Source organism: Mya arenaria, chromosome 6 (genome assembly GCF_026914265.1).
Source record: "Mya arenaria isolate MELC-2E11 chromosome 6, ASM2691426v1".
Taxonomy (NCBI): domain Eukaryota; kingdom Metazoa; phylum Mollusca; class Bivalvia; order Myida; family Myidae; genus Mya; species Mya arenaria.
In genome coordinates, this window is record NC_069127.1 from 33,581,550 (window position 1) to 34,128,946 (window position 547,397).

The 547,397-nt window shown below is 35.7% G+C and overlaps 14 protein-coding genes and 5 long non-coding RNA genes across 37 annotated transcripts in view; 7 read left to right on the forward strand and 12 right to left on the reverse strand.

Annotated features, from left to right (window-relative positions):
* The first annotated feature begins 46,015 nt into the window (after window positions 1–46,015).
* On the forward strand, window positions 46,016–54,456 carry LOC128238560 (uncharacterized). Its single transcript, XR_008261723.1, has 4 exons — window positions 46,016–46,147; window positions 49,727–49,885; window positions 50,120–50,294; window positions 51,083–54,456. It is a non-coding gene; the product is annotated as an uncharacterized LOC128238560 (long non-coding RNA).
* A 10,861-nt stretch (window positions 54,457–65,317) lies between these two features.
* LOC128238372 (uncharacterized) lies at window positions 65,318–103,610 on the forward strand. Of its 2 annotated transcripts, XR_008261690.1 has the most exons (4): window positions 65,318–66,362; window positions 66,972–67,228; window positions 94,862–94,958; window positions 96,474–103,610. It is a non-coding gene; the product is annotated as an uncharacterized LOC128238372 (long non-coding RNA). The 2 variants fall into 2 exon arrangements; XR_008261689.1 differs by lacking the exons at window positions 65,318–66,362; window positions 66,972–67,228 and adding an exon at window positions 81,373–81,797.
* Window positions 67,293–75,332, reverse strand: LOC128238373 (uncharacterized). Of its 2 annotated transcripts, XR_008261692.1 has the most exons (6): window positions 75,149–75,201; window positions 74,391–74,501; window positions 73,430–73,505; window positions 72,461–72,681; window positions 71,414–71,525; window positions 67,293–69,221 (listed from the first exon to the last, which is right to left on the reverse strand). It is a non-coding gene; the product is annotated as an uncharacterized LOC128238373 (long non-coding RNA). The 2 variants fall into 2 exon arrangements; XR_008261691.1 differs by having other exon boundaries at window positions 67,296–69,221; window positions 74,391–75,332.
* LOC128238371 (uncharacterized) lies at window positions 75,326–78,138 on the forward strand. 2 transcript variants are annotated; one of them, XR_008261688.1, is made up of 4 exons: window positions 75,326–75,347; window positions 76,884–77,017; window positions 77,601–77,698; window positions 77,978–78,138. It is a non-coding gene; the product is annotated as an uncharacterized LOC128238371 (long non-coding RNA). The 2 variants fall into 2 exon arrangements; XR_008261687.1 differs by lacking the exon at window positions 75,326–75,347 and having other exon boundaries at window positions 76,857–77,017.
* A 3,442-nt stretch (window positions 103,611–107,052) lies between the features above and the next one.
* LOC128237524 (mitochondrial carrier homolog 2-like) lies at window positions 107,053–125,281 on the forward strand. The gene is made up of 12 exons (XM_052953107.1): window positions 107,053–107,200; window positions 108,877–108,970; window positions 109,701–109,807; window positions 110,593–110,667; window positions 111,444–111,501; window positions 112,958–113,009; window positions 113,718–113,777; window positions 117,831–117,924; window positions 120,674–120,706; window positions 121,385–121,452; window positions 122,522–122,597; window positions 124,982–125,281. Exons 1-12 carry the CDS (start codon window positions 107,120–107,122, stop codon window positions 125,057–125,059), a joined length of 876 nt encoding a protein of 291 aa, XP_052809067.1. The 5' UTR covers window positions 107,053–107,119; the 3' UTR covers window positions 125,060–125,281.
* Window positions 125,282–128,146: 2,865 nt separating this feature from the next.
* On the reverse strand, window positions 128,147–138,623 carry LOC128237525 (uncharacterized). Its single transcript, XM_052953109.1, has 6 exons — window positions 138,341–138,623; window positions 134,474–134,654; window positions 133,517–133,661; window positions 130,557–130,698; window positions 129,800–129,948; window positions 128,147–129,137 (listed from the first exon to the last, which is right to left on the reverse strand). Exons 1-6 carry the CDS (start codon window positions 138,341–138,343, stop codon window positions 129,104–129,106), a joined length of 654 nt encoding a protein of 217 aa, XP_052809069.1. The 5' UTR covers window positions 138,344–138,623; the 3' UTR covers window positions 128,147–129,103.
* Window positions 138,624–139,916: 1,293 nt separating this feature from the next.
* On the forward strand, window positions 139,917–156,178 carry LOC128239325 (feline leukemia virus subgroup C receptor-related protein 2-like). Its single transcript, XM_052955927.1, has 11 exons — window positions 139,917–140,204; window positions 144,363–144,991; window positions 145,892–146,033; window positions 146,724–146,861; window positions 148,333–148,400; window positions 150,655–150,758; window positions 151,581–151,691; window positions 152,492–152,597; window positions 152,935–153,046; window positions 153,487–153,530; window positions 155,066–156,178. The coding sequence occupies exons 1-11, from the start codon at window positions 140,201–140,203 to the stop codon at window positions 155,141–155,143; spliced, it is 1,536 nt and encodes a 511-aa protein (XP_052811887.1). The 5' UTR covers window positions 139,917–140,200; the 3' UTR covers window positions 155,144–156,178.
* A 3,411-nt stretch (window positions 156,179–159,589) lies between these two features.
* On the forward strand, window positions 159,590–161,899 carry LOC128236402 (uncharacterized). Its single transcript, XM_052951250.1, has 2 exons — window positions 159,590–159,815; window positions 160,907–161,899. Exon 2 carries the CDS (start codon window positions 160,939–160,941, stop codon window positions 161,770–161,772), a length of 834 nt encoding a protein of 277 aa, XP_052807210.1. The 5' UTR covers window positions 159,590–159,815; window positions 160,907–160,938; the 3' UTR covers window positions 161,773–161,899.
* A 1,539-nt stretch (window positions 161,900–163,438) lies between these two features.
* On the reverse strand, window positions 163,439–166,218 carry LOC128239004 (ankyrin repeat domain-containing protein 50-like). The gene has a single exon (XM_052955403.1). The coding sequence runs from the start codon at window positions 165,398–165,400 to the stop codon at window positions 164,315–164,317; it is 1,086 nt and encodes a 361-aa protein (XP_052811363.1). The 5' UTR covers window positions 165,401–166,218; the 3' UTR covers window positions 163,439–164,314.
* Window positions 166,219–166,426: 208 nt separating this feature from the next.
* LOC128238509 (DNA-(apurinic or apyrimidinic site) endonuclease-like) lies at window positions 166,427–174,513 on the forward strand. The gene is made up of 9 exons (XM_052954497.1): window positions 166,427–166,572; window positions 167,108–167,155; window positions 167,692–167,757; window positions 168,227–168,397; window positions 169,387–169,585; window positions 169,732–169,803; window positions 171,523–171,669; window positions 172,064–172,244; window positions 173,680–174,513. Exons 1-9 carry the CDS (start codon window positions 166,567–166,569, stop codon window positions 173,798–173,800), a joined length of 1,011 nt encoding a protein of 336 aa, XP_052810457.1. The 5' UTR covers window positions 166,427–166,566; the 3' UTR covers window positions 173,801–174,513.
* Window positions 174,514–177,285: 2,772 nt separating this feature from the next.
* Window positions 177,286–213,637, reverse strand: LOC128238940 (DNA-directed RNA polymerase I subunit RPA1-like). 3 transcript variants are annotated; one of them, XM_052955274.1, is made up of 34 exons: window positions 213,539–213,637; window positions 212,714–212,895; window positions 211,861–211,988; window positions 210,774–210,981; window positions 210,102–210,306; window positions 209,680–209,798; window positions 207,511–207,722; window positions 206,569–206,715; window positions 205,777–205,926; window positions 204,888–205,108; window positions 204,226–204,364; window positions 203,381–203,464; window positions 201,214–201,352; window positions 200,526–200,640; window positions 199,734–199,926; window positions 198,639–198,794; window positions 196,619–196,735; window positions 195,907–196,118; window positions 194,557–194,641; window positions 193,432–193,632; window positions 191,982–192,110; window positions 190,911–191,072; window positions 190,144–190,331; window positions 189,341–189,461; window positions 187,826–187,930; window positions 187,424–187,648; window positions 186,315–186,370; window positions 185,601–185,768; window positions 184,257–184,477; window positions 183,467–183,594; window positions 179,936–180,016; window positions 179,022–179,189; window positions 178,455–178,565; window positions 177,286–177,638 (listed from the first exon to the last, which is right to left on the reverse strand). In XM_052955274.1, exons 2-34 carry the CDS (start codon window positions 212,880–212,882, stop codon window positions 177,339–177,341), a joined length of 5,163 nt encoding a protein of 1,720 aa, XP_052811234.1. In that variant the 5' UTR covers window positions 212,883–212,895; window positions 213,539–213,637; the 3' UTR covers window positions 177,286–177,338. The 3 variants fall into 3 exon arrangements, with proteins under 3 accessions (XP_052811234.1, XP_052811235.1, XP_052811236.1); XM_052955275.1 differs by having other exon boundaries at window positions 213,548–213,630; XM_052955276.1 differs by lacking the exons at window positions 211,861–211,988; window positions 212,714–212,895; window positions 213,539–213,637 and adding an exon at window positions 211,753–211,807.
* Window positions 213,638–217,546: 3,909 nt separating this feature from the next.
* Window positions 217,547–225,891, reverse strand: LOC128237737 (uncharacterized). The gene is made up of 4 exons (XM_052953319.1): window positions 224,752–225,891; window positions 220,153–220,311; window positions 218,896–218,962; window positions 217,547–217,809 (listed from the first exon to the last, which is right to left on the reverse strand). Exons 1-4 carry the CDS (start codon window positions 225,490–225,492, stop codon window positions 217,547–217,549), a joined length of 1,230 nt encoding a protein of 409 aa, XP_052809279.1. The 5' UTR covers window positions 225,493–225,891.
* A 13,920-nt stretch (window positions 225,892–239,811) lies between these two features.
* LOC128238723 (adhesion G protein-coupled receptor L3-like) lies at window positions 239,812–252,907 on the reverse strand. Its single transcript, XM_052954901.1, has 16 exons — window positions 252,799–252,907; window positions 251,012–251,128; window positions 250,557–250,632; window positions 250,240–250,336; window positions 249,314–249,360; window positions 248,602–248,734; window positions 248,222–248,325; window positions 247,934–248,036; window positions 247,519–247,669; window positions 246,925–246,994; window positions 246,728–246,794; window positions 246,327–246,414; window positions 245,268–245,392; window positions 242,732–242,773; window positions 242,421–242,498; window positions 239,812–242,123 (listed from the first exon to the last, which is right to left on the reverse strand). The coding sequence occupies exons 1-16, from the start codon at window positions 252,821–252,823 to the stop codon at window positions 242,076–242,078; spliced, it is 1,371 nt and encodes a 456-aa protein (XP_052810861.1). The 5' UTR covers window positions 252,824–252,907; the 3' UTR covers window positions 239,812–242,075.
* Window positions 252,908–256,055: 3,148 nt separating this feature from the next.
* LOC128238705 (DNA-directed RNA polymerase I subunit RPA1-like) lies at window positions 256,056–463,119 on the reverse strand. Of its 6 annotated transcripts, none has more exons than XM_052954876.1 (19): window positions 433,371–433,451; window positions 432,536–432,717; window positions 431,667–431,794; window positions 430,472–430,679; window positions 429,800–430,004; window positions 429,378–429,496; window positions 427,188–427,399; window positions 426,230–426,376; window positions 425,008–425,157; window positions 278,013–278,221; window positions 277,068–277,206; window positions 276,295–276,378; window positions 275,052–275,210; window positions 274,618–274,732; window positions 273,759–274,016; window positions 272,573–272,734; window positions 267,300–267,583; window positions 256,360–259,899; window positions 256,056–256,092 (listed from the first exon to the last, which is right to left on the reverse strand). In XM_052954876.1, the coding sequence occupies exons 2-13, from the start codon at window positions 432,702–432,704 to the stop codon at window positions 275,193–275,195; spliced, it is 1,788 nt and encodes a 595-aa protein (XP_052810836.1). In that variant the 5' UTR covers window positions 432,705–432,717; window positions 433,371–433,451; the 3' UTR covers window positions 256,056–256,092; window positions 256,360–259,899; window positions 267,300–267,583; window positions 272,573–272,734; window positions 273,759–274,016; window positions 274,618–274,732; window positions 275,052–275,192. The 6 variants fall into 6 exon arrangements, with proteins under 6 accessions (XP_052810836.1, XP_052810834.1, XP_052810832.1 ...); XM_052954874.1 differs by having other exon boundaries at window positions 275,007–275,210; XM_052954872.1 differs by having other exon boundaries at window positions 256,360–257,618; window positions 258,049–259,899; window positions 274,618–275,210.
* LOC128238707 (DNA-directed RNA polymerase I subunit RPA1-like) lies at window positions 279,712–320,973 on the reverse strand. 3 transcript variants are annotated; one of them, XM_052954878.1, is made up of 8 exons: window positions 320,859–320,973; window positions 287,740–287,921; window positions 286,915–287,042; window positions 284,079–284,286; window positions 283,161–283,365; window positions 282,745–282,863; window positions 280,658–280,869; window positions 279,712–279,850 (listed from the first exon to the last, which is right to left on the reverse strand). In XM_052954878.1, the coding sequence occupies exons 2-8, from the start codon at window positions 287,906–287,908 to the stop codon at window positions 279,788–279,790; spliced, it is 1,104 nt and encodes a 367-aa protein (XP_052810838.1). In that variant the 5' UTR covers window positions 287,909–287,921; window positions 320,859–320,973; the 3' UTR covers window positions 279,712–279,787. The 3 variants fall into 3 exon arrangements, with proteins under 3 accessions (XP_052810838.1, XP_052810839.1, XP_052810840.1); XM_052954879.1 differs by lacking the exon at window positions 320,859–320,973 and adding an exon at window positions 291,824–291,904; XM_052954880.1 differs by lacking the exon at window positions 280,658–280,869.
* On the reverse strand, window positions 444,494–445,620 carry LOC128237738 (uncharacterized). Its single transcript, XM_052953321.1, has 2 exons — window positions 445,356–445,620; window positions 444,494–445,164 (listed from the first exon to the last, which is right to left on the reverse strand). The coding sequence occupies exons 1-2, from the start codon at window positions 445,618–445,620 to the stop codon at window positions 444,494–444,496; spliced, it is 936 nt and encodes a 311-aa protein (XP_052809281.1).
* A 2,781-nt stretch (window positions 463,120–465,900) lies between the features above and the next one.
* LOC128238708 (uncharacterized) lies at window positions 465,901–468,026 on the reverse strand. Its single transcript, XR_008261757.1, has 3 exons — window positions 467,751–468,026; window positions 467,351–467,494; window positions 465,901–466,906 (listed from the first exon to the last, which is right to left on the reverse strand). It is a non-coding gene; the product is annotated as an uncharacterized LOC128238708 (long non-coding RNA).
* Window positions 468,027–498,576: 30,550 nt separating this feature from the next.
* On the reverse strand, window positions 498,577–517,184 carry LOC128238496 (adhesion G protein-coupled receptor L3-like). Of its 2 annotated transcripts, XM_052954475.1 has the most exons (21): window positions 515,694–517,184; window positions 515,327–515,425; window positions 514,941–515,029; window positions 513,096–513,250; window positions 512,899–512,970; window positions 511,908–512,016; window positions 510,173–510,289; window positions 509,694–509,769; window positions 509,378–509,474; window positions 508,452–508,498; window positions 507,740–507,872; window positions 507,360–507,463; window positions 507,072–507,174; window positions 506,657–506,807; window positions 506,063–506,132; window positions 505,866–505,932; window positions 505,464–505,551; window positions 504,405–504,529; window positions 501,494–501,535; window positions 501,184–501,261; window positions 498,577–500,886 (listed from the first exon to the last, which is right to left on the reverse strand). In XM_052954475.1, the coding sequence occupies exons 6-21, from the start codon at window positions 511,930–511,932 to the stop codon at window positions 500,839–500,841; spliced, it is 1,371 nt and encodes a 456-aa protein (XP_052810435.1). In that variant the 5' UTR covers window positions 511,933–512,016; window positions 512,899–512,970; window positions 513,096–513,250; window positions 514,941–515,029; window positions 515,327–515,425; window positions 515,694–517,184; the 3' UTR covers window positions 498,577–500,838. The 2 variants fall into 2 exon arrangements, with proteins under 2 accessions (XP_052810435.1, XP_052810434.1); XM_052954474.1 differs by lacking the exons at window positions 514,941–515,029; window positions 515,327–515,425; window positions 515,694–517,184 and having other exon boundaries at window positions 513,096–513,276.
* A 1,968-nt stretch (window positions 517,185–519,152) lies between these two features.
* LOC128238495 (DNA-directed RNA polymerase I subunit RPA1-like) overlaps window positions 519,153–547,397 on the reverse strand; it is an 83,964-nt gene continuing 55,719 nt past the window's right edge. Inside the window, exons 1-17 of one of the 6 annotated variants that reach the window (XM_052954467.1) lie at window positions 541,934–542,030; window positions 540,694–540,875; window positions 539,830–539,957; window positions 538,963–539,170; window positions 538,039–538,243; window positions 537,632–537,750; window positions 535,776–535,987; window positions 534,819–534,965; window positions 534,027–534,176; window positions 533,137–533,357; window positions 532,471–532,609; window positions 531,626–531,709; window positions 530,394–530,531; window positions 529,943–530,057; window positions 528,608–528,769; window positions 523,859–524,142; window positions 519,153–519,243 (exon numbers count right to left, since the gene is read on the reverse strand). In XM_052954467.1, the coding sequence (XP_052810427.1) occupies window positions 530,055–530,057; window positions 530,394–530,531; window positions 531,626–531,709; window positions 532,471–532,609; window positions 533,137–533,357; window positions 534,027–534,176; window positions 534,819–534,965; window positions 535,776–535,987; window positions 537,632–537,750; window positions 538,039–538,243; window positions 538,963–539,170; window positions 539,830–539,957; window positions 540,694–540,862 (1,923 nt within the window). In that variant the 5' untranslated portion in view covers window positions 540,863–540,875; window positions 541,934–542,030 and the 3' untranslated portion in view covers window positions 519,153–519,243; window positions 523,859–524,142; window positions 528,608–528,769; window positions 529,943–530,054. Of the gene's footprint in view, window positions 519,244–523,858; window positions 526,440–528,607; window positions 528,770–529,942; window positions 530,058–530,393; window positions 530,537–531,625; window positions 531,710–532,470; window positions 532,610–533,136; window positions 533,358–534,026; window positions 534,177–534,818; window positions 534,966–535,775; window positions 535,988–537,631; window positions 537,751–538,038; window positions 538,244–538,962; window positions 539,171–539,397; window positions 539,465–539,721; window positions 539,754–539,829; window positions 539,958–540,693; window positions 540,876–541,933; window positions 542,031–547,397 lie in introns of those variants that run through there. The other 5 variants (XM_052954468.1, XM_052954469.1, XM_052954471.1 and 2 more) reach the window with 5 other exon arrangements.

Genomic DNA, 547,397 nt, shown 5'->3' on the forward strand with positions numbered 1-547,397 from the left:
GCTTTAATCTCTACTCTAAATGATAAATCAAGCAATAATAGATACTTAAGGTACATAAAAGTTTCAGGAATAATGATATTTTTCATTGAGCATGTGAAAACATGTACAGTATATCAATCATAAGAACATTTTTTTTATTGAGAATTTATCGGAAGTACTGGTGACGTCATTCCTAAGTAACAAAGTCAAAGGCGGCCATTTGCATACGCATCAAGTTTATTTCTTTACTGACACTCTGACATTTTTAAAGATATTAACGATGGATGAGGGTCAATATTTGGATATACATTTACAACGGACAATACGTCTTAATTTTAGTCGGACCGTTATACCTCCTATTTCGAGTTTCTCCAGAACTATTGTGCCAGTTCGGCCAACTCTAACTGACCCTCACATGGGACGACCTAACTTACTTTTGCCTAGAAATGGGTTACATGTGCATAGCACAAGGATTCATGAATATTTTACTTCTAGGTCAGCAGGTTCAGATCTGTCTTCAGTTCGACCGATTTGAGAGTTATGTTACAAGCTGATAGAGCTATTTATGGTTTACGATAATTACAATATTGTTACACGAGTACATATGGAATGTTACTATTCATTGAATTTCTCTATCGATCAATCAATATGTGGATCTTATGGCTGGTATTTGGGATCATCGTAGATGGACTGAGATTTTACCCGATATTATTTTTGGACCCAAAAAATTATACATGGATCGGGATTATCAGGCGCGTAGGAGCTGCGGCTGCAGGGGCTTATCTGGCTAGTAACGGCAATGGGGCCACGAATATTTGATACCAATTTTCTTAAAAAATGATTTTAAATAACCCTATATATGTGCATACTGGGAAATTCCGGATTTGCCTAAATATTCAGAAATCGTTTAAAAACTTTTTGGCGACCGAGATCAATATAGAATGATCACAGTCTACGCAACTGCCTAGCAAACACATGCCGTTGGATCAACGTCGGATATAGGTTGGAGTTGGGTCGCGACGTCGGTCACTTATATACAACGTATCAACGTCAAAATCGCGTTGTCAGTTCGACGCCGCAATTAGACATCGGACAGACGTTGTGATTTGGTTATTGTTTGTAATAAGTTGTATTTTATCAAGTTGATACATGATATACACATGATGTGACAAAAAGTTGCTTGAAAAATCGTGAAAATGCTGCAAATAAATATTAAAATTCGGATCATTTTATTTTTCAACTAGCTTCCCTTGTCAGTGCCCTTGGTTTCTGTATTTGGAATTTCCGCATGGTGTCGCATGTTTATATACTTTTTTCTTTCTTTTGTTTTTTTGTTGTTAAAATTCATCTTGTTGAACAAATATTAGCAGAAATACTTACATTGATAGTTTCTCATCATGTCATTTAGATAATTCCAAAAAAAATGCATGTTTATTCCTCATCTTAAAATAGACACGCGCAATTTTGAACCCATTTCAATCCGCCATATTGCTCATTTGGTGTACGAATTGACGAGAGAGAAAGAGTCAATTACTCCTCACGAGTCACGACTGTTCATATTTTAAATTACACAACAAGGTAAGTTGATACAATGCATGTTTAACAGTTTATATAAATTATTTTCTATTGTTTTACGAGGCTGTTTCAATGAAAATTTAGCATACATGTAATTCAACCCAATTCCCCCTCAATTGGCATCGCGGCAATTAGTACTTTTTTGTGTGAGAAAAAAATGTTAATTGTTCTCTTAAATAAAATCTGTAAATAGGCCAGAATTTTAAGAGTATCTGTCTTGTACAAACACTGTCCAAGAACCGTGAAAGCGTCCAAGAACAAAGCGTAAATCAAAATTTGCTTTAAGTTCAATTTTACACTCATAGAATCAAAATTAAACTTTGACTCAACCAACAGGTAAGTCTTCTTTTTTCTTTTTTTTTAAATGATACAGTATTTATTACGTTTATAGAAACATAATGTCCTAAACTTGGCAACAATGAACTGGATGGTATCCAGTGACACCCCTGTTTTATACAGATAATACTTCATACTGGAGACGTACAAGTGCATAGTCAATTATACTGTCAGCAACTAATGTTTACCAGTATGAAGGGGGACCAAGAAGCTTGGGCAATTATTCTATGTATACTAACAGAGGCGTAGCTAGCCCTCTATTCACATGGATTCATAATTGTGCTAGGGGTGTCAGGGGGCAAGCCCCCTCGAAAATTTTGAAAACCATGGTGCATTCTTGGCTTTCTGAGGTGCTTTATTTAGTAAGTTGTAGTTGGAAAGGATTTAGGATCATATAGTCATCAACGCAAACTGCAACTTTGGCTTATTTAAAAAAAAAATAATTCCAGAATCATGTGGATTCAGCTGTGTATTCGTATATAGGCAACTATCCACCTGACTGATATTTATGAATATTATGTTACTACTTACAACATTAATATTTTACGTTGAACGTAAGATAGAAGTCCTATCCTAAATATTAAAATTTCTTTACACCACAACACAAATCACACAGAACTTCTGAAATGTTATGATAAGTCTTGACATGTCTGGTGAAATTGATTTCGGTTACACATTGTGGACATTTAATATTAAAGCTGCACTCTCACATATTGACCTTTTTGACAAATTTTGTATCTTTTGTCTTTTGTTGTTTTTGCGTAAATGTCTGTATTAAAACCAGTGATAGATTACTGACAAAAGATCAGATTGCAGTTTTGAGCTCGACTATTCAGAGAATAAGGAGGGCTATATACTACTCGCCCCAGCGTCGGTGTTCGGTTAAAGTTTTAGTGCAAGTTGGGATTTTCACAAGTCAAATACCCTTCATTTAATATTCAATTCATCACATAATGAGGTTAGATAACTCCATATTATCCTTTATACAAATTATAGCCCCTGGTTGACTATGGAGCTTAGGTTAAAGTTTGAGGGCAGGTTAAAGTTTTAGGCAAGTTGGGATTTCCTCTTATAAGTCCAATACCCTTCATTCAATTGACTTAATTCTTCCCACAGTTGTTTACGGCCATCACATAATGAGGTTTGATAACTACATATTATCCTTTATACAAATTATGGCCCCTGATTGACTTTGGAACTTAGGTTAAAGTTTTAGGGCAGGTTGGGATATTCATTAATAACTTATATACCCTTCATTCAATTGACCCAATACTTCATACAGTTGTTCAGGACCATCACACAATGAGGTTGCATAACCCCAATTTATCCTTAATAAAAGTTATGGCCCCTGGTTGACTTGAAAACTTACTTTAAAGTTTTAGGACAAGTTTGGATTTAATAAAAAAAATCGATAGCCTTCAATTAATTGACATAATACTTCACACAATTAATGACAACCATCTTACAATAAGGTTACATAACTCCATTTAAACCCTAAATACCTATTATGGCCCTTGATTTACTTTTTTTTCAATTTTCTTTTGATTTCTTTTGACTAGCATATTTTCTTAACCAGATCTTCACAAAGTAAAACAAGTTATAAGAATGACATGTGTCATTGTTTAGGCGGGCTGTTGGGAGGGCAGCGTCAAAGTCACCTTATTTGTCGAATAATTTTAGCTAGGTTTGACATCTAGTGACCAAACTTGGTATATAGGAAGAGGTTATGTGGACCTTTCATGAGATTGCTTTTGAGGCCCATAGGATCAAGGTCAAGGTCAAAGCTACTATTAATAGAAAAATGGTTGGTATTGAATAACTTAAGTTAGGGTCGACATATTGCGAGCAAACTTGGTATATACAAAGAGTTTATAGAGACCTTTCATGAGATTGTGTTTTGGGTCCCCGAGAGTTATGGTCACTGTTTACTTTTTAATTTGCTTTTTATTGGTTTAGACAGGCACATACATCATAGTACTGTATTCACTTCTAAGTCAAAGTGGCGTAGTCGAGCTAGCTGTTTTATGACAGCTCTAGTTAATAATTTATTTTCTAAATTAAATTAAATACTACAATTAACGGTTCTAAAGTTAGTGTCCCCCTTTCGATAAGATATCTTTGTAGTCATTGTGTTTGAAATTATGTTCAATCCTGTAACATTTTTTAACTTCATCACTCTTTTATGCACCAGTCAATTGTAACCATTTGGCGGGGATTTTACCAGCTGTTTGTCCCCACAGGACGGGGATCTTACCCGGGCTTGGCTGGACCGAAAGTCAATTTTCCCGCTATTCCCCGGACCTTGGGGGGCTGTGGTTACAATTGACTCGTGCATTATGATACTGTGTGAAAATCAAACTGTGTTATCGAGGAGTGAATGCAAAAAGGCTCCATCTGAAACTTTAATTAATGTCAATTATTAAAGAACATAATAGCTTTCACACCTTCATATAGAAAATAATACAGAACTTAGCCATATTTCATCCCTGTGTTGGATGTAAATCTAAAATTATCTGTAAAATTAAATTTATTGTTTTAAAGCTGCACTCTCACAGATTGACCATTTTAACAACTTCTTTATTTTTTGTCTTAACAAGAGCACATTTTTACGTAAGTATCTGCAAACCAATGATATAAGACTGCTGACAAAAAATCAGATTGCAGATTTTCATATTTCCGTTCAAAAATTAATGTTTTATGTCTTAAACTGTTTCTAATGGTTTAAGGAAAATGCATAAGACATCAATTTTTGTTCTTAAATATAAAAATCTGTGATCTGATTTTTTGTCAGCAGTCTTATATAACTGGTTGTCATGGATTCTCACAAAAATTGGCTCGTTCTAAGACAAAAAATAAAAAAGTTGTCAAAATGTTCAATCTGTGAGAGTGCAGCTTTAATATTCCAATAGAAAAAAATGAAACATTATAAATAAAAAATCTTTGTTTTAAGCAATAACAATGTTTTGCCTTTTGAAGTATTTAAGTATGAAATTATTTATTTTTGAAACTGAGATAGCCTTTACTGCTTTTCAAATCTCAGTTTGTCTGCTGTTTACTCCATGGAACTGTTACTCATTTCGGAATAGTATTGACTGAATGGCATTATCTTGAACAAATAAATAACATTAATGAAAATACAACATAAATTAGAAATGGATAATTTTTATTTATCTATTAAATTATTTTTTTGCAGGAAAACTGTATTCTTGCAAGTTGAGGAGGTCTCTTTCAACCGGGAAGTATACTGCTTTGGAATCTGTGTATGCAGTTCTTGACAAAGTTTTGAAGGAACTTCAATGAAAAAAAGAGTTTTTGATAAAGATTTTACCTCCCATTTAAATGTTGTGGCATAGTGCACCTTAGAGCCCAAATTGTACTTGATGTGGGGTGCATGGTGGCTCAGGCATAAAAGGTGAAAAATTAAATATTCATTCATTTAAATGCTTTTACCAAGCGTATTGTTATCTTTAGTTTGAACCAAAAAAGTCAAAGTAGTGTAATTCATAAAGGGCAATACATTATAAAACACTATAAGCTTTATGCAATAAAGTCTTACAAATAATTATAAAATATGCTTTTGCTGTACAAATGTAACCAAGCGTTGTTGATTGTTAATGAACTGAAGAAGGCTGACAGTGCAATCCGACTCCTTCTAGCTACAGAAGCCTGTGGAATGGGAGTTCATTTTCCAGATATAAGGAGCATAGTACACCTAACCCCACCGAACAATATTTAAAGTTAGTGGTATCGAGTAGTAGTATTTGTATTACAAGAAATTCAAATGGATGAAATGGAATGGAAATAAGATGCTTGAATTTAAAGGGGCTGTACTCTGTATGATAAAATAGCGGAAAAAAAGAAAAATTGTCGAAAACTGACATAAACTTGGCATCGATGTTTACAATGCATTGAAACCTACTAATTGAAGTACCACATAGTTTACAATTTATTTAAGATTAGCAGTTATTTCGTATTTTTCCATTAAAAAAAGATTACTGGGTATGTCTACCTAGTAGAATTCATTCCTTATGTGTGATTGGCTAGTCGGTGTTATCACGTGATATTACTGGGGTAGGTGTATAGCTTAATTATGTCACCCGATAAGAGTAAGCCAACGTAGCTCAGTGGATACAACGCTGGACTGCAATTTTGGCGACCCGGGTTCGAACCTGGTCTCCTACACAATTTTTTTTTTTTTCATTTTGGTACTTTTTTACAATTATGATATCAAAGCTTAACACATTCTATTAGAAAATTATCCTGAGATTTGTTGGTGCCAATCTGGTGTACAGTCCCTTTAAGGTACTGCAATGGCATTTTATCAGAATGCTTAAGAACATTTTTTTGTTTAATTTTGTTGGTGGATTTCATGGCTTGGCTTGAACATTTGTAAAAGTATCATCTTGTGAGCAATTTACATAGCATTGTTCTACTAATTTCTGTTGAATTATCTGTAATGTGCATTGTAACACCAACTTACTTCCAATACAAGTTAACATTATTTATTTTTGTTTATGATAGTTGAGTAATTTTGGTGATAACTGCTCTTTTTATTTTATTCAGCAAATTCGGAGATGTGGCAGGGATAGGAACAGAAGTGAAAGTTGGGTGTCTCCAACAAAAGTGACATTCCAACAAACAATCCAATCTTAGTGACCATGTGAGGAATACATATGCCTGGATGGGAAAGTTTATTCTTAACTAGTTTGGGCACAGTGATGATAATGTCATAAATATTGATTGTTGTGAAGACTAATTGTGAAGTAATTCACTAAACAAATATGTGCATGTTCTATTTTTCTAAGGTTATGTATAACAATTATTGAAAAATGCTAAACTCAGATAACAATTTTGAATGTATTCTGAGAATTTTTATTGTATGATAGATGCACAGAATGAAAAAGTACAGTATGAAAATTGTTAAAAATAAAATTGAATATTTACGAAGTGGGTCACGCGCCAAGTCATAAGATATTAAAACATGGGTGTAACATTTGTAGATCATTAATTGTATGTATGCATTTTAAAAAGTTACTGGTTCATAAAAATAAGATATAATGCATTTGGAGCTAAGCATGTGTATCTTAAATTGATACAGTCTTTCTTTAAACATACAAGATACTTTTCTTGTGCAGATTAATGCATGTGCATTAATACCGCAGCAAGCACAATTACAAAATTAACAATATCATATGTCTTGTTGAAGCAAATTGTTTTATTGATTTTTTTCATATATATTTAATATATTATCATCAAGATTATTTGCTGACATTCATGTATTCAACTTTAAACACCCTAAAATGAAAATTTAAGCCTATTTTTCACTTGAAACGAGTACGGTAAATAAAATCATTATTTACAATATATGTGAAAACAAAAGATACAACTATTGATATGTCAGAACTGGTTGAATCCTTTACATTTCTGCAAGACTATTCACATACAAGTCTTCTTCTCACAGAGAAAAAGTTTTTCCATGAACTGCATCAATCTTTCTTTTGTCAATTCCTCCTTATCTTCAGAACTCTCAATGCTAACATTCAACGTGGAATCAAGGTTTTCAAAATGAAGAACTCCATTGCTGCCTCCACAACATAGGCTTCTACAGACCCAACAACAAATCTTTTGTCATCTTCACAGCTTTTGTTCACATCAGGATCAACATTTTTTCTGAAGATGCACTCACACTCTTCTCGCATTGTCCCATCTTAAATCTTCCCATCTTCATTCCAGAGGCGATCAAGGATACCGGTAGCTCTTTTTAAATAGTTCATTCCCAAGTGGAACAAGCATTTTCAGTGAAAAGATATCCCCCGCCAACGATGGCTTGTTTGTGCTTGATGGCTTGTTTGTGCTTAAAGGTTAAAAAAAATCTCAGAAAGAATAAGATAAGCACATTGGTTTTACTGAGAAACGGCTGCAAACAATGATTTTTTAATAAATCAAGGGCAATAACTCTAAGGTAAATTGACCAATCCAAAAGAAAAATAGACAGGCATCATCACAGTATGTTGGTTCTTATTTATTCCAAGTGTCATGAAATTCTACCAGCTAGTTGCATAGAGAAGGCTGCAAACATGGATCTTTTAATAAATCAAGGGCAAATAACTCATATAGAAATTACACAATCCAAAATATAAATAAACAGGCATCATCGCAGTATGTTGGTTCATATATATTTCAAGTTTCTACCAACTAGTTACTGAGAAATGGCTGTAAATGAGAGTTTTTCAAAAAATCAAGGGCAATAACTCCAAGAACAATTGACCAATCCAAAAAAAAAATGAACAGGCATCATCCCAGTATAGTAATTCATATTTATTTTAAGTTTCATGAAATTCTGCCAGCTAGTGACTGAGAAATGGCTGTGAATGTGCATTTTTCAAAAAATCAAGGGCAATAACTCCAAGGACAATTGACCAATCAAATTTTTTTTTGGACGGGCATCATTCCAGTATAGTGGTTCATATTTATATTAAGTTTCATGAAATTCTACCGGCTAATTACTAAGAAAACGCAGGTGACGGACGGAAGGAAGGACGGACAGAAGGAAAGACGGACGGAAGGACAGACGGACAACGCCATTTCAATATCCCCCTCCCTATTTCATAGTAGTTCAGGCCAATGTTGTTGAATCTCAGTCCTCAGTGTTATCATTATTCAACTTCAGAAGAAGAGCTTCCGACAGTCTTTCCCCGGTCAGTTGATCGCCCCCAATTACAAATTTGGTGACTTTGTCTTTGGTGACTTTGTCTTTGGTGACTTTGTCCGTGTTTTAGTTATCCATAATCTTTGATAGTAAAGATTGGTACCATTCCAGAATGTTTACAGCGTCTTGATATTTGTTCTCATTGAATGGCAGACATGGTGCAATTTCTAATTCACAATATTCATCAGGATTTGAAAGTGTTGGTAAAACAGTTTTTAGAAAGGATTATTCGTCACCTAAGTGCATGAACTCAGTATCTGCTTCTAGATTGAGTTATTTCACTAGGGTGACAAATTGTGGCAAGTAGCTGGATAGAACATCTGCAACAATACTGCAAATACCAGTTTCCAATTCCGTGATTTCATTGTCAGTGATAAGCAAATGATCCAGTGATATGTCCTAAATCTAGCAATGCCAATCTGTGGATTAGTTGGTTTAGACAAATACATGTGTTCAGATGTCAGAACTTAACTTGTAAATCTGTGATGCATGTTTCTGTGGATGCTTGATGTCCCCTTTTTCACACCAACAGTAAAATTTAGATTGTCACCAATCAGTTGTATCTGTTTGCCTTCCTTTAGTCGCTATTTCAGATGTTTTGAATACTTGAAGCCTGCCTCTTTGATCACATTTATGGTCACACAGTATGGTGAGCTTACACCAATCCTGTTCAGCCTATCATACACCTGAAAAAACACGGAAGTTACTCAATGAATGCTCTACTGAAAGTATTCGAAGAATTCAATATAATTAATATACATGTATGTACAGTATGTTCACTGCTGTTATTAAACGAACGTTCAAGTTTTTTAGTTGATTTTTTTCTTCAAATCTATTTCTTGTAAATAAATTCAAGAATCAGTCATAGAAGAAGTATATAAGGTGAAAAAGTAGTCATTATCAAGTGAGAGAACACTGTATATCTTGGAAGTATAAAATCCTGAAATCTTGAAAGGAAATTTAATCTCATTAGGACACCTCATTTTTCACCAATACAGCATGTTAAGGATGTGCAATGCTGGTAATAACACACTACATGTCGAGTGTTCATACCCGATAGTTTCCAAACAGTTCTTAAAATCAAGTTAAAAACCATTAAAATAACATTTTCTTGGACTTGTAACATCACTTCATACATCCAATGATAAAAGTTAAAACACATTCCCATAATTAGCAACAAAGTGACCAACACTATTGGCAGAAATGAGCATTAAAGATCCCTGGCCAGACTTGAACTGACATCTCTCCATTTGACACAGAGTGTACTTCCTTGTACCACAGGGATTGACTTACAACTCTGTTGCCAGTAAGTTACTTGGTCAAAATTCACTGCTTTTCCAAGTACATGGACAGTTTAATGGGAGAAGTAAATTTATGATTTATATTGTACTTTTATAATTATTATGATATTAATCATTTCGTTACTGGGAAAGACAACGTGACATCATGTACTTGATTCAAATATTTCACTATGTAAGCAGGAGTATATTATAGATTCTGTACACATGTATCATGTGTTACTTTGGACTTATTATTATTCAATAAACAGCCAAATGTGTGTATAATAAACATGTATGTATAAATATGGTATGTACAGTAAAATAAAACAATCTTGGAACTGCACTAGGGTTTCATTCTTTTCTTTCATTTTTTTTTTGCAAGGTAGATATTAAGTTGCATTAACTAACAAAGAACAAATATAGTTTGAGGCGAATTATGTTTATCAGTTCATTATCCAAATATATTTAACATTTTTTATTGCAATGGCAGCTTACATTTTGTGCCTGAAGCAAGACCATACCCACAAACTAAAGATTAAAGAACCTTCCAAAAGTAATAATACACTTGTATTATTGTATACAAATTTAACATTTTATTTACAATTTGTGTTCACACAGCAACCAAAGAATTTGCCTCATAAAAATATAATTTCATAATATTTCTTTGAAGCCATCTTTGTTAACTTCCAGAATATGTTTGGAGTTATTGCACGATCCAGATTCTTTTTATGTGAAACTCAATATAATTTATCCATAGACTAGAGTCCTACCTTTTTTTACTTTTCTTTGAAAACGCATCCTTTGTTGTTGTTTTTTCCTTGAATTCCCGTTTCTCTGGTGTTTCTCCATGATGCTCTCTTGATCTTAAAAGGATCAAAGGTCAAAACCTTATGGGTCTAAGCTCTGACACAAGAAATTGATGGTATATCATAATAAAAAGTAAATGATATTATTGTATTTTGAAAACCCAAATGCTTCTAATTCAAATGTAGTTACTTGATTAACTTACGAAAATCATTATTGATCCTCGTTCTGTAATATAACAGCTGAGACATGAATAATTACTATGAAAACAATCCAGTAATCTTGTGACCTTGACATTTCAGATAACAGCAAGAATTTTAATTGCGAAATTTATTCGCAACATTCCCAGTGGATCTATAACAAATTACATGTAATGGAAACTGACTATCAGTGCAATTACTAAATATGGATACACATATGAAATGATTCATAAATTACCCTGCTCCCTCTCTAAAGAGCTCCATTCAACTGGGGCTACTGGCACCTGGGGGTTAGGGAGATCCACAATGTTGGTGGGCTGGTTTATTGGTGCCATCATGTCAAGGCCTTCCCTTGGAGACTCTTGTGACATCCATTCATGTTAACAATTAAGAAACATCGTTTTTACAGACATGGTCTACATGATTTATAATGGTCTGTTATTTTTTTAACCTTATATTCAGTGGACATATACAGAAGTAAACTAATACTAGCAAAGCAAACACTCATTTGCTTACATGCTTGGGTTTGTGGTTGAATGCCTTCATTCATACCCATAAGAGTGAGAAATAATGTTCACATTTCAAAATGAAATAAGACTTCATTCATGATTGGCAAAAACTAATTCTTAACTTTTACTGTTACTTTGTTGCACTGGTAAACAAAATAATACCTGAGAATTCATCCAATGAATGTTTCACTACAAGTCTGCTACGATCTTGCAGTGGCACCTAATAATCATATCCAATAGACACAAGAATTAAAATGCAGCTAGTTACCATATTGATACTAAAATAAAAATATAAAATCTTTATATAAGTACAACTACAGATTGACGCTACAAAGGCATCAAGAATATAATATAATTATCTAAAAACCATTCAAGAAATGAATGATATATTCATGCGTTCAAATTCTAATAGTTTCAAATGACATAGTTATAGGTCTCGCATCAATCATTACTAATTTTGACAGAGTCTTATAAAGACTATTACTCTTTATCATTTGGTAATCAAAGTAATTGCATACATCCACTTAGCTCATTCTCATTGGTAGACAATGAATAGAATCATTTGACCTCTGATTTGAACACCAAATGTTTTATCACCACACCACCTTCCCAATATTACCTCTGCATTTATCCCAAATGAGAGAAGCTCCAGCTATAACCGAAGCCTCTCCTTCTTTGTGTCTAGTCCAACATCTGTCAATTTCTTCACCAGACAAGTACAGATCTGCAAACTGTTACAAATAAGGTAAAATTAAAGTAAAATTTCAATGCAAGGAATATAACCATATATACTTATAAATGCTCATTTGTGTTTCTGTGTTTCTAAATGGGTAATAATGAAAAAACTGCTGGAAACAGATTGTTTTATTTGTACTTCATTTTATGAACTAACTAATTAAAATAATTTATAATTTACTGTTACCTTGAACTGTACAGCCTATATCAGGCCTGTGAGGCCAGTGACTTGTAAAAGTTATACAAATTACTTAAAAACGCCTCCTATGTACATACATAATCATTTATTATAATATTATTTTAAGAAATGTATTCAGTTTATGTAGATGAACTAAAAATATTTCAACCAACCAGTTTAAAAATGCCTATACAAGTGAACCACCTTAATACAAAAAATCAACATTTACTGCAAAAGCTAAAAAATAAATGGTTTTGTTATATCCTACAATAACAGGTATGTGTTGTGGTAGTGTGTTGTTTTTTATTAGACTTTATATAAGAACATATTTGTCATAATTGGAGAATGATTTTAAAGTAATCTTCAGTACAAAACTTTCTTCTTTTTTTAACAACTATAAAAACAGGTTGGGTAACCAGAACCAAATGTTGTTTTTATAAGGCCAAAGGTATACAACACTGTACAGAAGAATAAGAATGGAACAAATTAAATTCTATGGCAGATATGTACCCTTGCCACATAAACACCACATGATGATCCATCAGTTTCTTTGTCAAGTTTTGGTCTAGACAACAAAAAGTACCAAAGGGCAACATCTATGTAATATGTTGAAATAGAGTTATGGTTCTTGTGCACTGCACTTCCTTTGCTTGTGTTTTACCATTGTATGAAGTTTAATTTAACTTCATTTGTAGGGGGTAAACCATTGAGTACAATGGAGTGTTCATAAAGAAAACATATGTTGAAAAAGTATGAACAGAAACACAACAACCAGATCTTACAAGAAACATTGACTGTCTAGTGTCATTCTTACCATTAGAACTCAATGAACCTGATGTTCATTGACAGCAGAAATCAAAGCATCACACTGATGTAAGGGTATCTGTAAAGATAGGAGCATGCAGCTATTAAAAACATGGTTACCGTACAATCTCTCTATCAGAAATTAATATTTTCCATAAATGCATTATAAAGTAGTTAAAGGTTTATCACTCAAAATTTATGTTTGTAAGGCCTAAAAAAATATGTCTGTTTCCTGTAACCCGACAGCGTTTTTTAACGCTGACCGAAAAAAAATTATGCCCCAAAATTCGAAAAGTCAGATCTTTAGCGATCTCTGGCCTGTGATATCACGACAATTTGAATAATTTAGTAGTGTCCGAATTCGTCGCTTAGTTACAAACGTTTTCCGTCTGACAAGTTGAAACAATGGCACAAAGCTTAATGGCTGTGACATTAAACTCACTGCTGGGCTTTTAATTGACCCGAGCTCCCGGGTTTTGACGCACAGAAATCGTAAATGACCCGAAATTGATGCATCGTACATTTGTAGTATGCGTCAGTTTTGACCCGGGATATATCAGTGTGAGAGTTGGTATCATCTGAAAGGAGTCAAGACTGAAAGAATGCATGATATGAATATTTGTTTAACCCGCAAGAGCAATTAACACCCGAAGTGACAAGTGATTATCGATCTGGAATCTGATCGGTAACCATGTCAATTAGCAGCACTCAAACTCAATGACGTAATATTAACTCCGCCCATTATGCAAATTAACGGATACCTTCCGCTTTTTCGCTAAGTGCGATGGTTTCGAAAAACAAGAATGCTAAGATATATTTTGTTCATTTATTTTAAGTTGTTTTATTATATCTCCAACTAGTTAAAAAAAATCTTAAGTTTTTAATGAGTTAACAGAAAAATAAAAAAAATCGTACCACATGGTCTAAAAAGCGCGGGAAACAGGTGCACGCGAGTATGAGTTGTTGCTTGTTCGGCTATTTCCGCGCTGTATTTCTGTATTCCGGCAGTTTTGTTTTTAGCAGAATATGACTATTTATAGATCGTTATATTTATCAGATTAGTGTGGGTCAAAATAATAGATGCTCTGGTAGGAAGGATTACATTCTGATATTCACTCTGAGTTCAGCCCAAGATGTTTTAGAAAATATTACTGACCATCGCCTGCAGAGTTTGTTATTATAACCTGGTGTGACCATGAAGCACGCTCATTTGTAGAGTGTATTTCTAATATAACTTTCACGAGATAAGAAACAAAAATGATTGTCTGAAAGTCAAAATAGTTGTATCCCAGGTTTCGCGTTGCTAATGCTTCAAATACTATGATATGCCTGCTATACAATAACAAAATACTATTCATTCTTTGATTTCTAGGCGTATACTCATCTAATAAGATGTTTACATTTTTTGCGTAAAAGCTTCGTTCCGGTGTATTCTTGGCATAGTTTTGGACATAAGGCTTTCAATTTATTCTAACACACATGCCCTGATACGACAGTGAGTCATACATACGTTTGATGAAGCAAAGTAGTTCGGATTTAACCTGTAAAACATCTAAAGAGTACGAAGCATTCATAACAGCACTAGTATTATTTCTACTACATTAACTGACTGATTTTCTAAAAATAGTTTCTATATACATTTACTGACCACATGTTTGTCCTCACCGTGGGAAAACTACCATCTGATAAGCTCTGCATTTTGATAGGAATTATTGCTAAAGTTATTCGTAAAAATAAAATCATTTTCCTTAAAAATATAAAACGTGTATGTTCACAAAACTTGCATAATGTATGATATCTAATCAAAGCACCGAAAATCTTTAGAAACGATTGAAAGGGGCATGCATTGGAATTTGTAACTTTAAATACATGGAGATACGTCGACTGAAGTGAAAAGCTGTACCTCTTAAATGGAATTATTGCTGAAGTTGCTTGTAAAAAATGATTTTCCTTGAACAAAACGTGTATGTTCATAAGACATTGAAGGAAATGATATATATGATGTATTGTATTTTCCTATCGTATGATATTTAATCAAAGCAACGAAAACTCGCTAGAAATGATTGAAAGGGGCATGCATTGTCACATTAAATACATGCGGATGGGGGTTACGACGATTTAAGTGACATTTACATAAACAAAATGACACAAGACGCCTTAAAATAATATAAATATTGGTGTTTCCTTGCCCAGTGTGGGCAAAAGCGCTCTTGGCCCTTGGCATATTTTTCATTTTTATCTTTAATGAAAGTGAAATGAGAACTGCGTATATCGTTGTCAGTGTTATAGTTAACTCAATAATTAATAACATGACATAAGTACACTACTAAAGATAATTGTCCTCACTGCCAATGTTATCAAGTAATACATACTATAAGGTTAGTTACTTAGAAATCAATTCTTGACTTTTGCTTGACAACATGCCTTAAATTTGTTAAAAAATCCTCTTAGTTTGTTTAGAGAAATGACATGAACTTATGTATAACCTATATGTATTAAGACGATGTACAATTGTATAAGTCTAATAAAATATCTGTTCTGTTCTGTTCTGTTAAGTTCTATAACGGCATTTAAGAATGACAAAGTTTGATATACTGGTACTGTAGGAATAAAATGGGTCACGGACACTACGGACCATGGACATTACGGACCAGACATTACGGACCAGATTTAGGGTACGGACCAGATTTAGGGACATTACGGACCATCTTCAAAAATTACGGACCATGATTTATAATGTTTTTAAACATTTTTTTATTAATTTATTCACTCATTGGTCTTAAATTTGTTAATAAATACTTGAATACAATTGCTCAGTATGACAATTATCTTTAATGTAACTGAAAAATCCCATGAAATTCCAATGTTAAACATCAATGTATTTTTAATAAAATATTATAATAATGTGAATAATAACGAACGAAATATGTGTTTATCTTATAATTGTAAATGTGAATATTAATGTTTTCATATATATATGTGATCGATTGCTTTCTGAAATAAACTTTCGATCATCATATTTGTTTGTTTTCCGTTTCATCTGTTTTAATTGAAAGGTTCAGTGAAAGTGCGCAGTCTCAATAGGTTTTCACACATTTATGATTTCCAATTAAAGGTTGTCAGTATAATGTTTGTTTCTTTCGTAATATACCGCCGATAATTACGGGTACAATTATAACTAATAAACACTAATTAAGGCAACAGAAATTGCCAGTTTTAAACATCAGTTTGCAAGAATTGCAACAAACACTGATATGTTCTTATATGTGCTCGATTTATTTTGGGAAATAAACTGTTTTGGAAAATATTTCTGCTCGATTTATTTTGGGAAATAAACTGTTTTGGAAAATATTTCTTCTGTTGCTTTTAACTGATTTTACTGCCAATCTTTCAAATTTTGTTCATTATTTTTCAAATAATTGTTATAAATACATGATAGGTCTTTAACACCTTTTGGAATTTCACAAGATTTTATATTGAACCATTGATCTATTCGAACTTCACGGGATTTTTCACAGTTATATGGAAGATATAACGTCATACTGAGCACTCGTATTCAAGTATTTATTAACAAATTAAAAACTAATGAGTGAATAATTAAAAAAAATATGTTTAAATCATGGTCCGTAAGATTCCGAACATGGTCCGTAATGTCCCTAAATCTGGTCCGTAATGTCCCTAAATCTGGTCCGTAGTGTCCCTAAATCTGGTCCGTAATGTCTGGTCCGTAATGTCCATGGTCCGTAGTGTCCGTAATTCAATAAAATTACTGCATTCAATAATTGTATTGGAAATCCTACATAACTTCAGTATAACTATAAATATAAACATTTAATTTCATTAACTTACATTCCAAACCCGACAGTACCATACAGTAATTCATAGCATTGTACTGCAAAATTTACTCCACCCACTTAATCAAATATCAGCATGAAACTGGAGTGTGATCGTATACAATCTGAATGGTATATACCACAGGCATCTGAATCATTGTTTGTCATTAAAATATTGTTTAAAACCATTTTGGGTACATACAATGAGATAAACAACACATCTGAAGATATTTAGTGTCTTTGATATACAAAAAAGAAACAAGGTATGTAACTCAAACTTACCCGATTTCACGGTAGAGTCCAGTTTTATGTAAATTTCTCAACCAACATATAAACAATCCATTTTTAAATAAGTGACATGGAAAGAAGAGTCAATTACCTTTAAAATGGTGTGCGATATGTTGGTATAACTGTATTGTCTTTAGACAAACAAGCATAATTCAATGTCAAATTCTCATGTTTTTCTTTAATCGGAAAGAGTACAGCAAATTAAAATCTTCAATTTTCCCCGTGTAAACAGCACTGAACACAGACCTACTAAGTTATTTTATGCTTCAGTGTACTATTCTTATTGGAGTATTATTAACAACAAATAATTATCATCTATTCTTAAACATTTTTTTTGAAAATTAACACAAATAATATATTAGTCTGTTTTACTATCTGACAGTCATAATCTATAATGAAGAATCTGTACATTACCAGGTATAACTACTGTATGTAATAGTCTTATGAATGAACATATATATAAATCATCATCAATATAGATTATGATATTTATACTGCTCGGTGTATTTTATTGCTATGTTATAAACATTTTACTTAGAAAGAGTAATTATGTCATGCTGTCACCTGTGTAGTCTTCTGAATGATTTGTTACTAGTTAATATATAGTTAAGTTTAAATATTATGATGGTCACCCGAACAGTCGCATACACCCAGGCCTTAAATTAAATCGGAGTCCAGATTGTCTTAAAACCCATCCATAAATAAGTCTGAGAGTAACTTACCTTTTTTTATAAAAAAATATACTTTTAATGTTCCATTCCTTTCTTTACAGATATGATTCAAATATGCTGATGTTATCTTCTGAGATCATTACTATCAATGAAGAACCTCACTACAATTGGTTGGGCTGCTAGATTGGTAGCAACGTGATGGACAGCTAGTGCCTGTTGAAACACTATTGTTGGTTGGGCATCTATTGCTTACTGGACACTATATTGGGTGGCCGATGGGCCATACGTGTTGGTTGAACAATTATAAATGGTTGGACCGGAAGTGTTGGTTGGACCACCAGTGTTGTTTGGACTGCTTGTTGGACAGAATGTGTGATGGACAACTAGTGTTATTTGAATCACTGTTGGATATACAGCTATTGTTTATCAGATAGCTATACTATATAGTTGATTTACATGTTTTGGTTGAACAACTTTTATGGATGGACAAGAAGTGTTGGTTTTACCACAAGTGTTGATTGGACTGTATTTAATGGATGGATATCTAGTTGAGCCTGAACCGCTACTGTAGGTTGTTAGGTCATATTGGTTGGATTCCCATTGCTAGTACTTGTTGGATCTTTTTTGTTGGTTGAACTGTTGTTTTTTGACTGTTATTATTGATATTCATACATGTATAATATGTTAAGTGCTTAGTATTTAACACTTATAACTATTATTATTATCATACTACATGTCGAGTGTTCATACCCGATAGTTTCCAAACAGTTCTTAAAATCAAGTTAAAAACCATTAAAATAACATTTTCTTGGACTTGTAACATCACTTCATACATCCAATGATAAAAGTTAAAACACATTCCCATAATTAGCAACAAAGTGACCAACACTATTGGCAGAAATGAGCATTAAAGATCCCTGGCCAGACTTGAACTGACATCTCTCCATTTGACACAGAGTGTACTTCCTTGTACCACAGGGATTGACTTACAACTCTGTTGCCAGTAAGTTACTTGGTCAAAATTCACTGCTTTTCCAAGTACATGGACAGTTTAATGGGAGAAGTAAATTTATGATTTATATTGTACTTTTATAATTATTATGATATTAATCATTTCGTTACTGGGAAAGACAACGTGACATCATGTACTTGATTCAAATATTTCACTATGTAAGCAGGAGTATATTATAGATTCTGTACACATGTATCATGTGTTACTTTGGACTTATTATTATTCAATAAACAGCCAAATGTGTGTATAATAAACATGTATGTATAAATATGGTATGTACAGTAAAATAAAACAATCTTGGAACTGCACTAGGGTTTCATTCTTTTCTTTCATTTTTTTTTTGCAAGGTAGATATTAAGTTGCATTAACTAACAAAGAACAAATATAGTTTGAGGCGAATTATGTTTATCAGTTCATTATCCAAATATATTTAACATTTTTTATTGCAATGGCAGCTTACATTTTGTGCCTGAAGCAAGACCATACCCACAAACTAAAGATTAAAGAACCTTCCAAAAGTAATAATACACTTGTATTATTGTATACAAATTTAACATTTTATTTACAATTTGTGTTCACACAGCAACCAAAGAATTTGCCTCATAAAAATATAATTTCATAATATTTCTTTGAAGCCATCTTTGTTAACTTCCAGAATATGTTTGGAGTTATTGCACGATCCAGATTCTTTTTATGTGAAACTCAATATAATTTATCCATAGACTAGAGTCCTACCTTTTTTTACTTTTCTTTGAAAACGCATCCTTTGTTGTTGTTTTTTCCTTGAATTCCCGTTTCTCTGGTGTTTCTCCATGATGCTCTCTTGATCTTAAAAGGATCAAAGGTCAAAACCTTATGGGTCTAAGCTCTGACACAAGAAATTGATGGTATATCATAATAAAAAGTAAATGATATTATTGTATTTTGAAAACCCAAATGCTTCTAATTCAAATGTAGTTACTTGATTAACTTACGAAAATCATTATTGATCCTCGTTCTGTAATATAACAGCTGAGACATGAATAATTACTATGAAAACAATCCAGTAATCTTGTGACCTTGACATTTCAGATAACAGCAAGAATTTTAATTGCGAAATTTATTCGCAACATTCCCAGTGGATCTATAACAAATTACATGTAATGGAAACTGACTATCAGTGCAATTACTAAATATGGATACACATATGAAATGATTCATAAATTACCCTGCTCCCTCTCTAAAGAGCTCCATTCAACTGGGGCTACTGGCACCTGGGGGTTAGGGAGATCCACAATGTTGGTGGGCTGGTTTATTGGTGCCATCATGTCAAGGCCTTCCCTTGGGGACTCTTGTGACATCCATTCATGTTAACAATTAAGAAACATCGTTTTTACAGACATGGTCTACATGATTTATAATGGTCTGTTATTTTTTTAACCTTATATTCAGTGGACATATACAGAAGTAAACTAATACTTGCAAAGCAAACACTCATTTGCTTACATGCTTGGGTTTGTGGTTGAATGCCTTCATTCATACCCATAAGAGTGAGAAATAATGTTCACATTTCAAAATGAAATAAGACTTCATTCATGATTGGCAAAAACTAATTCTTAACTTTTACTGTTACTTTGTTGCACTGGTAAACAAAATAATACCTGAGAATTCATCCAATGAATGTTTCACTACAAGTCTGCTACGATCTTGCAGTGGCACCTAATAATCATATCCAATAGACACAAGAATTAAAATGCAGCTAGTTACCATATTGATACTAAAATAAAAATATAAAATCTTTATATAAGTACAACTACAGATTGACGCTACAAAGGCATCAAGAATATAATATAATTATCTAAAAACCATTCAAGAAATGAATGATATATTCATGCGTTCAAATTCTAATAGTTTCAAATGACATAGTTATAGGTCTCGCATCAATCATTACTAATTTTGACAGAGTCTTATAAAGACTATTACTCTTTATCATTTGGTAATCAAAGTAATTGCATACATCCACTTAGCTCATTCTCATTGGTAGACAATGAATAGAATCATTTGACCTCTGATTTGAACACCAAATGTTTTATCACCACACCACCTTCCCAATATTACCTCTGCATTTATCCCAAATGAGAGAAGCTCCAGCTATAACCGAAGCCTCTCCTTCTTTGTGTCTAGTCCAACATCTGTCCATTTCTTCACCAGACAAGTACAGATCTGCAAACTGTTACAAATAAGGTAAAATTAAAGTAAAATTTCAATGCAAGGAATATAACCATATATACTTATAAATGCTCATTTGTGTTTCTGTGTTTCTAAATGGGTAATAATGAAAAAACTGCTGGAAACAGATTGTTTTATTTGTACTTCATTTTATGAACTAACTAATTAAAATAATTTATAATTTACTGTTACCTTGAACTGTACAGCCTATATCAGGCCTGTGAGGCCAGTGACTTGTAAAAGTTATACAAATTACTTAAAAACGCCTCCTATGTACATACATAATCATTTATTATAATATTATTTTAAGAAATGTATTCAGTTTATGTAGATGAACTAAAAATATTTCAACCAACCAGTTTAAAAATGCCTATACAAGTGAACCACCTTAATACAAAAAATCAACATTTACTGCAAAAGCTAAAAAATAAATGGTTTTGTTATATCCTACAATAACAGGTATGTGTTGTGGTAGTGTGTTGTTTTTTTATTAGACTTTATATAAGAACATATTTGTCATAATTGGAGAATGATTTTAAAGTAATCTTCAGTACAAAACTTTCTTCTTTTTTTAACAACTATAAAAACAGGTTGGGTAACCAGAACCAAATGTTGTTTTTATAAGGCCAAAGGTATACAACACTGTACAGAAGAATAAGAATGGAACAAATTAAATTCTATGGCAGATATGTACCCTTGCCACATAAACACCACATGATGATCCATCAGTTTCTTTGTCAAGTTTTGGTCTAGACAACAAAAAGTACCAAAGGGCAACATCTATGTAATATGTTGAAATAGAGTTATGGTTCTTGTGCACTGCACTTCCTTTGCTTGTGTTTTACCATTGTATGAAGTTTAATTTAACTTCATTTGTAGGGGGTAAACCATTGAGTACAATGGAGTGTTCATAAAGAAAACATATGTTGAAAAGGTATGAACAGAAACACAACAACCAGATCTTACAAGAAACATTGACTGTCTAGTGTCATTCTTACCATTAGAACTCAATGAACCTGATGTTCATTGACAGCAGAAATCAAAGCATCACACTGATGCAAGGGTATCTGTAAAGATAGGAGCATGCAGCTATTAAAAACATGGTTACCGTACAATCTCTCTATCAGAAATTAATATTTTCCATAAATGCATTATAAAGTAGTTAAAGGTTTATCACTCAAAATTTATGTTTGTAAGGCCTAAAAAAATATGTCTGTTTCCTGTAACCCGACAGCGTTTTTTAACGCTGACCGAAAAAAAATTATGCCCCAAAATTCGAAAAGTCAGATCTTTAGCGATCTCTGGCCTGTGATATCACGACAATTTGAATAATTTAGTAGTGTCCGAATTCGTCGCTTAGTTACAAACGTTTTCCGTCTGACAAGTTGAAACAATGGCACAAAGCTTAATGGCTGTGACATTAAACTCACTGCTGGGCTTTTAATTGACCCGAGCTCCCGGGTTTTGACGCACAGAAATCGTAAATGACCCGAAATTGATGCATCGTACATTTGTAGTATGCGTCAGTTTTGACCCGGGATATATCAGTGTGAGAGTTGGTATCATCTGAAAGGAGTCAAGACTGAAAGAATGCATGATATGAATATTTGTTTAACCCGCAAGAGCAATTAACACCCGAAGTGACAAGTGATTATCGATCTGGAATCTGATCGGTAACCATGTCAATTAGCAGCACTCAAACTCAATGACGTAATATTAACTCCGCCCATTATGCAAATTAACGGATACCTTCCGCTTTTTCGCTAAGTGCGATGGTTTCGAAAAACAAGAATGCTAAGATATATTTTGTTCATTTATTTTAAGTTGTTTTATTATATCTCCAACTAGTTAAAAAAAATCTTAAGTTTTTAATGAGTTAACAGAAAAATAAAAAAAATCGTACCACATGGTCTAAAAAGCGCGGGAAACAGGTGCACGCGAGTATGAGTTGTTGCTTGTTCGGCTATTTCCGCGCTGTATTTCTGTATTCCGGCAGTTTTGTTTTTAGCAGAATATGACTATTTATAGATCGTTATATTTATCAGATTAGTGTGGGTCAAAATAATAGATGCTCTGGTAGGAAGGATTACATTCTGATATTCACTCTGAGTTCAGCCCAAGATGTTTTAGAAAATATTACTGACCATCGCCTGCAGAGTTTGTTATTATAACCTGGTGTGACCATGAAGCACGCTTATTTGTAGAGTGTATTTCTAATATAACTTTCACGAGATAAGAAACAAAAATGATTGTCTGAAAGTCAAAATAGTTGTATCCCAGGTTTCGCGTTGCTAATGCTTCAAATACTATGATATGCCTGCTATACAATAACAAAATACTATTCATTCTTTGATTTCTAGGCGTATACTCATCTAATAAGATGTTTACATTTTTTGCGTAAAAGCTTCGTTCCGGTGTATTCTTGGCATAGTTTTGGACATAAGGCTTTCAATTTATTCTAACACACATGCCCTGATACGACAGTGAGTCATACATACGTTTGATGAAGCAAAGTAGTTCGGATTTAACCTGTAAAACATCTAAAGAGTACGAAGCATTCATAACAGCACTAGTATTATTTCTACTACATTAACTGACTGATTTTCTAAAAATAGTTTCTATATACATTTACTGACCACATGTTTGTCCTCACCGTGGGAAAACTACCATCTGATAAGCGCTGCATTTTGATAGGAATTATTGCTAAAGTTATTCGTAAAAATAAAATCATTTTCCTTAAAAATATAAAACGTGTATGTTCACAAAACTTGCATAATGTATGATATCTAATCAAAGCACCGAAAATCTTTAGAAACGATTGAAAGGGGCATGCATTGGAATTTGTAACTTTAAATACATGGAGATACGTCGACTGAAGTGAAAAGCTGTACCTCTTAAATGGAATTATTGCTGAAGTTGCTTGTAAAAAATGATTTTCCTTGAACAAAACGTGTATGTTCATAAGACATTGAAGGAAATGATATATATGATGTATTGTATTTTCCTATCGTATGATATTTAATCAAAGCAACGAAAACTCGCTAGAAATGATTGAAAGGGGCATGCATTGTCACATTAAATACATGCGGATGGGGGTTACGACGATTTAAGTGACATTTACATAAACAAAATGACACAAGACGCCTTAAAATAATATAAATATTGGTGTTTCCTTGCCCAGTGTGGGCAAAAGCGCTCTTGGCCCTTGGCATATTTTTCATTTTTATCTTTAATGAAAGTGAAATGAGAACTGCGTATATCGTTGTCAGTGTTATAGTTAACTCAATAATTAATAACATGACATAAGTACACTACTAAAGATAATTGTCCTCACTGCCAATGTTATCAAGTAATACATACTATAAGGTTAGTTACTTAGAAATCAATTCTTGACTTTTGCTTGACAACATGCCTTAAATTTGTTAAAAAATCCTCTTAGTTTGTTTAGAGAAATGACATGAACTTATGTATAACTATATGTATTAAGACGATGTACAATTGTATAAGTCTAATAAAATATCTGTTCTGTTCTGTTCTGTTAAGTTCTATAACGGCATTTAAGAATGACAAAGTTTGATATACTGGTACTGTAGGAATAAAATGGGTCACGGACACTACGGACCATGGACATTACGGACCAGACATTACGGACCAGATTTAGGGTACGGACCAGATTTAGGGACATTACGGACCATCTTCAAAAATTACGGACCATGATTTATAATGTTTTTAAACATTTTTTTATTAATTTATTCACTCATTGGTCTTAAATTTGTTAATAAATACTTGAATACAATTGCTCAGTATGACAATTATCTTTAATGTAACTGAAAAATCCCATGAAATTCCAATGTTAAACATCAATGTATTTTTAATAAAATATTATAATAATGTGAATAATAACGAACGAAATATGTGTTTATCTTATAATTGTAAATGTGAATATTAATGTTTTCATATATATATGTGATCGATTGCTTTCTGAAATAAACTTTCGATCATCATATTTGTTTGTTTTCCGTTTCATCTGTTTTAATTGAAAGGTTCAGTGAAAGTGCGCAGTCTCAATAGGTTTTCACACATTTATGATTTCCAATTAAAGTTGTCAGTATAATGTTTGTTTCTTTCGTAATATACCGCCGATAATTACGGGTACAATTATAACTAATAAACACTAATTAAGGCAACAGAAATTGCCAGTTTTAAACATCAGTTTGCAAGAATTGCAACAAACACTGATATGTTCTTATATGTGCTCGATTTATTTTGGGAAATAAACTGTTTTGGAAAATATTTCTGCTCGATTTATTTTGGGAAATAAACTGTTTTGGAAAATATTTCTTCTGTTGCTTTTAACTGATTTTACTGCCAATCTTTCAAATTTTGTTCATTATTTTTCAAATAATTGTTATAAATACATGATAGGTCTTTAACACCTTTTGGAATTTCACAAGATTTTATATTGAACCATTGATCTATTCGAACTTCACGGGATTTTTCACAGTTATATGGAAGATATAACGTCATACTGAGCACTCGTATTCAAGTATTTATTAACAAATTAAAAACTAATGAGTGAATAATTAAAAAAAATATGTTTAAATCATGGTCCGTAAGATTCCGAACATGGTCCGTAATGTCCCTAAATCTGGTCCGTAATGTCCCTAAATCTGGTCCGTAGTGTCCCTAAATCTGGTCCGTAATGTCTGGTCCGTAATGTCCATGGTCCGTAGTGTCCGTAATTCAATAAAATTACTGCATTCAATAATTGTATTGGAAATCCTACATAACTTCAGTATAACTATAAATATAAACATTTAATTTCATTAACTTACATTCCAAACCCGACAGTACCATACAGTAATTCATAGCATTGTACTGCAAAATTTACTCCACCCACTTAATCAAATATCAGCATGAAACTGGAGTGTGATCGTATACAATCTGAATGGTATATACCACAGGCATCTGAATCATTGTTTGTCATTAAAATATTGTTTAAAACCATTTTGGGTACATACAATGAGATAAACAACACATCTGAAGATATTTAGTGTCTTTGATATACAAAAAAGAAACAAGGTATGTAACTCAAACTTACCCGATTTCACGGTAGAGTCCAGTTTTATGTAAATTTCTCAACCAACATATAAACAATCCATTTTTAAATAAGTGACATGGAAAGAAGAGTCAATTACCTTTAAAATGGTGTGCGATATGTTGGTATAACTGTATTGTCTTTAGACAAACAAGCATAATTCAATGTCAAATTCTCATGTTTTTCTTTAATCGGAAAGAGTACAGCAAATTAAAATCTTCAATTTTCCCCGTGTAAACAGCACTGAACACAGACCTACTAAGTTATTTTATGCTTCAGTGTACTATTCTTATTGGAGTATTATTAACAACAAATAATTATCATCTATTCTTAAACATTTTTTTTGAAAATTAACACAAATAATATATTAGTCTGTTTTACTATCTGACAGTCATAATCTATAATGAAGAATCTGTACATTACCAGGTATAACTACTGTATGTAATAGTCTTATGAATGAACATATATATAAATCATCATCAATATAGATTATGATATTTATACTGCTCGGTGTATTTTATTGCTATGTTATAAACATTTTACTTAGAAAGAGTAATTATGTCATGCTGTCACCTGTGTAGTCTTCTGAATGATTTGTTACTAGTTAATATATAGTTAAGTTTAAATATTATGATGGTCACCCGAACAGTCGCATACACCCAGGCCTTAAATTAAATCGGAGTCCAGATTGTCTTAAAACCCATCCATAAATAAGTCTGAGAGTAACTTACCTTTTTTATAAAAAAAATATACTTTTAATGTTCCATTCCTTTCTTTACAGATATGATTCAAATATGCTGATGTTATCTTCTGAGATCATTACTATCAATGAAGAACCTCACTACAATTGGTTGGGCTGCTAGATTGGTAGCAACGTGATGGACAGCTAGTGCCTGTTGAAACACTATTGTTGGTTGGGCATCTATTGCTTACTGGACACTATATTGGGTGGCCGATGGGCCATACGTGTTGGTTGAACAATTATAAATGGTTGGACCGGAAGTGTTGGTTGGACCACCAGTGTTGTTTGGACTGCTTGTTGGACAGAATGTGTGATGGACAACTAGTGTTATTTGAATCACTGTTGGATATACAGCTATTGTTTATCAGATAGCTATACTATATAGTTGATTTACATGTTTTGGTTGAACAACTTTTATGGATGGACAAGAAGTGTTGGTTTTACCACAAGTGTTGATTGGACTGTATTTAATGGATGGATATCTAGTTGAGCCTGAACCGCTACTGTAGGTTGTTAGGTCATATTGGTTGGATTCCCATTGCTAGTACTTGTTGGATCTTTTTTGTTGGTTGAACTGTTGTTTTTTGACTGTTATTATTGATATTCATACATGTATAATATGTTAAGTGCTTAGTATTTAACACTTATAACTATTATTATTATCATACTACATGTCGAGTGTTCATACCCGATAGTTTCCAAACAGTTCTTAAAATCAAGTTAAAAACCATTAAAATAACATTTTCTTGGACTTGTAACATCACTTCATACATCCAATGATAAAAGTTAAAACACATTCCCATAATTAGCAACAAAGTGACCAACACTATTGGCAGAAATGAGCATTAAAGATCCCTGGCCAGACTTGAACTGACATCTCTCCATTTGACACAGAGTGTACTTCCTTGTACCACAGGGATTGACTTACAACTCTGTTGCCAGTAAGTTACTTGGTCAAAATTCACTGCTTTTCCAAGTACATGGACAGTTTAATGGGAGAAGTAAATTTATGATTTATATTGTACTTTTATAATTATTATGATATTAATCATTTCGTTACTGGGAAAGACAACGTGACATCATGTACTTGATTCAAATATTTCACTATGTAAGCAGGAGTATATTATAGATTCTGTACACATGTATCATGTGTTACTTTGGACTTATTATTATTCAATAAACAGCCAAATGTGTGTATAATAAACATGTATGTATAAATATGGTATGTACAGTAAAATAAAACAATCTTGGAACTGCACTAGGGTTTCATTCTTTTCTTTCATTTTTTTTTTGCAAGGTAGATATTAAGTTGCATTAACTAACAAAGAACAAATATAGTTTGAGGCGAATTATGTTTATCAGTTCATTATCCAAATATATTTAACATTTTTTATTGCAATGGCAGCTTACATTTTGTGCCTGAAGCAAGACCATACCCACAAACTAAAGATTAAAGAACCTTCCAAAAGTAATAATACACTTGTATTATTGTATACAAATTTAACATTTTATTTACAATTTGTGTTCACACAGCAACCAAAGAATTTGCCTCATAAAAATATAATTTCATAATATTTCTTTGAAGCCATCTTTGTTAACTTCCAGAATATGTTTGGAGTTATTGCACGATCCAGATTCTTTTTATGTGAAACTCAATATAATTTATCCATAGACTAGAGTCCTACCTTTTTTTACTTTTCTTTGAAAACGCATCCTTTGTTGTTGTTTTTTCCTTGAATTCCCGTTTCTCTGGTGTTTCTCCATGATGCTCTCTTGATCTTAAAAGGATCAAAGGTCAAAACCTTATGGGTCTAAGCTCTGACACAAGAAATTGATGGTATATCATAATAAAAAGTAAATGATATTATTGTATTTTGAAAACCCAAATGCTTCTAATTCAAATGTAGTTACTTGATTAACTTACGAAAATCATTATTGATCCTCGTTCTGTAATATAACAGCTGAGACATGAATAATTACTATGAAAACAATCCAGTAATCTTGTGACCTTGACATTTCAGATAACAGCAAGAATTTTAATTGCGAAATTTATTCGCAACATTCCCAGTGGATCTATAACAAATTACATGTAATGGAAACTGACTATCAGTGCAATTACTAAATATGGATACACATATGAAATGATTCATAAATTACCCTGCTCCCTCTCTAAAGAGCTCCATTCAACTGGGGCTACTGGCACCTGGGGGTTAGGGAGATCCACAATGTTGGTGGGCTGGTTTATTGGTGCCATCATGTCAAGGCCTTCCCTTGGGGACTCTTGTGACATCCATTCATGTTAACAATTAAGAAACATCGTTTTTACAGACATGGTCTACATGATTTATAATGGTCTGTTATTTTTTTAACCTTATATTCAGTGGACATATACAGAAGTAAACTAATACTAGCAAAGCAAACACTCATTTGCTTACATGCTTGGGTTTGTGGTTGAATGCCTTCATTCATACCCATAAGAGTGAGAAATAATGTTCACATTTCAAAATGAAATAAGACTTCATTCATGATTGGCAAAAACTAATTCTTAACTTTTACTGTTACTTTGTTGCACTGGTAAACAAAATAATACCTGAGAATTCATCCAATGAATGTTTCACTACAAGTCTGCTACGATCTTGCAGTGGCACCTAATAATCATATCCAATAGACACAAGAATTAAAATGCAGCTAGTTACCATATTGATACTAAAATAAAAATATAAAATCTTTATATAAGTACAACTACAGATTGACGCTACAAAGGCATCAAGAATATAATATAATTATCTAAAAACCATTCAAGAAATGAATGATATATTCATGCGTTCAAATTCTAATAGTTTCAAATGACATAGTTATAGGTCTCGCATCAATCATTACTAATTTTGACAGAGTCTTATAAAGACTATTACTCTTTATCATTTGGTAATCAAAGTAATTGCATACATCCACTTAGCTCATTCTCATTGGTAGACAATGAATAGAATCATTTGACCTCTGATTTGAACACCAAATGTTTTATCACCACACCACCTTCCCAATATTACCTCTGCATTTATCCCAAATGAGAGAAGCTCCAGCTATAACCGAAGCCTCTCCTTCTTTGTGTCTAGTCCAACATCTGTCCATTTCTTCACCAGACAAGTACAGATCTGCAAACTGTTACAAATAAGGTAAAATTAAAGTAAAATTTCAATGCAAGGAATATAACCATATATACTTATAAATGCTCATTTGTGTTTCTGTGTTTCTAAATGGGTAATAATGAAAAAACTGCTGGAAACAGATTGTTTTATTTGTACTTCATTTTATGAACTAACTAATTAAAATAATTTATAATTTACTGTTACCTTGAACTGTACAGCCTATATCAGGCCTGTGAGGCCAGTGACTTGTAAAAGTTATACAAATTACTTAAAAACGCCTCCTATGTACATACATAATCATTTATTATAATATTATTTTAAGAAATGTATTCAGTTTATGTAGATGAACTAAAAATATTTCAACCAACCAGTTTAAAAATGCCTATACAAGTGAACCACCTTAATACAAAAAATCAACATTTACTGCAAAAGCTAAAAAATAAATGGTTTTGTTATATCCTACAATAACAGGTATGTGTTGTGGTAGTGTGTTGTTTTTTTATTAGACTTTATATAAGAACATATTTGTCATAATTGGAGAATGATTTTAAAGTAATCTTCAGTACAAAACTTTCTTCTTTTTTTAACAACTATAAAAACAGGTTGGGTAACCAGAACCAAATGTTGTTTTTATAAGGCCAAAGGTATACAACACTGTACAGAAGAATAAGAATGGAACAAATTAAATTCTATGGCAGATATGTACCCTTGCCACATAAACACCACATGATGATCCATCAGTTTCTTTGTCAAGTTTTGGTCTAGACAACAAAAAGTACCAAAGGGCAACATCTATGTAATATGTTGAAATAGAGTTATGGTTCTTGTGCACTGCACTTCCTTTGCTTGTGTTTTACCATTGTATGAAGTTTAATTTAACTTCATTTGTAGGGGGTAAACCATTGAGTACAATGGAGTGTTCATAAAGAAAACATATGTTGAAAAGGTATGAACAGAAACACAACAACCAGATCTTACAAGAAACATTGACTGTCTAGTGTCATTCTTACCATTAGAACTCAATGAACCTGATGTTCATTGACAGCAGAAATCAAAGCATCACACTGATGCAAGGGTATCTGTAAAGATAGGAGCATGCAGCTATTAAAAACATGGTTACCGTACAATCTCTCTATCAGAAATTAATATTTTCCATAAATGCATTATAAAGTAGTTAAAGGTTTATCACTCAAAATTTATGTTTGTAAGGCCTAAAAAAATATGTCTGTTTCCTGTAACCCGACAGCGTTTTTTAACGCTGACCGAAAAAAAATTATGCCCCAAAATTCGAAAAGTCAGATCTTTAGCGATCTCTGGCCTGTGATATCACGACAATTTGAAGAATTTAGTAGTGTCCGAATTCGTCGCTTAGTTACAAACGTTTTCCGTCTGACAAGTTGAAACAATGGCACAAAGCTTAATGGCTGTGACATTAAACTCACTGCTGGGCTTTTAATTGACCCGAGCTCCCGGGTTTTGACGCACAGAAATCGTAAATGACCCGAAATTGATGCATCGTACATTTGTAGTATGCGTCAGTTTTGACCCGGGATATATCAGTGTGAGAGTTGGTATCATCTGAAAGGAGTCAAGACTGAAAGAATGCATGATATGAATATTTGTTTAACCCGCAAGAGCAATTAACACCCGAAGTGACAAGTGATTATCGATCTGGAATCTGATCGGTAACCATGTCAATTAGCAGCACTCAAACTCAATGACGTAATATTAACTCCGCCCATTATGCAAATTAACGGATACCTTCCGCTTTTTCGCTAAGTGCGATGGTTTCGAAAAACAAGAATGCTAAGATATATTTTGTTCATTTATTTTAAGTTGTTTTATTATATCTCCAACTAGTTAAAAAAAATCTTAAGTTTTTAATGAGTTAACAGAAAAATAAAAAAAATCGTACCACATGGTCTAAAAAGCGCGGGAAACAGGTGCACGCGAGTATGAGTTGTTGCTTGTTCGGCTATTTCCGCGCTGTATTTCTGTATTCCGGCAGTTTTGTTTTTAGCAGAATATGACTATTTATAGATCGTTATATTTATCAGATTAGTGTGGGTCAAAATAATAGATGCTCTGGTAGGAAGGATTACATTCTGATATTCACTCTGAGTTCAGCCCAAGATGTTTTAGAAAATATTACTGACCATCGCCTGCAGAGTTTGTTATTATAACCTGGTGTGACCATGAAGCACGCTTATTTGTAGAGTGTATTTCTAATATAACTTTCACGAGATAAGAAACAAAAATGATTGTCTGAAAGTCAAAATAGTTGTATCCCAGGTTTCGCGTTGCTAATGCTTCAAATACTATGATATGCCTGCTATACAATAACAAAATACTATTCATTCTTTGATTTCTAGGCGTATACTCATCTAATAAGATGTTTACATTTTTTGCGTAAAAGCTTCGTTCCGGTGTATTCTTGGCATAGTTTTGGACATAAGGCTTTCAATTTATTCTAACACACATGCCCTGATACGACAGTGAGTCATACATACGTTTGATGAAGCAAAGTAGTTCGGATTTAACCTGTAAAACATCTAAAGAGTACGAAGCATTCATAACAGCACTAGTATTATTTCTACTACATTAACTGACTGATTTTCTAAAAATAGTTTCTATATACATTTACTGACCACATGTTTGTCCTCACCGTGGGAAAACTACCATCTGATAAGCTCTGCATTTTGATAGGAATTATTGCTAAAGTTATTCGTAAAAATAAAATCATTTTCCTTAAAAATATAAAACGTGTATGTTCACAAAACTTGCATAATGTATGATATCTAATCAAAGCACCGAAAATCTTTAGAAACGATTGAAAGGGGCATGCATTGGAATTTGTAACTTTAAATACATGGAGATACGTCGACTGAAGTGAAAAGCTGTACCTCTTAAATGGAATTATTGCTGAAGTTGCTTGTAAAAAATGATTTTCCTTGAACAAAACGTGTATGTTCATAAGACATTGAAGGAAATGATATATATGATGTATTGTATTTTCCTATCGTATGATATTTAATCAAAGCAACGAAAACTCGCTAGAAATGATTGAAAGGGGCATGCATTGTCACATTAAATACATGCGGATGGGGGTTACGACGATTTAAGTGACATTTACATAAACAAAATGACACAAGACGCCTTAAAATAATATAAATATTGGTGTTTCCTTGCCCAGTGTGGGCAAAAGCGCTCTTGGCCCTTGGCATATTTTTCATTTTTATCTTTAATGAAAGTGAAATGAAAACTGCGTATATCGTTGTCAGTGTTATAGTTAACTCAATAATTAATAACATGACATAAGTACACTACTAAAGATAATTGTCCTCACTGCCAATGTTATCAAGTAATACATACTATAAGGTTAGTTACTTAGAAATCAATTCTTGACTTTTGCTTGACAACATGCCTTAAATTTGTTAAAAAATCCTCTTAGTTTGTTTAGAGAAATGACATGAACTTATGTATAACTATATGTATTAAGACGATGTACAATTGTATAAGTCTAATAAAATATCTGTTCTGTTCTGTTCTGTTAAGTTCTATAACGGCATTTAAGAATGACAAAGTTTGATATACTGGTACTGTAGGAATAAAATGGGTCACGGACACTACGGACCATGGACATTACGGACCAGACATTACGGACCAGATTTAGGGACATTACGGACCAGATTTAGGGACATTACGGACCATCTTCAAAAATTACGGACCATGATTTATAATGTTTTTAAACATTTTTTTTATTAATTTATTCACTCATTGGTCTTAAATTTGTTAATAAATACTTGAATACAATTGCTCAGTATGACAATTATCTTTAATGTAACTGAAAAATCCCATGAAATTCCAATGTTAAACATCAATGTATTTTTAATAAAATATTATAATAATGTGAATAATAACGAACGAAATATGTGTTTATCTTATAATTGTAAATGTGAATATTAATGTTTTCATATATATATGTGATCGATTGCTTTCTGAAATAAACTTTCGATCATCATATTTGTTTGTTTTCCGTTTCATCTGTTTTAATTGAAAGGTTCAGTGAAAGTGCGCAGTCTCAATAGGTTTTCACACATTTATGATTTCCAATTAAAGGTTGTCAGTATAATGTTTGTTTCTTTCGTAATATACCGCCGATAATTACGGGTACAATTATAACTAATAAACACTAATTAAGGCAACAGAAATTGCCAGTTTTAAACATCAGTTTGCAAGAATTGCAACAAACACTGATATGTTCTTATATGTGCTCGATTTATTTTGGGAAATAAACTGTTTTGGAAAATATTTCTGCTCGATTTATTTTGGGAAATAAACTGTTTTGGAAAATATTTCTTCTGTTGCTTTTAACTGATTTTACTGCCAATCTTTCAAATTTTGTTTATTATTTTTCAAATAATTGTTATAAATACATGATAGGTCTTTAACACCTTTTGGAATTTCACAAGATTTTATATTGAACCATTGATCTATTCGAACTTCACGGGATTTTTCACAGTTATATGGAAGATATAACGTCATACTGAGCACTCATATTCAAGTATTTATTAACAAATTAAAAACTAATGAGTGAATAATTAAAAAAAATATGTTTAAAGCATGGTCCGTAAGATTCCGAACATGGTCCGTAATGTCCCTAAATCTGGTCCGTAATGTCCCTAAATCTGGTCCGTAGTGTCCCTAATGTCCATGGTCCGTAGTGTCCGTAATTCAATAAAATTACTGCATTCAATAATTGTATTGGAAATCCTACATAACTTCAGTATAACTATAAATATAAATATTTAATTTCATTAACTTACATTCCAAACCCGACAGTACCATACAGTAATTCATAGCATTGTACTGCAAAATTTACTCCACCCACTTAATCAAATATCAGCATGAAACTGGAGTGTGATCGTATACAATCTGAATGGTATATACCACAGGCATCTGAATCATTGTTTGTCATTAAAATATTGTTTAAAACCATTTTGGGTACATACAATGAGATAAACAACACATCTGAAGATATTTAGTGTCTTTGATATACAAAAAAGAAACAAGGTATGTAACTCAAACTTACCCGATTTCACGGTAGAGTCCAGTTTTATGTAAATTTCTCAACCAACATATAAACAATCCATTTTTAAATAAGTGACATGGAAAGAAGAGTCAATTACCTTTAAAATGGTGTGCGATATGTTGGTATAACTGTATTGTCTTTAGACAAACAAGCATAATTCAATGTCAAATTCTCATGTTTTTCTTTAATCGGAAAGAGTACAGCAAATTAAAATCTTCAATTTTCCCCGTGTAAACAGCACTGAACACAGACCTACTAAGTTATTTTATGCTTCAGTGTACTATTCTTATTGGAGTATTATTAACAACAAATAATTATCATCTATTCTTAAACATTTTTTTTGAAAATTAACACAAATAATATATTAGTCTGTTTTACTATCTGACAGTCATAATCTATAATGAAGAATCTGTACATTACCAGGTATAACTACTGTATGTAATAGTCTTATGAATGAACATATATATAAATCATCATCAATATAGATTATGATATTTATACTGCTCGGTGTATTTTATTGATATGTTATAAACATTTTACTTAGAAAGAGTAATTATGTCATGCTGTCACCTGTGTAGTCTTCTGAATGATTTGTTACTAGTTAATATATAGTTAAGTTTAAATATTATGATGGTCACCCGAACAGTCGCATACACCCAGGCCTTAAATTAAATCGGGGTCCAGATTGTCTTAAAACCCATCCATAAATAAGTCTGAGAGTAACTTACCTTTTTTCATAAAAAAAATATACTTTTAATGTTCCATTCCTTTCTTTACAGATATGATTCAAATATGCTGATGTTATCTTCTGAGATCATTACTATCAATGAAGAACCTCACTACAATTGGTTGGGCTGCTAGATTGGTAGCAACGTGATGGACAGCTAGTGCCTGTTGAAACACTATTGTTGGTTGGGCATCTATTGCTTACTGGACACTATATTGGGTGGCCGATGGGCCATACGTGTTGGTTGAACAATTATAAATGGTTGGACCGGAAGTGTTGGTTGGACCACCAGTGTTGTTTGGACTGCTTGTTGGACAGAATGTGTGATGGACAACTAGTGTTATTTGAATCACTGTTGGATATACAGCTATTGTTTATCAGATAGCTATACTATATAGTTGATTTACATGTTTTGGTTGAACAACTTTTATGGATGGACAAGAAGTGTTGGTTTTACCACAAGTGTTGATTGGACTGTATTTAATGGATGGATATCTAGTTGAGCCTGAACCGCTACTGTAGGTTGTTAGGTCATATTGGTTGGATTCCCATTGCTAGTACTTGTTGGATCTTTTTTGTTGGTTGAACTGTTGTTTTTTGACTGTTATTATTGATATTCATACATGTATAATATGTTAAGTGCTTAGTATTTAACACTTATAACTATTATTATTATCATAAGAGATATTATTATTCAATAATCATATAAATTAAATATTTTTTTATGTCCTTGTACTTACATTTAAAATGTGCATCATAATGTTTTATTATATGAACAACTCTTTTTATAGATATTTAAATAAATATTAATTCTGTACAACCATTTTTTGTTTGTTTTGCTATAATTTGTATGATACAGATAGTATCAGACATTTTCTACAGGTATGATAAATTTGTCATAAAAAATCAGAGCTCATGGTGTTCATAATATGATGATTCTAATCAAAATGAATAAGTTGAATTGCATCATTGAATGTATGATTCTTCATTAAATATGATGAGATCTCCTTCCAACTGATCTTAAGGGACCTTCGAATAGTCGAGCTAAAAATGTTTCCTGATCTTCTATCAGCAATCTTATATCACTGGTTTTCAGACATTTTTTTGTCAAAACGGTCAGTCTGTGAGAATGCAGCTTTAAACTTGAGCACTATATTTACAATGATGAATAATCTTAGTTATGGAAATTTGAATACGTAGCAGCAGATGTATTTAATCATTCAAGTGTTGAAATATTATGTATGATCTTGCTGGACATGAGCCTACTGTTTCTGAAAATTTGCATGTGTACCAAGTTTCATTTAAATGTCAAGGCTGTTTGAATTGGGGCCAAGAAAATATTCGGCCTACTGTACGCTAACGACACCTGGGCTTATTGACTATAAAAATACTAAAGTAACATGATAGGAAAAAGCTCGAACCAAGGGCTGCCGGTATACTAGCACGGCGCTCCTACAAACTAAGTTAACCGGGTGGCAAGTTATTGCCCACAAACGTTAACTTGATTTTATGTCTTTTTAATATTAACCATGGGAGTTAAACAGTCATTGGAATAAGAAGATCATACACAATCATATTAACTAAAAGCGTTTTTATACAATTTAATAATAACATTAAACATTATATAATTCAAAAACAATAAATTGTCCTTGGTATGCAATAATTCCTTTAAAGGTTCATTTGCCAATGGTTGAAAAACCCACCTTGCTTCTTTTTGAAAAATCTCTTTTTCGACTGTTATCGGCTATGAAGTGTTGTTTCACATCCTGTGTCATAATTTTAAGTTCTAAACGAGATCATCAACTTGGCTGACTCAAACATCCGGAATGGACATCTCTGAAATTAAATAAAATAGTTTTATCATCATCCAAGTTAGCCAGAAAAAGAAAAATATAAAACACTCTAAAGAGGCTGTTAAAGCTGCACTCTTACAGATTTACCGTTTTGACAACTTTTTTTTATTTGTTGTCTTGGAATGAGGCAATTTCTGCGAAATATATGCAAACCAGTGATATAAGCTTGCTGACAAAAAAATCATATCACCGATTTTCATATCTCCATTTGAAAATTATAATTTTATGGCTAATTTTAAAAACGTTACTAAAGGTTTAAGGAAAATGCATTAAAATATTTTTTTAAATATGAAGATCTGTGATCCGATGTTTTGTCAGCAGTCTTATATTACTGGTTTTCTTGCAGGTTTGCATAAATTGGCTCGTTCGAAGACAATAAATAAAACAGTTGTCAAAATGTTTAATCTGTGAGAATGCAGCTTTAATATCAGTCAGATATTTAAAAAGTTACAATTTACTAGTACATTATTTATAAGCTGCTATTCTATGACCTGAATATTTGTTCATATACAGCACAGCAGTCAGTATTTAAATGCCCTTCTTAATCACATTATGCTTTAAGCTTCATTTACTTGATTGCTTTAAAGTTGCATATTTTAACAATTTTACACTGTTTGCAAAATATTATTAATTTAAATTAATAACAAACTTAACAAACCACAATTTAATGAAAATAAATTATTTTAACAATATTTCTTAAGCAATATTCAAAAAAATATTATCAAACGATGTCAAATTAAAATTCACGTCTTATGGTACAATTTTCATCAAGATGGTTTGTGTGAACTTTGAAAAACTTAAAATTTGCTTTGACGTCGGCGCAAAAAATCGGGTTACAAAGAGGAAAAAGACGGAACTTTAACTTAAAAGATGGGAAATCAACAGTGAACAATCATTTTGCCAACAACCATACCGTTTATGACAATTCAACAAAATCGAACAACAATTCCACAGGAAATATATAACGTAAACGCTTGATAGTGTTCGGATCCCGGCGTAGAAATTACCGAAGAGGGACTTACAAGCTTAGTAAAAAGGAAGAGTTAATTATTTTTTCAACATATGTGGAGAGTCACTTTTTCTTCTGGACGTACTGGTGAGACATTTAATTTCGTTTTAATACAGGAGCTAACAGTCTAGTCGTTCAAGATGGTGGCTTTTCGTGGAATATTAGTTGCCTGTATACTTCTTCAAATATATTTAAAAGCAGTGGAATACAACGATACCAACCAGCCTAAACCAAAACATAAATATTCTCCAGGCGAAAAAACACTTGTCAACTGTTTCGACTCTACAAAAAAAAGTATTTTCACGTTTGAAATTCTTTCGTACCTTTCGCCCCCAGTGGTTGAAGTGGCACCCAGCCATTTTGTATCCTCCATGAGAACTATTAAAAACCTTCAGAAGTATTATGCCAAGGTTAATCCAAGATATATATTTTTCGTGTTCCTTCTACTAAGTGGTGACGTGCACCCTCACCCTGGACCTATTGAACAGGACAAGTATGCTGATAATTCGGGATTTTCAAATATGAAAAAAGGGAGACAACCTAAATTTCCTTGTTCAGTTTGTGGAAAAGGTGTAACTGCCCGTAGTAAAGCTGTCAACTGTGATTTTTGTGAAATCCGGACACATATAAGATGCTCAGGTTATATAAGTGATTCTTTTTACTCAAACGTATGCAAATCTAATGGATCTTTCTATTTCACTTGTCGGATATGTACTTTTAAATTATTACCTTTTTATCTTTGTGATGATTTAAACGATATTCATGATAGAATTCTGCCAGATTTACATGACAATAGTTTTGCTGAATCTTGTAGTAATTTTAACTGCTTTGAACTAAAGGACTTCATTTTATTCATTTCAACATACGATCTCTATTACCAAAGTTGCCCGAAGTGAGACATTTAATGTCAAAATATAGATTTGCAGCCATAGCGTTTTCAGAGACCTGGCTGGACAATTCAGTTATGGACTCTGAAATACAAATTCAGAAAGGACCGGAACAGACAAGGTGGTGGAGTATGCTTATATGTTAATGAAGATCTGGCGTTCACCGAAAGACGGGACCTAGAAAAGGACAATCTTGAAGCAGTGTGGGCTGATATTTTATTACCAAAAAGCAAACCTATTTTAATAGGGTCATGTTATAGACCACCTAAACAAACAGATTTTGTTGATATTTTTGAAAATGTTTTATCTATGGTTAGATCTGACACAGAATGGTACATCCTTGGTGATTTTAACATTTGTAATTTTTGCAAAGAAATCAGCTCTTTTTAAAAGGTTTGAACAAGTTCTTAATATCTTTAATCTAAAACAGATCATAAATGACCCTACCAGAATCTCAGAGTCTTCCTCTTCTGTGTTAGATCACATTTTATGTAGCCATCAAAACAAGATTGTTCAGTCTGGTACTCTTCCGGTAGGTCTCAGTGATCATTTGCCTGTATTTTGTACGCGTAAAACACAGAAAGGGACGTATAATATGCATAAGAATGTTGTTATAAGATCTTTGAAACATTACAATGTAGATCATTTTGTTCACAAACTTAAACTTTGCGATTGGTCAAACATGTTTATTGCAAAAACTGTAGAAGAGTCATGGCTGTCTTTTAAAGAAACATTTCTGTCAGTTTTGAACACTGTTGCTCCTGTTAAGGAAGTCAGACTAAAACAAAGAAGTGAACCATGGTTAGATTCAAACATTCTGGAACTCATCAGTCAAAGAGATGCTTTTTATTTCAAATTCAAAAAATACAAACAGAAGGAGATGTTAGATAAATATCGTTTTTACAGAAACCTTGTTCAGAAAGAAGTAATTAAAGCCAAATCAGAATATATGTCGAACAAGCTGGAAGAAAATAAAAATGATCCAAAAAAGCTGTGGTCAGATTTAAAAAATCTTGGATATATATAGTAGTAAAAGTAAATCTTCTCCAAATATTGTTTTGAACATTGATGATGAAAATTGTTTTGAACCATGTAAGATTGCAAATCACTTTAATACTTTTTTTACTACTGTAGCCTCAACTTTAGTAAAAAAAACTACCTTTGCCCTTCAATTTGTTTAACTATGAGTCTGACTGTTTTAAACGATTTTATAAAGATAGAAATCCTGACTCTGTTGAATTTAAACTTCACACTGTTAGTGAAGAATACATTTACAAGGAACTATGTAAACTAAATTGTTCAAAAAGCACAGGGTTAGATAACATTCCTGCAAGATTTTTAAAAGATGCTGCACCATTTTTAAAGATACCTCTAACATTTCTGATAAACAGCTCTATCACAAGTAACATTGTACCATCTGAACTCAAAAATGCTAAAGTTAAACCATTGTTAAAGAAAAACAACAGATCTGATGTTTCAAACTATCGACCTGTAAGCATACTATGTATAGTTTCAAAAATCTTAGAAAGAGTTGTATACAACCAACTAGAATCTTTTCTTGTTAAACATGGTTTATTATACGAACTTCAGAGTGGTTTTAGATGTAACTATTCAACTGACTCCTGCCTAATTCATTTGACCGACCATATAAAAGAACAAAATTCCAAAGGTCTATATACAGGAATGATTATGCTGGATCTTCAAAAAAAAATTCACAAAATTCTATGTCAGAAGTTAAAAGAAATTGGTGTGGATTCAATTGAGTGGTTTCAATCATATTTATCTGGACGTAAACAAGTTGTCAATGTTAATAATACAACGTCTGAATTCATGAACATCTCTTGTGGCGTTCCTCAAGGAAGCATACTTGGACCGTTGCTGTTTTCATGCTATGTCAATGATTTGAGTATAAGCATAAGTGAAAAATGTAAATTAATATTATATGCAGATGATAGTGCTATCCTTTTCTCACACAAAGATCCGTCTGTTATTAGTAATGTACTCGGCAAGGAACTTGAAAACTGTAGTAAGTGGTTAGTTGACAACAAACTGTCTTTGCATCTTGGAAAAACAGAATGTATTTTATTTGGGTCTAAAAGAAAACTAACAAAAGTTGATAGCTTTAATGTAAACTGCAATGGCCATATCATAAAACCTAAACAATCTGTTAAATATCTTGGAAGTATACTGGACAATGATCTCAGTGCTGCATCTATTGTTAACAATATTGTCAGTAAAATTAATTCTAGGCTAAAAAATTTATATCGACAAAATCGTTTTTTAGATATGAATCTAAGAAGATTGTTATGTAACTCCTTAATACAATGTCATTTTGACTATGCATCGACATCTTGGTACAGTGGTATATCTAAACAATTCAAGAACAGATTACAGGTCACTCAGAACAAAGTTGTCAGATTTATTTATGGCTATGATTGTAGAATTTCCCTGAAAGTCTCGGCTTTCAGTGATATTGGATGGCTTAATATAGAAAATAGGATAAAGCAACTACGGCTAAACCATGTACATAAAATCTTTAATAGCAAATGCCCATCATACTTACATGAACATTTTACTTTAGTCTCATCCACACATTCTTACAACAGTAGACATAGTGCTGGAAATTTTAATGTGCCACAGGCTGACAGTTTTATATTAAATACTTTCTTTTATCAAGCAATCCAGGACTGGAACAGTCTTCCAATAAAGTTAAAAGAATTGAAAAATAAGAATACTTTTAAAAAAGAAGTGAAATCACATCTCATTGTTGGTATGAAATGTGCAGAAATGGAAGATTTCCTATTTTATTAATTGTTATTCATTTAATCTTGCATATCAGTCCAAAGATTTTTGTCATATTATGCTAAAGTGTCATATGGTTTTAACAGTCGGTTGCATTATAACTGTAAGCGTTCGATATCAAACATTTAATCATTCTTTAACTGGTCAAGAGTACATACATGTTATTTTTGTATAAGAAAACCTAATTTAAACAGCTTACAACTGAGATCTTGGCAAATAATTATATTTGTCATAAGGACCCCATTGGAAATAAGTTGAATAACTTTAATGGGTTATCCTGTGTTATATATTTGTCACATTGAATTAAATCTTTATTAACGCACGTATGTATCCAAAGCATTCTAATGATGTTGTGCTTTAGTATAGATATCATCACTAATACTTTGTTAATCAGTCTGTGTTATAACTTTATGAGATATTTGGTTTGTTACTATGACATATATATGCACGAATAAATCTATCTATCTATCTATCTATATCACAGGCATCTGGATCATTGTTTGTCACTTAAATGTTGTTTAAAACCATTTCCCAAATTTCCCAACCAACATATAAACAATCCATTTTTAAATAAGTGACATGGAAAGAAGAGTCAATTAGCTTTAAAATGGTGTGCGATATGTTGGTGTATCTATAATGTCTTTAGACAAACAAGCATAATTCAATGTCCAATTCTTGTGTTTTTCTTTAGTCGGAAAGAGTACAGCAAATTCAAATCTTCAATTTTCCCCGTGTAAACAGTACTAATGACAGTCTTATTGAAGTTATTTTATGTTTCAGTGTACAGATAAATTAATTCCATTACTTAATATCACCATAAGACTAACGCCACAGTTTAAGAAACAACCGTATTAGTCTTGCATAAAACTGGACTCTACCGTGAAATCAAGTAAGTTTGAGTTACAGGGTACCGGATGTTTCGTCACCTTACCATTTCGTCTACCTTATTTTATAGTACAAAATGGGTAGTTGTTTCGTCAACATATTTTTACAGTTCGTCAACCTTATTATAAGTAGCAATTAATGCAACTATTGTGTCCAATTTATTAGGTGTGAACAAACACCAATTTAGGAAGAAAGGAATAATTTAGTAGACTAGACCATTTTATTGAATATTTTACCTTCTGATGTGTATGTTGACATGCGTAGTGTGTGAAATCGTTTATTACTCAAAACCGTGTTTTTGCATATTTTTTATTTAAAATAGCATTGTTAATAAATGAAGAAATATTGGTGTTTAAAACTATTTCATAAATATAAACAGGATAGCATATATATTTTTAACTCAACAATCTCAAAATTTAACAGTTATTTATGCAACTTTAATAAACACAATATTTGATACTATTTCCCGGTCCCGGTCTCATCCGGTCCCGGTCTCCTCCGGTCTCTGTTTTCCAAATTTTATAGTAGCTATCGGGCGTGATCAAAAAGGTGTTAATGACCGCGGGGGGTAATAGGATTACAAAAGATTACAGTTGATTAAAACATTAGATATTTGATGATAATTATGTCACCATTTATTTAATATTTTATATCAATATAACATATAATAAATTTAGGCAAAGATAAAAACATGAACTATGCGCATGTACTAAAATTAATGTCATGAATAACAAACATATTGTGTGTGTGTGTGTGTGTGTGTGTGTTTTTCATATTAAATTCAGTTATAAGTATACTATTGATAATAGTAATACAAAAAGAAACAATGTTTGACTACATGTAAATCAAATTTGTTAGTTAACTCAGTACTTCAGGAATTTTATTATTTTTCTTTTGTTTAACTATTGATTTTGTTGCAGCAGATGCACTTCCACGACCAGTTGCCTAATGTATTTCTGCCAACTGATCGTCTAATTTTAATTTTTATGCCGACGCATTTCATGTGGAATCTTGTCCTGCATGTTCTATTTTCGCAAATAACTAAATTGTCGACGAATTCTGGCATTTCACATGAACAGAATGTTTTTAATTTGAAATTCATAGGGATCGCGATTTTTCATTTTCTTTATGAAACGGTTTTTTTTTTATTTTCTAGACAGCTGACTAGATGTTCCCTCATTTCATTTACAACGAAATTGACATTTGTATTTACATAGCCATTCTTAAAACAAGAATCCACAGCATTAGCAGTTGCAAAGACACCACAGGCATGTACATTTGGTTGTTATAGAAGTCGTGGAACTTTTATAAGCTGAGATTTGTTACTTTTTATAAATTAGGAGCATCGTAGTTCCACCGATCATGACGACTTTAAATAAAGATTCTTGTATCTTGTAAGTTATATTTCATTTGCAAAATAGCCTTCCGAATATTTCAGAAGTTTATTTATTATCATTTTATTTTGTCAAGGAACTTTTCATAACAGGTTTATGACAATACACAATAATGTCATACCATGAAAGGTGTAAATGCGTTATGCAACGCGTGTCAGAGATTAGCGAATGTCCCTCGTTAAGGGCATGATGAACGGATTAGCCAGTTTTTTATTACACAAGCACGGCTACTGTTCGGTTCATACCCTAAAAATATTGTTGTTTATTATAAAGACAATTTTATAGAATAAATGATTGTTATGCAAAGACTCTTATAAGCTTGATTAAAAATAATACGATGATAACATATAACCAAATTCAAAAATAAATAAAATAATCAGCATCAGATTTCTTAAACAGCTAGAGTTTTATTGCAAACTTCAAGTTGACAAATAAAATATATTCGGCTAAAGTTGTGTAATAATGACGAAGGTATTCAAATGTATTCAATGTTAGCGAATAGCACAAAATTATAAACGAAAAATGGAGACATAATGTGTTGATTACTTAAGAATGGCGCAACTTCAACTAACACTATTCATCTAGTAGCTTTAATGTCTAAGCACACGCATACTTACAATAATAGGATGTTATAACATTGCAAATATTAGCTCCAGATAATGTGTTTTTGTACTTTTTCTCCATTCATTCATTTACTTGTTTACATGCTATGAACATTGTATAACGTTTTACGCAATAAACATATCGTATCGATATGAGTCGGATATGCAAACATGGAATTTTTCAATTGTAATCATTAATGCTTAAAAAAATATACTGTCTGGAGGGGGGGGGGGGGGGGTAAACAAAAAAGGAAGAACAATAAACAACTTTGACATAACATAATTTAAAAGGTGCAATTCTAAGTTACTTCATACTCTAGCCGTCCTCAATCTTTTATGCAAAAAACATGATCATTTGTACTGCCATCGCATCTTTCTCTACACCTTTAACACGAATTGCATAAATAGTGTAGACCTATAACAAATTGCATAAATTAAGACATAATGTTCATATATTTTATACCATTTTGTTACATATTAAAAACAAATAAGATTGTCAAAATCGTGTTATAAACATCAGCAACACAATCCGTTGCCTGGGGCCATAAGTAATGAACCGGGAATTATGAGACCGGATGAGACCGGATTTTACGAGGAGAGACCGGGAAATAGTATCGCCCCGGATTTAGGCAGGTGCGTGTTTACACAATTACGTCATTGATATCTGTGTAAACATGAACAAAAATGCTGGTTTGTAAAACCTTAAAAGAGGCTTAAAGGAAAATCCAGGAGCTGGAAATGATAAGATAATTTGTGCCTGACTCTAGTACGAAGAATTTTGGGATGACGGTATAAAATATTTCCATAATTTTATGCATTATTTAACTATTGATGCTTGGATTTTTTTTCAGCAAAGCACATCCATTTTACTGATTTTTTGCTTTAAAAACATTTCAAAAGCAGTATATAGATTAATAAATGACCATATAATTATCTTATTACTTGAGCAGTTGTTCTAATTACTTGAGACCAGAGATGCTCGACAGGTTCTAAAGCAGTGTAGTTAAACAAATGACAATTGGCTTTATACTGGTAGTCATAGCTGGGGCTCACGTTCTAAAGCACTGTAGTTTATCAAATGACCATATATCTTTATACAGGTAGTCATAGATCGGGGACACGTTCTAAAGCACTGTAGTTTATCAAATGACCATATATCTCTATGCTGGTAGTCATAGCTGGGGGACACGTTCTAGAGCACTGTAGCTTATCAAATGACCTTATATCTTTATACAGGTGATCGAAGCTCGGGAACACGTTCTAAAGCACTGTAGTTTATCAAATGACCATATTTCTTTATACTGGTAGTCATAGATGGGGGACACGTTCTAGAGCACTGTAGCTTATCAAATGACCATATATCCTTATTCAGGTGATCGAAGCTCGGGGACACGTTCTAAAGCACTGTAGCTTATCAATGACCATATATCTCTATGCTGGTGGTCATAGCTGGGGGACACGTTCTAAAGCACTGAAGTTTATCAAATGACCATATATCTTTATACTGGTAGTCATAGCTCGGGGACACGTTCTCAAGCACGGTAGTTTATCAAATTACCATATATCTTTATACTGGTGATCATAGCTGGGTGACACGTTCTAAAGCACTGTAGTTTATCAGTCGACCATATATCTTTATACTGGTGATCATAGCTGGGTGACACGTTCTAAAGCACTGTAGTTTATCAGTCGACCATATATCTATACTGGTGATCATAGCTGGTGGACACGTTCTAAAGCACTGTAGTTTATCAAATGACCATATATCTTTATACTGGTAGTCATAACTCGGGGACACGTTCTCAAGCACTGTAGTTTATCAAATGACCATATATCTTTATACTGGTAGTCATAGCTGGGGGACACGTTCTAGAGCACTGTAGCTTATCAAATGACCATATATCTTTATTCAGGTGATCGAAGCTCGGGGACACGTTCTAAAGCACTGTAGCTTATCAATGACCATATATCTCTATGCTGGTGGTCATAGCTGGGGGACACGTTCTAAAGCACTGAAGTTTATCAAATGAGCATATATCTTTATACTGGTAGTCATAGCTGGGGGACACGTTCTAAAGCACTGTAGTTTATCAAATTACCATATATCTTTATACTGGTAGTCATAGCTGGGGGACACGTTCTAAAGCACTGTTGTTTATCAAATGACCATATATCTTTATACAGGGAGTCATAGCTGGGGGACACGTTCTAAAGCACTGTAGTTTATCAAATTACCATATATCATTATACTGGTAGTTATAGCTCGGGGACACGTTCTAAAGCACTGTAGTTTATCAAATTACCACATATCATTATACTGGTAGTAATAGCTCGGGGACACGTTCTAAAGCACTGTAGTTTATCAAATGACCATATATCTTTATACTGGTAGTCATAGATGGGGGACACGTTCTAAAGCACTGTAGTTTATCAAATGACCATATATCTCTATGCTGGTAGTCATAGCTGGGGGACACGTTCTAGAGCACTATAGCTTATCAAATGACCATATATCTTTATACAGGTGATGAAAGCTTGGGGACACGTTCTAAAGCACTGTAGTTTATCAAATTACCATATATCTTTATACTGGTAGTCATAGCTGGGGGACACGTTCTAAAGCACTGTAGTTTATCAAATGACCATATATCTTTATACTGGTAGTCATAGCTCGGGGGCACGTTTTAGAGCACTGTACTTTATCAAATGACCATATATCTTTATACTGGTGATCATAGCTGGGGACACGTTCTAAAGCACTGTAGTTTATCAAATGACCATATATCTTTATACTGGTAGTCATAACTCGGGGACACGTTCTAGAGCACTGTAGTTTATCAAATGACCATATATCTTTATACAGGTGATCATAGCTCGGGGACACGTTCTCAAGCACGGTAGTTTATCAAATGACCATATATCTTTATACTGGTGATCATAGCTGGGGGACACGTTCTAAAGCACTGTAGTTTATCAGTCGACCATATATCTTTATACTGGTAATCATAGCTGGGTGACACGTTCTAAAGCACTGTAGTTTATCAGTCGACCATATATCTTTATACTGGTGATCATAGCTGGTGGACACGTTCTAAAGCACTGTAGTTTATCAAATGACCATATATCTTTATACTGGTAGTCATAACTCGGGGACACGTTCTAGAGCACTGTAGTTTATCAAATGACCATATATCTTTATACAGGTGATCATAGCTCGGGGACACGTTCTCAAGCACGGTAGTTTATCAAATGACCATATATCTTTATACTGGTGATCATAGCTGGGTGACACGTTCTAAAGCACTGTAGTTTATCAGTCGACCATATATCTTTATACTGGTGATCATAGCTGGGGGACACGTTCTAAAGCACTGTAAGTTATCAAATGATCATATATCTTTATACTGGTGATCATAGCTGGTGGACACATTCTAAAGCACTGTAGTTTATCAGTTGACCATATATCTTTATACTGGTGATCATAGCTGGTGGACATGTTCTAAAGCACTGTAGTTTATCAGTTGACCATATATCTTTATGCAGGTGATCATAGCTGGGGGATATGTTCTTAAGCACTGTAGTTGATCAGTTGACCATATATCTTTATACTGGTGATCATAGCTGGGTGACACGTTCTAAAGCACTGTAGTTTATCAGTTGACCATATATCTTTATACTGGTGATCATAGCTGGGGGACACGTTCTAGAGCACTGTAGTTTATCAAATGACCATATATCTTTATACTGGTGATCTTAGCTGGGTGACACGTTCTAGAGCACTGTAGTTTATCAGTTGACCATATATCTTTATACTGGTAGTCATAGCTGGGTGACACGTTCTAAAGCACTGTAGTTTATCAGTTGACCATATATCTTTATACTGGTGATCATAGCTGGGTGACATGTTCTAAAGCACTGTAGTTTATCAAATGACCATATATCTTTATACTGGTAGTCATAGCTTGGGCACACGTTCTAGAGCACTGTAGTTTATCAAATGACCATATATCTTTATACTGGTAGTCATAGCTTGGGGACACGTTCTAGAGCACTGTAGTTTATCAAATGACCATTTATCTCTATACTAGTTATCATAGCTTTGGGACACGTTATAAAGCACTGTAGTTTAACAGATGACTATATATACCCCGGTACATATCTATACATAACACTGGTTGATATGACAGGAAGTATATTGTCTTCAGCTGTGTTCTTATTCCACTGACCATACACATGTATATTAGAGATTTTGACGGGACTTTACCTTAAAAGCTCTGTTTTTTTAATAAAATTATCTTACCATATATCTCTATAAAGGTGACTTTCTCATGCACTGAGGGTCAATTGACAGATGTTCATTTTTTTTAGATTTGGCCTAAAAAGACCTGTAGCAGTTAACAAGCTATTAGATGCACAATAGCGCAAAATGACCACCACCACTATCACCATAAAGTGTGTGCTTGGTGTCTGTCTACACGTGCTTGCTTCTGGAATGTTGAAGAACAAACTGTGTTGAAACGCCAACTGGTAAGACTGTGCTTTGTGTTTGTAAATTTGTATAATATATTGTTTCTGCCAGGCCTAAAGTAAATGTCTATGAACAAGTACAGGTCTATACACAAGTACAGGATTGAAATATAAACAATGATTTAAAGAGCATTGAGTTGATGAGTGAGAACAAAAATGATATACCCATGTACATTTACATGTTTAATAAATAATGCATCTCATACTCTGAATAATAATTCATTTTGCTATTAGGAGCTGGTCATGGACCTTTGCCGCCCTTCATCCGGAGCCTTCCACAGCGACGGCAGATACATCGCTGCCTGGACCAACAGTTGACCATGCCGTCCATGATATCAGTAGCAGCCATGAAAACATCTACAGAATTACATCTGCCTATTAATGGATACATTCTGCACCACTTCCATGTGTAAGAATAAAACTTTCCAAATCCTCAGCATCAGCATTTCTGTATTTAAAACTAAAAATAATTATTTTTTTTAAATAAAAATATAGTTTTAAATAATTATATACAGACAAAGTAAATATATCATTTGTTTCATGAATGTGTTTTTTTTTAAATGCTGTTAAAGCAACTGTGCACCAGATGATCAAATTGCAAGAAAAAAAGAAAATTGTCAAAAATGACATAAACTGACATGATTGGTATTAATGTGTACAATGCATTGAAACTTACTAACTGTAGTACCACATAGTTTACAATTTATTAAGTTTAGCAGTTATTTCATATTTTTCCATTCAAAAAGATTACTGGGTATGTCTACCTAGTAGAATTCATTTTTTATGCGTGATTGGCTAGTCGATGTTATCACATGATGTAAGAAGTTAGAGTTATAGCTTTAATATACCTCTTGATTGTAGTAAGCCTTCGTAGCATAGTTGATACAACACTGGACTTCAATTTTGGCGACAGATTTTTTTTTACATTTGTACTTTTTTTACAATTATGACATAAAAGCGTAACACATTCTATTAAATAATTATCTCAGATATGAAAACAGAAAAAAACTTTTAGTGCCAATCTGGTGTACAGTCCCTTTAAGGCCTTATACTTGTAGACTTATTGTTTATGATAGTTTGTTTAATCATTTTATTGTATATGGGCAACATTTTATGTAACATTACTTTATGTAAATTTTTTAATAAAAGGTCACTGTGAATATAAACAGTTTTCAAATATGTACATTAAAATTGCAGGCTGTCAGTTTGAAACGTCTCTACTCTGACAGAAGGAAGGGAATGAATCCCCAGGATTGTTCCTCAGGAAAATCTCTTCAACAGGCTGTTTTCAGTTTGCATGCTCTTTGGATGGAATTACCCTAGCTTGGCTTGCAGAGAATCTGTGATATAAAAGACCTCTTTTGTGCTGCATTGTGTCATTGATTTATTGACCTTTAAGATATTTTATATGTATTACGGTATGCCACTATTGTAAAAACAAATGGGCATATGTTTTAGCATATGTTTGCAAACAGACACATTATATTTTTGAATAACTTGAAAATACATTTTGTAGGTTGACTTCGTACCATGAAACATTAATGGTAGGTTATATTTGACCAGAACATGACAAGTATTGTTTTCGGAGTTTGTTGGTTGAAGTTGAAGGTCATGGCAAACAGTGGTTATTCTGCACAATGACCCTTAAATTCTTTGACCTAGGACCATTAATATTTAGTGATTGATATATCTGTCCAACTCATATGTGAAAGGGACATGATGAAATTGAGCAAGAGCTTATTAGCATTGCAAATTATTATTTGTGCATTTTTAGCTCGACTATTTGAAGAATAGGTGGGCTATACTATCGTTAACAATTCTGCGTTAAAGTTTTAATTTTATGTAATAAAATCAAAAGTTTTTATCCAATCCAATGGTAATCAAACTTGGTCAGACTATTTGTCGACATGTTATCTTGAAGATATATGAATATGGGTCATCCCTGGTCAAATTCTAGGTCACATCTTAGAGAAAATATTTCCATGTCACAAATTCAACATTTTTTTTCATATCTTTATGAAACTTGGTCAGAATATTTGTCTGCATAATATCTTGAAAGTTTTTTAATATGGGTCATCCCGGGTCAAATTCTAGGTCACTAGGTCAAATCTTAGGAAAATCATTCCACATCATAAATTGAACAATTTTTGTCAACTCTTTATGAAACTTGGTCAGAATATTTGTCTGCATAATATCTTAAAAGTTCTATAATATGGGTGACCTCAGATCAAAAACTAGGTCACTAGGTCAAATCTTAGGAAATATTTCCTGATGTCATAAAAAAAATCTATGCTTACCAAAGCTATCCATATCAGTTAATAACTAAATTCAATTGTTATTTTATAAACACATCCCATCGTTGCCGCATTGGCGTCTTGTTATTTTTTTTATTTTGACAGGCACATTTTTATAATCTTCACCAAATCAAACCTTGTTTTGTCACATTGTGATTCTTGTTCACTTTTTTTATTTGATTGTTTTATTGCTTTTTACAGGCACATATCACACTATTATTGTATTCACGTCCAATTCCAAGAGGTGTAGTAGAGCGCACTGTTTTAAGACAGCTCTTGTTAACCTGTAAAGTGAAACCTGGTTATAAAAATGGCATGACTGTGTCATTGTGTTGGCTGGCCAGGAGGAGGGCAGCATCAAATACATCTACAAACTTAGTATACAAAGTATTATAGAGACCTCTCATGGAATTGCTTTCGGGGCCCATAGGATCAAGGTCACTAAAACAAAAAAAACTATTGAAACTTAATCGCACACCAAAGGCTTAATTAATTAGGTTTGTCTGTCAATCATTGAAAACTTGTTTTTTTGCATTGCAGCATTTCTTGCTTAATTCTTATTTTGTCTCTTTATTGCATATTACCTTTATCATTATTGTATTCATTTCTAAGACAAAGCAGCATATAGTTGAGGGCACTGCCCCATGACAGCTCTTGTATATCCTAAAAAGAATACAATAGTGATATACCCTGATATAGGTAGTTTTGGTACATAATCACGGTTTAAAGTTTAGCTTTACTGGCCAAAGATCAGAAGATCTGATGTGATGGTAATGTGCACGTAGTATGTGATTCCGAGCGCCTGTAAACAATTGCTTGTGAACACCATACAGTCTTTAGTTATGATTGTATCTCAATAAAATAGTATTTAGATATCCAATAGAGCTCGGTTCCTTTCGAAAACCAGTCAGATCTGCCCATGCATGCCTAGATTATGGGCCTTGAACATGTGTGCGTCTGTAAACAATTGCTTGTGAACATGATACAGTCTTCAGTTTTAATTGTATATAGATGAAACTTGTACAGTATTAAGATATCAATTAGAGCTTGGTTCCTTTCGAAAACCAGATCCGCCTGTGCATGCCTAGATTATGGGCCTCAAAAGTTAAAAAAAAATGCTATTTTAGGTAAGTCTATTTTTAGCCAAGTCTACATGAGTGAAGTCTATTGTTAGACAAGTTTACATGTAAAGTCACAAATTTATGCGAAAAATTGTTCAAATTAGGCCCCTGGGGTCATTATTGGCCACGCCACTGGGTTCACAGGTTTGGTATATTTAAATTGGGAAATGTTTGAATATCTTTATGTCTGAAACAACTGTGCAGACCCTTGTTATTTTGAATAAGGATTATTTTAGTGGTCTGCTACCATGGTTGTTCAAATTATGCCCCTAGGGTCAAAACTGGCACTGCCCCCCGGGGTCACAAGTTTTTTAAGAAATATTTTCAAAATCTTCTTTTTTCAAACCACAAGGCTCATATCTTTGATATTTGTTGTGGAGCATTATAATATTATGTAGACCATCTAGTAAACAGTTGAAATTATGTGCCCTGGGCCAGGGCCAAAGCTGGCCCCATCCCTTTTGTCCTTTTAAAGCTACAAAAATGAAATTTTGACCAATAGTACAGTTTTGTAGCAAATTTCATTCTCCTCAGATGACCTTTACTTGGCACATATTAGAATACTAGTAGTTCATGCAACTAATATGCTTACAACACTTTCTGTTCTCAGATGTTGAATGTGCAATGTTTTAAGCTAACCCAAACACAAAACGTGAACAATATGTTTGTTGGCTATTACTCATACATACATGCTCTGGATTAAAAATAACCACATGAGCCATGCCAGTAGAGCATAGGCACTCATGGGCCTCTTGTTGTTTTTTTTTAGAAAAAAAGCATACTGACCAACCCTATTTATTTTAGAGAAGTTAGCTGAAACTAAGAACTGTTTTTACCTTACTTTTATATTAGATAGTGTATTACTAAGATTTTTGCTTAAAGCTCCATTTAAGGTAACTGTTCATCTCAAATGTAATAGCTTTTGCCTTCAAACTTTTAAAAGTTCATTGAACCAGTGGATTCATCAAGATGTATATCTGTAAATGTTTCTCCCTAATATGGGATTTTATGTATGCAAACAGAACATTGAACAATTGGCTTTCTGTGTTAAGTAAACCCTGTCTAGAACATTTGTCAAATTGCTGTGTCAGCGCTTGTTTAAATGGAATTATTTTATTTTCATATTATGATTTCAAATAAAGTATTTAAAAATGTTGATTTCTTGTATAAAGTGATTACTACAATCCTTATAAGGTCAACAGGAAGCTTGAAAAAGTATCTGTTACATGATTAAAAGCATTTTTCCATTTTGCAAAAAGCAGATGGTTAATTTATACCACCTTCAGGTAGTCATGATGAACTCTTCAAAGATATCCCAGGTAAAGGTAGTCACGATAAACTCTTTCAAGTTATCCCAGGTATGCATGGTCACCTCTTAAAAGATATCTCAGGTATTCATGATCACCTCTTCAAAGATATCCCAGATATTCATGATCACCTCTTCAAAGATATCCCAGTTATTCATGATCACCTCTTCAAAGATATCTATCCCAGGTAGTCATGATCACCTCTTCAAAGATATCCCAGGTAGTCATGATCAACTCTTCAAAGATATCCCAGGTATTCATGATCACCTCTTCAAAGATATCCTAGGTAGTCATGATCAACTCTTTAAAAATATCCCAGATATTCATGATCACCTCTTCAAAAATATCTCAGGTAGGCATGATCACCTCTTCAAAGATATCCCAGGTAGTCATGATCAACTCTTCAAAGATATCTCAGGTATTCTAGATCACCTCTTCAAAGATATCCTAGGTAGTCATGATCAACTCTTTAAAAATATCCCAGATATTCATGATCACCTCTTCAAAAATATCCCAGGTAGTCATGATCAACTCTTCAAAGGTATCTCAGGTATTCATGATCACCTCTTCAAAGATATCCTAGGTAGTCATGATCAACTCTTTAAAAATATCCCAGATATTCATGATCACCTCTTCAAAATATCTCAGGTAGGCATGATCACCTCTTCAAAGATATCCCAGGTAGTCATGATCAACTCTTCAAAGATATCTCAGGTATTCAAGATCACCTCTTCAAAGATATCCTAGGTAGTCATGATCAACTCTTTAAAAATATCCCAGATATTCATGATCACCTCTTCAAAAATATCTCAGGTAGGCATGATCACCTCTTCAAAGATATCCCAGGTAGTCATGATTAACTCTTCAAAGATATCTCAGGTATTCATGATCACCTCTTCAAAGATATCCTAGGTAGTCATGATCAACTCTTTAAAAATATCCCAGGTAGTCATGATCAACTCTTAAAAGATAACCCAGATATTCATGATCCCCTCTTCAAAGATATCCCAGGTAGTCATGATCAACTCTTAAAAGATAACCCAGTTATTCATGATCCCCTCTTCATGGATATCCCAGGTAGTCATGATCAACTCTTAAAAGATTACCCAGGTAGTCATGATCAACTCTTTTAAGATTTCCCTTTATAACCATGCAGTTGTTGCAAGCATACTTAAAAGCCCTGGTCAAGGGGAGATCAATGCAAACTGATCATGGATGGTTTGTGTGGAAATGAGCCCACTTTATTGGTAGAAAGTTGTGATTAGTTAAACAACAAGTCAAATTGCAGATGATGTTAGCAAAATGCATGAAGTTAAATGACAAGCCATAGCTGTCAGACTTGAAAGGAAATTCACTTGGTGGTTTAAGCGTGAACAAAAGCCAAGATCAATCAATGCTTCAGACCCTTGAGTTGATCTATGTATTTTAGCGTGATTTGCAAACAAAAGTGTATAATAGTTACTGTGTACTTTCAGAAGAATTAATTTGTGACACAGTTCACATAAGTTCCGCTTATGTTGATTGTTCCATGCAGATAAGTAACCATACTTGTATGAAAAAATATTTCTCAATTTCACCAAGCATAGAAAACTACCTACAATGGAAGTGTTTTTGTCACAGACTCAATCATGTCATCTAAAATCCACACAATTCTTTCATCTTATTTCAATCGTCTCTTCAACTTTGGCCCATTTCAGATGAACTTTTTTCAAAACACAGTAAATAAGACCTTCATCATATAGTTTCTTGTAATTCCTCAGGTGAATCCAATTCTGTTTATCTAGTAGTTTCTTCACATAATCCAACCTATTTTTGTAGATTTTCTTAATCCAATGTTCTTGTAACTCCTCAGGTGAATCCAATTGTTGAGCTAGTAGTTTTCTTCACATAAACCTTTTCTCGTAGATCACTTTCTTAATCCAATGTGACCTTTTTTCTCTAATTCCATTTTTATGTCTCTTCACTAAACCAAAAGTTACCTATTTCTTAACACATCCAGTGAAGACTTTCTTTTAAGTCTTTACTAATTCTAACCACATTTCTTACACTTGTATAGATCCTGAGTTTTATCTGTAGACTTCAAATCAAACAACTTTTTTTTTCATAGTTTTTCAAACTTAACATCTCTTTGCTCCTCAAGTGTATCCAGGTGAAAATCCAATCCAATGATTCCAGGTGATCAGTTGATAAACTGCATTGCTTAAGATTTAGAACTTCACATCAGCTGTCACCGCCATAACTACTCATATGAAACATTGAAGGCTGGATGTAGCCAGCGTTATGCACTTACGCATGTGTGTAACATCAATTTGAAAAATGAAAAAATAAATATGGCAAAAAATGGCATCAATTCAAGGGCTAAGCTAAATATTGATATCAGAATAAAGGGAAGATCAGCTATAGTAAGCATTGTTTCTCTGTGTTGGATAGCTTACTGAGCCTAAATCAATCACTTGGTTACTACAAAGTCGGCGGCCCCGAACCTTTAAATCCCTCCAAATACACATCAGTGCCCAACATGTTAGTTCTATACTTCATTTTTTTCCTTGGGGAGCCCCCCTGAAGCTACAGCGATATTCCTCCTTCAACACCATCCCCCTTTCGTGCGTAACATTCAGTAAAGCCTGACTACGTATCTGGAAGGCATATACCAAGTAAACTTAATGCAGTACTTTAAAGTGACTCACTTTTGTTTTTGGACCAAATATTAGTTTTCCCGGTAATGCATCTGAAAAAAACTATTTTTATTATTATTTTATGTTATCAATAACAGAAAAAAATCCAGTGCATAATTTTTTTTTTGGTTTTTGTGGGGTTCAAACCCACGCCAGGAAAAACCAAGTAAACATTAAAAAAATAGCTGGCTAGTCAACACAGCCACCGGGACTTTAACAAAAATGGTGGATATGTTTGCCCCTTAAGGAAACATTCATTATATCCCATGATAATGTCAATCAACCAATCAAGCAACACTACAGCTGTAATTAATTTTGAATACACGTTTGAAATTGTGGTCTTCAACATTATTTTGCTAAATGGTTCCAGCTTTTGCTATTTTTGTTTCAACACTCCTTATGATTTGACACACTTTGCATTTAACAAATTATGAGCTTGTCACTTTTAAACATGTCCCCTAGCAAAAGTCACCAGTTGCCTAACTACAGCACTTTAAAATGTGTCAATCAACTATGAACATAAGTAAAAATGGTCATTTGGTAAACTACAGTGCTTAAGAACGTATCCCCCAGCTATGATCACCAGTATTATGATATATGGTCATTTGATAAACTACAGTGCTCTAGAACGTGTCCCCCAGCTAAGATCACCAGTATAAAGATATAGGGTCATTTGATAAACTACAGTGCTCTAGAACGTGTCCCCCAGCTATGATCACCAGTATAAAGATATATGGTCATTTGATAAACTACAGTGCTCTAAAACTTGTCCCCCAGCTATGATCACCAGTATAAAGATATATGGTCAACTGATAAACTACAGTGCTCTAAAACGTGTCTCCAGCTATGATCACCAGTATAAAGATATATGGTCATTTGATAAACTACAGTGCTCTAGAACGTGTCCCCAGCTATGATCACCAGTATTTAGATATATGGTCATCTGATAAACTACAGTGCTCTAGAACGTGTCCCCCAGCTAAGATCACCAGTATAAAGATATATGGTCATTTGATTAACTACAGTGCTCTAAAACGTGTCCCCCAGCTATGGTCACCAAGATAAAGATATATGGTCATTTGATAAACTACAGTGCTTTAGAACGTGTCCCCCAGCTATGGTCACCAGGATAAAGATATATGGTCATTTGATAAACTACAGTGCTTTAGAACGTGTCCCCCAGCTATGGTCACCAGGATAAAGATATATGGTCATTTGATAAACTACAGTGCTCTAGAACGTGTCCCCCAGCTATGACTACCAGTATAAAGATATATGGTCAACTGATAAACTACAGTGCTTTAGAACGTGTCACCCAGCTATGATCACCAGTATAAAGATATATGGTCATCTGATAAACTACCGTGCTTGAGAACGTGTCCCCGAGCTATGATCACCAGTATAAAGATATATGGTCATTTGATAAACTACAGTGCTTTAGAACGTGTCACCCAGCTATGACTACCAGTATAAAGATATATGGTCAACTGATAAACTACAGTGCTTTAGAACGTGTCACCCAGCTATGACTACCAGTATAAAGATATATGGTCAACTGATAAACTACAGTGCTTTAGAACGTGTCCCCCTGCAATGATCACCAGTATAAAGATATATGGTCAACTGATAAACAACAGTCATTTAGAACGTGTCACCCAGCTATGATCACCAGTATAAAGATATATGGTCATTTGATAAACTACAGTGCTTTAGAACGTGTCCCCCAGCTAAGATCACCAGTATAAAGACATATGGTCATTTGATAAACTACAGTGCTTTAGAACCTGTCCCAAAGCTATGACTACCAGTTTAAAAATATTATATGGTCATTTGATAAACTACAGTGCTTTAGAACATGTCACCCAGCTATGGTCACCAGTTTAAAGATATATGGTCATTTGATAAACTACAGTGCTTTAGAACGTGTCCCCCAGCTATGACTACCAGTATAAAGATATATGGTCAACTGATAAACTACAGTGCTTTAGAACGTGTCCCCCAGCTATGATCACCAGTATAAAGACATATGGTCATTTGATAAACTACAGTGCTTTAGAACGTGTCCCCCAGCTATTACTACCAGTATAAAGACATATGGTCATTTGATAAACTACAGTGCTCTAGAACGTGTCCCCCAGCTATGATCACCAGTATAAAGATATATGGTCATTTGATAAACTACAGTGCTCTAGAACGTGTCCCCCAGCTATGACTACCAGTATAAAGATATATGGTCGACTGATAAACTACAGTGCTTTAGAACGTGTCCCCAAGCTATGGTCACCAGGATAAAGATATATTGTCATTTGATAAACTACAGTGCTTTAGAACGTGTCACCCAGCTATGATCACCAGTATAAAGATATATGGTCAACTGATAAACTACAGTGCTTTAGAACGTGTCACCCAGCTATGACTACCAGTATAAAGATATATGGTCAACTGATAAACTACAGTGCTTTAGAACGTGTCACCCAGCTATGATCACCAGTATAAAGATATATGGTCATTTGATAAACTACAGTGCTTTAGAACGTGTCACCCAGCTATGATCACCAGTATAAAGATATATGGTCATTTGATAAACTACAGTGCTTTAGAACGTGTCACCCAGCTAAGGTCACCAGTATAAAGACATATGGTCAACTGATAAACTGCAGTGCTTTAGAACGTTTCACCCAGCTATGATCACCAGTATAAAGACATATGGTCATTTGATAAACTACAGTGCTCTAAAATGTGTCCCCAGCTATGGTCACCAGTATAAAGATATATGGTCATTTGATAAACTACAGTGCTTTAGAACGTGTCCCCCAGCTATGACTACCAGTATAAAGATATATGGTCAACTGATAAACTACAGTGCTTTAGAACATGTCCCCCTGCAATGATCACTACAGCCATATGATCTACAGTCAAAATACTTCAAAATGTAATGGATGTCTTAAATTACAGTCTTAATGTTGGATGCTTTTCATGATTAACATAAATATAGGATTGATAGGTATTAAAATTCAAACAATGGACTTTTTGTTTACCCCTTCTAAAATACTAGACACATTAATGCAAGTATAGGGAACTTTCGCCTATTCAAAAACCGTTAAAGACTCTAAAGAGGCTGTTTATATGGAGTACTAAAATACTAGCTTAGAAATCTAAATCAAAGATGGGCCCCTCAAAGATGAAGTACAGTGTAGATCTTCCATTATTTCTTAATTGTTTGATTTACCCTAATTATTTTATAAAATAATCATGGGAAAATGTGGCAACTACTTACACTATTATTTTATATAAACACAATCAATGTTGAGTTCATTTTGACAAGAGAAAATTATGATAAACATTGTCAATACTTTGCTGCAAAGGCAAATGTAATGTCTATTTTCTATTTACACAAATATCTATGACGTTAATAGACCATCCAAGCACCTGCTGAAATCCGCACTGTCGTTTATCTGGCAATACTACAATCCGCACTGTACCTTAGGCTAACCGTGATCTATATGAGTATTTTGTTATTTTACCCCACTCACTTAAATGTGTACTGAAGTTGGGTATAAACGTCGAAAACTTCATTGACAGTTACTTGTATCACGTGGTTCTCATTGAATGAAACTCATTGGGGGAGTTTCTCAAATGTATTTTGAGCTGTCAAAGAGCTCTTATGTGTAGTATTTTTGAAAAGAAATTGAATATTTAAGTGAATTATCATTTGAATGTTCAAGTGAATAAGCCTGGAAAGTGTGTAAAGCAATGTCATTGGTCCCACAAGAGCAAAACACCATCTCAAGTTCCTCATCTGACTGGTGGCCACGCCCACAGTAAACAACGTTTAACTGTCATGTATTGTGGATCCACTAATGGAAACATAAGGTCTCCATAATTCATATATCCAGAACCTAGACCCAGAGGTTGTAATCCATTGACGGGTGCCTTGGATGGATCTGACATAGCCTACACCAAAAAAGGGTTGGATGGATGCCTCTATATTTGCGAAGTTGCTATATCATTTTCATCTGCAAGCTGGTGAGGACCGCCCAGTGGTTCTATTGGTAGATAGTGTGAGCAGTCACATATCCATGCCTGCATTTGAACTAGCTTGTAAAAGGGCATCGAACTTTACCGTATTGCGCCAAACGTTTCGCATCTAATGCAGCCTCTGGATGTAGACTTGTTTGGACCACTAAAACAAAGGTGGCACCAGGTTGTGAGGTCCGGCCATACTAGAATGAGCCCTGGGGTATCAATCAGCAAAGAGAATTTTGTTGAAAAATAAATAAAGAAGCATTACTTCTGTTTTAAAGCCTTTAACAGTCATCAGTGCCTATCGGTCATCCGGAATCTACCCAGTTGACAGCACTGTAATCACAAAGGAGCATCTTAAACCAGGTATCACATTCGGTAGTGCAGAGTCCAAATTACCGGATTAATCCACAACAGAATCCAGTCTCGAACTACCAGAGTCTGATCATCAACAGCCAAGTGGATCATCGCTGGCTCTTGAAGCGTTAGAATGTGCGCTGACAACACCTACAAAAGCCAAGTACACTAAACCTACCCGAGAGGGCTGATATGTTGAAGGACAATCCCCGTGTTTTGATGGCTACAAGAAACTTCTGTTAACAACATATGTCGCAAAACTGTCACAAACAAACCTAAAACCGCCTCAGTATGTGAACCATCTGAAAATGTACAAAGCAAACCAGCTGTACAAAGTGAAACAACGGTTGCTGCGCAGAAGAAATTGAAGAGAAAGTCACAAATTGATGACCTATACCAGACAACTTAACATCGTCTGATTCATTACATACACATGCACTATGTATCTGAAAAGCTTGACGGTAAAATCAGAGCATTTAGAGAAACGGGGAAATTAAAGCAAAGAAGAAATGCATGTTACTAGCACTGAAGAAAAACACGGAATCAAAATATTATATTGCAAAATCTAGCAAAACAACTGAAGGCAAAAATTCTAAGAAAATCAAATTTGCTCCGAAAAAAAAACATACACGAGGAAAACTTCTTTTACTGATGAGCCAAAGTCCACTGAAAAAGAATAACATGAACATGACAAACGGGATAATACAAACAAAATGGGCGTGACATGTATGTGTTGTAAATTAAGCTGGACAGAGGACCAATTCTTGGAAATTGAACGTGTCTGGGTACAGCGTGACATCTGCGACCAGTGGTTGCACTCTTGAGTGCAGAGAAGAACCTGTAGACAGTGAGGATGACTTCTATTGTGATAAGTGCGAGTTCAACTCAAATCTACTGAACCCATCTACTGTCCAGGAAGAGAGCATTTTTTCTAATAACTATCAGTACATACTTGCACATCAATATTCTGTTCATCTTTAACTGAAAACTAATACACTTATCTTGTTTTTGATATTCAAATTTAATTTCATATTAAAAATATCAGATCTAGTGAATTTACCTAATTTAATATTGATCAATTAAATACTTTCTTTTTCAGGTAAAAACCAGTGAGCCAGTTACTGGCCCTTTATGAACAACTGATGTTTCTTTGTTGAAGACCATTTTGTTGGAGGAAAGTGTTATTTAGGAATACCATGTCTACAAGATAAGCCACCTATTACGGATCTTCCTACTAAAATAAGGGTGGATCACCGTGAATACACTAACATTGTAGACAAAGAGGCATGTCTTTTGTGGCTGCCAGACCTTGAAACATTTAATGAAAATAATCATAACATGGTTACAGACCAAAGTAGACAATTGAAATTATCCGACATTGCCGGCCTTCCTTGGACATGTACCAAGAACAGTTTTGGACTTTTCTTGTAGAGTTAGTGTCAATCTTTCAGAAAATATACATTTTTAACGAAAACAAATGCAATTTCAAACCCAAATTTCCTAAAACATGTAACTCGCCGAACCAACTACCCGCTAATTTCACCGAAATTTTCCAGACTAAAACGCATTATCCCGCTATTGCATCATCAATTCAACACGTTTGCCCAAGAGAAACAATATATATATATATCTATTACGATACATGTGAAATGGAAGTCAAATGTCGTCCCATAGAGCCGTGCACGCAAATAAAAAAACATTCAGACTTTGTTTACAAAAAATATACATGCCAGCTACATGCCATGCCAGACTGATAATTACAAACATTTTTAAGAATGTTTTCTGTTTTTCCCAGCTCTATGACAGCGGTTGATGTCGAAGATATCAACTTGTACAGTAAGCGACAGGGCGCCTTGACAAGACAGTGAAAGGCATTATGTCCTGGAGAAAGAATGGGTTCGTCCACCACGGTTTGAGTTCTCAAAGAGACAATGTGGCAGAGAAATGTAAAGATCGACATTGCCAAGGTAGTGGCACTGTTTGCAAAGAGAATGGCTCTACCAAGTGTTCAAACACTACCATTTGACAGTGTTTAAACCAAAATATGCAAAAAAGTGCAGGGCCATCAGCCCATTTTTTCAGTCTTAGCAAAGTTTTATTAGCTGCCAGTGTTGCAGAGTGTAGTGTAAGGACAATGTTCTTTTGTTTGTCTAAATGATAAAATTGCACTTAGTTTTAATATGATCTGTTAGTAAACTTTGTTCAGTTCTTATCAGTGCATTTAATCCTTATCAGTGAGAACTTCAAACGTTTTACCATTGCAAATTGTATATATGTTAAATGTTCATATATCTTGTATGAAAGACGGTATGTATATATATGACCTTGTTTTTGTAGTCTCCAAATTAAGGATTCATGTATATTGATATGTAAGAAGTAGGAAATCGCACAACTATGAGACCAAAGAGTGTGCTGTAATGACTTATCTGCTTGAAAAGTCATCCATTTTAATAATCATAATAATGTGCTATCAAGTAGTAAAGTAGTACTGGAAAATGCGCCATTTCATTAAAAAATCAAAATTATCTTCAAAGCCCCCCCCCCCCCCCCCCCCCCCAATTACTTGACCGGACCAGCATTGGAAACAATGCAAGAAGGTTCGGCTATGAACGTGTCATTTGATTTTCACTTGATGCTTAATGATAAAGGGTAAAATCTTCCTAGTGTGTCATGTTTTATAGATGTGATTTTATCAGTCTAGTCAAACTTTCATTCGTTTCGTATACCTTGTTTGTGCTGTTATGAGTGTGAGTATTTGTTAATTCCCGTCTTATAATTGTGATATCTAGTTAGATCATTGTTTTCTTTTAAAATGCTCCCTGTGTTAAATTTGACTATGTCATGTCCACAAGGCATATATAGGAATATATAGATTAACTGGAACATATGTGTGCCCAAACTTGTTACATTTACTTCAATGTGAAACAAATTATATGCTTCAAATTTAGTAAAGTGTAACTGTTGTATGTTTTGGTTGACAAGTATTCAAGTTATAGTAGTGAAAGACAAACACAAGACGTGAGTCTGCTACTAAGTTTATTCTACAAGTGAAGTCCAGTGGTTAAACAAGGGTACAAGTATTAATAGATCTATAGTCTGTTTCATAATAGAACAGTAACCCTGTGACAAAGTTTTATAATAGGTAAAATAAGTGATTTTTGAAACTTTAACAAATAAGCAAATGTTATACACCATTTTAAAGGGAATCATGAGAGAAAAACAATGGTGTAATCCATTTGATTCTATCACAATTGTAACTAAACTTACAAGCATTTGAATAACACTAACACGAGTTATTCGTCTGTCAGATATTACATTCTATTACAATTGTATATATAACAAGTTTCTGGTTCACATTTCTCCTTTAGATTAAAACAAATGTGCACATGTTGTATATATACCATTTTCACAGTGCATTTCAATATAAAAACCACTGTGTCATGTATTTGATTATAAAAAGTAGAACAAAAATTACTAGTTGAGAGCGGCCAGTTCTAATTCCATGTGTATATACCATACAAAAGTCCAAATGTGGCATTCTTAAATATGTCTTTTCTGTTGGAATGTCCTTATTATAAATGACAAGTGATATGTCTAACCTTATAATATTAGAATTGGTGAACAATTTATGTCATCATCTGACATAACGGATAATTCAGTAACTGAAAGTACAAAAAAGTAAGGTCAGTAGACTGAAAAGAGTTACAAATGCTGATATGGGTCAATGGTGAGTAATTAATTGACCCTTTCTATTATAAACACACTTTCAATGCACTTAGACTAACACAATCTTCAGTTAAATGACAAATATGAGTCATTATGACTTTTATTGCTGAATTTGTAGGTAATATACAATGTGAAACCCCATTAAATTTAGTGACCCACTTTCTTTTAATTTGTTTATTTCCTGTTTTTTTCTTCAATATATGTTATTTTTCTAAGTATATCGGCATTTCTTAATCAAGTATTCGTCTAGTATCAAGTTGTTAATTGCTTTAATTTACCGCTAATCCGCTTGAGATGTTTATTTAGAAAAAACGAAAGTGAAAGTAATTTTTGCTTGTCATGTAACAACAAGAACACCGATCGATTGCGATTTTAAGCGTCCAGAAGACGCAAATTATTTAAAACATTGCGTGAACGGATGTATTTGTACGTATAGAAAAACGTAGATATAATATACTCACTGAGAAATTCTCAAATAGTCAATTAATTCAGTAGAAATGAGTTTTCCATGCGTTTTCGGATAAACCGGAAGTGAATAACGAATGACGTAATTCATTATGGCATAGGCTGTGCGCACCTGCTGAGGCTATCGGTGGGTGATTTTAAGTGTAAATCGGCAGCCTGCGGCAAAACGGGGGGCAGAGTTTGTGATTTAGTCGTAAAGAATAATGCTGTTAGATCAGTTATGTACTATGCCATGCCATGCCGAATGTGCCGATCAGAAGTAAAAACTATTTGAAAATTTCCCTTTTTTTAATTGCTTGTTTTTAAGAAGGAATCGTTTTAAAAACAACAAAAACAATAGTTTCCCCAATTGAGGCCCCTCTTAACTTTGGAAAACACCCTTCGTCATCAAGTTATATTCTTAGAATGCGACAAAAAATAAACCATATTTAGCGCATGTGATCTTCCACTTTTGTCAAAATGGCGGACGTAAAGTGATGTTTAACTCGGGCGTCTGCAATTCTTAACCGGTCAGATTGGCTTTATTACGATTTGTATTTTGTTTGAACTTGATGTAATTACGAAATATAAACATTTATGTTAGTAATGTTGTGGATAAAAACTATATTGACCATTCAAAAAGACGAATTATAAGCACTTAAACTGGGTCTGTTTACAATGGTGACAGATCTATGATCGATAAAGTACTATTACTTGCGGTACCTATTTATAACTACTTTGAGAACACCCATACTTTGATGCGAAAGTAGGATCTAAATATAGAAGTCTGGTTGCCTGCTTACTGTGTTGTGGAAAGACTCCAGAAAACGGTCATACATGTATATACCGATGTCAAATTTTGCGTGGAAATAATTAGTTTGGTTCAACTTAGGAATAGTTTGTATGTCATGTTATATGCAAAATATAAATCATAGAAATCGGTTTGAGCTTAAACTACGCTAAAAAATGTTACTGATCCGGAATACTCCAAACAACTAGTAAAATTTGCAAATAAAATATTGATTATGTGGAACCGTAATATCGCGAATTCTATGTTCCACCCGTGAAGGAATTTATTTTACGTTTTTTAAATGGCAAAGTGATAAGAAGAATCCCATATTGAAAGTCTTTTATTTAAGACTTAAATTGATGGACGGTTGATGGATAGCTGACATATATATCTACAATGGATCATGAAGAACAGATAGCATTAACGAGTCTCCAATTGAGTATGACCATACAGTCTGAACCACCGATGTCTACAACCATTGTTCCTGTCCCCCCCACCCCAGCTGCCCCGGACCTAGTTGAAGAGCTGCCAGAACCTGACTTACCAGTGCCTTTCCTTCATTGAGTACAGAAATAGCTTACATACAATTAACAATGGTCATTCAAGGTATGTATTAATTATAGAAATGGACCCTAAATGGCCCTGAGCCAATTAACAAATACACAGGAAATTGGCCCCTACTGTGACATCAGTGCAATTAGCAGGAGATGCACAGCAGAGGATTATCATGTCAAACATTCCTTAAAATACATGTATTTTACTCATAGGGTTATCTGATAGGTACATATACAGTATAATCATGTACAGACCACTCAAGACATATAGTAGGGAACGACAGTTTGTTATTCCAGATGGGCATGATTTTCACGCAATTGGATCACTAACGTAGATGTTATTGTGTACTGTTTTGTCCTCTAAGATTTATAAGATGCCAGTTAACAAAGCTGAATAACTGAATCAACTGGGGGCTTACAACATTTATTTGGCAAATGCATGAAGGTTTTCTAACTGAAGTGACACGAAACGAATAAGAAGTTGCAAATAGAGGGTTATACATGTAGCATAATAATTTAGACATGCAAGATGTTAAGGACACTTCTTAGAAGAACTAATTCTGCATTTCAATCAAGACATAAAAAATATAAAAAAAGAATTTGTTTTGCATAAAAAAAGTTTTACAAGTTGTTCATCTTCACTGCTGTTGTTATCTTCCATGGATGAACTTCAAACTGAAACTACCACACACATCACATTTAACACTTGAGCTCATCAGAGCGTTATCATAAAGCAAAAAAGTGAGAATCCGCTTCTGAAACAAATCCTGCCTTCTTTCACTTCGCCACATATTTCAAAACATATCACAGTTAATAAAATTAATAATTAACCTTAAGAAGTGAGCACATTTATCACTACGGTTGTTCTACTTTGTGTCTGCTAATTAATCCATTATCCTGATGAATACAGGGTTTGGTTTCAGCACTCCTGTTTGGGGAGTCTCTGTCTACGTTAGATAATTGGCCAAACTCAACGAATAGGAAAAACTGAGTAAAGAAACAATCCATTTGCTTCTTGTAGGAGCTTGCTTGTGTCCCCCATATCACTTTGACAGTTGAGGCAACTTTGAACCATTCAGAAACACTCCTCTATCAAGATGCATGAGCCTTTTTACAGTCCATTTCTTCAGCAGGTCCCAATTTCTCGAAACTTCTTACCGGTAAGTACCTTATAACAGGATTAAGCTAATCTCACTATTTTTGTTGTTCTATAAAATATGTTATATTAACTTCTTCAAGAATTTTTAGAAATAATGTAGGAATAATCTGTATGAGTATCAGAATAAACAATTTTTCATTCATCAAAGTATGTATTTTGGCTAATTGAAATAAGCGACTTAAAACTGTTAAGCTTAAGAAGTTTCGAGAAATAAGGGCCAGATGATCAAGTCATATTCTGTGCAAAATTAGTCTCACAGGACTGTTAAGCTTCGGGTGGGTTGATGATTTTCAAAAGATATTTTGACAAATCTCCCTCAATTGATCAACTCTCTGCACTTTGGTAAACTATCCATGAATGTAGTATACAAGTTTTCAACAATCCTTTTGGCTTTGCAGTAGGTATTTCCGCCAGTCCTGCTGTTTCATAGTAGCTGATTACACTTTCACTTCTTTCTGGTTCCCATAAAGCTGTAACTTTCACATTTGCTGCAGCAGCTCCTCTTTTACATACAAAGTCGCCTTTTCCTCTAGTCATGGCCGCTGCATTTTGTCATGTTCCATCAGTTGTGCTTTTCGTTCTAACAAAGCTACCTCCATTTCTGCTTATGGAGACGGCACAACAACATTGCCTTTCTTGTTGTATGTTAAATCACTCCAGTTCACCATTTTATTATGAATTTGTAAAATTGATTTCAGCTATGACACTATTTTCCAACAAATTATGAACACTGTCCGCTGATTTAACACCAGAAAACCATATCAAGATAGTTTCATTTTTCTGCTATCATAATTTCTTTACAGTCACAATCTATAACGTCCTTGTGCCACAGTCATGACTGCATCTCTGGGGTCATCTCTGAATCCATCCACCCAAGAAAGAGGTCCTGCAAAATATAATTCATAACCACATAATTATCTTCAAATATGACATAAATCATGTGTAAACTTGAAAATACATTCAAGAATAAAATTTACACATCATCAAATGCGTCCTGAATGGGGAGAAACCTTTTTTAAGAACTACTTGAAGGGATACGACTGGACAGCCTTTCATTGTCGGCCGACACCTTTATGCAAAACTTAACTTCTTTATACATTAACAAGAGCTGTCACAGAGACAGCGCGCTCGACTATTCTGCCGCTTTTCAGTGTATGGATTGAAAAAATTGAAAGGCTAAACATGCATGGATCACTGTTAGATTAGATTTCAATGCAATACATGATGTGCTGAAATATTTACATAAATTGAATTGGAAAATATTTGAGGTGGTACGCAAACTTTAATGTCTCCAAGTCCAAAAAGGGGCATAATTATGTCAAAATGCTTGATACAGTGACCTTCTCCTGGGTACAGGTTGGGGGCATGATGGTGAACAAGCATGCAAAGTTTCAAAGCCAGATGTCAATGGACTTTGAAAATATTTGACGTGGTACACAAACTTTAACGTAAATTCAAAGTCAAAGGGGCATAATTCTGTCAAAATGCTTGATACAGTGACCTCCTCCTATGTACAGGTTCGGGGCATGATGGTGAACAAGCATGCAAAGTTTCAAAGCCATATGTCAATGGACTTTGAAAATATTTGAGGTGGTACGCAAACTTTAATGTCTCCAAGTCCAAAAAGGGGCATAATTCTGTCAAAATGCTTGATACAGTGACCTCCTCCTATGTACAGGTTCGGGGCATGATGGTGAACAAGCATGCCAAGTTTCAAAGCCATATGTCAATGGACTTTGAAAATATTTGAGGTGGTACGCAAACTTTAACGTAAATTCTAAGTCAAAGGGGCATAATTCTGTCAAAATGCTTGATACAGTGACCTCCTCCTATGTACAGGTTCGGGGCATGATGGTGAACAAGCATGCAAAGTTTCAAAGCCAGATGTCAATGGACTTTGAAAATATTTGACGTGGTACACAAACTTTAACGTAAATTCTAAGTCAAAGGGGCATAATTCTGTCAAAATGCTTGATACAGTGACCTCCTCCTATGTACAGGTTCGGGGCATGATGGTGAACAAGCGTGCAAAGTTTCAAAGCCATATGTCAATGGACTTTGAAAATATTTGAGGTGGTACGCAAAATTTAACATAAAGTGTTATGCCGATGCTCGTGTGACTAGGATAGCTCTCCTTATTCTTTGAATAGTCGAGCCAAAAATTATTACATGTCCTAACTCTTAAGTGTGTATCATAAAAAGAAAGAAATAAACTTTTTTTCCTTTTGCTAATTAAAACTGTATCGCAACAGCAAGACAGTGATACTCATTGGTGGAATAGACCCTCAGTAACTTTTTCTGAGAAATGGAGTTCAGACTAAATTTGATGTTTCTCCAGAGATAATTTAAAGATTTACATGCAATAAAGCACATGTAACAGTGTTTGTGTCATACTTGTTCCTAATCCCTGATTTGGTCCCTTCATACCATTCAATATGTGTTTTAAGAGCTTTATGATAGAAAAACATCTCAAGTTTTCACTAAAAAGTAATGCATTTCCGAATTTGAATCGTGAAAAAATGCATTTTTAGCACAAACTACAGATATTCAATCATTACCTTCAAAATGGTGATAAAATAAAAACAAATATACTCAATAAAACACTGTTTACTCTCATCTTTACCCCCTATCTTACATACTTAATCTGCTCTTAACCAAGTAAAGAATGAAAGGTCCACAGGACCTCTTATAAACCATGAGAATCCTGTTCACTTATCTGATTTTAAAGCACCCAAAAGGCTTACCGTACTACACATTATGGCTCCTTAATTTGTATCTCCAGTGATCGCAATTAGCACAAGCCCGCAAGCCCTGCACTGGTAAAATGTCTTTTGGGCTTGGTCAAATTCTGAATTTTATACAGCAGGGCTTGTTCAAAAATTTGAGGCTGAAGCAATAGTATAAGAATTCGGGCTTGTTCATCCAAAAGTCTAATTTCGATGACTGTATCTCATCTCCAAAGTTGTGATTTCATTGAAAGACTTGAGGTACTTTTTTTTAAAAATGAGGTAAGGGAAGCTTAAATGCACAAAGTCTGGTGGAGTATACCAGCCTGATTATAAATACGCAAAAGCTCACCGTGCTGCTTAGGAGTCTGATATTGTTCCCGGCCCTAAGTCAGCTGGAAATGTTGATTTCAAATGGCTATAAAAACCGGCCCGGTGCACCAGAGCTACGCCCTCGGCAGTATCTGCAAGAGGAGGGTGTAAATCTGGGATAGTGCATTTATGATCAAATTGAGAAAATTCTTATCCATCATTCTTAGTCAGGGTTCGAATATAACTTTTGCAAGTAATTTTGTGAGTGCTCTTTGAGGCAATTTGCAAAATGAAAAATCAACTTGCAATTTTATTATTTGCTTTATTCCCTTTTAATATTGTCTAATTGAAGTAGATATTTACACATATTATGAATATTAAAAAGTATCAATTTTGAGTGACTCGACTACTTGAACTTGTTGATGGCTTATTCTTTTTGGGGTGTACGGATGACTCATCGGATGCTTGCCACTTTTTGATAACAAAGCTGTCCATTGACATTGTTCACTTTGACAGTTGGACAGATATATGAAACGGTTGATGGGGTTTACATATAGTGTGCGAAAGTGCTAAATTTAGCCAATGATTATTGAGCTAGGTGATTATGTCATTTGTATTCACTTCGGCCTTTTCCGTATTTGTTCTATTTTTGAAAACTTACTAGAGCATGACTCTACTGTCTTCTCTGTACTGGTACTAAGTGTAAACGTGCCACTTATAGGCAGTTTACACTCGACTACATAGCGCAGTTAAGTTCATGTTTATTCTACTTTCCTTTTAACATTTTGTGGTCTAGAAAAAGCCGCTCGGCAGAATTCTGTGAGCTTGAATAAAAGTCACTCGCAATTTGCAAATGTCGCTCGCATTTTGCGAGTATGCGAGTCTTAATTCGAACCCTGGAAAAGTGAACATGTTTGTTGCTTATAGAACATCTTAACTTAATTTTTTTGGAGGAGATAAATTCAGATTGGGATCTTAACCTGGATTTTGATGCTTAAATTGTGAGTTTCGCTCAAATTTAGTATAAACTTATATATATATAGCGAGTGCATAGATCTATATCTTGAAGCCCAGATTTATCACTTACCTGAAGTTCGTAGGGCTACAATTGAGAGCTTTTCTGTTAACTGGAGGGACTGTCCCCATGAGCCTTTTGAGGGGAATGGCAGCTTAGGTTACTAGTGGTACCACTGTGCATTTCCACCCACAAACAACTGTCTGCATGAGCCTTTTGTCTGTGAGGGGAATGGTGGCTTAGGTCACTGATGGAACCACTCTGCATTTCTGCCCACACACAACATGGTGTATCTGAAAATGACAGAGAATGGCCATGCACTTTATGTCTTATGTAAGCTATGCTGGAAATACGCCTCTCTACACAGGCAGTTTTGAGTGTGTCAGATGACATTTCCACACAAAAATTGTAAGGACTCCAATACAGCAGAACTGACAACAATGCGAGACATGCATCTCTGTCATGGAGCTGTGCTTGTTCTGTGGCGTCAAAACCACTGCAACTGGGCATTTCACTAAAAATATCTCCAGAAAAAAGAAACAACTTTTACTGGGCAGCCTTTGCTACCCAGTGCACAACCCAGTAACATCTTGTTACTTGACAGTGGCCTCATAAGGATCTAAAATTATCAAAAAGTATCAGAAAGCTATTAAATACCGAACTAAGCATTTACTTGAGGCGGGCAAATATTTTCAAGGGAAGAAATCTCACAGAAGTTTGTAAAAGAATATGCCTAGTTCTAGCTTTAGTCCAAATTCAAAGTGTACCTCAGTAACATGGTGGCGTACCTTTAATCAAACGTCAATAAATTAACACGGGAAAATAAGAAATCACATTTATAATCTCCCTCACATTCATGGCAGCATGTCTGATGATGTTTCTGTATGCCGACCAAGACGGTGAATGTGAAGTTGCATGAACACACTCACACACCTTTACAGCCCAACAGTCATTGAGTTATGGCCTCACACTAAATCAATTACACAAACTCACACTTATCAATCAGTCAATTAATCAAACAATCAATCAATGCACACATACCTGGAAAGCTATATGACATCCTTTATGAAGAGATGAATCTTGCAGTCTGGCTTAACTTTAATGTCCCAAACTACAACTGCAATTAGAAAAACATGTTGTTTACAGTCTTAAATGAAGATGTTCGCATTAAAACAAAGCCTTGTATTGAGTAATGTTAAACATTCGGCCTGTTGGCTGGGGAAACACATGTAAATCTCCGAAAGGATGATCAGCGAAACACGAAGAACTGCATGGTGTGTCAAACACATTGATACAAGCAAACTACCAACTGAGTATTTTCTAATAAGTTGATAAGCTGTCATTGGGTAAAATATATATCAATGATTTTTTTCTATGTAAAGCGTGATTTATCATAATGACATGCAAGGAAAGATCCGAAAATTTTGAAAATATTTCAGCCCTGAAATTATGCTTATGAAGGTCATGAAAATCAGGTCAACTTGGTTGAGAAATAATATTTGTTTTGCCTATATTCTTTTTAAACAAGAAATATTGGTCAAACATTATGCCCCCCTCCTTCAAACCTTAAAGGGCTCATCTTCTGGTGACCCCCAACCTAAATGTCAAGTTTGAGGGCCATTGGTGCAAGCATTGTAGAGTTATCAAAAAGACAAGCTTTTTGCATTCACGGTTAACCTCCATGGCATGTTTAATGACTTGAAGAACTATGTCAACCTTTGCGCGTCAAAGGTCAATGTTATGTATATTCCATAAAATATGTCCCTATGTTATGTATTCCAAACCACTTTATTTCTATACATTGTATTATGTATTTTTAAACTTAACTTCATCGGTCATTAAAAGGAATGTTTCAAACGCTTTTATTTATAAGGCAATACAGAAGTTCTGTGTCTGTATAAGTAATGCACCAGTCAATTGTAACCACGCCCCCCCCCCCCCCCTTGGGGGGGGGGGGTTACAGTGGACTTGTGGATAAGACGCAGGACCAGTTCTGGCATACCGCATCGGTGGTGAGTCCTGGTGGTTCAGTCACGACTTCTGAGAGCTGCCTTGAAGCTCTCCACTGTTTTTGCATGCGCGACACTCGCCTCTAAATAGTTCCAGTCCTGTACTGCCATAATAAAAAATGATTTTTTTTAATAAATTTATTAATATCATTAACATTCTTCGGAATTTTCAATTATCAAAACAGTTTTTTCGCTGTTTTTATTAACACTCTAACACATAAACAACTCTAAATAATATGTAATTTAGGTGTGAACAACATAATACCCATCGGCATTTCATAGGCAGGCACGCTTCCTTTCAAAAGTAGGCCGATTTGGACAAGGACGAAAAGGTAATTGGGCTGCGTTGACCGGACACCACATGTATACCAGTCATTGAAATAAGACTTTTGGATAAACAAGCCCGAATTCTTATACTATTGCTTGGCATCAAATTTTTGAACAAGCCCTGCTATATAAAATGCAGAATTTGAGCAAGCCCGGAAGACATTTTACTAGTACAGGGCTTGCGGGCTTGTGCTAATTAAGACCACTGGTATACTGTACATGTTCAGTGCAAAAAAATAGCCTTAATGGTGCAGACATAGTCGGGTGTCATAGATTATTAGAATCTCGACAATATTGCTATTTATAATAAATTGTTATGCCAGCTGTATTGTTTATGGAACGGAAATCTTCCCGGACTTGGTTTACTTCACAATCTCAAAAATAAAATCTCAAAAAGGTTAAACAAATTGTACAAGTTTCGTACCGATCACAGTTTCAGTAAAGGCTTGGAAAACAAGGTTTCTAAGTAGGTAAGCGCTAAAGATCATACCAATACCGAATTGACACAACCCAAGATCATACAGATGGAAATGCAATTAAAATTGTTGTCTGCCACCATAAACATGTACGTTAAATGTTTCTTTTCATTTCTTGGATGTGCAAGAACATCTTTAATGTATCAGGTGAGTTGAACAAATAAGAAACTGAGTAACTGGATTACGTATTCTGTTTTTAAGCTTGACAGCAACGTTATTGCTAAGTATTGGAGATGACTATACTTTTAAAGTAAATACTGTAGCTACTTTCAAGTTCTGAGTGATGATCAAAAGTCAATTTGAAACTTATTTTTTATCGTTTTTGACTTTTACGTTCTGAGCGATGTTCAATAGCCTGTTAATATTACTATTTTTCTGTCTTTTCCTTCGTTTATGTTCTGAGTGATGATCATTAGCCGGCCAATAACTCTATTTTTTGTTGTTAGCTGCTTTTTCGTTCTGAGTGATGATCATTAGCCGGTCAATAATTCTATTTTTCTGTCGTTTGTGACTTTTTCGTTCTGAATGATGATCATTAGCCGGTCAATAATGATATTTTTCTGTCGTTTGTGACTTTTTCGTTCTGAGTTATGATCATTAGCCGGTCAATAATTTTATTTTTCTGTCGTTTGTGACTTTTTCGTTCTGAGTGATGATCATTAGCCGGTCAATAATTTTATTTTTCTGTTGTTTGTGACTTTTTCGTTCTGAGTGATGATCATTAGCCGGTGAATAATTCTATTTTTTGTTGTTAGCGGCTTTTTCGTTCTGAGTGATGATCATTAGCGGGTCAATAATTCTATTTTTCTGTCGTTTGTGACTTTTTTGTTCTGAGTGATGATCATTAGCCGGTCAATAATTCTATTTTTCTGTCGTTTGTGACTTTTTCGTTCTGAGTGATGATCATTAGCCGGTCAATAATTCTATTTTTCTGTCGTTTGTGACTTTTTCGTTCTGAGTGATGATCATTAGCCGGTCAATAATGCTATTTTTCTGTCATTTGTGACTTTCATTCTGAGTGATGATCAATAGCCGGTCAATAACTCTATTTTTCTGTTGTTTGTGACTTTTTCGTTCTGAGTGATCATTGGCCGGTCAATAATTCTATTTTTTGTTGTTAGCGTCTTTTTCGTTCTGAGTGATGATCATTAGCTGGTCAATAATGATATTTTTCTGTCGTTTGTGACTTTTTCGTTCTGAGTGATGATCATTAGCGGGTCAGTAATTATATTTTTCTGTCATTTGTGACTTTTTCATTCTGAGTGATGATCAAAAGCCGGTCAATAACTCTATTTTTCTGTTGTTTGTGACTTTTTCGTTCTGAGTGATGATCATTAGCCGGTCAATAACTCTATTTTTTGTTGTTAGCTGCTTTTTCGTTCTGAGTGATGATCATTAGCCGGTCAATAATTCTATTTTTCTGTCGTTTGTGACTTTTTCGTTCTGAATGATGATCATTAGCCGGTCAATAATGATATTTTTCTGTCGTTTGTGACTTTTTCGTTCTGAGTGATGATCATTAGCCGGTCAATAATGCTATTTTTCTGTCGTTTGTGACTTTTTCGTTCTGAGTGATGATCATTAGCCGGTCAATAATACTATTTTTCTGTATTTTTCTTACTTTTATGTTCTGAATGGTGATATATTTAAGTGCAATATTTGATTTACTTGATTTTATTACAGATTGTACAGTTCCTAGTAATGAGAAATGGCTAGATGTTATACAATATCATACTTCATGATGTCACCAACAATGTCATGTTCTGAGTATTGGGAAATAGTTGGAGACTCAGCAGTGCAGAAACTAGTTTACTCAGGTATGTTAAATGGCTGCTAGGTTGCTGTTTGAAAAAATAGTATGCAGAATGATGTGCAAGTGACATTGTGCAACTTTGGGCGTTGGAGATAATTGTTACAATTTTTGAAGATTTAATACTTTAACTATTCTTATGTTTCTATAGCAACCATGGCTCTCATCCTTAAAGCATTGCGATTGGCTTTTTAAAAAGACCTGATTTTTTGATAATACCTTAATGCATCATTAACTTTTTCTTTATTTATGTTCCATAAAGATTCTATTATCAAAATTAATATTACTAGCTTTAATAATTATTGACATTTCATTTGACTTTTGACATGTCTTTTGAGTGCTTCCTTAGTCATTAATGTGTAATCATTCAGGGCCCTTATCGCATTCAGTAATGGCTCATTCGTCTACAGTATGGCCAAAGGTTTATACTATTCATCCATGTATTTGTGAAAGAAATGTTTGCATTTTAAAGAGTGTCAGTCAAAAAATAAATGAGCATAATAACCTTGAAGTGATCAGTTACAAAAGTTGTTATCTTCCAAGCATGGAATATAGCCACATGCAAGTCATGTTCTGCTCTATATTTACAGAATGTTTGTTCCAACTCACGGATGATATTGTCAGATAAGAGCACATTGGCAAGTTGCAGACGTTGACTTTCTGAATTACAGAAAATAGTTTCAGTCAGGTATTGTACATCATGATTCGCATATATGTATATTAAAAATTTAGTTTTGAACAAAAATTAGCAAAAATGTTTTTTGATAGAGAAATTACAGTGCTTTTCAAGAACATTTTCATGAACAAATTAGACATAAATCTCATTGAGATTTTATTTTACATGTCGCAATGCAAAAACAACCAAAATGGACAGTATATACTTAAGTATACATGAATGGACCAAAACTGCCAAACTAATGGAAATTTGTAGTATTTTTCTTTATATCTTCTTTTGTTTGTGTTTCAGGATACCAGAAAGCATCAGGACTTCCAGGGCATGGCTATAGCTCCTCCTGAAAGAACATTAGAAACACTTGATTATTTGTGTGAAATACTTTGAAATAAAAAAGACTCTTTTTGCATGATTTAATTCCTAAAGAAAATCAATAAACCTGAAGAATGATTTATATATATATGTAAAAATATGTTCCAATAAAAGTATCAATTATTGCATTTATCTTTTTAATTTGAATTGCTATGTCAGTATGGATTAAAACCTCTGAAAAATAAAGACAATGGAAATATTAACAGAATCTGGATTTAAACTAGAGATTTTTTTATAGTCCAGTTAAATGTCCATCCGGGTCACTTTATTTCCATACTTATGCAGCAGATACTTCATTTGCTATGTTTGTATCAGAAACATGAATTTCTGATGCTTCTGAAATTTTAACTTTATTAAACAAAAAAATAACAATTCAAGAGAAATATGTATGTGAAATGAAATGATGGCTGCTATTTCTCAGTAGTTAAACATTTATCTGAAAATACAATATTATGTATGTATGTTGGTTTTAAAACAAATCATTATAAAACAGAATATTTCTGAAAAGTATCAAATGATATGAAGCATAATCAAGCATACCAATGTATCATTATCAATTACAAATGAAAAGAAGATCATTGAAAAAACTGTTACCCAAAATTGTTTTCTATAAAATTCAAAATTTGTTTTTTCTTATTCTAAATGTGGGGAACAGTATACAATCACAAACAGTTGAAGCAATAATTTGAAACATGAATAGAAGGTATACAAAGAAATGTTGTTGAGCCTGCTCCTCATGTGAGTGAAGTTGGGAAAATATCCGTCTAATAATACATTTTACCTCTTACAATATGTGATTACGATACCATACATGTAAGGTAGCAAGGACATCTGAACAACGAAGCTAGTGTGAATACTTCTATTTGAATTATATTCTTTAATTCCATTCCTTTGTTGTTATTTTCCTCTTCATCCACTTCATCGAGCTTCACAGTTTCTTGTCTGGTGATTCATCAATGCAGATAGTACATTACATAATTGGTAGGAAAACTAATTTTCACTGCCAACATGATTACTACCGACATCAACATAAAATTCCTGTCAAAGCTGTAACCTTTTATTTATACCTTCCATTCTATCATTTTCTTTGTAAATTTGTTATTATTGATATATTGTCCTTTGTTTGACAAATTTCATTTCCAGTTTCTTTCTAGCATATGTTTCTACATTCTCCAGATCATTAGGCGACTGGTCCATGTTCTTTCTAGCCCTTAGAAGGTGGTTTCGAATGTTTCTGCTGTTCAGAAAAAACTTTTGTTGGCCACACTTATGCCCGGCAGACAAAGTGTCCTGACATTCTCCTTTAGGTGTTTCTTCACACTCCCAGTGTATGTTATGCATCAGTCAATTGTAACCACGCCGCCCCCCAGGTCCGGGGAATAGCGGGGACTGACTTTCGCTCCAGCCAACCCTGGGTGCAAATTCCCGCCCTGTGGGGATGAACTGATGTAAAATCCCCGCCAAATGCCCTGAACCCTGGGGACACTAGGTTAAAGGCCCATTCGCCACTATGTTTAGCGCGAAGACAAAACCACGGCATTCACCCTGGCACTGCATTTACCATTTGCCGATATTTGAGGACTAATAATAAAATTAAAATCAATCGGCATGTTTGCACTTGACCCCATCTGTAACATTTACATTTGTTTATTTAAAACTTTTAACCAACAAAATCCTTTACCTTTATATTATTACGGGAGTAAGTTTTTTCGATGTATATACATATTTTGTATAAACATGTTGATTATATAGTGTTGCTTTCAATATAAACTATCTTTATCATTAACTTCAGTGAAATCCCCGCCAAATGCCCACGCCCCTGGGACCCTAGGATAGGCCAAATTCCACCTTTTATGGCGCAGACAAAACCACTGCATTCCTCCGGCACTGCGGGGCCACATAGTATACCACCTGACCTGGTGGGGCTGTGGATACAACTGACTGGTGCATAACACATTCACTTGGCACTGCGGAGCTACCTTAAAAGTTAAAACACGGCCAATTTCCCGACTATCCCCAGACCTGGGGGGACCGTGGTTACAAATGACTGATCAAATAATGCATAGATCCTTCCCATAGTACTTTAAAACACTTCCCATACAGACAAGCAAACAAACCCACTCTCATCACAATTAAGTGATAATAATTTTCTTCCGAGTGGCAGTTATCATAAATTTGGGCTTTTAAATGCTGTTAAAACGTATATGGTTATCTAAAGCATTAGTCTTTTTTAACATCACTCAATGACAGTCTGTCACAACAAAATAATTATAAATGGTGAGCTCAAACATTGAGCTTGACATTCTTCAACCACTGTAGAGGCTATTTTTCATCGCCCAGAACTAATCTTTCAGTGAAATCACCATATGGTTGGCTAAAACATTGGCAAAAGCAAGCATGCTTGAATCAAAGTATTTAAATCTTCATATGCCTGAATGTTGGAGTTGATTTTCCGCAACATTATCAACACTGTAAGCAGCCATGAACGTCGTTTTTAACCTCCTTTCTAAGAGTTCAAGCTGCAGACAACAGTTTATAAACATTATGATCTTTGAGCGAATAATATTATGATCATTAGTGTTTACGTCCTATAAGTAGGCCGAGCAAACTACAACCCAAAGAACGCCAGTGCGCTCAGTAAATAGTTCTCATCATTTTTTTGAATACACAGCTGATTTAAAGTGGCTGTTTCATAGTTTTTTTTCTAAAATGTCTGGGCGAATAGTGAGAGAAGTGGGTCATGTATAATTTATTGCCAATTGGTACTGAAATCAAATTTTTATATTGATAAATCATTTCGCCAATATTGACTAGTATCACTACATTACTACAAAAATGCATTCGGAACGGTCCCTATACTTACCGAATACGATTATTTACCGAAAGACGGATAAAATTACCGAAATACGCATGAAAGTTACCGAAAGACGCCTTCTAATGCATTCATTTTATTGTTTTTATATTAATGTTATACAAATACATTACCAAACCAAATTTTAGAGAAAAATATTAAAATATAATGATGTAATAGGCAGTTGAAATTTCAGTGTTCGAGATCGAATTCCGCGTGCCGACTCACCAACCGAAAGACAGATAAAAGCTTCCAAAATAATCAATTATTCCAATTAATGATGATCTCATAACTTTTTTTTATAATTTTTGGCTACAATGCGTATAATCATTATATATATACAAGATTATTAAAAATAAAATGCATTAGAAGGCGTATTTCGGTAACTTTCATGCGTATTTCGGTAATTTTATCCGTCTTTCGGTAAATAATCGTATTTCGGTAAGTCTAGGGAACCCATTCGGAACTCCTCGGCCATTTTACTGTATCGATAAAAATAAATCCGTAAATGTTTCGAACTGAATACTGAAGTACATTGTTGCTAAACATAATTAATTCAATACTTTGAACTATCGAAATATTTTAAAATCTATATCATGCTGTAGACTCCTTAAGTAAAATCATCAAAATATGATGTGTTAATGGCATGACCCAAAATGACCCGGTTTATCCAAGATGGCGGATGAATCAAAACATGTCTGTGGAATTTCCGATGTCAAATTGGATTTAAGGCATCACACTCGAGTTTTACAATGGATTGTTAGTGCTAAAAAGGAGAAGTAAAAATAATTAATTGAATAACATCATCACCTTGTGGTCAAATTGGCTGAATTTAACGCAATACAATTAATGACTGATATACATCTGGTGAAAGGTCACCCACGACTAAAAGTAAGTTGCAGTAAAACACGGAAATACAAACTTAGTGAAAATCAAAAAAACAATGACGTCGTTTTGCTTCGTGCCAATAATTGTTGCAAATATTGATGTGAAAGATAATGATAATATAAATAACTCGAAACAACTTGCATCTGCGTCACAGTTGTCATCTTTCTACATAAAACATACATTACAGTACAGTAGGTACTTCAGATTTTCTTTAAAATGCACCAGTCAATTGTAACCACGGCCAACCCAGGTCCGGGGATATACGGGGAATAGCCGGTGAAATGGGTCGTGTTTATGCTTGTCAGGTGGCCCCACATTGCCTAGTCCAACTACACATTGCCGGTTGAATGCGGTGGTTTTGTCTGTTTTAAATACAGCGGGTAATTGGCCTTGCCTAGAGTCCCCGGGGTGCAGGGACTTTGGTGGGGATTTTACCAACTGTTCGTCTCCGCATGGCATGGAATCTAGCCGGTGTTGGCTGTACTGAAAGTCCAAGTCCCCGCTATTCCCAAGATCTGGCGGTGGGGGGGGGTGGGCGTGGTTACAATTGACTGACCAGTGCATAATTTGGTTCCCTTTATGCCATGTTGATCTGATTCCTACCATAGTAAAATATTTTCTTCAACTGTAACAACACTTCTATATTTAACATTGCATTGCAAAATAGGAACACGAAAGTTTCACATAATTTATCTTGAGCCAATATCATTGTTTAATCACACAAGTGTGTATAATTACACAAGTGTTTCATTAAACACTTAAATTCCGATCAGCTTCTGTCAACATAGCATTGCCATTTTGGACCTATCTAGCTGATGCGCGTCATCTTGAAGCTCAATATACATCAAGTCGAAAATTATAGATGTGTTCACTATGTGACGTGCCATATCAAATATGGTAAAAAATCATTCAATGCACAATTATTTGAACTAAATAAACTTAGTGCTTAAAATGTCATTCTTAGCTAGGAGAAAAAGTTGGATGTGGACATGAAGACTCGCCAAAACAAAACTTGTCCAAGACTCTGAAGTTGCTGTTTATTTGGACTAGTCAAGTATTAAACTTTTCAACAAGATAAAGTTACTATAAATGATCCTTGCATTAGGACATGGAGCTAGCCTGTCTGTATTATCTGGATGGTGCTAAGCCCCTGGTGAGCCTTAAATGCCTTGATTTGAAATCTGCCACTTAATTATTCTCTATCATTGTCTACACATTTTTTAGGTAAGTGTAAAATACAGTATCTTTTGTATGTTAAAATTAACAATGGTAAAAGATTGTGCATGCTGGGGATATCGATATTGTATACATGCATATAGCTTTACGGATATTTACAGTGTTTAAATAACTCAAAAGGGTCTTACTCAATGAAAAAAATAAATCAAAATACTAGAATGTAGACAGGATTTTGACATTTTTTGGCAATTAATTAAATTCAAGGGTGTAGCCAGGCTGTACTAAATGTGAGAGGCTATGGGATGGGGAATCCCTGTAACCGTAGGAGGTTAGGGGGGGGGGGGGGGGCTGCTCCCCACGGAATTTTTTTTAAGTGATTTTTAAGGCTGTGTTAGCTATCTAGCACAGAGAAACAATGCTTTCTATAGCTGATCTACCCTTTAAGGTTTTATTCTGATGTCAAAACATAACCCTCGACTTTGATGCCATGTTTGACCATTTTTTCTCATTTTTCAAATTGATGTTACGCATGTGCGTAAGTGTGTAACGCTGGCTACGCCCCAGAAATTGTTCTGTTGCAATTTTGGGCAAATCATTCTCATTGGTATGCCTATCAAGCATCAAACATGTATGTCTAACAAAGGTCAATAAAAACAAGCCATATTACTGAAATGTTCAAGGCCAACAGATCCCTTCAGAGAAAATCATGCATAACCCTTTTATCTACATATATTCTCCCTCCAAACAGAGACCTGGTATGTTAATTTGCATATTTAATCCAGGACATCCACATACTATGAATGCATTCCCCCTTTGGCAGAATGTTACATTACCCTTATTCGTTATTTCAATTTATTTCTGAAGACAGCATGAACTTTTATAGAAAAGGAGTGTCAGTAATTTAGTCTGACAGTCTGTGATTTTTTTTTCAATCAGAAGGAAATTTTGCAATTTTAACATGGCCATGTTTTGACATGCTTGCACAGTGTGTGAATTTTGATCAAAGTTGTGTTTGATTAATTTTGTGCTAATGCGTATATCATGGACTTGACATATTTCTTACGGTAGTTACCACATGGCTTGTTCCAAAGGGTAAAGCATTTGGAAATGTCAGTTCAAACCTGATAAATATGAAATTCTTTTTTAATTCAATTTTGATATTTTCAAAACACCCTCTTTTTTAAAAACTTGTTTTAATAGATGTTTATGGATAAGAAGACTCTTAATTTGAACATCAACTTGTTTAGACTAAGAAATAATGAGACCTTAAAGCTGCACTCCCATAGATTGACTATTGTAACACCTTTTATTTTTTGTTTTGGAAAGAGCAAATTATTGCGTAAATATATATATGTGCAAACCAATAATAAGATATCTGATAAAATATCAGATCTTAGATTTTCATATTTATGTTCAAAACTTGATGCTTAATGGCTTAAACTGATACTAACGGTTAAAGAAAAAATGCATAAAACATCAATTTTTGAACTTAAGTGTAAGAATCTATGATCTGATTTTTTGTCAGCAGTCTTATATTACTGGTTTCCATGGATTTTCGCAAAAAAATGGCTCGTTCGGAAACAAAAAATAAAGAAGTTGTCAATACTTTCAATCTGTGTGAGTGCAGCTTTAACAACAAAAATAGAACAAACCTACAATTAAGCAAATGAAATTTCAGATAGGTATAAATGAAGTGCTATCCTTAATCATTAACAATTTCATTCTTCAAGTTGGGTTTTTCCTCAGCCTACTATCACTCACCTGATGCACAATCCCTGCATAAGATTTTACGGCGACAATGAATTAGACAATGAGGTTGTTTTCGAAGTCAATTAAATGACCTAATGTAACTAGCTTAATGATTAAGAAGGGCTCATTATCATCAATCACTCCACCCATTCTGAATAATGTTTATTCATAAAGATTTTATTTTTTTCGTGTTTTTTATTTACTTGTATACTTTATATCCAGTTAAATACAGCCATCACACATTTTTTCTCTCCTAAATACACATGGGGATATCAATATAACATTGGTCTATTTCTATTGGTCAAAAAAATGTCACGACTCCCAATATTTATGAAACACCGCTGTTGGTCAAGGACAGGTCACGCTGTGACACCACATTTTTCCATTTTCCAAATTTAAATTACAACAAAATGGCGTCTTTATTCGGATTTGATGAATATTTCAATGAATAAATAAAACATTTAAACAGGAGAACAGGTTGTCAACGTTATACTTACATTACGGGGTTAGTAGGTGACATAGTATTGGAAATATGGGGGGCAAGAATCCATATTTAGGTTCGAGCTTCACTCCACTGCAATATGGTTTCCTTTACATTGAATATCCCATATCGCGGGTTACCTACTGACCATGGAACTTATAGTATCCTTCCACATGTTTTTAAACAAATTCATAGACAAGAATGTTTTTTTCAAATGACAATTTGTCATTTTGTATTCATTGTGATGAAAAAAATGTAAAATTAAATTTCCAACCAATTCTTAAGAGGAAAATGTGATATTTATCTTATCTCCTGATAAAAACTTTCAATCACGTTGGGTACTGAATGGGGTACTATATATTGGTTTAAATAGGAAATGACGTCATGAACACATAGTAATCTATGACTTCATCTTACCGGTGACCATTATGATGTCACAATTAAAAAGAGTTTAGTTTTTTGTTGTTATTCCTTTCTGCTGTACTTGATATCACCTTTATATGTATTCTTCTTACAAACAGTGTGAGAATGATCGCATGATTCTTTGGTTTGAAATTTTTCCTAATACAAATTTTTGCAATGCATGCTTGTAGTCCAGAGAATAGCATCGCTTTAATGGTACATGTATCCTGTTTTTAGCTTGACTATTCGAAGAATATGGAGAGCTATATATACTACTCACCCAAGCGTCGGCGTCACACCTTGGTTAAGGTTTTGCATGTATGCACCTTTAAGTCATTATCTCAGCAAATACATCATGTATTGCATTGAAACTTTAGATATGTATTCCCAACTATCTAACCTACTAAATTAATGAAGTTAGATAACACTTATTTGAATTTAATGCAAAAAATGGGCCTTTATTATTTGACTTTGAAATTCTGGTTAAGGTTTTGCATGTAAGCACACATAGGTTGATATCTCAGCAACTACTTGATGTATTGCATTAAGATTTTATACAATAGTACTCAACCATCCAACCTTCCTAATTAACCAAGTAAGATAACTCTAGTTTGCATTTAATGCAAATAATGACCCTTTATTATTCGACTTAAAAATTCTGGTTAAGGTTTTGCTTTATTATTTGACATATAAATTCAAATACATCATGTATTGCATTGAAACTTTATACACAGGCTCCCAACTATTCAACCTTCTTAAATAATCAGGAAAGATAACTCTATCTTTTATATTTTATCATTTTTGCCCCTTTATTATGCAACTTAGAAATACTGTTTAAGTTTCAAGTATTGGACTTAAAATTTTCCATGTAACCACATTCATGTTAATATCTCAACAAATACATAATGTATTGCATTGAAATCTAATCTAATTTTACAGTGATCCATGTTTCGCCAAAACTTTTTAATCCTTACACTGAACAGCGGCGTAATAGTCGAACGCGCAGTCTCTGTGACAGCTCTTGTTTACTAGAAAAGTAAAACATGTAAGTTGTTTTTGTTGTCTTTACTTAAAGAATATTTTGATAAAAAGATACTAAAACTCGTCATCATATAATAGACTGTATTATACAACTCGTCAAGGAAATATGTTAGTAAGATCGACAAAGGCTAAGTTATTTACACATTTCAAGTTGTTGAATATGTTTTTTAAAGCTTCATCAATGAAAACTTGACATCAGTACTGTTTTGAAAACAAACATATATTTATATATGTCGTTCTCGGATGACCCTGACTGGGACCTTTTTGACCTAATTATTTTTTAGAGCTATAGCATTTTAGACAGTTTTGAAAACAATATTTAATGTTGTCTTTTGATGACCTAGATTGTGGCCTTTTGACACACATTAAAATTTGAAGCTTCAGCCATGAAATTAAGACCATTGTGCTTTGATAACGTTGTCCTTTCGACATACTTTCCTATTTTTAAGCTACTTCAATGAAAGTTTTTTAGTACAGTTTTCAAAACAAAAAGCAATGTTGTGCTTTGATGACATAGAATATGATTTTTTGACATACATTCTATTTTTGAAGCAACAGCAAATTTTTTTAGACCATGTGTATAACTTTTAAAACAAATATCAATTTTGTACTTGGATAACCTTGATAATTACCGTTTGACCATCTTTTCTATTCTAAGGTACTGCAACGAAAGTTCAGTAAGTTTTGCAAAACAATTATCAATGTTGTCCTGAGATCTTCTTTACTGTGACCTTTTGACCCTCTTTCATAAAATGTACTGCTTTAAGAATAATTATGAATGTTGTGTTTGGCTAACCATGATTGTGACATTTTCACTTACTTTTTTTATTTTTGTGGCCTCTGCAATAAAATGTTGCTATGTTTGGAAAACAATTCATCATTGTTGTTCTCGGGTTACTTTAAAGGGACTGTACACCAGATTGGCACTAATTTTTTTTCCTGTAACGCAACTCAGGACAATTATTTAATAGAATGTGTTAAGCTTTGAATCATAATTATAGAGAAAGGACCAAAATGTAAAAAAAATAGCAGTCCAGTGTTGTATCCGCTGTGCTACAAAGGCTTACTCCAAACGGGTGGTATTTTTAAGCTATATACCTTCGTACACATACCCAGTAATATTTTTAATGGAAAAATACAAAATCACTGCTTAGCTAAAATAAATTGTAAACTATGTGGTACTTCAGTTAGTAAGATTCAATGCATTGTACACATTAATACCAAGTTTATGTCAGTTTTCGACAATTGTTTTTCTGGCAGATTGATCATCTTGTGCACAGTTGCTTCAGCTAAGGCCTACGTTTTTAATTTTGAGTACAACATTAAACTTTGGACCATGTATACTGTTTTAAAAAACATCTGTTAATGTTATGCTTCAGTTATCTTGATTGTGTCCTTTTGGCGTATTTGTTATGCAACTGGAATGAAATTTTGACTATGAAGTAGTTCTGCAAACAAACATTAACGATGATATTGCCAGGTGACCTTTTCATCAACTTTTCAAAGCTACAGCATTAAGATGAATAATTATGTTTGGAAAATAAATATCAAGCTTAGATATTTGGTTTGAAGCATTGTCTAATTGTCCTCACATGAGAGTGTTCAAATTATGCTTCTATATTCAAGATTAGGTTCCGATGATTTTCTGTGTTTATAAGAGAAAGGACTTAGTTCTATACTTGCAGCAGACCGAACAATGTCACCGTCCATCAGCACTTTCAGTGCTTTGATACATTGTGGAATCACGCGTAAACGAGTGCGAGATTTTGGAAGTGAGATTTGGGTTGCAGGTCAAAACGTCCCCAGGTTAAAACTAGACTGGTACCCTACGTAACATCAATGTGTACACACCGGTCTCAAAAATAGACAGATAGGACCGGTGTGTACACAATGACGTTACATTTTCTACAAAAATATAAAAAAGAGAACATTCGGAACCCCTCGGCCATTTTTATCGAAAACAACCTCGGATGTATGCCGGTACATCAGTTAAAGTAGTTCGTAATTTTTTTACTTATATCATTTTAGTAATGTAGTGTTTTAGAATTGTATTTATTGATCTAAGTTTAAACTGATTGCCAGTGAAGTATATTATTGCAAACATAATTAAGATTTCCAAGAGTAAAGTGATAAAGTTTAACTGCTAAATAAAATCACTACGCGATCTACTTGCAGCGGACTTAAACGTACCTCTTTTTTAGTATGTAAACCGTCCAAATACATCCGAGGTTGTTTTTGAAAAAAATGGCCGAGGAGCTCCGAATGAAAAGAGAAAAGAGGGTACCAGTCTAGTTAAAACGTCCTACGCAATCGGAACTCCTCGGCTAGTATCAAGATATGGCTATCTCGAAGCTTGCCGGAGATGGCCGAGTTGTTACGATTGCGTACTACGGTCAAAACGTCCCCATTTTGGTCAAAACGTCCCCACCTAAAGTCAAAACGTCCCCAGTTGCTAGTCAAAACGCCCCCACTGAAATTTTAATATATACTGTTTTTGAATAAAAATAATATTTACGTAGATAGGTATATATAATAAACTATTTTGGGTGATTGGGATTTATTTACGTAACATGTTGTTCTTTGTTGTTTACAAGGTAGAATACGAATTTATTACTTTGTTTTCTTTTTTCATCTAAAATGTCTTTAGAAGCCTGATCATTAGTTCAAAGAACCCACAGGTCGATGTAAGCCTCATTAGTTTAACTAACTGACGGGTTCGATGTACCTTAATTGAATTTAATCAAAGAAGTGTGATCGCAGTTTGTAGCTTATAAATAATTTTGTATCCCCAGCAAGCAAGGCTAAATGGGTCCCATATGGGCTGAATCTGGGCAAAAAGCCCATATAGGACCTTTATGGTTGAGAATGCCCAGATGGGACCCATATAGCTGCTCATCTATATTAATTGGATACACAAAGGGAAACGAAGATCATTGTTATATGAAAATATGTAAACATCGATGCTATGTGAAAAAAGTTCATTATTTCATGAATTGGCTTCACATCTTTTGCCATGATATGCCCCAGATAGGTCCCATATGGGTCCCATATACTCAGCATTGTCATTATAGTAGGGCAGTGTTAGATGGTAAGGCACGATGTATGCTTCTATTGTTTTATCACAAACACATCAATGACGTGTGACATGTAGTTTGTATGCAAAATGTATCACAATAATGTAATAATGAGATATCTCAAACTTTTCCCCTAAATTTTCATATCGTTAAGGGTTGCAAGAAGAGCATTTCTTATCTATATTTATAGGCAAATCCATGTTGTATAAACATAAGACAAACTGTCCATGACAAAAGAGACCCATCAACAAGACAACTATGTTTAGTTCACATTTGGATGATTGTTCTAAAGAAGACTATTAATAAGCGAAACCTGTTGGCATTGAATAATTATCATAATATCTCGGAATGATGTCGGTTTTTGTTTTACTTTAATATTTTCTTATCCTGGGTACACCATTTTAAACTTTAATACACTCACAATAAACTTATTTTAAGATGAAGTAAGAAATTTGGCTGAATGAAATAAGCTACTTAAGGGTGTTACGCTTAAGAACTTGGGAGAAATTGGGGCCAGATGACTTAACCCCATTTATTTCCCTGGCGATAACAGTGATCCCAGATTTGTACATGGAAGATACATTTTTTAACCTAAGGATTGAGTGTGTATATATTAATTCATCCTTCTTGATATACAACAATGAATCAGGACTAAATAATATAATTTTATTATGTAAATATTTGTTATAAATTATATGCTGTTGCTCTACTTTTGTTTCATATGTATTTTGTAATGTATCTCAACATACATGGAGGAAATAAGGATATAAATATATATATATGTTTTAACATTCAGTCATGTCAGTTCACTAGTCAGTATTACAAGGTGCATTAATTGTGTTATTCAATAGCCCTGGTTTGTGTTTATTTGTTTCTCCTTTTAAATTCTTTTTTATTTTACATGTATGATTTTTGTGATTGAATCCAATGTGCCAATTAACTTGAAACTGTTATTTCATTTCTGGTTTGAAATGCTGCTTTATGTCTAAGCAATATTGTTATACTTGAATGTGTAGATTCACTCCATGCTCTGTTTATTAGAATTGTGTGTCTTTCGATTAGTGTATTTTTTATAAACACATTCTTTTAAGCATTCGGAGCTCCTCGGCCATTTTTATCGAAAACAACCTCAGATATATGCCGATACATCAGTTGAAGTAGTTAGTTTAGTGTGTGTGTGTGTGTGTGTGTGTGTATGTTCTTTCAGAATACCACATTGTAAATAAGACGTGTGTTATGTTTGTTTATAATATGATCCCTATGTTTTAATGTGTTACCTTCTTTAAATGAATCTTGGGGACGTTTTAACTTGCCACTGGGGACTTTTGACCAAAATGGGGACGTTTTGACCTGGGGACGTTTTAACTGTAAATCGAGATTTGACCCTCCATCCGGTCGGTGGAATTACCGAAATCCCGGTAAATACCGAAATCCCCTTTCATTTTCATATAGGTATATATATCGTTTTCTTTTATACGCCCGGATTTAATACTTTATTGTGTTCGAATGTTGTATGCCGTAATTGTTGGAGGTTGGAGAGGGGTGGAGAAGTCGGAGGAGGGGTGGGGGTGGGGGTCGTGTTGACTAAAACCCGGGACCCCCTTTCATTTACATAAGTTCATACAAAAGAAGAGTGTGCGAGGAGGTTCGTACGCCGGGGCTTCAAAACTGCATTGTGTTTTAGTGGGTTGTATGCTGTATTTCTTGGCGGTTGGAGAGGGGTGGGGGAGTCGGAGTAGTTGGGGGTGGGGCAGGGAGTGATTAAAACCCGTATTTACCAGGATTTCGGGATTGTCATAATTCCACTTTTGGTTGTTTATTTTTACATATTAAATATTTTTAAATTTCATACAATCTTTATCATTAACAGATTGTATGAAATTTTAAAATATTTAATGTATACAAATAATTAAAGTTGATTACTTATTTACAATTTTTTATGATTCTTAGTCCGAGAGATCACCCTAGGGACCAATCGCTCGACTGGCCAAAAAATGCAGTCCAAATACCAAGTGAATGATAAAGATTGTATGAAATTTCAAAATATTTAATGTATAAAAATAAACGACCAAAAGTTGATTACTTATTTATTATGTGTATCATGGATTACTAAAACACATTTTTTTATGATTCTCAGTCCAAGAGATCACCATAGGGACCAATCGATCGACTGCCCATAAAATGCAGCCCAAATACCAAGTAACTGTACGTGGGTATGACATACAACAGAGAAAACATTAGCTATGAATAGCTATTGACCAACTAATATATTTTCTATTTCTTTGGAAAAACGTTTTTCCAACGTTGTTTAATGTTGTTGTTCTTAAAGATTTCCTTTTGTAGTGTCGTCCTTTTATAGCATTCTTATTTTTTGGTTATATTCTAAGGTTACATTTCACTAAATTTTACAGGTCGTAATATATAACACTATACTGCAGTATATGAAATACCAGTTCATTCCCTTCAAACCAGGTGCCGTGTTAAAGGCAAATATTTAAGTTAAATTTGTTGATGTAACCATCCAAGTAAATGTGTTATATTTTGTTTAGATTGTTTGACAATCTTTTTAAAATCATTAAGTGCTGCATCAAATGATTACACAATTATACAATCAATGATTATATGATTATTGTAATTAAAAAAATCCATATATTATATCGAAGGTATCATTTGCTGTCATCAAACGAGTGATTAATATAGATCAATGCAACACCATCCATTTTTAGCTCTACTGGCCAAAGGCCAGAAGAGCTTATGCGATGGTAATGTGTACGTAGTATGTGCATCCGTGCGGTCGTGCGTTCGTGCGTCTGTAAACAATTGCTTGTGAACACGATACAGTCTTCAGTTTTGATTGTATCTCGATGAAACTTGTACAGTAATTAGATATCCATTAGAGCTGGGTTCCTTTCGAAAACCAGCCAGATCCGCCCATGCATGCCTAGATTATGGCCCTTGATAGTATAAAAAAAATGCTATTGTGTAAACAATTGGTTGTGAACACGATACAGTCTTCAGTTTTTATTGTATCTCAATGAAACTTGTACAGTATCTAGATATCCATTAGAGCTCGGTTCCTTTCGAAAACCAGCCAGATCCGCCCATGAATGCCTAGATTATGGGCCATGAAAGTTTTAAAGAAATGCTCTCTATTTTTAGCCAGGTCTGCATGAGCGAATTCTATTTTTAGCCAAGTTTACATGTACATGTAAATTCAAGTCTAGAGTTAAGGGAGACAATTTGCAAGTCTAGGATTTTGAGAGACAATTTGCTTTTTGCTTCTGCAGCTGATTTTGTGAATTACTCTGCCTTGTTCTTGTTGAAAGCCCAAAGGCCATTTTTTAGCTTTAAGTTCTGTAGTTTGCGCCTTCATCTTAACAAAATTGGTTGTGAATGTTTAAGTTATGCACCTGGTGTCATTACTGGCCACACCCAGGGTTCACAGGTTTGGTAAACATAAATCTGGAAAGGTTTGAAAATCTTTTTGTGTGTTCGTGCATCCATCTCAGCACAATTGATTGTGAATGTTTGTTCAAATTGATCAATGTGGTCCTAGGATGCCCTTGACTTTGACCTTTTGATTAACTTTTTTTAACTTTTAAAACTACAGAAATTGTTACTATGAGTACAGTTTTGAAAGCATTTTTTTTTTGTCAGATGACTATTACTTGGCACATATTAAAATAGTTCATGGAACTAATCTGCTTACAATACTTTCTGGGCTCAGATGTTGAATGTGCTACATTTTCAGGTAAGCCAAACACAAAACATAAACCATATGTCTGTTGCCTTTTACCCATACATACATGCTCTGGATTGATATGACCACAAAAGCCATGCCAGTAGAGCATAGGCCCTTTTGGGCCTCTTGTTAATTGAAAAAATGTAACAAATAAGACAAACAAATCTGTAATTGTATTTTAATTACAATAATGGGCGTAGGCTTTAATGTAAAATATCAAACAAATAAATACTATTATTATTACAGTTATTACTATCAAAATAATTTGTTAAGTTTCATGCAAAAAATAACCTATAACCTGGGTTATAGGTCCGTGATTTGGGTAATTGTTCACATCAAAAGTTGCGCGGACCCTACCTTTTTATAGTCTGTTTGAAAAAAATAAAGTACTAATTTAAGAGTGTGGTTTAATATGTTATTAAAAGTCTGAAAACCTTTATGATTACTTTAACACCATTTATTAATGTACAAAAATAATGTTCTTACATAAAGCCTAATACAAAAAGCTTTACTTACCATACCTTTTTGCAAAGGAAGTAACACTAACCAAACCAGTTTGTTTTTTGGGCTTAAGTAGTTTTTGCTTGGTCATTTTTCAGAATAACATTTAAGATAGTTATGATCGGTGAGTGTTGACCAGCAAAGCTAATTAAAACCTCAAGAAGCACCATTTGCTTTTTGACATAACTGTTTTGTCAGAAATACATCTACCATGATTTTTAGCTCGACTATTCGAAGAATAAGAAGGGCTATCCTAGTCACCCGAGCGTCGGCGTCGGCGTAACCACTTATGTTTAAGTTTGCGTACCACCTTAAATATTTAAGGAGGTAACTCCATCAAGCATTTTGACAAAACCATGCCCCTTTTTCAATTTAGAATTTACGTTAAAGTTTGCGTACCGCCTCAAATATTTTTCAAAGTCTATTGACATCTGGCTTTGAAACTTTGCACGCTTGTTCACCATCATGTCCCCAACCTGTACACAGGTGGTGGTCACTGTATCAAGCATTTTGACAGAATAGTGCCCCTTTTTCGACTTAGAATTTATATTAAAGTTTGCGTACCACCTCAAATATTTTTAAAGTCCATTGACATCTGCCTTTGAAACTTCGCACGCTTGTTCACCATCATGCCCCCAACCTGTACACAGGAGGAGGTCACTGTTTCAAGCATTTTGACAGAATTACGCCCCTTTGACTTAGAATTTACGTTAAAGTTGCGTACCACCTCAATATTTTCCAATTCTATTTATTTAAATATCTCAGCACATCATGTATTACAGTGATCCATGCATGTTTCGCCAAAACTTTTCAATCCATACACTGAAAAGCGGCGGAAAAGTCGAGCGCGCTGTCTCTGTGACAGCTCTTGTTACATTATTTGTTTTAACTCTTATTTCAGAAACTGTATTGGACCCAGTAGAATCTTGCGCCGTTACAACCAAGCATTGGCACTATATTGACCTACCTAGAGAGCTCAACCCAACTGGCAAAAAAAGGTTATGATTTCAGATTCAAGAAAAAAAAAAAATTGGGGGGGGGGGAGGAGGTGTCATACATGTGCTCTGACTTCAGTGACTTGTATAGAGACATTTTCAACAGCACAAAGTTATCATTTATTTTTGCTTCACAGTAAACTATTAATTTACTTCAAATAAACGGATCAGTAAAGCTTAAATAAACAATTACAGTTACCATACTTTTTGAGCACATGCATTTTCCCTTACATTTACATAAAATAATGCTAATAGAATTTGTGGTATATAATCTAAACAAGTTTATATTTGAAAATAAAAACTACCGTTTTACATGGAAAGTATAAAAATAATTGTTCTCTCAAAAATACAACTGCAATTTCTTATGTTCATGGCATCCCATTTCATGCGGTTATAATGATTATTGTATCACTTTACATTTCTTGCTTTAAGAGAAACCATATCAACTTTATGAAAGCTATTGAAAGTGTTACATCCTCACAGATCAACAAATAACATCATTCTTTTGTACCTTCCGTGAAACTGTGCTCATTATAATTCACTTCAATGAATACAATGGGATATATATATATATCATTATTTTTAAGCCCCCAAAGAAGGTCATATGAAAATCGTACTGTCCATTCGTTAGCTAGTTTTATATGTCGGGGCTGTAACTTTGTAATGCATGGAAGAATTTTAAGTTCTTGGCACATGTGTTTAGTACATGTATAAAGATAATGTTTGACCTGCAAGACCAATATATATAGTTTTGTTGGTTGTGTTCGGGCTGTATCTTTTTCATGCACAGTGGGATTTTAAAATATAACGCTCCAGGTGTTCAATACATGTACATAAAGGTGATGTGTCATGTGCAACACCCAAGACCCTATCTCAAAGTTTAAGATCACACTTAGAGTTTAATTAATATGGAATTCTTTATATACATGTATGCACATAAAGTATATAGTTGGTTGTGTAGGGGCTGTACATAACTTTGTCATTCACAGAGGATTTTAAAATTTCTTGGCACGTGTCTTGGTATATAAAGATGATGTGTCGTTTGCAGGACCCACGTCCCTACCTCAAAGGTCATGGCCACGTACATTACTGGTTTATAATTATGGAAAAATACATATATTCATATACAGTGTAGTTGGTTATAGTTTATACAATTACATTGTAATTTATTGTTTTACAATCATCGAAGATATCAACTTCAAACTCCATGAACTTATTCACAATAACAATATGCTCATCTGTAACAAGTTATATTACTCCAATAAATATTTTGTAAGAGTTATTGGCCATTGTAACATTTTAAACAAATACATATTTTTCATGGTTTATAAGCCTGTTTAAGAACAGGATGTTTTATAGCTTTACCTGCAGCATACATGGGGGTGGCCAACATAATATGTTGTCTGATCAATAACTTTAGAACCCTTTGGCCAGATGAGCGATAAATGTTCAGATTGGCCCTCTTATATTTAATCATCGTTTGTTTCATAATACTCATTTTCAATATTATCTTTTCAGGCTACATGTACTTCTGTTACCAGAGACAATACGCACATATTTGCAAGGCCTATCACTCTAACTTAAAAAGTTGTGACCCTTGATTGACTGATAAAACCACAACAATAGACTCTTCTGTGTGTAGTGTTTCTGTGTCCATGAATGTAAACCTCGCAAATAGTTCTACAATAATAATCAAATCACATGTTGGCATGGCTGCTTGCCTTGACATGTTAGAACAAGTCATTTTGAGTGAGCTGTCATCGAAACGAACGATTGAAAGTAGTTGGAAATAGATACAGATGGGAGTGTATACCTTGGTTCCTTCCCATCGAGAACCTGTTGAAGGTATGCCTTATATCATAAAATAAATATGCATACGGATTGGGATCATTGTGATGCAAGAAACGGAGCTTAAGACACGTTAAAAAACAGCTTTTTATAGTGCAAAGCAGTTTCAGTGCTTCACATTACAGTGTGTGTGTGTGTGTGGGGGGGGTACTTTTATTATACATTCAGACGTTGCAAGTGCTACACTCCCAATATCTGTGAAATAATCCATCTCCCATAAATAATGCATTTATTCATTTATATCAGAATTTTTCATTTACCATGAAATGAAACTGCGTTGTTTGTTGCTGTCGATAAAAATCTATGCAATATCATGTAGAATATGTGCCATAATAATAATGCAAGAAGGTTATAAGTGTTTTAGTCATAGCCTTAAATATTTTGTATGTGACAACAACTTGAGGTTATCGTCCAAGGTTATTCAAAATATGCCCCTGGCTAGGGACTGGCCCCTGGGCTCACTGATTTTTCAAAAATAATATTATTACCTAATAAAAACTGGATCTCGCCACATTTAAATACTCATTTTGTTTAAAATAATATATATTTGGGAAAACATTGATAAACTCTTAGCAAAATAAAGTAAAATGATAGAGCTAAAAAGCCTCCCTTACCAGTTGGGTCAAAAGTGCCTTATATGTTAAATTGTTTAACCTATTAAATTTTTGTAGTTCACATAGACAATAATAAAATGCTGAACATTTGATATGTAGTAATAATAATTTTCAATGTTTATTAGTTTATTGTAAATATGTTGATGTATGTTAACCTAAATTTAACAAAATTGTGATACTAACATCTGTGATAACAATAATTATATTTTAGTTATTTCTAAAGTGTATATGCTGTTGTTTTAAAGAGTTTTGGAGTTTGTTTAATTCGCAGCTTATGACTTATATAAATTGTATATACTCACTTTATCATGGTGATTGATGCAATATTTGTTTGCTTGTTGTATTTTTCAATGGTTTATACTTTGTGATATGTGGCTGTGTTTGAACAAAATACACGTTCTTTCAGGAACTGTTTAAGAAGAAGACTGTTTTGGGGGGCACACTTGGAGACATAAGAAACATAAGCCCTTCTCCCCAAAATTTGCAAAAGAAATGTCTCTGAAAATGATTTTAAGGAGCATATAATTTTATACATAATTATTAAAAAAAAACCTATATTTTTTAATGTATGTGATGACACACATGTCATATAGAACATTTATGTATTTTGCTTCAAAGTTAATGCATTTACAGTTATGGCACCATAGAACTTGGTTACATTAACTACCAAATGTTAACACAGTTATGGCCCCTTTTCAATTTAGAGTTTGCCAAAAATATGGTGTCCAGACAATAATTCGTGAAAGGGTGGTGATGTTTGAAAAGGATCATTATTATTGTATGAATGGTACTCTGTGTGTTATGCAATAGGTGAAGTATTATTTTTTAGTTGAGCATTTCAGAATGGTTTTCTTCTGATCCAGTATAGAATGTTGTTGTAGTGACATATCAGCCCAACATTTACAAGAATTTAGCAGTATTTTTTGTATAATTTTTTTTTCTGGTAGGGCAGCAGTGTCATTGTTTGATTTAAAGTAGCTATAACAAAAACCTGGGCCATTGTACCACCATATCCTACACTTGAGTGTTTGCCTGTTAAACATTATATTTATACAGATATACAAATACAGAAATGCAAATTCAATGTTTTTTAATAAAAATTAATCTGTTTTACACACTCCGTGTACAGCAGTTGTACAGCTATAAAAAACGCTTTTAAAAAGTTAAAATATGTTAAGATTTCCATTCATGTACCAGTTATAACAATATTTAATTTATAATAATATTTAAAGCATGTTGACTCAAATTTAACAAACTGAGAATAAGATCTGTGATTTAACAAGCATTATGTTCTATTTATTTTTAATAATCTGTTTTAATTGATTTAATTTAATTTAATTGATTGTAATATTACTGGCTACAGAAGTTTTCACAAAGTTAGTTACTAGGTGAATTAAATTCACTCACTTTATCACGATAATTAATGCAATATTTATTTGCTTGTTGTGTTCTTACATAGTTTATTGTGTCGCCTGAAAAGTCGACATATAGGGGTTACTTGTCGGCGGCGTTGGTGGCGGCGGCGTCCGCGTCCCATTTTCGCTTGTCCGGGTATATATCTCCTAAACTATTTGTGGTATCAACTTGAAATTTCATATGCAGATAGATCTAATTGAGGGCAAGTGCAGTGCACAAGAACTGTTACTCTTGCTTCAATATTTTTAGAGTTATTGCCCTTTGTTATTTTTCATGCTTAAAGTTTTGTCCGGGGCATATCTTGTAGAATATAAGAGTTATCAACTTGAAACTTCATATGTAGATAGATCTCATGGAGGGCAAGTGCAGTGCACAATAACAGTAACTCTTGCTTTCTTAGTTTTAAAGTTATTGCCCTTTGTTAATTTTCATGCTTAAAGTTTTGTCCGGGGCATATCTTGAAGAATTTAAGAGGTATCAAATTGAAACTTCATAGCTAGATAGATCTCATTGAGGGCAAGTGCAGTACACAAGAACCGTTACTCTTGCTGCCATATTTTTAGATTTATTGCCCTTTGTTAATTTTCTTGCTTAGGTTTTGTCCGTGGCATATCTCGTAAACTATAGGAGGTATCAACCTGAAACTTATTCCGTAGGTATATCTGATTGAGGGAAAGTGCAGTGCACAAAAACCGTAACTCTTGCATCTATATGTTTAGAGTTATTGCCCTTTGTTATTTTTCATGCTTAAAGTTTTGTCCGGGGCATATCTTGTAGAATATAAGAGTTATCAACATGAAACTTCATATGTAGATAGATCTCATGAAGGGCAAGTGCAGTGCACAATAACAGTAACTCTTGCTTTCTTAATTAACAAAAGGCTATAAAACTTTCATGCTTAAAGTTTTGTCAGGGGCATATCTTGAAGAATATAAGAGGTATCAACTTGAAACTTCATAGCTAGATAGATCTCATTGAGGGCAAGTGCAGTGCACAAGAACCGTTACTCTTGCTGCCATATTTTTAGAGTTATTGCCCTTTGTTAATTTTCTTGCTTAGGTTTTGTCCGTGGCATATCTCGTAAACTATAGGAGGTATCAACCTGAAACTTATTCCGTAGGTATATCTGATTGAGGGAAAGTGCAGTGCACAAAAACAGTAACTCTTGCATCTATATGTTTAGAGTTATTGCCCTTTGTTAATTTTCAAGCTTAAATTTTGTCTGTTGGTGAACTGGAGTCTTACTTCAGCCATCATAAACCAGTCTGGATAGCAGTTTAGACAGAAGCAAGACAGAGATGCTCATTTCACACCTGAAAACGTATTAATCCATTATCTTCAAATTATTTCTCAATGTCATTGACTTCAGTATTTATTGTGCTCATGTTTGCTGATATAACCAAAATTAATTGCTTGCTTAACGTTGTTACCTTCAGTTCAAATGCCACCTACACTTGAAAGTTAAATGGCAACATCATTGTCTATAAATGAATAAAATGCCAATCTAACACACAGGCATCTGAATCATTGTTTGTCATTAAAATATTGTTTAAAACCATTTTGGGTACATACAATGAGATAAACAACACATCTGAAGATACAAAAGAAACTTTTTTGTATATCAAAGACACTAAATATCTTCAGATGTGTTGTTTATCTCATTGTATGTATCCAAAATGATTTTAAACAATATTTTAGTGACAAACAATGATTCAGATGCCTGTGATCTAACAGCTATAATGTCGACAGTAAATAATTCGTCAGGCGACACATCTGACTTGCGGAGTTCTAGTTCTTAGTAAAGATTCTTTGTGATAGGATTCAGGGTTCGAATTTAACTTTGAGGAGCACTAGCAAAATTTTGCGAGTGCTTTTTGAAGCATCTCGCAAAATGAAAAATCAACTTGCAATTTTATTATTTGCTGTATTCCCTTATAATATTGTCTAACAGTAGAATTTTACACCTAAGACATATTATGAATATTAAAAAGTATCAATCTTGAGTGACTAGACTTCTAAAACTTTAAGATTGCTTATCCTATTTAAGGGGTACGGAAAGACTCATCAGATGCTGGCCGCGTTTTGATAACAAAGCTGTCCAATAATTTGACATTGTTCACTTTGTATATTTACCCTCGCCATCGGGTAATACCCATTCGGCAAGCCCGCTACATATTTTATTCAGTCTATAAGTATTAAAAACAATATAATGTGTAAAAACAATAACGTTATAAATATAGTTATAAATATAAAAGAAATAAAAGCAACAGTAAATGTAGCATGGATGATTTGGACCATGAAATATATTGATTGACGCAGGCTATTCACTTTGACAGTTGGGCGGAAATATATTCAATAGTTGATGGGGTTTACATATAGTGCGCGAAAGCGCTAAATTTAGCCAATGATTGAGCTAGGTGATTACGTCATTTGTATTCACTATGTACTATGCACGCCTCGGAGCATCCTGGAAAGATTCGAGATAAAACTCCGCCTTTTCCGTATTTGTTCTATTTTTGAAAACTTACTAGAGCGTAACTCCGTACTGTCTTCTTTATACTTAGCTAAAGAACTTCAGCGAACACGTTATATATTACCTTTTTGGATGTGTTTTAATGTGTTGTAAACATCAAAAAAAAAAAATATCAAAATTAAAGTTATGGAAGCCAGAACTACTTTATACTGGTTGTTTAAACATGCCACTTTTAGGCTGTTTACACACGACTATGTAGCGGAGTTACGTTCGTGTTTATTCTACTTTCCTAAAGTCTAAATTCGAACCCTGGGATTGATATTTGATATGTGGATGGCAAGTTTAAACAAAATACACAGATATGTTACTGTTTCAGTTACTGTTTTAGGAGTAGTCAGTAGTTTGTAGCAGGGGTGGGTCCATGATTTGACGTTAAGAAGGAATGCACTTGGGGTCCGAGGCTACTTACAGGGCTTCTTAGTTCAAGATTGGGGGCTTTTAACTTCAGCATATTGTACAGTTGTAAATTTTGAGGTTTTTTTGTAAAAATTCTGCTTACATTGTAATAAAACAAATCTATGTAAAAAAAAATTTGGCAGTCATTTCTCCTTTCATTGTGATTAAAAATCCATGTATATTTTTTTAAATGTTTGCAACATTCAAAAAATGTACCTAACATTGTACTACAAATATTATAGGTATTTTGTTAGACTTCAAATAATATGCATATAGTATGATGATGTATTAACGCTTGTATATATATACAATATTCTTCATACCATATTATGATCTCTAAATTTTACCTTTTCTGACCATTTACATTGTAAATATGATAATATTCATGATGATGAATGGATTTCCCTTTGTGGCAGATCCGTGGTCTAGTGGTAACACACTTGACTATCAATCCAGGAGTCGCAGGTTTGATTCCTTGTCGCATCACTAAAAAAATACTAATCGTCTTCTGGGAGGGACGTTAAATGGAAGTCCCGTGTGACAGTGCTATACTCTGGTGCACGTTTAAGAACCAGGGTAGTTATAACCAGGGTTACATTCTGTCTCTGCACTATGCTCCAACAACCTAAAATTACTAACACTCTTAGCGGAGCACTCGCTGAATGGGCAAGGCCCAAGTGCGAGTATAAATGAGCTTACACACCACCAAGTGTGCCAAATCTATAGGAGAGTTAAAACTAAGATACTGACGGTTGTTAATGTAACCCTTTAACAAATGTTGATATATGCTCAAATATTGTTTTTGAAGTCATAATTTTGAATAGCATTTGTCACATGATTCAACAAAAGGCTTAATGGTTAAATTATTCCTTTGATTATGTATGAGTTCTTGTGGGCGAGCGGTTTTGGTATCATTTTTCTAATTTTTTATTGACTGGCTTGGCTCCCCACCACAACAAGTTTTTTCATACTTAAATTGTATTTTGTCCGTAATTTCGGATCAAAGAGTAAAATGATTATAATATTAGTGTTTTCAAATGCATTACTGACAACAAGAATTGGGTCCAAAAACATGAGTGAGTCCCTTTAAATTGATGAATTGCTTTAACACTAACCATATATTGTATTCCATGTACATGTATACGACTTTGTTGTAAAAGATATATTGCAAATGTATGGTTATTCTGATGTGTGAACATATAAAGACTGTGTTGTTAACGTGCCATATTTTTGCAAGGTCAAATCTGTACTTTAAGCAATGGTATGAGGGAGTCCGGTCTTCGGAATCATTTACACTATTTAGTACATTAAACCAAATTTTGTTATATCTTTTTTCTCCTTATATTAGACCGTATTAAAATCAACAAGAAATATGTTAACTAAGATTATCGTCACATAAATTATTTGTGGAACACGGACGGTAATCTAATATTCCAAGAAATGATTAAAAAATGTGATAATTGTGGGTCCAATGACATTGACGAAAAAAACTTTGTTTTGATTTGCTCTAAATACAAGGGAACACTATATTCAAATGTTTTATTGGAGAAGAGCCAGTATGCTTGAATTTGTAAATTTACTAAACACAATGAAAAAGCCATTGTTACATAAATTAACGATTTATATTATTAAGACAAAAAATAAGAAATTCTGTTTTTAACATTCCTGTGTTATATTATATAATTGTTAATTATACACTCTCATGTAAAACCTGTATTTGTTTAAATATGATCTTTTGTACTTTAACATATGTTTCTGAATTGTATGCCATTTATGTATACATTAGTAAATATTTTGAATTTTGATACTAAGCTATACATACTAACATCAAAATAAACTTAAAATTTATTGTTTTATGTAACTGTTTCAACAGCTTTTGGTAACCAACCAGGTTTAATGATCTATTCCAGATTTATGGCCCATAAATTGTAGTAAGATGACCAAATTCACTTTGAAAATTATCTAACTTGAGCATTTCGTTCATCTTATCCTTTCAAGATGTGGTCCTGTAATATGCGTAATATCTCAACTTATCTTTGTCTAGGTGTTACAGACCTTTATTTTCCAAAAGTTGACAATAAGCATCCTGTATGCTCCCATACTCAATCTTTGATGGGTATATAATATTCCGCAAACAAAATAGGGCTCATCTGCTGGTAATAATCAACCTCCCTACAAAGTTTGAGGACTGTAGGACCAAGCATATATGTACTCCAGTAATCAAAAGGACACGCTTTTTGTGTCCTGCTGAGCTCAAAATCAATAGGGGTCATTTGCTGGTTATGACTTATCTGCATTTCAAGTTTGAGGACCATATGACCAAGTTTACCCTAGATATCAATTGGACTAGCTTTTTTTGTCCAATGTCATCGTGATCTTTGATCTATTGACTTCAATATCAATAGGGGTCATCGGCTGGTCATTTCCAACATCCTTCCCAAGTTTGGCGATCATAGAACCAAGCATACTGTAGTTATCAATCTGACAAACTCTTTGTGTCCTAGGTTACCACGGCCGTACGTACTACTGACCCAAACATAACTTGGGCTCATCTACTGGTCTGTCTGGTCATGACTTACATTCTTACCAAGTTTGAGGACCTAAGGCACAAATTTAACGTACTCTAGCTTTCAGTTCAACAAGGTTTGGAGTACCCACCGACAGATAGACGGAATTAAAGTTTTACTCTTTTATATGGAATTAAATGACATGCAATCACTCGCATACATATGCTTAACATATACACCGGTTCTTAGATGTCCTCCAAAATGGCAACTATTAAAGATACGTATATAAACGAGTGTGACTTTATTCTGAACATTGTCATGTCATGTTTTGAGCAAGCACCCAACTGTTTTTATCTATTATTGAAGTATATAACATGTAATCACCGAATATCTTTATACCAGTTTAAGTTGATAAAACCAAATTTATGGTTGAGGAATTATAACGAACAAACCCTTATCTAGCTAGTTTGACTACGTGTTGTGACCTTGACCTTTTAGCTTAGACATTCTATTATTGAAGTATATAACATGTAATCACCGAATATCTTTATACCAGTTTAGATTAATATAACCAAAATGTATGGCTGAGAAATGATTATAAAGAAACCCCTACCTAGCTCTTTTGACTACGTATTGTGACCTTGACCTTTTAGCTGTGAACTGAATGTCATGTGTGACACACCTTCCAATGTTGCTCTACAATTTGATGGAGATTGATGTAAAATGTGTGGAATAGTGGCAAAGTTAGCGTTGAGTCACACAGTAAATTATTTCAAGATGATCCGATATAATTAATTTCGCGATGTGAGAATATAAACAAGTTGAGAGTTTAAAAATGAACGCAATAGTTCAACTGACTGAAAAGTCGGTTGAATTGAATTCTCCATAAAAAATTATATCAAACGAATGCCTAGTAACGCCGCAAAGAGCTCCTAACGCGCGTGGGGAAACAATGCTTTAAAGGGACTAGACACCAGATGGTCCAAAAAATCGGCAAATACCGTATGCCTCAAAACAAGCCTAGAATTATCAATGCGAGTTAGTAGGAGGCTGATAATACATCACATGGCGCAAACACTGCGAAAGATGCATGTGTCGTAAACGATGTGATACATCAGTAGACAAGTCTCAATGCGTTGTACACAACGGTGTCAATTTTCTGTCAGTTTTTGACAATTTTCCGTTTTTCTTGCAATTGAATAATCTGGCTTCTAACCCCTTTAGCTACAGTTTTCATCTATATATTGACTCCCAAAACGGATCAATTACCGCGCTATCCACTTGTACGCTCGCTAGTTATTGAACGTTGTCCCAGACAACATCATTACACGGTACAAAACATCTATTTCACCAACTTCCCTTGTGATTGAAATTAAACAATATACATACTGTACTTATAATATTTATCATGATTTTCTAGTCCAGATAGGAAAATCTGACCCGAGGAGGCGTGCAACAACCGGTAACGTGCATGCGTGTAAGCCTTATATAAAAGCCACCATTTTGATCAACGAAAATCCGCTCTTGCTGTAACTACAAAACATCATATTCTTAAACATAGACTTAAATGGGATAGCAATTAAGCAACCCATAAGCGAACTATGTCTAAGCAGGTGTGCATGCATGATGTTTCGACGAAGAAAGTGGCCATTACTAGCCTGAATCGAGTCAACAGGCCCCAATTTCACAAAACTTTTAAAATCACCCATAATATGATTAAACAAAGCTTGCTAATTTTGTGTTTCAATAATTTGCTTAATGTTTCCTTCTTCAAGAGTGTTTAGACTTTAAATAGCAACTATATCTTTAAGATAATCACAATTAACCACTTTTCAATCATCAAAATCAAGTTGAAGTATGTGTTTGGGCTAATTTGAATTATAGCTACTTGAGACTGTTAAGCTTAAGAAGTTTCGAGGAATTGCATTGGGGCCTGGAGCATCAAGTCTATTATTGATAATCAGCTTTACGTACGTAGAGCTTTCAATAGTAGTGCTTTAATAATAGAGCTCAATTCAGAACAATTACATTGTCCTACGTTTTCATGAGTTTAATTCAGTTAATCACTGCATAGTTGTTATACTATAATTGGCAGATGTGCGGAAAATATGACCTTCCGTGCTGACGCTCAATTTAGAAAAGTCGCCTGATCTATAGTTGGATTCGACAGCTGGCTTTCGATGTCAATAACCTGTCACTTGAGATTACCAAGGAAAGGAGCGTCAGTTGCTGCTGCTGCTGCTGCTGCTGCTGCTGATGATGATGATGATGATGATGCTGCTGATGATGTGGAGTTAATAAAGGTCTGCCAGTGCCCTATAATAATGGCTTGACCCAGTCACATCCCCAAGCCGCGTGTGACTTAAATAACATTGTGAAGCCAAGGGGCCGGGATTTTACCCCACCGGTTGATGAGCTCACTATAGTTGCATAGACACATGTTTATATAGCCGATACCAGGGGCGGTATTCATCAAACTTCTTAGGACATTTCCCAACTTTAAAAGTCAATTTCTTAAAAATTTCATAGTCAAATTATATGTATATATATAGTGTTTTTAACATTAACATATGTTCTTTCAATAAGGTCAATTTAACTAATGTATTTAGGAATTTCTTTATTTTTTATTTCATATGACTAAAGAGATACTAAAATTAGAAAAGTGACATAAGTTAGGAAATGTCTAAAGAAGTATTATGAATACCACCCCAAAATATTTGTTTGCAACAATCGGAACACCCCGGCCAGTATCGATTAGTCATACCCATTTCACGTTTCAACTGAAACCTATTGACTGCTACCGTCGAATCCCCGGTTTCCGGTTTGTTTAGAAATTTCTAAAGATCAACAATGTCACTCGGACAAATAGCGTTAGGAAGCGCAGTTACTGCATTATTTCACCCAACGGGCTACTCCAAAGTCCTTATCCAGGTAATTGGTTGGAAATAAATCCATTTATTCATATGGCAATTGTTGGACTTTGGTCATAGAAATGTCAAACAGAAAGTAGAATGGATCAACAGAACCACAGTGATTTGAGCCATTGAGGATATGTGAGCGATTTTGTGGTACTCTTGGGAAACCTTTTGGGCTAGATTATAATAAAATAATGCATTCACGGGTGCATTTGAACATGTCAACTTTGATTTCCCGTTTGTATAACGGCAGCTGGTCCTGTTCTGCCTGGTTAATCACTATAATCAGTCATTTGAAGGGAATGAACTCCTGCTTTGATTGGTTATATGACCTGATTTTTTTGGGACATTTAGTGTTATAAGGACTGTAGGCTCAATAACTGCTCAAGGTAGCAAGTCACATCACCTGAACTAGGTGGAAACTTAAATATTTAAAAATTATGCACCAGTCAAATGTAACAGGGACTTCAACCAGTTTGTTGAAGCACCCCACCGCCCCAGCACCAGGGCGCATGAATTCCAAAAGCAGGTTCACTGTCATGGGCACTTAAAATCCAAAGTGTGTCTAAAAAAAAATCCCTTGGCACTTGTGTATTCGTCTGTAAAGTACTTCCATGGATTATTGTGCATTTGTTCTGATCATATATTGCATATCCGAGATAAGTTGCAATAAACAAGTGTGTACACTACCATGGGTTAACATGATCCTTGGGGTGGGCCGACTTCCGAGTTTACACAACAATTGCTTAACAGTACAGTACTGCACACATCATCCTAGTTGTAGGCTGATTTCTTGGTGTACATTGCCATTGGTTAATGGTATGGAACAGCACACATGACCCTAGGGGTAGGCCAATTGCCAATGGTACACAACAATGGGTTAATGGTACGACACTGCACATGTGATCCTCAGTGTGGGCTGATTGCCGAGCGTGCACTATCATGGGTTAACGGTATGGCACAGCACACTTGGAGTAGGCCAATTGCCAAACTCAAACTTTCTGAAGTCAGTAACAAAATTTGACTTTTTTCCTGTAATTTCAACAATTTTTAAACAAACTTGGTGTAAAGAACCAATTATTTGGAGACAACTTTCCTTGGTTTAAGCAGAACTTAGTACTCCAGTCTCCCAGTGGATCATTTTCTTGCTTATTTACATATCTTTGGTGTATAAACACTAATAGACACTAATAGATTTCTTTAAATTCAAATTATAATAGAAACATTCCTCAATTAGTTGAAAATTTTCACTAAGATGTTTTATGAATTCTTCAAATATACATGTTTGGGAATAAATTTCCACTACAAAATAAACTCCTTTATTGGGGTATAAAGCAAAACATCCCCTTGTTAAAGGTTCACGAGTCAATACATCCGTGAAAGAATAAGCCCTGTAGTCAAAGTGTCCCAAGGTCAAAACTTATTAAAAGTCATTCAAATTCCTCAGACTATTCAGATATTTTTGTTCATATTTTACCAATGTTCAGAGAGATTTTAACCGGGAATAATTTGACATGTAGGGGCATTTTGACTAAGACCATTATCCTGCCTCTTTGTTTTTAACGGATGCAGTTTAAAAATCATACAGGTATACAGGATTGGATGTTATTTTACATGCATATCCAAATTCAGCAATACATGTACTTTTAATCTTTGTTTGTAGATTTTATCTCCAATCTTCTTTTATTTCAGCTTGGACATGAGCCCATAGAACCAGTACTTGGAAAGAGTTTTCTGGGATTTGGCAAAAAAGATGTCTGGTACCTTCCAAACGTCTTTAAATACAGTAAGTGATCACTTATATCATCTCCTTTGAATAAATTATAATAACTTTAACAGTTTTAAAGTGATACCGGTACTTGTATTTAAAGTCAATCCATAAAAATGTGTATTAATGGAAAATATTAATTACTAATTACAAGATTGTAACTGTGTATTTAATAGCTGAAAATGCACAAATATTAAATGACTGGTAGGTCCTAAAAGATTTACAGCGATTAAGAAAAGAGGTAGAAATACCATGATTTCTGCACTTTTCTTTCAAATTAAACACGGTATCCTTCATAAGAACCATTGTTTTCAGTATTTTTGATATTACACACATTTTGAGTAAAAAACTTTAACTATCGTACTTACTAAATAATGAATTTATCCAAAATATTAATTACGGATAACAATATTGAAAATGCGTATTTGATAGCTGAAAATGCACAAATATTAAATGACTCGTGGGTCCTAAAAGATTTACAGTGATCAACTTTCATTAGGTAAAAATACTGTGTTTTCTGCACCTTTCTTTTAAATTTAACACGGTATCCTTCATAAGTGTGGCTAATGTTCCCTGCATACTTCTTTGTTTAAATACAAATAATTTATACAAGAAACATTGGCTTGGGGACTATTCTCCTGGTTGAAGTGTATTTCAGCGGCAGATAAGAAAGTTATCAGAAACTTTCTGAAAGGACAATATATTCTTAACAGTGGACTAATCATTGCATGTTGGTTTTCTCTTGCAGCTAGGTTCATTTATCGGACAGAGGGTTTCTTTGGATTATACACAGGGTTGTTGCCTCGATTGATTGGCGGTCACTTGGGCAACTTTGTTCAACAAACTGTACTTGCTGTAAGTGTTGAAACATCTTGAAAGTTTAAAAATTTGAAGTTTGCAAGAATAAATATAAATCATGTGTTTCTGTAAAGAACAGATGCACATGAGCAGACATTGTGACAAATTTGTAAGTCTTCATTTGAAGCAAAATGTTGCCGTCTGTCGTTCTGATAAAACATTTATGAAGTAATTAATCACATGATATACACATACTGTATAAAATCTTCCATAAGCTGCCATTTAATGCAAACATTATAATGTTTAGGAAATTATACAGCAAGCTCGCCTGAACAAGTTTCATCAAACTTCGTATAAAATGGCCCCAATTATAGGATTCTTTGTATCGCATGACACATCCATTGCCAAAGATTCAGTTTTTGATAAAAGGTTGATGTAAAATTAGTTAGGCAAATTAACATCAATGTCAAGCTATATTGCCCTAGTGTAATATACAGGGCTTCTAAAACTTTGAAGTCTCAATCAGTCCTGACCCGTCCTCAAAAATGGAGTCTTGGCAAGTTAATATTTATAAATTTTAGTAAATAAGTTTTATCAATTTCGTCTTGAATGACCATGAATTTGATTTTTCATTTAAATTATGAATTATCAAAAATTGTTTGTTGATTAAAGCACTAATTACATAAAATGTCGCTATATAACACAAAAGCTTTAAAGGGCTATTTATTTATGATGTCAAATCAAGTGTAATTACACTAGTTATGCATAAAAATATATAATTGTGTTATTTCATGATGGCAATGTTATTTGTAAAATTATATACATGATGATATGTGTTTCAGGAACTTAAGAAGGATGATGCTGTTGATGAGGAAGAACAGACCCAGGAGAACTGGATCAAAGTTGTGATAATACAGGTAAGAATTGGACCAACGTCATTTGTTACAGGTGTGATAATACAGGTAAGAACTGGACCAATGTCATTTGTTAAAGATGTGATAATACAGGGTAAAACTAGACAAACATCATTTTTTACAGGTGTGATAATACAGGTAAGAACTGGACCAATGTAATTTGTTACAGATGGGATAATGACGACAAGAACTGGACCAATATCATTTGTTACAGATGTGATAAAACAGGTAAGAACTGGACCAACATCATTTGTTACAGATGTGATAAAACAGGTAAGAACTGGACCAACATCATTTGTTACAGATGTGATAAAACAGGTAAGAACTGGACCAACATCATTTGTTACAGATGTGATAATACAGGTAAGAACTGGACCAATATCATTTGTTACAGATGTGATAATACAGGTAAGAACTGGACCAACATCATTTGTTACAGATGTGATAATACAGGTAAGAACTGGACCAACGTCATTTGTTACAGATGTGATAAAACAGGTAAGAACTGGACCAACGTCATTTGTTACAGATGTGATAATACAGGTAAGAACTGGACCAATATCATTTGTTAAATATGTGATAATACATGTAAGAGCTGGACTACATTTGTAACATCATTTGTTACAGATGTAATAATAAGTAAGATTTTTTGTTCGTCTGATGTCAGTCAAATTGCACTTTGTGATCAAATGAATTCAAACTCTTTCTGATTTTAGCATGGCGTCTTAGAAATGATCAGCCTTAATTTGTATATGATAATTAATGTATTTTCATTGTAGGCAGGAAAGGAAAGCTTTGCAAGATGTGTTGGGGTGGTGGCAAGTCAACCCTTCCATGGTAGGTCCATGACGAATCATGATAATAGTAGTTGTGTATGTAATTAGGGCTCCAAATGATGCTCCTCACTGGCGCAACCCGGGTTTGATTCCCTGCCTTGGCTCATGTGAGTTTGTTAGTGGTAATCAAGCCAGACAAATGGGTTTTCTCTGGTTACTCCGGTTCCCCCCCACAACACAAGACCACACTACTGCTCAACATCATGCTAACGAATGTGACTTAGTATATTATTAAGTTATCATAAATTTCTTCACAATCATTGTAAAATATAATTACAGTGGAAACTCACTAAACCGGATCTCCACAAAACCGGAATCCTCGGGATACCGGACTTTTTTCAGAGTCCCGGTTTTCCCCTTCTATTTTTAATGTAAAAAAATCCCTACAAAACTGGAACCCCGGAATTACGGAGACCGGACAAAAAATCGAGAAAATTTGTTAGTTGTCAAAGTAATTTTACCCCACAAAACCAGACATTTATTTGTTCAAACATGTCAAAATAATTTTGTGTATTAGGAATTCGAGAATCGCGTGTCACTTTGTTTGACAGCTGGTGCGTCGTTAAATATTACACCTGTGATGTTGTGTTAACTCGATAATCGATAATGATGATTGCGCTGTGGATTGACTGTCGCGCGATAATCAAACTTGTGAAAAGAAAATTGATTGAAACATTAATTTGTTTGTTGCAGAAAATAAAGAACTAGAAACGGTTATTTAGTGATCATTTTGGAGGGTTGTTTTATCTAAAGACTTCTATGATTGAATCAAATCAGAGCGGTGCGTTAATTAAACTATCAAACAAACTAAACAAGCATTAAATAACGCGAGTTGTTTTATTTCAAGACTTGGAAAAAAAGAGGTTTATAAAAACGCAGAAATGTTTAATTATGCTTATCACTTTCGCAAGTGCTTTAATTATGTCTCAACCTCCGTCTAAACATTGGAGAATTGAACTGTCCCTAGAGGACAAAAGCCTTTAAAGGTTAACTCAGTTAATATTTTGAGTAAACTTATTCCGTACATCAAATCCTCACTAAACCGGAATTCCTAGAGGACAAAAGCCTTTAAAGGTTAACTCAGTTAATATTTTGAGTAAACTTATTCCGTACATCAAATCCTCACTAAACCGGAATCCTCACTAAACCGGAAATTTTGCTCAGTCCGGACCTTGTCCGGTTTAGTGAGTTTCCACTGTATAATGTTTAAACTAAATGATGCTTATCACATCTTGGACTGAGGGAGTAATCTGAAGGTAGGCTTTTAGAAAAAAGTCAAGTTGGGTGACTGCAAATATGGACCATGCAATAAAAAAATTACTTAAAGGTGTTTCTTTAAAATATTTGTTGTATATTTATAAACAGATGTTTTATGTATCATAAAGTTTGTGTTGTTTCTGTAAACAAAAATCAGTGGTCATTTGGTTATACTCAGTGAATGTTGATGTTCGTTTCAGTGCTGATGATTCGACAGATGGCTCAGTTTGTAGGGGGAGAAACACAGTACAAGTAGGTTGATGATGACCATGATGGTGGTTGTTTATATATATCTGTTTAAACAAAGCTTCAGTGGCGGAAATTTTCCTCCTTGATTAAGTTGCCACCTGTCTTAAACAGCCATGTTGACCTTTTCCCGAAAGGTGGCCACCTAATACAGGTTTGGCTGTAAGTTCTACACTGTACAAGTAGGCTATAGACTTTGAATCAAAGTACTTGTAGGGTATTTACTTAGAAACACAGTTTCAGTAGGTTAGATCTGGGAGTAGGATTATTGGTCCCAGGTTATATTCTTAAAAACACTGTATCAGATCTTTAAATTCTTAAAAAAAAAAAACAGTACAAGTATTACAGTTCTATTTTTAGAAACACAGAACAGGTAGGTTCCATTCTTAGAAAGACAGTACAAGTAGGTCCTAGACTTAAAATCACAATAAAAATAGGTTCCAGAATTAGAACCACAATATATGAAGGTACTTAACTTAGATACAAAGTAGATCTCTTAATAATGCTTTTGATATATGGACATTTAAAAAAAGCATGACACATCTCTAATGACAAAAAGATTTAAAGGAATAAACATGCCTTGCTGTTATTTTTCTTTATTTAAAATTAAATTTAGCAGTCCACACAGCACTTTAAGGAGACAAGATGTCTTAAAGCAATGTTCACATCGGACAGAATTTAATTATAAAGATTTATGTAAATTATCTTTTTCAGTGGGCTGTTTGGTGGCTTAAAAGAAATTTACAACCAGGACGGTTTTAAGGGATTTTTCTCGTAAGTATGAGTATACTGTAACGGTCAATTTTCATTTAGTTGTTATACCCTCAAATTATAAGTATCTTCCATGGCTGAGAGTGTAAGATAGGTACATCCGAACTCGAGTGTTGAGTGTTTTGCGGAAACAAGGTTTACCGAGTTTCCGCAGAACACTTTGCGTGAGGGTTGGGATGAACTTATCTTACACGAGCGCCTATGGTAAATGCTTTTTTTCCCACCTCAGTTTAACAAAATAGAGTAAAAACGTCTTTTTCGCCCATTTGTGCGAAGTGAAAATAAATGCGTATAGATATGTGATAATTTGTGGTTGTCATAGATATGCCCGCAGTGATTCAGATTATGTTAATACTCAAATCGTTCTTAAAATAGATCTGAGGAGAGTGCAGCATAATTTCTTGAACCAAGCGTGAAAAAAGATTTATGGTGCCATTTGAAGCGAGAAATAATTAATTAGGATTCTTTATATTGCCACAAGACAAGGTTTCCATGATGCTAGAGATGATGGTCTTTAACAAGGGTGGTAATTGTGTGATGACCTTAAAAAAGGGAGTTCCATACAGGTACTTGTTTTATCTTTGCCCGTGGGGGAGATAAGAATTTCAAGCAAATTTTGGGATCTACTTACCTGAGGTGGGAGAAAGATCTTCAGATGATAAAGGATTTGCCTCTGTCTTGGCGCTTCCTGTCTGGTCTTGACAGAAATAAATGTTTGTTTTGGGTAACCCAATAAAAGCCCTAGTATTATTTTCAAATATAATAATAAGAAAAAAACAACAATAAAAAACAACAAAATGATCCTCCGCCATAAACACAATTTTGTTAAAACATAAACTGTCATTAATTTTTGATAGAGAATAAAGCTCCATAACAACAGCAATATATGAGTGACATTTGCAAGAAATAGTTGTATTTGCAATAAAAAAATCTTGACAAAGTATATTGGAAAAAAAATCTTACCAACAGTACCCTACCTTATAATTTTGGGAATGATACCCTAAACAAACATTTTTTTAATTTAAGGCCTCATGTGAGTTGCTTCCACAAAAAAATCTGTGTCAAATGTACCTCTGTATATTTTATATGAAAATAGAAGGAGTAATGGTCGGGACTAAGCTTAGACCTCGACTGACCGCCAATTTTTCGAAATGACTGCCTGTTTGAATGACCACAGTTTTACTGTACCTGCAATGTGTATGACATTTCACTTGGTCAAACAGAAGTTATGGTCCTGTCCAGGCAGCATCTGTGGTAAATCATCACTTTTGTGATAGCTCTATTTACCCACAGTTGCATGTAATAGAAAACAAACCAATTACCAATAGAGTATTTTTCACTGTTATCCGCAAGGCAATTTGTCAGCGTGGGAGGTTTTGAGTGTTAAAGTCATGAAGACCATTAATTGCTACCAGTACTCAATTAGTATCAACTTCCCACAGAAAAGGTTAAGAGACAATTCAGCCATTATGAGAGATTTTTAGCTTTTTCAAGCCTTAAGGTTGATTTCCGCAGTTTTTGTTATATGTCATTGAATTTTTTTTGTTTTGTTCACCAGCCATTATCAAATTTTACTGCATTATAATATAGGGAGATGTGATGTAAGGCTACTGCATTTCGGCTGGTGGGGCAGACTGGTTCTATTTACTCTAATAATATAGACAGGGTTCAAATTTAGTTAATTGCAGGGCCCATATTCATAGAAGTCTTTAAAAAAAGACTCTTTTTATACCCCCACAAACAAAGTTTGAGGGGGTATATAGGAGTGAGCTTGTCGGTCGGTCGGTCGGTCTGTCGGTTTTCATGGTTTCCGGATAATAACTCATGAAAGGCTTGACAGATTTGAAAAATTTTTGGTACACAGGTGTAACATCAGAAGATACAGGTCAAGTTCGATATTGGGGCTGGTGGGGCCAAGGTTAAGGTCACTGTTACTAAAAATAGAAAAATGGTTTCCGGACGATAACTCATGAAAGGCTTGACAGATTTGAAAAATGTTTGGTACACAGGTGTAACATCAGAAGATACAGGTTAAGTTCGATATTGAGGCTGGTGGGGCCAAGGTCAAGGTCACTGTTGCTAAAAATAGAAAAATGGTTTCCGGACGATAACTCATGAAAGGCTTGACAGATTTGAAAAAATTTTGGTACACAGGTGTAACATCAGAAGATACAGGTCAAGTTCGATATTGGGGCTGGTGGGGCCAAGGTCACTGTTACTAAAAATAGAAAAATGGTTTCCGGACGATAACTCATGAAAGGCTTGACAGATTTGAAAATTTTTTGGTACACAGGTGTAACATCAGAAGATACAGGTCAAGTTCGATATTGGGGCTGATGGGGCCAAGGTCAAGGTCACTGTTACTTAAAATAGAAAAATGGTTTCCGGACGATAACTCATGAAAGGCTTGACAGATTTGAAAAAAATTTGGTACACAGGTGTAACATCAGAAGATACAGGTCAAGTTCGATATTGGGGCCGGTGGGGCCAAGGTCAAGGTCACTGTTACTAAAAATAGAAAAACGGTTTCCGGACGATAACACATGAAAGGCTTGACAGATTTGAAAAAATTTTGGTACACAGGTGTAACATCAGAAGATACAGGTCAAGTTCGATATTGGGGCTGGTGGGGCCAAGGTCAAGGTCACTGTTACTAAAAAAAGAAAAACGGTTTCTGGACGATAACTCATGAAAGGCTAAACGGATTTGAACAATTTTTGGTACACAGGTGTAACATCAGAAGATACAGATCAAGTTCGATATTGGGGCTGGTGGGGTCAAGGTCACTGTTACTAAAAATAGAAAAATGGTTTCCGGACGATAACTCATGAAAGGCTTGACAGATTTGAACATTTTTTTTGGTACACAGGTGTAACATCAGAAGATACAGGTCAAGTTCGATATTGGGGCTGGTGGGGCCAAGGTCAAGGTCACTGTTACTAAAAAAAAGAAAAACGGTTTCTGGACGATAACTCATGAAAGGCTAAACGGATTTGAACAATTTTTGGTACACAGGTGTAACATCAGAAGATATAGATCAAGTTCGATATTGGGGCTGGTGGGGTCAAGGTCACTGTTACTAAAAATAAAAAAATGGTTTCCGGACGATAACTCATGAAAGGCTTGACAGATTTGAACATTTTTTGGTCCACAGGTGTAACATCAGAAGATACAGGTTAAGTTCAATATTGGGGCTGGTGGGGCCAAGGTCAAGGCCACTGTTACTAAAAATAGAAAAATGGTTTCTGCTTCATAACTTTAATTGGGCATGAGATATTGTGATAAAACTTGCTGTATAGGCAGCCTCTGTGAAGACAATGCTTGTGATTGAAAATGGGGCCAGTGGAGTAAAGGTTTTTGTGCACTGTTACGAAAATAGAAAAACGGTTTCCGGACAAACAATACATGCATGATAAAAGAAGATGCAATGTGCAGTAACCTTGGAGTTATGGCCTCTTTTCATAGGAATGGTTTGCCATTCCTGTGTCCAGGCGGCATTTGGGGGTATTCGTCACTCCTGTGACAGCTCTAGTTTATTCTAAAATTAAAAGAATTTCCAGATCTTTTTAACATAAAAAATTGTACTTTGAATAAAATCAATACAAAAAAGAGTCTTTCAAAATCAATCAAGTAATTATATCAAATAAATTGCAAGATACTAAACGACTTAAGTTAGGAAATTTCTTAAAACAATGGTTTAGAAATACCGACCCAGGGCCAGTATTCAATATTGATCCTATCCTTAGACATGCCTCAGTGATTCCATTCAGTCTATTGGTCAGCTAAATATACAGGCCAATCAAAACACTTAGTTTCTTATTTTAAATTTAAGTTCAATCTAAGTTGCTTATTGAATACGGCCAAGATTTACTGGTGTGGTGGCAAGTCAACCCTTCCATGGTAGGCTGTGATTTATCTTGTACATATATCCTTTCATTTTAACCTGACATATTGTGTAGTTGTGGTTGAGGTTCTGTGATACCCTTGGTGTGGTTACCAAAGTTATCATGTATAAGCTCTAACCATGGCAGTACCTCAAAATCTTTTCCCTTCCAGAGGGTTGGTGCCACGGTTGATTGGGGAGGTGATACAGATCTGCCTTAGCAGCGTGATAGCCGAGCTTATCAACCGATACATCGTGGAAAGCAAGGTAAGAATATTGAGTGAAACTGTTGGCAACATTCAGCTTCTTTAAACAAATATGTGTGAACTTATTTTCAGAATGTCATAGCAATGTTGACATTTGCTTGAAAATTTATACACGGCCTGAAATTGTATTATTGCTATCAATTTACCTATGGGTTATATTGAATTTTGCATCTTTACCAAATATGACGTCTTCCATATTCAATAAAGATGTTGCATATTCAGTAATGCATTCAAAGCTTGTTTTTAATTGTGAAAGATGCTTTGAGTGCTCAGCAGTTATATTCACTATGGTCTATAAAAATTAGAAAACTGATCGTGGACTTTCATTTCCATGATGTGTATTCATTGATTTCTGTAGCTCTCTTCTAATCAGATTTACAAGATACAAGAATCTTTTAATATTTAAAGTCGGCTATATATTTACTGGAAACATAAGCTCAATGAGTTATTTTCCGACGTGAGCTGTGGTAGGGTATAAACCAGGATTTAAAAAGTGCAGAGTGCTGCAGAAAAAGGACATGGTGCTAAGGGAGGAAAAGAACACATTGTGTCGGGTTGTGAAGAATTTGCACATTATGAAAATGTTAAGTATTGTTCTTAATTGAAGTAATATTGGGTTTCGCCTGCCAAGTTTGTCAAAAATTTGTATGAATTTATAGTCATGTTTGAAGTGATAGTCAAAACAAAAGAAATATTTGATAATCTTCAGCCTTGAATTCTATGAAGGCAGAAGGGTGCCTATGCTGGTCTGGATCCATTAGGGCAGATGGGTGCTACCAAATAAGCCATGGTGCAGTCCCCTTCCATAACTCTTTAGCTTTACCCCTAGTTGTGGATGTTACTGGCTATTCCTCGACTTATAAACTCTTTGTATGTGTATAGCTATGCCTTGCTACCAAACATGTTCAGTTATGAAAATGAACAATTTCAGAAACGTTTCATTATGACGGTAATGGATTTTGTGTTATTTTACATGTTGTTGATTCATTCAACTTGTTACAAATGTAGTTGACTTGTTCAATCAGTTACATAACTTTTAAACACTCTAAAATACATTAACAATCTTTGCTTTTGGTATGAAAGAATTCTTCCATTATCATAGAATTATTGTTGAACGCAGGGGCGATAAAGTTCAATGTTAATTCTGGAATCAGGTGCCATGATTAAGAACAGTTTCATATCTGAGCTCAGACTCAAGTTTCAAAACAGCAAATCTTTATTTCATTGAAACTTTTCTTCTCATTGAGTATTGATGGTGAATTTTGCTGAAACAAGTCACTATTTGAATATATTACCAGTACCATTATTTATGTATAATTTTGTAAAATAATGGAATAAAGATGATTTTGGGGGTTTTTTTTTGGATAAAAATGCTTTTTTGAGTCTTGACTCCGACTAGAGGCTGTTCATTATCACAACCACAGGATTGAAAGCTCTTAATTTCAGACTGTTGTACAGTATTGTAGAGTTTGTTTTTTGCTGAAAGTTTTTATTCAAGATAGTTAAGCAAATGTATGTTCCTTGAAACAAATATAAATGGCCTTGAAAACAGTTTCTTCAGGGGTCCAAGCCCCTTAACCTAGCTTTGGGCCTGAATCTCTCACACTCACTTAAACAAAATGTTCATGATTGAGATTCTGATCTGTTGCCATTCCTGTTAAAAAGTAAGTCAGTTTTTTTATCGAGTCTTACAGTTAGGCCAACATTCTTTTATAAATGGGGGTGGGGGGCAATTTATTTTTTATTTCTCTTAGATGAGTGTTTCACCGTTGAATATGTTCATGCTCATTCTAATTGCATAAGGGACAATATACATATGTTTATAGATAAACCATGTATATGATCATAACAATGCTCCTTTTTTACATGTTAATTGTTATCCTGATCAACAACATATAAGCTATTCCTGGACAGTCCCTACCGATACGCAAATACAGACACTAGTTCAACATATTTATTTGTTTCAATAAAATTTAATTTAAAGGGGGGGGGGGGGGGCAAAAAACAGAGGGGGTGGGAGGGGTTGAACTTCTAGCAATTTATTTATAGTCACCTGAAGGAAAACAACTATAATCTGAAAGCGAAATGTACATGTATGTAGCTCTAAACACATGTACGGTAGTCTTTTTGAACTTCTTTCATCAATTGCAGTTTGTTATAGCATAGAACTTTGAAAGTTTCCAACATAGTATTTTTGGCCCTGTTGGACACTTACATAACCACCGTATGAATGTGCCTGTACCTTTCGTTCCTTTTTAAATGGACTCCCTCATGTTTTGGCACAAAATTATTTTTTCCCGATAATGCATCTAAAAACATTTATATTAAAACTGTTTTACTCCTTGATACTTGAAAAATTAGAACACTGACAACATAACCACAAGGACTCATACTCAGACAGAAGGATAACTTTACCTTTAAGCCTTTTATTGAATGACATTACTAATGTAATTCCAAATCGTGGACCTCAAAGACAGTATTTGAGCATATATCAACATTTGTTGAAGGTTTCCAGTCGTCATTATGTTAGCTTTAACACTCTTTATGATTTTCCACACTTTATTTCGTCATACAAAATATGTGAATTTTGCAAATATATGAATGAGTTCCTATAAATATTCTTGACTTATTTTTCTTGCTACATGTATGTTTCAGTTTTCCTAGACTTCTAATATTACACTTAGTCTAGTATTGAATTTCACTCCATGGAATGTCATCAGATATTTAAAACTTTTCACTTTGTCTTTCAGGAAGCCCAGTCCTATACAACAGGCTTTGTTGGGGTGAGTAGAGTCATAAATAGAGGATGGTCCAATCATGGCCTTCCAACACAGAACAAGTTTTCTAAAACCAATCATTATAAGTCTTAACAAGTTTTTATCAATCTATAAAACCTGTTTATAAAATTTTGTGTTTATTTTCCGTGAATGAGATCATATTCTGTTTATATGATAAATACTAATTTCATGATTTATAGTGCTAGTACATAAAGTGTTGCTTTAAAGCAACGCTATTAATATATGGCGTCTGGCCTCACGCCAATGGTTTTAACATAATTTCTTTTTAACTTTTTTAATGATTTTTTCTTGGTGAGTGTGGTCTAGTTTTAAAGGTGTCCGCCTCTCACTGAAGCGGTCGTGGTTTCAATCCCCAACTGGGGTACTTTCTCATGGCCTCTCAAGATGGACACCAGTCCTGGTTTCTTCTCAGGAAACGGACTCCAGAGTGATTCTATAAGCTATCAGCTTTTGTCACAATCCAGCTAAAATAATTAGTTAAAATTAATTCTTCTTATGTCAGAAAGAAAAAAAACAACAAATTAACGGCCTATCACATTAAAAACATCGGGTGTTTAAGATCTTGAGTTCTCGATAGTTTAACGTTGTGAAGCGAGTTATAAAGGCCTACAGAGTAATTTAGATTTATATTACTTATCAAGTTATATTCTGTATATTTTTCAGTTTATGATAACCACATTTACCTACCCATTCACGCTGGTCAGCAATAACATGGCCGTGGCAGGAACAGAGTAAGTGTACAACATTTATTTCATGCATATCGGTGAAAGAATGAAAAATATTGGTGAATGATAACTTGATCATTTCAATTTGGCCACTCATAAAATATAAGTATCTATCATGTGTTTTCGGTACAGATAGAAAAATCCAACCCGAGGGCACGAGCATAAGCCAGTAACGAGGGTTAGGATTTACCGGCCACGCCGCTTGCCCGATGGTCGGATTTTTCGATTCGGACCAGTAAAACATGATTGATATTTTTTCTTGCATATCTAAATTTATCAATTTGTGGAAAAAATGACGTTGAAAACGAACTTTTGTACAATTACACCAAAAAGCGCGTGCGACGTTGTTTACTGACATCATAGAGTGCAGTAATTTTGAATAACTGAAAAAAGCGTTTTTATACAATTATTATTTTCGGTTTTAATTAAAAGTCTTGCAAACATATATATTTGATTGCGCTTTATTGAAATGACATTATATTTTTTTTTCATAAACCATACAATAAATGAAATAAGAAGTGGTGCGTTGTTGCGCGTGACTCATCTTACATGGGGTATGTAAGATGGGGTTTTCCAGCACTGGTCGCATGGTCAGCACTTTAAACGCTTATGCTGAACTATGTCATTTAAAGCAGTTTCACAGAAAGGAGATTTAAAGTTGATTGTGATCGCCTTTCATGCTAATTGTTCCCAACAGCATAATGCTCTTCAAATGGAGAGCAAGAAGTAGTAGATTTGAATACAAAAATGTATTTGATTGGTCCAAAACCAAGACTCTCGCTTAAAATTAAAAAAATAGATTATATTGTTATTAAATGAGAATCAGCCAATTGTATTAAACTTGGATAAGCTGTCCACAGGTAATCATTTGACACAGTTGCATATTTCAATGATACGATTGGTTAGTAGTAATTATTGGATAAATATTACCCAATCAATAAACATTTTGGTTAACTTTAACCAAACCAAACATTGAACAGGTTTTATACAATTTGCTGCCAGTTTCTTATCATTGTAACATATTTATATTGTTTCAATTTGAAACCTTATGCTGACTGGTCACTTTTTATTACAGCTTGATTGTCGCAAGCACTCCAAACATGAAGCCGTACATTGGCTGGACGGACTGCTACAGTCACCTCAAACAAACGGTCAGTAAAATATGTTATTACACCTCTCCTGACCTGCCTATGTTAAATCCTCACATACAGATTACAGAACATAAGACAATCCTGACATAATGCTTTTCGTCCCGTGATATTATTATGACCCCCTTCAAAGAAGAGGGGTATATTGCTTTGCACATGTCGGTCGGTAGGTCGGTCCGTCGGTAGACCAAAGCTTGTCCGAGTGATACCTCAATAATCCCTGGACGTATGGTCACCAAACTTGACATGAAAGCTGGGCCTGACCAGTAGATGACCTCCATTGATTTAAGGGCTCATCGGGTCAAAGGTCAAGGTCACAGTGACCTTGAATGGTAAAAGAATTTAAAAGCTTGTCCGAGTGATAACTCAACAATGCCTAGACCTATGATCATCAAACTTGATATGGCACCCATGGTGCTCAAACTGGACATGAAGGTTGGGCCTGACCAGTAGATGACCCCTATGGATTTTAGGGGTCAAAGGTCAAGGTCACAGTGACCTTGAAAGCAAACTCGACAATTCCTGGACCTATGGTCATCAAGCATGACATGAAAGTTGGGCCTGACCAGTAGATGACCCCTCTTGTCTTTAGGGGTCATTGGGCCAAGGTCAAGGTGACAGTAACCTTTAACGCAAAAAAAGTCAACAAATCTTCTCCCAGTGATATCTCAACAATGCCTGAACCTATGATCATCAAACTTGTCATGGAAGTTGGGCCTGACCAGTAGGTGACCCGTATTGACTTAAGGAGTCATCGGGTCAAAGGTCAAGTTTACAGTGACCTTGAATGCAAAAAAGTTTTGATTGATAACTCGACAATGCCAGTACCCATGGCCCTCAAACTTGACTTGGAGTTGCATCTGACCTGTAGATGACCTCTTATAATTTTAGGGGTCATTGGGTCAAAGGCCATGGTCACAGTGACCTTGAACGGAAAAAGCTTGTCTGTGTGATGACTTGTCTAGATGCCTGCACCCATGGCCCTCAAACATGACATTTAGTTTTTTGGTGACCAGCTGATGACTTCTATAGATTTTGAGGTCATAGAGTCAATAGTCATGGTCATAACACACTCTATCCTCACACTTTGAATGGTCCTAATCTTAAAACTGCCTCAACGGCATCCAATGTCAGCGACAAATCAGCTGTCATTTCGGTCCATGCAAATTTCATTCAATTGTCCATATAATCCTGACAACATGGCGCTCTCTTGTTAATGTTACCCTCGCCTGGGTCTGAAAATAGACACTTGCAATTTCCAATAGACCGAGTGGACTTTTTGCAGAAAATAATCTTTTGGCTCAACAATGTGAACTGATCAACATACTTGTTAGGTGATGTTTTGTTAAATTTAAAAGGAATTAAGTTACTGGACTCATTATTCGTTTGTTGAACGTTTATAGATGTACCAGAACATTTGTTAGGTTGACACAAAATTCTAAAATAGAAATTTTAATAAACTGGAAACGGTTTATCATATTTAGTAATTTACTGTCGGAAAAATATAACCATTTCATAAATGATATGAAAGTAGATGAAAGACATGAGCAAAAGTTGGTACCGTAAATATAGAAATTTAATGTAAACTGATCTTAAACTGATGTACATGGTCCTACTTTTTTTTACAAAATTCAACTTTCTCATTTTTTTTCTTCATAAAAAGCTTCCATTTCAATCCTCCTTTTCTATGGCACAATGCTGCAGTGTCTGGGCTGGTTTTCATAAAGCGGCTTAGGTCATTTCATAACTTAAGCCACTTTCCTAATTTAAGTTTCTCATTTGTCTTATGATAAAAAGTTATAATTTCTGAAACAACATTTTCATTTAGTGATTAAAGTAAGGAAATTACTTAAGATGCTTTTAGAAAATTGCCCAAGAGAATCCCAGAAATAAGCCTATTATACCTTGTGTTGATGTGCAATTTTGAGACAATTTAGGTGCTCTTAAATGCTCAAAAGTCAACAGCTTCAGGGGGCCTCAACCCCTATTACCCAGGGGCCGATTCACCAAACCTCTAAAATCATTTCCTAACTTTAGTCATTTTCTTAAGTTAAATATCTGTCTAATCATATAATTTAATCGCTTCATAATATCTGAAATACTTTATTTTCATGATTTGATTCATAATACATACTTTTATGTAAAAAAAACAAACCATGCTTATACTTTAATTATAATTTGACTATGAAATTACTTAATATGTTCTATGAATACCACACTTGGACCCACTGGAGGCCTTCTTAAGCAGCCTCCAGGACCCTTTGGCCAAACTTTCAGCTTTTTTTGGAAATTTCCATACTCATGCCTGCACATTATGACACTGTGAGTTTTGAAATAAGACTGTAAACCACTTGGTTACTGATACTTTTCTGTATTTTCTTTTTCAGAAAGCACTTGGCCGAGGCTCAAAGCTTTTTATGAGAACAGATCCTCGCGCTGGCAGCCGGACTTTCCATCGGTTCTAATGTTGCCCAGAAGCTCGGACACTAGTGTATAATAATCTTATGTAACTGTCATTGAATGAATGAATCGAATCAAGCAGGAATAGGTTGTGTGGCTATTGTGATGTCACAAAAAAGAATGACATCAGACTTTCCTACGACACAAAACAAAGAATGGCAGTGTCAATTGTGTGAGTTGTTTTTATGGTCAATGATGTATTAATAATAAAAAGACTCTGTCACAAATTTTGTGTTGGCACCAATTATTTAAATAGTTGATATTGAGTTATTTTACACTTCTTTTTAACAAACACTGATAAGCAACTGGTAGATGTTCACTTAGAATAAATCCATTTCCAATAGCGATATCAAAGGTTTTCCGCAAAATAAAACATTTTATATCATATGTTTGAATAGTTATTACAACACAGCTTTAATTTGAATCATGTTTTGTCATTGAAGTAAAAATTTTGTTCATATCTTGCACACACAAAAAAGAATATCTGATACTATAAAACATGAACGAGTTCCTTTAAAACTGCACTCTCATAGATTTACTTTTTTTTTGTCTTAGAATCAGTCAATTTTTGTGTTAATGTCTGGAAACAAGTGATACAAGACTGCTGACAAATGATCAAATCACAGATTTCCATATTTACTGTTTTTTTATACCAAATAGATATTTTTCTAAAGCATTAGTAATGCTTATAGCTATAAAACATTAATTTTTGAATGTTAGTATAAAAACTGCGATCTGATATCCAGAGATTTAATAAAAATTTGCTCATTCCAAGACAAAAACTTGTCAAAATGGTCCATCTGGAGAGTGCAGCTTTAAATGCAAGGTTCTCACCGCTCCATATTTGGCAGTCCCTGTATGCACTTTTGTTTTGGACAATCGTACATTTTAAAAAATTTATAATACTGGAAACAAAGAACGATCAACCTGTAGTTTTTATGAAATTTGCCTTTCCACTCGAAGATTTCAGTAGGATTTTCATGCTTTTTTGAGACTCATATTTTCGTCTTATTATAAACAATGGAGGATGAAATTTTATGAAATTTGCCTTTCAACTCGCTCCTTTAAGATTTCAGTGGGAATTTCAAGCCTTTGGAGACTTATACTTTCTTATTATAATTATAAACAAAGGAGGATGGACCCATAGTTTTTATGAAATTTGTGTTTGGAACTCGCTCCTTAAAGATATTTGTCGGAACACCATATGTTAGTGTAAAGAATGATCAGTTTTTTCTTGATTATAAACATATCTGATATGATACAAAAACACAATTTCAAAATTTTAACCACAATACCTATTTTTACTTACTGCAATTCACACATATCATTCAGCATAGCTAGTCCCGTCTGAGGAGGATTCAAAAACCATGAGTGACAATGCCAGCAATATCGATGTCATTTATTATAAGTATGTTACAGGGTTTGGTTTTATTGAAAAGCTTTTATTTTGTGATTTTGTTTTGCATAATAATTGTTGCAATCATGTTAATGTTGCAAGATGTTTGAAATTTTGGTATGATTGGTGCATTATTCTGTTCCAGTGGTACTTGGTATGGAGCTATGGTGACATTTGTGTGTTATCTGTTATAGGGATACTCAAATTTATAATCAATAAAACAAACATAAAATTTTGACTGATAAACCTTTAACTTCTTACTAAATAATGCATTTATGAAAACTATCAATTTCTGATAGCAGGATTGTAACTATGTATTTAATAGCTAAAAACGCACAAATATTAAATGACAGATGAGTCCTAAAAGATTAAGAGAGTTCAACGATCACCTCATTAGGTAGAAATACTGTGTTTTATGCACCATTCTTTCAAATTAATAGGTATCCTTCATAAGAACCATTGTTTTTTTTATTTATTCAACCTTTTGGTAAATTAAAACATTTGTATTAACTGTGGTACTGCTTATTTGGGAGTAAGAGCATCTTTAAAAAAAGTACAAAGAATTTTTGTTTGGAAAGAATGCAATTAAATTGAAAGTAATGAATGTGTTATAAAATTATAATCTTAGTTTATGTAAAAAAAGTTTGTTTTCACCGAAAGGTTAAATTTGATAGTGGAAATGATGTTATAATAAAGTCTGACTTATACATTTTAAAAACCCGAAGTTTAGGTAATGCCAAATTGATGTTTGATTCTATAGAGTTTCTACTTCTATCATAAATAATTCATAAAATACTCTTTCTCTCAGACCACCCTTTGAAGACTTGAATATATATTGAATGATCTGTGGGGTGTATGCCATTCATAAAATTAAAACATTTTCTCTCGTAAAGAAAAAGAGAAAACCACTCTTTCTCTCAGACAACTCTTTGTAAGATATGTATAGATATATTAAACTATTGATCTGATGGGGTGTATCCCTAAATAACAACCAGCTGGGTGTATAAAGGTTTTATTTAATTCAATCCAAAAAAATCAAATATGTAGGAAAATGTGGTTTAATCTTTGACCATTCCATTCTGTAAGCAAAATTGATATATTTAAATTTTATTTATAACACACATGCTTGTTCATTTTATCAGCCAAAATCTTGAACCAAAAAATTTAATTGGTTTGGCCTAAGATTATAATTTAACAAAATTGCTACTCATTTCATTGCTCATGCATATAGCCTCTGATTGGCTTTTAATGAATGATATACTGAAAAAAAACTGCTCATCTATGCATTTAGCATTCTTAGAGGACCTACATGTCCACTTGCATCATGATTGAGAGTGGTGACTTTATTTTCATCTATGCATTAACTCCCATATCAGAACAAAAACATGAAGGCGGGGCTTACCATTCAGTATCTAGCATGCATAACAACACATTTCTCTTACTTTGAATTTAGTTATTGAATGTTTTCCTTGACAACATAGTACTAAACAGTTTCATCATCCACTAGCCTCCTAATAGAAATATACACTTCTACTGAAGCATACTGCATACCTTAGTTTCAATAACTCGCGATATGGATGCAATTTCTATTAAATATAGTGTGTATATGATCAGAAAAAATGAGGTTTTATTGTAATGGGCTCTCTGACTGTTTTCGGCAATTGGAAATTGTGGTGTAACAAAGACTAACAATTCATATTTTAAAGATTTATTAATGATGTTGTTTTTATGAACAAACCATGTTTGTACAAAGATTTGTTTGATATATTGTTAGATTCACATAGTGATATTCGGATGCGATACCAATAAAATCACAAAATGTTCGCTTTTATATTATAAAGATATAGGAATTTGAAAGCAGAAGCGCAAAAAAACAAATCCAGAATTAAAGTGAGCTGTTTCCAGTTAAAACACACACTGACTCGCACTACCTTCCTATGAGAGTGGCCCTTGAATAGAGGTTGTCAGAGGCTACCTTGGTAGGCAACTTCACATCAGTCAAATTTTCTTATATTTTGCATCTTATATTTGCAAACCTCTCTAATTTTCATCAAACTTATTCATATGAATTTATATACATTTTTTGCATATTTTATACTAGTATGTTTGTTTACACAAACATTGTTGATTTGTTTAAGATTCATCTAGGAAAAAGGCAATGTTCTAACTTCTACTAAGATGAAAATTTAACCTAAGTGGCTTTATGAATTCACTCACAGTCTGATGGAGTTTTCCCCTTCAATAGCAACAAGATCTAATCTAATAAGGCAATTTGTGATATCTGTTTAGACAAGAATAAAATAAACACACAAATGAAAAAAAACACAGCTTGTTGTGAACATTATGTATTTACGCCTGTAGTAAATCTTAAATTAATATTGTTTCTTCTACCGATTAAATAACAATAATAAAAGCAGATTGCACTTTGCCATACAAACATTTTTAATGCATGAATAAAAGCCCATTTATCAGAAAGCCATATCGCTTGCAATGATTGTATAAAATACACATACGGTATATTAGAAACACATATGTTAGAATTAGAAGATTTAACGACTACAAATAAACAAATTTTCTGTTAATAATCGGGGAGCAGTAAGCGTTGAATATCACAGGCGCGTGTAAGAGGGGCACCATCTTGGTGTGGTGGGGCTTATTGTGGCGCTACCTCCTCACGCAGCACGGTCCTGAAAATTCAGACACACCAATTAATTACAGGTATAGTTTAAACTTTATTCATTTTACAAGTTACGCCATATTTTGCTAAGTCACTCTCATTGGCACGATATTGCACGTGAATGTAGTCTGGGGGACCCTGCAGTACATTGAGAAAACACACTGGCTTGCTGACCACCAAACTCTTATACGCCCAGGGATGGTATTCAATATTGGTCTTTACTGGATCTTAGAACGATATAGCTAATCGGATTACTGGTTATAAATAACTGACCTAAGTAAATAAAGTCAATGATGTATGACCATAAGATTAGCTTTAGTTGAATAATGAATACCACCACAGGTTGGGAATGAAGCCCGGCGCTCCTAGGCGAGAATAGAGTGGGCTCATCAGACAACCCATACCTTGTGATTCAGGGGTGGTATTAAATATACAACTTAAGTTAATCATATGGCCATACATCATTGACTTCATTCACTGTATTGGTCAGTTATGAATAACAAGTAATCCGATTAGCTACATCGTTATTAGATCCGATTAAGACCAATATTGAATATCAGGTCTGGATCACATATAAACTTGGGTATGCTTTCTGTCAAAGACGAGCAAGCAACTGCTTTAACTTTTATTATATGGTCATACATCAAAATTGAGAAGCAAATGTGTATGTACCCGTATGTTCTGACGAGGCGCATGAGGGCGCTCGCTAGTTGGCCTGGTTCTGTGTACGGATAGTCGGCGGATATGGTCTCCAGGACTGCTGTCCGCACGATGTCGTCTGTTAACAACTTCCGGGCCTGAGGCTGCGTCGATGTGTAGAGCTGCAACAAACAGAAATTCTCATAAGACCTCAGCAAAATTGCATATGGCGTTCGGACCGAAATGAAATTTGAACATGTCAAGCGTTTTCAAATATATAAATTTTGCTGTTGATTTTAACCGAAGACATTTTTGCTGCAGTCATAGGACATCATACAGGTTGATCAAGGATTTCGAACACCGTATGCTCTGACTAACCATTTCGAAATAGATGTAACTGTACAGGAACGCATTTATTCTTGCCAGGGTAACATATATCATCGGCAACGCACTAACATGTCATTTCACTTTGTGAAAGGAGAAGTTAGCATCGGGATTCGCAGGTGAGCCGCAGGTATGCCATTATACTAGGAGGAGGGGGGTGTGGTGGTGAAGGATGCGTTTCAATTCAATAACGATCTTAGGCGAATTCAGTAGCCGTAAATTATCTTACTGCTATAGTTTCTTTATATTGTTTCATGTTAGTGTGAATGGAACTTTGGCCATCACTGAAATTTAACACGAAGTTGAGGTAATCCGGTAATTACCACGACTTAAATCCCTTTTTAAAACGGCCCAGAAGCGGGTTGACATTCTTATCTAATAAACTACTAGTAGTTCTACTGCGTACCACTTGGTCTTCGTTGGAGTAGAAGATGATGACCATCTCGTTACACTGGGAGGAGTGGCGGCCCCACTTCAGCTCGTTACCCAGGTAGTAGGAGAAATACTGCGCCTCCATGTAGCGGACCTGCTGGCTGTAGTCGGTTATGCTGCAACACATGGAGGTAAAAAGTTTAAATTTCTGTTAAAAATAGCATATCAACGCTTTCAAGCGGGCCCTTCTTTTCCCTTCTTTTTCTTGAAAAGCCCTATTATCCCTACTTTTGTAAAAATAGTTCGAGGAATAATAGAAAAGTTATAACTAAATTCATTTTTTGAAATTATCTTAATCTTGATTTTAATACGAAGCAATTTTTAATATTTTTGTAGGATAAATTGGATGCAGTCGGTTCCAGTGCTGCAAGAGGGGTTCTATGATGAGAATGACTGGTACTTGTTGACAAGTCAGAGACACCCATTTCAGGTTCATCCGCTCGTCCATTCGGAACTCCTCGGCCATTTTATCGAAAACAACCTCGGATGTATTTGGACGGTTTACATACTCAAAAAGTGGTACGTTTAAGTCCGCTGCAAATAGATCGCGTAGTAATCTTATTTAGCAGTTAAACTTTATGACTTAACTCTTGGGAATCTTAATTATGTTTACACTAAAACACTTCACTGGCAATCAATTTAAACTGAGATCAATAAATACAACTCTTAAACACTACATTTAATTAATGATATTATTCAAAAATTTACGAACTACTTCAACTGATGTACCGGCATACATCCGAGGTTGTTTTTGAAAAAAAATGGCCGAGGTGCTCCGAATGCTGCTCATCCTATTGTTGAATCCCTCTTGAAGCACTGGTTTCTAGGCAAAGATATATACATGTACATAACCATTGATAGATAGTTTTATTTTTCATTTATTTGCATCCAACAAAGGGAGGTAAAGAGCCCTACTATCCCTTCTTTTTGCTCTTAATATCCCTATTTTTCCCTACTTTTCCAAAAAATCCTCCTGCTTTTATCCCTACTTTTTTGATATTGGTCACTTGAAAACCTGCATAACTTGTACTCCATATATTCACATAAAGCGATTCAATCAATGGAATCCGTTGATGAGTTAGCATGTGTTACAAGATATTTCGTATCGTGGGGTTAAGGTTTAAGTACCTTCTGACATTAAACCCAAGAATTACGTGCCAGTACAAATGGTGAAGTGTTCGACTCAAAAAGGTTATAGCTATGAGAAGTTTTAGGTTCATTGAAAATGGTTGTAAGCCGATGGGACAATTTGTAATACCACCAATAGCCAGCCGTCTGCCAAATTTGTTTAATACATGTATGTAGATTTAAACTCTAGCTTGATTTATTATAGCAATTTTTGAATCTATCTGGATGTGACCTTATATTGAAATTTAATTTAAGGTTATTTACATGTATGAGGTAATTTCGCGGTACATTAACTTTCCTTTTAGAGCATACAGGGATATAACATTCACAATGCAATCTTCCATACGAGTTTCAATTGATTTTGAAATGTCGGTTAATCTCTATGTAGTGTAGCTACTGGACGGAACGTTTTTCATTTGCGTGAGCTTCAGTTTAACATTTGAATGGAAATTGTAACTACATAAACGCGGCACCTCTGTGGGTGAATGCCCGATATATACACACAGACAAAGTTTATAAAAAATAATTTGTTCAAGTCGTTTTTTTTTTTAAATGGATGTCCAACTGAATGCTTATTGCCAATAAATTAGTAAACAAACATAGATTACACCAAAATGTTCTAAAGACTTGATTATTATATTATTATATTATTTAATTATTTTTTATTTTTATTGTTTTTGGGGGGATGGAGGGGGGTGGAGACACATATACACCCCTAGACCCCTACCACGTTAAGGTACCTTTAGGTAGCGGACAAATGCTCCCCCCGCCCTTTCTGTGTCCAATCTTGGAGCCGCCCCTGAATTCCACTTTAAAAAAGACATATGTTTATCGGACTCCCATTTGCGCCACCTCAAAATCATTTGTCAGTGTTACTGAATATCACGTTTTCTCTAGAGATAAATGGATATGGCGTTAGGTTTCAAACATATTGTTTTCCAAAACAACATACAATCAATTGCTGTGCTATTGTTCGGCATTCTGCTTTGTTTTAATCATACATATACGAAACCAGACGTCTCCTCATTACCGTAGAAATAGCAATTCATCTCATTACCGTAGAAATAGCAATTCATCTCATTACCGTAGAAATAGCAATTCCCCTCATTACCGTAGAAATAGCAATTCACCTCATTACCGTGGAAATGGCAATTCACCTTATCACCGTAGAAATAGCAATTCACCTCATTACCGTAGAAATAGCAATTCCCCTCATTACCGTAGAAATAGCAATTCACCTCATTACCGTGGAAATAGCAATTCACCTTATCACCGTAGAAATAGCAATTCACCTCATTACCGTGGAAATGGCAATTCACCTTATAACCGTAGAAATAGCAATTCACCTCATTACCGTGGAAATAGCAATTCACCTCATTACCGTGGAAATAGCAATTCACCTCATTACCGTGGAAATAGCAAGTCACCTTATAACCGTAGAAATGGCAATTTACCTCGATACCGTAGAAATAGCAATTTACCTCCATTCACCACATTACGGTATTTAGTGGATCTACATGGCCCCAAATCAGCAGACCCCTATATTTATATTTATCAAGTTGGCCGGGGGCTCGTGTTCGATTCTCAGCATCGGCGTTTATGTGATGTGAGCCAGAAAAGTGGGATTCTTTCGGGTACTCTCCCAAAGAACCAGACCGCGTAGTATCGTGCAATCATTATCGTATTAGCAAACGCGCTACTTGATTACAACGAACATGTTTTAGTATTCACTTTAGCTCTATGTTAAGTATATAAGTTTGAACATAAACTTGCATATCAGATTAAGTACTGTTAAAGTAATCTCACTTGACAGTGTGCAGTCGCTTCATCTTGTTAACGATCGCCACCATGACCAGGTAGCCTCGTCGTCGGGATGCACGTGGACCGGAAGCGTAGCACGGGATTGTGGTCTCGTTATAAATATCTTTCAGTAGCTCGTCCAATCTGTTGGCTGATATAGGAATTCATAAATGTATGCATGTTGGGTCGGAGGGAGTTTCATAAGTGTTCTTTCTCGCCATTCGGAACTCCTCTGTCAATTTCCATCGAAAACAACCTCGAATGTATGCCGGTACATTAAGAAAAGTAGTTCGTAAAAGAAATAAAAAAAATAGTATTAATGATTGGTAGTGTTTAACGTGTATTTTGTATATCTAAGTTTAAATTAATTGTCAGTGAAGTGTATTATTGATTATTGCATAAATAATTAAGCTTTCCATGAGTAAAATCATTAAATTAAACTGCTAAATTGAAATTACTACGCGATCGAATTAGAGCGTAGTTAAATGTAAAGATTTCTGACATAGTAGGCCGTCCATATACCTCTGAGGATGTTTTCGATGGAAAATGACCGAGGAGTAACCGAATGCTTTTTGCTTAATGTGACGAAAGCTGAATGATTTGTGAGAAGTCCCGAGAAAAAGTTCCTCATGGTGATTTTGAATGAGAGTCTCACACTTTACAACTGAAAAAGAACCTTATCTTAACCGCTGTAAGAAGGACTTAAAGGGACTAGACACCAGATGGTCCCAAAATAAAAAAAAAAACAGTATTTCTTGAAAACACACCTAGAATGTGTATCGGGTGAGTGGCCGCAAGCGGACCTTTCAATACCCGCGAAGGTTGAAATTCTTAATGATTAAGCCAAGAAATAATAACTGCATAACGGTTGGCTGAAATTATAGGTTGTATTTCACCATTGTGTATACGCCAAACCTGAATATCAATAACTGACCGATGTATTCAACTTGAGTAAATACCCACCTTGCGATTCCTGAAGTAGGTTGTTTGGGTCGCATACAAAAGAGGGCCCGGAGCGCCCGCACGCCTGGTATCGTGTCACCGGGTCGGGCATCGTCTTCACGTTGAACATGTCCTGGGATGCGGACTGGGCGTGCCCGGGGGTCCCAATACTCATCAGCATCACTGCCAACACGACTTCCCACTAGAACAGATAATTTATTACCACTGTTACACATAGATAATGCAAAAATAATTCAGATAATCAATACTCTAGCTGCGACTCCTTAAAGTTAATAAATAGGGGCTTATAACAAAATACTAGTACATGTATATCACTCCTTAAAATTAGAATACTAAAACCTGTACAGATTTGTATGGTATATCCCTCCCTGGAGTTAACAGACAGGGGCCTATACAGAGTTTTAAATAATATGTCGCTCATTCCAGTAACTTAACAGGGACCTATACAGAGTTTCAAATAATATGTCGCTCATTCGAGTAACTTAACAGGGACCTATACAGAGTTTCATAAAATATGTCACTCATTGGAGTAACTTAACAGGGACCTGTACAGAGTTAATAAAATATGTCACTCATTGGAGTAACTTAACAGGGACCTGTACAGAGTTAATAAAATATGTCACTCATTGGAGTAACTTAACAGGGACTACAGAGTTTCAAATAATAGGTCACTCCTTGGAGTAAGTAAACAGGGACCTATACAGAGTTTCATATAATGTGTCACTCCCTGGAGTAAATAGACAGGGATCTATACAATGTTTCATAAAATATGTCGCTCATTGGAGTAACTTAACAGGGACCTATACAGAGTTTCAAATAATATGTCACTCCTTGGAGCAACTTAACAGGGACCTATACAGAGTTTCATATACTTTGTCACTCCCTGGAGTAAGTAAACAGGGACCTATACTGAGTTTCATATAATATGTCACTCCCTGGAGTAACTTAACAGGGACCTATACAGAGTTTCATATACTTTGTCACTCCCTGGAGTAAGTAAACAGGGACCTATACTGAGTTTCATATACTATGTCACTCCCTGGAGTAAGTAAACAGGGACCTATACTGAGTTTCATATAATATGTCACTCCTTGGAGCAACTTAACAGGGACCTATACAGAGTTTCATATACTATGTCACTCCCTGGAGTAAATATGATGGGGCCTATACTGAGTTTCATATACTATGTCACTCCTTGCAATAAACAGACAGGGACCTATACAGAGTTTCATATAATATGCCACTCCTTGGATTAACTGAACAGGGACCTATACAGAGTTTCATATAATATGTCACTCCATAGAGTAAACAGAGAGGGACCTATACTGAGTTTCATAAAAAATATTTCACTTCTTGGAGTCCCTTAACATGGACCTGTTCATGTGTTCATATAATATGTCACTCCTTGGAGTAGCTTAACAGGGACCTATACAGAGTTGCATATAATATGTCGCCCCAAGGAGTAACTGAACAGGTACCTATACAGAGTTTCATATAAAAGGTCACTCCTTGGTGTAACTAAACAGGGACCTATACAGAGCTTCATATAAAAGGTCACTCCTTGGAGTGAATATACAGGGACCGATACAGTGTTTCATATAATATGTCACTCCTTGGAGTAACTGAACAGGGACCTGTACAGAGATTCATATAATATGTCACTCCTTGGAGTATCTGAACAGGGACCTATACAGAGTTTCATATAATATATCGCTCCAAGGAGTAACTGAACAGGTACCTATACAGAGTTTCATATAAAAGGTCACTCCTTGGTGTAACTTAACAGGGACCTATACAGAGCTTCATATAAAAGGTCACTCCTTTTTGTAAATATACAGGGACCGATACAGTGTTTCATATAATATGTCACCCCTTGGAGTAAGTAAACAGGGACCTATACAGTGTTTCATATAATATGTCACCCCTTGGAGTAACTGAACAGGGACCTATACAGTGTTTCATATAATATGTCACCCCTTTGAGTAACTGAACAGGGACCTATACAGAGTTTCATATAATATGTCACCCCTTTGAGTAACTGAACAGGGACCTATACAGAGTTTCATATAATATGTCACTCCCTGGAGTAAATAGACAGGGACCTATACAGAGTTTCATATAATATGTCACTCCTTGGAGTAACTTAACAGGGACCTATACAGAGTTTCATATACTATGTCACTCCCTGGAGTAAGTAAACAGGGACCTATACTGAGTTTCATATAATATGTCACTCCTTGGAGTAACTTAACAGGGACCTATACAGAGTTTCATATAAAAGGTCACTCCTTGGAGTAAATATACAGGGACCGATACAGTGTTTCATATAATATGTCACCCCTTTGAGTAACTGAACAGGGACCTATACAGATGTTGATATAATATGTCACTCCTTGGAGTAACTACACAGGGACCTATACTGAGTTTCATATAATATGTCACCCCTTTGAGTAACTGAACAGGGACCTATACAGAGTTTCATATAATATGTCACCCCTTTGAGTAACTGAACAGGGACCTATACAGAGTTTCATATAATATGTCACCCCTTTGAGTAACTAAACAGGGACCTATACAGAGTTTCATATACTATGTCACTCCTTGGAGTAACTATACAGGGGCCTATACAGAGTTTCATATAATATGTCGCTCCTAGGAGTAACTACACAGGGACCTATACAGAGTTTCATATAATATGTCACCCCTTTGAGTAACTAAACAGGGACCTATACAGAGTTTCATATACTATGTCACTCCTTGGAGTAACTATACAGGGGCCTATACAGAGTTTCATATAATATGTCGCTCCTAGGAGTAACTACACAGGGACCTGTACAGAGTTTCATATTATATGTCACTCCTTGGAGTAACTGAACAGGGACCTATACTGTGTTTTATACAATATGTCACTCCTAGGAGTAACTGAACAGGGACCTATACTGGGTTTCATATAATATGTCACCCCTTGGAGTAACTGAACAGGGACCTATACAGAGTTTCATATTATTTGTCACTTATACATGTACATGTAAATAAACAAGAGTTTTCTATAATAAGAACAAAGAGGAAATTCTCGGAAGCCATCATGCGGGTTTCATTAAGCCATTCTACATAATATCTTATTGAAAACAGGTTTTTCATAAACTCTTTACTGACGAAAAGTCGTAAAATGCCAAGTGGCAGTGTGAGTGCTAAGGAAACAATATTGTCTCATGCAATATATAAGATGAAACACTGCATATTGCTGTTTATGAATACTTTGAACATTAATATTAGCCATTGGATTCATGTTCATCATTATACATTTTGCCAAGGCCAATCGTAGTTTGTTTCAGACCTATATATATGATCTGGGATTTTATTCATCGATGAAATATAATATACTTTTTTTAAATAAAAAATAGCTTTATTTTATATGTGGCTATATACTGGGATTCATTAAGGCTTTAGATGTACAATTATGGGAAAGGTTGACCCTTTGTGACCCTTTCGAACTTGAAAGATTGAACGAACCGCCTTTTTACCTCCATTTCAGATTCATGAAGAACAAAAACTGCCATAACTTTATCTAGTATATATTTTCGGTCATTTCTTTACATATGTTAGTAATCAATTAGTAATACCCTTTCAAACGATTTCAAAATTATATGAGGTCACCTTGCTGGCCACAATATTTAACGATACGGTCAATGAAATAAACGTTATAAACGATACTAAAAAACGAATTAAAAAGAAAACAGCATATAGACAAACTCACAATCTGACAGAATTATAACTCAGAATATATGAAACATAAAAATATACCTCAGAACATATGAAACACAAAAATATAACTCAGAATATATGAAACACAAAAATATAACTCACCATTGTTTATATAAGCACAGTTCCCACAAATATTATAAGAGAAAATTCCAGGAGTTCTTTGTTTGCCGACCTGGTAGCGAGTTAGTCAGTGATTGATCATACATATGTGTGTGTGAGTGTTTTACCCTCGCTGCCTACCCACATCTGATAAGCCTTCTGGCTGTGATTTTTCTGATAAACTACTGTGCTCTCCGAGACGTTGTCATCAAGTCGGAATGTATGATAAGGTTTATCATTGTGGTATGTACTTGTTATGTCGAGTTGTCTTTCAAGTGTGTTTCTTTTGTATGATGTTGTTTTTATAGCTAAGTATGCAAAGCATTCTAAAGTATCATTTCAATTTCCGGATCGTATGGTACTTTAACCAACCGATTAGATTATTCGCTGCATATCTTCATAAAATGAATAAACGGAAGTGCAAAAAACGGTATACATAAAAAATATAAACATTCACTTCTGTCATTGAATTTCTACATATATATCCATCCAATTCTTGGGGAAAATGTAGATTTATTATTTATGTCTAACCTTACACTTATGACAGGCATATATAACGAATACCACGCGAATATGTTTATATATCAATTCATTGAAAAGCGTAAACCTTGTTAATGTCAGTCGTTGAATGAGCAATTTATATATATAATCAGGGACGGTTCCAGGGTTTGACGTAAGAGGGGGCGTAACTTAATGGCGTAACTTTTCAGCTTACGCCTACCCTCAGAACCAAACTTTATTTGGTTGACAGGGGTGGGGGGGGGGTACTCCTCCAAGAATTTTTTTATAATTTATAATCCGAAATGATGCATTTTGGGGCGTATTATATGACTTTTTTTTCTTCTCCGATATTTAAATTAAAAAAACTTGAACGATAAAAGGGGGTGATGGAGGGGGGCGTCCCCTTTCCCTTGATCTGCTTGTGCTTCGTTCCAGCGGCAAATCAAATATTCATGGAAAAGCGTTGACCTTGTTAATGCCAGTCATATATAATTTAACTTGTTCAATGGGCATATAATACGTATCAATCTTCATCCTTGTTAATGTGAAACCTAAATTAAAGTCGCGCAAGGGCAAATTACATCCTACTCCAGCGCCGGTTTGAATTACCGAACTTTGCACTTAATCCTCATTTGTCATCCTTAAATTCATGAACACGACACAGGCTTTTAAGTTTTTACTTAGTTTTAATTTATGATCGCCATTAACAAGAATGAGATGAAATGATCCCGTTGCGGTATCTTCAACCTGAAATTATTTGAAGCGATTTATAGCTTATTCGAAATTTTAAACAACATCAGTTAGAACAAGTTTAAAAAAGATATACTATCGTATATACAGTATGGACATGTGTTAATAGTTAATAAAAATGTATAAATGGTTAAATTTGTGATATGTGACAGACGGACAAACATTCGAAGTCTGGTGCTGCCTCAGAGACAAGATACCAAACCGAAGCTACGCCGTTGAAGCCTGGTGCCGCCTCAAAGAGAAGCTACGCCCGTGAATTGTTCAATAGATGCACGGCCCTGCGGGATCGATTCAGCGTAGCGCCACGAAGACCTCCAGATTCTATATTATTTGACTAGATCGGGGTTTTTTATTCAGATATTTTTAATACACAGCCTTTTTTTACAAGTGTGAGTTATTATATACAGACAGTACAAAGTGCAAATGATCAATGCGACGAAACTCTCACGAGTATTGCACCAGATTGACGAATATAATATCTGTTCAGTGGAACTACGACGGTTCACTTCATCTGAATTTATAACATTATAGCAGAGAAATATAATCAATTTCTTGTTATGGACTAGAAGAGCTTTAAAGTTCTTACAGAGGAAGTACCGACTTGTAGTAGATATGGGTAAGTAACGAGATAGACAATGTAAAACATATTTACTATCTTTATGATGAAGTGTCATGGCTATACTTAATTGTACATGTAGTTTATTTGTCTTGTTACTGAGGGACGCGGATTATTAAATAAACTTGGTCAAATCGTTGTAGGTTTAACATACGGGTGTCTGCTTTCGCATATAATTTGATTTCATTGAAGTTCATGAATGGTAACGTTCAGAGTAAAAATAACATAATGTATCTCATGTATATGCTGTAGGTATTCAGTATACACTGTAGTATGTTTCATCCGGTATTGATAAATGGTATGAGGATATTCATGGCGTATCGATCATCAATCTTATCGCGTTATATAAATGGAGTGGGGATTTATGAAAACATGACCTCAATATTGACACCACTTTCATTTAATTAACTACTATATTTTCGAATATTTAATGTAAACTTTGGATATTTCTGATCGGTCGGTTTATACAAATTGCGTGATGAAATACTCGATTACCAATTATTTTACGTTTGATTGATATCATCAGCTATAGTTGAAGTTTAACTTTTAAATCTGTATGTAAGAAGCATATAACAAAAGATCGCACGATTATACATGAACGCTCTTTGTAACTCATTCCAGTTTCAGCCAGTTCCTTGCCGCCGATATCAAAGTGATCTGTGTATTTAAACACGCCGCGGCAATTTCATTTTGAATGATCAATCGATCTCCTTGCTTGAATGGTGTATATATGGCGCATATTGGAAAATCAATTAAGCGAAAACGTACCCGCGCTTAACTTCTTCTTAAACATGACCAAATTTGCTAGAATACGTCACTGGGAGCAATATATTATGTGAGCATTGTTTAACACGGTGAGAATAATGAATGTGCCTAATTCAGGAAATCAGGGACCGGTTTCACGAACAATTTAAAGCTGCATTCTCACAGATTGAACGTTTTGACAACTTGTTTATATTTTTTTTGTCTTGGAACGAGCCAATTTTTGGAATCCAGATTTATCAAGACTACTGATAAAAATTAAATTGCAGATTTTTATATTTGAAAAATATATGTTTTATGATTTTTCTTAAACCGTTAGTAACGGTTTAAGCCACAAAACATCAATTTTGGAACGGAACTATGCAAATCTGCGATCTGATCTTTTATCATTGGTTTGCAGATATTATCGCAAAAATTGGCTTGTTCCAATATTATTAAAAAAAAAGTTGTAAAATGGTATTTCTGTGACAGTGCAGCTTTAAGACGAGATCAAATAATCCCCAGAATGCCTATCACCCGGTCAGACTGCTATAACCGATGATTTCAATCAAACCAGGCGTCTTGTCTCGAATACAATACACAAGAATAGAATGATAGAAAAACAGGGCAATTCCAAAATTTTTTTTTTCAAGCAATAATGCAGACATTGCATTGGCGCGGACAGAACTTAATACACATTCAAACAACAATTTATTTTATTTTTATGAAATATGCATGTAGCTAAACTGGAAGTGCTTATGAAAATCTATTTCACACCTTAAAGAAGTCATATATAATTTAAGACACGATAAAAAAAAATAAACACACCCACCCCACCCCATCCAACCCCGCCCACCCAGTGGTAAGGGTGAACGCCGACTGGGCGGAAGGTCGGAGGTTCGAGTCATACACGGGGGCTTGTTCCGATATGGTCGGTTGCTGACAACTTAACCAATCATAAAGGAACTTAGTCCGAACGTTTTTAAAACTCCATGAAGTAATGGTAATCAGGGTCAAAATAGGTTACTAGTTAAAGTTAAAGAAAACAACTTTGATACAACACTCTTCTGTGATTGTGGCAAATTTCAATGAACTAGATCAAATTGAGTGTGTTGGTAAAATTCCGATCAAGAAGAAAACTCAATTTCACCAAAACAAAACAGTTTTGCCAACATAACACGTTAGTCCCTTTAGAATACAGCCTACATTTACAGCCAATGAAATTGCAGATAGGCAATTATTAAGTACTCGGCTTAATCATTAAGAATTTCAACTTTCGCGGGTGTTTAAGGGTCCGCCCACTTCAACTCACCCAACATCAGGTTTTGCGTTGACAATCTATCAGCCAATGAGGTTGTATTCTCAGTCAATTAGATGACCTGAATGAAATCTTAAATGATATAGAAGGGTTAATTCGCTACGCTCACTTCGCCCATTCTTAATCATTAATAGTTTAATTCATGTCATCTAAATACATGTATTACTTAATACTGAACGCAGTATTTTGGATGTTGTTGTTGAGTTTATAAAGGTCTGCCCGCACCCTTTTGGCTGCATTATGGCTTGTCCCCGTCACATCCCACAAGTGTGACTGAACATATTTTTAAGGCTAAAGGAGGAGTTTTATTCCCACCGTTTTGTGGAATATTTGCCAAACGAGTCATTTTAACCCAAACTGCAGTATTTTGGAAATAGTCTCTCTCTCTATATATAGCAATGATTGCACATATCTTTCAAGGCAGTCTTGGGGTGATAAGTTGTAGCAATGCAGTTGCCAACTGCCAACTGAAACTAGGTGACGTCCCTCCCGGATCCAGCCGGGATGGTCCCTCTTTAATCGCGCTTCTCTCTCCCGGCATTCGGAACTCCTCGGCCATTTTTATCGAACACAACCTCGGATGTATTTGGACGGTTTACATACTCAGAAATCAGTATGTTTAAGTCCGATGCAAGTAGATCAGATAGTAATTTAATTTAGCAGTTTAACTTTATGACTTAACTCTTGGGAGGCCTAATTACGTTTGCACTTTGCAATACTACATTTCATTGGCAATTAATTAAATCTTATATCAATAAATACCAGCTTAAACACTACATTTAATTAATGAAAAATTTCAAAAACTACTTCTACTAATGTACCGGCATACATCCGAGGTTGTTTTCGGTACAAATGGCCGAGGAGTTCCGAATGCTCTTCCGGATGTGTAGTCTTTGATGTCATTCATCGTTGTAACGCAACCTTCGCGTTAGCTTATTTCTCCGGCTCCACAGCTCTAAAAATGGAAAATAAAAACCTACTCACTGTTTACATCCATATTCCACTCATTGGCACTATAACGGAAGACGCGTTGGAGCATTTTCAACACATAACAAGATGTTATGGCTCCAATGATTGCTCGCCGTGAATATAAGAAATATTACTCACCACCTCGAGCCATATAACAGTATAAGGACCGGCCAGTCATCATCATCATCATCATCATCATCATCATCATGGGGCGCAAGTCAAAGGATTACGCCCCTAAGTAACGCCCTCTCTAACTTCCAATTCTGGATCAGCCCCTGTTATGAATTGTGTAAATGTATGTAAGGTCGAGTCCATAGGTATAGTCATTTCTGTACTAAGATATACTAAAATCAACCATGTAGTACATGCGTGCTTGGTACTTGTGGCATTTAATTATAACCCACATTAACACTGCCTTATGATAAGTTATGCTACATTCGTAACATTAACGTACATGCGGCGATAAGGAGGCGATAAGGGGGCGAGAGAGAGCGGCGACCGCTGCCCTCCTTATCGCACCTGCTCCCGGACGCCACAGGTACGCGCGGCCCCGCTGACCTCGTTTCCGACTGGACATGAAGGCCATTGGTTTTGTCAACGTTCTAAATATCACAAATTCGTAGATAAGGGTTGCACGGAAATAAGTTTTGCAAACTAAATTTAAAGTTCACAGTTTGATATTTGGAATATTTGACCATATAAACTTAGGTATTTTGTTTTCGTATTTAATAGTTCATTTGAAAATATATACTAGGTATTACATTCGTTTTTGAAAAAAATATATTGTTGAAAGACATGCGTGTTTCCTTTAACATTCTCAGTCTAGTAGGTTAAATTGTATGAGCCACATTCTACATGTGCCTTCGATTTTTGAGTTTTCAATACAAAAACTCAAGTTTTTATTCACATGAGTTCCATTGACTTAATTAAGTTTGACTTGACTCAATCCACAACATTTTCCCGCGTGACTATGGTAGGCCCTGGAAAATGCCATGATGATGATGATGGATGATGGATGATGGATGATGATGATGATGATGATGAAGATGATGATGGTTATAAATATGAAATAATAATAATAATTAATTGAATCACTTACATAATTTTATAATACTTTGCTTAATCGGCAGGTGGCAACGTGTCCCGGAAGCAGAAGCGGCCAGAGAGCTCGGCGGACCAGTTGCTTCCGCCCTCCGTTCCCACGACGCCCACGTCTCCAGACCCCCTCCTTGCACGCGATCCCCTCGCGGCCCTAGCTACAAAACCGTCACTTGACACCATGGAGGAAAGTATCGCGCCCAAGGAATACAAAAGACGCTGGGTAATGCTGCTACTATTTGTGGCGTATTCATTTAGCAATGCAGTGCAATGGATTCACTTAAACATTATAGGAAATGTGATAATACGGTATTACAATGAGAGTTTACCGGAAGATTCGTTCCAACAGGAAACCGCCATCGACTGGCTGTCCATGATTTACATGCTGGTCTACATTCCACTCATATTTCCGGCCACCTGGCTTCTAGACAAGAAAGGATTGAGAATCAGTTTGATATGTGGTGCATTCCTAAACGCGTTAGGTGCTTGGGTCAAGTGCGCATGCGTGTCGCCGGACCGGTTTCCGGTACTGATGTTTGCTCAAACTATATGCGCGATTGCGCAGATCTTCATCCTGGGGATCCCCGCGCACCTGGCGGCCACGTGGTTCGGGCCAAACCAGGTATCCACTGCCACGTCCATCGGCGTGTTCGGAAACCAGGTAAAGCAACAATAAATCACTCGTGGCATGTTGCCATGACTTTTCTTGATATAATATCAAAATCTAGTACAGTTTTATCTCAACCGAGATAACCCTTTATGTACATAATCATTTGAGAATGTTTGTAAATTTGTATAAAGCAATTACCTTCTATGTGACCCAAAACAATGTTTAATAATTAAGATGTTCATATTAAAGGGACTAGACACCAGAGGATACAAATGCAAGAAAAAAAGAAACTAGTCAAAACTTACATTTAATAGATGTCTTTGCTTACAGCGCATTGAATCTTACTTATTGATGCATCACATCGCGTACGACCCATGCATCTTTCGCGTTTTTTGTCAATTTTCCAAATAGAAAATTTACTTAGAGTTACTACCAAGTCAATCCATGTAAGTTTTAAAAAGACGTCGGTACTAAACACGTGACTTTCACAAGTATTCATACTTAATGGCTTCCCGGAAGAACGGACATTACAAGAAAGCGGAATACTGTTGCGAAACAACGTAGACACAGAGCCCGACAGTTCAACATCGGTGAATACATTGATTAATGGAAACTTTTGAAAAAGGTGAACTCTGCTGAATCTAACATCGAGTTGATTAAACGTTATTGACAGTAACATGTGCGAAACGATCATATGACTTACATGGTGTTCGGTATAACCATTATGCGTTATTATTTTAAACGGGGAAACTCAGCCTAGCCAGCGACATGATTGTTGCCTTTATCCTTTTAATCATACAAAATGATGAATTATTGGCCTCATACTAACCCGCATGCCAGTTCTAGGCTTCGGGGCCATCTGGTGTCTAGTCCCTTTAAAAATAGGCTTTCACAACGCATTTTTAACTTTCGGTTTGCAGTATTGAAGGCTATTTCTTTGCATTTTCTAAGGTTGGCTGCGCGGCGGGTTTTCTGATACCACCGCTTCTGGTACCAAACAGTGACGACCTGGACGTTGTTGGGAAAGACCTAAGCATCATGTTCTACATTTGGGCGGGCCTCTGTACCGCCATCTTCATAGCCATCTGTGTCGGTAAGTAATCACATCCCAAATGTTGTCGGGCCCTCAGAAAGTACACGTTCTACATCTTCATAGCCATCTATGTCGGTAAGTAATCACACCCCAAATGTTGTCGTGCCCTCAGAAAGTACACGTTCTACATCTTCATAGCCATCTGTGTCAGTAAGTAATCACACCCCAAATGTTGTCGTGCCCTCAGAAAGTACACGTTCTACATCTTCATCGCCATCTGTGTCAGTAAGTAATCACACCCCAAATGTTGTCGGGCCCTCAGAAAGTACACGTTCTACATCTTCATAGTCATTTGAATCAATAGGTACACATACTGAACGTTTGTTGGAGCCGCGTTAAGTACACATCATCGTGCTTCAGCAAGTACACATATTCTACAGCTGTTCGGGCATCTAGAAGTTCACACATTCTACATCTGGTCGGGCCTCGCGTAAATACGCACATTCTATATCAGGTCGGGCCTCACCAAGTACACATATTCTACAACTGGTCGAGCCTTAGCAAGAACACATGTAACAGTGTATTATCCGTTACTTCTAGTTTTCAAGAACAAGCCTCCGCATTCTCTAATCAATGTTTAGATGCTTACTTAGGTCTTCATTGACCATTTACTTTTTTAAAAATACCATGAATGCTTTAAACAATAACGTACATGCATATATGTAATAATGTATTCTCCGTTACTTTCAGTTTTCAAGAACAAGCCTCCACGGCCGCCGAGCAAGGCCCAGATGCTTGCAGATACCAGTGGGAACCAGGAAAATTACTTTGGTTCCCTAAAGAATCTGTTCGGAAATAAAGGATTTCTTTTGCTGGCCCTAACATACGGTATGTTTGTGGATGTTTAGAACGAATTGCTATACCTATCCCAAAATAAGGTTACATTTGTTATAACAGAGCATAATTTATTTTTGGCAACCCCCAATAGATGAAATAAAAATCAACCTCTTGAATACTCTGTTTTTTTATACTAGTTCGACAGTCGAAATATAAAGAACGTTACCTCTCTGAGTTTATTAAGCATCCTAAATGCTATACAGCCGCACCTTATTTTGGGATTTTGTTCCCATCATTTTGCAAATACATTTGTACATTGTTGTAAAAATTACATACTAAATATCGATGATGCCTTCAAGACTGTAGTAAGTCCTTCTATAAATCTGGGAGTAGGATCAAAATTAAATTCAAAATAGCGTCGATATTCCACGTGAAAATCTGGGGACACAGTATGCGCTATTTTAAACTTATCTGTGCTGCGACAATATATTATTTTAACCATGCATAACGTTGTTTTTCCCGCCTCATACAAGCTCGTATCTACCAATCTAGGCTTGTTTTGTGGAAATAATGTATTTGCCGATTTTGGGACCATCTGGTGTCTAGCCCCTTTAATGTTATTGCTCCTTCTATAAATTCATGTTTTACTCCAGTCTTGCAGGCTCCCCTCGATATGAAATGCTGTCGATATATATACATTTAATACCCTGTAAAGATGAGTCCACCACAATCTTTCAGCTGCTACATGACCGCCTTTTTGGGTCAATGTAATACTTTTGTGTCCGATGCATGTAGATATTTTACGGTGTACATTCACTCAGTAACGTATTCTGTTTCATGTTAATTCTTTTTTCCACTGTGTCGGTTAGAAAGGTCAGTGGTTTATTCGCGACGATAATGTAACGAGACATTAACCTGCAAAAAAAAAACACGTTTGTATTCCATTATCTTTAAGTGCTTAGTGACACTGAATACCGTTCTGATTAATGTACACCAAACACAGTGTAAGAAGGTAACATAAGTTACTTTATGGCATTTATGGTATTGCCAAGTTGAAAATGAAAACATTACTTTGACCATCCGGAACTCCTCGGCCATTTTTATCGAGAACAACCTCGGATGTATGCCGGTACATCAGTTGATTAGTAGTTCGTAAACTTTTGAATTATATCATTATTTTAATGTAGTGTTTTAGAGTTGTATTCATTGATCTAAGTTTAAATTGATTGCCAGTGAATTGCATTATTGCAAACATAATAAAGATTCCCAAGAGTTAAGTCATTAAGTTTAACTGCTAAATGAAATTACTACGCGATCTGCTTGCAGCGGACTTAAACGTACCTCTCGTTGAGTATGTAAACTGTCCAAATACATCCGAGGTTGTTTTCGATAAAAATGGCCGAGGAGCTCCAACTGTGTAAGAAGGTATTAAACGTAAGTTACTTTATGGCATTTACGGTATTGCCAAGTTGAAAATGAGAACTTCACTTTGACATGTTGTGTTACATTGTTATATTACAAGGCATCAACACTGGCTGTTACTATGGTATTGGGACGTTACTGAACCCAATCATACTGCATTACTTCCCAGTAAGTATGTAACCAAGGTAACGAAGAATACACATAGCCTGAAGGCTTATCAGTCTTCATCATACCAGTACCTTACCCCCTTGTATTTATACACACATAATACATGTATGTCCACACCTTTTCTCGCCAATCAACGTAACCATATATACTTACCCCCTCCCCCCCCCCCCCCCAACAAAAAATAAAAAATAAAAAATGTTCAAGTCTTGTTTCAAATATCATATAAACATGACATCTTCATATTAAACTGGCAATGGTTTTTGCTATTTAATCGGTCAATAGTTCTTTGCGCAGTCAAGTTCAGATTTTTCTGTTTAGGTTTAATAACATAATCATCAAAGAAAATTATGCTTAATTATTTTTTCAATTATTTTAACAGTACGATCGAAATATAAACTATTCATTTGTCGGAACTTCTTAAATGAACATTTCGGTTTCATATGGAAAAAAGGCTTCAAAGCACAGATTGCCATAACATTAATCTTGGACACTTAAATGTGGTCCTTCATTCCTTTGATAACATTTAAAAATAAATAATATGACATTTCAATACAACTGAATTTACTTGAAAATATATCATTTTATATATTTGAAATAAACGTTGTTTTCTTTAAAACATGAAAGGCATTAATTTGATTTGTTTTTAATTACTATCTAAACAATATAAAAGGACTGAAGGGACCAATTTTAGTGTCCAAGCTATGTGATGGACAACTGTGCTTCAAAGTTACTCGTTAGCAAACTCGAAATCTACGCATTGATCTCCCCTGACAAGCATATTACTGTACTGTAAGGGAAGTAATTCTTGCGTGGAGATTGTATGAAACACAGGTGTATGTTAACATTTTGCCTCAATCGTAACCACTCGGCCATCTCCGGCAAGCTTATGTTGTATAATGGCCGAGGTGTTCCGATTGATTTTGCCTATAACAAGGGAAGTCACTCGAAAATAGTATGTATTAATTGGCAGTGCCCGGAACACATTTATCCGTCACGGTACCATTCCACTTTTTGATCGAATTTTATTGTGAATACTTAACAATTCTATTCTGTTGTCATTTAATAAAACACATGTTCACTTATCGAATGGCCCCTCGGTCAATAGTCAAAACAATTTACCCGAGGTCGGGGAATGCCCAGAAAACCGGGGGGGGGGGGGGGGGAGGCAGTAGTGAAGTTGGTTCTTCCCCGACCGAGCGCAATTGGTTTAGTTGGTTCTTCCCCGACCGAGGGCAAATGGTTTAGTTGGTTCTTCCCCGACCGAGGGCAATTGGTTTAGTTGGTTCTTCCCCGACCGAGGGCAAATGGTTTAGTTGGCTCTTCCCCGACCGAGGGCAATAGTTTAGTTGGTTCTTCCCCGACCGAGGGCCGAGTGCAATAATTGAGTTGGTTCTTCCCCGACCGAGGGCAATAGTTTAGTTGGTTCTTCCCCGACCGAGGGCAATAGTTTAGTTGGTTCTTCCCCGACCGAGGGCAAATGGTTTTGATTATTGACAGACAAGCCATGCAATATATTGTTCATTACATAACAATAATAAGTTTTTTTCCAAGTATTCTCAGAAAAGATTCGATTATAATTTTGATGACATGACACTGAGCTGAGTTCATACCTCAGAACTATTAAGCCATGTACGAACATATTGCGTTTTTATATCTCATGGACGTGATTTCTTATTGTACATGTTTTTCAGATTTACTTCACGTCTTTTCACTTTCGATATTTCATTCACTGCGTATAGTCTATATTGTCGATATTTATCACACAAATCTATGTTATATTCACCGACAATATTATTAAGGAGGATTTGCCATCAATAAGTTATCATTTTGTCATCAATTTTGCCATCAATTTACCTTTATTTCGTCATATTCATTAAACAATATATCTATTTTGACCTACTCGGAGCAGAACAAATTTGCAACATGCAAATCGAATAAGGATGTCTAGAAAGGCATACAGACAAAATATATTGTTAAATCCACTTCATACAGATACATTTTGCGCAAGTCATAATACATTTGCAACTTATATATTATACGTAAGAGAAATAAGCCAAAATAGTGAAAAAAAGTCTTGAAAATAATAATAATCTGAAATAAAAAGCAATTAAGAATCTTCAATAAAATGTACTTAAGATTAGGGAATATATTAGCTTAATGAAAATTAAAAGAAATATAGATCTGCCTTGATGCTTGGCACATTAGAACTCCGTTATGTGCTACACTTGTTTCAATGCTGCACGTGTATTTACAGGGCCACGAGCAGAATGCGGGACAGATAGGCCTCGTTCTCGTGCTGGCGGGGGTCGTTGGCTCTGTAATGGCAGGACTGTGGCTTGACAAGACCAAAACATTCAAGTAAGTTATATAGAAAGAGGTTGCGGTGTCTTTATAGTTCACGATAAAAGAGTCGTCTTGTTATTGGTACATTTCTTTAATTACGTGGGTACTGCATGCCATTGATTTCTTGCAAATAATTCCTTAGAATATATATACTAGTAGTCTATGGAGCATGTCCCTGGAACTTAAGTAAGAGGACGGACCTGCACGTCATATTTGATGGACACCAGTAATATTTCTACCAAAACGAGCACCCTCCTCCCCCCTTCAAATTTACCTTTTATTTTACCATAGGAGAAAAAAGTGATATAATACTAGTACGCCCATAATGCACCATTTTGGACCAGAAATTGATAAAAAAGTACCCCCCAATCCGCAACGCTCCCCCCCCCCACCGTGCCAACACATAAAATTATTTTAGGTTCTGAGGGAGGGGCGCAAGTCAAAAGGTTACACCCAAATGTTACGCCCCTGTAATAATTTGCATGGGTTGTAGGGAGTTATACATATGTGACAAACAAACGATCTATGTCAGAATACCACTTTAAAGAGTAATGTTTTGTTGAGGTTGAAGTTTGTTGATATAATATACATACGCCCTCTCCCACTCAAGAAGTCACGGTTTCGAGTTCCAATATGTACGCATTTTCGTGGCACGTAAAGCACAAACCACTGACTTACGTGCATTAAGAATTTACGCTCGGAAAATGGACCCGGGTACGATAATGATACAGTCCTACAGTTCTTTCTTCGCTATTGGAATTAAAAATACAAATTTACTAAACGTTTAAACCTTAGACTACCTATAAGAAATTATCACTAGTATTTACTTATTTCCAGGGGCACGACCGTTGGTATCTACTTGCTGTCCATGGCCGGAATGGTGGCCTTTACCTTCACAATGGACGTAGGCCTCATTTGGGTTGTGTTCATCACCGCCGGCGCTCTCGGGTAGGTACACTCCAATCATAAATAATCGGTCATCTTAGGGCGTGAAATAGCCGAACCGTGACCCGATTGTGTATATTATGGTCTTGCATTACAACCGTAATCTCTCAGTCGTCTCTGGCAAGCTAGGAAGGTATTTTTTAAATAGCTGAGCGTGACCACGTGTCGACTTTAAACAAACTCCCTTTATTTCAAGGCATTGACCCGCTTGTCGACTTCTAATAAACTTCCCTTCACTGTAAGGTATTTGACCGACGTGTCGACTCCGAACGAACTCCCTTCACTTTAAGGTATACCACCGACGTGTCGACTCCGAACAAACTCCATTCACTTTAATGTAACCAGCAAACAGTAAGCTGAATTGTTTTGTCTGGTAACGCCACATATTTGTCATCGACTTTAGACTATTTAATGGGATCTCCAGGCATCACAATGCAACATCAAATTCACTTTTGGTTCAAAGTTACTCTTTAGGCTAACTAGCTCATTTTAAACAGAGCTACATCTGAAATGATGCCAACGTTCTATAAAAAGGCCACGCGCATTGTCGGATAATACTGGTACTCGGATACGCTTTGCGTTTATCACGAACAGTGATAATGTGTAACATACTGAAACTTGTACACATGTTGCAGGAGAAAACGCGCATATGTAAATCAAGTCCCACAACCCTGACTCTGATAATTGTTGAGTTACGTCCCCCAAAACACAACAACGAACGAGCGTTGGCTTTCGTATAGACTGTTCCTATATGAGTATTTCGCAAACGATCGTGCTGATTTGAACGTTGTTTATTCAATCAGGTTCTTTATGACCGGATACCTACCCGTTGGTTTTGAGTTCGCGGCGGAGATCACCTACCCAGAGCCCGAGGGAACCTCTTCCGGCTTGCTCAATGCTTCCGCTCAGGTAATCATGGCGGTGAATCACGTGATCAGGGTTGTTGCATATTTGCCATAATCAGAGTTATTTGCGTCCACAAATCATCCTCAATTTAAACAATTATTCAATCAAACCGATTAATTCACCGTCTTGGTTCTACAAAATAGCAAGTCCAACAGCGTCCAGGTCTGCTCAAAGTGAAAGTAAAATCTGTATTAAAAGTGTATTTCCTTATTTGGGTAGTGTTTTTGTACTTAGTAATCTGTTGTTTTGTTTTGACAAGATCTGCCACAAATGTATTCAATACCATCTAAGATATATAAACATGTATACTTACACATATAGACGTGTATGTTAACTTCAGACGTTCGGGATAATCATGACAATCGGTATGCGGACGCTGCTGAATCGCGTGAGCGTCATGTCGGCCAACATCACGGTGTCGGCCGCCCTCCTCGTCGGCACAATCATCACAGGTAATTGGACTTGGTGGAGCGGGGATGCGACGGGCTTCGGGTCTATTGCGTCATCGGCGCCGTAATCACAGGGCTTAGGGCTTAGCGGAGGCGGGGAGAAGCGGTGATGGGGGAGACGTCGGTTAAGTGCGTCATCGGTATCGTAATGTCACGTCAATGGACTGGAACGGGCGAGGTGTTACGGGGTTACGGGGACGGGTAGGGCGTCGGTCTTTTGGGCCATCGGCACTGGCATTACTAGAAAGATTTGGGCAGATGGGTTGCGTGGGGGGAGTGGTCTACGGAAATTCAGATCGGCAGCATTTGTATGAACTTGGAGGGTTATTCAGCCATTGTATGTAGCTAAGTAACAGTTAACAGTTACACTACATTTGAATTTCTAGTTGGGTTATAATTTAAAGAAGGGTTTGTATATAAAAATATGTTGTTTTTGTTTACAGCGCTGATCAAGGCGGACTACCGACGACAGGAGGCAGGCAAAAGGGTCAGTACAAGTTCAGTTATATTGGATTGCAACTGATCAATCATGCCAGACTATGGTGGACATGTGTTAACTAAAAAATAAAGTAGCGGTACTAAATATCTGTTCGAAATAAAAGTCATACAAAAATGCATCGAACAAGAGTTCTGGCTATCCTGGATATTTTTTTGTGATAGGGAATAACCCGTTATACCATTTTAGAATGGCCATTAGTAATACCACGGAATATAACTATTTTTATTAGCTACTATTTTACATTTTCTCAACGCAGCATGGACACAATTATGGTATACATGTTTATTGTGTCGCTATAAACGAACTTGTGCTAAGCTTACGCATTGTATATATGATTATGATCTCGCATCGCAGTTGTCGTATTTTTTGCAATGCATGCATGGTGTAATGAATTTAAACTGTCTTACATGTAATTAACATGAACGAAGGCTGGTTGTAGTGCTACTATTTCCGACAATAAAGAGGTCAGGAAACAAACATGACTAGTACATATACTAGTACGTGTACTTATTGTACTTGTACTTATGTGTACTTCCATGTACGTATGTGTATTTATTTGTATTTGTACAAGCGTGTACTTATGTGTACTTGCACTTCCGTGTATTTACGTGTACGTGCGTGTACTTATATGTGTACTTACGTGTACTTAAGTGTAGTTATACGTGTACTTGTACGTGTACTGACGTTCATCTGTACGTGAAGTTACGTGTATTTATGTGTACTCCTACTTACGTGTACGTGCGTGTACTTGTACGTGTACTGACGTGTATCTGTACGTGTAGTTACGTGTACTTATGTGTACTTACGTGCGTGTACTTGTACGTGTACTGACGTGAATCTGTACGTGTACTTATGTGTACTTCTATTTGCGTGTACTTGTACGTGTACTGACGTGAATCTGTAAGTGTAGATACATGTAATTATGTGTACATCTACTTACGTGTACTTGCGTGAACTTAGGCGTGTAGTTATGCGTGTACATACGTATACTAATGTGTAGTTGTACGTGTACCTACGTGTACTAATGTGTAGTTGTACGTGTTTTTGCGTGTACTAAGACGTGTACTTGTAAGTGTACCTACGTGTTCGTATTTGTACTTGTACTTGTATGTGCAATTGCGTATACTTGTACGTGTACTTATGTGATAGTGTACGTGTACTTTAGTGTACTTATGTGAACGTGTGTGTACTTTTACGTGTAATTGCGTGTTCTTTTACGTGTACTTATACGTGTCCCTATGTGATATTGTACGTGTACTTTTGTGTACTTAGGTGTACTTGTATACTATACGTACATGCACAATTGCAGTTAATGTTTATAACGTATTCGAAATTTCACTTACATCACTTTCCTCTTGGCATCGCACATGTTATCCTAACGATGTACATTCAATGTACACATAACTGGATGACGTAGTGGGCAAAAAGTAGCCCACACGAACAGGTACCCGTACAAGTAGTGTTACTCAATCTCTTTAGAAGATGTGCAGTGTAGAAATTATTTGCCTTGTTTCTGTTTCTAGGCAATCGGTTACCTGGACAACGTGCAGTTTGACTTCAATACTTCCAACAAAGATAAAACTGGTGACGGTGACGTTTGACGTCAGCGCTGTCCGTATTAGTTCTACGTCAACGTGTGGGAAATTTCTCCACCCAAGTAAATACCATGCGTTGATAGATCCAGCACTTTAGTTATAGTCTACAAATTCCAAGTGTATGAAATATATGGCGATAAGGTCTATGCATTTTGGCTGTACATATGCTTATACATTTGTATTATATTATAACGATGTATAACTGTTGGTTGTGATACAAATTCAGCGTATACAGCCACTTCTGTCATAATTTGTATTGTTTTTTGCACTTTATTCGTAAGTTTCAGTTGTATCCATATACATTTGCCTTTATGAACACAATGGGCCGATTGATTAGAACTTCGTTAAAGTTAACAACGTTGTTAACGACATTGCTGTTAACTTTGAAATCTTTACTGATATGGACAATGCATAGATTCCCTTGTGATCTTCAAGATTTGATACAACTATTTCAGTTGAACGGGTTTTATCTAAATACAGGAGCTCATCATCAAATCATTTAAAAGTTAACAACGATCTCGTTAATTACATTGTTAACTTTAACAAAGTAATGAATAATCAGCTTGATGTTGCGTGAATTTGCCTTAAGTTTCCATCCACATGGCAAATCAAAATTAGCGAAGTTCTGAACAACGAACCGAATTTTGTTCCGTGAGTTGGCCTTAATTTCCCATCCACATGATGCATCGAAATACATTCCACTTTGTTGCCTTTAGCATACATTTGTGTACAATACATGATACAATGTTTTTGTTTTTTTCTCCATGTTTTATTATTTTGTAACATTTTTCCGTAGTTGCATGATTTTATTAGGACTCAAATGTGCTATATATTTGCATTCTCATACACCAAAGTGATGATGCTATGCGTACCACGTAAGTTATCTTATCAAACCTCTGATGAATGAGTATTTGTTACATGATCATATTTATAAAACTGCGGTATTACCTATTAGTCAGCAGATAAAATATAAATGGTAAGACTGCTAGTAATAAAGATGACACACCTCCCATTTGGGTACGCGTTATTCGGTACGCAATTAAGTGTGTGACACGGTATTCGGTGCGCAATTAAGTGTGGTACACGGTATTCGGTACGCATGTAAGTGTAGTAGTATTCGGTACTCAAATTCTTGTGGTACACGATATTCGATACCCAATTAAGTGTGGTATACGGTACGCAAATCCTTGTGGTACATGGTATTCGGTACGCAATTAAGTACGGTACACAGTATACGGTACGCAAATGTTTGTGGTACACGATATTTGCTACGCAATTAAGTGTGATGCACGGTATACGGTACGCAAATCTTTGTGGTACACGGTATTCAAGTCAATTGTTTATAGTATTTGATGCACAGACATTCAAAATGTGTTAAACTATTTTAGTATACGCAGTATTCAGTACCCAATGGGAGTGAGTAACAGTCGCCGCCACCTTCAAAACGAAATATTAAATTGTGCTTAAGAGATTTGTTTTTGTTTGTATACGGTATGATAATGTAACAGGTTTAATATGGATCTGTATGAATTTGTACAACGACGGTAACGTGTTTGAATGAAATAAATGAATTATTACATTAGTGGAGTTGGCTTTTACCTTACCTAAGCACAGAGTGATGGTTTGTTGTCTGTCGTCCGTTGTTTGCTTGTTAACACTCTTGTAGAATCGTTGTTAGCCTAATAGGCATAACAGTTGAACTGGATGCGTGTGTATGAATTTTGCATCATGTGAGATTATGGGTCAGGGCCAGTATTAAATATTTATCTAATCCTTATCCTTAGAGGCATGCCTCATTGATTCCATTCAGTCTATTGGTCAGCTATATATACAGGCCAATCAAAACACTTAGTTTCTTATCTTAATTTTAAGTTCAATCTAAGTTGCTTATTGAATACGGCCCCTACGGGTCAAAAACTAGGTTACTGGGTCATATATTAAAAAAAAATCAAATTGAAACTTTGCGACAACATGTACTAACCAATATTTATAACTTGGTCAGATGCTGGTCATTTTAAGATTAAAGTCAAGTTCGATTAAGCGTCATATCCGTTAAAAGGGTCTGTCGTTAGGTCAAATGTTCAAAAACGTTGTAAACATACTTAAGGCCAAATTCTCTATCCATTAAATATGAAATTTTATCCGAAATGTATATCTATAGAGCCTATGTCAAGTTCGATCACAGGTCATGTAGGGTCAAAGTAGGTCACTAGGTCAAAGGCAAGGCAAACGTATACGGCATAGGTTCTCATTGCATTAGGAAAGCTTCCCCGGATATCTATAAATAATAGATGCATGTCTTTAACCGGGAATAAGCGGTTGGTGAGGTTTAAAAGAGTGAGTTGGCGTTAAATGGCATGTGTTAGTGAGGTTTAAAAGAGTGAGTTGGCGTTAAGGGGCATGTGTTGGTGAGGTTTAAAAGAGTGAGTTGGCGTTAAGGGGCATGTGTTGGTGAGGTTTAAAAGAGTGAGTTGGCGTTAAGGGGCATGTGTTGGTGAGGTTTAAAAGAGTGAGTTGGCGTTAAGGGGCATGTGTTGGTGAGGTTTAAAAGAGTGAGTTGGCGTTAAGGGGCATGTGTTGGTGAGGTTTAAAAGAGTGAGTTGGCGTTAAGTGGCATGTGTTGGTGAGGTTTAAAAGAGTGAGTTGGCGTTAAGTGGCATGTGTTGTTATAGAAGCTAAAAGTGATTAAAGAATTACTATTTAGTTACAACACTTTATACAACTATTTAGTTAGCCGATATGAATAAATTTAAAGTTTATTTAACGTCGGACCATAACGTTGGTTTAACGTTGGGGCTCCGATGTAACCCGATGTTAATATTATGGTCGCCGATATACCTGCCCGATGTTAGATTATGGTCGCCGATATACCTGCCCGATGTTGGATTATGGTCGCCGATATACCTGCCCGATGTTGGATTATGGTCGCCGATATACCTGCCCGATGTTGGATTATGGTCGCCGATATACCTGCCCGATGTTGGATTATGGTCGCCGATATACCTGCCCGATATTGGATTACGGTCGCCGATATACCTGCCCGATGTTGGATTATGGTCGCCGATATACCTGCCCGATGTTGGATTATGGTCGCCGATATACCTGCCCGATGTTGGATTATGGTCGCCGATATACCTGCCCGATGTTGGATTACGGTCGCCGATATACCTTCCCGATGTTGGATTACGGTCGCCGATATACCTGGCTCCAATATCACGAAAATACTTAAGTCAAATATCAAACTCAATCTCAACTCATTTTACCATATGATACCAAATTTATTGGAAACAAAAATATGCTTTTACAAATTTTAAAACGCATTCTTTCATTGAATATGGTGATCAAAACCTTTGGTCTAGATTCCAATTAAAATCTTTTTATAGCCAAAAATGTACTTGAGTACAATTCATTGCCGTTTAACAAAAACTCAAGTATATTTTTTTGCTCTAGAATAAGATTTCTTCGAAATATTGTCAAAATCTTTCAATAACATATTTTATGAGAAAATAGGTTTACAAAAAGTATGAAAACATGCAAGATTTTGAATAATACGATGCTTGTATGTGGTCAAATGAGCTGAGATAGAGGATGAGATTTGACTCAAAGGCCTATAGGTTAAGCCTTCTATAAGTGACCCCCCCCCAAAAAAAAAACAAAAAAAAAAAACATCAAAAAACAAACAAACAAACAACAACAACTGTGTATAGTACACAACCTCTGTTTATTGATCTTAATCTACTTGCGTTGATCCCTCTTATCAGATCTCCGATCTGAGTATCTTGCTGTGCAGTTTTGGAAGTTTTATTATAAAAATTGACCCTAAATGGCCCTGAACCAATAAACGAATACACAGGAAAATGGCCCCTTCTTTGACACCAGTGCAATTAGCAGGAGATGCACCGAGGGGATTATTATGCCAAACATTTCATAAACTAGGCCTTTAAGTATTTTCGTGATATTAGGGCCTGGTAGTGATGTAAATATGGGTACATTGGTACAGCGTTAGTCTAACGTTTGAGGTTTGCTGGGTATCATCCAGAGCATTGTTCTTGACCAGAGCCGTTTTTCTTGCAACACCAATCTTTGATGTGATGTTCTATATTACCGCATATAAGCATACTTTAATAGGCTAATAGCTTCAACCGGATCAACAATTTGTTATTCCCCAAATGCATAATGCTTACTAAGTCACTGAAAATCTACACGTTCCTTTATTTATAAATCATAAATAAGTTCTTGGCAACCCGACAGGCTGTTTACTATTTGCAGTCGTTGCCCGTTGGCCGATCCCATCTTAACAATACGAGTGCCAATAATCCGTGCACTGCACTAATCTCCAGTAAAGTCCCATATTAAGACTGGCAGTATCAAATTATCATAATTACAACATAGATGAACAGACCCGCATGACGTTCGTATAAAGGATTTGTTTTATGGAAGAAATGCATAATTAATAAAAGGGACTTTCTTTTTCTACGTCCTTTGTTGAAGTGTACATGGTGTATGATTACTTTGACTCAAAAACGATTTCATTGAGTTCGATATCGATCTAATTGGGGCAAACGATTGAAATGATTGACCCATAATTTATTTTTTAATTGAAGAAATTCAATGCAAGTCGGATTTGCTGTGGGAGAACTCAGTGCTTTCTTGTTCTTGGTGGATACAGGATCCAGAGGTATGTGCTCTTCATTTTTAACATTTAATTTAAACCTTACGCATTGAGTTTTTCTTATATATTAAAGTGACACTCTTATTCAAAATGCATGTATAACAAACATAAATTTTCATTGGTAAACCTTTAACGGCTTACTAAATAATGCATTTATGTGAAATATTAATTACTAATAACAAGATTGTAACTGTGTATTTAATAGCAAAAAGCGCAAACAAAATTAAATGATTGGTGAATGCTAAAAGATTTACTGTGGTTTACTATCGTCTCATAAGGTAGAAATACCGTGTTTTCTGCACCCTTTTTTTCAAATTAAACTCGGTATCCTTCATATTAAGTATAATTGTTTTCGACATTTATTAATCATTTTTGGAATATGAAAACAATATTATTAATTGTGGTAAATCTTATTTGGGAGTAAGAGTGTATCTTTAAATAAACATTGCAAACTAAGGGCTTTTTTTCTACTCATTATGACTCAGCGACAAATTATCCTTTCTTATTTTACTTTCTAAATCAAACATTTAATTTTCTAATCCAATAATTTTAACATGTACTAGGCTATTCGTCCTCGCCACCTTTATAATCTAGAACATGTCTTAAAATCTAGTCCTATTCTTTATTGAAGACATTTCTTTTTATTATAACAAAGAGTCAATGAAAGCGTGATCTGTGTACAATGCGTACTTTTTATTTGTACATATTACATATCATACCGACTGTAATTTTGTGTTGTAACCGTACAATACGACTTCTACCGAATATAATGAATCATATATTATTCCATATATATAATGCATAATAACTAAAATAATCTTCAGATTAAAAAAAAATAATCGTACAGGGTAATCCCCATGGCTTATTTTTTGATAAAGCTTTATTTATTTATTAAGTTTAGTTTGAAAAGGTAAGTAAACACATGTAAACTCGACCATTCACTCAACTCAACTCAACTTGTAAGTTTGTGATAAAACCTATGATTTTGGTTGTATGCTGCTGAGTGATGGCAACATTTAGACTGGCCACGACTATAACCGCTAAATGATTATTTTATAGATTATCTTGGATTTTATCCACCTACAACCATTTTTCAGACTAAATTACCTCCCAGCTCGCTCAAACTCGGATGCCGGAAATGACGTTTCAACGGCAGCGTGCGAACGACCCGGCGATCGCGGCCTTTCTTGTGAACCAGCGGCACCAGAAGGACCTCACGTCACGGCTCGTGGAAATTGACCGCCTCATGTACGCGCGCCTCAAGTCCCTGTCACGTGACCGCCTAGACGTCAGCAGCGATCTGTGTCGGCTTGATGAAGATATGAAGCGCCTGGAGTACTATGATAAAACCATGGATGGCGTCAAAATGAGGGATTATAATGACCACGTATATCAGAACACAAGAGACGTCAAAAAGCAGATTGCGAATGATAACTTTACATTTGACTCTTCCGTGATGATAAAAAGAAAAATATCTGCGCAAATAAATTTGCCAAAAGTAAACAGCCCCTTTCTAGTGACGCAGAAATATGACACGAATGTAAAAAAGCCAATGAGAAAAAGAACCAAACATAGACGCGATTCCACGCTTGCTCTTTTGAAGAGCAAGTCGTTCAGTGTCTCCGATTCCAATCTACACAGAGTCTCATCGTTTGCAAAGCAACAAAGTATACTCAACGATGAGGCTAAGGTGCGGAGCGTTTCTCACGAGGACCTCAGCAAACGTCCATCAGACAACACCATGGACCTCTTTAAACGCTTTATAAACCGATCCAAAACTACAATAGGTGTAGCCCCAGTTCTCAACCCAGGATTACCATCCCTGGGGCCACGTCAGGGCACTCAGTACAGCCTCACCGGAGCAGCGGAGGAACGCAGGCCGCTCAAGGCGCATATGGCCGCCAGCGGCCTGCCCACTGTTCGGGAGAGTACCGCCAGCCGGCAGCGGAAATTAAGCGTGTGAGGTCTGCTGCCATATAAATTTTACTTAAATACGTTGGCCATGCATTTCTTCTTATGGCGAAATAAAGAAATGGTGCTAAAACAGACACCAAAATTTCATTTTTAAAAATTCATCCTTTTTTCCTTTTGTCAAGTCTTGTAATGTACAGGTATATCCTGTCGACAATATATGTCACGTGTTTTTTGTTTCTTGTTCGTAAACATATCGTTTTCTATTGAATTTATAATGTAAGTTATCATTTTAGTAATAAAACTAAGAGCTTGCATGTTGACTCGAATACATATTTGCACATTCATTTTGGATAAAAATTATTTCGATAGAGCTACAATACCGCTAAACAATGAATAATTCACATGTCTTATCATCATCTGCATATCAAAAAAATCCACAGAGGCGAATCCAGAATTTGACGTTAAAGGGGGTAACTTAGTGGCGTTAACTTTTGAAATTTGAAATGGGCCTCTCCCATTCGGAGCTCAGAACCGAAATATTTGGTTTCAAGTGTTGGCAAGAGGGTTTTGGGGTACTCACTGAATAGTATTTTTTACATGTTTTGTCCGAAACGATGCAATTTTGGTCGTACTTTATATTACTTTATTCTCTACTTTATTGAAATAAAAAGTTAACTGGGACGATGTGTTGGGAACCCTTGGATCCGCTAGTGAATCCATTGCTGGGTGTTTTCAGAGCACTAATGCACCAGTCAATTGTAACCATGGCCCTCCCAGGTCCGGGGGTATACCGGGGATAGCCGGGGAAATGGGCCGTGTTTTTACCTTCCAGGTGGCCCCGCAGTGCCGGGTGAATGCGGTGGTTTTGTCTTCACGCCAAAAATACCGGGGAATGGGCCTTACCTAGGGTCCCTGGGGTGCGGGGGCATTTGGCGGGGATTTGATCAGCAGCAGATCTGTTTCTGCCGTTGATTGTTTGACTTTACAGAAAGGCGAAGCTTTAAATTTTAACTTTTCGCGGTGTTAATTTTTCCACGAGTTTTGAAATTTAAAATTGAAATTAACTTGCTTAGAATTGCACTATCTTAATGTGTCGAACATTTTGAGGCATGATGAGGATGATGATGATGATAATGATGATAATGATGACGACGATGCTGCTGCTGCTGAGGATGATGGAGGGAGGATGATGATGATGATGATGATGATGATGATGAGGATGATGATGATGATGATGACGACGACGATGCTGCTGCTGCTGCTGCTGCTGCTGCTGCTGATGATGATGATGGAGGGAGGAGGAGGATGAGGAGGAGGAGGATAGTGACGTTTATGATTTATCCTGATTACCTCCAATTAAGGTGGCGCATATCATGATGATGACGGTGACTTTTGTCAAACAGCTGATTTGTTGAAATCACTACCAAAACTAGTTGCTACTAATTTACGGCATAACAAAGCTATAGGAACGTTGGTATGGACTGCGTCATATCGTCTCAGTGCTTAATGACAATGCGGAACATTTTTCAGTACATATCTCAATTGTGACATATTTTCTTCAATTGTCTGTTTAAACAAACTGAAGTATATGCTTTTGTTTCAAAGATAAACTTTGGTTTTCAGCGCATAGACCCATGTGAATTAGAGGACACAACAAGGTTAAAAAAATTAGTAAGACTGTCCATAAGTATAGATATTGTTTTAATGATAAATTTTATTGAAATAAAACAAATCAAGATTTAACGAACAAAAATGAATCATTTACACCAAGAATTAAGTTTTGATATACTACAAAACAGTGTCAGTTAACAGCCAATATGACCAGCATATCAAAAAGATTAATTTTTCAGGACTAGATGATAGGAAAATTAAAGTCTCATACATAAAGGAGACAGTAACATTCATTTGTGTATCCATAAATGCATTAAGTTAAAGAAATAAAAATATAACGACATGGATAACCAACAATATAATATAGATAACGACTGTTCTGGTTTATAGGGTCAGACATCGAAAATATAAAGTGTATGTATATTGTGAACAAAATGCTTGTAATACTGATATAACGCCACCAAATGCTTAAATACGTACTATTTTCAGCAGGCATTTATACATATGACAAGAAATACTTAGAAGAAAGGCGTTAGTTGATTGTAAGGAGTTTTATGAAAGTGAGTAAACAAAACTCAATTTGAATATAAAATTATATTCAAAAACAGTTGTTGGCAACATCAAATCTGTGAATAAATCCCTTTAAATCTGCACTCCCACCGATTAACCGTTTTGACAATTGTTTATTGATGTTTTTGTCTTGGAATGAGCCAATTTTGGCGTAAATATCGGAAAACCAGTGATATAGGACTGCTGACAAAGATAAGATCGCAGCCTTTACATATTAACGTTCATAATGTATGGCTAAAAGCGTTACTAACGCTTTTAAAAAAAGAAAATGCATAAAACATAAATTTTGATCATAAATATGAAAACCTGCGATCTGATTTTTGTCAGCAGCCTTATATCACTGGTTTCTATGCATTTCGTTCCAAGACAAAAAAAGGTTGTCAAAACGGTCAATCTGTAAGAGTGCAGCTTTAATGACCGTACAAAACATAGTCTTTGATAAGGCGCGGCAGCGGAAGAAGCTCCACCTTATTCACGAGGCGGACCTGTTTCCGGTTTTCTAGCAGGCGCCGCCGGACTGTCATGCAGCATAGCGTCCGCAGTGTCCGAGGCCCGGCAGCGCACTCCTTCAATACTTCGTAAAACTCGGGGTGTTCCTTGAAAAGCAGAAACTTCTTTCCTTCTTTTCTAATAATATCCATGAGTTCTAACTCAACCACGGCGCCAAATACAAGCAATATTTCTGGGATGCGCGTGTCCGTCGATGATTGTAGTGCAGTTGATATAGCATTATGTCCGTTAAATCCAGTGTGATTAGGGTTGGCACCATTAAGTAATAATACCCTCACAGTTTCAAAGTTTCCCGACCTACATGCCAATATTAAAGGAGTAGAACCACGTAGCTGGACGCGATCTACTTCCGCACCTCGTTGTATAAGCAACGTCGTCATTTTTACGTTTCCTTTCATAGCAGCGATGTGAAGAGGTGTCAGTTTGCTAGTATTGTCATTTTTATTAACGTCCGCCGTTTTCGTTAGTAGCATGGCCTTCAGTATCTGGTAGTCATCAAGGTCAACGGCATGCCACAAGGCCGAACACCCCCGTTCATCGTGGATATTAACATCAAATCCGCCACCTACAAGCAGTTTTATTAAATGAAGCTCCGAGTGTACAATGCATCGATAAATGCAAGACATTTTTAACCGCTCAGGTTTTCGGTATTCCTCCAGTTGGTAAGAAAATTGGTTAACATTGACAATATACATAAGATTGACATCACACTTCCTATCGATGAGCAACTTAACAATGTCTGTAACACCCTCCAGGACAGCTATTTCCAGCATTGTTTTACCCATTCTCTCTGGGCGTTCAACACTCCTGAAAGCATGGTTAGGATCTAAACCGCGCTTCAGATACTCGAGAACAGAGCTCTTCTTGTTTTTGACCAGACAATCATATAGGTCGTCTTCAAAATACTCCATTTTTGTGCACGTCACAATCCTCAGTTCCTTAGCAGAGAACTGCACCAACGTTCGTACATCACTTATAAAACTCATCTTGGAAGAGTACCAATGGACAAACAGGTAAATTGATTGTTATAAATTATTCATCCTCGGTTCAATACCAACATTTACTCTTTCTTCCTTCATAGGTTTTCCTTGGTAAATACATTATATATTCACAGCCAACGTAATTGCATATCAGATGTTTTATTGATATGTCTGTACAGCAATTCTGTCGTATCTTATCTTATCTTATCTTTGTCATGACAATGTGTAGTACATTCATGTCTGCAGTAGAAAGTACAGGAGCATGTGACTGATATGCCCTATACAGCTAGTCAAGTTTGTATTCTAGTCACCATAGGGTCGAAAATGGTAATCTGCAATCAATTCTTTCCATCTGATATAACTTTTGAGGGAACTTCTTTTTCTCTGTTTCCATAGTTATACATGTACATTGTACAATATTCACGTGTCCGCGGCACGTGTTGGATGCTCGCGAACGCAACATGCAATGTACATATTGCCGCTCTCACATGTACATGCATGCAGGCCGTTTCACAACAGGCACTTGTCTATCAATGACAGCACAATAGAATACGTGTAATGGCTGATTTAAAGCCCAAGTAAGAGTCTCTTAAGTATCTGCACGTAAATAGAGACATGTACATGTACATTGAATGGCTCTGATGTTACCAGTTTATTTAACACACGGATACGCTGGATTATTTTGACACTAAACTATATTGAGTAAAGTTAGGGTCACACGTGCAGCAATGTAAGAATCCATTCGTCGTGCCATAAAAACAGGCGCTGCAAAGCATTTTAATAATTAAATCCCAATTAGAGAGCTAGCTGTCAAATTTGACAGGTGAGCGTCGTAGGTTACAATAATGCGTTTACTGATTCAGATGGACGAAAATGAAATTGGTATATATTTTTTTCAAATATCAGTATACAATACAATATGCAATAACGTGTGTTTTAAATAATAATACATACGTATTTGAATCAATTTGCTAGTATATTAAGACGCTTGTTAACAAGGTGAAAAATAATTTCGTTTAATAGAATCGAAAGTACAATCACGTAGCGTGCCGCTTTGTTTACAATTATTTAACAAAGAAAAATACAAGATTATTCGACACTTGACCAAAAGTTTACTGATAAAAGCGATCAGTAAACCACTTTTTGTTCAACCAACTTCACAACTATCCAAGATGCCGGTAATTATAAATGTTTATTGCAATTAGCGTATGTCTCATATTTTCGCGACATAAAAAAAATAACCCGTGCACCTTAAGTGCGTATAAATGTCGTTATATATAAGCTGATTCATGCTATCAAACAGCCGTTATTTTTTTCCATTTCTATTATTTTTAAATATGTATTCCTGATGTACCCACGACGGGCTGAAACATCACATAGAATTTCCCTATAATACAACTGTATTATTATGGCAGAGTGGCCTGAGAGTGCAAACAATCATGAAAACTGTAATAAGGCTTACAATGAAGAATTAGTTTGTTTGGTGTTTATACTTAGCCAACTAACAAAATGACAATAAATTAAAAGTTTTGGTGATCTCTCTGGTGTTTATATTTCAAATGGGTAGGAAAAGAAAAGAAACTCACAAAAATACCTACCTACCCATCCTGAAAATGTGGGAAGGTGCTCTACTAAAACCTAAATATTAATCAACTAAGTCGAGCGGTATGTCCCTATAAATTACAGTGCAAATGCCTCTTTCATATATTTCAGAGAGGAAAAAAGACAAAGGAAGAAACGACCGAGCAAGTTGAGGCAGAGGTGTGTTTACAATCTAGGGCTTATGATGAGATTAGCTATCTAGCTAGCCATTCAACTGATGTTTGATGTATTTTGATAGTTCATGTTCTGGATAAAAAAGTGTACATGGCAAACACCGCCTGTTTATTAAAAGGATGGTTGACATTTGAAAAGGCCTTCATGAGTCTGCAGTTAATGCATTTAAATTTTCTTCTTTTCTGAAAATGATTAAATTCATTAATTTAATTTAGGGTCAGCTTCTTATCTTTTGAATCAAGGTGCTACAATATACAGGCTAATAGATTGGAAGAAGTGTATATAATTGAATATATTCTAAATAAATAAATAATAGTTTAGTAACCAATGAATATAATGATAATTAATATAACTCGTAGGTTCAAGAAAATATGCCTAATACAGGAACGGTAGAAAAGTTCAACGTTTCACAAATTACTCAAAAGAATAAGGTGGACATTAGAAGCAGAATATTTCCTATGACATCTAAATAATAACAACATCATCTGTCACTTGTATTTGAAACTTATTTTCAATTCCAGACAACAAGTCCGAAGAAAGCTGTCAAGAAAAAGGCAGAGAAATCAGGTGATGCAGATGGAGAACCAGTAAGGGTTTTAACCATCCTTGTACAATCATAAATATATGATAAACATGCCAGGTTTTGGTGAAAAATGAGAAAAACAAAAAAATCTTGATTAGAATAGTACTTAAAGCTGTTTTTATAAATACAATATGGGAAAGAGTAGTCTAGTGGTATAGCCTAAATAATGGAGTGACAACTGTCTACCTCTTTTTCAAAGGGTAGAGGGCACATGTCACACCAGTGCTATGTATTTTTGCCCTGACAGAAAGGATGTCTGTACTGGTTTCTACCAAGGAAACAGCTAGCTTGTCAAAGATTCCCCTTTATAACTGAATTGCCTCTGAAATTCAGACACTTGTGTATCCAAAAATATTGGAAAGTATCACTTTTTATGTGTAAGACATGTCTTCTAAAATGAAGGTTTTAATAACTGTTTTATCTGTACCGAAAGTCAGAGAGTGTTAATACTTGTAGTGTCATTTCTACTTCAGGCAGCTAAAAAATCGAAAGCCAGCAAGGCTGAAGAGAAGAGCAAGCTACGTAAAGAGTCCTCGTTGACAAAGGGCATGGATTTCTCCCACACATGTCAGACCAAGGATGGACGCTCACCCAACTGGAAGATTGCTTCATGGAATGTCAATGGCATTCGGGCTTGGATGGATGTGAGTAAAAAAATGCACAAGGCAGATTGTCATAGCCTGGCAGTCATCAAAATTAGGCTTGTGTTAATTTACGACTACTGGCCATGGTGTCTTTGGTGTCAGCATCAACACTATTGTGTGCAAAAACCTTGGCCATAAAAAAAGTTCAAGTTAATTTTGTACACACGATGCCAGAGACAATACACATGTGTAAAGCAAGGCCAAAAACTCCGGCTTTAATCCAGATCTGTCGCTTGTTTGATTGCAAGAAAACAACCAACAAGTGTGGTGGCTGCTCTGCAGTGTGCTTGTTTGAATAGATAGTTCTTAAGTTCAATTGTAGGTTGTCTGGTTAGTGCATGATTGCTTTTCACTTAGGCGTCCTTGGTTCAATTCCCAGCCTTGGCGCATGTGAGACTGGTGTGTGGTCACCAAGCCTGACAAGTGATTTTCCTCTGGGTAGTTTGACTTCCCCCACAACAAAAGAACACACTCTTGCGCATCATTGTGCCATTGAAAGTGATTAATATTATGATGTAAAACCGGTAACTTGTTTTATATTCATAGTAAAATAAATAAGTTTAAACTAAACAAATAAATAAGAGAAGGGTTATTTGATTAACAAATCAATCTTTCTTTTGAATTTGTGAAAGTTGTATTTGTAAAATCAAACCGAAATTCTTGAAATATTTTGTCATTATTCGTTGATAAGATGACCACAATATATGTACACAAAGGTGCTCATGTTGAAGAGAATTCTCTTGTATGATTTTAAGTACCAACATTATTAAATTGATTGATACCATGGTACAACAACGTGCATAACAACATTACATGGACCATAATGGAAATTTTTTGTGCAGTCCTTGGTGCTAGTGTGTGTGTCAAAGATTATCAATATAATGCATGTATGCGATATTTTTATGTTAACTGTACATATTTTGATTATTCATGTTCCTTGCCAAAATAAATATATATATCTTACATAATTATGAATTTCAACATTGCAGAAAGGTGGCCTGTCCTACCTGACAGATGAGAACCCGGATGTTCTGTGTATCCAGGAGACAAAGTGCGCTACTGAGGACATTCCATCCGATGTCAAGGTTCCAGGTTACTATGACTACTGGAGCTCCGCAGAGAAGGCTGGCTATGCGGGCACTGCCATCTACAGCAAGACAGAGCCTATTAAAATCACGTATGGGCTGGGTAGGTCGATAGTTTATCTTCCTGTGTAGCATGAAGGCTGTTTAACAAATTAAATTGAAACAGAAGATTAATGAGATATTAATAAGAAGAAGTCATGAAGAAGATTGTACATGGACATTTGATCAGTTAGTCTTTTAACATTACAGGTATCCCGAAACACGATGACGAGGGCCGGGTGATCACGGCTGAGTTTGACAAATTCTATCTTGTCACATCCTGTAAGTCTTAAACGCACTTCCAGAATTTAAATAAAAGTTTTCATTTGTCTTTTGATAAGTATTAGAATTTTTTTACCAACCCTTCAGACATTTTAATTTTAGTTGGTCTGTTTTATGAAGCCTTTAACCATGGTCGTAATGCAAAATAAAATTTGGCTATGCTGGAAATTAGTATCTTGCCCACAGGCAAAGATAAAACAAATACCTTTACGGAACTCCTTTTTTATTGTCTTCACACAATTACCTCCCTTGTCGAAGACCGTCGTCTGTAGCATTATGGAAACCTTGTCTTGTGGCATATTTAAAATCCAAATTAATTATTTCTTGCTTCAAATGGCACCATAAAAAAGTGTTCACACTTCATTCAAGAAATTTTGCTGCACTCCTCAGAACTATTTAGAGAGCAATTTGAGTATTTACATAATTGGAATCACTGTGTGCATATCCATGACAACCACAAATAACCACATATCTATACGCAAATTATTTTCACTACGTACAAAAGAGTTCAAGTGTAAAAATACATTTTAACTATATTTTATTAACTGACTCGGGGAGAAAAATACTACCATAGTCACTCGTGTAGGATAGGTTCATCTGAACACTTGCGCAGAGTGTTCTGCACCTCGGGTTGGGATGAAGCTATCTCACTCTCGGCCATGAAAGATACTTATAATCTCAAGGCTCTCACTAGACTTAATTTTTCTGGAGAAGTCACTTCTCCCTCCAGTCAATTTAGGGAAAAGTGGAGAGACTTTTAGGAGAAGTGATTCTTATCGCAACAACTGATACAAATACTATGCCATACCACAAACCCCAATTTATATTCACATTCACCTTGATTGTTTACTAAATTACTAAATGGAATGTTCATAAAAAATGAATTCTTTTTGGCATAGCAAAAGTGTGCTTGTCTAGATTCTAAAGAGTCCATTTTGCAATGTCACAGAGTTTAACCGCAAAAAGCTCTAAAAGTGAAAACAGACGTTTCAAATAAAACTAACACTGATGTTACCTGTAACAATCACAGGGGGCAGAAACAAATTATTTTCTTATATGTATACATGCTTAAATAAAGAAAAATAATTTGTTTCTGCCCCCTGTGGTAACAATACTAAGGTTAAATATGGTCGAGTATTCTCGAAAATCGATCATATATGATTGAGGTTGGTGTAAAACAATTCCAAATCTTGGAGTTGATTATCGCTTTATCTAGGGCTTTATTCTACATTAACATAAAAAAGTGCGAAACAACAGTATTAATCATATTTAAAGTTGTATGCAGCTAAAAAACTTAATAATAATTTGTTATTAAAAAAAATAACAAAAATACAATTGGGAATTTGCTTTTTTGTTCATTTATGTCATTCATTGAACACTTATTTTTAATATTTTCATGACTTTTTTTTCACTTTGTTTAACTTAATTTAAAATTTGTTGAAATGGCTTGACGGGCTATTTTCAATCATTGATCATGATTTAAGACTGATTTTCAATCCCTCCCAGTGATTATACCCACACCATAACCCTGACAATTCAGATCACATTTCGACTGATGATAGTTAAATGACTATGGACAAACACCAAAGTTTTAAACAAAGAACAGCATAATGGCTATTAATTTTTTTTTTTTAAATGTTTAATCAAATATTTACAAAACAAATCACATAATTTTATACATATCTGTAAATCGTCTCATATATCAACATTTTTCATTAGATGTGCCGAATGCTGGCCGTGGGCTGCCTAGGTTGCCATACCGTGCTAAGGAGTGGGATGTGGACTTCCGGAACTACTTGAACAACCTGAATAAGACCAAGCCAGTCGTTATGTGCGGGGACCTAAATGTCGCGCATGAGGAAATTGGTGAGTATTATTATTAATATTTTTGGAGTATCTTTGAGATTGTTAAGGTGATTGCTTTATTTTCATTGAAGAGTAAGCCTGGGATTAAAAGTGATTTGCAGATCAGCTATTAAATCTGATGACACTTAATTTTTATGAGAACAACATACAGTATATGGTGAAAATCGTTGAATATGTTATAAGCAACACATTTGCATATTGTTGACATTTGTTTTGTCAGAATAAACCCATGTTAGAAATATTCTGTACCAATTCTGTAAGGTTTTGGCCCGAGGAACATGACATCACACACATGTTTTGTAGGACCCATCACTTTGGCTCAAATAGTTATAGAATGTTACTCTTGTTCATAAATGTCTTGAATATGATTTTATTTGGATTATTGTGTGTGCAGATATTGCCAACCCTAAGACGAACAAGAAGAGTGCTGGTTTTACTGCTGAGGAGCGACAGGGATTCACAGATCTGTTGGCCGAGGGTTACATCGACTCATTTCGGGAACTCTACCCCGAGGAGAAGGGCGCGTACACATTCTGGACATATATGGGCAATGCCAGAGGAAAAAATGTCGGCTGGTTAGTATTTGTGGTTGTCATTCACCCATTAAATTGATCAATAGAGTAGGAATGGAAATGCGTACCCAAGTACTCGAGTACGCGATCGATTGTCCAAGTACATGAGTACTAGTTTACTACTAGAGTATTCGGAAAATATGGTTAAATTCACAAAATACACAATATACAGACGATGTACCAGTACTGGCGCTATGCACACAAGACAATGTTCAGTCCCTCTAATCCCCTCTATGTACACAATTAACGCTTAAAATTAAATGACATTTGTTGTGACAGAATACAAACTGTCCACAAAACCAGATCCAAGACCAGATCCCAATATCAGGAAAATTCTTAAAGGCCGGGGTGCCTGACCCCAAATATCCTACCGGACAGCAATTAAGCCTATTTGGCAGAGGAGGCGTGGTTAATCGGGCTTATGAGGTCTGCTCTGGTCAGCAGTTTTGATTGTAAACATTCACATGGCTCCGGGTGTTATATGATTCTGATAGAGTGGTACAAAAGAATCTGTCCATTTGTTTCTCATTTGAGATTAGATAAATAAAGTATCATATACTTTGTTCAATACTTCCACGAAATGTGATATAATAAACCATTTGATAGTATATATCACCCCAGATAATGGATGTTTCCCACCACATGGCAGTTACATCCTCATACTATGATAGTAAACCTTTAGTAAAACAGGAATTGGTAGTGAAATTCAGTTGGCTGTTAGAGGGTCATGAACTTTCAAGATCTGTCAATCAACATACCTGGGAAATTTGAATTTGTTTGACAGTTACGATTTTTTTTATTTGAAAGTAGTATTTATAAGTGTTTGTGAGACTTGAAATTCACAAGATATGTATATGATACATTCAATAAACCATCTTGCAACTTTTAGCAATATTTGTTTGTTAATTATTTGAATTTTTGAATTTTTTTTACTGGCAGTCTGTACTAGCAGACAGCTCTATGAGGTCAAGTGAAGTGGCCATTTTTCTGACTGTCTGCCTTTTCTACTATTACCCCGGCCTTTAAGTCATTCTCAATCTCAATTTATTTTGTCACATAACAGCATGGCTTGAATTTAAGTTGATGTTTTACTTGTTTAGTAAGCCCATTTTCTTATGTTCTATATTGATAAACCACGTTCCTCGAAATTCTTAATAAAATTCATTCTAGAGCAAAAAAATGTATTTTGTTGAGACATAAAGCAAAAATAAATAATTGCACTCAACATTCTTATGCATACTCAATGGCCTTATTTAGATACTCATGTAATGCTTTTCACTCTAGATTATTGATAAATACAAATATAAATAAGAATTTAAAACCAATATATTTTATTTCCTTTTCTATTACATAAAAATAAATATATAACCAATTTAAGATTTATACAATGTACTCAGTTGAGACAAGACTTAACGGGAATGTTATGTACATGTTCCAGGCGTCTCGACTACTTCGTGCTGTCAGAGAAACTGCGGGACGATTTGTGTGACAACGTAATCCGTAAAGACGTAATGGGGAGTGACCACTGCCCCATAGTGCTCTACATGGCCTTTAAGTGAACAGTGATTAGTGATTCACTAGGTAAAGGCGAAGCTTGAGAAGATTGACTCTCAAGGACGTTTTAGAATCTCTAGTATTAGGAAATGCAATCGGTGAAATGATTGTTGAGAATTTTTATTATTGTTTGGAATCATGTTTGTTACATTTTGTGAGACATGAATCAAGCCTTGTGATCAGTTAAGGCCAAGAGTCGTTAATTAGCAAACTGTTTTGTTTCACTGTAATATCGTAGCACATATATCTACAAGAGGATAAATAACTTCCCATGGTAGCTATCGTGAGGGACTATTACCTTAAACTGAACTCCGGGCAGGTCTCTGTACAAATTGTTGATGATTAAAATAACATTTGAAGAAACATAATGTACACATATTATAATACATGTACCAGTAGCTTTGTTTAAGTATTGTTCCAGAAGTTCTGTTCTTGCATAAATTTTGATATAATTCAGGTGCTAGTTTTGTGACAGGACAGTTAAACAGACAAGATTTTATTGGGATTTAATAGTCATCGACTAAATAAGATTATATAACAATTTTTTGGAAAGTCTGCTACTTAACGTTCTCACTAGTTTTCCTTCATCATTGTCATATGTGTTGTTTTATATTGTGCTTATGTCTTCAATGTAGGATGTCCTGTTTAACGTAGAACCAATGCACTTGTTGGATGCCATAGACTTTTTATATGTTGTCAAAATAAATTGTTAAATTTACATGCATCATTGTCTTTAGTGTATTTTTGAAACAATTTGGTGTGATCATAATCATTGATAAACATTATGAATACTATTAATCTAAGATTGGTGTCCAAAGGTACACTTCCACAGCATTAAAATTTATATCATAGCTGGCCTCGGAACAGAAGCATTAAGTTAACTTAAGTCCTTAGCTATTCAGGGCTTTATAACCAAATCATACACAGTGTTAAGTAAGAATATAGTGCCACTTAGGTCCCTTTGGGTAAAATACTACTGTTTTACAGTACACGCACCAGTAGATTTGTTCTGGTTTAGTTTAAGGAGTTTTGTTCTATATTTTCTGATTTTTTTTCATATTATTCAGTGTATTTTCAAACATTTAGTGCAATCAAAATCATTGATGAACATTATCACTACCATTATTCCAACTGAAGTTCATTCATAAACACACATACACATGGACGGCATAACCAGCTACATCATTGCTGGCCGGGGAGGTGTGCTTAAGCCAATAGCTATTCACACTTAACAACCCAGTCCTATGCAATGGTGAGTTAGAATAGAACACATCTTCGGTCTCTGTGGCTAAAATTTGGCTGCTTCATAGACAGTGATTCAGGTTATTGCATAGAAAATCTGCATCTTAAATGAACTGTACTTACCCTGAGAGTGGATCTAAACCTTTCTACCATATATCTTCTATTGGTTAATTTGTTCTCCTTTCAACCAAAAACGCTATTTTGATTCAGGATGCTGCTCAAGTCATACATGCCATATCCCCCGGCGGGGGGAAAAATCCCCCGGAATTTCGATCCATCCCCCGGTCTCCCGGCGGGAGATAAAAATCCCCCGGAATTAAAATGAAATTTTACATCAGGCAATAATGACAAAGTGAAACCACAGTATGTGAGTGAAACTCTCCAAAAGGAAACTTTTACAACAAGTGATCAATTAATTTGTAGTAATTATCAAAGGCAAAGAAATATTACTCTTTTGGAAGGAAGAAATTAATAATATTTATTCTATTCCCTTATTGTCTGAAAGTCATCAAAGCTGATAGAATTAAGCACAATTTTTTTAAAGACTTTGGAGGAAGGTAAATTTCATTTGTCTCGAAAACATATTTTTCCAATGACATATTTTGTTCTGCAAGTGCATTACAGTATGACATGACAGTGTATCATAAAAATATGATAAATTATGACATAAAATAATTCTGTATAATGAAAAAGTTAGAGGTTTTCAAAGCAAACTATAGGTGAAAACATTTTTTCATACTTGCGTCTAAAAATACTTTAAAATTTCGCCAACTTAGACCTGCTAAAAAAATCCCCCTGAATACAATCAAAATCCCCCTGAATTTTCAGCCTTTTGAACAAATCCCCCTGAATGGTCTCCAGAAAATATGGCATGTATGCTCAAGTACTATTGAATAATGCTATGCCTACACAAAACGCCATCGGTATCACTCAATCGGGCAATCAACCAATACATAAATAACCTCAGGAAGAATATCTCTAAACCGTCTTTGTAATAGTAACTTGGTTTTTAACGGCGATCGTTGAGATGGTAGGTAGATAGAGATATGTGGTGAGCAACATCAAGGCGTGACTTTGACCTTTTGAGCTGCTCAACCGGGTCAAGGTTACAAACTTAAAATTAGCAAGGTTAACATTTGTTTCAAAGTATTTAATCCAAAACTAATTCAACCATTTTAGACCTAAATTATTTGAATACACTCCATACAGTCTCATTCATCAGAGGTTTAACCAAGAGAAATCTGATGTTCAAGAATGCATCCATACAGCATATTTTATACAAGTAATAAGCACCTTCATATCCATATAGTGAACATCGTTTCCAAGTTTCATTGTATTGCAATATTCTGCAAAGCATAATGTAACGGACATGTAATGAATTGACACCATGTATGCTCGACATTTAAGCACTTTTACCCTGTTGAAGTACAGTAATTGTGACAGCCTTGGTTGACATGCAAAAACTTTCTTTGGCTGTAACTCAAACATGGATATCCAAATAAAACTTGTATATGTTGCCAGAGACAATATACACATGTAAACAAAGACCCATATGGCTTTACTAATTGTCAGGTCATGCCCCTTATTCGACAGAAAAAATGTGCGAGAGCCATGGCATTTGCTCTTCGGGGACTTGTTTCCTTGCCCAGTCGTTCGAGCTAAACTCCAAAGAGATGAACAGTTGTGCCATATTAATGAAACAATATGCATAACAATATAAAATTGAGAATATGAGCAAGCCCTGAAAGTATTTTGATTCACAAACAAACTACGTAAAATTGATAATTTAAAGCTGCACTCTCACAGATATACCATTTTTTAACTTTTTTATTTTTCGTCTTGGAAAAAGCAACTTTTTGCGTAAATATCTACAAACCAATGATATAAGATTGCTGACAAAAAATCAGATCGTAGATTTTCATATTTCCGTTCGAAAATGAATCTTTTATGGCTTAAACCGTTACTAAAGGTTTAAGAAAAATGCATAAACATCAATTTTTGAACTTGTTTATAAAAATCTGCGATCTATTTTTTGTCAGCAGTCATTATATAACTGGTTTCCATGGATTTTCGCAAAAATTGGCTCGTTCCAAGACAAAAAATAATAAAGTCGTCAAAACGTTCTATCTGTGGGAGTGCAGCTTTAAGCAACAGCATTTTACTATTGCAAGGCTTGGGGTCTTTTGCTTATTTCGACAACTGATTCATTATGCTGACATTGATGTGATGAAACACAACAAACACTATCAACATAACATTTATTTATTAATGACTCATGAACACTGGGTATCGACATCTGTGCTAAGACACGACCATGGGGGTAAATAGTTCAAAGCAGCCAGTTCCCGTGGTAACATTCTTGCCAACAACAATCTGAGACGAAGGCGACAACAGCTTATCAACATTCTTGTTAATAACGGAGGACAGTATAAAACCCATGGTGCTCTCGAAGCTCATTTTCTGGAGCGGCGAGGGGTTGGTCTCAAGGGCGCGTCGATTAAAGGGCTTGTACACGCCCTCGAAGGTCATGTAGTCGGCCACAAGGGACAGGTGACGATGGTCGACTTGGATACCGTACGCTGCAAACACAGCCTCTATCTCCTGCAAGTAGCAAGGATCAAGTTTATAAAGAAGGTAGAGTTTCAACATTTTCAGGTTATAACTCAAGGAAACAATGTTTTTTTTTGCATTCGGAGTAAAGGATATACAAATATACTTGTACAATGACAAATTTATTAATGAAAATAGAAGACAAACTTGTAACATACAATCAAGGTGTCCTTTGAAATATGCAAATATCTATTAGTAGTTTGCTTTAGCAATAGGTTAAATGCCTTTGTTTGTGTTTTTTTATTCAGAATATGATAAATATCTCTTTTTATATCATAAACATTCTCGTTCACAAGAGTGATGATGCTATGCGTACCACATTAAGATTTATAATTATCAAACCTCCGATGAATGAGAATGATCATAAATGGAAGAAAGCAGACAAAAACACTCTATGCTCCAATAAAAATATGAATGCTGACACAGTACAGCACATGTTCACATAGTAAAGGTTTCCATCTCTCTGTAATAGCCTATTGTATTTTGGCAGGTTTTACCAAGTCATGGATACTGCCCTTTAAAATTCGACATAACGCATGAATAAATACAAACAGAGATTTTTGATATCTAGCTCAAGCTTTTGAAAACCAAGTCTATGAGGTAATGATTGCTTTAAATGTTTACAAAAACTTATCTTTATAGAAGGTAAGGTTTTTCATAAAACAAAGTAAAAAACGGAGATACTTAAAAAACGAGGGGTCTAAACTTTAGACATAAGGATGTTGAATTTCACTGTGGACTTGTCTGAAAACTCCCTGGGAGTATTGTAAGAGAGGGTCTTCGAAGCTTTGACGCAGTCATGTTTACCTTTATGATGGCTTTGTTGGCCGCCTCAATGCCATACGTGTCGGCCACATGGTGGATACTATTACAGTATAGTCTGTTCACGTCTATAAAGTCTGCGTGCTTGTACATCTCCTGTGCAATGTAAGGGTTAAATGACCATTAAAATTTAACTTCCTATAATGACTTATATGATACATAAATTGAAATAATCACAAATTCTCCTTAAAACAAACAAACACAAGTTTTTCACAGAACATTTACATCAGCCTTTTTTGTTCTGATTGTCAATTATAATTGAAAAGCAACCGAAAAGGCCATTATCAATTAATTGTACATGTACAAAACTATTCAATTATTAATAGATTATCAATCAGTTTTCAAACTCTGATAACTGATAGTTAAATTTGACCCAACTCCCAAATGTCTGTATAATTTCTTGTGCATGCATCTATTATTCCAATTTAATAAAAACAATCTTGTCAGCTATACATGTAGTATACCAGCTCACAATACATTCAATTCAATTTAAAAATCAGCAGTTTTCAAAATCTGACCAATGCTTAACATTTGTAACATTACGATTCGTACCATCATGTTGATCCCCTCAGTCTTGAGATGGAACTCCATCCCCCCGTGCGGGCCTTTCTCCTCCCCGAGAATACACCGAGAGATTCCTACCACCTCGTGAACAACCACCCTCTGCACGTGACTTTCGACCAGTGCCAACAGGTCCAGCTTGCTGTCCACCAGTGGGAACTGGTAAAACAAGATCGGCAGGAAGGGATTAGCATTTAGAAATTAGCAAAAAAAACTAACCAACCTGGCACTACAGGAAAGTTATACCAAATGCTTGGCAAGTTTGAAATATTGATCTTATACATGTATAATATTTTTTAACCATATTTGAAGCCCAATAGCAATGCACCAATTAGGGGTTGTGTTGGATTCAAATACTAATGAATAAGTTATACCTACAGACATTCTTGTTGTACCCAACACTTTGTCTTACTGTCAGGAACATTTGCGGAGAAAGGTATAAGTAGTAGCTCTAAGCAATCTCCTCAATCCTTAATTATCATGTATGTAATGTATGTATTTGCTAAATATACTTATATAGAACCTAAACCAAACCAACATTTGTGCCAAGTTATAGCAAATTTGGTTGTCTATTGTTGAAGCTACAGACAAATATATTGTTCATGGACAAATTGATGGACTTACTCAAATCTGTAGTTCACAAAATCAGTCAAGTAGGGGACAAATACATCAGCAGAAAATCTGGGTTCAACCTAAACTGAGAAGATGAGAGTGGTCTAGCAGTATAAGTGCCCCCCTCTAACCTAAGAGGTTGAGGGTTCAATCCCCACCAGGAGTACATTCTCATGGCCTCAAAAAAAAAAACATCAGTACTGGTTTCTCCCCAGAAAATGGACCCAAGAGTGATTCATATTAGCTTTCAGCCATCTTCACAATAAATCTAAAATAAATTGGTATAAACTTACACTGAGTGTGAGTTCTGCCCACTGTTTCTTCTTGGTGTCAAACTTGTAGCCTGCTACCTCACCAGCCAATTGCAGCACAGTCTGCAAGGTAAAAGAGCATGTTTGATCATGTACAAGAATTGTTCAATATTTCAACTAAGGGCTATTCCATTTAAACATATAACCCCTTGGGGAAAGGCACTTTTTAATTATGCCACACCCCTACAGAAGCAAATTTACCTTTTTGGGGTCCAAATTAGTGGAAAAAGACACCCACTCATAAACTATGAAAATAATTGCCTCTCCCCGAGGGGTTATATATTTTACTGGAATAATCTAATGAGAGAGTGTAAAAGAAGCATTCTTACAGCTGCACTGTCACAGATTTACTATTTCGACAACTTTTATATTTTTTGTCTTTGAACGAGCCATTTTTTGCGAAAATCCATGGAAACCATTTATGTAAGACTGCTGGTTTATAACTGGTTTGCAGATATTTATGCAAAAATTTTCCCTTTCCAAGACAAAAAATAAACAAGAGGGCCATGATGGCCCTAAATCGCTCACCTGAGTAAAGAGTTTAACCTTTGTAATCAATATTGCTTGATATTTGTTCTCAAAGAATATTGAAAAATATAATATATTAAAGAAACCTACCTGGTACAGAGGACAAAAAAGATGCTTGTTTTAGATATACAATTGTTCCTTCAAGCACCTTCATACATGTATGTAAAACTCTTTTAATTCTAAAACATGTGCAAAAGTAATAAATACTTCTTTTACTTTACATTTTAACTTTAATCAGAAAGCAAATGATATAACAACAACAAAATAAGCACAAGCAACACTGATCAGCCAGGAGGTAACATGCCCAGGTGTAAGAGGCCCTTTCATTTCACTGATGAAATAATTTAAAATCAAATCTGATCAACTAGGCATGAAAGGAATAAACATCAACTATTAATGTAAGAATGAATTTATGATTATTACAATGAAATTTATAATAATCAAATAGGTTTTCATCAATGGCACATTTTTGATGAGGCTGGTCACTTTTCATTAAGTTAAATGGATGTTGCACTAATTAGTACGCCATTCAATATCTCTGTACGGTTCCATCAATATGCAAATATGAAAATAAAAGAGACCAAACAAAATTATTTCAATACATTTGAGAGAAGTCTATGCAAGGGTGCTTCAGACCAAATTTGGTAAATATCCATCAAGAGGTTCACAAGAATAATCGTTTTTTACTCTATTTTTAGCTAAAAGGGGCCAAACAAAATTATGTGAACAAATTTAAGAGAGGTCCATGCAAGGACACTTCAAACCAAATTTGCTGAAGATCTATCAAGGGGTTCATGCGAAGAAAATGTTAAGTTTTTTATACTAATTTTAGCTCTGGTTGCCCTTAAAAGGGGCCAAACAAAATTATTTGAAAAGACCTGACAGAGGCCCATGCTAGGATGCTTCAGACTTGAAGATCCATCAAGCAGTTCATAAGATCAAGTTGTTTAAAGGTTTTTCTATTTTTTGCTCTGGTGACCCCTAAAAGAGGCCAAACAAAACCATTTGAACAAAGTTGAGAGAGGACCATGTAAGGATGCTACATATCAAGTATGGAGTCATTCTGACCTTTACTTTCAGAGGAAAAGATGTTTTAGTGACAAGACAATGTAAAAACAAATGACCCCTGAGCAAGGCCAATTTGACCCCGGGACAATAATTTGAATACCTTTGGTGTAGGTCCACTAGGTAACACTATATACCAAATATGAAAGCTCTAGGTCTTATATTTTGGAGAAGAGGATTTTTTAAGTTTTATTATATAAGACTATATAAAAACAAATAACTTTCAGGGCGGGGCCAATCTTGACCCTGTGGCAATAATTTGAACAACTTTGATAGAGGTCCACAAGATGATGTTGTATACCAAATATCTAAGCTCCTGGCCTTACGGTTCTGGAGAAGAATATTTTTAAAGATTTACTATATAACACTACGTAAAAACAAGGACCCCCTAGGCGGGGTCAATTTTGACCCTGTGGCAATAATTTGAACAAATCTGGTAGAGGTCCACTAGATGATGCTGTATACCAAATATCTAAGCCCTGGGCCTTACAGTTTCGGAGAAGAAGATTTTTAAAGATTTACTATATAACACTATGTAATAAAACTAGTGACCCCTGGGGCGGGGCCATTTTTGACCCCAGGAGAATAATTTGAACAAATTTTGTAGAGGACCACTACATGATGACACATACCAATTTTCAAGTTTCTAGGCCTTATGGTTTTTGAGAAGAAGATTTTTAAAGTTTTCCCTATATAAGTCTATGTAAAACAAGTGACCCCCGGGGCGGGGCCATTTTTGACCCCAGGGGGATAGTTTTAACAATTTTGGTAGAGGACCACTAGATGATGCTATATACCAAATATAAAGGCTCTAGGCCTTGTGGTTTTGGAGAAGAAGATTTTTAAAATTTTTCCTTTCCCTTGCCATGGCAACCAGAGTTCTGCATGGAATTCAATTCTTTGAACAATTTTCAAAGGGGACCACCCAAGGAACATTCCTGTGAAGTTTGGATAAAATTGGCTAAGCGGTTTATGAGGAGATGTCGTTTAAAGTAAAAGTTCACGGACGGACGGACGCCGGACGGACGCCAGACAAATTGTGATCACAAAAGCTCACCTTGTCACTATGTGACAGGTGAGCTAAAAAAGTTGTTAAAATGGTAATTCTGTGAGAATGCAGCTTTAAAAGAACTAGAACAAAATCTAATGATGCTAGACAAATTTTCCTAATGACATCATCACATGGCATAACCAACTCTAAAAGCATCAAAATTCAAAACAAAATAAGATTGACGTCATTGAATGAAGGGTATTTGACTTATAAGTGAAAACCTCAACTTGCCCTAAAACTTTAACCTAAGTCAATCAGGGGCCATAACTTTTATTAAGGATAATATGGAGTTATGTCACCTCATTGTGTGACGGTCCTGAACAACTGTGTGAAGAATTAAGTCAATTAATGAAGGGTATTTGACTTAAAAAGTGAAAACCCCAACTTGCCCTAAAACTTTAACCTGCCCTAAAACTTTAACCTAGGTCAATCAGGGGCTATAACTTGTTTAAAGGATAATATGGAGTTATCTGACCTCATTATGGCCCCCTGAACACCTGTGTAAAGTGTTAAGTCAATTGAATGAAGGGTATTGGACTTATAAGTGAAAATCCCAACATGGCATTACCAACGCTAAAAACCTCAAAATTCAAAACAAAATAAGATTGACGTCATTCTGCTTTACATGGATGCTGGAAATTGTTGCAAACACTTTATTGTGTATTTCTCTTATGTTTCTAAATATTTTATTAATTTTGAAAAAGATTTTTTCTTCTGGAGAGTTCATAAAAAGAGTAAGTGTCATCTTATACATTTGTTAATTAACTAAGTAGCCATAGAATATGATCCAAAGAAACATAATAACCCTGGCTGTGGAATACACTATGATTGCTAAAAAACTTTTGTGTAATATTTTGTGCCTCACTCACATTGATGCGATGGTTGACACTGTCAGAATCAGTATCTTTCTCCTCATACTCGGCTATAAGGGCCTCATCAATGTCCTCCATGTCGCTGGGAACTTCCTCATCCTCATCCATAACCACATCTTCTGTATCTTAAAAGAAAGAACACAACTTTAATCATTTATCACCAGATCCTACCATGATTAAAATATTAGCAAAGAAATATGATTTTACTCATTTAGTCTGTCAAGAATACAAAACTTAAAGGACGAATCACTAGGTACTAACATGATTAAAATATGAGAAAAGAAATATGATCGAACTCTAATTTAGTCTGACAAGAATGCAGACTAAGAGCTTATATCACTAGATACTAATATGATCAAAATATGATAAAAGAAATATGATATTACTAACTTAATCTGACAAGAATACAAACTAAGAGCATGAATCACCAGACACTAATATGAGTAATAAAGGTACAGATCTTATATCAGGTATTTGTTGGATCATTTTTTACCTGTACAGGTGAGACAATTGCAATCAAGGAAAGATTATTGTTAACATAAGACACAAACAATCAGAAATTTAAGATTTTTAAAATGCCTCAACAGGCCCCGCTCTCCTGCTTATCTAGACCCTTTTTCTAATCCACTGTGTTGCCCCATGCCTTGCGCCCTTGACATCGTCCAACTCCACCGCCCTCCCTAATTTGAAACTCATTTCACACTTTTGAGCTGCCCCATTCTTCTGCCCACCTCCCTTCCGGTGTTCAAGCTCCAGCCCTGCCCCCCCTTCCCTATAAGTACCTTACCTTGCACCTCTGTGTTGCCCCCTGTTTCTGCTCCGTCCTCCTCCCCATCCTCATACTCTTGTTCCTCATCTTTTTTCCGTTTCTGCCCTGTTGCCGTATCATCCCCATCGTCTGCGTCTAACACTTCCTGTCCTTCCTCTGTCTCAGGCTCAGCCATTGGTTCCTCATCCTCAGCCGGAGCACGCTCCACCACACGCTTTGTGCTTCCACTCGACATCAACCTGACAAAAGTTAAGACTTTTCAGTAAGTATTACACTTTACTGATATTATGTACAATTTATATTGATTATTAAAAAGCAAGAATCATTTTGACGCTGTTTTCCACACCTTTTCATTTCTTTGCAATATGGACTGATATTTTTATGAGGAGTTTAAAAAAAAAAAATTATTCAATTTTTATGTTATTCATATATATTGAGTTGAACACTGTTAATCCGAAATCGTATGGACCAAAAATATAATTTCGGAATAGCGATGTTTCGGATTAACAATTTTCAGAAAATTACAGCTCTTACAAATTATAGATGACATGAAGTAATAAGTTGTAAAGATTGCAATGACAGTTACACGTAACCAATACGTTACATTTGGTTTGAGTGATCTTTCGTATACAAAAATATTTGTTGAATTAGTGTTTAATAAATGACAAATAATTCGTTATTATACTTCTTTATTAAATCAACATAAAACATTTAAAACAAAATGACAGCACATGTATGCATTCGGAACAGCGCACGGATTGTTCGGTAGCGGGTCGAGTGAGCACTGTGGCAATCAAATCTGATAAGGCATTTTTGAATGATATTCAGGTTGTGTTATCCAGTAATTATATATACACTGCATCAGCTAAATGAATCACTCATTTTCTGACATTGATGTTCACAACATACAAGTGCTCAATGTCATTCTTTAACAATTGCTACTTGTTATCCATTGTCACCTCAAGCCGAAGCATGAGTGCATTCAAAGTATGGTATGAAAAACTATAACATGATTAAGTTCCAAATAGGAATTGATAAATAGGTGTGAAATACCAAATCGGGACCATAATTTTTACTTCGGAATAGCGGTATCGGTTTAAAGATAAAAAAATTATTTAAACAAAGAAGGAGTAAAATCGGGACTGAAAAATAATTTCAAAATAGTGATAATTTCGGATAAACAGTGTTTGGAATAGCAATGTTCAACTGTATAAACCTTTTACTTTATAAGTGTATCGGTGGAAAAACAAGGCTGGTATAAAACCACCCAGCCTGAGGCACGTCTATTCCAGATGGGACTACATGACCTTGACTTGCTATGCATTATGACCTTGACTCTGTACCTATGTGACCTTGACCCACCTTCTCTTTGCCTGCTTGTTGATGGTGAAGCGGATGTGCTGTAACAGTTTCTTCACATATACTTTCTCAAGGAAGCGGATCACCTGGTCTGGTTTCACAGCAAACTTGTCACGGTAACATGACCACGGCAGGAAGTGGAAGGTGACCTTGAACATGCGTCGCCGTTGACTGCAGGAAAATAATATTGAAAGTTATAAAATAATAATTTCAACACAATATTTACTTGATATCAGATTTTGACATATTTCAGCCATCTTGGCCTGCATCTAGATGTGTATCGTGTACAGGAAACGAAATCACTATATACAGGTACTCCCATTTTGGAAAAGGGGTAAGAGCCCCTATTATTGGGAAAATTGGGTCCTTTTGTCTACATTTGGGAATTCCCGATGTCCCAATAAATCGGACAAAATGCTGAGAGATATAGACAGAAAATTAAGTCAGTGATGAGGTTTCTTTCCTAAAGGATTAGTTCTGCACAGCTAAAACTATCACTTAAACACTTAAATACGATATCGCTCTTAGGACCCTTAATAAATTGGAGCTCCATAGGCTGCAATGTTTTTTGTAACATCCACCATAGTAAATATCTGATTTTCGTTATTGAAATCTAGGAATCATAACACACAAAGTTTTTTTTAATGTATTAAAAACCCTCACTGATTCATACGGGTTATACACAAAGTTTATTTTAAATGTAAGAAAACCACTCACTGTTTCATACGACCCTCAATAGCCAACCATTCCACAACCTCCACATCTTGTAATAGCTGCAAATAGAATTTTCTGCACTGTAAATCAGTTTCCAAGGCAACCATTAGAAAGAATTCATTAAGTCACAATGAATCAGTACATTACTTGGCCTTTTGACCTCACGGTCGCTCAAAAATACCTGCGACTAATTTTTTCCCTGTTTTCAGAAGATAAAATTTCTTATTCCTTTTTCATTACTGTATAAAAGGGCTAGAAAGTAGATAAAAACCCCACATACCCCTAACAGCTGCCCTTTGACAGTTTTGACATATTTGTCAAAGAATCAGCTGATTATGGCACCAATGCCTTTAATTCAGCTCAGAACAGATGTTAATTTCCTAGAAAACTGTCAAAAGTTTCATTTTTCTTAAAGCGTTAGTAACGCTTTTAGCCATTAAACATAAATTTTTGAACAGAAATATTAAAACTGAATACTCGTCTTTTATAAGTAGTCTTATATCACTGTTTTCAAGACATTTGCACAAAAGTTGGCTCATTTCAAGACAAAAAAAGAAACAAAGTTGTCAAAACAGGCAATCTGTGAGAGTATAGCTTTAAAATGTGGGTGGGGTAGGGCCACACCTTTTCCCCTTTTTTTGGGCTTATAAGTCGCAATTAAAGAACAAACCTTAAAGTTTCATGATATGTAATGAAGAAATGTTTCCCTTCAAGGTTAAATATTTTCAATAAGAGATTGTGAAGAACTTATGGTTAAAAGTAAAAAAAAAAAATTGTGTAAAATAACATGTTTTTTTTCAAGACTTTTGCATGCAGAAAATGACCATGACAGGACAATACTGTGACTTTATTCCTTTGAAAAACAGACATGCTAAAAAGTAATAACATTTTGGAGAACTATACACATTTACATACACTGCAATTACACATATTAAATATAGAATGAAAATGAAAAATGAAAATTCTCGGACAAGCAAAAGAAATCCCTTTGCAAATCAGTAGCTTCTCATTTTCAACATTAAGTGCAGCACTACTTTTCGGACCGCAGTTGTCATTTCCTACCTTTCCAACCTTGCGCTAAAAAAAAAGATTCACCTACGACTAAACCTCACCTCTTTCAAGTGTACTTTTGTCAAGTGTTTCTGGAGCTCCCGTGCTCGGTCCTTCGCTGGACCTCCAGGCACCACGGGCACGTCGATGGCGGGTGTCTTGATCTGTCGGGAGCCCACCATGAGAACCTCCCGAAGACGGGGAATTCCCAGTGTCACGTTCATCTCATTACGACCAGCGAAGTGGAACGTGTTCAAGGTCATCTGGGTTGAAGGCTCTCCGATAGACTGGGTGAGATGAAGAAAGTCAAAGGTTCAATTTATACAATATACACTCAGAGACAAAATAAATTATATTCTTTCGATGTTTTTAAAATGGTCTGTATTATCTCTTGTAAATGAAATACTGAAATGAGGTGGTTGTTTTTATTGCAATATACAATATATTCCTCTCCCCCCACTTACCTGGGCACTGAGAAGCCCAACTGGTTCCCCAGGCTCAACCACCGCCCGCTGTACTTTCAATGACATCATTTCCCAGAACTTTGATTCTGACATGCCAAGACCGCTCTATAAAACAATATATTGTTATAAAGTTTATCTTTAAATACCATTAAGTGACCTTACCTAACCCCTTAAGTTTCACATACAGAAATGAACATGCATATTTAACAAAACAAATCCAGCAAAACTAATTATTCTAATTCCATAATTTTGTCATTATTGGATATATCAGTACAAAATTGGTTATATTAACTTTCCCCAAAACCCAGCTCACAACATAATTATGTTTAAAAACCATTATAACATTTCCACTTCCACTCTTTCATTTCATACAGTACTGACAGTGCTCCAGCTAAGCCAAAATAGAAGGATGAGGCCCCCTGCTGCCCTTTTCCAGCACCCTGCCTTTTTACTACACCCTGATGTGCCCTTTTGAGTCAATTTTCAGAAATTAGTATAAATAATAAATATACACAATGTGAAATTTCGACTCTAAAGTATAGATAAAATATTCACAACAAACTATAAGTAAAAGCATTTACATACACAATATGAATTGAACATTAGCCAATGCAAGTGCCCCATAAGGCCAGGGCTCGACATCAACGGTGGTCCGATGGTCCGGGACCACCAGATTCATGGTCCGGACCAGTAGAAACCAGTTCTGGCTAGTCCAACTGGACCAGTGAAATTTCCAAGAAGAAATAATTTAATCAGAAATGTTAAGCACGATCCCTGACTAAATCTGACAATATGTATAATCCAACAAATAAATGCAGTGCAAGCAGCGTTCGTTGTTTTTATTTACATTCCCTTGCGCATGCGTTACATCTGCGACCGGAAGTAAACAGCACAGAACAGTTTACGATAGCTGTGAAATCATCGGAATTAGGTCAATCTTTATTACGATGTAAAATTCCAATAACTTATTTTAGCAAATCATTTCGTCCATATTTATAGCATTGAATTTGGTTTTTAAGTATTTATCGTATGCATAGTAAATTAAAGCCATTTGCTAATGTGATTGACAAATTTTAATGTACATTCAAGTCAGATATGTACTATATATCTTTTATTGCTGCCTGATAATCCAACGTATATTCTAGTCAATCCTCATACTATTGTTTCATTGTTGTAATGTTAACCAGTTAAAGTTTTATATTAAAATTAAAAGCTCACTATTATTTTCATCATGTGTGTATATAATAAACCTTCACAGGCAAAGAATTAAAATCATATCATCAAAAAGTATCAATTTGGTCAGGACCAGTGGATATTAGGTCAGGACCAGTAGAAAATATATCTACTAGTCCGAATGGACCAGTGGATTTAAAAGTTAACGTCGAGGCCTGCATAAGGCACATGTATTTGATGCCCATCAAAGGTGCCCTTTCTGACCTAGCACCTTGCCCTTTTCACATCCTGGCTGGAGCAATAAGTACTCTTTATATTAGCCCATGTTTCTAGCGTACTGACCAGTTGTTGTTTAGAGAAACTCCTTATCTCCGCGTCTAGTTTCTCGGGCAGCACACGGGGCAGGTACTGGGAGAACTGGGACATCACGGGATCAGGGCACCGACCTTGGTATCGCCCGTACCTGATAAGGGAGTTTTGAGCATTGAGTAAATAGTATGTTGGGCCAAAAACAGTTAATTCCAAATCAAAGCTGCTAATTTTTGGCCAAAATTTCTACTTCGATGCAAAAATTAAAGCTTGTTGGATACACATCTTTGTGAGTCTGCTAAAATCTTGTTTGTAGGTCATACCCAAATAAGCTTTGATCATTGGTTAATAAAAATACCGGTATATCTGGTTAAATCAACTATTCAAGCCTCAAATATTTGTTGCAGTGGAGGGTGAAATACAGCCCATTCATTAGACTTTGTACAAAATAGGTTGGTTTAAAAAAAAATAATGCATTAATATGTTCTTTTATTTGACTTTTATGATCAAAACAAGAGAGCATGATTAAACAAGAGAGCATGATTTGTGTACAGATCCAAAATTATAAGCCTTTATAAACGGTTTTCTTTTTAATTATTAGCTCTGTGGCCACAAATTACCCTGGCAGTTAAAAAAGCATCAAAATATTGCTAATATTTTTTATCTCTACACAAATCATATGAGTTTTTGGTTTTGATCATTAAAGTTTAATAAATGATTGAAACATAATAACACATAAAAAATAAAACATCATTTTTTTCATCAATCTATATTGTGTGCATTTGAACCACAAATCTACCATCAAAACCATTTAGCCTGAATAAAATTCCACTTACTTTTCTCTCTCCTTGTTACTGAGGCCCTTCCACATTTTACACAACTGTGAATCACGCAATTTCCGGCCAGGTACCCCTTTCAGGGCCTTTTCTCCAGAAGGCTCTACCAGCTGACAGAAACTCAGAAATCCCGATGTTCGCACCTTCTTCCCTTCCCCCTGGCCATGCTTTTTGCGCCATTTTTGTATCTGAAGACGTTCATTTTGAGACTGATCACTATCACAACATGTATCAGGTATTGTACGATTATTTTACTCCTACATATTAATGTGTGTTTACAGAATAAAACCTAGGCTTGTCAATTCTTCAAAGTTGGTCAAGGGGCATAACTCCTCAATTGGTAATGCCAGAGTTACAAATCAGTATTTAATATTGATCTTATCCTTATCCTTAAGACATGCCTCAGTGATTCCATTCAGCCTATTGGTCAGCTAAATATACAAGCCAATCAAAACATGATTCTAATCTTAAATTTAAGTTCAATCTAAGTTGGTTATTGAATACGGCCCCGAGCAACACAAATGTGTATTGTCACTTATAACATGATTTGTACTAGTCTTAGTTTCATTTAAATATCTTGAAAGGTTGCTGAGGTAACAAGGCTATCCCAATATCAGAAAAAGTATAAACAAAAAGTATAGTAATGATATAGATAGGCCAAATATATAATCAAAAGTTGCTTATATTAGGGCTGGAACTTATAATAGGGTCAGTCTGGTAACCAATTCAACAATATTATTTTCTATTAGCCTATTAAATACCGTTACCTTTTTCTCAAGGTAAGAGATCTTGCCAGGTGCCTCATCATCTTGTGAGCAGCGAGGTTGCACACTTGAGATCACACCTTGGTTTTCTACGAGAAACGGGAGCTGGCGGGGCTTCAGGAAACCAGTCTTGTGAAGATCTAACCCATCCTCCCCATAGTTAAACTGGAATAGAAGTACACTTGACTTATGTAAAACACTGTAAATGGAAGCCTAATAGGCAAGTACTGATTCTTATTATGACGTGTCTGTGTCAAGTTGTAAGCATTTCATTACAGTCATTAAAGGGGCTAGACACCCGATGATCCAAAAATCAGCAAATACAGTATTTCCTCAAAACAAGCCAAGAACAGTTAATGCGAGCTAGTAGGAGGCCAATAATACATCACTTTAAAGGATTTAATTAATGAATGCAACAATCATGTTGTAATCACATCTGTATTTCCCCGGTAAAAATAGCTCATAATGGTTTCTCAGTTTATATCATATCTGTTTATGAGTACAGATTAATATACTGACAATTTTTTTAAACGTACTGGAATGTACCTGGAAGATTACCGTAATAAATTTCAAATTGAAAAAAAATGCGCAAAGATGCATGAGTCGTAATCTATGTAATACGTCAGTAAGTAAGATTCAATGCGTTGTACACACCAATGTCAATTTTATAAAAGTTTTGACAATTTTCTTTTGTTCTTGCAATTGTATCATCTGGGGTCTAGCCCCTTTAAAAGCATTGTAAGTTGTTTCATCCATGTTAAACTTACACAGTTAAGATAGATGCATAAGAGAAATGTATAAATTTGAATGCATTATGATTAACTCATTTGACTTTAATGATCAAAGAAAAAAAACATACAAATTGTGAACAGATAAAAAAATATTAGCCTTTATAAATGGGGTTTCCAATCAGTAGCTTACCTGGCCACAAATTATCATGTTAAAATGATAAGCGCCAAAATATTGTTAATTATTTTTTGCCCGTACACAAATCATACGCTGTCTTTGCTTTGGTTATTAGTCAAATGACAAGGACCATAAGCCCTCCCCCCCCACCTCACCGCTGCCACGTACCTGTATAACACTGTTGTCACTGTCCCGCACCGTGAGATCATAGCCGACCTTGATGCCTTCCAAGTGTTTGATGAGACAACGCTGCAGGTAGCCACTACGAGACGTCTTCACTGCCGTGTCAATCAGACCCTGAAAGAGGGCATACATGTAAAGGTAAAGACTATTGGCCGGTAACAAATGTACAGGTATATAGGATTCTTTCTTGTTCAACATACCATGACAAGACGGTTTTGCTTTTATAGCATATATGTGTGTGTCCCAAATGGTGAAGGTGTGCCAGTCTAAGAAAGTTATGAATTTACAAGAGCGCCAATTGTCACAAAATTATTTCAATCCTTAATTTAGGTGTGTAGGGTTGTGTGTAAAGCCATATTAAGAGAGAAGACACTGTAAATTCAGCTTTTACCAATTCAAGGGTCATAACTCTGGAGTGACTGAGGTAATATAGCTAATTACCTGACCCAGATATTCTACCCACACATATTCAGGCCAAATCAAGTTATGATTGGAGAAAGGATTCATAAATAATTGAAAAGAAGACAAAATTTGGGGTAATTTCTATAATTAAAGATTATAAGTATCTTCCATGGCCGAGAGTGTAAAATAGGTTCATTCCGACCCGAGCGTAAGGTGTTTAGCGGAAACGAGGTTTACCGAGCGGCTATGGAAGATGCTTTTTCTACCACCTCAGTGCTTAGTGAAAATAATTGCGTATGGATATGCGATAATTCGTGGTTGTCATGGATATGCGCGTAGTGATTCAGATAATGTTAATTGTCAAATCGGTCTTTAAATAGATTTTAGGAGAGTGAAGCATTATTTCTTGAAAGGTGCGTAAAAACTGTTTTTGGTGACATTTGAAGCGAGAAATAATTAGTTAGCGTTCTACATATTGCCACAAGCCAAGGTTTTCATGATGCTACAGACGACAGTCTTCAACTTAATTACAATGTGGTGACCATTAAAAAGGAGTGCCATATGGGCATTTTATCTTCGCCCGTGGGCAAGATAAGAATTTCTAGCATGGTTAAATTATTGGATCTACTTATCTGAGGTGGGAGAAAATTCCTGAGTGACTAGAGGGATATGGCTGGTTATTAAAATTGTCCGAGACATTATGCCAATTGTTGAATACAATTTTTAAACAAATTTTGGTTTTTATGTCAATTTTGGTGCTTATTAGAAAACAGGCTTCCAAAATTATTCAGAGGATAACATACTGGTCGCCACCTGCACGCCTGTATGCTGCAGGTAAAACAGTAATAAGTCCCGTTCTATGAACAGGCATATAAAAATAAACATAAATACATTGCTTTATCCAAATTATTGTGATTCCCTCTGATGAGCATAGTTTTTTTTTATAGTTTTTTCGCTAAAAAGGTCTTAAATTTATAGGAAAAATAATTTTAAGATAATAAATGGCACCAAACGAAATGGGTATATTTCTTACCTCTCTCCCAGCCATACAATGAAAGAAGTACTCTTGTTGACGAATTCCAGTCAAAAAACGCCCTGTTACGAAGCCTCCTGCCCGCGGTGTGACGTCGTACGCAAGGAACGAGGGCAGGGTTTTCCCGCTCAACATGAGCGGCGGCCGCTTGCCCTCAAGTTCGATCTGGCCAAGGAGGCAGGAGATCTGCATGCAGTTCACCTGGGGGATACACACATGGAGACAAGAACAGTAATTTGGGATTATAAAGATACTTTAGAAAGATTGTCTTTCAGAATAAATGTAACTGGGTATACGATGTGTATATAGCAGCACTTATACTGTCTCGCTATAGAGCTAGCTAATTCCAAATGTAACAGACTGCACAAATTGCTATGTGCATCTGTCGTGGGTTCAACCCCACGACCTCTTGCTCTGCAGGCGGACACTCTACCGCTTCGCTATAAAAGCTAGTTCTATAGCGGGACAGTATAAGTGCGGCTATATACATATTGTATACCCGGTTACACATTCCCCCTCTAATTTGTAATTCGTCCTCGAATTTCGGAGACAAAGGTCAATTTGCAATGACCTTGAGGCATATCATATAACACGGGTCCCTCGTTGGGCCCAAATGTCACAGGGTGAGAAAATTGTGCAGCCAGACCGCTGTTCAAACGCGGGACCCCTCGCTATCAGGGCGAGTGCTCTACCGACTAAACTACCGGACCACTTACACACCTCCTCACCACCTGTATAGGTATCGGTACCGTGACATAAATACTTGTCCAGAGCGTTGATTTAAAGTTTTAAAGGAAACCATTGATTAGAAAACATAATATAACAAGAGCACAGTAAATGTCAATGCCCATCTGTTTTTATTGAGTTGAACAAGGGGCATTAGTTGACAAATATTAAAGTCAGAGTAATGGGCCTTACTATACATGTGAGTATTATCTCTGGCATAATGTGTACCAAGTTTCATTTGAGTATTTTGAACTGTGTTTGATATATTATGGCCAAGTTTGAAGTTTTTGCACACTGAAACCAAAAATGACGACAAAAAGCCTATCAAAATACAGTTTGTTTTTGTACAATGTCAGATTGGGCTAAAATCTATGATTTTAAAGGAAAGGTAAAACTTACGGAGGAACCTTTTGCTCCTGACACAACCATCAACTGGAGATTGTTTTCTGGGAACAGCTTCAGCAGGCCATTTGGCATACAGGTACTGCAGAGGAAATAGTGAGATAACAGTTACAGCAGGCCATTTGGTATACAGGTACTGCAGAGAAAATAGTGAGATAACAGTTACAGCAGGCCATTTGGTATACAGGTACTGCAGAGGAAAATAGTGAGATAACAGTTACAGCAGGCCATTTGGCATACAGGTACTGCAGAGGAAAATAGTGAGATAACAGTTACAGCAGGCCATTTGGTATACAGGTACTGCAGAGGAAAATAGTGAGATAACAGTTACAGCAGGCCATTTGGCATACAGGTACTGCAGAGGAAAATAGTGAGATAACAGATACAGCAGGCTTTTTGGCATACAGGTACTGCAGAAGAAAATAGTGAGATAACAGCTTCAGCAGGCCATTTGGCATACAGGTTCTGCAGACGGAAATAGTGAGATAACAGTTACAGCAGGCCATTTGGCATACAGGTACTGCAGAAGAAAATAGTGAGATAACAGTTACAGCAGGCCATTTGGCATACAGGTACTGCAGAGGAAAATAGTGAGATAACAGCTTCAGCAGGCTTTTGGCATACATGTACAATAAAGGAAAATAGTGAGTTAACAGGTACATACAGGTACTGCAGAGGTAAATAATGAGATAACAGCTTCAACAGGCTATTTGGCATACAGGTATTGTAGAGGATATTGTGAGATAACAGCTTCAACAGTCCATTTGGTATACAGGTAATACAGATGAAAATAGTGAGTTAACAGTTCAACTGGCTTTTTGGCATACAGGTACTGCAGGGGAAAATAGTGAGTTAACAAATACAGCAGGCTTTTTGGCATACAGGTACTGCAGAGGAAAAGTGTGAGATAACAGTAACAGGAGTGCTTAATTTTGGCAAGCTCTATTTGTCAAAGCATCGCACATTTGATTCAAAGCTGAACCCCTGTGAATAAGAGCAGACTGAAGGTATGATACTTCAGATAAAATGTCTTTATATACTGTGTTAGCACATTTTTAATAACAACATCATACAGGTACATAATCTAAGATTGATGATATAAAATTGATTATAAACTTACTTGAATAGACTAAAGAAGAAGCAACATCAAAGGACATTTACATCTAAACAATATTTGCCTAAACAACCACAAAATATACAAAAAAAAGACTTCAAAGACTGTATGAACAGTGCCTTGAGGGATGGAAGCAAAATATTAACTGTAAGATTAGAGTAACATAGATTCAGTTAGAATGTTTTATGTTAACTCCATGGCCTAGTCCGCATTTGGATAAAGTAACAACTTACTTGACAATGGAGTTCTGGATGTCGTTTGTCTGATTGCGCATATTCATATCAAGCTCTCTCATCCGTTGCTGGTTTGGTGTGAAATGGGCTGACATGAGGGCATCGGCCACTTCCCTGTCACCCGTCCCCATCTCCATGTCCAGGGTCTTCCGAGCCACAGCCCCACCGACCTTTGGAGAGTTGCGGACTATTTTGGCTCGCGCTTTGTCAGCCTGCAGAAATCAGCATGTACAATAAATTCATAAAAGTGTTTTGCCAATGGGTAAGAATTCAAATAGGAGGCAACAAAGGCACACATCAATGACTTTTTCTCTCCTCCATTTTTTTCAAAGGACAAATACCTATTAAGAGATAATATCATGCTAGCACAAAAGGTTAAAGTGAAATTACTAAAGGGCATTGAAGCCCAATTTTTTTTTTAGAATGTCATTTCCCAACCTGTCAAAAACATACCATAACGCTTTCTTATCAAACAAAATGTTGTCCTTAGTGTCCTTAAAATCAGGGAAAACGCACTGATATTTAAATGTTCCACATATACATGTTTTTTACAAAAATTTAGAAGGGAAAAGTCAAAATCTGGAAAACGTGGATACTTAAATGTTCCACATGTTTTTGTTGTTGTTTTTTATACAAAAATCTGCTCATCCGCCCTTTCTTACTTCATTGTGGATGTTAATAAATTATTATCATTATCTCTGGCTTTATCTACCTTCCTGGTGACAAGAATATCCTCCACTCCCAGTGTGAAGCCCCTCTGCTGGAGGAAGTTCATAAACAGACGACCAAAACAGGTCAACATCTGGCCCGCAACTCCACCACCATACAGCTGCGGGAGAAATACCGGTAAATATTTATATCGAGGCCATCTTACCAACATGCAAAGGACAAAATATCATAAGATCAAAATTCAAATCAAATGTTAGGCATTATGTCTGAAGAAAATGAAAATTGTTACCGTAAATGACTGGGTATAAGACGATAGGGGGTATTAAACGCAGGGAAAAAAATCTGTAAAAAGTCCAAGTAAAAAACTTTTAATCTATGTTTTAGGTTAAAAGACGCATAGAAAAGATGTCAAATGGTCTGGCATTTTTGGCCACCATGTTTGTTGACAGTGACAACAATTATTTTTTTCGTGAAAATGGCGACGGTTATCTTTAAAACCATACAATGATAAAACTGTTGAAAATGAAAAGTTAAGTTATGCCAAAACCTTATATTGTATGGGTTTGTTCTCAAAATGTCAACACCTACAAAAAAGAATAAAGAATGTGACAAAGTGTGAAAAAAACAAGACCATTATCGCAACAGTTTGTAGTATTGGTATGTTAAACAGGTTAAAGGCAATCAAGTTTTTCACACCTTCTCGTACAACTGACAAAAAATATTTTGACAGTGCCCAACTTTGCTTTTTTATATGCAAGTTTAATTATTGTTCAATTCAATCTATTATTCAAAATAATATTGAATAACTTTGATTGAAAAATATTTTTGTTTAAATTATAAATGTCTTATGATATACCGTATCCCGATCTTCAACTGCCGTTTTAACTCGTATATACTCGATCAATATGACGTGAGTAACATCCCTTTCTACATAAATCTAAACAAACTCTTGGCTTGAAATCAATTTTAGAAAAAAAGTTAAAAAAATTGTTACTGGGTATTATACGCAGGCATTTTTTGGCATCGAAATCTGAGGGAAAAAACGGTGTCTAATACCCAGTCATTTACAGTAGTTTAAACTTATTTATTTTTACAAAGATTGTGAAACAAGCTATTGCAACTTATATTAATCACTCTCATTGGCACGATGTCGCGTGAGAATGTGGTCTTGTATTGTTGGGGAAACCAGAGTACCCGGATGAAACCTACTTGTCGGACTTGGTGACCACAAACCAAACTCACAAGCACCCAGGCCGGGAATTGAACCCGGATCGCCTAGGTGAGAAGCGAGTGCACTAACCACTGGCTAACAGGACAACCAATATAAACGATATATTCATGTGGAAGACCAAAATTGTTCAAACTTACAAAAAGCCCCATTACTTTCCCTATTTACTTATTAATATTACACAGAAATCTATTTGAAAAGCGAGTGTAAGAAAGGATCATTGATTAAATAGGGCCATTGTGTTATTATTGAATCTTTTCCATAGATATTGGGTCTAAATAGACAATGAGCTGAAGCTTGGTTGTAATCAGAGCTATAGGAAATATTATGTGATGTAAATTGTTTTTAATTCCTATTGAAATACAGGAAGTAATCTGAATAATTGTTTTTAACAAGAATATCTTTATGTAATAGTTAGATGACATGAATTAAAATCATAATGATTAAGAGTTGGCGGAGCGAGCATAGAATAACCTCATTAGCTGATACATTGTCAACGCAAAAGCTGATGCAGGGATTGTGTATTGGATGAGTGGCAGTGGGCGAACATTTTAACACCTGCGAAAGTTGAAATTCTTTACGATTAAGCCTAGTACTTAATTGGCTGTGAATGTAGATTGTATTCTAAGCAGATGTTAGTACCTGTTAAGTCACAGGGCACCCAAGGAAATGTCAACAAACAATACAGCTATCTTACTTTTTAAGCTGCTACATAATATGTTGATCTGGTAGCCTGCATCAGTAACTCGGCCAGTATGATAAACAATGAGTTACCGGTTCTTCAAAAATAAGCTTCATAAAATATCTGGTTTATACAAAGCAAATTTTGACATACCTCATAACTACAGTGTACAAGCCCAAATGGTGTGGGCCCATAGTGTCCCTTATCCAGGACCCCAATAAGTAGCTCCCCCTGGCGTATAACAACATCACTCTCCCCCATCCCGTACTGGCTGATAGCTGGCATGTTAACACCCGCCTTCACCCAAACCTGTAAAAACACAGAGCAAAAAGTTAAATAAATATTACTAGAGGACCACACAGAGTAGTTCCCCTTTGCGCATCATGACATCACTCTTCCACTATCCCAATCTGGCCAATACCTGGCATATGTACACCTGCCTTCACTGATACCTGAGAAAACACAGCACAAATTAGAAACAAATATTACTAGTCCAGTATCCCAGAGAGTACATGTACCTCCCCCTAGAGTATAACAACATGACTCTCCCTCATCACATACCAGCCAATATCCGATACATGTAAACCCGCCATAACCCATACCCGAGATAACACAGCACAAATAAGAAACAAACATTACTAGAGGGTCCCAGAGAGAAGCTCCCCCAATGCATATAACAACATCACTATCTGCTTTCTCATACATTGTACTCATACATTGTACTGGTGAATATCTGGTATGTGTACACCCGCTAACAACACAACCCTCCCCTATTTTGTACTGGCATCCATCCACCCCCATTTACCCATACCTGGGAAACAGAGTATGTACATTATAACTAGAGGATCCAATAGAGTAGCTCCCCCTTGCATATACAACACCACTCCCCCACCCCACCCCCATTCTTAAGAAAAGACAGGACAAAGTGGAAACACCTGTTACTAGAGGATCACACAGAGTAGCTCCCCCTTTGCATAACACAACACCACTCTCTCCCATCTCATACTAGCTGATATCCGCTTTCAGTACATCTGCCTCCACCTATTCCACAAATGATTCTCTAGAGTATACACACCTTGACACAAAGTAAGCAGGGATATAAGGACTGATACCTATACCTACATAAATATTAAAAAGTAACTATAATATTCTTGCAATTATGTACAAATCAACATTGCACCTTATACTCAAATTAAAAATCAATTTAATGTATTAAGTTTATTAACTTATATTATAACTTGTATTGACCTTTTCTGGTATCTTGGCCTTGCCGATGAGTGAGAGTGCAGGTTTGTCGGCAGGTATTATGTTCAGAACAACTGTTGAGAGCACCTGCTTGCCCGACCACAGGGGATGGGGCTTCAAGATGGCAGGTGGGAGGAGCTTCAGTCGCCCGGGACAATCCACCAAGGCCCCATACACCAATCGACAGTAGTCCGACCTGGAACAATAAGTAGGTCCAATGACATGATCATGTGCATGTTTTAACTTCTAGATTAAAGACAAGTTAAAAGATGATTTTATATTATTTTATGTGAAATATGTGTTACAAATGTTTCACAATCAAACTTACCGGACATATCAGGGCATAAACATCATCAGCAAGTTTCACTGTGATAAGGTATTATATACTTAGTAATTGGCAGCATAATTTACTATTTCTTAATATTTAAGGAAGCATAACTGATAATACAGGTGATTTATCGCACAATCGAAACTGACAGAGACATCAAGTCCTCAAACACTGTCACCAAGTCTCATCATGACTGAATGATAAAAAATAAGGTAACTTCCTTCGTAAGGATTACTGGGTAACTGATGCTGTGGTCATGTCGGCACAAAATGTAATACAAATGACACAGCATCAAGGTATTTTTGCCTAGAGATAAGTTTTTTTTCGAAAAGCTCACTTTAAAATACATTTATCTTGTATTTGCTATAATGAAATAATAAATGCTACTATACATTGTCAGTGGTTTTAATTGTACTATCATGTAGAATGCGCTAAATTTTGACTACTCCAAATGTTTAAAGCTTTACCTTGAAAAGAACCTGCCCCTGATTGTAAGGGTGACCCCAGACACCATGTGATCCTGGATGAGTCCGGCCAATGGCGTACCGTCCTTGGGTACAAGGTACTGAAAGTCTGTACTCACTGTGCGGGACAAAAATTGCCAACAATGCAATTACCGGTATAACATAAGGTGACAGATATTATTGGACTTGCCAAATTAGCACAGGCCCTGATAAAAATTGACATTTTACATAGCACGGCTGGTAACAATATTCAAAGCCAAACTTACATCCAAGGAATCGGGCTTTTGATCATAATTCTTAGACTAGTTTTAACTACTACAGAGATAGTCTGTTGAACGCTAACCAAACTATTGAAGTAAAGTTCTTGTTCAAATATAATCAGAAATACCATTGTTCTCAATGTGTACATGTTATTTTACTGTTTATATGAATAATAGCCTTGATTTCACATACAGCAGAAATAACTTTGCTAAACTTTTATACAAGGATCAAGGGCTTGTTGATCATAATTCTTAGAACAGTTCTAACGACTAGAGAGATAGGCTGTTGAAAGCTAACGAAACTTCTGAGTTCCTGTTCAAATATCACCAGTTATACAACAGTTCTTATTGTGAATATGTAAATTTACTGTTTTTATGACAATTAGCCTTAATTTCATGTACAGCAGAAGTAACTTTTAATAATTACGTACCAATATTGTAGGCTTCCGCCCTGGCGATCTCGTTTTGAGGGAAATGGGCGTTCATCTCATCTCCATCAAAGTCTGCATTGTATGCCTTGCAGTTGGCATAGTGAAGACGCAATGTTTTCTCTCCACTCAAAACTCGAGCCTGATCAGGAGAAAAAACAAAACATCAATACAGGGCTTAAGTATAATGTGATCCACAAATACCATCCAAAACACAATCATTTTAATCACACAGTGAACACCACATATCATTCTTTTTCAGTTGGTAATGGGCATTACTCAATAACTTATAACTAATTTTGCAAGAGTTATGACCCTTCCTACACACTTACATAATTATTGTCTCTGGCAACATGTGTTCCAAGAATTATGGTCAAGATAACAGGTTTTTACCCTGCCACCGTCGCCCTCATACAACAAGGCTATTATAATAATTTGACCTCTTCGTTAAAAAGACGAGGTTAAAAAAATCCTTATTATCATAAGGTTTGTAAGATAGCATTAGACTAATCTCATATGAATGTGTAAATACATTAATGTATGGACTTAAAATAATACATTTACATTTGCACTTGATTTTCTCTACAATAATATTGATTTTGCATAATCGGGTCGACCTTTCGTGACCTCTGTAGGCAGAGTTTCCTAATCTTGAAAGACCTTGGTCATGATTTATAAAACATGACTAAATAATATTATAAAACATGACTAAATAATATTCTTAATAAACACAAAAAACATTAAACCAAAATCCTTATTATCACAAAAAGTAAAGTTATGAAAAGGGGAAATGTAAGGATAAGAATTTATTCTTATTTTTCGTCTGTTGATGCAGTATGAACACTTGGCCACGATTTTGCAATTTTTGCTTGCGCTTCATGTTTTTGAAAGAATCGCTGCCGAAGGTTCATATAAATGATTGCATAAACAAGAGCTGTCACAGTATGTGACAAATGCCCCCGAATGTGACAGTGATCTATGAACAAGGTCAGTACATGAAATGTTAAAGATCAAACACTGACCTTTGATGTATGCATGTGGATCTTGCATACGACACACAATCTTTATATGCCAAACACATGTGCCAAGTTTTTGTTGTAAATCTGTCATATACATGACAAAATTACAGCCGGGTTATGACATCTATGTGCATATATGCACCATTTCATAATAATATAAAGCAAGGAATGCTTATGAACAAGTGGAATAATTATAAAAACACTAATTACTTGTCATTGATGTTTTGAAAAACCACATGAGACCAATGCATGGTCACTGTAATATATTACAGCCCGGACATGACAACCTATACACTATGTCCTTATATGCAGCATTCCATTGTGAATAAACGCCTAAGTGTGACATTGACCTTAGAGGTAGGGACACGGGTCTTGCAAGCGACACGTTGTCTTGGTAAGTCAAACACATGTGGCAAGTTATTTTAAAATATGTCCATACAAGAGAAAGTTACAGCCCGGACACGACAACCTATACTCTATGTCCTTATATGCAGCGTTCCATTGTGAATAAACACTAAGTGTGACCTTGACCTTAGAGGAAGGGACAAGGGTTTTGCACGTGACACGTCATCTTGGTATGTCAAACACATGTGGCGAGTTATTTTAAAATATGTCCATAAAAGAAAAAGTTACAGCTCGGACACGACAACCTATACTCTATTTCCTTATATGCAGCAATACATTGAGAATAAACACTAAGTGTGACCTTGACCTTAGAGGTAGGGACACGGGTCTTGCACGCAACTTATTGTCTTGGTATGTCGAACACATGTGGCAAGTTATTTTAAAATATGTCCATACAAGAGAAAGTTACAGCCCGGACACGACAACCTATACTCTATGTCCTTGTATACAGCATTCCATTGTGAATAAACACCTAAGTATGACCTTGACCTTAGAGGTAGAGACACGGTCTTGCACGCAACACGTCATCTTCGTATGTCGAACACATGTGGCAAATTATTTTTAAATCTGTCCATACAAGAGAAAGTTACAGCCCGGACACGAGTTATTGAGCCCGACACACGGACGGACAGACGGACGGTGCGATTTTAATAGGCCCACCTTAGGGGGCATAAAAATATGAATCAATCCTTATATGATTTTGCAGCTGTGGGCTTCCTTAATAGAATGTTCCTCATATCCCTCACCTTATGTGCCTGTATACTGGGCCTGTGAAGTGTGGGCTGTCTGTTTAGCAGCAACACATCCCCATTCTTTAAATGTCTCAACACCTGTAACAAAAAATCAACTCACCCATCTGTTACTGTAAAGTAAAAGTACCTCACAATTAAATCATGTATCGGTTCCCTGTAAAATACACTTAATATATGTACAGCCGAAACTCTTAAGCCGAAAAATATGTCAAACTCTGTTATCTCATGTATTGGTTATGTCAAACTTTTCTTAATGTGTTGGGTTTAGTTATTCACTTTTTGTACTTCAGTTATATCGAATATTCGTTATCTTGAAATATTTCCCAAGGTCCCAACGACTTCGTCATAGTATCTGGTACCTTTAACAAACAATTTACTCACATATCTGTTCACTATAAGGTAAAGTTACCTCAGGAATCTGTTACCCTTAACTGGCATGTAAGCTCATAAACTTACAACACCTTAGTGCAGCATAGTGACCTTAATGTTAACAAAAGCACTGACTTAGGGAGCTGGGAGGAATTGAGATCTTTTCTGGACATATTTGTTTTTTAAAGACAAAAACAGAAAAAGCATGAAAGTTTTTTCCATAACAACAATCCAGAGATGACCAGAAATGTCCATAGCTTGCAATAATACACGAACATGTTCCAAACACACACGCATGTATTTGCACTGGGTTCGAGTCTCAGCTTGCAATCAAGAGAGTTGGGCTGGTGTTCATCTAGCACTAAAAGTGGGTTTCCCTATGGTACTCCAGATACAAAAAAGACCAAGTACTCTCTTTCGCAACACCATGCCAACAAGAGTAATTTATATTTATTGAATGCTGAGTGTACCTTCTTTGTTCCATTGATGGGTTTGGAGACGTCAACCTGACTTGGTGTAAGGAGGGAGTTAGCAAGAGCCTGGCGCTGGATTGGCTGGTTCCCTTTCAGTAGGGTCACACGCCCATTCTCCTCGACGATGTGGGTCGCACTGCAGAAAACAAAATGTTGAGTTATTAGATAGTGTGATGGCCTTGCTGAGTGTAAAGAGGGATTGGCGAGAGCCTTGCGCTGGTTTGGCGTGTTCTCTTTCAGTAGAGTCACACGCCCATTCTCCTCGACGATGTGGGTCGCACTGCAGAAAACAAAATGTTGAGTTATTAGATAGTGTGATGGCCTTGCTGAGTGTAGATAGGGAGTTGGCATAGCCTGGCGCTGGATTGGCTGGTTCCCTTTCGGTAGGGTCCCACCACCATTCTCCTCTTCAATGTGGGTTGCACTGCAGAAAACAAAATGATAAGATATTAGATTGGGTGAAGCTGCTCAGTGAAGGGGTGGTGTTGGCAAGGACCTGGGACAAGTTTCATTAAAAACTTATATTTTAATTTTATTTTCTTATTTTTGTGCTTACTCAATGGGAATTACACACTTTTTACGTTCAATAGTCACAAACTCTTATATGAAACAAATAAATAACACCATGTCAATTTTTTAGGCTTTAGTGTGTCCCTTACCCAGGGTAGATGCTGGGCCCATTGATGACCGCCTGTCTCAGTTCATGGACATTCCAGGGAGTGACGGGCTGAGGGTACGTGAGCACCTTGGCAAACACGAGGGGAATACCAATTTCGTTTGTGTTGATATTTGGATCAGGGGAGATAACTGAACGTGCTGCAAAGTTCACACGTTTACCCATCATGTGCTTGCGAAACAAACCAGACTTCTTCTCAAGCACCTGAAAAATCCAACAATTACACTTATGTTTTTACTTAAGTGTAAAAATGACCTTTAAATCATTCAAAAAATGATTACAAATATCTATTTAATAAATGAAGTCTTGAAACCTGGTCCAAATTTCTCGAAATATCTTAAATCCCTAATAACAGGATCAAGCTCCGACAGCAAAATATTTATGATTTGGTATAAATTGAGTTATATTTTCCTTTTTGGGGGCTTTTAATGGAAATAATGTTTGTTATATAAGATAAACTTCTTTTTGTTTTATAAAATCATATTTAAGTAAGTAATTTTGGCTTAATGAAATAAGATTCTTAGGTGAGTTACACATAAGAATGTTGGAGAAATGGGGTCATGATGTTACATAAAGACAAATTTCTAAAGATGAAATCTTTAGAAATCTTTCAATAGGAATACATAACATAACAAACATTGAAACTATTCTATATTCCCACTAAATGTACACTTAAACACAAAGATCTAGAAGAAGATAATAAGGCTTATTTATAAGGTTATGTCAAAAGCTATTGAAACCTTCAATATTTCAATGCTGCTTAGTAAGTATCAGCATCAAGTCCATGATAGTTACTACTTTTCAGACTTAAGAGACATTTTGACACAGCCTTGACATTAACAGGCTAGGGTTATCAAAGACCTTGCTTGTACCTGTTTAATGCCAATATTTTTTTTGCTGTCCTGAGTAAGTGACTTGTCAGCCTCGCTGTCGTGAAACCGGTTTATCATCATCTGTAGTCGAGCCAAAGCGGCACTCAACTTTTCATAAAGCGTCTTCCCCGGAATAATGTTCAGTTCACGCTGGAAAAAACAAAACACAGAAATAATACACATTATTTCAATCTTTTCATACAGCGTCTTTGCTGGAATAATGTTAAGTTCTTGCTAGAAAAGAAACACAGAAATTATGAATATTATTACGGTAGCTTTCTTCTTGAAAAGACAATGTAAACACAAGTTACGGGGCTTGCTACACATATGCACACTGTCATCGGAAATATGTGTGCTATATATGGAGATAAATATCTTGAGCTCAATTTGTAATAATCTGGATGATTCTGTGATCTTTTATATTAATAACCATATGATCATTTTATATGATCTCTTTCTCAAACTGGAGAATCCAAGTAGTAATATTATTAATTAAAAAATCAATTGTTTTATTTGTCATGTATTATTTAGCTAGTTTGAATGTGAAAAAACCCAGCAATAAACAATTGATTTGTCAAAAAAAACTTCTTCAATTGAAAAAAAAGAGTTTTTTTTGTTCTAAGAAAATTTGATTTTTTTTGTTAACATTTGGTTAAAAGCATATGTTGGCATTTAGAACATTGCATTAGGCTATAATTTGCAGAAAACAAATTTTGCATGACAACAAAGATAACAATAGTATAACAAAACCTCCACTTCCCTTTGAGACAACAGACTAGCTAGTGTACTCACGGAAAAGCTGCCGGGGCCGACCTGCGTGTCTGCGGAGGATTTCTCCATCTCCCAGAGAATGTCACGCACCAGGGAGTTATCTTTCAGTATCGCCAGCAGGTTTGACGTCTGCGAGTGTTCGTACTTCTGATCATGCATCTCTGAGATCTGTGTGAAAGATTGCGATGCCAAGTTTAAGTAATAGACAGCAGTACATCAACATGCAAGGAATGTGGGGACCATCTTATAAATGAATGTATTGTAGTGTAATATTGAGATTTTTTTAATTATTGGTCATAATGAAATATAATTTGAAACAAAGAGATTTGAGAACATATTAAACTAGGCTTATTTAAATTTTAAAATTAAAATCTTAATTCCTTTGTTAAATGATTATTGAAACTAATCAACGTAATTTTATGATATTTTGAAATAAGCTCCACAATTCCCCGTGCACACTGGAAGCATTTAGTGTTTTTTCCTTTGGTGGCGGGGCCCATTGATAGCAGAAATATAGCTTCGTTTTGGCAAAAAGGGGAAAAATACTAACATGATTCATATAAAGTTTAACTTGTTTTCATACCTTAAATTTAACAACCCTATGGTAATATTCATGAATGGCACTATATTGCTGCAATTGCTCAATGTTAAGAGCTCAATGATCCTTTATTATTTTATTTATTATTATCAGGTGTAGGGGGTTAAATTTTGGACACATAAAGACCCCCCAAAGAAAAAACCGAACACTGGCCATTATATTAGTTGTGATGTTTGTCTGTATGAGCGTAGTTGACAATTTGTCCCATTTTAGGCTTACACTGATCATAGTTATTAAATTTGTCCAAGAACATTAATTATATCGTACCAAAAAATGCTAACACATTTCTAACAATTCTTCCAAAGAAAGAAGCTACATGTCCTGAAAAAAACTACAACAAAGCTGCATCCAACAGAGGTACTGACTGGTCTGAACTTTGTAGGTGGCACAGGAATTGCCTCCAGAAAGAAGATGTCAGTCGGAAACTCCAGGCCCGAGTGTTTCAGTACGGGGTAGACTTCCTGTAGAACCACTCCATCAGCTGACCACACCTTGCGGAAATGGTCCCGTAACTTCAATGGAGTGATCATACTTATGTTCGACACGCTGCTTCCCTTCTGTTTAGATTTTATCACATCTAAAAAGATAGATTATAATTCTATGAGACATTGTTACGAACAATGGATATTGTAGTCAAAAACATATTGCGATATATCATGATATTTTTAAGCATTATTGTTATATGATCCCGATTTTTCGTTTAAATATAAATAGATAATGCATAGTAATTAATTTAATTTCATGTTTTAAAACTGCAATCTCACAGATATAACATTTTTTTGTCTTGGAACGAGCAGATGATTATATTAAAGCTCAAAAATTGATGTTTTATGCATTTTTCTTAAACCGAAGTAAAGCTTCAAGCCATAATACATTTTGTTTCGAACGGAAATATGAAAATCCGCCATCTGATCTTTTGCCTGCAATCTTTTATCATTGGTTTGCAGATCTATATATTTACGCAAAAATTTGCTCTTTTCAAAACAAAAAATAAAAAAGTTGTAAAAACAGTATATCTATGAGAGTGCAGCTTGAATCTAACATAATGATTACATATATCGTAATTTATTGATATCATTGCATATCCCTGGCCTATTTATTACCAGTCAAAGTAATGAGGAAAACCAGAAGTCTCAAGAAAACATGTACATTCACAGGTGCTTCCATGTATACCACTGTACGGGGTAAAACATAAAATTGTGGTGAAACTCTGGTTTCCCCAACAACACAAGACCACACTCTTATACAACATCGTGCCAACTAAAGTAATAAATAAAAGATGCAATTACTTGTTCATCAAATTGTTGTAAAAATAAATAAGTTTAAACAAAACCTTCATTGAAAAGATGGTCCCATATTCCTTAGCAATCTTTCAATTAAAGGTGTTTGGTTGTAAAATTATATTAACAGAATCACAGACTGAATGTTATTGCTTATCAAAAGGGACATAACTTGACAATTAATGAAGCCTTAGTTATTTGCGTTGCATGTGTGTACAGTGTATGGCAAGGTGCAAACCAAGTTTCAATTGAGTATATTAAAAAAAAAATTGTGTTATGACGAAAGATTTTTTACAAGAAATGCTATCAAAAAGCCAAGTACCAAGACTTTTGACCTCAATAAATACCTGAACAGAAACCTGATCCTTAATGTGATATGGTTCGAAAGCATATTTGCCACAATATCATCAACAATTTTATAGCCTTTTTTATAGTGAAAATGAAACAATTTTATATACTTACTTCTTAATGGACCACTCAAGAATTCAATAAAATAAAGCAGCCTAGATTTAAATTCACACTACCCTTATGGTGAGATCCAAGAAAAATTGTCTTAAGAGAAGTACAAATATTCTGTGATTTTCATAGATGCAGGCTTAAATATGTTCATGGTGTTCTACCTAAGCAGTGGTTGAAAAACACAAGCTAACAAGTTCTTCACTGGTAAAATGCTTTCAAAGATTGCTGAAAATCTTGATTTTATAAATCAAGGCTTGTAAAACTAATCTATGCCCAAGTTTAAGTCTTATTCATCCATCTAATTTCAATGACTACGATATATAAAAATTAAGGCTTTAGGTTGAAAACTGAAGTTCTAACAATTCATCTTGTCCCACTTTCTCGAATATTCTGAAGTGATTTCTCAAAAACCTTACTTAAATCGTTTTAGCACTTAAAAGCCAAGCATGTGTAAAAATTGTGTATATTTTTACTCAGACAAAATGATATTCTCTCATAGATTTTATTGATCTGGATTTTTGTAAACAAAAACGGAAAGATAATTATGTTCTAAACAAAAATGTTTTTGAGCAATTACTTATTAGTACTTTACTTTCTTTTGCAAATCTGATGACAATGTTAAGGAAATATGTTTAAAATTATATGAAATACAAAGTTATTCAAAATATAAAAGAGTCAAAAGTTATTTCCTTTCCATTTACCAAACATACACAATTTAAAAAGTGTAAACAGTTGAGTAAGAACTTGAGAATTTTTTCGAGAAACTGGGGCCTGGACTGGTACAATATATTCAACCTGGTCTACTCCTTTTCCTGGCGGGCTCTTCGGTGTCCGAGTTATCCCCCTCTTCCTCGTCATCGCCATCATCTTCAGGATCATCACCAGTCTGGTTGTTTGTGACCTTTGTTTTTCCCCTAGTAACACAATATTGGAGTTTATTTATTTTACATATTTTCATTTACAGCCGAGAAGACCATGCAAGCATGCATGTAATGTATCTCCATTATGGTAGATTAAATAATTAATGCAGATTAAAAGGGTGTCATTAATGTTTGTCTGCCGAATATCAAAGCATTAAATAATTTGAAATACTTCAATGTAACACGCCAAGGAAAACAGTCAGCATGAAACATAAATATTATCAAATTAAATTGTATCATTCATAACATGAAAAAAAATCTAAGAAAAAATCCATAGAAAATGATTATCAATCATACGTTTCCTTAGGAGCATCAGCAAGGGTTCCAACCAGGAAAATTTTGGAGCGATCCTCATGTCTCAGTGTTTTTCTCTTGGCGAGGCAGTGAGCACACTTCTTGTTTTTGCGCATCTGAACTTTGGTGAAGATGCTGGAAATGCTCTGTCTGACGGCCTCGACATTCTTGTAACTGTGACTGTTTTTGTCCTGTTCTCGTGCCTTTCCTAAAAATTTACCATTATGGCTAGTAACCATTAAATAACTTTTTATAGTCTCTATCACTGAATTGACAAGCGTTTACCATTAAATTGCCATAAATAATGAAAAATCATTTAATTGCAATTAATAGTCAATATGATCTAATTGCCATTAATTGCGATTTATCATTACCATTCATACCGGTAACCATTAAATTGCAAATAATATTAGTACCCATTCAATTACTCAGTGACATGTTTCATATAACTGAGTTAACTTCTAAAATAGTTAACAATTTATGAAATTAAGGCTTCGCCAATCCTTGACTCTTTTCCTTTCAAAAAGACACAAATAGAATTTGCATTTTACTTGCTTTTTCTGAAATGTTAAGCATTTTTGTAAACAAGATTTCCTGCAATAAATAAATAATATGCTTTAACTCTTAAATTTTGTGTACTACCAAAGGGCGAATAGATCTATTAAAACTTCTAACCTTGCAGGCATTGTTTAGCAGTTTCCTCAATTAGCTGTTTATGCTGGCTACGATCTTCACTGCGATCCTCCTCGCTGAATCTATATGACAACATGGCGGCCTCGGCAACAAGCCCCGCCTCGAGAAGTTGGCTCTCGGCCAGGAACAGTGTGCAGGCAATCGGGTCGACGTTCAGTCTGTGACAGGTGAAACATGTGGCCCGTAGTGTCTAGAGAAATCAAAGAAAACGTGATGCTTGTTTCATTGTTTCATGAGTCATGGAATATCTTCACCCAAGCACAAAAAGTATTTACTTTTATGCCAAATCACTGCATAGGTGGTATTCACCATTCTTACCTGTAGCATGGTCAAAAAGAGAAGAGGGTTAAAAACAGGCATGGCCAGCTCCATGTGGCCCAAATGGCCGGGGTAGAACTAAGTAAGGTTGCTAGGCACCATACATAACTGTAGCATGGTCATAAAGAGAAGAGGGTTGAAGACAGGCATGGCCAGTTCCATGTGGCCCTTATGGCCGAGGCAGAACTAAGTAAGGCTGGTAGGCGCAATACATACCTGTAGCATGGTCATAAATAGAAGAGGGTTGAAGACAGGCATGGCAAGCTCCATGTGGCTCATATAGCCAAGGTAGAACTAAGTAAGGTTGCTAGGCACCATACATAACTGTAGCATGGTCATAAAGAGAAGAGGGTTGAAGACAGGCATGGCCAGTTCCATGTGGCCCTTATGGCCGAGGCAGAACTAAGTAAGGTTGGTAGATGCAATACATACCTGTAGCATGTTGATAAAGAGAAAATGGTTAAAGACAGGCATGGTCAGCTCCATGTGGCGCATATGGCCTGGGCATAACTAAGAAAGGTTGCTAGGCACCATACATACCTGTAGCATGGTCATAAAGAGGGTTGAAGACTGGCATGGCCCGCACCATGTGGCCCATATGGCTGTGGCAGAACTAAGTTAGGTTGATAGGGGCCATACATACCTGTAGCATGGTCATAAAGAGAAGAGGGTTGAAGACTGGCATGGCCAGCTCCATGTGGCCCATATGGCTGTGGCAGAACTAAGTTAGGTTGATAGTGGCCATACATACCTGTAGCATGGTCATAAAGAGAAGAGGGTTGAAGACTGGCATGGCCAGCTCCATGTGGCCCATATGGCCTGGGCAATGCAAGGATGGCTGGTTACAGGTAAAACAGACATCATGCTCATCCGATGGGCCTGGAATATTCAAACTTGAACATAATTGGAGGTTGGAACATTTTTGTTAAGAAATGTTAAAATTTTATCCCTTAGTATTTGCTGTTAACTGTTAGTGAATTTCAATTAGATTGAATACCAGAGTTTCTTTTTTAAACTATTGACAATAAAACAGAAAAGTACTAAACACAAACAATTTGCATACTATTTGGAAATAAACTATTTGCTAGGGAATGATTCTTCAATAAGATTTGTCTTAACACCAATTGCTTTTGCTGCAAAGATTATTCTGATAACAGTATTTAAAAAGTAAATAATAAATCACACGTATATCAAACATTTGTACAAATTAAATATTAATATATCAGAATTTGTTAAATCAAATTGATACAAAAATGTCATCAATCAACTTCAAAAGTTAAAAAGTTTTCCACTGTAGGAGAACAGGGTTGGGCCCCTTCCAAAGGGAAATCTTTCCATATTTTTTTTTTAATGCATGCTGTAATGCTTATTCATAATTTATATCAAATATGTATTGTTTTGCAACATATAATTAAGATACAAATTCATACTACTGAATTCTAACCTCTGAAAGCTTATTGCAGAAGAAAAATGCCTACAAGTCAATTTTTGGTCCAATTTCAGTCAGAACTGGGGGAAAAGGTGTGGAATGGGGCCGAAAATCAGTTCCAAATAACTTGAAAGAAAGCTCTGAAGTACAAATGTAAACCTGCTGCAGTGCTTACCCAGTGCCTGATCATACAGTCCCCCAACTGTTGGATGGTTGAGGGTGTCAAAGGTCTCCACATTTGTTATTTCCTTCACACTCAATGCCCTGACATCCTTTGTTGTGTAAAATCGGAACTGAACTTCTTCTATCCCATAATATGGGTTAAAGTCATCTCTCTTGTCCATTGTTGTCTTTTATCTAAAAACAGAATAGTTTGTTAAGGCCAAAGAAAAAGAATGAAATGGTTTGGTTAGGGTTACATCCTTTTCAATGTACATGAAGGTAGGCCTTTTATTTTATTAGGTTTTATGTACAAATGTACGAATGTTATTGTCATCTTTAAAAAATTGTGTCAAAGTTATACAGCTTTAAACAATTACAGCTTTAAAGGTTTTAAATACATATTCAAACATTAATTATTTTTTTTAAATTAAGTTTTGTTTTGAAACTCACTATTTAAAAGGGTAGGGTCTGCCTTAATTTAAGGTAAATCGGAGGAAAGGAACATTAATTCAATGTAGCCTATTGTGAAATTGCAGAGTTATTTGTAGGAATTTTATATTGAGCAATACAACTGCAATTAAAAGCACCAGGTTGTGTGTTATTCATTATGTAGGGTTCTAACAGCTGGTGATTATTAATTCTGCTAAATAAGCGGATGTCTGTTTGGATATGAGGGATTTATAACCAAACCAGGGTAAAGTCGTTGAGACCACTGTCCCTGATCAAGAACCAGAAAATGAGTATCGCGAAATTATATGACAATAAACAAATTACATTCATAATCATGAAAAAATGTATTGTACGACCTCTAAGAACAGTAATGATTTATTTTTCCTACCTAAATTACATTTCACACATGCTGTCGTCTTTCGAAGTACTAAATATCTTCACTGTTAATCAAAACATGTGTTTATATTTTTGATACGACACACTCAACAGTTATGAAATATGTGCAGCGGTTACTTCCCCTTTGAGAAGATACTATATTGTATGTATGTATTATTTTAGACCTTGCGGTCAAGGATAACCAATGGAAATGCATATTGTGCTGTACTGTCCTCTAGGCTGATTTACGTTTTACTCACACGTTTTATATCCGTTTTATGGCTATGAATGTTCATTTAGTGTCGGATTTATAAACGTTATTTAATTTATATTATTATCTTACTGTATACTATACATGTAAGTCTGTTATAAAATCATATATGTTTTAATATGAAAACACATATATTTCAATAGATACCATTGAATATTATGAATCCGAAAACTTTCGTTACAGTCTCTAGACATGCTAATATTGTACATAAGTTTTATTCATAATCGTTATACTTTCATTTGTACATTATCAGTATATTGCCTTTTTAATTTACAGGAACACATACATGTATTGACAATTGAATAATAGGGACTTTGATCAATGGTTAGTCGACATTGGAAGTTCAAGCAGGAAACCTATTGCTCCTCATTCTCAGGCAGGAAAACTATGTTTTGTCTAACTCTGTTTATACGAAAATTCCATTAAATTGTGTGTATGTCGCTGTTGCTCTATTTACTCGTATTTTTTTAACAAAATTGTCTCGTCAACACAAAGGGAGTTGCTTGTGTTTGGTAGTGTATATTAACAAGGGCGGATGCAGAATTCAGTGTTAGAGGGGACGCAACCGTTTGACTTGCGCCCCTCCTTTAGGGCCGAAATCTACTTGGTTTTAATTGTTGGCAGGGTCTTTTGAGGGTACTCCCCTAAGAAAAAATTAACAATTCATAGTCCGAAATGGTGCATTTTGAGCGTATTGTATTGTTTATTTTCTCTTTTATTGAAACAAAAAAGTAAACTTAGACTATTTTTAAGGGGAGGGGCGAGCCGGGTGCACCCCCTGTATCCGCTAGTGATAAAACATATCGTGAAGGGTTGTCTCATAATACCCTGACCAAGATTGGTTTGGTCAACTTCGAAGGGTTCGCTGATTAGCGCGGGAAAGTGACGATATTTGGCGGGTTTTAGTGGGCTGTGATAATTTCAACCGAGCCTTGCAACATCAAGTTATATTTTTTTAGTGAGATATTAAAACAGATAATGGAAACTGATTTCTTATGAAGTCATGTATTTTTAAGGGAGGCATATTAAGGTGGATAGTTGGATACGTTGTTTCATATTTGGTGGGTCAATCTAAGATACACAAAAACGTGTTTCGCGCATGTTATTATAATATATATGTTATAATATTTTGCTTCGGATGAAGACTAATTAAACAAAGATAGCTTTACTATTTCTTCACCATTTTAAATGAGCCATAGCGCAGTCTACGCCGCTTATTTCTCATAGCTACACGTACATGTACACTCACACTCACACGTGGTGTATCGCAACCTCCCTATTTTCCAATTATAAAAGTTACACGTACAGATACACAATGAAGTGGTGCATCGCAACATACCTCATTGCTCAGAGTTACACGTACATGTTCACATTCACGTGGTGGATCGCAGCCCCCCTAATTTATCATAGTTACACGAAGATGTACACATACACGTTGTGTATCGCGACCTCCCTAATTTAGCATAGTTACTCGTACAATAAAACATACACGTGGTGCATCGCAACCCCCTCTCTAATTTATCATAGTCACACGTACAATAAAACATGCATGTGGTTATCGCAGCCCCCCTAATTTATCATAGTTACACGTAGATTTACACATACACGTGGTAATCGCAACCTCCCTAATTTATCATAGTTACACGTAGATTTACACATACACGTGGTAATCGCAACCTCCATAATTCATCATAGTTACACGTAGATGTACACATACACGTTGTGTATCGCGACCTCCCTAATTTATCAATTTATAATAGTTACACGTACAATAAAACATACACGTGGTGCATCGCACCCCCCTAATTTATCATAGTTACACGTACATGTACACATACACGTAGTGTATCGCAACCTCCATAATTTATCATAGTTACACGTAGATGTACACATACACGTGGTAAATCGCACCCACCTAATTTATCATAGTTACACGTACATGTACATATACACGTGGTGTATCGCGCCCTCCCTAATTTGTCATAGTTACACGTAGATGTACACATACACGTTGTGTATCGCGACCTCCCTAATTTATCATAGTTACACGTACATGTACATATACACGTTGTGTATCGCGACCTCCCTAATTTGTCATAGTTACACGTAGATGTACACATACACGTTGTGTATCGCGACCTCCCTAATTTATCATAGTTACACGTAGATGTACACATACACGTTGTATATCGCGACCTCCCTAATTTATCATAGTTACACGTAGATTTACACATACACGATGTGTATCGCAACCTCCCTAATTTATCATAGTTACACGTAGATGTACACATACACGATGTGTATCACAACCTCCATAATTTATCATATTTACACGTATATGTACACATACACGATGTGTATCGCGACCTCCCTAATTCCCCATGGCTACACTTACATGTACAAGTACATGTGGTGTATCGCTTAGAATGTAAATATCTTTACACAGTGTTTCCTTTATTAGATAATATGCCATTTAACAGCATGATGTGCATTTGTTTCAGTAATTTTCAATGCATTTTGGAAAGTTAATTGATAATGAATATAAACGTTGATTGAGGTACTCAAATTAATATTAATATCTAACACTTTACCTCACTAAGTAATTGACATTCATGGACGACCCTCTTGCAACATCGTTATACGATATATTCGATCAAACAAGTTTCTAGATTTATTAAAAAGTCAAAGCAATTCATCATCGTATTGCAATAACAGTAAACGTGTAGTTTTATTTGTCAGATTTATGTTACATGCTATTATAGATTCCGGTTGTTTCGCAATAATGTTTGCATATTAGCACGTAACCATTGAAATATTGTCTTTATATTTCTTGTCTGGTGTATAGCTTAATATTTTGTAAGGTAGCCTTTTGGTTCTGTTCTCCTGCCTTGTAGGTAGTCTTAAGTAGGCTTTGTATAGCTTTCCTGTCAACACATCACCCTTATTGCTATTTTGACTCATCTATAAATGGTGTTGCCCTTTCCATCACCATTATTGCTATTTTTGACTCATCTATAAATGGTGTTGCCCTTTCTATCACCATTATTGCTATTTTTGACTCATCTATAAATGGTGTTGCCCTTTCCATCACCATTATTGCTATTTTTGACTCATCTATAAATGGTGTTGCCCTTTCCATCACCATTATTGCTATGTTTGACTCATCTATAAATGGTGTTGCCCTTTCTTTCACCATTATTGCTATGTTTGACTCATCTATAAATGGTGTTGCCCTTTCTATCACCATTATTGCTATGTTTGAGTCATCTATAAATAGTGTTGCCCTTTCTATCACCATAATTGCTATGTTTGACTCATCTATAAATGGTGTTGCCCTTTCTATCACCATTATTGCTATTTTTGACTCATTTATAAATGGTGTTGCCCTTTCCATCACCATTATTGCTATGTTTGACTCATCTATAAATGGTGTTGCCCTTTCCATCACCATTATTGCTATGTTTGACTCATCTATAAATGGTGTTGCCCTTTCCATCACCATTATTGCTATGTTTGACTCATCTATAAATAGTGTTGCCCTTTCTATCACCATTATTGCTATGTTTGACTCATCTATAAATAGTGTTGCCCTTTCTATCACCATTATTGCTATGTTTGACTCATCTATAAATGGTGTTGCCCTTTCCATCACCATTATTGCTATGTTTGCCCCATCTATAAATGGTGTTGCCCTTTCTATTACCATTATTGCTATGTTTGCCCCATCTATAAATGGTGTTGCCCTTTCCATCACTCATCTATAAATGGTGTTGCCCTTTCCATCACCATTATTGCTATGTTTGACTCATCTATAAATGGTGTTGCCCTTTCCATCACCATTATTGCTATGTTTGACTCATCTATAAATGGTGTTGCCCTTTCCATCACCATTATTGCTATGTTTGACTCATCTATAAATGGTGTTGCCCTTTCTATCACCATTATTGCTATGTTTGACTCATCTATAAATGGTGTTGCCCTTTCCATCACCATTATTGCTATGTTTGACTCATCTATAAAATGGTGTTGCCCTTTCCATCACCATTATTGCTATGTTTGACTCATCTTTAAAATGGTGTTGCCCTTTCCATCACCATTATTGCTATGTTTGACTCATCTATAAATGGTGTTGCCCTTTCTATCACCATTATTGCTATGTTTGACTCATCTATAAATGGTGTTGCCCTTTCTTAGGTCAGCAATGGCTCAACACTGAAGTGATCAATGTTTCTATATAGAAGCACTTAGGTCAGTTATGGCGCAACACTGAGGTGATTATTGTTTTTACATACTTACATACCGAGTATTTTTTAAGGTTTGGCTTAACCCTGAGGGATTCATCATCATCATCATCATCATCATCATCATCATCATCATCATCATCATCATCATCATCATCATCATCATCATCATCATCATCATCATCATCATCATCATCATCATCATCATCATAGCCATAGCTATCATCATCATCATCATCATCATCATCATCATCATCATCATCATCATCATCATCATCACCATCATCATCATCATCATCATCATCATCATCATCATCATCATCATCATCATCATCATCATCATCATCATCATCATCATCATCATCATCATCATCACCACCGCCATCATCATCATCATCATCATCATCATCATCATCATCATCATCATCATCATCATCATCATCATCAGCATCATCATCATCATCATCATCATCATCATCATCATCATCATCATCATCATCACCACAACCACCACCACCACCATCATCATCATCATCACCACCACCACCACCACCACCACCACCATCATCATCATCATCATCATCATCACCACCATCATCACCACCACCACCACCACCACCACCATCATCATCATCATAATTATCATCATTGTCAGCCGCAGCAGCAGCAGCAGCAGCATAACAAAAGAAAAACGCATAACAAAAGAAAAACAAAGTCTTGATCCGCTCGGTCATTTACTATGACATGACTTGGAGTCTTGGCCTGCTCGGTCACTTACCATGACGTGAATTGGAGTCTTGGCCCGCTCGGTCATTTATCATGACATGAATTGGAGTCTTGGCCCGCTTAGTCACTTACCATGACGGGAATGGGAGTCTTCATCCGCTCGGTCATTTACCATGACGTCAATGGGAGTCTTGATCCGCTCGGTCATTTACCATGACATGAATGGGAGTCTTGATCCACTCGGTCATTTACCATTACCATGACGTCAATGGGAGTTTTGATCCGCTCGGTCATTTACCATGACGTGAATGGGAGTCTTGATCCGCTCGGTCATTTACCATGACGTGAATGGGAGTTTTGATCCGCTTGGTCATTTACTATGACATGAATGGGAGTCTTGGCCCGCTAGGTCACTTACCATGACGGGAATAGGGAGTCTTGATCCGCTAGGTCATTACCCATAACGTGAATGGGAGTCTTGATCCGCTAGGTCATTTACCATGACATGAATAGGAGTCTTGGCCCGCTCGGTCACTTAGCATGACGGGAATAGGAATCTTGATCCGCTCGGTCATTAACCATGACGTGAATGGGAGTCTTGATCCGCTAGGTCATTTACCATGACGTGAATGGGAGTTGTGGCCCGCTAAGTCACTTAGCATGACGGGAATAGGAATCTTGATCCGCTCGGTCATTTACCATGACGTGGATGTGAGCCTTGGTTCGTTTGGTCATTTAAAATATCTTGAATTGGAACCTTGGCCCGCTTAGTCATTCACCAATGCCTTAAATTGGAATCTTGATCCGCTCGGTTTTTTACCATAACGCGAATGTTAGCGTCAATCTTGTTTGCCACATCCCATGATGCAAAAGAGAGCCCCAATCCCGTTTGCCAGTTACCACGACGCGAATGGCAGCATTGCTATTTTTGGCCACTTACCATGACGCGAAAGGTTGCCTAGATCCGTATGACGCAAATTTGAGCATCGATCCGCCTAATCACTTACCATTACGCGAATGTGGTCCCTGATTCGCTTTGTCACTTACAATGACGCGAATGGGAGCATCGATATGCTTAGTCACTTTGTAGAGATTTTTTGACAGCGTTTATCACAGTAATCCATTGGATTATAAAACAATGGCGTTCTTTATTGCCAAAATATGATCCCTTTATTGGTCAATTGAATGGGTAAATGACAACCAGCGTAGTGTAAATTATCATTTAGTAACACGGGCAACCACTTATCTTAAACATAGCTACATTTTAAAAGTTGCATATGATGTATTGCTTAAAAAGACTCCACATAAATGCATTTACTTCTTTCGTGGACGCCACAGACAACTCATCGCTTTTAGATATGAGATATTAAATATTGATGAACGTGTTACCTGTTGCAATTGGTCTAGTGCGTCTTTTGCAAGGGGATTGTCATTCTTGAATGTTGGGTCAGAAAACAATGCTTTCAGATCAGATAGCCAAACTTTCAAGTCATCGTCAGTAACTTCCAATCCGGGCGCATGGCGAATATTCTTTCCGACATCGCGGACCTTTATGAAATAAAAAAGTAAATGCATCAATGGACGTAAGTCAAATGTATACTAGCTTAACTAGGCGTAAACAAAAGGTCTGTCGTGCATAATTAGAAGTAATCCAAAGGTATGACGCCCGTTAATTGACGAAAGCTAAATGGACGTAAAGTAAATCGAAAATAGACGTAAGGAAAAGTTATGAAGTGTGCACATGGACGTAATGTAAAGGTGCGACGTGCGTAAATGGACGAAGGTAAACAGTAATGAAACGCATTGAAGAGTGTAAATTGATGAAAGGTAACGCATTAAAGACTGTAAATGGACGTAAGTTAACGCATTGAAGAGTGTAAATGAATGTAAGGTAACGCATTGAAAAGTGTAAATGGACGTAAGGTAACGCATTGAAGAGTGTTAATTGACGTAAGGTAACTCATTGAAGAGTGTAAATGGACGTAAGGTAACGCATTGAAGAGTGTAAATGAATGTTAGGTAACGCATTGAATAGTGTAAATGGACGTAAGGTAACGCATTGAAGAGTGTAAATGGACTTAAAGTAACGCATTGAAGAGTGTAAATGGACGTAAGGTAACGCATTGAAGTGTGTAAATGGACGTAAGGTAACGCATTGAAGGATGTAAATGGACGTAAGGTAACGCATTGAAGATTGTAAATAGACGTTAGGTAACGCATTGAAGAGTGTAAATGGACGTTAGGTAACGCATTGAAGAGTGTAAATGGACGTAAGGTAACGCATTGAAGAGTGTAAATAGACGTAAGGTAACGCATTGAAGATTGTAAATAGACGTTAGGTAACGCATTGAAGAGTGTAAATGGACGTTAGGTAACGCATTGAAGAGTGTAAATGGACGTAAGGTAACGCATTGAAGAGTGTAAATGGACGTTAGGTAACGCATTGAAGATTGTAAATAGACGTTAGGTAACGCATTGAAGAATGTAAATAGACGTTAGGTAACGCATTGAAGAGTGTAAATGGACGTTAGGTAACGCATTGAAGATTGTAAATGGACGTAAGGTAACGCATTAAAGTGTGTAAATGGACGTTAGGTGACGCATTGAAGAGTGTAAATGGACGTAAGGAAACGCATTTAAATCGGTCGGTTGGATACCGTATGATACCATTTGATTGCCAGTATTTCGTCAAGGCTGGTAAGAAAATACCATACGATTGAAAAAATATAATAATCAATAATCCTCGTCTGGGAATCTTAAAACAATGACCGAAATGTTTGAATTCACTACGAATATGAATGAAACTTTGATTGTTACGAGAATAATGATAAATTATAAATAATTAAATAAGGTACGTAAAATAAATATCCGCGTTTGCTTGTTCTATTATTTCCTACATCCACATAAGAGAGCCTAAACAGTTGACAAGAAAATCGACAAGAAAATTTTCTTCAAGCAAATTAACAAATTTAGTTGGTAAATGACTGTTTCGATAGAACATCATTATAGATTTGTAGAAATTGAAGTGCTGGATTTGTTCTAAAAACCGATCGCGTCTTATTAGGGAGTATTGTATACAAAAAATACAATTTTATGGGCAAAATTGGCGGGAAAATACGGTAGTCGAAGGCAAAGAAATGATTTCAGACATTAAACAAGCTGTTTTTTTCTGTTTTATTGTTAATTATGGAAAGCTTGGATATAATTTAATTGATTTGATGCAACAGAGTTTTGCATGAAATCGAAACTGTAAACAAAAAAACAAAAACAAAAATATCCCGACCGACCGACCGACCCTATTTTTTTTTCGCCATGTTACCGGAAACACAGATATTTTTTTTTTGCCTTAAGATATGTATATTACATAGAAATAAAAGAGTATTTTAGTGACTTTGTGACAAAAGTAGTTGTCAAACGAAAACAAGGCACTAGTACCTAAAGTATTGTTTTACCAGCCGTAAACTTCATTTATCAACATTTTCATACGTAGATTTAATTTCAATCTAAGCGTATAACCGCCATCAGCTAATAATAAATGTGCTTCGTAAGCTTCTGATGAAGGTTTAAATCACTTAATTATTTAATAAGCCAAAAACCTTATAGTCATTTTGACAATACTTGATTTTCATATAGAAAATTGTTCACTTCTTATTTTAGTTTTATATATATGCATCCTTTGTTTTTCTAATTTTGACTCGTGCATTTTATTCTCCATTTATCGGCACTGTTACTATAGTGGCACAAGCATAAAGGAAGCACACAAATTATTGAACAAACAAAAGTGTATTAAACTCATAACCACGGGTATATTTATGTACATTGAATCAAGATTTACGTAACTGCAGAACATGGTGATACCTAAAAACATTTGAGTGGTCAACATATTTATCTGTCCAATGAGCATGCAGTATAAGTACTTCAAATTTGCAAATTTATTTCAGTTTATCAGCAGTCCGCCGTTATTGATTTTGAACATGTCACTCGCGGGTCCGGGGGGAGGCATCCAGCGCGCGCCCACTCTTTAATCGCCCAAGAAATTAATTTACTATTTCGTACTAGAAATTTGAAATTGTTATTTTTCTCTTGGAGAAGTACACCCCCACCACAACCACCGCCGTGCACTTTAAACCAAAGAAATTCGGTTCGAAGTTAAAATTACAACCCAAGGTTACGCACCCTCTAACGCCAAATTCTGGATCCGCGCCTGCAGATGAACTGGTAGATATACAGTGTCTGACCAACTAATTGGGTACTTTTTGTAGACCATTTAAATGTTATCGCTTGTTCGTATGATCTTATTAGAAATAAATGATTCAGTCGTATCACACCAACTAGTTTTGTTCCTACTAAGTCGTCATATTGCGTTACTGTAAAAAGTAATCATTATCTTATTTAAAAAGCAAATTACTAGTATGCATCACAAAACTATCCTATGAAAGTGTACATGATAATTTTTTGTCATAAAATCGCTGTCTGTGTGTATAACGCATTATTTAGTTTAAAAGAGAAATGCTTTCATTGAAAAGATAAGGTAAATACTATATTCCCGGTTTTATTATATTAAATTGAACCAAATTTACACAATATAACTTCAGTATGCTTTTGTTTAATTGAAGAAATATTGTTTTTGATCAAAACAGAAAATTCAGTGATATACTTTTGTAAATGGAAAAAATATTCAATGTGTTCATCGATTGTCCTATGTACATACAATAATAATAATAATAATAATAATAATAATAATAATAATAATAATAATAATAATTTTGTTAATAAATAAATAAATAATAATAATAATCTTTTGAAATAATCGTATTGACATTCCGTAATTAAGGAAAACAAATCGCAAAGATGATATTCCGATGATAGTAAATGATTTGTTTAAAATATAAATAAGACATATGCTGCATACAGTATAACGAAGAATTTTGCTATTAGTATTAAATCTGATTTCAACTGCAACAAAGGATTATACCAAGGGCGGCTCTAGGATTTGACGTGGGGGGGGGGGGCGTAACATAGGGGAGTAACAGGTTGCCCGGTTAACGCATTGGTTAGCGGACTCGCTTCCCGGCCTAGGCGCATTTGAGTTTGGTTAGTGGTCACCAAGTGGGTTTCTCCGGGTACTCCGGTATCTCCCACAACTGAAGACCACACTCTCGCGCAGCATCGTGCCAACGAGAGTGACTTAGTATAAGTAATCATATTTTTGTTCACAATCGTGAATGTTGTACAATATTAATGTTAAAAAGTTGTGCCCCATCCTCAGAACCGAACATTACTTGGTTTAAAGTGTTGGCAGGATGTGGGTATCAATTCTAATCCGAAAAGGTGCATTTTGGCGTTTTTGATACCTTTTTCTCCTATATGGAAATAAAAACCAACATGCACTTTGAAAGTAAGATGACGAATTTTGTCCTAACTGGATGCTAGTTAGAACCAGCATTTTACTCGTCACAATCAGTACAATCATGATGTTTGAAGAAATTTACCGTTCGAACAGGAAAATCTATTGTTTTAATTTAACATCTGCGCAAAACTTCACATGATATTTTTCATTTGTCCAAATTATTTGAATGCGTGTTTAAAAATAATTTAATAAATCTTTAACAAATCAATGTTATCACTTGTAAAAGAAAACAATAATTGCAGGCAAAAGCAATCAGGGAAACATGAATTCATGATTTTGATCGAGTTAGATCCAACTATTTAACCATAAGATCATTATTTAAATTCATGATACTTTCCTATAAATGCCTCTCTCTCTATTGCACCCTCAAATTTAAAAGATCAATCTTATACCAATTATCAGAATATACTTATTGTAGTTATAATAATTACTGTTTAATGATTTTTTTTAATATGGGAATAACATTTCATCTTCAATTGTTAAAGATAGATCCGACACCAGTGTTGATACATGTACTTGAATTAAGGGATGGAATGGCGTAGTAACTATGACAATGATGAAGCAATACATGTTCATACCTTGTCGCAGATGTTCTTCGGAAAGGACAGGTCAGCTGTAAAATACTGTTGAAATTCGTCAGAGTTGATGTAGACACTTATTATCCCGTTCAAGTCAGTGTCGTTTTCATTGTCCACATTTGCGTAGCCATCTGGAGGCATAAAGCACTTGGCAATATCCCAAGCGTTTACACACCATTTCCTTGCATCGGTGTTCTTCCATGATGGATTTCCAAATCGGTGTGTCTGCTGTATGGCATTTCGGAGCGTATCACAAATGTTATTCGGGCATCGCCTTGTATGAATGTTTAGTTTCGTATTTGGATCCATATGGAATCTGCATCTTCCCGAATTGCAGACTTTATTTCTCGGATTACACGATACAATTTCAGTTATTTTGCAGCTATTGCAGATGCAACCTATATCGATACCTTTCTGGATTTTGTCGGTTACAGTGTTACGATAATCGTTACATTTTACTATAAGGCACGGACGAAAAACACGATCCTTGTGAAAACGGCATTGTCCTGCATTACATATGTTGTTTTTCGGATCACATGGTATAGCTTCAACAATTGAGCAATTCCCACAGAGGTCAGGAAAATGTTGTTTTATTGCCAATTTTAACTTTTCAACGCGAATGTCATCACATACCTTAAAAGCAAACGGTGCCAGTCCTCTTTTGGTGATATTAACAGCAACTGACCCCTTAAGCCAGTTCTGGCTTCCGGGTGTAGGAAACTGTTTATAATATTCATACATTGTTAAAGATAGTCGGGTTACTACAGTGAAAACATTATCCTTAATATTCTATAATTGACATTCGGCAATCTTTGGGCGTTTTAAGTATTCCTCACCGAAACACCAATAAAGGATAAAACCATCTAAAATGGCATTGAACTATTTCAAAATAGTACCTATTTTCATACCATCCACAGATCCCAATTTAATCATGTACTCTATTTATTACACGTTTTCCAGAATTCCACATCGAAATCTGTACCTTTTATGAATAAATGTGTGTTTTTTATAACGAATGACTCTTCACCGCTGTCTATATAAGGCATGTTTATGCTTTCGAATTTTAATTTCGAATTAAAGTCATATTATTTTCAAGCATTTTCAGGCACCAAAATGATTATGTTAAAAACACTAACAATATATCCGTTCTATCAGGAGGTTCGTTATGAATGGTAAAATTCAAAACAGAGCCGCATCTTTCAAATACTCCAGATCACTGTCGAAAAGCGTGATTTTCAAATTCGGTTAAGATAAAGAATAACACGTTCGAGGGTCATTCAAAAAGTAGTTCAAATATTTTTTGCTTATTATTGGCACTCGCACATTTTTATATGGTCGACTGTGGAATGGTGCCACGGAGTACTTAACTAAGTTCGAGCAATCTTCCTTAAATCTTTTTTCGTAGTCACAGACATAATATCGAAGAGCGAATTGATGTTGTAAACTACAATTTGCGACATTGACTTCAATTTAATGATCGGTCCAATCTGGTTGGACGGGTGTACAAGTATGTATAAAATGTTATTGAGGGGATGTCAGAAGTTGTGGCGGATCCGTGTTCTAGTGGTAACACAATTGACTGTCAATCCAGAGGTCGAATGTTCGTTTCCCCTCGGCACCACTTAAAATCGTCTTCTGGAGGGACGTTAAATGGGGGTATCGTGTCACAGTGCTATTCACAAGTGAACGTTAAAGAACCAGGGTAGCTCTAACCAGACTTACATTCTGTCTGTGCACTAAACTCCAAAAACCTTAAATGACTAAATATCTTATCTGGGCACTCGCCGAATCGGCCTTTCTGTGTGCGAGTATAAATAAGAAATTCACCAAAACGTCAAAAGTCCAGCATCTAATTTTTGAACGATTGATAAGAAAGTTACCTGAACGAAAGTTTCATTGGCACGATTTTGCGCAAGAGTGTGGTCATCTGTTGCGGTCTGCGAGGGCGAAAAAAAACCACTTGTCCAGCTTGATGGTCACCCACTTAACTCACATGTTCCCCCTTGGAACAGTAGAACCCCATTCGCCTTTGTTGGATCGCGTGCGCTAGCCTGACAACTTTAAATTGGATTTCAGCAGGCGTCCATATAGTCAAGAATCATATTGGTTGCTTAATTGGTTTGCCTTTCTCACTGAATGCAATGCCAAACACATCGATACAAGTAATTTCGTGAGGTCAAATGATGTAAGGTACCAAAAATTTTTCTTCTTAATGCCATTGGTAGATATCTTCTTTCAATACAACCAACATTTGTATCTTTCAAAAATCGAGCTATCCAAATTCGGACATTTTTTAGCATATGAATCAATCAAATAATCGAAAATTGTAATTTGTTCAGCCAACGTTAGGATACATTATAAAGTCCTAGTTCTGACAGTTAAATCAAAACCTCTCATCACTAATTAGTGGCTATGAAACGTTATCAAAATGTGTTGAGATTAGTTTTTTTAGGGGATTTAAATCGGACATTCATACAAAACAACCATGCTTATAGTATAACATGCATAATGAACTTCCACGTGAAGTTTAAATGTCGTTACGTCTAAATTACTTCCTTGGCGCGTTTACGTGCATCTTCGCGTGGACGTTAATTAAGCATGTTATAATATATGCGGCATTCACAGTGACAAAGAAAATGCTAAAAGCAAGAATAATGAATGAGAATTAATGAATTTAAGTACAGAGGAATTAAGTAGTAACATCGCCACTTTATTAAACATCGATTTATTCCAACAGTTCGTCCAGTTGCTTACGTAAACAAACCATCTTAATACAAAGGCATACACATTTTTATAGAAGCAACACTTTTAAATGCTGATATTTGTTAAGCTTCTTTAAAACTCAACTCCAACTTTTTGTTTTCAAAAAACTAATATTCATTTAACCTAATATACCATTTCCATCGATATCAAATACCGGCATTTAATATCCCAGTTTATGACTGAATGTAAGGGTCATTTTGATTGGTCAGTGAACGTGACCTAAAAATTATGGATACACCCATATTTTCCAAAAATTGATATGGAAACATCCACAATTTCCTAAAATAAATTGAAATGATTGCTAGCTCCCTTCTTTATCAATAAGATTTACTCATTATGTTTGAACAATAACTCCACATTTTCCCTGTTCATTGTGTAGCACGCCCCTCATGCAGGTTTTCCTTATGTCCTCAATTTAACCAAAGTCAGGGCCGTACTGCTAATTTCTGGTAAGAATTTGCACACAAAAGGTAGCTCTCGTTAAAACGTTAAAAGAACAAAGATGCTGTTTGATGAAATGCACATTAGTATGGCTTTTTGTTTCATAATATCAGCCAAGTCATCGGGTTAAGTATTTACATTCCTCCTCATCTGTTCTAAAATATGTAAGATGTTGTTTGATAAAATGCACATAAGTCTGGCTTTTTGTTTCATAATATCAGCCAAGTCATCGGGTTAAGTATTTACATTCCTCCTCATCTGTTCTAAAATATGTAAAAATAGTTTTAAATGGACTAGTTTACGTTTTGTGGGATAATAAATTGCTTCTTTCAATGATTAAACATCAGCAAAGGTTAACATTAGTGCTCTGTCGTAAATAATTATTTTAACACGTTGCAGAAAGAAAAACGTTAGCAACTCTAATGAAAATTGAATTATTTTAGGCTTTTTAACACCAGCACAGCTGTTTAAAGATAAATTATTTTTGGTTTGGAATTGCAAACTTCCGATCAAAGGAATTCGGTTGCTGCTTGGTGTTTGTTCTTAAAAGTAACTCAATCGACGCTGTTTTAACAGTAAGAAAAATTATGTGAGTGAATACCTTTAAAAAAGGCATTGATTAACAATAGCTTAACACTTCAGTTGTCTGATAAAAATGAGCAGATAAAGTATAGAGAGGATGCGAAAACAACTTTTTATCGGGTTTCAATACTGTAGATTATTGTCAGATAACGCTTAGACGCCCAATACAGTAGATCTTTGTCAGATAACTTCGACGAAGTGGCGACTTTTAAAAGACAGCGTTTTGAAATGTTATACAGTGTTCACTTTTTGTGTCCGGGTATATGTATATGTGCCGTGGACAATAAATGTATCGCCTTGATGTGAATTTTAAGCCTTATAGAGATATATTTGTCATCAAACATCATTAACTAACTCTTTGAACTAGCAATGTAATTAAAACAGTAATTGCAGATGTACTTTCAATTTCAACCTCAGTTGTTATTTCAAAAGTAACTAATATACTTCAATTCAGCCTACCATACCTCAACTCAACTCAACTCAACTTTATTCAGTACATAAAGGCCTGCGGCCCGAAATACATACTATAGTATATACATCATTAAATACAATACAATGGTGTCATTGCTTAATACAAATTGTTTACAAATTTCAATCTGCCATTTTTAACAAGTAAAAAATAAATTTTGCCACTTGTCGAATAACAAAACTATTATCTGACTTTAGGAGTCTGTAAAATGCATGTAGGTCAGATCGGCCCGTGTACCAGCTAAATAAAAACTGATTTCTTACAGTAGAGAACCATGGGCATATGAAAAACTCATGAAATTCATATTCTAATAAAAGCCTGTTCTCGTTGATTAAGCAGGACACACATATTCTGTCATTTCTGTCTATGTTAAGATGTCGGCCAACTTCGATATTTAACCGGTGACTTGAACACCTATATCGCGCGAGCGCATGGACAAATTTATGTGACAAGTTTATGGAAAGATATTTTTCCGGATTTAGTAAGGATTTAACATGTTTATATAGATCGCATCTTAAAGATGAATTAACGGTATCGTGACATCCCTGATTCATACAGTCGATTAAGCGAAGTTTAAATTGCGCGTTGAAAGTATTCATGTATAAAGTGGTCCGATTCGTCTCGCTTCATGACGCTAAAGTATGAAATATACGGAGGCAATAATATGATAGTCTACAACACTGTGTCCCTCATTTACTAAACATGTTATATCCCCTGAAGTATCATCATGTAACCTACCTTTTAACAAATGTACATTGTGAATACAACATAGATCGATTAATGATCTACCAAAATTATTTACTCGACCAAGATCTTTATTATTACGCGGTTGTTCAAACGTGTCGCCAACGTAATCTACATGATATCCATACACATTATCTAGGTTATCTGAAGAAATGTAGTCCAGCAAATCTTTAGTTCTTGCGTTAAAATCGCCCGCTAAATAAATGTAACAATCTTTAAATTGATTCTTGATAAACTCTAACCTATCTCCTAGCAATACAATGCCACTTTTCTCGATATATCTATCAGATATAGGTGAACTTTCTGGCGAAACATATACAATGTAGAGTCTTTTATTAAATCAAACATGCTTGACTTAATATAAAGGACCAGACCGTCTTCAAAATCACTACATATTTGACGAATAAGACCCGATTCAACTAAGCCCGATTTAACAAAAACACTAACGCCCCCATTATTTCGAAAACAATTAGATTGATTTGTTCTGATATGGTCAAAGTGGCAATAATTGTGCAAAAAATATCAAATTCACTTTTAAAAATACTCCAGGTTTCAACTAATCCATTTATGTCAAAGCTTTGTAAATATTTATGGATTTCATGGTCATTGGTGTATTTATGTAATCCACATATATTCCATGTACAAATAGATAATATTGTATCGTCATTTGTTGTCTCTGGGCTTCGGCCGCGTCCCTAGTCGATTCCTCCACCGCCGACGGCACCAAGAAGGGTTTCATCCGATGAGTCATTGTCATCCTGCGAAGTTCGACTCCCATCCCGGTATCGTGGCTCGTCGCCTGTAATAGTAATCGGTCGTGTATCCGGAGCCCGGTTTACCGGCAGCCTACGAGCAGCGCCGATGCGCACTATTTGTTTACTTTCCTCGTCATATTTATATACGCTGTCATCAACGATCAGTTTATCGAAGCTAAGCCTTGCGAACCGCCCATCATTGCGCCCTGCCACCAAACGTTTCGAAAGTTCTCGCCTATGGCTCATTACACGTTCTGTGTAGTCCTCGTGCACAGCGTATCCTGAACCTCGGTTGAGTAAAATTCTGGCCTCGTTCAAAATGATATCTTTGTCCTTGTACTTGCCGAACTTCACAATAATACTACACTTATTTCTATCCTTCCCTTTCACCCTATGAGCCCATTCAATCTCAGAATTTTCTAGCTCAGGCAAAGATAAATCATTTTTGATAAAGTTTCTGACTCTGCTTTCGCTCGTTTCCCAATGTTCATTCATGTCGCCCTCGATACCAATAAAACGTAGATTATTCCTGCGTGAGGCCCCTTCAACATTATCCACTTTTATTGTCAAGTTCTTCAGAATTGATTTCATTTCTAAATTTTCAGTTTTCAAGAATTCATTTTCCTTTTGTAAATTACTGATTGTGCTATTTATATCGTCAATTTTACTGTTAATAGACATCAAATCACTTCTCACCTCTGTTTTCATGGTACGTAGGAAAGACATAACATCCTCATTATTACTTCCCGCCTTGGCCTGACGGGCCTTGCGCGCTGGCTCCTTACCCCGACCCCTCGGTGGCGAGAGGTCATAATCCTGGCTACCGGCTACGGATGCGAACGAGAGTATGCTCTGTCGAGTAGCCCGCTGTGACCCTGGGGCAGGCCCTGGTGTAGGTCCCAAATTGAGAAATTGAGTTCCACGTCTCCACCCACCACAAATAGTATTGACCACGCCAAAACAAGTCTTAATAATCCACTACATGCACTTCTAGTCACAAAAATACCCTTCATTTAACACCTCACTTTATGCGGCATCACAAAACATCCAATGCGAGCTCTATACACTGCATTATCTACACCCATTGTTAACTTTTACTGGTTTATAATCCCTGAGCAAAAACACCATTGTCACAAGGTTCGGAAAAACGGCATTTAGCAACGCTGATTGATAATATTTATGCGAAAAGCTACAGAAACAAGCTCAGTAGCAAACCTAAGTCTAAATATCAAAAGGTTACTGTTTATCAAACATTAAACCTAAATGTAAAATTGATTCGATTGGTCAGTGAACGTGACCTTCACAAACATCCGGAGATACCCACATTGACTTAAAATAGATATGTATGCATCCATTTTTACTTATATAACTACCGTTATTCCTATATTTTATTGGTGCACCCATCCTCATTTGTCTAGTAAATGCATATATTATTAGAGCACTCATCAAATATGAACGGAGCGCACATTATGTATAACATTTGTCCACACCGACCATTTTGTACAACAAACTGTTGTCCGCTGCCTTCATTGCCGATAGACAGCATGAACCTTTGGACAAACCTATAGAAATTTGCAGAAAAATAGCAGTTACTATTGAACAAGCCTATAGAAAGTTGCCGAATGACAGCAGGTTCCTAAGGACAAACTTATAAAAGGTTGCCGAGAGATAGCAGGCACTTTTGACAATCTTATAGAAAGGTGCCGAGAGACAGCAGGAACCTTTGGATAAACTTATAGAAAGTTGAAGAGACAGCACGCACCTTTGGACAAGTCTATAGAAAGGTGCCGAGAGACAACAGGTACCTTTGGACAAACTTATAGAAGATTGCCGAGAGACAGCAGACACCTTAGGAAAATCATATAGAAAAGTACCGAGTGGTAGCATGCACCTTTGGACAAACTTAATGAAAGTTGCGACAAAAACAGACACCTTTGGGCAAACTTAATGAAAGTTGTCAATAGATACAGGCACCTTTGGACAAATTATATAAAACCTTGCCAAAAGAAAGCAGGCACCATTGGACAAATTATATAAAACGTTGCCAAAAGAAAGCAGGCACCTTTGAACAAACTCATAGAAAATACAGAAAAATGGCAGTCACCTATACACAAGCTTATAGAACTTTGCCGAGATACAGAAGGCACCTATGGCCAAACTTATAGAGAGTTGCAGAGAGACAGCAGGCACCATTGGACAAATTATATAAAACTTTGCCAAAAGAAAGCAGGCACCTTTGAACAAACTCATAGAAACATGCAGAAAAATGGGAGTCACCTATACACAAGCTTATAGAACTTTGCCGAGATACAGAAGGCACCTATGGCCAAACTTATAGAGAGTTGCAGAGAGACAGCAGGCACCATTGGACAAATTATATTAAATGTTGCCAAAAGAAAGCAGGCACCTTTAAACAAATTCATAGAAAAATGCCGAAATATGGCAGTCACCTTTGGACAAACATATATAAGGTTGCCGAGAGACAGCATGCACCTTTGGACAAAATTATAGAGTGTTGTCGACAGATACAGACACCTTTGGACAAACTTAAAGAAAGTTGTCAAGAGATACAGACACCTTTGGACAAACTTAAAGAAAGTTGTCAAGAGAAACAGGCACCTTTGGACAAACTTATAGGAAGTTGTCGAACGGTAGCATACACTTTTGGTCAAACGCATAGTAAGTTTCCGAGAGATAGAAGACAATTTTAGTCAAATTTATAGTATGTATACTGATAAAACACTTTTCGAAATAGACAAAGTCGGATATATCGTAATCAGAACGTTCTTCGAACAATAACGGACAACGAGTAGTCACAATAACATAGATGTACCATAAGGGCTTCATGCTGTGGTGAAATAGAGCTCCTTAAAATTGAATCGCCAATTTTGTTTTACTAGTTTGTTTTTAAAGATAAGTTTTATCTGTTTTTGAGGTTCGGGTATTAAACGAGTAATGTACAATTTCTCTGAAGAAAATTTAAATACGTTATTGTTCAAAAAGCATTTGCAATTAAAACAAAGAATTGCATTGCTACAAGAATAGGAATAGTTTGTGGTGCCAAAATCACACATGTAAGAAAGGAATAGCTGGTGGTGCCAAAATCACACATGTAAGAAAAGGAATAGCTAGTGGTGTCAAAAACCACATGTAAGTATACATATTGCTAGAACAATACACATTTATTTAGCAACAATGTAATTTAGTGATTAATTTTAAGGATATTCAAATTAAAACTTTCTTTCCATTAACACTTAAGCTGATAAATTAGGCGTAAGTGTATTATGCTTTATCAATTTTCTTTTGCTCGAACCTTGATCTCCTTTCTTCCTTGGGAACAGATCAATATCGGTTAATTGATTTATCGAATTTACCTTAAGATTGAGTTTCTCCTTTAAAAAATGTTTTAGGTTTAAAGTAATTATATTTTAAGTTGTTTGTGAAGACACTCTTTTAAAGTGGATACGTTTCCATTTCGACATTTGACACGGTTTAGTTTGAAGAAACCCCTTCTGATGTCCTTCTCAAGAGGCCAAAAAAAATTGAAAATTCCGGGAAAACTTTTTACTACCTATGTATAGTTGAAAATTCCGGGAAAATTGAAATCCAAATATTATATACATAATTGTGTTTATTGCTCAAATTGTCCATACTGAGTTTAAATCTCCTAATCGTCATCTGACTGGTGAGCTTTCGACAGCATTCAATATAATGAAATATAACCATAAAAAATGCCTGTGTGAACATAATGCAATAAATAGAAAAGTTGCGGGGTAAGTAGGTGACCCAAATGGGATATACGGGGCAAAGGAATCTATATCGGGTGCGAGCGAGGTTCGTACCAGAAAATGGTTTTCTGCGCCCCGTATATCCGTAATTTCGAACCCGAATATGGTTTCCTGCGCTCCTTATATCCGTAATTTCGAACCATTATAGGGTTTCCTGCGACACTTTTCACCTTTTACCAAACTTTGACCCCACGTTGACCTTTTTACTACCTATGCATAGTTGAAATATCACGATAGTCGAACGCAGTTTACTATTCTAGTTAACGTTAAGTTTCGTAACAATTAAACACATGGAATTATATATTATTGTTCAAATGTTTAAAACGATACATACAACGAACAAACAAACCATAGATCCCCGCACTTATCGTACTTTATATAGGAAGTATTCATTAAGTTTATGATCTTTGCTGAGGTGTTTTGGAATAGGCAATTTAAGGTTACAAATACGCATCAGTAGTACTAGTTAGCTAGATAACTCAAAAAGACGGTGTGACTTGCTCAAGTTTGTTTTAGCCCTTTGACAATGGACATGCAGGTAAGCGTTTATGTCTATTAATCAAAATGAATTTTGAAGTAGAAAATGGCCAAACATAGCGTTTCCTTATATTAACGTACCAAGGAAAATAATGTCTGTTATTTTAAATAAGTACTATTATAATTGCGGTTTATTCTCTGTATTTTCTATCGTTTAGTTAAACAGTAACATTTTATTCTGATACATTTATAACATTTATGAACTCGTTAAACGGGAATGATCTCCGACACGAAGCATTCTGGTGCTTGTTCAACTTCTGCAGAAACCCTGCCACGCCTTAGTTTGGCAGAACGCGTGTGCCACTCAATAAGATAGCATTGCTTATGACAGCCTCAAAAGGAAATGTTGCAGAAATAAATGGCAGCCATATTGGAAACAATCTGCTATTAAAAGGCCTTAAACGAAGCCTTAACTTTGATGTAAAACGAATGAATTTGGAACGATGAGACACCTTTTATTTTACGAATCCTGACCTTTTTGATCAACGGAGGTAGCGTAGATTAACAATTTAAACAAACGCGGCCGCCGTCGACAAAAAGTGAAAACTTGCGAAGGAGAAATAAGATAAAAATGAAAGTATAATCACACCAGCGGTCAGGAAACTACACGAAATAAGACGTGTACACAATAGTGAGAGTGAGCATTTGATTTTAAGTCGTAATGGATTATTCAAAGGCAGATCAACCAAATCCAAAATTTGTCACTGCCGGGTGCGGCAAAGTATTCAGTAAATCACATATTTGTTATAATAAAGATGCAATCATAAATTGAATGAATGTTTACCTCTCTTTTCAACAAATGACTATGGAATGTGGTAAATAAACAGTTGCCCATTTTGTTCGGCTGTTAAGTGTCAATTTTTCTGATAAACGTAAATACGCTTGTGAATATTCATTTCCTCCTTACAGAATGAACTGAGTAAAAAGGAATGTCAATATCACATTGTTCGCATATGGCCGAGGAAATGAAAAGTGTATCTTTGTATATCTTTTGTGAAGCGTATGTAAGGCATCTACAGTTTATAGTCACGCTTTTCGCTTCTTGATTACATATATTGAAATAAAATAATACATCATTATTTCTCCTAGATGTATAACTGTAGCATTTTAGTATTAAGTTATGGAACATATATCAACCAGGGTTAATAACTGTTACGATTTCATTTGTCGTTCTGATGTACTCTTTGTTGTTGGTTCTTATAACGATTGAGCGAGTGTTATGCGTTGTATTTCCACTTAGAGTCTACACCGTGTCCAATCGTTTCGAGTTAGCTTATGGTTGAATAACGCTAGTTTATTGTTTATAACCAGCGTTAATACCCGGAAGAATATGACAGGTCAACCACATCATACAGCGTTACAATATTGTTTTTGAAAAGAGACCCTAAATGACAATCTCATAGTTTTAAATTACGTGAACAATATCGAACAGTATCAATATACACTAAAGATAATAGTTTGGCTACGGATAGAAGTTGTCTTACAATTATATGGTCGTGTGTTCGCTGTTTTTGATCTTTTAAAGCTCGTAGAGCATAATTTCCACATAGTGTGTCGTGTTTTCTCGAATAATTTGGGAAACGGAGACATTGTGAAGTAAATATTTTTAAATGGAATGAATTATAACAGGAGGTAATCTTACACATATATTTGTAAAAAAATATCAATCTCTCGGTTACCTACACTATAGCTGGGGAACATGCTTTTAAGCACTTTACTATGACCGCTGATCACATACATACCCGAATTCGTTGACAATACTTTGAGTACAGGTCATCAATCACTATAGTTTGATAACTGACCGCACACGTCCTAAAGCAATGTATGTTTTCAACTGATCATATACCTCCATACTGTTGATTAGAGATAGGGAACATGTTCTAAAGCACTGTATGTCGACAACTGATCATATACCTCCATACTGTTGATTAGAGATGGGGAACACGTTCTAAAGCACTGTGTGTCGACAACTGATCATATACCTCCATACTGTTGACTAGAGATGGGGAACACGTTCTATAGCACTGTGTGTTGACAACTGATCATATACCTCCATACTGTTGATTAGAGATGGGGAACACGTTCTATAGCACTGTATGTCGACAACTGATCATATACCTCCATACTGTTGATTAGAGATGGGGAACACGTTCTATAGCACTGTATGTTGACAACTGATCATATACCTCCATACTGTTGATTAGAGATGGGGAACACGTTCTATAGCACTGAAGGTCGACAACTGATCATATACCTCCATACTGTTGACTAGAGATGGGGAACACGTTCTATAGCACTGTATGTTGACAACTGATCATATACCTCCATACTGTTGACTAGAGATGGGGAACACGTTCTATAGCACTGTATGTTGACAACTGATCATATACCTCCATACTGTTGACTAGAGATGGGGAACACGTTCTATAGCACTGTATGTTGACAACTGATCATATACCTCCATACTGTTGACTAGAGATGGGGAACAAGTTCTAAAGCACTGTGTGTTGACAACTGATCATATACCTCCATACTGTTGATTAGAGATGGGGAACACGTTCTAAAGCACTGTATGTCGACAACTGATCATATACCTCCATACTGTTGACTAGAGATGGGGAACACGTTCTAAAGCACTGTATGTTTTCAACTGATCATATACCTCCATACTGTTGATTAGAGATGGGGAACACGTTCTATAGCACTGTATGTTTTCAACTGATCACATACCTCAAATACTGTTGATTAGAGATGGGGAACACGTTCTATAGCACTGTGTGTTGACAACTGATCATATACCTCCATACTGTTGACTAGAGATGGGGAACACGTTCTATAGCACTGTATGTTGACAACTGATCATATACCTCCATACTGTTGACTAGAGATGGGGAACACGTTCTATAGCACTGTATGTTGACAACTGATCATATACCTCCATACTGTTGACTAGAGATGGGGAACACGTTCTATAGCACTGTGTGTTGACAACTGATCATATACCTCCATACTGTTGACTAGAGATGGGGAACACGTTCTATAGCACTGTATGTTGACAACTGATCATATACCTCCATACTGTTGATTAGAGATGGGGAACACGTTCTTAAGCACTGTATGTTGACAACTGATCATATACCTCCATACTGTTGATTAGAGATGGGGAACACGTTCTTAATCACTGTATGTTGACAACTAATCATATACCTCCATACTGTTGATTAGAGCACAGAAACACGTTCTTAAGTGTGTTTTTCAGTCCATTTTCAATATTAGAATTGTTGCGCTTGCATATTCCTTCATAAGAATGAGTCAACCAGTATCCATGACCTACCTGCGAATGATAACATCAAGATTGATAGGAGAGAGCAAAAAACAAAGCATGTTGATCTGGCAGGCAAATAACGCAAATAATTCGATAATATTCTCAACTTCATATTTCGAAGCCAATTACAAAACCAGTATGTTCGATCATTACGAGTCTTGTTGACGTACGGACATTGTATGTGGTCACAATTTTCAGAATATCAATGCGGATAAATTGACATTGTACTCTGTATAAAACTGTTGCTGACGTTAACGGCGGACATCCCATTACCTGACCATCGGTGGTGCTCGGTGAATCATGTCTAATATCGGCAGGTGGGTCATGGAGTAAGTAGGCCATGGCTACTAGCTGAGTAAGTAGATCGAATGATACCGGTAATTCAAGTATTCTTCTACTATCCTCCCTCCTCCCTTCGGCGATAAATGGGTATCGGCGTATAGTTTGGCAACTTCTACTATCCCCATTCCTCCCTCCGCCGATAAATGGATATCGGCGTATAGTTTGGTAATCCGAGATGTTAGACAGCCACGCCGGCGGAGTGCATGACAATACTGTCGACGTTGCACAGCCAAAATATGAAATCATCCCAAAGAACCTCATTCCAGCAGTCCGGTCTACTAGAGTTTGTTTAAATTGTTTTTATTTATCATTTATTTCGCGTTTTGGAAAATTCCAACTCTCATCATGCATTTCTAAAGACGTCATCAAATCATTACCGCTTTTTTTTAACTCTTCAACTAGTTTTCATACTGACAACTCACATCTTTTACTGAAGACTAAATTAGTATTATATAAAAATGATTATATCCTCAAGAAAACGATAATAATATTAATGACTATTCTGTAAGTCCTATTTTTTCACTTCTTTCTACTTAAAACATTAACATAATTATATCATTTTGATATTTACGTTTTAACGTTCAAAGGGTCTCTGTATTGAGTGTGTGCGTTTGCGAAATTTATAATATTCAATTTACATAATTAACTATTCCAAGGAGAACTACTTTCTACGCGCTCAATCTCCCCGATAGTTACTTACCAGGCGAACTGGACCTCCCTGGTCAAAGGTTTTAACTTTAGAATAAAAGTAAAGATCATATAACTCTGATTAAAAGAACATATTGCATTTAACAATCTTTGTACTAAAGCCAAATTCGTTCAATGTTCATAATATCGTATGTTGAGTTAATTGAAGAATTATATTACATTGAAACACAACCTACGTACCAAGATAGCGGCGGAACCTTAAGAATGTCGGGGCTAAAGACTTGTCCTCATCACTGTCAAGTTTATTAGTTGGCCTTAAAAGGGTTGGTTATACCTAGGCGATAGGGGATTTCCTACCTCGCATTTATCGCACATCGGTCGGGGGGCTTACAACCCATAAAGCGCATTGAAAGTAACGGTATTTGTGTTTTACAATTAAGTAAATTTTAATAAATCACCGATGTCTACACCAATGTTCGAAATGGATCAACATATAGTTATTTTGTGTATCTGTAATACTGCAAATGTTAAAAGAAAAAGGTAAACGTCCTGTGACGTTGGCGATCGGAAGTTTAAAAACAACTTATAAATGGCACCGTTGTGGCATTGTGGCGGTATTCCTTTGAATCCCAATAACACAGGAGAACATGAACATGAACACAAAACTTCTCTTCAAAAAGATCTAAAATGTATTTTAATATGTATTACTAAATTAGCAAGTGGATACAACATAGACAATAATATTTAATCATGCATGGAATAAACACATACAAATATTACTAAATATAATTCATATATAAGATAAGCAAACACTTGAACATAATTTGAAAATATGAATTACATGCTAGGCTTTCTCCTTTTGATATAAGAGTATTGTTTAACTTTACTACCTGTTCATTCAAGTTGTATAACAAAAAACAAATGTAGCGTCTATCTTCAAATTGACATATATATCAAAAGTTTAATATTCAAGCATCAAAATAAAACAAAAAGAAGACTTATAAACATACTTACATTATTATATTGACATTCATGTAGTAGTAAACAACTTGATAAAACATATGTTATGCTCTTTTGGTGAAATATCGAATTGTCAGAAAAAAACAACAACTTTAATAATGTCCCTCAAAGCAACCTATGTGACGGAAATGTATGAAGTTTTACAAAACACAAAAATCAAATTTAAAACTGGCCAAATTTCACCCGTAAAAAGTCCAGAAATTGGGGTTTTAAATTTCTGACTAAGATCAAAATGATAATTTTGGAGGTATTTGGTAGAAGAGCTGTACATGTAGTATTTCCATTCTGAAAATGGATTGTTTTTTTATCTATTGTTTTTTGTCGTTATTTGCAATCTTTAATTCGATTTAAGCACTGATAATGCTATTGAAAGTACAGTACATTAGGGTCTATGTGTATTACTATGTTATATTATTTGAGTTTTATAGAATCATTTGACCTTGGCTGCCATTAAAGGACTACTTTTTATATCAAGTGTCATTTTTCTTGAATTGATAATTAACTCTTTTCCGCCGGAAAATAGTTATGTCAAAATTATAACTTGAGTTTACAAATAAATATTTAAAGCTACTATCTCACATATTGATAGTTTTGATATTTAATATAAAAAAAAACTGCCTAGAATCAGTTATTTTGTGCATTAATGACTTCAATGTGGTCATGATTGATAACCCACAATAGAACAGATACCAATAATTTGGAAAACTGCAGAAAAAATAATATTTCTTAAAGCGTAAGTAACTCTTTTAGTAAAAAACACATCAATTTTCAAACTAAAATAGAATGTCTGCGATCTGATGTTTTGTCAGCAGTCTCATCTTACTTGTTTCCACGCATTTACGCCCAAAATGAGTCATTCCAAGACAAACAAATTAAAAACGTTGTAAAACGGTCAATCAGTGCGAGTGCAGCTTTTATACAACACGTTTCAGAAGTAAATCAAGCTCACCATTCATCATTTCAATGGTATCCTTTTATCAAATATTTTCCTGTCAGAATAGATAGCTCGATAGTTTTTCACATAAATATCGAATCTCAAGAAAAAAAATCACCTTTCACACAATAAGCAATAAACCGAAAAATTCTTTATATGATCTCTAAACATTGTCAACATCGTAGCATTGTGTACAATTTTCTCCCTATTTCTTCGCCTTATAGAAGCTTAGTGTAAACGATCAGGATACAGACGCTGTTCAGAATATAAACGTGATTAAATTCCACTAAACAAACATACTTGAATGATGTGTTTAATCCACAGATGTTTTTTGACACTGACCATCATTCAAATAATAATGCATATTGTCTTTATGCGCTGTTTTATATGAACACTCGTAAAATATATATTGCAATCTTACACTGAAATAAAAATACAAATATCCTCCATATTTCCTGACACAAAATGTAATACATGACATACAAAGACAATGATTAAAACTACAAATACGATAAGCTTTAATAAGAAAACAAATGATAACAAAAAGGCATACAAAAATATTATTTTTACACAAAAATAATTAAAAGTAATTGATAATTCAAAATATTTACTGATCGATAGATTCCATTATAATCAATACTTATAAAGTGTGTTTAAATAAGAAATACACACATGATTACTCAGGTTCATTAATGACACGATATTTCTCCCATCTAATTAAATTCAACCTTAAAATGTATTCGAACAAACAAGTGTTTATATTTGTTATCTTTTACGCGATGTAGTTGTATTTTCCATTAAAATATTATAATAATGAGGCTCATATATAAATGTGTATTTCCAAACCAAAAAGCAACACCGAATGTGTATACTCCTGAACATCTATTGCAAATATGTGAAGTATTATTTTAATATCAAACAAATATGGTAAAGTATGCATATACATGTATATACATGTAAACTGGACATTCGTCAGTTATGCAGTTGATTCGGTGGCGTTTGATTTTGTTACAGCCGAGGACTTCTGAAAACACAAATATAAAAAAATGAACAAATAAATATACAGTATACTATAAACTAGATTTCGATTATTAATGCACTGTTCAAATGTAAACAACTGTTTTAATTATATAACCTTTCTCTCAGTGGTGATAGTAAATTATGGATTCATGATAGTTATGAATAAACTGTATTAAAACCTTTTTTTATAATTATGTAAAAATCAAAATAAATATAATATAAAATGCGTGTCAGAGACAACCCAACAGCGAACCAAAGACATAAGGACACAGTTTCAAACTATAATGGAACAAATCAGTACCGTTTTCATTTCGGTAGCAGTGATGGACACCTCTGGTGCAAGCCACCTGGCTCGCCTGGCTTTGAACGCCTCCTGCACCTTCGTCGAGACAAACAATCATGTTTTAAATGTTCAAAGGACATTGAGATCACCAGTTTGTTTTAATTAATATTTTATAACAAAACACGTTTTTATTGTTCAAATATACAGCAAAAATGTGTTATTTAGTTAAAAAGAACTCTGGATTAAATTAATAGTAGTGTCTTTGTTTGTATTTTAATAACCATTGATAATTTATATGTTGGATATTAAGAAAAAGGGGGCAAACATACTTTCCTATCCAGGATGCACTGAACTACGAAGATCAGAACTCCCTGTAAATAGAGAAATAGTAATTTTGTTTTATATTCGAGCACTTTTTACGCTTTTTAATTTCTAACAAGTAGATTAAGTGTGGGTATGGATATATGAGCAATGTTTCTTTCAGCGGAAAACACATTATTCAGAATTGTTGTACTTGCACCTAGCGTATACCAGTGTACCTGTACCTGCATCATATCGAGCGTGAACCTTCATTATGTTGCATGTGTACCTATATTAAGTCGCACGTGTATCTACATTATATCACACGTGTACCAACAATACATTGAACGTGTAGCTACATAATCTCGCAGGTGTACCTACATTATCTCGCAGGTGTACCTACATTATCTCGCAGGTGTACCTACATTATCTCGCAGGTGTAGCTACATTATCTCGCAGGTGTATCTACATAACCTCGCAGGTGTATCTACATTATCTCGCAGGTGTACCTACATTATCTCGCAGGTGTATCTACATTATCTCGCAGGTGTACCTACATTATCTCGCAGGTGTACCTACATTATCTCGCATGTGTATCTACATTATCTCGCAGGTGTACCTACATTATCTCGCAGGTATATCTACATTATCTCGCAGGTGTATCTACATTATCTCGCAGGTGTATCTACATTATATCACACGTGTACCTATATAATGTCGCACGTGTACCTACAATACATTGAACGTGTACCTACATTATGTCGCATGTGTACCTACATTATATCACACGTGTACCTACAATACATTGAACGTGTACCTACATTATGTCGCATGTGTACCTACATTATGTCGCACGTGTACCTACATTATGTTGCACGTGTACCTACATTATGTCGCACGTGTACCTACATAATGTTGCACTTGTACCCACATTATTTCGCATGTGTACCTACATTATATCGCACGTGTACCTACATTATGTTGCATGTGTACCTACATTATGTTGCATGTGTACCTTCATTATGTCGCACGTGTACCTACATTATGTTGCACGTGTACCTACATTATGTTGCATGTGTACCTACATTATGTCGCATGTGTACCTACATTATGTCGCACGTGTACCTACATTATGTCGCATGTGTAGCTACATTATGTTGCATGTGTACCTACATTATGTCGCATGTGTACCTACATTATGTCGCACGTGTACCTACATTATGTCGCACGTGTACCTACATTATATCACACGTGTACCTACAATACATTGAACGTGTACCTACATTATGTCGCATGTGTACCTACATTATGTCGCACGTATACCTACAATATGATGCACGTGTACCTACATAATGTCGCACGTGTACCTACATTATGCTGCAAGTGTACCTTCATTATGTCGCACGTGTACCTACATTATGTTGCATGTGTACCTACATTATGTTGTATGTGTACCTACATTATGTTGCATGTGTACCTTCATTATGTCGCACGTGTACCTACATTATGTTGCACGTGTACCTACATTATGTTGCATGTGTACCTACATTATGTCGCACGTGTACCTACATTATGTCGCACGTGTACCTACATTATGTCGCATGTGTACCTACATTATGTTGCATGTGTACCTACATTATGTCGCATGTGTACCTACATTATGTCGCATGTGTACCTACATTATGTCGCATGTGTACCTACATTATGTTGCACGTGTACCTACATTATGTTGCACGTGTACCTACATTATGTCGCACGTGTACCTACATTATGTTGCACGTGTACTTACATTATGTCGCACGTGTACCTACATTGTGCTGCAAGTGTATGTGCATTATGTCGCACGCGTATCTACATTATATCACACGTGTACCTACAATATATTGAACGTGTATTTACATTATGCTGCAAGTGAATATGCATTATGTCGCAGGTGTATCTACATTATATCACACGTGTACTTACAATACATTGTATGTGTAACTAGTACTAACAACATTATGTTGCACGTGTACCTACATTATGCTGCACGTTTACCTACAATATGTTGCATGTGTACCTACATTATGTCGCATTTGTACCTACATTATGTCGTATGTGTAACTACAATTTGTTGTATGTGTACCTACAATATGTCGCATGTGTACCTACATTTTGTCGCATGTGTACCTACATTATGCTGCAAGTTTACCTACAATATGTTGCATGTGTACCTACATCATGTCGCATGTGTACCTACAATATGTTGTATGTGTACCTACAATATGTTGTATGTGTACCTACAATATGTTGTATGTGTACCTACATTATGCTGCAAGTTTACCTACAATATGTTGCATGTGTACCTACATAATGTCGCATGTGTACCTACATTATATCGCACGTGTACCTACATTATGTTGCCCGTGTACCTAAATTATGCTGCAAATGTATCTGCATTATGTCACACGTGTATCTACATTATATCACACATGTACCTACATAACATTGTACGTGTACCTTCATTATGTCGCACGTGTATATGCTGGCTGTTGCGCATGTACATGTATAATATGAAACGTGTACCTGTAGACTGTTGAAGATGACAAAGAGGTACTGGAAAACGACAGTATCCTTGTTGACAGCAAACACACCGAACAGCCACGTGATCCCAAACACTGGCAACAAGACACACACGCTCCGAAGTCCAGTCCTGTGACAGATTATGGAGAAAACAATCACACGAAGTGCAAATAAAATATACTTCAAACTTCAAAGTATACTAAAATGCAAAAGTTTGCATGCAGTGCTAGCCCTTCACTGTCACGTATAATGTATTCCATGATATATCTTTAGCAATCAAAGTGATCCAAAACCAATCGACATACCCTTTGCATACAATTTGACATTCGCTTTGCAATTAAATAAAAACAAAATGAGCATAATCAAACCAACACAATAACTTGCAATGTTAACCAATTACACCAATGTTCAACATATACAACCGGGCATAATGGAATTGTTTGGAAAGAAACATGTGGCATCAGGTGTAAAACTTACGGTGTAAATTACCACCTTAATTTAATCGATGCATTATTTCGATGATTACTCCGTACTTCTTTCAGCTGGACATGAAAATTTTCACTTGTTGTTATTTCCCGAAATGGGACAATACTTAAAAGTCAAGCGCATGATGGACACATAGGAGCGTATGCAAAAGCCATTGAGTAGCTCAATCGAAAAGATCGGACGGGCTTATGTCGAGTCAGTTAAAACATGATTTAAATCACGCTTAAATACAGTATTGCTTTTAGGTGCGTACATCGTTTAGCCGACGATTGAAATTGACATTGTAAAGCTTCTGTGATATTCGCTCTTGTCCGAATGAAAAAACATTCGAAAACGTTTTACATATGAAGTCTTAACCACGTGGTATGCCAAACATGAACGAGGACTATATAAATCAAAAGGGCTGTAATTAGTTGCAATTGATCAAAAGCATATATGCATCTATATTCCGTTAAATAAGGCAAAGCATTGTATAATGTATGTTGGTTGCATGCAGTTTTGGACTGACTAAATAAACAGTTGTTTTAAGAATTTCAGAAATCATAAAGGTAAGGCAGCGATAGAGAAAAGAAACTTTCTTGATCTTGTCAGCATCCCCTCGTTTTGACATAGCGGAAGTTCCAAACAACCTTTTGATGACTGCGACCGTGATGATGGTGTTCGTCTTTAACAGAGAAATGTAAAAAAATCACTAACAAAAATAAAACATCATTTTTTTCCATCACCAATACCAACAACAACTGCATGTATACACAAATGCAGCATTCACGCAGATGTGTAAACATTACTCATAGCAAGAACTACCGCTAATTACCTTACGTACATGAGACTGAAGCTTGTACGGTTTCAGTTATTTTTTCATATGCTCAAACATTTAAGTCCTTATAAAACTATTTCCGCAACAATAAGAGCTTCAAGAGAATTGTTTACGCTAGCATCAATGATGTTTACAATAACCTAGTAAGGAAATAACTTACAAATATTATTGTCAATGCCGGTCCAGCAAAAGCCCAGAAAAGTCCCGAATCAATGCTAAGCCAGCAGCTTGAAAAGAAAAAGAGAATTACTTAAAAATATACTGCCTTCTTGGAACTAAAAACAACCAACTGTAGTACAATATGAGCTTGAATTATTTTAGGTGATATTATTCTTCTTTATCGTTATCCATACTTACAATTTGTCATTTCCATAACCTTTCAGTTTAGATGATGCAGCAGAAATAATAACGACGACCAGGGGAAGTCCTGAAAATATTCAGCAATTAATTAAGTGAGATACGGATGCTTACGAACAGTCACAACACAAGCTTGGCATCAATTTACAGTATTTATGATTAGGTATATTCAAACATTTAACCAAAATGGGTTTGCAAGAAATTTTATAAAGTTATGATACCGTACGGATGCTTACGGACAGACACAACACAAGATTGGAATCAATGTACAGTTTTTATGATTAGATATATTCAAACATTTGACCAAAATGGGTTTGCAAGAAATTTGATTAAGTTTTAATACCGTACTGATGCTTACGAACAGTCACAACACAAGGTTGGTATCAATTTACAGTATTTATTATTAGGTATATTCAAACATGTTTCAATTTGACCATATGGGTTTGCAAGAAATTTGATAAAGTTATGATACCGTACGGATGCTTACGGACAGACACAACACAAGATTGGAATCAATGTACAGTTTTTATGATTAGGTATATTCAAACATTTGACCAAAATGGGTTCGCAAGAAATTTGATTAAGGTTTAATACCGTAAGAAATTCCAAGCAATGCTTGTAAAATGTTCCTTTTGTCAAGGGGTCTGAGCACCTTTTGTGCAATAATACATCCTTCCGATAGCATCAAGAAAAAGGCAGCCAAAAATATGTAATGGAGCAGAACAGCAATGGACGTGCACACGGCCTGTAAGATACATACACATACAAAATAAACAGAAGTCTTTTAAAACGAATACAGTTTGGTCTTTATGTTTAAGTCAGGACGAAAGGCTTTTAAAATATGTTCTCAAAGTTAGCAACAAGTGCATAGCTTCCGATAATTGATATGAATGTTAACATTACAAGTGAAATTTACATATACCATCCCTTTGTTCAGACCATTTACTTAGGCGTTTTAAAAATAAAATGAAATGTTTCGTCGGACGTAAATTTCATAATGTGTTTTTACGGGTTGTGAAGTGTAGTCCACCCCTGCCAGAAACAGGACGTAAGCCACAACAAGAACCGTACACAGGTTGAGAAGCAAAACTGACCTCGTGGAATGTACAGTCCTGGAAGGATAATGATCTCAATTATATCTGTTGAGACATATTCGGCATGTTTTTTCATTAGTTTATTGATATGATGTTTAAATTTAATGGAATTATTTCGATTATATTTCCTTATCGTCAATCTGTATCATGTACTCACATTGACCCCTCTATCGATCAAATTACTAGTATATAATACAACTTACCTCCAAAAGTATACATAGATCGCAATGGTAAGAACCAAACCAAGTATAGATATGCTGCATCCCACAATTGACAAAACTCCAAGGCTGCGATGGTGAACAGTTTCCTATGTAGTAAAATTAATTTCAAACAGTATTTATGAAATAACTGGCGTATTATTTTAGCAAATACAATTATTTTAGCAAATAAAACAAATAAAAAAATAAACATAATTATAGTCGTCGTGTATGCCTATGATAGGTCTGAATACATATTTATTTGATAATGCTGGTAATAGGAAGTTCCGTAATACATATACAGGTTTTTCTACTAGTTATATGAACATTGTACTAAACAGTGTTGTGGTTATCATTTCAGACTAAAATACGAATTATATAACAACCGTTTCAGTGGTACTGGTGGGGCTCATGAGGACAGCAAAGTTTGTCAGGTGGTTACACTTGCAGGACACAGTCCCTGTCTCGCTGTCAAAGTGTTCTAATTCGCATCCCTCGGTGGACCAGCGGCTATTCCCGCTACATAAGACACAGAACAGTAAGGTTGTTATTAACGTATATGATATATTGATAAAAAGTACAAGATGGAATAAAAGCATCATTAAAGTGTTTGTTTAACTTCTTACTTCATACAAAAACGGTGGGGAGACTGAGCATTGTAACTTTTGAAGACACAATTAAATATATTTTTAACAAATTGGCCTCTACTGCTTCATTATATATTTGAAATAGAAAAAAGTATATATTATTTTCGCTCGCTCGTTCCAATTTCTTTGGTTGAAAATCCGTAAAACAAAGGTTTACTTTGGTGTGACTTAGGGCCAATATCTACTTTGATACAAATACCAAGAACAATTTTAATAATTACTTGATGGTATATTTTGTTTCTGAAAAAGGCTGTATCTTTCATTTTCAGTGTATTAAGTAAAGGTCTTTGTCCTATATTATAAAATTCATGGTTTATCGAATTTGAACTAGAATCATGCCGTAGAAAATACCATGTTACCATGATAAACCATCAGCATTTAATGCTCACAAAAAGATGATCCCTGTGATAAAAACTTTGGAAGCAATATTAGCAAATATCTTTAGAAATACCTTAAGTTTGTTTTCCAAAAGGAACAAGCAGGGTCCCTTAATTCATTCTGAAATTACAGACGAAATAATCAAAAGTTTATTGATATATGTTCATGCATAATGCTGAGTTGGGTCGATAATCATTTTATATTTTGTAAGTACATTCTTATAACATACGATAACCAATATTATAGAATAAAACGACGACTGTAACACAAATTATAAATTTATAAATAAAACACGTGATACTACAGGATAGACTTAATCACAAACATATTAACCGAGAGCCGGTTTGAAGACACAAAGATCACGTCGAACAACTCCTGAACTCAAGACAAACAACCTTAAATAACATAAATGTCAAAATACCGTTATTATCAATCGCCTCGGTGAGGAGAGTGAAGCAAAGTAAGCCTTAAATACAATAAATGAATAAACAAAAAACTGTCCAAGTCCTTTCAACACTTGCATAGTTGAATAGTAAAAACTAAGGATTGAAAATCTTTCATATTCATATTCGATAATCAAAAGTAATCAAACTTGGCATTTCGAACAATCATCGACTTCAGTCACTCACAGTCATTTCAACATAACGAATGTCTTCTTTAGCCATCATAATCATGTGTATAACACATCAAGATTATGGTATGAGCTGTTTCAATTTGAACAATATATTGCAGCGGCTACTTCACTTCGCAGTACATAGCGACAATTGATATTTGATTTATGTAATCGATGATTGCCGACCTTGGACGCAAAATATCGACTTTCGACTGCACTTTGCTACTTACTTTAAAACCTAGTCAACACAAAATCAACGAAACATGAAAAGCCATCAAACAACAGGCACATATTACAAACATAAATACGTTAACTACGTACATACATAAATACGCAAACTACGTACACTGTCGAATGTCGAAATATGAATTCAAACAGTTACATACATCAAAGACATGGAAGGTTATGCTGACGTTCTCTGTTCTGTTTTGTTGTCTGTGAAAACTGAAGGACAGTACCGGCCCGTTGATTGAACTGTCTAATCTGGCAATCAAAATAACCAAGAACCTATGATACTAGTGATACATTATAAGTCTTGCATTGCACAACAAACACTAGCATGGATCGCTAAGGTTGAGTTGTTGATTATTTTTCTAAACAATATCTTTTAAAAACTATAACTTATATTGGTAAATGTTTTTATTTTTATTTTGTTGATACATGTTTGCTAATAAAACGCGTATGGAAAAGTAATTGTACTTACGAGTCGATATCATTTGAAGTTGTAGGCAACATTCCCGACATGTTTTTAAACAAGCCGCCACTAAATACGTTTATACCTATATATATATGTAAACAAAAGGTTGTTTCAAAAATGAACCTTTGCGAAGATTTTCCATACTAAGAACGCTGGTCAAACTGTTCGCAACGAACAAAAAATCAGAAACAAATCAATTGATATGTTTATCAAAAATGCGCTCTATTATATATTATAAATTCATAATATACGTGATTAGATAAATTCGATGAGGACATATCCGAGTAGCAGACTAGTAAAGATCATTTGTCCAATAACCCTCATTTAAACAAGCGATTTGCTCATTAGTCAATAGTTTTTTTGTTCTGAAATCAAAATAATGTTAGAACGTTTTATCAGAATTGCATTGACTTATATGTGTACAAAAGTCTAAATATATATCAATTATTAAAAAGGGTTACCTTGTCCACAGCCAACGACGATCTGATCCTCCATACTATTCGTTGTATTTTTGGTATTACCGGCATTGGACGGAAACGTAATATTGTCACAACTGTCTACTTGACCAATTTCTATAACTACATTGAGGAAATGTAATAGGGTATATTCACACAAAGAAGATAGTCTTAAGACATTTAAAACTAAGAAATAAACTTGAAAACGTCTTGAACACAATATATTATAAAATCAAAGAGAACAGACTATCGTTCCAGGGTATTGTAACAAAACAAATATCCCATCATAGGACAGAGATCCTCCCCCAACACACACAAACTTTTTTGACCCGGGGTACATGCAGGGGCGTAGCCAGCGTTATGCATCTTCACGATGATTTGTTTCATATGATTTATTTCATATGTTTTGCATTTTGGCTATAGATGATATGTCATTTAATGCTGAATAAATATTATGTATGTATGTATGTATTTACGCATGTGCATAACATCAATTTGAAAAAACAAAATGGCCAAAAATGGCATTAAAGTCGAGGGCTAAGCTAAAAAATGAAATCAGAATAAAAGATAGATCAGCTAAAGTAAGCATTGCTTCTCTGTGCTAGATAGCCTAATGAGCCTAAATCAATCACTTGATAACTACAAAGTCGGCGGCCTTGAGACTAAAAATCCCTCCAAATATACCGATTTTCCATTTTTTCCCTGGGGAGGCTCCCCAACCCCAAACCGGATACAGGGATATTCTCCCTCCTACACCCGCCCCCTTTCGTGCGTAACATTCAGTAAAGTCTTGCTACGCCCCTGACATGGTACTATATAGAAAAATGCGCCTCCCCCTTTGAATTCATGTTGTCCGAAAATTACAATACAATGGCAGAGTACATGTTATTATCTGACATCATAAGTTAAGAAAGGTTTTTGGTTGGTTATCATTTGACTTTGGTCCATTTTTCATAATTAAATTGAATTGGTTGGAAATATTTAACGCATTTCTAACGAATGAAGACCGTAACAGTTCAAGTAAATGTGTACTCGAAACACTAAAATAATATACCATTGAATACTATTCCTATCAATAATTAATCTTTTTGGTACCAGCTGATTAATTGATTAAACACCAGAGACGGTAACCGCAGTTATATATATATATATATATATAACTGTTTCTTTTTTTAAACATCACCATGTACAAATAAGAAAGAGTTTAATCTATATTTCAATAAACAAACATATCTGCGAGAAGTGTGCAATTTTATTACTTTTATTTTGTTTGTAGATTTTTTGTTTTCGGAAACGTAATTTACACCCTTTCTCAAAATAGATATAGCTCACATGTATTATTTTTTATTATTCATAAACAAAAAACATGTTATAAAATAACATTATATAAATAAGAGTTACATGTCAATCATACAGATATAGTTAACGTTGTTAACACTGATAGCTTTCAGAACGACTTGGTGTTAAGAATTCAAATCATGTTTCATAATTTAAAAAGATGTGATTCGATAAATGTTGAAAGAAAACTTATCAACATTTATCAAGAGAGGAGGGGTTCACTGTCTGACCCATAGCCTTGTACTTAAAGTGCAGCACTGAACATATCGCATGGCCAAAACTTGTAACACAAGTATGATTATTACTTAATATGCAAGCTAATTATATTATATTATAATTTATACTTATTGAGTTCTTTTTACAAATGATTATTTTTAGTTTAAAAGGAAAAAAAAGATGACATGATTATGTCTTTTTTAAAACCTACTCTGCTCCTATATACTAAGCAAACTTACACAAGTTTGGCTTGTCGACCTCCATCGTGAAATTCCCGTCAGACGAGTTCACAACTTTCGAAAGAAACCGGTCGATTGTGGTTAAAACAGAGACGGCACCAACTCCCTTCTGTTGTTTTAAAATAATTAAACAAAAACCTTAATTTACAATAACAAATAAATAGCACAGTGGCAGTATTTATATGGTTTACAGACAATTATAACCAAGTTACATCTTAGAGCAATTATGATCAATCGAAAAGTAGAAAAGCGGTTAATAAGCAATTTCTCTATACGTTGATTAAAACTAACATTGATCTTTACTGCCTTCAAGACCACTTCTGAATTAAGCAATATGAAACTGAATGTGCATGTTTACATGTAATTTACACTTCGTTTTTTTTCTGAAAATGTTGAACTTTTTTTACCATCCTGTTTGCTATCGCTATAAACTTTGTAAGTATTTTATGCGAAATGAACTACTATTGTATTGTATTGTGTTGTATTGAATTGTATTGCGTGTTTGTTTATAAATTAGACAAATGTTGTTTGTAGACCATCTACCTAAGTTCCTTATAACAGGATTAAGGTAACAGATTGTTTTTTTCTACACTTTGCCATTTTCATTCATACGAGGTCTGATAATGATTAATCTAACACATAGCACATAGCATCATTGTTTTGGTGTACGTGAATGTTTCATTTACTCTTTTTATTCTTTGTTTTTTAAAACTTTTAGTCTTTGAATAGGGTTTATTTTTATGATGACCACACAAAGCAATTTTCCTTTTGCTAAATCAAATTGAAGTTTGAATTCGGCTAATGGAAATAGTTACTTAAAAAGGTTTCGAGAAATAAGGCCAGTTGCTCGTTCATGTATTTTTATCCGGAAAACATATCTAGACAAAAGAAGAATTAGGGATAAGAATAAATCTTGTGCGTTAAAATAAATTTAAATTATATTTATAATTTACATTTAGAATAGCATATCAATGAAAGAAAGCATACGTACGTCATCAATCAAACTTTTCCATGACGATGTCGAAATTCCATCCAGTAAATTATTCGCAACATCGAAGAAACTCTAAAACATATAAGTCAATTATTTTACCTCCAACCAAACATATAAACTGAAAGTTTTGTAGCTGTTCTTATGTAATTATGAAGTTTACGAGGCTGTAAACACAATTTGCAATGTAACACACGTACGTCTGTGTCGTTCTCGATTGTAGAAGAATTAATTTCGATGATGTCAATGATTTCATCAAGGATCTGGTTAACATTCTGTAGATCGCCAGCTGTTGGTAAATTTTCAGTGGCTGTTGTCAAGGCATTCGTTTCCTTCTTTAACTTCGTCAAAGCCTCTTTGGAATTGAGGGAGCCATCTAAAACCTACAAATTCATAGTTTTAGTTAACTCAGTACAATCACTTGTCTTATACATTAGATCGCACATCAATTTGTAATTTGGACAAATGACAGTGGAACATGTGCATATATTGGTTCATTAGGATAATTGTTCATTATAAAATGTTTAAAAGCATAACAACGATGACGCGGGTTCAAAAAGAATGATCTAAGACGACTGTACATCATTTGAAAACACATTTAAAGGCAGAATGAAAATATGTAGTGACCTTTTATCCTCAAATTCTACAACAACAGAATAGTTGCTATTTAGGGGTTGCTTTCATGACGTATAAAATTGTTAAGAAAATGCTCAAAATCACATGCGTTCAATCACACGCATTAAGAAAATCAACATAATTATTTAAATTAATGTTAATTTCACTAATGTTGTTGAAATTCTGTAGTTGACTAAAAATTCCCAACAAATGAGCTGGTAAAGCCTCAATATCTCGTATATTTAAGCAACCCTCAACGCAAGAAATGCTAGTTACTGAACAATATTCCAAAGAAAACGATCACACGGAGCGTTCGCGATATTGTAACATCTAAGCTAAGCTACCTCCCGATCATGTATGGCAGTTCCAAACACACCCAAAATTATTCTCGGAACATATCCACCTCTTTCGATTGGGAAACAAATGAGTCTGGCCAGACGCCAGAGTCAGCCTTGTGGTTTTGAGTTTATTTATACCCATGCTGTGGCATGACCCATCGCTTGTTAGTCATATAAGGTTTTCGGAGCATACACATGTAGTACACAGACAGTATGTAACGCTGGTTGAAGCTACACTAGTTCTTAAACGTACATCAAGGTATTGCACTAATACACGCCGCCATTTAACGTTAAAGTGAGAGGATTTGTATGTTTTAGTTGTGCGCCGGAGAATCGAACCTGCAACCCCTGAATTGAACGCCATGTGTGTTGCTACTACACAACAGATCTGCTACTCTTGCTAAACTCCACAGTTCACAATCATTGTGTTTGGATTAGGACAAAGGAATGGTCTACAATAATTTAAAACGGGTGAAAATGTAGCTTAGTATATTATTAAATGTTCTTCCTAAAATAAACTATGGCTCATTTTGCCATTTCAAATGTTGTTCCGTTTCTTTAAGAATGATGCATTCCAACGATCTGTTCATACACATATACTGTTTTTATAAATATATTCCTGTGTTTTTTTCGAAGTGTAAAAAACTCCATCAATACAACTTTTATTGAAATTTATTTCATATCCTATGACACTATATAGTATAAGCCCATAACCAAATAAGGTCGTTAACTCATTTTAAGTATATATTAACAGTAGAAACAGTATAAAACACTATAAACGTATTGTTTACCTTAGCATGTAAATCCCGTATGGCCTTTCGTGTACAATTGTTAACGGGGTTCAGAAATGTGCCTTTCTGACAACGACGATAATAATTGCCTAAAATATCACAGTAATTTACCTTTCGTGTACAATTGTTAACGGGGTTCAGAAATGTGCCTTTCTGACAACGACGATAATAATTGCCTAAAATATCACAGTAATTTATATTACTTATATTACGTGAACTATAAAATATATGTTTCATGGCATACTCTTTAAAGAGCACCTGTAGCGTTTGTTTTCTGATTGTCTTAACAGTTTAAAAGGATGAGAATGGTCAATTGGTTCAGATAAACGCCTTTCGACCATGACGACGAGGGTTCGAGATCCTCCGGAGACTTTGAAAAATAACATCAGTGTATATACGTTTCAACCAATTAAACAGAATCGATATTAACTGTAAGTAAATCCCCTCAGAATTTTAAGAATAAGAATATACCTTCGTATCCTTTATGACATTTAGATAGAGATATCTTCCCGCCCTGTGCTTCTGGCCCCATTTTCTATGGATGCACTGCATATGGTTGGCCCTGAATAATTCGTGTCGACATGCTGGGTCAGTCATATAATTGCTTAAGGACTGTGGTGAATAAGAATGCCTACAGATACTCTACAACTTTTGCTACACAATACAATAATTTTATGCATTAATTATGGTGCAATACATTGAAACAAAAACATTAAAAATCATGATTATTTTTGTATAGAAGATAATATAAAAGTGCCCGTTTGGTTAAAACATGCATTGTGTTAGTTTCGGGTTTTCAGCTACAAAAAACGTATCAAAAAACGTTTACCTGCTTCAGGGGCCGCTGTGTACGTGGTAAGCTTTCCATGAGCATTTGTAACGTTCCCTGATTCGCTATCTTCAATTGTGGTATCTTGCAAATGATAGAAAGACTGTACAGAGTAATTTGAACAAGGGTGTCCCAAACTTTTTTGCCAGGAAGAACACATTCAAAGGACAAGTAAAAAGAAATACAATAACGAACCTAGAGAAAGTTAATACTAATCAACAGTTAAGTTAATGTCGCTTTCTCAATGAAAATAAAAATTCGTAATAACTTGACCATAACCAACGTGAGAATTTGCGGACTTTTAGACAATTTGGTATTTTTGAAAAAAACAAACACAACTTGTGAATGATTCATTTTAATGTTCTTGAACATTCAAGGCAAACATTCACATATTAAATTATGATATAACATTTGCAATTGCCATGATAAAATAGATGCAATGAAAAAAAAAACAATTGCTAGATAATTACTGCCACTCACCGGATACTACTCTTCAACCTTTATAATAATATTCAATAAAACCTACAATTGTATGAACTCCACCTATCAACGCGTTCTTAACTGTTGGCGAGGTATTGCATACAACGCCAGATGGAATATGACCTTTGGCTTCATTGCCAGTAACTGATTCGGGCTCAATGGTGCCAGAGAAAACGTATAATCCAAGTTGTCAAAAGATAGAGCCTATATGTATAGGTAAGACTTAGAAATGCAAAAATATCTAATTTCACTCATTCAAACAAAACAGAAAAATGTGAGCAAACAAAAAGTAAAAATAATAAAAGGCAATACATATTATTCCGTGCTCTTTAAAACTGAAATCTCAAACTAATCAAATCACTTCTTGACACTGAATTCAATCTTGTTTGTTCACTGGAGAATCCTACAGGGTGATTTATATGACTGGTTCCGCAAATCGCAGCAGCACGACGTGCACAGATGAGATATCTTGAGATGAAATGCACTCTCGGGATTGTCCATTACTCTGCCCGTGTGACGTTACAAATGATATAGTTCTGGGTTGAATGTTTTTAAAAGCATACCGCCTGTGATGATACATCACCAAAAAACAACAACCATCATTGAGTTTGGGGTTAAGTACAATGAGAAACGCAATGACCGGTCGTAATTCATTATTTGAATGGCATTATTTTGGCCTCCAGTAGACTGAAGCTTTAGGGTCACTCCAATAGCTCGTGGCGTAAAGTGAAGACTGAACATGCATTTTGCACGACTTTGTTCTTTCATGACCGTCGAATCTAAAAGGACAATTTGACATTGCAAATGTATCACTGATTACAAAAACAGACTTATAAAATGACACAAGGAATACTTTTTAACAAACCTGACAAACAAATAGTTTTATACTTATTGTTAACGATTAGATTTCAATTTATGACGTATTAAGCAATGCATAGATACAAAAAAACAAGTAGGGTGCATAAAAGCAAATTATCACAGTTGTCACTCCCCCACCGTCCACCATGAAAACAGTCGTCAGTGTTTGATCATGTCCGATAGTACCATTTCATTCTCGATCGAAGGCACCCGATATAATAATGATAATAATGACGTCAGTGCTTAAACAAATAATAAAGAATAATACATGAATATAAATATAAACATACTTCCAATGTGTACATCTAAAAGAACAAGGACTTTTAAAATCGATGAGTTACAATTGCTTACACATTTAAGTTCAGCACACTACCGATGCGGCATTTGTGTCGAAGAAGTCATCACATATTGATCCCCAGCGTTCATTCATGTACACTTCGATAGGGCCTTCGTAATGAGTGGCCCCATCAACAAGCCGCACTGTTGTATCATCTGAAGGTAAGTATAATTTAAGTGGACATATTTACCGAATAGCGATAATTCGATATAGATTATTTACGGTCAGTAATAATAATTGAAAACATATAAAAGAATGAACTCACCCGATTCATGATTATCTACAGAAATTGACGGTGTCCTTGATACTGTAAATATTAAGTCAGTACACACTTATTTAATCTTACGACTTTGTCATATAATGCAAAACACATTAAATTATCAGACTCACAAATTCAAACCAAAAAGCGCAATGCCATGCACAAACAATAGTACAGATCAACAAAAAGAAGTGGAAAACATAAACTTTAGAAATTGTTTTAAACACTTATGAAAATACATATTCTTCCGTTCTCTTAAAATAAAATGAAATATTAAAATATTCAAATCACTTCTTGACACTGAATTCAATCTTGTTTGTTTACTGGAGAATCCTTCTGGGTGATTCATATGACTGTTTCCGCATATCGCAGCCGCAAGACGCGCACAAATGAGATATCTTGAGATGAAAGGCACTCTCGGGATTGTCCTTAAACTCTGCCTGTCAGCTGTGACGATACAAATTATCTGGTTCTGGGTTTGATCTTTTTAAAAGCATGCCGTCTGTGATGATACATCACCAACAAAATAAACCATCTTTGAGTTTGTGGTTAAATACAATGAGTAGCGCAATGCTTTGTAATGACCGGTCAGAATTTACTGCCATGGTTTTGCCCTCCAGTAGACTGAAGCTTAAGGGTCATTGGAACTGTCCTTACTCGTTCAATTGCTTGTGAAATAGAGTTAAGACTGATCGTGGATTTTCAATATCTTCGTACTTTTATGTACGTCGAATCTAAAATGAAAATTTGACATTGCAAATGTATCACGGATTACAAAGAAATACTAATAAAATGGCTCAATAAATCAAACTTAAATAAATTATGACCAACCAATACCAGTTGAATACTTTAAAGCAATAATAAGATAAAAACAAACAGATAAGTGGCATAAATCAAAGTTTTCACAGTTGTGACTCCCATATCCACCATGACAACGGTCGTCAGTGTTTGATTCATGTCCGGTAGTACCATTGCAATCTCGATATTACAATGGCCTCAGTTCTTAAACAAATAATATGTTATTATACATGAACGTAAACAACAACATATTTCAAAAATGTACATTCAATAAATAAAAGTATTATTAGATGAATTAAAAATTGCTGACACATTTAATTTCAGCATTCTACACGCAGCCGGTGCGGCATTTGTGTCGAAGAAGTCATCACATATTGTTTCCAAGTGTTCATTTGAGTACTCTGACTTGGCGGCCCAACGTCGCTTTTTCTTTTTAAAAACAATTCATTCACAATTGACAACATAACATCAAACCGGCTCTGCATATAGCAACATTTCAAAATTTAGAACATAGGGAAGGATAAAAACTAATCTGTCGCACTATACTAGCTGCTTTTACACATGTATAGATTTTAAAAAAGGACATCAGTCGAAAAAAGAATCACAATTATATAAAGACAATGTTTCGGGAAAAAAACAACTTAAATTTTAAAATATTCACTAGGCACCAACAACCATATCAAAACTTACAGCAACAAGTATAATAAATGAATGTACCTGATAAGATAACGTTGGCATTCAGTTGATACAGAATCCCCAGGAGAATAAACATCACCGTTTCCATCTTGCCCATGTGCAGCTGATATCCCTGTATTCACAAATAAGCTCCTTTTTCACAAATGCATATGCTTCGTTTTGATTTCCCAAGTATTGGATAAACTAGGAGTCTGATACCATGGTAAAGTATGACAGGTCATTAATATTTCTAGAAAAAATGGAAGATCTCAGGGATATGCTATGCATTAATTGTTAACGGGTATTTCCTTTGTAAGGTTTTTATATCTAGAAAGTTCGGACACTCATAAAGTAGCCATTTCTTGTATATATTCTTTGGGTATCTTGGGTTTCGAAATATAGACGAAATCACGTTCAAACAGTTTAATGAAAACACTAATAACAATGGCAAATTTTACAACAAGGGACTGAACTATGAATCAGATATATCAGATGTTAATATACACAGGTTATGATCCACCAATAAACTACTCACAACTAAAATTGGCCTTGGAAAATACATACTTAGATCCTTTGATTATCATAACCTGTTTATGATTGATGATTAACAACATATAACCATTTAAAGTTCTTAAGCGCAAAGTTAATATTATAACGTTATTCTTATAAAAATGTTAGTGACCACCGTCACAACACCACCACAACCACCACCACAACCACCACCACCACCGATGATGATGATGTGAATTAAGGAACTAAGCTTTTTGTATCAATGCGAAGACCCTTCATTTATCTGTTTATAATGAGCACAAAGTACAATGAACCCTTAAAGGGACTGTACACCAGATTCGCACCCAAAAAAGTTTTTTTTCTGTAACAAATCTCAGGATAATTATCTAATGCAATGTGTTGCGCTTTGATATCATAATTGTAAAAGAAAGTACCAAAATGTAAAAAAAAAATGTGTCAGAGACCTGGTTCGAGCCCGTGTCGCCAAAATTGCAGTCCAGCGTCACATTCACTGAGCTACAACGGCTTACTCTATTAATTACTTAATTAAGCTATACACGTACCTCGGTAATATCACGTGATAACACCGACTAGCCAATAACGCATAAGTAATGAATACTACCTGGTAGCCATACCCAGTAATCTTTTTAATGAAAAAATACCAAATACCTGCTAAACTTTTAAATAAATTGTTAACTATGTGGTACTTCAGTTAGTAAGTTTCAATGCATTGTACACATCGATGCCAAGTTTATGTCAGTTTTCGACATTTTTTTTCGCTATTTTATCATACGAAGTACAGCCCCTTTAAGCAGATTTTCGACATCCACAGATAAACGACTCCCCGGTATCATTTTATTAAATATACATGAGTCATAACATTTTGAGCCGGTAGTCGATAAGTTTGACTGGAGTTTGTGATTCTATTTGGGTCAAAATACATCCTCACGCCGGCAATATCCTAATAGCCTCTTATAGAATAATACCGTAATCAAGTTGTTAAATTAAACGACTTGATTACGGTATTGTTCTACAAGAGGCTATTCGAATTTGGCCGGCGTGAGGAAAATATTTAGCTGTTGGAGAACTAAGAAATATAGTTAGTACATTTGTACTTGATGTTTTCAATCTTTAAACATAATTCAAGGGTGTGGTTTAGATAGTTAAATATTGTTATCAAGGAGATTGTTCATAAACAACATCAAAGATGTAATGCTTAGCTTAGTTAATTCATAATTATACTTTTTATAGTTAAGAAAATCATGTCAATACTTAATAATAAACTATTATTGAATGTTTTGTTTTATTTTTGACAAGTGTCGTAATAATCAAAATGAGTTGAAGCGTTAAACCTAAGAAACATGCACTATAGAAAGGTATTTTTCGAAAAATGACCAAAATCACTGCTCCTATGAATTTCATGCTGGTCGTAATGGCCATTAAATGAAATGAATTAGCTGTTACGGCAGATAACTGATAATGCTTAGCTTAGTTAATTAATAATTATACTTTTTATAGTTAAGAAAATCATGTCAATACTTAATAATAAACTATTATTGAATGTTTTGTTTTATTTTTGACAAGTGTCGTAATAATCAAAATGAGTTGAAGCGTTAAACCTAAGAAACATGCACTATAGAAAGGTATTTTTCGAAAAATGACCAAAATCACTGCTCCCCTGAATTTCATGCTGGTCGTAATGGCCATTAAATGAAATGAATTAGCTGTTACGGCAGATAACTGATAAAAAATACATGGAGAACCAAGTCAGCCCTTTAACCCTTAGCACAAAACCACTGAATGGAACATAATGCATATGCTGCTAAAATCCAGGTATATGCTAGCATACAGGGGTTTCCTTCTTAATCGAAAATTGGTTGGATTTCTTGGCATGGATGACTCGAAACCGAGAAAAGCTTGGCGAATGTTCAATTCCCATGTGTGTATTAATAGGACTACTCCTTTCAATGTGGTTCACTATCATCCTTGGAAAAAGACGTAAATGTGATGGAAACAGTACCAATTTCCGTTCTACAAATCATACAGAATGGACCGTGAACAGGAATTTCTAACAAAATTGAAATATAATGTGTTTACAGACCTTCAAACCTTTTAGGCACCCTTTTGGATAAATTAGCATCTATGTTTGATAAAATGTCAAAACAAGTTCGATCAATTGATCCTTATCGAAAGCCTAAATTACAAATCTATGAACACTGACAAGGGAAAGCACCTTTTAGATGTTATAGAATATTTCAACAAACTCAAATCTTTGTGCAAGAAATCGCAACTGGACTTGTTCATTGTCATAACTTGGTATTTACAGTTATAAATCATTCATAAATAAAAATCAAAAGACAAAAACGAGTTCATGAGTTTAAATGAACTCTATACTGGTGCTATGGTTGTAGAATTTGCCTCAATCAAAAGTCCTTCTGATGATTTGTCTAACAATATTAAATCAGTTGGTGAATTGTTTGACAATTTTGAAACAATTGAATTTCAGAAAATAAATGAAACAATAAAATAATATGCAGCTTCTTTAAATTTATATGAAAAGGGAAAAGAAGTGTATAACAAACAAAATGCATGTTTTTTAATACATTTTTTTTTTAATTTAAGACAACATCAAACTCGGGAAATAAGCGAAACTACAGAATCCTTGTAAGAACTTCATAGAAATCCATGAACAATTATTTTCAAATAATATGTATTTGAGAAGTATAAGAATCAACATATTTTTTAAAAACAATTGAGCCATTTATTACAAAATAAAAACAAAACTGAATGCACAACCTTAAAAGCTGCACTCTCACAGATTAAACGTTTTGATAACTTTCTTATTTTTTGTCTTGGAACGAGCAAATTTATATGAAAATGCATTGATATTATTGATATTATATCACAACAGTGATATAAGACTGCTGACAAAAATCAGATCGCAGGTTTTCATATTTAAGTTCAAAAATTGATGTTTTATGCATTTATCTTGAACCTTATAAAATATTAATTTTCGAACGGAAATATGAAAACCTGCGATCTGATCTTTTGTCAGCAAATTTTTATCACTAGTTTGCAGATAATTACGCAAAAATTTGCTCATTCCAAGACAAAAAATTAAAAAAGAGTAAAAACGGTATATCTGTGAGAGTGCAACTTTAAAACATATTTTTTAAATGATAACTCTTCGAATGGCACACTCATAACTGAAGGAAGAAACTGCTGAAAAATACAAGTGGTACTTCATGTCATCTTTCACCGAGCTTTAAACTTAATATGCAAAAACAAATCGAGTAGAGATACATAACTTCCTTCATCCTGAACTCTTCAGCCACTTTTTATCGAAAAAAAACATCGGATGTTTATGCTGGTTTTCAATGTCATTTAGTTTTATATTTAATTAAGTTGCAAGTAGATCGCGTAGTAATTTCAATTAAGCAGTTAATCTTTATAACAGTGCCATTGGTGATCTTGAATAATTATGCAATAATGCACATCACTGTCAATCAATTAAAGTTAAGTAACACAAACTACACTACAGTTAATCAATACTATTATTTTTTAGGAACTACTTTTACTGATGTACCGGTATATATATCCGGGAATGTTTTTTTATGGAAAATGGCCGAGGATCTCCGATTGGTATATTTCCTGTCCGTAAGGTGGTTGCGAAATATGACGAATGAAATTAGTGATGATTCTTGAAGATGTAACTACTTTTCTAATGTAGAATTACATGGTAAAACTAATGTAACAATGAGAACCATACTAGGGATAAAGCATAGAAGTTAGGTACTTCAATCAGAACAGATTTGGTGGCAGGATATCAATTATTGCTAGTACTTCAAGTTATTACCAAGATTTAAAGAAGAAAATGCTTTTACCCATGTTATCAAACTCCACGCAGCGTTACTTCCCTTACAGTACAGTAATCACTGTCACCATGCAAACCACGTGACCATATATCATGTTGGTAAAGGTTGTACATTACGTCTAATGTCAACTAAAAAATTGTATTTTAACAACAGTGCACCTACTTGAAATTATATAAAACCCATCCATAGTAGAGCGAAGATAAATATTAAAAATGTTAATACTGTTTATATATAGCTGCAAACCAGCTTTACTCGCCCATGGCGGCAGTGGCAGAGATCCATTCTACTGGTTTTAGGGAAGATCACTGCGTAGGAAATTGCTATGTTTTTTTTTTTTAAAAACCAAACATTATCTTTTACAAACAAGCAACAACGACCTCGACCATAAAACCCTCTGACCTCAAATATCGTTGGGGTTCATCAGCTGGTTATGGTCAACCTGTTTACCAAGTTTGAGGGCAATGAGTCCCGAACATTCTTCCGTTATTGATCGGAAACAGATTTAAAGCTCAATATCCCGATGACTATGACCCATTGTCCTACAACTGCTGGTCATGTCCAACCTCCCTGTTGATGGCGGTGGACAATATTTTGATAATGCACTAGTCAATTGTAAAGCTCGGGTAAAATCCCCGCCCTGCAGGGACGAACTGATGGTAAAATCCCCGCCAAATGCCCCCCCCCCCCCAGGTACTCTAGATAAGGATCATTCTCCGCTAAATTTTGTGCGAAGATAAAACAACCGCGGTCACCCGGCACTGCGGGGCCACCAGGAAAGTAAAAACACGGCCCATTTCCCCGGCTATTCCCGGACCTGGGGGCCGTGGTTACAATTGACATTGTGCATAAGAAATACATTCTAAGCTCAAAGTTACCATGACCTTGAACTTTGACTCCTAAATCCAGGGATCATCTTATGGTCGTGGTAAACGTGTTAACCGAAAATGAGATTCATGAGCTCTAGAATAGTTCAGATATTGATTCGCAACAGATTTTCTGCTCAAGGCCACCACAACCTTGACCTATGGCTGAACAATAGTGACCATCTGCTGGTCGTGGGCAACCTGTCTACCAAGTTTGAGGGCCCTGTTCACGAGCTTTCTTCAGTTATTTATTGGAAACATATTTTAGTTCAAGTATGCCAAGATTGATGCATTGGGCTCTTTAGTTCTTCAGATGATGATGTGAAACATATTATTTGCTCATGGTCACCGCGATCTTGACTTTTAATCCAAAAAATGAGCACGGATCATCTGCTAGTCATGGCCAACCTGCATACCAAGTTTAAGGTCGGTCACAAATTCCTTGACCTTTGAGCTCAAAGTGAATAGGGTTAATCCATTGGTCATGTCCAAACGGCATACCAAGAGTGCGGTTGATGGACTCCAGCGTTCTTCATTTATTGATCGAAAATAGATTTCCGCTCAAGGTCCTAAAAACCCTGACCTCGAAAAAATAGGGGTTATGTACTGGTCAAAACCAACCGGTGAACCTCGAGTGCATTTGTTGGGCTCTTACGTTCTTCATATATTAATTTGAAACATCACTACGACCTTGACCTTTGACCCAAAAGTTTAATGGGATCATCTGCTGTTTATGGCCTGCCACATAAAAAGTTTGAGGGCTCTGGGCCCAAGCGTTCTTCAGGTGTATGTCGGAATTATATGTTCAGTTCAAGGTCACCACAGCTTTGTCCCACTGTCCACAAAATCATCAATTGGTCATCACTAACTTGTGTACTAATATTGAGGTCGCCGTGCAAACACGTTCTATATATATTGATCAGAAACGGATTTCAGCTTAAGGTCACTTTGACCTTGACCTTGGTTTCACTGTTTCAAAATAGATAGCATATATCTTATAGTAATGGACAATCTGCCAAACAAGTTTGATGTCAAAAGGCCCAAGCTTTATTCACTAAAAGTGAAAACATATTTTCAGACCTTGTTGACCTAAACATCAAGAGGGTTCACCTGCTGTTTAAAGCCATCTTACCTACAAGCTTAAGGTTCCTTGGCCTAAGTGTTCGCAAGATATTGATCGGAAACCATGGGAACAGATGGATTGACGGAAATTCGAATGGACCAACATTTCTTGTTAATGTGTTTTTTTCTGTCTTTAAAAAAAAACCCATAAAAGTTTATTTTTGTGTGTGTTTTCAATAATAAACATAACCAAATCAACTCCTTACACTAAAGGACCCAGCCCCAAAACACTCTTTGGGTTTGCCTGGACAGACAGACGGACAGGAGGTTTGAAAGCTATACCATTGGATGCAATGAGCAAGAGTCTTAGACATTTGATCAATAAAATGTCATCATCAAGTGTATCATTTTTAAAATCGTAAATTCTACAAAATTTCCTCTTAAACGTTTTCAGAAGGTTCAGTTCAAGATTTTCTGAGTCACAAAAACTGGATGGAAGCAATGAATGACAGTTTCCAAGATAAATATCCTGCCTCCAGTACTTCAACACAGGTTGAGAGGAATGATGACCATTTGGTTGTGAGGTCAGGTTTGGAACTGCAGTAGCCCAGCCTGTACAAGCTTTTGAATTTTTCCTCTCAAGTCAGAGTCAGCAGTCTGTAAAAGTCTGCAACAGTAAAATGAAATTGATCACCTTTTAATTGATAATTAATTTACGATCTTCCATTAAAAAAAAAAAATACTTTCAAAGGGATTTATGATATGTCCTAAATTTGCAAACGATTTTGTTCTATAGTATAAGATAATCAGAAAATTTTCATTTTAATTTGATAATTGATTTGAAATATAAAACGATAATAGTTAATCAAACAGAAAAAAATAATTGTATTTCCTCACTCAAAATTGGTAGAAAATAATATTTATTTTGTTAGCTTTTATATTTTATAAAAAAAAATAATTCAAAAATAAAATGTCATGACTCAAGAAATAATATTATACACATGTATTTGATAATTCTATGCAAAATTATTTAACAAAAATAATTCGTTATGGATGATCATAATCCATTATCTCCAATGTTGTTCACCCATTGATGATTATTCGATTATATTCAATCATCCCACATTCACTCATGACTGATTATCATAGATGCTGGTCACAAATCGACGATCATCTAATCATATGTGATCACCATACCATCACTAATGTACTAGAAATGTTACCTTTGTGCACTTCCAGGGTCGTTCCTCATAGTCTCAAACAGTTGTTGTATCTTCGTATCAACTAAGATGTCCCTGATTTCAGGGTCTGCCAGTATGTCCTGCATCTTAGCCTCATCCTGGGCGGTGGGCTGGCGGGGGTCTGTGCTGCTGTGGACGGCAAGGTCAGCCCCACCCCTCTGGGTCCGGGTCTGGACAGGGCCAGGAGCAGAGGTCTTATGCGGGATACTGGATCCAGAGGTACCCCCTCCTGAAACTTTGTCTCCCGAGTTTGTTAAAATGGTCACCTGCAATTAATTTAACATTTTATGCTTTAATGATGTAAAAAATACTAGTACATGTCTTTCTTAATATAGTCAGTGTAAGATATGTGAATTTGCCACTTTGAGAACAAGATTTTAAGAATATTTGACTCCCTCAGAATGTAACCATGACATGTGGTTTTTGATGTATTGACTTTGTTTCACCTGTACATGTTTATGATGTACGAATGATGCAACTATTATTTGAAGACATTAAATTTCATCGACTTTGCAATCGTTATGTTTTCTTTTCTTTTTGAGTGGCATTTTCTTACACATTTTTCTTAAGAGATCTTATACTATATGTCAAATTGCGACTTCATTGAATGAAATACTAAAAAAAGGGAGAGAACAGGGTCAGGTCCCCTCCCTAGCCCTCCACGTTCAGTCTGACATTCCTAAAATTAATCCTGAGAGAGAACAGTGATTTTAACCCATTAATAACAAAATAGAATAGAAAAGACAGTTTATTTAGATTCGAAAACAATAGTGTAATAGTATTTAATTATGCAGGTTCTTTAATGATCTTTGGTTAAGAACAAGAATTGTAAACACATTCAATGAACCTGAAATGATTTCTGCTGGATGGTCTTATAATGGTAAGTTTTAGCCTCTTACATCAACAACATTTCCTATTTAATTGCCGCAGGGCTTTTTCAGAAAAAAATAATATAAGGCCAGGGCCTGTGGGCCATGTTTAAAAAATATTGCATCGCTTTAAGCTGCACTATCACAGATTGACCATTTTAACAACTTATTTATTTTTTGTCTTGGAAAGAGCAAATTTTTGCGTAAATATCTGCAAACCAATGATATAAGATTAATGACAAAAAATTACTTTGTAGATTTTCATATTTCAGTTACAAAATTAATGTTTTATGGTTAATGGTTTAAGAAAAATACATAATACATCCATTTTTGAACTTAAATATAAAAATTCGCAATCTGATCTTTTGTCAGCAGTCTTATATGCTAGTTACTGGTTTCCATGGATTTTCGCATAAATTGTTCCAAGACAAAATAATAAAAAAGTTGCCAAAAACGTTCAATCTGTGAGAGTGCAGCTTTAAGTTGCACAATATAGGGTGATGTCAACTTATATCTTTATTTAAATGCATTATCATTTGAACTCATTTTTGACTAAATGATCAAAACAAAATAAAGCATATAAGTTGTGTACAAACAAAAAGTATTGGTCTATATAAATCATTATAGTTCCTTTTATTTATTAGCTACGTGGCCACAAATTCCACTGTTTAAAAAGCACACAAATATTGCCAATAAAATTTGTTTTAAATAACCAAGTGTTATCTCATTTTTATAAAATTGTTTCAATACAATTACTGTAAGGACATTTAGCGCATAGATTCTGCCCGTAATTTTATCGATGTACCATAGCAATCTTAGCTGCGTCAGATTTACAAATAAGATATCCTATTGAAACATGGCCTTGGCCTTTTCATTTTGGGAATTTAAATAAAGCATGAACACTTCAAATTGGGAGAATTAACAAGAGCGGTCACAGAGACAGCGCGCTCGACTATTCCGCCGCTTTTCGGTGTATTGGATTGAAACATTTTGGCGAAACATGCATGGATCACTGTTAGATTAGATTTCAATGCAATACATGATGTGCCGAGATATTTACATAGATTGAATTGGAAAATATTTGAGGTATGCAAACCTTAATGTAAATTCTAAGTCGAAAAAGGGGCATAATTCTGTCAAAATGCTCAATACAGTGACCTGCTCCTGCATACAGAATGGGGGCATGATGGTGAACAAGCATGCAAAGTTTTAAAGCCATATGTCAAAAGCATGAACATTTCAAATTGGGAGAATTAAAAATGTAACCACTCAAGCTCATGAACTAAAAATCAATGAAAGATTGACATACAAAACACCAATCAACTGTGGCGACAGTGGGCATGGCCTTAAATTAAAGTACCAAGATGTTCGAGTAAAATCTTGACAGCGCAATTTGTTTACATTGACAAAAACAAAAACAACTATAACAACAGCGCATACAATACGTCCGTGATTAAAAAAACATCCAAGACAAAGTTCATTTTAATGAAACTCGTCCTACGATGCTGTATTTTTGTGCCAAACAGTCAGGAGTGCAAACCATTACAGAGCCATTCGGATAACAATATACAAGACACAACTCAAATTATAAACAAGAGGGCCCTGAAGGCCCTGTATCGCTTTTCAGGGCGAGGGCAATTGTGACAAAACTCTTCCCTATCAGCCTTAGACCACAATTTTAAAGGATCATCTTCATTTCAGCTACTTTAGATCATATAAGTTAAAGCAAGATAATGACTTAGTTATATGGGCTTTACCGCATACCAATTCAGATTATATGAAACAGGACTAAAGATTTGGGTTTCACATCTCATTCACATCCAAATATAATCATGAGGTATGGAATCAAAACATCTATACCTGCTGGAATATATTACTTAGATCCTTCCTAGTGACCAAGTTTTTTTTTTTCACGGATGATTTTTTTAACATCACGGATGACCCAGTTGCAAACCTTACCTTGCTGTAATAAGTACATTCTGACCAAGTTTTATATAGATAAAGTAGAAAATATGGCCTCAACAGTGTTTTAACAATGTTTTCTATGATTTGACTACATGACCTAGTTTTTGAACTCAGGTTACCCAGTTTCAAACTTGACATAGACTTCATAAACACAAACATTCTGACATAGTTCCATGGTAATTAAAAATAGAATGTAACCTCTGCAGTGTTTACAAAGTTTTTCTATGATTTGAACTAGTGGCCTGGTTTTTTACCACTTTTACCCCTGATCAAACTCTACCTAAAGATCATCAAGAATAACATTCTGATCAAGTTCCATGAACATATGGTCATAAATGTGGCCCCTGAAGTGTTAACATGCTTTTCCTATTATTTGACCTGGTGACCTAGTTTTTTGACCGCACATGACCCAGATTCAAACTTGGCCTAGAACTAATCAATATAAACATTCTGACTAAGTTTCATGAGCATACAGTCATAAATGTGACCTCTGAAGTGCTTTCAAGCTTTTCCTATGATTTGACCTAATGACCTAGTTTTTGACCACACATGACGCGGATTCAAACTTTACTTAGAAATTATCAAAGTCATAATTGTGACCTCTAGAGTGATAACAAGCTTTTCCTATGATTTGACCTGGTGACCTAGTTTTTGACCGCAACTGAACCAGATTTAAACTTGACTTAAAGATTATTTATATAAACATTCTGACCAACTTTCATGACGATACAGTCATAAATGTGACCTATAGAGTGTTAACAAGCTTTTCCTTCAATTTGACCTGGGGACCTAGTTTTTGACCGCACATGACCGAGATTCAAACTTGACCTAGAGATAATTAATATTAACATTCTGACCAAGTTTCCTGAAGAAACAGTCATAAATGTGACCTCTATAGTGTTAACTAGAGCTGTCACAGGAGTGACGAATACCCCCAAATTCCGCCTGGACACAGGAATGGCAAACCATTCCTTTGAAAAGAGGCCATAACTTAAAGGTTACTGCACACTGCATCTTCTTGTCCTGAAACCGTTTTTCTATTTTCGTAACAATGCACAAAAACCTTTACTCCGCTGGCCCCATTTTCAATCACAAGCATTGTCTTCACAGAGGCTGCCTATACAGCAAGTTTCATCACAATATCTCACGCCCAATTAAAGTTATGAAGCAGAAACCATTTTTCTATTTTTAGTAACAGTGACCTTGACCTTGGCCCCACCAGCCCCAATATCGAACTTGACCTGTATCTTCTGATGTTACACCTGTGTACCAAAAAAAGTTCAAATCTGTCAAGCCTTTCATGAGTTATCGTCCGGAAACCATTTTTCTATTTTTAGTAACAGTGACCTTGGCCCCACCAGCCCCAATATCGAACTCGACCTGTATCTTCTGATGTTACACCTGTGTACCATTTTTTTTTCAAATCTGTCGAGCCTTTCATGAGTTATCGTCCAGAAACCGTTTTTCTATTTTTAGTAACAGTGACCTTGACCTTGGCCCCACCAGCCCCAATATCGAACTTGACCTGTATCTTCTGATGTTACACCTGTGTACCAAATTTTTTTTTAATCTGTCTAGCCTTTCATGAGTTATCGTCCGGAAACCATGAAAACCGACCGACCGACAGACCGACCGACAAGCTCACTAACTTGATCTGTATCTTCTGATGTTACACCTGTGTACCAAAAATTGTTCAAATCCGTCTAGCCTTTCATGAGTTATCGTCCGGAAACCGTTTTTCTTTTTTTAGTAACAGTGACCTTGACCTTGGCCCCACCAGCCCCAATATCGGACTTGACCTGTATCTTTTGATGTTACACCTGTGTACCAAAATTTTTTTCAAATCTGTCAAGCCCTTCATGAGTTATCGTCCAGAAACCGTTTTTCTATTTTTAGTAACAATGACCTTGACCTTGGCCCCACCAGCCCCAATATCGGACTTGACCTGTATCTTCTGATGTTTCACCTGTGTACCAAAAAAATTTCAAATCTGTCTAGCCTTTCATGAGTTATCGTCTGGAAACCATGAAAACCGACAGACCGACCGACAAGCTCACTCCCATATACCCCCTCAAACTTCGTTTGTGGGGGTATAACAAGCTTTTCCTTTAATTCGACCTGGTGACCTAGTTTTTAACCCCAGATGACCCAATATCGAACTGGTCCAAGATTTTATTGAAGGTAACATTCTGACCAAATTTCATTAAGACTGTGCCCATGTTGTGACCTCTAGAGTGTTAACAGTCAAATTGTTGATGTCGGACGACGACTACGACGGACGACTGACACCGGGCGATCACAATAGCTCACCTTGAGCACTTCGTGCTCAGGTGAGCTAAAAAGGTTGCCGCTGATAGCAACATACATAAATTCTTTGTACGAAAATGTTTTATCAGTACATCATGAGAAGCCCAAGAATACCTGGAGTTTCCAAAGATGGTATAAATTTGGCCAACCGCCAAGTTTACTAAGCCATAAGGCCACAGAAATCCTGGAAAAATTTCCTCCACCTCTGTATTGTTGCTTTCCTTGGTCAGTGCTATCTCATTGAAATTCCCCGATAGCCAGCACAAACTGACGATCCTGAAAAACAATGGGGGAAAGATTATACATGTAAATGGGAACACCTTACCGACTACATTATTGCCATAATAAGCTGGGGCTGTTTGAGGATAAAGCTGGGAACCCCCTTTTGTCTGCACAAATGTAATCTGTAATCCTTAGACCTTTTCCTTTGTGGTAATCGAAATGATAGTTACTGCACCCACATCCAAAGATATTTGATTATACACATGTACATGATACCTTCTAAACAAGTTAATAATTTCAATTCATGGGTGTTTTATGTTATGTTGCCAATGACAACGTTGAATAACTTGCGTGCGGTAAAAGTGTATAGTAATTTATCCGCATGATTGTTACTGAACGGTTAAGCTTTATTTACTTGTTACCATTCATATAAGGGAGTCAATGTTAAGATATACTGTCAAACATGGCACATGCTTCCCAACAATTCAATTGTATCTAAAAGAAAAGTGTCTAACAACAATGACAACCATGATTTTATTTATTTGATGAGGGGATGGTATGAGGGTTGTTTGTAAAGTTTGTGGACCAGTCGAATAATGTTATTAAAATAACAACAATTTTAATAAAATGTATACTATATCATTTTCAAAATCATGGAATACGACGTAAACGACACAACAACGTTCTGTTATTAAACATTGTGCTACAACGGGAATGACACCAACAGTAACCCATAAGCTTGTGGAGCGTGGTTCAGAATGTTTCAGAAGTCTTGTGTTTGAATGCCACACGGGTTTCAAACAAGGTGAAATCAGCATGGAAGATATACCAAGAACGGACCGGCTATCTAGGACTGACCGCGTTTTATTGGAAGGTTTTTAAAGATTTTCTTTTGTTTAAAACACAATTAAATCAAATTGAATACACATGTATTAAATAAAACAATATATTTTAAAGATCATTACATAATTAATCATTTAAACAAGGAACGGAATATTACCTGCAGAAAACAATTCCTATAGTTTCACCTAAATTTGTTTCTATTCAGGTAATATGCAGGATCTTCTTAAATGCCTACCCGAAGTAGTGGCCTCAGGCGAATATCGATGATAACATACATCACCAGGACATCACACCTTCACATAGAGCAGCCGATACACTTATGACTCGGCTTTGTACGTTTTCAGCACGCGCCCTACAGTCCTTATTGTGTTAATGTTAAGGATGACGGTTGCCCGATCACAGGGGGCGGGGCTTCAAGATGGACGTTGGGAGGAGCTTCAGTTGCCCGGGACAATCCACCAATGCCATATACACCAATCGACAGTATTACGTCCTGGAATAATAAATAGGTACAATTAAACTTGTGAATGTTTTACAGAACGTCTAGATTAAAGTTAAAAGATGATTTAATAGTATTTTAATGTACAATAGGCATTTTTACTGGGTAACAAATGTGTTTTATTTTACAATTAAACTTAAGGGCATGGTATTTGACACCAAGTTTAATCATGTTATTAATAACTTAGTATATGACGGCAGAAAAAAAACTATTTCTTAATATTTAAGGAAGCATAACTGATAATACAGGTGATCCATCCCACAATCAAACCTGATAGAGACATCAAGTCCTCAAACATTGTCACCAAGTCTCATCATGACTGAATAATCAACACTGAAGTAAATGCCTGCGTAAGTTTGATTTGATGCTGCGGATATGTCGGCGCAAAATGTAATACCAATGACACAGCATCAAGGTATTTTTTGCCTAGAGATAAGTTTTTTTATCTAAAAGCTCATTTTAAAATATATTTATCTTGTATTTGCTATAATGAAATAATAAATGATACTATACATTGTCAGTGGTTCCCATTATACTAACACATAGACTGTAGAATGTGCTAAATTTTGACTCCTTCAAATGTTTAGAAATTTACCTTGAAATGAACCTGCCCCTGATTGTAAGGGTAACCCCGGACACCATGTGATCCTGGATGAGTCCCGCCAGCGGCGTACCGTCCTTGTGTACCAGGTACTGAAAGTCTGTACTCACTGTGCGGGACAAAAATTGGCAACAATTATAACATAAGGTGGCAGGTAATGGACTTGCCAAATTAGCAACAGCCCTTTTAAATTTTACATAGCACAGTTTGTAACAATAATCGAAGCCAAACTTACATACAAGGGTCCGGTCTTATTGATCATAATTCTTAGACTAGGTTTCACGACTAGAGAGACAGGCTGTTGAACGCTAACCAAACTTTGGAGTTCCTGTTCAAATATCACCAGTTATACAAGTCTTCTTAATGTGAACATGTAACTTAACTGTTTTATGACAATAAGTCTTGATTTTATGTACACCAGGATTTACTTTTGATGATAACATAGCAATATTGTAGGCTTCGGCCCTGGCGATCTAGTTTGCCGTTCATGGGCGTTCATCTCATCCCATCAAAGTCTACATTGTACGCCTTGCAGTTGGCATAGTGAAGACGCAATGTTTTTCCTCCACTCAAAACTCGAGCCTGATCTGGAGAAACGCAAAACATCAATATTATGTAATCTAATGTAATCTAAAGTAATGTGATCCACAAATACCATGCAAAACACAATCAATTTAATCACAAAGCGAGCACTATAAATCATGTTTTCCATCTGGTTACTCAACAACTAATATTGCATTACACAATAACTTACAGTGCAGGAGTTATGGCCCTTCCTACACATGTACATAGTTATTGTCTCTGGCAACATGTGTTCCAAGAATTATGGCCTAGATAGCAGGTTTTTACCCTGCCACCGTCGCCCTCATACAACAAGGCTATCATAATAATTTGACGTCTTCGTTAAAAAGACGAGGTTAAAAAAATCCTGATTATCATAAGGTTTGTAAGACAGCATTAGACTAATCTTATTTGAATGTAAACACATTAATGTATGGACTTAAAATAAAACATTTACATTTGCACTTGATTTTCTCTACAATAATATTGATTTTGCATAATCGGGTCGACCTTTCGTGACCTCTGTAGGCGGAGTTTCGTAATCTTGAAAGACCTTGGTCATGATTTATAAAACATGACTAAATAAAAAAGACATGGTAAAAAAATAATCCCTATTATCATTCGGTTTGTAAGATAGCCTTTGACTAAACTCGTATTAATGTTAACACATTAATGTATGGACTTAAAATTATATACATTTACATTTGTACTTGATTTTCTCTAAGATAAAATCGATTTTGCATTAGCCGGTCGACCTTTTGTGACCTCTATAGGTGGCGTTTCGTAAGAAAGACTTTATAAAACATGACAAAAAAAATCTCAATAATTATCTTAATTAACACGAAAATCATTAAACTAAAGTCCTTATTATCACAAAAATAAAAGTAATGAAAAGGAAAAATGTAAATATAAGGATTTATTTTTATATTTTGTGCATTGATTCACTATGAACATTTGGCTGCGATTTTGGAAATTTGCTAGCGGGCATCATGTTTTTGCGAAATTGCAGCCGTGCATTCATACTGCATGAACGCATAAAAATATGAATCATTCCTTATATGATTTTGCAGCAAAGGGCACCTTCAATAGAATGTTTCTCATTTCCCTCACCTTATGTGCCTGTATACTGGGCCTGTGAAGCGTGGGCTGTCTGTTTAGCAGCAACACATCCCCATTCTTTAAATGTCTCAACACCTGTAACATAAAATCAACTCACCCATCTGCTACTGTAAAGTAAAGGTACCTCACAATTAAATCATGTATCTGTTACCTGTAAGGTACCGAAAACTATGTCAAACTCTGTGTTGGGTTTAGTTATTCACTTTTTGTACTTTAGTTATATCGAATGTTCATTATCTTGAAATATTTTTCGAGGTCCAATGACTTCGTCATAGTATCTGGTACCTTTAGCAAACAATTTACTCACCTATCTGTTCATTATAAGGTAAAGTTACCTCAGGAATCTGTTACCCTTAACTGGCATGTAAGCTCATACACTTACAACACCTTCGTGCAGCATAGTGACCTTAATGTTAACAAAAGCACTGACTTAGGGAGCGGGAGGACTTGAGATCTTTTCTGGACATATTTGTTTTTTAAAGACAAAAACAGAAAAAGCATGAAAGATTTTTCCATGACAACAATCCAGAGATGACCAGAGATGTCCATAGCTTGCAATAATACACGAACATGTTCCAAACACACACGCATGTATTTGCACTTGGTTCGAGTCTAAGCTTGCGATCAAGAGAGTTGGGCTGGTGTTCATCTTGCACTAAAAGTGGGTTTCCCTAGGGTACTCCAGATACAAAAAAGACCAAGTACTCTCTTCCGCAACACCATGCCAACAAGAGTAATTTATATTTATTGAATGCTGAGTGTACCTTCTTTGTTCCATTGATGGGTTTGGAGACGTCGACCTGACTTGGTGTAAGGAGGGAGTTAGCAAGAGCCTGGCGCTGGATTGGCTGGTTCCCTTTCAGTAGGGTCACACGCCCATTCTCCTCGACGATGTGGGTCGCACTGCAGAAAACAAAATGTTGAGTTATTAGATAGTGTGATGGCCTTGCTGAGTGCAGAGAGGGAGTAGTCGAGAGCCTTGTGCTGGTTTGGCTGGTTCTCTTTCAATGAGACACACGCTCATTCTCTTCCATGATGTGGGCCCCAATGCAGGAAACGAAATGAAGAGATTATTAGATTGGGTGAAGCTGCTCAGTGAAAGGGTGGTGTTGGCAAGGACCTGGGGCAAGTTTCATTAAAATCGTAATTGCAACTTTTATTTTATTTCCTCATTTTTGTGTCTATTTTCAATAAGGGAATTTCACAATATTTATGTTCAATACACACAAACTCGACCATGTAACAAAACTATAAATAACACTATGTCAATTTTAATTAACGACCAATATATTTATTGCAATGCGGGCCCCTTGTCTGAGATTGTCTGGTTACCCTTTAGTAGGGTCACACGGCCATGCTTCGCAATGATGTGGGTTGCTCTTAGGATAATGTATCAACAAGATCGCCTGTAATAGATGCCAAAGCTTGTCTCTTTTCTTTTATGTCAAGCATAAAACATAACTCAACAAATTATTATTTATAGTTATGGGTTTTGCTTTATATACATATGTTTATTGTCTTTGGCAAATGTTTAACAGATTATAATTTCAGGTAGTAAGACTCTTAACAGGAATCATTTCAATATATGATCTGCTTAAAAATGTGCATTCATAAATCAAAATTTAAAGGAAATTTGCTATTATTTTGTTTAATAAACATTAATTACCCTTCCCCAATTTCAATTCTTTGGGCTATAGTATGTCCCTTACCCAGGGTAGATGCTGGGCCCATTGATGACCGCCTGTCTCAGTTCATGGACATTCCAGGGAGTGACGGGCTGAGGGTACGTGAGCACCTTTGCAAACACGAGGGGAATCCCGATTTCATTTGTGTTGATATTCGGATCAGGGGAGATAACTGAACGAGCTGCAAAGTGCATCATGTGCTTGCGAAACAAACCAGACTTCTTCTCCAGCACCTGAAAAATCCAACAATTACACTTCTGTTTTTTCATAAGTGTAAAATTGACCTTTAAATCATTCAAAAAATGATTACAAATATTCATTTAATAAATAAATTCTTGAAACCTGGACCAAATTTCTCCAAAAATCTTAAATCCCTAATAACAGAATGAAGCTCAGCAAAATATTTATGATTTTATATAAATTGAGTTATATTCTCCTTTTTTGGGGAAAGGAAATAATATTTGATATATAAGATAAACTTCTTTTTGTTTTATAAAATCATATTTAAGATAGTAATTTTTGCTAAATGAAATAAGATTCTTAGGTGAGTTATGCTAAGAATGTTTCAGAAATGGGGTCTTGATGTTAGATAAAGACAAATTTCTAAAGATGAAATCTTTAGGAATCTTTCAATAAGAATACATAACATAACAAACATTGAAACTATTCTATATTCCCACTAAATGTACACACACACACAAAGATCTAGAAAAAGATAATTTGGCTTATTTGTGATGTTATGTCAAAAGCTACTGAAACCTTCAATATTTCAATGCTGCTTAGTAAGTATCAGCATCAAGTCCATGATAGTTACTACTTTTCAGACATAAGAGACATTTTGACACAGTCTTGATATCAACAGGCTAGGGTTATCAAAGACCTTGCTTGTACCTGTTTAATGCCAATATTTTTGCTGTCCTGAGTAAGTGACTTGTCAGCTTCGCTGTCGTGAAACCGGTTTATCATCATTTGTAGTCGAGCCAGAGCGGCACTTAACTTTTCATACAGCGTCTTCCCCGGAATAATGTTCAGTTCACGCTAGAAAAAAACCACAGAAATAATACACATTATCAACTTTTTCATTTAGCATCCTCCCTGGAATAATATTTAGTTCACGCTAGAAAAAAACCACAGAAATAATACACATTATCAACTTTTTCATTTAGCATCCTCCCTGGAATAATATTTAGTTCACGCTAGAAAAAAAACATAGAAATAATTCACATTATTTTAAACTGTGCTTTTGCTGGAATAATAATCAGTTCATGCTGGAAAAATAAACACAGAAATAATACACATTATTTCAAACTTTTCAAGTTAGGTATATAGCTTAAATATTCCAACTGTTCAGGGTAAGTATTCGTAGCACAGTGGATTCAATGACAATTATGATATCAAAGAGTAAAACATTTTATTAAAAAATTGTCCTGTGATTCGTTACAGAATAAAAACTTTTTTGGTGCCAATCTGGTGTATAGTGGCTTTTATTAAAAAATAAATTGTTTTATTTGTCAAGTATTATTTAGGTAATTTGAATGTGCAAAAAACATCAATTAACTATTGTTAACATTTGGGAAAAAACATACTTGCGCATTGAGAACATTACATTGGGCTATAAAAATTGCCGAAAACAAATTCTGCATGACAACAACGATAACAATACCACAACAATACTTCAACTTCTATTTGAGAAAACAGACTAGCTAGTGTACTCACCGAGAAGCTGCCGGGGCCAACCTGCGTGTCTGCAGAGGATTTCTCCATCCCCCATAGAATGTCACGCACGAGGGAGTTATCTTTCAGGATGCCAGCAGGTTCGATGTATGCGAGTGTTCGTACTTCTGATCATGCATCTCTGAGATCTGTGTGGAAGATTGCAAAACCAATCTTAAGTAATAGACAGCAGTACATCAATATGCAAGGAATGTGGGGACCATCTTATAAATGAATGTATTGTAGTGCAATATTGAGATTTTTTTAATTATTGGTCATAATGAAATATAATTTGAAACAAAGAGATTTGAGAACATATTAAACTAGGCTTATTTAAATTTTGAAATTAAAATCTTAATTCCTTTGTTAAATGATTATTGAAACTAATCAACGTAATTTTATGATATTTTGAAATAAGCTCCACAATTCCCCGTTCACACTGGAAGCATTTAGTGTTTTTTCCTTTTTTAAGAGAATGGTGGCGGGGCACATTGATAGTGGAAATATAGCTTCGTTTTGGCAAAAAGGGAAATAATACTAACATGATTCATATAAAGTTTAACTTTTTTTCAAACCTTGAATTCAACAACCCTATGGTAATATTCATGAATGGCACTATATTGCTACAATTGCTCAATGTTAAGAGCTCAATGATCCTTTATTATTTTTACTTTTTTCAGGTGTAGTGGGGCTAAATTTTGGACACATAAATAGCCCCCCTCCCAAAAAAAAACCCACACACAACACTGGCCATTATACTAGTTATGATGTATGTCTTTTGAGTTGACAATTTGTCCAAATTTAGGCTTACACTGATCAGAATTATTTAAACTGTCCAAGTACATTATTTATATTATGACAATATAGCTAACATATTACTAACAATTCTTCCAAAGAAATAAAGCTTCATGTCCTGAAAATACTACAACAAAGTTGCATCTAACAGAGGTACTGACTGGTCTGAACTTTGTAGGTGGCACAGGAATTGCCTCCAGAAAGAAGATGTCAGTCGGAAACTCCAGGCCCGAGTGTTTCAGTACGGGATAGACTTCCTGTAGAACCACTCCGTCAGCTGACCACACCTTGCGGAAATGGTCCCTTAACTTCAATGGAGTGATCATACTTATGTTCGACACGCTGCTTCCCTTCTGTTTAGATTTTATCACATCTAAAAAGATAGATTTCAATTTTATGAGACATTTTTACGAAGAATGTGTACTGTAGTTAAAAACATGTTGGGACATATCATGATATTTTTAAGCATTATTGTTATATGATCCAGATATTTCGTTTAAATATAAAAAGATAATGCATGGTAATTAATTAAATTTTCATGGTTTAAAACTGCACTCTCACAGATATAACGTTTTTACAACTTTTTTATTTTTTGTCTTGGAACAAGCAGATGATTATATTAAAGCTCAAAAATTGATGTTTTATGCATTTTTCTTTTACTGAAGTAACGCTTTAAGCCATAATACATTTTTTTGCATGGGAATATAAAAATCTGTCATCTGATCTTTTGTCTGTAATCTTTTATTATTGGTTTGCAGATATTTACGCAAAAATTTGCTCTGTGATAGTGCAGCTTTAATCTAACATAATGATTAAATATATCGTAATTTATTGACGAATTATTGCACATCCCTTGCCTAATTATTACCAGTCAAAGTATTGAGGAAAACCAGAAGTCTCAAGAAAACATGTACATTCACAAGTACTTCCATGTATACCACATAAAACTGTTTTAAAAACTGTGGGTACTCTGGTTTCCCCAACAAAACAAGACCACACTCTCATACAACATCGTGTCAACAAGAGTAATAAATAAAAGATGCAATTACTTGTTTACCAAATTGTTGCAAAAATAAATAAGTTTAAACAAAACTTTCATTGGAAAGATGGTCCCTTATTCCATCGCAATCTTTCATTTTAAAGTGTACAGTTGTAAAATTATATCAACATCATCACAGACTGAATGCTATTGCTATCAAAAGGGGCATAACTTGACAATTAATGAAGCCTGAGTTATTTCCCTTGCATGTGTGTACAGTCTATGGCAAGGTGCATACCAAGTTTCAGTTGAATATCTTAAATGTTTTTTTGTGTGTTATGATGAAAGATTTTTTACAAGAAAGGCTATCAAAATACCAAGTACCAAGACTTTTTACCTCAAAAATACCTGAACAAAAACCTGAACCTTAGAGTGATATGGTTCGAAAGCATATTTACAACAATATCATCAACAATTTTATAGCCTTTTTTATAGTGAAATGGAAAGAATTCAATAAAATAAAGCAGCCTAGATTTAAATTCACACTACCCTTATGGTGAGATCCAAGAAAAACTCCTAATGGAAGTACAACAATTCTATGATATTTATAGATGCAGGCTTAAATATGTTCATGGTGTTCTACCTAAGCAGTGGTTGAAATGTACACAGGCCAACAAGTTCTTCACTGGTAAAATGCTTTCAAAGATTGCTGAAAACTTGATTTTATAAATCAAGGCTTGTAAAACTAATTTATGCCCAAGTTTAAGTCTTATTCATCCATCTAATTTCGATGAGTATGATCTATATAAAAATTAAGGCTTTAGGTTGAAAACTGAAGTTCTAACAATTCATCTTGTCCCAGTTTCTCAAATATTCTGAAGTGATTCCTCAAAACCTTACTCAAAGCATGGATAAAAATTGTGTATGTTTTTACTCTGACAAAATGATATTCTCTCATAGATTTTATTCTGGATTTTTGTAAACAAAAACAAAAAGATAATTATGTTCTAGAGAAAAAAATGTTCTGGAGTAATTACTCAATATTTTTATTAGTACTTAACTTTCCTTTGCATATCTAATGACAATGTTAATGAAATATGTTTAAAAGTATATGAAATACAAAGTTATATTATCAAAATATAAAAGAATCAGAAGTTATTACCTTTCCATTTACCAAACATACACAATTTAAAAAGTGTAAACAGTTGAGCAAGAACTTGAGAATTTTTTTCGAGAAACAGGGGCCTGGACTGGTACAATATATTCAACCTGGTCTACTCCTTTTCCTGGCGGGCTCCTCTGTGTCCGAGTTATCCCCCTCTTCCTCGTCATCGCCATCATCTTCAGGATCATCACCAGTCTGGTTGTTCGTGACCTTTGTTTTTCCCCTAGTAAGACAATATATGAGTTTATAAATTTTATTTCCTTTATTTTATTAACAGCCATGAAGAGCATCCATGTAATGTATCTCCATTATGGTAGATTAAATAAAGCAGATTAAAAGGGTGTCAATAATGTTTGTCTGCAGAATATCAAAGCATTAAATAATTTAAAATACTTCAATGTAACACGCCAAGGAAAAACAGTCAGCATGTAACACAAATTTTATCAAATTAAATTTGTATCATTCATAACATGAAAAAAAATCCAAGAAAAAATCCATAGAAAATGATTATCAATCATACTTTTCCTTAGGAGCATCAGCAAGGGTTCCGACCAGGAAAATTTTGGAGCGATCCTCATGTCTCAGTGTTTTTCTCTTGGCGAGGCAGTGAGCACACTTCTTGTTTTTGCGCATCTGAACTTTGGTGAAGATGCTGGAAATGCTCTGTCTGACAGCCTCGACATTCTTGTAACTGTGACTATTTTTGTCCTGTTTTGGTGACTTTCCTGAAAAATTGCCATTAACATTAGTTACATTACAATAAATAGCCATGATCATTTAATAACCATTAATAGCAATTACCATTAAATTTTCATAAATACAGGAAAACAATTGAATTGCAATTAATAGCCATTATAATTGAATTGCAATTAATTGCAGCTACCACTACATTGCTATTAATAGTGATTACCATTCATACCAGTAAGCATTAAATTGCAATTAATACTGGTACCAATTAAATAACTCTGTGACATGCAGGTGCCAATCTTGGCTATTTTTTCCCCAAACAATTAAGGGGCATAACTCAACATTTTTTTCAGACAGAGTAAATAGACTTGATATCCATATGTTTACTCATTGTGAACTTTTGTTTATATTGCTGAGTTAACTTCTAAAATAGTTTACAAATTATGATGTCAAGCTGGACATAAAGGCTTTGTTCTTTTTGTTTTATTTGATTGTAAGTGTATGTGTAAATTGAATGCAAAATAATTCTGTTTACAAAAGAGCAATAAAATATGATTAAACATAAAGGCTTGGCCAATCCTTGTCTCTTTTCCTTCCAAAAAAGGCACAAATAGAAATGCATTTTACTTGTTTTTCTGAAATGTTTAGAAAACAAGTTTTCCAGCAATGTGCTTTAAATAAATAATATGCTATAACTCTTTTTAATTTTGTGTCCTACCTAAGAGGAAATAGATCTATTAAAACTTCCAACCTTGCAGGCATTGTTTAGCAGTTTCCTCAATTAGCTGTTTATGCTGGCTACGATCTTCACTGCGATCCTCCTCACTGAATCTATATGACAAAATGGCGGCCTCGGCAACAAGCCCCGCCTCGAGAAGTTGACTCTCGGCCAGGAACAGTGTGCAGGCAATCGGGTCGACGTTCAGTCTGTGACAGGTGAAACATGTGGCTCGCAGTGTCTGGAGAAATCAAAGAAAACATGATGCTTGTTACAGGCAGAACTAAGTAATGTTGGTACGCGCCAATACACACCTTAGCATGGTGATAAAGAGGAGAGGGTTGAAGACAGGCAAGGCCAGCTCCATATGGCCGGGGCAGAACTAAGTAAGGCTGGTAGGCCCCCATACATACCTGTAGCATGGTCATAAAGAGGAGAGGGTTGAAGACAGACATGGCCAGCTCCATGTGGCCCATATGGCCAGGGTAGAACTAAGTAAGGTTGGTAGGCGCCATACATACCTGTAGCATGGTCATAAAGAGGAGAGGGTTGAAGACAGACATGGCCAGCTCCATGTGGCCCATATGGCCAGGGTAGAACTAAGTAAGGTTGGTAGGCGCCATACATACCTGTAGCATGATGATAAAGAGGAGAGGGTTGAAGACAGGCAAGGCTAGCTTCATATGGCTGGGGCAGAACTAAGTAAGGCTGGTAGGCCCCCATACATACCTGTAGCATGGTCATAAAGAGGAGAGGGTTGAAGACAGACATGGCCAGCTCCATGTGGCCCATATGGCCAGGGTAGAACTAAGTAAGGTTGGTAGGCGCCATACATACCTGTAGCATGGTCATAAAGAGGAGAGGGTTGAAGACGGGCATGGCCAGCTCCATGTGGCCCATATGGCCAGAGTAGAACTAGGTATGGCTGGTATGCCCCCATACATACCTGTAGCATGGTCATAAAGAGGAGAGGGTTGAAGACGGGCATGGTCAGCTCCATGTGGCCCATATGGCCGAGGCAGAACTAATTAAGGTTTGTAGGCGCCTTACTTACCTGTAGCATGGTCATAAAGAGGAGAGGGTTGAAGACAGGCATGGCCAGCTCCATGTGGCCCATATGGCCAGAGTAGAACTAGGTATGGCTGGTATGCCCCCATACATACCTGTAGCATGGTCATAAAGAGGAGAGGGTTGAAGACGGGCATGGCCAGCTCCATGTGGCCCATATGGCCGAGGCAGAACTAATTAAGGTTTGTAGGCGCCTTACTTACCTGTAGCATGGTCATAAAGAGGAGAGGGTTGAAGACAGGCATGGCCAGATCCATGTGGCCCATATGGCCAGGGTAAAACTAAGTAAGGTTGGTAGGCGCCTTACTTACCTGTAGCATGGTCATAAAGAGGAGAGGGTTGAAGACAGGCATGGCCAGATCCATGTGGCCCATATGGCCAGGGTAAAACTAAGTAAGGTTGGTAGGCGCCATACATACCTGTAGCATGGTCATAAAGAGGAGAGGGTTGACGACAGGCATGGCCAGCTCCATGTAGCCCATATGGCCAGGGTAAAACTAAGTAAGGTTTGTAGGCGCCTTACTTACCTGTAGCATGGTCATAAAGAGGAGAGGGTTGAAGACAGGCATGGCCAGATCCATGTGGCCCATATGGCCAGGGTAAAACTAAGTAAGGTTGGTAGGCGCCATACACACCTGTAGCATGGTCATAAAGAGGAGAGGGTTGAAGACAGGCAAGGCCAGCTCCATGTGGCCCATATGGCCGGGGCAGAACTAAGTTAGGTTGGTAGGCCCCTTACATACCTGTAGCATGTTGATAAATGATGAGAAAATGGTTGAAGACTGGCATGGTCAGCTCCATGTGGCGCATACGGCCGAGGCAGAACTAAGTAAGGTTGGTAGGCCCCCATACATACCTGTAGCATGGTCATAAAGAGGGTTGAAGACTGGCATGGCCAGCTCCATGTGGCCCATATGGCTGTGGCAGAACTAAGAAAGGTTGGTAGGCGCAATACAAACCTGTAGCATGGTCATAAAGAGGGTTGAAGACTGGCATGGCCAGCTCCATGTGGCCCATATTGCTGTGGCAGAACTAAGAAAGGTTGGTAGGCCCGATACATACCTGTAGCATGGTCATAAAGAGGAGAGGGATGAAGACGGGCATGGCCAGCTCCATGTGGCCCATATGGCTGTGGCAGAACTAAGTAAGGTTGGTAGGCCCCCATACATACCTGTAGCATGGTCATAAAGAGGGTTGAAGACTGGCATGGCCAGCTCCGTGTGGCCCATATGGCTGTGGCAGAACTAAGTAAGGTTGGTAGGCCCCCATACATACCTGTAGCATGGTCATAAAGAGGGTTGAAGACTGGCATGGCCAGCACCATGTGGCCCATATGGCTGTGGCAGAACTAAGTAAGGTTGGTAGGCGCAATACATACCTGTAGCATGGTCATAAAGAGGGATGAAGACTGGCATGGCCAGCACCATGTGGCCCATATGGCTGTGGCAGAACTAAGTAAGGTTGGTAGGCGCCATACATACCTGTAGCATGGTCATAAAGAGGGTTGAAGACTGGCATGGTCAGCACCATGTGGCCCATATGACTGTGGCAGAACTAAGTAAGGTTGGTAGGCCCCCATACATACCTGGAGCATGGTCATAAAGAGGAGAGGGTTGAAGACGGGCATGGCCAGCTCCATGTGGCCCATATGGCTGTTGCAGAACTAAGTTAGGTTGATAGGGGCCATACATACCTGTGGCATGGTCATAAAGAGGAGAGGGTTGAAGACGGGCATGGCCAGCACCATGTGGCCCATATGGTCTGGGTAGAAATAAGAAAGGTTGGTAGGCCCGATACATACCTGTAGCATGGTCATAAAGAGGAGAGGGTTGAAGACGGGCATGGCCAGCTCCATGTGGCCCATATGGCCTGGGCAATGCAAGGATGGCTGGTTACAGGTAAAACAGACATCATGCTCATCCGATGGGCCTGGAATATTCAAACTTGAACATAATTGGAGTTTGGAACATTTTTGTTAAGAAATGTTAAAATTTTATCTCTTAGTATTTGCTGATTTAACTGTTAGTGAATTTCAATTAGTCGCAACACTTTATCAGATTGAATAAACAACTTGCAAACTATTTTCCATCAGAAATAAACTATTTGCTAGGGAATGATTCTTCAATAAGATTTGTCTTAACACCAATCACTTTTGCTGCAAAGATTATTCTGATAACAGTATTTAAAAAATGAATAATAAATCACACGTATATCAAACATTTGTACAAATTAAATATTAATATATCAGAATTTGTTAAATCAAATTGATACAAAAATGTAATCAATCAACTTCAAAATTTAAAAAGTGTTCCACTGTAGGAGAAAATGGTTGGGCCCCTTCCAAAGGAAAATCTTTCCGTATTTTTTTTTAATGCATGCTGTAATGCTTAAATCATAATTTATATCAAATATGTATTCTTTTGCCACATATAATTAAGATACAAATTCATACTACTGGATTCTAACTTCTGAAAGCTTATTGCAGATGAAAAATGCCTACAAGTCAATTTTTGGTCCAATTTAAGTTAGAACTGGGGGAAAAGGTGAGGAATGGGGCCGAAAATCAGTTCCAAATAACTTGAAAAACAGCCCTGAAGTACAAATGTTAACCTGCTGCAGTGCTTACCCAGTGCCTGATCATACAGTCCCCCAACTGTTGGATGGTTCAGGGTTTCAAAGGTCTCCACATTTGTTATTTCCTTCACACTCAACGCCCTGACATCTTTTCTTGTGTAAAATCGGAACTGAACTTCTTCTATCCCATAATATGGGTTAAAGTCATCTCTCTTGTCCATTGTCGTCTTTTATCTAAAAACAGAATAGTTTGTTAAGACCAAAGAAAAAGTATGAAATGGTTTGGTTAGGGTTACATCCTTTTCAATGTACATAGGCCTTTTATTTTATTAGGTTTTATGTACGAATGTTAGTGTCATCATTTGAAAATTGTGTTAAAATTATAAAGCTTTAAACAATTACAGCTTTAAAGGTTTTAAATACATATTCAAACATTAATTTTTCTTATTTATGTTTTGTTTTGTTTTAAAACTGACTATTTAAGAGGGTAGGGTCTGGCTTTTACAGCGTAGGTAGGTACACTTTCTATACATTTTATTCTATACATATTTTACAAAACACGCAATGCCTTGGGAGAGATATTGTCATCACGTTAAACTGCAGAAATATATACTGCGCTAGCCAACTCGGTGGTATGCATATCACCACGTTCATCTGCTGCTATTACGTAAGACTTCAAAAAACATACATGCTGCAAATTACCATGATGCGGCTTACCGACACATGCATATACAGTACTGTTAAGACCAAACTTTACACTCTTGTTCACTAGGAGTGCACTAGTAGTGAACAATTTGTGCACTAAGGATAAACTAATGTAGTCTGTAGTTTATTAGATAAGCCAGTATAGATTTTCCTGGTCCACTCAGATTGGCCTTACTATATTGATTTAATTTAACTGATAAGATCATTTCCTCTAGCAGATTAACTTGTGATAAAACATTTTAGTATACTGCATTTATTGATGACTTTATGATGATCATCATTTAATGGGCCAGTAACTAAAGACAAGGGGTTTCTACCCAGCATTTACTGTCATATTTGTCAACTTTTTAATTCTAATGTAGGTGAAATAAGAATAAAACATTTCTTAAATAAATCCAATAAATATTCTTTGTAAGCCAATATTTGAAAATAGGGGTGTTATCAATATAATTGTGCTACTATTGTAACATCCAAACATTTGTTTTGGTAATTCAGACATTTAATTAAAGTCAATTAGTGATTACAAAATAATAATTCTGAATCCTAAGTATATAAGTGAACAGCACTATTATATATTCAAACAGTGAATGCAAAACCAATGTTTATGATAAAAAGGTAATTGTAATTTAAAAGTAGAAAAAATGCATGCAGTGTTGAAAAAAAAATACCTTGCCTTAATTAGATTTAAAAATAGAAGCTCAGGCTATTTCTTCAGAAACAGATTTTTCATATATGCATTACATTATAACTTCATCAAAAAGTTTATAAATACTAATCTAGATGATATTGCAATTGTCTGTAACTTTCCTGTATAGATGTTACGTAACTATATTCACGATTAATTTCATTACTTTTCATAAATAAACATCTTAAAATCCTAGTTTGAGCATTTGATACTGAATGTATCTATTTATCTTTATCTATAAAAAGAGCACTAACGGGAATTGCCCTACAAAATGGCCCACTAACCAGGCATTAAATTTGAATTTTAAGAAAATGATAAAATGCTTATTCATACTTTTGTAATGAGATTACCCATTGTAACAATGTTAGCCCCAATAGGTCGAGGCAATAAACAATACACAGGAAGTATCAGGGACCCTGCTGTGATAACTTAAAAATGACAAAAAAGGGAATTATCCAATGCATCCAACCATTAACCAGGCATTACAATGAATATGAGTTCTATTAAACTTACTATTTGATGTTAAAATACATGATATGCTGATGGTTAAAATTAAATATCTCTACTCTTAACAATTTGATTAACAAATTATGAAAAGTGTCCTAAACTAATAGGTTTTTTTTTAATTTATAATGCAATTGCAAAATATAATTAATAAATATAAACTATTTTCCATCTTTTATAAAAACATATTTGTTAACATCTCTTCTCTAAAACCAAATTTGTAAGAAAATATTGAGTTGCCTAGTTTTAAGAAGATTGTCATGTTAATTCTCTGCTGTGTATCCCTTGTTTATTGCACTAGTGTCATTGCAGGGGCCAATTTCCTGTGTATTTGTTTATTGGCTTGGGGCCATTTGGAGGTGACACCATTTAGAGTAGAAAATAGCATTGTCCTATTAATACACAACCAATTCTTGCATAAACAATATGTGCATAGCCAATGTATTAATTTGACTGATGAGAAGTAAATAATAAACAAATAAAGTAGCATTACATTTATGTTGTAGGATATAAATCATATAAATGGGATATTATTAATAATATCTAACATTACTCTTATTCTTACTCTAAAGCATTGTTATAATGCTTTTAATATGATTTAAAAAGTTATCAAAATGAAACGGTTAGTCAAACACTGACAGATCTGAGATTTGAAAGACAGCAGGAGGCAATAAAGATAAAGATCAATACACAAAATTGTGTACTATGGGGGTGGGGGTGCTTAAAGAAGGCTTAGTGTAGCCTTCAATGGATAGTATTTCATTTAATAATGAAGCAGCAGAACCAATTATACAAAACTTCTAAAGTATATGTTTATCTATTATGTGTTTCAAATTAGAAATGCAATCAATAAATCTGGGTACAATTTAGAAAATGTAATAATAATATATGTTGTACTTATGTGATAATGATTGCTGTTAGGCGGTCACCTTAAATCACAATACATTTGTTAAACAAAAATAAACATAAAATTATAAGTTTTAGAATAGATGGAAGAAAATCTTGTTTTATATAACCTTTGAATGAATCAACAAGGGCACAACAATTCCACAGTTTGAGCTTGGAACAATAAGGTATGAACCTTGATGATTACCTTGTTATTGTTAAAATAAAGGCTTATGAATTCATTTCATCATTATGTTCAATAAGTGTTTGAAGATGAAACCCTTTAACCCAGAACCAAAGTTATATTATTATACCTATCAATTAATATCAAAATAATGCAATGCATATTAATAAAGAAAAAAAACAACATTTAAATATCTTTGTTTGACAATTTCTTTTTTACAAAACATCAGTTTTTTTTAATTTATTATCTATATCATTTACATGAAAGATCCAAATGGATTATAAGTATTCCCTATAAATTAATTACCATTAAAACATCTGTTTAAACTACACCCATCATTCTAAGTTTCACTGTAAAGATAGCCTTTATTATAGACTGAATAAACCTTATCTGGTCAGCCCCTTGTCTGCATTTAGTCTGTCCCTAGTCTTCCCCTTGTCTTACCCTAGTGCACTACGAAGTGCACTGATGGTGAACTGATAGTGAACAAGAAGTTCACTAACTGTCAAGTTTGGTCTTAACAGTACTGTATTTCAAAAGGTGTCACGGGTACAAAAGGATTGTAAATTGTGCTGTGCTTGCAGAATGGCTTTCGCCAGAGGGTAAACAATTTTCTCCTCCACACTTTATAATATGGTCGCTGGAATATTGAGTGTTTGTTACAGAATTTTTAAAAAGTAAGTTAACTGATACTGAAATATACATGTAGCTGCAAAAGTGCTAAAATGCCTTTAGGAATACATGTACATGTAGCTTGCACGGGTAGCTCTATTCATATTTCATAAGTCTTTGTTAGAAGAGCAGAAGTAATTGTTTATTTTTGTAATCAACAGAATAAAAGGTAAATCAGAGGAAAGGAACATCAATTCAGTGTAGCCTAATGTGAAATTGCAGAGTTATATGTAGGAATTTTGTGTTGAGCAATGTAACTGCAATCAAATTTATTAAAAGCACCAGGTTGAGTGTAATTCGTTATGTAGGGTTCTAACAGTTGGTGATTGGAATTTATAACCAAACCAGGGTAAAGTGGTTGACACCACTGTCCCTGATCAAGAACCAGAAAATGAATATCGCGAAATTATATGACAATGAACAAATTACATTCATGATCATAAAAATGTATTGTATGACGTTTAAAAAACGGTAATGATATATTTTTCCAATCTAAATTACCTTTCACACATGATGTCGTTCTTCGAAGTATTAAATATCTTCACTGTTAATCAAAACATGTGTTTATATTTTTGTTACGACACACTCAACAGTTTAGAAATCTACGCAGCGGTTAATTCCCCTTTGAGAAAATTGTATGTTTTATTTTAGACCTTGCGGTCAAAGATAACCAATGAAAATGCATATTGTGCTGTACTGTTCTCATGGCTGATTTACGTTTTACTCACACTTTTCGGATTAATAAACATTATTTATTTTATATTATTACCTTACTGTATATAATACAATGTAAGTCTGTAATAAAAATCATATATGTTTTAATATGAAAGCACATGTACATTGTATTTCAAAAGATACAAGGGATTATTATGAATACGAAAACTTTCGTTACAGTCGCTAGACATGCTAATATTGTACATAAGTTTTATTCATAATCGTTATACTTTCATTTGTACATTATCAGTATATTGTGCTTTTTAATTCACAGGAACACGTACATGTATTGACAATTGAATAATAGGGACTTTGATCAATGGTTAGTCGACATTGGATGTTCAAGCAGGAAACCTATTGCTCATCATTCTCAGGCAGGAAAACTTTCTTGCCTAACACTGTTTATATGAAAATTCCATTTAAATGTGTGTATGTCGTAGTTTTTTCTACAAAATTGTCTTGAAAGGGAGTTGCTTGTGTTTGGTAAATGTATATATATTAACAGGGGCGGGTGTTGGATTCAGTGTTAAAGGGGACACAACAAATCGACTTGCGCCCCTCCTTTAAGGCCGAAATCTATTTCCGGGTTTTAATTGTTGGCATGGTTTTTTAAGGGTACTTCTCTAAGAAAAAAATAACAATTCATAGTCCGAAATGGTGCATTTTGAGCATATTGTATTGTTTATTTTCACTTTTATTGAAACAAAAAGTAAACTTAGACTATTTTAAGAGGTGTGGCGAGCCGGGTGCACCCCCTGTATCCGCTATTGATAACAAGAGCTGTCACAGTATGTGACGAATGCCCCCGAATGTGACATTGACCTACGAACAAGGTCAGTACATGAAAAGTTGATCTTGCCTTTACGTTTCAAATAAATATGGCAAGTTATTTAAAATTGCCTCTGAATATCAAAAATACCACCCATACTTGACAACCTACACTGTTATGTCCTTATATTCAGAATTCCCTTGTGAATAAACACTTAGTGTATCTTTCACTTCAGAGGTAGGGACATGGGTCTTGCACGCGACACGTCGTCTTCGTATGTGGAACACATGTAGCAAGTTATTTTAAAATCTGTCCATACATGGGAAAGTTACAGCCCGGACACGACAACCTATACTCTTTGTCCTTATATGCAGCACTCCATTGTGAATAAACACTAAGTGTGACCTTGACCTTTGAGGTAGGGACACGGGTCTTGCACGCAACACGTCGTCTAAGTATGTGGAACACATGTGGCAAAATATTTTAAAATCTGTCCATACAAGGGAAAGTAACAGCTCGGACACGACAACCTATACTCTATGTCCTCTATATGCAGCACTCCATTGTGAATAAACACTAAGTGTGACCTTGACCTTTGAGGTAGGGACACGGGTCTTGCATGCGACACGTCGTCTTGGTATGTGGAACACATGTGGCAAGTTATTTTAAAATCTGTCCATACAAGGGAAAGTTACAGCCCGGACACGACAACCTATACTCTATGTCCTTATATGCAGCACTCCATTGTAAATAAACACTAAGTGTGACCTTGACCTTTGAGGTAGGGACACGGGTCTAGCACGCGACACGTCGTCTTGGTATGTGGAACACATGTGGCAAGTTATTTTAAAATCTGTCCATACAAGGGAAAGTTACAGCCCGGACACGACAACCTATACTCTATGTCCTTATATGCAGCACTCCATTGTGAATAAACACTATGTGTGACCTTGACCTTGGAGGTAAGGAAACGGATCTTGCAGGCGACACGTCGTCTTGGTATGTGGAACACATGTGGCAAGTTATTTAAAAATCTGTCCATACAAGAGAAAGTTACAGCCCGGACACGATAACCTTTACTCTATGTCCTTATATGCAGCACTCCATTGTGAATAAACACTAAGTGTGACCTTGACCTTTGAGGTAGGGACACGGGTTTTGCACGCGACACGTCGTCTTGGTATGTGGTACACATGTGGCAAGTTATTTTAAAATATGTCCATACAAGAGAAAGTTTCAGCCCGGAGACGACAACCTTTACTCTATGTCCTTATATGCAGCACTCCATTGTGAATAACCACTAAGTGTGACCTTGACCTTTGAGGTAGGGACACGCGTCTTGCACGCGACACGTCGTCTTGGTATGTGGAACACATGTGGCAAGTTATTTTAGAATCTGTCCATACAAGGGAAAGTTACAGAGCCGGACGGACGGACGGACGAACAGACGGACGGACGGACGGTGCGATTTTAATATGCCCACATTCGGGGGCATAAAAAAACATATCGTGAAGGGTTCTCTCATAATACCCTGACCAAGATTGGTTTGGTCAACTTCGAAGGGTTCGCTAATTAGCGCTGGAAAGTGACAACATTTGGAGGGTTTTAGTGAGCTGTGATAATTTCAACCGAGCCTTGCAACATCAAGTTATATTTATTAAGTGAGATATTAAAACAGATAATGGAAACTGATTTCTTATGAAGTCATGCATTTGTTAAGGGAAGCATATTAAGGTGGATAGTTAGATTGTTGTTTCATATTTGGTGGGTCAATCAAAGATACACAAAAACGTGTTTCGCGCATGTTATTATATATATGTTATCATATTTTGCTTCGGATGAAGAATTTAAACAAAGCTAACTTTACTATTTCTTCACCATTTAAAATGAGCCATAGCGCAGTCTAAGCCGCTTACGGATCCCCGCCTTTGGTCTGTTCACAGAGTTTGATTGAGAGTTTAATTACTTAAAACACTTCGACAAACCTTTTCACAATACGTCCGTCTGATGGACTTTTGTAATAACATGAAGGCGGGGCTCTTTAAGCGGCAAAGACTGCCCTTTGTTTTGTTTTTGGACTAGGGCACTTGTGGCCTAGTTCATAGCCGTAATCGCGATGTCTGCATTTTCAAGCCGAATCTGGGGGTTCACTGACGTAATGTATTCATACGCTGTATTTTGATTGGATTGCCGTTAGCAAATTTGAATAATCAAAGTAATACCAGAACTGATTACAATGAAAACATCCAATAAAAAATAGTTCTCCTAACAAGACAAGCTAATTGTATGTTCTTTTAATGAAGCACAAGAAATGGGTACGCAGCGAGTGAGTTAATCGGGTTAACTACATGAATGTTCTTGCATACGGTCAGATTAAATGCAATAAGAATATGAACATATTGGAAAAGTACGCATCGACATTTTCCGTTTAAAGCTCTTGATTGATAGACTGGAAGCCGCTTTCTCTTTTATCCGAAAAGAGACCAGTATCAGCTAACCACGGTGCCCGTCGCGCATTCGAAATGTCTTGTGGGTACGTAAAACGAATCAAGCTTGCGGTCTAAGTAGTAAACAACCAAGATATTTGTTGTTGTTGTTTTTTTTTTAAAGTATTGTTATCCTTTGTATAGAATGTTGGTATTAATTTATTAACAGGGCTGTTCTTTTTTTTCGACATAATTTGCATGTTGCCGTGACATTTTCTTTTTAAATACAAAGTTTATTTTTTAACTAATCATTGCATGTCACTCAGCACTTTTTTAAATACAGCATGATTTTTGGTATTGATTGTTTAAATACTATTAATGTAAAATAAAAAAAAAATATGCCGCGTACCTGTATAACGTTATAACTTGTGTTCTTGAGAAAAAGTAAATTCGGGTACCAGTCTACTGTATTGACTCATTCACTATGATGAGAGCGGTCGAATGATTCACACATGTACATGTTATCACTACTTCCGGATGCTGATGATGTGAATTTTATACGTGTTATATTGAAGAAATTTATCAATAAAGTCGCCATTGAATGATTACCACCATCAAACGGATTTATTGTCATCTTACCGTGGATAGCATGTTTAATTTGACACGTAGACTTTCAAGCAATACAAGTTCGTTTGATAAAATCATGTGATTTCAATTTTGCAAAATGGAGATAAAGCAATATCAAATATGCGCATACTTATTTATAAAGTTTCATTTTCAATGAAGCCAAATGTATGAATATGTGCATAGCATCTGGCTTATGAATATGATGAGTGTTTACCTATGTGCATAGAAATGTCTTGGAGCCATTCTCAGTGTAAATACATTTTGTTGACATTGTGTGATAAACCATCGCCATTTGCCTGCTCACTTTTGATTTCTACTCTTATTATGCACCAGTCAATTGTTACCACCCCCTCGGGGTATACTAGGGAAAAGGGCAGTGTTTTCACCTTTCAGTGGTGTCCTCGCAGTGCCTGATGATTGCGGTGGTTTTGTCTTCCCGCAAAATATAGCGGGGAATTACCCTTACCTAAGATCCTTGGGGTGCGAGGTTATTTGGCAGGGATTTTACCACCAGTTCGTTCCCGCAGGGTAGGGTAGGGATTTTATAGGGGATTGGTTGGACTGAAAGTCAAAGTATTCCCCAGACCTGGAGGGGGGGGGGGGCGTTCGTGGTTACATTTGACTGGTGCATAAAGTTCTTTTTCTAAAGACGCTTTGAGCTCAATGAAAATCAGTAATCACCCAATGTAGTGGCATAGTGAAGTAATGAAGATTTAAACTCACAAAAGTCTTTCTCAAATGCTGTCCAGGCTTTTTTATGCTTAAGAATAACTTACCTGGAGATATCAGACCAGAAATCGTCTTGGCATGAGATTGGATTACTATGGATCAGCATGCACCAGTCAATTGTAACCAGGGCCCCCACATCCGGGGGTATACCGGGGAAATGGGCCGTGTTTTTACCTTTCAGGTGGCCACGCAGTATCGGGTCTTCGTGGAAAATACAGTGCGGATGTGGCTTAACCTAATGTCCCTTGGGTGCTGGGGGGATATGGTGGGGACTTTGCCATCAGATCATTCCTGCAGGGCGGGGATTTTAGCTTGGGTTGGCTGGACCGAAAGTTAAAGTCCCCGCTATTCCCTGGACCGGGGGGGGGGGGGGCGGTGCATGGTTACAATTAATTGACTGGTGCATAAGCTTGCGTATACATACAGATTCAGTGTTTTGGTGCGCAGTTGACAAATTTACTAATTACTTATTAGAAGTTAAGAATATATATTTATTCATATAAGTTATACTTTGCAATCTAAATCATAGATTTAAAAAAGGTTACCTGTATCAATAAATGCAATTATACATAAATAACAGTGCAAATCTTTATGAATCATCCAAATATGAGTACCTTGCAGGGTCTATGTTATTTTTTAAAAATTATACGAAGGGAGCTTTCAAGATTAGCTTTCCAATCGCATACACAATGCAGTTTGAAACCTTGATAATTCAAATAAATCTTGGTTGCAGACCATTACTATTAAATATTTGATAAGTCACAGACATTATAAAGTACATTTTAAAAGGGCTGTACTCAGTTAATAACGAAAACGAAAAAAACAACTTTCTTTTTTATAGAAACCTGACATTAACTTGGTATCGATGTGTACCGAATTAATGCATTGAAACTTACTAACTGATGATGCACATAGTTTACAAATGATTTATTAATAGCAGTTATTTCGTGTTTTTCCATTAAAAAAGATTACTAAGTACATTGTATGTTTACCGAGTATAATTCATTCCCTATGCGTAATCTGCCGTTGATGTTATTACGTGATTTAAGCGAGTTAGGTATATTTCTGGAAATTCCACCCAGTCTTCATAGCATAGTGGATTCGACACTGCACTGCAAGTTTTTTACATTTTGGTATTTTATTTACAATAACGATATCAAAGAGTAAAATAGTTTATTAAAAATTGTCCTTAGATTCGTTAAAGAAAAAAAATCCAACTTTTTTGGTGCCATTCTGGTGTACAGTCCCTTTAATAAACAACAGGTGAAACCAATGCTGTATTAAATTTGAGACAGACAAAAAGAAGACAGTACAAAGTTTAACAAGTGTGATCAATTTGAGAATACCCGGTACCTTACGTAATTTATAAATATTCATGCGATTCAGACAATTTAAATGGTAGAAATCACCAAAAAAAAAACAAAAAAACATCCCCTTGAATTATTCCTGTCAAAGTTTAAACTCATAATCAAATTTCAATGCACAGCATTTGAAATAATTTTAAACAGATGAAAAACTGTTATTTTAAAAAGCACAATACATTGTTTATCTTTTATGTGACCAAACATTAATATAAAAATTAATTCAGATAATAATTTAGAGACTTTTCTTACGCTTATATGCTTGGGATTGAACATTAATATAAAAATTTATTCAGATAATAATTTAGAGACTTTTCTTACACTTATATGCTTGGGATTGAACATTAAGAAAAACAAATTTCAATGAAATTAAATGAAGCACAAAATATACAAAAAATGAAACTTTTTAGACTTTCAAAACTTTAACACTAATACTAAATACGGTTACATAAAATGATGAATACATTTGTAGGATTTGATATCCCACTAAATGTAACCGTCAGCTTCGTTCATTCTAAACTTTCTCTCAGTGATAAGGAATAAATTTTATTCACTGCAGTTGTTTTCTAACTTTATGAAAATGAGAACAATAGAAACAATGCATTTACTGTTGATCAGTGCAGATTGTGGGAGGTCATGGTTGATTTCACTGAACCACCAATAAGCCCTGCCGAAATTGGATTCTAATTGGTCAGTCAGGTGTTTTTGGTAGGCTTGATTAGTATGAATCTTAATTTTAACCATCATTTATGAATGTTTACCAAATGATTGAATATTAAAATAACAAGCGAAATGTTAGTTTGAATGATGAAAGCCATGAAATATGTGAAGTATTTAAAAAGAGACCATTTTCCAGCTTGTGTAAGTATCGAGAAAATGATTAAGTAAACTTATTTATTGTTTATCTGAAAAATGTTGAAATCTCATGTTTAGGCTTGATTGCTATGTTATTGCAATATGTTTTATTCATTGTAATATTAATGTAAAACATTTTTATGTTGACTTAAGTTTGTAAATAAAAACTAATGGTATTGGTGATATGAGAATGATCTCGTAAGTCTTTAAAATCCCTTTTGGTATTGTGAGGATTTTGCTCCAGTCTTGATCAGTTTAGCTTTTGAAGATTTTCAAAGTAACTGCAAAACAAGTCCAGCTGCCTAGAAAGACTATGTCAAACCCTGACCAGAAAAAAATTCTAGTGTTTTCAAATTACCACCTTGGCAATGGTTTTATCGTAACATAGGATATTAATGCTAGTGGTTTTAAAGAAAATGCTAGTGTTTTTGTATTCGGAATGATATATCATAAGTGGCACTAAATTGAACATAATTTATAGTTCTCATTGATAAAACACATAGCCCCAAGTACATGTTGATCTAAGATTTAAGGCTTGGATGGAGTCAGATCAAGAAAATTGCATGTAACATTGTCAATACATTGTACTTTCCAACGCAAAAACTGTTTGTTCATTCAAGTATATAATGCAATCCCCACACCAAGGAAATGCAGTATTGCTTAACCAGCTCAATTGACATCATGAGTTGGACATTAAAATGCTGCAATTAAAGGCACATCTAGATATCAGAATTATTCAAACTCTGATTTAGCAACCTTATTATAGTTTAATATATGAACTACTTTTGCGAAATGAAAGCTTTTTTAGATTTACAAGGACAGGTAAAAGTATTTGTAGTAAAGTAAATGTACTGCAACACCTGATACATGTTGCCTAGGAATCTTACAAATTCCAGGCACTCCAAATGTTACAGTTCTATTCAATTCGGAGTGCCTGAAATGAAAGCTTCTTGATTCTACATTCAACATCTTTCTGTATGACCAATGACCAGGAGAATCATGAACCTACAACCATTTGCAATTATTGAGATAGGGAGCTATCAGGACAGAGGACAATACAAGAATGGCCTACTGTTGCATTTATTGAGGTCTTTTACAAATATTATCCAAAGTATGGCCCTGTGGTTTAAAGCTCCCCTGAAAAAGAGGTGACAGGTTTTCTATATAGGATATAATTACATCATTGAAAATCTTCTCTGAAACTGCAAATAACAAACCTTTGATATAAAATGATTTAATCAAATTAAACAAGTATGTGTACTTTGGTTAACATACGGCAACCACGTAAATTAATTTGTTTAGGTCTGATTTAACGACATTGAGATTTTCAAAAGAACTATGACTTTATCTGATTAAACACTTTAGCCCCCCCCCCCTCCCTCTACCCACACTTTCCTTTGCAGCTTGCAAGCAGTTTTAGTCTAAAGTTTAAGCTAGCCCATTAAACAGTGACCCCTTGTGATGTGAGCCGATTTGTTTAATGCTTAGAACATGATTATCAACATTCCCCTAAATGAAGCCCTAGTCCATCAGTGCTTTCAGCACTTTGATTAAATGGTGCAGTAAATTAGCTATCTTTGATTTAAGTCCTTATTTTAAGCAAAATTTTGCCTTCCAACGTAGCATTTATGACGTAATTGATCACGTGGTATATACACACTGTTTAAGATTAAGATGGAAAATGTCCTAATGTATTCAAATAAATCTTCATCATAAATACAAAATAACCAACACTGATGCAATATTGCATCTCTTCACTCTAGTGCTCTGGTCGAATGGAAACTGCTATCAGGGGCGGATCCAGGAATTGACGTTAGAGTTGGCGTAACTTAGGGGCGCAACCTTTTGACATGCACCCCTGCCTCTTAACCGAAAGTTTATGGCATAAACTGTTTGCATGTGGATTTGGGTTTACTTTATCAAGACAATTTTAACAACTTGTAGTCGGAAATGATGCATTTTATAATTTTTTCTTTCCTATATTGACATAAAAAGTAAACTACGATTTAAGAGGGGGCGCGCGCCGGATGCGCCCCCTTTTAGCCGCTAGTGGTTATTTCTCAATTTATAAGTCGTTGAGGATTATCTTACCGTGTTTATTAAAGAGCTTACTAAACCCTTATTGTACGGGTACGTGTACGCATCGGCTAACGTTTGTGCACTACGTTATCCAGGTAAGTGTACGTTGGTTTTACAGTTTCAGAACTACATGAACGATATATGAAGGGATTCATGCTCATCAAGGAGATTCAAATGCATGTACAAATATAAGTTTGAAGTCAAACTTCACCAAGGATTTTGAATCTCAACTGTAACGTTTACATGTATCCATAGCTAAACGTACATTAACAAATATATGGGGTGCATCGCAACCTCTATATTCTCATAGCTACACTAACATGTACACATACACGTGGTGTTTCGCCGCGACCTCTCTAATTTCTAATAGCTACACGTACATGTACACATAGATGTGGTGTATTACAACTACTCTAAATTCTCATAGTTACACGTTCATGTACACACACACGTGGTGTATCGCAACCTTCCTAATTTCTCATAGCTACACGTTCATGTACACACACACGTGGTGTATCGCAACCTCCCTAATTTCTCATAGCTACACGTACATGTACACATACACGTGGTGTATCGCAACCTCCCTAATTTCTCATAGCTACACGTACATGTACACACACACGTGGTGTATCGCAACCTCCCTAATTTCTCATAGCTACACGTACATGTACACTCACACTCACACGTGGTGTATCACAACCGCCCTAATTTCTCATAGCTACACGTACATGTACACACACACGTGGTGTATCGCAACCTTCCTAATTTCTCATAGCTACACGTTCATGTACACACACACGTGGTGTATCGCAACCTCCCTAATTTCTCATAGCTACACGTTCATGTACACATACACGTGGTGTATCGCAACCTCCCTTATTTCTCATAGCTAAACGTACATGTACACTCACACTCACACGTGGTGTATCGCAACCTCCCTTATTTCTCATAGCTACACGTACATGTACACACACACGTGGTGTATCGCAACCTCCCTAATTTCTCATAGCTACACGTTCATGTACACACACACGTGGTGTATCGCAACCTCCCTAATTTCTCATAGCTACACGTTCATGTACACACACACGTGGTGTATCGCAAGCTCCCTAATTTCTCATAGCTACACGTACATGTACACACACACGTGGTGTATCGCAACCTCCCTAATTTCTCATAGCTACACGTACATGTACACATACACGTGGTGTATCGCAACCTCCCTAATTTCTCATAGCTACACGTTCATGTACACTTACACGTGGTGTATCGCAACCTTCCTAATTTCTCATAGCTACACGTACATGTACACATACACGTGGTGTATCGCAACCTTCCTAATTTCTCATAGCTACACGTTCATGTACACTTACACGTGGTGTATCGCAAGCTCCCTAATTTCTCATAGCTACACGTACATGTACACATACACGTGGTGTATCGCAACCTCCCTAATTTCTCATAGCTACACGTACATGTACACATACACGTGGTGTATCGCAACCTCCCTAATTTCTCATAGCTACACGTACATGTTCACATACACGTGGTGTATCGCAACCTTCCTAATTTCTCATAGCTTCACGTTCATGTACGTGGTGTATCGCAACCTCCCTTATTTCTCATAGCTACACGTACATGTACACACACACGTGGTGTATCGCAACCTTCCTAATTTCTCATAGCTACACGTTCATGTACACATACACGTGGTGTATCGCAACCTCCCTTATTTCTCATAGCTACACGTACATGTACACACACACACGTGGTGTATCGCAACCTCCCTAATTTCTCATAGCTACACGTTCATGTACACATACACGTGGTGTATCGCAACCTCCCTAATTTCTCATAGCTACACGTTCATGTACACATACACGTGGTGTATCGCAACCTTCCTAATTTCTCATAGCTACACGTACATGTACACATACACGTGGTGTATCGCAACCTCCCTAATTTCTCATAGCTACACGTTCATGTACACACACACGTGGTGTATCGCAACCTCACTAATTTCTCATAGCTACACGTACATGTACACACACACGTGGTGTATCGCAACCTTCCTAATTTCTCATAGCTACACGTTCATGTACACATACACGTGGTGTATCGCAACCTCCCTTATTTCTCATAGCTACACGTACATGTACACATACACGTGGTGTATCGCAACCTCCCTAATTTCTCATAGCTACACGTTCATGTACACACACACGTGGTGTATCGCAACCTCCCTAATTTCTCATAGCTACACGTACATGTACACATACACGTGGTGTATCGCAACCTCCCTAATTTCTCATAGCTACACGTACATGTACACTCACACTCACACGTGGTGTATCACAACCGCCCTAATTTCTCATAGCTACACGTACATGTACACACACACGTGGTGTATCGCAACCTCCCTAATTTCTCATAGCTACACGTACATGTACACTCACACTCACACGTGGTGTATCACAACCGCCCTAATTTCTCATAGCTACACGTACATGTACACACACACGTGGTGTATCGCAACCTCCCTATTTTCCAATTATAAAAGTTACACGTACAGATACACAATGAAGTGGTGCATCGCAACATACCTCATTGCTCAGAGTTACACGTACATGTTCACATTCACGTGGTGGATCGCAGCCCCCCCTAATTTATCATAGTTACACGAAGATGTACACATACACGTTGTGTATCGCGACCTCCCTAATTTAGCATAGTTACTCGTACAATAAAACATACACGTGGTGCATCGCAACCCCCTCTCTAATTTATCATAGTCACACGTACAATAAAACATACATGTGGTTATCGCAGCCCCCCTAATTTATCATAGTTACACGTAGATTTACACATACACGTGGTAATCGCAACCTCCCTAATTTATCATAGTTACACGTAGATTTACACATACACGTGGTAAATCGCAACCTCCCTAATTTATCATAGTTACACGTAGATGTACACATACACGTTGTGTATCGCGACCTCCCTAATTTATCAATTTATAATAGTTACACGTACAATAAAACATACACGTGGTGCATCGCACGCCCCCTAATTTATCATAGTTACACGTACATGTACACATACACGTGGTGTATCGCGACCTCCATAATTTATCATAGTTACACGTAGATGTACACATACACGTGGTAAATCGCACCCCCCTAATTTATCATAGTTACACGTACATGTACACATACACGTGGTGTATCGCGACCTCCCTAATTTATCATAGTTACACGTAGATGTACACATACACGTTGTGTATCGCGACCTCCCTAATTTATCATAGTTACACGTAGATGTACACATACACGTTGTGTATCGCGACCTCCCTAATTTATCATAGTTACACGTAGATGTACACATACACGTTGTGTATCGCGACCTCCCTAATTTATCATAGTTACACGTTGATGTACACATACACGTGGTAAATCGCAACCTCCCTAATTTATCATAGTTACACGTAGATGTACACATACACGATGTGTATCGCGACCTCCCTAATTTATCATAGTTACACGTAGATGTACACATACACGATGTGTATCGCGACCTCCCTAATTTATCATAGTTACACGTAGATGTACACATACACGATGTGTATCGCGACCTCCCTAATTCCCCATGGCTACACTTACATGTACACGTACATGTGGTGTATCGCTTAGAATGTAAATATCTTTACACAGTGTTTCCTTTATTAGATAATATGCCATTTAACAGCATGATGTGCATTTGTTTCAGTAATTTTCAATGCATTTTGGAAAGTTAATTGATAATGAATATAAACGTTGATTGAGGTACTCAAATTAATATTAATATCTAACACTTTACCTCACTAAGTAATTGACATTCATGGACGACCCTCTTGCAACATCGTTATACGATATATTCGATCAAACAAGTTTCTAGATTTATTAAAAAGTCAAAGCAATTCATCATCGTATTGCAATAACAGTAAACGTGTAGTTTTATTTGTCAGATTTATGTTACATGCTATTATAGATTCCGGTTGTTTCGCAATATTGTTTGCATATTAGCACGTAACCATTGAAATATTGTCTTTATATTTCTTGTCTGGTCTGTAGCTTAATATTTTGTAAGGTAGCCTTTTGGTTATGTTCTCCTGCCTTGTAGGTAGTCTTAAGTAGGCTTTGTATAGCTTTCCTGTCAACACATCACCCTTATTGCTATTTTGACTCATCTATAAATGGTGTTGCCCTTTCCATCACCATTATTGCTATGTTTGACTCATCTATAAATGGTATTGCCCTTTCCATCACCATTATTGCTATGTTTGACTCATCTATAAATGGTGTTTCCCTTTCTATCACCATTATTGCTATGTTTGACTCATCTATAAATGGTGTTGCCCTTTCCATCACCATTATTGCTATGTTTGACTCATCTATTAATGGTGTTGCCCTTTCTATCACCATTATTGCTATGTTTGACTCATCTATAAATGGTGTTGCCCTTTCCATCACTCTTATTGCTATGTTTGACTCATCTATAAATAGTGTTGCCCTTTCCATCACCATTATTGCTATGTTTGACTCATCTATAAATGGTGTTGCCCTTTCCATCACCATTATTGCTATGTTTGACTCATCTATAAATAGTGTTGCCCTTTCCATCACCATTATTGCTATGTTTGACTCATCTATAAATGGTGTTGCCCTTTCTATAACCTTTATTGCTATTTTTGGCCCATCTATAAATAGTGTTGCGCTTTCCATCACACTTATTGCTATTTTTGACTCATCTATAAATAGTGTTGCGCTTTCCATCACCCTTATTGCTTTTTTAACCCATCTATAAATAGCGTTGCACTTTCTATGGTATAGATATAAGGTATGTTACATTTGTCGACTGTCCTCAACAAAGGTTCCTTATAGCATTCTTTGGACCCAAAACAGACCTCATTATTTCTATATTTCTTTTCAATGAAAAATAGACATAAATTTACTGTCTAAAACTACTAGCCGATCTTAGATGGTTATTGACCTCTTCAATGAAACGTGTTTGTAGCAGACGACAGTCATATATCTTACAAATATCAATCATGTCGGAAATATAGGTAATTTATCTGTAAATTGTGGCTATATGTGGGTCATCAATGGCTCAACCCTGTGGGACTCAATGTTTCTATTTAGAAGCACTTTGGTCAGCAATTGCTCAACTCTGAGGTGCTCAATGTTTTTATTTAGAAGCACTTTGGTCAGCAATGGTTCAACACTGAGTTGCTCAATGTTTCTTTATAGAAGAACTTTGGTCAGCAATGGCTCAACTCTGAGGTGCTCAATGTTTCTATATAGAAGCACTTTAGTCAGCTGTGGCGCAACACTGAGGTGCTCAATGTTTCTTTATAGAAGAACTTTGGTCAGCAATGGCTCAACACTGAGGTGCTCAATGTTTCTTTATAGAAGCACTTTGGTCAGCAATGGCTCAACACTGAGGTGCTCAATGTTTCTTTATAGAAGAACTTTGGTCAGCAATGGCTCAACTTCGAATGCTCATTGTTTCTTTATAGAAGCACTTTGGTCAGCAATGGCTCAACACTGAGGTGCTCAATGTTTCTTTATAGAAGAACTTTGGTCAGCAATGGCTCAACTTCGAATGCTCATTGTTTCTTTATAGAAGCACTTTGGTCAGCAATGGCTCAACTCTGAGGTGCTCAATGTTTCTTTATAGAAGCACTTTAATCAGCTATGGCTAAACTCTGAGGTGGTCAATGTTTCTATAAAGAAGCACTTTGGTCAGCAATAGCTCAACACTGAGGTGGTCAATGTTTCTATATAGAAGCACTTAGGTCAGCAATGGCTCAACACTGAGGTGCTCAATGTTTCTATATAGAAGCACTTAGGTCAGCTATTGCTCAACTCTGAGGTGCTCAATGTTTTTATATAAAAGCACTTTGGTCAGCAATGGCTCAACTCTGCGTTGCTCAATGTTTCTTTATAGAAACACTTAAATCAGCAATGGCTAAACTCTGAGGTTCTCAATGTTTCTATATAGAAGCACTTCGGTCAGCTATGGTTCAACACTGAGGTGGTCAATGTTTCTATAAAGAAGCACTTTGGTCAGCAATGGCTCAACACTGAGGTGGTCAATGTTTCTATATAGAAGCACTTAGGTCAGCAATGGCTCAACACTGAGGTGCTCAATGTGTCTATATAGAAGCACTTAGGTCAGTTATTGCTCAACTCTGAGGTGCTCAATGTTTTTTTATAAAAGCACTTTGGTCAGCAATGGCTCAACTCTGAGGTGCTCAATGTTTCTTTATAGAAGCACTTAAATCAGCAATGGCTAAACTCTGAGGTTCTCAATGTTTCTATATAGAAGCACTTCGGTCAGCTATGGTTCAACACTGAGGTGGTCAATGTTTCTATAAAGAAGCACTTAGGTCAGCTATGGTGCAACTCTGAGGTGCTCAATGTTTCTATATAGAAGCACTTAGGTCAGCAATTGCTCAACTCTGAGGTGGTCAATGTTTCTATAAAGAAGCACTTTGGTCAGCTATTGCTCAACTCTGAGGTGGTCAATGTTTCTATAAAGAAGCACTTAGGTCAGCTATTGCTCAACTCTGAGGTGGTCAATGTTTCTATATAGAAGCACTTAGGTCAGCAATGGCTCAACACTGAAGTGATCAATGTTTCTATGTAGAAGCACTTAGGTCAGTTATGGCGCAACACTGAGGTGATTATTGTGTTTACATACTTACATACCAAGTATTTTTTAAGGTTTGGCTTAACCCTGGGGGATTCATCATCATCATCATCATCATCATCATCATCATCATCATCATCATCATCATCATCATCATCATCATCATCATCATCATCATCATCATCATCATCATCATCATCATCACCACCGCCATCATCATCATCATCATCATCATCATCATCATCATCATCATCATCATCATCATCATCATCATCATCATCATCATCATCATCATCATCATCATCATCATCATCATCATCATCATCATCATCACCACAACCACCACCACCACCATCATCATCATCACCACCACCACCTCCACCACCACCACCATCATCATCATCATCATCATCATCATCATCATCACCATCATCATCACCACCACCACCACCACCACCACCATCATCATCATCATAATTATCATCATTGTCAGCCGCAGCAGCAGCAGCAGCATAACAAAAGAAAAACGCATAACAAAAGAAAAACACATAACAAATTATATAAATTTATTAATACAATAACATAGATTTTAAGCATTATTGCTTAAACAACCTTATATTGCACATAAATGTAAAAATGCTTGATAAAACTTGTATAGTATCACTATCAAAATACCCGTGAATAAATAATGGCATAGCTCAAATAAACAAAACTACTATCAAACATATCAGGAATACAATATGTTGCATGATTAATACATGGTTATAAATATAAAAACATTCATGTGATATATATTCCTTACAGAACGACGAATATATGTACATCACATTTGCAAACATGAAAAATGTGTGTCAAAATCATATTTACATACTGCACTTTAAGTACATTAACATTCCGAATTTCATCCATAAAATTGTATTTAACATACATGTATCTATAACTGATAACTAAAGTTGAATATAAGATTACCACCATTGCAGTAGGTATTTAACTAAGCTTTTTAGTCAGACCTAGGTCTATTTCAGGGGATCTATAAATTGACTTTCGGGGAGGCGTCACTTGGGGGCACAGTCTTTTTCGCATTCGTCCACACCTCTTGACCGAATATAAAATTGTTTAAAATGTTGGTAGGGGGATTTCGGGGTTCCCCCTTTAACACTTTAATCATTTGTTGTCCAAAGCGTCCATTTGGAGCGTTTTTTCTAATAGTATTTCTTCGATATTGACATTAAAAGTAAACGTGGATGATTTTAGAGGGGGGGGGGAGAGAGGGGGGGGGGGGAGGTGACGCGCAAAACCGAAAGTGTATAAATGTTCAATGTACAGAATATAGCTGTTTCCATTTGATTGAAAAAAATATTTAGATTAATCACTAACAACAGATTTTTACACATAATTATATCATCGTCGGTGACCAACAACTGACACATTCCGCTAACTATTTTCATCTGAGAGTAACTCAAATGGTCTCCTGTGGGTATTCGACGACTTAACTTGGAAAGAAGTAAATATGTCTACTGTAGTAATATTACAAACAAAATCTGGATCTATGTCTAGAAAAATTACATAATAACTTTAAGGTATCACATACACAAAAATGTAAATGTTAAATGTCTGCTGAACCCATACAAATATTTAAAAGGTTTACGTGCAGAAAAAGAAAGTGTTCTGGCCTTCAACGATTGAAAAAGTAAGTCATTTTTAATACCCAACCAATGAACACACTTTCATCATTTTACGTATAATGTACTTGTGATCATTCGTTTAACATATTAAGGCATCAGTGATCAAATGAGATATGGGGTCACTAGGCATTGAAGTTTAACATTCAGATATCAGTGAACTTGTTTACCTCCGGGTCGGATTCATAAATACAAAAAACACACAGAAATTTAACTAAACATTGAATATAACTAAAATACAGCGAATATACATAAAGCACTCTGTCAAACTTGATAAATCTGTTACAATATTAAACATTGCGGAAGACAAGTAGATACCATTTTATGTTCCAAGATGAAATGTTTTTAATGTTTAATGTATAATAATGTTGTCTAAGTCTCTTTAATTTACTTTTCAACTTTTGGCACATGACTGCCGACCATTGATGTGTAATTTAAATGAAATTAAAACTAGGATGTAAGATTAAATTTCTAGAGGATAGAGAAAAAACATAACCTGTAATATTACTTTCGTAAAGTTTAAATCGAAAGACATTTCATATTTAAACATTCACGTTGATACAAACGTATGAAATAGAAACATCCACAACATTTAATAGAATGTACTTATGACAGATCCGAATACTTAAGTTAATGTTAAAACATAGGGATAATACAAAGTAAAAATGTTATATTTAAAAATAATAATTTTCCGAATATGAAAACATTTAAATCGGTATCAGTTTTATCAGAACAAAACTGAACACAACAGAATCAGTGTGTGTATACCACGTGATAAATTACGTCATATATGCTACGTCAGACGGCATACATTTGCTTAAAATGAAGACTTAAATCAACGATAACTTTTCATTTACCACACCATTTTAAATGAAACAAAGGGCAGTCTATATGCCTCTTAAAGAGCGCCGCGTTTGTATCATTTCCGAAATTTCATGAGTTCATTAAACACTTCGACAACCTGTTTCCAAAATGATGTTTTGACAGTGCTCCGTCAGACGGCCGTATTGTGAAAAGGTTTGTCGAAGTGTTTTAAGAAACTAAACTCGCAATCAAATTTTGGTAAAAGACCGAAGATGGGACGTAGACTGCGTTATGTTTCATTTAAAATGGTAAAGAAATAGTGAAGTTATCTTTGTTTAAAGTCTTCTTTTTTTTAAACAAAATATTGCCTTCCGACGTAGTATTTATGACGCAATTTATCACGTGGTTTACACACACTGAAAATGCTTAACGTAACTTAAGAACAACATTAACAGCTCATAATACACTGTGTGTTTATTTACAGAAAGTTTAAATTACATGTTACAGCAATAATACACCTGAGAAAACTGCACACACTATGTATAAAGGGACTCATTCAAGGATTTTATATTGGCAACGACGTTTATAAACTTAGTTGAAATGGAGTCATGTTTTTGTAAGATATATAAATGAGCAAACACGGAACATTCAACGTTAGATTCTCATTTGAACATAATTTGATCGACGCAAGCCTTGAATAATTATCAAAAGCGTGATAAAGGCTTTAGGCAAAACATGCTACGTTTTTCAACTTTACTAATTACTATTTAAAATAGATGCCGAAATTTCTTTTATCATTAAGTCAAGCGTTTTCATTCGCATTTTTCCCATGTCTGACTCTATAAAACGTGAATGAGTTCCTTTAATGCTATATTTATGCGCAAATACATTGACTAATTTTAAAACACATACAACAATCGTAGAAATAAATCGTAAAAATACAAGCATACGAACATCTATACTAATATTCACTTTTTTGGTACCATCTGTTCCAAACATTACATAATTAAAAGAGTGAAATGTAACATAAATAAATGTTCTATGCAAATATGAAACACACACACAAAATAAATATCCTTATGTTCTATTTAATTTACTATGAATCTAATGCAACTGCTACACACTTCTTAAGATATGAAAGTTGTTTGGAATGCAATCTTATTTCATGATCGACAGAACATTACACAACATTAGTTCTGAGGGATATCGAGATATCAACGAACTAAAATGCTCAGCATGTCTTAGTTTGTTTACTATCATTATACACACAGAATGGTGACATTTAACTCTAATTATCGGCCCTTTGATAAATGTTCAGCTTATTTACAACGGAATACGACTAGGACGACACGGATCTATTTAAAAAAAAAATGTTTTTCTTATGGCATGTATGTTAAGATTATCACTGGACAGCAACTTTGCTTGATGTTGTGTATGAATGAGATATGGTAAAACACATTGGATGATGTTTCGTTGACTTCGACATAATTAAAATCGATGATTATCTGTGTACGTTTAGACTGCAGTTTTCAGATTCGAGTACTTTTTAGTATCAAATAAAGTTGTTTGGTTTACAGTCGCGACTATCTTCTAGATATCATTACTTAAAAGAGCTGTTTGATTTTAAGGTTCTTTAGTCGATGTGAAGTCATTCAGCAGAACTATGCACAGTACGCATACAGTACACAGAACATTTCATCTTCTCTAAAACATATATGGCGGAACATAGCACGTTGAACTAATGTTATTTTTTGTTATCATATGCTAAAATAAAGATTTTTGTATCCTGTAAATTATGTAATTCCTTACCCAGTATTTCATGTTCTCTTATAAATTGTGGAGTCATACGTTTCTACTTTTGACTTCAGTTGTAATACCTTTAGTACAACTGGGTTTTCCAATGTAATATCTTTGCCCAAATAAGTTATATCGGAACTATTTTCCGACTGTATAGTATGTATTTCAAATTCATTTACTTTCCAATGCTGTCGCAAACAATCAATCGCCAATTTAACTTCCTCAACTGTTGACCCTAGAACAGGACAATGAGAAAAACTGATCTCTGATATATGTTGCCCAACAGACATTTTGTCCATTCCTTCTGTAGTATTGTCGGGGGCTCGAATAGGCTTCGTACATTTTTTTAATGATACAAGATTCTCAGCTGTCAATATTTTTACCTCTTCAAACTCAATCTTCTCCACAACAATCTTCATAATAAAATCAAGAACGTGTGTGTCTAGACACATAAAGCGAAACTTGACTAATTTAAACATCTCACCTGGGTGTCGACTTAGAGTTAATGAATGTAGTATTTCAGTGGATAAGTTTTCAAACCATATTCTTCTACACGCACAACTGCATTCAGATATACATTGTAATACATTGTTGCAAACTTTTGTTTGTGCACCAAATAATCGAATCTCTTCTAAATGCGGAAGACCCAAAGTCCCAATCTGTACAGGACGATCTGTTCGGATTGTTTGTAAATGAACACATTCAGATAAGTCTACGGTTTGAATATTCGTTGTATTCACTACGCTTAGCATCGTAAGTTTGCTATAGAACTGCGACCCGCCAACAAAGGATACCTGCATGGGCGGTATCTCTTGTATCAGTTCTGGTTTCTCGTAAACCCAGAACTCCTCTATGGAAGACGGGTTGATGGTGACGTGTGTAAGGCGGCTGTTGTGTATAGTTACCTTAGAGAGATGTCTGAGACCACTCAGATCCAGGTGTGTATCTGTAGGAAATTGTAATGTGTCAAGTCGCAGTTCCTGTAGTGCATTACAGCATTGTATGTTGTATATGATGCAATTACCAGTCTGATTTTCAGTTGAGGATTTTTCTATAATTAATTTATATAGCTCTTGACAAATTGACAAATCAAGGGGAACACCCATGGTAACGTGCACTAAACTGAGTTCTCGTAGACTGTTAGAGAACTGCGACCCGCCAACAAAGGATACCTGCATGGGCGGTTTCTCTTGTATCAGTTCTGGTTTCACGTAAACCCAGAACTCCTCTATGGAAGACGGGTTGATGGTGACGTGTGTAAGGCGGCTGTTCAGTATAGTTATCTTAGAGAGATGTCTGAGACCGCTCAGATCCAGGTGTGTATCTGTAGGGAATTGTAATGTGTCAAGTTGCAGTTCCTGTAGTGCATTACAGCATTGCATGTTGTATATGATGCAATTACCAGTCTGATTTTCAGTTGAGGAATTTTCTATAATTAATTTATATAGCTCTTGACAATTTGACAAATCAAGGGGAACATCCATGGTAACGTGCACTAAACTGAGTTCTCGTAGACTGTTAGAGAACTGCGACCCACAAACAAAGGATACCTGCATGGGCGGTATCTCTTGTATCAGTTCTGGTTTCAAGTAAACCCAGAACTTCTCTATGGAAGACGGGTTGATGGTGACGTGTGTAAGGCGGCTGTTCTGTATAGTTACCTTAGAGAGATGTCTGAGACCACTCAGATCCAGGTGTGTATCTGTAGGAAATTGTAATGTGTCAAGTCGCAGTTCCTGTAGTGCATTACAGCATTGTATGTTGTATATGATGCAATTACCAGTCTGATTTTCAGTTGAGGATTTTTCTATAATTAATTTATATAGCTCTTGACAATTTGACAAATCAAGGGGAACACCCATGGTAACGTGCACTAAACTGAGTTCTCGTAGACTGTTAGAGAACTGCGACCCGCCAACAAAGGATACCTGCATGGGCGGTATCTCTTGTATCAGTTCTGGTTTCTCGTAAACCCAGAACTTCTCTATGGAAGACGGGTTGATGGTGACGTGTGTAAGGCGGCTGTTCTGTATAGTTACCTTAGAGAGATGTCTGAGACCACTCAGATCCAGGTGTGTATCTGTAGGAAATTGTAATGTGTCAAGTCGCAGTTCCTGTAGTGCATTACAGCATTGTATGTTGTATATGATGCAATTACCAGTCTGATTTTCAGTTGAGGATTTTTCTATAATTAATTTATATAGCTCTTGACAATTTGACAAATCAAGGAGAACACCCATGGTAACGTGCACTAAACTGAGTTCTCGTAGACTGTTAGAGAACTGCGACCCGCCAACAAAGGATACCTGCATGGGCGGTATCTCTTGTATCAGCTCTGGCTTCAAGTCAACCCAGAACTCCTCTATGGAAGACGGGTTGATGGTGACGTGTGTAAGGCGGCTGTGCTGTATATATACCTTAGAGAGATGTCTGAGACCGCTCAGATCCAGGTGTGTATCTGTAGGGAATTGGTATGTGTCAAGTTGCAGTTCCTGTAGTGCATTACAGCATTGCATGTTGTATATGATGCAATTACCAGTCTGATTTTCAGTTGAGGAATTTTCTATAATTAATTTATATAGCTCTTGACAATTTGACAAATCAAAGGGAACATCCATGGTAACGTGCACTAAACTGAGTTTTCGTAGACTGTTAGAGAACTGCGACCCACAAACAAAGGATACCTGCATGGGCGGTATCTCTTGTATCAGTTCTGGTTTCAAGTAAACCCAGAACTCCTCTATGGAAGACGGGTTGATGGTGACGTGTGTAAGGCGGCTGTGCTGTATATATACCTTAGAGAGATGTCTGAGACCGCTCAGATCCAGGTGTGTATCTGTAGGGAATTGTAATGTGTCAAGTCGCAGTTCCTGTAGTGCATTACAACATTGCATGTTGTATTTGATGCAATTACCAGTCTGATTTTCAGTTGAGGAATTTCCTATAATTAATTCATATAGCTCTTGACAAATTGACAAATCAAGGGGAACACCCATGGTAACGTGCACTAAACTGAGGTTTCGTAGACTGTTAGAGAACTGCGACCCGCCAACAAAGGATACCTGCATGGGCGGTATCTCTTGTATCAGTTCTGGTTTCACGTAAACCCAGAACTGCTCTATGGAAGACGGGTTGATGGTGACGTGTGTAAGGCGGCTGTTGTGTATAGTTACCTTAGAGAGATGTCTGAGACCGCTCAGATCCAGGTGTGTATCTGTAGGGAATTGGTATGTGTCAAGTTGCAGTTCCTGTAGTGCATTACAGCATTGTATGTTGTATATGATGCAATTACCAGTCTGATTTTCAGTTGAGGAATTGACTATAGTTAATTTATATAGCTCTTGACAATTTGACAAATCAAGGGGAACATCCATGGTAACGTGCACTAAACTGAGTTTTCGTAGACTGTTAGAGAACTGCGACCCACAAACAAAGGATACCTGCATGGGCGGTATCTCTTGTATCAGTTCTGGTTTCAAGTAAACCCAGAACTCCTCTATGGAAGACGGGTTGATGGTGACGTGTGTAAGGCGGCTGTGCTGTATATATACCTTAGAGAGATGTCTGAGACCGCTCAGATCCAGGTGTGTATCTGTAGGAAATTGTAATGTGTCAAGTCGCAGTTCCTGTAGTGCATTACAGCATTGCATGTTGTATATGATGCAATTACCAGTCTGATTTTCAGTTGAGGAATTGCTTATAATTAATTCATATAGCTCTTGACAAATTGACAAATCAAGGGGAACACCCATGGTAACGTGCACTAAACTGAGTTTTCGTAGACTGTTAGAGAACTGCGACCCGCCAACAAAGGATACCTGCATGGGCGGTATCTCTTGTATCAGTTCTGGTTTCACGTAAACCCAGAACTGCTCTATGGAAGACGGGTTGATGGTGACGTGTGTAAGGCGGCTGTTCAGTATAGTTACCTTAGAGAGATGTCTGAGACCGCTCAGATCCAGGTGTGTATCTGTAGGGAATTGGTATGTGTCAAGTTGCAGTTCCCGTAGTGCATTACAGCATTGCATGTTGTATATGATGCAATTACCAGTCTGATTTTCAGTTGAGGATTTTTCTATAATTAATTTATATAGCTCTTGACAATTTGACAAATCAAGGGGAACACCCATGGTAACGTGCACTAAACTGAGTTCTCGTAGACTGTTAGAGAACTGCGACCCGCCAACAAAGGATACCTGCATGGGCGGTATCTCTTGTATCAGTTCTGGCTTCAAGTCAACCCAGAACTCCTCTATGGAAGACGGGTTGATGGTGACGTGTGTAAGGCGGCTGTTGTGTATAGTTACCTTAGAGAGATGTCTGAGACCACTCAGATCCAGGTGTGTATCTGTAGAGAATTGTAATGTGTCAAGTATCAGTTCCTGTAGTGCATTACAGCATTGTATGTTGTATATGATGCAATTACCAGTCTGATTTTCAGTTGAGGAATTGACTATAGTTAATTTATATAGCTCTTGACAATTTGACAAATCAAGGGGAACATCCATGGTAACGTGCCCTAAACTGAGTTTTCGTAGACTGTTAGAGAACTGCGACCCGCCAACAAAGGATACCTGCATGGGCGGTATCTCTTGTATCAGTTCTGGTTTCACGTAAACCCAGAACTGCTCTATGGAAGACGGGTTGATGGTGACTTGTGTAAGGCGGCTGTGCTGTATAATTACCTTAGAGAGATGTCTGAGACCGCTCAGATCCAGGTGTGTATCTGTAGGAAATTGTAATGTGTCAAGTCGCAGGTCATGTAGTGCATTACAGCATTGCATGTTGTATATGATGCAATTACCAGTCTGATTTTCAGTTGAGGAATTGTTTATAATTAATTGATATAGCTCTTGACAATTTGACAAATCAAGGGGAACATCCATGGTAACGTGCCCTAATCTGAGTTTTCGTAGACTGTTAGAGAACTGCGACCCGCCAACAAAGGATACCCGCATGGGCGGTATCTCTTGTATCAGTTCTGGTTTCACGTAAACCCAGAACTGCTCTATGGAAGACGGGTTGATGGTGACGTGTGTAAGGCGGCTGTCCTGTATAGTTACCTTAGAGAGATGTGCACATTTCGATAGGACGATGTGATCATCGTCGTTTAACGTAGCTTCGTTTAGCCATAAATGCGTCAATGAAGTTTGGAATAAGTTTGAATTATTTGCTATGGAAAGCGTATACTTGTTTATGAAAATTGTTTCCAACTTAATACTGTTTCCTTGCAAAAGTGCATGATCAGTGTCAATTCCTAAATCTGAGCCGATCTGTGCGTGTTTCAATGTAATTCGAGGCTTTTTTATTCCATTGTCGCAACATTCCTTGTAGGTCATTGTAATTGTAGATTGATAGTCTCTAAGTTCGGAATCGTAAAATCTGTCGCCTCTATCAAACAACCGTTTCTTTTCATTAAACATATCTAAACACTTGCAACCTTGTTCGTAGTTCATGACACATAAAAATGACAATATATCGGGTGTCATAACAGATTCAAATTTGTTTATAAACATTTTCCATAAATTATTATGAAAATCCAGAGAAGATAGAAATACACAGGCAAGCATCTCTTTATAAGTTTGATGTATAAATGTGTACAGCATGCTTTCTCCTGATATCGTTTTCAAGCTTGTTATCGAAAGAATTCCAGATTTGAGAAGAACCGTCTTTTCCTCATTCTTCAATATTCGCATTTGGTGTTCTTCTATCAAAGAATTATCATCGTCTACGAGTGAATAGGCTGCCAATTTTCCAATACCGTTTATTAGTACTGCTAATCCACTGCATGTGTAATTTCTATCATCAAAGCATTCGGGGAGGGTATGTGTTCGATCATCGCTCTTATATAGCTCACTCAAACCTTGTACGAGTGACTTGTCCTTTTTCTCGACTCTTCGAAACATCAGTTCTATCATATTTGCGTATATATGCGACCTTGTCTTACCAAAGAACGTCAAATCCTTTTTACGAGATTTTGACGTTGTACCGTAGTCTGGACATGTACTATCCACGGCTGTATTCACAATACATGCTATATTCTGACTGCGTTTCTCGTGATAAACACATAACAACTGCGAGGCTAACATTGGATTTTGGAGAAATGGTTCCAAATGTTGTTTTTTAATAGCAGATAAGAAATCTCCGGCATTATATGAGGTGCTAAAATGCTTGTTCAAACAATTGTTCAAATGATCAACAAGTTGCTCGGACACACCCCGGCTAATAACGTTAATCTGTGCATGTGTATAGATACCTGTACTGGGCATATCTATATTTGCAAGTTTCCACGGACGTGATGTAATGAGAACAGTATACTTTCTATTTGTTGCTAAGGGACTAATACTAGGAATGTCACATTCATCTAATCCGTCTAAAATTACCAAACCCGTTTCGTTCGATAACAAATCACAAAAAGCCTTGTTATCCCTTGTCAATTCTGTGTCAACTAATTCTGTATGAGAAAAAAATATATCCTCTAGTTTAACGCATTTGTTTCCTCGTAACTGGATGCAAAATAAATATGTAAACTCAGCTAAATATGCAATGTCACTGAACACGTTTTGAGAGTGACTAAACTTCGCTAACGGATTGGTCTTTCCCTCTTGTACCGCGCACCATAACGTAACTAAAGACTTACAAAACGTTGTTTTTCCTACGCCGGCGTCTGCAGAAAGAATGATAATTCGGTTGGAGCTTAACATCTGTTCCAAACTTGTCAGAGGTTCTTCCGATGTAACGTATTTCTGTCTCGATTGAAGAATAACTCTGCTAATGTTTGGAGGAACATAGAAGTCCTCAAGTCCGAACACTCCAGATTCAACGAAGGGGCCAATCATGTACGTGCAGGTGTTGTCCCGGTGATACTTAATAAGGTTTTCTTTTAATTCTGAAACCAAATTTGAATTATTATGCTGCATTTATATATTGTTCGGCAAAACGCTTAATCAATATCTATTTATCACATGCATATCATTCTTAAGTTTCCAGTTTGATATAACTATCACTTCTCTCATGTGTAATATAGCAATATTACTATGATGGTAGCATGCAATTAAATTTGAATCACTAGTTGCGCAATTGGTAATATTGTAGCAAGTCATTCTATTTTTGTTTTTGTGACAAATATTTTGAATTAAGAAAATCGTCATCCATTTAAATCATTAAAACAAATATATAAATCTCTCATTCACTTCATTTTAACATTCATAAAACGTTCGTCACCGTCTGTTATTTTTAAACCGAAGAAGACGTCATGAAAATATTACAAACTTATGACATCATATAAATGAGTGTGACGTCATCATTTAAAGCCTAAAGAAGGTTTCGTAAAAATTGTAGTTTTATGTTGTGATTCTTAGTCAATATCATCTCAGTACCAATTCAACCTTTAAGCGATCGGACACACACACACACACACACACACACACACACACACACACACACACACACATGATGATAGATACGAAGGGTTTGTTGATGACACTACATGAGACAATATACCAAATATCAAAGCTTTGCGATTTCATAGAAAAAGAGTGAGATTTCAAAGATATTGTAACAAACTATTCAACATAATAAAGCAACTTGCATGGGCGAACAATATTACTTTTGACCCCAAGGGTTTAGCAGGAGAAGATTTTCATTAGGTTGAATTTCAAACTATCAAGTGTACCGGCCTTAAGGTTTCAAACAATTTTTAATCAGAAATAAGTTATCCAAAAGGTATAAAATGAGAATAACATGAGACGCGTTTATACAGCCGATAGATATATTGACGGAAAAACTAACGGATGGAAGTACAGCGTCATACAATAACACATCCCGTCTAAGGACGAGCGTCGTTTAAATCAAATATTACACCATTTTATTGATGAGATTAGGTGCCCTTATTTTGAGACTTCCAGCCAAAAAAATACACGCAAAACGCAATTCTATGTATTGTGACAATACGTACGATGCAAATGTGCATGTTTGGTGGCTATTGTCATTTAAGGATAGATTTTATACTTTTGATAAATTATTGAATTATTTCCGTTACTGATTCCTTAGAACACAGTATTGCAGTCTATGTCGGTAATCAATATTTGAAGCAATAAACATGCACTTCAAAGATCTACATGTATGACGTCACTGTTTATTTGGCCGAACTTGTGTAAATGGTGAACTTTATGATGCTATTTCATGTTAATGTTTTATAACCGATACGTTTGTTTATGCCTCAATCACACTTGCTTTACGACAAGGATACGGCGGCCCTATGCCCCAGAGATCGAAAGATACATCCGGTGGCAACAGAGGATCAATGCTAGCCTCAGGGTCACCCTACAGCGTATCCCTATATTTTACAAACCGTAGGGGTTGCCGTATGATAACAGCACTGAGTAATTACTTTCTTTTAATTCTAGGTTCGACGTAGCAGTTAGTCATACCGTAGAGCGGCTCCACGGCGACCCTACGTCGGGCAAACGGTGGATTTTCGTTTGTCCTGCGCCTTCCCTATGGTTTATTAAATTAATAAAAACTTCTGCGTACCCCCCAAAAATTGCGGTGGCCGCAGGCGCCCTATGGCAGTTTTAAGCCCGCCAACGGTGCCCGTAAGGTGGCCTTGCGGTATGTGGCACACCCTGCGGGCAACGCAAGGCTCCCGTAAGCTCGATGCACGTTATCCATACGGCCCCGTGGCATTTTATGCCGTGTGTGGAGAAGGTATATATACAAGTTGTATTTCTATCCGTCTGCCTTGGTATTTTTAAAAACATACGGTGTCCGCAGGGACGCCCTTAGGCGACAGTGCGTTATCAATTCAAAGGCAGTACGGTCGCCCCAGTTCACCACAATTTCAAAGTACGCCGTGCGGTTACCCTATCATTCATGACTGCTATAGCATGTGACCGTGGATTGCTGCTGCCTACCTTTAATTGCTATGAGTCGTAGATATTTAACAAATGTGACTGACGTATTAATCTATCAATAATACGGAGTGATAAATAGACCTACCCGATTTAAACCTGTCCATCCCAGAAGGTTCCATTTGTTTAAGTATGTCTTGCACCTTCACTTCCAGGTCATCAATTCGGCTCTGTAGTTCAAGTGTTTCTCGATTTGAATGGACAGGAAGCGTTCGCAGGTAATCAACCGAGTCCTTTATGGCCACCACAACCTCGGAGCGCTCTATGATAAGTTCGTCATTCTCCAACTGGTTATGATAAGACATATGCCATTAATGTTAACAATACAATATTGGAATACATACTGTGATTTTGTTTAATAATATAGTGCCTCAGCGACTGAAGCCTTCGAACAATAATGACACGAATGGGGTCCACAATCATACTGGTCACTTACCATGACGTAAATGGAGACCGCGATCAGCCTGATCACTTATCATGATGTGAATTTGGAGCCTCGATCAACTTGGCCACATACCATAACGATAATTGGAGTCTCGATCCGCCTGGTCACTTACCATGACATAACTGGGAAACTTGATCCGCTAGGCCACTTACCCTGACGCAAACTGGAGTCTCGATTACCATGACGTGAATAGCAGCCTTGATCAGCTTAATATTTTAGTATGAAGTGAATTTGAGCTTTGATCGGCCTTGTCACTAACCATGACGTGAATGGAAGGCTCGATTCTCATGGTCATTAACGCTGACAAGAACGGAGCCTCGAGCCACTTATTCATTTTCAATGACGTGAATTGGAGCCTTCATCCTTTTTGTCACTTACCATGACGCGAATTAAAGCCTTCATCCGCTTGGTTTTTTACCATGAAGTGAATTTGAGTTTTGGCCAGCTTAGTCACTTACTATGACGAAAATAGAAGTCTTGATCCGCTCGGTCATTTACCATGACATGAATTGGAGACTTGGCCCGCTTAATCACTTAGCATGACGGGAATAGGAGTCTTGATCCGCTCGTACATTTACCATGACATGAATTGGAGTCTTGGAACGCTTAGTCACTTACCATGACGGGAATAGGAGTCTTGATCCGCTCGGTCATTTACTATGACATGACTTGGAGTCTTGGCCTGCTCGGTCACTTACCATGACGTGAATTGGAGTCTTGGCCGCTCGGTCATTTACCATGACATGAATTGGAGTCTTGGCCCGCTTAGTCACTTACCATGACGGGAATAGGAGTCTTGATCCGCTCGGTCATTTACCATGACGTGAATGGGAGTCTTGATCCGCTCGGTCATTTACCATGACATGAATGGGAGTCTTGATCCGCTCGGTCATTTACCATGACGTAAATGGGAGTCTTGATCCGCTCGGTCATTTACCATGACGTGAATGGGAGTCTTGATCCGCTTGGTCATTTACCATGACATGAATGGGAGTCTTGGCCCGCTCGGTCACTTACCATGACGGGAATATGGAGTCTTGATCCGCAAGGTCATTAACCATGACGTGAATGGGAGTCTTGATCCGCTAGGTCATTTACCATGACATGAATAGGAGTCTTGGCCCGCTCGGTCACTTACCATGACGGGAATAGGAATCTTGATCCGCTCGGTCATTAACCATGACGTGAATGGGAGTCTTGATCCACTAGGTCATTTACCATGACGTGAATGGGAGTCGTGGCCCGCTAAGTCACTTACCATGACGGGAATAGGAATCTTGATCCGCTCGGTCATTAACCATGGCGTGGATGTGAGCCTTGGTTCGTTTGGTCATTTAAAATATCTTGAATTGGAACCTTGGCCGGCTTAGTCATTTACCATGCCTTAAATTGGAATCTTGATCCGCTCGGTCTTTTACCATAACGCGAATGTTAGCCTCTATCTTGTTTGCCACATCCCATGATGCAAAAGAGAGCCCCAATCCCCTTGGCCAGTTACCACGACGCGAATGGCAGCATTGCTATTTTTGGCCACTTACCATGACGCGAAAGGTTGCCTAGATCCGTATGACGCAAATTTGAGCATCGATCCGCCTAATCACTTACCATTACGCAAATGTGGTCCCTGATTCGCTTTGTCACTTACAATGACGCGAATGAGAGCATCGATATGCTTAGTCACTTTGTAGAGATTTTTTGTCAGCGTTTATCACAGTAATCCATTGCATTATAAAACTATGTCGTTCTTTATTGCCAAAATATGATCCCTTTATTGGTCAATTGAATGGGTAAATGACAACCAGCGTAGTGTAAATTATCATTTAATAACACGGGCAACCACTTATCTTAAACATAGCTACATTTGAAAAGTTGTATATGGTGTATTGCTTAAAAAAGACTCCACATAAATGCGCTAACTTCTTTCGTGGACGCCACAGACAACTCATCGCTTTTAGATATGTGTTATTAAATATTGATGAACGTGTTACCTGTTGCAATTGGTCTAGTGCGTCTTTTGCAAGGGGATTGTCATTCTTGAATGTTGGGTCAGAAAACAATGCTTTCAGATCAGACAGCCAGATTTTCAAGTCATCGTCAGTAACTTCCAATCCGGGCGCATGGCGAATATTCTTTCCGACATCGCGGACCTTTATGAAATAAAAAAGTAAATGCATCAATGGACGTAAGTCAAATGTATACTAGCTTAACTAGGCGTAAACAAAAGGTCTGTCGTGCATAATTAGAAGTAATCCAAAGGTATGACGCCCGTTAATTGACGAAAGCTAAATGGACGTAAAGTAAATCGAAAATAGACGTAAGGAAAAGTTATGAAGTGTGCACATGGACGTAATGTAAAGGTGCGACGTGCGTAAATGGACGAAGGTAAACAGTAATGTAACGCATTGAAGAGTGTAAATTGATGAAAGGTAACGCATTAAAGACTGTAAATGGACGTAAGTTAACGCATTGAAGAGTGTAAATGAATGTAAGGTAACGCATTGAAAAGTGTAAATGGACGTAAGGTAACGCATTGAAGAGTGTTAATTGACGTAAGGTAACTCATTGAAGAGTGTAAATGGACGTAAGGTAACGCATTGAAGAGTGTAAATGAATGTTAGGTAACGCATTGAATAGTGTAAATGGACGTAAGGTAACGCATTGAAGAGTGTAAATGGACGTAAGGTAACGCATTGAAGAGTGTAAATGGACTTAAAGTAACGCATTGAAGAGTGTAAATGGACGTACGGTAACGCATTGAAGTGTGTAAATGGACGTAAGGTAACGCATTGAAGGATGTAAATGGACGTAAGGTAACGCATTGAAGAGTGTAAATGGACGTAAGGTAACGCATTGAAGAGTGTAAATGGACGTAAGGTAACGCATTGAAGAGTGTAAATGGACTTAAAGTAACGCATTGAAGAGTGTAAATGGACGTACGGTAACGCATTGAAGTGTGTAAATGGACGTAAGGTAACGCATTGAAGATTGTAAATGGACGTTAGGTAACGCATTGAAGAGTGTAAATGGACGTAAGGTAACGCATTGAAGAGTGTAAATGGACGTAAGGTAACGCATTGAAGATTGTAAATAGACGTTAGGTAACGCATTGAAGAGTGTAAATGGACGTAAGGTGACGCATTGAAGATTGTAAATGGACGTAAGGTAACGCATTGAAGTGTGTAAATGGACGTTAGGTAACGCATTGAAAAGTGTAAATGGACGTAAGGTAACGCATTGAAGAGTGTAAATGGACGTAAGGTAACGCATTGAAGAGTGTAAATGGACGTAAGGTAACGCATTGAAGAGTGTAAATGGACGTAAGGTAACGCATTTAAATCGGTCGGTTGGATACCGTATGATACCATTTGATTGTCAGTATTTCGTCTAGGCTGGTAAGAAAATACCATACGATCGAAAAAATATAATAATCAATAATCCTCGTCTGGGAATCTTAAAACAATGACCGAAATGTTTGAATTCACTACGAATATGAATGAAACTTTGATTGTTACGAGAATAATGATAAATTATAAATAATTAAATAAGGTACGTAAATTAAATATCCGCGTTTGCTTGTTCTATTATTAACCTACATTCACATAAGAGAGCCTAAACATTTGACAAGAAAATCGACAAGAAAATTTTCTTCAAGCAAATTAACAAATTTAGTTGATAAATGACTGTTTCGCTAGAACATCATTATAGATTTGTAGAAATTGAAGTGCTGGATTTGTTCTAAAAACCGATCGCGTCTTATAAGGGAGTATTGTATACAAAAAATACAATTTCATGGGCAAAATTGGCGGGAAAATACGGTAGTCGAAGGCAAAGAAATGATTTCAGACATTAAACAAGCTGTTTTTTTCTGTTTTATTGTTTATGGAAAGCTTGGATATAATTGATTTGATGCAACAGAGTTTTGCATGAAATCGAAACTGTAAACAAAAAAAAACAATTTTTTTTTATCCCGACCGACCGACCGACCTTTTTTTTTTCGCCATGTTACCGGAAACACAGGTATTTTTTTTGGCCTTAAGATATGTATATTACATAGAAATAAAAGAGTATTTTAGTGACTTTGTGACAAAAGTAGTTGTCAAACGAAAACAAGGCACTAGTACCTAAAGTATTGTTTTACCAGCCGTAAACTTCATTTATCAACATTTTCATACGTAGATTTAATTTCAATCTTAGCGTATAAACGCCATCAGCTCATAATAAATGTGCTTCGTAAGCTTCTGATGAAGGTTTTGATCACTTTATTATTTAATAAGACAAAAACCTTATAGTCATTTTGACAATACTTGATTTTCATATAGAAAATTGTTCACTTCTTATTTAAGTTTTATATATGCATCCTTTGTTTTTCTGAATTTTGACTCGTGCATTTTATTCTCCATTTATCGGCACTGTTACTATAGTGGCACAAGCATAAAGGAAGCACACAAATTATTGAATAAACAAAAGTGTATTAAACTCATAACCACGGGTATATTTATGTACATTGAATCAAAATTTACGTAACTGCAGAACATGGTGATACCTAAAACATTTGAGTGGTCAACATATTTATCTGTCCAATGAGCATGCAGTATAAGTACTTCAAATTTGCATATTTATTTCAGTTTATCAGCAGTCCGCCGTTATTGATTTTGAACATGTCACTCGCGGGTCCGGGGGGAGGCATCCAGCGCGCGCCCACTCTTTAATCGCCCAAGAAATTAATTTACTATTTCGTACTAGAAATTTGAAATTGTTATTTTTCTCTTGGAGAAGTACACCCCCACCACAACCACCGCCGTGCACTTTAAACCAAAGAAATTCGGTTCGAAGTTAAAATTACAACCCAAGGTTACGCACCCTCTAACGCCAAATTCTGGAACCGCGCCTGCAGATGAACTGGTAGATATACAGTGTCTGACCAACTTAGTGGTTACTTTTTGTAGACCATTTAAATGTTAAAGCTTGTTCGTATGATCTTATTAGAAATAAATGATTCAGTCGTATCACACCAACTAGTTTTGTTCCTACTAAGTCGTCATATTACGTTACTGCAAAAAGTAATCATTATCTTATTTAAAAAGCAAATTACTAGTATGCATCACAAAACTATCCTATGAAAGCGTACATGATAATTTTTTGTCATAAAATCGCTGTCTGTGTATATAACGCATTATTTAGTTTGAAAGAGAAATGCTTTCATTGAAAAGATAAGGTAAATACTATATTCCCGGTTTTATTATATTAAATTGAACCAAATTTACACAATATATCTTCAGTATGCTATTGCTTAATTGAAGAAATATTGCTTTTGATCAAAACAGAAAATTCAGTGATATACTTTTGTAAATGGAAAAAATATTCAATGTGTTCATCGATTGTCCTATGTACATACAATAATAATAATAATAATAATAATAATAATAATAATAATAATAATAATAATGATAATAATTTTGTTAATAAATAAATAAATAATTATAATAATCTTTTGAAATAATCGTATTGACATTCCGTAATTAAGGAAAACAAATCACAAAGATGATATTCCGATGATAGTAAACGATTTGTTTAAAATATAAATAAGACATATGCTGCATACGGTATAACGAAGAATTTTGCTATAAGTATTAAATCTGATTTCAACTGCAACAAAGGATTATACCAAGGGCGGCTCTAGGATTTGACGTTGGGGGGGGGGGGGGGGCGTAACATAGGGGAGTATCAGGTTGCCCGGTTAGCGCATTGGTTAGCGGACTCGCTTCCCGGCCTAGGCGCATTTGAGTTTGGTTAGTGGTCACCTAGCCGGACAAGTGGGTTTTCTCAGGGTACTCCGGTATCTCCCACAACTGAAGACCACACTCTCGCGCAGCATCGTGCCAACGAGAGTGACTTAGTATAAGTAATCATATTTTTGTTCACAATCGTGAATGTTGTACAATATTAATGTTGAAAAGTTGTGCCCCATCCTCAGAACCGAATATTATTTGGTTTAAAGTGTTGGCAGGATGTGGGTATCAATTTCTAATCCAAAAAGGTGCATTTTGGCGTTTTTGATACCTTTTTCTCCTATATGGAAATAAAAACCAACATGCACTTTTAAAGTAAGATGACGAATTTTGTCCTAACTGGATGCTAGTTAGAACCAGCATTTTACTCGTCACAATCAGTACTATCATGATGTTTCAAGAAATTTACCGTTCGAACAGGAAAAGTTATTGTTTTAATTTAACATCTGCGCAAAAATTCACATAATATTTTCCATTTGTCCAAATTATTTCAATGCGTGTTTGAAATATTTTAATAAACTTTAACAAATCAATTTCATCACTTGTAAAAGAAAACAAACATGCGATTGATCGCGTTAGATCCAACTATTTTACCTCTCTCTCTCTATTTCATCCTCAAATTTTAAAGATCAGTCTAATACCAATTATCAATATATACTCAATGAGTTATAATAATTACTGTTTTAATGATTTTTTAAATATGTGAATTACATTTCATCTTCAATTCTTAAGATAAATTCAATACCAGTGTTAATACATGTACTTGAATTAAGTGATGAAATTGCGTGGTAACTATGACAATGGTGAAGTACAACATGTGTACATACCTTGGAGCAGATGTTCTGTAAATTGGACAGGTCAGCTGTAAAATACTGTTGAAATTCTTCGCAGTTAATGAAGACACTTATTATCCCGTTCAAGTCTGTACCGCTTTCATTGTCCACATTTGCGTAGCCATCTGGAGGCATAAAGCACTTGGCAATATCCCAAGCGTTTACACACCATTTCCTTGCATCGGTGTTCTTCCATGATGGATTCTTAAATCTGTGTGTCTGCTGTATGGCATTCCGGAGCGTATCACAAATGTTATTCGGGCATGGCCTTGTAGGAATGAAAAGTTTCGTGTTTGGATCCATATGAAATTTGCATTTTCCCAAATTGCAGACTTTATTTCGTGGATTACACGGTACAATTTCAGTTGTTTTGCAGCTATTGCAATTGCAACCTATATCGATACCTTTCTGGATTTTGTCGGTAACAGTGTTACGATAATCGTTACATTTTACTACAAGGCACGGACGAAAAACACGCCCCTTGTGAAAACGACATTGTCCTGCATTACATATGTTGTTGTTAGGGTCACACGGTATAACTTCAACAATTGAGCAATTCCCACAGAGGTCAGGAAAATGTTGTTTTAATGCTATTTTTAATTTTTCAACGCGAATGTCATCGCACACCTTACAAGCAAACGGTGCTAGTCCTCGTTTAGTAACGTTAACAACAACTGACCCCTTAAGCCAGTTCCGGCTTCCGGGTGTGGAAAACTGATTTTTATAATCATCCATTGTTAAATATATTCGGGTAATTAAAGTGACAACATTTTCCTAAATATTATATGATTGAAATCTGCCTTTCAGCAATCGTTGAGCACTTATAAGTATTCCGAAACACCAACAAAAGTTAAAACCATCCAAAATGGCATTGAACTATTTCAAAACAGTATATATTTTCAAATTATTTTCAAATACCTGTTGGAGTCGTTAAAGTGTTTGACCAGATTGTGTTAAGATCCCAATTTAATGATACACTCTATCACACGTTTTCCAAAATTCCAGAACGAAATTGTAATTGAAATAAGTATTATTTATTTAATTACCTCAATAAAGGATGAATCTTTACCCCCAAGTCATATTCTTTTCAAGCATTTCAGGCACCGAAATGATTATGTTAAAACACTTACAAATATATCCGATCTCTATGGAGGTTCGTTGTGAATGGTGAAATTCAAAACATGTTTTGTATTTAACCAATACTCAAGATCACTTTCAGATGGCGTGATTTTCAAATACGGCGACCTTCATTTATCGATATCACTGATCAGCCAGTAAATTTTTAAATTTAGAAATACGGTCACATATTGTTTTTGCCAAAATTTCGACGTATTGAAACCATTAACTAAATATATCAAATATCTCAGATTAATACAATAGCCTTTTTCAAAACATTTGTAAAACAAGGAACACGAGATAATAACAAGTGTCGAGTCACTTAAACTTGCACAGCTTTTTGTTATTGGTTGTATTGTCATCGTACGAATATAAAAATATTTCCTTGTATTTTGCTCTTAAGTGATTTTATTCAATTAAATCGGTTTGCTTTTTGTAAGTACGACTTAACACCGACGTAAATAAGATCACTTTAATTTGTAGATCCTAAAGTATTCAATATGATCTGGGCTCCCGGTATAAGTTTGATTTACACCCACTTGTATCACACTTCGATAACTTTCCCTTAGACAAGTGCACACTACATAGCTCCTACATTTGAAAGTCTATCTTGTCTTTTACCATTATGGTTTACTGTGTGCGTGTTAAGTCAACGCAATCATTGACTTAGAGTGAAAGTTTCTATCGTGTTATGCGTATGTTATAAACGACTGAATTTATATTGATATATAGTGGTATTGATATAATATTTGTATTTGTACTTTTATGTGTAGCTATCCGTACATGTTAAACTTGCAGTTGGTCTTAACAGTCGCTTGCGAAACTCATGTATTCAAGTGATCGAGGAGGCTGACAAACACTCGCAAAAAATATGGGTGTGTTTAAACATTTTTTTGGATCCTATAGTCATTTCTTAAATACTGACAACAAATTTAAAATCGAAGGAAATCAGTAGCAAATGGGTATATACTTTTACTTTGAGTACAGGTAATTGCAATGCAGGTAACACACTCGGTTTATAGAACCTTAAACTGCACGATGCAACATAAACATGACTAATTATTACATTGCTTTTGGTTTATCTTTGTTTGACACGTTAATTTTGTAATATAATTATATATTGTATCTTTATTTTTGTACATGGGCCATGGCCTTCTGATATTTTTTTAGATACATCTGGAATTCTATCACAATCTTTTCCAGGTCTGAAGGCAAACTGTGTACAAAAAAGGAACGTCTTCTTTTAACAATTCCGTTTTATTGGAACCAAACCCGAACTGAATATATCAGTACTGTATGTAAGTTCAACAGACGGATGCCAAGCAAACGTCCATATAAGTAACCTATATAAGGACAAGGTCATTATAATATGCAACAGATGACTGTGATTCAAAATGGACTTAAAATAATATATTGTAATTGCTCAATGCATAGTTGAAAATAGTTTTCCTTTTTGTATTATCATATTTTTTAAATACTTTATTTCGTTTCAGCATTTTGTATTGAGGAGGTCCTTTTTGTTTTAAATTACTTATGTTTTCTCTAGATCAGACATCTAAGTGCAATAAAGAAGTATCTGACACATTTGAACGTGTGGAAACCTTTAAAGCAGAGGTGACCGTGACACCCACCAAACTATGTATGAAAAGCATACTAGGACTACTACGTAAAAACACCGATATTCTGCTGAATTGCCATTCAGTCAAAGTATGCATGTACTAAGTTTTGATTTTAGGTCATGTTTGTTTGCCAAAAAACGACATGTTAATGTCCCTGGCTAAAGTTAAGGTCGCAGAACAATTACATTCTAAAATTAGATTATGTCGGTAATAGTGACTTTAATGGGATTTTAAGTAATTAATAAGAGTGCACAGACTGTTATGTGTTAAATCTGCCTGTAGGATTAGGAATCTTTAAAACAAAGTGGAATTTAGTACGATTAATAGAACAACGATTAATGCACTAAAATTCAACAGGATTCGATTACCGATTGCGCTAATATATTCATCAATCTGAAAAGACGTCTTAAGACCTCTTCACTGACTCGCAGTAATTTAATCCGTGATTCGGGCGTATCTATGAGTTCATTATCAAAAAGATTTGAAATTTAATATTGCAATTAATGGAAACCTGTCAAAATATGATTTCGGAATTTAAAGAGACGTATTCAAAACAGTTAAGTAGACAATAGCTGAATAACATTCCTGTTTTTGACTGCAATAATTCTGACATTGAATATTCCCGAAAGTTCGATCCAAAATTTTAAACAAAGAGAATTCCATACAAGAGTTAGAGTACATTCCTATTTAAGACCGCAATAACTCTGACATGGAATCTTACCGAATATTTCGTACGATCCACTATTTCAAACAAAGAGAATTCCATACATGAGATAACATGGAATATTCCCGAAAGGTGCGTACGATCTCATATTTCAAACAAAAATAATTCCATACAGTGTTGGTGTAATATATTTCTCTGTTAGACTGCAATAGCCCTGATATGTTAATACCGGGGGTAAGATCTTTTAAATACAAAGAGGATGTTATGATATGACTCTTTTCTGCTGGCATGTTTCACTTCGAGTTAAAAATTAAACACACATCTGTTGAGAGTAGAGGTCGAGACAGATTCATTTTTATACTACGAACGAGACGTGATACAGTTCGTCATAAAAATGTCATATCATAATATTCCTTTAATTTCAGTCCTCCTTTGATTGTTATAACTTACTGTGATTTATTTTAACCAAAGAAACTTCACTTTTATTCAGGAGACCATCAGAGAAAAATTTGACGAGCCATGGCATCGGAGAGTAGAAGTTGCATGCATGCTTTATGTTAACATAGATGTGTTAATAATCTGAAACTGCCCCATGACATCCGAGATTTTGCCCCTCACTTAAAAAAACATTATATCTTTGTCGGTTTTAGGTTTAAAATAACCAAACTTGTATACAATTGAAACATTAGCCGTGGCCTTTTATTGACACTTACTTTATGCAACTTCACTAGTTTGCATACTCATGAATAAAAATGAGATCAACCGTTAAATGGCAAAGTTTTGTTAAAGAATACCGTGTATGCCTTTGTTTTGCCATATCTTCGTCATTTATTGATATTTACAGAATCACACGGTATCAAATTAAAGGTGAAACATCCAGCTACATATATATACTTATTAGTTTTCATATTATTTTCTTACGTCACAATTACAGGTAAAAGTGGGTGGGGTAAATTGACACCGAAATCTAAAAAACTAGATGCTTTTAAAATAAACAGTTCACACTTCTTTACCTCTAACATATTTTTTAATCTTTTTTTTTAATTTCAAGTATTGGTTTTTTACATGGATCGATTACAGTAAGGTAGGTCAAATGTCATATAAAAGCAAAACTAAGTAATTTAATTTAATTTTATAAGTGTGTATCAATGTAAGACAATTATACACATCATACAGAATCAAACACTATCAGAAATATGTATAATGCTGTTCGCTTTTGAACAAAACTAAAGTGAACTATAGATGGTGTTATGGAACAGTTAAATAAAGCTTCTAATATAGATATCTTCGACCTCCTTATTTAAACGTGTATAGCTCAATAGCTCATATAATCAATCGTCCATTGGATAAGCACGATTGACGCCATCACAACCACATGCTGGTGTACATTTCAATACTACTTTGAATCATTTACAGCGGATAGATTGTCACTTGGTTTTACAATCAAAATTTGTTCAATGCAAACATCCGGTACAGTTGGTAAGCGTTTTAGACAACTTCTTATCTATCAGTTCCATCTTCCCATGCGTTTGTATCTACAGGCTTGACTTCTGTATCCATAATTACTACATCAGCTGTGATCCATATGCCTGCTTGATAATTTGATCTTGCAATGTGTAGTTCACGTGCATCAGTTGTTGTCGGGAGCATTTCGAGCGTTTTCCTAGCCTTTACAACTAGGTGAATATTTTGTATCGTCAACGGAGTATTCATGTATCCCATACAGCATGCATACAAACTTCTCTGCCGTGTCGGACTGGCGGTTTCTTCAAACATCCGAAAGAAGGTCAGAGCATGTACATACTTCTTCTAACAAGTTTTCTTACTAATACTACTATATCAGTAGGAGCAGTACATTAGTATCTTGACATATGATAACTATTCTGTCATAGGTTCTCTCTACACCGTTTCAATTCGTTACGAGTTGACTTGTGATTAAATAACGCTGGTGTATTGTTTATAACCAGCGTTACCCGGAAGAACATCATAGGTCAACCACATCATACAGTGTTACAATATTGTTTCTGAAAAGACACCCTAAATGATAATTTCACACGTTAATAATATCGAACATTATTATATGTCTATCAAATTTCTTTTCCATATTCAACAGTGAAAATACAGCACGCCGTATTGTAAAATCCGTATCATCATACTGTCGTTTTCTGATTCCGTATCATGAGAGTACCGTGTGTAATCTCGGAACTACTTTCGCGTTGCTAAAAATAGCGTGACCAAAAACCTGGTTAAACCTGTGAACGTTTAAATACGTTCTAAAGCACTGTATGTTGACAACTGATCATATACCTCCATGCTGTTGATTAGAGATAGGGAACACGTTCTTAAGCAATGTATGTTTTCAACTGATCATATACCTCCATACTGTTGACTAGAGATGGGGAACACGTTCTAAAGCACTGTATGTTTTCAACTGATCATATACCTCCATACTGTTGACTAGAGATGGGGAACACGTTCTATAGCACTGTGTGTTGACAACTGATCATATACCTCCATACTGTTGACTAGAGATGGGGAACACGTTCTAAAGCACTGTATGTTGACAACTGATCATATACCTCCATACTGTTGACTAGAGATGGGGAACACGTTCTAAAGCACTGAATGTCGACAACTGATCATATACCTCTACACTGTTGACTAGAGATGGGGAACACGTTCTGAAGCACTGTATCTTGACAACTGATGATATACCTCCATACTGTTGACGAGAGCTGGAGAGCATGTTCTATAGCACTGTCTGTCGACAACTGATCATATACATCCATACTGTTGATTAGAGATGGGGAACACGTTCTTAAGCACTGTATGTTGACAACTGATCATATACCTCCATACTGTTGACTAGAGATGGGGAACACGTTCTTAATCACTGTATGTTGACAACTGATCATATACCTCCATACTGTTGATTAGAGATGGGGAACACGTTCTAAAGCACTGAATGTCGACAACTGATCATATACCTCTACACTGTTGACTAGAGATGGGGAACACGTTCTGAAGCACTGTATGTTGACAACTGATCATATACCTCCATACTGTTGACTAGAGATGGGGAACACGTTCTAAAGCACTGTATGTTGACAACCGATCATATATCTCCATACTGTTGATTAGAACTCGGAAACACGTTCTTAAATGTGTTTTTCAGTCCATTTTCAATATTAGAATTGTTGCGCGTGCAGATTCCTTCATAATATGGAGTCAGCCAGTATCCATGACCTACCTGCGGATGATAACATCAAGTTTGATAGGAGAGAAAACAAAACACATTTTGATCTGGCAGGCAAATAACAGAAATATTTTGGTGACTTTCTCAACTTCATATTTCGAAGACAATTACAAAAAATATGTTCGATCATTACGAGTCTTGTTGACATGCGAACAGTGGGTGTGGTCAAAATGTTCAGAATATCAATGCGGAGAAATTGACATTATACTCTGTGTAAAACTGTTGCTGACGTTAAGGCGGTGGACATCCTATTACCTGATCATCCGTGGTGCTCGTTGATACCGGCAGGTAGGTCATGGCAACTAGCTGAGTGAGTAGATCGAGTGATACCGGTGATTTAAGTATTCGTCTACTATCCTCCTTCATCCCTCCGCCGATAAATGGGTATCGGCGTATAGCTTGCCAACTTCTACTATAATCCCTCCTCCCTCCGCTGATAAATGGGTATCGGCGTATAGTTTGGCAACTTCTACTATCCTCCCTCCTCCCTCTGCCGATATATGGGTATCAGCGTATAATTTGGCAACGTATATTATCCTACCTCCTCCCTCCGCCGATAAATGGGTATCGGCGTATAGTTTGGCATTTTTTACTTTCCTCCCTCCGCCGATAAATGGGTATCGGCGTATAGTTTGGCAACTTCTAATATCTTCCCTCCTCCCTCCGCCGATAAATGGATATCGGCGTATAGTTTGGCAACTTCTACTATCCTCCCTCCGCCGATAAATGGGAATCGGCGGATAGTTTGGAAACTTCTACAATCCTCCCTCCTCCCATAAATGGGTATCGGCGTATAGTTTGGAAATCTTGGAGGTTAGACAGCCGCGCCGGCGGAGTGCATGACAATTTTGTCGACGATGCACAGGCGATATATGAAATCATCCTAAAGGACCTTATTCCAGCAGTCTTGTCCACTAGAGTTTGTTTAAATTGTTTTTATTTATCATTTATTTCGCGTTTTGGGTAATTCAAGTTCTCATCATGCATTTCTAATAACGTTATCAAATCATCATCATTATTTTTAACTCTCCAACTATTTTTCATACTGACAGATTACACATCTTTTACTGAAGACTAAATTAGTATTATATAAAATGATTATATTCTGAAGAAAACGTTTATTAATGATTGTTCAGTTAGTCCTATTATAGCGATCTTAGACTACTTAAAACATTAACATAATTATTTCATTTCGATATTTACGTTTCAACGTTCAAATGGTCTCTGTGTTGAGTGTGTGCGTTTGCGAAATTTATAATACTCAAGTACCATTAATACTATTATAATAATTATTCCAAGGTGAACTATTTGCTACGCGCTCCATCTCCCCAATAGTTCTTCACCAGGCGAACTGGACCTTCCTGGTCAAACGTTTTAATTTTAAAATAAAAGTAAAGATCATACAACTCTGACTAAAAGAACAGATTGCATTTAACAATGCTTGTACTCCAGCCAAATACTTCAATGCCCATAATATCATATATTGAGTAAATTGAATATATTACTTTGAAACACAACCTACGTACCAAGGAAGCGGCGGAGCCTTAAGAAGGTCGGGGCTTAAGACTTGTCCTCATCACTGCCACGTTTATTAGTTGGCCTTAAAAGGATTGGTTATACCTAGCCGATAGGGGAATTCCTACTTCGCATTTATCGCACATCGGTCGGGGGGCTTACAAACCATAAAGCGCATTGTAATAAACAGTATTTTTGTTTTACAATTATGTTAATTTTAATAAACTCACCGATGTCTACACAAATACATGTTCTAAATGGATCAACATGTAGTTATTTCGTGTATCTGTATTAGTGCAATCGGATGTTAAAAAACAACTAATAAATGATACCGTTAGACAGTGTGTTGTTATTCCCAATAACACAGGAGAACATGAACACATAACTCATACCGCTAATCGAAATCTAAAATGTATTTTAATATTTATTATTAATTAAGCAAGTGGATACAAAATAGATAATAATAATAAATCATGCATGGAATAGACAAATACACATATTACCAGATATAATTTCAACATATTTTGAAAACATAAATTACATGCTAGGCTTTCTCTTTCTGAACGCCGTCGAACTGTTTTCTTTGAACACTCGTAAAATGTTATGCAATCTTATACTGAAATCAACGAATATCCTGATAAAATATGTGGAACACGGCATACAAAACACTGGTCCAAACTACAAATGCGATAAGTTTTAATAAGAAAACAAATGCTAACAAAAAGGCATACAAAATATATTTTTTACTATAAATGATTAAAAGTAATTGATAATTCAAATTATTTACTGATCAATAGAATCTATTATAATCGATACTTAAAGTGTGTATGAATAAAAAATACACACATGATGACTCAGGTTTATTAATGACACGATATTTCTCCCATTTAATTAAATTCAACCTTAAAATGAATTCGAACAAAAAGGTCTTTATATGTGTTATCTTTTCAACGATGTAGTTGTATATTCCATGAACATATTAATTAACCAACTAATGCACACATGTGTAGTAGTATTTGAATATCAAACAAATATGGTAAAATATGTATATACATATAAACACCGTTATTCCGAACACCGTTTATCCGAAATTATCGTTATTTCGAAATTATTTTCCGCTCCCGATTTTACTCCTTCTTTGTTTAACTAAATATTTGGTCTTTATTCCGAAATCGCTTTTCCGAATTAATCGCTATTCCGAAGTAAATATTACGGTCCCGATATGTTTTTTCACACCTATTTATCAATTCTTATTTCGAACTCGATTGTGTCAACGTTTTTTACACCATAATGCGAATGCACTCGGGCAATGGCTTGAGGCAACACTGTAGCACAATTAGCGCTTGTTAAAGAATGACATTGAGCAGGCCGAAAATTGTTAATCCGAAACACCGATATTCCGAAGTAATTTGTTGGGTCCCTACGATTTCGGATTAACGGTGTTCAACTGTACATGTATATACATGTAAACTGGACATTCGTCAGTTATGCAGTTGATTCGGTGGCGTTTGATTTTGTTACAGCCGAGGACTTCTGAAAACACAAATAAAATCATGAACACATATACAGTAAGACTACAAACTAGATTTCCGGACAATGAAATCAACCTTCGATAATAAACACGCAATCGCTGACAACCTAACACATATTACATCATTACTTGGTTTCCCGCCATCTTAAAACATGTTATAATCTAAGACATCTGAAAGGTAATATCTCAGGACTTATACTATAAGATGTATATACCAATATATCGTTTCACGGTCCAAAATATTGACTCTTTTAGTAGTAAATGTTACTATTTTGTTATCACTGCACACTTGTCAAGCTAAGATGAAATAAAGGTAAACAGTCTGATGTGTCAGCTAATTGTGTTTTCTATTTGCTACACGCATTCGAGTTCTCTAATTAACTGAAACGTTATTTCACGAACTGGCATATGAAAATGAAAGCCCTATATATTAATCAATAACATTATTATTATTAAGATTCTTTCAGTTTCGCTAATTAATGTACTTTTATATGTAGTAATTGTTTATATTGAATAACATTTAACTCAGTTAATTATGGCTCCATGATGATTATGCATAAGCTGTACTTCAACCTTATTCTAACGTAATATCGAAATAAATATGATATAAAATGCGTGTCAGAGACAACCCAACAGCGAAACCAAAGACATAAGGATGAAGTTTCAAACTATAATGGAAAGAATCAGTACCGTTTTCATTTCGGTAGCAGTGATGGACACCTCTGGTGCAAGCCACCTGGCTCGCCTGGCTTTGAACGCCTCCTGCACCTTCGGCGAAATATACATGTTCTAAAAGTTGAAAGGACAGTGAGACCACCGAAGTAGTGATACGTGTGTTTGTTTAATTAATATCTTATAACAGTACATGTTTTTATTGGTTTAATATAAATTTAAAAGGTAACATATGGTCAAAAAGAACACCTGATTAAATTAATAATAGTGTCTATGTTTGCATTTATACCATTTATAACCCTTAATAAGTTATATGTTGGATATTTTAGAAAAAATTCCTATACGAACATTTTTTGACCAATACGTATATATATATATATATATATATATATATACGTATTGGTCAAAAATGTTCGTATAGGAATTTTTTATATATATATATAAACAAATAATGATATTTTACAATAGTTAGTGTGGGTATGGACAAATGAGCAATATTTCGTTCAGCAGAAAGTTCATCATTCGGAATTGTTGTACTTGCACTTGTATACCTGTGTACGTGTACCTGCATCATATCGAGCGTGTACCTTGATTATGTTGCATGTTTACCTATTTTATGTCGCACGTGTACCTACATTATATCACAAGTGTACCTTCAATACATTGTACGTGTACCTACAATACCTTGTACGTGTACCTACATTATATCACATTGTACCTACAATACATTGTACGTGTACCTACATTATATCACATTGTACCTACAACCCCTTGTACGTGTACCTACATTATATCACATTGTACCTACAATACATTGTACATGTACTTATTATATCACAAGTGTACCTACAATATATTGTACGTGTACCTTCATTATATCACAAGTGTACGTACAATATATTGTATGTGTACCTTCATTATATCACAAGTGTACCTAAAATTCATTGTACGTGTATCTAAATTATATCAAAAGTGTACCTACAATATATTGTACGTGTACCTTCATTATATCACAAGTGTACCTACAATACATTGTATGTGTACCTACATTATATCACAAGTGTACCTACAAGATATTTTACGTGTACCTTCATTATATCACAAGTGTACCTACAATACATTGTACGTGTACCTACAATACATTGTACGTGTACCTACATTTTATCACAAGTGTACCTACAATACATTGTACGTGTACCTACAAAACATTGTACGTGTATCTACATTATATCACATTGTACCTACAATACATTGTACGTGTACCTACAATACATTGTACGTGTACCTACAAAACATTGTACGTGTATCTACATTATATCACATTGTACCTACAATACATTGTACATGTACTTATTATATCACAAGTGTACCTACAATATATTGTACGTGTACCTTCATTATATCACAAGTGTACGTACAATACATTGTACGTGTACCTACATTTTATCACAAGTGTACCTACAATACATTGTACGTGTACCTACAAAACATTGTACGTGTACCTTCATTATATCACATTGTACCTACGAAACATTGTACGTGTACCTTCATTATATCACAAGTGTACCTACAATATATTGTACGTGTACCTTCATTATATCACAAGTGTACCTACAATACATTGTTAGTGTACCTACAATAGATTGTTAGTGTACCTACATTATATCACAAGTGTACCTACATTATATTGTACGTGTACCTACATTAGATCACAAGTGTACCTACAATACATCGTACGTGTACCTACGTTTTATCACAAGTGTACGTACAAAACATTGTTAGCGTACCTACAATATGTCGCATGTGTACCAACATTATGTCACATGTGTACCTACAATATACTGTACGTGTACTTACAATATATCACAAGTGTACCTAAAATATTTGTACGTGTACCTTCATTATATCACAAGTGTACCTACAATATATTTTACGTGTACCTACATTATATCACAAGTGTACCTACAATACATTGTACGTGTACCTACAATATGTCGCATGTGTACCAACATTATGTCGCATGTGTACCTACAATATATTGTACGTGTATTTACAATATATCACAAGTGTACCTACAATACATTGTACGTGTACCTACATTATATCACAAGTGAACCTACAATATATTTTACGTGTACCTTCATTATATCACAAGTGTACCTACAATACATTGTACGTGTGCCTACAATACATTGTACGTGTACCTACATTTTATCACAAGTGTACCTACAATACATTGTACGTGTACCTACAATACATTGTACGTGTACCTACAATACATTGTACGTGTCCCTACATTATATCACAAGTGTACCTACAATATATTGTACGTGTACCTTCATTATATCACAAGTGTACCTACAATACATTGTAAGTGTACCTACAATACATTGTAAGTGTACCTACATTATATCACAAGTGTACCTACATTATATTGTACGTGTACCTACATTAAATCACAAGTGTACTTACAATACATTGTACGTGTACTTATTATATCACAATTGTACCTACAATATATTGTACGTGTACCTACATTTTATCACAAGTGTATATACAAAACATTGTAAGTGAACGTCTTGCTGGAAATACTAAGTATTGAATGATGTCACTGGTTTAAACAAGTTCACTGCTACCACTGGATTTGTCACGAGTCGTCATATAATACATAATAATATTCATCCTCGTGGTAAGCTTACTAAAACAATTGATGGACGAGTTGAATAAAATGTGATAGCGAGCGTCGAATTCTTTTTATGACATGCTTTTTCCAGTAAAAAATAGCAAAACGACCTACCTGTTTCACCTGCTCAAGTGATGATCCGAATATCAGAAAGGTAGTACCCGTAATAAATTGTCTCAACCTCCATTTTTTCTCATAGCTACACGTACATGTACACATACACGTGGTGTATCGCAACCGCCCTAATTTTTCATAGTTACACGTACATGTACACATACACGTGGTGTATCTCAACCGCCCTAATTTCTCATAGCTACACGTACATGTACACATACACGTGGTGTATCACAACCGCCCTAATTTCTCATAGCTACACGTCCATGTTCACATACACGTGGTGTATCTCAACCGCCCTAATTTTTCATAGCTACACGTACATGTACACATACACGTGGTGTATCGCAACAGCCCTAATTTCTCATAGCTACACGTACATGTTCACATACACGTGGTGTATCACAACCGCCCTAATTTATCATAGCTACACGTCCATGTACACATTCACGTGGTGTATTGCAACCTCTCTAATTTCTCATAGCTACACGTACCTGTACACATACACTTGGTGTATCGCAACAGCTCTAATTTCTCAAAAATTCAAGGAGATATACAAATGCTCTTGGGTCAGCTCAACCTCCATAATTGCTTATAGCTATACGTTCATGTACACATACTAGTGGTGTATTGCAATTTCTCAAATTTCCCATTGTTACACATACATGTGGTGTATAGCAACCCCCTAATTTCTCATAGATACATGTGCATGTATACATACACGTGGTGCATCGCAACCTCCCTAATGTATCATATTACACGTACCTGTACACATATACGTGGTGTATCGCAACCGCCCTAATTTCTCATAGTTACACGTACATGTACACACACACGTGGTGTATCGCAACCTCCCTATTTTCTCATAGTTACACGTACCTGTACACATACAAGTGGTGTTTCGCAACCACCCGAATTTCATATAATTCGGCTAGGAATGTCACATTCGTCTAATCCGTCTAAAATTACCAAAGCGGATTCGTTCGATAACAAATCACAAAAAGCCTTGTTATCTCTTGTTAATTCTGTGTCAACTATTCTGTATAAGAGAAAATTATATCCACTAGTTTATCGCATTTATTTTCCCGTAACTGGATGTAAAATAAATATGTAAAATCAGCTAAACATGCAATGTCACTTAAAAAGTTTTTAGAGTGACTAAACTTCGCTTACGGATTGTTCTTTCCCTCTTGTACCGCGCACCATAATGTTACTAAAGACTTACAAAACGTTGTCTTTCCTACGCCGGCGTCTGCAGAAAGAATTGTTCTTTTGGAGCTGAACATCTGTTCCAGACTCGTGAGAAGTTTTTCCGATGGATTGCTTTTCTGACTTGATTGAAAAATTACTCTAAAATATTTTTTTTTACAAAAGCATGGTTCAATGTACACACTGCAAATATATTGTTTATTTTAATATAATACACGCCCAGTCATAAATGTATTTAATGAACAGATGTATCAGGGTGAGGTATTTTGAGACTTTAACGGGATTCTGACATGGGTCACCACGGGTCATACTGATGTAAACAAACATTCAAGCAAGCGACGTTAATTTCTAAATAACTGATTTGACAGAAAACATATAAAACTATTTCTTAGCCTATAAAATGACTATTCTATTATTTGCTTCCACATTTGTTAAATATGTTAGATTTGCTTGTATTTAACGCTGCAATTCTGAAAGTCAGAAAAATAAAAGTTAATATATTCATGTTAAAAGAAGTTAGACGGGTATTATAATTTCGTACCTTACGAGTAGGTATGCATGCATGCGTATTATGCTGGTACTGAACGCAAACTCAACCACTTAAGTATGCTGCTTCTGCTGTTGTTACTGCCGATAATGATGCGTATAATGCAATTGTTGCTGATGAAGATAATGACAACGATTGCGGTGGTGATCTCAGAATTTAACAATTCAAACAATATTCCAAACAAAAGATAACCACAGAATATTTTAGTCATTCAAACCGATTATAAAAAAAATAAAATAAAAGGGGGTATATGTACTTATTCAAGCGTTCTTTGATTTTTTACAATTTAATAATGTATAACAGTTTGGATTTAAACAAACAAATGGCACTAAACATTAACTTAACCTATCTAACTAAACATTGTATTTTCCAAGTAGCATTTTTCAAATATGGATATCACAGATCAGTTAGTTATATATTCCTAAATCTAGAAAATACGGTCAGGGATTTTTGTTTGCCAAAAGTATGACGTATTGAAACCATAGACTATCTCTGCAAAAGTTTTCATGTGTAAACCAATGTTACACGATCCCATACCTAAACTTTCCTTATAACTGAAAAATAACGTCAACTTATTAACAACACCAATTCAAAAGGCCTTTTTCGTTTAAAACATCTCCGTGAAAATGATTTAAGTCGCATCATGTCTGCGACGGGATGTTGAATGAGTATAATTTTTTACGCAAAATGTATATAATCTGTTTTTACAACGAATTTAATACTACTAGTATATTCTATCAAAAATTTGCTATATATTTGCGCATTGTGTACAAAGAATTACAGTTTCGGCAAAATAATTTTGTATTAAAATTTATCTTCTGAAAATGTATATGAAGTTCACGTACCAGCCGCGTAATACACACAGGCAAGAGCACCCATAAACTACATGCATAACACTACATAGAACATTGTGCACACCTTAATCAAAGGACAGTGCTCACAATTATGGCACTGGTAATTTTCATTTTCGTAAAAACAAATAATATACAGCAGTATTTATTCGCTTTATTGGTTATAAAGGTTTCATGGAATTTGCTTGTTTGTCCTTGTACAAGTTCATTTACAAACTCTATTTAGACATGTGCAATGTCATGGTCACTGCTGATGAAGTACTCACGTCCTATGAAATGTTGTGAAAACATGCCAGACTAGGTTAACACATTTAAAATAAAAGAAAAAGACATATTACACAGATAGCATTATGTCACATGATGATGATGATGATGATGATGATGATGATGATGATAATGATGATGATCAGTATTTGGGATCGTCGTCGTCATCATCATCATCATCATCATTATCATCATCATGTATTAATCACATTTTTACAATTCCTTGTGGATAGCCCTAACACCATTCCAATATTTACGAAATATTTCTTTCGTGTCTTGTGAGTGCCTTGTTTGTTGTTTATTTGACTTTTGCCTTAAGTTTACCAAGATAGTTTGTTCCGGCTGTTTAGGTAACTGGTTGACGCCATAGTTTCCAGTGCACCATTAATGGCTCTTGCATAATTCAGAAATATCATGTGGTTTTTTTGTGGGTTTTTTTCTGAGAGTATTCATATCAGTGGATAAATAACTATAAGCTAAGCAAGTACTGGATCATACATGGATTTCTCTCAAACAAAACATTCGAATGGAACAAAGCTATAAAAGATACGCTTATTGTCAACTGCTTGCAAAAAGGACTGAACGAGTGCATGTCAATTACAAATTACGGATATGAAAGATCAGCCTTGAGCATTGCATTATACGGTACGAAACAACTTCTAAATATTCAATATTTGGCAGCGTTATCTATGGATAATGTTCTAAATTTTAGCACTGACTTTGACATGCAAAACCAAAATGCAGTTTTAGCATTATTCAGTGGTCTATTTGCCCATCTATTATATATTAACCTTGAACTTGGCTGATGATCTCATTGCATGCATTTTGCCCATGTTGTACAGGTCCCAAACACCTGTTCAGGCAATGTCATTGCAACTGCTCAGTAATTCATGTGCAAATGACTGTTGTAAAGTTAGAAAAATAAAAGCTAAAATATCAATGTTAAAAGAATAAAGGCGTCAGATAAATATTAAAAATTCTTACCATTTCGTACGTCTATAAGATACATGTGTGTTCATGCGTATTATTTGTACCGAACGCAAAAACAAAAACATTAAATATGGCTGCTGCTTTTGCTGCTAATATGATGTTGACTATGCAGCAACTGTAAGCTGATGATGATAATGACAAAGATTGCGGTGGTGATCCCAGAATTTAACAGTTCAAACAATTCAGAATAGATGACTACAGAAAATTTGGATTATTCAAAAACAATACAAAAAAGAAAATAAAGTGGGCTCATTCAAACGTTATTTGAATATTTAACAATTTAATAATGTATTTCACCTTGGATTGCAAAACATTGGCACTAAACATCGGCTTAATTTCTATTTTACCAAAAATTGCATTTTGCAATGAGCATTTTTCAAAATTGGATATCACGGATCAGTCAGTTATATATTCCTAAATCTAGAAAATACGGCCAGGGTTTTTTTGTTTGCCAAAAGTATGACGTATTGAAACCATAGACTATCTCTGCAAAAGGTTTCAGGTGTAAACCAAGGTTACACGATCCCATACGTAGAATTTCCTTATAACTCAAAATGTTTTTAACCTCAAAGAACCGTTTCGTTCAAAACCTCTCTGTTCAAATTATTTTAGTAGCGTCATGTTTGCGACTTGATTTAGAATTAGTATATGCATACATGCATATTATCTGTTTATGCAACAAATTAAGGACTACTAGTTTTTTCTATCAAAAATTGCAAAAGATGTGCATTGTGTACGAAGAACTACAGTTTCTGCAAAATCATTTTGTATTTAATATTTAGCTTCTGTCGGTTTATTTAAAGCTTATCTTCTGTAAATTTATTTGATATTCACGTACCAGCCGCGTGATACACCCAATACGAGCACCCATTAGCTGCATGCATTAAATTACACTATAGAAAACGAACAAGGACACTTTTTGTAAACCATATTCAATGGGCTGTGTTCTCAATTTTGGCTCCGGTAATTTATACCTTTTTGAAAAATCGGATTACAACCAATGCAATTCAACGGTCTTTATTTGCTTTATTGATTATCTAGATTGGAATTTGCTTGGTTGTCCTTGTATAAGTTCAAACACTACACCTATTTAGACAAGTACAATGTCAAGGTCACTGCTGATCAAGTAATCACGTTCTAACGAGATGTTGTGAAAAAATAACGAAAATAATCAAGAGTATGTCAACAAATTCACGTTAAATTGAAAAAACAACAAAACAAAGCAGACGGATACCATTATGTTACACGTTTAGATACAATCTAACTGCTGCTGATAATGCTGACAAAGACGACGGTGGCGGTGGCGTTGTTGGTCGAGATGATGATGATTATGATGATGATGGTGATGATGATGATGATGGTGATACTGATAAATGATGATGATGATGATGATGATGATGATAATGATGATGATATTAATGATGATGATGATGATGATGCTGATGATGAGGAGGAAGAGGAAGATGATGATGATGACGATGAGGAGGAGGAGGAGGATGAGGAAGAGGAGGAGGATGAGTGGGAGGATGGTGGTGATACTGATTAATAATGATGATGATGATGATGATGATGATGATGATGATGATGATGATGATGATGATGATGATGATGATGATGATGATGATGATGATGATGATGATGATGATGATGATGATGATGAAGATGATGATGATGATGATGATGATGATGATGATGATGATGATGATGATGATGATGATGATGATGATGATGATGATTAGGAGGAGGAGGAGGAGGAGGAGGAAAAGGAAGATGATGATGATGATGATGATGATGATGAGGAGGAGGAGGAGGAGGAGGAGGAGGAGGATGGTGGTGGAGGTGGAGGTGGTGCTGGTAGTGGTGGTGGTGGTGGTCCGGGTGGTCCTAGATGAAATGGAGTCGTCAGTTCCTCGACGGCCTCAAAACATCGGACCAGCCCGGACCCAACCAACATCATCACAACGGATGAACACGGTGCCAACACGGACAACCCCGGTATCACCACGATAATACCACGGCAGCGCAATGGACAGTCCTGTAATGACCTGGACCAACACGGTGTCAACACGGATTTCATCCCTGGCCATCCCGGATCAGATACAGAATGTTCAAGACCAAACACGCAACGCCCCGAGGGGATCCGTGTCCTAAACGACATGCCGGTTCGCCAAGGAATAACACGGTTCGTTTACGCACCTTCCCATAGCCAACATGGTTGCTACACGGACCTCCCCGGACTATCCCGGATTGAAAAAATCATCATGGATAGTCGCGGATGGTCTCGGACGGTAACAGATCACCACTGCAGTTTTAAACAATTTAAAGTTGCCGAGGTGGTATTCCGGAACATTCAGGACCGCCCCGGAAAACCCCGAAAAGTTAGCCCGGACCAAACACGGATCCAAAACGGATCTGGGCGGTCGGTGGGATTGGGGCCTACTTATTGCTTTATAACATCGCTTACGACACATTTATCTTTCGTCTTATTTTTTGTGTATATTTTCTATTGTCTACGCAATACGTCAAAGTGAGTTAGAAAATAGCGTCGGTAGATGTATCGACAATGATCACGTGACATTCAAATGCTTAATTTACACACTTTATGGCTTTCAAAAAGGACGGGCAGTGTAAGGAAGTAGACAACTGATACCAAACAACGTAGACACAGAGCCCGACATATTACATCGGTTATGAAATTGATGAATGGAAACGTTTGCAAAAGATTAACACTGATGAAAATTACAGCTAGCTGGCTTAATCGCTTATTGACAGGTTGACTTGCAAGGTGTTCGGAAAAAAAAACATTCCGCGCTATTTTTAAACAGGGAAACCATTCAGCGTTTTTAAACGGAGAAAATCAACTTGGGCGACATGCTAGTTGCGTTTCTTCTTAAAGCATTTGAAATGATGTAGTATCGACCAGATTATGGCTCATATTGACAATTCAAGGCTTGTTTTGAGGAAATACTGATTTTGGGACCATCTGTTGTCTAGTCCCTTTAAAGAAAAGCACTTGTTATGTTTTATAACATGACATCATGAACGTCCTCGAACAAATTTGGCGAAACATATTTTTATGCAAAATGAAATAGTCTATGGTGAAAGCATACGCGTATTATACACTTAAAGTTATATATTAAAGAAAACTGAAAGTCACTTCCCTAAGAAACTATTAAAATACAGAAAGACTCTTATGAGAGGAGGAAAGCTTATTAAGATATATCTTTTACTTTGCAAGAAAGATTAATTGCCATGTCAACAAAAAATAAATTGCGTAATAGTCACATTTTGTCAATAATGTAAGGTGTACAAGAGACACGCTCATTTCTTAAATTGAATATGTTTTCAAATGTAATATATATATATATATATATAATTATATATACATAGAAAATTGATTAAATACGTCGTAATGTTGGCAAACAGAAATACATGACTGTATTTTTAAATCGAAGTAGCTATCGCTAACAGATCCAAGATATCTTTTTTGAAAAATAAAGGTCACAGTGTATAAAATAATTGTGCATGTTATCATTCATCTTCCAATGTGTTTTCATCATTGAATTGCAAATAATTAACTTATCGTAAGTGCTAAACTCCGACTCTGTTCCAATGCATTGGAATAGAACAAAACATTAGACGATTTGTACAGTGTTTGCATAAAGGGCGGAGAAGTTGTCAATTGACAATTATGAAAAAAAACGATGTCCTTTTCCATTATGTATGGGCTGCTTTCAATTGACAGTAAACATACCAGCCGCGTGAGACAGACTTTGAAGGTCATACATTTGCCGCATGCATTGAAAAATACTATTAAAACGAATAATGAAACCACTTTGTACAAACCTTATTCTATAGACTGTGCTCTCAACTTTGGCTCTGGTAATATAAACCTTTTTGAAAAGTTGAATTTCAACCAAAGCAAATTCAGCGGTCTTTATTTGCTTTAGCGATCATCTAGATTTCATGGAAGTCGCTTGGTTGTCCTTGTACAAGTTCAAACACTACACGTATTTAGACAAGTGCAATGTCATGGTCACTGCTGATCAAGTACTCATGTTCTAATGAAATGTTTCAAAAAAGAAATGTATACCAGACTAGGTCTACAAATTCAAGATAAAGGAACATACTTAATCAACAGATGAAATTATGTCACGTGTTTAGGTAATGTTCTATAATCAACATAGATAAAAAAAACCTCTTTTTTCTGTCCATGTCAACAAAAATTAAATCTATCTTTTTTTTATAGTTCGAATTCATTTTCACAAAAAAACTATTTTAAAACAACAATCAAATTTAAATGATTTTTATTTGGTTTTGAGTAAATTTAAATACTTAATTGCATAACAGTCACCTTTGGTCAATAAAGTAGGTTGTCCAAAAGACTAGCTCATCTAAATAATACAGGTATGATGTGTATTGTACTACAAGTCTGTGTGATTAATGTCAGATGTTTTCAAATGTATTCCATTAATTTTAACACAAAAAGTAAAGGGAGCTAAAGCCCAATTCTGTGCGACTTGTAAGTTTTATCTGAGACCACTAGAGTAAACTACCTTAATTTCTATCTTAACCTGCTGTCTCTGGCTTAAACGAGATTAAACTATAAAGCACAGGAAGTAAAAAAATATGTACATAAGATGCATATGCCTTAAGATTATTTCAATCTAAGGCTACACCCAAACGCTGTCTTGTTATCGGATTCACCGCACAATTACAAAATAAAAAAGAGCTGCGCACCAAAATAATCTTCAAACAAAAATGTAGATGATGGTACTTTTTCTCAACAAAGCTCAGTTGCCATTCAGATAAGTGTATTTTGGGGCGATGGCCTAGAACTACAATAAATACCACGTTATGTTATGTAATTCTTATAATGGTGCAATACTTTGAGGTACATGCGCCCGGAGAATATTATAATTGTTACGTAATGACAAGTATGTAGATTTTCTAGCTTTACTGGCTCATATAGGGAGTATATATATGTATATGACTTATACTGTACATACGTATGGGTGACGAAATGGAAAATGATTTAAATGTTTTCCCATGTATCACATTAAGCTTATAGGCAAAGGGAGTTCAAGCCTTATTCTGTATAATTGTATAACTATTATCGCAGACTACAAGAGTACACTACCTTAATTTCTACCTTATTCCTCTTACTCAAATATCATAGCACAGAAAGTAAAAGGTGATATAAAGAAGATCTGCTTTAAGATTATGTATACCTAAGTCTACACCAAAACGAATCGTGGTCATCAGATTAACCGCATCGATTTTTTTTAATTTAACATAATGCATATTTATACAGCACTGTGAACCGAAACAAACATTCAATAAAAAGATAGCAGTGGGTAACATTATTCAACGAAGTTAAGTTGCTAATTAGATTGCTATTGTCACCATTGAATTGTCAAAATATATTGAAACCTCTATTGCAGCCTTTTCGCTCACCTGATCATGAAAAGGCAAAGATACGCTTTTGCAATTGCCTTTACCCGACGTCTGTTCAACATCTCTCTAGCAAACATTTCTTACCAAATCTTATTTAAATTTTAATACGTTATACACTTTCATAATATCTCTATCCAGTCAACTATGGGCCAAATCTGACCTGTACGTTATTAACATTATTTCACTCTTGCATCGTCATGTTTTGAACAACCCTCAACTATGGGCCAAATCTGACCAGTACGTTATTAACATTATTTCACTCTTGCATCGTCATGTTTAGAACAACCCTCAACTATGGGCCATATCTGACCTGTACGTTATTAACATCATTTCACTCTTGCATCGTCATGTTTTGAACAACCCTCAACTATGGGCCATATCTGACCTGTATGTTATTAACATTATTTCACTCTTGCATAGTCATGTTTTAGAACAACCCTCAACTATGGGCCAAATCTGACCTGTACGTTATTAACATTATTTAACCCTTGCATCGTCATGTTTTGAACAACCCTCAACTATGGGCCAAATCTGACCTGGACGTAATTAACATTATTTCACTCTTGCATCGTCATGTTTTGAACAACCCTCAACTATGGGCCAAATCTGACCTGTACGTTTTTAACATTATTTCACTCTTGCATCGTCATGTTTTGAACAACCCTCAACTATGGGCCAAATCTGACCTGTACGTTATTAACATTATTTCACTCTTGCATCGTCATGTTTAGAACAACCCTCAACTATGGGCCAAATCTGACCTGTACGTTATTAACATTATTTCACTCTTGCATCGTCATGTTTTGAACAACCCTCAACTATGGGCCAAATCTGACCTGTACGTTATTGATATTATTTCACTCTTGCATCGTCATGTTTTGAACAACCCTCAACTATGGGCCAAATCTGACCTGTACGTTATTAATATTATTTCACTCTTGCATCGTCATGTTTTGAACAACCCTCAACTATGGGCCAAATCTGACCTGTACATTATCAACATTATTTCTCTCTTGCATCGTCATGTTTTGAACAACCCTCAACTATGGGTCAAATCTGACCTGTACGTTATTAACATTATTTCAATCTTGCATCGTCATGTTTAGAACAACCCTCAACTATGGGCCAAATCTGACCTGTACGTTATTTACATTATTTCTCTCTTGCATCGTCATGTTTTGAACAACCCTCAACTATGGGCCAAATCTGACCTGTACTTTATTAACATTATTTCAATTTTGCATAATCATGTTTAGAACAACCCTCAACTATTGGCCAAATCGGACCTGTACGTTATTAATATTATTTCACTCTTGCATCGTCATGTTTAGAACAACCCTCAACTATGGGCCAAATCTGACCTGTACGTTATTAACATTATTTCACTCTTGCATCGTCATGTTTAGAACAACCCTCAACTATGGGCCAAATCTGACCTGTACGTTATTAACATTATTTCTCTCTTGCATCGTCATGTTTTGAACAACCCTCAACTATTGGCCAAATCTGACCTGTACGTTATTAACATTATTTCACTCTTGCATAGTCATGTTTAGAACAACCCTCAACTATGGGCCAAATCGGACCAGTACGTTATTAACATTATTTCTCTCTTGCATCGTCATGTTTAGAACAACCCTCAACTATGGGCCAAATCGGACCTGTACGTTATTAACATTATTTCTCTCTTGCATCGTCATGTTTTGAACAACCCTCAACTATTGGCCAAATCTGACCTGTACGTTATTAACATTATTTCTCTCTTGCTTCGTCATGTTTAGAACAACCCTCAACTATGGGCCAAATCGGACCAGTACGTTATTAACATTATTTCACTCTTGCATCGTCATATTTTGAACAACCCTCAACTATGGGCCAAATCTGACCTGTACGTTATTAACATTATTTCACTCTTGCATCGTCATGTTTTGAACAACCCTCAACTATGGGCCAAATCTGACCTGTACGTTATTAACATTATTTCACTCTTGTATCGTCATGTTTTGAACAACCCTCAACTATGGGCCAAATCTGATCTGTACGTTATTAACATTATTTCACTCTTGTATCGTCATGATTTTAACAACCCTCAACTATGGGCCAAATCTGACCTGTACGTTATTAACATTATTTCACTCTTGCATCGTCATGTTTTGAACAACCCTCAACTATGGGCCAAATCGGCCTGTAGGTTATTAACATTATTTCACTCTTGTATCGTCATGTTTTGAACAACCCTCATCTATGGGCCAAATCTGACCAGTACGTTATTAACATTATTTCACTCTTGCATCGTTATGTTTTGAACAACCCTCAACTATGGGCCAAATCTGACCTGTACGTTATTAACATTATTTCTCTCTTGCATCGTCATGTTTTGAACAACCCTCAACTATGGGCCAAATCGGACCTGTACATTATTAACATTATTTCACTCTTGCATCGTCATGTTTAGAACAACCCTCAACTGAGGGCCAAATCTGACCTGTACGTTATTAACATTATTTCACTCTTGCATCGTCATGTTTAGAACAACTCTCAACTATGGGCCAAATCTGACCTGTACGTTATTAACATTATTTCAATCTTGCATCGTCATGTTTAGAACAACCCTCAACTATGGGCCAAATCTGACCTGTACGTTATTAACATTATTTCACTATGGCATCGTCATGTTTTGAACAACCCTCAACTATGGGCCAAATCTGACCTATACGTTATTAACATTATTTCACTTTTGCATCGTCATGTTTAAAACAACCCTCAACTATGGGCCAAATTTGACCAGAACGTTATTAACATTTTTTCACTCTTTCATCGTCATGTTTTGAACAACCCTTAACTATGGGCCAAATCTGACCTGTACGTTATTAACATTATTTCACTCTTGCATCGTCATGTTTTGAACAACCCTCAACTATGGGCCAAATCTGACCAGTACATTGTTAACATTATTTCTCTCTTGCATCGTCATGTTTTGAGCAACCCTCAACTATGGGCCAAATCGGACCTGTACATTATTAACATTATTTCACTCTTGCATCGTCATGTTTAGAACAACCCTCAACTGAGGGCCAAATCTGACCTGTACGTTATTAACATTATTTCACTCTTGCATCGTTATGTTTTGAAAAACCCTCAACTATTGGCCAAATCTGACCTGTACGTTATAAACATTATTTCAATCTTGCATCGTCATGTTTAGAACAACTCTCAACTATGGGCGAAATCTGACCTGTACGTTATTAACATTCTTTCACTCTTGCATCGTCATGTTTAGAACAACCCTCAACTATGGGCCAAATCTGACCTGTACGTTATTAACATTATTTCACTCTTGCATCGTCATGTTTAGAACAACCCTCAACTGAGGGCCAAATCTGACCTGTACGTTATTAACATTATTTCACTATTGCATCGTCATGTTTTGAACAACCCTCAACTATGGGCCAAATCTGACCTATACGTTATTAACATTATTTCACTTTTGCATCGTCATGTTTAAAACAACCCTCAACTATGGGCCAAATCTGACCAGTACGTTATTAACATTTTTTCACTCTTTCATCGTCATGTTTTGAACAACCCTTAACTATGGGCCAAATCTGACCTGTACGTTATTAACATTATTTCTCTTTTGCATCGTCATGTTTTGAACAACCCTCAACTATGTGCCAAATCTGACCTGTACGTTATTAACATTATTTCAATCTTGCATCGTCATGTTTAGAACAACCCTCAACTATGGGCCAAATCTGACCAGTACGTTTTTAACATTATTTCACTCTTGCATCGTCATATTTTGAACAACCCTCAACTATGGGCCAAATCTGATCAGTACGTTATTAACATTATTTCACTCTTGCATCGTCATGTTTTGAACAACCCTCAACTATGGGCCAAATCGAACCTGTACGTTATTAACATTATTTGACTCTTGTATCGTAATGTCTTGAACAACCCTCAACTATGGGCCAAATCGGACCTGTACGTTATTAACATTATTTCACTCTTGCATCGTCATGTTTAGAACAACCCTCAACTATGGGCCAAATCTGATCTGTACGTTATTAATATTATTTCACTCTTGCATCGTCATCTTTAGAACAACCCTCAACTATGGGCCAAATCTGATCTGTACGTTATTAACATTATTTCACTCTTGTATCGTCATGTTTTGAACAACCCTCAACTATGGGCCAAATCGGACCTGTACGTTATTAACATTATTTCACTCTTGTATCGTCATGTTTTGAACAACCCTCAACTATGGGCCAAATCTGATCTGTACGTTATTAACATTATTTCACTCTTGCATCGTCATGATTTTAACAACCCTCAACTATGGGCCAAATCTGACCTGTACGTTATTAACATTATTTCACTCTTGCATCGTCATGTTTTGAACAACCCTCAACTATGGGCCAAATCGGACCTGTACGTTATTAACATTATTTCACTCTTGTATCGTCATGTTTTGAACAACCCTCATCTATGGGCCAAATCTGACCTGTACGTTATTAACATTATTTCACTTTTGCATCGTCATGTTTTGAACAACCCTCAACTATGGGCCAAATCTGATCTGTACGTTATTAACATTATTTCACTCTTGCATCGTCATGATTTTAACAACCCTCAACTATGGGCCAAATCTGACCTGTACGTTATTAACATTATTTCACTCTTGTATCGTCAAGTTTTGCACAACCCTCAACTATGGGCCAAATCGGACCTGTACGTTATTAACATTATTTCACTCTTGTATCGTCATGTTTTGCACAATCCTCATCTATGGGCCAAATCGGGCCTTTACGTTATTATCATTATTTCAATCTTGCATCGTCATGTTTTGAACAACCCTCAACTATGGGCCAAATCGGACCTGTACGTTATTAACATTATTTCACTCTTGTATCGTCATGTTTTGCACAACCCTCATCTATGGGCCAACTCTGACCAGTACGTTATTAACATTATTTCACTCTTGCATCGTCATGATTTGAACAACCCTCAACTATGGGCCAAATCTGACCTGTACGTTATTAACATTATTTCACTCTTGCATCGTCATGTTTTGAAAAACCCTCAACTATTGGCCAAATCGGACCTGTACGTTATTAATATTATTTCACTCTTGTATCGTCATGTTTTGAACAACCCTCAACTATGGGCCAAATCTGACCAGTACATTATTAACATTATTTCACTCTTGTATCGTCATGTTTTGAACAACCCTCAACTATGGGCCAAATCGGACCTGTACGTTATTAACATTATTTCACTCTTGCATCGTCATGTTTAGAACAACCCTCAACTATGGGCCAAATCTGATCTGTACGTTATTAATATTATTTCACTCTTGCATCGTCATGTTTAGAACAACCCTCAACTATGGGCCAAATCTGATCTGTACGTTATTAACATTATTTCACTCTTGTATCGTCATGTTTTGAACAACCCTCAACTATGGGCCAAATCTGACCTGTACGTTATTAACATTATTTCACTCTTGTATCGTCATGTTTTGAACAACCCTCAACTATGGGCCAAATCTGATCTGTACGTTATTAACATTATTTCACTCTTGCATCGTCATGATTTTAACAACCCTCAACTATGGGCCAAATCTGACCTGTACGTTATTAACATTATTTCACTCTTGCATCGTCATGTTTTGAACAACCCTCAACTATTGGCCAAATCGGACCTGTACGTTATTAACATTATTTCACTCTTGTATCGTCATGTTTTGAACAACCCTCAACTATGGGCCAAATCTGACCTGTACGTTATTAACATTATTTCACTTTTGTATCGTCATGTTTTGAACAACCCTCAACTATGGGCCAATCTGATATGTACGTTATTAACATTATTTCACTCTTGCATCGTCATGATTTTAACAACCCTCAACTATGGGCCAAATCTGACCTGTACGTTATTAACATTATTTCACTCTTGTATCGTCAAGTTTTGCACAACCCTCAACTATGGGCCAAATCGGACCTGTACGTTATTAACATTATTTCACTCTTGTATCGTCATGTTTTGCACAACCCTCATCTATGGGCCAAATCGGGCCTGTACGTTATTATCATTATTTCACTCTTGCATCGTCATGTTTTGAACAACCCTCAACTATGGGCCAAATCGGACCTGTACGTTATTAACATTATTTCACTCTTGTATCGTCATGTTTTGCACAACCCTCATCTATGGGCCAACTCTGACCAGTACGTTATTAACATTATTTCACTCTTGCATCGTCATGATTTGAACAACCCTCAACTATGGGCCAAATCTGACCTGTACATTATTAACATTATTTCACTCTTGCATCGTCATGTTTTGAACAACCCTCAACTATTGGCCAAATCGGACCTGTACGTTATTAATATTATTTCACTCTTGTATCGTCATGTTTGAACAATCCTCAACTATGGGCCAAATCTGACCTGTACGTTATTAATATTATTTCACTCTTGTATCGTCATGTTTTGAACAACCCTCAACTATGGGCCAAATCGGACCTGTACGTTATTAATATTATTTCACTCTTGTATCGTCATGTTTTGAACAACCCTCAACTATGGGCCAAATCTGACCTGTACGTTATTAACATTATTTCACTCTTGCATCGTCATGTTTTGAACAACCCTCAACTATGGGCCAAATCTGACCTGTACGTTATTAACATTATTTCACTCTTGCATAGTCATGTTTTAGAACAACCCTCATCTATGGGCCAAATCTGACCTGTACGTTATTAACATTATTTCACTCTTGCATCGTCACGTTTTGAACAACCCTCATCTATGGGCCAAATCTGACCAGTACGTTATTAACATTATTTCACTCTTGCATCGTCATGTTTAGAACAACCCTTCTCATGTTTTGATATAAAGTATATGACGACTAGATTTCAGCAAAACATTAGTTTTCAAAAACATTATAATTGAACAAATACGTTCGGCTAGTCCTGGCGTTGGTGCTAATGATTCATACTAAAATTCTGGGATAAGGAATTACGAACTGAGGTGCGGTTTTAGTGTAAGAATTTTTGAAAATAAATTTGTACATTTGCATTACGTTTAGTTTCAGAGATATTGTTTTTGCTCAGCATTTGTATGTTACCTTAACTTCCTTTGCCATGTTCTTAGAATTGGAATCAGAGTAGGGCAAATAAGATAAAAAAAAAAATGAGGTAATTTACTGAAGCCGCTGAGAATAGTTATGATTTCGGTTTTACCTGATTTTGTCTACTGCATTCGATTTGTACACTTATTTAATAATTTACTCTGTATTCAATATCTTTGTTTGGAGACCTGAAAACAGATCAAAGCATTTGTATGTTAGTAACAATGTAACTATGAGCAAATTGAAGTTTGTTTTGTGAACTGAAATGCTGTCAGAATTGATCATATTCCTACTCTTCGATCAAAATTTACAAATAAATTCCAAATACTACGAAATTCATTTTCAAAACAATAAGGTTGCTACGTTTTTTTATTAAAACCTTTCCCTCACGCTTATAGACCCACACGGTGACAACCAGAAGAGAAAGGCTTACCAAATTTGTTTTTGTCTTTATCGTGTTCGCGTTAAGTGTCCTTATACATGTAAATAAATACAGCCGAACAACAATGATGTTATAGTTACCACACCGACTTAGTTTAGTTTCAGAGATATTGTTTTTGCTCAGCATTTGTATGTTACCTTAACTTCCTTTGCCATGTTCTTAGAATTGGAATCAGAGTAGGGCAAATAAGATAAAAAAAAAATGAGGTAATTTACTGAAGCCGCTGAGAATAGTTATGATTTCGGTTTTACCTGATTTTGTCTACTGGCTTTATTAACCAATACTTGTAGATAAAGTACAGTATATATTATACATTTAAAATCTACATATGAGTCTTAGAACTTGAATAACTCAAAATCCTACGTTATTGCATGGTTATGAAAACTGGTGGTACAATATAGAAAAGCGTCTTTTTTTGAAGTATTAAAACACTTTAATTAATATAAAACTTATTAATCAATGTTGTTAACATGTAAACACTCATTTACGTGAAACATCTACATTTCCATCGTATTAAAGAATAACCGATTTGTAATAAGGGGTCCATGAATAAAATGTATTAGAGAAACACACCTATTAATTGAGATGGACAATAATTGTCTCCTATGTTTTATATACAACTCATACAAGTTACTTAAGGTAGGTTACTCGTGTGGCTTCCGTACGATATTAAAGCATTGCTATATCGGTTCAACGTCCCTTTACCTGTTATATCTTTATATGCGTTTATTAAGTTGTAGAAGACATATGGATATTATACACGACCTCTTCAATATTATCATATCGCTTTGCTAAATTTCATGTGTTAATGGCAACTGGTGCTTGTTAGTTTGACTTGTGACTTGTGACTGATAATACTGATGTTCCACTGACGTTCGCTGCATATTGATAACGGTGATTTATTTGGCAGTGCTAAGTAAATATAAATAATTACCTTATAGCCATCAAGTAGGCGTAATACGCACCAGGCCGGGCAACAATACAGGCGATACTGTACTCACTAGCAGACGTAGTAAGATAACCTCAAATCGATGAATAACAATTTCTTAACAGGAATCAAAATGGTCTGATGTTTCTTAGATATCCTGTTGACCCTGGCAAAAAGAACATGTTTGCTTGCCCTACAGAGTTGACAACCGCTTTATGTATACGTTGCAAGCTTTTTTTTCTTTATCGTATAGCTGTTCAAAAGTGCAGAAGTGCAAATGACCCTATGAATTTATGATCCCTAGCCAACGTTTACAAAAAAAATGCAATATGAACATGTCGGGGTTCCTGAACTATAAAAGCGGCTTTGAGGTGAGATGAATTATGCACGTTTTATCTACCAGGTTTAGAGAAATGGACCAAGCCTGCCTTAGAACGATGTATGTGCTTTGACCAGCTATCCCAGTTTGGCCGCACTTGGTTCAGTGATATTTGCATTTTGTAACAATGTGATAAGCGCACACGGTTGTCGGAAACCCCCAACATAAAGGTGTTTTATAGTAAAATCAGCAGCAAATTGGATAACACAGTGTAAGTTTTTGTTTATGTTAAAGTTATACAAAATGTCTATTGATTGGTTAATACAAAATACCAGTGGACAACTTATTAAAGTTTGTACAATTGACTGCAGATTCACATTTTGATACGTAAGGATCTTGATTTGCCTGTATTTTATTCACGTAGGCCAAGGTGTAATAGTATATGATCGACCAAGGTGTAGCATTCAGTTTGATGTTATTAATAATCCGTCTCATTGAAATATATTATGTTGACGTTTGTAAAAGTGTGATTACGAACATAGGAAGCTTAAGCCATCTGTTCTTGAAATGCATTCGATTTGTACACTTATTTAATAATTTACTCTGTATTCAATATCTTTGTTTGGAGACCTGAAAACAGATCAAAGCATTTGTATGTTAGTAACAATGTAACTATGAGCAAATTGAAGTTTGTTTTGTGAACTGAAATGCTGTCAGAATTGATCATATTCCTACTCTTCGATCAAAATTTACAAATAAATTCCAAATACTACGAAATTCATTTTCAAAACAATAAGGTTGCTACGTTTTTTTATTAAAACCTTTCCCTCACGCTTATAGACCCACACGGTGACAACCAGAAGAGAAAGGCTTACCAAATTTGTTTTTGTCTTTATCGTGTTCGCGTTAAGTGTCCTTATACATGTAAATAAATACAGCCGAACAACAATGATGTTATAGTTACCACACCGACTACCCGAGTTATTCAAATTAAACACGAGCGCGAAGCACGAGATGCATAAAATCAATGACGGGATGAGTGGGCGTAGTAGCTGTATCAGGTTGTCAAGGACAGGGAAACATGAGTAGCGTACGTATCTATTTTTAGGAACTTTACCGTACATTCTGCAAACACGAGTTCCATAATTCCATGAACTGTCGTAATAACATAAATGAACAATGTAATTATTAAAAATAAGTAAAGTAATTAGATTGCATAAACCTTAAGTATGTTCATGTACCGTCTACCTAGTTCAACAAATGAACAATGTAATTATTGATGGAAGTAAATTAATTCAATTGTAGACATTATTAAGATATGCACATGTCCCGTCTACTAAAGTCATACCATGTTCAATAAATGTTGTATCTTTATTTTGAATCAAATAGATCCAAAAAGACAAAGCGTGATTAATATTTTGAGTTCTTTATTTTCAGTTGTCTCCAATATGTTTATTTTATAATACGTTTCCAAATACTGAACTGAGCTATTTTTAATAAGCCCTGAAACAAACATAGGACGTAACTATAATTAAATTGTAAATAATACAATGTACACAAATACAAGCAATAGAACACAAGACAAAATACACAAATACAGCGAGTTCCATTAATTCATGTAGGTTATTAAAACCGTTAATATAATTAATTATATGGAACACAATACAAAGAAATTTACAGTTCTTGATATACATAAAACACACACACCTAGAGTATAATCTCTAGTAGACTATAATCATATATACTTCAGTTACTGATTTGGAAGTAGACAGGAGTCACGCTCATCCTCTTACATGTTTTACGGTAATGCTGAAACATGCATGTTAATAATTATTAAGTTATTTGTTAAAACACCATGTTAAATTCCAGCAATAGTAAATCTCAAATAAATTTTTGAATCTCAATTGCAATACAAGTAGAATAAAAACATAAAAGAAGCAAATACCTTTAATTTGATGTTTTCCCTTCCAATGAAATTTTATTAAATTAATTAGAACAATCACGCCAGAAACCAAAATCAGAAATGTTCATGAGAAACATTATTTGGACGAGGCTCACCAAAAGCTTGCAACAAGACATTCATTGGTTAAAAACTCAGGAAAACATATACTTATTGGTTGCTAAAAATGGAATGAATATTAATGAGAAAAACATGAAAACCAGTTTGGGAACCAACAATTCTATCTTAATCACATGACTGGTCAGGTGACCGACATCATGAAATAACAGTTAACAGTAAACAATTATCAATGACCACATAAATACCGTAGATTCCCTAATGATAACACATGCAGGATTATTCATCAAGTCATGAAATATCATAATTCCTCTAAAAGTAACCCTTACTTAATAATATTGAAGATTAATAAAAAACAATCACATATTATACTATATTCAATAAATGATCAATAAAAGAACTACTCACCATGTATGACTGTGTTTGCGGTCCCAATGTGTTGTTTATAACAGCGTATGAATGTCTGATAAGGGTGTTTTTTTAGACTGTCTGCGCATGCGTAGTCTTAAGACCGCAAAATTCGAAGAACTCCTTCTTTTCATGTCGTTTTAACCCATTTTATTCTGTCAGTGCGCTCTATGTTTAGAAGAATGACGTCGAGACCATAAAAGTTATAGATTAATTGTATTGCGGTCCGAGTATGAGTTCTCGCTTGTTCGGCTATTTCCGCGCTATATCCCGGCGTTTTAATTTTAGCAGTATATTACAATTTTTTAGATCGTTATATTTATCAGTTTAATGTGGGTCAAAATAATGGTGGCTCTGGTAGGACTCCGAGTTAAGCCCAAGATCTTTCAGAAATAATTACCGAACGAGTAGTGCCCCATCGCCTGCAGGGTTTCTTATTTTAACCTGGCGTGACCCTTAAGCACGCTTATTTGAATGGTGTATTTTTTATATTTCTTTTATGAGATAAGAAACAAAAATGATTGTCTGAATGCCAAAATAGTTGTATCTCAGGTTTCGCATTGCTAATGCTTCAAATAGTATGATTTGCCTGCTATACAATAGCAAAATACTATTCATTTTATAACATTTAAGCGTATACTTATCTAATAAGATGTTTTCAAAATATGTGCATAAAAAGCTTCGTTCCGGTGTATTCTTGGCATAGGTTTAGACACTATGCGTTCAATTTATATTAGCACACATGCCCTGGTTCGACAGTGAGTTATGCATTCGTTTGGTCAAGCAAATTAGTTCGGATTAAACCTGTAAAACATCCAAGCGAATAATTCATAACAGCATTAGTACTATTTCTACAAAGATACTAACATAAAACATAAATAACATTAATTTATCAATTAAAGGCACAATCATATTCTTATTCTTAGAACAGACAATTTTCGATAATCTAAAAATAGTTTCTACATACATTAACTGACCGATTATCTAAAAATAGTTTCTACATACATTAACTGACCACATGTTTGTCCTCGCCGCGGGAAAACGACCATCTGATAAGCTCTGCATTTTGAAAGTAATTATTGCTAAAGTTGTTCGTAAAATAAAATTATTTTCCTTAAACAATTAAAACGTGTATATTCATAAAATTTGCCTATCGTATGATATCTAATCAAAGCACCGAAAAAACTTTGGACGCGATTGAAAGGTGATTATAACCTTGAATACATGGGGATGCGGATACGTCGACTTAAGTGATAAGCTGTGCATTTTTAAAGAAATTATTGCTGAAGTTGTTTGTAAAAAAATGATTTTCCTTAAACAAAAATTGTATGTTCATAAATGATATCGTTTGATATCTAATCAAAGCAACGAAAAACCTTTAGAAATGATTAAAAGGGGCATGCATTGTAACCTTAAATACATGGGGATGGGGGATTCCGACGATTGAAGTGACTTTAACATAAACAAAATGACACCAGACGCCATAAAATAGAAATAGATAGAGATAGAAGCGATTGTAGTTCCCAGTCACATCTACATATAATCAGAGTTGAAGAAACAGTACCATACAAAGCGATCCGAGTGCGACAACCAAGCCCCTTAACGAAGATACCTCTTGGTTCTAAACCGGTGTAAATCACTGATACACGGGATACAACTTTCCTTAGTTTAAACCAATACTGAGTAATGCAATCTCAGAACTTCCATACTTATGTCGAGTGCATGAAGTTGCTTAAAGTAGTTCTTCATTTCATTTGCATACATTTCAGCCAGGTTGTTTCTCAGAACAGGCTAGTGATTACGTATCTTCAGTGGCGGATCTACATTGGGGGCACAGAGGGCCCGTGTTTTTGGGGCACATCTTTATTGATTGAACTGTACAAATAAGTTGTTTTGTCACAATATAAATTTTATATAAGCATTTGAGCAAATAAACAATTGAACCTGATTATCGAGTGTAATATAGTATACGACACGAAAAAGTCTCTTGAAAAGACATCGGGGCCTGAACATTCGATAATGAAAAATTGGCGCCGCACTTTACACAGACCGCTGATCAAAAGTAGACAAATATGGCTGCAGTTATACGCATAAGTTTACTGTTTTCAGAATATATCATTTGCCAGAAATATTAGTTATTTAAACTGTTAATATGTGCAACTTATATGTTCGTCATTGCTTTTAATAATGTCATTGTGTGTCAACATGGTACGTGGGTGCATGACGTGCATTGAATAAAAGTTTAAATTCAAAACGTTGCCGCCTTGAAACTTTCCATTTCGGCCTTAATACATAATAATTTATTTGAAACCCTTTTTGGAATTTGTTATCAAGTGTTTTTTTTTAAATACTACAGTTAAGTAAACTTAAATGACAATGACATCCGGAGTACCTACAGTATCGTTGAGCGCAATCAATATACCGTAGCTTTACATAGCATTTACTCTACGCAATGTGCTTCTCAGGTGGACGATTGGTTAACAACTTAGCCTGTTAATCCGTCGACCTTGGTTCGATTCCCCAAACCAGCAAGATATCGTTGTTGTATTTTGAAAGGTTTATCTTAGATCAGTAAATGCTTTCTTTTTAATTCAATTGAACTGCCAAACGTAATTGACAGTGAAGACAAATGTTTATTCTATGTCATTATATGATTGAAATAATGCATCCAAAAAAAGTTTTATATGTTTATAATTAGTTGTGCCCACCCCCCATTTAGAAAGTCCTGGAACCGCCACTGCGTGTCTTACATGTATGTCCTTATTAACTTGTGTAATTATATCACCATAAGGTCGGGAACAATTCGTACTATACGTTTATATACTCAATGACTCTGACAGACTTGGTAAAAATGACGTAGACTTATCAAGCTTACTATTTTCGCCGTTCCAGCATTATCAGAATACTGACCAGCTTCATTGTATATTGTCAACATTATATTTTGAGAGACGGTTTGGGGAGTCTGTGGCCGTCCCAAGCCAAATGAAGCATTTTTATTTCCGTTGACCTTTTGGGATGGAGTATGAATTGCTATATCGGTGGAAACTGGCGTACTGACCCTCTAAATATGAAAAACTGAGCCTACATCTAGCGTTCAAAGGGTGGTGAACACCCTCACACAATTATAAACTTACAGCGTCACACAATTCAAAAAACATACAATGGAACACCAGTTCGTATAGAAACTGGCAATCATACTACTTTGCGTTTTCCATGTTCGTGTGCGCTTAATACACGACGTCCGCAAATTAGTTCTCATGCTATGAAAATTATAGTATATTCGTTGTAATTCTATATTTACGAAATGTATTTGACAGTTTACAAACACAAAATAAACTCGCAAAGGTTCGACGAATCATTAATACCAATTTTGGGAAATCTACGTTTACATAATATCCTTTACATGTAATGTCCTCTATTTATTATAAAATGCATTAAAATGGTTTGAATTTGTCCTGGGTTTTCGTCAAATCTTCCTTTCAATTTATATGTGATTTATTATTTGAATATCCAGTCACGTGTAGTGATTACATTTCCTTATTATATAGAGAATACACTATATGTATGAACTATTTTATGAATAAAACGTATTAAACTGGTAAACACACAATAATGCAAATCTTCACACTCATACAAGTTGCTAAGAGTAGGTTACTCATGAGGGTTTCCATGATATTCTAACATTGCTTTATCGGTTTAACGTCCCTTTACTTGCTATTAAACAAGCACTATGTAATATGAGCCTCAGCCTTCCCAACATCCCTCGCACACAATATTGTATATGATAGTGAAAATGAAACTGTAGTCCGTCCACCTCCCACGCTTATCCAACCAATGTTCCCCCCCCCCACCCCACACACTGACACAATTTTATGAATCCGAAACACCCCCACCCCTTCTCACACACTATTGTATATGATAGGGAAAATTACAGGTTTTCCTGTAATAAAATTAGCATTTAAGGCCTTTTTATAGCCCGCCCCCCTCTCCCGCTTCCCCAGTCAAATCCCCACCCCCTCACTAAACATATCCCACTCAAACTTAATAAATTATGAACACGAGCCTCCATCATTATCCATGCACACACTATTGTATATAATGGGAAAATTTAAAGTGTTTCCGGTAACAAATGTAGCTTTGGATACTTCCCCTCCCCTCCGGCTTACCTACCTATTCCCCCTCACAATATAGAATGAGCCCAAGCCTCTTGGACACCCCTTGCACACAATAATGTATTTGGTGAGGACGATTAGAGTGAATTCCGGTAATTGAAGTAGCATTTGAGACCTTTTTATTGCGTCTCTCCCTGATCCGCTTTCCAACCCACACCACCACCCCTTTCGCGCGATATACTATCCCCCCAAAACATACAACAGTGTGAGCCCTAGCCCCCCCCCTACCCCCACCCCCTTGTTCACAAAAGTGCATATGATAGATAATATTAAAGTGTTTTCCGGAAATTATAGTAGCATTTGAGACCTATTTATGATATCTCTTTCCCCTCTGCTTCGCCACCCAACGATGTACCCCACTCACATACAAATACAATATAGTATGACCACCACCCCCCAGGCTTCTCAAAATTATATATGATAGGGTAATTTAAAGTTTTCCGGTAATTTTAGTAGCATTTAATAGCTTTTTATAGCCTATCCACACCTTACGCATTACGCACCACTACTCCCAACCCCAAAACACACGATGTACCCCCTCACGCACAATATAGTGAGACCCCCCCCCCCTTGCTCTTGATATTGATACGGACAATGTTCTACTTGGTTTAACATATAGCGATACGGTTTTGGTAATCGGCGATGTTTATCTCCTAATAACAGGACTGAGAACAGCATAAAGACATTTATGTTGTGGCTCATTGATCTTAATACATGAATCGTGTGTGTGTGTGTGTGTGTGTGTGTGTGTGTGTGTGTGTGTGTGTGTGTGTGTGTGTGTGTGTGTTTGTGTGCGTGTGTGTGTGTGTGTGTGTGTGCGCGCGCGCGCGCATGTGTGTGTGTGCGTGTGTGAGTGCGTGCATGTGCGTGCATGTGTGTGTATGTGCGTGCATGTGTTTGTGCGTGCTATGTAGTGTGCTTGTGTGCGTGATTGCGTGCATGTATGCGTGTACCAGCGTGCGGGAGGGCGTGCGTGTACGTGTGTGTGTGTGTTTGTGCGCGTGCGTGTGTGTGCCTGCGTACGTCTGTGCGTGCGTGCGTGCGTGTGTGTGTGTGTGTGTGTGTTTGCGTGTGCGTGCGTGCGTGTGTGTGAATGATTACTTTGGTGATTGCGTGCGTGTGTAGTATAATTGTCTGCAGCAGAGGTAAAATGTTTGCCTTAAAATAACAGATGCACTGGCGCTTGAGTGACAGAATTTCGGTTTGTGCCGCTTTGGATGTATCTATATATGAAGACTAATCAAAGCGTTTTAAATAAACATTGCAATGACAGGTTTACTGACCAGGTACCAGACTGTTTTGTTAAGCAGTGTTATGTTGCACAAATATTATTCAGTAATATATTATACTTGTGGTTAAAAAAAGATAAATAAATAAATATTCCTATTCGTATGCTAAAGCAGTTAACACATCTTTAAAGCTCTTATATGATTATTGAAAATATATCATTTTTTATTTTTAAAAAAATAATTGAAATTATTTAAAAGTTACTTTAGATGCTTCTGTTACACGGGTCATTCCTCTCAATAAAGTGTAGTTTGTTTATTCAGACAATTGTATTATTGCTAATTGTTGAGAATATAATCATGTGAATTTTATTTTAAATATTACAAATGCTTATTTTTTATCATAAATACCATAACATTGTTTGAATTACTTTAAATTTCTGTTTTATATACGCTTCTGTTTTTTTACCACACCCCTTTTAAACTGGAAGAGTATACCTTATTAACCCGAAGCTTTTGTCACACTTATGTCATAACTAAAAACATTAAACAGTATGTTTTATTTTTTTATTTTAGTATTACAGAGATTGAAAATGTTATGCCCTACATGGTGGCACATAGGTATTTGATCAGTAGTCCGTTCATCCGTCCGTCCCCACGGTTTCCAAAAATATATAAAGAACGCGTAAGCTTAGTGATCTTAAAACTGTATATGAAGATGAAAAATCATCATGCTAATAAGTCTTTTGATTTTGAGGTCAGATGATCAAAGGTCAAGGTCTTTGAAACTTTCAGTTGAACGCTTTGGCTCAGAGACCTCAAACAACTTGGTAGTATGATTTGTCATGACAAGCAGATGAACAATATCAATTTTGATGTTGGTGGATGAAAAGTCAAGTTGTGTGTGACCTTAAGCTGAAAATCGGTTTTTGATCAATATCTGAGGAACGCTATGTCCTATGGACCTCAAATCTTGAAGGCGGGTTGGTCATGACAATCAGATTAATCCTATTGCTTCTTAGGTCAGTGGATCATAGTTCAATGTCGCTGTGACCATGAGCTGAAAATAAGTAGTTTCCTATCAAACATTGGAAAAACGCTTAAGCCAAGATACCCCGCACTTAGTAGAGGTCCCTATGCATGACCAGGCCACTGTTATATTATTATATAATCAAAATAAATACTGGTTAAACCAAAAATGACCAACACCTAGCTATTTCGACGTCATTTGGTCAAATGTAAAGGTCGTGGCAACCTTGACCTTAAAATCCGATTTCGTTCAATAACCGAAGAATGCTTAAATCCAGGTACCTAAAACTTGATATGGTGGTGAATTGCATCTGCTTCCTTTTAGTCATGTTTCAAAAATCATTCTATGCGTCTTTGATGTTTTGCATTAAAATGTCATGTTACATTATATGGTGCACAATTTACATTTAAAGAGTGTTTTGTGAAATAAAATTTGAAAGTACAAACAGTGATGCTACTAAATTGAGCATTTATAAGGAAGTAAAAGTTATTGGCAAGGGTATTAATTAAAAACTGTAAATAAGGAATGACCATACCATTTTAATGTCACAGGATATAAACACAAGGTTGTGATGGTGACGACTTTCTGGATATATTTATAATGTATCTGTGTTATATAACTACAAAAAACGTCTTGTTATTAGGGCAGTTATATTTACCGTGACCCAAATTTTAATTTTTGATTTTGAGATTGTAATATTTTAGCTTGTACAAACTATTCAAAAATGTGAAAGCCTTAAGATAAATATATTAATAGCATAGAAATTATTCCAACGCATATATTATACTACTCAGATGCATTTTAAGTGTTTCTGTATGCGCTTGTAATTAACGGAATGTTAAATTCTAAGTTTGCTTTGCTTCCTTTTATTAAATGTTTTTAAACCTATACGAAATATGGAAAACTATTAAGATTACAACGAATCCGAACCTCGAGAATAATTGGACTAAACGTACAGATTATGTTTTGTAGCATCCGACTAATATATCTTCTGGTATTTGTAGAAAATAATAATATATTTATATTCGGCATGAAAACGTGACCATGTCTGCATTTAATTAAATGTCCGGGATATCTATGAATAAGCCGGGACTTCTACAAATAACTGATTATTGAGAAAAGCCGGGCCCGCTGAGGTCGGAATCTTAGCTAGTAACGTCCCGGATCGTTAATTGAGAAAAGCCGGGACCGGTCTGGCCGGGATTTTTGCTGGTAACGGCCGGGATCGTTTATTGAGAAAAGCCGGGACCGCTGAGGTCGGAACCTTAGCTTGTAACTTCCGGGATTGCCTAATGAGATAAGCCGGGGCCGATGTTGGCCTGACCGTAAGCTAGAAACTGCCGGCATCGCTTATTGAGAAAAGCCGGGACCGGTCTGGCTTGGATCTTTGCTGGTATCGGCCGGGATCGTTTATTGAGAAAACCCGGGCCCGCTGAGGTCGGAACCTTAGCTTGTAACTTCCGGGATTGCCTAATGAGATAAGCCGGGGCCGATGTGGGCCTGACCGTAATCTAGAAACTGCCGGCATCGCTTATTGAGAAAAGCCGGGACCGCTGTGGCCGACACCTTGGCTTGTATCTGCCAGGATCGCTTATTGAGAAATTCCGGGGTCGCTAATTGAGGAAATGCTTTGAATGGAATGCTCTCAGGCCGGCCCATTAGCTACTCACTGCCGGGATCACTTATTGAGAAATGCCGGGACCGCTCACGGCTGGGCAGTTTGCTAGTTACTGCCGGGATCGCTTATTGAGAAAAGCTTGATATGCTCTCAGGCCGGGCTGTTAGCTAGTAACTGCCGGGATCGCTTACTGAGAAATGTCAAGACCGTTCTCAGGCCGGGCCGTTAGCTAGTAACTGCATGGGATCGTTTACTTACAAATGTCGGGACCGCCCTCAGGCAGGGCCGTTAGCTAGTTACTGCCAAGATCGATTATTGAGAAAAGCTTGGAATGATCTCAGGCCGGGAACTTAGCTAGTAAATGCCGGGATCACTTATTGAGAAAAGTTGGGACCGCTGAGGCCAGGACTTATACAATTTGTTTTCTTTTGTATTTGCTCATTATATTGAACACATAAGTGTTTCAAAATATATATATATAGTCAGTTACATCTGAAGAATAATATAAAAAACAAATAGCAACACTGTTTCAAAAAATGAAACTAAAATCGGGAACAAATCATTTCTGATTACATTAAAACATTTAAAAACATACTGCCCTGAGCACATTTTATCAGTAGATATAACACTAAATACCTAACATTTATTGAAACCATAAATGCAAAATACCTAAAACAATGAAAGCAGCGGTTTCGTATATATATATTTATAGGATTTGTCACGAGTCGTCATATAATTCAAAATTGTATTCATCGAGTTCAGAAAATTTGTTAGAAAGCGAGCCCTTGAAGAGCTTACTTATATAGATCATGGACCAGTAAAAAGGGGGGTTATATGATAAAGAGTGTCACATTATTTTTATCACATGCTTGTCTATTAAAAAATAGCAAAAACAACCTACCTGTTTGACCTGCTCAAGTGATTAGCCGAATTCTAAAATGGGCTGGGATATTTCCCGCGCTACATGCACTGCAGAAAGGTATAACCGTGGAATAATTTGAAGTCACAGATACAACCGATCGTTTTAAATATGTTTTAAGTATTTAACGTATTAAGTTGATATCCGGTAGGAATAATGACCAAAATAAAGCATCTTTAAACGAAATTTGTTTTCTTTTAAATATTGGGGTCATATCCAGTAAGATGGCGTAATATTTTCCTATACGTCAATGACGTAAATCCCTATTGAACACATTAAGTATCGATCGACTTTAAAATGTTTTTTTACCAAATCAAGACGAAATACCTCGCTTTTATTTTAAATACAAAATATCCAAAACGGATGCAATATTGAATCTATTCACAATAATTGTGCCTTGGTCGAATGAAAACTGTTATTTCTCAATTTATAAGCCACTGAGGATGATCTTTCCGTGTTTATTAGAATGCTTACTAAACACTTCTTGTACGGGTACGTGTACGTGTCGGCTAACGTGTGTGCACTACGACACCCAGGTAAGTGTACGTTGGTCATTCAGTTTTAGAATAACATGAACGATGTATGAAGGGATACATGCTCATCAGCGGGATTAAAATGCACTCTATATTCTCATAGCTACACGAACAAGTACACATACACGTGATGGTGTATCGCAACCTCTCTGTATTCTCATAGCTACACTTACAAGTACACATACACGTGATGGTGTATCGCAACCTCTCTATATTCTCATAGCTACACGAACAAGTACACATACACGTGATGGTGTATCGCAACCTCTCTATATTCTCATAGCTACACGAACAAGTACACATACACGTGATGGTGTATCGCAACCTCTCTATATTCTCATAGCTACACGAACAAGTACACATACACGTGATGGTGTATCGCAACCTCTCTATATTCTCATAGCTACACGAACAAGTACACATACACGTGATGGTGTATCGCAACCTCTCTATATTCTCATAGCTACACGAACAAGTACACATACACGTGATGGTGTATCGGAACTTTCTTTATTCTTCACTGTTACATAAACACATACAGGTGGTGTTTCGCCGCGACCTCTCTAATTTTCTAATGGCTACACGAATATGTACACATACACGTGGTGTATCACAACCTCTCTAATTCATATTGCTACACTTAGAAGGTAAATACGACGTCAACACAATGTCTTTAAATACACATGTTTCCTTCATTAGATAATATGCCATTAAAACATCATGATGTACATTTACTTCAATAATAACAATGCATTTTTTAATGTTTATTGATTATCATAATGAATATAAACGTTATTGAGATACTCAAATTAATATTATTTTTAACACCAAACCTCACTAAGTAATTGACATTTATGGACTTTCCTCTTTATACCACGTCCGATCTATCAAATTTCAAGATTTATTAAGTCAAGTCAACTCATTATCGTCCAGCAATGATAGTTAACGTGTGGTTTAATTTGTTAGACTCATTTTACATGATAGTATAGACTGCGGTTGTTTTGTAATGTTATTTGATTATTAACACGCAACCATTGAAATAGTATCTTTATATTTTTGCCTGGTCTGTAGCTTAAGATTTTGTAAGATAGCCTTTTGGTTATGTTCTCCTGCGTTGTAGGTAGTCTTTAGTAGGCTGTGTATAGCTTTCCTGTCAACACATCACCCTAATTGCTATTTTTGACTCAAATTTAAATGGTTCTTTCCATCACCATTATTGCTATTTTTGACTCATCTATAAATAGTGTTGCCCTTTCTATCACTCTTTTTGCTATTTTTGACTCATCTTTAAATAGTGTTGCCCTTTCTATCACCATTATTGCTATTTTGACTCATCTTTAAAAAGTGTTGCCCTTTCTATCACTCTTTTTGCTATTTTTGACTCATCTTTAAATAGTGTTGCCCTTTCTATCACTCTTTTTGCTATGTTTGACTCATCTTTAAATAGTATTGCCCTTTCCATCACCATTATTGCTATTTTGACTCATCTATAAATGGTGTTGCTCTTTCCATCACCCTTATTGCTATTTTTGACTCATCTATAAATAGTCTTGCGATTTCCATCACACTTAATGCTATTTTTTGACTCATATATAATTAGTGTTGCGCTTTCCATCACCCTTATTGCTTTTCTAACCCATCTATAAATAGTGTTGCGCTTTCTATGGCATAGAAATAAGGTATGTTACATTTGTCGACTGGCCTCAACAAAGGTTCCTAATAGCATTCTTTTGACCCAAAACTGACCTCATTATGTCTATATTTCTTTTCAATGAAAAATAGACATAAATTTAATGTCTAAAACTACTAGCCGATCTTAGATGGTTATTGACCTCTTCAATGAAACGTGTTTGTAGCAGACAACAGTCATATATCATACAAATATCAATCATGTCGGAAATATAGGTAATTTATCTGTAAATGTGGCTAAATGTGGGCCAGCAATGGCTCAACTCTGAGGTGCTCAATGTTTCTATATAAAAGCACTTTGGCCAGCAATGGCTAAACTCTGAGGTGCTCAATGTTTCCATATAAAAGCACTTAGGTCAGCTATGGTGCAACTCTGAGGTGCTCATTGTTTCTTTACAGAAGCACTTAGGTCAGCTATTGCTCAACTCTGAGGTGCTCAATGTTTCTATATACAAGCACTTAGGTTAGCAATGGATCAACTCTGAGGTGCTCAATGTTTCTATATAGAAGCACTTTGGTCAGCAATTGCTCAACTCTGAGGTGCTCAATGTTTCTTTATAGAAGAACTTTGATCAGACATGGATCAGCTCTGAGGTGCTCAATGTTTCTACATAGAAGCACTTTGGTCAGCAACGGATCAACTCTGAGGTTCTCAATGTTTCTATATAGAAGCACTTTGGTCAGCAATGGATCAACTCTGAGGTTCTCAATGTTTCTATATAGAAGCACTTCGGTCAGCAATGGCTCAACACTGAGGTGCTCAATGTTTCTACATAGAAGCACTTTGGTCAGCCATGGCTCAACTCTGAGGTGCTCAATGTTTTTATATAAAAGCACTTTGATCAGCCATGGATCAACTCTGAGGTTCTCAATGTTTCTACATAGAACCACTTTGGCCAGCAATGGCTCAACACTGAGATGCTCAATGTTTCTATTTAGAAGCACTTTGGTCAGCAATGGCTCAACACTGATGTGCTCAATGTTTCTATTTAGAAGCGCTTTGGGTCAGCAATGGTTCAACACTGAGGTGCTCAATGTTTCTTTATAGAAGAACTTTGGTCAGCAATGGCTCAAATCTGAGGTGCTCAATATTTCTATTTAGAAGCACTTTGGCCAGCAATGGCTCAACACTGAGGTGCTCAATGTTTCTTAATAGAAGAACTTTGGTCAGCAATGGCTCAACTTTGAATGCTCATTGTTTCTTTATAGAAGCACTTTGGTCAGCAATGGATTAACTCTGAGGTGCTCAATGTTTCTTTATAGAAGCACTTAAATCAGGAATGACTAAACTCTGAGGTTCTCAATGTTTCTATATAGAAGCACTTTGGTCAGCTATGGCTCAACACTGAGGTGCTCAATGTTTCTATATAGAAGCACTTAGGTCACCTATTACTCAACTCTGAGGTGGTCAATGTTTCTATAAAGAAGCACTTAGGTTAGCAATGGCTCAACACTGAAGTGTTCAATGTGTCTATAAAGAAGCACTTAGGTCAGCTATTGTTCAACTCTGAGGTGCTCAATGTTTTTATATAAAATTAATCTGGTCAACAATGGCTCAACTCTGAGGTGCTCAATGTTTCTATTTAGAAGCACTTAGGTCAGCAATGGTTCAACACTGAGGTGCTCAATGTTTCTTTATAGAAGAAATTTGGTCAGCAATGGCTCAACTCTGAATGCTCATTGTTTCTTTATAGAAACACTTTCGCCAGCAATTGCTCAACTCTGAGGTGCTCAATGTTTCTATTTAGAAGCACTTAGGTTAGCAATGGCTCAACACTGAGGTGCTCAATGTTTCTATATAGAAGCACTTTGGTCAGCAATGACTCAACTCTGAGGTGCTCAATGTTTCTATATAGAAGCACTTCGGTCAGCAATGGCTCAACACTGAGGTGCTCAATGTTTCTACATAGAAGCACTTTGGTCAGCCATGGCTCAACTCTGAGGTGCTCAATGTTTTTATATAAAAGCACTTTGATCAGCCATGGATCAACTCTGAGGTTCTCAATGTTTCTACATAGAACCACTTTGGCCAGCAATGGCTCAACACTGAGATGCTCAATGTTTCTATTTAGAAGCACTTTGGTCAGCAATGGCTCAACACTGATGTGCTCAATGTTTCTATTTAGAAGCGCTTTGGGTCAGCAATGGTTCAACACTGAGGTGCTCAATGTTTCTTTATAGAAGAACTTTGGTCAGCAATGGCTCAAATCTGAGGTGCTCAATATTTCTATTTAGAAGCACTTTGGCCAGCAATGGCTCAACACTGAGGTGCTCAATGTTTCTTAATAGAAGAACTTTGGTCAGCAATGGCTCAACTTTGAATGCTCATTGTTTCTTTATAGAAGCACTTTGGTCAGCAATGGATTAACCCTGAGGTGCTCAATGTTTCTTTATAGAAGCACTTAAATCAGGAATGACTAAACTCTGAGGTTCTCAATGTTTCTATATAGAAGCACTTTGGTCAGCTATGGCTCAACACTGAGGTGCTCAATGTTTCTATATAGAAGCACTTAGGTCACCTATTACTCAACTCTGAGGTGGTCAATGTTTCTATAAAGAAGCACTTAGGTTAGCAATGGCTCAACACTGAAGTGTTCAATGTGTCTATAAAGAAGCACTTAGGTCAGCTATTGTTCAACTCTGAGGTGCTCAATGTTTTTATATAAAATTAATCTGGTCAACAATGGCTCAACTCTGAGGTGCTCAATGTTTCTATTTAGAAGCACTTAGGTCAGCAATGGTTCAACACTGAGGTGCTCAATGTTTCTTTATAGAAGAAATTTGGTCAGCAATGGCTCAACTCTGAATGCTCATTGTTTCTTTATAGAAACACTTTCGCCAGCAATTGCTCAACTCTGAGGTGCTCAATGTTTCTATTTAGAAGCACTTAGGTTAGCAATGGCTCAACACTGAGGTGCTCAATGTTTCTATATAGAAGCACTTTGGTCAGCAATGACTCAACTCTGAGGTGCTCAATGTTTCTATATAGAAGCACTTCGGTCAGCAATGGCTCAACACTGAGGTGCTCAATGTTTCTACATAGAAGCACTTTGGTCAGCCATGGCTCAACTCTGAGGTGCTCAATGTTTTTATATAAAAGCACTTTGATCAGCCATGGATCAACTCTGAGGTTCTCAATGTTTCTACATAGAACCACTTTGGCCAGCAATGGCTCAACACTGAGATGCTCAATGTTTCTATTTAGAAGCACTTTGGTCAGCAATGGCTCAACACTGATGTACTCAATGTTTCTATTTAGAAGCGCTTTGGGTCAGCAATGGTTCAACACTGAGGTGCTCAATGTTTCTTTATAGAAGAACTTTGGTCAGCAATGGCTCAAATCTGAGGTGCTCAATATTTCTATTTAGAAGCACTTTGGCCAGCAATGGCTCAACACTGAGGTGCTCAATGTTTCTTAATAGAAGAACTTTGGTCAGCAATGGCTCAACTTTGAATGCTCATTGTTTCTTTATAGAAGCACTTTGGTCAGCAATGGATTAACCCTGAGGTGCTCAATGTTTCTTTATAGAAGCACTTAAATCAGGAATGACTAAACTCTGAGGTTCTCAATGTTTCTATATAGAAGCACTTTGGTCAGCTATGGCTCAACACTGAGGTGCTCAATGTTTCTATATAGAAGCACTTAGGTTACCTATTACTCAACTCTGAGGTGGTCAATGTTTCTATAAAGAAGCACTTAGGTTAGCAATGGCTCAACACTGAAGTGTTCAATGTGTCTATAAAGAAGCACTTAGGTCAGCTATTGTTCAACTCTGAGGTGCTCAATGTTTTTATATAAAATTAATCTGGTCAACAATGGCTCAACTCTGAGGTGCTCAATGTTTCTATTTAGAAGCACTTAGGTCAGCAATGGTTCAACACTGAGGTGCTCAATGTTTCTTTATAGAAGAAATTTGGTCAGCAATGGCTCAACTGTGAATGCTCATTGTTTCTTTATAGAAACACTTTCGCCAGCAATTGCTCAACTCTGAGGTGCTCAATGTTTCTATTTAGAAGCACTTAGGTTAGCAATGGCTCAACACTGAGGTGCTCAATGTTTCTATATAGAAGCACTTAGGTCAGCTATGGTGCAACTCTGAGGTGCTCAATGTTTCTATATAGAAGCACTTTGGTCAGCAATGGCTCAACTCTGAGGTGCTCAATGTTTCTATATAAAAGCACTTTGGTCAGCTATGGCTCAACTCTGAGGTACTCAATGTTTCTTTATAGAAGCACTTAGGTCACCTATTACTCAACATTGAGGTGCTCAATGCTTCTATATAGAAGCACTTTGGTCAGCTATGGTTCAACACTGAGGTGCTTAATGTTTCTATACAGAAGCACTTAAATCAGCAATGGCTAATTTCTGAGGTGCTCAATGTTTCTGTATAGAAGCACTTAGGTCAACAATGGTTCAACTCTGAGGTGCTCAATGTTTCTGTATAGAAGCACTTTGGTCAACAATGGTTCAACTCTGAGGTGCTCAATGTTTCTATATAGAAGCACTTAGGTCAGCAATGGTTCAACTCTGAGGTGCTCAATGTTTCTATATAGAAGCACTTAGGTCAGCAATGTTTCAACACTGAGGTGCTCAATGTTTCTATATAGAAGCACTTAGGTCAGCAATGGCTCAACTCTGAGGTGCTCAATGTTTCTATATAAAATCACTTAGGTCAGCTATGGTTCAACTCTGAGGTGCTCAATGTTTCTATATAGAAGCACTTAGGTCAGCAATGGTTCAACTCTGAGGTGCTCAATGTTTCTATATAGAAGCACTTAGGTCAGCAATGGTTCAACTCTGAGGTGCTCAATGTTTCTATATAGAAGCACTTAGGTCAGCAATGGCTCAACTCTGAGGTGCTCAATGTTTCTATATAAAATAACTTAGGTCAGCCATGGATCAACTCTGAGGTGCTCAATGTTTCTATATAGAAGCACTTAGGTCAGCAATGGCTCAACTCTGATGTGCTCAATGTTTCTATATAAAATCACTTAGGTCAGCCATGGATCAACTCTGAGGTGCTCAATGTTTCTATATAGAAGCACTTTAATCAGCCATGGATCAACTCTGAGGTGCGCAATGTTTCTATATTAGAAGCACTTAAATCAGCAATGGCTAAACTCTGAGGTACTCAATGTTTCTATATAGAAGCACTAAGGTCAGCTATGGCGCAACACTGAGGTGTTTATTGATTTTACATACTTATACCAAGTATTTTTTAAGGTTTGGCTTAACCCTGAGGGATTCATCATCATCATCATCATCATCATCATAGCCTTAGCTAGTATCATCATGATCATCATGATGATGATGATGATGATGATGATGATGATGATGATGATGATGATGATCATCATCATCATCATCATCATCATCATCATCATCATCATCATCATCATCATCATCATCATCATCATCATCATCATCATCATCATCATCACCACCACCACCACCACCACCACCATCATCATCATCATCATCATCATCATCATCATCATCATCATCATCATCATCATCATCATCATCATCACCACCACCACCACCACCACCACCATCATCATCATCATCATCATCATAATTAACATCATTGTCAGCGGCAGCAGCAGCAGCATAACAAAAGAAAAACGCATAACAAATTATATAAATTTAATAATACAATAACATAGATTTTAAGCATTATTGCTTAAACAACCTTTTATTGCACGTAAATGTAAAAAATGCTTGATAAAACTTGTATAGTATCACTATCAAAATATCCGTGAACAAATTATGGCATAGCTCAAAAAACAAAACTACTATCAAACATATCATGAATACAATATGTTGCATGATTAATACATGGTTATAAATATAAAAACATTCATGTGATATATATTCCTTACAGAACGACGAATATATGTACATCACATTTGCAAACATGAAAAATGTGTGTCAAAATCATATTTACATACTGCACTTTAAGTACATTAACATTCCGAATTTCATCCATAAAATTGTATTTAACATACATGTATCTATAACTGATAAATAAAGTTGAATATAAGATTACCACCATTGCAGTAGGTATTTAACTAAGTTTTTTAGTCAGACCTATGTCTATTTCAGGGGATCTATAAGTTGACTTTCGGGGAGGCGTCACTTGGGGCACAGTCTTTTTCGCATTCGTCCACACCTCTTGCCGAATATAAAATTGTTTAAAATGTTGGTAGGGGGATTTTGGGGTTCCCCCTTTAACACTTTAACCATTTGTTGTCCAAAGCGTCCATTTGGAGCGTTTTTTCTAATAGTATTTCTTCGATATTGACATAAAAAGTAAACGTGGATGATTTTAGTGGGGGGGGGGGAGAGAGAGGGGGGGGGAGGTGACGCGCAAAACCGAAAGTGTATAAATGTTCAATGTACAGAATATAGCTGTTTCCATTTGATTGAAAAAAAATAATTCAGATTAATCACTAACAACAGATTTTTACACATAATTATATCATCGTCGGTGACCAACAACTGACTCATTCCGCTAACTCTTTTCATCTGAGAGTAACTCAAATGGTCTCCTGTGGGTATTCGACGACTTAACTTGGAAAGAAGTAAATATGTCTACTGTAGTAATATTACAAACAAAATCTGGATCTATGTCTAGAAAAATTACATAATAACTTTAAGGTATCACATACACAAAAATGTAACTGTTAAATGTCTGCTGAACCCATACAAATATTTAAAGGGTTTAAGTGCAGAAAAAGAAATTGTAAAACTTTTACTTAAAATATTATACTTATATCAACCAAGTGTTCTGGCCTTCAACGATTGAAAAAGTAAGTCATTTTTAATACCCAGCCAATGAACACACTTTCATCATTTTACGTATAATGTACTTGTGATCATTCGTTTAACATATTAAGGCATCAGTGATCAAATGATATGGGGTCACTAGGCATTGAAGTTTAACATTCAGTGAACTTGTTTACCTCCGGGTCGGATTCATAAATACAAAAAACACACAGAAATTTAACTAAACATTGAATATAACTAAAATACAACGAATATACATAAAGCACTCTGTCAAACTTGATAAATCTCTTACAATATTAAACATTGCGGAAGACAAGTAGATACCATTTTATGTTCCAAGATGAAATGCTTTTAATGTTTAATGTATAATAATGTTGTCTAAGTCTCTTTAATTTACTTTTCAACTTTTGGCACATGACTGCCGACCATTGATGTGTAATTTAAATGAAATTAAAGCTAGGATGTAAGATTAAATTTCTAGAGGATAGAGAAAAAACATAAACCTGTAATATTACTTTCTTAAAGTTTAAATCAAAAGACATTTCATATTTAAACATTCACGTTGATACAAACGTATGAAATAGAAACATCCACAACATTTAATAGAATGTTTTTATGACAGATCCGAATACTTAAGTTAATGTTAAAACATAGGGATAATACAAAGTAAAAATGTTATATTTAAAAATAATAATTTTCCGAATATGAAAATATTTAAATCGGTATCAGTTTTATCAGAACAAAACTGAACACAACAGAATCAGTGTGTGTATACCACGTGATAAATTACGTCATATATATGTTACGTCAGAAGGCATACATTTGCTTAAAATGAAGACTTAAATCAAAGATACAACATTATTTTAAATGAAACAAAGGGCAGTCTATATGCCTCTTAAAGAGCGCCGCGTTTGTATCATTTCCGAAATTTGATGAGGTCATTAAACACTTCGACAACCTGTTTCCAAAATAATGTTTTGACAGTGCTCCGTCAGACGGCCGTATTGTGAAAAGGTTTGTCGAAGTGTTTTAAGAAACTAAACTCGCAATCAAATTCTGGTTAAAGACCGAAGGTGGGACTCCGTAAGCGGCGTAGACTGCGTTATGTTTCATTTAAAATGGTAAAGAAATAGTGAAGTTATCTTTGTTTAAAGTCTTTTTTTAATCAAAATATTGCCTTCCGACGTAACATTTATGACGCAATTTATCACGTGGTATACACACACTGAGAATGCTTAACGTAACTTAAGAACATCATTAACAGCTCATGTGTTTTATTTACAGAAAGTTTTAATTACATGTTACAGCAATAATACACCTGAGAAAACTGTACACACTATGTATAAAGGGACTCATTCAAGGATTTTATATTGGCAACGACGTTTATAAACTTAGTGAAATCGAGTCATGTTTTTGTAAGATACATAAATGAGCAAACACGGAACATTCAACGTTAGATTCTCATTTGAACAGAATTTGATCGACCAAGCATTGAATAATTATCAAAGCGTGATAAAGGCTTTAGGCAAAACATGCTATGTTTTTCAACTTTACTAATTACTATTTAAAATAGATGCCGAAATTTCTTTTTCATTAAGACAAGCGTTTTCATTCGCATTTTTCCTATGTCTGACTCTATAAAACGTGGAAGTTCCTTTAATGCTATATTTATGGGTAAATACATTGACTAATTATAAAACATACAACAATCGTAAACGCTGTAAAAATACAAGCATACGAACATCTATACTAATATTCATTTTATAGTACCATCTGTTCCAAACATTACATATTTAAAAGAGTGAAATGTTACATAAAAAAATGTTCTATACAAATATTAAACACACACACAAAATAAATATCCTTATGTTCTATCTAATTTACTATAAATCTAATGCAATTGCTACACACTTCTTAAGATATGAAAGTTGTTTGGAATGCAATCTTATTTCATGATCGACAGAACATTACACAGCATTAGTTCTGAGGGATATCGAGATATCAACGAACTAAAATGCTCAACATATCTTAGTTTTTTTTACTATCATTATACACACAGAATGGTGACATTTAACTCTAATTATCGGCCCTTTGATAAATGTTCAGCTTAGTTACAACGGAATACGACTAGGACGACACGGATCTATTTAAAAAAATGTTTTTATGGCATGTATGTTAAGATTATCACTGGACAGCAACTTTGCTTGATGTTGTGTATGAATGAGATATGGTAAAACACATTGGATGATGTTTCGTTGACTTCGACATAATTAAAATCGATGATTATCTGTGTACGTTTAGACTGCAGTTTTCAGATTCGACTACATTTTAGTATCAAATAAAGTTGTTTGGTTTACAGTCGCGACTATCTTCTAGATATCATTACTTAAAAGAGCTGTTTGATTTTAAGGTTCTTGAGTCGATGTGAAGTCATTCAGCAGAACTATGCACAGTACGCATACAGTACACAGAACATTTCATCTTCTCTAAAACATATATGGCGGAACATAGCACGTTGAGCTAATGTTATTTTTTGTTATCATATACTAAAATAAAGATTTTTGCATCCTGTAAATTATGTAATTCCTTACCCAGTATTTCATGTTCTCTTATAAATTGTGGAGTCATACGTTTCTACTTTTGACTTCAATTGTAATACCTTTAGTACAACTGGGTTCTTCAATGTGATATCTTTGCCCAAATAAGTTATATCGGAAATATGTTCCGACTGTATAGTATGTATTTCAAATTCATTTACTTTCCAATGCTGTCGCAAACACTCAATCGCCAATTTAACTTCCTCAACTGTTGACCCTAGAACAGGACAATGAGAAAAACTGATCTCTGATATATGTTGCCCAACAGACATTTTGTCCATTCCTTCTGTAGTATTGTCGGGCGCTCGAATAGGCTTCGTACATTTTTTTAATGATACAAGATTCGCAGCTGTCAATATTTTTACCTCTTCAAACTCAATCTTCTCCACAGCAATCTTCATAATAAAATCAAGAACGTGTGTGTCTAGACACATAAAGCGAAACTTGACTAATTTAAACATCTCACCTGGGTGTCGACTTAGAGTTAATGAATGTAGTATTTCAGTGGATAAGTTTTCAAACCATATTCTTCTACATGGACAACTGCATTCAGATATACATTGTAATACATTGTTGCAAACTTTTGTTTGTGCACCAAATAATCGAATCTCTTCTAAATGCGGAAGACCCAAAGTCCCAATCTGTACAGGACGATCTGTTCGGATTGTTTGTAAATGAACACATTCAGATAAGTCTACGGTTTGAATATTCGTTGTATTCACTACGCTTAGCATCGTAAGTTTGCTAGAGAACTGCGACCCGCCAACAAAGGACACCCGCATGGGCGGTATCTTTATTAGTGCTGGCTCCACGTAAACCAGAACTCCTCTATGGAAGACGGGTTGATGGTGACGTGTGTAAGGCGGCTGTTCTGTATAGTTACCTTAGAGAGATGTCTGAGACCGCTCAGATCCAGGTGTGTATCTGTAGGGAATTGTAATGTGTTAAGTCCAGTTCCTGTAGTGCATTACAGCATTGCATGTTGTATATGATGCAATTACCAGTCTGATTTTCAGTTGAGGAATTTTCTATAATTAATTTTATAGCTCTTGACAAATTGACAAATCAAGGGGAACACCCATGGTAACGTGCACTAAACTGAGTTTTCGTAGACTGTTAGAGAACTGCGACCCGCAACAAAGGATACCTGCATGGGCGGTATCTCTTGTATCAGTTCTGGTTTCAAGTAAACCCAGAACTCCTCTATGGAAGACGGGTTGATGGTGACGTGTGTAAGGCGGCTGTTCTGTATAGTTACCTTAGAGAGATGTCTGAGACCGCTCAGATTCAGGTGTGTATCTGTAGGAAATTGTAATGTGTCAAGTTGCAGTTCCTGTAGTGCATTACAGCATTGCATGTTGTATATGATGCAATTACCAGTCTGATTTTCAGTTGAGGAATTTTCTATAATTAATTTATATAGCTCTTGACAAATTGACAAATCAAGGGGAACACCCATGGTAACGTGCACTAAACTGAGTTTTCGTAGACTGTTAGAGAACTGCGACCCGCCAACAAAGGATACCTGCATGGGCGGTTCTCTTGTATCAGTTCTGGTTTCAAGTAAACCCAGAACTCCTCTATGGAAGACGGGTTGATGGTGACGTGTGTAAGGCGGCTGTTCTGTATAGTTACCTTAGAGAGATGTCTGAGACCACTCAGATCCAGGTGTGTATCTGTAGGGAATTGTAATGTGTCAAGTCGCAGTTCCTGTAGTGCATTACAGCATTGCATGTTGTATATGATGCAATTACCAGTCTGATTTTCAGTTGAGGAATTGCTTATAATTAATTCATATAGCTCTTGACAAATTGACAAATCAAGGGGAACACCCATGGTAACGTGCACTAAACTGAGTTTCGTAGACTGTTAGAGAACTGCGACCCGCCAACAAAGGATACCTGCATGGGCGGTTTCTCTTGTATCAGTTCTGGTTTCTCGTAAACCCAGAACTCCTCTATGGAAGACGGGTTGATGGTGACGTGTGTAAGGCGGCTGTCTGTATAGTTACCTTAGAGAGATGTCTGAGACCCTCAGATTCAGGTGTGTATCTGTAGGGAATTGTAATGTGTCAAGTCGCAGTTCCTGTAGTGCATTACAGCATTGCATGTTGTATATGATGCAATTACCAGTCTGATTTTCAGTTGAGGAATTTCTATATTAATTATATAGCTCTTGACAATTGACAAATCAAGGGGAACACCCATGGTAACGTGCACTAAACTGAGTTTCGTAGACTGTTAGAGAACTGCGACCCCAACAAAGGATACCTGCATGGGCGGTATCTCTTGTATCAGTTCTGGTTTCAAGTAAACCCAGAACCCCTCTATGGAAGACGGGTTGATGGTGACGTGTGTAAGGCGGCTGTGCCGTATAATTCCCTTAGAGAGATGTCTGAGACCACTCAGATCCAGGTGTGTATCTGTAGGGAATTGTAATGTGTCAAGTTGCAGTTCCTGTAGTGCATTACAACATTGCATGTTGTATATGATGCAATTACCAGTCTGATTTTCAGTTGAGGAATTGCTTATAGTTAATTTATATAGCTCTTGACAAATTGACAAATCAAGGGGAAACACCCATGGTAACGTGCACTAAACTGAGTTTTCGTAGACTGTTAGAGAACTGCGACCCGCCAACAAAGGATACCTGCATGGGCGATATCTCTTGTATCAGTTCTGGTTTCACGTAAACCCAAAACCCCTCTATGGAAGACGGGTTGATGGTGACGTGTGTAAGGCGGCTGTGCTGTATAATTCCCTTAGAGAGATGTCTGAGACCGCTCAGATCCAGGTGTGTATCTGTAGGGAATTGTAATGTGTCAAGTCTCAGTTCCTGTAGTGCATTACAGCATTGCATGTTGTATATGATGCAATTACCAGTCTGATTTTCAGTTGAGGAATTGTTTATAGCTAATTTATATAGCTCTTGACAAATTGACAAATCAAGGGGAACACCCATGGTAACGTGCACTAAACTGAGTTTTCGTAGACTGTTAGAGAACTGCGACCCGCCAACAAAGGATACCTGCATGGGCGGTATCTCTTGTATCAGTTCTGGTTTCACGTCAACCCAGAACTCCTCTATGGAAGACGGGTTGATGGTGACGTGTGTAAAGCGGCTGCTGTGTATAGTTACCTTAGAGAGATGTCTGAAACCGCTCGATCCAGGTGTGTATCTGTAGGGAATTGTAATGTGTTAAGTCCCAGTTCCTGTAGTGCATTACAGCATTGCATGTTGTATATGAGGCAATTACCAGTCTGATTTTCAGATGATGATTTTTCTATAATTATTTTATATAGCTCTTGACAATTTGACAAATCAAGGGGAACATCCATGGTAACGTGCACTAAACTGAGTTTTCGTAGACTGTTAGAGAACTGCAACCCACAAACAAAGGATACCTGCATGGGCGGTATCTCTTGTATCAGTTCTGGCTTCAAGTAAACCCAGAACTGCTCTATGGAAGACGGGTTGATGGTGACGTGTGTAAGGCGGCTGTTCTGTATAGTTACCTTAGAGAGATGTCTGAGACCGCTCGATCCAGGTGTGTATCTGTAGGGAATTGTAATGTGTTAAGTCTCAGTTCCTGTAGTGCATTACAGCATCGCATGTTTGTATATGATGCAATTACCAGTCTGATTTTCAGTTGAGGATTTTCCTATAATTTATTTATATAGCTCTTGACAAATTGACAAATCAAGGGGAACACCCATGGTAACGTGCACTAAACTGAGTTTTCGTAGACTGTTAGAGAACTGCGACACACAAACAAAGGATACCTGCATGGGCGGTATCTCTTGTATCAGTTCTGGTTTCAAGTAAACCCAGAACTGCTCTATGGAAGACGGGTTGATGATGACGTGTGTAAGGCGGCTGTTCTGTATAGTTACCTTAGTGAGATGTCTGAGACCGCTCAGATCCAGGTGTGTATCTGTAGGGAATTGTAATGTGTCAAGTTGCAGTTCCTGTAGTGCATTACACCATTGCATGTTGTATATGAGGCAATTACCAGTCTGATTTTCAGATGAGGATTTTCCTATAATTAATTCATATAGCTCTTGACAATTTGACAAATCAAGGGGAACATCCATGGTAACATGCACTAAACTGAGTTTTCGTAGACTGTTAGAGAACTGCGACCCGCCAACAAAGGATACCTGCATGGGCGGTATCTCTTGTATCAGTTCTGGCTCCAAGTAAACCCAGAACTCCTCTATGGAAGACGGGTTGATGGTGACGTGTGTAAGGCGGCTGTTCTGTATAGTTACCTTAGAGAGATGTCTGAGACCACTCAGATCCAGGTGTGTATCTGTAGGGAATTGTAATGTGTCAAGTTGCAGTTTCTGTAGTGCATTACAGCAGTGCATGTTGTATATGAGGCAATATCCAGTCTGATTTTCAGATGAGGATGTTCCTATAATTAATTCATATAGCTCTTGACAATTTGACAAATCAAGGGGAACATCCATGGTAACGTGCACTAAACTGAGTTTTCGTAGACTGTTAGAGAACTGCGACCCGCCAACAAAGGATACCTGCATGGGCGGTATCTCTTGTATCAGTTCTGGCTCCAAGTAAACCCAGAACTCCTCTATGGAAGACGGGTTGATGATGACGTGTGTAAGGCGGCTGTTCTGTATAGTTATCTTAGAGAGATGTCTGAGACCGCTCAGATCCAGGTGTGTATCTGTAGGGAATTGTAATGTGTTAAGTCTCAGTTCCTGTAGTGCATTACAGCATTGCATATTGTATATGATGCAATTACCAGTCTGATTTTCAGTTGAGGATTTTTCTATAATTAATTTATATAGCTCTTGACAATTTGACAAATCAAGGGGAACATCCATGGTAACGTGCACTAAACTGAGTTTTCGTAGACTGTTAGAGAACTGCGACCCACAAACAAAGGATACCTGCATGGGCGGTATCTCTTGTATCAGTTCTGGTTTCAAGTAAACCCAGAACTTCTCTATGGAAGACGGGTTGATGGTGACGTGTGTAAGGCGGCTGTTCTGTATAGTTACCTTAGAGAGATGTCTGAGACCACTCAGATCCAGGTGTGTATCTGTAGGAAATTGTAATGTGTCAAGTTGCAGTTTCTGTAGTGCATTACAGCATTGCATGTTGTATATGGGGCAATAACCAGTCTGATATTCAGATGAGGATGTTCCTATAATTAATTAATATAGCTCTTGACAATTTGACAAATCAAGGGGAACACCCATGGTAACGTGCACTAAACTGAGTTCTCGTAGACTGTTAGAGAACTGCGACCCGCCAACAAAGGATACCTGCATGGGCGGTATCTCTTGTATCAGTTCTGGCTTCAAGTAAACCCAGAACTTCTCTATGGAAGACGGGTTGATGATGACGTGTGTAAGGCGGCTGTGCTGTATAGTTACCTTAGTGAGATGTCTGAGACCACTCAGATCCAGGTGTGTATCTGTAGGAAATTGTAATGTGTCAAGTTTCAGTTCCTGTAGTGCATTACAGCATTGCATGTTGTATATGATGCAATTACCAGTCTGATTTTCAGTTGAGGATTTTCCTATAACATCAGTTCTCAGTTTCTCAGTTCCTGTAGTGCATTACAGCATTGCATATTGTATATGATGCAATTACCAGTCTGATTTTCAGTTGAGGATTTTTTCTATAATTTATTTATATAGCTTTTGACAATTTGACAAATCAAGGTGAACATCCATGGTAACGTGCACTAAACTGAGTTTTCGTAGACTGTTAGAGAACTGCGACCCACAAACAAAGGATACCTGCATGGGCGGTATCTCTTGTATCTCTTAGTGAGATGTCTGAGACCCCTCAGATCCAGGTGTGTATCTGTAGGGAATTGTAATGTGTCAAGTTGCAGTTCCTGTAGTGCATTACACCATTGCATGTTGTATATGAGGCAATTACCAGTCTGATTTTCAGATGAGGATTTTCCTATAACTAATTCATATAGCTCTTGACAATTTGACAAATAAAGGGAACACCCATGGTAACGTGCACTAAACTGAGGTCTCGTAGACTGTTAGAGAACTGCGACCCGCCAACAAAGGATACCTGCATGGGCGGTATCTCTTGTATCAGTTCTGGCTCCAAGTAAACCCAGAACTCCTCTATGGAAGACGGGTTGATGGTGACGTGTGTCAGGCGGCTGTTCAATATAACTATTTTAGAGAGATGTGCACATTTCGATAGGACGATGTGGTCATCGTCGTTTAACGTAGCTTCGTCTAGCCATAAATACGTCAATGAAGTTTGGAATAAGTTTGAATTATTTGCTATGGAAAGCGTATACTTTTTTATGAAAATTGTTTCCAACTTAATACTGTTTCCTTGCAAAAGTGCATGATCATTGTCAATTCCTAAATCTGAGCCGATCTGTGCGTGTTTCAATGTAATTCGAGGCTTTTTTTTCCATTGTCGCAACATTCCTTGTAGGTCATTGTAATTGTAGATTGATAGTCTCTTAGTTCGGAATCGTAAAATCTGTCGTCTCTATAAAACAACCGTTTCTTTTCATTAAACATATCTAAACACTTACAACCTTGTTCGTAGTTCATGACACATAAAAATGACAACATATCGGGTGTCATAACAGATTCAAATCTGTTTATAAACATTTTCCATAAATTATTATGAAAATCCAGAGAAGATAGAAATACACAGGCAAGCATCTCTTTATAAGTTTGATGTAAAAATGTGTACAGCATGCTTTCTCATGATATCGTTTTCAAGCTTGTTATCGAAAGAATTCCAGATTTGAGAAGAACCGTCTTTTCCCCATTCTTCAATATTCGCATTTGGTGTTCTTCTATCAAAGAGTTATCATCGTCTACGAGTGAATAGGCTGCCAATTTTCCAATACCGTTTATTAGTACTGCTAATCCACTGCATGTGTAATTTCTATCATCAAAGCATTCGGGGAGGGTATGTGTTCGATCGTCGCTCTTATATAGCTCACTCAGACCTTGTACGAGTGACTTGTCCTTTTTTTCGACACTTCGAAACATCAGTTCTATCATATTTGCGTATATATGCGACCTTGTCTTACCAAAGAACGTCAAATCCTTTTTACGAGATTTTGACGTTGTACCGTTGTCTGGACATGTACTATCCACGGCTGTGTTCACAAGACATGCTATAGTCTGACTGCGTTTCTCGTGATAGACACATAACAAATGCGAGGCTAACATTGGATTTTGGAGAAATGGTTCCAAATGTTGTTTTTTAATAGCAGATAAGAAATTTCCGGCATTATATGAGGTACTAAAATGCTTGTTCAAACAATTGTTCAAATGATCCACAAGTTGCTCGGACACTTCCCGGCTAATAACGTTAATCTGTGCATGTGTATATGTACCTGTTCTGGGCATATCTATATTTGCAAGTTTCCAAGGGCGTGATGTAATGAGAACAGTATACTTTTTATTTGTTGCTAATGGACTAATAATAGGAATGTCACATTCATCTAATCCGTCTAAAATTACCAAACCGGTTTCGTTCGATAACAAATCACAAAAAGCTTTGTTATTCATTGTCAATTCTGTGTCAACTAATTCTGTATGAGAGAAAATTATATCCTCTAGTTTATCGCATTTATTCCCCCGTAACTGGATGTAAAATAGATATGTAAACTCAGCTAAATATGCAATGTCACTGAAAACGTTTTGAGAGCGACTAAACTTCGCTAACGGATTGGTCTTTCCCTCTTGTACCGCGCACCATAATGTAACTAAAGACTTACAAAACGTTGTTTTTCCTACGCCGGCGTCTGCAGAAAGAACAATAATTCGTTTGGAGCTAAACATCTGTTCCAAACTTGTCAGAGGTTCTTCCGATGTAATGTATTTCTGTCTCGATTGAATAATAACTCGACTAATGTTTGGAGGAATATAGAAGTCCTCAAGTCCAAACACTCCAGATTCAACGAAGGGGCCAATCTTGTACGTGCAGGAGTTGTCTAGGTGATACTTTATAAGGTTTTCTTTTAATTCTGGAACAAAATTAAAATTAAAATGCTGCATTTATTATATTGTTCGGAAAAACGCTTTATGAATAGCTATTGATCACATGCATTTCATTCTTTTCAGTATAATATAACTATCACTTCTCTCATGTGTAATATAACAATATCACTTTGCATGATTGCAAACAATTAAATTTGAAACACTAATTACTCAATTGGTATTTTTCTAGCAAGTCATTCTAATTTTGTTTTTGTGATAAATATTTTGAATTAAGAAGATCGTCATCCATTTAATTCATTAAAGCAGAACGATACCTTTCTTTTTCATTTCATTATATTATTCATAAAACGTTCGCCAGTCTGTTTTTTAAACCGAAGAAGACGTCATGAAATTATTACAAACTTATGACATCATATAAATGAGTGTGACGTCATCATTTAAAGCCTAAAGAAGGTTTCGTAAAATGTGTAGTTTTATGTTGTGATTCTTAGTCAATATCATCTCAGTACCAATTCAACCTTTAAGCGATCGGACACACGCACACACACGTAGATTATTCTGACGGACAAACTAGTTAACGGATGGATGTACACTGCAGAGAGTCATACCATAACACATCCCGCCTAAGGATGAGCGTCGTTTAAATGATATATTACATAATTTTATTGATGAGATTAAGTGTCCTTATTTTTAGATTTCCAGCAAAAAAAATTCACGCAAAACGCAATTCTATGTATTGTGACAATACGTACGATGCAAATGTGCATGTTTGGTGGCTATTGTCATTTAAGGATAGATTTTATACTTTTGCTAAATTATTGAATTATTTCCGTTACTGATTCCTTAGAACACAGTATTGCAGTCTATGTCGGTAATCAATATTTGAAGCAATAAACATGCCACTTCAAAGATCTACATGTACGACGTCACTGTTTTATTTGGCCGAACTTGTGTAAATGGTGAACTTTATGATGCTATTTCATGTTAATGCCCCCGAGATCAAAAGATACATCCGGTGGCAATAGAGGATAAATACTAGCCTTAGGTTCACCCTACAGCGTATCCATATATTTTACAAACCGTAGGGGTTGCCGTATGATAACAGCACTGAGTAATTACTTTCTTTTAATTCTAGTTCGACGTAGCAGTTAGTCATACCGTAGAGCGGCTCCACGGCGACCCTACGTCGGGCAAACGGTGGATTTTCGTTTGTCCTACGGCTTCCCTATGGTTTATGAAATTAATAAAAACTTCTGCGTCCCCCCAAAAAATTGCGGTGGCCGCAGGAATTCTATAGGCGCCCTATGGCAGTTTTAAGCCCGCCAACGGTGCCCGTAAGGTGGCATTGCGGTATGTGGCACACCCTTCGGGCAACGCAGGGCTCCCCTAAGCTCGATGCACGTTATCCGTACGGCCCGTGGCATTTTATGCCGTGTATGGAGAAGGTATATATACAAGTTGTATTTCCATCCGCCTGCCTTGGTATTTTTAAAAAAACATACGGCGTTCGCAGGAACGCCCTTAGACGACAGTGCGTTATCAATTCAAAGGCAGTACGGTCGCCCCAGTTCACCACAATTTCAAAGTACGCCGGGCGGTTAGCCTTTCATTCATGACTGCTATAGCATGTGACCGTGGATTGCTGCTGCCTACCTTTAATTGCTATGAGTCGTAGATATTTGTAAATGTGACTGACGTATTAATCTATCAATAATACGGAGTGATAAATAGACCTACCCAATTTAAAGCTGTCCATCCCAGAAGGCTCCATTTGTTTAAGTATGTCTTGCACCTTCACTTCCAGGTCATCAATTCTGCTCTGTAGTTCAAGTGTTTCTCGATTTGAATGGACAGGAAGCGTTCGCAGGAAATCAACCGAGTCCTTTATGGCCACCACAACCTCGGAGCGCTCTATGATAAGTTCGTCATTCTCCAGCTGGTTATGATAAGACATATACCATTAATGTTATATAAACAATACAATGATGGAATACATACTGTGATTTTGCTTAATAATATAGTGCCTCAGCGACTGAAGCATTCGAACAATTATGACACGAATGGGGTCCACAATCGTACTGGTCACTTACCATGACGTAAATGGAGATTGTGATCAGCCTGATCACTTATCATGATGTGAATTTGGAGCCTCGATCAACTTGGCCACATACCATAACGATAATTGGAGTCTCAATCCGCCTGTTCACTAACCATGACATAACTGGGGAACTTGATCCGCTAGGCCACTTACCCTGACGCAAACTGGAGTCTCGGTCGACCTGTTCGATTACCATGACGAGTCTTGATCCGCTCGGTCATATACCATGACGTGAATGGGAGTCTTGATCCGCTCGGTCATTATCCATGACGTGAATGGTATTCTTGATCCCCTCGGTCATTTACCATGACGTGAATGGGAATCTTGGCCCGCTCGGTCATTTACCATGACGTGAATGGGAGTCTTGGCCCGCTCGGTCATTAACCATGACGTGAATGTGAGTCTTGATCCGCTCAGTCATTAACCATGACGTGAATGGGAGTCTTGGCCCGCTCGGTCATTTACCATGACGTGAATGGGAGTCTTGGCCCGCTCGGTCATTTACCATGACGTGAATTGGAGTCTTGGCCCGCTCGGTCATTTACCATGACGTGATTAGGAGTCTTGATCCGCTCGGTCATTAACCATGACGTGAATGGGAGTCTTGATCCGATAGGTCATTAACCATGACGTGAATGGGGGTCTTGATCCGCTCAGTCATTAACCATGACGTGAATGGGAGTCTTGATCCGCTCAGTCATTAACCATGACGTGAATGGGAGTCTTGGCCCGCTCGGTCATTTACCATGACGTGAATGGGAGTCTTGGCCCGCTCGGTCACTTACCATGACGGGAATAGGAGTCTTGATCCGCTCGGTCATTAACCATGACGTGAATTGGAGTCTTGATCCGCGCGGTCATTTACCATGACATGAATTGGAGTCTTGATCCGCTCGGTCATATACCATGACATGAATGGGAGTCTTGGCCCGCTCTGTCACTTACCATGACGGAAATAGGAGTCTTGATCCGCTAGGTCATTTACCATGACATGAATTGGAGTCTTGGCCCGCTCGGTCATTTACCATGACATGAATGGTATTCTTGATCCGCTCGGTCATTTACCATGACGTGAATGGGAGTCTTGGCCCGCTAAGTCACTTACCATGACGGGAATAGGAGTCTTGATACGCTCGGTCATTTACCATGACGTGAATGGGAGTCCTTGGCCCGCTAAGTCACTTACCATGACGGGAATAGGAGTCTTGATACGCTCGGTCATTTACCATGACGTGGAGGTGAGCCTTGGTTCGTTTGGTCATTTAAAATATCTTGAATTGGAACCTTGGCCCGCTTAGTCATTCACCATGCCTTGAATTGTAGTCTTGATCCGCTCGGTCTTTACATAACGCGAATGTTAGCCTCAATCTTGTTTGCCACATCACATGACGCAAAAGAGAGCCCAATCCCCTTGGCCAGTTACCACGACGCGAAAGGTTTCCTCGATCCGTATGACGCAAATTTAAGTTAAATTGATGTAAGGTAACGCAATGAAGAGTGTTAATGGACGTACGGTAACGCATTGAAGAGTGTAAATGGACGTACGGTAACGCATTGAAGAGTGTAAATTGACGTAAGGTAACGCATTGAAGAGTGTAAATGGACGTAAGGTAACGCATTGAAGAGTGTGAATTGATGAAAGGTAACGCATTGAAGAGTGTAAATTGATGTAAGGTAACGCATTGAACGCATCATCATCATCATCATCATCATCATCATCATCATCTGACATTATCATCATCTGACATCATCAAACATCATCTAACAGCAGCATTATCATCATCAGCAGCAGATCAGCATCATCATCATCATCATCATTATTATTATTATTATTATTATTATTATTATTATTATTATTATTTTTTTTTTTTTTTTTTTTTTTTTTTTTTAAATTTTTATTACTATTATTAATTATTTTCTATTATTATGATTATTATGATTATTATCATTTTTCTATCATTATTATTATTATCATTATTATTATTATAATTATCATTATTATTTTATTATTATTATTATTATTATTTATATTGTTTATTGTTATTATTAGTATTATTATTACTTTTATTATCATTATTATTTTTTTAATATTATTATTATTATTATATTATTATTATTATTATTATTATTATTTTTATTATTATTATTATTATTATTATTATTATTATTATTATTATCATCATTATTATTATTATTATTATTGTTTGCATTATTATTATTTGTATTATTATTATTATATTATTATTATTATTATTATTATTATTTGTGTTATTATTATCATTTGTATTAATATTATTTCATTCCTATTTTTATTATTTAAAACATTATTATCATTATCCTTATAAGTATCAGCAGCAGCAGCAGCAGCAGCAGCAGCAGCAGCAGCAGCAGCAGCAGCAGCAGCAGCAGCAGCAGTAGTAGTAGTAGTAGTAGTAGTAGTAGTAGTAGCAGCAGCAGCAGCAGCAGCAGCAGCAGCAGCAGCAGCAGCAGCAGTAGCAGTAGCAGTAGTAGTAGTAGTATTTTTATTAGTAGTAGTATTATTAATATAAGTTTCTAGTCTCCATATATATATACGAATATTTCTGGTTTATTTACGACAATTTATCATGTAAAATGAACCTTTTTGTGATTTAGGCATAAAAGTAAAAAAAAAAAAACATAAATTAAATATTACGTTGTTATTTTCGTTGTTTGTCTGTCTCTGTTCTCGGAATGTAAACTTTCATTCCTGAGTATGTATTACCGAGACGCTTTGTCAACAGGGAAACAAAATGACGGAGCTCGGCGATCCCTGTCAGATATCTTCAAATTGGCAAACGCATGTTATGGTCCAAACACGTAGTTGATCACCGGAAACGCATTTTGCTGTCTTTATAATGAAACTATTTAGGATATAGTTCGCGTTGTTATTTATCCATGTCCAAAATAGAACTTGCTTTTTTACATTAGGCTTTGCGTATACCATGCAGGCTTCTTACGATTAGGCTTTGCGAATTCATGCAGGCTCAACTGCGAGCTTCACATTTCATTAATCGTTACATTTATTTATCCGCAGTTATCAAATTTTATTTATTTCGCATAATTTAAGTCCCTTCAACTGAAATCCAAACAAAAACCTACGAAAGATATAACAACACATGTATAGGAATGTGTCGGCTGCAGATCAAACAGTACAATTTGTGACGTCAGAGCACGAGCGGTAATAAGATCAAAGGCGCGTAGCTATTGTTTGTATTTAAATTGGTCAGTTGGATACCGTATGATACCATTTGATTGCCGGGATTTTCGCCTTGGCTGGAATAAAAATACCATACGATCGAAAAAAATATAATAATCAATAAGCGTCGTCTGGGAATCTTAAAACAATAACCGAAATGTTTGAATTCACTACTAATATGAATGAAACTTTGATTTTACGAGAATAATGATAAATTATAAATAATTAAATAAGATACGTAAAATAAATATCCGCGTTTACTTGTTCTATTATTAACCTACATCCACATAAGAGAGCTTAAACAGTTGACAAGAAAATCGACAAGAAAATTTTCTTCAAGCAAATTAACAAATTTAGTTGATAAATGACTGTTTCGCTAGAACATCATCATAGATTTGTAGAAATTGAAGTGCTGGATTTATTCTAAAATCCGATCGCGTCTTATAAGGGAGCATTGTATACAAAAAGTACAAATTTCATGGGCAAAATTGGCGGGAAAATACGGTAGTCGAAGGCAAAGAAATGATTTCAGACATTAAACAAGCTGTTTTTTCTGACTTTTTGTTAATTATGGAAAGCTTGAATATAATTTAAGTGATTTAATGCAACAGAGTTTTGCATGAAATCGAAACTGTAAAAAAAAAAAATCCCGACCGACAGACCCTATTTTTTTCAATGTTACCGGAAACACAGGTATTTTTTTTGGCCTTAAGATATGTATATTACATAGAAACAAAAGGGTATTTTAGTGACTTTGTGATAAAAGTAGTTGTCAAACGAAAACAGAGCACTAGTACCTAAAGTATTATTTTACCAGCCGTAAACTTCATTTATCAACATTTTCATACGTATATTTAATTTCAATCTAAGCGTATAAACGCCATCAGCTCATAATAAATGTGCTTCGTAAGCTTCTGATGAAGGTTTAAATCACTTTATTATTGAATAAGCTAAAAACCTTATAGTCATTTTGACAATACTTGATTTTCATATAGAAAATTGTTCACTTCTTATTTTAGTTATATATATATATATATATCAGTGTGTGTATACCACGTGATAAATTGCGTCATAATGCTACGTCGAAAGGCAATATTAAGCTTCGAAAGAAGACTTTAAACAAAGATAACTTCACTATTTCTTTACCACTTTAAATGAAACATAGCACAGTCTACGCCGCTTACTGAGCCCCGCCTTCCGTCTTTCACCAGTTTGATTGAGAGTTTAGTTTCTAAAAACACTTCGATAAACCTTTTCACAATACGGCCGTCTGACGGAGCACTGTCAAACGATTGTTTTTGAAACAGGTTTGTCGAAGTGTTTGATGAAACTAATCATCTTATCAAACTTCGGTAATAAAACGAAGGCGGGGCTCCTTACAGGGCATAGACTGCCCTTTGTTTTTTGTCTAAAATGGTGTAGTAAAAGAAAAAATATCTTTGATTTAAGTCTTTATATTAAGCAGAATTGCTTTGTCTTCCGACGTAGCATATGGGATGTAATTTATCCCGTGGTATACACACACTGTTTATGCATCCTTTGTTTTTCTGAATTTTGACTTGTGCATTTTATTCCCCATTTATCGGGACTGTTACTATTGTGGCACCCGCATAAAGGAAGCACATAAATTATTGAATAAACAAAAGTGTATTAAACTCATAACCACGGGTATATTTATGTACATTGAATCAAGATTTACCTAACTGCAGAACATGGTGATACCTTAAAAACATTTGAGTGGTCAACATATTTGTCAGTCTAATAAGCATGCAGTATAAGTACTTTAAATTTGCCAAAACATTTATTTCAGTTTATCAGCAGTCAGCCGTTATCGATTTTGAACATGTCACTCGCGGATCCGGGGGTGGGGTGGGCATCCAGCGCGGGCCCACTCTTTAATCGCCCAAGAATTCAAGAAATTATCTTACTATTTAGTACTAGAAATTGTTATTTTTCTCTTGGAGAAGTACACCCCCCCCCCAACCACCTCCGTGCACTTTAAACTAATGAAATTCGGTTCGGAGTGAAAATTACAACCCAAGGTTACGCACCCTCTTACGCCAAATTCTGGATCTGCGCCTGCAGGTGAAATGGTAGATATAAACAGTGTCTGACCAACTAAGTGGGTAGTTTTTTGTAGACCATTTAAATGTTAAAGCTTGTTAGTAGGATCTTATACAAAATAAATGTTTCAGTTGTATCACACCAACTATTTTTGTTTCTACTATAAAACCATTACTAAATGCAAAAAAATCACCAAATTACGTTACTGCAAAAAGTAATCATGATCTTATTTAAAAATAGCATATTACTAGTATGCATAAAAAACAAAGTCATTAAATCGCTGTCTGTGAATATAATGTAATGTTATGTTGAAAGAGAAATGCTTTCATTGAAAAGATAAGGAAAATACACATTCCCGGTTTTATCATGTAATGAACAAAATTTACAAAATATATCTTTGGTGATCAATTAAGTATGGTTGTGTTTAAATTGCTTTTATAATAACATAATAATAATAATAATAATAATAAAAATAATAATAATAATAATAATAATAATAATAATAATAATAATAATAATAATAATAATCATTTACTGTTAATTTTTTCTGTAACAAAGGAGTATACCAGGGGCGGTCCAGGATTTGACATTAGAGGGGTGTGACATACGGGCATAACCAGTTGTCCGCTTAGTGCAGTGAGTATCGCACTCGATTCTCAAAAAGGCGACCCGTGTTATATTCCCGGCCTGGGGGCAAGTGAGTTTGGTTAGTGGTCACCAAGCCGGACAAGTGGGTTTTCTCTGGGTACTCCGGTTTCCCCAAAATCTCAAGACCACACTCGTGCAGCATCGTACCAACGAGAGTGACTTTATTAGTTAGTATAAGTTATCATTACTTTCTTACAGTCGTTGTTAAATATATAATGCTGAAGACTTGCGCCCCTCCCTTAAAAACCGAACATTATATGGTTCAAAGTGTTGGCAGGGGAGAGGGTCTCAATTTCTAGTCCGAAAAGGTACAGTTTGGGCGTAGTTTGGTGCCTTGGTCTTCTAAATTGAAATAAAAAGCAAGCATGTTTGTGTTAAAAGCAACTATTTTACAATAAGATACTTATGTTATACTTAAATATAGGATACTTTTCTTCTAATCTAATAAAAAATGAAAAGCATATTCAAACATATTTCATACTTATAATATCATCCAAGAAAACAAAACTAGTTTTACGTCTTTTACGTATATTACATGAAACTGATATATTTTCTGTGTGCATATCTGTTCAGTTGAAATCAACCTACTCGCTGATACTGGCTTCTAATTGGCTCAGACACATTTACCGAACTTTATCGGCCATTAATGGAAATACCGATAAGTGTCGAATCATTAGGTTTGCGAAATTTACAGATAATTGAGAAAAAAACCGGTATCTTAACGGTATCGCTCGCTACATTCTCGGCATCGCCACTGTATATTTAAGATTTGGAAATTGGATACGAACAATTAAACACGATAAACATCATCTAAAATACAGTAATTATCATCTATGATATCATAAATGAATGACACACTGTTTTGAACCCGCTAATTTGGGACTGGGAAGTAATGAGTAACAAACAAATATATACAGTGACAACTGAAACAGCACCAACTGCTCATATTATGAAAGTAGTACGGCACACGTGTCAAACTGGCTGTCATCCAGTATCATGTAACTGCAAGAAGATTTGATTTGATTGTGTGAGGTCTGTCTCGCATGCAAAGGAGTCAGTTGTGGGAATGCCTTCATTGTTGAAACGTTGTGCCTATCAACTTATGATAATTAAGGCACTAATATTGCTACTCTCTTCAACGATAAACAGTTTCATGTATGTAAAAAACAGTTATGCAAATATTATTTTTTAAGTCTCTTTTGTGAAAGCAGCATCGTGCCAACGAGAGCGACATTATAAGTTAGTTTAAGTTATCATTACTTTCCTTACAACCGTTGTAAAGTATATAATGCTAAAGACTTGCGCCCCTCCCTCAGAACCGAACTTTATATGGTTTAAAGTGTTGGCAGGAGGGGGGGGGTTCAATTTCTAGTCCGAAAAGGTACATTTGGGCGTAGTTTGATGCCTTTTTTCTTCTATACTATGATATCATAAATGTGTAACAATAAATTAATGGGTGACTTAGAAACTAAGCAAAGGATTGAAAGACGGAAACGTGCAATGGTAAGATTTTATTATCAGTTTTTACTATGAATATTTGTTATCATAATAGCATAGTAGTATTTAATATTAAAATATTATTAATTTGGGAATCATATTTCATTCTTTATTGTTTTGATCAAAACGGTATCAGTGTATTTTTCAATAATACATGTACTTGAATTAAGTGATGAGATTGCGTGGTAACTATGACAATGATTAAGTACAACATGTATGCATACCTTGGAGCAGATGTTCTGTAAATTGGACAGGTCAGCTGTTAAATAATGTTGAAATTCTTCGCAATTGATGAAAACACTTATTATCCCGTTCAAGTCAGTGTCATTTTCATTGTCCACATCTGCGTAGCCATCTGGAGGCATAAAGCACTTTGCAATATCCCAAGCGTTTACACACCATTTCCTTGCATCGGTGTTCTTCCATGATGGATTCTTAAATCTGTTTGTCTGCTGTATGGCATTGCGGAGCGTATCACAAATGTTATTCGGGCAATGCCTTGTAGAAATGAATTGTTTCGTATTTGGATCCATATGGAATTTGCATTTTCCCAAATTGCAAACTTTATTTTTTGGATTACACGATACAATTTCAGTTGTTTTGCAGCTATTGCAGATGCAACCTATATTGATACCTTTTTGGATTTTGTCGGTGACAGTGTTACGATAATCGTTACATTTTACTATACGGCACGGACGAAAAACACGACCCTTGTAAAAACGGCACTGTCCTGGATTGCATATGTTGTTGTTAGGGTCACACGGTATAACTTCAACAATTGAGCAATTCCCACAGAGGTCAGGAAAATGGTGTTTTAATGCTATTTTTAACTTTTCAACGCGAATGTCATCGCATACCTTACAAGCAAACGGTGCCAGTCCTCGCTTAGTTATATTAACAGCAACTGACCCCTTAAGCCAGTTCCGGCTTCCGGGTGTAGGAAACTGTTTCGTATAATTGTCCATGGTCTAAGCTGTTGTTTGCAGATATCAGGTCATTAAAGTGGTTACATTATATCTTTGATAAATTCTAACAAATGCATGCAAATGACATCATAAAACCCTTTGTAAGGAGAATTATTTGTGTCTTATAGGGAATTTCACAAATGTTAATATTATATCCCTCGTCAAATGTATTTAGCAAATGTCACTGATTATATTCAGCAATTCATAATACTGTTCACCTTAACTTAATGTATAGAAAAATCACATGGTGCAAAATGTGATTTTTGGGGTAAAATCGTTGAAAAATTAAATAAAAGTAAGCATTTCTGGAAATGCCTACGACTGAGCCTAATTTTGCAATACCCCCCCCCCCCAAAAAAAAATACTGAATTTAATAGGTATTATATTACAATATAAAAACATGAAGTTTAGAAACACCTTGTTTTGTGAAATATGATTTTTGTGTAAATGTTTGAAGAATTAAATGAAAATTAGAATTTCGAGAATTTACTTTGTCGAATTTTGCCATATATTTACCAGGTTTACTGTTTTTAATAGGTAATATATTACAGTAAAATATACCTAAAGTATAGCAACTATGTAGTTATGTAAAATGTGATTTTGGGGGTAAAATATTTGAAAAAAATAAATGAAAATGAAAATTTCTGGAATTTGCCTACAACTCCGTAAGATTTGGATTTTTGAACAGATTTACTGTTTTAATAGAATTTATATTACAGTGTATTTGTGCTGGTATTTGCCTACACCTGGATAAAGACAATGAACAATTCTGGTCACAAAAATGACTACATATAGTCCAAAATATTATTTGAAATCATTATGCTATCAGATCAAACAATGCATGTGTTTTGGGGGTAAAAGGCTCTGAAAGCATAAACGAAAATGCTGATTTCCAACTTGATTTCCAAAAAAATAAATTCAAGCCTAGGTTATGCAACTCTTTTATAATTCATGTTTTATAATTAAAGTGAATTTGTACAATCTTTGATTTCACAAAAGAGACTTGAAAAATGATATTTGCATAATTGTTTTTACATACATGAAAGTGTTTAACGTTGATGAGAGAAGCCATATTAGTGCCTTAATGTATCATAAGTTGATATGCGCAACGTTTCAACAATGAAGGCATTCCCACAACTGACTCCTTTGCATGCGAGACAGACCTTACATAATCAAATCCAACCTTCTTGCAGTTGCATGATACTGGATGACTGCCAGTTTGACACGTGTGCCGTACTACATTCATAATATGAGCAGTTGGTGCTGTTTCAGTTGTCACTGTATATATTTGTTTGATACTCATTACTTCCCAGTCCCAAATTAGCGGGTTCAAAACAGTGTGTCATTCCCAGTCCTGAACTTAAACAAATACCCACAAACTGTATCTTTTAACACAAAGTACTTCATCACCACTTTTGATCCAAGCATTGTCATTAATTTGCACAACGGTATCTTTCATTCTAATAAGAATATCATATAAAACCAAATTTTTATATAAATGGCCTCAATTTTACGATTCCGATGAATATTCCGATGAATTAATGAAACATTTAGACATTTCCACCGGTTGTCGACGGGATATATACCTGTTGGGTTTAGTACGTGACCCCATATGATATATACGGGGCTGAGGAAACCATATTCGGGTTCGAGTTTCGCTCTCACCCATACGGGTTCCTTTGTCCTGTACATCCCATATCGGGTCACCTACTAACCTCGTAACGTATATATCACGTCTACAACATGGTAGCATGTTTAAATATTTCCTTTATTTAACGGAATCGGAAAATAGACGGTATATGCGATATAAATTTGGTGAGCCAATATGGATTATATTGGGTCACCGGTCATGGACCATTGTTGTTGTGCCATTTATGTTGGAGGCTTGATACAGACAAAGTCAAGAAACTCATACTTTTGTTTACATATTTCAACATTTTGCCCCCAAAATCACATCTCACAATATAGTATGTGTCTTCACATAAGGTATCTATGATAATGTAATAATATCTATTAATATAGTTATTTATATATATCTATTGCGAGATTTAATTTTGTTATAGAAAACTCCCAGAAAAGCATACTTTAATTTACATATCTTTTAAATTTTACCTTAAAAATCCAACTTAACAATATATGATGTGCCCAATATTAACCATGTAATGATAATGTATTATATCTTTTTTATATAGTAATTCTGCTATTTCTATGGCTAAACCATAAATTTGATACAGACAATTTCCAGAAGCTTTATTTTCAACATTTTACTTAAAATAACATTTTGCACCGTTAAATTTTACTTCGCTCTTTTCATACGCAGCAGATATCGAACAACACAAATATGCAAGAATCATTTCTGTGTATTTTGTTCCGTTATCAGCATTTTAAGCGACGAGGTCAATGGTCTATTCGAGCGTATATACAATATTTGTGTGGGAATTAGTCATTCATTTTAGTTCAGATTTCATTTTGGAAAATTGGTCTGAGTTCAGCTTCTATGCATTTTGGTCACTGTTTGTGTCTAAATCGTTGAACTGTATGTTTATATTTACATATTTCGAGATAAAAAACATTCACTTCATTTAAGAGGAAGATGTAGTTTTTTTCTTGTATGTATCTCACAATGACAACAATCCATTTTAACTCCTGAAAGGCTTAGTCCATTCCCTTTCAAATGGTTTACAATATGCTAATATATCTATATTATCCTCGGCGAAGCAAGCCAAACTCGTTGTTTATGTTGGTACGAATAAAAACCAGGGACACTTTTCTAAAACTAATATTTTTTTAGTTATTTAAATCAATATTTATCAGTTGGTTTACAGTTGATACTTATTTCTTATAAAATGTGAAAAACCGAAAAGCTTATAGAATAATCGTTGAGTCCTTTTCCTGGGTAGCAAACATAACTGTATTGGTGTCCTTTTAGAGAAATAACCCAAGTCGGGACTACATAGTTTTGCAGTTTTCTACCCTGGTGTCAGTGATAATGCTGTTCGTATTTTGGAGACACAGTTTGGATTGTTCGAAGATGAAATTTCGATACATTTTTTTATTGAATAAATGGAATCGTAAAAATCAGCTACACAATATTTTTGCATAACTTTTCACTGAAGTATCGGTTTAAATGGAGCTTTTTACTATCAGTAATGATAAATGTAACGGTCCGTAGTTAGGGCGTGATCGAAATTATCTTTTCAATGACCAGAAAATAAATAAATAAATTTGAACGAAGTTTATGAACGGCCCCTTTACTGGATGCACCAAATGTTGAATTATAAAATTAGATATTACGTCGGATAGTTATAAATTATTTTCAAGTGTAGATAACTTCCCGTAGCAACAGAGCAAATACACATGTATACCATTATTTATTGAACTTCTGTTTTATTTTTGGTCGTTGACTTTCATGAAGGGCACCTTGAATGACAATTCGTCCTCGATAAAATGGTATACGTGATGCATGTGGCGTATTTATATAAATTTAGACCGAACTCCAGTGGAGCTTGTAAATTAAATCTCACTCAGTAAAAGAAAAAAATGTGTAGAGTACTCTTATAAACAAAAGCACATGCTTCATTTTGTAGAAAAAAGAGAATTACATGAGTTTTATTGTATATGTAAAATTATATATATATATTTTTAATTACAGTTTTGTTTTGTTTTAAAATGAGCGATTCATTTGTACAAGAAACTGTAGTTTCAGTGGATTTTACTGGTTGGCACGTAAATTTTTCATTATATCATTAGTCTTAGGTAATAAAAAGTTCATAATTTGTTCGTCGGATTTGCCGCACATAAAATTAGAAAACAAAACTTTTTTATTGTTTAAGCACCCGCACATAACCTTTGACTGTGCCGGATTTGTTTTGTTGAATTTCGGGTTTTATCAACTCGAATATACAAGGCGATGTCACTGCGTCGGGGACAAGTTGTGGATCGACAGTGTGTTCTTTTCGCTATTTCAAGTGCTGAAAATAACCTCTCTGTCCACGTCAAAACGCCCAATCTTTATGAAAGCTTTCTGTCGTCTGATTTGTTAGCCTTATTATGACATTTAAACAAACTTTATGAATTTACCTTTTTAAAATGAGTTCTGAAATCTCTCTTCTGGATATCAACAATGGCTGCGCTTATCAGTCTGTCATTTGTTTACTTGTTATTAATGTCTTAATCTGATTTTGAGTGCAATACTGATCGATTGATATAGTCTGTTATTTATCGTACATATGTACGGTTCGTTATTCAGCATTTATATTGTGTTTTCTATGACATCACAAAATTGTAAATTACCGAGATGGTTTTCAATCTCAATAGTTTATTTGGGCACTTACGCGATGGCGATGATTTATGTTTATAGATTCCACATCAAAGCTTTGTAAAGAGATTATATTCGATATGCTTGAGTCCCACACTTGTACTGCCGGTATTTATGGTTTTGGAAGAAGGAGATCATTTATGGCCCTCTTGAATGGGGTGTGCCAGTCATGGTGGCATTTTTATGATACAACACTGTCTATACGCAGTATCAGTCTGCCCTAAGGACTACAGTTTTGAAATGTTTTGAGGGTTTGACAATTGATATATTATATTGTGAAATATAAAGTTTTATTTATCCGAAGAACTGTGCACGTGACGCTGTATTCTTTAGCTCTTTGCTAAATGGAACTGTTATTGCTCTAGAGGCTGCACTATTTGTGACGTTGTATATATAATTCAGTATAAATGTATAAATATACTTATCGCAATGTGTGTGTGTGTGTGTGTGTGTGTGTGCGTGTGTGCGTGCGTGCGTGCGTGCGTTCGTGCATGCGTGCGTGTATTGATGATAATGATGGAACTGAATATATGTTTCTTTAGTCAGGGAACTTTAGTCAGGGGAAATATATTGTAACAAAACTTGGTATGAAGACAGAGTTTATGTAAACCATTTATGGGATTGTGTTTCCCGCCCTTTGGGTCAAGTTGAAATAAAATATCTGTATTTGACTTGACATATTTGGACCGAACTTGGTATATTTGAAGTTTTGGGTACCTTACATAGCATCGCGTTTTGGTCCGCTAGCGTCAATGTAAAAGTCAATTTTACAAAAAGCAAAACTGGTTTAAAACAAATATCTTGAGTTTGGGTTAAACTATTGTGACCATGTTTTGACTATCAGTGTTTATATAGATGTGCCTTTTAGGGTTCAAAGGGTATAGGTCGATGTCACTGTTACTAACACTAAGAAACATCGCTGAAACTGAATATCGTTAGTAACAGATCAGATATTATAACTTAACTTTGTAACGATTCCTTGAATAGTAACATCTTTTATGAATATATATATTCTAGGGCTATAGAAAATTAAAGTTGACCTAATGGTGTGTTCATCTTGCTCACAAAACAAAATTATAAACGTTTGTGTGTATTTTTCGTTACGTTGCTCTTGCAGTATAGATGATTAAAGATGCACTATAAATGGATTGCGAAATATTCAACATGTGTATGCTTCAAAACATTAGTGTAGCTAGTAGCATATTTAGCCATCTTCACAATATAGGATAAAGTTATTCTGTCAATCATGGAAAACCTGGTTTTGTCGCATTGCGGCATTTCTTGTTTTAAATTAAAATAAGCACTTCCGACGGTTTTCATTTTTTAATTATAACATTCATCAACTTTCATAATTACCCACCTATATGGAGGACACGTAGATAAATATATATATGTAAAGCTGTTTATATAAAATCAAACAAAAATGATGTTGTTCAGAAAGCGCAGTATTTAGCGCACTCGCTTCTCACCGGCCTAGGTGCATGTGAGTTTGATTTGTGGTCACCAAGCCGGACAAGTGGGTTTCCTCCGGGTATTTCGGTTTCCCCCACGACACAAGACAACACTCTCGCGCAACATTGTGCCAACGAGAGTGACTTTGTATAAGCTATCATAGCTTTCTTCACAATCGTTGTAAAATATATAACGTTTAAACTAAATCAAACATAGGTTATCACTCTAGATTGTTAAAGTTTATTTGCCCACCTGTTTCGCTTTATGGTAGATTGCTCGTCAAGGCAATTCAACATGACATATAAGAACATCAAAGTATTACGGATTTTATTCCACCGTTTGATAAGGTTTTTTGTCTTCTTATCAAATACGAACAGCATTCTTTACGTTCAAATATATAACAATTTGTATTAAATCAGACGAATATCGGCCATATATATGTAGCCATGTAGGTTTAAAGCATTTTAACTGGCATATAAATCCACAGATTTATAACCAAGCATTAAAAGCAAGTACAGAACCATTCAATAATCTGTAGCAGACAATAAATCAGTCAAGGTGGCCCGAATGCAAAGATTGTATTCCCTCGCGTTTGCATATATTTAAAATAATAGTTGAGCACCGATACAGGGGAGATCACTGTGTTAGAGCATATCCGACACTGTTTAACGAGTTGCCTGTCTTGCTGTTGTAGTGAATATGTCTTTTTAACCGACAGTTGATTGGTCGATACCTATATATATAGCTACAACTGTGTTCTAAGCCATTTGGAACGCCTATTGTTTTTTTTAACATGTATGATAAGTTTGTATGTTCTTTCGTGCAAACATTAAAAGAAGTATATCATGTATGTTGAATTATATTATATATTTATAAGGCATTCGCTTCTCAGTATCTAGGATTTTATATATTTGCCTGAAACTGCCCGCATGTTTAAAACAGATAATATTACTATTTCAAGACGCAATGTTTAATTTTTCAAAACATGTTTTAATCGTGAAGTTATGAACAGTAATGTTAATAATAAATACTAAAATGATCGTCTTAAAATCTAGATATGACTTTGAATTTGTATTAAATGCTATTACATTATAAAAAGGAGTATTTGTCGTTGTTAAAACTAAGTAAAACACTTTTTGCGTTAAGAAAATTGAGCACATAAAAGGCACAAGGATCAAGTTTGTATTAGGCATTTGTAGATAATTTTAATTCTAAATATATTTAACACAACCATATTTGCTAGTGCTTTGCTTTTTCTTTGCCTTTAGTTTGTCAGAACAGTACACAGAACTATTGGGTTCAGTACAGGGCAGAAGTGTATTCACATTTGTCGTGCGTTCCTATGCACATGTTTACTGTGTACCAGACAAAAAAGGGAAATTATCTTTAAAGAGAAACCAATACTGTGCTAGGCATGATTAACATAGACAGCAAATGTTATTGTAAATGGTCAGTCTTAGTTGCTCTGGTTCTTAAGCCTTTAAGCGTATTTTCAAGCCCCTTAATGATTATTTTATTACTTTAAGAACTATGCACGACATCTTTTTCAGATCTGTTGCATATAATTCAGTTTCAGATATGAATACTCTACAAATTAAAATTGTGTGATTGTAAAACTCGTTGAAAGATACGTTAAGGGCCATTCATAAAGTATTTCGGCTGTCGTTTAAGAAATAGATCAAACTCGTACGATTTCAAATGATGGATTGAGGAAACACTTAGCAATTGACATTTATGGACGACTCGCTTGCAACATGTTCATACTGTACTTTTAAGATGTATTCAAAATTGAAGGTAAGTCGTCATTATACTGCAAATACTGCAAAATACGTATGGTAGTTACGACGTATCTGTTACGTTCATGTTACGTGATTAAAAACATTGATTCCGGTCGTTTTGAAATTTAATTTGCATATAAGCACGTAAACATTGATTTAGTTTCCATATCATTTCTGCCTATCCATAGCTTAAGGTAGGTTTTGTATTCAATAAATACAAAGCCTTACTGCATTTATGTTAACTTGACCTAAGCACGATTTTTTGTGCTAGGATCACTGATGACACGCCCCATGGACTGTTGTTAATCTCGCCAAAGTAGGAGTTCGATAGCTACTAGGAGTCTTTATGAAACGTTTTGTGAATCTCTTTAATTTGAATTCGATCGTAGGAGTTTTGAATATATGGTCATCGAGGTATCTTACCGGACATTTCCCAAAGTTTTAAATTATATATCACGTAAAAGGCTTGTCGTATGCAAACCACTGTGCAGCGAATTTGGAAAGAATAGTTATCCCTATAACTACGATGGTAAAAGTCACGTGACTCATGTCTGTTGAGTCTATCTGCGATTTAACACACTGTTAATGCTTTATTTATTATAATTTTACTGAAATACTGGCTACCAGTACCAAATGAAAATAATGGGAAGATGTCTTGCAAACTAAGCCATCAAGTACATGTCATTTAAAATAAATGATATCGGTTTAACGAAAGCCGACACTTATTGCAGGACGTGTTGGTCACCGAGCGTTCAACGCAGAAAAGAGTACTGACCATAACAACGCTGAATTAAGACACAGCTATCGGTCCGTAGCGAACTGCTTTGTTTTGTGTCCATTTTGAATTCCTGCGCACATATCGCATGCGTGAAGGTATAAAGAAAACGGGAGTGTTTAGTTTTCACATCCAGAAAAACACACGTATCACAATATTTCATAATCCACTAACTCAGATTATCTTTAGGAGAACGAAACTCGTTTGAAACAAAAACGGAGCCTTTTGCACAGTGATAACGCCGACGACAACGACACTGTAGACAACGACGTTAAGGTAATTACTATATATTGAAACTTTTCTACAAACGAGCCAAAATATCTTATATGTATGTAATTAATATTTGAATGACGCGTTGATAAAGAAAATTTCTGCTTTAATCCATAATGTATGGAAATTGCGCGAACAGCGTGATCGGGTCACAAAGTTGAAATACGCATGAGGTCGTGGTGTAGAATGTTTAGTATTTTTTCACCAGCAATAATTTAAGTAGTAGTAATAGTAGTATACTGTATTTACAAATATAGTCAAAAGAGACACCAAATAACAATAATAGCATGTATACGTGTAGGGACACTTAATGCGTGTTTTACCATCCACCTAGACAATATCGAGGACAATTGTAACACACAGGCTCTACGTCACATAGGGTGTGGTTTGCTCATACAAAATGGGAGTTCGTGTATAATATCTATACCGATGGACACATTGGTAATAATCTAAAAAGGTGTTTTCATTGACGATGAAATAGTTTCTTGTTAATGATACAGGGGTACAAAGTGAGATTCCAACATGATTTGGTTTTCATTAAGTCACTAATTCAAATGCAATTAATCAACACCATGTAGGCATTGTATGGCTGGGTTATAATGCCCGTAGTGTAAAACATATGCCGTGAAGCGCTTCTAAGGACATGATGTAAGAGTGCCGAGCCACGGATTTCATAGCTAGCCTGCTGTTAATCAGTACTGATTCAACTCGTATGATAATCACAAAAAAATGCAAATGAATATGATCTCATTATGATATTGAGGATTTGCCACGTCTCTTTGGGACTCGCTGTTTTCATATAGTTATAACATTGAAATTCTGAAGTGGAGTCTAAACTAAGTTTAGTATTTTTTTATATAATGTTTTTCTCCCAATCATCGAATTTATTATAAAACATTTATTTGGTCACTTTTTACAAAACCAAAGAAACGAATGTCGCTTCAGCCTATGCTAAGAGGCAATTATGAACAGTGTAACGTTCCATCGCCTTAATTGTTTTAATGTCTCATTTAAAAACAACGTTGCGTTTTGTACAATCCTTGGTGCTATTCTGACCTGTTTATAGACAGCGTTGCGCTTTGCATCAACCTACTTCGCTATTCTGACGCATTTATAAACATTGTTGTGCTTTCCATCACTCCAAGTGCTATGCCGACCAATGTATAAATAGAATTGGCCTTTTCATGACCATTTTTCCAATTCTGACCATGTTTAAACTACGTTGCCTATTCCATCACCTTTTATGCTATTCCGACCATTCTATTAACAGTCCTCCTAATTATCATCGTATCATCATCATCATCATCATCATCATCATCATCATCATCATCATCATCATCATCATCATCAACAACAACAACAACAACAACAACAACAACAACAACAAAATCATCATCATCATCAGTAGCTATAGTAACAGCAGCATTATAACAAAGCAAAAAAGGCAAAACAAATTGAATAAATTCATTAATACAAAAATGTACATTTACATAGATTTTAAGCAATATTGCTTTAACAACTGTTTATTGCACATGAATGTATAAAATATAGTTATAATAATACTTTAATAGTATTAATAACAAAACACAAATATTGGCATAGCTCAAAATATAATTCTACTATCAAACATTTCATGAATACGAATACATGATTATAAGTATGAAAGTATCAATATAATATATATTCGCTGAAGATCTAGTATAACATTAACATTACATTTGTAAACATGAAAATTGTTTGTCAAAATTATATTTACATAATTTATGTACATAAACATTCCGAGTTTCATCCATAGCGTTGTATTTAACATACTTAATAACTCATTCCTGAAGTTGAATCTGAGATTACCAACGTTACAGAGGGTTTTCAATTAGGCATCGTATTCAGACTTCAGGGTCTGATATAGAAATTGACCTTAGAGGAGGCGTAACCTAGGGATACAACCTTTTGACATTCGTCCCTCCCTCTTAACCGGGTGTGGAATGGTTTGAAATGTTGGCAGGGAGATGTGGGGGCCCCCCTTTAAAACTGTAGTTATTTGTGTTACGAAGTGTGCATTTTGAGCCTATTTTACTACTTTTTCCCTCCGTTATATGTTGAAATAAAAAAAACTTGGATTATTTTAGAGTGTGGGGGGGGGAGAGGTGGTTATAATTTTTACATGGATTCATGTCATCGACGGTGACCAACAACTGACGCATTCCGCTTACTCCATTCATCTGAGAGTAACTTAATGGGTCTCCTGTGGGTATCCGACGACTTAATTTGGAAAGAAGTAAACATATCTACTGTACTAATGTGGGTTGCTCTTAGGATAATGTATCAACAAGATCGCCTGTAATAGATGCCAAAGCTTGACTCTTTTCTTTTAAGTCAAGCTTAAAACATAACTCAACAATTGATTTAAGCAAGGGTTATGGGTTAAGAAATGCATAAAACATCAATTTTTGAACTAAAATATAAAAATCTGTGATCTATTTTTTTAGTCAGGAGTCTTAAATATCTGGTTTCTATGGATTTTTGCAAAAATTGGTTCACTCTCAGACAATTTTTTTTTTTTGTGTCAAAACGTTCAATCTGTGAGAGTGCAGCTTTAAGTCAGTAACTTTGCTAAATTAAATAAGCTACTTAAGTATAACTTGGGTTATGCTTAATATATTTTTTTCAGAAATTGGGGCCTTATGTTAGAACAAGACATATTTGATGAAATCTTTCAATCAAAATACTTAAAATAAACTAGAACTGTAAGCCATAGGCTAACGAATACCCCCCACCCCTCCATGTCTAGGTTGTTTGCCCTGGAATTAGGCCGGACAAAGCTAATTTTGCCTACAAGGGGAGATAACTCCAGTCAGGGTCATGTGACCTGTACCAAATTCACAGAGGCGAAAGTTTACAACATGGCCATTAATTTCTGAAAGTTTGATAAAGATTTGTTGAATAATAACAAAGATGAATCCCGGACAGGGCTTATTTTGCCTACTTTAACACATCAAGGGGAGATAACTCCAGTCAGGGTCATGTGACCTGTACCAAATTCACAGAGGCGAAAGTTTACAACATGGCCATTAATTTCTGAAAGTTTGATAAAGATTTGTTGAATAATAACAAAGATGAATCCCGGACAGGGCTTATTTTGCCTACTTTAACACATCAAGGGGAGATAACTCTGGTCAGGGTCATGTGACCCGTACCAATTTCACAGAGGCGCAAGTTTACATCATGGCCATTAATATCTGAAAGTTTGAAAAAGATTTGTTCAATAACGACAAAGATGAATCCCGGACAAAAAAAACGGACTGACAGACGGACAGACGGACAGACAGACAGACAGACGGACAGACGGACAACCCGATTCCAGTATACCCCCCCCCACCAAACTTTGTTTTGGGGGTATAATAAGATACTTAAGTGAGTTATGCTTAATATATTTTTTCAGAAATTGGGGCCTTATGTTAGATCAAGACATATTTGATGAAATATTTCAATCAAAATACATAACATAACAAACATTGAAACTATTCTATATTTCCACTAAATGTACACACACACACAATGATCTAGAAAAAGACAATTTGGCTTATTTGTGAGGTTATGTCAATAGCTACTGAAACCTTCAATATTTCAATGCTGCTTAGTAAGTATCAGCATCAAGCCCATGATAGTTACTACTTTTCAGACATAAGAGACATTTTGACACAGTCTTGACATTAACAGGCTAGGGTTATCAAGTCCATGATAGTTACTACTTTTCAGACATAAGAGACATTTTGACACAGTCTTGACATTAACAGGCTAGGGTTATCAAGTCCATGATAGTTACTACTTTTCAGACATAAGAGACATTTTGACACAATCTTGATATTACCAGGCTAGGGTTATCAAGTCCATGATAGTTACTACTTTTCAGACATAAGAGACATTTTGACACAGTCTTGACATTAGCAGGCTAGGGTTATCAAGTCCATGATAGTTATTACTTTTCAGACATAAGAGACATTTTGACACAGTCTTGACATTAACAGGCTAGGGTTATCAAGTCCATGATAGTTACTACTTTTCAGACATAAGAGACATTTTGACACAGTCATGACATTAACAGGCTAGGGTTATCAAGTCCATGATAGTTACTACTTTTCAGACATAAGAGTCATTTTGACACAGTCTTGATATTAACAGGCTAGGGTTATCAAGTCCATGATAGTTACTACTTTTCAGACATAAGAGACATTTTGACACAGTCTTGACATTAACAGGCTAGGGTTATCAAGTCCATGATAGTTATTACTTTTCAGACATAAGAGACATTTTGACACAGTCTAGGGTTATCAAGTCCATGATAGTTATTACTTTTCAGACATAAGAGACATTTTGACACAGTCTTGACATTAACAGGCTAGGGTTATCAAGTCCATGATAGTTACTACTTTTCAGACATAAGAGACATTTTGACACAGTCTTGACATTAACAGGCTAGGGTTATCAAGCCCATGATAGTTACTACTTTTCAGAAATAAGAGACAGTTTGACACAGTCTTGACATTAACAGGCTAGGGTTATCAAGTCCATGATAGTTACTACTTTTCTGACATAAGAGACATTTTGACACAGTCTTGACATTAACAGGCTAGGGTTATCAAGTCCATGATAGTTACTACTTTTCAGACATAAGAGACATTTTGACACAGTCTTGACATTAACAGGCTAGGGTTATCAAGTCCATGATAGTTATTACTTTTCAGACATAAGAGACATTTTGACACAGTCTTGACATTAACAGGCTAGGGTTATCAAGCCCATGATAGTTACTACTTTTCAGACATAAGAGACATTTTGACACAGTCTTGACATTAACAGGCTAGGGTTATCAAGTCCATGATAGTTACTACTTTTCAGACATAAGAGACATTTTGACACAGTCTTGACATTAACAGGCTAGGGTTATCAAGCCCATGATAAGTACTACTTTTCAGACATAAGAGACAGTTTGACACAGTCTTGACATTAACAGGCTAGGGTTATCAAGTCCATGATAGTTACTACTTTTCAGACATAAGAGACATTTTGACACAGTCTTGACATTAACAGGCTAGGGTTATCAAGCCCATGATAGTTACTACTTTTCAGACATAAGAGGCATTTTGACATAGTCTTGACATTAACAGGCTAGGGTTATCAAGTCTATGATAGTTATTACTTTTCAGACATAAGAGGCATTTTGACACAGTCTTGACATTAACAGGCTAGGGTTATCAAGTCCATGATAGTTACTACTTTTCAGACATAAGAGTCATTTTGACACAGTCATGATATTAACCGGCTAGGATTATCAAGTCCATGATAGTTACTACTTTTCAGACATAAGAGACATTTTGACACAGTCTTGACATTAACAGGCTAGGGTTATCAAGTCCATGATAGTTACTACTTTTCAGACATAAGAGACATTTTGACACAGTCATGACATTAACAGGCTAGGGTTATCAAGTCTATGATAGTTACTACTTTTCAGACATAAGAGACATTTTGAAATAGTCATGACATTAACAGGCTAGGGTTATCAAGTCCATGATAGTTACTACTTTTCAGACATAAGAGACATTTTGACACAGTCTTGACATTAACAGGCTAGGGTTATCAAGTCCATGATTTTTACTACTTTTCAGACATAAGAGACATTTTGACACAGTCTTGACATTAACAGGCTAGGGTTATCAAGTCCATGATAGTTACTACTTTTCAGACATAAGAGACATTTTGACACAGTCTTGATATTAACAGGCTAGGGTTATCAAGTCCATGATAGTTACTACTTTTCAGACATAAGAGACATTTTGACACAGTCTTGATATTAACAGGCTAGGGTTATCAAGTCCATGATAGTTACTACTTTTCAGACATAAGAGACATTTTGACACAGTCTTGACATTAACAGGCTAGGGTTATCAAGTCCATGATAGTTACTACTTTTCAGACATAAGAGGCATTTTGACACAGTCTTGACATTAACAGGCTAGGGTTATCAAGTCCATGATAGTTACTACTTTTCAGACATAAGAGACATTTTGACACAGTCTTGACATTAACAGGCTAGGGTTATCAAGTCCATGATAGTTACTACTTTTCAGACATAAGAGACATTTTGACACAGTCTTGACATTAACAGGCTAGGGTTATCAAGTCCATGATAGTTACTACTTTTCAGACATAAGAGACATTTTGACACAGTCTTGACATTAACAGGCTAGGGTTATCAAGTCCATGATAGTTACTACTTTTCATACATAAGAGTCATTTTGACACAGTCTTGACATTAACAGGCTAGGGTTATCAAGTCCATGATAGTTATTACTTTTCAGACATAAGAGACATTTTGACACAGTCTTGACATTAACAGGCTAGGGTTATCAAGTCCATGATAGTTATTACTTTTCAAACATAAGAGTCATTTTGACAAAGTCTTGACATTAACAGGCTAGGGTTATCAAGTCCATGATAGTTACTACTTTTCAGACATAAGAGTCATTTTGACACAGTCTTGACATTAACAGGCTAGGGTTATCAAGTCCATGATAGTTACTACTTTTCAGACATAAGAGACATTTTGACACAGTCTTGACATTAACAGGCTAGGGTTATCAAGTCCATGATAGTTATTACCTTTCAGACATAAGATACATTTTGACACAGTCTTGACATTAACAGGCTAGGGTTATCAAGTCCATGATAGTTACTACTTTTCAGACATAAGAGACATTTTGACACAGTCTTGATATTAACAGGCTAGGGTTATCAAGTCCATGATAGTTACTACTTTTCAGACATAAGAGACATTTTGACACAGTCTTGACATTAACAGGCTAGGGTTATCAAGTCCATGATAGTTACTACTTTTCAGACATAAGAGTCATTTTGACACAGTCTTGACATTAACAGGCTAGGGTTATCAAGTCCATGATAGTTACTACTTTTCAGACATAAGAGTCATTTTGACACAGTCTTGACATTAACAGGCTAGGGTTATCAAGTCCATGATAGTTACTACTTTTCAGACATAAGAGACATTTTGACACAGTCTTGACATTAACAGGCTAGGGTTATCAAGTCCATGATAGTTACTACTTTTCAGACATAAGAGACATTTTGACACAGTCTTGACATTAACAGGCTAGGGTTATCAAGTCCATGATAGTTATTACTTTTCAGACATAAGAGACATTTTGACACAGTCTTGACATTAACAGGCTAGGGTTATCAAGTCCATGATAGTTACTACTTTTCAGACATAAGAGACATTTTGACACAGTCATGACATTAACAGGCTAGGGTTATCAAATTCATGATAGTTACTACTTTTCAGACATAAGAGACATTTTGACACAGTCTTGACATTAACAGGCTAGGGTTATCAAGTCCATGATAGTTACTACTTTTCAGACATAAGAGACATTTTGACACAGTCTTGACATTAACAGGCTAGGGTTATCAAGTCCATGATAGTTACTACTTTTGAGACATAAGAGACATTTTGACACAGTCTTGACATTAACAGGCTAGGGTTATCAAGTCCATGATAGTTACTACTTTTCAGACATAAGAGACATTTTGACACAGTCTTGACATGAACAGGCTAGGGTTATCAAGTCCATGATAGTTACTACTTTTCAGACATAAGAGACATTTTGACACAGTCTTGACATTAACAGGCTAGGGTTATCAAGTCCATGATAGTTACTACTTTTCAGACATAAGAGACATTTTGACACAGTCATGACATTAACAGGCTAGGGTTATCAAGTCCATGATAGTTACAGACATAAGAGACATTTTGACACAGTCTTGACATTAACAGGCTAGGGTTATCAAGTCCATGATAGTTACTACTTTTCAGACATAAGAGACATTTTGACACAGTCTTGACATTAACAGGCTAGGGTTATCAAGTCCATGATAGTTACTACTTTTCAGACATAAGAGACATTTTGACACAGTCTTGACATTAACAGGCTAGGGTTATCAAGTCTATGATAGTTATTACTTTTCAGACATAAGAGACATTTTGACACAGTCATGACATTAACAGGCTAGGGTTATCAAGTCCATGATAGTTACTACTTTTCAGACATAAGAGACATTTTGACAAAGTCTTGACATTAACAGGCTAGGGTTATCAAGTCCATGATAGTTACTACTTTTCAGACATAAGAGACATTTTGACACAGTCTTGATATTAACAGGCTAGGGTTATCAAGTCCATGATAGTTACTACTTTTCAGACATAAGAGTCATTTTGACACAGTCTTGACATTAACAGGCTAGGGTTATCAAGTCCATGATAGTTACTACTTTTCAGACATAAGAGTCATTTTGACACAGTCTTGACATTAACAGGCTAGGGTTATCAAGTCCATGATAGTTACTACTTTTCAGACATAAGAGTCATTTTGACACAGTCTTGACATTAACAGGCTAGGGTTATCAAGTCCATGATAGTTACTACTTTTCAGACATAAGAGTCATTATGACACAGTCTTGACATTAACAGGCTAGGGTTATCAAGTCCATGATAGTTACTACTTTTCAGACATAAGAGACATTTTGACACAGTCATGACATTAACAGGCTAGGGTTATCAAGTCTATGATAGTTACTACTTTTCAGACATAAGAGACATTTTGACACAGTCTTGACATTAACAGGCTAGGGTTATCAAGTCCATGATAGTTACTACTTTTCAGACATAAGAGACATATTGACACAGTCTTGACATTAACAGGCTAGGGTTATCAAGTCTATGATAGTTACTACTTTTCAGACATAAGAGACATTTTGACACAGTCTTGACATTAACAGGCTAGGGTTATCAAGTCCATGATAGTTACTACTTTTCAGACATAAGAGACATTTTGACACAGTCTTGACATTAACAGGCTAGGGTTATCAAGTCTATGATAGTTACTACTTTTCAGACATAAGAGACATTTTGACACAGTCTTGACATTAGCAGGCTAGGGTTATCAAGTCCATGATAGTTACTACTTTTCAGACATAAGAGACATATTGACACAGTCTTGACATTAGCAGGCTAGGGTTATCAAGTCCATGATAGTTACTACTTTTCAGACATAAGAGACATTTTGACACAGTCATGACATTAACAGGCTAGGGTTATCAAGTCCATGATAGTTACTACTTTTCAGACATAAGAGACATTTTGACACAGTCTTGATATTAACAGGCTAGGGTTATCAAGTCCATGATAGTTACTACTTTTCAGACATAAGAGACATATTGACACAGTCTTGACATTAACAGGCTGGGGTTATCAAGTCCATGATAGTTATTACTTTTCAGACATAAGAGACATTTTGACACAGTCTTGACATTAACAGGCTAGGGTTATCAAGCCCATGATAAGTACTACTTTTCAGACATAAGAGACAGTTTGACACAGTCTTGACATTAACAGGCTAGGGTTATCAAGCCCATGATAGTTACTATTTTTGAGACATAAGAGACATTTTGACACAGTCTTGACATTAACAGGCTAGGGTTATCAAGTCCCTGATAGTTACTACTTTTCAGACATAAGAGACATATTGACACAGTCTTGACATTAACAGGCTAGGGTTATCAAGTCCATGATAGTTATTACTTTTCAGACATAAGAGACATTTTGACACAGTCTTGACATTAACAGGCTAGGGTTATCAAGTCCATGATAGTTACTACTTTTCAGACATAAGAGACATATTGACACAGTCTTGACATTAACAGGCTAGGGTTATCAAGTCCATGATAGTTATTACTTTTCAGACATAAGAGACATTTTGACACAGTCTTGACATTAACAGGCTAGGGTTATCAAGTCCATGATAGTTACTACTTTTCAGACATAAGAGACATTTTGACACAGTCTTGACATTAACAAGCTAGGGTTATCAAGCCCATGATAGTTACTACTTTTCAGACATAAGAGTCATTTTGACACAGTCTTGACATTAACAGGCTAGGGTTATCAAGTCCATGATAGTTACTACTTTTCAGACATAAGAGACATTTTGACACAGTCATGACATTAACAGGCTAGGGTTATCAAATTCATGATAGTTACTACTTTTCAGACATAAGAGACATTTTGACACAGTCTTGACATTAACAGGCTAGGGTTATCAAGTCCATGATAGTTACTACTTTTCAGATATAAGAGACATTTTGACACAGTCTTGACATTAACAGGCTAGGGTTATCAAGTCCATGATAGTTACTACTTTTGAGACATAAGAGACATTTTGACACAGTCTTGACATTAACAGGCTAGGGTTATCAAGTCCATGATAGTTACTACTTTTCAGACATAAGAGACATTTTGACACAGTCTTGACATTAACAGGCTAGGGTTATCAAGTCCATGATAGTTACTACTTTTGAGACATAAGAGACATTTTGACACAGTCTTGACATTAACAGGCTAGGGTTATCAAGTCCATGATAGTTACTACTTTTCAGACATAAGAGACATTTTGACACAGTCTTGACATGAACAGGCTAGGGTTATCAAGTCCATGATAGTTACTACTTTTCAGACATAAGAGACATTTTGACACAGTCATGACATTAACAGGCTAGGGTTATCAAGTCCATGATAGTTACAGACATAAGAGACATTTTGACACAGTCTTGACATTAACAGGCTAGGGTTATCAAGTCCATGATAGTTACTACTTTTCAGACATAAGAGACATTTTGACACAGTCTTGACATTAACAGGCTAGGGTTATCAAGTCCATGATAGTTACTACTTTTCAGACATAAGAGACATTTTGACACAGTCTTGACATTAACAGGCTAGGGTTATCAAGTCTATGATAGTTATTACTTTTCAGACATAAGAGACATTTTGACACAGTCATGACATTAACAGGCTAGGGTTATCAAGTCCATGATAGTTACTACTTTTCAGACATAAGAGACATTTTGACAAAGTCTTGACATTAACAGGCTAGGGTTATCAAGTCCATGATAGTTACTACTTTTCAGACATAAGAGACATTTTGACACAGTCTTGATATTAACAGGCTAGGGTTATCAAGTCCATGATAGTTACTACTTTTCAGACATAAGAGTCATTTTGACACAGTCTTGACATTAACAGGCTAGGGTTATCAAGTCCATGATAGTTACTACTTTTCAGACATAAGAGTCATTTTGACACAGTCTTGACATTAACAGGCTAGGGTTATCAAGTCCATGATAGTTACTACTTTTCAGACATAAGAGTCATTTTGACACAGTCTTGACATTAACAGGCTAGGGTTATCAAGTCCATGATAGTTACTACTTTTCAGACATAAGAGTCATTATGACACAGTCTTGACATTAACAGGCTAGGGTTATCAAGTCCATGATAGTTACTACTTTTCAGACATAAGAGACATTTTGACACAGTCATGACATTAACAGGCTAGGGTTATCAAGTCTATGATAGTTACTACTTTTCAGACATAAGAGACATTTTGACACAGTCTTGACATTAACAGGCTAGGGTTATCAAGTCCATGATAGTTACTACTTTTCAGACATAAGAGACATATTGACACAGTCTTGACATTAACAGGCTAGGGTTATCAAGTCTATGATAGTTACTACTTTTCAGACATAAGAGACATTTTGACACAGTCTTGACATTAACAGGCTAGGGTTATCAAGCCCATGATAGTTACTACTTTTCAGAAATAAGAGACAGTTTGACACAGTCTTGACATTAACAGGCTAGGGTTATCAAGTCCATGATAGTTACTACTTTTCTGACATAAGAGACATTTTGACACAGTCTTGACATTAACAGGCTAGGGTTATCAAGTCCATGATAGTTACTACTTTTCAGACATAAGAGACATTTTGACACAGTCTTGACATTAACAGGCTAGGGTTATCAAGTCCATGATAGTTATTACTTTTCAGACATAAGAGACATTTTGACACAGTCTTGATATTAACAGGCTAGGGTTATCAAGCCCATGATAGTTACTACTTTTCAGACATAAGAGACATTTTGACACAGTCTTGACATTAACAGGCTAGGGTTATCAAGTCCATGATAGTTACTACTTTTCAGACATAAGAGACATTTTGACACAGTCTTGACATTAACAGGCTATGGTTATCAAGCCCATGATAAGTACTACTTTTCAGACATAAGAGACAGTTTGACACAGTCTTGACATTAACAGGCTAGGGTTATCAAGCCCATGATAGTTACTATTTTTGAGACATAAGAGACATTTTGACACAGTCATGACATTAACAGGCTAGGGTTATCAAGTCCATGATCGTTACTACTTTTCAGACATAAGAGACATTTTGACACAGTCTTGACATTAACAGGCTAGGGTTATCAAGTCCATGATAGTTACTACTTTTCAGACATAAGAGTCATTTTGACACAGTCTTGACATTAACAGGCTAGGGTTATCAAGTCCATGATAGTTACTACTTTTCAGACATAAGAGACATTTTGACACAGTCTTGACATTAACAGGCTAGGGTTATCAAGTCCATGATAGTTACTACTTTTCAGACATAAGAGACATTTTGACTCAGTCTTGACATTAACAGGCTAGGGTTATCAAGTCCATGATAGTTACTACTTTTCAGACATAAGAGTCATTTTGACACAGTCTTGACATTAACAGGCTAGGGTTATCAAGTCCATGATAGTTACTACTTTTCAGACATAAGAGACATTTTGACACAGTCTTGACATTAACAGGCTAGGGTTATCAAGTCTATGATAGTTATTACTTTTCAGACATAAGAGACATTTTGACACAGTCTTGACATTAACAGGCTAGGGTTATCAAGTCCATGATAGTTACTACTTTTCAGACATAAGAGACATTTTGACACAGTCTTGACATTAACAGGCTAGGGTTATCAAGTCCATGATAGTTACTACTTTTCAGACATAAGAGACATTTTGACACAGTCTTGACATTAACAGGCTAGGGTTATCAAGCCCATGATAGTTACTACTTTTCAGACATAATAGGCATTTTGACATAGTCTTGACATTAACAGGCTAGGGTTATCAAGTCTATGATAGTTATTACTTTTCAGACATAAGAGGCATTTTGACACAGTCTTGACATTAACAGGCTAGGGTTATCAAGTCCATGATAGTTATTACTTTTCAGACATAAGAGTCATTTTGACACAGTCATGATATTAACCGGCTAGGATTATCAAGTCCATGATAGTTACTACTTTTCAGACATAAGAGACATTTTGACACAGTCTTGACATTAACAGGCTAGGGTTATCAAGTCCATGATAGTTACTACTTTTCAGACATAAGAGACATTTTGACACAGTCATGACATTAACAGGCTAGGGTTATCAAGTCTATGATAGTTACTACTTTTCAGACATAAGAGACATTTTGAAATAATCATGACATTAACAGGCTAGGGTTATCAAGTCCATGATAGTAACTACTTTTCAGACATAAGAGACATTTTGACACAGTCTTGACATTAACAGGCTAGGGTTATCAAGTCCATGATAGTTACTACTTTTCAGACATAAGAGACATTTTGACACAGTCTTGACATTAACAGGCTAGGGTTATCAAGTCCATGATAGTTACTACTTTTCAGACATAAGAGACATTTTGACACAGTCTTGATATTAACAGGCTAGGGTTATCAAGTCCATGATAGTTACTACTTTTCAGACATAAGAGACATTTTGACACAGTCTTGATATTAACAGGCTAGGGTTATCAAGTCCATGATAGTTAGTACTTTTCAGACATAAGAGACATTTTGACACAGTCTTGACATTAACAGGCTAGGGTTATCAAGTCCATGATAGTTACTACTTTTCAGACATAAGAGGCATTTTGACACAGTCTTGACATTAACAGGCTAGGGTTATCAAGTCCATGATAGTTACTACTTTTCAGACATAAGAGACATTTTGACACAGTCTTGACATTAACAGGCTAGGGTTATCAAGTCCATGATAGTTACTACTTTTCAGACATAAGAGACATTTTGACACAGTCTTGACATTAACAGGCTAGGGTTATCAAGTCCATGATAGTTACTACTTTTCAGACATAAGAGACATTTTGACACAGTCTTGACATTAACAGGCTAGGGTTATCAAGTCCATGATAGTTACTACTTTTCATACATAAGAGTCATTTTGACACAGTCTTGACATTAACAGGCTAGGGTTATCAAGTCCATGATAGTTATTACTTTTCAGACATAAGAGACATTTTGACACAGTCTTGACATTAACAGGCTAGGGTTATCAAGTCCATGATAGTTATTACTTTTCAAACATAAGAGTCATTTTGACAAAGTCTTGACATTAACAGGCTAGGGTTATCAAGTCCATGATAGTTACTACTTTTCAGACATAAGAGTCATTTTGACACAGTCTTGACATTAACAGGCTAGGGTTATCAAGTCCATGATAGTTACTACTTTTCAGACATAAGAGACATTTTGACACAGTCTTGACATTAACAGGCTAGGGTTATCAAGTCCATGATAGTTATTACCTTTCAGACATAAGATACATTTTGACACAGTCTTGACATTAACAGGCTAGGGTTATCAAGTCCATGATAGTTACTACTTTTCAGACATAAGAGACATTTTGACACAGTCTTGATATTAACAGGCTAGGGTTATCAAGTCCATGATAGTTACTACTTTTCAGACATAAGAGACATTTTGACACAGTCTTGACATTAACAGGCTAGGGTTATCAAGTCCATGATAGTTACTACTTTTCAGACATAAGAGTCATTTTGACACAGTCTTGACATTAACAGGCTAGGGTTATCAAGTCCATGATAGTTACTACTTTTCAGACATAAGAGGCATTTTGACACAGTCTTGACATTAACAGGCTAGGATTATCAAGTCCATGATAGTTACTACTTTTCAGACATAAGAGACATTTTGACACAGTCTTGACATTAACAGGCTAGGGTTATCAAGTCCATGATAGTTACTACTTTTCAGACGTAAGAGTCATTTTGACACAGTCTTGACATTAACAGGCTAGGGTTATCAAGTCCATGATAGTTATTACTTTTCAGACATAAGAGACATTTTGACACAGTCTTGACATTAACAGGCTAGGGTTATCAAGTCCATGATAGTTACTACTTTTCAGACATAAGAGACATTTTGACACAGTCATGACATTAACAGGCTAGGGTTATCAAATCCATGATAGTTACTACTTTTCAGACATAAGAGACATTTTGACACAGTCTTGACATTAACAGGCTAGGGTTATCAAGTCCATGATAGTTACTACTTTTCAGACATAAGAGACATTTTGACACAGTCTTGACATTAACAGGCTAGGGTTATCAAGTCCATGATAGTTACTACTTTTCAGACATAAGAGACATTTTGACACAGTCTTGACATTAACAGGCTAGGGTTATCAAGTCCATGATAGTTACTACTTTTCAGACATAAGAGACATTTTGACACAGTCTTGACATGAACAGGCTAGGGTTATCAAGTCCATGATAGTTACTACTTTTCAGACATAAGAGACATTTTGACACAGTCTTGACATTAACAGGCTAGGGTTATCAAGTCCATGATAGTTACTACTTTTCAGACATAAGAGACATTTTGACACAGTCATGACATTAACAGGCTAGGGTTATCAAGTCCATGATAGTTACAGACATAAGAGACATTTTGACACAGTCTTGACATTAACAGGCTAGGGTTATCAAAGACCTTGCTTGTACCTGTTTAATGCCAATATTTTTTTTGCTGTCCTGAGTAAGTGACTTGTCAGCCTCGCTGTCGTGAAACCGGTTTATCATCATCTGTAGTCGAGCCAACGCGGCACTCAACTTTTCATACAGCGTCTTCCCCGGAATAATGTTCAGTTCACGCTGGAAAAAAAAACCACAGAAATAATACACATTATTTCAATCTTTTCATACAGCGTCTTTGCTGGAATAATGTTCAGTTCATGCTGGAAAAGAAAAACAGGAATAATAAATATTATTAGCTTTCTACTTGAAAAGACAATGTAAAAACAAGTTACGGGGCTTGCTACACATATGCATACTGTCATCGAATATGTGCGCTAATGGATATATATCTTGAACATAACTTCTAATACCGGTAATCTGGAAGATTCTGTGGTCTTTTATATCAATAACCATATGATCATTTTATATGATCTCTTTCTCAAACTGGAAAATCCAAGTAGTAATATTATTAAAGGGGCTGCACTCCGTATGATGAAATAGCGGGAAAAAAAGAAAATTGTCGAAAACTGACATAAACTTGGTGTCTATGTGTACAATGGATTGAAGGAAACTAACTAACTGAAGTACCAATTTCTTTTTAGCAGTTTTTTCGTATTTTTTCATTTAAAAAGATTAGTAGGTATACATAAGAATTCATTTCTTATGTGTGATTGGCTAGTCGATGTTATCACTTGATATTACCAAGTTAGGTATATAGCTAAAATATTTCAACTGTTTAGGGTAAGTATTTGTAGCACAGTGGAATCAACGCTGGACTGCAATTGGACTGGACACCAATTCGAACCCGGACTCGGACACAATTTTTCTTTTTACATTTTTTTTTTAAATTATGATATCAAACAGTAAAACATTTTGTTAAAAAATTGTCCTGAGATTCGTTACAGAAAAAAACTTTTTTGGGTGCCATTCTGGAGTATAGTCCCTTTAATAAAAAAAAAATGTTTTATTTGTCAAGTGTGATTTAGCCAATTTGAATGTGCAAAATACAACAATGAACTATTGTTTTGTAAAAAAAACATTTTTGTTTTTAGAAATTTTGATTTCATTTAACATTTGGGAAAAAACATACTTTCGCATTGAGAACATAACATTGGCCTATAAAAATTGCCGAAAACGAATTCTGCATGACAGAAAAGGATAACGATACTTCTACTTCTTTTTGAGAAAACAGACTAGCTAGTGTACTCACGGAAAAGCTGCCGGGGCCGACCTGCGTGTCAGCGGAGGATTTCTCCATCTCCCAGAGAATGTCACGCACCAGGGAGTTATCTTTCAGTATCGCCAGCAGGTTTGACGTCTGCGAGTGTTCGTACTTCTGATCATGCATCTCTGAGATCTGTGTGAAAGATTGCGATGCCAAGCTTAAGTAATAGACAGCAGTACATCAACATGCAAGGAATGTGGGGACCATCTTATAAATGAATGTATTGTAGTGTAATATTGAGATTTTTTTAATTATTGGTCATAATGAAATATAATTTGAAACAAAGATTTCAGAACATATTAAACTAGGCTTATTTAAATTTTAAAATTAAAATCTTAATTCCTTTGTTAAATGATTATTGAAACTAATCAACGTAATTTTATGATATTTTGAAAAATAAGCTCCACAATTCCCCGTGCACACTGGAAGCATTTAGTGTTTTTTCCTTTTTTAAGGGAATGGTGGCGGGGCCCATTGACAGCAGAAATATAGCTTCGTTTTGGCAAAAAGGGGAAAAATACTAACATGATTCATATAAAGTTTAACTTGTTTTAACCTTAAATTTAACAACCCTATGGTAATATTCATGAATGGCACTATATTGCTGCAATTGCTCAATGTTAAGAGCTCAATGATCCTTTATTATTTTATTTATCATTATCAGGTGTAGGGGGTTAAATTTTGGACACATAAAGACCCCCGCACCCCCCAAAGAAAAAACCGAACACTGGCCATTATATTAGTTGTGATGTTTGTCTGTATGAGCGTAGTTGACAATTTGTCCCATTTTAGGCTTACACTGATCATAGTTATTAAATTTGTTCAAGAACATTAATTATATCGTACCAAAAAATGCTAACACATTTCTAACAATTCTTCCAAAGAAAGAAGCTACATGTCCTGAAAAAACTACAACAAAGCTGCATCCAACAGAGATACTGACTGGTCTGAACTTTGTAGGTGGCACAGGAATTGCCTCCAGAAAGAAGATGTCAGTCGGAAACTCCAGGCCCGAGTGTTTCAGTACGGGGTAGACTTCCTGTAGAACCACTCCGTCAGCTGACCACACCTTGCGGAAATGGTCCCGTAACTTCAATGGAGTGATCATACTTATGTTCGACACGCTGCTTCCTTTCTGTTTAGATTTTATCACATCTAAAAAGATAGATTATAATTCTATGAGACATTGTTACGAACAATGGGTATTATAGTCAAAAACATATTGCGACATACATGTATATCATGATATTTTTAAGCATTATTGTTATATGATCCCGATTTTTCGTTTAAATATAAAAAGATAATGCATGGTAATTCATTTTATTTTCATGTTTTAAAACTGCAATCTCACAGATATAACGTTTTTACAACTTTTTTTTTTGTCTTAGAACGAGCAGATTTTTATATTAAAGTTCAATAAATTGATGTTTTATGCATTTTTCTTAAACCGAAGTAAAGCTTCAAGCCATAATACATTTTGTTTCGAACGGGAAGATAAAAATCTGCCATCTGATCTTTTGTCTGCAATCTTTTATTATTGCAGATATTTACGCAAAAATTTGCTCTTTTCAAGACAAAAAATAAAAAAGTTGTAAAAACGGTATATCTGTGAGAGTGCAGCTTGAATCTAACATAATGATTACATGTATCGTAATTTATTGATATTATTGCATATCCCTGGCCTAATTATTACCAGTCAAAGTAATGAGGAAAACCAGAAGTCTCAAGAAAACATGTACATTCACAGGTGCTTCCATGTATACCACTGTACGGGGTAAAACATAAAATTGTGGTGAAACTCTGGTTTCCCCAACAACACAATACCACACTCTTATACAACATCGTGCCAACTAAAGTAATAAATAAAAGATGCAATTACTTGTTCATCAAATTGTTGTAAAAATAAATAAGTTTAAACAAAACCTTCATTGAAAAGATGGTCCCATATTCCTTAGCAATCTTTCAATTAAAGGTGTTTGGTTGTAAAATTATATTAACAGAATCACAGACTGAATGTTATTGCTTATCAAAAGGGACATAACTTGACAATTAATGAAGCCTTAGTTATTTGCGTTGCATGTGTGTACAGTCTATGGCAAGGTGCAAACCAAGTTTCAATTGAGTATATTAAAAAAAAAATTGTGTTATGACGAAAGATTTTTTACAAGAAAGGCTATCAAAAAGCCAAGTACCAAGACTTTTGACCTCAATAAATACCTGAACAGAAACCTGATCCTTAATGTGATATGGTTCGAAAGCATATTTGCCACAATATCATCAACAATTTTATAGCCTTTTTTATAGTGAAAATGAAACAATTTTATATACTTACTTCTTAATGGACCACTCAAGAATTCAATAAAATAAAGCAGCCTAGATTTAAATTCACACTACCCTTATGGTGAGATCCAAGAAAAATTGTCTTAAGAGAAGTACAAATATTCTGTGATTTTCATAGATGCAGGCTTAAATATGTTCATGGTGTTCTACCTAAGCAGTGGTTGAAAAACACAAGCTAACAAGTTCTTCACTGGTAAAATGCTTTCAAAGATTGCTGAAAATCTTGATTTTATAAATCAAGGCTTGTAAAACTAATCTATGCCCAAGTTTAAGTCTTATTCATCCATCTAATTTCAATGACTACGATATATAAAAATTAAGGCTTTAGGTTGAAAACTGAAGTTCTAACAATTCATCTTGTCCCACTTTCTCGAATATTCTGAAGTGATTTCTCAAAAACCTTACTTAAATCGTTTTAGCACTTAAAAGCCAAGCATGTGTAAAAATTGTGTATATTTTTACTCAGACAAAATGATATTCTCTCATAGATTTTATTGATCTGGATTTTTGTAAACAAAAACGGAAAGATAATTATGTTCTAAACAAAAATGTTTTTGAGTAATTACTCAATATTTTTATTAGTACTTTACTTTCTTTTGCAAATCTGATGACAATGTTAAGGAAATATGTTTAAAATTATATGAAATACAAAGTTATTCAAAATATAAAAGAGTCAAAAGTTATTTCCTTTCCATTTACCAAACATACACAATTTAAAAAGTGTAAACAGTTGAGTAAGAACTTGAGAATTTTTTCGAGAAACTGGGGCCTGGACTGGTACAATATATTCAACCTGGTCTACTCCTTTTCCTGGCGGGCTCTTCGGTGTCCGAGTTATCCCCCTCTTCCTCGTCATCGCCATCATCTTCAGGATCATCACCAGTCTGGTTGTTTGTGACCTTTGTTTTTCCCCTAGTAACACAATATTGGAGTTTATTTATTTTACATATTTTCATTTACAGCCGAGAAGACCATGCAAGCATGCATGTAATGTATCTCCATTATGGTAGATTAAATAATTAATGCAGATTAAAAGGGTGTCATTAATGTTTGTCTGCCGAATATCAAAGCATTAAATAATTTGAAATACTTCAATGTAACACGCCAAGGAAAACAGTCAGGATGAAACATAAATATTATCAAATTAAATTGTATCATTCATAACATGAAAAAAAATCTAAGAAAAAATCCATAGAAAATGATTATCAATCATACGTTTCCTTAGGAGCATCAGCAAGGGTTCCAACCGGGAAAATTTTGGAGCGATCCTCATGTCTCAGTGTTTTTCTCTTGGCGAGGCAGTGAGCACACTTCTTGTTTTTGCGCATCTGAACTTTGGTGAAGATGCTGGAAATGCTCTGTCTGACGGCCTCGACATTCTTGTAACTGTGACTGTTTTTGTCCTGTTCTCGTGCCTTTCCTAAAAATTTACCATTATGGCTAGTAACCATTAAATAACTTTTTATAGTCTCTATCACTGAATTGACAAGCGTTTACCATTAAATTGCCATAAATAATGGAAAATCATTTAATTGCAATTAATAGTCAATATGATCTAATTGCCATTAATTGCGATTTATCATTACCATTCATACCGGTAACCATTAAATTGCAAATAATATTAGTACCCATTCAATTACTCAGTGACATGTTTCATATAACTGAGTTAACTTCTAAAATAGTTAACAATTTATGAAATTAAGGCTTCGCCAATCCTTGACTCTTTTCCTTACAAAAAGACACAAATAGAATTTGCATTTTACTTGCTTTTTCTGAAATGTTAAGCATTTTTGTAAACAAGATTTCCTGCAATAAATAAATAATATGCTTTAACTCTTAAATTTTGTGTACTACCAAAGGGCGAATAGATCTATTAAAACTTCTAACCTTGCAGGCATTGTTTAGCAGTTTCCTCAATTAGCTGTTTATGCTGGCTACGATCTTCACTGCGATCCTCCTCGCTGAATCTATATGACAACATGGCGGCCTCGGCAACAAGCCCCGCCTCGAGAAGTTGGCTCTCGGCCAGGAACAGTGTGCAGGCAATCGGGTCGACATTCAGTCTGTGACAGGTGAAACATGTGGCCCGTAGTGTCTAGAGAAATCAAAGAAAACGTGATGCTTGTTTCATTGTTTCATGAGTCATGGAATATCTTCACCCAAGCACAAAAAGTATTTACTTTTATGCCAAATCACTGCATAGGTGGTATTCACCATTCTTACCTGTAGCATGGTCAAAAAGAGAAGAGGGTTAAAAACAGGCATGGCCAGCTCCATGTGGCCCAAATGGCCGGGGTAGAACTAAGTAAGGTTGCTAGGCACCATACATAACTGTAGCATGGTCATAAAGAGAAGAGGGTTGAAGACAGGCATGGCCAGTTCCATGTGGCCCTTATGGCCGAGGCAAAACCAAGTAAGGCTGGTAGGCGCAATACATACCTGTAGCATGGTCATAAAGAGGAGAGGGTTGAAGACAGGCATGGCCAGTTCCATGTGGCCCTTATGGCCGAGGCAAAACCAAGTAAGGCTGGTAGGCGCAATACATACCTGTAGCATGGTCATAAATAGAAGAGGGTTGAAGACAGGCATGGCAAGCTCCATGTGGCTCATATAGCCAAGGTAGAACTAAGTAAGGTTGCTAGGCACCATACATAACTGTAGCATGGTCATAAAGAGAAGAGGGTTGAAGACAGGCATGGCCAGTTCCATGTGGCCCTTATGGCCGAGGCAGAACTAAGTAAGGTTGGTAGATGCAATACATACCTGTAGCATGTTGATAAAGAGAAAATGGTTAAAGACAGGCATGGTCAGCTCCATGTGGCGCATATGGCCTGGGCATAACTAAGAAAGGTTGCTAGGCACCATACATACCTGTAGCATGGTCATAAAGAGGGTTGAAGACTGGCATGGCCCGCACCATGTGGCCCATATGGCTGTGGCAGAACTAAGTTAGGTTGATAGGGGCCATACATACCTGTAGCATGGTCATAAAGAGAAGAGGGTTGAAGACTGGCATGGCCAGCTCCATGTGGCCCATATGGCTGTGGCAGAACTAAGTTAGGTTGATAGTGGCCATACATACCTGTAGCATGGTCATAAAGAGAAGAGGGTTGAAGACTGGCATGGCCAGCTCCATGTGGCCCATATGGCCTGGGCAATGCAAGGATGGCTGGTTACAGGTAAAACAGACATCATGCTCATCCGATGGGCCTGGAATATTCAAACTTGAACATAATTGGAGGTTGGAACATTTTTGTAAAGAAATGTTAAAATTTTATCCCTTAGTATTTGCTGTTAACTGTTAGTGAATTTCAATTAGTCGCAACACTTTATCAGATTGAATACCAGAGTTTCTTTTTTAAACTATTGACAATAAAACAGAAAAGTACTAAACACAAACAATTTGCATACTATTTGGAAATAAACTATTTGCTAGGGAATGATTCTTCAATAAGATTTGTCCTAACACCAATCACTTTTGCTGCAAAGATTATTCTGATAACAGTATTTAAAAAGTAAATAATAAATCACACGTATATCAAACATTTGTACAAATTAAATATTAATATATCAGAATTTGTTAAATCAAATTGATACAAAAATGTCATCAATCAACTTCAAAAGTTAAAAAGTTTTCCACTGTAGGAGAACAGGGTTGGGCCCCTTCCAAAGGGAAATCTTTCCATATTTTTTTTTAATGCATGCTGTAATGCTTATTCATAATTTATATCAAATATGTATTGTTTTGCAACATATAATTAAGATACAAATTCATACTACTGAATTCTAACCTCTGAAAGCTTATTGCAGAAGAAAAATGCCTACAAGTCAATTTTTGGTCCAATTTCAGTCAGAACTGGGGGAAAAGGTGTGGAATGGGGCCGAAAATCAGTTCCAAATAACTTGAAAGAAAGCTCTGAAGTACAAATGTAAACCTGCTGCAGTGCTTACCCAGTGCCTGATCATACAGTCCCCCAACTGTTGGATGGTTGAGGGTGTCAAAGGTCTCCACATTTGTTATTTCCTTCACACTCAATGCCCTGACATCCTTTGTTGTGTAAAATCGGAACTGAACTTCTTCTATCCCATAATATGGGTTAAAGTCATCTCTCTTGTCCATTGTTGTCTTTTATCTAAAAACAGAATAGTTTGTTAAGGCCAAAGAAAAAGAATGAAATGGTTTGGTTAGGGTTACATCCTTTTCAATGTACATGAAGGTAGGCCTTTTATTTTATTAGGTTTTATGTACAAATGTACGAATGTTATTGTCATCTTTAAAAAATTGTGTCAAAGTTATACAGCTTTAAACAATTACAGCTTTAAAGGTTTTAAATACATATTCAAACATTAATTATTTTTTTTAAATTAAGTTTTGTTTTGAAACTCACTATTTAAAAGGGTAGGGTCTGCCTGAATTTAAGGTAAATCGGAGGAAAGGAACATTAATTCAATGTAGCCTATTGTGAAATTGCAGAGTTATATGTAGGAATTGTATATTGAGCAATACAACTGCAATTAAAAGCACCAGGTTGTGTGTTATTCATTATGTAGGGTTCTAACAGCTGGTGATTATTAATTCTGCTAAATAAGCGGATGTCTGTTTGGATATGAGGGATTTATAACCAAACCAGGGTAAAGTCGTTGAGACCACTGTCCCTGATCAAGAACCAGAAAATGAGTATCGCGAAATTATATGACAATGAACAAATTACATTCATAATCATGAAAAAATGTATTGTACGACCTCTAAGAACAGTAATGATTTATTTTTCCTACCTAAAATTACATTTCACACATGCTGTCGTCTTTCGAAGTACTAAATATCTTCACTGTTAATCAAAACATGTGTTTATATTTTTGATACGACACACACAACAGTTATGAAATATGTGCAGCGGTTACTTCCCCTTTGAGAAGATACTATATTGTATGTATGTATTATTTTAGACCTTGCGGTCAAGGATAACCAATGAAAATGCATATTGTGCTGTACTGTCCTCTAGGCTGATTTACGTTTTACTCACACGTTTTATATCCGTTTTATGGCTATAAATGTTCATTTAGTGTCGGATTTATAAACGTTATTTAATTATATTATTATCTTACTGTATATTATACATGTAAGTCTGTTATAAAATCATATATGTTTTAATATGAAAACACATATATTTCAATAGATACCATTGAATATTATGAATCCGAAAACTTTCGCTACAGTCTCTAGACATGCTAATATTGTACATAAGTTTTATTCATAATCGTTATACTTTCATTTGTACATTATCAGTATATTGCCCTTTTTAATTTACAGGAACACATACATGTATTGACAATTGAATAATAGGGACTTTGATCAATGGTAAGTCGACATTGGAAGTTCAAGCAGGAAACCTATTGCTCCTCATTCTCAGGCAGGAAAACTATGTTTTGTCTAACTCTGTTTATACGAAAATTCCATTTAAATGTGTGTATGTCGCTGTTGCTCTATTTACTCGTATTTTTTTAACAAAATTGTCTCGTCAACACAAAGGGAGTTGCTTGTGTTTGGTAGTGTATATTAACAAGGGCGGATGCAGAATTCAGTGTTAGAGGGGACGCAACCGTTTGACTTGCGCCCCTCCTTTAGGGCCGAAATCTACTTGGTTTTAATTGTTGGCAGGGTCTTTTGAGGGTACTCCCCTAAGAAAAAATTAACAATTCATAGTCCGAAATGGTGCATTTTGAGCGTATTGTATTGTTTATTTTCTCTTTTATTGAAACAAAAAAGTAAACTTAGACTATTTTTAAGGGGAGGGGCGAGCCGGGTGCACCCCCTGTATCCGGTAGTGATAAAACATATCGTGAAGGGTTGTCTCATAATACCCTGACCAAGATTGGTTTGGTCAACTTCGAAGGGTTCGCTGATTAGCGCGGGGAAGTGACGATATTTGGCGGGTTTAAGTGGGCTGTGATAATTTCAACCGAGCCTAGCAACATCAAGTTATATTTTTTAGTGAGATATTAAAACAGATAATGGAAACTGATTTCTTATGAAGTCATGTATTTTTAAGAGAGGCATATTAAGGTGGATAGTTGGATACGTTGTTTCATATTTGGTGGGTCAATCTAAGATACACAAAAACGTGTTTCGCGCATGTTATTATATATATATATGTTATAATATTTTGCTTCGGATGAAGACTAATTAAACAAAGATAGCTTTACTATTTCTTCACCATTTTAAATGAGCCATAGCGCAGTCTACGCCGCTTACGGAGCATCGCCTTTGGCCTTTTACCAGAGTTTGATTGAGAGTTTATTTTCTTAAAACATTTCGACAAACCTTTTCACAATACGTCCGTCTGACGGAGCACTGTCAAAACATTATTTGGGAAACAGGTCTGTGTTTGACGATAAACTAATCACCTTATCAAACTTTTGTAATAACATGAAGGCGGGGCTCTTTAAGCGGCACAGTCTGCCCTTTGTTTTGTTTAAAATGGTGCAGTAAAAAAGTTATCTTTGATTTAAGTCTTTATTTTAAGCAAAATGTTGCCTTCCGACATAGCATTTATGACGTAATTTATCACGTGGTATACACACACTGTTTAAGATTAAGATGGAAAATGTCCTACTGTTTTCAAATAAATCTTCATCATAAATACAAAATAACCAACACTGATGCAATATTGCATCTCTTCACACTAGTGCTCTGGTCGAATGGAAACTGTTATCAGGGGCGGATCCAGGAATTGACGTTAGAGTTGGCGTAACTTAGGGGCGTAACCTTTTGACATGCACCACTGCTTCTTAACCGAAAGTTTATGGCATAAACTGTTTGCATGTGGATTTGGGTTTACTTTATCAAGACAATTTTAACAACTTGTAGTCGGAAATGATGCATTTTATATTTTTTTCTTTCCTATAATGATATAAAAAGTAAACTACGATTTAAGAGGGGGCGCGCGCCGGATGCGCCCCCTTTTAGCCGCTAGTGGTTATTTCTCAATTTATAAGTCGTTGAGGATTATCTTACCGTGTTTATTAAAGAGCTTACTAAACCCTTATTGTACGGGTACGTGTACGCATCGGCTAACGTTTGTGCACTACGTTATCCAGGTAAGTGTACGTTGGTTTTACAGTTTCAGAACTACATGAACGATATATGAAGGGATTCATGCTCATCAAGGAGATTCAAATGCATGTACAAATATAAGTTTGAAGTCAAACTTCACCAAGGATTTTGAATCTCAACTGTAACGTTTACATGTATCCATAGCTAAACGTACATTAACAAATATATGGGGTGTATCGCAACCTCTCTATATTCTCATAGCTACACTAACATGTACACATACACGTGGTGTTTCGCCGCGACCTCTCTAATTTCTAATAGCTACACGTACATGTACACATAGATGTGGTGTATTACAACTACTCTAAATTATCATAGTTACACGAACATGTACAGATACAAGTAGTGTATCGCAACCTTCCTAATTTCTCATAGCTACACGTTCATGTACACACACACGTGGTGTATCGCAACCTCCCTAATTTCTCATAGCTACACGTACATGTACACACATACGTAGTGTATCGCAACCTTCCTAATTTCTCATAGCTACACGTTCATGTACACACACACGTGGTGTATCGCAACCTCCCTAAGTTCTCATAGCTACACGTACATGTACACACACACGTAGTGTATCGCAACCTTCCTAATTTCTCATAGCTACACGTTCATGTACACACACACGTGGTGTATCGCAACCTTCCTAATTTCTCATAGCTACACGTTCATGTACACACACACGTGGTGTATCGCAACCTCCCTAATTTCTCATAGCTACACGTACATGTACACACACACGTGGTGTATCGCAACCTTCCTAATTTCTCATAGCTACACGTTCATGTACACACACACGTGGTGTATCGCAACCTCCCTAATTTCTCATAGCTACACGTACATGTACACACACACGTAGTGTATCGCAACCTCCCTAATTTCTCATAGCTACACGTACATGTACACACACACGTAGTGTATCGCAACCTCCCTAATTTCTCATAGCTACACGTACATGTACACACACACGTGGTGTATCGCAACCTTCCTAATTTCTCATAGCTACACGTACATGTACACACACACGTGGTGTATCGCAACCTCCCTAATTTCTCATAGCTACACGTTCATGTACACACACACGTGGTGTATCGCAACCTCCCTAATTTCTCATAGCTACACGTACATGTACACACACACGTGGTGTATCGCAACCTTCCTAATTTCTCATAGCTACACGTTCATGTACACACACACGTGGTGTATCGCAACCTCCCTAATTTCTCATAGCTACACGTACATGTACACATACACGTGGTGTATCGCAACCTCCCTAATTTCTCATAGCTACACGTACATGTACACACACACGTAGTGTATCGCAACCTTCCTAATTTCTCATAGCTACACGTACATGTACACATACACGTGGTGTATCGCAACCTCCCTAATTTCTCATAGCTACACGTACATGTACACACACACGTGGTGTATCGCAACCTCCCTAATTTCTCATAGCTACACGTTCATGTACACATACACGTGGTGTATCACAACCTCCCTAATTTCTCATAGCTACACGTACATGTACACACACACGTGGTGTATCGCAACCTTCCTAATTTCTCATAGCTACACGTTCATGTACACACACACGTAGTGTATCGCAACCTTCCTAATTTCTCATAGCTACACGTACATGTACACACACACGTGGTGTATCGCAACCTTCCTAATTTCTCATAGCTACACGTACATGTACACATACACGTGGTGTATCGCAACCTCCCTAATTTCTCATAGCTACACGTACATGTACACACACACGTGGTGTATCGCAACCTTCCTAATTTCTCATAGCTACATGTTCATGTACACACACACGTGGTGTATCACAACCTTCCTAATTTCTCATAGCTACACGTACATGTACACACACACGTGGTGTATCACAACCTTCCTAATTTCTCATAGCTACACGTACATGTACACACACACGTGGTGTATCGCAACCTTCCTAATTTCTCATAGCTACACGTTCATGTACACATACACGTGGTGTATCACAACCTTCCTAATTTCTCATAGCTTCACGTACATGTGCACACACACGTGGTGTATCGCAACCTTCCTAATTTCTCATAGCTACACGTACATGTACACACACACGTAGTGTATCGCAACCTTCCTAATTTCTCATAGCCACACGTTCATGTACACACACACGTAGTGTATCGCAACCTCCCTAATTTCTCATAGCTACACGTACATGTACACACACACGTGGTGTATCGCAACCTCCCTAATTTCTCATAGCTACACGTACATGTACACACACACGTGGTGTATCGCAACCTCCCTAATTTCTCATAGCTACACGTACATGTACACTCACACTCACACGTGGTGTATCACAACCGCCCTAATTTCTCATAGCTACACGTACATGTACACACACACGTGGTGTATCGCAACCTCCCTATTTTACAATTATAAAAGTTACACGTACACATACACAATGAAGTGGTGCATCGCAACATACCTCATTGCTCAGAGTTACACGTACATGTTCACATTCACGTGGTGGATCGCAGCCCCCCTAATTTATCATAGTTACACGAAGATGTACACATACACGTTGTGTATCGCGACCTCCCTAATTTAGCATAGTTACTCGTACAATAAAACATACACGTGGTGCATCGCAACCCCCTCTCTAATTTATCATAGTCACACGCACAATAAAACATACATGTGGTTATCGCAGCCCCCCTAATTTATCATAGTTACACGTAGATTTACACATACACGTGGTAAATCGCAACCTCCCTAATTTATCATAGTTACACGTAGATGTACAGATACACGTTGTGTATCGCGACCTCCCTAATTTAGCAATTTATAATAGTTACACGTACAATAAAACATACACGTGGTGCATCGCACGCCCCCTAATTTATCATAGTTACACGTACATGTACACATACACGTGGTGTATCGCAACCTCCATAATTTATCATAGTTACACGTAGATGTACACATACACGTGGTAAATCGCACCCCCCTAATTTATCATAGTTACACGTACATGTACACATACACGTTGTGTATCGCGACCTCCCTAATTTATCATAGTTACACGTAGATGTACACATACACGTTGTATATCGCGACCTCCCTAATTTAGCATAGTTACACGTAGATGTACACATACACGATGTGTATCGCGACCTCCCTAATTTATCATAGTTACACGTAGATGTGCACATACACGTTGTGTATCGCGACCTCCCTAATTTATCATAGTTACACATTGATGTACACATACACGTGGTGTATCGCGACCTCCCTAATTTATCATAGTTACACGTAGATATGCACATACACGTTGTGTATCGCGACCTCCCTAATTTATCATAGTTACACGTTGATGTACACATACACGTGGCAAATCGCAACCTCCCTAATTTATCATAGTTACACGTAGATGTACGTCTGAACACTTCTTTTACAAATAACAAACACCTTTGCCGGGGCAGGACATGCGATTTATTGCTTGAAACAGCGTGAGCAGTTCACTGGTATAGTACGTACAACATCGTTGCAATAATATACATCTGATCAAATCGTTTTCTACGAAATATTTGCTTACAATTAAAGCGTTCTGTTAAACAACAAACTATATGAAAAGATATCATGGGTCAGATTAAAAACCAGAGATAAACTTCGCCCCAACAATAGAGTGTAAAATGCTCTGGAAAACTGTTCCCACTATATCTTAAGACTTGCGAAATAATATACTTAACATACCACATACAATATGCGAGTATTATTGTGTCATGCTTTAAGACAACATTGCCATATATCTGTACATTTTTCTTACAAAATCATATCTAATATTGTAAAACAACATAAACTTGAACCTGATTGCCTGAAAAGTTGACCGTTCAGATCGCTGTCGAGCATAGAACTAATCGCCACGACCATTGTCCCGCCTAAACCGCCGACCAATAGCCATTGGTCACCTGACTTTTACACCCGATTAAACCGCGCACTAATATTTGCGCGCCAAAATGTTAAGACAAAAGTTCTGCGCTATACTACGTAACGCACAGAACTAGTAAGTCTGAACACTTCTTTTACAAATAACAAACACCTTTGCCGGGGCAGGACATGCGATAGAATTTACAAATGTTAGTGAAGTCGGCAATCAAATTCAAATCGTGAAACATTCATAATTTAAGTTGTTTTATGATGAACAATTTTTTCTCTAGACAATCATCAACATAGCCGTCTTTGGCCGTATCTGTCTTCCATCGACCGTGTCTCTTTAAACACGGGTCTGAAACTCCGTCAGCATTTGCTGCTACAGTAGCTCCACTTGCTCTTAAAGAATGAGTCCCCAAGTTTAATGTTGGAGCGACTAATTGTAACTTTGAAACTATGCATTCTCTAGCGCGGGTATAACTGATATTTTTGTTCTTTTTAAAAAAACAAAACATTTTTTGCCTGATCTGCATGCTGGCCTGAATAAAAACATATCTGAACCGATTACTAGCCCGGCGCATTTCATGTGACGCTCCAACATAAAAACTGGACAAGCCGATGTCGAACCCTTTGCAATTAAAACCTCTTTTCCCCCACGATAAATGTCTGTTTTGCTCTTCTTTATGCTAATAACTAAGTGTTCACTTTCAAATTTAACGTCATTACAAGTCAGTGCACTAAGCTCATCAAAACGTAAAAATCCAGCATAAGAGAGAAGAATCATTGCGAGATCCAGTAGAACTATCACATCCGTTGATTCAATAAACATGTCACAAAGCTTTATCAAATGCTCAGAATTTACAACGTCTTTTTTCTTAATGGGTTTTGAGTTTAAACGCTTTGCACATTCAAGCATTGATTTTACTACATTATTCTCGGTTGGATCTGTAAAATCATTTACAGAGTGGTACCACTTGATGGCATAAAACACTGCCGAAATAACACTGGCAGATTTGTTATTGTCTATCAATGATGATAAATACATTGCAATATGAATGGAATGCGCTGGTCTATATTCGAATCCATTCTCTATACAAAAGTCTATAAATCCCTTTGCTTGATGGTGATATTTCAAAACGGTGTTGTCCGCCCTAGCAGCTAAAAGGTGACTTGCCATTCTGACGACCACATGTTCAGAATTGTCAATAATCGCCCCGGCTTCCTCGAACTTTCGTTTTAGCGTTTGTCTCAAACCAATACCTGCAATACGTATATATCATGATACAACATGTACGTGTTCCGTATTCGCTTATGATTTAGATACGCGTACGTCAGTCTGTACCTGTAAAACCGTAATCGTGACGTTTCTTCTAAACGTCAAGCATATCACAATTTAGCGCCAATGATCTGAAACTCAAGGGATCGTGCATAAATATCCCGTTTTTCCCTTTTTCCCTGTAAGACTGCGCCTGTAAGGGGAAATTCATAAACATCTTTTACAAAACCTTTAAAACAAGAGATGTTTGTCAAACATTATGCCCCCCCTGAGCGCCATGTTGTCAGGATTATATGGACAATTGAATGAAATATGCATGGACCGAAATGACAGCTGATTTGTTGCTGTTTTAAGATTATGACCATTAAAGTGTGAGGATAAAGTGTGTTATGACCGTCATGACCTTTGACTCTATGAACTCAAAATCCAGAGTCATCAGCTGGTCACCAGAAACCTAAATGTCAAGTTTGAGGGCCATGGGTGCAGGCATTGTCAAGTTATCACAAGACAAGTTTTTTTCGTTCAAGGTCACTGTGACCTTGACCTTTGACCTGATGACCCCTTAAATCATAAGGGGTCATCTACAAGTCAGATGCAACTCCAAGTCAAGTTTGAAGGCCATGGGTTCAGGCATTGTTGAGTTATCACTCGGACAACCTTTTACCATTCAAAATCACTGTGACCTTGACCTTTGGCTCTATGAATCCTAAAATCAATAAGGGTGATCTACTGGTCAGGCTTAACATCCATGTCAAGTTTAATGATCATAGGTTCAGGCATTGTTGAGAAATCAGTGGGGGAAGATTTGTTAACTTTTTTGCGTTAAAGGTTACTGTGAAATTGACCTTGGCCTGATGACCCCCAAAGTCGATAGGGGTCATCTACTGGGCAGGCCCAACCTTCATGTCAAGTTTGATGACCATAGGTCCAAGAATTGTCGAGTTTGCTTTCAAGGTCACTGTGACCTTGACCTTTGACCCCTAAAATCAATAGGGGTCATCTACTGGTCAGGCCCAACCTCCATGTCAAGTTTGATGACTATAGGTCCAAGAATTGTCGAGTTTGCTTTCAAGGTCACAGTGACCTTGACCTTTGACCCCTAAAATCAATAGGAGTCATCTACTGGTCAGGCCCAACCTCCATGTCAAGTTTGAGGGCCATGGGTGCAGGCATTGTTGAGTTATCACTTGGACAACCTTTTATCATTCAAGGTCACTGTGACCTTGACCTTTGGCCCAATGACCCCTAAAATTAATAGGGACAATCTCCTGGCCAGACTCAACCTCCATATCAAGTTTGAGGGCCATGGGTGCAGCCTTTGTCAAGTTATCACTCGGATAACCTTTTACCATTCCAGGTCACTGTGACCTTGACCTTTGGCCCAATGACCCCTTAAATCAATAGGGACCATCTTCTGGCCAGGCCCAACCTCCAAGTCAATTTTGAGGGACATGGGTGCAGGCATTGTCAAGTTATCACTCGGACAACCTTTTATCATTCCAGGTCACTGTGACCTTGACCTTTGGCCAGATGACCCCCAAAAACCATAGGGGTCATCTCCTGGTCAGGCCAATTCTCCAAGTCAAGTTTGAGGGCCATGAGTGCAGGCATTGTTGAGTTATCAATCGGACAACCTTTTACCATTCAAGGTTACTGTGACCTTGACCTTTGGTCAATGACCCCCAAAAACAATAGGGGTCATCTACTGGTCAGGCCCAACCTCCAAGTCAAGTTTGAGGGCCATGGGTGTAGGCATTGTTGAGTTCATGGGTGCAGGCATTGTTGAGTTATCACTCGAACAACCTTTTACCATTCAAGGTCTTTGTGACCTTGACCTTTGACCCATTGAGCCCAAAAAACAATAGGGGTCAGCTACTGGTCAGGCCCAACCTCCAAGTCAAGTTTGAGGGCCATGGGTGCAGGCATTGTCACGTTATCACTCGGACAACCTTTTACCATTCAAGGTCACTGTGACCTTGACCTTTGGCCTGATGACCCCCAAAAACAATAGAGGTCATCTACTGGTCAGGCCCAACCTCCATGTCAAGTTTGAGGGCCATGGGTGCAGGCATTGTTGAGTTATCACTCGGACAAGCTTTAAAATTATTTTACCATTAAAGGTCACTGTGACCTTGACCTTTGACCCGATGACCCCCAAAATCAATAGGGGTCATCTACTGGTCAGGCCCAACCTTCATGTGAAGTTTGATGACCATACGTCCAGGAATTGTTGAGTTATCACTCGGACAAGCTTTGGTCTACCGACGGACCGACCGACCGAACGACCGACAGACCGACCGACCGACCGACCGACCGACCGACCGACCGACATACCGACATGCCTGTGCAAAGCAATATACCCCTCTTCTTCGAAGGGGGGCATAACAATGTTTCCCAATAGTGAGTAACGGCCAAAATGGAGCCGATATCCACCTAGGAACAACCACTGTTCCTCTGCATTTTTCAGCAACCATCTTGTTTAAACATTCAACGATACGATTCGGCGGTGGAACAATCCAATTCATCTCTCCTACCCAGCTTTGCGTAAAGCAATCTATGGCTTCCGTACCTGGTACCCACCACCTTGAATTGAAACGATCACATTTACTGTTATAATGTGACGCAAATCTATAAACTGTAAATGGTCCCCATTTTGTGTCTAAAATTTTAAAATTATTATCACTTATTGACCAATCATCTGAATCTAAGCGTCTGCTTAAATGATCTGCTTCTGCGTTATCCTTCCTCGTTTTCATTTATGGCGTTTTCGTTTACCTTGACTGGAGCATTCCAACTAGCTCTACTATCAATACAACGATGCAAATATCTGGTCATTCTACAAACGATCTTACCGAGCACACTTTGTAATGAAACAATTTGGCCAACGATACCTGCTAAAAACGCACTCTGACCAGATCCAGCTTATCGCATGCGAGCTGAAACGTTATAGAGTCTATCGCTATTTCTAGCCTATCTATCCGTTCACAAGAAATGAAAATTCTATTTGATTCATAGTCTAGCGTGTGACCTAACCAGTTACCGATGCGTTTCGGGTACCAACTGCATTTGTCTTCTGCCAACAAAAAACCAAATTCCCTTACTGACTGGTGAATGAATGAACTTGCTAACATTGCTTTTGATCGGTGAATGTGGCCGCCTATGTCGTCATCAAGGAACATAATAATCTTGTGACCTAGAGATCTCCAATATTTGACCAACACCCTTAAAGTTTTACTAAAAATAAACCCAGCGGTGGAAATACCGAATGGCAAAGATTTATATACAAACCATTTATCCTCCCAACAAAATCCGAGATATATACAATGATCTGGGAAAATATCGATATGGTGATAGGCGCTTTTTAAATCAAATGTGAATATGTATGTGCCTTTTTCAAATAATGTTTCTGCAACCTTAATGTCCTCGTATTTCATTCGAAACAGATGCAAACATTTATTAATGTGTCTACAGTCTAAGACGAGTCTAGGCTTACCATTTCTATTATACGCTACTGTAAGAGGATTCACTATATGAGGTTTCTCCTTAACCTCTGAAACGACACCCTTTCTAACCAGGGAAGCAATTTCCCCCTCTACAAAACTGGGATTAGCCCTTGCAGACTATTATTTCTCATCTCGATTCTCTCTGGAATCACCTTAAATGGTAACTTATAACCATTGGCAACCACATCTAAAATGTATTGATTGTCGGACGTTTCCGACCACTTACTTAGGTGTTTCTTTAAACTACCGACTGGAGTTACGTCATTTATGCTAGAGTCCACCCTATCTTCTTTTAAAGGGTTGATGCCTATAGAAGGACTTACTTGCCTCTCCACTTCCGCTTGAGTAGGTTCCGGATGATTCGTACCTGAATCTTTTACGTCAGTAACCAAGCAATTCATAAAACTACTTATCTTGTTATTCTGCTGGCTTGTGTTCTGCGGGCACTCCATTTTCCAATGGCCAGATTTCCCAAACATGAAACACAATCCGGGACGCTGCCTGCTCGTCTGTGCGATGTGCAACGCCTGTTGTAATCCCGGCTGCTGTTCCGGTCGGCGATACGGCCAGTTCTTACGCGGCCGCTTCTTGTCCGACTTGGCCTTCCTACTGGCTCGAGCTTCGGCCTTGTATATGCGCTTCTCGTCATCGCTGTCGTCTGCAATGGGATTGGCCTCGTACTCCGAAACAACACGCCAACCCAACTCGGACGTGTCGGCCAAAAACACCAGTTTCTGGCGGTGTTTCAGCAATTCAGTAGCTAGAAAAACACAACGTAATTGGCGTTATAATGCGCTTTATATGAAGTACTTATTATTTATACATGTGTATATTGACTAAGATGCGCAATGCTTCCAATCTTATAAATGACCATGCATGTGGTCACTATAATCCGTGTTATGTACACAGATAAATTGTTATCGAAAAAGAAAATATCGATGTTATGTTAACCTTGAACAATAGCCTCGTGTGCGGCGGTTAAATTTTGCGCCTGGACGTGCGACCCTGCCGTTTCAATTTTCTCTAATACCCTAGAATTAATCTTGTACTGCTCCTCGTTACTTTTCCTTTTCAATTTAGGAATGTCAAGTAAAGACGAGGGTTTATCACTTATCTTAGATATCATCCCGCTGATGCTTCCGAGTAACTCCTGGTTGTTTGTCCTCATCACTTCCATGATTTTTTGTTCAATCCGTTTGTCCATAACATCTGACATTTCGGACGTCGCCGTGTTTCAAGCAAAAGTTGACCGTTCAGATCGCTGTCGAGCATAGAACTAATCGCCACGACCATTATCCCGCCTAAACCGCCGACCAATAGCCATTGGTCACCTGACTTTTACACCCGATTAAACCGCGCACTAATATTTGCGCGCCAAAATGTTAAGACAAAAGTTCTGCGCTATACTACGTAACGCACAGAACTAGTAAACATACACGATGTGTATCGCGACCTCTCTATTTCCCCATGGCTACACTTACATGTACACGTACATGTGGTGTATCGCTTAGAATGTAAATATCTTTACACAGTGTTTCCTTTATTAGATAATATGCCATTTAACAGCATGATGTGCATTTGTTTCAGTAATTTTCAATGCATTTTGGAAAGTTAATTGATAATGAATATAAACGCTGATTGAGGTACTCAAATTAATATTAATATCTAACACTTTACCTCACTAAGTAATTGACATTCATGGACGACCCTCTTGCAACATCGTTATACGATATATTCGATCAAACAAGTTTCTAGATTTATTAAAAAGTCAAAGCAATTCATCATCGTATTGCAATAACAGTAAACGTGTAGTTTTATTTGTCAGATTTATGTTACATGCTATTATAGATTCCGGTTGTTTCGCAATATTGTTTGCATATTAGCACGTAACCATTGAAATATTGTCTTTATATTTCTTGTCTGGTCTGTAGCTTAATATTTTGTAAGGTAGCCTTTTGGTTATGTTCTCCTGCCTTGTAGGTAGTCTTAAGTAGGCTTTGTATAGCTTTCCTGTCAACACATCACCCTTATTGCTATTTTTGACTCATCTATAAATGGTATTGCCCTTTCCATCACCATTATTGCTATGTTTGACTCATCTATAAATGGTGTTTCCCTTTCTATCACCATTATTGCTATGTTTGACTCATCTATAAATGGTGTTGCCCTTTCTATCACCATTATTGCTATGTTTGACTCATCTATAAATGGTGTTGCCCTTTCCATCACCATTATTGCTATGTTTGACTCATCTATAAATGGTGTTGCCCTTTCCATCACCATTATTGCTATGTTTGACTCATCTATAAAAGGTGTTGCCCTTTCTATCACCATTATTGCTATGTTTGACTCATCTATAAATGGTGTTGCCCTTTCTATCACCATTATTGCTATGTTTGACTCATCTATAAATGGTGTTGCCCTTTCTATCACCATTATTGCTATGTTTGACTCATCTATAAATGGTGTTGCCCTTTCCATCACCATTATTGCTATGTTTGACTCATCTATAAATAGTGTTGCCCTTTCCATCACCATTATTGCTATGTTTGACTCATCTATAAATGGTGTTGCCCTTTCCATCACTCTTATTGCTATGTTTGACTCATCTATAAATGGTGTTGCCCTTTCCATCACCATTATTGCTATGTTTGACTCATCTATAAATGGTGTTGCCCTTTCCATCACCATTATTGCTATGTTTGACTCATCTATAAATGGTGGTGCCCTTTCTATCACCATTATTGCTATGTTTGACTCATCTATAAATGGTATTGCCCTTTCCATCACCATTATTGATATGTTTGACTCATCTATTAATAGTGTTGCCCTTTCCATCACCATTATTGCTATGTTTGACTCATCTATAAATGGTGTTGCCCTTTCTATCACCATTATTGCTATGTTTGACTCATCTATAAATAGTGTTGCCCTTTCTATAACCTTTATTGCTATTTTTGGCCCATCTATAAATGGTGTTGCCCTTTCCATCACCATTATTGCTATGTTTGACTCATCTATAAATAGTGTTGCGCTTTCCATCACCCTTATTGCTTTTTTAACCCATCTATAAATAGCGTTGCACTTTCTATGGCATAGATATAAGGTATGTTACATTTGTCGACTGGCCTCAACAAAGGTTCCTTATAGCATTCTTTGGACCCAAAACAGACCTCATTATTTCTATATTTCTTTTCAATGAAAAATAGACATAAATTTACTGTCTAAAACTACTAGCCGATCTTAGATGGTTATTGACCTCTTCAATGAAACGTGTTTGTAGCAGACGACAGTCATATATCTTACAAATATCAATCATGTCGGAAATATAGGTAATTTATCTGTAAATTGTGGCTAAATGTGGGTCATCAATGGCTCAACCCTGTGGGACTCAATGTTTCTATATAGAAGAACTTTGGTCAGCAATGGCTCAACTCTGACGTGCTCAATGTTTTTATTTAGAAGCACTTTGGTCAGCAATGGCTCAACTCTGAGGTGCTCAATGTTTTTATTTAGAAGCACTTTGGTCAGTAATGGTTCAACACTGAGTTGCTCAATGTTTCTTTTTAGAAGCACTTTGGCCAGCAATGGCTCAACTCTGAGGTGCTCAATGTTTTTATTTAGAAGCACTTTAGCCAGCAATGGCTCAACTCTGAGGTGCTCAATGTTTCTTTATAGAAGAACTTTGGTCAGCAATGGCTCAACTCTGAGGTGCTCAATGTTTCTATTTAGAAGCACTTTGGTCAGCAATGGCTCAACACTGAGGTGCTCAATGTTTCTTTATAGAAGAACTTTGGTCAGCAATGGCTCAACACTGAGGTGCTCAATGTTTCTATTTAGAAGCACTTTGGTCTGCAATGGCTTAACTCTGAGGTGCTCAATGTTTCTATTTAGAAGCACTTTGGCCAGCAATGGCTCAACACTGAGGTGCTCAATGTTTCTTTATAGAAGAACTTTGGTCAGCAATGGCTCAACTCTGAGGTGCTCAATGTTTCTTTATAGAAGCGCTTTAATCAGCTATGGCTAAACTCTGAGGTGGTCAATGTTTCTATAAAGAAGCACTTTGGTCAGCAATGGCTCAACACTGAGGTGGTCAATGTTTCTATATAGAAGCACTTAGGTCAGCAATGGCTCAACACTGAGGTGCTCAATGTTTCTATATAGAAGCACTTAGGTCAGCAATGGCTCAACACTGAGGTGCTCAATGTTTCTATAAAGAAGCACTTAGGTCAGCTATTGCTCAACTCTGAGGTGCTCAATGTTTTTATATAAAATCACTTAGGTCAGCAATGGCTCAACTCTGAGGTGCTCCATGTGTCTATATAGAAGCACTTAGGTCAGCTATTGCTCAACTCTGAGGTGCTCAATGTTTTTATATAGAAGCACTTTGGTCAGCAATGGCTCAACTCTGAGGTGCTCCATGTGTCTATATAGAAGCACTTAGGTCAGCTATTGCTCAACTCTGAGGTGCTCAATGTTTTTATATAAAATCACTTAGGTCAGCAATGGCTCAACTCTGAGGTGCTCCATGTGTCTATATAGAAGCACTTAGGTAGCAAAGGCTCAACTCTGAGGTGCTCCATGTGTCTATATAGAAGCACTTAGGTCAGCTATTGCTCAACTCTGAGGTGCTCAATGTTTTTATATAGAAGCACTTTGGTCAGCAATGGCTCAACTCTGAGGTGCTCAATGTTTCTTTATAGAAGCACTTAAATCAGCAATGGCTAAACTCTGAGGTTCTCAATGTTTCTATAAAGAAGCACTAAGGACAGCTATGGCTCAACACTGAGGTGCTCAATGTTTCTATATAGAAGCACTAAGGACAGCTATTGCTCAACTCTGAGGTGGTTAATGTTTCTATAAAGAAGCACTAAGGACAGCTATTGCTCAACTCTGAGGTGGTTAATGTTTCTATAAAGAAGCACTTAGGTCAGCAATGGCTCAACACTGAGGTGCTCAATGTTTCTATATAGAAGCACTTAGGTCAGCTATTGCTCAACTCTGAGGTGGTCAATGTTTCTATATAGAAGCACTTTGGTCAGCTATTGCTCAACTCTGAGGTGGTCAATGTTTCTATAAAGAAGCACTTAGGTCAGCTATTGCTCAACTCTGAGGTGGTCAATGTTTCTATAAAGAAGCACTTAGGTCAGCTATTGCTCAACTCTGAGGTACTCCATGTTTCTATAAAGAAGCACTTAGGTCAGCAATGGCTCAATACTGAGGTGCTCAATGGTTCTATATAGAAGCACTTAGGTCAGCTATTGCTCAACTCTGAGGTGGTCAATGTTTCTATAAAGAAGCACTTTGGTCAGCTATTGCTCAACTCTGAAGTGATCAATGTTTCTATAAAGAAGCACTTAGGTCAGCTATGGTGCAACTCTGAGGTGGTCAATTTTTCTATATAGAAGCACTTAGGTCAGCAATGGCTCAACTCTGAGGTGCTCAATGTTTCTATATAGAAGCATTTAGGTCAGCTATGACTCAACTCTGAGGTACTCCATGTTTCTATATAGAAGCACTTTGGTCAGCAATGGTTCAACTCTGAGGTACTCAATGTTTCTATATAGAAGCACTTAGGTCAGCCATGGATCAACTCTGAGGTGTTCAATGTTTCTATATAGAAGCACTTAGGTCAGCAATGGCTCAACTCTGAGGTGCTCAATGTTTCTATTTAGAAGCGCTTTGGGTCAGCTATGGTGCAACTCTGAGTTGCTCAATGTTTCTATATAGAAGCACTTAGGTCAGCAATGGCTCAACTCTGAGGTGCTCAATGTTTCTATATAGAAGCACTTAGGTCATCCATGGATCAACTCTGAGGTGTTCAAAGTTTCTATATAGAAGCACATTGGTCAGCAATTGCTCAACTCTGAGGTGCTCAATGTTTCTATTTAGAAGCGCTTTGGGTCAGCTATGGTGCAACTCTGAGGTGCTCAATGTTTCTATATAGAAGCACTTTGGTCAGCAATGGCTCAACTCTGAGGTGCTCAATGTTTCTATATAGAAGCACTTAGGTCAGCAATTGCTCAACTCTGAGGTGGTCAATGTTTCTATAAAGAAGCACTTTGGTCAGCTATTGCTCAACTCTGAGGTGGTCAATGTTTCTATATAGAAGCACTTAGGTCAGCTATTGCTCAACTCTGAGCTGGTCAATGTTTCAATAAAGAAGCACTTAGGTCAGCAATGGCTCAATACTGAGGTGCTCAATGGTTCTATATAGAAGCACTTAGGTCAGCAATTGCTCAACTCTGAGCTGGTCAATGTTTCAATAAAGAAGCACTTAGGTCAGCAATGGCTCAATACTGAGGTGCTCAATGGTTCTATATAGAAGCACTTAGGTCAGCAATTGCTCAACTCTGAGCTGGTCAATGTTTCTATAAAGAAGCACTTAGGTCAGCAATTGCTCATCTCTGAGGTGGTCAATGTTTCTATATAGAAGCACTTAGGTCAGCTATTGCTCAACTCTGAGGTACTCCATGTTTCTAAAAAGAAGCACTTAGGTCAGCAATGGCTCAACACTGAAGTGATCAATGTTTCTATATAGAAGCACTTAGGTCAGTTATGGCGCAACACTGAGGTGATTATTGTTTTTACATACTTACATACCATGTATTTTTTTAAGTTTTGGCTTAACCCTGAGGGATTCATCATCATCATCATCATCATCATCATCATCATCATCATCATCATCATCATCATCATCATCATCATAGCCATAGCTAGTATCATCATCATCATCATCATCATCATCATCATCATCATCATCATCATCATCATCATCATCATCATCATCATCATCATCATCATCATCATCATCATCATCATCATCATCATCATCATCATCATCATCACCACCGCCATTATCATCATCATCATCATCATCATCATCATCATCATCATCATCATCATCATCATCATCATCATCATCATCAGCAGCAGCAGCAGCAGCAGCAGCAGCAGCAGCAGCAGCAGCAGCAGCAGCATCATCATCATCATCATCATCATCATCATCATCATCATCATCATCATCATCATCATCATCATCATCATCATCATCATCACCACCACAACCACCACCACCACCATCATCATCATCACCACCACCACCTCCACCACCACCACCATCATCATCATCATCATCATCATCACCATCATCATCATCACCACCACCACCACCACCACCATCATCATCATCATCATCATCATAATTATCATCATTGTCAGCCGCAGCAGCAGCAGCAGCATAACAAAAAAAAAACGCATAACAAAAGAAAAACACATAACAAATTATATAAATTTATTAATACAATAACATAGATTTTAAGCATTATTGCTTAAACAACCTTATATTGCACATAAATGTAAAAATGCTTGATGAAACTTGTATAGTATCAATATCAAAATACTCGTGAACAAATAATGGCATAGCTCAAATAAACAATATCATGAATACAATATGTTGCATGATTAATACATGGTTATAAATATAAAAACATTCATGTGATATATATTCCTTACAGAACGACGAATATATGTACATCACATTTGCAAACATGAAAAATGTGTGTCAAAATCATATTTACATACTGCACTTTAAGTACATTAACATTCCGAATTTCATCCATAAAATTGTATTTAACATACATGTATCTATAACTGATAACTAAAGTTGAATATAAGATTACCACCATTGCAGTAGGTATTTAACTAAGCTTTTTAGTCAGACCTAGGTCTATTTCAGGGGATCTATAAATTGACTTTCGGGGAGGCGTTACTTGGGCGCACAGTCTTTTTCGCATTCGTCCACACCTCTTGACCGAATATAAAATTGTTTAAAATGTTGGTAGGGTGATTTCGGGGTTCCCCATTTAACATTTTAATCATTTGTTGTCCAAAGCGTCCATTTGGAGCGTTTTTTCTAATAGTATTTCTTCGATATTGACATAAAAAGTAAACGTGGATGATTTTAGAGGGGGGGAGAGAGGGGGGGGGGAGGTGACGCGCAAAACCGAAAGTGTATAAATGTTCAATGTACAGAATATAGCTGTTTCCATTTGATTGAAAAAAATATTTAGATTAATCACTAATAACAGATTTTTACACATAATTATATTTCGCTAACTATTTTCATCTGAGAGTAACTCAAATGGTCTCCTGTGGGTATTCGACGACTTAACTTGGAAAGAAGTAAATATGTCTACTGTAGTAATATTACAAACAAAATCTGGATCTATGTCTAGAAAAATTACATAATAACTTTAAGGTATCACATACACAAAAATGTAAATGTTAAATGTCTGCTGAACCCATACAAATATTTAAAAGGTTTACATGCAGAAAAAGAAATTGTAAAACTTTCAACCAAGTGTTCTGGCCTTCAACGATTGAAAAAGTAAGTCATTTTTAATACCCAGCCAATGAACACACTTTCATCATTTTACGTATAATGTACTTGTGATCATTCGTTTAACATATTAAGGCATCAGTGATCAAATGAGATATGGGGTCACTAGGCATTGAAGTTTAACATTCAGATATCAGTGAACTTGTTTACCTCCGGGTCGGATTCATAAATACAAAAAACACAGAAATTTAACTAAACATTGAATATAACTAAAATACAACGAATATACATAAAGCACTCTGTCAAACTTGATAAATCTCTTACAATATTAAACATTGCGGAAGACAAGTAGATACCATTTTATGTTCCAAGATGAAATGCTTTTAATGTTTAATGTATAATAATGTTGTCTTAGTCTCTTTAATTTACTTTTCAACTTTTGGCACATGAATGCCGACCATTGATGTGTAATTTAAATGAAATTAAAACTAGGATGTAAGATTAAATTTCTAGAGGATAGAGAAAAAACATAAACCTGTAATATTACTTTCGTAAAGTTTAAATCGAAAGACAAATCATATTTCAACATTCACGTTGATACAAACGTATGAAATAGAAACATCCACAACATTTAATAGAATGTTTTTATGACAGATCCGAATACTTAAGTTAATGTTAAAACATAGGGATAATACAAAGTAAAAATGTTATATTTAAAATAAATAATTTTCCGAATATGAAAATATTTAAATCGGTATCAGTTTTATCAGAACAAAACTGAACACAACAGAATCAGTGTGTGTATACCACGTGAAAAATTACGCCATATATGTTACGTCAGAAGGCATACATTTGCTTAAAATGAAGACTTAAATCAAAGATAACTTTTCATTTACAACATTATTTTAAATGAAACAAAGGGCGGTCTATATGCCTCGTAAAGAGCGCCGCGTTTGTATCATTTCCGAAATTTGATGAGGTCATTAAACACTTCGACAACCTGTTTCCAAAATAATGTTTTGACAGTGCTCCGTCAGACGGCCTGAGAAAACTGTACACACTATGTATAAAGGGACTCATTCAAGGATTTTATATTGGCAACGACGTTTATAAACTTAGTTGAAATCGAGTCATGTTTTTGTAAGATACATAAATGAGCAAACACGGAACATTCAAAGTTAGATTCTCATTTGAACAGAATTTGATCGACCCAAGCATTGAATAATTATCAATAGCGTGATAAAGGCTTTAGGCAAAACATGCTATGTTTTTCAACTTTACTAATTACTATTTAAAATAGATGCCGAAATTTCTTTTATCATTAAGACAAGCGTTTTCATTCGCATTTTTCCTATGTCTGACTCTATAAAACGTGGACGAGTTCCTTTAATGCTATATTTATGGGTAAATACATTGACTAATTATAAAACACAAACAACAATCGTAAACGCTGTAAAAATACAAGCATACGAACATCTATACTAATATTCATTGTTATAGTACCATCTGTTCCAAACATTACATATTTCAAAGAGTGAAATGTTACATAAAAAAATGTTCTATACAAATATTAAACACACACACAAAATAAATATCCTTATGTTCTATCTAATTTACTATAAATCTAATGCAATTGCTACACACTTCTTAAGATATGAAAGTTGTTTGGAATGCAATCTTATTTCATGATCGACAGAACATTACACAGCATTAGTTCTGAGGGATATCGAGATATCAACGAACTAAAATGCTCAACATATCTTAGTTTTTTTACTATCATTATACACACAGAATGGTGACATTTAACTCTAATTATCGGCCCTTTGATAAATGTTCAGCTTAGTTACAACGGAATACGACTAGGACGACCTATTTAAAAAAATGTTTTTCTTATGCCATGTATGTTAAGATTATCACTGGACAGCAACTTTGCTTGATGTTGTGTATGAATGAGATATGGTAAAACACATTGGATGATGTTTCGTTGACTTCGACATAATTAAAATCGATGATTATCTGTGTACGTTTAGACTGCAGTTTTCAGATTCTAGTACTTTTTAGTATCAAATAAAGTTGTTTGGTTTACAGTCGCGACTATCTTCTAGATATCATTACTTAAAAGAGCTGTTTGATTTTAAGGTTCTTGAGTCGATGTGAAGTCATTCAGCAGAACTATGCACAGTACGCATACAGTACACAGAACATTTCATCTTCTCTAAAACATATATGGCGGAACATAGCACGTTGAGCTAATGTTATTTTTTGTTATCATATACTAAAATAAAGATTTTTGCATCCTGTAAATTATGTAATTCCTTACCCAGTATTTCATGTTCTCTTATAAATTGTGGAGTCATACGTTTCTACCTTTGACTTCAATTGTAATACCTTTAGTACAACTGGGTTCTTCAATGTGATATCTTTGCCCAAATAAGTTATATCGGAAATATGTTCCGACTGTATAGTATGTATTTCAAATTCATTTACTTTCCAATGCTGTCGCAAACATTCAATCGCCAATTTAACTTTCTCAACTGTTGACCCTAGAACAGGACAATGAGAAAAACTGATCTCTGATATATGTTGCCCAACAGACATTTTGTCCATTCCTTCTGTAGTATTGTCGGGGGCTCGAATAGGCTTCGTACATTTTTTTAATGATACAAGCTGCTCAACTGTCAATATTTTTACCTTTTCAAACTCAATCTTCTCCACAGCAATCTTCATAATAAAATCAAGAACGTGTGTGTCTAGACACATAAAGCGAAACTTGACTAATTTAAACATCTCACCTGGGTGTCGACTTAGAGTTAATGAATGTAGTATTTCAGTGGATAAGTTTTCAAACCATATTCTTCTACACGGACAACTGCATTCAGATATACATTGTAATACATTGTTGCAAACTTTTGTTTGTGCACCAAATAATCGAATCTCTTCTAAATGCGGAAGACCCAAAGTCCCAATCTGTACAGGACGATCTGTTTGGATTGTTTGTAAATGAACACATTCAGATAAGTCTACGGTTTGAATATTCGTTGTATTCACTACGCTTAGCATCGTAAGTTTGCTAGAGAACTGCGACCCGCCAACAAAGGATACCCGCATGGGCGGTATCTCTTGTATCAGTTCTGGCTCCAAGTAAACCCAGAACTCCTCTATGGAAGACGGGTTGATGGTGACGTGTGTAAGGCGGCTGTTCTGTATAGTTACCTTAGAGAGATGTCTGAGACCACTCAGATCCAGGTGTGTATCTGTAGGAAATTGTAATGTGTCAAGTCGCAGTTCCTGTAGTGCATTACAGCATTGTATGTTGTATTTGATGCAATTACCAGTCTGATTTTCAGTTGAGGAATTTTCTATAATTAATTTATATAGCTCTTGACAAATTGACAAATCAAGGGGAACACCCATGGTAACGTGCACTAAACTGAGTTTTCGTAGACTGTTAGAGAACTGCGACCCGCCAACAAAGGATACCTGCATGGGCGGTATCTCTTGTATCAGTTCTGGCTCCAAGTAAACCCAGAACTCCTCTATGGAAGACGGGTTGATGGTGACGTGTGTAAGGCGGCTGTTCTGTATAGCTACCTTAGAGAGATGTCTGAGACCACTCAGATTCAGGTGTGTATCTGTAGGAAATTGTAATGTGTTAAGTTGCAGTTCCTGTAGTGCATTACAGCATTGCATGTTGTATATGATGCAATTACCAGTCTGATTTTCAGTTGAGGAATTTTCTATAATTAATTCATATAGCTCTTGACAAATTGACAAATCAAGGGGAACACCCATGGTAACGTGCACTAAACTGAGTTTTCGTAGACTGTTAGAGAACTGCGACCCGCCAACAAAGGATACCTGCATGGGCGGTATCTCTTGTATCAGTTCTGGCTCCAAGTAAACCCAGAACTCCTCTATGGAAGACGGGTTGATGGTGACGTGTGTAAGGCTGCTGCTCTGTATAGTTACCATAGAGAGATGTCTGAGACCACTCAGATCCAGGTGTGTATCTGTAGGAAATTGTAATGTGTCAAGTTGCAGTTCCTGTAGTGCATTACAGCATTGCATGTTGTATATGATGCAATTACCAGTCTGATTTTCAGTTGAGGATGTTCCTATAATTAATTCATATAGCTCTTGACAAATTGACAAATCAAGGGGAACACCCATGGTAACGTGCACTAAACTGAGTTTTCGTAGACTGTTAGAGAACTGCGACCCGCCAACAAAGGATACCTGCATGGGCGGTATCTCTTGTATCAGTTCTGGCTCCAAGTAAACCCAGAACTCCTCTATGGAAGACGGGTTGATGGTGACGTGTGTAAGGCTGCTGCTCTGTATAGTTACCTTAGAGAGATGTCTGAGACCACTCAGATTCAGGTGTGTATCTGTAGGAAATTGTAATGTGTTAAGTTGCAGTTCCTGTAGTGCATTACAGCATTGCATGTTGTATATGATGCAATTACCAGTCTGATTTTCAGTTGAGGAATTTACTATAATTAATTCATATAGCTCTTGACAAATTGACAAATCAAGGGGAACACCCATGGTAACGTGCACTAAACTGAGTTTTCGTAGACTGTTAGAGAACTGCGACCCGCCAACAAAGGATACCTGCATGGGCGGTATCTCTTGTATCAGTTCTGGCTCCAAGTAAACCCAGAACTCCTCTATGGAAGACGGGTTGATGGTGACGTGTGTAAGGCTGCTGCTCTGTATAGTTACCTTAGAGAGATGTCTGAGACCACTCAGATCCAGGTGTGTATCTGTAGGGAATTGTAATGTGTCAAGTTGCAGTTCCTGTAGTGCATTACAGCATTGCATGTTGTATATGATGCAATTACCAGTCTGATTTTCAGTTGAGAAATTTCCTACATGTAATTCATATAGCTCTTGACAAATTGACAAATCAAGGGGAACACCCATGGTAACGTGCACTAAACTGAGTTTTCGTAGACTGTTAGAGAACTGCGACCCGCCAACAAAGGATACCTGCATGGGCGGTATCTCTTGTATCAGTTCTGGTTTCACGTAAACCCAGAACTCCTCTATGGAAGACGGGTTGATGGTGACGTGTGTAAGGCGGCTGTCTGTTATAACTATTTTAGAGAGATGTGCACATTTCGATAGGACGATGTGGTCATCGTCGTTTAACGTAGCTTCGTTTAGCCATAAATGCGTCAATGAGGTTTGGAATAAGTTTGAATTATTTGCTATGGAAAGCGTATACTTTTTTATTAAAATTGTTTCCAACTTAATACTGTTTCCTTGCAAAAGTGCATGATCATTGTCAATTCCTAAATCTGAGCCGATCTGTGCGTGTTTCAATGTAATTCGAGGCTTTTTTATTCCATTGTCGCAACATTCCTTGTAGGTCATTGTAATTGTAGATTGATAGTCTCTAAGTTCGGAATCGTAAAATATGTCGCCTCTATTAAACAACCGTTTCTTTTCATTAAACATATCTAAACACTTGCAACCTTGTTCGTAGTTCATGACACATAAAAATGACAATATATCGGGTGTCATAACAGATTCAAATCTGTTTATAAACATTTTCCATAAATTATTATGAAAATCCAGAGAAGATAGAAATACACAGGCAAGCATCTCTTTATAAGTTTGATGTAAAAATGTGTACAGCATGCTTTCTCCTGATATCGTTTTCATGCTTGTTATCGAAAGAATTCCAGATTTCAGAAGAACCGTCTTTTCCTCATTCTTCAATATTCGCATTTGGTGTTCTTCTATCAAAGAGTTATCATCGTCTACGAGTGAATAGGCTGCCAATTTTCCAATACCGTTAATTAGTACTGCTAATCCACTGCATGTGTAATTTCTATCATCAAAGCATTCGGGAGGGTATGTGTTCGATCGTCGCTCTTATATAGCTCACTCAGACCTTGTACGAGTGACTTGTCCTTTTTTTCGACACTTCGAAACATCAGTTCTATCATATTTGCGTATATATGCGACCTTGTCTTACCAAAGAACGTCAAATCCTTTTTACGAGATTTTGACGTTGTACCGTCTGGACATGTACTATCCACGGCTGTATTCACAAGACATGCTATATTCTGACTGCGTTTCTCGTGATAGACGCATAACAACTGCGAGGCTAACATTGGATTTTGGAGAAATGGTTCCAAATGTTGTTTTTTAATAGCAGATAAAAAATCTCCGATATTATATGAGGTGCTAAAATGCTTGTTCAAACAATTGTTCAAGTGATCCACAAGTTGCTCGGACACGTCCCGGCTAATAACGTTAATCTGTGCATGTGTATATGTACCTGTTCTGGGCATATCTGTATTTCCAAGTTTCCAAGGACGTGATGTAATGAGAACAGTATACTTTCTATTTGTTGCTAAGGGACTAATAATAGGAATGTCACATTCATCTAATCCGTCTAAAATTACCAAACCTGTTTCGTTCGATAACAAATCACAAAAAGCCTTGTTATTCCTTGTCAATTCTGTGTCAACTAATTCTGTATGAGAGAAAATTATATCCTCTAGTTTATCGCATTTGCTCCCCCGTAACTGGATGCAAAATAAATATGTAAACTCAGCTAAATATGCAATGTCACTGAAAAAGTTTTGAGAGTGACTTAACTTCGCTAATGGATTGGTCTTTCCCTCTTGTACCGCGCACCATAACGTAACTAAAGACTTACAAAACGTTGTTTTTCCTACGCCGGCGTCTGCAGAAAGAATAGTAATTCGTTTGGAGCTGAACATCTGTTCCAAACTCGTAAGAGGTTCTTCCGATGTAATGTATTTCTGTCTCGATTGAAGAATAACGCGACTAATGTTTGGAGGAATATAGAAGTCCTCAAGTCCGAACACTCCAGATTCAACGAAGGGGCCAATCTTGTACGTGCAGGTGTTGTCTAGGTGATACTTTATAAGGTTTTCTTTTAATTCTGGAACAAAATTTAAATTAAAATGCTGCATTCATTATATTGTTCGGCAAAACGCTTTATGAATAGCTATTGATCATATGCATTTCATTCTTTTCAGTTTGATATAACTATCACTTCTCTCATGTGTAATATAACAATATCACTTTGCATGATTGCAAACAATTAAATTTGAAACACTAGTTGCTCAATTGGTATTATTCTAGCAAGTCATTCTAATTTTATTTTTGTGATAAATATTTTGAATTCAGAAGATCGTAATCCATTTAATTCATTAAAGCAGAACGATAGTGACATACCTTTCTTTTTCATTTCATTATAGCATTCATAAAACGTTCGCCACAGACTGTTTTTTAAACCGAAAAAGACGTCATGAAAATATTACAAACTTATGACATAATATAAATGAGTATGACGTCATCATTTAAAGCCTAAAGAAGGTTTCGTAAAGTGTAGTTTTATGTTGTGATTCTTAGTCAATATCATCTCAGTACCGATTCAACCTTTAAGCGATCGGACACCCACGCACGCATGCACGCACGCACGCACGCACGCACGCACGCACACACACACATGATGCTATATACGAAGGGTTTGTTGATGACACTACATGAGACAATATACCAAATATCAAAGCTTTGCGATTTCATAGAAAGAGAGCTAGATTTGAAAGATATTGTAACAAACAAGACGTTATGCCGAAGGTTATACAAACTATTCAACATAATAAAGCAACTTGCATGGGCGAACAATATTACTTTTGACCCCAAGGGTTTAGCAGGAGAAGATTTTCATTTGGTTGAATTTCAAACTATCAAGTGTACCGGCCTTAAGGTTTCAAACAATTTTTAATCAGAAATAAGTTATCCAAAAGAAAGAATTGAGAATAACATGAAACGCGTTTATACAGCCGATATATTACTGACGGACACACTAACGGATGGATGTACAGCGTCATACCATAACACATCCCGTCTAAGGACGAGCGTCGTTTAAATCATATATTACATCATTTCATTGATGATATTAAGTGTCCTTATTTTGAGACTTCTGCGAACCCCCTCCCCCCCCAAAAAAAAATTGCGGTGGCCGCAGGAGTTCTATAGGCGCCCTATGGCAGTTTTAAGCCGCCAACGGTGCCCGTAAGGTGGCCTTGCGGTATGTGGCACACCCTTCGGGCAACGCAAGGCTCCCGTAAGCTCGATGCACGTCATCCGCACGGCCCGTGGCATTTTATGCCGTGTGTGGAGAAGGTATATATACAAGTTGTATTTCCATCCGTCTGCCTTGGTATTTTTAAAAAACACACGGCGTCCGCAGGGACGCCCTAAGACGACAGTGTGTTATAAATTCAAAGGCAGTACGGTCGGTCCAGTTCACCACAATTTCAAAGTACGACGTGCGGTTACCCTATCATTCATGACTGCTATAGCATGTGACCGTGGATTGCTGCTGCCTACCTTTAATTGCTATGAGTCGGAGATATTTGTAAATGTGACTGACGTATTAATCTATCAATAACACGGACGATAAATAGACCTACCCGATTTAAAGCTTTTCATCCCAGAAGGCTCCATTTGTTTAAGTATGTCTTGCACCTTCACTTCCAGATCATCAATTCGGCTCTGTAGTTCAAGGGTTTCTCGATTTGAATGGGCAGGAAGCGTTCGCAGGTAATCAACCGAGTCCTTTATGGCCACCACAACCTCGGAGCGCTCTATGATAAGTTCGTCATTCTCCAGCTGGTTATGATAAGACATATACCATTAATGTTATATAAACAATTATACAATATTGGAATACATACTGTGATTTTGTTTAATACTATAGTGCCTCAGCGACTGAAGCCTTCGTACAATTATGACACGAATGGGGTCCACAATCATACTGGTCACTTACCATGACGTAAATGGAGACCGTGATCAGCCTGATCACTTATCATGATGTGAATTTGGAGCCTCGATCAACTTGGCCACATACCATAACGATAATTGGAGTCTCGATCCGCCTGGTCACTTACCATGACATAACTGGGGAAACTTGATCCGCTAGGCCACTTACCCTGACGCAAACTTGAATTTGAGCTTTGATCGGCCTTGTCACTAACAATGACGTGAATGGAAGCCTCGATTCGCATGGTCATTAACGCTGAAAAGAACGGAGCCTCGAGCCACTTATTCATTTTCAATGACGTGAATTGGAGCCTTCATCCTCTTGGTCACTTACCATGACGCGAATTAAAGCCTTCATCCGCTTGGTCATTTACCATGACGTGAATTTGAGTTTTGGCCAGCTTAGTCACTTACCATGACGGGAATAGGAGTCTTGATCCGCTCGGTCATTTACCATGACATGAATTGGAGTCTTGACCCGCTTAGTCACTTACCATTACGGGAATTAGAGTCTTGATCCGCTCGGTCATTTACCATGACATGAATTGGAGTCTTGGCCCGCTCGGTCACTAACCATGACGGGAATGGGAGTCTAGATCCGCTCGGTCATTTACCATGACATGAATGGTATTCTTGATCCGCTCGGTCATTTACCATGACGTGAATGGGAGTCTTGATCCGCTCGGTCATTTACCATGACGTGAATGGGAATCTTAATCCGCTCGGTCATTTACCATGACGTGAATGGGAGTCTTGATCCGCTAGGTCATTTACCATGACATGAATTGGAGTCTTGGCCCGCTCGGTCACTTACCATGACGGGAATGGGAGTCTTGATCCGCTCGGTCATTTACCATGACGTGGATGGGAGCCTTGGTTCGTTTGGTCATTTAAAATATCTTGAATTGGAACCTTGGCCCGCTTAGTCATTCACCATGCCTTGAATTGGAGTCTTGATCCGCTCGGTCTTTTACCATAACGCGAATGTTAGCCTCAATCTTGTTTGCAACATCCCATGACGCAAAAGAGAGCCCCCAATCCCCTTGGCCAGTTACCACGACGCGAATGGCAGCATTGCTATTTTTGGCCACTTACCATGACGCGAAAGGTTGCCTTGATCAGTTTGACGCAAAATTGAGCATCGATCAGCCTAATCACTTACCATTACGAATGTGGTCCCTGATTCGCTTTGTCACTTACAATGACACGAATGGGAGCATCGATATGCTTAGTCACTTTGTAGATATTTTTTGACAGCGTTTATCACAGTAATCCATTGGATTATAAAACAATGGCGTTCTTTATTGCCAAAATATGATCCCTTTATTGGTCAATTGAATGGGTAAATGACAACCAGAGTAGTGTAAATTATCATTTAATAACACGGGCAACCACTTATCTTAAACATAGCTACATTTGAAAAGTTGCATATGATGTATTGCTTAAAAAGACTCCACATAAATGCATTAACTTCCTTCGTGGACGCCACAGACAACTCATCGCTTTTAGATATGTGTTATTAAATATTGATGAACGTGTTACCTGTTGCAATTGGTCTAGTGCGTCTTTTGCAAGGGGATTGTCATTGTTGAATGTTGGGTCAGAAAACAATGCTTTCAGATCAGATAGCCAGACTTTCAAGTCATCGTCAGTAACTTCCAATCCGGGCGCATGGCGAATATTCTTTCCGACATCGCGGACCTTTATGAAATAAAAGAAGAGTGTAAATGGACGTAAGGTAACGCGTTGAAGAGTGTTATTTGATGTAAGGTAACGCATTGAAGAGTGTAAATGGACGTACGGTAACGTATTGAAGAGTGTAAATGGACGTAAGGTAACGCGTTGAAGAGTGTAAATTGATGTAAGGTAACGCATTGAAGAGTGTAAATGGATGTAAGGTAACGCGTTGAAGAGTGTAAATTGATGTAATGTAACGTATTGAAGAGTGTAAATGGATGTAAGGTAACGCGTTGAAGAGTGTAAATTGATGTAAGGTAACGCATTGAAGAGTGTAAATGGACGATAGGTAACGCGTTGAAGAGTGTAAATTGATGTAAGGTAACGCATTGAAGAGTGTAAATGGACGTACGGTAACGTATTGAAGAGTGTAAATGGACGTAAGGTAACGCGTTGAAGAGCGTAAATGGACGCATGGTAACGCATTGAAGTGTGTAAATGGACGTAAAGTAACGCGTTGAAGAGCGTAAATGGACGTACGGTAACGCATTGAAGAGTGTAAATGGACGTTAGGTAACGCATTGAAGAGTGTAAATGGACGTAAAGTAACGCATTGAAGAGCGTAAATGGACGTACGGTAACGCATTGAAGTGTGTAAATGGACGTTAGGTAACGCATTGAAGAGTGTAAATGGACGTAAGGTAACGCATTGAAGAGTGTAAATGGACATTAGGTAACGCATTGAAGAGTGTAAATGGACGTTAGGTAACGCATTGATGAGTGTAAATAGACGTTAGGTAACGCATTAAAGTGTGTAAATAGTAGGGATGGCAACGAGTACCCGAGTACTCGAGTACTCGATCGAACGTCCGAGTACTCGAGTACCAAATCACTACTCGAGTACTCGGAAAAAAATAAAAAAAAATCTATAAAAATCACCAAATACACGATTTACAGACAAAATATCAGATCTGGTTAGTTGCCAAGAGGACAATTTACGGTCCCTCTAATCCCCGCTGTGTACACAATTGACCTCAGTCAATTAGTTGATAGTTGCAAACTGTCAACAAAGGACCCCTATTTCAAATTAGCACTTATGTCAATTAGCGAAGTTTTGATAGCGGTGCTTTCACCTACACAATTCTATTGTATACCAATTAGAGACCTTTCACCAAACAATGGACGCTAACGAGCGAAAGAGTATCGAGAATTGATTTTTTTAATGGGCGTATTTTAACTATTTTTGCAATGATTATCACAATTGATTGGTTGATATTTTAAATCAAGAATTATGAATATTAATGAGGTGAACAAGAATTGCACAGTACGAAAAACTATCATTTAAAACAAAAAAAAATGTAGAGTAAACAACTGAACAACTGAACTTCGTATTGAATTTCATTCACTATTTTTATGAATGCTATTAATTTTCTTTCATTGTAATTCTGATTGTTGTTCATTTCTGCAGTGCAAACTGGTATAAAATGAAACGAATAAGACAAATTAAAGCCTGAAACAACATTTGTTTTCTTTTTATATCATTTTTTTTTAAAACACGTAATGAAAGTTAACTTTAAAGGTGAAAATGACCAATAATACGACCAACCCACAATATACGTCATTAACGATACATGTATACACAATCTTGTCGGCGAACACATAATCGATTTTTCCGAGTAATCGAGTACCCGAGTACTCGATCGAACGATTGTCCGAGTACTACAAGTTTACAAGTTTATTCAGTACACTCATGTCATACATGCATGACAAAATGAGAATTGCAATGAACATATTATACAGTTACACATAAAGAGGCTTTGAAAAATGAACTTTAATCATAATAGTAATTAACATCATGGTATAAAGAGGAGTACATTATATTCTATAATTGACTTTTTTAATGATACATTTCATAAATTTACACAACTTTGAAAACATAATACATTCTGGGTTTAATTTCATAACACGTTTAAATGACAATATATTCGGAGTTCTAAAATTACAGTTATCAATGAAACGTCGCCTTTCGTTAGTGAAATAACTACACTCTAACAAATAATGAAATTCATCACCAATACGATTTGAATCACAAAGGTCCCTTACAGAAAAAATGCATTAAATGTGAACAGTTATTGTGAATAATATGTAAATATTTTGCGAACTATCTGCGAACATGTATCTTCTTCTAAGAATTCATTCGCACAATGTTCACAGAATGTTCACTTTTCACATGCAAATTAGATTATCTGCGAACTCAGATTGCGAACAAATTGTGAACAAATTGTACAAATGGAGATCATTAAATGTTAACAACTTGCGAATATTAAATGTTAACAATTCGCGAATATTAAATGGTAACAACTTGCGAATATTAAATGTTAACAATTCGCGAATATTAAATGGTAACAACTTGCGAATATTAAATGTAAACAATTTGCGAACAGTACATGTAAACAATTTGCGAATAGTACATGTGAACCATTCGCGAACTATGAACCAATAAATGTTAACAATATGCGAACAATAAATGTGAACTATTGGAGATCAGTAGATGTGAATAACCTGTGATATATATAAATATATTGTGATACTGTGTGCAAAACTTTTGGAGTCAAATCCTAAATTGCCATTTTGGAGTATATATCAAATGTAAGAAGTGAAAACAATTATTATACAGTTTATTCAAACACAAAGTAATTATTCATTTTGTTTTTGTCTACATACATGCATTATACCTTTTAACAAACAATTTTTTCTTATTTTTTCCAATAATTTTGTCTTATATACTTGTCAAAAAATTCCATTTAAGTAACTTACAGGTAACCATACTTATTGTTATAACATACAGTTTCAGTCATAATATTGCAGAAATGAGCTGCAGTAAGATTAGATTACCATATCAAAGTTAAATTGAAATTTTATCAGTTTTTTTTTAAAGTGTAATAAGGGCCTGCAAACCCCTGGCCACAGTTATGAAAAAGGTAGAACTAAGAAATAGATTGGCAACCTCCTGCCTTCATAGAATTAAAAGCTTAAGACAGTCAAATATTGATTTTGTTTTGATAACAACTTTATATTAACATGATTATAAATACACACAGGCTTTACATATTTGGCACTTGAAACCTAATAGTACTTTAATTAAACATTATACAATGTTCCTTACATTTTCTGTAACATTCAAAATGTTAAAATTCTTCACAGCTAAATGAAGGGTGTTCTATTGACAACATGGAGACCTGTCTCTTTTCTGTGGCTCCCTGTCTTTCTTTAACCTGGCTAAACCCCTAAGAGGTTTGTTTACATAGTTATAGTAAATATCAGTAAGTTTCTAATTCCTGGCGTTTTCTCATACTGAGAAATAATGTTAATACTTATTTCTGAATGACAAATACTAGTCCAAACAAACAGCTCTAAAAGTTAATTAACAGGTTGTACAGTTTGTTCAATGCTTTGGTTGAGACTGTCAAGGGCACACTGTCTTTTTAAATGTCAAATCTGCTGTATTATCTGATCTTGTCATGTTAATACCACTGCCATTCAAGATCCATCCCCTTGATGCAGATTTCGGAAAGGAGTTCAGGTAACACAACTACTCTGGTTTTCATCAAGGTAAACTACACCATATCCGATGCAACAAACCTGCACTGCACAAAGCCAGGCCTGTTTGCTGAAAGTATGAATTGATAGAAATTATGTCTAGTTCAGTCATATTTTGACATCACAATAAAGCACACAAAAACAAGCTTATATAAAGATTTAGATATCATACTGGTGTTTTGACAAAGTGAGGAGTTTCTTGACTAGTTAAAACAGCATTTATTCTTGTGATCATTGTTGAAATTTTGAAATGTAATATAGAAATAACATACTTATGAAAGTTCACATATACATTCGTCCTCTGGCAATAGGTATGCAAAGTTGCATTTTATCAATTTCAACAGTTATTGAGTTATGGTCAAGGTTATTTTTTTGACATGTAACTGACAACAATTAAAAGGCTAACATCTTAAGTGAATACTCTTGAAAATCTAGCGCTCAATTCTGTTAGGTAAGTATTTTCAAAATTAAAGTACTCTACTATAGGGATAAATGTGCAAAATTTATTATCTACCTGCTTTTCCAAAGACCAAAGTGCCAATTTCGGCTTTTCTTCTCCAAACCATGGTGCTTGAAGTAGTGATCATCATGCTCACAGCAGTGTCTGCTCCCTTCCCCGGCAAATCAGTCTCATCAAGCAAATAAACTGCTTGTTATCCTGCAACATTTGATACACGTACATCTTTATTTTATACATGCTATTTTGTTAATCTAAACTATTGCATGATTTCAAAATAAAATATGGAAACCAGTTAATTATTCGGTATTACACAAAATGCCTTCTGATTACGCATCACATGATTGTCATGTGTGCAACCACAAATATTCTCCTTACTTGAAAAAAACTGTCAGTTAATAATTTAATTAGCCGTTTATTAATTTGTGAACTTAAGTTATAAATAACTAAAATGTACCTGAGTGCTCTGCACATACTCCAAACTACGATGACGAGGCATTTCCATATAGTTTTGAACAATATTGGACCAGTCGGTTGGGCATGATGGGGGAAGAAGGCTGGCAGGGAAATGTTAACTGCAACATGGGAGGGTGTCGGACAGGGAGCATGGATACTGTCCTGAAATAACATAGCAATATGATGCATATAAATACACTGTAACAGTTATGTAGTGCACTGTGATCTTTTGTCATTTCATCATTGTTGTTATCAAAACTCATAAACAGATCACAATTATCTACAGTGTTGTCATGGTCAGGATGAGTGTTTCTAGTCAATGAAGGTCATTCATAAGTTATAATACACATATCATGATGAAAATGTCGTATCAGTGTCGTTGACAAGTCCATCAGGAACACAGTACTCCCCTGACAACATAAACAATTGACTCGATCATGATGAGAAAGTTATATCATTATATAGGTAAAATAAGTGATTTTTGAAACTTTAACAAATATGCAAATGTTATACACCATTTTAAAGGGAATCATGAGAGAAAAACAATGGTGTAATCCATTTGATTCTATCACAATTGTAACTAAACTTACAAGCATTTGAATAACACTAACACGAGTTATTCGTCTGTCAGATATTACATTCTATTACAATTGTATATATAACAAGTTTCTGGTTCACATTTCTCCTTTAGATTAAAACAAATGTGCACATGTTGTATATATACCATTTTCACAGTGCATTTCAATATAAAAACCACTGTGTCATGTATTTGATTATAAAAAGTAGAACAAAAATTACTAGTTGAGAGCGGCCAGTTCTAATTCCATGTGTATATACCATACAAAAGTCCAAATGTGGCATTCTTAAATATGTCTTTTCTGTTGGAATGTCCTTATTATAAATGACAAGTGATATGTCTAACCTTATAATATTAGAATTGGTGAACAATTTATGTCATCATCTGACATAACGGATAATTCAGTAACTGAAAGTACAAAAAAGTAAGGTCAGTAGACTGAAAAGAGTTACAAATGCTGATATGGGTCAATGGTGAGTAATTAATTGACCCTTTCTATTATAAACACACTTTCAATGCACTTAGACTAACACAATCTTCAGTTAAATGACAAATATGAGTCATTATGACTTTTATTGCTGAATTTGTAGGTAATATACAATGTGAAACCCCATTAAATTTAGTGACCCACTTTCTTTTAATTTGTTTATTTCCTGTTTTTTCTTCAATATATGTTATTTTCTAAGTATATCGGCATTTCTTAATCAAGTATTCGTCTAGTATCAAGTTGTTAATTGCTTTAATTTACCGCTAATCCGCTTGAGATGTTTATTTAGAAAAAACGAAAGTGAAAGTAATTTTTGCTTGTCATGTAACAACAAGAACACCGATCGATTGCGATTTTAAGCGTCCAGAAGACGCAAATTATTTAAAACATTGCGTGAACGGATGTATTTGTACGTATAGAAAAACGTAGATATAATATACTCACTGAGAAATTCTCAAATAGTCAATTAATTCAGTAGAAATGAGTTTTCCATGCGTTTTCGGATAAACCGGAAGTGAATAACGAATGACGTAATTCATTATGGCATAGGCTGTGCGCACCTGCTGAGGCTATCGGTGGGTGATTTTAAGTGTAAATCGGCAGCCTGCGGCAAAACGGGGGGCAGAGTTTGTGATTTAGTCGTAAAGAATAATGCTGTTAGATCAGTTATGTACTATGCCATGCCATGCCGAATGTGCCGATCAGAAGTAAAAACTATTTGAAAATTTCCCTTTTTTTAATTGCTTGTTTTTAAGAAGGAATCGTTTTAAAAACAACAAAAACAATAGTTTCCCCAATTGAGGCCCCTCTTAACTTTGGAAAACACCCTTCGTCATCAAGTTATATTCTTAGAATGCGACAAAAAATAAACCATATTTAGCGCATGTGATCTTCCACTTTTGTCAAAATGGCGGACGTAAAGTGATGTTTAACTCGGGCGTCTGCAATTCTTAACCGGTCAGATTGGCTTTATTACGATTTGTATTTTGTTTGAACTTGATGTAATTACGAAATATAAACATTTATGTTAGTAATGTTGTGGATAAAAACTATATTGACCATTCAAAAAGACGAATTATAAGCACTTAAACTGGGTCTGTTTACAATGGTGACAGATCTATGATCGATAAAGTACTATTACTTGCGGTACCTACATTATACAAATTACCTCATTATTATGGACAATGTTGTATGAAAATTAAATAAAAGCACCATGCAGTTCAAGTCCTTTGTTTACTAATCCGGGTTTATGACTATATTAACGAATATTTTAGTCTTTTTCTATATCATTTAAACCCCACAAAGCTTAATATTAAATTTATACAACTGCAATGATATTTACCTGTCAAAACTCGACAGAAGCATCCTCGAACAGCAGTAAATGTAGACAAAAAACGTAATTTCAAAATTTCTCGTTTTTCAATTACAAACCGGAAATTACGTATATGGTGAAGGGAGATAACTAGGTTGTTATTATTTCTCGTCGCTATCGGTAACATCGTTGTCGGAGAATATGGATATTTTATGGATGCGATTTAACCATGTGTTTTATGTTAATTAAATAAATCTAACAAGAAGAAATGGTGACTTATAACAATTTAAGTCAGTGAAATAAATTAACAAAACTTTAAACACGTTTTTCTCGATATTGAAATTGCCGACTTTGTACTGAATGTATATGAATGTTTTTGACACATTGTTGAATATTTGATTTGATTCTGAATTGTCAACATGCTTAAAAAATAAAGTAAACAAAACGTTTGATATTCTTCATTTCTACATACTGGTAGTTAATATTCCTTTGAACGGATTTGTCTGAAGATCATCATCAATAGGTACATGTATGTTCACTTTTTAACCAAGGATAAATTAACACCCTCGATCATTATAAAAACTCATTTAAAGTGGAATCCATATACTGTTTAACTTAATTTGTTCATCTTTGTGGGACTGATTAGTGGAATTTTACAAGTCACAATTGTGAACATATTGTAAACAGGGAAAATTAACAGAGTGTTTTCCATTATTGTTATTCCTAGTCAGTAACAAAGTTCTTTATGTGAACATTCTGCGACTTAAATGTGAACATTCTGCGAATTGAAACCCCTTCGTTTGATAAACTGACATTTTATATGTTCTAATTGTGAACATTATGTTAACATTAACATTTTTAAAGTTATAACCGTAAACATTCTGCGAACTATTATTTTATTGTGAACTTATTGCGAATAGCAGTCCTAGGTGTGCGCTGATTATTCGCATAAGCTGCGAACATTCTGCGAATGATACCTGCGAATACTGGTGTTCACAATATATTCACAAATTGTTCGCGAGTTGTTCACAAAAAGGCATTCATTCTGTAAGGGGTGGCAATTTCTGTCATTTATATTTATATTCCTCCAACTACCTACTTCAATAGGAAAATGATTGTTTCTTGTTCTAAATCGTATAACATAGTTCAATAATTTTGGCGGTGTTTTAACAAGATAGTTTTCAAATTCAAAACGTTCTTTAAACAATCTATAATTTACACATTTACTTGAAGAGTTCACAGTAGTGTACCATTCGTTTAAAAACAAATCAGACAATTTTTGCTTAACACTCTTTTGTAACCATTTTTTATTTGGAAATTCGTGGCTTTGCCAAACATTAATAAGACCACATTTGATGAAAATATTCTTAACATGTTTAATCCATTTGAAGTCATTAGCTCTAACATTGGCAGAATACAGGAATTTACTCAATGTGACGTTGTATACTGAGATTGAGAGTTTATGACATGATGGAACGATCAAGTTGGACCAGTAATTGACCATACGTGAATCTATATCTATTTGTAAAGGCTTAACACCCGTTTCACCATATATCATACATGTTGGCGTACTACTTTTAACATTTAATATATATTTTAGAAATTTCAATTGGACCTTTTCGAGTATGTAATTGTTGCCAAAACCCCAACATTCACAACCGTATAGTAATATAGGTTTGATAATTTTGTTGTACAAATCTATTTGTAAATCAATAGATAAACATAAATATTTTGACTTTTTAAGCAAACAGAACATTGCCTTTGTTGCCTGTTTTGAAATATAGTCCTTTGTTTTACAAAACGAGCCACTTTTAGTAAAAATAACTCCTAAATATTTATATTCCGTAACAACATCTATTGTATCATTACATAAAGAAAACGTATGGTGGTTTAGTCTACCTCTAGAGAAAATGACAACCTTAGTTTTTGAGGTATTAACAGTTAAATTCCACTGTAAACAATAGTTCTCATACAGGTTTAGTGCATTCTGTAAATCTATAGCAGATTCAGACAATATAACAGTATCGTCCGCATAAAGGAGTACAAATAACTTTAAAAAATCAATTAACCTGTAATCATGTTCATGTTTGTTAATAACAATACCATTTACAACCAAGCTACTTAGAAAATATTGATGCAAATCATTTACAAAGAATGAAAACAGTAAAGGAGACAAACTTTCTCCTTGCCGGACCCCAACACAACAAGGGAAATAGTCCGACTTAGTTCCATTCACCTTAACACAGCTTTTTGCTTGTTCGTACATGTTCCTAACAACATTTAAAAAGTTTCCTTGTATCTTATGTCCATGTAGTTTAAACCATAGCATGTTTCTATTAATGGAATCAAAGGCACCTTTTAAGTCAATAAAGGCACAGAACAATTTCTTGCGAGATGTGTACATGTGTTCTATAAGCATATTCAAAACAAACATGTTATCGACTGTTGAATGTGCTGGTCTAAAACCAGTTTGAAATTCGCTTAACATATCGTACTTTTCAATGAATTTTAATAGTCTACTATTCAAAACTGTAGTAAATAGCTTACCAAAGCAACTAAGCAGTGTTATTGGGCGATAATTAGCGGGATCACACATATCACCCTTATTTTTATACACTGGGTTAATAACACCAATTGTCCAATTTTCGGGTATAGTTGCAGTTTTAAAGACAATATTAAATAGCTTAAGATACACGATCTTCATAATATCAAAGGAATATTTCAGGTATTCATTTAGTATTTTATCATCGCCAGATGCCTTGTTATTTTTTAAATTTTTAACAGCACTTTCAATTTCTTCAAGTGTTATTTCGCTATCTAGCATGTGTATATCTACATCTGCTTTGACATCAAACGTATTTGTATCCGTAGTGATATCAGCATGATTTTCAGTTATATCGCCCGAGTTGGCGTTTTTAAAATGATCAAACATTACATTTAGTGATGCAGAGCAGTTGTTACGCGTTCGAGCGTTTAAATATTTCCAAAAGCTTTTAGGGTCAGACTTGCTGAGCTTTTTTAACTTAGAAGCGTTTAATCTTTGTTGTTTTTTATAGTTTGTGTTTAATACTTTCTTATAGTGTTTACTTGCAATATTAAAACTTTGTTTATGGTGGGGATCCCTGCGAAGTTTATACAAAAACTTTGCTCTATGGAAATTCTTTCTTGCGCTTTTACATTCACTATTAAACCAAATTTTATTTTTACCTTTGTTTTGGGTTATATTCTGTCTAGATAAGTTGGTCGGACCGAAAGACGTTTTGGCACTGTCGTGAAAGACCTGTCCAATTTTATTTACAACATTATTAATATTCTCATGGTTAACAATATTTTGCTCTTGCAAATGGTCTAATTCATGTATAATATTGTATATATCATTTCTTTTTATGTTATTTACAAATTCGTTTGGGTTGGTATTATCCCATAACTTCGCATTATGTATTTGGCAACCGTTACGTTCATTACTAATTGTTTGTTTACAACAAAATATGAGATCAAGGCTCACTGGATTATGAACGTCGGAAAGCAAGGTACAAAAATCGTGCACACATAGATTATCTATATTACAAAACAAATTCGGACTAGAAATAAAGTAGTCCACCGTACTAACAGATTTGCACGTGGTGTGACCTAATAAATCACCTGGTGTTCTACCGTTTAATACATACATGCCGTTAAGCTTCACAAAATCCATTAATTTATATCCATAATTATTCACGGAGAGGTCTTGATTGCATCTATTTTTACACAAGTTCGACTCGCTAAAGTACGACGTATCCGAGTTTAAATCTGAATATAATTCATCTAACTGCATTTCATGAAAAATTTCATAGTCAGGTGTGACAAAATCTTGTAAATCTTTTGTTCTCGAGTTAAAATCTCCAAATAGACATACATTTTTATACTTTCGAGAAAGATTATCAATATCGTTTTGTAATACTATAAATGGGTCATCTATCGCGTAATCCGAGTTTTCAGGTGGCAGATACACCACGCCTAGTAAAATATCCCCTTTACCAGTAAACCTTTCAGATAACTTAAGCCACATCACAAGGTTACAATCTGTGTCAATTACTGATACATAAGGTAATAACTCGTTTTTAATCCCAACACATAAACCACCTGATTTCCGTTTAACAATCTGTTGTCGATGTTTAAAATGCAAGGTAAAATTTTCTATTTCTACTTGGTCCAAACAATCTGTTTTAGTTTCCTGGAAGCCAATAATATCAAATGCATTAATAAAAGAAATAAATTCTGGGCAAATTTGCTTCGATACTATTCCACAGACGTTTAAAGATAAAAGTTTAATTTTACTATTTTGACCTAAAATTTGGCATTTTGACACATATGCATTGTTCAAAAAACTGTCATGAGGGTTGCACTCCTCTGTCCTGGCCTAGTCACTCTCTGTCGCTGTCTGCACGACATCCTCGTGTACCGTTGCGGTGTTTGTTTGAGGTGCTGCCAGGTTCTCTTGTGGCTCAGACTCTCTTGGGCGTTTTAACATAGTTTCTTCAAGAGGAGTGGGGGGAGATCTAATTATCTGTCTTCCCCGTGGGGTATGGGGGTCGGAGACTTGGTCCGCAAGTACGCTGAATCTGTTTGGTGTGGCAAAATTCACATGGCCATACCTTGCCTGTGACGGGGCGCGGTTTCTAGTGGTGTCACCTCGCTCCGGGCGCTGTGTTTCCTGCATCGCAGTGTCTCGTGTCTGAGTGTTTTGGTGTTTAGGATACACTAGTGACTCGGTTTTGGGGTCGTAAACTTTGTTCCCTACGTACAGTTTGTCTCGAACTAGACGACACCTTTCATTGTTTTGAGGATTTGTTTTATAGTTTCTCATCACTGGGAACAGTTGTCTCCGTCGTTCGTCGATTTCGGGTGGAAATTGTTCATTGATGTAATACCCCGAATGCTTCATATTCAGTTTGATGCCAGCATTACGGATTAATTCGCGATCACTGTAGCGTTCGAATTTAGCCACCATCGGTCTGGGCTGTGCATTTCTGGACGGGCCTCCTATCCTATGTACCCTGTGAAAATGTATGTCATTTATCTTTATTGTACCGTTTGCATTTATATCAGTGTTCGTTTCAAGATGTTGTGTAAGGAATTTACGGAGCGCTTGTTCATGGATATTTGTGGTTGGATTTGGTTCAGTGTCAATGTTATAGTTTTCGGGTATTCCCAAAAATACAAGATTGTCCCGCATACTTCTACATTTTAAATCAAGGATTTCTTCAGCTTGGGAGGAGTTTTGCGAAATCAGTGTTTGGATATCCGCACTCATTGTAGAATTCTGGGCTTTAATGTCCTTGATGTCGCAGGAATTCTGTTTTGTGTGTCGATTACAGTCATCTATGAAGTCACTTATAGAGTGTCTAAAGATTTCAAATTCACCAAGAGCAGATTTCATGGATTTGTTATCTTGCCTATACTCGAGTATTAATTTTACTTCTCGTTGCCATCCCTAGTAAATAGACGTTAGGTAACGCATTGAAGAGTGTAAATGGACGTTAGGTAACGCATTGAAGAGTGTAAATAGACGTTAGGTAACGCATTGAAGTGTGTAAATAGACGTTAGGTAACGCATTGAAGAGTGTAAATGGACGTTAGGTAACGCATTGAAGAGTGTAAATGGACGTTAGGTAACGCATTGAAGAGTGTAAATGGACGTTAGGTAACGCATTGAAGAGTGTAAATTTATGTAAGGTAACGCATTGAAGAGTGTAAATTGATGCGAGGTAACGCATTGAAGAGTGTAGTTATTATTTCATCATCATCATCATCATCATCATCATCATCATCATCATCATCATCATCATCATCTGACATCATCAAACATCATCTTACATCATCATTATAATCATCAGCAGCAGATCAGCATCATCTTTATTATTATTCTTATTTTTATTTATATTTTTATTACTATTTTTATTTACATTTTATAATTATGATTATTATGATTCTTATCATTTTACTATCATTAATATAAATATTATAATTATTATTATTTTATAATTATTATTATTATTATTTATATTGTTTATTGTTATTTTTATTATGATTATATTTATTATCATTATTATCATTTTTAATATCATTATTGTTTTTTATTATTCTTATTTTTATTATCATTATTATTATTATTATTATTATTATTATTATTATTATTATTATTATTTGTGATTTTTTTATTATTATTATTATTATGATTTTTATGATTATTATGATATTATTATTATGATAAACAAACAGTACAATTTGTGACGTCAGAGCACGAGCGGTAATAAGATCAAAGACGCGTAGCTATGGTTTGTATTTAAAGCGGTCAGTTGGATACCGTATGATACCATTTGATTGCCGGGATTTCGTCTACGCTGGAAAGAAAATACCATACGATCGAAAAAATATAATAATCAATAATCGTCGTCTGGGAATCTTAAAACAATGACCGAAATGTTTGAATTCACTACGAATATGAATGAAACTTTGATTTTACGAGAATAATGATAAATTATAAATAATTAAATAAGATACGTAAAATAAATATCCGCGTTTACTTGTTCTATTATTAACCTACATCCACATAAGAGAGCTTAAACAGTTGACAAGAACATCGACAAGAAAATTTTCTTCAAGCAAATTAACAAATTTAGTTGATAAATGACTGTTTCGCTAGAATATCATCATAGATTTTGTAGAAATTGAAGTGCTGGATTTGTTCTAAAATCCGATCGCGTCTTTTATTGAGTATTGTATACAAAAAAAAACAACAAATTTCATGGGCAAAATACGGTAGTCGAAGGCAAAGAAATGATTTCAGACATTAAACAAGCTGGGTTTTTTCTGACTTTTTGTTAATTATGGAATACTTGGATATAATTTAATTGATTTGATGCAACAGAGTTTTGCATGAAATCGAAACTGTAAAAAAAAAAAAATCCCAACCGACCGACCATGTTACCGGAAACACAGGTATTTTTTTGGCCTTAAGATATGTATATTACATAGAAATAAAAGAGTATTTTAGTGACTTTGTGATAAAAGTAGTTGTCAAACGAAAACAGAGCACTAGTACCTAAAGGATTGTTTTACCAGCCGTAAACTTCATTTATCAACATTTTCATACGTATATTTAATTTCAATCCAAGCGTATAAACGCCATCAGCTCATAATAAATGTGCTTCGTAAGCTTCTGATGAAGGTTTAAATCACTTAATTATTAAATAAGCCAAAAACCTTACAGTCATTTTGACAATACTTGATTTTCATATAGAAAATTGTTCACTTCTTATTTAAGTTTTATATATGCATTCTTTGTTTTTCTAATTTTGACTCGTGCATTTTATTCTCCATTTATCGGCACTGTTACTATAGTGGCACAAGCATAAAGGAAGCACACAAATTATTGAACAAACAAAAGTGTATTAAACTCATAACCACGGGTATATTTATGTACATTGAATCAAGATTTACGTAACTGCAGAACATGGTGATACCTAAAACATTTGAGTGGTCAACATATTTATCTGTCCAATGAACATGCAGTATAAGTACTTCAAATTTGCATATTTATTTCAGTTTATCAGCAGTCCGCCGTTATTGATTTTGAACATGTCACTCGCGGGTCCGGGGGGAGGCATCCAGCGCGCGCCCACTCTTTAATCGCCCAAGAAATTAATTTACTATTTCGTACTAGAAATTTGAAATTGTTATTTTTCTCTTGGAGAAGTACACCCCCACCACAACCACCGCCGTGCACTTTAAACCAAAGAAATTCGGTTCGAAGTTAAAATTACAACCCAAGGTTACGCACCCTCTAACGCCAAATTCTGGATCCGCGCCTGCAGATGAACTGGTAGATATACAGTGTCTGACCAACTAATTGGGTACTTTTTGTAGACCATTTAAATGTTATCGCTTGTTCGTATGATCTTATTAGAAATAAATGATTCAGTCGTATCACACCAACTAGTTTTGTTCCTACTAAGTCGTCATATTACGTTACTGTAAAAAGTAATCATTATCTTATTTAAAAAGCAAATTACTAGTATGCATCACAAAACTATCCTATGAAAGCGTACATGATAATTTTTTGTCATAAAATCGCTGTCTGTGTGTATAACGCATTATTTAGTTTAAAAGAGAAATGCTTTCATTGAAAAGATAAGGTAAATACTATATTCCCGGTTTTATTATATTAAATGGAACCAAATTTACACAATATAACTTCAGTATGCTATTGTTTAATTGAAGAAATATTGTTTTTGATCAAAACAGAAAATTCAGTGATATACTTTTGTAAATGGAAAAAAATATTCAATGTGTTCATCGATTGTCCTATGTACATACAATAATAATAATAATAATAATAATAATAATAATAATAATAATAATAATAATAATAATAATTTTGTTAATAAATAAATAAATAATAATAATAATCTTTTGAAATAATCGTATTGACATTCCGTAATTAAGGAAAACAAAGATGATATTCCGATGATAGTAAATGATTTGTTTAAAATATAAATAAGACATATGCTGCATACAGTATAACGAAGAATTTTGCTATAAGTATTAAATCTGATTTCAACTGCAACAAAGGATTATACCAAGGGCGGCTCTAGGATTTGACGTTAGGGGGGGGGGGCGTAACATAGGGGAGTAACAGGTTGCCCGGTTAACGCATTGGTTAGCGGACTCGCTTCCCGGCCTAGGCGCATTTGAGTTTGGTTAGTGGTCACCAAGTGGGTTTCTCCGGGTACTCCGGTATCTCCCACAACTGAAGACCACACTCTCGCGCAGCATCGTGCCAACGAGAGTGACTTAGTATAAGTAATCATATTTTTGTTCACAATCGTGAATGTTGTACAATATTAATGTTAAAAAGTTGTGCCCCATCCTCAGAACCGAACATTACTTGGTTTAAAGTGTTGGCAGGATGTGGGTATCAATTCTAATCCGAAAAGGTGCATTTTGGCGTTTTTGATACCTTTTTCTCCTATATGGAAATAAAAACCAACATGCACTTTGAAAGTAAGATGACGAATTTTGTCCTAACTGGATGCTAGTTAGAACCAGCATTTTACTCGTCACAATCAGTACAATCATGATGTTTGAAGAAATTTACCGTTCGAACAGGAAAATCTATTGTTTTAATTTAACATCTGCGCAAAACTTCACATGATATTTTTCATTTGTCCAAATTATTTGAATGCGTGTTTAAAAATAATTTAATAAATCTTTAACAAATCAATGTTATCACTTGTAAAAGAAAACAATAATTGCAGGCAAAAGCAATTAGGGAAACATGAATTCATGATTTTGATCGAGTTAGATCCAACTATTTAACCATAAGATCATTATTTAAATTCATGATACTTTCCTATAAATGCCTCTCTCTCTATTGCACCCTCAAATTTAAAAGATCAATCTTATACCAATTATCAGAATATACTTATTGTAGTTATAATAATTACTGTTTTAATGATTTTTTTTTAATATGGGAATAACATTTCATCTTCAATTGTTAAAGATAGATCCGACACCAGTGTTGATACATGTACTTGAATTAAGGGATGGAATGGCGTAGTAACTATGACAATGATGAAGCAATACATGTTCATACCTTGTCGCAGATGTTCTTCGGAAAGGACAGGTCAGCTGTAAAATACTGTTGAAATTCGTCAGAGTTGATGTAGACACTTATTATCCCGTTCAAGTCAGTGTCGTTTTCATTGTCCACATTTGCGTAGCCATCTGGAGGCATAAAGCACTTGGCAATATCCCAAGCGTTTACACACCATTTCCTTGCATCGGTGTTCTTCCATGATGGATTTCCAAATCGGTGTGTCTGCTGTATGGCATTTCGGAGCGTATCACAAATGTTATTCGGGCATCGCCTTGTATGAATGTTTAGTTTCGTATTTGGATCCATATGGAATCTGCATCTTCCCGAATTGCAGACTTTATTTCTCGGATTACACGATACAATTTCAGTTATTTTGCAGCTATTGCAGATGCAACCTATATCGATACCTTTCTGGATTTTGTCGGTTACAGTGTTACGATAATCGTTACATTTTACTATAAGGCACGGACGAAAAACACGATCCTTGTGAAAACGGCATTGTCCTGCATTACATATGTTGTTTTTCGGATCACATGGTATAGCTTCAACAATTGAGCAATTCCCACAGAGGTCAGGAAAATGTTGTTTTATTGCCAATTTTAACTTTTCAACGCGAATGTCATCACATACCTTAAAAGCAAACGGTGCCAGTCCTCTTTTGGTGATATTAACAGCAACTGACCCCTTAAGCCAGTTCTGGCTTCCGGGTGTAGGAAACTGTTTATAATATTCATACATTGTTAAAGATAGTCGGGTTACTACAGTGAAAACATTATCCTTAATATTCTATAATTGACATTCGGCAATCTTTGGGCGTTTTAAGTATTCCTCACCGAAACACCAATAAAGGATAAAACCATCTAATATGGCATTGAACTATTTCAAAATAGTACCTATTTTCATACCATCCACAGATCCCAATTTAATCATGTACTCTATTTATTACACGTTTTCCAGAATTCCACATCGAAATCTGTACCTTTTATGAATAAATGTGTGTTTTTTATAACGAATGACTCTTCACCGCTGTCTATATAAGGCATGTTTATGCTTTCGAATTTTAATTTCGAATTAAAGTCATATTATTTTCAAGCATTTTCAGGCACCAAAATGATTATGTTAAAAACACTAACAATATATCCGTTCTATCAGGAGGTTCGTTATGAATGGTAAAATTCAAAACAGAGCCGCATCTTTCAAATACTCCAGATCACTGTCGAAAAGCGTGATTTTCAAATTCGGTTAAGATAAAGAATAACACGTTCGAGGGTCATTCAAAAAGTAGTTCAAATATTTTTTGCTTATTATTGGCACTCGCACATTTTTATATGGTCGACTGTGGAATGGTGCCACGGAGTACTTAACTAAGTTCGAGCAATCTTCCTTAAATCTTTTTTCGTAGTCACAGACATAATATCGAAGAGCGAATTGATGTTGTAAACTACAATTTGCGACATTGACTTCAATTTAATGATCGGTCCAATCTGGTTGGACGGGTGTACAAGTATGTATAAAATGTTATTGAGGGGATGTCAGAAGTTGTGGCGGATCCGTGTTCTAGTGGTAACACAATTGACTGTCAATCCAGAGGTCGAATGTTCGTTTCCCCTCGGCACCACTTAAAATCGTCTTCTGGAGGGACGTTAAATGGGGGTATCGTGTCACAGTGCTATTCACAAGTGAACGTTAAAGAACCAGGGTAGCTCTAACCAGACTTACATTCTGTCTGTGCACTAAACTCCAAAAACCTTAAATGACTAAATATCTTATCTGGGCACTCGCCGAATCGGCCTTTCTGTGTGCGAGTATAAATAAGAAATTCACCAAAACGTCCAGCATCTAATTTTTGAACGATTGATAAGAAAGTTACCTGAACGAAAGTTTCATTGGCACGATTTTGCGCAAGAGTGTGGTCATCTGTTGCGGTCTGAGAGGGCGAAAAAAAACACTTGTCCAGCTTGATGGTCACCCACTTAACTCACATGTTCCCCCTTGGAACAGTAGAACCCCATTCGCCTTTGTTGGATCGCGTGCGCTAGCCTGACAACTTTAAATTGGATTTCAGCAGGCTTCCATATAGTCAAGAATCATATTGGTTGCTTAATTGGTTTGCCTTTCTCACTGAATGCAATGCCAAACACATCGATACAAGTAATTTCGTGAGGTCAAATGATGTAAGGTACCAAAAACAACATTTGTATCTTTCAAAAATCGAGCTATTTTTTAGCATATGAATCAATCAAATAATCGAAAATTGTAATTTGTTCAGCCAACGTTAGGATACATTATAAAGTCCTAGTTCTGACAGTTAAATCAAAACCTCTCATCACTAATTAGTGGCTATGAAACGTTATCAAAATGTGTTGAGATTAGTTTTTTAGGGGATTTAAATCGGACATTCATACAAAACAACCATGCTTATAGTATAACATGCATAATGAACTTCCACGTGAAGTTTAAATGTCGTTACGTCTAAATTACTTCCTTGGCGCATTAACGTGCATCTTCGCGTGGACGTTAATTAAGCATGTTATAATATATGCGGCATTCACAGTGACAAAGAAAATGCTAAAAGCAAGAATAATGAATGAGAATTAATGAATTTAAGTACAGAGGAATTAAGTAGTAACATCGCCACTTTATTAAACATCGATTTATTCCAACAGTTCGTCCAGTTGCTTACGTAAACAAACCATCTTAATACAAAGGCATACACATTTTTATAGAAGCAACACTTTTAAATGCTGATATTTGTTAAGCTTCTTTAAAACTCAACTCCAACTTTTTGTTTTCAAAAAACTAATATTCATTTAACCTAATATACCATTTCCATCGATATCAAATACCGGCATTTAATATCCCAGTTTATGACTGAATGTAAGGGTCATTTTGATTGGTCAGTGAACGTGACCTAAAAATTATGGATACACCCATATTTTCCAAAAATTGATATGGAAACATCCACAATTTCCTAAAATAAATTGAAATGATTGCTAGCTCCCTTCTTTATCAATAAGATTTACTCATTATGTTTGAACAATAACTCCACATTTTCCCGGTTCATTGTGTAGCACGCCCCTCATGCAGGTTTTCCTTATGTCCTCAATTTAACCAAAGTCAGGGCCGTACTGCTAATTTCTGGTAAGAATTTGCACACAAAAGGTAGCTCTCGTTAAAACGTTAAAAGAACAAAGATGCTGTTTGATAAAATGCACATTAGTATGGCTTTTTGTTTCATAATATCAGCCAAGTCATCGGGTTAAGTATTTACATTCCTCCTCATCTGTTCTAAAATATGTAAGATGTTGTTTGATAAAATGCACATAAGTCTGGCTTTTTGTTTCATAATATCAGCCAAGTCATCGGGTTAAGTATTTACATTCCTCCTCATCTGTTCTAAAATATGTAAAAATAGTTTTAAATGGACTAGTTTACGTTTTGTGGGATAATAAATTGCTTCATTCAATGATTAAACATCAGCAAAGGTTAACATTAGTGCTCTGTCGTAAATAATTATTTTAACACGTTGCAGAAAGAAAAACGTTAGCAACTCTAATGAAAATTGAATTATTTTAGGCTTTTTAACACCAGCACAGCTGTTTAAAGATAAATTATTTTTGGTTTGGAATTGCAAACTTCCGATCAAAGGAATTCGGTTGCTGCTTGGTGTTTGTTCTTAAAAGTAACTCAATCGACGCTGTTTTAACAGTAAGAAAAATTATGTGAGTGAATACCTTTAAAAAAGGCATTGATTAACAATAGCTTAACACTTCAGTTGTCTGATAAAAATGAGCAGATAAAGTATAGAGAGGATGCGAAAACAACTTTTTATCGGGTTTCAATACTGTAGATTATTGTCAGATAACGGTTAGACGCCCAATACAGTAGATCTTTGTCAGATAACTTCGACGAAGTGGCGACTTTTAAAAGACAGCGTTTTGAAATGTTATACAGTGTTCACTTTTTGTGTCCGGGTATATGTATATGTGCCGTGGACAATAAATGTATCGCCTTGATGTGAATTTTAAGCCTTATAGAGATATATTTGTCATCAAACATCATTAACTAACTCTTTGAACTAGCAATGTAATTAAAACAGTAATTGCAGATGTACTTTCAATTTCAACCTCAGTTGTTATTTCAAAAGTAACTAATATACTTCAATTCAGCCTACCATACCTCAACTCAACTCAACTCAACTTTATTCAGTACATAAAGGCCTGCGGCCCGAAATACATACTATAGTATATACATCATTAAATACAATACAATGGTGTCATTGCTTAATACAAATTGTTTACAAATTTCAATCTGCCATTTTTAACAAGTAAAAAATAAATTTTGCCACTTGTCGAATAACAAAACTATTATCTGACTTTAGGAGTCTGTAAAAGGCATGTAGGTCAGATCGGCCCGTGTACCAGCTAAATAAAAACTGATTTCTTACAGTAGAGAACCATGGGCATATGAAAAACTCATGAAATTCATATTCTAATAAAAGCCTGTTCTCGTTGATTAAGCAGGACACACATATTCTGTCATTTCTGTCTATGTTAAGATGTCGGCCAACTTCGATATTTAACCGGTGACTTGAACACCTATATCGCGCGAGCGCATGGACAAATTTATGTGACAAGTTTATGGAAAGATATTTTTCCGGATTTAGTAAGGATTTAACATGTTTATATAGATCGCATCTTAAAGATGAATTAACGGTATCGTGACATCCCTGAGTCATACAGTCGATTAAGCGAAGTTTAAATTGCGCGTTGAAAGTATTCATGTATAAAGTGGTCCGATTCGTCTCGCTTCATGACGCTAAAGTATGAAATATACGGAGGCAATAATATGATAGTCTACAACACTGTGTCCCTCATTTACTAAACATGTTATATCCCCTGAAGTATCATCATGTAACCTACCTTTTAACAAATGTACATTGTGAATACAACATAGATCGATTAATGATCTACCAAAATTATTTACTCGACCAAGATCTTTATTATTACGCGGTTGTTCAAACGTGTCGCCAACGTAATCTACATGATATCCATACACATTATCTAGGTTATCTGAAGAAATGTAGTCCAGCAAATCTTTAGTTCTTGCGTTAAAATCGCCCGCTAAATAAATGTAACAATCTTTAAATTGATTCTTGATAAACTCTAACCTATCTCCTAGCAATACAATGCCACTTTTCTCGATATATCTATCAGATATAGGTGAACTTTCTGGCGAAACATATACAATGTAGAGTCTTTTATTAAATCAAACATGCTTGACTTAATATAAAGGACCAGACCGTCTTCAAAATCACTACATATTTGACGAATAAGACCCGATTCAACTAAGCCCGATTTAACAAAAACACTAACGCCCCCATTATTTCGAAAACAATTAGATTGATTTGTTCTGATATGGTCAAAGTGGCATTAATTGTGCAAAAAATATCAAATTCACTTTTAAAAATATTCCAGGTTTCAACTAATCCATTTATGTCAAAGCTTTGTAAATATTTATGGATTTCATGGTCATTGGTGTATTTATGTAATCCACATATATTCCATGTACAAATAGATAATATTGTATCGTCATTTGTTGTCTCTGGGCTTCGGCCGCGTCCCTAGTCGATTCCTCCACCGCCGACGGCACCAAGAAGGGTTTCATCCGATGAGTCATTGTCATCCTGCGAAGTTCGACTCCCATCCCGGTATCGTGGCTCGTCGCCTGTAATAGTAATCGGTCGTGTATCCGGAGCCCGGTTTACCGGCAGCCCACGAGCAGCGCCGATGCGCACTATTTGTTTACTTTCCTCGTCATATTTATATACGCTGTCATCAACGATCAGTTTATCGAAGCTAAGCCTTGCGAACCACCCATCATTGCACCCTGCCACCAAACGTTTCGAAAGTTCTCGCCTATGGCTCATTACACGTTCTGTGTAGTCCTCGTGCACAGCGTATCCTGAACCTCGGTTGAGTAAAATTCTGGCCTTGTTCAAAATGATATCTTTGTCCTTGTACTTGCCGAACTTCACAATATTACTACACTTATTTCTATCCTTCCCTTTCACCCTATGAGCCCATTCAATCTCAGAATTTTCTAGCTCAGGCAAAGATAAATAATTTTTGATAAAGTTTCTGACTTTGCTTTCGCTCGTTTCCCAATTTTCATTCATGTCGCCCTCGATACCAATAAAACGTAGATTATTCCTGCGTGAGGCCCCTTCAACATTATCCACTTTTATTGTCAAGTTCTTCAGAATTGATTTCATTTCTAAATTTTCAGTTTTCAAGAATTCATTTTCCTTCTGTAAATTACTGATTGTGCTATTTATATCGTCAATTTTACTGTTTATAGACATCAAATCACTTCTCACCTCTGTTTTCATGGTACGTAGGAAAGACATAACATCCTCATTATTACTTCCCGCCTTGGCCTGACGGGCCTTGCGCGCTGGCTCCTTACCCCGACCCCTCGGTGGCGAGAGGTCATAATCCTGGCTACCTGCTACGGATGCGAACGAGAGTATGCTCTGTCGAGTAGCCCGCTGTGACCCTGGGGCAGGCCCTGGTGTAGGTCCCAAATTGAGAAATTGAGTTCCACGTCTCCACCCACCACAAATAGTATTGACCACGCCAAAACAAGTCTTAATAATCCACTACATGCACTTCTAGTCACAAAAATACCCTTCATTTAACACCTCACTTTATGCGGCATCACAAAACATCCAATGCGAGCTCTATACACTGCATTATCTACACCCATTGTTAACTTTTACTGGTTTATAATCCCTGAGCAAAAACACCATTGTCACAAGGTTCGGAAAAACGGCATTTAGCAACGCTGATTGATAATATTTATGCGAACAGCTACAGAAACAAGCTCAGTAGCAAACCTAAATCTAAATATCAAAAGGTTACTGTTTATCAAACATTAAACCTAAATGTAAAATTGATTCGATTGGTCAGTGAACGTGACCTTCACAAACATCCGGAGATACCCACATTGACTTAAAATAGATATGTATGCATCCATTTTTACTTATATAACTACCGTTATTCCTATATTTTATTGGTGCACCCATCCTCATTTGTCTAGTAAATGCATATATTATTAGAGCACTCATCAAATATGAACGGAGCGCACATTATGTATAACATTTGTCCACACCGACCATTTTGTACAACAAACTGTTGTCCGCTGCCTTCATTGCCGATAGACAGCATGAACCTTTGGACAAACCTATAGAAATTTGCAGAAAAATAGCAGTTACTATTGAACAAGCCTATAGAAAGTTGCCGAATGACAGCAGGTTCCTAAGGACAAACTTATAAAAGGTTGCCGAGAGATAGCAGGCACTTTTGACAATCTTATAGAAAGGTGCCGAGAGACAGCAGGAACCTTTGGATAAACTTATAGAAAGTTGAAAAGACAGCACGCACCTTTGGACAAGTCTATAGAAAGGTGCCGAGAGACAACAGGTACCTTTGGACAAACTTATAGAAGATTGCCGAGAGACAGCAGACACCTTAGGACAATCATATAGAAAAGTACCGAGTGGTAGCATGCACCTTTGGACAAACTTAATGAAAGTTGCGACAAAAACAGACACCTTTGGGCAAACTTAATGAAAGTTGTCAATAGATACAGGCACCTTTGGACAAATTATATAAAACCTTGCCAAAAGAAAGCAGGCACCATTGGACAAATTATATAAAACGTTGCCAAAAGAAAGCAGGCACCTTTGAACAAACTCATAGAAAATACAGAAAAATGGCAGTCACCTATACACAAGCTTATAGAACTTTGCCGAGATACAGAAGGCACCTATGGCCAAACTTATAGAGAGTTGCAGAGAGACAGCAGGCACCATTGGACAAATTATATAAAACGTTGCCAAAAGAAAGCAGGCACCTTTGAACAAACTCATAGAAACATGCAGAAAAATGGCAGTCACCTATACACAAGCTTATAGAACTTTGCCGAGATACAGAAGGCACCTATGACCAAACTTATAGAGAGTTGCAGAGAGACAGCAGGCACCATTGGACAAATTATATTAAATGTTGCCAAAAGAAAGCAGGCACCTTTAAACAAATTCATAGAAAAATGCCGAAATATGGCAGTCACCTTTGGACAAACATATATAAGGTTGCCGAGAGACAGCATGCACCTTTGGACAAAATTATAGAGTGTTGTCGACAGATACAGACACCTTTGGACAAACTTAAAGAAAGTTGTCAAGAGATACAGACACCTTTGGACAAACTTAAAGAAAGTTGTCAAGAGAAACAGGCACCTTTGGACAAACTTATAGGAAGTTGTCGAACGGTAGCATACACTTTTGGTCAAACGCATAGTAAGTTTCCGAGAGATAGAAGACAATTTTAGTCAAATTTATAGTATGTATACTGATAAAACACTTTTCGAAATAGACAAAGTCGGATATATCGTAATCAGAACGTTCTTCGAACAATAACGGACAACGAGTAGTCACAATAACATAGATGTACCATAAGGGCTTCATGCTGTGGTGAAATAGAGCTCCTTAAAATTGAATCGCCAATTTTGTTTTACTAGTTTGTTTTTAAAGATAAGTTTTATCTGTTTTTGAGGTTCGGGTATTAAACGAGTAATGTACAATTTCTCTGAAGAAAATTTAAATACGTTATTGTTCAAAAAGCATTTGCAATTAAAACAAAGAATTGCATTGCTACAAGAATAGGAATAGTTTGTGGTGCCAAAATCACACATGTAAGAAAGGAATAGCTGGTGGTGCCAAAATCACACATGTAAGAAAAGGAATAGCTAGTGGTGTCAAAAACCACATGTAAGTATACATATTGCTAGAACAATACACATTTATTTAGCAACAATGTAATTTAGTGATTAATTTTAAGGATATTCAAATTAAAACTTTCTTTCCATTAACACTTAAGCTGATAGATTAGGCGTAAGTGTATTATGCTTTATCAATTTTCTTTTGCTCGAACCTTGATCTCCTTTCTTCCTTGGGAACAGATCAATATCGGTTAACTGATTTATCGAATTTACCTTAAGATTGAGTTTCTCCTTTAAAAAATGTTTTAGGTTTAAAGTAATTATATTTTAAGTTGTTTGTGAAGACACTCTTTTAAAGTGGATACGTTTCCATTTCGACATTTGACACGGTTTAGTTTGAAGAAACCCCTTCTGATGTCCTTCTCAAGAGGCCAAAAGAAAATTGAAAATTCCGGGAAAACTTTTTACTACCTATGTATAGTTGAAAATTCCGGGAAAATTGAAATCCAAATATTATATACATAATTGTGTTTATTGCTCAAATTGTCCATACTGAGTTTAAATCTCCTAATCGTCATCTGACTGGTGAGCTTTCGACAGCATTCAATATAATGAAATATAACCATAAAAAATGCCTGTGTGAACATAATGCAATAAATAGAAAAGTTGCGGGGTAAGTAGGTGACCCAAATGGGATATACGGGGCAAAGGAATCTATATCGGGTGCGAGCGAGGTTCGTACCAGAAAATGGTTTTCTGCGCCCCGTATATCCGTAATTTCGAACCCGAATATGGTTTCCTGCGCTCCTTATATCCGTAATTTCGAACCATTATAGGGTTTCCTGCGACACTTTTCACCTTTTACCAAACTTTGACCCCACGTTGACCTTTTTACTACCTATGTATAGTTGAAATATCACGATAGTCGAACGCAGTTTACTATTCTAGTTAACGTTAAGTTTCGTAACAATTAAACACATGGAATTATATATTATTGTTCAAATGATTAAAACGATACATACAACGAACAAACAAACCATAGATCCCCGCACTTATCGTACTTTATATAGGAAGTATTCATTAAGTTTATGATCTTTGCTGAGGTGTTTTGGAATAGGCAATTTAAGGTTACAAATACGCATCAGTAGTACTAGTTAGCTAGATAACTCAAAAAGACGGTGTGACTTGCTCAAGTTTGTTTTAGCCCTTTGACAATGGACATGCAGGTAAGCGTTTATGTCTATTAATCAAAATGAATTTTGAAGTAGAAAATGGCCAAACATAGCGTTTCCTTATATTAACGTACCAAGGAAAATAATGTCTGTTATTTTAAATAAGTACTATTATAATTGCGGTTTATTCTCTGTATTTTCTATCGTTTAGTTAAACAGTAACATTTTATTCTGATACATTTATAACATTTATGAACTCGTTAAACGGGAATGATCTCCGACACGAAGTATTCTGGTGCTTGTTCAACTTCTGCAGAAACCCTGCCACGCCTTAGTTTGGCAGAACGCGTGTGCCACTCAATAAGATAGCATTGCTTATGACAGCCTCAAAAGGAAATGTTGCAGAAATAAATGGCAGCCATATTGGAAACAATCTGCTATTAAAAGGCCTTAAACGAAGCCTTAACTTTGATGTAAAACGAATGAATTTGGAACGATGAGACACCTTTTATTTTACGAATCCTGACCTTTTTGATCAACGGAGGTAGCGTAGATTAACAATTTAAACAAACGCGGCCGCCGTCGACAAAAAGTGAAAACTTGCGAAGGAGAAATAAGATAAAAATGAAAGTATAATCACACCAGCGGTCAGGAAACTACACGAAATAAGACGTGTACACAATAGTGAGAGTGAGCATTTGATTTTAAGTCGTAATGGATTATTCAAAGGCAGATCAACCAAATCCAAAATTTGTCACTGCCGGGTGCGGCAAAGTATTCAGTAAATAACATATTTGTTATAATAAAGATGCAATCATAAATTGAATGAATGTTTACCTCTCTTTTCAACAAATGACTATGGAATGTGGTAAATAAACAGTTGCCCATTTTGTTCGGCTGTTAAGTGTCAATTTTTCTGATAAACGTAAATACGCTTGTGAATATTCATTTCCTCCTTACAGAATGAACTGAGTAAAAAGGAATGTCAATATCACATTGTTCGCATATGGCCGAGGAAATGAAAAGTGTGTCTTTGTATATCTTTTGTGAAGCGTATGTAAGGCATCTACAGTTTATAGTCACGCTTTTCGCTTCTTGATTACATATATTGAAATAAAATAATACATCATTATTTCTCCTAGATGTATAACTGTAGCATTTTAGTATTAAGTTATGGAACATATATCAACCAGGGTTAATAACTGTTACGATTTCATTTGTCGTTCTGATGTACTCTTTGTTGTTGGTTCTTATGACGATTGAGCGAGTGTTATGCGTTGTATTTCCACTTAGAGTCTACACCGTGTCCAATCGTTTCGAGTTAGCTTATGGTTGAATAACGCTAGTTTATTGTTTATAACCAGCGTTAATACCCGGAAGAATATGACAGGTCAACCACATCATACAGCGTTACAATATTGTTTTTGAAAAGAGACCCTAAATGACAATCTCATAGTTTTAAATTACGTAAACAATATCGAACAGTATCAATATACACTAAAGATAATAGTTTGGCTACGGATAGAAGTTGTCTTACAATTATATGGTCGTGTGTTCGCTGTTTTTGATCTTTTAAAGCTCGTAGAGCATAATTTCCACATAGTGTGTCGTGTTTTCTCGAATAATTTGGGAAACGGAGACATTGTGAAGTAAATATTTTTAAATGGAATGAATTATAACAGGAGGTAATCTTACACATATATTTGTAAAAAAATATCAATCTCTCGGTTACCTACACTATAGCTGGGGAACATGCTTTTAAGCACTTTACTATGACCGCTGATCACATACATACCCGAATTCGTTGACAATACTTTGAGTACACGTCATCAATCACTATAGTTTGATAACTGACCGCACACGTCCTAAAGCAATGTATGTTTTCAACTGATCATATACCTCCATACTGTTGATTAGAGATGGGGAACACGTTCTTAAGCACTGTATGTCGACAACTGATCATATACCTCCATACTGTTGATTAGAGATGGGGAACACGTTCTATAGCACTGTATGTTGACAACTGATCATATACCTCCATACTGTTGACTAGAGATGGGGAACACGTTCTATAGCACTGTATGTTGACAACTGATCATATACCTCCATACTGTTGACTAGAGATGGGGAACACGTTCTATAGCACTGTATGTTGACAACTGATCATATACCTCCATACTGTTGACTAGAGATGGGGAACACGTTCTATAGCACTGTATGTTTTCAACTGATCATATACCTCCATACTGTTGATTAGAGATGGGGAACACGTTCTATAGCACTGTATGTTTTCAACTGATCACATACCTCAAATACTGTTGATTAGAGATGGGGAACACGTTCTATAGCACTGTGTGTTGACAACTGATCATATACCTCCATACTGTTGACTAGAGATGGGGAACACGTTCTATAGCACTGTATGTTGACAACTGATCATATACCTCCATACTGTTGACTAGAGATGGGGAACACGTTCTATAGCACTGTATGTTGACAACTGATCATATACCTCCATACTGTTGACTAGAGATGGGGAACACGTTCTATAGCACTGTATGTTGACAACTGATCATATACCTCCATACTGTTGACTAGAGATGGGGAACACGTTCTATAGCACTGTATGTTGACAACTGATCATATACCTCCATACTGTTGATTAGAGATGGGGAACACGTTCTTAAGCACTGTATGTTGACAACTGATCATATACCTCCATACTGTTGATTAGAGATGGGGAACACGTTCTTAATCACTGTATGTTGACAACTAATCATATACCTCCATACTGTTGATTAGAGCACAGAAACACGTTCTTAAGTGTGTTTTTCAGTCCATTTTCAATATTAGAATTGTTGCGCTTGCATATTCCTTCATAAGAATGAGTCAACCAGTATCCATGACCTACCTGCGAATGATAACATCAAGATTGATAGGAGAGAGCAAAAAACAAAGCATGTTGATCAGGCAGGCAAATAACGCAAATAATTCGATAATATTCTCAACTTCATATTTCGAAGCCAATTACAAAACCAGTATGTTCGATCATTACGAGTCTTGTTGACGTACGGACATTGTATGTGGTCACAATTTTCAGAATATCAATGCGGATAAATTGACATTGTACTCTGTATAAAACTGTTGCTGACGTTAACGGCGGACATCCCATTACCTGACCATCGGTGGTGCTCGGTGAATCATGTCTAATATCGGCAGGTGGGTCATGGAGTAAGTAGGCCATGGCTACTAGCTGAGTAAGTAGATCGAATGATACCGGTAATTCAAGTATTCTTCTACTATCCTCCCTCCTCCCTTCGGCGATAAATGGGTATCGGCGTATAGTTTGGCAACTTCTACTATCCCCATTCCTCCCTCCGCCGATAAATGGATATCGGCGTATAGTTTGGTAATCCGAGATGTTAGACAGCCACGCCGGCGGAGTGCATGACAATACTGTCGACGTTGCACAGCCAAAATATGAAATCATCCCAAAGAACCTCATTCCAGCAGTCCGGTCTACTAGAGTTTGTTTAAATTGTTTTTATTTATCATTTATTTCGCGTTTTGGAAAATTCCAATTCTCATCATGCATTTCTAAAGACGTCATCAAATCATTACCGCTTTTTTTTAACTCTTCAACTAGTTTTCATACTGACAACTCACATCTTTTACTGAAGACTAAATTAGTATTATATAAAAATGATTATATCCTCAAGAAAACGATAATAATATTAATGACTATTCTGTAAGTCCTATTTTTTCACTTCTTTCTACTTAAAACATTAACATAATTATATCATTTTGATATTTACGTTTTAACGTTCAAAGGGTCTCTATATTGAGTGTGTGCGTTTGCGAAATTTATAATATTCAATTTACATAATTAACTATTCCAAGGAGAACTACTTTCTACGCGCTCAATCTCCCCGATAGTTACTTACCAGGCGAACTGGACCTCCCTGGTCAAAGGTTTTAACTTTAGAATAAAAGTAAAGATCATATAACTCTGATTAAAAGAACTTATTAAATGGATTTGAATAAATCAGACAAACCATACAATAACTTATTGTTTATTATGTAACAAAACGAAACAACACCAGCAATGCGATTGTCCATAGCAATGCAATATACATATATAGTAAAGAGATTATCAGAGTGGCGTAAATGGTCATGTGGCTTGTGACGTAAAATCCCGGCACCAGTTGAACAAGTTATGCGTATCGAAAGTGAAAATTTTTCGCCGTGCATACACGTACAGTAAAACAAACAGACGTCCCTGACTTGACACATGTTTTGAATGGGCAGAAAAACACCACGCGGTTTTCTGCCACATGCAAGTCTGGGGACTGACACGGAAACTAGCTTGACACATGACTGGCCAGTGAACCAGAGCACTGGCACCTGCATGCAAGCGTACATTTATACACATGACACAACAAGCTTGACACATGTCTGGTCGGTGAACCAAAGCACCGGCACCTGCATGCAAGCGTACTTACACATAGACACGTTTAACACATTTACAGCACGGCGTTACCTAACTAATGCAAATAAATAAGAACTAATTGGAATGCAGTCCCAGCACCACGAGTAAGACAATTGAGCCGAAGTTCCTTTACCCGCAGTTTGGGAGAGCAGACCTTGTATAATAAGTATTGGTTAGAAATCTGGCTAAATTCAGTTTAAAAGATTTGTTATTCGCCTGCCGCCAGAATTTTACGCCCACACGACTTAAAAGGACAAAAAAAAAGAAAAAAGAAAAAAAAGAAAAAAGAAAAGAGTACATGTTCGTAGTTTAAAGCTTTAAAACACTGTTGTGTCTGCATTGTTCCAACAAAAAGGCATTGCCGTATGCTCCCTATGACCATTGATAAGTGGTTGGTTTGGCGACACACTGCACTATCTTGGTATGATTGTTTCTGAAGACTGGTCCGGTGGTGTTCGGTGTGAGCTGGAACCCGAGTGGCTTGGGCCCCTAGTTAGGCATAGCTTGCTCGCTGATGTTGCTACGAGTGATGTGCTGTCTCTCAGAACGCAAGCTGCCGAAAACTGCAATTATAAAGAACTCACCAGCAGCATTTTGAATGAAACGGCATTATGAAAGATTAACATGTACACACTATTGAAGTGATGTTTCATACGGGTCATTCAGATTATATTAATATTTTAATCGGGTGTGGTGGGTGGGTAAATAATATTTTTTCGGTATTTTTCCCACTTGTTACTCCTTCGAAGGTTAGCGAGAAAAGAACGTGCTGGGCTAGTCACGTGGTCAAGTAATCGGATGACCGGAGCGTTCCGCATGTTGATTTCCGGGCAACCACGTGTGTTTACCCGTATCTAGGAAGTATTTCCGAGAAATCGTAGATAAAAAGAGAAAACAATTTATTCCGTCTTAATAAATGAAATTATTTCCATATGTAAATAATTTTTATTATTAAATGGATTTGAATAAATCAGACAAACCATACAATAACTTATTGTTTATTATGTAACAAAACGAAACAACACCAGCAATGCGATTGTCCATAGCAATGCAATATACATATATAGTAAAGAGATTATCAGAGTGGCGTAAATGGTCATGTGGCTTGTGACGTAAAATCCCGGCACCAGTTGAACAAGTTATGCGTATCGAAAGTGAAAATTTTTCGCCGTGCATACACGTACAGTAAAACAAACAGACGTCCCTGACTTGACACATGTTTTGAATGGGCAGAAAAACACCACGCGGTTTTCTGCCACATGCAAGTCTGGGGACTGACACGGAAACTAGCTTGACACATGACTGGCCAGTGAACCAGAGCACTGGCACCTGCATGCAAGCGTACATTTATACACATGACACAACAAGCTTGACACATGTCTGGTCGGTGAACCAAAGCACCGGCACCTGCATGCAAGCGTACTTACACATAGACACGTTTAACACATTTACAGCACGGCGTTACCTAACTAATGCAAATAAATAAGAACTAATTGGAATGCAGTCCCAGCACCACGAGTAAGACAATTGAGCCGAAGTTCCTTTACCCGCAGTTTGGGAGAGCAGACCTTGTATAATAAGTATTGGTTAGAAATCTGGCTAAATTCAGTTTAAAAGATTTGTTATTCGCCTGCCGCCAGAATTTTACGCCACAATAAATTTTCTAAATTTATCCACCAAAATTCTGAATATATATATAAAAAAAAAAAAATTTAAACCGCGAGATTATGTTAATGTAATTGCGCTTTACGGAGCGTTATTCTATGTGCTTAAGCAGAACATCTCTTAGTGCGTCGATATACATAGCATTACCCACTGCCGACAGGTGAACGCCGTCGGCCGCGAAGAAACCCGGAGTATCTAAACCTATATCTATGGATAGCGTGTCGTGTGCGCCTGTCGACCTTACCCAACTGCGCCCGTGGCGATTAACGCGGATTCTCTTTTTATTGATTTGTGATGACGTTAACTGGCGTGGGTTTCGCCATTGAAATCTATTTAGTATATCTACCCAGACTATAACGGCGCTGGCAAATGCGGATCTAAGGTAGCGTATTTCGCGAGTAATTGAGTTAAATATTTTCGTTAGCGGAAACACAGTTAAATCGTTGCCGCCTAGGTGCAAAACTATTATTTTGGGTGGCTCGCACAAAAGGACATTGGATTCTACGGACCTGCGGAAACGTTCCCATCCGATGCCCCCGACGCCCAGCCAGGCGATGGTCCGCGGCAACCGCAGGTTCGGCGAGCCCCTCTCCTGTGCGTACCGTCCCGCGCGCCTGGGTAGCGAGTCGCCCAAAACCCAGATATCTATATTTACGAGTGAAATAATTATTTAATGTAGGGTTGCGTTGTATTTGTATTTCAGTGCGGGTTTTGTATATTCTATTCGTTAATAAATGTTATTTAATTGTACGAATGTAATGCGTGAGGCCCAGATATCGCCCCTTCTAGCTTACACACGGATATATTTCTTGTATGCTTGGGACGACCAACGACCAAGTTTCATAATGTCTGTCTCTGGTACGCCGCGTATGGCTAGGTCGGTCGCACGGCCGATACGGAAGCTGTGAGTCTTAAAGTTTTGGGTACTGTGGCCGGCTCTCGTTAGACATTTGTTTAAGACAGCGGTTACCTGTTGTCTAGTGACCGGAAGTCCGTTGCTGTGACTAAAGGCTGATGTTCCCGCAGGTTTAAGTGACAGGTACTCTAACATAGCTAATACTGGACATGGGTGTGTTTTTTCCCGGGGGAGTTTCAACGTGATCGGTGGACCGTGCTGACTGGTTTTATGTATTCGTAAGGTCACCGACATGAATTGCTCGTTGGTTGTGATGGCTACGTCTTTTCGCTTAATTTGATTGGACGAACCGCTAAGTGTGGTCGCTACCAGTTCGCTGATGCGGAAGAGGCCGAAATAGGCCATTGAGAATATTGCCTTAAAAACCTTAGCTTCGAATTCGTTATAACACACACTAGGCAATGCTGCGATGATTTCGGTCAATATTGATTTTGTGATGGGGCGTCTCGCATCCCGCGAATGTCCTTTACCTCTCACACAACCTTCGAGTAACCTATTGACCACAAACATAGAGTGTATGTCCTGAAAGCCGTTTATTTTGTGTATGTAATTTAAACCCGCCACGTAAGTTTTTATTGTATTCGCTGCGCAGTTATTTTCGAAACAGTATGCTATGAACCAAACTAAATAAGGTGCGGGTATCGGCATGTTTTGTTTTAAGTTATATTTCGCGAGGAATGCTTGGAACGCGTTTAACGCTGTGGTATATGTCCTGCGCGTGTTGTCTGCTAAAGAACATCGCAAAAGTGTGTCAGCTCTTTTTTGAAGATTTCCCAAAGATGGGGCGGGATGGGATGGGGTTCCGCGTCCGCTTCCGGTGCTTGCTTTCGGAAACGCGCGATCTGGAAGCGTGAAAGGGCATCGCATATTAAGTTTTTTGAACCAGGTACGTGAGACGCCCTCAGAAGAATATTGAACTGGAGGCATTTCAATGTCAAAACCCGAAGAATATCCATCACTTTATCCGACTTGGCTGAAAATGAGTTTAGGATGTGGACGACACTTATCGCAATGAAATCTTACTTTTTTCCCACGTGTTACTCCTTCGAAGGTTAGCGAGAAAAGAACGTGCTGGGCTAGTCACGTGGTCAAGTAATCGGATGACCGGAGCGTTCCGCATGTTGATTTCCGGGCAACCACGTGTGTTTACCCGTATCTAGGAAGTATTTCCGAGAAATCGTAGATAAAAAGAGAAAACAATTTATTCCGTCTTAATAAATGAAATTATTTCCATATGTAAATAATTTTTAATATTGCATTTAACAATCTTTGTACTAAAGCCAAATTCGTTCAATGTTCATAATATCGTATGTTAAGTTAATTGAAGAATTATATTACATTGAAACACAACCTACGTACCAAGATAGCGGCGGAACCTTAAGAATGTCGGGGCTAAAGACTTGTCCTCATCACTGTCAAGTTTATTAGTTGGCCTTAAAAGGGTTGGTTATACCTAGGCGATAGGGGATTTCCTACCTCGCATTTATCGCACATCGGTCGGGGGGCTTACAACCCATAAAGCGCATTGAAAGTAACGGTATTTGTGTTTTACAATTAAGTAAATTTTAATAAATCACCGATGTCTACACCAATGTTCGAAATGGATCAACATATAGTTATTTTGTGTATCTGTAATACTGCAAATGTTAAAAGAAAAAGGTAAACGTCCTGTGACGTTGGCGATCGGAAGTTTAAAAACAACTTATAAATGGCACCGTTGTGGCATTGTGGCGGTATTCCTTTGAATCCCAATAACACAGGAGAACATGAACATGAACACAAAACTTCTCTTCAAAAAGATCTAAAATGTATTTTAATATGTATTACTAAATTAGCAAGTGGATACAACATAGACAATAATATTTAATCATGCATGGAATAAACACATACAAATATTACTAAATATAATTCATATATAAGATAAGCAAACACTTGAACATAATTTGAAAATATGAATTACATGCTAGGCTTTCTCCTTTTGATATAAGAGTATTGTTTAACTTTACTACCTGTTCATTCAAGTTGTATAACAAAAAACAAATGTAGCGTCTATCTTCAAATTGACATATATATCAAAAGTTTAATATTCAAGCATCAAAATAAAACAAAAAGAAGACTTATAAACATACTTACATTATTATATTGACATTCATGTAGTAGTAAACAACTTGATAAAACATATGTTATGCTCTTTTGGTGAAATATCGAATTGTCAGAAAAAAACAACAACTTTAATAATGTCCCTCAAAGCAACCTATGTGACGGAAATGTATGAAGTTTTACAAAACACAAAAATCAAATTTAAAACTGGCCAAATTTCACCCGTAAAAAGTCCAGAAATTGGGGTTTTAAATTTCTGACTAAGATCAAAATGATAATTTTGGAGGTATTTGGTAGAAGAGCTGTACATGTAGTATTTCCATTCTGAAAATGGATTGTTTTTTTATCTATTGTTTTTTGTCGTTATTTGCAATCTTTAATTCGATTTAAGCACTGATAATGCTATTGAAAGTACAGTACATTAGGGTCTATGTGTATTACTATGTTATATTATTTGAGTTTTATAGAATCATTTGACCTTGGCTGCCATTAAAGGACTACTTTTTATATCAAGTGTCATTTTTCTTGAATTGATAATTAACTCTTTTCCGCCGGAAAATAGTTATGTCAAAATTATAACTTGAGTTTACAAATAAATATTTAAAGCTACTATCTCACATATTGATAGTTTTGATATTTAATATAAAAAAAACTGCCTAGAATCAGTTATTTTGTGCATTAATGACTTCAATGTGGTCATGATTGATAACCCACAATAGAACAGATACCAATAATTTGGAAAACTGCAGAAAAAATAATATTTCTTAAAGCGTAAGTAACTCTTTTAGTAAAAAACACATCAATTTTCAAACTAAAATAGAATGTCTGCGATCTGATGTTTTGTCAGCAGTCTCATCTTACTTGTTTCCACGCATTTACGCCCAAAATGAGTCATTCCAAGACAAACAAAATTAAAAACGTTGTAAAACGGTCAATCAGTGCGAGTGCAGCTTTTATACAACACGTTTCAGAAGTAAATCAAGCTCACCATTCATCATTTCAATGGTATCCTTTTATCAAATATTTTCCTGTCAGAATAGATAGCTCGATAGTTTTTCACATAAATATCGAATCTCAAGAAAAAAAATCACCTTTCACACAATAAGCAATAAACCGAAAAATTCTTTATATGATCTCTAAACATTGTCAACATCGTAGCATTGTGTACAATTTTCTCCCTATTTCTTCGCCTTATAGAAGCTTAGTGTAAACGATCAGGATACAGACGCTGTTCAGAATATAAACGTGATTAAATTCCACTAAACAAACATACTTGAATGATGTGTTTAATCCACAGATGTTTTTTGACACTGACCATCATTCAAATAATAATGCATATTGTCTTTATGCGCTGTTTTATATGAACACTCGTAAAATATATATTGCAATCTTACACTGAAATTAAAAAATATATCCTCCATATTTCCTGACACAAAATGTAATACATGACATACAAAAACAATGATTAAAACTACAAATACGATAAGCTTTAATAAGAAAACAAATGATAACAAAAAGGCATACAAAAATATTATTTTTACACAAAAATAATTAAAAGTAATTGATAATTCAAAATATTTACTGATCGATAGATTCCATTATAATCAATACTTATAAAGTGTGTTTAAATAAGAAATACACACATGATTACTCAGGTTCATTAATGACACGATATTTCTCCCATCTAATTAAATTCAACCTTAAAATGTATTCGAACAAACAAGTGTTTATATTTGTTATCTTTTACGCGATGTAGTTGTATTTTCCATTAAAATATTATAATAATGAGGCTCATATATAAATGTGTATTTCCAAACCAAAAAGCAACACCGAATGTGTATACTCCTGAACATCTATTGCAAATATGTGAAGTATTATTTTAATATCAAACAAATATGGTAAAGTATGCATATACATGTATATACATGTAAACTGGACATTCGTCAGTTATGCAGTTGATTCGGTGGCGTTTGATTTTGTTACAGCCGAGGACTTCTGAAAACACAAATAAAAAAAAATGAACAAATAAATATACAGTATACTATAAACTAGATTTCGATTATTAATGCACTGTTCAAATGTAAACAACTGTTTTAATTATATAACCTTTCTCTCAGTGGTGATAGTAAATTATGGATTCATGATAGTTATGAATAAACTGTATTAAAACCTTTTTTTATAATTATGTAAAAATCAAAATAAATATAATATAAAATGCGTGTCAGAGACAACCCAACAGCGAACCAAAGACATAAGGACACAGTTTCAAACTATAATGGAACAAATCAGTACCGTTTTCATTTCGGTAGCAGTGATGGACACCTCTGGTGCAAGCCACCTGGCTCGCCTGGCTTTGAACGCCTCCTGCACCTTCGTCGAGACAAACAATCATGTTTTAAATGTTCAAAGGACATTGAGATCACCAGTTTGTTTTAATTAATATTTTATAACAAAACACGTTTTTATTGTTCAAATATACAGCAAAAATGTGTTATTTAGTTAAAAAGAACTCTGGATTAAATTAATAGTAGTGTCTTTATTTGTATTTTAATAACCATTGATAATTTATATGTTGGATATTAAGAAAAGGGGCCAAACATACTTTCCTATCCAGGATGCACTGAACTACGAAGATCAGAACTCCCTGTAAAGAGAGAAATAGTAATTTTGTTTTATATTCGAGCACTTTTTTACGCTTTTTAATTTCTAACAAGTAGATTAAGTGTGGGTATGGATATATGAGCAATGTTTCGTTCAGCGGAAAACACATTATTCAGAATTGTTGTACTTGCACCTAGCGTATACCAGTGTACCTGTACCTGCATCATATCGAGCGTGAACCTTCATTATGTTGCATGTGTACCTATATTAAGTCGCACGTGTATCTACATTATATCACACGTGTACCAACAATACATTGAACGTGTAGCTACATAATCTCGCAGGTGTACCTACATTATCTCGCAGGTGTACCTACATTATCTCGCAGGTGTACCTACATTATCTCGCAGGTGTACCTACATTATCTCGAAGGTGTATCTACATAACCTCGCAGGTGTATCTACATAATCTCGCAGCTGTACCTACATTATCTCGCAGGTGTATCTACATTATCTCGCAGGTGTACCTACATTATCTCGCAGGTGTACCTACATTATCTCGCAGGTGTATCTACATTATCTCGCAGGTGTACCTACATTATCTCGCAGGTGTATCTACATTATCTCGCAGGTGTATCTACATAATCTCGCAGGTGTATCTACATTATATCACACGTGTACCTATATAATGTCGCACGTGTACCTACAATACATTGAACGTGTACCTACATTATGTCGCATGTGTACCTACATTATATCACACGTGTACCTACAATACATTGAACGTGTACCTACATTATGTCGCATGTGTACCTACATTATGTCGCACGTGTACTTACATTATGTTGCACGTGTACCTACATTATGTCGCACGTGTACCTACATTATGCTGCAAGTGTACCTTCATTATGTCGCACGTGTACCTACATTATGTTGCATGTGTACCTACATTATGTTGCATGTGTACCTACATTATGTTGCATGTGTACCTTCATTATGTCGCACGTGTACCTACATTATGTTGCACGTGTACCTACATTATGTTGCATGTGTACCTACATTATGTCGCACGTGTACCTACATTATGTTGCACGTGTACCTACATTATGTTGCATGTGTACCTACATTATGTCGCATGTGTACCTACATTATGTCGCACGTGTACCTACATTATGTCGCATGTGTACCTACATTATGTTGCATGTGTACCTACATTATGTCGCATGTGTACCTACATTATGTCGCACGTGTACCTACATTATGTCGAATGTGTACCTACATTACATCACACGTGTACCTACAAAACATTGAACGTGTACCTACATTATGTCGCATGTGTACCTACATTATGTCGCACGTGTACCTACAATATGATGCACGTGTACCTACATAATGTCGCACGTGTACCTACATTATGCTGCAAGTGTACCTTCATTATGTCGCACGTGTACCTACATTATGTTGCATGTGTACCTACATTATGTTGTATGTGTACCTACATTATGTTGCATGTGTACCTACATTATGTCGCACGTGTACCTACATTATGTTGCACGTGTACCTACATTATGTTGCATGTGTACCTACATTATATCACACGTGTACCTACAATACATTGAACGTGTACCTACATTATGTCGCATGTGTACCTACATTATGTCGCACGTGTACCTACAATATGATGCACGTGTACCTACATAATGTCGCACGTGTACCTACATTATGCTGCAAGTGTACCTTCATTATGTCGCACGTGTACCTACATTATGTTGCATGTGTACCTACATTATGTTGTATGTGTACCTACATTATGTTGCATGTGTACCTTCATTATGTCGCACGTGTACCTACATTATGTTGCACGTGTACCTACATTATGTTGCATGTGTACCTACATTATGTCGCACGTGTACCTACATTATGTCGCACGTATACATACATTATGTCGCATGTGTACCTACATTATGTTGCATGTGTACCTACATTATGTCGCATGTGTACCTACATTATGTCGCATGTGTACCTACATTATGTCGCATGTGTACCTACATTATGTTGCATGTGTACCTACATTATGTTGCATGTGTACCTACATTATGTCGCACGTGTACCTACATTATGTTGCACGTGTACTTACATTATGTCGCACGTGTACCTACATTGTGCTGCAAGTGTATGTGCATTATGTCGCACGCGTATCTACATTATATCACACGTGTACCTACAATATATTGAACGTGTATTTACATTATGCTGCAAGTGAATGTGCATTATGTCGCAGGTGTATCTACATTATATCACACGTGTACTTACAATACATTGTATGTGTAACTAGTACTAACAACATTATGTTGCACGTGTACCTACATTATGCTGCACGTTTACCTACAATATGTTGCATGTGTACCTACATTATGTCGCATGTGTACCTACATTATGTCGCATGTGTACCTACAATATGTTGTATGTGTACCTACAATATGTTGTATGTGTACCTACAATATGTTGTATGTGTACCTACATTATGCTGCAAGTTTACCTACAATATGTTGCATGTGTACCTACATTATGTCGCATGTGTACCTACATTATGTCGTATGTGTAACTACAATTTGTTGTATGTGTACCTACAATATGTTGTATGTGTACCTACATTATGCTGCAAGTTTACCTACAATATGTTGCATGTGTACCTACATAATGTCGCATGTGTACCTACATTATATCGCACGTGTACCTACATTATGTTGCACGTGTACCTAAATTATGCTGCAAATGTATCTGCATTATGTCACACGTGTATCTACATTATATCACACATGTACCTACATAACATTGTACGTGTACCGTCATTATGTCGCACGTGTATATGCTGGCTGTTGCGCATGTACATGTATAATATGAAACGTGTACCTGTAGACTGTTGAAGATGACAAAGAGGTACTGGAAAACGACAGTATCCTTGTTGACAGCAAACACACCGAACAGCCACGTGATCCCAAACACTGGCAACAAGACACACACGCTCCGAAGTCCAGTCCTGTGACAGAATATGGAGAAAACAATCACACGAAGTGCAAATAAAATATACTTCAAACTTCAAAGTATACTAAAATGCAAAAGTTTGCATGCAGTGCTAGCCCTTCACTGTCACGTATAATGTATTCCATGATATATCTTTAGCAATCAAAGTGATCCAAAACCAATCGACATACCCTTTGCATACAATTTGACATTCGCTTTGCAATTAAATAAAAACAAAATGAGCATAATCAAACCAACACAATAACTTGCAATGCTAACCAATTACACCAATGTTCAACATATACAACCGGGCATAATGGAATTGTTTGGAAAGAAACATGTGGCATCAGGTGTAAAACTTACGGTGTAAATTACCACCTTAATTTAATCGATGCATTATTTCGATGATTACTCCGTACTTCTTTCAGCTGGACATGAAAATTTTCACTTGTTGTTATTTCCCGAAATGGGACAATACTTAAAAGTCAAGCGCATGATGGACACATAGGAGCGTATGCAAAAGCCATTGAGTAGCTCAATCGAAAAGATCAGACGGGCTTATGTCGAGTCAGTTAAAACATGATTTAAATCACGCTTAAATACAGTATTGCTTTTAGGTGCGTACATCGTTTAGCCGACGATTGAAATTGACATTGTAAAGCTTCTGTGATATTCGCTCTTGTCCGAATGAAAAAACATTCGAAAACGTTTTACATATGAAGTCTTAACCACGTGGTATGCCAAACATGAACGAGGACTAAATAAATCAAAAGGGCTGTAATTAGTTGCAATTGATCAAAAGCATATATGCATCTATATTCCGTTAAATAAGGCAAAGCATTGTATAATGTATGTTGGCTGCATGCAGTTTTGGACTGACTAAATAAACAGTTGTTTTAAGAATTTCAGAAATCATAAAGGTAAGGCAGCGATAGAGAAAAGAAACTTTCTTGATCTTGTCAGCATCCCCTCGTTTTGACATAGCGGAAGTTCCAAACAACCTTTTGATGACTGCGACCGTGATGATGGTGTTCGTCTTTAACAGAGAAATGTAAAAAAAATCACTAGCAAAAATAAAACACCATTTCTTTCCATCACCAATACCAACAACAACTGCATGTATACACAAATGCAGCATTCACACAGATGTGTAAACATTACTCATAGCAAGAACTACCGCTAATTATCTTAAGTACATGAGACTGACGCTTGTACGGTTTCATTTATTTTTTCATATGCTCAAACATATAAGTCCTTATTAAACTATTTCCGCAACAATAAGAGCTTCAAGAGAATTGTTTACGCTAGCATCAATGATGTTTACAATAACCTAGTAAGGAAATAACTTACAAATATTATTGTCAATGCCGGTCCAGCAAAAGCCCAGAAAAGTCCCGAATCAATGCTAAGCCAGCAGCTTGAAAAGAAAAAGAGAATTACTTAAAAATATACTGCCTTCTTGGAACTAAAAACAACCAACTGTAGTACAATATGAGCTTGAATTATTTTAGGTGATATTATTCTGCTTTATCGTTATCCATACTTACAATTTGTCATTTCCATAACCTTTCAGTTTAGATGATGCAGCAGAAATAATAACGACGACCAGGGGAAGTCCTGAAAATATTCAGCAGTTAATTAAGTGAGATACGGATGCTTACGAACAGTCACAACACAAGCTTGGCATCAATTTACAGTATTTATGATCAGGTATATTCAAACATTTGACCAAAATGGGTTTGCAAGAAATTTTATAAAGTTATGATACCGTACGGATGCTTACGGACAGACACAACACAAGGTTGGCATCAATTTACAGTATTTATGATTAGGTATATTCAAACATTTGACCAAAATGGGTTTGCAAGAAATTTGATAAAGTTTTAATACCGTACTGATGCTTACGAACAGTCACAACACAAGGTTGGTATCAATTTACAGTATTTATTATTAGGTATATTCAAACATGTTTCAATTTGACCATATGGGTTTGCAAGAAATTTGATAAAGTTATGATACCGTACGGATGCTTACGGACAGACACAACACTAGATTGGAATCAATGTACAGTATTTATGATTAGGTATATTCAAACATTTGACCAAAATGGGTTCGCAAGAAATTTGATTAAGGTTTAATACCGTAAGAAATTCCAAGCAATGCTTGTAAAATGTTCCTTTTGTCAAGGGGTCTGAGCACCTTTTGTGCAATAATACATCCTTCCGATAGCATCAAGAAAAAGGCAGCCAAAAATATGTAATGGAGCAGAACAGCAATGGACGTGCACACGGCCTGTAAGATACATACACATACAAAATAAACAGAAGTCTTTTAAAACGAATACAGTTTGGTCTTTATGTTTAAGTCAGGACGAAAGGCTTTTAAAATATGTTCTCAAAGTTAGCAACAAGTGCATAGCTTCCGATAATTGATATGAATGTTAACATTACAAGTGAAATTTACATATACCATCCCTTTGTTCAGACCATTTACTTAGGCGTTTTAAAAATAAAATGAAATGTTTCGTCGGACGTAAATTTCATAATGTGTTTTTACGGGTTGTGAAGTGTAGTCCACCCCTGCCAGAAACAGGACGTAAGCCACAACAAGAACCGTACACAGGTTGAGAAGCAAAACTGACCTCGTGGAATGTACAGTCCTGGAAGGATAATGATCTCAATTATATCTGTTGAGACATATTCGGCATGTTTTTTCATTAGTTTATTGATATGATGTTTAAATTTAATGGAATTATTTCGATTATATTTCCTTATCGTCAATCTGTATCATGTACTCACATTGACCCCTCTATCGATCAAATTACTAGTATATAATACAACTTACCTCCAAAAGTATACATAAATCGCAATGGTAAGAACCAAACCAAGTATAGATATGCTGCATCCCACAATTGACAAAACTCCAAGGCTGCGATGGTGAACAGTTTCCTATGTAGTAAAATTAATTTCAAACAGTATTTATGAAATAACTGGCGTATTATTTTAGCAAATACAATTATTTTAGCAAATAAAACAAATAAAAAAATAAACATAATTATAGTCGTCGTGTATGCCTATGATAGGTCTGAATACATATTTATTTGATAATGCTGGTAATAGGAAGTTCCGTAATACATATACAGGTTTTTCAACTAGTTATATGAACATTGTACTAAACAGTGTTGTGGTTATCATTTCAGACTAAAATACGAATTATATAACAACCGTTTCAGTGGTACTGGCGGGGCTCATGAGGACAGCAAAGTTTGTCAGGTGGTTACACTTGCAGGACACAGTCCCTGTCTCGCTGTCAAAGTGTTCTAATTCGCATCCCTCGGTGGACCAGCGGCTATTCCCGCTACATAAGACACAGAACAGTAAGGTTGTTATTAACGTATATGATATATTGATAAAAAGTACAAGATGGAATAAAAGCATCATTAAAGTGTTTGTTTAACTTCTTACTTCATACAAAAATGGTGGGGAGACTGAGCATTGTAACTTTTGAAGACACAATTAAATATATTTTTAACAAATTGGCCTCTACTGCTTCATTATATATTTGAAATAGAAAAAAATATATATTATTTTCGCTCGCTCGTTCCAATTTCTTTGGTTGAAAATCCGTAAAACAAAGGTTTACTTTGGTGTGACTTAGGGCCAATATCTACTTTGATACAAATACCAAGAACAATTTTAATAATTACTTGATGGTATATTTTGTTTCTGAAAAAGGCTGTATCTTTCATTTTCAGTGTATTAAGTAAAGGTCTTTGTCCTATATTATAAAATTCATGGTTTATCGAATTTGAACTAGAATCATGCCGTAGAAAATACCATGTTACCATGATAAACCATCAGCATTTAATGCTCACAAAAAGATGATCCCTGTGATAAAAACTTTGGAAGCAATATTAGCAAATATCTTTAGAAATACCTTAAGTTTGTTTTCCAAAAGGAACAAGCAGGGTCCCTTAATTCATTCTGAAATTACAGACGAAATAATCAAAAGTTTATTGATATATGTTCATGCATAATGCTGAGTTGGGTCGATAATCATTTTATATTTTGTAAGTACATTCTTATAACATACGATAACCAATATTATAGAATAAAACGACGACTGTAACACAAATTATAAATTTATAAATAAAACACGTGATACTACAGGATAGACTTAATCACAAACATATTAACCCAGAGCCGGTTTGAAGACACAAAGATCACGTCGAACAACTCCTGAACTCAAGACAAACAACCTTAAATAACATAAATGTCAAAATACCGTTATTATCAATCGCCTCGGTGAGGAGAGTGAAGCAAAGTAAGCCTTAAATACAATAAATGAATAAACAAAAAACTGTCCAAGTCCTTTCAACACTTGCATAGTTGAATAGTAAAAACTAAGGATTGAAAATCTTTCATATTCATATTCGATAATCAAAAGTAATCAAACTAGGCATTTCGAACAATCATCGACTTCAGTCACTCACAGTCATTTCAACATAACGAATGTCTTCTTTAGCCATCATAATCATGTGTATAACACATCAAGATTATGGTATGAGCTGTTTCAATTTGAACAATATATTGCAGCGGCTACTTCACTTCGCAGTACATAGCGACAATTGATATTTGATTTATGTAATCGATGATTGCCGACCTTGGACGCAAAATATCGACTTTCGACTGCACTTTGCTACTTACTTTAAAACCTAGTCAACACAAAATCAACGAAACATGAAAAGCCATAAAACAACAGGCACATATTACAAACATAAATACGTTAACTACGTACATACATAAATACGCAAACTACGTACACTGTCGAATGTCGAAATATGAATTCAAACAGTTACATACATCAAAGACATGGAAGGTTATGCTGACGTTCTCTGTTCTATTTTGTTGTCTGTGGAAACTGAAGGACAGTACCGGCCCGTTGATTGAACTGTCTAATCTGGCAATCAAAATAACCAAGAACCTATGATACTAGTGATACATTATAAGTCTTGCATTGCACAACAAACACTCGCATGGATCGCTAAGGTTGAATTGTTGATTATTTTTCTAAACAATATCTTTTAAAAACTATAACTTATATTGGCAAATGTTTTTGTTTTATTTTGTTCATACATGTTTGCTTATAAAACGCGTATGGAAAAGTAATTGTACTTACGAGTCGATATCATTTGAAGTTGTAGGCAACATTCCCGACATGTTTTTAAACAAGCCGCCACTAAATACGTTTTTACCTATATATATATATATATATATATATATATATATATATATATAAACAAAATGTTGTTTCAAAAATGAACCTTTGCGAAGATTTTCCATACTAAGAACGCTGGTCAAACTGTTCGCAGCGAAAAAATCAGAAACATATAAATTAATATGTTTATCAAAAATGCGCTCTATTATATATTATAAATTAATAATATACGCGATTAGATAAATTCGATGAGGACATATCCGAGTAGCAGACTAGTAAAGATCATTTGTCCAATAACCCTCATTTAAACAAGCGATTTGCTCTAAAGTCAATAGTTTTTTGTTCTGAAATCAAAATAATGTTAGAACATTTTATCAGAATTGCATTTACTTATATGTGTACAAAAGTCTAAATATGTACCAATTATTAAAAAGGGTTACCTTGTCCACAGCCAACGACGATCTGATCCTCCATACTATTCGTTGTATTTTTGGTATTACCGGCATTGGACGGAAACGTAATATTGTCACAACTGTCTACTTGACCAATTTCTATAACTACATTGAGGAAATGTAATAGGGTATTTTCACACAAAGAAGATAGTCTTAAGACATTTAAAACTAAGGAATAAAGTTGAAAACGTCTTGAACACAAAATATTGTAAAATCAAAGAGAACAGGCTATAATTCCAGGGTAATGAAACAAAACAAATATCCAATCATAGGACAGAGATCCTCCCCCAGCACACACACACTTTTTTGACCCGGGGTACATGCAGGGGCGTAGCCAGCGTTATGCATTTACGCATGTGCATAACATCAATTTGAAAAAAAAAATGAAAAAAACAAAATGGCCAAAAAATGGCATTAAAGTCGAGGGCTAAGCTAAAATATGAAATTAGAATAAAAGATAGATCAGCTAAAGTAAGCATTGCTTCTCTGTGCTAGAAAGCCTAATGAGCCTATTTCAATCACTTGATAACTACAAAGTCGGCGGCCTTGAGCCTAAAAATCCCTCCAAATACACCCATTTTCCATTTTTTCCCTGGGGAGGCTCCCCGACCCCCAATCGGATACAGGGATATTCTCCCTCCTACACCCGCCCCCTTTCGTGCGTAACATTCAGTAAAGTCTTGCTACGCCCCTGACATGGTACTATATAAAAAAAATGCGCCTCCCCCTTTAAATTCATGTTATCCGAAATTTACAAAACAATGGCAGAGTACACGTTATTAACTGACATCATGTGTTAACAAAGATTTTTGGTTGGTTATCATTTGACTTTGGTCCATTTTTCATAATTAAATTGAATTGGTTGGAAATATTTAACGCATTTCTAACGAATGAAGACCGTAACAGTTCAAGTAAATGTGTACTCGAAACACTAAAATAATATACCATTGAATACTATTCCTATCAATAATTAATCTTTTTGGTACCAGCTGATTAATTGATTAAACACCGGAGACGGTAACCGCAGTTATATATATATATATATATATATATATATATATATATATATATATATATATATATATATATAACTGTTTCTTTTTTTAAACATCACCATTTACAAATAAGAAAGAGTTTAATCTATATTTCAATAAACAAACATATCTGCGAGAAGTGTGCAATTTTATTACTTTTATTTTGTTTGTAGATTTTTTGTTTTCGGAAACGTAATTTACACCCTTTCTCAAAATAGATATAGCTCACATGTATTATTTTTTATTATTCATAAACAAAAAACATGTTATAAAATAACATTATATAAATAAGAGTTACATGTCAATCATACAGATATAGTTAACGTTGTTAACACTGATAGCTTTCAGAACGACTTGGTGTTAAGAATTCAAATCATGTTTCATAATTTAAAAAGATGTGATTCGATAAATGTTGAAAAAAAACTTATCAACATTTATCAAGAGAGGAGGGGTTCACTGTCTGACCCATAGCCTTGTTCTTAACGTGCAGCACTGAACATATCGCATGGCCAAAACTTGCAACACAAGTATGATTATTACTTAATATGCAAGCTGATTATATTATATTATAATTTATTCTTATTGAGTTCTTTTTACAAATGATTATTTTTAGTTTGAAAGGAAAAAAAGATGACATGATTATGTCTTTTTTAAAAGCTACTCTGCTCCTATATACTAAGCAAACTTACACAAGTTTGGCTTGTCGACCTCCATCGTGAAATTCCCGTCAGACGAGTTCACAACTTTCGAAATAAACCGGTCGATTGTGGTTAAAACAGAGACGGCACCAACTCCCTTCTGTTGTTTTAAAATAATTAAACAAAAACTTTAATTTACAATAACAAATAAATAGCAAAGTGGCAGTATTTATATGGTTTACAGACAATTATAACCAAGTTACATCTTGGAGCAATTATGATCAATTGAAAAGTAGAAAAGCGGTTAATAAGCAATTTCTGTATACGTTGATAAAAACTAACATTGCTCTTTACTGCCTTCAAGACCACTTCTGAATTAAGCAATATGAAACTGAATGTGCATGTTTACATGTAATTTACACTTCGTTTTTTTTCTGAAAATGTTGAACTTTTTTACCATCATGTTTGCTATCGCTATAAACTTTGTAAGTATTTTATGCGAAATAAACTACTATTGTATTGTATTGTGTTGTATTGAATTGTATTGCGTGTTTGTTTATAAATTAGACAATGTTGTTTATAGACCATCTACCTCAGTTCTCGAAGCGTATAAGTTCCTTATAACAGGATTAAGGTAATATATTGTTTTTTTCTACACTTTGCCATTTTCATTCATAAGAGGTCTGATAATGATTAATCTAACACATAGCATCATTGTTCTGGTGTACGTGAATGTAATTTGCGTTTTATTTACTCTTTTTATTCTTTATTTTTTAAAACTTTTAGTCTTTGAATAAGGTTTATTTTTATGATGACCACACAAAGCAATTTTCCTTTTGCTAAATCAAATTGAAGTTTGAATTCGGCTAATGGAAATAGTTACTTAAAAAGTTTCGAGAAATAAGGCTCGTTGATGTACTTTTATCCGGAAAACATATCTAGACAAAAGGGATAAGAATAAATCTTGTGCGTTAAAGTAAATTTAAATTATATTTATAATTTACATGTAGAATAGCATACCAATGAAAGAAAGTATACATACGTCATCAATCAAACTTTTCCATGACGATGTCGATTTTCCATCCAGTAAGTTATTCGCAACATCGAAGAAACTCTAAAACAAATAAGTCAATTATTTTACCTCAAACCAAACATATAAACTGAAAGTTTTGTAGCTGTTCTTATGTAATTATGAAGTTTACGAGGCTGGAAACACAATTTGCAATGTAACACACGTACGTTTGAGTCGTTCTTGATTGTAGAAGAATTAATTTCGATGTTGTCAATGATTTCATCAAGGATCTGGTTAACATTCTGTAGATCGCCAGCTGTTGGTAAATTTTCAGTAGCTGTTGTCAAGGTATTTGTTTGATTCTTCAACGTTGACAAAGCCTCTGTGGAATTGATGGAGCCATTTAACACATATAAATTCAAATTTGTAGTTAACTCAATACAATCATTTGTCTTATACATTAGATCACACATCGTAATTTGGACAAATAACAGTATGGAACGTGTCGGTAGGTGCATATACTGGTTCATTAGGATAAGAGTTCATTATAACATGTTTAACTGCATTACGACGATGGCGCGGGTTTAAAATCGATGATTTAACACGACTGAACATCTTTTGAAAACACATTTAAAGGCAGAATTAAAATATGAAGTGCTTTTATTTCTCAAACTTTACAACTACAAAATAGTTTCTATTTTGGGGTTGCTTTCATGACGTATAAAATTGTTGAGAAAATGCTCAACATGACAGGGGTGCCATCACACGGAGAAAGACAAATTAACAAATTGAAATAAGTATCAAAATGAAAAGAAAATATTAAATTCAATATAAAGTTCACCAATGTTTCGTCCTGTGAAATAACGGGTGTAGGACATTGTAACTCAACACTCGCGAAACGATATAAGGGTTGAAATTCTGTAGTTGGCGAAAAAATACCCATCAATTAAGCTGTTTAAGCCTCAATATCCCGTATATTTAACCAACTCTCAACGCAAAAAATGCTAGCTTCTGAACAATCGTCAAAGCAAACGATCACTTGTAGCGTTCGCGATATTATATCATCTAAGCTAAGCTGCCTCTCGATCATGTATGACAGTTCCAAACACACCCAAAATTATTCTCGGAACATATCCACCTCTTTGAATTGGAAAACAAATGAGTCTAGCCAGAGGCCATAGTCAGAGAGTTGACCGCTTCAAGAACCGATGAGCTTGGCCAGCACCCAGAGCCAGCCTTGTGGTTTTGAGTTTATTTATACTCTACTTATTTATACGCACGCTGACATGGCCCATCGGCGAGTGCTCCGATACGATTGTTAAATATATTAAGTGTTCGAAGCATAGTGCACAGACATAATGTAACGCAGGTTGCAGCTACCCTAGTTCTTAAACGCCCGCCATTTAACTTTCCCAGAAGACGATTTGTATGTTTTTAGTTTTGCGACAGTGAATCGAACCTGCGACCCCTGGGTTGAAGGCCATGTGTGTGAATCCGCCACTTTGGCTGAACTTCACAGATCACGAAATGGTACAATGATTGTGTTAAGATTAGGACAAAGGAATGGTCTACAATAGTTTAAACGGGTGAAAATGTAGCTTAGTATATTATTAGATGTTCTACCTAAAATAAACTATGGCTCGTTTTGGCATTTCAAATGCCGTTCCGTTTCTTTAAGAATGATGCATTCCAAAGATCTGTTTATGCACAGTTATAACTTAGATGAAAATGTTAATGCTTTAATGCATATATTTTAACTACCACTTATGCCAAATAAAGCTATTTTAAACGAATATTTTAATTGAAATTTCAAAATGAGTTGAACCCTGCCCATATGGTCGAAATTGTTGCACTTTGATGGTTTCCTGGACGTTTCACTCTCATTAACTGTTTCAATCATTATATTCATGTGTCTTTTCGAAGTTTAAACATTAACTCCATCGATACAACTTTTATGATATTTATTTCATAGCCTATGACACTATGTAGTATAACGAAATAAGGTCTTTAAATAATGTTAAGTATATATTAACAGAAGAAACAGTATAAAACACTATAAACGTATCGTTTACCCGAGCATGTAAATCCCGTATGGCTTTCCGTGTGCAATTGTTAACGGGGTTCAGGAATGTGCCTTTCTGACAACGACGATAATAATGACCTAAAATATCACAGTAGTTTATATTACTTATATTACGTGAACTATAAAAATATATGTTTCATGGCATACTCTTTAAAGAGCACCTGTAGCGTTTGTTTTCTGAGTGTCTTAACAGTTTAAAAAGATGAGAATGGTCAATTGGTTCAGGTAAACGCCACTCAACCATGACGTCGAGGGTTTGTGATCCACCGGAGCCTTTCAAAAAGTACACCAGTGTATATACGTTTCAGCCAATTGAACAGAATCGACGTTAACTGTTCGTAAAACCCCCTCAAAATTTCAAGAATAACAGTATACCTTCATATCCTTCATGACATTTAGATAGAGATATCTGCCCGTCTTGAGCTTCTGGCCATTTCGCCCCATTTTCTGTGGATGCACTGCATGTGGTTGACCCTGAATAATTCGTGTCGACATGCTGGGTCAATCATATAATTGCTTAAGGACTGTGGTGAATAAGAATGCTTACAGATACTCTACAACTTTTGCTACACAATACAATAAGTTTATGCATTATATATGGTATAATACATTGAAACAAAAACATTAAAAATCATGATTATTTTTGTATAGAAGATAATATAAAAGTGCCCGTTTGGTTAAAACATGCATTATGTTAGTTTTGGGTTTTCAGCTACAAAAAAACGTATCAAAAAACGGTTACCTGCTTCAGGGGCCGCTGTGTACGTGGTAAGCTTTCCATGAGCATTTGTAACGTTCCCTGATTCGCTATCTTCTTCAATTGTGGTATCTTGCAAATGATAGAAAGACTGTACAGAGTAATTTGAACAAGGGTGTCCCAAACTTTTTGCCAGGAAGAACACATTCAAAGGACAAGTAAAAGAAATACAAGAACGGACCTAGAGAAAGTTAATACTAATCAACAGTAAAGTTTTCTCAATGAAAATAACAATTCGTAATAACTTGACCATAACCAACGTGAGAATTTGCGGACGTTTAGACAATTTGGTATTTTTGAAACAACAAACACAAATTGTAAATGATTCGTTTTAATCTTATTGTACACTCGAGGCAAACATTCACATATTAAATTATGATAAAACATTTGCAATTGCCATGATAAAATAGATGCAATAAAAAAAAAACAATTGCTAGATAATTACTGCCTCTCACCGGATACTACTCTTCAACCGTTATAATAATATTCACTAAAACGTACAATTGTATGAACTCCACCTATCAACGCGTTCTTAACTGTTGGCGAGGTATTGCATACAACGCCAGATGGAATATGACCTTTGACTTCATTGCCAGTAACTGATTCGGGCTCAATGGTGCCAGAGAAAACGTATAATCCAAGTTGTCATAAGATAGAGCCTATATGTATAGGTAAGACTTAGAAATGCAAAAATATCTAATTTCACTCATTCAAACAAAACAGAAAAATGTGAGCAAACAAAAAGTAAAAATAATAAAAGGCAATACATATTATTCCGTGCTCTTTAAAACTGAAATCTCAAACTAATCAAATCACTTCTTGACACTGAATTCAATCTTGTTTGTTCACTGGAGAATCCTTCAGGGTGATTTATATGAATGGTTCCGCAAATCGCAGCAGCACGACGCGCACAAATGAGATATCTTGAGATGAAATGCACTCTCGGGATTGTCCATTACTCTGCCTGTGTGACGTTACAAATGATATAGTTCTTGGTTGGGTGTTTTTAAAAGCATACCGCCTGTGATGATACATCACCAAAAAACAACAACCATCTTTGAGTTTGTGGTTAAGTACAATGAGAAGTGCAATGACCGGTCCTAATTCATTATTTGAATGGCATTATTTTGGCCTCCAGTAGACTGAAGCTTTAGTGTCATTGGGACTGTCCTCACTGGTCCAATAGCTCGTGGCGTAAAGTGAAGACTGAACATGTATTTTGCACGGCTTTGTTCTTTCATGACCGTCGAATCTAAAAGGACAATTTGACATTGCAAATGTATCACTGATTACAAAAACAGACTAATAAAATGACATAAGGAATACTTTTTAACAAACCTGACAAACAAATAGTTTTATACTTATTGTTAACGATTAGATTTCAATTTATGACGTATTAAGCAATGCATAGATACAAAAAAACAAGTAGGGTGCATAAAAGCAAATTATCACAGTTGTCACTCCCCCACCGTCCACCATGAAAACAGTCGTCAGTGTTTGATCATGTCCGATAATACAATTTCATTCTCGATCGAACGCACCCGATATAATAATGATAATAATGACGTCAGTGCTTAAACAAATAAAAAAGAATAATACATGAATATAAATATAAACATACTTCCAATATGTACATCTAAAAGAACAAGGACTTAATCGATGAGTTACAATTGCTTACACATTTAAGTTCAGCACACTACCGATGCGGCATTTGTGTCGAAGAAGTCATCACATATTGATCCCCAGCGTTCATTCATGTACACTTCGATAGGGCCTTCGTAATGAGTGGCCCCATCAACAAGCCGCACGGTTGTATCATCTGAAGGTAAGTATAATTTAAGTGGACATATTTACCGAATAGCGATAATTCGATATAGATTATTTACGGTCAGTAATAATAATTGAAAACATATAAAAGAATGAACTCACCCGATTCATGATTATCTACAGAAATTGACGGTGTCCTTGATACTGTAAATATTAAGTCAGTACACACTTATTTAATCTTACGACTTTGTCATATAATGCAAAACACATAAAATTATCAGACTCACAAATTCAAACCAAAAAGCGCAAAGCCATGCAAAATCAATAGTACAGATCAACACAAAGAAGTGGAAAACATAAACGTTAGAAACTTGTTTTAAACACTATGAAAATACATATTCTTCCGTTCTCTTAAAATAAAATGAATTATTAAAATATTCAAATCACTTCTTGACACTGAATTCAATCTTGTTTGTTCACTGGAGAATCCTTCTGGGTGATTCATATGACTGTTTCCGCATATCGCAGCAGCAAGACGCGCACAAATGAGATATCTTGAGATGAAACGCACTCTCGGGATTGTCCTTAAACTCTGCCTGTCAGCTGTGACGATACAAATTATATGGTTCTGGGTTTGATCTTTTTAAAAGCATGCCGTCTGTGATGATACATCACCAACAAAATAAACCATCTTTGAGTTTGTGGTTAAATACAATGAGTAGCGCAATGCTTTGTAATGACCGGTCAGAATTTTCTGCCATGGTTTTGCCCTCCAGTAGACTGAAGCTTAAGGATCATTGGAACTGTCCTTACTCGTTCAATTGCTTGTGAAATAGAGCTAAGACTGATCGTGGATTTTCAATATATTCGTACTTTTATGTACGTCGAATCTAAAATGAATATTTGACATTGCAAATGTATCACGGATTACAAAAAATACTAATAAAATGGCTCAATAAATCAAACTTATCAAAATCAAAATTATGACCAACCAATACCAGTTGAATACTTTAAAGCAATAATAAGATAAAAACAAACAGATAAGTGGCATAAATCAAAGTTTTCACAGCTGTGACTCCCATATCCACCATGACAACGGTCGTCAGTGTTTGATTCATGTCCGGTAGTACCATTGCAATCTCGATATTACAATGGCCTCAGTTCTTAAACAAATAATATGTTATTATACATGAACGTAAACAGCAACATATTTCAAAAATGTACATTCAATAAATAAAAGTATTATTAGATGAATTAAAAATTGCTTACACATTTAAGTTCAGCATTCTACACGCAGCCGGTGCAGCATTTGTGTCGAAGAAGTCATCACATATTGTTTCCAAGTGTTCATTTGAGTACTCTGACTTGGCGGCCCAACGTCGCTTTTTCTTTTTTAAAAACAATTCATTCACAATAGACAACATAACATCAAACCGGCTCTGCATATAGCAACATTTCAAAATTTAGAACATAGGGAACGATAAAAACTAATCTGTCGCGCTATACTAGCTGCTTTTACACATGTATAGATTTTAAAAAAGGACATCAGTCGAAAAAAGAATCACAATTATATAACGACAATGTTTCGGGAAAAAAACAACTTAAATTTTAAAATATTCACTAGGCACCAACAACCATATCAAAACTTACAGCAACAAGTATAATAAATGAATGTACCCGATAAGATAACGTTGGCATTAAGTTGATACAGAATCCCCAGGAGAATAAACATCACCGTTTCCATCTTGCCCATGTGCAGCTGATATCCCTGTATTCACAAATAAGCCCCTTTTTCACAAATGCATATGCTTCGTTTTGATTTCCCAAGTATTGGATAAACTAGGAGTTTGATACCATGGTAAAGTATGACAGGTCATTAATATTTCTAGAAAAAATGGAAGATCTCAGGGATATGCTAAGCATGAATTGTTAACGGGTATTTCCTTTGTAAGGTTTTTATATCTAGAAAGTTCGGACACTCATAAAGTAGCCATTTCTTGTATATATTCTTTGGGTATCTTGGGTATCGAAATCTAGACGAAATCACGTTCAAACAGTTTAATGAAAAAAACTAATAACAATGGCAAATTTTACAACAAGGGAGAGAACTATGAATCAGATATATCAGATGTTAATATACACAGGTTATGATCCACCAATAAACTACTCACAACTAAAATTGGCCTTGGAAAATACATACTTAGATCCTTTGATTATCATAACCTGTTTATGATTGATGATTAACAACATATAACCATTTAAAGTTCTAAAGCGCAAAGTTAATATTATAACGTTATTCTTATAAAAATGTTAGTGACCACCGTCACAACACCACCACAACCACCACCACAACCACCACCACAACCACCACCACCACCGATGATGATGATGTGAATTAAGGAACTAAGCTTTTTGTATCAATGCGAAGACCCTTCATTTATCTGTTTATAATGAGCGCAAAGTACAATGAACCCTTAAAGGGACTGTACACCAGATTCGCACCCAAAAAAGTTTTTTTTCTGTAACAAATCTCAGGATAATTATCTAATGCAATGTGTTGCGCTTTGATATCATAATTGTAAAAGAAAGTACCAAAATGTAAAAAAAAAAATGTGTCAGAGACCTGGTTCGAGCCCGTGTCGCCAAAATTGCAGTCCAGCGTCACATTCACTGAGCTACAACGGCTTACTCTATTAATTACATAATTAAGCTATACACGTACCTCGGTAATATCACGTGATAACACCGACTAGCCAATAACGCATAAGTAATGAATACTACCTGGTAGCCATACCCAGTAATCTTTTTAATGAAAAAATACCAAATACCTGCTAAACTTTTAAATAAATTGTTAACTATGTGGTACTTCAGTTAGTAAGTTTCAATGCATTGTACACATCGATGCCAAGTTTATGTCAGTTTTCGACATTTTTTTTTCGCTATTTTATCATACGAAGTACAGCCCCTTTAAGCAGATTTTCGACATCCACAGATAAACGACTCCCCGGTATCATTTTATTAAATATACATGAGTCATAACATTTTGAGCCGGTAGTCGATAAGTTTGACTGGAGTTTGTGATTCTATTTGGGTCAAAATACATCCTCACGCCGGCAATATCCTAATAGCCTCTTATAGAATAATACCGTAATCAAGTTGTTAAATTAAACGACTTGATTACGGTATTGTTCTACAAGAGGCTATTCGAATTTGGCCGGCGTGAGGAAAATATTTAGCTGTTGGAGAACTAAGAAATATAGTTAGTACATTTGTACTTGATGTTTTCAATCTTTAAACATAATTCAAGGGTGTGGTTTAGATAGTTAAATATTGTTATCAAGGAGATTGTTCATAAACAACATCAAAGATGTAATGCTTAGCTTAGTTAATTCATAATTATACTTTTTATAGTTAAGAAAATCATGTCAATACTTAATAATAAACTATTATTGAATGTTTTGTTTTATTTTTGACAAGTGTCGTAATAATCAAAATGAGTTGAAGCGTTAAACCTAAGAAACATGCACTTTAGAAAGGTATTTTTCGAAAAATGACCAAAATCACTGCTCCCCTGAATTTCATGCTGGTCGTAATGGCCATTAAATGAAATGAATTAGCTGTTACGGCAGATAACTGATAATGCTTAGCTTAGTTAATTAATAATTATACTTTTTATAGTTAAGAAAATCATGTCAATACTTAATAATAAACTATTATTGAATGTTTTGTTTTATTTTTGACAAGTGTCGTAATAATCAAAATGAGTTGAAGCGTTAAACCTTAGAAACATGCACTATAGAAAGGTATTTTTCAAAAAATGACCAAAATCACTGCTCCCCTGAATTTCATGCTGGTCGTAATGGCCATTAAATGAAATGAATTAGCTGTTACGGCAGATAACTGATAAAAAATACATGGAGAACCAAGTCAGCCCTTTAACCCTTAGCACAAAACCACTGAATGGAACATAATGCATATGCTGCTAAAATCCAGGTATATGCTAGCATACAGGGGTTTCCTTCTTAATCGAAAATTGGTTGGATTTCTTGGCATGGATGACTCGAAACCGAGAAAAGCTTGGCGAATGTTCAATTCCCATGTGTGTATTAATAGGACTACTCCTTTCAATGTGGTTCACTATCATCCTTGGAAAAAGACGTAAATGTGATGGAAACAGTACCAATTTTCGTTCTACAAATCATACAGAATGGACCGTGAACAGGAATTTCTAACAAAATTGAAATATAATGTGTTTACAGACCTTCAAACCTTTTAGGCACCCTTTTGGATAAACTAGCATCTATGTTTGATAAAATGTCAAAACAAGTTCGATCAATTGATCCTTATCGAAAGCCTAAATTACAAATCTATGAACACTGACAAGGGAAAGCACCTTTTAGATGTTATAAAATATTTCAACAAACTCAAATCTTTGTGCAAGAAATCGCAACTGGACTTGTTCATTGTCATAACTTGGTATTTACAGTTATAAATCATTCATAAATAAAAATCAAAAGACAAAAACGAGTTCATGAGTTTAAAAGAACTCTATACTGGTGCTATGGTTGTAGAATTTGCCTCAATCAAAAGTCCTTCTGATGATTTGTCTAACAATATTAAATCAGTTGGTGAATTGTTTGACAATTTTGAAACAATTGAATTTTAGAAAATAAATGAAACGATAAAATAATATGCAGCTTCTTTAAATTTATATGAAAAGGGAAAAGAAGTGTATAACAAACAAAATGCATGTTTTTTAATACATTTTTTTTTTAATTTAAGACAACATCAAACTCGGGAAATAAGCGAAACTACAGAATCCTTGTAAGAACTTCATAGAAATCCATGAACAATTATTTTCAAATAATATGTATTTGAGAAGTATAAGAATCAACATATTTTTTAAAAACAATTGAGCCATTTATTACAAAATAAAAACAAAACTGAAAGCACAACCTTAAAAGCTGCACTCTCACAGATTAAACGTTTTGATAACTTTCTTATTTTTTGTCTTGGAACGAGCAAATTTATATGAAAATGCATTGATATTATTGATATTATATCACAACAGTGATATAAGACTGCTGACAAAAATCAGATCGCAGGTTTTCATATTTAAGTTCAAAAATTGATGTTTTATGCATTTATCTTGAACCTTATAAAATATTAATTTTCTAACGGAAATATGAAAACCTGCGATCTGATCTTTTGTCAGCAAATTTTTATCACTAGTTTGCAGATAATTACGCAAAAATTTGCTCATTCCAAGACAAAAAATAAAAAAAGAGTAAAAACGGTATATCTGTGAGAGTGCAACTTTAAAACATATTTTTTAAATGATAACTCTTCGAATGGCACACTCATAACTGAAGGAAGAAACTGCTGAAAAATACAAGTGGTACTTCATGTCATCTTTCACCGAGCTTTAAACTTAATATGCAAAAAAAATCGAGTAGAGATACATAAACTTCCTTCATCCTGAACTCTTCAGCCACTTTTTATCGAAAAAAAACATCGGATGTTTATGCTGGTTTTCAATGTCATTTAGTTTTATATTTAATTAAGCTGCAAGTAGATCGCGTAGTAATTTCAATTAAGCAGTTAATCTTTATAACTGTGCCATTGGTGATCTTGAATATTTATGCAATAATGCACATCACTGTCAATCAATTAAAGTTAAGTAACACAAAATACACTACAGTTAATCAATACTATTATTTTTTAGGAACTACTTTTACTGATGTACCGGTATATATATCCGGGAATGTTTTTTATGGAAAATGGCCGAGGATCTCCGATTGGTATATTTCCTGTCCGTAAGGTGGTTGCGAAATATGACGAATGAAATTAGTGATGATTCTTGAATATGTAACTACTTTTCTAATGTAGAATTACATGGTAAAACTAATGTAACAATGAGAACCATACTAGGGATAAAGCATAGAAGTTAGGTACTTCAATCAGAACAGATTTGGTGGCAGGATATCAATTATTGCTAGTACTTCAAGTTATTACCAAGATTTAAAGAAGAAAATGCTTTTACCCATGTTATCAAACTCCACGCAGCGTTACTTCCCTTACAGTACAGTAATCACTGTCTTCATGCAAACCACGTGACCATATATCATGTTGGTAAAGGTTGTACAATATGTCTAAGGTCAACTAAAAAATTGTATTTTAACCACAGTGCACCTACTTGAAATTATATAAAACCCATCCATAGTAGAGCGAAGATAATGTTGTTCACCCATTGATGATTATTCGATTATATTTAATCATCCCACATTCACTCATGACTGATTATCATAGATGCTGGTCACAAATCGACGATCATCTAATCATATGTGATCACCATACCATCACTAATGTACTAGAAATGTTACCTTTGTGCACTTCCAGGGTCGTTCCTCATAGTCTCAAACAGTTGTTGTATCTTCGTATCAACTAAGATGTCCCTGATTTCAGGGTCTGCCAGTATGTCCTGCATCTTAGCCTCATCCTGGGCGGTGGGCTGGCGGGGGTCCGTGCTGCTGTGGACGGCAAGGTCAGCCCCACCCCTCTGGGTCCGGGTCTGGACAGGGCCAGGAGCAGAGGTCTTATGCGGGATACTGGATCCAGAGGTACCCCCTCCTGAAACTTTGTCTCCCGGGTTTGTTAAAATGGTCACCTGCAATTAATTTAACATTTTATGCTTTAATGATGTAAAAAATACTAGTACATGTCTTTCTTAATATAGTCAGTGTAAGATATGTGAATTTGCCACTTTGAGAACAAGATTTTAAGAATATTTGACTCCCTCAGAATGTAACCATGACATGTGGTTTTTGATGTATTGACTTTGTTTCACCTGTACATGTTTATGATGTACGAATGATGCAACTATTATTTGAAGACATTAAATTTCATCAACTTTGCAATCTTTATGTTTTCTTTTCTTTTTGAGTGGCATTTTCTTACACATTTTAACTTAAGAGATCTTATACTATATGTCAAATTGCGACTTCATTGAATGAAATACTAAAAAAAGGGAGAGAACAGGGTCAGGTCCCCTCCCTAGACCTCCACGTTCAGTCTGACATTCCTAAAATAAATCCTGAGAGAGAACAGTGATTTTAACCCATTAATAACAAAATAGAATAGAAAAGACAGTTTATTTAGATTCGAAAACAATAGTGTAATAGTATTTAATTATGCAGGTTCTTTAATGATCTTTGGTTAAGAACAAGAATTGTAAACACATTCAATGAACCTAAAATGATTTCTGCTGGATGGTCTTATAATGGTAAGTTTTAGCCTCTTACATCAACAACATTTCCTATTTAATTGCCTCAGGGCTTTTTCAGAACAAAAATAATATGAGGCCAGGGCCTGAGGGTCATGTTTAAAAAATATTGCATCGCTTTAAGCTGCACTATCACAGATTGACCATTTTAACAACTTATTTATTTTTTGTCTTGGAAAGAGCAAATTTTTGCATAAATATCTGCAAACCAATGATATAAGATTAATGACAAAAAATCACTTTGTAGATTTTCATATTTCAGTTACAAAATTAATGTTTTATGGCTAATGGTTTAAGAAAAATGCATAATACATCCATTTTTGAACTTAAATATAAAAATTCGCTGATCTTTTGTCAGCAGTCTTATATGCTAGTTACTGGTTTCCATGGATTTTCGCATAAATTGTTCCAAGACAAAATAATAAAAAAGTTGCCAAAAACGTTCAATCTGTGAGAGTGCAGCTTTAAGTTGCACAATATAGGGTGATGTCAACTTATATCTTTATTTAAATGCATTATCATTTGAACTCATTTTTGACTAAATGATCAAAACAAACTAAAGCATATAAGTTGTGTACAAACAAAAAGTATTGGTCTATATACATCATTATAGTTCCTTTTATTTATTAGCTACGTGGCCACAAATTCCACTGTTTAAAAAGCACACAAATATTGCCAATAAAATTTGTTTTAAATATCCAAGTGTAATCTCATTTTTATAAAATTGTTTCAATACAAATACCATAAGGACATTTAGCGCATAGATTCTGCCCGTAATTTTATCGATGTACCATAGCAATCTTAGCTGCGTCAGATTTACAAATATGATATTCTATTGAAACATGGCCCTGGCCTTTTCATTTTGGGAATTTTAAAGCATGAACACTTCAAATTGGAAGAATTAACAAGAGCTGTCACAGAGACAGCGCGCTCGACTATTCCGCCGCTTTTCGGTGTATTGGATTGAAACGTTTTGGCGAAACATGCATGGATCACTGTTTGATTAGATTTCAATGCAATACATGATGTGCTGAGATATTTACATAAATTGAATTGGAAAATATTTGAGGTGGTATGCAAACTTTAATGTAAATTCTAAGTCGAAAAAGGGGCATAATTCTGTCAAAATGCTCGATACAGTGACCTGCTCCTGCATACAGAATGGGGGCATGATGGTGAACAAGCATGCAAAGTTTTAAAGCCATATGTCAAAAGCATGAACATTTCAAATTGGGAGAATTAAAAATGTAACCACTCAAGCTCATGAACTAAAAATCAATGAAAGATTGACATACAAAACACCGATCAACTGTGCCGACAGTGGGCATGGCCTTAAATTAAAGTACCAAGATGTTCGAGTAAAATCTTGACAGCGCAATTTGTTTACATTGACAAAAACAACTATAACAACAGCGCATACAATACGTCCGTGATTAAAAAAACATCCAAGAGAGGACAAAGTTCATTTTAATGAAACTCGTCCTACGATGCTGTATTTTTGTGCCAAACAGTCAGGAGTGCAAACCATTACAGAGCCATTCGGATAACAATATACAAGACACAACTCAAATTATAAACAAGAGGGCCCTGAAGGCCCTGTATCGCTTACCTGATCCAAGTGTGAAATAAGTGTTTTCAGGGCGAGGGCAATTGTGACAAAACTCTTCCCTATCAGCCTTAGACTACAATTTTAAAGGATCATCTTCATTTCAGCTACTTTGGATCATATAAGTTAAAGTAAGATAATGACTTAGTTATATGGGCTTTACCGCATACCAATTCAGGTTATATGAAACAGGACTAAAGATTTGGGTTTCACATCCAAATATAATCGTGAGGTATGGAATCAAAACATTTATACCTGCTGGAATATATTACTTAGATCCTTCCTAGTGACCAAGTGTTTTTTTAATATCACAGATGATTTTTTTAACATCACGGATGACCCAGTTGCAAACCTTACCTTGCTGTAATAAGTACATTCTGACCAGGTTTTATATAGATAAAGTAAAAAATATGGCCTCAACAGTGTTTTAACAATGTTTTCTATGATTTGACTACATGACCTAGTTTTTGAACTCAGGTTACCCAGTTTCAAACTTGACATAGACTTCATAAACACAAACATTCTGACATAGTTCCATGGTAATTAAAAATAGAATGTAACCTCTGCAGTGTTTACAAAGTTTTTCTATGATTTGAACTAGTGGCCTGGTTTTTTTACCTCTTTTACCCCTGATCAAACTCTACCTAAAGATCATCAAGAATAACATTCTGATCAAGTTCCATGAACATATGGTCATAAATGTGGCGCCTAAAGTGTTAACATGCTTTTCCTATTATTTGACCAGGTGACCTAGTTTTCTGACCGCACATGACCCAGACTCAAACTTGGCCTAGAACTAATCAATATAAACATTCTGACTAAGTTTCATGAACATACAGTCATAAATGTGACCTCTGAAGTGCTTTCAAGCTTTTCCTATGATTTGACCTAATGACCACACATGACCCGGATTCAAACTTTACTTAGAGATTATTAATATAAACATTCTGACCAACTTTCATGAACATACAGTTATAAATGTGACCTCTAGAGTGTTAACAAGCTTTTCCTTAAATTTGACCTGGTGACCTATTTTTTGACCACACATGACCCAGATTCGAACTTGGCCTTAAGCTAACCAATATTTACATTCTGAAGTTTCATGAATATACAGTCATAAATGTGACCTCTAGAGTGATAACAGGCTTTTCCTATGATTTGACCTGGTGACCTAGTTTTTGACCGCAATTGAACCAGATTTAAATTTTACTTAAAGATTATTTATATAAACATTCTGACCAACTTTCATGACGATACAGTCATAAATGTGACCTCTAGAGTGTTAACTAGCTTTTCCTTCAATTTGACCTGGGGACCTAGTTTTTGACCGCACATGACCCAGATTCAAACTTGACCTAGAGATAATTAATATTAACATTCTGACCAAGTTTCCTGAAGAAACAGTCATAAATGTGACCTCTATAGTGTTAACTAGAGCTGTCACAGGAGTGACAAATATCCCCAAATGCCGCCTGGACAAAGGAATGGCAAACCATTCCTTTGAAAAGAGGCCATAACTCCAAGGTTACTGCACACTGCATCTTCTTGTCCGGAAACCGTTTTTCTATTTTCGTAACAATGCACAAAAACCTTTACTCCACTGGCCCCATTTTCAATCACAAGCATTGTCTTCACAGAGGCTGCCTATACAGCAAATTTCATCACAATATCTCATGCCCAATTAAAGTTATGAAGCAGAAACCATTTTTCTATTTTTAGTAACAGTGACCTTGACCTTGGCCCCACCAGCCCCAATATCGAACTTGACCTGTATCTTCTGATGTTTCGCCTGTGTACCAAATTTTTTTCAAATCTGTCTAGCCTTTCATGAGTTTTCGTCCGGAAACCATGAAAACCGACAGACCGACCGACAAGCTCACTCCTATATACCCCCTCAAACTTCGTTTGTGGGGGTATAACAGGCTTTTCCTTTAATTCGACCTGGTGACCTAGTTTTTAACCTCAGATGACCCAATATCGAACTGGTCCAAGATTTTATTGAAGGTAACATTCTGACCAAATTTCATTAAGACTGTGCCCATGTTGTGACCTCTAGAGTGTTAACAGTCAAATTGTTGATGACGGACGACGACTACGACGGACGACTGACACCGGGCGATCACAATAGCTCACCTTGAGCACTTCGTGCTCAGGTGAGCTAAAAAGGTTGCGGCTGATAGCAACATACATAAATTCTTTGTATGAAAATGTTTTATCAGTACATCATAAGAAGCCCAAGAATACCTGGAGTTTCCAAAGATGGTATAAATTTGGCCCACCGCCAAGTTTACTTAGCTATAAGGCCACAGAAATCCTGGAAAAAATTCCTCCACCTCTGTATTGTTGCTTTACTTGGTCAGTGCTATCTCATTGAAATTCCCCGATAGCCTGCACAAACTTACGATCCTGAAAAACAATGGGGGAAAGATTATACATGTAAATGGGAACACCTTACCGACTACATTATTGCCATAATAAGCTGGGGCTGTTTGAGGATAAAGCTGGGAACCCCCTTTTGTCTGCACAAATGTAATCTGTAATCCTTAGACCTTTTCCTTTGTGGTAATCGAAATAATAGTTACTGCACCCACATCCAAAGATATTTGATTATACACATGTACATGATACCTTCTAAACAAGTTAATAATTTCAATTCATGGGTGTTTTATGTTATGTTGCCAATGACAACGTTGAATAACTTGCGTGCGGTAAAAGTGTATAGTAATTTATCCGCATGATTGTTACTGAACGGTTAAGCTTTATTTACTTGTTACCATTCATATAAGGGAGTCAATGTTAAGATATACTGTCAAACATGGCACATGCTTCCCAACAATTCAATTGTATCTAAAAGAAAAGTGTCTAACAACAATGACAACCATGATTTTATTTATTTGATGAGGGGATGGTATGAGGGTTGTTTGTAAAGTTTGTGGACCAGTCGAATAATGTTATTAAAATAACAACAATTTTAATAAAATGTATACTATATCATTTTTAAAATCATGAAATACGACGTAAACAACACAACAACGTTCTGTTATTAAACATTGTGCTACAACGGGAATGACACCAACAGTAACCCATAAGCTTGTGGAGCGTGGTTCAGAATGTTTCAGAAGTCTTGTGCTTTGTACGTTTTCAGCACGCGCCCTACAGTCCTTATTGTGTTAATGTTAAGGATGACGGTTGCAGGGGGAGGGGCTTCAAGATGGACGTTGGGAGGAGCTTCAGTTGCCCGGGACAATCCACCAACTGACAGAGACATCAAGTCCACAAACACTGTCACCAAGTCTCATCATGACTGAATAATCAACACTGAAGTAAATGCCTGCGTAAGTTTGATCTGATGCTGCGGATATGTCGGCGCAAAATGTAATACCAATGACACAGCATCAAGGTATTTTTTGCCTAGAGATAAGTTTTTTATCTAAAAGCTCATTTTAAAATATATTTATCTTGTATTTGCTATAATGAAATAATAAATGATACTATACATTGTCAGTGGTTCCCATTATACTAACACATAGACTGTAGAATGTGCTAAATTTTGACTCCTTCATTTGTTTAGAAATTTACCTTGAAATGAACCTGCCCCTGATTGTAAGGGTAACCCCGGACACCATGTGATCCTGGATGAGTCCCGCCAGCGGCGTACCGTCCTTGTGTACCAGGTACTGAAAGTCTGTACTCACTGTGCGGGACAAAAATTGGCAACAATTATAACATAAGGTGGCAGGTAATGGACTTGCCAAATTAGCAACAGCCCTTTTAAATTTTACATAGCACAGTTTGTAACAATAATCGAAGCCAAACTTACATACAAGGGTCCGGTCTTATTGATCATAATTCTTAGACTAGGTTTCACGACTAGAGAGACAGGCTGTTGAACGCTAACCAAACTTTGGAGTTCCTGTTCAAATATCACCAGTTATACAAGTGTTCTTAATGTGAACATGTAACTTAACTGTTTTATGACAATAAGTCTTGATTTTATGTACACCAGGATTAACTTTTGATGATAACATACCAATATTGTAGGCTTCGGCCCTGGCGATCTTGTTTGCCGTTCATGGGCGTTCATCTCATCCCCATCAAAGTCTACATTGTACGCCTTGCAGTTGGCATAGTGAAGACGCAATGTTTTTTCTCCACTCAAAACTCGAGCCTGATCTGGAGAAACGCAAAACATCAATATTATGTAATCTAATGTAATCTAAAGTAATGTGATCCACAAATACCATGCAAAACACAATCAATTTAATCACAAAGCGAGCACTATAAATCATGTTTTTCCAGCTGGTTACTCAACAACTAATATTGCATTACACAATAACTTACAGTGCAGGAGTTATGGCCCTTCCTACACATGTACATAGTTATTGTCTCTGGCAACATGTGTTCCAAGAATTATGGCCTAGATAGCAGGTTTTTACCCTGCCACCGTCGCCCTCATACAACAAGGCTATCATAATAATTTGACGTCTTCGTTAAAAAGACGAGGTTAAAAAAATCCTGATTATCATAAGGTTTGTAAGATAGCATTAGACTAATCTTATTTGAATGTAAACACATTAATGTATGGACTTAAAATAATACATTTACATTTGCACTTGATTTTCTCTACAATAATATTGATTTTGCATAATCGGGTCGACCTTTCGTGACCTCTGTAGGCGGAGTTTCGTAATCTTGAAAGACCTTGGTCATGATTTATAAAACATGACTAAATAAAAAAGACATGGTAAAAAAATAATCCCTATTATCATTCGGTTTGTAAGATAGCCTTTGACTAATCTCGTATTAATGTTAACACATTAATGTATGGACTTTATACACATTATATACATTTACATTTGCACTTGATTTTCTCTAAGATAAAATCGATTTTGCATTAGCCGGTCGACCTTTTGTGACCTCTATAGGTGGAGTTTCGTAAGAAAGACTTTATAAAACATGACAAAAAAAATCTCAATAATTATCTTAATTAACACGAAAATCATTAAACTAAAGTCCTTATTATCACAAAAATAAAAGTAATGAAAAGGAAAAATGTAAATATAAGGATTTATTTTTATATTTTGTGCATTGATTCACTATGAACATTTGGCTGCGATTTTGGAAATTTGCTAGCGGGCATCATGTTTTTGCGAAATTGCAGCCGTGCATTCATACTGCATGAACGCATAAAAATATAAATCATTCCTTATATGATTTTGCAGCTGTGGGCTTCCTTAATAGAATGTTCCTCATATCCCTCACCTTATGTGCCTGTATACTGGGCCTGTGAAGCGTGGGCTGTCTGTTTAGCAGCAACACATCCCCATTCTTTAAATGTCTCAACACCTGTAACATTAAATCAACTCACCCATCTGCTACTGTAATGTCAAAAGACCTCACAATTAAATCATGTATCTGTTACCTGTAAAATACACTTAAAATATGTACAGCCCAAACTCTTGAACCGAAAACTATGTCAAACTCCATTATCTCATGTATAGGTTATGTCAAACTTTTCTTAATGTTTTGGGTTTAGTTATTCACTTTTTGTACTTCAGTTATATCGAATGTTCGTTATCTTGAAATATTTCCCGAGGTCCCAACGACTTCGGCATAGTATCTGGTACCTTTAGCAAACAATTTACTCACATATCTGTTCACTATAAGGTAAAGTTACCTCAGGAATCTGTTACCCTTAATTGGCATGTAAGCTCATACACTTACAACACCTTCGTGCAGCATAGTGACCTTAATGTTAACAAAAGCACTGACTTAGGGAGCTGGGAGGACTTGAGATCTTTTCTGGACATATTTGTTTTTTAAAGACAAAAACAGAAAAAGCATGAAAGATTTTTCCATGACAACAATCCAGAGATGACCAGAGATGTCCATAGCTTGCAATAATACACGAACATGTTCCAAACACACACGCATGTATTTGCACTGGGTTCGAGTCTCAGCTTGCAATCAAGAGAGTTGGGCTGGTGTTCATCTAGCACTAAAAGTGGGTTTCCCTATGGTACTCCAGATACAAAAAAGACCAAGTACTCTCTTTCGCAACACCATGCCAACAAGAGTAATTTATATTTATTGAATGCTGAGTGTACCTTCTTTGTTCCATTGATGGGTTTGGAGACGTCAACCTGACTTGGTGTAAGGAGGGAGTTAGCAAGAGCCTGGCGCTGGATTGGCTGGTTCCCTTTCAGTAGGGTCACACGCCCATTCTCCTCGACGATGTGGGTCGCACTGCAGAAAACAAAATGTTGAGTTATTAGATAGTGTGATGGCCTTGCTGAGTGTAGAGAGGGAGTAGGCGAGAGCCTTGCGCTGGTTTGGCGTGTTCTCTTTCAGTAGAGTCACACGCCCATTCTCCTCGACGATGTGGGTCGCACTGCAGAAAACAAAATGTTGAGTTTAAGATAGTGTGATGGCCTTGCTGAGTGTAGATAGGGAGTTGGCATAGCCTGGCGCTGGATTGGCTGGTTCCCTTTCGGTAGGGTCCCACCACCATTCTCCTCTTCAATGTGGGTTGCACTGCAGAAAACAAAATGATAAGATATTAGATTGGGTGAAGCTGCTCATTGAAGGGGTGGTGTTGGCAAGGACCTGGGACAAGTTTCATTAAAAACTTATATTTTAATTTTATTTTCTTATTTTTGTGCTTACTCAATGGGAATTACACACTTTTTACGTTCAATAGTCACAAACTCTTATATGAAACAAAACTATAAATAACACCATGTTAATTTTTTAGGCTTTAGTGTGTCCCTTACCCAGGGTAGATGCTGGGCCCATTGATGACCGCCTGTCTCAGTTCATGGACATTCCAGGGAGTGACGGGCTGAGGGTACGTGAGCACCTTGGCAAACACGAGGGGAATACCAATTTCATTTGTGTTGATATTTGGATCAGGGGAGATAACTGAACGTGCTGCAAAGTTCACACGTTTACCCATCATGTGCTTGCGAAACAAACCAGACTTCTTCTCAAGCACCTGAAAAATCCAACAATTACACTTATGTTTTTACTTAAGTGTAAAAATTACCTTTAAATCATTCAAAAAAATGATTACAAATATCTATTTAATAAATGAAGTCTTGAAACCTGGTCCAAATTTCTCGAAATATTTTAAATCCCTAATAACAGGATCAAGCTCCGACAGCAAAATATTTATGATTTGGTATAAATTGAGTTATATTTTCCTTTTTGGGGGCTTTTAATGGAAATAATGTTTGTTATATAAGATAAACTTCTTTTTGTTTTATAAAATCATATTTAAGTAAGTAATTTTGGCTTAATGAAATAAGATTCATAGGTGAGTTACACATAAGAATGTTGGAGAAATGGGGTCATGATGTTACATAAAGACAAATTTCTAAAGATGAAATCTTTAGAAATCTTTCAATAGGAATACATAACATAACAAACATTGAAACTATTCTATATTCCCACTAAATGTACACTTAAACACAAAGATCTAGAAGAAGATAATAAGGCTTATTTATAAGGTTATGTCAAAAGCTACTGAAACCTTCAATATTTCAATGCTGCTTAGTAAGTATCAGCATCAAGTCCATGATAGTTACTACTTTTCAGACATAAGAGACATTTTGACACAGCCTTGACATTAACAGGCTAGGGTTATCAAAGACCTTGCTTGTACCTGTTTAATGCCAATATTTTTTTTGCTGTCCTGAGTAAGTGACTTGTCAGCCTCGCTGTCGTGAAACCGGTTTATCATCATCTGTAGTCGAGCCAAAGCGGCACTCAACTTTTCATACAGCGTCCTCCCCGGAATAATGTTCAGTTCACGCTGGAAAAAAAAACCCACAGAAATAATACACATTATTTCAATCGTTTCATACAGCGTCTTTGCTGGAATAATGTCAAGGTCTTGCTAGAAAAGAAACACAGAAATAAGGAATATTATTACGGTAGCTTTCTTCTTGAAAAGACAATGTAAACACAAGTTACGGGGCTTGCTACACATATGCACACTGTCATTGGAAATATGTGTGCTATATATGGAGATATATATCTTGAACTCAATTTGTAATAATCTGGATGATTCTGTGATCTTTTATATTAATAACCATATGATCATTTTATATGATCTCTTTCTCAAACTGGAGAATCCAAGAAGTAATATTATTAATTAAAAAATCAATTGTTTTATTTGTCATGTATTATTTAGCTAGTTTGAATGTGAAAAAACAGCAATAAACAATTGATTTGTAAAAAAAACTTCTTCAATTGAAAAAAAAAAAGTTTTTTTTTTGTTCTAAGAAAATTTGATTTTTTTTGTTAACATTTGGTTAAAAGCATATGTTGGCATTTAGAACATCGCATTGGGCTATAATTTGCAGAAAACAAATTTTGCATGACAACAAAGATAACAATAGTATAACAAAACCTCCACTTCTCTTTGAGACAACAGACTAGCAAGTGTACTCACCGAGAAGCTGCCGGGGCCAACCTGCGTGTCTGCAGAGGATTTCTCCATCTCCCATAGAATGTCACGCACGAGGGAGTTATCTTTCAGGATCGCCAGCAGGTTCGATGTCTGCGAGTGCTCGTACTTCTGATCATGCATCTCTGAGATCTGTGTGAAAGATTGCGATGCCAAGCTTAAGTAATAGACAGCAGTACATCAACATGCAAGAAATGTGGGGACCATCTTATAAATGAATGTATTGTAGTGTAATATTGAGATTTTTTTAATTATTGGTCATAATGAAATATAATTTGAAACAAAGATTTCAGCACATATTAAACTAGGCTTATTTAAATTTTAAAATTAAAATCTTAATTCCTTTGTTAAATGATTATTGAAACTAATCAACGTAATTTTATGATATTTTGAAATAAGCTCCACAATTCCCGTGCACACTGGAAGCATTTAGTGTTTTTTCCTTTTTTAAGGGAATGGTGGCGGGGCCCATTGATAGTGGAAATATAGCTTCGTTTTGGCAAAAAGGGGAAAAATACTAACATGATTCATATAAAGTTTAACTTGTGTTCATACCTTAAATTTAACAACCCTATGGTAATATTCATGAATGGCACTATATTGCTGCAATTGCTCAATGTTAAGAGCTCAATGATCCTTTATTATTTTATTTATTATTATCAGGTGTAGGGGGTTAAATTTTGGACACATAAAGACCCCCGCACCCCCCAAAGAAAAAACCGAACACTGGCCATTATATTAGTTGTGATGTTTGTCTGTATGAGCGTAGTTGACAATTTGTCCCATTTTAGGCTTACACTGATCATAGTTATTAAATTTGTCCAAGAACATTAATTATATTGTACCAAAAAATGCTAACACATTTCTAACAACCCTTCCAAAGAAAGAATCTACATGTCATGAAAAAACTACAACAAAGCTGCATCCAACAGAGGTACTGACTGGTCTGAACTTTGTAGGTGGCACAGGAATTGCCTCCAGAAAGAAGATGTCAGTCGGAAACTCCAGGCCGGAGTGTTTCAGTACGGGGTAGACCTCCTGTAGAACCACTCCGTCAGCTGACCAGACCTTGCGGAAATGGTCCCGTAACTTCAATGGAGTGATCATACTTATGTTCGACACGCTGCTTCCTTTCTGTTTAGATTTTATAACATCTAAAAAGATAGATTATAATTCTATGAGACATTGTTACGAAGAATGGATATTGTAGTCAAATACATATTGCGACATATTATGATATTTTTAAGCATTATTGTTATATCATGATCCCGATATTTCGTCTAAATATAAATATATAATGCATGGTAATTAATTTAGTTTTCATGTTTTAAAGCTGCACTCTCACAGGTTGACCCGTTGAACGTTTTGACAAGTTTTTTTATTTTTTGTCTTAGAACGAGCAGATTTTTATATTAAAGTTCAATAAATTGATGTTTTATGCATTTTTCTTAAACTGAAGTAACGCTTTAAGCCATAATACATTTTGTTTCAAACAGGAATATGAAAATCCGCCATCTGATCTTTTGTCTGCAATCTTATATCATATTTATGCAAAAATTTGCTCTTTTCAAGACAAAAATAAAAAAGCTTTAAAAATGGTATATCTGTGAGAGTGCAGCTTTAACCTAACATCATTATTACATATATCTTAAATTATTGATATTATTGCACATCCCTGGCCTAATTATTACCTGTCAAAACATTGAGAAACTCAAGAAAACATGTACATTCACAAGTGCTTCCATGTATACCACATAAAATTGTTTTAAAAACTGCTGATAACCTGGTTTCCCCAACAACACGAGACCACATTCTCATACAACATCGTGCCAACGAGAGTAATAAATAAAAGATGCAATTACTTGTTTACCAAATTGTTGCAAAAATAAATAAAAACAAAATTTAAACAAAACCTTCATTGAAAAGATGGTCCCATTATTCCTTCACAATCTTTCAGTTAAAGTTACTTATATGACAAAAGGAAAATATTATGTTCAAAAGATATATTTTAAGCATTACAGAGTTAATCAAATTATAAAAGAATCAGATCTTATTTGAAGTTATTTCATTTAAGTAATGAATTGCAGGATTGATGTCATTATCGGGGTATGAACACAATTGGGCTTAGGTCAATGTGTGTGGAGTCCGAAGCACTCCATGCGTACTTTGACCAGACAAATTGCGTTCATATCCCCGATAATGACATCAATCCCGCAATTCATTACTTATATTTACACCAATAACGCATTACTTCATCCAAGAATTGTTAAAAAAAATACTTTATTTCATTTAAGAAAACCTTTCAGTAATCTTTTCTAACCCATTCTGTAAATTAAATGGCCCGACTGTAACCGGAAATGTTTTATCAAATGACATCACGATAACGCGGGAAAAGATCATCAACTTGAAATCCCTTTTAAACGTTAAATTGAAACACTTGTGGCAACGATACATTTAACATTACTTGTGGCAACGATACATTTAACATATCATTATTTAACACTTTCTTAAATGTTTATTTATATTTTACGGCACCTGCTGACACAAAACAAACAAAAACAAGATAAAAAAAATTCATGTGTATTGTTATGCGATGAATTGCGATCCGAACATATCTGAAGATGTTGCGTTCATCGAATGGTAAACGCAATTGCCGAAAAGCAGTTCATTTAAGGAATTGAAGTTTGAGGTGTAAATATTTACAAAACACACACATGATTTAAAAAGTGTAATCAGTTGAGTAAGAACTTGAGAAATTTTCGAGAAACTGGGGCCTGGACAGGTACAATATATTCAACCTGGTCTACTCCTTTTCCTGGCGGGCTCTTCTGTGTCCGAGTTATCCCCCTCTTCCTCGTCATCGCCATCATCTTCAGGATCGTCACCATTCTGGTTGTTCGTGACCTTTGTTTTTCCCCTAGTTAGACAATATTTGAGTTTATTTATTTTCTTTACTTCATTTACAGCCGAGAAGAACATGCATATTAAGTATCTCCAACAGATTACATAATTAATGCAGATTTAAAGGGTGTCATTAATGTTTGTCTGCCGAATATCAAAGCATGAGACAATTTAACATTCTTCCATGTAACATGTTTAGGAAAACAGTCAGCATGTTACTTAAATATTATCAAATTAAATTGTATCATTCATAACATGAAAAACAATCCAAGAAAAAATCCATAGAAACTGATTAAAATCATACTTTTCCTTAGGAGCATCAGCAAGGGTTCCGACCAGGAAAATTTTTGAGCGATCCTCATGTCTCAGTGTTTTTCTCTTGGCGAGGCAGTGAGCACACTTCTTGTTTTTGCGCATCTGAACTTTGGTGAAGATGCTGGAAATGCTCTGTCTGACGGCCTCGACATTCTTGTAACTGTGACTGTTTTTGTCCTGTTCTTGTGACTTTCCTGAAAAATTGCCATTAACATTAGTTACATTACAATAAATAGCCATGATCATTTAATAACCATTAATAGCAATTACCATTAAATTTTCATAAATACAGGAAAACAATTGAATTGCAATTAATAGCCATTATAATTGAATTGCAATTAATTACAGCTACCACTACTTTGCTATTAATAGTGATTACCATTCATACCAGTAAGCATTAAATTGCAATTAATACTGGTACCAATTAAATAACTCTGTGACATGCAGGTGCAAATCTTGGCTATTTTTTTCTCAAACAATTAAGGGGGATAACTCAACATTTTTTTCAGACAGAGTAAATAGACTTGATATCCATATGTTTACTCATTGTGAACTTTTGTACCAAGTTTATATTGCTGAGTTAACTTCTAAAATAGTTTACAAATTATGATGTCAACCCGGACATAAAGGCTTTGTTCTTTTTCTTTTATTTGATTGTAAGTGTATGCGTAAATTGTATGCAAAATAATTCTGTTTACAAAAGAGCAATAAAATATGATTAAACATAAAGGCTTGGCCAATCCTTGTCTCTTTTCCTTCCAAAAAAGATACAAATAGAAATTGCATTTTACTTGTTTTTCTGAAATGTTTAGAAAACAAGTTTTCCAGCAATGTGCTTTAAATAAATAATATGCTATAACTCTTAAATTTTGTGTCCTACCTAAGAGGGAATAGATCTATTAAAACTTCCAACCTTGCAGGCATTGTTTAGCAGTTTCTTCAATTTGATGTTTATGCTGGCTACGATCTTCACTGCGATCCTCCTCACTGAATCTATATGACAACATGGCGGCCTCGGCAACAAGCCCAGCCTCGAGAAGTTGGCTCTCGGCCAGGAACAGTGTGCAGGCAATCGGGTCGACGTTCAGTCTGTGACAGGTGAAACATGTGGCCCGTAGTGTCTGGAGAAATCAAAGAAAACGTGATGCTTGTTTCATTGTTTCATAAGTCATGGAATATCTTCACACAAGCACAAAAAGTATTTACTTTTATGCCAGATCACTGCATAGGTGGTATTCACCATACATACCTGTTGCATTGTCATAAAGAGAAGAGGAATGAAGACAGCATGGCCAGCTCCATGTGGCCGGGGCAAAACTAAGTAAGGTTGGTAGGCCCCCATTCTTACCTGTAGCATGGTCATAAAGAGAAGAGGGTTTAAAACAGGCATGGCCAGCTCCATGTGGCCCATATGTCCGGGGTAGAACTAAGTAAGGTTGGTAGGCGCAATACATACCTGTAGCATGGTCATAAAAAGGAGAGGGTTGAAGATGGGCATGGCCAGCCCCATGTGGCCCATATGGCCGAGGCAGAACTAAGTAAGGTTGGTAGGCGCAATACATACCTGTAGCATGGTCATAAAGAGGAGAAGGTTGAAGACAGGCATGGTCAGCTCCATGTGGCCCATATGGCTGTGGCAGAACTAAGTAAGGTTAGTAGGCACCATACATACCTGTAGCATGGTCATAAATAGAAGAGGGTTGAAGACAGACATGGCCAGCTCCATGTGGCCCATATGGCTGTGGCAGAACTAAGTAAGGTTAGTAGGCACCATACATACCTGTAGCATGGTCATAAATAGAAGAGGGTTGAAGACAGGCATGGCCAGTTCCATATGGCCCATATGGCCGGGGCAATGCAAGGATGGCTGGTTACAGGTAAAACACACATCATGCTCATCGGATGGGCCTGAAACATTCAATGTTTAACATAACTTGGGGTTGATTCAGAATAACATTTTTATTAAGACTTGATAAATTTCATCCCTATTTACTGACAATGATTATAAGTGCATTTTGCATTATTCGCAACACTTGTATCAGAACGAATACCTGAGTTTCTTATGTACACTTTTGGCCAAACAGAAAAAGTACTTAATACATATGACTTGTTTACTTTTTTTTTCATTTGAAATAAACTATTTGATAGGGAGTGATTCTTAAATAAGTTTTGTCTCGCACCAATCACTTTATGCAAGGATTATTCTGATACAGTATTTAAAAATGACACAGTTTTAATAACATTTGTAAACAAATTTAAAATGAACAGATCAGAATTTGTTCAATCAAATTGATACAAAAAATGCCATCAATCAACTTCAAATGTTGAAAAGTTTTCCACTGTAGGAGAATAGATTTGGGCCCCTTCCAAAGGGAAATTTTTCCGTATTTTTTTTTTTAATGCATACAGTCATGCTTATTCATAATTTATATCAAATATGTATTGGTTTGCCACATATAATTAAGATAACAAATTCATACAACTGGATTCTAACTTCTGAAAGCTTATTGCAGATGAAAAATGCCTACAAGTCAATTTTTGGTCCAATTTCAGTCAGAACTGGGGGAAAAGATGCCGAAAATCAGTTCCAAATAACTTGAAAGAAAACTCTGAAGTACAAATGTAAACCTGCTGCAGTGCTCACCCAGTGCCTGATCATACAGTCCCCCAACTGTTGGATGGTTCAGGGTGTCAAAGGTCTCCACATTTGTTATTTCCTTCACACTCAACGCCCTGACATCTTTTGTTGTGTAAAAGCGGAACTGAACTTCTTCTATCCCATAATATGGGTTAAAGTCATCTCTCTTGTCCATTGTCGTCTTTTATCTAAAAACAGAATAGTTTGTTAAGGCCAAAGAAAAAGTATGAAATGGTTTGGTTAGGGTTACATCTTTTTCAATGTACATAGGCCTTTTATTTTATTAGGTTTTATGTACGAATGTTAGTGTCATCATTTGAAAATTGTGTTAAAGTTATACAGCTTTAAACAAATACAGCTTTAAAGGTTTTAAATGCATATTCAAACATTAACTTTTCTTTTTAATTTATGTTTTGTTTTGTTTTAAAACTGACTATTTAAGAGGGTAGGGTCTGGCTTTTACAGCGTAGGTAGGTACACTTTCTATACATTTTATTCTATACATATTTAACAAAACACGCAATGCCTTGGGAGAGATATTGTCATCACGTTAAGCTGCAGAAATATATGCTGCGCTAGCCAACTCAGTGGTATGCATATCACCGCGTTCATCTGCTGCTATTACGTAAGACTTCAAAAAACATACATGCTGCAAATTACCATGATGCGGCTTACCGACACATGCATATATTTCAAAAGGTGTCACGAGTACAAAAGGATTGTAAATTGTGCTGTGCTTGCAGAATGGCTTTCGCCAGAGGGTAAACAATTTCATCCTCCTCACTATATAATATGGTTGCTTGAATATTGAGTGTTTGTTACATAATTTTTAAAAATAAGTTAATTGATACTAAAATATAGCTGCAAAAGCGCTAAGTGATCCCGATGGTATCATCATATCGTCGGGATCATTTCAAACGCTCATAACGGTAGTCGAATTCGTCAAAAGGCCCTGTGTATGGCGAAATTTTGGCGATAGTGTGTATATTATTAATTGGATTTCTGCTTCAATTTGGACTTTTCGGTAAGATTGTTGTGTCTGCTAAATAACCGGAGGCATGTTGTGATATGAGGAATTTATAAACATACCAGGGTAAAGTGGTTGAGACCACTGTCCCTGATCAAGAACCAGAAAATGAATATCGCGAAATTATATGACAATGAACAAATTGCATTCATGATCATTAAAAAATGCATTGTATGACCTCTAAAAACGATAATGATATATTTTTCCAATCTAAATTACCTTCCACACATGATGTCGTTCTTCGAAATACTAAATATCTTCACTGTTAATCAAAACATGTGTTTATATTTTTGATACGACACACACAACAGTTTTGAAATCTACGCAGCGGTTACTTCCCCTTTGGGAAAATTGTATATTTAATTTTAGACCTTGCGGTCAAAGATACCCAACGAAATTGCATATTGTACATAAGTTTTATGCATAATCGGTATACGTTCATTTGTACATCATCAGTATATTGTCCTTTCTAATTTACTGGAACACATACATGTGTATTGATAATTCAATAATAGCTAGGGACTTTGATCAATAGTTAGTCGATCGACATTGGAAGTTCAAGCAGGAAACCTATTGCTTACCATTCTCAGGCAGGAAAACTTTGTTTTGCCTAACACTGATTTTACGAAAATTCCATTTAAATGTGTGTATACATGTATGTTGGCTGTTGCTCTATTAACTCGTAGTTTTTTTCTTCTACAAAATTGTCTAGTCAGCACAAAGGGAGTTGCTTGTGTTTGGTAAATGTATATTAACAGGAGCGGATGCAGGATTCAGTGTTAGAGGGGACGTTACCGTTTGACTTGCGCCCCTCCTTTAGGGCCGAAATCCATTTGGTTTAAATCGTTGCCAGTTTTTTTAGGGTACTCCCATAAGAAAAAAAAATCATAGTCCGAAACGGTGCATTTTGAGCGTATTGTATTGTTTATTTTCTCTTTTATTGAAACAAAAAGTAAACTTAGACTATTTTAAGGGGAGGGGCGAGCCGGGTGCACCCCTGTATCCACTATTGATAAAAATATATCGTGAAGGGTTGTCTCATAATACCCTGACCAAGATTGGTTTGGTCAACTTCGAAGGGTTCGCTTATTAGCGCGGGAGAGTGCCGATATTTGGCGGGTTTTAGTGAGCTGTGATAATTTCAACCGAGCCTTGCAACATCAAGTTATATTTATTTAGTTAGATATTAAAACAGATAATGGAAACTGATTTCTTATGAAGTCATGCATTTGTTAAGGGAGGCATATTAAGGTGGATAGTTGGATTGTTGTTTCATATTTGGTGGGTCAATCGAAGATACACACAAACGTGTTTCGCGCATGTAATTATATATATGTTATCATATTTTGCTTCGGATGAAGAATTTAAACAAAGATGACTTTATTATTTCTTCACCATTTAAAATGAGCCATAGCGCAGTCTACGCCGCTTACGGAGCCCCGCCTTTAGTCTTTTCACAGAGTTTGATTGAGAGTTTATTTACTTAAAACACTTCGACAAACCTTTTCACAATACGTCCGTCTGACGGAGCACTGTGAAAACATTATTTGGGAAACAGGTTTGTGTTTGATGAAACTAATCACCTTATCAAACTTTTGTAATAACATGAAGGCGGGGCTCCTTAAGCGGCACAGACTGCCCTTTGTTTTGTTTAAAATGGTGCAGTAAAAAAAATATCTTTGATTTAAGTCTTTATTTTAAGCAAAATGTTGCCTTTCGATGTAGCATTTATGACGTAATTTATCACGTGGTATACACACACTTTTTAAAATTAAGATGGAACATGTCCTATTCAAATAAATCATAATTACAAAATAACCAAAACTGATGCAATATTGCATCTCTTCACACTAATACTGTGCTCTGGTGAAATGGAAACTGTTATCAGGGGCTAACGTTTGTGCACTACGTCATCCAGGTAAGTGTACGTTGGTTGAACAGTTTTAGAAAAAGATGAACGATATATGAAATGATTCGTGCTTATCAGCGGGATTCAAATGCACGTAAAATTGGAGTAAAAGTATATTGGGTTAATCACAACCTCGATCTCTATATTTTCATAGCTACACGTACATGAACACATGCACTTGGTGTATCGCAACCTCCCTTATTTCTCATAGTTACACGTACATGTAAACATACACATATTGTATCGCGTTCTCTCTAATTACTCATAGTTACACGTACATGTAAACATACTCGTTGAGTATCGCGTTCTCTCTAATTACTCATAGTTGCACGTCCATGTACACATACACGTTGAGTATCGCGTTCTCTCTAATTATTACTCATAGTTGCACGTCCATGTACACATACACGTTGAGTATCGCAATCTCTCTAATTACTCATAGTTACACGTACATGTAAACATACACGTTGAGTATCGCGTTCTCTCTAATTACTCATAGTTACACGTACATGTAAACATACTCGTTGAGTATCGCGTTCTCTCTAATTACTCATAGTTGCACGTCCATGTACACATACACGTTGAGTATCGCGTTCTCTCTAATTATTACTCATAGTTGCACGTCCATGTACACATACACGTTGAGTATCGCAATCTCTCTAATTACTCATAGTTACACGTACATGTAAACATACACGTTGAGTATCGCGTTCTCTCTAATTACTCATAGTTACACGTACATGTAAACATACACGTTGAGTATCGCGTTCTCTCTAATTACTCATAGTTACACGTACATGTAAACATACACGTTGAGTATCGCATTCTCTCTAATTACTCATAGTTACACGTACATGTACACATACACGTGTTGTATCACAACCTTTCTAAATTCTCATAGTTACACGTACATGTACACATACACATGGTGTTTCACCGCGACCTCCCTTTATTCTCATAGCTACACATGCATGTATATATACACGTGGTGTTTCGCAACCTCCCTAATTACTCATAGCTACACGTACATGTACACATACTCCTGGTGTATCACAGCCTCCCTATGTTGTCATAGTTACACGAACATGTAAACATACACATGGTGTATCACAACTTCTCTATTTTCCCATAGTTACACATACAAATACAAGTGGTGTATCACAAACTCTCTACTTTCTCATAGCTACAAGTACATGAACAAATGCACGTGGTGAATCACAACCTCTCTAATTGCCCATAGCTACACGTACATGTACCAATATAAGTGGTGTTTCACAACCTCTTTACTTTCTCATAGCTACAAGTTCATGAACAAACACACGTGGTGAATCACAACCTCTCTAATTGCCCATAGCTACACGTACATGTACCAATATAAGTGGTGTATCACAACCTCTCTACTTTCTCATCGCTACAAGTTCATGAACAAACACACGTGGTGAATCACAACCTCTCTAATTGCCCATAGCTAAAAGTATATGTACACATACACGTAGTGTATCGCAACCTCTCTAATTTCTCATAGCTACAGGTACATGTGCACATACATGTGGTACATTGTAACCTGCCTCATTTCTCATACCTACACATAAATGTACAAGTACATGTGGTGCAATGCAACCTCAGAAATTTCCAATAGCTACACGGACATTTACACATACGATTGGTGTATCGCATCCGCCCTAATTTCCCTTAGCTACACGAACTTGTACACACAAAAGAAGTGCATCGCGACCTCCCTAATGTATCAAAGTTACATGTAAATTTACACATACACTTGGTGTATCGCTACCTACCTAGTTATTCATACTTACATATATATGCACACAATCACATGGTCTATCGGGACCTCCCCAATTTCTCATAGTTACACGTACCTGTACACATACAATTGGTGTATCGCAACCACCGAATTTCTCATAGCTACACGTTCAGGTACAAAACATGTGGTGTTTTACAATATAACTATTTTTTCATAGCTACAAGTACATGTACACATACAAGTGGTCTTGTATCGCAACCTTTCTTATTTCTCATTGTTACACGAACTTGTACACATACACGTGGTGTTTCGCAATATTCCTATTTTTTCATAGCTACAAGTACATGTACACGTACAGGTGGTCTTGTATCGCAACCTTTGTTATTTCTCATAGTTACACGTACTTGTACACATACAATTAGTGCATCACTACCTTCCTTATTTATCACAATTTCATGTACATTTACACATAAACCTTGTTTATCGCAACCTCTTAAATTTCGTATAGCTACACATACATGTACAAATAAACGTGGTGTATTGCAACCTCCCTAATTACAGGTACATGTACACATACATTGTATCGCAATCGCTCTAATTTCCCAAAGCTACACATAAATGTGTTGTATCGCAACCTCCGTAATTTCGAAACGCTACATGTAAATGTACACAGTATTGTTGTTTTATCGCAACCTACGTAATTTTCATAGCTACAAGTACATTACACAGATACGTGGTGTATCGCAACCGCCCTAATTTCCCATAGCTACACGTGCATTTACACAAGCGCGTCGTGTACCGCAACCGCACTTATTTCTCATAGCTACAAGTACATGTACACATACACATGGTGTATCGCAACCTCTCTAATTTCTCATAGCTACAAGTACATGTACACATACAATGGTGTATCGCAACCGCCCTTATTTCCCATAGCTACACGTGCATTTACACATACACATGGTGTATCGTAACCTCTCTATTTTCTGTTAAGTGAAACATGATCGGGCTTAATGTTTGTATATGTTATACCATGCTTTGAACATTGAAAAGGTAAACGCGCCGTCAACAGCAACGCATTTTCACAATGTTTCCTAATATGCCATTAAACAGTATGATGTGCATTTACTTCAGTAATAACAATGCATTTTAGAAAGTTTATTGATAATGAATATAAACGTTTATTGAAGTTCTCAAATTATATTAATATTTAACACTTTACCTCACTACGTAATTGACATTCATGGACGACCCTCTTGCAACATCGTTAAACTATATATTCGATCTAACAAGTTTCTAGATTTATTCAAAAGTAAAAGCAATTCATCATCGTATTGCAATAACAGTAAACGTGTAGTTTTATTTGTCAGATTTATGTTACATGCTATTATAGATTCCGGTTGTTTCGCAATATTGATTGCATATTAGCATGTAACCATATAAATATTATCTTTATATTTCTTGTCTGGTATGTAGCTTAAGATTTTGTAAGGTAGCCTTTTGGTTCTGTTCTCCTGCCTTGAAGAAAGTCTTTAGTAGGCTCTGTATAGCTTTCCTGTCAACACATCACCCTTATTGCTATTTTTGACTCATCTATAAATGGTGTTGCCCTTTCCATCACCATTTTTTCGCTATTTTTGACTCATCTATAAATAGTGTTGCGCTTTATACCACCCTTATTGCTATTTTGACTCATCTATAAATAGTGTTGCCCTTTATATCACCCTTATTGCTATTTTTGAGTCATCTATGAATAGTGTTACGCTTTCCATCACACTTAATGCTTTTTTGACCCATCAATAAACAGTTTCGCGCATTCTTTCACCCTTATTGCTATTTTGACTCATCTATAAATAGTGTTGCCCTTTCCATCACCCTTATTGCTATTTTTGACTCATCTATAAATAGTGTTGCCCTTTCCATCACCCTTATTGCTATTTTTGACTCATCTATAAATAGTGTTGCCCTTTATACCACCCTTATTGCTAATTTTGACTCATCTATAAATAGTG

What these genes read in the sequence shown, in the direction of transcription:
- LOC128237524 (XM_052953107.1), top strand. Translation starts at nt 107,120, where the DNA reads ATGTCACTCGGACAAATAGCGTTAGGAAGCGCAGTTACTGCATTATTT. An exon ending in TCAAAGTTGTGATAATACAG is followed by an intron (nt 110,668 to 111,443) that starts GTAAGAATTGGA and finishes TTTTCATTGTAG; the next exon opens with GCAGGAAAGGAAAGCTTTGC. An exon ending in GGGGGAGAAACACAGTACAA is followed by an intron (nt 113,010 to 113,717) that starts GTAGGTTGATGA and finishes TATCTTTTTCAG; the next exon opens with TGGGCTGTTTGGTGGCTTAA.
- LOC128237525 (XM_052953109.1), bottom strand. An exon ending in AAGCGACTGCACACTGTCAA is followed by an intron (nt 130,699 to 133,516) that starts GTGAGATTACTT and finishes CATGTGTTGCAG; the next exon opens with CATAACCGACTACAGCCAGC. An exon ending in CGCCTCGTCAGAACATACGG is followed by an intron (nt 129,138 to 129,799) that starts GTACATACACAT and finishes CTGAATTTTCAG; the next exon opens with GACCGTGCTGCGTGAGGAGG.
- LOC128239325 (XM_052955927.1), top strand. An exon ending in TCATACTGCATTACTTCCCA is followed by an intron (nt 148,401 to 150,654) that starts GTAAGTATGTAA and finishes GTGTATTTACAG; the next exon opens with GGCCACGAGCAGAATGCGGG. An exon ending in GACAGGAGGCAGGCAAAAGG is followed by an intron (nt 153,531 to 155,065) that starts GTCAGTACAAGT and finishes TTCTGTTTCTAG; the next exon opens with GCAATCGGTTACCTGGACAA.
- LOC128236402 (XM_052951250.1), top strand. Translation starts at nt 160,939, where the DNA reads ATGCCGGAAATGACGTTTCAACGGCAGCGTGCGAACGACCCGGCGATC.
- LOC128239004 (XM_052955403.1), bottom strand. Translation starts at nt 165,400, where the DNA reads ATGAGTTTTATAAGTGATGTACGAACGTTGGTGCAGTTCTCTGCTAAG.
- LOC128238509 (XM_052954497.1), top strand. An exon ending in TAAAATCACGTATGGGCTGG is followed by an intron (nt 169,586 to 169,731) that starts GTAGGTCGATAG and finishes TTAACATTACAG; the next exon opens with GTATCCCGAAACACGATGAC. An exon ending in TGTCGCGCATGAGGAAATTG is followed by an intron (nt 171,670 to 172,063) that starts GTGAGTATTATT and finishes TTGTGTGTGCAG; the next exon opens with ATATTGCCAACCCTAAGACG.
- LOC128238940 (XM_052955274.1), bottom strand. Translation starts at nt 212,882, where the DNA reads ATGGACAAGAGAGATGACTTTAACCCATATTATGGGATAGAAGAAGTT. An exon ending in CACCTACAAAGTTCAGACCA is followed by an intron (nt 206,716 to 207,510) that starts GTCAGTACCTCT and finishes TCTTTCACACAG; the next exon opens with ATCTCAGAGATGCATGATCA. An exon ending in ATATTCTTGTCACCAGGAAG is followed by an intron (nt 196,119 to 196,618) that starts GTAGATAAAGCC and finishes TGATTTCTGCAG; the next exon opens with GCTGACAAAGCGCGAGCCAA.
- LOC128237737 (XM_052953319.1), bottom strand. Translation starts at nt 225,492, where the DNA reads ATGTATGAATATTATAAACAGTTTCCTACACCCGGAAGCCAGAACTGG. An exon ending in CGAAGAACATCTGCGACAAG is followed by an intron (nt 220,312 to 224,751) that starts GTATGAACATGT and finishes TATTTCATAAAG; the next exon opens with GTCCGCGATGTCGGAAAGAA. An exon ending in CACTAGACCAATTGCAACAG is followed by an intron (nt 218,963 to 220,152) that starts GTAACACGTTCA and finishes TAAATGACCGAG; the next exon opens with CGGATCAAGACTCCCATTGA.
- LOC128238723 (XM_052954901.1), bottom strand. Translation starts at nt 252,823, where the DNA reads ATGGAGGTCGACAAGCCAAACTTGT. An exon ending in CCACCAGTACCACTGAAACG is followed by an intron (nt 248,326 to 248,601) that starts GTTGTTATATAA and finishes TTTACTACATAG; the next exon opens with GAAACTGTTCACCATCGCAG. An exon ending in ATTGCTTGGAATTTCTTACG is followed by an intron (nt 246,995 to 247,518) that starts GTATTAAACCTT and finishes GAATATTTTCAG; the next exon opens with GACTTCCCCTGGTCGTCGTT.
- LOC128238707 (XM_052954878.1), bottom strand. Translation starts at nt 287,908, where the DNA reads ATGGACAAGAGAGATGACTTTAACCCATATTATGGGATAGAAGAAGTT. An exon ending in TGCTAAACAATGCCTGCAAG is followed by an intron (nt 283,366 to 284,078) that starts GTTGGAAGTTTT and finishes GCAATTTTTCAG; the next exon opens with GAAAGTCACCAAAACAGGAC. An exon ending in CACCTACAAAGTTCAGACCA is followed by an intron (nt 279,851 to 280,657) that starts GTCAGTACCTCT and finishes TCTTCCACACAG; the next exon opens with ATCTCAGAGATGCATGATCA.
- LOC128238705 (XM_052954873.1), bottom strand. Translation starts at nt 432,704, where the DNA reads ATGGACAAGAGAGATGACTTTAACCCATATTATGGGATAGAAGAAGTT. An exon ending in TGCTAAACAATGCCTGCAAG is followed by an intron (nt 430,005 to 430,471) that starts GTTAGAAGTTTT and finishes GTAAATTTTTAG; the next exon opens with GAAAGGCACGAGAACAGGAC. An exon ending in CACCTACAAAGTTCAGACCA is followed by an intron (nt 426,377 to 427,187) that starts GTCAGTATCTCT and finishes TCTTTCACACAG; the next exon opens with ATCTCAGAGATGCATGATCA.
- LOC128237738 (XM_052953321.1), bottom strand. Translation starts at nt 445,620, where the DNA reads ATGTCAGATGTTATGGACAAACGGATTGAACAAAAAATCATGGAAGTG. An exon ending in ACACGAGGCTATTGTTCAAG is followed by an intron (nt 445,165 to 445,355) that starts GTTAACATAACA and finishes GTGTTTTTCTAG; the next exon opens with CTACTGAATTGCTGAAACAC.
- LOC128238496 (XM_052954475.1), bottom strand. Translation starts at nt 511,932, where the DNA reads ATGGAGGTCGACAAGCCAAACTTGT. An exon ending in CGTCGTTGGCTGTGGACAAG is followed by an intron (nt 509,770 to 510,172) that starts GTAACCCTTTTT and finishes ATATATATATAG; the next exon opens with GTAAAAACGTATTTAGTGGC. An exon ending in TGGACTACACTTCACAACCC is followed by an intron (nt 506,808 to 507,071) that starts GTAAAAACACAT and finishes TGTATCTTACAG; the next exon opens with GCCGTGTGCACGTCCATTGC.